The sequence below is a fragment of the Gymnogyps californianus genome, chromosome 1 (genome assembly GCF_018139145.2).
Source record: "Gymnogyps californianus isolate 813 chromosome 1, ASM1813914v2, whole genome shotgun sequence".
Lineage (NCBI taxonomy): Eukaryota > Metazoa > Chordata > Aves > Accipitriformes > Cathartidae > Gymnogyps > Gymnogyps californianus.
Window position 1 is genome coordinate 212,434,550 of NC_059471.1, and position 576,716 is coordinate 213,011,265.

A 576,716-nucleotide genomic window follows, 5' to 3' on the forward strand; every position below is an offset into this window, starting at 1 on the left:
AGCAGGACAAACTGTTCAGCTGCATTGCTTTAAGGAACTCATTTTTCCCCATTGTTGAAATTAAAAAAAAAAAAAAAAAAAAAGGAAAAACCTGTGTCTTTCAGCCCTGAGTATTTAAAAGAAACCCAACTGCAGTATAAGTCTTTTTTTTTCAGTTGTATTTTTGGAAGAAAAGACCTTTCACAAAGCTCTAGTTTCGTTCCTAAGACCAAGTTTGGAGGGAAAAAAAACAGGAAAAAAAAAAAGAAAACATCCACAGCAACCTAAGAACCCCAGAGATCAATTCTCATTCATCATTCATGCAAGTCAAGACTTACTTAACTGAATTCACTGGTGTCAAAATTACCCAAATCGGGATCATAAAGTCTAGAGGTGTCAAAGACCCAGGATATAGTCTGACCATCAGTTTCTGCTTTCCTGCCTGGGCTGTCCACTACAGGCTTCTGTGGTTTTAGATTAAACTTAGAGTTGCTTGGACCCCTGACCTCTGACAACAGACCCTGCAAGACGACGTTTGAGCTTGTTTGGGACTCCAGACTCATCCCTTATTTGCCTTTCATGGAAACGGAAAAGTGAAAAAAGCAAAAAAAAAAAGTTTTTTAAAAAAAATGTATCGAGCAATAACAACCAGGCCAACTCACGAGCCACCAGAAAATTTCAAAACTCTTCCAAAGACGGGAGCCAACGTCGCTGCTGACACCACACGGAAACACTCAGTGTGCCATGACCTCATGAGACGTTACTTGAGGGGGGGTGGGTGTGTGTTTGTGTGTGTGAGCCAAAGCCAGAGTGCCAGAAAGACCAGGGGAGAGGAGACAAGAGGGAGGAGTGTCATTTGGGTCTCATAAGAGCACTTTTAAGTGGTCTTCGATTCCTGAGCATCACAGAAAGTGGGACAAAGGAAAGGGATGGGGGCGTATGGCTTGAATTCCAGAGAGCACTCGCCAGTGCTTCTCTCTCCCCCTTGGGTTTGGTTTGGTTGGTTTTGCTTTCCCCCCCCCCTCTCCAAATTGTAAGGTTTGTATCTGTGATCAAACAGAGGAGAGAAGAGAGACTTTTTGTAAACCAGAACAACATAGATTTTTCTTTTGCAGCTTTTATTTCATCGTGGTAGACACCAGTCGGGGGAGAGCAGAGAGATTCTTGCGAGGAGGAAAAAAATATAGGAAATGAAAGAATAAAAAAAGCTAAAAGCCAACTGTAAAAAATAATAAGAAAAAAGTGCTATGGTGTTTCTTTTGTCCCTTTTGAGATTTGTGTAATACTATTAGCCAATGCTGAGAATGATCTGCTTTGTAAGCCCACAGCAAAAATATCACCCATTTGAACAACAGGGGAATTTTTTCCCATCATTTCTTTTTCTTTTTTTTTTTTTTTACTTCCACTGGCTTTAATAGAAAGTCTTCCTGTGCTCACTTGGATTTCATTTTATTTTAAAAATTATTATATGTATAACTGCACATAACAAGCTCGATCACCTGGTAGGCTTTTGCAGGATCTCACAGCCCTAGTTATGATGTGATTAGTTTCTAAGGAGAGTTTGACTAACACCATATACCATCAGATTACTGTGCAGTTTGGAAGAAATCCCAAGGCTATATCCTCCTTTTCTTGAATGTTTCATATGCTTCTGAAAAGTAGCGGCAGAGTATTATTATTTTTTTTTAACAGCTAGGAAGAACTGATCTCCATAATCCGCATTTACCAGACTGACTGAAATGTCACAGCAAAAAAATCTTTTCAGGTGGCTTCTGTGTGTTTGTGTGCAGAGGCTTTTGCAGTTAGAAGGCTAACAAAAGCTACCTTCAATATGACTTTGCAGGAAACTCATTTAAAATGCTTCCTGCTCAGATTATCCAAGTGATAAGGCATGACTAGGGGGAGAAAGAGAGGGGGGGGGGGGGGGAAATCAAAGAAACCATAACATGTCTAAAATATACAAATCCTCTTTTGCCCCCCAATCAGATATTCACTTAGGTGGAATCGACTGTATCTTTTGTACACAACCAACAAATAGAGAAAAAAAAAAACAGGCACGTGAAACAGTGAGGTGTGTAGATGTATTACCAACACAGAATGACCACCAACAATACAACACACAAAGTAGAGAGACAAGTATTAGGAAAATGGTTTAATATTGGAGACAGAAGCAAAAAACTGCATCACACAATAACATACGTTACAAAAATAAGTCTGACTGTTTCAACTACACGGTTATGTTCACAATGAGGACAGAAGAATCAGAAAAAACTCTGATCTAAACAGCAAAAAAGCAAACCCCTAACGTTTTAACTAATACATTTATCCACGCAAAGTGACCGAGTACTCCTAATTCTAATTACCTTATTGTGTAACTGCACGATACAGAATAAAAAGTGAAACTTACCGCTTTTGTTAAGACAAAATTCTAAACACTAGATATAAGCAAAGGGAAAAAAAGAAATCAAGCCAAAGTTTTGAATTCTCTAAACAAAACCAACTCTCTTTCTACCGTCCGGAAATCAAACTTGAAAATCAGTCATGATCGAGGGGGCCCACAAGAGTAAGCCACAAAAATTTCCATTTGTTTTTTAATCTCCAGTATAAAAAGTTCCACTGGTACAAAATGCATAAGTACAATCAAGTTGTAGAAATAGGAAAGCCTGCTTTTTTTTTCTTTTTTTTTTTAGTTCTTTTTTTTTTTTGGCTCAAATTCCATCAAACAACAAAATCCAAATGCATCAATAAAACAGAAACAATACTCAAATGGTCTTACAGTTTCCACTAGATTGCATTAACTTTGGCTTTTCTCAGACAATACTTAAAAACTAGTTTGTAATTCTAAACAAAATGATAGTATTATTAATCTACAAACAACAATTCTCACAGCACAAAAAAAACACAAATACATAGGTTTGTTTTTTTTTTTTTTTGTATGACATTATCCAAAAAGGTAATGAAACTACAGGATATTTTTTCCTTTTGTTAATTAGCACTTAAGATAATAAAAACAGAAACAGTAAAATGATTCCAGAGTAGCACAAGCCAAGGAACTGTAACCCCTATGGTGAAAGAAAGATGAACTTGTTACTCCTTTGAGGACTGCCATTTCATCGCAATTAGCTAATTTGTTTGAAAAAAACAACTAGTCTAGTCTTTTGATTAGAATTTTGTAAAGCAATTTCCCTTGTTTTTCTTCCTCTCTTATTAGGCCCTTGCACCCTTGCAGCTTTTTCCTTTCAATATTTTGAAAGAGAACTGGTAGATAATTTGTCTCCAAGGAGGTGTATGTTTGGGGTTTTGATTTTGTATTCGATTTTTTTTTTTTTTTTTAAATTTTATTTCAGGATGGACACTTTTCTCAGCAATGACCCATCTCAGTTGCCTGGAAGTACAGAAACATTCCTCCTCTCCCACTGCTAAGCCAATGTCCCATGTAGCATAATTCGGGGCAGCCCGACGCCGAGTTACACTGCCTGAGGACCAAAGGCATCACCGCTCTAACTGGACTGGTAAACCCACAGGACACACTAGGGCATCTAAAAAAGCTTTGGAAATTTATACGGTGGGTACAATGAGAAAAATTAGTGAAACAGTCTAAACAATCCAAATGATGATCTCATATTATATATATATATGTACATATATATAATATAACATACGTGAGATGATACTTTGAGTATGCAAAATTGCTGCAAGTAGTACAAAATAGCCCTCAAAGGGTGTAGGAAGGCCCCAGCAGTAGTAAAAACATGTGAGAAAAGTATAGATCATTTATTTATAAGTGCATGTGCTATAAGAAGGAAACTTTTTTGCATCACTAGAGGCTAGTCCTTTCCATCCCAGGGCTCTACATAAAGAAGCGTTTAAGTTGAGGATGAGAGACAAGAGTGCACCAGCTGATGTTGTTCATATAGGGCTTCGTTTTTAATTTTAGGCGGCTTCGAATATAATCGGATAGAAATAGGAAGTGGCAGAAGGTATGGCACTTTATCATCAGTAGCAGGTACTGCTGCTCACACGCACTGGATTGGCAACGAATTCTCTATACCGGTAGCAAAGAACCAAATTTGGTTGTTGGTCACTACTTGTGCGGTAGAAATGCAATCTAATCAGACTTACGAGGCAGTGAAAAGGGCTACCAGCATCTCTTTTCTGGTTCCTTACACAGAGCTTCCTCCAGCAAACACCCACATCAGTCACATATATATTCCCATGAACTACTTGTACGAGTAAAGTTACTCCTCTCTATACGAGTGTCTGCAGGAGTAAGCCAATATATTGCCGTTACAAATAATGGCAGATAACACCAAACATTACAGTGTATGTAAACTTTATCCATAAAAAGTAGTTTAACTGCAGTGCACACTGAATTTTCACCCAGGAAGATCTAGTGCATCTGATTTAAGCAAAAGTTCATTTATTTAAATTACAAAAATATTTTTTTTTTTTCTCCTCAAGATTTTCAAATGGTGGATTTACCACTCCTGTCTGGGAGTGGCTCACACAATAGATAATTAAAGAATTGTTTTCTTTTTCTTTTCTTTTATTAATACTGAATAGCATATTCCAGCAGCATATTAAAAGCTCTTTAAGAAAAGACAAAATCCCCAAAATCTAAAAAGGAAAACCACAAGTTAATTACGGTTTTAAATAATTTTAGTTATAGATACAGAAGAAATTTAGACAGCAGTAAAATATTTTTGTCCTTCAGATCTGCCCTGTGCATTGTTCTGATTTCAACCATGTATTAAATAAACCACAAAAAACTAAGTATATATATATTTATAGATATAGATATATATATAAAAATAAACAGCAAAATGGTGAATGTATAAAAGGTATTAACACTCAAGACAGCTCTGGGTGGAAAGGGTTAAAAGTTCAAAACTTTCTCACCTTAGAGGTTTCCATACATTATGAAGAAAATACATAGTGAGGTTTGCTTTCACAGCATTGATGTGTGCAGAGTGGTTAAAAAAGTGAAACATGGGCACTTATACAATGTTTTACAAAAAACATCAAAGAGAAATAACAAACAATAACAATTTCAGGCAACAAGACCACAGGATAGCAAGTTAACAAACTTTTTAACCTCTTTTTTCTTTAAATATTAGGGATTTATACAAAACACATAATAAAATACCCATGTTATCAAATTACTTCACACAAGAAACACACTGAAGCTCTAGGAAGAAAGTACCTTTGGAATTTGGCACTATAGTTTCACTGATTTTTTTTTTTCTTTAAAAGAAAAACCGATCACATTTTGCTGAACACAAACACATCTAAATTGTTCACAATAAAAAAATGACATCAATGCGTCACAAGCCAACACAAACTTATTCTGGAATATTTTTTCATTTTTCACATGAAATTCATTTTTTTTTAAGCAAACAACTTTTTTTTGTTTTTTTTTTTTGAATCTTGTTTTTGTTCTTGTTGTTCAAGTAAACCAATTTTAAACTCTTCTTTTATAAACATAGAACACTTAAGACCATAAGACTCATGATGAAACCACAACTTAATTCACAGAAGCACCAACGTAACACATTTTACAGTAACCTTTCTTCTGTACATTGAAACAGTATAAAATATAGGTAATTTCATGTGCATTAAACCATGGATTGTCTAACTGTGAGTCAGTTCAGCAAAAGGTGACACAAGTAGGTAGCATTTGCCCTAAAACAGGGTAAATATTTTCTTATACTAATCTACAAAAAGTGGTTCTATATATATACTTTAATGAGAAAGTGAGCCACCTAAAATGGCCTTATCAAAAAACTTTACACTGCCTGAAAAATGTAAAAACTATTACAGACCTCTAGAGACTTAAAATCAGACAGTTTTATTTTTCAAACTGTTTTGGAAGTAGTCTGTTAGAAACCAACATTCTGTGCCTCTGGACACATATTGCTATTGTCACCAGTGACCAGGCAGAATGCCAATCCCTGTATAATACTTTCAAGTCTGTTTTTTTTTTTATTTTTTTTTTTACGAAATGAAAACCAAACCAAAACAAAACAAAAAACCCAAACAAAAGAACCCAAAGGAAAAAAGAAAACCAAAAAAAGGAAAGAAAGAAAAAACATTTTGCCACAGGTTGTTTTTAAATCCTATCATTAATTTATCTAATAATAAATTTCAGTCTTGCATGAATGCAGCAATGTTTTTTCACATTGACTTCCCAGAATTCATAGCTAGATGAGGTCACATGCAAATTTCAAAGGTCAAACTAGCTCAAAGGTCAGTAGGAGAACCAAATATGATGTGAGGTCAGAAAGACATCAGAAACAATGACGGGACGATGAAACTTTTTTTTTTTTTGAGACGCCACAGGGACATGCTAGGCAAACGATGGGCTAACGGGCATGGAGATGTCTAGGGAAAAAACAAGGAAGAGGAAAAAAAGTTACACAGAATCTATGCAGCACAAACAAAATCACTTCTATGGGTGCAGGAGAAAACTAATGCAAATCTTTTATCAGTAGAGTCTATGAGCCGTTCACATAATTTGCATTAACTTACAATACTTGTCAACAAGAGCACAATGGAACCCCAAAAGAATCCATCTGAAAGGAGTCAGAGAATGGATTCCTCTTTGGGGAGAAAAGAGAGGAAAGAACCAGTTTCTACAAATGTAACAGAAAGGTACGGGGAGGGGGAAAAAAAAGGTCAGACAACTGAACTTTAAACTAGGTAATGGAAACTGCGAACAAAATAACCAGACAAATACAAACAAGAGGATAAAAGCATGAACTGTAAAGGGTGTAGGGTTCAACAGTGAAAAAGCGCCCATTCTTGGCACAATTACTCTAGAGACTACTTCAAAGGATCTAGCTAGCATAGAGAGCTGCTCTTTAGGTATCCAATAAGTTAACAATAGGCAATAAATAACTTCCATTTTTTCTGAGGCAGTAAAAATTTTGTATAAAAATAGAAATGCTTTTTACAAATAAAATTTACAGGCCTGTGGCTTTCTTTTTTTATTATTATTAAATTTATCTCTCAAGAAACATCAAGTATTGTCACTCATTTTATTTTATTTTTTTATTTTAAACCCTGTAGCTTTAGAAACAGATCTCTAAATCTTTTTTACATTAATCCTTTCCAAAAAAACAAGAACTTAAAAAAAAGTGAAATATAAAGACGACCAGTGTAAAATCAGACTAATATATAACAATACGTTGATTTAAACCGAAAAAAAAAATCAAATCTTCTCAAAAAACAAGTTGATGTAGTGGAAAGACTTGTTTCAATTTTTGTTGCAAAATAAGTGCTTCAACTGGCATGAGGCCATTTTGTTTAACCTATAAACTGCTGGTGCCACCCTGGTAAAATACGATCCATCCATAGAAAACAACTTTTATTGTGTGCTAATGGCACCAGGGTTCACAGAGTTAAATTGCACATTTTTTTGTGTGTGTGTGTGTGTGTTGCTTTGAATTTCAAGACGTTTATTTTTGTTTTAAAAAGGAGATAAATTATGCTGCAAAACAAAATACAGTAACACAACTCAGTATTTACTTGGCAAGGAAATGGGAGCCAAGTGTAATAAGGACAAGTGGGGAAATGGAAGTGGTAACTGTAAAAATAACTGTCTCTTGGTGAAGGTTGGCTCTATGTTCTTTCTTAACCCCCCTGCAGAGGACAGGTTTGCTCATGGGACTTACCCTAAGAAAGCTAAAATAAGAGCAGTAAGCATCTGGGGTTAAGATCAGTAAGGTTTGCTGTCATTTTTGGAGCGTTTCAGCTGAACCTTCAAGCGTTTCATGCCAATCTGAAAGCCGTTCATAGCCTGGATAGCAGCTTGTGCAGAGACTGGATTGTCATAGCTAACAAAACCTACGAGACACAGAACGGAGGCGGGAGAGAAAGCGAACTATAGGTTAGAACAAATGTCAGAAGGCGTTTTGTTAGGATTTTATTATTACTATTTATTTGACACATTTACCTCACTTTCAAATAGTTCTTTGATCACACTTCGTATCCCATTTCCTCTCCCTTTTCCTCTGCCTTCCCCTTTACCTTCGTAATATTTCTTTACTAGCTGGGATGCCGTTGGCCAGCTTTGGTGCAATGCAGTTTCCAATCTGTTATTTATCCACCTACCTTAGAGACTGAAGATATTTATTACTGTGACACTTTTCAGTGCAATATCTACATACCTCCCAGTCTATTAGGAAGTACTATTAGGCCAGCCTGCAGATGTGAAGCTGAAACAGAAAGCCTGGTTACAGAAACAAACCCCAAACTTAGATGCCTATATGCATTTGCACACCTGAATGTGAGTTCATGTGCGCTGGTCCTGTGTGCTGTGAAACACTCATCTCCTTGGGCTTAGCCTAGGACAGTTGCAATATTAATGTTTTGTATTTTTACAGCTCCTTCCAGTTCAAGATCTCAAGGTACATTAAATGTTAATTGATTCAGCCTCTTGGTCCCCAAAGGGGTATGCAAGCATCAAAATTAAGCAGCATCGTAAAGGCAACGGCAGGGCTTGACGAGAACTCCACATCTTCTGCTCCTCGGTAGCGAGCGCTAACTAGGGGGATAATGCTTGCTCGGGTAATTCAGAATGGCTGGCCTGGCTCAGCTTTTTTTCCCCGGGAGACTAAAAATGCTCTGTTCATAATGGACTCAAATCTCCCTGCTTCTGGAAGCTCAAAATTCATTTTCATATCTGGGCCTCCCACTTGTAATTGCAAAGCTCGCCTAACTGCTGCTCTGCCTCAGCTCTGGCTAATTACTACTGTACTCAGCCTGCTATTATGCATCTGCTTTGAAATGCTCCCTCTTCTTTCCACTTGAATTTGCCTTAACACACATCCCTTCACTCTGTTAAAGCACAGATCCCACACACTTTGTTTTCAGTCCTAACACACAGGCTTCTCAGTGCCTCTCTTCTACCAGCTTTCTTCATTTGTGCTTAGTGCCTGCGTACTTTTCTGATTCATAACCTCTTTTTACCATCATTGTAACCTGTTCTTTTATGGCTCTTGCTTACCTTGCGCTGCTGCCCTCTTCCATCTTCAGTGTCAGAATGATACGCTTTCCCCATTGTAAAGAAAAAAACCCTCTTATCGAGTCGTCTAGTCCTTGTCCAGCTGCTCCCCTTCATAGACCATCCCTATGGTTTCACCTTAAATCAACTTCACCAAACTATTCAACTTAAGACGCTTCTCTGACAATTCAGGCTAACTTCTGTTCCTTCCACTCAAAACCACCTCCCACTTAAATCTCTGCAGACCTTCTCCTGGCCAAAGCCAATATGCTCTATTCATGTTGTTCTGTGGTTGATTAATTGTTACCTCCTTAAGGGATAATAAATGTGCCTCCATACCTTCCTTGGTTTTAGTAACTCTTGTCACTTCCTCACTTTCTCCACTAGATCATTTCCTCTTAATGTTACTGCCATATCCTGAGGAGCTTCACCACTCCCTTTCTTCCTTTCCCCTATTTTCTTCTAGGAGATCTTATCTGTTCACATGACTCCAATCACTGTCGTAGCACTGCACTCCTGTGTCTACTTCCATCAGCTCACAGATCTCAGCCTTGATCTCGAGGATTGCCTCAGGGATAGAAAAGAGATCTACCTTCCAGGCAGGTGCTCCACAACTGAGATGTAGCTACTCTTACCTACCTTGACAATTCAGCATTTTCCTCTACAGCTTTCCTGACCTTCGCTTTGTTCTCTTAAGTGCATTCAGAACAGTCTTCTGCTATGAACTTCTCATCACCTTAGTTCCTTTCCTTCTTAGCTAGTTTTAGCCACCTGAAAGCTAAGCAACTGATCTAAACTAGTCACTTAGGTGGCACCTATGAATGGCGAATGAAGAGAAGCTAGCACACCCAGAGGTGGCTCTTCCACCCACCATTCATGTCACCAATTTAGACACCTCCACTGATGACCGAAGAACAATTAGCTCAGGCTATGCTTACCGTCCAGGGGGGTGAGACAAGTCACCTCATTCTATGTCTCTTTATTAGCTTCCTTGACTCAGCCACAAATTCAAACATTCAACCTCTGTGCTGCATCCGGGGCATCAGCCTTTATCATTCAGTTGTTATTCTGATTCACAATTTGTCTCTTTACGCAGAATGCTATATCTACATTAGCCTGTTACACTTCCATCTTCTCTGTTATTGAGAACCTTCATTTATAAAGCTTACAGAGGAATCTGGCATTCTCTCCTTTTATTTATCTTTTTCTGATTGCACCCATTCATCATTTTTTGTCTGAATTTTAAACCACAGGTTACATGAGGATGGGATGATGTTTCTTATCAATTTTCAAAGAGCCTGTCATGACGACTCTGATTTTTGTTTTAAATCTCTAGGTATCTCTGTAATCAGGATAAATATTTTTAATCATTCGAGTAGCAATTTTGCTCCGAGGCAGACTGCATTTATGCACTGATGTCACTGGGTCCCCCCTCCCCTGCCTTACTTTTACATCTCTCATTTCTTTTATTCTAAGGTTTATGAACGGCGAGAGATAAGCTTGAAGAGTGAAACCCTTTGTCTGCTGAATCAACTAGAGCTCATGAGACCTCATGGAAGAGCACTTCCAGGCATAAACAGACTGTCCTGTCATCCTCATCACCATTTAATCTTTTGAGCATTCATTTGAGGTGCACAAGAAAGCAAATAATGCCAAAGTCCATTTTCTGCAAAGAAAAGTAATTTTTCATTTTGAGAAGCAGTGTTACATAAAAGTTCATCACTGTATATCACTACCCTGTGACTCACTCAGAATGCACCTTCCCTTCCCAATTCTGCCAGTGGACAGCCTTGGACAATCTTTTCACCTTTCTGGTGTTCAACCTGTCCTCGTCTGTAATTTGACTTCCTCCTCCTTTGGGCAGGAGATTGGAAACTCCAGAGTAGAAAGCACCAAGCATGTGCGAAACATCATTACCATTATTATTATTATTATTATTACAAGGGAAAAAAAGACCAAACCAAACAAAAAACCCCCACCAAACCCAAACTGTACCTAGAGCAATGACCATTAATGATACAGGAGAGAAATGGGTTCTTCACATGACTATTGTCCTAGTTTTTGGGAGGGAGGACAGAGAAAAAACAAAGCTTTCAAAACACAAATATGGGACCAAAACAACAAACAGACGATTCTTGCTAATAAAGCTGAGGGGGTACGTACAGAGTATGCTAGTATGTTAAACTAGCAGGATTAATTCTGGCTTTGCCTGTGATTAGCAGCATCACTAAGTAGTCACCTATTGAATCAGAAAATCTCAACTTCCTCTGCCACTGCAGTACTTTTTGTTTTTAAAGCATAACTCTCTCACTGGTGGCAGAATATCTGGGGAGGAAGAATGAGAAATTGAAACATTAGTGAAAGCTGGCTAATGCCAAAAAGACAGAGGACCCCTCCATCCATTGGGTGTTGACCCCTCCATTTTCCCTCAAATAAGATGACCTCGGTGCATCACTCCAGGTTAGGTAATTGTGTCCCATAAATCCAGACAATGGCGTAAGTAGGTAATCAAAGAGTAAAAGGAAACCCACAAAAAGCAAGTGTGGGAAGCGAGCTGATGAATGGAGCCGCCTGCCCAAACTAATCTACATTCTTTCAGCAGTCACCACAATTGCTGCATTTCGATTAATGTAGCTTGATTTGACATTTCATCAAGATTCCTGGAGACCTCAACAATGATTTTGTCACCCCAACATACTAACTGGACCGGCTCCAGATCAATAGGGAGTCCATTTCAATTCCAATTTTCAAATTTGCTACAGCCTCAGGGACTGTTTTAACCCATTGCAGAAACATGCTGGACTGTATTCATCTAGATATGAATAATTTTTTGTAAAGCTTAAAGAAGTGAATGCTTCGAAAACGAACTGAAAGACTATGGAAAAATGCAGAAAGAATGTCACACCCTTTCTCTGAACTGAATTAACTTTCCAAGTGTACTAAGGGCTTGTCTTCAGATGAAAAACACTGAGGTTGTAGCAAGGCTTGAATTCCAGTGCAGCAGGTATTTCTGAGTTACTTGATGAATTCACCTCATGTTTGGGTACTGTCTGTTTAGATAAATTCAAACCCTTTCAAGATGAGTTAAAGCCCAATAGCTGTGGGACCCTTAAATGGCCCTGGTGGAGACAAATCCTTAGACAGGCACATTGTAACAAAACCTAGATTTAAAAAAAAAGTAATGATATGCAAGCTAAGAAACATGCATTATGGTTAATGGGGACACTTCAAATGGGGACACTTCAGAATTAAGAGATGGTGCTGGGCAAAGAGCAACGCTGTCGGTACAAAGGAGGTTTGGAAACTAGGGGGTTGTCTGAACTGGTTACTCTTTTGTCATACATACAGTTTTGTTCCTTTACTCTGGGAAAGAATTGTCACCTTTATGGAAGCTCCAATATTTTAGGTCAAACCTTATAAAACTTATCTTTAAGAGATTCTTTCCTCCTAGACCCTCCTCCTGTCTTGCGTAAGACCACAATTATTAGACCAATGCTCTAACAAATTGCCACTCGCTTACATTCCGTACTCCACTCCATCAAAGCACTGAACTGGTGCATCTATGCTATTCAAAAGCCATCAGCCCACTTAATCAACCCTAGAGCTTGTTTTATACCAACATATCATCTTCTCCTCTGTTGCGATCTAATTTTCCGGCAGCTCAAAGTGTTCTCTGGGAAACTTGACACTGATCTGGTGAGGCTCCCTTCATCCCTGCCCTAAGGTAAGGGGAGATGCTACCTTCCATAATACACTGGAGCCCGCCCGCAACAGCTCAAGCTGCATATCTAGACATCAACTGTCTGTAAAGCGTTCTGAACTACATATACACACCATTCAATCACTAATTGCAAAATCTTGTACTTAATTTAGAAGAAAGAAATTCCTGTAATGTAGAAGTAATGGGTTAAACACAGAGCATTTTTAAGTGGCTCAGCTATACAATAGAGAATAATTAGGTATCCATAATAAGGCAGTTTAATAGTATACTAAATGACATTCCCCCACATAGGGTGTAATTAGTTTCATGTACTTGACACATTCATGCGAGATGTCAGACTGGAAGATTATTATTGTTTTTTCATATCCAATTTTTAGTTAGAACTAGTTTGTCTGTGCATCTTCCCGCTCATTTGAGGATTAACAGCGCATTAGTTTTCGAATGAGATTCCAGTATGACATTTCTCACATTGTTGTTCATTTTCTTTCCTGGCCCCTTTTCAGTACAGTGCATGTGGTTTTTACTATTCGATTTATTAAATTTGACATACCAAAGCACTTGCTCAGATTGGTCTGTTTGTCAATGAAGACTTTAGCAGAGATAACATTTCCAAAAGGCATGAACATCTGCAGAATGTCCTGGTCTCCAAACTCCTGGGGGAGGTGGTAAATAAAGAGGTTTGCCCCTTCTGGACCTTTAGGAAAACAAAACAAAACAAAAGTATGCAAACAGCTATTACAAGTGCTATATTTAATCTGTTTTTCCATAATACTTACTGAAGGTGATGGTTAGAAAGCATTTCACTTTCCTACTTTGAAGGAACAAAAGCAAGTGGATCATCAAAGGAACAGAGCTGAAATGCAGCTCTTTAGAGCATCCTGTCTTGAAAAGTGTTTACTTGATAACTCTACTACAGAAGAAGTTAACTGCAGCCTCTTTCTTCATTTTATATGAGTGTCTTTCAGTATAATTAAGGTTAGGAAAACAGGTACACAATATATTACTATCTCACAATACCCCAAGAACTGCACCAGGAGTCCTCTGCTGCCTCAAATACCTGCATGGGTTTGTCGGTTTTATTCAAGTTGCGGGAACTTATGGAAATGCAATGAGCTGCGCTCAGATTTGAGTATCATAAATGTAAACTCAAAGGGCAGGAAACTGGTGGAGATGGGAATAAAAAGGATAAGACAAAGCAAGCCTTGTGACTTGGAAATCAGGGACGTCAGAGAGAGAAAGATACTCAGAATTAAATTTGTACTGATTCATTTCAAAATAACAGCTTTTTTAAAAAATACAAATTCCCCATAGAAAGCTCTGTCTCCTGGAAGAAACTTTGTACAATAAGTCTTTTAAAAAAGTTCAAAATAAAGTAGTTGGGTTGAAATTAAAGTGGCTTTAGACAAAGTTGAGTTTGCAAAGAAAGGTGCAAACTCAAAGGCGCTTTGAATATTTTTCTTACAGCCAAAATTTGAGATACACATTATTAGTGCTGTTGGTTTAAACATTCATCCTAGCACTAATAGGTTATTTTTTTCCCTAGCTCAGTTTCTCCCTTACAATAACATACTGGTGTACTGGGTTTGCATGGCAAGGTTTTGGTAGCAGGGGGCTACAGGGGTGGCTTCTGTGAGAAGCTGCCAGAAGCTTCCCCCACGTCCGACAGAGCCAATGCCAGCCGGCTCCAAGACGGGCCCGCTGCTGGGCAAGGCCGAGCCCATCAGCGATGGTGGTAGCGCCTCTGGGATAACAGATTTAAGAAGGGGAAAAAGCTACTGCGCAGCAGCAATTGTAGCTGGAGAGAGGAGTGAGAGTATGTGAGAGAAACAACTCCGCAGACACCAAGGTCAGTGAGGAAGGAGGGGGAGGAGGTGCTCCAGGCACCGGAGCAGAGATTCCCCTGCAGCCCGTGGGGAAGACCATGGTGAGGCAGGCTGTCCCCCTGCAGCCCATGGAGGTCCACGGTGGAGCAGATCTCCACCTGCAGCCAGTGCAGGACCCCACGCCGGAGCAGGGGGATGCCCGAGGGAGGCTGTGACCCCGTGGGAAGCCTGTGCTGGAGCAGGCTCCTGGCAGGACCTGTGGCCCCGTGGAGAGAGGAGCCCAGGCTGGAGCAGGTTTGCTGGCAGGGCTTGTGACCCCGTGGAAGGGACCCACGCTGGAGCAGTCTGTTCCTGAAGGACTGCACCCCGTGGAAGGGACCCACACTGGAGCAGTTCATGAAGAACTGTAGCCTGTGGGAAGGACTCGTGTTGGAGAAGTTCATGGAGGACTGTCTCCCGTGGGAGGGACCCCACGCTGGAGCAGGGGAAGAGTGTGAGGAGCCCTCCCCTGAGGAGGAAGGAGTGGTGGAGACAACGTGTGATGAACTGACCGCAACCCCCATTCCCCGTCCCCCTGCGCCGCTCGGGGGGAGGAGGTAGAAAATTTGGAAGTGAAGTTGTGCCCGGGAAGAAGGGAGGGGTGGGGGGAAGGTGTTTTAAAGATTTGGGTTTATTTCTCATTATCCTAGTCTGATTTGATTGGTCATAAATTAAATTTTTTTTTTTTCCCCCAAGTCGAGTCTGTTTTGCCCATGACGCTAATTGCTGAGTGATCTCCCTGTCCTTATCTTGACCCACAAGCCTTTGGTTATATTTCCTCTCCCCTGTTCAGCTGAGGAGGGGAGTGACAGAGCGGCTTTGGTGGGCACCTGGCATCCACACACACCACAACTGGAAATGAGCAATGGGTGCCTGGAAGAATATGATGTGTAATGGAGCCAGACATGTGGCCTTCCCATGCAGACACCAGGAGCATAAATGGTACACAAAGGGAACAAACATTTCTAGTAAAAACACATCTAGAGTAACCTGTTTAAGTATTCCCTTGCTTAATGGAACCTAAGTGTGCCTCAGATGTGATGTCCTTGGTTTTCTGGAGAGGAAGAGGAAAGCACGCATCAGATTTATGGAGTACCTTCCGCAACAGAGTCACGAAGCCTCACCTCTCCCATACAGAAGAACCAGGCTGGCTGCTCTCTCTCAGCCTGAAGAAAAAGGTTGCAATGTTTGCCCAAAAGGAGGGGATAAATGGATTAGAAAAAAAAAAAGTTTTTAAAAAGAAAAACATTTTTTTGGAGTGAAAAAAAAAAGAGGAAAAAAATTGGCCGCCTGGAACTTATTTCTTCTTATCGCAAGTAAACTATACTATCCAGAAAATAATATTTTTTAAAACAGTAAAAAAAAGCTTATTAAACAATAGTTTAGAGCCTATGCATGAGGCAGTTCACTGTGCTTCAGCATTTAATATTTATATAGCATTTTTCTCTGGTACTTGTTTATCCTCAACCACTCCCGACTCTTCACCATTCCATCAGAAATCATGTTAAGAGACAAAACATAGTTGTCGGTATTCAGTGATGGAATTTACTCACTTTAACTTAACCCCTTACTAACAGAAACAAGACATATAACAAAAAAGACTGTATTTTAAAAGGGACACTGCCAATTCATAATAATAAAAAGTAAGCCTACACTTGATACGAAAGTTCATAAACAGAAAAAAATTAAAATAGTTAGAAAAAAATCAAACTGTCCTCCGATATGTATCTTACACTGACACCAAATAAACAATTTCTTTCGGGTGTCAAATAGTCTGTTGTGACTGACCAAAGTGAACGAGATGAAAGATAAATGCAGAGAACATGAAAAAATGAGGAAAAAAAAGTTAATTAAAAAAAAATCCTTTCATTTTAAAGAATCCAAGCTGTTAGCAGTAAATGAAGTGAAGAATTCAGAGAAAATACACATTTTAACTCCAGTGTCCCTATACAATAGCCAGCTGGGGGAATGCCAAATTTGTATTCCTAGGAAACACTTCCCATAACAGTACAAGATACTATTTTAAAAGAGGATAAGAAAATTTCTCTTGAGGATATTATACTACGTTTATTTCCAAAGCTCAGCCCTGTCAAGAACAGTAGTGACAACATAGATATAATCTTAGAAAGCACGCAATATTTTCCTGTCCTTCTAGAATTAGCTGGAAATTAGGATGAGAGAAAGCAATGAAAACAGAAACAAACCCCCAAAATGCCTGGGAAGTGTGCAGGGAAACAGAAGAGGGGAAAAGGGTAACCTCATTTTCCTAAACATCTTGTAATTAGTATTCATTTATTCTTAGCAGTAACTTCCTGAGGTTTATTTGCTGTTGGCGCGGGGAGAGGGGGCAATCATTCACTTAGCTGCTTCCCCGCAAGACCCACAATTAAGCAAAGAACCACTCAAAGTGAAAATGGATCTTGTCATTAACTCAAAACCTTAAACCTAATCAAATTAAATCCATTATCACAGAAAATGGAAACCAGAAGAGAGAACGGCACCCATAAAGGGATGATTTTTGTTACCGGTGCCTTTGTACGTGATAGTTGGTAAACGCTTTTATATAAGAAAGGACGGTCAGTTAAGTATAACTTGAAGGACAAATGGTTAAAAAATGAATTACGTTAGAAGTTAAAGAAAGTAACTAAACAGGAGAAAACTGAAAAAAAAAAAGGCAAAGATTAGGCTACTCGAGGGCCTTTGTTAAGCCTCTGTGAAGAAATGAAGCCATGACGCCACTTCCGCTCGGCCGAACGTAGTTTGCTGGGCGCGGGGCTTGCTGCGCCGGCAGCGGGCACTTACCTTCCTTCTGGCTGCCTGCAGCGCTTTGCTGCTGTAACAAGCTCTGACTGTACAACGTCGGCAGCGCGGCGGCAGCGTACTGCTGGATTCCTGAGTAGGCCTGGGTGAGCGCGTCCATCGTGCCGGCCGTACCGTTCGTCAAGCCTGTTGCGCCGAGTCCTCCGTTCAGGGCCGCCATACCTGAGAGCATTTGAGCAACTTTACAAAAAACCCAACAATAGAGAAAAGAAATTGCACTTGTTCATTAGTGCTTTCCGAAAGTCGTTGGTATTATATGACACTGACAACGACAGCAGTGCATGCAGCTCGGCACTTCACCAAATGGGACTGAAAACAAAGAAACACGACTTTGGCGTCAGGATCACTTTAGCACAAGGGTTGCACAGTCAAACGGACTCGCATGCAGCCTGCTACTGGCAAGTTCTACAGCTCGGTGCTCCTGAAAGCCTCTCTGCCCACCCCCCTTGACACCCGTGCTTCTGCTGAGGGTATCTGAAGCTGGGAGAGTGGGACCTATTTGACCAGTATCTTTGCAAGCTGACCACTGGAAAAAAAGCAGTCTGTGAGGAAACCCACTCTTTCTGACCAGGGTCTTTAGCAACAGGCCATGACCACACCATATCGGAAGTGTTTTGCTTATACAGTTAGCAGAGAACGCCGATTAACAGCATTTTGAAACAACCCTCTGTACAATTACGGGCTTCATCCCTTAGGTTTGTGGTAGGAAGATGGACAGCGATGCTCTGCGCTTCCACCCTCCTCCTCCAGTTACTCCAGTTACTCCAGAAGAGATGAACAGCAGCATGTCTAGTGTGACTAAAAGTGCTTCATCCAGACTAGGCATCTTTCATGAAGAAACAAAAGCATCTGGTTCTAGCAATGTCTGTCTTCTCACTGGAAGCGGAGTTGCTTCATTTTTTTTCTTTAAAGCAATTCTACATCCTGATAAATAACAGATTAATTTAACTGGGATGACTGCCAAAGAGGAAATTTCAGACTGGATTGCTAGCTGTGCGGAAAATGGCATCCCTCATCCGTGCAAACAGTGCAGTTTGCAAAAGAAGTTTTACTAGTCTGACTCAATGGTGGACAAAATCCTGGGCTACAGCCTCTCTCCGTCGCTTCTGTTCCTCATCGTGGCTCCTAAATGAGCCACGTTGAAGTTAACAGTGTTCGCACTTATTTTTTTCAGAAATTCCAGAAAAAGTGACTTTTCTGTTAGAGCTACAGTCTCTTTGGCAGTCGAAGGGGTGGCAGAGTTCAGAGCCCTGTTCATCGCCCACACCTCCAACTTGTGTCAACCGGAGCAGTAAGTGCTCCTCAGGACTGAGAGTTAGGCCATATTTTCTGCACAACTCGCTATTCCATGCTCCCCAGTTTTTAGGTGAACAGCTCACAAACAACTTAGAAGGGCTTAATCAGGCCCCTCGAGGTACAGTAGATCTGTCACCAGAAAAATGGGGCACCCAGAACCACCAGCAACCATTTCTTAGACATTGACTGTGTAGTGTTTCGGTTGGCAAAACGATGGGTGAAGAGGTAACTGGTAGAGCCATATCAAGACCCAAAAGCTAGGAACATTGAGAAAGAGAGGGCTTAATTTCAGAGCAATAATAAAGGGTGATATATAAATTGGAGAAAAGTGAGGAAATTAAGCAGAGGACACTTTATAGTGAATTAACAATGAAATCTATTAGACTGGGAAATAATCTTCAAGAAAAGTGGCATAAACCTTATCACATGAGTAATTTAGAGATAGAAAGAATACTGCAGGGAATTATCCTGCATTGACAGAGGAGGATAAAGATGTTGACCTACTAGTTTTCTTCCATCTCTTATGTAGATTCGAAAAGTGTATTCCTATGAGTCTCCGATAATCAGGACAATTGCTCAAGTGGCACCTTTCTGGCTCCACCAGAGTTTGTGCCAATTAAGAGAATTGTACTGCATAAATTATACCTTTTGATATTACTATAATTTGTGTGACTAAACACTTGACAGAGATGTGATATTCTTAGCCTTTCCTTAATAAAATGTCTCACACTTTGAAGGTTTCTCTTTCCCCTCCACCCCACTTCAGAGCATTGCTGTATCCTGATAGGAGGTACTGGCTGCCACTACTTTGAACAAAAACCTCTGTCAGAGCACAAGAGAGCCAGATATTTGTTGTACAATGGTTCCAGTTGTAAAACAAAAACTTGCAAACCAAGATAGCTTGTGAAGCATCTTATATCTAAAAGACAGGACATTTGGAAAATGAAGATTCAAAATAATAGTAATAATAATAACAATAACGATAATAATTAGTATTAGTATTTGAGCCTGAGCCTGACCTTAACCTGCTCTGATGTTTTTGTACTTAGGTTTGTGCCATTGCTTGCATGGGTGTACACACAGCACTGGTTAAAGTAAAGGCTCCTGATAAAGCAGCTTGTATCTCTCCTTTTATTATAGTGTTGAAATAACTTGATAATGGAGGAAGCATTAGGATAACATGTTATCTTTTGTGAGTCATCAGCCTATTAGATAAACATGCTTTGTGTTGCAGTGGGCAGCATCCTTCCCCTTCTTTCACCTAGAATCAATAGCCCCTTCCCACCAAATGATTTCAGATTAGCAAACAGCCAGACAGCCCCGGCTCACCGCACTGCTTCTGGGAAGGGCACGGCTACTGCTGCTGCAGCGCGTGTGTCTAAATACGCTTCCCTCTTGAGCAAAACAGATCTGCAGAAAGCTCTCGACATTTTTCCTATTCTCCCTTTTTACATTTTTATGAAATCTACAAGGTCCAGCTGCAGTTACACATCTCTGCCATCTCTTTATTATCTCTACCAATGCACCTCAGTCTGATATTGAACTCTGGTCCTTTCCTCACTTCTCTGAAATAACCTTTTGGAGTCTCTCATCTATGGCCTTCTACTTTTTTGAGTTACTTTACATAATACAGAAGTGACAATGCTTGGCAAGTCCAAAGGTCTCTCAAAGTGCTTTCCAAGCACCTTCAAATCTGTCACGAACAGTTTTATCTCCATTTTACAGATGTAAATATGGGGGCAGAAAGGCTAAGTGACTGCCCTGGGTTCACACACAAATATTGTGTCATAGCTGTCCAGTACCCTGAATCAATGGTCTTCTTTCTTAATTGCAAAGAATCTCTTCCTCCCTCTTTATTCATTTTTCCTCATTATTCGTAATTTTTTTTGTTAGTTACATTATTTAAATTTACATGCCCAAAGGAGACAGTCTACTGTTTTGTCATTCAAGGTTTTAGATGCTTCAAGCACAACTGAAGGAAGATTGGGTGAATCCCCACACATACGTACAACTGCTGCCAAACCCTTGGAGACAGTTAAACTTACCATACTCCACTTTCTTTAATTTTTAAGGCCTGCAGACATTTTTCTACAATGCTTCTCTCTACAATGAGAGCACTATTAGTCTCCATAGCCCAGCTTCTTTTTCATGGACCCAGCCAGGATCCAGAAAACAGATAAAAGTCTCCTAGTGAGCTCAGCCTGGAAGACATTCTTCTTGTGATTCCCACATACAGAGCTGGACATGGCTTCAACAGAAGAGTATCTCTTCCAACACCTCTGTGTAAATCAATGCCCAAGCCCAGTGCCACCTTCTGATTAATTTTTGGGTTAAGCTCCGCTTGACTTGTGCTTTGGATCACTCTTGTTAATTCTCCAATTAGAAGCATGTCACTCAATTCCAACTTCTCTGCACAATTACTTCTGGAACCTCCACGACCAACGAATGTTTTTACTTGAGTGCTTAAGACCATGGCATGGTGTGAAACATCAGACTCATTGAACATGAGGTTTCCCGAAGGCAAACTCCTAGGCAGGTTTGAGTGTGAATGACTGGATCAGACATGGTCACTAGGAAAAGCACTGGCTCGTCATTAAAATAGACAGGGGAGGTGGTTGTACTTTGCTATCATTAGCGTCACAAGTACCTGAAATTGATAATCAGTGTCACCCTTTTGAGAGAAACAGTGCCACAACACTGTGTTGTGTTGTGGGGAAGCAGTTTCCCCTCTTTAGATCTCTCTCATATATGTATATACATAGACAGACATATCCACATACATTTTGTAAGTGCTATACACATACAGATATTCTAGGCATGTACACTCTGTGTCCATAAAAACATCCATGGAGAAGATTTGGGACTAAAGCCACTGTTGGTACAAGTCCATGGCAGTAATGGTGGTTTAAAACAAGCTGAAATTTAGTACCAGGTTGTGAATACGTCATTAATACTTTAAATGATACATGCAGATAAGTTTGCACACACATCACTTCAAAATACTTGCTGAGAAAATGTCAACTCTTTGTAGCCTAGCAAGAAGTGTTAAAAGGAGTGCAACAGAAGGGTTCCCCTGCAAAGTCAAGAGTTCATAGGTGGTTCATTCTTGCTTGGTCTTGATGAAGGGGACATTATCTTGGAGTGCTCCCGTGTGCCTGGGTTCTCAGTACTCGCGGGAGGGAAGGAGTGGGATGCCATACTTCACTCTTGATATTGTGACTTCTCGTAAACCAAGTAAAGCACAATGACTGTTTATCAGGAAAGGACTTTTAATGATTTCTTACTTATGACAGGGTAGCTCTCTTACTACAAGAGCTCAGGAGAGGAGATAAGTTAGCTTTTCATGCATGCCATTTTCTGTGGCTTGCTTTAATGCTAATGTAATAATAAGAAAGGAAACTAACATCTGCCATTTTGGGACCTAATACTTACTTTTCTTAAGTTGTTCTTGAGTCATATGTACTGTGAGGTTGTTTGTGTGAAATACACATATCCTTGCCAGAAGCAAGACCTGTTTTACACAAGACCCCATGCAACCACTCAACATTGCTACATGGACATCCATTAGCCCCCTTCCTTCCCAGCTCCCAACAATGACAACCAGAGATCACAGAACAAGAAGATTGGGTGAGCAGCCAAGTAACAGTGACAAAAAGGACATCATGCAGAGCATCAGAGTGAGCAAGAGATACTGAGGAGGACATCCATTCCTGGGGGTACATTATGATGGGTCATGGACTGGCAATGACCAAATAGATTCCTTGCATTGCAAAAGGAAATGCAAGGAGCAACAGCAGCTAAAAAAAAGGGAGGGGGAAAATGCAGCTGGACAAATCTCTTCCATTGCAGGCAAAGGTGAAGTCATCATAGCAGAAACAATAATAAAAAAAAAATCCTTCTTCTTCAGGAAAATCTCGACCAAGGCTAAGAACAAGGAAGAATGTTCTAACAACTACCGGCATCTACTTAGCTGGAGATGCCAGGGTTTGTTTAAGATGTCATAGGATAGATGTGCATGCTCTAGTATTACAGGCGACTGACTGCATCATTCTCTTATACTTGCCAATTAAAAGCCAAAGACTTGCCTTCACTTTTAAAGTATGTTGCTCTCAAGTCAATTTGATAATTCCTACAGACATTTTAAAAGGACTGCCTCTGTGGCAAACATCTTTCTTATCACTACATTTCTGAGTGAGGTTTTGTACATTGGGGTGATATACCTGTTGTCAGACTCCCTAAATGAAAAAGGAGCCTCTCCTATAACCTAGATAACCCAAATCCCTTGTGACATTTCTTTTACCTTCCATACGCCCTGCCAGAAAAGGAGTCTTTGTGCAGAGAACCCAAGGGACTTCACTTTGCAGAGGAAACTATATGCAACTAAAAGACTCCAGAACTGCATATGTACCATGAATGGAACTAGATCAACTTGACCCCCTTATTTTGTATATAGATTAAAAATAATCATATCATCCCTTTACAATTGATAGTTTTTGTGGCATGATTATTGGGGAAGGCTGTCCACCACAGCAATAAATACTCACTGTTTACGGTACCTGCTAGTGCATTAATATTATTCAGTCCAACAGTGGCTCCAGCCAATCCTTGGAGAGTACCCAGAGAAGTCAAAGAATTCATGGCCGCACCAGCTGTGGAATTAGCAGTTGATGCAGCCACTGAAAGGAAAAAAAAGGCAAGACAAAATTGAGGCCATATTTTGCTTATTTTAGTTGATCACAAAACAGTTTACAATAACACTGAGCACAACAACAGGGCTACTTTGAAGAAAAAGAAAAAAAGAAAATGAGACCAATAGACCAACCTTGTTCAAGATATTAATAGTATGATTGTTCATGGGAAGTGTTGATGAGACTTGAACTACAAAGACTGGATCACAAAATTTAGCATTGTGCTATTATTTGCAAACATAATACAGAAACAGTAAGTATGGGATCAGTCACTTTCTCAAAAGTTTGTCAATCAACCTAGCATCCCAGGTGGATCAGCTAGCCAGGCTATTGAGATTTTGCCACATTTTAAACTCCATCATTGAAAAAAAAATAGAATTACTCATAGTAATTTTGTCATACAACAGCTTCCTGTTCTGGGCCCCAAGTGTTCTAAAAGAAATTTTAATTCTTCTAAGTGAGACACTATGCCATTATGGCTCTGCTCTAGGACACTGTATGAACATCATTTAAAGCCTTGAAGTTTACAAAAAGAAGAATGACCAGCCAAATACAAAATGTCACTACTATCCGTTTTATTGCAGGCTTTCAGCCTGGCCTTTGCACATAACTAGTCATGTATATGCACCCCATAAATGATACTATACGCATCCCCAAAAGTTCTGCCAGAGGGGAAGCTGAGGCTCAGGTGGAGAAAAGGTCCTTGCTGCTACAACACCAAGGGAATGATAAAGGTGGATGAGATGAATCCATCTAAACTACATGCTTAGGAAGAGAAAGAGACTCACGCTCTTGTCATAGGAAAGTAATAAAGCACCTTAGGAAGAGCTATCATGTAGGATAGGTTGGATGAACTAGAAATGCGTGTCTCTCTCATAGAAGGGCCTTGAATAACCAGTGTAGATTAAACACTTAACTTACAGGTAGGTAAAGTTATAACAGATGAATCACACTCATAAAAGCTGCAGAAGCAATTAGGTTTTTAGCTTGTCTCCTGAGCCCTACTTTAGTGCATCAATCATAAAGACTTTCTTTCTCTTCCTTTAAAAAGTTGCATTATCTTCTGAAAAGTGAACTTTTAAAGTCAGAGTTTTGTTGATGATTTACTGGAGGCACATCATGTCTACATCATGCTTTTTTGCTCCTATTCATTACCTAGCTGTGAAATGGTTAAGACCACTTTTATCTTGACGCTCTTTTGAGCTGTCGAACACATCAGATTACTCAGTGAACCCTCAAGAAAGTGAAGTCTCTACAGCTGGCAGGATCCAGTAAGGAAAGTAGGAGGCAACTTTTTCACTTTGTGGCTAAATCTTAAAGCTCTAACCTACAAATAACCCACCTTTACAACCTTAAGACCCACCAAAGACAAGCCTTCATACTCATGAGGCCTCAAAGTACAAAGGACTCTCCTGGTGTGGGTGAGAAAAGATTTCCAGACTCCGTGAGGCATTCCTTGTCCCCACTTCCCTAGCATCTGCAATGTTAACTTGAATAATTTTATACGTTGCATATAGAAGCAGCTTTGATTATTCAATCTCTCTCCACAAAGCAATAAGAAGCCAATAATATCTTTGATTTTAAGAAAAAGTAATAAAAAAACCAAGTAAAAAACCACTTTTGTCAGATAATGTGGGCACCAACAGAGAAGAGAGAAAAAATCAAAGTGAATGAATGTCAGTGAATTCCCTGTGACCAACACTGCTCCGTGTTTCTGCTCACGTTCATTAGCAGATCATTTAAATGAAGTTTATAAACCTCAAATCTGAAGGATCTGATTGGTTTTGACTGGGCTGAATTCCATCCATTTCTGTTTCAGAGGATTATTACCCTTTTCTCTTGAGGAAACACATATATTTAAGAAATGAGTGAAATGGGGGCTAGGAAACTGCCTGAAAATTACATTAAAGCTCTTGGGGGCAAATAACTCCTGCGAATGAGAGCCATACACTTATGGATTGTCAACACATCTGTTGGAGAAGGCAAAAAACCCTGATTAAATCCTTCCCTCTTGCGCAGCCCACTGAGTGCGTTGTGGTGGCTCTTATCATAGTCTCACTGCTCAAACACATGCTCTAGGGATGGCCAGTATCTGGGGCCAACATCTCTTTTCTTCTTTTATTCATATAAAATTTCTCTGTTCCATCAGACAAACACAGAGCAGGTGCCTCAGTGATTCTCCCATTTGAAGTTGCAATGCAGATTATCTAGTTTGCCTAAATAATGACTTGGCATTTCATCAATGTAAAATACTAGTTGGAGCACTGAAGCACCTCAGAAATCAGCGTTTTGTTGTGGCTATTTCTTCTGCTTAGCGGTGATCTGTCTCACAGATCCACTGGGACAATGCTTTTTCCTCTGGCTTATTATTTCTTTGAGAAGAAAGAAACTGAACAAATTGTGTGGTTTCCATTATCTTATTGAACATGGGGTGAGCAGAAATGAAGGGAGCTCTTTTTATTAGGGCACTTGTAAAGGACAGATCCAGCACCTTGCTGCGTGAGGTTTCCTGAGAGACTCCACACTAGTTATCTCCTTCCCTTTGACTGAGACCTGCATGTATGAAATGAAGATGAAGACAGTGATGAGCTACAATACTGTCATAAAGGGGCGAAAAAAGGTCCAAGATATTAACAGAGGTGAAAATTTCTCACAAAATGCTAGATAAAACCAACAGGTGAAGCAATGGTATTCCTTGTCCCCAAAAAACTTAAAGGGAGATGAAACAAAAGTTAAAAGGTCCTACAAGACACGCATGGAGGCTTAGGCCAGCTGAAAGTTTTTACCTCATGTGCTCCCAGATTACGTTGAAATCCATCTAAAGACAAGGACTATGCTTCTCCTGTCCTTTGCCCTTTTCTAGTTTCTTTCAACTAAAAACATGTAACATATATTGAACCAAAGGGAAAAAAGAAAAATCACATGCCTTGTGGTAACAGTAGATGACTGCACTACTTTGGGGGAACCTGTATAACTCTCTCGTGTAAGCAAAGCTCTTGGGCTCCACAACTGCTCAGAGTAATGGCAAAGGAAGTATAATTCACTGTCGGAATAGTGTTATTCTATATTTATGGCTTTTAGTTGTCCAGATGACAAAAATAGATTGGATACCTACAGAATTTATAAATTGGTTTTTACCAGGTTCCCCTGCCACCAAATAAATGAAAAGAAAACATTTCACAACTCCCTCCATCCTCCGCACCAGAACATTGCCGCTCTGAATCGAATCACTTCATAGTGCTGCTTAATAAACAGTAGGCATCTGTCTCCAGGTACTCAGACAGCTTGATGTACGGAGCTGTAGTGCCACTAGGAATTGCGCTCTTTGTGCTACTGGTGCACCAGCATTTGGTGCAACAGTGAGGAAAATCAAAACACACAAAAAAAGTCCAAATGACTCGGGCTTCTGGTGTCACTCTGTATGGCACACCCTGTATCCACAATATTCGGTGTATTATTTTTCTCTTTATACTCGGAATTTTATCCTTGCCTCCTTAAAACCTATATATGTCAGGGACTCAATACGTTTCTGGGGCAGTATTAAGTGAGTTAGCTAATACTGAAGCTAGAGGGAGAGATTCAGCAGACTGGAGCTCCAGCCTGATGAATGCTGGCTGAATATATAATAGTTGGTGAAGAACAGAGATGCTTTTTACCAGCTGCTCTGATCATTCCCTCACAATGCTAAGCCCTGGATAAACATCAGAACATGATAGATAAGACTTTGTCTACTCAAAGGAACTTTTCCCACTCTAACATCAGTCATTGGAATAAGCCGACAACTTTCTCAAAGAGGCTGTTGCTCAGTCAGAGACTATTGGCAGGAGTTACGGGGTTCAATCCTTTGGCTTTTGTTGCAAGAGTTCAGACAAGATGTTCATCATATTCCCCACTGACCTTAAAAATCTATTAATATGTGAAAATAATATCAAAGCATTGGATAAAGAGGTCGGTTTAGACTTGTAAGAGTAAAGAGTTGTCCAGTAACCTGTAGAAAAATCTGCTCTCTTTCCTGCAGGTACACTGCATGCTGGTTACCTGTTGCCTTCTCCATCCAGGCCACATACAGAGACTTTACAGAACACTTTACCACCTCCAGCCACGAAAGGTGAGAAGGTAAAAAATATTTATTTTACTATTAGAGACCTTACTGTTTCTTCTTCATTGACCCCTCCATCCCCACATTTCTGTGTCAGTCTCACAACCTTCCTCCTCTTTCTTCCAAACTCAACTCCACTTTAATAAACATCCAGAAAACTTCAAATAATACAAATAATATTATTAGGAAGCTGTGAAATGGAGAAATGCATGGCTGCAGCCTTTCCCCAGCACCCCCCCAAATCACTCCCAACCCCAGCCATTTGATCTTATTGTGCTTCCTCCATTTAATTGATGAAATTTTTGCTATCAACTTCATTATGAATAAAGAGACTTAGCCTTTGGTTAATACATTCTTTAACAGAGCTCTCTTTGATACAGAGAACACATTTTCATTTGGAGTGGTTGCTCTACACAGTATAGATATTTGTGTTTAACTAGTAATGTTGCATTCATAGAGATTTTTAAGGCTGGAAGGAGCTGGCATTTTCAACTGTTCTCCTCAACACATTTATTTCTGCCTGTAAAAGGTTATAGCACCTTTTAGGCCAAAGATTTTTTTAATAGAAATCTAAACTAGCAATGAGCCATTTCCCTTTTAATTTAAATAATGTTTCAACACAATTCCTAAAAACTATGCCAACCTAGAAAAACAACTGGTATTAGCATAGAAACTTTTGGCCATTCTTTTGGCTAGATAATGTCCATAGAGTCACGATGATTTACATCATCTGGATTTACATGGGTTGGAAAACTAGACTCAGGATAACAGCATCTAGGAAAGGCAATGATGTGTAAATATTTCTTTGGCTTTGCTGTGCACACTGTGGATGGGATTAATTTCCCCACCTTTGGCAGCCTCACTGTTAGTTTAAGCTAGTCTAGTCAAAACTATTCTTTTGGACTGTCTCTGAGGTTAAGAGACCTCCAACTCAGACACCCTACCTTTAGATTTCTATCTCAAGATGGGCTGAACTGCCCTCTGGAAGTGTCCCTGTTGCCACTGATTGAGATGGTGAACTCAAAGTAGACGTAGACCATTCAGCGAGGAAATGTGTTGTGGGATGGATCCTGCCCTTCCTGTCGGCCACATGTTGTGTTAACAAGCTGGTGGTCTGAAAGCAAGGCATCTGCTTTCGTCCTGCGTGCAGAACCAATGCCAAACCATGCAAACTCAGGAGTTTGAATGTAATCACCTCAATCAAATCTCGGGCTCAGAGAATTGCCTGATGCTGGGCAATTCTGAGCTAATCTGCAGAGGATGTGCACTATTCTGCAAAGCATACCCTGTCAGAGAAAGGAGCTAGACAGCAGGGACTTACGCAGTGTTACAGTGCACGTCATACAAAGTAGGGTGGCCTTGCACAAAAGCATGCAGGATGAGCTGAACTACTAGATGCTATTGATGCCTTTCCCAGTTCTGCCTCAAACTTGTTGTGCTGCCCTGGATAAAGCACTCGCTATGTTCTTTGCTGCAAGACAGGTCTAATTCTGCTTCTTCCCAGTTGCTGGCTGGTTTCTTAGAAAGCTGTCTCTTGGAGGCACAGGCACATTTTTGTCATGCCTATTTTCTTCCTACACCTAAGACCAAGGAGTGCCCTTGATAGGGCTTCTAGGTATACTTAAGAAGAAAATCACAGACCTATGTTTGTCTGTAGTACAGCCTTGGGCAAATCCCACCCCTCTCATGTCTCAGGGCTAATTTATAAAATGAATCCTCTTCCCCAACAGAGGAGGTCAACTGGAAGGTCCAGGGAGGCTGCCTGAGCACTTGGTGATGAAACAAAGTACTAGATAAGCACTCCCTCTCACTGTTGCTCTGAAGAAAAGGACCTATTCAAATCACACATGTACTGCTATGATTTAGCAGAGAGATCATTGGCAGTGTGTAATTGACTCCATTCTTTCCTTAATAATTTTTTTGGTAAATGTCTAAGTAATAAAGAACTCCAATGACTTCTCAGCAAAGTCATATACCACAGAAAAAAAGTGTCTCTTGGAAACTCCATACTATATATGCTAAGTTGGCACTATTTTATGGGTGGTGATACACAGTAGGCTGTGCACTCTCTCCATTCCTCTTCGCCTTGTCCTGTTCCCTTCCTCCTCTTCCAACACTGGCGTACTGTCTGGAAATGATACACAGTCACACTGCAGGCCTGGGACTAAGGTATTAAGAATACCGAAGAGGCATTTCAAAGATTTTAAGTGAAGTTTCTTTTTGGAAACATTATTTTGGTTTTAGGGCAGGACTAAAGGAGAGAATGGGCAAAGAAAAGCAAGGGCAGCTTCAGCTTTTTGCCTGCATAGAGGATTGTTGTAGACCTTCACCCACCCCATCCATGTGAAGAGCAGCTAATGTTTCTGGAGCAGAACCAGCTTTCTGGTGCTGCAGGGCTTCAGGGCAGCTCCAAGACCGGCTTAACTATGCTGGGGCTTTCCACACAGAGATTCACAGCAGTAACTGTGTCAGCCCTGCTGACAGCTTGCCTTTAGGCGGCTCTCGGTTACACTCCACAATTGCCTGTCACCACCTAACGCATGGCACAACAGGAAGCTCAACATTTACTTTGATATCAGCTACCTGCTTATCACCGCTTGGCTGTGAACCACAACTTTGTTCTTGTTGTTTTGCTTAATGGAGAGTTGAAATAACTCAGTGTTCAAAGTTTTTTTTTGCTCCGATTAAGATGATCTAGTAGCGCACCAGGGATCAATATTACCCCCAAATTTAAGGTTCTGTATCTCTATGACTTTAAGCATGAGAAGTTGCAGAGAAAACATGTTCTCTTTTGAGAGGGACTCCTGTCAAATCTGTATTGGCGGTTGTCTGAGTCCAGAATCCTCTTTCTTGTACTGAATTTGGGTGTATTTCTGATTTTCTGCTGCCTTCCTGAGCTCACTGACTCCAAGGGCTAGATAAAACAGATCTGACTTAAACTGCTCCTGACTAAATGGCTGCCATTCACAGGGACGCAGATGGGCGGAGTTGGCCAACAGGAACCTTATGAAATTTAAAAAGGACAGATGCAAAGGCCTGCACCTGGGAAGGAATAATCCCTTTCAGTAACACAGGGTGGGGATGGATGGGCTAGGGAGAAGCTCTGCTGAAAAGGACCTGGGGAGGTCCTGGTGGGAGGTGACCATGAGCCAGCAGCATGCCCCGGCAGCAAAGAAAGCCAACAGCATCCTGGGCTGTTGGAACAGGAGAAGAGCCAGGAGACCCAGGTGATGTTTCCTCTTTACTCAGCGCTTGTCAGATCACATCTAAATACTACATTCAGATTTGGGCTCCTCATTGCAAGGAAAACATTGATCAGCTGGAGGGAGTTCAGTGGAAGGCCAGCAAGATGGTCAGGGGCTCGAGCACTCATCCTGTAACAAGCTGGCCTTGTTCAGGATGGAGAAGTTATGGCTTCAGGTGGACCTAAAGGAGCCTCCCAGTACTTATCAGGAGGTCATCAGCTAGACAGAGCAGTAATGCATCGTGGGAGGATGAGAGGTAAATTGAAACAAGAGAGGTTCAGTCCAGATATAAGTAAAAACATTTGTACCGTGAGGATTGTCAAGCACTGGAACAGATTACCCAGATTGCCCAGTCCATGTCCTCGGAGGTTTTCAAGACTTGACTGGATCAAGCCCTGAGCAACCTGATCTCACCTTACACCTGACCCTGCTTTGAGCAGGGGGTTGGCCTACAGACCTGAGGGACCTTCCAACCTCGATTATTCTATGAACCTATGAAAAGTGGAACAGTGTAGCAGAAAAGTAGGAAAAGTCAGGTAACACTGAGGCAGAACGAAAGAAAGCTGAAGAATGAAGATGTGTTGGCAGAAAACTGAACAGGAGACCTGGCTTCTGTTCTTGGGTCTGTTTACAGGAATAGAGGTTGACACCGAATATGCCACTTAACTCTTGGCTGTGCTTCTGATTCTAGGGTGCCACAACTGCTTTGTTTGGGCTAGATTTCCAGGGCTAGTTCTACATCTAACAAAGGGAGGTCCCGACCTTGGATGATTCCTTGAGATTTTAGATTCCTCTTAGTTTCCTTTAGATTTAGCCACGTGCAACAGAAAATAAAATCATAGTAGAAGAACAGAAAGAAAGGATATAAAGAAATTATGCGAAGAGAGTAAATGCAGTAAGAAAAGAAAATAAAAATTATTTTAATACTTCTAACATCTCCCCAGTCAGTGACATAAAAAAAAAAATATAAAAGTTGGGGAAAAAAGGAAAAGAAATATTAAACCCACAGTAGAAATCTCTAATTTTAGCAAGTTGAATTTAAAATCTTTGTTTACTACCCAAAATCTCTTGGGTAAACAGAATATTCCTTTGTCCCTTTGTTAGTACAAGAGGGATAATAAAGCTAAGAGACAACACTGGATTTAAGGATAATCAGATTAAGGCTGCATTCTCTCTTTTCTTTCTAATCTTTAGTTGCAAAAACCAACGATGTTTGGAACAATGTCTTGCAAGCTGTATCCAGACAAGACGAACACCTGCTGGCCTGAGTGAAAGACTAAAGATATTGCACAAAGTTTAGTTGTGTTGGACAAAGTCTATGCAAAGCTTCCAACTTTGGTCTGATTTTCAACATCTTATTTTGGTTGTGGTACTCTCTTAAACAGAGGAGAATGGCACCCAACCGTAGGACGTTCTTATGTAGTGGGGAATCTGGACCACCGTTCTGGTGTTATGCAGGATTCTGGTCAGATCTGATCTTACATGTTTAAGGTCAATTGATTAAGGTGTATTCTCTTTATGTAGCACTAACAACAACTGGTTGTTTTAAAGAGATGGAGGCCCAAAACCTTTCTCCTAAACACGCAAAGGAAATGTCTCTTATGGAAAAGAGGAGCGATTCAAGTATAGTAATGATGGAGCTTATGAAATGAGGATTATAAACATGGGCGTGGGGGAGAAGTGGGTAAGTCAATCACACCGCCCATGTGACATTGCTCTCAGGAATTTGCAGTTGCGTTTCTGTCTGAAATGAGCACACTCTATGGGCTCTGACTGCATAAGGAACATTTTAAAGGGGAAGAATAATTAAGCGATGACAGAGGCATCATCATTATTAGATAATCACAACCCAGGGGCATTAACAAACGTTGAGTGTCTCTAATCCCATGGGGTCTAATTATTCTGTGATAATAACCACACCTCCAAGTTTTAATTTATTCTTGCGGAGAATCTGGGGGGGGAGGTGGGGGAAAGGGGGGCATTTTAATATTTTTGCTGAAAGGAGATGCAGTTGGCCTTTCAAAAGGGCTTATCAGTATTCTAATCTAACTAGCATGTGTGATTGGCATGAAATTGTCTGCCCTTTATGGTGATCTCCAGCCAATCCAAGTATTCACCATGCACCCTGGTGGTCTCCCAGTCGCTAACATAGCACCAGCATGCACTGGTTCTGTTTCTCAGGGCAATTTTTGGCAAAGGAGAGGTAGATTTTCCTGGTCTGGGGCAGTTAATTCTCCATAAGGTCCTCTGACAAACACATTGCCATTGGTGTGGAGAGAGAAGTAAAAACTTGCTCATTTTCTGGTATCTTGGAAGTGCTGTCTGACATGTCAAAAAGGAAGAATCTAGTAAGTTTAAGTGCTCTGCTTGTGCTTGGATAGAATAAAATAAAAGTGACAGACACGCTCCAGGGAAAGAGCACCAGAAAAGCAAGAGAGCAAGAAAGAGTCAGGGGGAAACAAGAATGACAATATAGAAAGACATATACTAATATCACAGCCTTTCTCAAATAAGTCAGTGTCCCTCTACTTCTTCATTACTCACAGGTGAACAATTCCTGTGAAAGATTGTCCATATCTTCGCAGGGTACAGGAAAAGAGAAGCACCAGTGAGGAAAGGAGGAAGGGAGAGCAGCATCCGCTCAACCTCTGGTCGCTTCTGTGTGTCTGTGTGCACGCACGTGCAAATGAGACTAAGCAAGACAGAGGGAGAGAGGGAGAGGAGAGGAGCCTTTCCCCATGGTGATCCTTTTGGGTGAAGCTGGCTTTCTGAAAACAGCTTTATATTTTACAAAGTCCTTTGAGTACATTCACTTATACAAGGAAAAAAAAGAAAACATAGAGAGGTGTACCAATTCATTCAAATTCTTTGCAAATTCAGAAGAAGCCAAGGTCTTCAAGAACTGGAGACTAACTTTAAACTCATAAATCCATACTCTTCAGTAGTGCATGGGTCTTTGAGAGCTCAGGAAGCTCTGTGAGCTTGGGACAAGTGAAAATCAGGGTCACTTATCTTAATCACTTGTGTCATTTATCTCAAAGCCTAACTTGACATTTCTGATTGTCTTGAAGTTAGTGTCTACACCAAGGACCTTCCACAGCGGTGCAAAGAAGGATGCAAAGGTACTACAGGTACGGCAGACAAACCTATCAGCTGGTTATTTTTGTAGTTTTCTAGTCTTCTGTTCCGTAAGTTTCCTCCAAACCTATCTGTCTAACAGAAGGTATTTTAGGAAACAAGGGTTTATTGATCGGGCATATCTTTGTGAATCTAGGCTATTGTGTTTAAGGGTACATTTTCCTGTGAGGTTATGAAGATGGAGAGAGAGAGTAAAAAGCAAGTTAATATTCTGAGCCAATTCCACACTGATGCTTCTGTTTTGCTGAAATGTATTGCTCAGTGGAGACCATCCACCTCTAGTGTAAACTACAAGTCATATATCCTATTTCAGCACTGTGCCTGCAACATATCGTGCATTCTCCCCAGCAGACCACAACGATAAATTGCTCTTGGTTTTGGGTAGGAAGTACTTGAAAGAGAGGCTAGGGAAGAGACTGATAAGGCACAGTGGACTGGCTTGGGTTAAACTTCATAGCTGACCATTAGATATTTCCAACTGTAACTCAAACTGAAATCAAACCAAATTGAAACCCCACAATATGAAGAAAACATAAAATAATTACTGAGCATTTATGATTCTGTTTTGCTCAGTGGGGCCAAGGGCTGTGGCCTGTGTTCATCGAAGCACCGCTGAGTTCAAATCAAAACCAGAGCATTAGCATTTCTACAGGGAACTTCCAGCTGTGCTCTCATGTTTATTACTGCTATCTCACACAATTTGGAGCAAGCTATTGTTCAGGGACTCGTGTCCCGATGCTGAAATGACCTCCATGTGGAGCCACTTCAGCATACAACCACTTCTAAACCACTTTCCGAAGAATTTCTGATCTAGAATCAATAAGGCTCTACTTGAGGCCAGGATCTCCTGCCTTGAGTACAGGTTCCTTCACACTGCCCCCCGTGTGCCTGCAACATCTTTGACATACTTTCACCACTAAGCAATAACAAACAACAAGCAGTAGCATCTCTCCATAAAAAAAAGAGTGTCAGTAGAGTCCAAGCTTATAGTTCAAGGTAAGCAATGTTTTTGTTGCAAGAGTGCTAATCACATGCATATATGGCAATTCAAATTCTAGTACATGGGAGAGGATGGCCTGATTCATCTTCATTTTCACCTCTCTAATACGTCTGTCTTAAGATTAGGTGAATAGTCCTTAGGAGATGTTTGTCTTTCCATTGCAGGAAGATATGCCTAAAAGATTTGTTTACTTCAGACACTTAGGAGTCCTACCCGTGGTATTTTAGAACAGAGATGAGATAAATTATATATTGAAAATTTGAGTCTGTAGGTATAGGAGTTATGAGTCGAGAAAGTGCATGAATAATAATTTCCATGGAAGAAGGGATTTTTAGTGGGGTGTGCAAGCCCAATCTCATTGTAATAGCACACCACAATATATAGTCATTCACCTCTGTAAGCCGCAGAACTCAAGGATTATCTTGTCTCATGTAAAATTACTCAGTCAGGTCTTTTGCAGACCATTTGTAAAGTCATACGTAGTTCAATGTGGCACTGGTTCTTTTCACTGCATTCTTTTCATATTGCACATTTTTGTTCCGCGAACAGCAAAGGCAGTCAAGGGTTTACTTTATTTGGTTTTAAACTCATGCAGTTGTTGGAGATATTTTTGTTTGGCCAATGCATAAAATAACTCAGCAGCCCCATATGCAAACAACTAGCTCTTTTCAGACAATGCTGAAACAATTAGGTTAAAGACATTCATAAACTCTAATTCCCATTATGTTGCACAACTTATCTGCCTTAGGAAAACAGACCATGAGTATCCATGGACACGTGCACAATTCAGTAGGGTTGAAGAAGCAGTGCTGGCAGTAGTAAACCTTAAATAGTTGAAAGCTCCTTCAAGTGTATGAATTTTGCTAAGATTTGTATTATTTCCTGAATATTATGAACTCCAGCATTTTCTGGGCTTGGAACTTCTTGTAAGATATATAGTATATAATCTCACATATGTACCTGTGTAGCCAAGCTGATAGTATCATGTTTCTTTCGCAGAAAACAACCCTGAATGAACTTGAAATAGTACTTCCAACAGAAAGAAAAATAGCCTTTTTTACAAACTGGGATTCCTGTGGCTTGAAATAGAGATTAAGAGTGGGGTAGAGAGACACTTACAAAATATAATGTATTATAAAGCATTATTTGTACACTGCAAGCAAAGTAAATCCTGAAATGTGCTAAGGCAATGGATTTAATACCTTACGAAGATGATAATGTACTAATGTTTAAAAAACAAACATGTCTCCTGTTGAATTAGATCCTACTAATCCATGGTTTAGTACTGTACACTGTTTCCTAAAAAAAAGCCCCAAAGAATTAACTAGCACAATGCTTCACTGAAAAATATGCATGCATTTCTGTCCTTCAGCATACAACCTTGGTATTTATGCAGTTCTGAGGAAACAGTCGGAGATTTCTGTGCCAAAAATTCATAAATTGATAATGTTGATTCCAAAAAAGAGGCAAGGAGCTTTTGCGAAATGTCTCTGTCTGCAGTTGTCGGGCAGCCTCACACTTCTTCACTGACGGCTTCTGCCCACCCTAAGCCCAGCCGTTTAGCAACTGAACTTCCCTCAGATCCTTTAGGCTGCATTGATACACCTGTTCAGAAACCGATTTGCTAGGAGAATATACAAAGACCTGTTATATTTTAAGGGACAAATATGCAAACAGGTCATTCCAGTTAATTGATGGCCTGTCTGCTGCCAGCGGCATCCTTTAGGTTATCACGGGCTCTTTTTTCCAAATGAGGAGACCAGGGAGAGACAGTGCTGTTCCAGGGAGGCTCCGTGGGAATTCATCACCCTTCACCTCTCCTTTTACTGTACTGGGACTCTGGGAGATTTTTAGCCGCAATTCCTACTCTTTTCTTTTTTAGTCTTTTAAGACATTTTGAAGCACTATTAAAAATACAAATATAGGTCAAAAATGCATGCCCAGTTTCCTATTTTTGGCTCCAACTCGTGTTTGGATGCCTGCTTAAGGGTGACCTAATTATCAGATGGGCTTAGTACCAATATATCTCTCCAAGAAGTAGCATAATCTCTGGGCACTAAGAGCAGTCAAAACCAATTCACTTATTTACGAGCCTAACCACAGACTCAGAAAGTTAACGCTATGTAGGTAAGCCCAGCTAACACACAACAGTTCAGAAATATACTTCTCCCATCACAAATCTCCTTGAGCTATGCAGTCAAGTGACAGGCACTGGGTGGCGGGCATGCTAAGGCAAGATTTTCTTCCATGGCTTCCTTGCAAACACATACTTTTAAAAAATTGGTGCTGAGATCAGCATTAAGGCATTGGACTGCTCTGTGCTCTGAGCACTAAGATAATGGTGCAAATAATATAACTAGATTTAAATATAAAATTGAAAATCATACTCTTGGGTTGTTTAAGCATCCATCCAGGGTATGTGTACTGTATATATACTGTATTTATAAACCTTTGTTTAAGATATATGTTATATTTATCAACTGTATCTTTATCCTAAAAATAATGGACGTTATACTAGGGAAGTATTCTCTGTACTGCAAAACAAATAAAGCTTATTTTAAATGATTTTATAATAATGGTACCTTATTTTAAATGATTTTATAATAATGGAACCTGCATTAATTCCACATGAAATGGTACAAAAATAATCAGTTTGTACTGCAGTATGAAGAGTACCATTCTGCATTTTAAACCGATCTTTTCCAACATGAAACATCTACCTCAATTCATTCTTTAGCAAACTGTCAGACCTTCCTATACACCTACTGGTAGGGTTATTTTTGGATCATCCTGGAAGCAAATCACAGCTATCTCAGTGGGTGTACTGGCCTCTAACAAAATGTCACAGTGGCAGACTTGCACCGCTGATTGGAGAAAAATGTATTGTACTGAAGTGAACAAAAAGGGAATCTTCTAAGAATGATTATTTGAACATTCTTCGCTGCTTCTCAGCTGAAGCATCTTGTATATTCTATAAAATCTCTAACATTTCAACAATTGTGTTCACAACATGAATACCTTCAACTAACAAAGACAATCTTCATGCTATATTAGGGGGTAGAGAAAATAATGAACCACAGATGCTAACTATAAGTTATAAGTCTCTGCTTTTAGCAGGGGGAAAGGATGAATTAATTCTTACAGGACAGGCATTGTAATCAGGTTTTTTTCTCTTTTTCAGTTTATTCTATACTTCACAGACTTCCTTTTTTGGGGCTGTTATTCTTCAATGTCAGCATCTGTCTGAAAATGAGTATTTTCAGACTTTTGTGCTTAGGAGAACTTTTTTTTCAACATAAGAGTTAACGGCTGAATTCTGATATAATATGGCAAAAGCTAGGCTGGATTTTAAGAGGTCATTAAAGAAAAAAGTCTTACTTTCTACACTAACAGTATTTTTTTGCAGAAAGATTTCCTCTTAGGTTTACACAGCAGATAAACCTGAAGAGCTTTTTTACTGAAGCATGAATTGCTAGCTCAGATGTGTGAATAAATAACAGTTTAGAGAATCAAATAATCATGAACATGTCACAGAAAATCAAGGCTCCTAAGCCTGAAACTGAATTAGCTTCTGGTTTAGCAATTCTATCCCCCCACAGCTCAGAAGTTATATTGTGTATGTTTATGCAGATAAATTTGGATGTATAATTAGATGTTTTGTCTCTTCATTTGCACATAGAAGGGCTTTCCTACTGGCTTCTGAAAAAACATTTATGCATGAATTTTAAGAAACAAAATTGAAATGAGCTCACAGAGGCTGTGGAATCTCCATCCTTGGAGATATTCAAACCTTGACTGGACACAGCTTTCACCAACCTGCTCTGAGTGGTCCTGCTGCGAGCAGGAGCCTGGAGTAGAGACCTTGGGAAGTGCCTGCCAACCTAGGTGATTCTGTGACTTTAATGTTATAGCATTAAACAATAAAAATACGTGCAGTGATGGAGAAGGGCAAGATGACAAACGAAGCTGGCGTCTGAAACCCAACTTCCATATTCTTCCTGTGAGTACAAAATATTTTTCTGCTGTTGCTTAACATTGGTTTGCAAAAAGATCAGGAGCTTCGTAGCTCGTGATACCAGGAAAAGTTTTACAGTGTCGTATCAGCCTTGTACCACCCAGGACAGTCAGAATAAACATTATTATCCTTGGGAAAATTAAGGTAGTGGGTCAACTGAGGCAAATTAAATGTCAGACAGTGTTAGAGGCAGATACTCTGATCCTGAGCTTGTATGTACCTCCTTCATATCCACCTCTAGGCCTTCCCACCACCCACTGAATTAACCATAAATCTTTGCAGGCTCTGGAATAGCAGCCTCTTTGCAAGCTCTTTGCTAGTCGACCCATTTGCAGGACACGTCAAGGACAGTCTCTGGAGGAGAGGACAAGGTTCCTGACACTCCTAAATTGAGAAATTTACAGTGTTGATACCTACACCCGAGGCAGTCCCTCCAAAATCCCTTCCCAGTTAATGGGAAATGCAAACTTCCAGGGCCCAACCAAAAGGGAGTTGAGACAACTGGCTCAGAGAACCTGGAGTCAGGCAAAAGCTACCCCAGCCCAAATTCTTATGTTATGAAACACTACAGGTACCTGCCTTTAAAACAGGAAAGTATTCTAAGCGAGTGAAACGAAAAGAAAGTGAAGAATTAATTAACTAAATAGAGGTGATTAAAGTAAATAAAGGAAACAATTATCATATCAAAATAAAAGACAAGAAAGATGATTAAATGAATCTTCAAAAGACCCGTGAGAAACTCATGAAAGACATAATATGCATTTACCTGGTTTTTATTCTTTCATGATTTCATTTTTATTCACTACCATCTGATAATTGCAAGAAACAGTTACTTTAACCATAGGCAATTTAAACCATTTTAATATTTTTTCCAGGGCCAAGAGACAAAAGAACCTATTTATTGTCTGAGGGGATTTTTACTAAAATGAAAGCTTAATCTTTCATGTTTCTTTAAGCAAAGGCTTTTAAAAAATCATTTCTAACAATGCTGTAGGGAGAGACTTCCATGGGTATGCAAAATTGAAATTATAAATTTACAATTATAAAAAAATTAATAGTTTGGGGGATTGCATTGTCTCTGTTCTTTCTGAATGAATACTGTTTCAAGCTTAAGAGAAAGTATTTAGCACATGGAGGAGAATGAGTGTCCTTAGACTCTCTTGCAGTCAAAGCTATATAGTAAGAATGTATGAGAGAAAGATCATTGGAGTTTAATTTGTTTGGGAATATGTGATTGTATGAACCTTGAAGAAGGAGCTTCATACAGATTGAGCAGTCACTATTAGATGCTGGATATTTTTCTCTTCTTTTTGAATATATTGCAATTAGAAGCCAGCAGCAAAACTTGACATCTTCAAATATCAGATGCCCTGTTGGTTCCTCAATTCCTGGCCTGTTTTTCTGTGTTGCCAATGCATCAAAGTTGGCCTGACCACCATCTCCTCCGTAATAGTTTGATGCACTGAAGGTTGCTAAATCTTAACTATGTAAAATTAAGCTGCAAGATGAATTTTAACTGAGGTAACTACCTTTTGGGGCTCTTATGACACATGTCTACTTAGGACAGAACAAGAGCTCTTGATCAAAGATTGATTCAGGAGAGATCTTCAGGAGAGATATAGTTACATATGGGTAGAAACATGGATATGATTTATGTGGCTGCCATGGTTTAAGGCATATTAGAAGTACATGCTCATGCCCATCCCTGTTCCGTGCAGTATTTTGGCTTTAACAGCATCAAGAAAAGGATTAAATTTAAGCATGTAGCTTTGCGTTTTCCTAAATTTGGGCAGTTTTCTGAACTGAGAAATATTAATTTAATGCATTATCTGGAGAGACACAAACATTTCTTCCTAGGCTTAGTGCAGGCTTTGAAATCAGACAAAATAATTTACACTTATGAAACACAACAAACTGAAGTGTTCTATTAAAAGAAAACTAGACCAAAAAAATACCCTCAAGGCCTCCAAATATCCACACATTGAAAGGCAGATTTAAATGTTTTCTGCCAACATATTTCAAGTTTTAATGGAAATACTTTGAGCTACTATGAAAAGCTTTATCGAACTAAATTCATTTTCCATAGAGCAGAGAAGAATCATTGAAGATATTATTCAGGTTTACAAAATATTTAATAGAGTGGAGAATGTGGAACCAGATAAGAAAGGTTAAACTGAAGGACATTTTAACAAGGCTTGATTTTAGGTTGGTTGTGCAACATAAATAGGTCAATGGACCTATTAGATATAGACTTTCTCTTTGACACACCAAGCTGTCTAACATTAGAAACACTTGTGTACAGCTATTATCTATAAGACTTTCAAAAGCAATTGCCATTCTGAATACACTGTTTCAAAGGCTAAATGTCCAGAATTTTTTGAAAATAACACATCTTCAATGCGTTAGCCAAAATCATTAATGTCTTTGGAAAAACCTTGGTATCTGTTCTACAATACTACCCTGAGCAATACTAAGCTCTAGTTATCCCAAAGAAGTATCTGCCCAGCCTAGCTGAAGCACCTTTCTAACCATGTGTCTCTGTAGACTTGGACATCAGATGAAACCACCTTCCAGATACTCAAGGAGCCTCAAGACCTGGTTAAAAGAGGGAACAGCAAGTCAGCCAGGCTGGGTAAGAAGATTGTGTTGGAGAGGGAGAGAGGAAAATGTGGACCTTAAGGATGAATCTGAGTCCTGTGCTAACATGGCAAGACAAAGAGCACGACAGAAACATGCTGCTGCCTGAGGTTCTGGTGGCACATTGCTGCAGAGCAGCAACGATAAGGAAAGTTCATTTCCAGCCCCTCTGCACTGCAGTGCAGTACGTTGAGTTGCCCTGAGAAGTCTTGTCAGTATGGCTCAAGAAATGCTGCGCATGCTTTGGGAGGACAGGCTACTCGGACATTTAACAGCTAAACTGCAGAGATATTACAGAGCATGCATGAAATGCAACATTTCCGCTTCTATAAATGGGTGACATTTAGACAGGAGTACCGCAGAAAGATTGACGCTGAGACTAGCCTTTTGCAAAGCGTTAAGCCCCAGCTCCAGGACAGAGGGAAGAGATTGCTCAGGTTTAAAAAAAAATATGTCAACAAACCAAAATTATTTTCACCCAACCTGCTTCTCAGGTATGTTGTGAATGAATAGTATTTTTAGGTCGAGATGAGGCTCACACCAGAAACAGGAAAATTCTGCACAAACTTAGTATTAGCCACGCTGCCTTCCATTTAACCTCTCCCTCAAACAAACAATAAAACTGTAATATAACGGGAAGCACTGGCCAGCTTTAACACCTGGCACCACATTCGGTCCCAGTTCCATTGTGCAGTGAAGACTGTTTTCCTTACTGATGAGCTCAAACCGTCTGCCATGAATTACTTTTTCGTGGACAATAAATACACACTTAAACAAGATTAAACACAAATGTTCTTTAGTGGTGTCTAAAATAATATGAATGTTTTTTAGAACAGCAATAAACACACTTCATGATGCAAATAATTACACCCTGCAGCCTTTATGTAAAGATAAGCGGCCGGATTCTTGACTCAGCTACATCATTGTAAATCCAGAGTAACTACACTGAATCGACATCTCTCTCCGTGGATTCTGGAGATGCTGAAGTGTTACTGAACTCTGGATTTGCCCTGATTTCTCTCTAGGGTTTTGTAGACGTTGGACATGCATGCCTGAAAGTCTACATGGTGGTCATGGAGGCACCACCACCTCTTATCCTGTCCGTTTTTCCCCCATAAATCTGTCTTCTGCTTAGTGTAATGAAGTCAGAATCTGCCTGTGTATTCCTTGTGCATCTGATATCACTTCTGTAACTGTATTCTCAGTTAGGACCAGAAGAAAGCTCAACTGAGGCTACAGCAAGAAAAAGAGGAGGAAAAAAGGAGAGAATGACTTCACAAAAATTCATGATGGGCGAAGGCAATATGTGGATGATGTGCTGGGAATCAAAGTCTCTCAGGGATTAAAAAGAACCACCTCAGCTGATTTTTCTGCAGGATGGGAAGAATTTGCTCATGTTCTGAATCCTTTCTGAAAAGTTAAATTTAGCTTAGGTTTCCCATGCAATTGTAATTTTCATGTAGAGTTTTGTAAGATGGGTCTGTTGGGCTTTAATGGCCCCTGAAATGAGTCTGGGAAGGTGAACATGCCCACATTGGACCACTTGAAAAATTAGTTATTAGCTTAAAAATAACAGCAGCAAAAATGTATTCAGCTATTAAAAGGGTCTTCAGAATTTATATGAGCACAGAACTTAGACACAACATGCATTCACTGTTTTAACTATCATCTTCCTGTTTATTCTCATGTTTGTATTTTAAAAGCAAGCACTCTGCTCTTACCGGGACTTGTGAGGGCTCCCAGAGCACCAGTCGTTGTGGAGAGAGGATTTGCATTGGTGGTGGTAGCTGAGGTTTGGGCGGCGGCTGCTGCGGCTGCTAAAGTTGCCAAATTCTGTAATTGTAAAGCGTTCATGCCTGCGTGGAGAAGCAATAGGGTTAATTAAAACATGTAATTAAAAAAAAGCTATTTTCAATGGACATGGAGCTTGGGATGTACCTTGCCAAGAGATTCAATTCTTCTTTTCACTCCCAAAATGTCTATAATCTGGGAACCACCTCTTACAGTCCCCGAATAGCATCTCTCACCTCTACCTTGGAGTTGAGAGAATACAGCAAAGGCAACAGCCTATAGTTCAGGAAAATTAAACCTGGTTTGTGCCTCTTCTATAAGGGAAGTGTAGAATTGAAAGTCATTTAAACTCTGTGTGAAGCCCAGGCGTAATACTACTTCCTGACACAACAGGGGGTGTAAAGAAGATAACTGACATTTAAAACACATTCAGGACAGGGTCATATAATTGGGATGAATACAATTTGTTTCCTGTGTCTCCTCTGAATGTATCTACTAAGGCTACGCTGTGCAGTAGCCAATAATTGTGCTGATTTTCCTTTTGAGGGTTCATTTCTAAAAACACGTATGAACTAAGAACATCAAATTAGTATCAGTCTGATCACAGAGCTATCACTGAGGTAGGGACTTTCAGGCCATAAGCTCTGGACTGTCTGCTCAGTTATCTGTCACTTCATTATTTTAGAATATGTGGGGGAGATATACCTGCATTTCAATGAGGACCTTCAAGAAATGGATGCATTTAAATAGCAAAGGCTTTAATTTAGATGGCAAGTAAAAAAGGACAAACAATAAAGAGAATTTATGTGAAAAGGAAAAAAAGATGATTAAGGAATAGCAAGTGGCATTCATTTGACTTAAATCAGAGGGACAGGAGTCTGTCTCTCCAGAGGCCTTCAAAAGTACCTACCTTTTACCTTGGACTAGACAAAGTACTTAGGCACTTACTCTAAGGCGAACTGCCTCAGTAAGAGACTAAAATGCAGATACAAGTTAGGTGCTAGCATTAACCAGACTGGATCCTTCTCAGGATCCTCTGAATAAGATAGAACTGTCCACAGGGGCGATGTTTGGACTGGGTGTCTACACACAGACGTGAGAGAGATTGTTTGGATGGCAGTGAGAGATCATCCTTTTTGGTTCGGACACGAGGGAGATCTGTGCATGCTGCTTGAGCCCTCAATAGAATTGACAAAGTGCATAAAACCAAAATACTAAAAGAGTTTTATTATGTTCTTGTAGTCCTGATAATATAAGTACACACAAAAGGTTAGGTGGTAGGAAGAGCAATACCTTTTTTAGACCAAGTGATAGAGCTAGGAAGACTGTATGAGTTTTGGGAAACACCCAAAGAAGAGCTTCAGTGCCTGGAAACTTGTCCAATTTTTTCTGAATGTTAGTTTGTCTAACAAGATATATTACTTCTCCTTGCAAACTTTGTTTCTCAAATCAGGGGAACTTAATAACAACTTGGAGAAGATGAAAACCAAAAGAGGTTAAACATAATACTTTGTAAGTATGTCTGAGAAGAAATGTTGGTGCTTTTGAAAATGTGACACAATGACAATGTTAGGAGTAAGGTTTTAGTTGATCCAAGATCCACCACTTTGTAGTCTGGAATCTGCACAACACACTTGGAAGAATTACGTGACCAAAAAAGCTCTTTCAGGTTTCTTTTGGAGGCTAATGACCATCTTAAAAAATAAGGCTTTTCTCAGACACTACCAACCCAAACTATTTTGCAAGATGCAATAAAGCTACCCTAGTCACAAGTCATTATTAACCTAGACAATTAGGTGTAACTACTAAACAAAGCGATCACGGGTCATTGTTGCAATTTAGTCAGTCTTCTAAGCCAGCTTTCACAAAGTTGAAGTGCTTAAAATACAAAGATAACTCTGAAATGGCAAAACTGTACCTCAATTACACAGACATTTTATAAATACTAAAGAATTAGATATTGGATACCCAAATGAATAGAATAAAACTGCTTAAAACATCTCAAATCTTGAACAAAGTCATCTTCTAAAGTAGGAAAAGTTGACTGAAAATTTTAAAAACCTTTTATTTTTACCATCAGTCTAAAACTAAGTTTTGGAAGCAGCATCATATTAACAAATAAATTTGTGAAACCAGAGTTGGTAAGGAAATTCATAACAGTTTTCAAATCCTATCTCTAGTTTAACTTGAGAACTTCTCAGTCAAAAAGTAGAATTCAGATAGAAATTCAGATACGCAAGTGTCATTTTAATTTTTTTTTAATTACTCAGTTGACCTACGTGCTTGCTTCAGGTGTAAATATTTTTTTTTTCATTAAAAAATCCTCTTTCTTTGATAGTAAGATTCTGCAGGTTATTTCAAACAACATTTTAGGGATGGAGAAGACTTAAGCTGGGTTCCAGCTCTTCACAAACAAAGCAGACAGTGGTTCTCAAAATGAGATATGGAATCCATTTTCATCCTGGATTGATATTTAGTCCTCAAACATCATATACCTTCCTCTTTCATAAGAAGTATAAGTAGTTCAGCAAAGAATGTCCAGCAAACGTTGCTGGTTTTCACTGAGGCCATATTTCATGCCATTGTGTAACAGAGATTTGGGAAAGCAGTGGGTTGCTCTCAACCATGGCAGCGTGGTTTTCTATCACCCACTGTTTAGTTATTCATCAGAAGGATCCGTCATAATCAGCTTATATTTCTTCTGTGGGGAGGTTTCCATTTGGGACTTTTAAACAGCACACATGGCAAGATTAAATAATAGCGAACAAATACAGAATGGTACTAGAGGAGAAACTGCAAAACAGCTTCACCTAGATGAAATCCCACATGCTTCTGGAAAATGCATGGAGTTTTCTCCAAATCTCAGTTTAGACGCAAATGAATTTTGAAGCAATTTAATACTGCTTTTTCTATTGCATTTTATGTGCATGGCTTTGCCCATGCATGAAAGGCTGCAGAAGGCTATGAGCACAGAGGGCTGTGAAGCTGGAAGGCAGCATACGCACACTGTACAGCGCTCAAGGAGAAGTACAGCAGGCAAGACAAGGTCAACAGGCAGCGGAACAAGCAACTGCTCTCTCTGGGCTCACGAACCACCGTTGTGCCTGTGCGGATGCAAAATAAACACCAGCATTGCCTCATCCCGCAAAAACATTTTTTTTATAGTGGGACATTTCCTGTGGAAGCACAAGAGGAACCCATCAACTTGACGAAAGAGTTTCAACGCCAAAAGAAGATTAACAAACAAGAGCTAGGCGGTGACGAAGTTGTCTCCCCACCCAGTCTGTTTTACTGTAGAGGTGACTAAAAGACACTGGCCGCAAACCAGCTCTGCAGATGTTATAGGGTGTCAGCTTCGGTGCCTTCAGGAAAAAAGACTGCTTGCTGTTCTCACACATGCATAAGAGAACGACAGCAAAGAACCCCGCTGAACTGAGCACCCAAATGTGACTGTCAGCAAGGTCTCATGGCACATGCCGTCATCCAGCATGCTCCAGAGCTGATTGTGTCAACAGGTTTATCACTTAATATGCATCCTCTTTAGGATCCTCTGTCTGCTCAAACATATAAAGAATAAGTCCTGTCATCACTGTTTCATGTTCCCCAGGCATTTTACCATCTCTGCTCCCTCTTTATTGGTTTCTCCCGTCAACTTGTCAAGTGCGTCAACATCCCACTTGCGAGGACAAACTTGGAGGAGGCAAACCAAATGCTCTCAAGTCCCAGACCCAAAAAGTACTTTGCTTTCAAATGGGGATTTTTGGTTCAATTGAGCTTCAGCTAAGGTATAGTTCTGTGGGACTAATCTGCTCTCTCGTTCTCTCCCCTTTTACACACTGTCTTCACACATTTCACATCCTACAGCTTTTTCAAAACAGTCCCAAATCCCGCAACAGAGCTGGACCGCAAATGAGTAGATCGTTTTTATTTGAAAGTGCTGCTCGCTCAGCAAATGCACCTCTCTCTGAAGAAATGCAAATTGCTTAACACTGAAGAACAGTCTCATAGGCAGAGCTGCACATGAAAAATGAAAATCCCCCTGTAGAGGAAAAAAAACCCTTCTGGGTAAGGAATAACTCTTGATCATCATGATGGAGACGATGTTGGGAATTAAAGGGAAATGATTAAAAAAACCCCCAGAATCACAATACAGTTTGATTCCATTTTTAATAACATGTATTTACCAATGTGCTATCAGCTTGGCAAATATTCAAGATTGCAAGGAAATTCAACTTTCATTTTGTTATTTGGCAGATTAAAAAAACAATTAAATTATGTACAAAACAGATGCACAGTATGCCTTGCTTGAAACTTAAGATTTTAAAAAAATTATTTATAAGGATAGGGGCATGAAAATTTAATTTAATGTTCACCTTAGGTAATTTTGTGTCTTATTGTTCACAGCAATTACCATAAATCTACATATCAATAAGCGAGAACAGATGTCAGTTGTTACAAGTGCTTGCCAATCAGGCCTGTTAAAAAGTGACAGATGGATGGTGATAGAACATTCTCATAAGGCCTATTAGCACATTCACAGGAAATTTTTGTAGTGCTGCACAGTCACAGATGCAGTTCTGTGAAAACACGGGGAAATTTGAGAGCACGAGATTTACATTTTACAACTTCTTGTGCTGCCTCCGACACAAACTTTCATACGATGAAGCAATTTGCCTCATTGCAGTCACCACAGCTTTTCTCCTGTGATAACTGTAAATTCAGAATTACTGGGTATTTGTAGAGGAGGCAACAGAGTCATGAGCGGTTCCTGAAGACTTCTTAGGCCTCATCAGCTCTTGGGTTTCCAAAACCATAATAAAATCATATTAGGAAATAGCTGAGATTCGCTTGTTGAACAAATTCCTAATAAAGGAAGGCACTGGCTACATTTTAGTGACAATATATGCATGGAGAGTTTCAAAGTCAGTGGTGATTATCAGAGCCAAATCTGGATAGCTCATAAACAGTTCCCACTGACTTGACTTCCTTTTCTTTGGAAATTTTATCCTTCCCAATTATTAGGATTTATTCCTTCTGAATTAAATCCTGACTGCAGCTTAAAAATCGTGGATTAAGGTAAAATTTATCATGTCCAGGCCAAAAAGCATTTGCTAACATTGGCATCAGCCATTTTGGATGCTGATGTTAAAAATGGAGGTAAAGGCTTCATGGCGTGTGTCTGAAGGACTGTGCTGTTATTCCAGCAATATTCTAAGAATTAAAATAGACAGGAGGCCTGAGCGCTACCTCCATCAGTCCATATATACTCTGCACCTACCTTTAGAAAAGCTGCTTATCTGAACAGTGCTTAAGGTATCCTGAACATTTAGCGTTTGATTTAGCAAAGCCCTTAAAACAACTTTTAAGTTCACAAATGATTCTGCCCTGTTTTTTAAGAGTATGTGCTTAAATCCAACTGAAAGCTAGAGTTACCGGTTGACTCATGTAGGATTTCAGCACATTTTCAAGTTATGCATGCTCTAAACACATTCCTGGCAAGAAATGTGCTTTTCTCAATTGAAACTTCCCCAGTCCTAGTGGGAAGGATTCATCTGATCTAACTTTTATTCTATCTGAATAAAAGTTACTCGCCCAGGCTCTTGCTACAGTCAAAGGAGAGAGAGCAAGCGTATAATCATCTGATCCTAAAATAGATAGATTAACCCCAGCCCTTGGTAGGATGAATTGCAGCCTGTGAGTGACTCCCTCCTCATTGACATCGCAGGGAGACCGGATGCCTAATTTCCAAACTGCTGAGGTTCAGTGGGATTAATTCCACCCACGGAGGAACCAAGGCAATAAAAAGCCCCTCTCCTTCCTTTTGCCGTTTATGGAAAGCCCAGCCAGAGCTACAGATCTTGTGTCCAGACTCGGCCAAACTTCCACATCAAGCACTTTTACCACTTGAATAAGCACGTGTTGTAAACTGCCGAGCGTTGGTTTTCCTCTCAAGGTGCCTCTCCTTCTCCTGTAAGCAGGAGCAACGTGTGGATTGAAAGCAGCCTCACTTGCTTCAAATTCTGCCTCTCCAAAAAATGCTAAATGGAGTTGTTTAATTTATTAGCTACGGAAAAAAAAAAAAAAAAGCTAATGTATGGGTTAAATTAAGTAGGACTTTCAATGGAATTACTGTTAGAAAAGCTCAATATTTTTAGTCCCTGAGGTCAACATTTTCAAAACTGGTAGTTATCTTTAAGAAACAGCTATCTCCCTTGAGTTGGAAACAGTTTCTCAGTGACCTTTACTTTTAATATGATATCCCTAAAGAGGTCATAGCAGGAGAAGCCCTCCTTCAGTATGGCTCTGCTGGAATGAAGCCACCAGAGAGTCAGAGGATATAAAGGATCCTTGGGCCAATGCAAAAGCATAGAGCTTTTGTGCAGATGGTCCTGGCTTCCAACTGGTCCCTCCAGATCCACTAAGCCAATCCAACAATCAGAGGAAAATATTCAGAAAGCAGAACCTTGCAGACTTTCTCTCACCCATCTGCTCCTACAGACTCTGCAACAGGAGGAAATCTGGCTTGGGTAACAGAAGAAGGGTGAAATGGATTGAACAGGGCTCAGAAAGGGCCAGAAGTTCAACCCAAAATGCAACCAAACTGTGAGAGAGTTTCAAAAGGGCTGGAAAAAAAACATACAGTGGAAAAATATAAAAAGTCCCAGCTGCAGAGGGTTTAGGGATCAGAAAGCCAAAGCAGGAAAAGCCAAAAGCATGGTTTCTTCTGCATGACTTCAGAAAGCAAAATACACTGTCTGTTCAATGAAATTAAGAGAGTCCCTTTGTGTCTTTTATGAGTACTGTACATGTTTATATGTCCTGAACAGTCACACAGATAGAAATATTTCTGTATGAGTGAATATTTATTCTTGCCAAAACATTTTACATTAACGGACAATAGAAAATCTTCATAGATCGTGTATTTTTGAACATTTCAATTTTCTACAATCACCCTATGTAATATAAAACCTCCCTGTTTATACTGTCTGTATAGTACTTTCCAGGTTCTTCTTAAACAGGCAGGTTGGCTTAAATAACTGCAGCTTTTAGGACCTGATCCAGCGCCAGCCAAATTAAATGCAAACGTTCAAACGACATTAATCTCCTTTGAACTAAGCTTTCCATGCAATTTGTATATATTTGAACGAGGAATCTTTTTTTCCTTGAAAGGTTGCTAGTGCTTAATGTAGCTTGCATTGTCTTTTTAAAGTAAGACAATCAAATCACATAATGTAATTCATCTACATCATTAGCCTTCGCCAAAGACAAAGCACAGGCTAGACACTGAGGCTTGAGAGGCATGTGAGAGAAAACATTGCCTTTAAATTAGCATTAGCAGATATCAGAGGAGGGGAGGAAAAGTGAGGAAGCGCTCACTATAAAATATACACATGATGATGGTATGTGCCTGCATGTTTTACAAAGGACAGTGAAGCAGAGTTTGGCAAGGTAGAGTTAGCTCCTGTAATCAAGACCAGGGGATTACTGTAATACCAAAGGCAGCTTTGCCAACTCTCCCAACTTTATTATCAGTCTTGACATATTACATGGCTTTCTTCGGCTTGGCTCCTGAAATAAAACAATTTCATGAAAACCTCATTTTTTAATAAAAATGAGACAAAACTAAACTGCGGAATCAAGTGTGGAACCTTAAAGCCTGGAAAGCTAAATGGCAAACTACAACTTTTTGTCTCTCAAATTTTGATATCTCACAAATTTTAGTTAAACCAGTTTCATGACTTGCTTGGACTTCACGCATGGTTTATGAACATAGGGCAAAGGCAATACTGAATATATAGTAGGGTCAGTGGGCTGCTACAGCAAGAACAGCATTCACTTTTAGAGCTGCTGCTCCGCGTGTTTAATGTCGGTATGTTAGTCAGTTCTTGAGAAAAATCCCCATTTTTCTTTGGATTGGATCCCCAGCTCCCAAACAAACAAACAAACAAACTCCAGTTCTCTTCAACCAGAAATGCTTAAAAATCCCACTCCTTTCAACAACACCAATGAACCCCTGCTTTTGCCACATAAAAACTATTTTAACTAGACTGAGGCATGATATTAGGGAAAGGGAATTTAAAACTTCACACTGAAGACCAGTGTCTTTGCTCTGCTAGCAAAGAAAATTGCTTTGATTCAAGAAATCATATCACTGAGGACAGCATGGCAAATATTTCTTCACATGTGCAGCAGGGTGTGTGCTGTGTCCTTTCTGTTCGGTACAGAGACAACACGAGCTTTAGCAGTACAAATAAATACTTGCAGATCCAAAAGTCCCTAATTTTGGACAAGGGGGTGGCTGTATTAGAAGTCCTAATTTAGCAAACTGTGACTTCATCAAGACTTAAGCACAAAAGAGATGCTAGAGCCCTGACATGCAAGTAGGAGTGAAATTTCAATGGCTTACGTGGCTTTTGATCAAACTTTTAGTGTCTGAATTATGTGGTAAGCACACTCATTGACTTCAAAGATAAAAGTTGGACCCCTCAAACACAAAGTTCAAAGAACTAGCAAGCTGCAATGACGGATCTTCTTTAGCACCTTACTCAATTGTGTCTAGATTTTATTCCTCACCTTGAAATATTATATTAATAGGGAAGCTATACGCAACATGGAAATACATATTAGATTCATTTTTGTAAAATGAACATATACAGCTTAAGTTAAAAAACTAGGCCTTTATAAACATTCAAGGATGGCTTTAGCAGGTAATGCAAGATCTTGCTGCAGACACAGGAGTATTTTCTATTCCTTTCACAAAACATAATAAACTAATCTTTAATACTAGATGCACAGCAAAACAGTACCGCATGAGAGGATATGAACTCTCAGTCCTAATGATGAAATAGTGCTTAGTCTTTGGCACTTTCATGTAGAGATGCAGCTTGGAGAGAAATTTAATATCCCTAATTTGACCTTGAACATCAAGGTTTAAGACTTACATGTTTTGGGGAAAGGAAGGAGTAAACTTCAAGCTGTTTTGATAAGATGAATATAAGATAAAAAATACATATTTTCCAGGAGAAGCAGTCAGTCATTAAATTATCCCATAGATGAGAGCATTAGCAATCTAATCTGCAGTCAAGAAGGCATATCCCTCAAGTGACAATGATGTGCCACTATGATTTCTTAAGATGACTTTCTACTAGTCTCAAGACCATATGATTTTCAGAGAATAAATCACATCCCAGATTGAGAGCCCATCCTGAAATTACTGGACTAAAATTCTTAGTTTTAACACAGTTCTTGAAGACAAAGCTAAATGTACACTAACAGTGAGAAACAGGCAACAGAAAACTTCTAAGGTGCACATAATGCAACGGATATCACATTATTTTTCCTTGGTGTCTCAATTCTTTCATTTTGTAGACCTAATCAAATATGAAAACATTAAACACAATCTCTGAGCTCAAAGCCACTTCCAAAACTGCCAAGTATAAAACTGTTACTGAACTGCTCTGTTCTGTTTATCATATTAAGATACATTTTTTTTTGATGAAAAAATGCTAGATTGCAAGTGTAACATAATAGAAGCAGCAAGCACTGCCAGCAGGTCTGAGGAAGAGAGAATAATTCAGAGATATTGTCATCTGTAGGCCAATTTATATTGTCAGACAGCAGGTTCACATTAGTCTCTGATGTCACTGCAATAATGGCATAATATAACAATTGAGCAAAGAATACCTGTGGGGTATAGCTATACGGTGCGGTATATTTATACTTGTTAAAGTATTTCAGGATTCATTCAAAGCAGAACCAGAAGAAGCAAAAGACCAGGATTAAAAGAAGAGTGAAAAAATGGTGTTCATAAAGACTTCTGAATATTTTAGCCCTTGTTTTGTGATGATGAAGCAAGCACAATGTTGTATTTCATTGATTCAGTGGGTTCATGATTAAAATAAACTAATGTGGCAATTTAGGGGTTTTGTGCTTCCTTTTTTTTCTTTTTCCTCTAACAAGAAAAAAAGCTTTTTAACAGTTTCTCGCGGCAGGCATAATGTGCATCTGTGCTCTGATTTACTGCACATGCTGCCTTCTCTAGCATCATGTTAAGTTAGGGTATCAGCATGGTAGGTCACACAGTGGGAGTGACCTTTTGCTAATCACTACACATCAGTTACTACTGGCACACAGCTCATTACTAAGAAACCCTCCAACTAGCTGGCTTTCAAATCCGCTCACACTTTGATTTTTTTTTTTCCCTTTTCTTTCTTTCTTTTTTCCTCCAGACTAAAGATTATACTTTTACATAAATTCTTCTGTTGTGTAATTTTGTCAACTAGGGCTCCAAAGTCAAAAAGGCACCCAGTTAATTTTCCATGACTATAAAAGGAGCCTGAAAATTCATACTGAAGGTAGGCCTGTAATCTTGGGTTTCATTAAAAAGGTCAGAACATTTTTACTCACCACCTATTATTAAAATGTTTGAGGGCTGCCATTAATTTGATTTTTCAGGACACAGAAATCTCACTGGAAATTAGACTGTAATCCTGCTGTTGCTTTACTGACACTTTTCATAGGGTAGGATACGGCTGCAGGGACTAAGAGCTCTCCTGCAATTTACAATTGGTTACTTTGGACAAATGGCAGGTGACTAATGCAAGACAAACTGTTTGCACAACCTGGGAGCACCGGGTTTAATTTCAGTTTCTGAAAGAGGGGAGAAAGTGTTTCTATTGATGTTGAACCGCAAGCTGTCCCCTGCCAATACATCTGCCACATTTAATACACAACACGCCCCTCCACCCCCGACAATGTGATTATTAGAGGTACAGAATTCAATAGCTTAAGAATACAAAACATAGCTGGAGCAAAATGAAATGGTTTTTAACTTACCGGCCATTTGCTGAATGCCGCTGAAGGCACCCAAGTTACTGGAGGAAGTTGCTTGCTGCAGAAGCTGCAAATTAAGAACACAACACAGCAATCTATCTGACATTAATGTAACAAATGAAGATAAAACTAAAATGAGCTATCATTTCACATTTGGAGTATTTATGCTTTCCTTTACATTTATATAGTCTCTTGCTTCTGTCTATTGTTGGAATGAACATCCCTAGAGTCAATGCTGTAAATCCATATTAATGTCTAATCTCTATTAAGAAACACAGAGACACAAGGGAAACTCAATAACATTGCTGCTTTAAAACAATTAATCAATTTATTCTTTTTAACAACCAGGTGTTAAATCTATTTAAACCAACATAGCGTGACTAATTACAACCCTCTGTAGTCTAGTAGTTACCATAACTCATCTCTGTCAATCACGGTCCATTCTCCCCCACCCCCTTGAATTCAGTTTTTTCTTTATTATCTTTATGAATCAAGCACACAGATACTCATTAGGCTGGTATTTGTATATAACAACTTAGCCTACCTCAGTATTAATTAGCCTACCTCACTACTAATATATATTTTTAATTGCCAGGTAAATTGCTGTTTATAATTATATCACTATACCAAAGCATTGTATGCATACAAATTATGTATTTATGCACACACAGTACATCTATATGGACGCATCTATTTGTCTGACCCGGAACCATCAGAAACTCCTAAGTTATCCAAAAGCTGCTCAATCAGACCTTTCAACTCCAGAGCCACGAAAGGCAGAGGCTCCCTCTCAGCTGTGCTGCAGGGGGGTCTCTCTTGGCCATCCAGGACCTAAGACACGTGGCTGTGGATTTCAGATTTCTCCAGCGGGGCAGTGCCTAACGTCTCTTTTTCTTCTTACAAATGGACCAAGGAAAATACCATTTTAAATTTATGAGAAGCAAATGGCTTTCCCCTGCCATCTTCACTTTCTGGACGAGGTAGTATGAACCATGCATGTTTAGCATTGAGTGAAAGCCATTTCCAAATGAAAATGTGGAAAATTAGAGGATTGAACCCCAACATTCTAGTTCAAAGGCTGCACCGTATAGATATGGCCCCTCCAGCGTTCAGCTGCCTATCTGTCCTCCTTTAAGGAAGAATTTAAATTTTATTCCAGCTATAAAAAACAGACTCTAACTTTCAAAAGAACAATAAAACTAATGGAATCAAATTTTATTTTGCAGCACAAGTAAACTTTAAATGCTTGCCTTGGACAGCACTGACACATCTTGAAATGTTTATTCAAATTTTATTCCTTGTTATTTATTTTTAGACCATGTGATAAATCCTGGAGGACTTAGCAATTTATTGCAGAGAGTTTACTACAGCTGATTTACCATGGTTCTAAAATAAATACAGTATGATATAGCCACCGCCTCTGAAATGAACTTACAGCTAGATATTGTGGTGTGAGTCCTCCAAGACCTGTGAGGTTTCCCCAAGTGGCAGTATTGAGCTGTTGCATCTGCTGTGCCAACTGCTGCTGCAAACGCCGCTGCTCCTTGTCCTTTTGGGTATCCGCAAACTTCACCACGATTGGCGAAGAGCAGCCCTGTGGTTAGACAGATCGGGAAAGACAGAAGCGTTAAATCACACCGAGTCACCCTCGCATCGTGAGCTCAGCCATGTCCCACAGGGCCACCGGCAATGGCATGACCTGATCGTTCACCCTCTCTTTGTGATTGGCATATGTAGGACTGTAAGGACTAAGATTTTCAGCTTCTTAGGAAAAGAGGCTATGGAGAAATTATTGATCCCCCCGTTCTTTTTATAAAGCACCGTTCCTCAGGCTCTCTTTTCCTTCCAGCTATCAAAATTGCTGCCAGAGACAGCGAACTGTACCAGTCCTCTTTAATTAAGCTTCACAGCTGACGAGATGGACGTGATGCTTTGTCTGCAGTCTGTTTTCAAGGCATCGCCAAAGGGAGAGGTGTCCAACCTCCCTGCTGCCAGGGACCACACAGCCAACACTGCCCTGCCACCACGGTCTGGCTGCGTGGTCACGCTCGGTGCAGCTGGCTTGTGTACCCTACGTCAACAGACTGTGAGCAACAGATTCACTTCAGCGCCCATCATCAGCAGGTCACTGGTCCTTTGCATATCGAGGACCCCCAGTCCGAAGTGAGCACAAAGGGTGATGGTGCTGGGACAATTTACCCACCTGCAGTCCGCTCCCAGGCACGCTTTGTATCAAGCACGCTTGAGATGTGAACAAAGGGCAGGATGCAGACCAAAAGTGACTAGTTCTGGTGATAGCAGCCCATTCCTGATTGCCATCATTTCTTCTATTGCTTCTATAAGCCTCTTGTTACATGATATGGGAGGGCTGTAAGATGCCTTAGGAAATAGGGAAGCTGTAAGAAAGAACTAGAGATCTGGTCTGCAGCCTACTCCTCACCCATGTCTGAGGGACCCTTGAGAAGAAGTAGGAGGTCATGGACCAGATGGACTTTTAAGGTAAGCTGGATATTTCACTTGGACTTCAGGTTGGGTATTCCTGGGCAAAGTCCCTGAGAGAACGAGACATGTGAATACAAAAGATGTCTCTGTTGCTTTCAATCTATTTTTTTTTCCTGCTAACAGATGTTTTCATATTTTAACCTTTCAAGTCTTCATTTTTTCAAATCAAGGGAGGAAACTATATACTGCAATGATTCAGTTCTTCAAATTAATTCAAGCATTTTGTGAGTCATAGAAACTGTCAATCCATTTCATACTGTTTTCCAACTTCATAGGATCCAATGAATAACTTCCCTCCACCCGCCATGCTTTGTTATACTAATTTCTTGTCTGACTTCAATCTGAACACAATGGTAGGAGTGAAAAGTGACTCAAGTCCAAAAAACACAGTGGCGCTTTAGCCAAACTGTATAGCATGGGATGTGGAGCAGGGTTATACTTAACCTAACTCTTCCCATGGCTGCGCTCACAACACTGTGAACATCTTCAGAAAAGTTCCTGTCCTCTGTTATTTACAAAAAGCAGCCATGTCCCTTTTCTCTGAAGAACCTCACACCAGGACAAATGATAAGAATATTCACAATCAACAGACAAAATGATGAAATAAACCACAATAATAATATCTCTTGTATGAAGATCTCCCGTCAATACTGTTCCTTTAGAATTATCTTAGAAAATCATCACTTGTGATTTATTATTCCACCTCCAACTCCTTTCCTGTGTGTTTCATTGTAAAAATGTCTTTCAATGTTTCAGTGAGGAAGAAAGGAGATACGTACCACTCCAGCAATCAAATAAAGGTTATGAAGGAGTCAGCCTGTTACGCAATTACCTCTCTCTAGTGATTTTTGTACTAACATTAAAAACAAGACCTTTTTTAAAAAAAAAAAAAGGCAAAAGGAGCTGGGGGCTGGAGGGTGTGAGAGATATTTTTCTGGTTTCACTAGTAAAAAAAGCAAGCTGTTTCTACTTAATATGAGGATTGGTAGCACTGGGCGAAGAACAACCAGAACTTACTGCCTTCTACCTAGATGTACAGGAGAATCAAGTCTATTTCCAAAGAAATAGAAACGAATTTCAAAGGAAGAAATACTATATGGCTATTTCAGTTCTCAGCCGCTCAGCACTCAACGCTACAGCTGACATCATATTTATGAATGCTTTAATGTCAGTAAATTGTATAAAAACAATATCTCTGCAATTTATGAATCTATAATTCATTTTTTCACTGTCTGCTCTATATTTCATCACTTCATCATTTTCAAGAGAGCAAACATTCTGAAGACTGAAATTGTATGTAGCAAATGGCTCTATATGAGAAAAGGGTTGTTATTGTTGCATCAAATTTACTCCATGATAACAAATTAGTGTCTTCTACTGGTGCTGCATATGAATGCCTTAGACAAACAAAAAACCTCCACAGAAATGAGATAGAAGAGCAAAAACTCTAGAGCAGCAATTATGTTTTTAAAATCAGTTAATTTAACCAGGTCAGAAAGTCAGGTGGAAAGAGTAGTAAGAGAATTCATTATTCTAGGAGACGTGTTCATCTGGACATTAACATCCCCATTGTTCTTTCTTAGCCCACTTTGAAAATTCATCTTGGTCAATGATGCGTGCCAAAGAACTGAAAATAATGAAATCAGAAAAAAAATTCTGCAGTAACTGGGTTGAAACGTAATTGTGTACTACATATTGTCCCCCAAGTCCACTTTTGTTTGCAAAAAACCATGAAACAAAAGTCTCCAAGGACCACTGTTTCAGGCTGAGAGTCGATATTTAACAGTAGCTAACCCAAGATAATTTTTAACTAGAAGAGTATTGGCAAAAGTGAGCAAAATTTTTTTGCATAGAGGGTGATTTCTCTTCTATGCACTTCCATTTTCTATCTTGAGAGGAAGCTCCCAGCACATACACAAGGTGGACCTCCCTTCCTCATTCAGTGGTGTGGTATCTCCACCCCATTTAGTGCCATTTTCTTCCCAAGAGCTGGTGCTGCCTTCATACTTTTCTTTGTGTTGTCAAGACAGTAGGTACAGACTCCGTTGAGTCCCTCACCCACAGAGCTGGAGGGTGTACTGCTTCTCTCCAAGAAGGGACTCTCAGCCTAAGCTCAATTGACACAAAGACCCAGATGTTCAAAGTGCAAAATATTTGGAATCGCCTTGCCAATTTGGGAATCTCATTGATGACGTCTCTAAAGGTGCTGAGAAGTATTTTGATCCACGAGTAACTATTCTATAGAACTAATGTCAACAGGAGTATCATATCAAAACACAGCCTCTTTTGGAGTACTGCATACACCAGAAGAATGGGAGAATTTGTCTGGGAGGTATTATCTCTTTAATTTTACCATCTTCTGAAGTGGAGCTGTGTAAAATTCATTTTGCTAGACAGAAAAATACATTAAAACACATGGAAAATATAGGTAAAACACAGTATTACCAATAAACATTTCCTTTTTACTTGGAATCAAACCCAGCAAAACATATAGATCTGAAGTAATGGAGCAGTGCATGGCAGACAAATTACTATGAGTATTATTTCAGAGACTCAAAGTGGCAGTTTTTTCACAATATACTGTCAGACTGCATAGATTGTATAACAGCAGCTTTCTAGTAAAGATCATTTCAATTATTCTCATCTCATTGGCAGATTCTCATCTAAAACTGTATACTCAGGGTCTAAAAATGCATTGCACTGAAAAGAAAACACAGCAATTATAAAAGAAGCTCAACCAAATTCAAACGTGATGTTTGGAAAGACAATAGCTTTGCAATGCCGATATCATTACTTGTAGTATACAGGAAACAGTTAGTGACATTTTCATGCACTGGTTTGGTTTTTATCTTCTCCTTCTTCTCCTCTGTCCACCCTCCCACCCCTGGTCTCCCCCCTTGGCTCGTTACACAAAGCAGCTCAACGACATGACGCAATAATGATTGTTTAGCACCCAGCATGCTTTGGGAGACTAGAGCATTGCAAAGAAAAATCACTGAGAAAAAAAAAAAAATCGAAAGGTCCTGGTGGAAAAATAAATAAAAAAAGAAACAAGTGCACATAACATCAATGCCACCTCTGAGAAAAATCATCACTACACGAAGATACAGTATACATAATACAGTATAACATGCACTCTCCAATGATAAGCTAGAAGATCCAGAGTAAGTAAAGACTTCATACTTGTGCGGTTTTTTGTGCAAAATTCTGAAAGACCATGACAAAAATCACAGACTGAAAAAAGTTTTGAGATTGCCAGACAAGCCGTGGCATTCGATAACCACTCCAATGAACGGATCTTTAGCCTGCAGCTATATTCACATTAAGTGAACAGGTTTAAAGTTTTGTGTTGCTCATCATGATAAAATATGAGGCCATAGAGGCAGTTTGGAAGGAAATAAAGAGCATTGCTTGTGAGGGGCCAGCCACGACCGTGCTCTGCAGGAAGTGCCACACTTCGATATGCTCTGTCATCATTAGCATTTTTATTGGCTACATGAAGAAGGAGAAATTATATTAACTTAAAAAGAGATTCTATTTGCAGAAAAACACATGCACTAGTAACTCAGCGTGGCCAGCTTAAATCCCTTGAGCTCTTTCTCAGAGCAGCGCAAACCACAACACTTAAAAATCTATTTAAAAGAAACTAAGATTTTTCTTTGGGGGTGTGTGTGTTAAAATTAAAGCTAATTTACTCATCAGATATACTCTGAGTATGACTGAGGAGCGGTATTCACAGTATTTTTATTTTCTGCCGAATGCCACTGAAAACAGGATCAAAAGCCGTGTTTGGATACCACACAGCAACCTTACTGTGCGCTTTCAGGTCATTAAGAAAAATAAGCTTCACAGAGACAGGTAGAGTGAGTTGGTAAAAAGTTTAAATCTGTGATTGTCATGTGTCTGATCTGGTCCAGGAGAGCATGGCTTTACCATTCGCAATCATTTGCACAAAGAAAACAAAGAAAGGGCAAATGATACAGTACTGTACCTCCATGGTCTGAGACTGGTGCATGGCTTTGATTGCATTCTGTGCCATTGCCCTTGTAGAAAATGTGACAAACGCACAGCCTGTGGGAACAAGGGGACAGGGAGCAGGAAAGACAAAAAACAACAAGACAAAAGGGTTGGACGCTTGTTAAACCAACACAGTCTACGAGAACGGCCACAAGACGACACTGTTCTCAGTAGTACATAAAAATAAACAACTTCTCTAGTTTATTTATCGACAGTGCTGACTTGCTAATCTGACCATAGATAAAAGAAAAAAAATTAGGTGGGGATGGGTGAGGAGAAAGGGTTTTTTCCCTTTAATTCAGGGGGTGTGTGTGTGTCTTTGTTGTTGTTGTTGTTGTTTTCATTCTTTAGCCACAGGGTTTGAAATAAGTAAGGCTTTTATGTAGACTTTGGATTGCATAGTTTAGTCTATTCAGACCATGCATTAACAGTTGCTTGCTATGGCTTTTGTGCAGGTAAATTGTGGATAGTGAATAAATGACTGGCATCACTGGCAGCTGAACTGGGAATTTAATAAAGGAGTCCATAATGTCACACATTTCCGTGATGCACCAAGAACAACCATACAAATAAGGATGAGAAAAACTCCACTGTGTAGCCTGCGACTAAGTGTGAAAAGACTCAGACAAAGTTCAGTAATGTAGGTGGAATCTCAACATTTAAGAAAATAACATAGTTAAATAAAAATCTTTACGATTTTTGTTTCTGCGAGTCCTAGGTACAAGTATAATTCTTTGATCTATGAAAGCTACCACCAACTTGAACAATTCTGAAGCTATGTGCATGAATAACTGAAAAATCACTTTTTTCCCTCCTCAGCCTTTTAAATCGTAATGAAAAGCCAGTAGGCTAATGCCTGGGCTATTTTTCCACCCTTTTACTATTGTCAGTCATACCTACACTGGGCATGGTACAGGTCAACTTTTTTAGTGCATGACTCACTGCCCTTTTTACTAATAAAAACATTGCCTTCTGAGATTTACATTTTATTCTTCATGCACCCTTGGGCATCTTAAAGAAAAAGACTGTGAAATTAATGCAGATTCAGGCTGATTTTGTAATAATACCATGGCACACTAAAAGCTTAGCTAAAGCAACACAGACTTATTTCACTTGTGATCTCTAATGACTTTAAAAGTGCATTGATTTTCAGCTCCCTTAGCCTTGCACAGTTTGAACTTAGGTTTCAGAGAATAATTTAGTGTTCCACTCAATTTCCTCAAAACATTATTATTATTACTACTTAAAAGATTTCCAAATGAAGCAAATCTAAGCACTGAGAGGCTAAAGCATATTGTCATTTTAGAGCTAATGCATGAAAACTACATTCTGGCATCAAAAATACAATATTGTTGCCCCTGTGGCCAATGGGCAAAATAAACCGTTTTGCAATCCAACAAGCAACAGATTGTTTGGTATTTGCAAATCAATTTGAGGCATAATATACCTTTTCTTTTTTGCTCCGTGTGTACCTGGTAAGATTATCAAGTCAAGACTGTATTCACATTTTAATCAAACAACAGTAAGAGAAAGCAATGCCTGATCATTACCCAAAAGCACTACATCTAGTCATGAAAATAAAGTCAATGCATTTTTGCATCATGCGGTATTTTTTTTTTCCTCTTTAATGTAAAGGCCCTTGATACAAGAGAACCTAAGCTGGCTTATGTACCTCTGACTGATAGGTGAGCATCATAAAATCAGAAGTCAGAATTCTTTTACGCAAACTTCATGGCAGTGTTGTGACTCTACGTATTTCTTAGGTAACGTAACAGCTGATGATGTCTTACTACTGTTTAGCCACACTACGTGTTGCTATACTATTCTTATTAAGCAACAAATTTCTGTCAAAGAAAATGATGTAACAAAACAGCTTTCTGTACGGCAATCTAGACAAAATGTGCAGTGGAAGGGTAAATAAACTACAGTACCTCCGCTAGATTCCATATCGCTGCTGTGCACTAAAATTAAAGAGGCCCAAATTTACCATCAGTCTCAAAGTAATCTCTCTCAAAAAACATTTCTGTTATTATCATTAACAGAGGAAATAACACCAAGGGTTTTCATTTCTCGTCTTGCAAATTCAATAGGGGATAAGCACAAATAGAGATATACTGGAGGGCAGGCAAGAAACCCCATACAGAGCCTTGAATAATATTGTTTATAATGGTCAAGAAACTGCTTCATTCACTTCTTTCGCTCTCATTATCCAGGAGTGTGTACCATAGTGACAATTACCGAATGGAGGTTTAGAATGCATAAGAAGCATGTAAAATGTCAACAAAAATCAATAAGACACAGTTTATGCATTTATCACAATTTCTACCCAGCAGTACTGCTGTAAGTAACTTACTGAGAGATGTTGCAATTAGCAGGTCTCAAAAGAAATGTGAATCAGCAGAGAAATAAAGCTGCACTCCTCTCAAGATAAAGCAGACTCTCTCTTCCCTCCCTTAAGCTTTTTCTCTTTTTAACCACAAAGCTCAGCTGTTGGGGACTTTCAGCACCCAACACCACCGCAAAATCTCCCTCCTCGTTCCTCAGCCCAAATCCATTTGCGTGGATCCTGTTGCCTTTGTCGTGGAACGAAAAGACCTTCGTAGCAGATCTCTGTAAAGTGCCAGATAGTGAGCTACCAATTTGAAAGAAACTTGTCCTCCAGGCAAGGGGAGTGCCTGATGAATGAGGTTATGCAGCTTGAATATGAGCATTTGGAAACAGCATTCCACAGAGAAGACGGGACTGCATTTTAATTATGGTTTGCCAGCCAGAGGCTACAAAGTTAGGTCCCCTTGTTATCTCCAGTCGGCAGGCCATTTCCCACCGATGGACAGTGGCCATTTGCACAGTAAATACCCAATTTGCCTCAATAACCATGGTAAAAATTCAGTAGACAACCTTATTTCTAAATTATTTGAAAACCTAGACCTTCAGTTGTTACCATCAAGTACCCCAATGAAATGCTAGCTAATTTAACCATCTTTCCAGACATTGCTACATCTATTCACATTCAAGGGTTATTTTTTCAGCTACCAAACCTGGGCACTCACACACAAAATTTGTGTATTTATTGTGTGTGCACATATATTTTATTATGTGTGAAACATGGGATCCTATATATTTTATTATGTGTGAACCATGGGATCCTTTCCTTCATGACCAGACTGCCACACTGGAGGGGAGCTAATCCTATATCACAGGATTCAGTCCACTTAACCCAATCACTGAACTTGCATATATAATTTAGGTATTCAGAAAAGCTGTTCTTCTGACATGCTTGTATTCTCTGCCACAGTCAATGGCAGTACCTTTATTTTCCTATATGGGGTACTATATGCATTTTAGAAGGATGGTTTTGTTGGGCACCTAGAATTTAATCAGAATTTGCTGTCTAAGGACACTGGATTTCACTTGTTTAAGCCAGATGAGCTCTGCCTGAACCATCCTGTACTCTTGCCGCAGCAGTTTCTGAGGGGCTGGGAAAACCCTTTTCAGCATACTCTCACTCACTCTATCTTATGGATGCAGGTAGTCTTTTGGGAACATACTGCCAGCTTTAGGACCATAAATCACAATTATAAGAGGACAAGACTAATCAGATTTCATGCCTTGTGGTGCAAGGAAACAAGAAAGACTTCCGTGGCCTCTTACCTCATCCTATGAAACACTGCACTGATTGTAGTGCCGTGGGCCCAGGTCTTCCAGACCAATAGCTACAAGCAAACTGTTTCTGTTCTACCATACTGAGTCCCGATACTTCAATTACTCCCTTCTTACTGGAGCTATGGAGCTCTCTGGGAGAGACAACATGGAGAGGGGGATATTTCTATAGCTAATGCCTTGAAATTACTTTGTTTTGTACCACCAGCTACCTAACAACAACAAAAAAGATATCCTTTTGTAAATACAGCCAACCTGTAAGTCGCCTTGCAATTATTTATCACCTCTGGCTTCAAAATGTCAGGGATCACTAACAGAAACAAAAGAGGAGGGAGAAAGGAGGTCTGAGAGTTTTAGTTGTTTCTCCAAGGCTGCCTTCTCATCCCCTGTGCCAGATAAATGATCGACTGGGGAAAGGCTGCTTGAAGGAATTTCCTTCTGCAGGCAGAATCGGAGGGAGGCACCCAGCCCTGTCACAGAAGATATTTTGGAGCACATTATCACATTTGCCACCTCGGCTGAGAGAATATCTAAACTCTCAGGGTTGGTCCTTAGCCGCCTCCCACCCCAAACTGAAAGAGAATTTTGAAGAGGCTGTGATATTTGATAAGCTTCCTCCTCGACCCGCGCTGTCCCAAACCTAGGCCTTGCTGCTCGAGCTATTGAATTATTTGAAATATTTAAAAAAGCTCAGCACTGCCCCATTTCAGCTCCTGCTTCACTCACTTCTTCTCATCTTAGGCTTTCATAGACTGTTTTGAAACATTCAGTCAGCAGTTCATGCACAGTCTAACATAACATCAATACTTGCAAGCTGCAAGTGAACTAAAACATTTTTAAGTATGGAAGCCTCAAGGTAAGGGGTCTGATTTCACACCTACACATGAAACCTCCCACATAAAACTACCGTGGTCTACTAGAGGTTTTAAAGACCCCAAACCCTCAGTGAAGCCAAAGGGAGATGCAAAACCCCTAGACATTTTTGAATCAGGCCTAGAGTTAAAAATGGAAGTTTAAAACCATGGCTTTAAAGTTCTGGAGATGAAAGAAAGGCAGATATAATCAATTAAAAAAAAAAAATACAGTGACCCCTCTGACACAGAAGAAGGCTCAAGAGATTTTCAAAGTCATCCGGCAATCGCAGTGCTACGTATGGTGGCTGCGCAGCTGGTGGTGTAATGGTTGCACTACAGCTTCCTAGTTCATCGTAAGCAAGGTTTTTCTTCAATTTCTGAGAAGAAACAATAGTGAAAAGCTGCCAAAATACTCCTGCAAGAAGTATTTGGGATCCTCTGAGATGAAAGCCTCTATTTAAAGAAAAGATAAGGCTTGAATAAAAAGCTATGGAAATTGAAGCGTGATAAAAATAAGCTCTAGTTGTGTTAAAATATTTCTAGCTGAGATTGCAAAGTAGACTCTCCCTTTTCTACACAGTGCTAATATAGCACAATCTGAAGGAAGGAACAGCCTGGGAAACAGCCTTCTAATGAAGACATCACACAAAAATCTGTCTTAGTGGTTAAGATACATTTCAGCTACAAATTAAGACATGAAATTGTTTATTGTACAGACATTTGGTCATTAGGTATTGCTTAAGACACACAACGACAAGTCTGAGACCAAGTGCAACAACTCAGCCCAAAGTAAAGCATTTTTAAAAAGTCACAGTGAAGCTCTTTAGTTTACGCATATCAGGCACATAAAGGTAACAAGAGGCACGTCCTGTAAACATGCCTCGTCTCTTTGGCTTTACTGACTTCTCTTGACTGTCAACCAGATGACAGAGTCTAGATTTTAAACTTCCTGAAGTTTATGGTTCCCTCAAAATGTTTCTAATTGGACAGTGAATTAACCACCCTGCAAAGTACAGACTTCAGTAACTGGAATTTACACAAAACCGGAATCAAACGGGTACCAAAGACCACACTCTCTAACAGTGCCTCAATGACTCTCTTGCTGGAATAAAAACTCTTGTAAATTATTTCATTTCAGACTTCCCTCTGGGGAGGGATTGCTGCAAAGCTGCAGTAATGGAAACCTGAGATGTAGTTACTGGCCAAAGGCCAGCACAGACACTGGTCACTTGGATTTGTTTGTGCCTTCCCAGCTTCAAAAGAGTTTCAGCAGGGGAAAAAGAAAATTAAATGTGCCATAATGATTGGAAAAAATTAAAATGTTACCACATTACAGCAAAAGAAATAAGGCATGGAGGTGCTTCTGAACAGCAATTAAAAATACAGCATTTCCACTGTCCTTGTTTCCCATCACTTACTGATACACAAGTCAGAAGGTGGCCTAATCCAGGCTGTTCCCATGGCCAGCACTTCACGTTACTTTAGCTCAGAAAGGAGCAGTAAATATCCATAAGGAAAAACACACAGGCATAAAACCTCCTCACCTACCCTTCACTGTGATTAATTATGATGCAAACTCTAATTTTCTTTTACTAATTCATCAAGGAAACCCCTGAATCTGAAAGTTATGAATGGATTTTCATGAAATTAAATTGCCTGACCATGGTATAACTCTCTGTGCCATTTCTCATCTGCACTTAAAGCAAAGAAAGAAAGAAAAAAAATCCTTGTAATCAATGTCTGCAGAATTCTTCACTTGTCCCATATGCCTGGTGATGTTTTGTTAAAAAAATCATACAATTAGGAGCCTAGAAGATGTAGAAATAGGCATTTTGAGCTTTTCCAGTTTTCATGGTATATCCAACTGTCTGTACATGTTATTAGCAGGTTTTTTTTCAGTGCATGCTATTAACCAGTTGACTTTTTTCTGGTATCTGTTATATAAATCTGCACTTAGCAATACAGCAGAATAATTTGCTGTGTGGTGCTCCTGTGATAAGGATAAGAGGATTTTTTTAATCATCATTATGGATGGTAATAATTCCTAGAGTGATACAGAGATATTGATCCACTGATCTAAAAAAAAACATTTTACAAAGGTAGAGGAACATTGCTATCCTTATTTTAAGGAATAGGATAACAGAGAGATGATGAGAGACCAACTCACCTACGGTCAATACAGCACATCAGTGGCACAGCTACAAATCAAACTTGGGTACTTCTGGCTATTTTTGCACACTCCAGCTATCATTGCATGGCTGTCTGTGTTGGCATCTGTGGTCATGTAGGCATTACATAGTGCTAGGAGTCAGGAGGTCTGAAAGTTTCCTTAAGCCGTTTACAATAAATGATTTAAAATCTTAATCATCTGAGGCAGTTCACTTCTGCTTTTTCATGATAATGAAGCTTAGCACATGGTATCACAATCATGAATTTTTGTAAAGCATACTTAGCTCTTCAGAAAAAGTGCTGGATTAAACAACCCTGCAGGCTGAATCCTTCTCTTTGAATAATGAATATAGTATAGGCAGTGGCAAGCTTCTTTAGATAGTCCCATGAACCCTGCTAAAGCGAAGGCCAGCCTCCATGTCTGTTGAGTCCCTGGTTTCTTTATCTCTACAGCCAAGAGGTTATTTTCATTTTTTAATACTTTTCACAGCTAGGAATTACTCTCTGCCAGCCAACTAATATCACGGGGACTATCCCAGAGCCTTCGGAAGGCAATGCCTTTGGTTGCTGCCTATTTCTTGTAGCTGGCCAGAGTATAATAAGTTACAGATATAAACAACAATTATTTCTTAGATGCAGGAGCAAACAACAGTGGGGAAAAAAATGACTCAAGGAAAAAAATCTCAGTTTCTTTAAAATATACTGCTCCACCACTGGAGCTTTGTATCATTATTTTAGTCTCGTTTTACAGATGAGTTTCAAACAGCTGACAAGAGGAATTTGGAGTGGAAATGCTGATGGTCCATTATCAGTAGTGACAGCAATGGGTGCGACTTTATTAAAGTTCTGTCAACTCTTGGATAGAAACTACAATAGAAACAACCAGTTCAATCTCCCTCTCTCTCTTTATCTTAGCACTTATATCACACTCATCACAAAGTGTTACATTTTCCCTTGATGCCATAGGACGGGATTTCTCCTTGCTACTGGAGCCGTGTGCTACACTACAACCCTACATCTCACCTATGAGTTGACAGCAGACTGTTACCGTACTAGCGGTAAGCTTGCTGTTGTAGTGTAGACATGGCCTAGAAGTCAACTGAAACCTTTTTACTCTTTACTAAGAAAAAAAAAAGCAGCACAAACCAAAACTGTTCTACTGAGCGGTGTAACCTGGAGCTATTCCTTACAACTATCTGCTGGTAATAAAGATTATTTGCCTGAACCCTTTAACAAAGCTCGAAAGGTGGCATAAATACTGATGAATATACTTTTCAAGCTCTTTTCGTCTGAGATACCATGATGTGCACTTGTTATGCAATTGAAAAGAGATGCCAAACAGAGTTTATTGGACCATATTTCCATCTCACTGCTGTGAGCACTGCGAGTTCCCGAAGGCTCTGGCATGGTGAGGACAGTGTTTTCCTAAGACAGTGACTATTTTTCATTCACCCCTCTGTGTCTAGGAGGGAAGCACATCTGGACAGGTGCTGGGACAACAAATACTGTTTGTGGCAAAGGGAATTAACATCTTGGAAATGGTGACGTGAATTAAAACTCGTCAAGTATTGGAACTCTTTACAAAGATTTAACTGTATAAATTCTCCCTCTTCCTTTAGTGAAGCAGCTTTTCACCCTGTGCTTTTTCAGCCAAGCTCCCTCCACTGCAAATCTCCCTTAGAACTTTTCATTTTGACTGCAATACCAACCATTTTCCCGACGCTTTGCCTTCTCTGATGGAGCGGTGGTTTTGTGAACCTGATAAACATCTGCCTGAAAACCTGGTTGGCACAGCTGAACTCATTTTCAAGTGCCAACATGGGTGTGTAGAAAGCAATTCAAGTTTAACAAGGCATGATGCATGAGGGCATGATAGAATATCAGTCGTGATTGTGACCAAAATAAACCCGAGTGACAGAGAGGATACAGCTCTGCTACAACTACTGGTGTGTGACCTACCTGGACTGAGATCTTCAGCCTCCAGCACGAGAGAGCAGCACATTAACTCTACGGCTCTGCTGGCTGGCAGACGACGCTGCCCTGCCTGATACGTTGGTGACATGGCTTAAAAATCTCAGCTTCTCATTATCGTGAGATGGCTGTTTACGGCAGAACAAAACTACCCCACCAAACTCACTTACCCTCCTGGATTTCATAATTAGCTTTTCTATGCTCATACTATGCCCAATGTCAAGTATGCAGTGGGATTTCTATGGATCCCAGGAAAGATCCACTTCTTTGCTGGGTGATGCTGAGGAGCCAATTAAATCTTTTTGGGGCTCAAAACATCTGATGCCGGGATCTTGTTATTTCAGCAGTTACTTAGTTCCTTTCCCACTTGTGTCTTCCATCATCCCTTGCCTGTGCTACTTACAAAATGAAATCAGTGAAAATCAGAAATATTTGTTTTGCCTCAATGTTGGGTCTAGAAAGATAATGACAGCACTCGACTCCATCAGTTAACATTCATCACGGAGCTGCAGGAACCAACCTCAGACCTTTCCCCTAGTCTTCCCCAAGGCAAAAGCCATGATCCTGAGGCTCTCCTTGCCTGAAGGGACTGCTGCATCCCACCCCCAAAAGTTTTGGGATCGCAGATTAAGCATGCATAAACGTAAGTGTGTCATTTTCTTGGGGCTCCCTATTTATTGTCAGAGGGTCTTTTCAACAAGTCCTTATTATTCAGAAGTAGTATAGTAAGTGCTTTCAAGCAGCACCATGAAATATAGGAATACCTGCAACTTCCCCTGCTGACATTTATAGGCATTTTAAAGAAGCTGGGCTGTCCACAGAACAAAAAAATCCATGCACAAATTGTTGCACAAAATACTGCGGATCCTATAGCCTACTGGAAACAAGTAGATCCAAAAGTAAAGAAAAATATCTATATCTATACCTATATCTATATGCAAAATGGGTACTATTATTTTTTCTGTGCCTTTTGAAAATGTAATAAAATGCATAAACTGTGCTTTCTATGTATTTTTTTTTCCTATAGAAACAGAAGTGATGTTTTCACAGCTCCACACTTATAATTACTTTACTGCCCGTGCCGTTAAATGGCCATGGCTAGTACCACAGCATCCTTTCGCACTGACAGATGGGACTACCACTATTTTCTTTTCCACTCAGCACCACCTGGCACGGACTTTTTGAGAAGGTTCACGCTCCGAGAATAATTTCAGCTCCATATACCATGGAGTTAATATGCAGCCTGGGTCATCAATATACATTTTTTTTCTTTTCAATATGTCTTCAGAGGGCTTTTCCCCAAAAGGCACTCTTGCACTCAAAAGGGATCACCGGCTACTGAAGTCTGTGCTGCACTTCGTTTCCAAAGTTCAGGTCAGCTACTTGACGGCTCTCGGTGGTGCTGCTTAAGACCTCTGCCCTGGTTTTTGGGTTGTGATAGAGGCACAAGATTTAAAAGCTCTTTGTAGAAACTTTTGTCCAGGCGAAGCTCTCAGGTTCAAGCTAACCTCTTTGTTTCTCAGTTACAGCAGACCTATGTTTTGCATATAGTTATAGAAAACACAGGAATGGAGGAGATGGTGCTACAACATGGGCCGGTTCCCATGACCCTGTATGCCTTCAAGCAGTCATTTACAGTCCTGGGGTTTTTTGGCCTTATGCTACAGAGCAGAAAATGGGGTCAGGGAAGGATCTTTGATATTGTGAGAGCAAAAAACTGAGGGTGTTTTCTCAGGGTGCAAAGGAACCTTTCCAGCTGACAAACAGGGCGATAACACAAGTTAATATGCTGGCACCGAGACCTTTCTGACACTGGAAATAAAAGGTGATAAGTGCAGTCACTGTGAAAAGTTCATGTGGATACCTTCATCACGTGGGACGTATTACAGCGTAACCTCTAGCTGCAGACAGCGGCTATGCCTACCTTGGCTGTGACATATAGCTCCCAATTAGCACTTAAAGAAAGAGACTTTACAGACTGCACACTCACCTCTGCTCAGCCCATCCGGTCCCCGAAGGATTCGGCATTCTTCTATCTGGCCGAACGGAGAAAACATCACCCTGATATCATTCTCATTACACTTCTTCGAAACCATTCCTATGAACAATTTTCTGTCTTCCACAGCTAGAAGATAAAAATAATGAATGAGCAAAGGCCATTTCATCTTTTTCCTGTGATCAATGCTTCATTACCACATCAAACCAAGCTCCAGTCATGTGAGTCTGGCTCTGTAACTGAAGACAAGTCCTAAGGCAAACACTTTATACTTACAACTTCCCTTCCCCCCTTCCTCCCCCACCCCAAATCTCTCATTTTTCTTTCTCTCTCTCCTTTTTCTAGCGGTGCTTGCTGTTTATATAACATATTAATTGGCTGCCTTAGTCATTCTGCATATGCCTCCCCATCACGGCTTCTAAGAGAAAAGCATCCTCTGTTAGAGAGACTTTTAAAGATATCTTTGCATAGATTTTAATTCAGATAAATTCCCTCACCTCCCTCATGTATGAAAGAAATCATGACAGGGGTGAGGGTGAAGAAGGGATTGTGCGTGTAATGATACGAGCTAATGAAAAATATTCCTGAGAAATGTTTTGAGAGAGCGGCTCCTATCTGAGCTTTCAATTTCAGCCAACTTAATGCATGGCACTCGAAAGGCAGATGTGTAATGACTGCTCTGGAAAAAGAATGCATTAAATTTTCCTGCCTTTTTTTTCAGACTGCCACAGCCCTCTCCCCTTCAGGAGGACACAAGGCATATTCCAGGGCACCATTTTAACAAGGGGGCTGCATAATGCTTTCCCAGAGCCAAACCCTTTGATTCGTAATGATGCCGAGTTTGGAAAAAAACATGAAAAAGGTGCTTTACCTGAATTATTGGTAGAATATTTCCTGCCTGCATTGTCACCAAAATCAGCAAAAGCTGGACTGCTGCAGCAGGACGCATGCAGTCCTGCTAATCGAACTCAAATTTACAGGTCTAAAGCTGTGGACTCTCGTCAAAAATGAAATAGGTCATCAAAACTTAATTCACCCTGGAAAGACTTAAAAATGTTAACGCACCCTCCCATCTATATTAAACCAAAAATCTAAGTGCTTATTATACAGCATATACACCAGTGCTTTCTTCTTCACTTGAAATGGCATGTAAATCCAATTCACTGTTAATGAGCAGACTGTCAGAGTTTGCGGGGAAGCAAAGAGGGAAGGAACGCTTTACTCCAGAGAGTCTGCAGTGCACTTACTTATTTCTATTATTGTGCAAATTATTTTTGTAACCAAGTATTTTCATTTCTGGGCTTAGGAAAAAAAAAAAAAAAGAATCTTCCCTTGCTCCCCAACTCTCTCTCCTGCATTAGTACGAGTTTGTCAAATGGAATAAATTGCAGCTGAGGAAGAAGAAACTGCATCTATTTTCATAGGATTTTATTTGTGTTATACTTCAACACTTTAAGTGCATTTAATAATTTCAACAATAAAAAGAAGACGTTCATGTTTATTGATCATGAGAGGTGTTTGAAGTAATTTCTTCCTTAGAATCGCTGACTTTAAAAAGTATTTGTAGCTTTTATACAAGCAAGCACCAAGACCGTGCATCTTTCAGAATCCAGAACAGAGACCAGCCCCTACAATCCCAGCTTCTCACTCTACAAGCTTGCAAGAAAATTGGCATGAATTTAACACCCAGGAGAAGTTTTCCTCAGCAGAGATTCCTCGAGACTCAACATTTTCATTTGCTCTTTATATTGAGGTTCCACATGCAGGTTAACCCTCCAGAAAGGGTTAACAAATGATGAATGCATGGGATGAACCACTTATATACAGATCAGGAGCTGAATATGCGGGATTGCAAATATGACCTGCAAGTTGGGATTTTTAGAGCAAGCGAGAGATATTTATGTCTTACAATGAAACTTTACATTTGGTTTGTAATCTATAATTGGCCTTGATGCTGCTCATAATTATTTTAAGGATGGTAAAACTGAACTGCCTTGCTCACAGCCACAAGGAGAGTCTAGGTAGTCACTTTTGCTGGTGAAAGGATGCCTGTAACTTGGCTGCTTACAATTCCTATATTGCCTTGAGTAATCTTTTTGAGGAAGGTCCCTGGCCAGCCTGTCCCCTCGACAACAGCCACACAGTATGGCCAGGGTGCAGGGAAGGGTATGAGGCAAGGGACCCAGCTGGGCTGCCAGGTATGCATTTCTCCACACCACAAACCGAGGTCAGGTTGGGGGAAGCCTTGGTGCCAAGCACAGGTCCAAGCATTGCCTTCTGCTCTGCGTTATCAACCTCGTAACTTCTGCCTGTGTGTCAGCTAGTACCAGTCAGTTTAAATTTGAGTTGATTTTAGGCTTGAAATACAGCGTGCAGGTCTACCCTAAGGGTGACCAGATCCCAACACTCTCTTAAAAATAGCTGCTGGCTGAGTTGGAAAATGCCTGCCACGCCATCCCAAAGGAGGTCCCTTGGGTCCTGCTTAGGTGCAAGGACAAAGACTCAAACCAAAGAGATTCACACGGAGGTTCAAAAGAAATGAGATGCAAACAGGAAGGCTTTGTTTTAATTTTCCAAAGAGTAGCAGACGACAAACTCCCCACTGGCCTCCTTCAGTTTCACTAGTAAACCTATAAATATGCCATTTAACTAACATGATTTGCAGGTTTTCAGCTTGAGGGTGATTTTATAGTAAATTAAACATCCAGCTCCCGTGTACTGTACATCTTAAAAATGCAGATTTCATGAAGAATGCTCAGAGTACAGAAAACATATTGATATGATGACGTGCTCTGCATTCAGTGCTATTAGTCAGTGCTGATCAGTGTTGAAGCTTAAGAAAATTGCTATTCTTTTTTTGGCTAGAGGCCCAGCATAAAAAACATTTAAAGGGACAATTGCCAGGATCAAAATGACATGTTTTCACTCCATCTGATAGAACATCTGATATTATTAGGCTGAAAGAGTTTTTAACGATATATTCTCACGCAGAGAAAGGAATGCTTTTTCACCTCTGTAAAACTGGTTGTCTGGATTTGTTTCTGCATTTTTGGTCAGCCACTTCTCTCTTTTCTTTCTAAAATGAATTCTTACCTGCCATGCAGGCATGGTTTGAGAATCAAATAGACAACGGACTGCAAGAAGTATGGGTCAAATGTATTTAGAGGTTAGCAAACTTCCCTTTTGATCAGCCAAGCCTGCTGATTTGCCTGTGTGTGTTGGGTTGCTCCCATAGACTGTAAAATGAGGAGCCCAACGTTAAACACATGGGACCCACCAAAGCGTCGAGATCGGGAAAGGCGCTATCTACTGCTGGTTGGAGAAAGGATGGCAGCTTAAAGCCATCTTGCCTAAATCTAGTCATCTACAGTTTAGGTGTCCAGTTTTATTCTCAGCTAAAATGTTATCAGTTGGCTGTTGTCAATGCCAAGGGATCAGCTCCTCCAAAGAGTGACTGATCTCACCTCTCCCAGCAAGATGGGATGGCTTGTTTCATGGGAGTCTCTCCCTCGTTACTGACAGTAGAGAGGCTGTTACCTTCCAGCCAACTCCCAAAACTTGGTCATCATGGTAACACATAGATGTCCTGAGCTCCAGCTGCAGAGACAGGAGGAATAAATGAGCTCTGGGGGACTGGAGAAAGCTTGGGAGCTGCGAGTGCTTTGGGCAATGAGAGCAGGCAAAGGAGAAGGCTGGGGGGAAGGATAACAGGACACAAAGGTCAGCACCTGTGTGCCCATATCCCATAAGCATTTCACTGCTGCTTCATAAGTCTCTCTCCCACACTAGGGGTAGGTTTCAGTAATTCAAAATCCAGAAAATCAATGAAAATTTTTTGGTGAGCTTTTGATATTATTATTTCTGAACCTTGCTCATAGGCCTAGTTGTACTTTCTGGCTGTTTTGCACCCCTTTGGGAGCACGAAGTAGATACAACCATCCGTAAGCAGCTAGTAGGATGGGGTGGCTGAGTAGCCCTCATTGATGGAGCAGAAGCAGCCAGAACATCACAGTGAACAAGGCCTGAAGTTCTAGTTACATGAAGGAAGGTGTGAAACTGCACAGGATCTTGATTAACTAATTGTGGGGTTCACCTCTAATCCATCCAAACATAGTACAAACACAGGTTAGCTATGCTGCCAGGGTAGTTAGTGCAACACATCCAATGTTAAGACTGCTGGATTTGGGGTGGGAATCTTTTGCTCAAATGCAGGAACCCTGTGTGACAAGGTGCAGATATTAAAATGAGATGAGTTGTTCTTGTAACTCCATCAAGGCTAGCTCTGCAATCACTAGCACAAGTGCCTAGCTATCGCGTTTGAATCCAGAGCGCTGCGTTAGGCATCAAAGGTTATCCGAGATGAAGTCTGCCTCTGCTGGGGGGGGCTTTTTTCAAACTGAGCCTCCTGCCTTCTGACAGCACTACATCCAACTTGCAGAATAACATCCTGAAGGGTCTAATTTTTTAGCTTTACTCAATTTGCTTTGGTAATGAGCATTTCTTGCAGGCTGTATTAGATCGCTTGTGCTAACCCAGGAGAATAAAGGAGCAGAGATTATTTTCTGTACGCTAAAAAAGAATTAAACCCTGTAATAATCATGGGAAATCTCCCTGAAGATTCAACAAACTTTCCTCTTCTCTATTCTAAACCCCCAAAATTCTGTCCTGAAAAATCAAAATTATATCCCTTTATTATACATTTTTGAGGAGTACAGTCAGTTAAAAAGTGCGTTTTCCATACAGAAGTTGCCTTCTCTTTTGAGCAAATCGAGAAATAGTTAATTATGTATAAATGTTTTTTTTGGTTTTGCTTTTTTTTTTTTCCATCCAGAAGGGAAGGGGGGAAAACAGACTTTTTATCCCTATTTGTAAGCCTGTGAAAAACCCTTGCATATAATCTGTCAAAGTCACACCTGGATCCGGAGCTGCCTGCATTAATTATCAACTTTTCTATGTTAGTGCTAACATATGGCATTTAATTGCTCCCTCCAAATCGGCAAAGTTGTGCCACTTAGACGTTCAAAATTATTTTTTAAAGTTTTTAGTAATAAAACAAATAAAAATAAATTATAAGATCACTCACCTACACCCCCCCCTTCTTTTTTTTTTTTTAATAGAGAATTTTGTCATTTTCCCTGAAGTGGTGATGCTTTGATCCATTTAAGAGCATACCGTCCGCAGGATATGTGCCTGAAAGTATTGACTGCATTCAAATCCTGATCCAAGACACATTTAAGTATTTACTAAATTTTAGCATATTAATGGCCACAGACATCTTAGAGACAAGCATGTGTTTATGTGCTTTCGGCATTAGAGTGCAGGAACCTGCTTTGTTTGAAAAAGGGAAAATATGCTTCAATGGACAAATACTGTGAGTGATTCACAGTTGAGATGAATCTAGCAATGGTGGAGCCTTCAAAGGCTCAAACCCATGATTTTCAGGCAGGTAATCCTTAACCAAAACTTTGTAGGTAGGCTAAAATAACCACCTATCAATATAAAGGTGGTCAGACTAGACCTAATGGGTGATCAGACCAGGACACACTACAAAATTCATCATCGGAAAATCTTTCAGGGATGTTACATTTCTCAACAATAAAAGCCTTTTCAGAATCCTCCCGGGTAGACAAATTAATTAGATCTAAAGGCAAGTCTTCCCCCATCACCTCTAGCTGCTAAAAGCTTGGTGGAAGAAATTAAGCTTTGCTTCATCTGCACAAGCAGAGAGATGACTCAGACACATGAGCTACTGTACGCAGGGAAGGAATGGAGATGATTGCATAGATCTACCAGCCACCCAGTTCCTATCCAGAAGAAAACAGCTCTTCAGGTTGCTAATGAAGTCCTAATTCTGCAGAAGTGCCCAGGCACTTAGTCAAACATGTACAGGAGGTGCCTCTTCCATACCCATCTTCCAGCTTCCACGAGGTGAGCTTGGACTTCTGTGCTAAGGGACAGGTTTCTGAAGTGATGCGTACATCTAAAGACAGGAACAGTGATGGAGAAGGAGGAGCATTTCATCCTGGTACTCCTGGGCTTGGATGCTCATTCAAATCTTTTTGCAAGGGACTCAAGATGGGCAGGGGACATCTTATCATACAGCAAATACTGTTCTTTAAAAACCTCTGTAAGATGAATGAAAGGGCCTCTCCCTCCTCCCTGAGGAACCTGAACAGGTCTCTCAAGCCTTCACAAACATGTGCAAGCTCAGAAGAATTGTAATGAGTGTTCAACCTCTCCTACATATCTTTCCACAAGCTATCTGGAAATTTTGACCAAGAGAATTTCTTTAACCTCTTTGAAACTTGAGGAACACCACTTTACCTATAAAATGTAGTGGGATCCTCCCACTACTCAGAAATCAAAGGGTTTCAAGCATTCCTCAAAAGCTCAAACATCACGGATCGTGAAAACCAAGATGCCTTGGCATGCCTTCTTTCTTTTCCCCTTTGAACTTACCAGTCTGGTTGAAGAGGTACAGTTTACAATTTGCTGTTGGCATGGATAATATACCTCCTCAGATGGATAGCCTGAAGCATATGGCAAACACGTGCCAAACAGACCTCCGCATCCCCCATGCTGCTGTTCTTTCTTTTTTTGGCTCTCCAAGCTGCTTGCAAACTCTCACCTCCTCCATGGATCCCATGCCTACGCCCCATCTTTCTGAGGAGTTGTACCATTGTCACCATCATCATGGTATTAGTTTGCCTTCTGTTTCCCCAGTCATTAAAGAAGAAGAGTTCAGCACCCCCAGAACATGCCTACCAGAAGTTCCTACGCCCCCCAGGAGTCTAAATTTAACAAGGTATTTAATTTGACAATTGCAACCTTTGATCTGTCAATGTGTTTTCCCCAAAATACAAAGAAAGGCAAGGAAAAAAAGCAAAAAAACCTAATCCCTTGTGATTTTCATGCTAGGGACAGGTGCAAGAAAACAAGAGAGTATTCCCAGAGTTCAGACAGGAGTATCATGCAGATAACCCCAGTCTAACAGCAGCACCGAGGAGCCAACCTACCCTGCTTTCCAAGCAGGTGCTACTTGCAGACCAAGACAGAATTTGCATAATTCCCCATAGCGCTTTGCCAATATGTTCAGTCTCCTTTAGAAAGAAAAACTTCAGGTAACGAACAAGTAACCAATTGGGAGTCCATTTTGGCCCATTGCTGCTTATTTTTCTAATTTGCCAAGAACCCACAGAGGTTATACTTAGTTCAGAGGGTCCAGGCCTGTGTTCCTGTACATAAAGGAAAATTCTGCCCACTGCAAGCACAATAAATACTAGCAAGTGGAGTTTGGACTCCAACAGCAAAGTTCTCCTTGACCACAGTGGGGCCTGAAAAGTTCGGTCCTTCTGCCCATGCAGACGCCTTGGTCTCTCTTCTGAGCATTCAAAGACAGCAAGAAATCACTGCTAAAACTCAACCTAAGAGAGAGAACACCACTGCCTTACAGATGGGTGACGGCTCAAATTTCCTGTGCTTGTGGCCAATTTTGTTTTGAAAGTTGTCATAATAGGAAACCTAGCATAACGTGAAGTTTTAATTTCCTTCCAAACTTTATAATCCTGGGAGAAGCCTGAAAATGGGATGCACTACAATTAGCAAAAAAGAAGCCTTAAAAAAGCCTTGTGGAGAGATTTAGAGCCCAATCATAATTTACATTTGCAGGTATGTAGATCTCTAAGTGCACGGCTTCTGCCCTGATTACTAATTAATGAGGTGCAAAGATGCCTGTTGGAGGAACCAGCTCTGATTATGTGGGCCTTATGGGAAAATGAAGCTCTTGCAATCTAAGAAGGCAGATGATATCTTTAACATATATTTTAGAAAATTACAGGAACGAATCAAGAGGCAAAATATACACATGTATATATTTTTAAAGAATCATACACAGTCAGGTTGCGTTACCATCCGATTATCTTATTTCCTTGAATATACAAACCTGGCATGTTTAATAGATTTAGCATGCCGTCTATTTTGCATGTCATATACATCCACTTAGGCAGTACCCTAGTATTCTGAATGGATATTGCTGTCTTTATAGGATTCATTTTACAGTCGTTGAGAGGAATAAGTATACAGAGAGCTGCAAGGTGGGTTTCCCAGTTCAGAATCAAGCATATGATTAAAACCTAAATTTGGCTCAGATTCAGAACAGCATCATTCTATAAAAAGGAAGTTTATGCAAAACTTTAGAGCCCATCAGCTGCTTACACGGTTTGTTAACACAGGAATGTTTTTTGTTTCTTTTCTTTTTTATTTTCACCATTAAAATTTCATCTCCATCTTATCAATATAAGGTGCTCCCGCATCACCTCACTGCTAGGAGAACACGAGGGACAGAAAGACGTACGTAGCGAGGTAGGCCGTGACATACAGCGGGTACAAGGAAGACCATTTTTCAGAACATTTCCTTCCTTCTTTAAAGCAGAGGATAAATGGGAGTTCAGAGCAGGTCAACATCTTCCCCAACATGTCAAGTGTAGGGAAACTACCTCATATCATGTTCACCACACAAGGAGTAAAGCAAAAACTCTCGCAATATTGTGTTTGCTTTAGTTTAGAGAGAGTCACAATTAAGTAAAAATAAATTAAACACATACCATTTGACTTTTCACTGTCTGCGGGTTTCATCTGAATAGGATGATGCATCTAAAAAAAAAAAGAAAAAGAGTAAGGCAGGTTGGATAGTCATAAAAAATCAAGAATCATGTTTTTAATGAAGGGCTAAAAAGATACATAATTAATATTAAACATGCTGAAATGATATAAATCCAAAATAACACTATATTACAGGCTTTTAAGAAAAAATAAAATGGTAAAGGAGCATTTTATAACCAGGAAGATTAAAAAAAATAGATCATTGGGCCCACAGGACTCATATAAAACTTTAATTTGCTGTATCTAGTTTCAGAAGACCTCTAAAGTTACAGCCCTCATTAGTTTATGGCATGCTTGGTTTCTGTTTTACCAACTTTTTTTCCTTGAGCTCAACCACTGCCAAAACCGAGATGGAATTTTCAAGTAATTTAAGAGCTAGCAAGCATTTCAAACATACTCAGAGGAGTTGAGTTTGACAAATGAACTTTGCTTGTAATTAAAAAAACATGTGCTGATTCTTTCAAGACTGAAGAGGAAGAAACTCATGCTTCCTATAATAGCTTCCTATAGCTCTTTAGTATCTCATATTTTTTTTTTTTTTTAAATACATTATACATTCATTCATAAAGCTTCCATCACAACATGGCACAATCCTGGCTTCCATAAAAACTCCTAATACTTTTTTCTTTTCAACCTCTTCCTCCATTCATCTCCCTCTTACTGCAAAAGAAACCAACCCCGGTGTGCAGCATGCTATGCTGAACATCATACGGCATCCTACCTTGGCACGGTCGGTATGGTGTGTCCTCAGCTTTCATTACTGAATGATGGTCCCCCCACATTGAATTGTTGATAACTCCAACAAAATTTTTATGAATGCCGTTTCCTGTTGTTTTAGGAATAGCGACACCACAACAGTTGAGCTCCCTCTGATCAGAGTGTGTGGCTTTTCCACTGGACACTGGTTATAGCCAGCTGTGTGTCCACTGTGATGGATTCAGAGAAATTTTTTTACAGCTTCTCAAAAGCCTTCAGAACTGACCTCACATTGAGTTTCAATGTGGGAGACATTTAAGCTTGCAAAAAACCTCCACTTTTATTTTCTTTCATAGGGCTCTGCAGAATTGCTGGGATTTGACTGCACAAACCTTCCGGCAGCAGCAGGGCCACTGCCTTTTCTCTCCTCAGAAATTCCTCACCATTTCACATGAGCAGGTAAAAAAATCTATGCTCTTTCTGCTTTTGTATCATTTTTCAGTGCAGCAGAGCCGAGCATTGCCTGCAAATGTCAGAGGCAATTCCTTTTTTTTTTATAAAAGACTGTTATGGCAAACTTTGGGAAACAAAAACAGCTGAGCAGGAGAGAACATCCATGCACTCATATCAAATGTGCTTTCAAAGCAGCACAGAAAACCAAATCTGCATTGCTTTTGGTGGAGTCACTTAACCTCCAAGGACACAGTTGCTAGATTCTTTAGAAAATATAAAATATTGCTGTGAATGTTTCCGTAAGATTTACTCGAAGTCCAGAATGCTCCCTGGCCCTGCAAATCAATGCATTTCTTGTACTGCTTGCAAAACTCCCCACTGTGCCCTAAGGAAAAGGCAAAGCCACAAGGTGGATATAGTCACCAGGATGCATAAATTTGCTTCAATTTTAACAATTCTGTTCTCTTTGAATCATTTGTTTCCCAAATGGACTTTAATAGCCCAGCACTTGTCTGCCACCACTCTTATTCGATCTAATTTATAGAAAAAAGGGAACTTCTATTGTACTCTATCTTTTTTAACTAGTGCTTAACATTTATCCTGGCATCAACAAAACATTGGGCACTGCAGGAGACTTTAAATTCATGGGAATGTGATGCAGCATGTCCACTCAGCAAGCAAAAAGCGAAAGAAGAAAAAAGGTATAACTTGCTCCATGAGCCCGTTGCAGGCATTGACATCTCTGAGGAGCAATGGAGTGGTGAGAAAACAGAGGAAAGAAAACTGAGTATTGTAAATTTGGGAATATGCAGGTTATAGAAGAAAAATCCGACCCAAATCCAGAGCTTTCGTAGAGAGAGAATCACTCTTTCTAGCTGCATCTATATGCCCCTAAGTGGAGATATTTTGAATAAAGGCTATTTTAACAATGTTAAAAACCTTTCATTTTTCAAACTGCCTGAACCAGAGAAGCCAACTTTAGACCAAATTCCTGTGAAGAAGTTATTTTTGCAGCCCCACGGTCACAACATAAAGATCAGTGTTACCTGACAAACACAGTTACCACATCAGAAATCATCCTCTTCTGTTATACATAATTACCCCAAGTAAGTCAGTAATCTGTTATGTTCACAAAGCAAGAGGCAAGATTTAACAAGACGCTTCAACTGGGTTTTGACTTGGTTTCAAAGGTTCCTGCTAAAAACCTATGGTCCAAATTCTCTTCGCACCAGCAAGCTGAAGTCAGGAGTGATGCCGTTGTGCTTAACAAAATCGTACCGGTGCAAAACTATTAAAAGATTCAGATCAGGCCTGGAGAGTTTAAACCGCAGAATACCCACAGTAAAATGGATGCAATACACAAACATGGCTTCAGCGAAGAGGAAGGTGGAAAAATACGTTACTGACAGTTTCCTAACATGAGAGGGCTCGTGTTGAAGCTTGTTTAACCCTGACCATCACCAACTGATACGTTAACAACCTTTAACACTAGATTCAATAAAACATGCCATTTATAACCTGAAATGGGTTTTACAGAGTCACTGGTTCGCATCTCATTATTAAACTCATTGCTGACCTCTAGAGACAACTGCCGTGACAATACATATTATAAGCTCTCTACCCATAAAATATTTACAAGTAGGTGTAAAAAAGAAAAGAAAAGAAAAGAATGAATCTCAAAGAAGTGTGCAGTGAATAAAAAAATTAAAGGGGCAGAGACAAAGGCTAAATAGGTACTATCCTTTCACTCTACGATGAGCAAAAGAGAAAATAATCTATGTGTTTTATATCTTGCTTGTATAACCGCAGGCTATAAAATAATAAAATAGCTGAGCTTTCTGAGGCCCTCCAAAAGATTATAGATGATATAAACCTGTTTCAAATTAGATGCCACCCACTAGAATCATGTCATCTACTGAAATGAAGGATTTCATGTCTTATCAGAAAGCTGTTATTGTAGCTATACATCACAAAGCCATACGCTTATGGATCTCAAGGTAAGTGATTTCTCAGTATGTCATGTTGTCACGCAGAAAAACAGGAAGCATTTTCTTCTGTGCTTGAAGAAAGCTTTGCTTATGAAAATACAGTATTGATGAACGCACAGTTGCAATTAACAGATACGCAAGAGAAGAAAAATAACTGCAGTAAATAATTTATAGACATTAAGACATTACTATCAGACCAGATAGTAAAAGAGAGCAACACAGCTCTCAGGCAAGTTCTTTCTGAGTGTGGGCAGCTTCCCCTGGCAAGCACTGTGCATGGGGATATCGAAACCAGACTGGAGTATGGGCTGTAAGGAACAACCTCTCCTCAGCAATATTTTAGAGAGCTCTACCGAATACACTTGTGCAGCCAGTAACAGCATGACCTACCTTTCCTATATGTGCTCTCTATCCATAGGTCTCAAAACACACCATGCGACTGTTTTACAACCAAGAGCAGGCAAATGCCTGTTGCCCAAGATTGCGTGGTGCCTCGCAGCAGAGCTGGCAGCAAAGCGGAGGCTCCATCCGCTGCCTGTGCTGTCATGGAGGCCACGCAAAGCTCGAGGCCAAGCACGTCACCATTTCTCCTTGGGTGCATCCCAAGCAGGGGTGCTGATGTGGTCCACAGGAACCAAAAAGGGAAAGAAACAGTTGTCAAACAAGCAATGCTGAAAATCCCCCTAAAATCAATGAGAATCTGGCCGCTGGCTATGTCGAGGGCAGCAGCAGGACCGAGCCTTGGCCTAGAATTACAATTGACTAGTTACATCTTTTTTTATCCCTCTTTTTCCCGAGTACATCCACTGTATGTAAATATAACTTCATTAGAGAAAGAAACACAGCAGAACAACCCAAAAACCTCTCAAAGGCATGCATCCTCTCCAGATTTAGAGCCTCAAAGTCATCTTTTCGACAATAATAACGCTACTTATTTACATTCTTGTCAAAGCCATGTGACATCTGCATGGGAGAAAACAAGCCGGCTAAGAGTCTATTTCTGGCAAAAATATTGCAAGGAAATTAGATTAACCTGGGTGGAATTCTATCTGGGAATTTGGAGTCTGTCGTGGTGATTAAGTCATCATTTCTGTCAGATTACTCTAATCGGCTGTCAAATACGATTCCACAACCCCATCTGTAACTTGGCATCCTCGTTATTCAGTTGATGTTACCTTCTGTATACAAAACAAACACCAAACAAGGAGGTGTGTGCAGCCTAGCATTTAGCAGAGTCATTAGCTGTGATTACTATTGTGTGCTTGCACATTGCACGAGGCGGTCAGCTTACGGCTTGTTTTATTTAGTCAGAGGATGCTTCAAATCAGGTGTAATCTTAAGCCCGGAGCGCTAGGGGTGAATGGGGAAGAACCGTCTCCAGGCACAGCCGAGCATGGGATTGGCACGCTCTGAGTCACCACCGCGTCACCAGCAATGGCTTAAATCTCATTTCAGAGCTGTCAGCATATTTGGTGGAAAGGCTTTTGGGCACCTGCTTTCCATCCATTTTCTGAAGAGAAATGGGTGCTCAGATGTTCTAGGTAGGCTAAAGACTTCCTGTGAGCAGTAATTTCTGCGAGTGACACAAGGTTTGCAGGCCGAGGCAGTCAATGCTCTAAATGATCTGTATTGGTTGGTTTAATAAGAGGTATTTTGTTATATATGTGAGTACGTTTGTCTTACGGAGGACTTTGGTGATTAAAAAGCAGGAAATGCCTTTCAGTGAAGATGAAGGAGCTGATGGGCTCAATTTGCTGCAGCGGTGTTGAGTCTGTGAAATTCAGGAGTCCTCAGCACCTCCGAAACTCTGGCCAGGTAATTAGACTATGAAAAATCATTATTTTATGGTCCATTGCAAAAACACCTTCATACACGATTACTACATCTATTAGCAGCTTTTATTCTCCATTCCTGCCACTGCAGACTGCACGTGCCTCGCTCCTGTCATTCCTCGTGCCTTGAGGAAAGAAAACCACTCGTCAAGAAAGGACCCTGAATGCACGTAAACCTGCCCATGCCTTCACCCAGCTCAGTATGTCAGTCAAAGACCATCTCCTAAAAGTCCTCTAAAGTTAAGCACAGTGTGACTTTACACCGTGGGAGTTTAGGGAAAGTGTGTGGAGGATGTTATCCTTGACTGTTCACACTTTACTGTTCCTCTCATCATCTTTCTACAACCCTTTAAAGCCATCAGCAGATTTCTAGAGCTCTTAGCCCTCTTTAGACCTGTCCCCTTCCTCTCTTCCCCGTCATCTGCCACGGCTGTAAGTTTCTAGCCATGCCCCAGCTCAGTTTGTCCCTTACCTGTCACCCTCGCGGACCACATCGCGGGGAAACAGAACACAAAATTGAGCTAAACCTTCCCCCAAGCAAAGGGTAAATTTGAAGAACTTGGGTTACTTGGGTAACATCCAAACCAAACAAACTGCAACAGGATTAAATGATGACAGCTTGTATGTATCTTGTCATTTCTAGCACTTTGGGACTTGCTTCTTGCTAGCATTAATCATTGTTGAAGCCAAAGGGGACTTCTTTCACATTTTGTACATCTCAGAACTGTAAAATGGCAGGAGAGAATGTGGGATAGAGAAGAAGAGATGTCAGACCTTAATAAAACCCTAATATTCTTCTTGAGGGAAGGATTACAAATCCATAGACTTTTTGGAACCAATAGGAAAACCAAAGAGGAAGAAAATATTAAGGAGCAGCAGGGAGAGGCTAAGGGCACAGGAGAAGAAAAGCACCTAAAGAGGCACGAGCATGAAAAATGGTGGGAAAAATTTACGTTCTTTGCCTAACTCTGGTCTGGGAATGAATTTAAAGTTTTCTCCTAGCTCCTGATCCAATTAGTGAGTACAGCTTAATTAGACCAGTAGTCCAAGGAACAGAAGAACCCAAATTTCTACCTGCCAGCTTCCTGAACACCTTCACTGAGTCTGGAAGTCAGGAAGGAATGTATTGACCTACCAAAAGACTGGGGGAAAAAGAGAAAATGGTCCATAAGCACCAGAGAATTAAATGATTTTCAGTGTCTTCAGAGATCATTGTTTTTCTGGATTATTACGTGCAGACACCTCTACACCCCCCCCAGTCCTCATTTCAGCTTTTAGCTCCCAAGTTTTTCAGTAGGATACTTTTGGAGGAGCTCTTGAACGTATTTCTCACATCACTTCAATGCCAACTGGTTTTGCTTTTTTAAACCCTCGTGACTCACAAGTAACACAAGTTTCCCAGAAGTGAAAGAGGTGTATTTTCCTATCGAAGAGAACTGTTTAGAACACCTTCTCTAGGGTCAAACTAACTTGAATTACACAGTCAATATCTGGCTACAGCTTCAGGGAACTTCTCCGTGAACTGGAGACAGTTTCTGAGGCCAAATAAATACTAGTGAATAAAAGAGGCAAGGGACTGCTCTCTGACTCTTAAGAGAAGTGGCGTGGCACAGCTTGCATTTACACAGCTATACTTCCCCTTCCTCTCAAAACAGGGTGCCCTTGTCCATACTGCCTAGTGGGAACAGCGTCTAGCCCATGTTATTCCCTCAAATATGCCCACACACCGGGCAGGAAAGTGCTAACCAGCACCGAGACTAATGCTGTGGTCCTGCTTGCTTTACCTGCACAGGCAGAGCTTTGGATTCCCGGTATTGGTTTAAGTCATTTACCTCAGTTTATTCATGGGTAAAAGGAGGACAAATGTGCATCCATCACATAGGGTCTCACAAATAAATGCAAATCAGTAGCTGTAACTGCCTGAGTGATGGCATAGCCAGAAGATTGTTTGCTGTCATCCTTTCATAAATCCCAATTTAAGGGATTTAAACTGTGTTAGGTATTCATACAATTTTAGTAGTAGAAGAATGTGGTCTGTTACTTGGCCTCCTAGATTACTGTCAGACATCATATATATATATATATATGCATATTTTGGAGAGACAGCGAGAGGGAGAGAGGGAGGGAGGGAAGGAGGAAGGGAGAGAAGCAGGAGAAAATGAATATTGCTGGTGGGTGCCAAATATAGTTCATGCGGTAATGCATAACATCATTATTTTCTATTTAGAGCACAGAAACAAGCATATAGCTTGCTTAAAACAAGTTGTTTCTTTTACCGGAGAACACTAAAACTGCTGAAATTCAATGACTTTTGGAAGCTTTCCAACTCAGTCATTTGCAATCCGCTACACTCCGTGTTTTAAATTCAAGTTAAATTGAACATTAGCTCAAGAGACTAAAAACAATGCTGCGCTTTAAAATAATAGTAATATTTTACTGATACCTTCCACAGTCACCCCCGCATCCTGCTGTTCCTCCTGTACACTTACTAATTAGGCTATAACACTCGGTCTTCTTTAAAAGTTGTACCTTCATATAGAAATGAAAAAGTTGGCAGTCTTAGAAGTGGCAACTTTACTTCCTAATGTACAAATAACTACTGTTGCTCTGTTAGCAGTTCTACTCCATTTATTTAATTCCTTCATTTCTTACCACCCACACAAATGGCAGCAACTCCAGGACACATGCAAGCCAAACGGAGTGGAGATAAGGAAGGGGAGGTACGACCAGAATTTCTCTCTTCAAAATCACATGGAAACCAGAGTGATTAAGTACCTTTTCTTCAAACAAATGAGCCTTTACAGAACCTATTCAATCCTAAAAATAGACATTAAGTGGGATTCTATATCTTGTTGGGAATAATGCCTTGGGGATATTTTGTATCATCCATGCTTAAAAAGCAAACCCATTAGACATCTGAGCAAAATATCAGATACTATTTTAACAGCAAGAGTTATCCATCTCATCTGCAGCGGCAATAACTTTTGTTGACATTTTGCCAATTGACGTTTGCATGCCAATGTGGGTTTTTTTCCCTTTGCATTAAAATGATAAGGCACAGAAAGATAACAAAAGTCTCTCCATGACATTAATTGACTGAGTTTTAACACCCATTCAAGGTAACTGCGAGGAGCAAAAATTACTGCCCCTGTTTCGGAGCAGAAAACGAAGCATGGTGAAGCAGTGATTTGCCCAGCGTCATGCAGGGAGGCACGGCATGGCCCAGAAAGACTATCCGAAGGGAGGCAGCCAAGCCGTCCGCACCGCAGCAGAGCCTGAGCTCCTCACGCTCTAATTGATTTCTCCTCCTCACACCATTGTGAGGTGCTTACCACTGCTATCTCTTTTTAGCAGAAAGGAAAACGATGGGAGAAAAAAGGCACAGAGGCTATACATGATTCATCTGGAGTTATTCCACAACCGAAGCCAAGTCTCTCAAGCCAAAATCTCGTAGTTTTATCACCAAGTATAGGTAAGGCATTAATGAGTGGGTGTACTTCACACAAGCAGATTTTTTTTACAATATTACTCCCTAGATAACCTACTCAAGCGGTAACGTAAGAACCTGAGGCAGTAATCCAGGATAGCTGGAGGAACCAAATGCCAGCCAAACTGTTGTGGGTTTGGGATCTCAGCTAAGAACTAACGCAGCCTTGCGCTGCAGCATGTGGATTTGCCCAGCACGACCTAAAATGCCAGGACTCAATTCCCGGCATGACACAAGCCTTACAGTCAATGTCTCACTGGACATGACTCAAGTGTTCTGAAGCCGTACTTTCTTCCATCTCCCTAATCGGCTGTTGGTTTCCAGAAGTCAACAGAAGGTTGAGACTTAAAAAGGAGTACTTTTCCTTCAAATCTAAGAGCACCACCCCTTTCCATCCCCCCATATTAATATTTAGAAAACAGAGCCAGAGCAAAGCCAAAACACGCTACCTATTATCTCATCTTCTATGAAAAGTCTTCCCACGTCCCATGGGAAAGAAACAGAGGTGCCTTAACCATCCCAGAAGGGGAAGGCAGCAGAGCAGAGGCTTGTGCTTACTGGAGCAGTCTGAGAGGCATATTGCACGTTTCTTCTCCTAGCAAAAGTCAAATCCCCTGCTTAGGAAGCACTGACTCCTGCGGGCATGTTCACGGAAGTTTGCCCTTCTCATTTATGACTTCAGAATCTGTGAAGACTCAAGACAATATTCCCATCTTAAGAAAACCTCTCCTGCTGCCAAATGGAAACATTCAAGGAGCTCAGGCTGCGGGCACCATTTTAGGGTGCTAATATTTGAGCCTGGTCCACTTGAAACCCCTCCCTTTCTACATAAATCCCTCTGATTCCACATCAACATCTAGGATGACTTTTAGAAACTTGTGAGGAAAACAAAGCAATCCTCTACCCCCTTCTTCTCCTCCCCCCAAAACACAATCCCAAACAAAAATAAATTCTCTTTTAGGCTACCGATGACTGTGAAGAAATTTAGTTTAAAAGAAAGGTTTTTAAAAACATGCAATGGCTTTTGTAATGCAAAACACAAACTCAGCTGTAACTGAGGGCATGGCTACCAGGATATTAAATGCTTGTTTTGCAGAAGTTTTATTTTAAGATTTACACTGTTCTGTGCTTGCATGTACTGTCTCCTCTGTGAACTATGCTCTGGGAAAACACCATGTGATTATGCTCAGCAATATCCTCTACCTTTGCCAAGCTGAAATTCAGGAAATAACCCTTTAAAGGGAATGACCAGCGACAGCAACATTTCAGAAAGGCAAGAAAGCATAGTCAGGGGTCCTCTGTTTCTTTCACAACGTTATCTCATCCACACTTTTCTTCTTCATTTTTGGCTTTCATTCAATAAGAGAGAAACCAGCCTCAACCACTCCCTCAGTTTCACATCACAGATTTTTCTGTTCATTTACTAAGCGGATCTTCTGCCTGACGCTTTCTGCAGCATGGAAGGTCACCTTGATCCAACAATGCACTTGGTCTCCTCTTCTGACAGAAACTAGAGTCTATTATTTGGTACAAAACTCAAATTCCAGGCTATGGGATTTTTATTTTTTTTTTTTATGTAAAGCTTTTTTAAAGTTCTTGTTGGAAGGCTTTCATATTTGCATTACAATGTACCAGCAAGAACATCTTATAGCTAAAAAGTGTGATTGAGGTAAGTCTAAAATAAGCCCCCCAAAGCATCCAAATTATAACCTCTGTTGAAATTCTACCTTTTAAATTAGAGCAAAAGGGTACAATTTATAGAAAGAGTTGGCACTGATGATGTGGGGCTGTTGCTGTTTTCACTTAGGAAAGGTGCAGAGCAGTTCCGAGTCCAGAATACATGTCTTGATTCACAATTCCCACCTCTCCAGCAGTCGGTCAGGCAGTCAAATTCCTCCCTGTTACCAAACACAGACTAATCTAGATTTCTTCAAAGGTCAGATATGAGCCCCAAACTACTTGTCAACACGCATGCCTCTTTAAATATTTCAGGGAATAGCCAAAGCATTCAGGTAGAAAAGGGGTTTTGAATGAAGATGTCAAAAATCCTACTCTCCTGACTGAGATCAGCTGCGGTAAGTAGTACAGTTTTATTGTTTAACCAGCAGAGCTGTAATATTTTACGCCAAATGAGGATATGGCTCATAAAGTCTATTTAAGCTCTCCATGAGCTGAAGTTACAGGAATTTTCCACAACTATCCAGTATCAGCATCCAAATAAAAGCTCTCAGTGTTATGCCAATACTCTGCAGTGGTGAAATAATCTGGCTGTGGAGAGAGAATGAAAAAAGATAGCTCGATATTTGATCCATCTATGAAAACAGAACGTTACTGCAGTCTCCAGCCACAAGCGTACACAAACACACACTGTCCACACGAAAATATGAACGTCTAGTTGTGTATACATACAATTACGAACAGCAGTAAGAATCACATTAAGTAACCATGTAATTTTTAACCACCCTTTGTAGGAACTCATTCTCTTTAATTTTTTAGCATCTCTCTAGTTAATGTATTTTGCCAGTGCTTTCTTTGGGATAAGGAAAGTATTTTTTATTCATACATTTATAATGCTAATCTTAAGGAATTCTAATGTATTTAAATATTTCCCTCAATAGGTGCTTGGGGAGTTAAACAAACAAAAAAATAAATGAGCAACATTAGCAGAAACATATATTTTTGAAGAATGAGTCAGTTCCAGCTGGCTGTGGTATTTGGACTGAGCTGTGACTAAGCTTTCATTAGTAAAAGGGACAGTATCAGGAACAGTAAGGCCAAAATCAACCTGCCTCCACCCATTTGCAAAGCTCTGAACTAGCATCTGACCCCAAATATGAACCTTAATGCATTTTTCCAGAGACTGGGCCCCTTGATTCCCTTGAAAAAAGCACCAACATGCTTCATTTAGTGACTATAAATGCCAGTATGTGAAAAGCTATCTTCTCTTACTTATTCTTCATATTGCTGTTCTACTCAATTAGAAGTTTTCTCTGCGTTGCGCCCCATGAGTAGCATCTTTGTGCGCGACTTGCCTAAAGGTCAAAGAAATCTCTTTGCGGAGATGGCTTCAGGTGGAACAGCTGGAGGCCACGGAGAGCTATCAGGAAGGTCCTCTGATAAAACCAACTGAGCTAAAAGCTCTTACATCACTCATCCCACCTGCTCCAAAGGTAGCATTTGGAGCTACGGGGAAGTCTTGAACTCCCGGTTTCTTAGCGTATGCTATTTTTTCTGAGCAGGGCTAATGCAGCCTGAGGGCTGTTGCAGCTTTGGTGAAGCTAGCGGAGGGCAATGAAAGCGCAGGGGAAGACGGCATGGGTGCAGAAAAGAAATTTTCACAAAGTCACAGCCTCTATTTTTGGCTCTCATGGCAACAGGGAGGAAGACAAGTGCCAGACACGAGGGCTGTTAGCTATCCGGCTACTTTTAAACTGGGATAAATCCATGTCATTCTTTGCAAAATGAATAGGGTCACAAGAGGCAAGGAACACGCCTGCCTGAGCAACCCTCAGAGCCCCCCAGACACAAGGATATAAGCGCAGCATTTAAACTGACTGTAGCTGTTACTTACCAACACCTTTCTTTTGGGTTAATCATGTATTTTTGTACAAATAGGAGGATTCTATATTCACACAAGCATAGCAATTTCTTTCACTTCTTAGCAATTGCAGAAATGAGAGATGAAAAAATCCAGTAGCTCATCTCGAATGACTTAATGCCAATACAGGATTACGGCCTATCATATATTTTCTAATTCTTTCCTACCCCAAGTGCCCCTAAGGATTGGGATTTAACTTTGTTTCTTTTAGAAGATTATTCTAATTGGACAAATACTGTTTTTTCCTGATACTTGATCTAAGTTTTATTTCACCTCTTAAGACGGTAAATCCTCAATTCTGTGTATAATCAAAAATAATTCCCATTTGTCACTGGCATTTGGGCAGTACTTGGCCCTGGAGGAAATAAATGCACCATCTACATCCATGCTGCTGTGGATGCTTGGTGAGGTACTCCCGCAACAGCATTTATCCTCTCTTTATTCCTCACAATATTTGAAACGAACATACTGTATAATAACACAGCACATTTTCCTCTAAGGTATTGTCATGAATTGGCCACAAAATAATATGAGTCGCTGTCTGGCAGATACTTGCTCAAGTGATGGTCTAGAACACAAACTCCCTTCAATCATTTGAGCCATTCACAGCTGAACGGAAGCATAAAGGTATCATGTACCTCGCATCCCTGCATGAGTCTGTAATCCCATTGAGAGATCCTGGCAGCGGTAAGGAACACCAGAGTGTTTTGTTTATTTTCGCGGTGGAATTACAAGCTTCACTTATGGAGGTACCTGACTTTCAGTTCTTAGTTTAAAACTAATCTTATCCTCTGATTAGCGTCTTATTTTCCACAATCTTATTTTCTTCAACTCAGAATCCTATGTTCTCTATCTTGAAATCAATGATAAGGCTCTATTCATACTTTCTTAAAGATCGTTACAGACTTCCAATTATTCCTTTCAGACATGAGCTTTTTTCTTTCTTTCTTTCTCTTTTTTTTTCCCCTGTGTTTCTCCTTCAGAAGAGAAAATTTCAACTCGCTGCAAGTTGTAATGGTTGCAAGTGGGATTGGGTGAGCGTTCCTAGAATGAACGACAAAGGCAATGTATTCATGAGATTCCCTGATACATTGCAGATTCCATTTGCAAAGAAGCAAAGTTGCTTATTCTAACCCCTGCTTGCATATCCCCCCTCCGCTCCTATGATGGGAGATAGCCCATCTCTGAGTTACAATAGGGCGAGAGCTGGGACTGACTGCAGACTTCTTTAATGCCACTCTTAATGACAACTTGTGAAGATTAGGAAGTTGTTAGAATCAGATATCAGCAAAAGCTCCAGCTTGCTTTGTGAAGTCAGTCTGAATTAATTAATGGGTAGCTTTCCTTTGATATTGCTTTGATATTTGGCTGCAGCTGGATAAAAATCAACCACAAAGGAAGCTACATTTTGTTTACCACTGCTTAAGTCTCTGTTTAGTTCAATGTTTTTTTTCTTTTGCAGTTTTTGCTTTTTTAACTTCCCTGGCACAAGGCAATAGAGATAGGCTTTCGCTAATAAATGGAGTTATGGTGGCATGTTTTTCAATGACTGCTTCTCTCTGCTCCTGGAGATACTCAGGCTATGTTCTGGGAGCAAAGCCATTACCGATTTCAGCAAAGCTGCAAGTGAAAAGATGGATCGTTCCAAAAGTAAGACAAACTTTAGCCTTGCCCATTCTGGTACTGCTTTTCCCGTTAAAAGGTATTTAACACTTTAATGATATTTGCGTTCTGTTTTAGAGGGTGCTGATCACTTGCTCCATACGCTGACAGCCTGAAATATAAGCTCTGCAACTAGAGGTCTTCCTTAACTTTTCAGGGTGGGAATTCACAGCCCATATTAGTGTCTCTAAAGGTTTTGGATGTCTACCATGACAATCAGATGAACACGTCTGTACCCCAAAGAGGTGCTTGCACCCAAATGAATCCCTGAGCATTTCTAGCAGCCCCAGCGACCCTGCTGGCAAGAGGAGAAAGGATTACTCTGCACACCACAGGGGAAGAGCACACAAAGAAGTGGGTCTTCCAACTAAGCTGATGAGGATGATAATTTCTTCCGGAGAACGAGCAAAAAATCAATTACCTCTCTGGATCTGCAAAGAATATTTTTAATTAGGCAGAATATAATTGCCCAAAGTGTGTTATTAGAGCAGGAGGCTCAGTCAAGCCACCCAGTTTCACCTGGTTTTCCAGGACGTATTATGGGGTTTCTAATGACCACAGAGAAGACAGAACTTACTTTTTCTCTCTCATCATGTACGTTGTCACATACAACAGCACGGTGCATCTAAACAGCGTGGTTCATTACCCGATTGAGATGGGAGAAAGCTAGCTAGGGATGCCTCAGCTTCCTGCACCACCACGGGAGTACAAACGCTAAACGAGACAACATTGCATCCCTTCGATAGCAATACCTAGAGCCACAGACCACACAGCAGAGGTCTTTGAAAGAAGCAGCACAGCTTACAGGGTTGGACACAATGGCAGAAGGATGCTGAACAAACAATCTCTCTGTTATAAACATGCTATGAAGCCCAGGCTCTTTAGTCACAACATAACTCAGATCCACGGGCGCCAAACATTGCTATCGAGGCAGGTAAATGGCATCCAAGGGCATCTCTAATGATGTTACTTCCTGATGCTTGCAACATTGTTTATGATTTGCCTTTCTAATTTCACTGTTGTAGGAGCAGTCAGACAGCTAGGAAGGCTCCCTGAACTAGTTTTTCATTACGAAGACAATTTTAATAGCTTGTGTCACGGTGCTAATGAGGCTGACTGAAGCACCTGTACTTTCTGTTCCGGATAACGGAAAACAGCTAACACCAGCAGGAGGATAAATAGCTGTTTAAGAGAGTGCCTGGGCTATTATCCTTAGCTAAGCATCCCACCTAAATCTTGGCGAGCTTTGCAATACCCTAGAGTACTCCAGTGATGGCCTCTCAATTTTGTTCAGAGTTTTCCATTCTGAAGTGCACAGCAAAAGGTTCTCCAGTCAGTGATTTTTGGGTACCAGCCTGAAAGCGATATCCTGTGAACAGATCCTCTAGCCTCGCTGAATAAGATGTTTTAAGTTGGACATAAAATTCTGGAGGCATTTTGCAAAGTGATGACCTCAACTGTCCAGAGTTATGGAAATCAGAGGTAAAGCCCAGTGTCACACGCCAGAACAGTTTGGCCTTTTGGGGATGGGCTTCACATCAGGGAATTTTTCGGAGGTTAAGCCAGTATTATGCATTACTTAGTTTCCATCCCAATATTATTATACTGCAAAGCTGTGCAAAAAAATTCCTGAACTACTCCAAAAGAGCTATCTACAAAAACTAGGGTGCATCTAACTGCATTTGCAGCTGGGCTAATGTGCTCTTGCTTCTCAGCAGATCTGCTACACCAGGGAAAAGCAACAGTCTCATAGGAATGCCTAGGATCTGAAACAGCTCCCTGATGCCCGTACCCTGTGCAGCTCTGCACCCTCCTGACATACCCCAGGGGTTAGGCTGGGGCATCACCCCCCCAAGTAAGGCAGACCAAAGTTTAGACTCCTTCTCCCAGTGCTTCAGGTCAATGGATCTTCCTGCACTTCCCTATTCTTGGAGAGTATCTTCCAGACCTTTGAAGCTTTTCCAAATAATAAAAATACTTTTTAGAGCATGGACTTATATCCAGATATCACAATTCTTGAATCACTGCCCTCAGTACTAGGCAACCAAGTGCTTTTACTTGCTTTCTCTCAACCCCATGAGAGTTTAATATTTTCATACACCATGGAACAGCTTCAAGAGGAGAAATGGTGACCTCCAATCTCAACTAAGTCCAGTGGTGAAGGCTCTGTTAGGTCAATTCAAGTTACATCTTTACAACAAACAAGCCAGAGAGGATATGAACTGCATTCTTATACATACCAGAAAGCTATCCTAATGATCAGGCTGTACGGGAAGTTGAATCTGCCCCCCATCCTTCACTGAGAAAAAAGGCCAATATAATTACGAATTAAATATTTTGTTCAACTTAGAGAAGTTATTTTCACTTAGTCAATATGCCTCTCTCCCTATGCCTGCACAACACCCATCATTTTGCCACTAAGCTGCAAGTTCAGCTACTTACAGGGATTTCATTTGGCTCCTAAGTCACTTTTTACCGTTTTATGAATTCAGAGCTGGTGATCCATTCTGTGTTTCACAGTAATGGTAGCTGCAAACCCAACCTTTCTACTAAGGTACCTGAATTTAGTGCAAATAGATTTTTCATTTAAGTGGCAAAGTCAGTGCAACTTTTTTTGAGGGGCAGAGGTGGAAGTGGTGCATTTGCATAATAAAAAGTCATTTCTGAGCTGGACAAAATGTATCTTTAAGTGGTTCCATTTGCATAGTATTTTAAAGGAAGAAATGGGCCAGATTCACTTTCTCAACATCATTCAATGTCTTATAGCTCAGTTCCTAGGGATAGGCGCTCCCCGGGAATTCTCTGCTTTCCCATCTGGTTGTTTTTATCATTTAAACATTTCTAGACTTTTCGGATCCTTCATTAAACAGCGTTTGGCCATGCTATATGGGTACTGAATTAGTTTAATTTGTCACCATAAATCAATCACTCCAATCCCTTAACTAACTTAATTGCTCTTTGAATTCCCTTTCTGTTTGTCAAAATCTCTCAAAGTCACTGATACCTCATATTCAGGCTATTATTCAAGTCATATTGGATGATTACGTTTTTATTACAGGTAATTTTTACATAATGTTCATATAGTACTGACAACTCATAAGGCCTAAAGCAGGGAAGGGGACTGGATATTAAAACGCTACTCCAGAAATGAGTGTGCCAGGATATTAATTAGAAATGAGCTCAGGATGTAAAGTGAAAATCAGAAATATATTTGGTTTTTTGCTTCTTGTTGGACAAACGGTATTTTATCAGAAAGTGAACGTGGATTCATAGTAAGTCGTCATGGATGCCTACATTTTGAAACAGATTATTCTGAAGGCTAAATAACCTGCTAAACCGATTCAGCACAGTGCTGAGATTTCTCTCCCCCGTTACGAACCCTTAAGCCCCGTGCCCCCGGAGAGGCCGTGGTGCTGCCTTGCTGATACAGGTGATACCGACGCCGTGGCACGTAGCATGACCAAGTGTGTTTTACACTCAGCATGAAACCGGAGCCGGTCTGCGGGGGCGAGGGGAAGCCCCAAAGCGGACTGGCATCGCGCCGATGATTGTCAGCCTGGTGTAGGGCAGAACGAACCCTACTGTGAATGGGCACCAAAAGAGAAGAAAGATCTAAGTTCCTCTTTAAAGATTAGTTTTTCATATTCTACACCCCTAAATGGACCCTGAGGTTTCCTTACAGCCAGCGCAGAACACTTAGGGAAAAGTTCCCTTTAAGACAGTCCTGTTTCCCTATCACGTAAACAGCATTTAATAAAGCAAGTAGTGACCCTTATAATATAAAAACTGAAAAATCTTTCCCTTGACAACATCTGGCAAAAAAGGAAGCCATTAATATTTTACAAGACAGTTAGATCCTACAAACTCCACCTCGCTCTTAAAATATTAAAAGCTTTCTCAAAACTGTATTTCTCCATTGTTAAACCCTTAATTAAATTGATTCATACAGCTAATGTCCTAATTTCATGCGAGAACTTCAATACAAAGGGTTTGCTGCTACTTGGAACATGGATATCCCACTTGAAATAAAAACCACGTAAACCATTAGTCTGTTGAACGCACAGGAGTGCTGAGACCTAAGTCAGTGCGGGCTGTTAATTATTTCTGTGATAACCTTAGCTATGAGGATATATGCAAAAATATACATATAGGCAACAAATAATCATTGCCATGTCAGATAAATCATAGAATCATAGACTCATTTAGGTTGGAAAAGACCTTTAAGATCATCGAGTCCAACTGTAAACCTAACACTGCGAAGTCCACCACTAAACCAATCTAAATCTAACTTCAAATACAGAACAAAGACTCCAAAGAGTTTTAGGGGTAGATTTTACAAATGGATTCCCATCAATTCCTGACTTCAAATAGCTTCTGCATGAGATTAAAGGTGTATTTATTCAGCAACTGGGCTCCAAGAATCCGACCAACATACAGCGCTCTTGTGTTACCTATCTGCACTTAGCTCTTGCCAGGAAATCCTACCAGATTCACTAGTTAGCAAAACACAGCACATTCTCTTTTTAAACTAATGAACTTTAAAACTAAAATGAACAAAATTGTCAGTGCCACAAAGGCAGCTAAAGCAGTCCCTGCATACAGCTCTTCGAGGTTTGCTCTCTATACAGAAGCCAATTTTCACTAAGCAGCAAATTAGAGCACGGCGGGGACTAAGATTATTACATCTAACTGAAGGTACAGAATAAATTTAGATGGGAGGAATTTATTGGATTATTTTGTTTAGGGAATAGAAGTTAAACACCTCTAACAAAGCCATGAGATTCTTAATGAAGATGAGACTAGTTAAGGCCTTAGTTCTACATCTCATCCCAAAGAAGCACATTTCTAAGATCATTATTACATTCAAATTGAAGTTTTCCCTTTTCTCCCTTCTGCCTTTTAAAACAAAATCCAGACCAATGTTCCAAGAAAACCTGCCTGTAAGTTGAATAATACAAACCGCATCCCTATGAGCTAGGATATGAGCTATGCGCTTGCATGTTATATTTGAAGACACATCTGGAAATTAATGTTGTTCATTTATGTCCTGGTTTCAGCTGGGGTAGAGTTAATTTTCTTCCTAGTAGCTGGTACAGTGCTGTGTTTTGGATTTAGGATGAGAATAATGTTGATAACACGCTGATGTTTTAGTTGTTGCTAAGCAGTGTTTGCACTAAGTCAAGGACTGCTCAGCTTCTCACCCCACCCCACCAGCGAGGAGGCTGGGTGGCACAAGAAGCTGGGAGGGGACACAGCCGGGACAGCTGACCCCAACTGACCAAAGGGATATTCCATACCATAGGACGTCATGCTCAGTACATAAACGAGGGGGAAAGCTGGCCGGGGGCCGTTGCTTGGGAACTGGCTGGGCATCGGTCAGTGGGTGGCGAGCAATTCCATTGTGCATCGTTTTGTATATTCTAATTCTATTATTATTATTATTATTATTATTATTATTATTATTTTCCCTTCCTTTTCTGTTCTATTAAACTGTCTTTATCTCAACCCATGAATTTTACTTTTTTTTTGTCTGATTCTCTCCCCCATCCCACGGGCAGGGGGGAGTGAGCGAACGGCTGAGTGGTGTTTAGCTGCCTGCCGGGTTAAACCACCACAATTTACAAGACATAAAAGCTACTCGTGATGCCAGCACCAAGTAAACCGAAGAGAACTGTCCCTATTTCGTTGATATGTATCATATATATATCTCAATATGCCTGTATTTCTCAAACACTGTGTATCTTTTCTGCCTAGTAGCAATCCTACCATAACAAGGGATATCTAAATACATTTTGGAGGCAAGATAAAAGCTCCATTATATGACAAGGAATATTATGACTAACAGAGAGATTATACTAATCATGAGTAAAAAGATGTTTGATCCTACTTATGCTGAAAGTTTTTAAAAATCTTAAAAAATCTTTTAAATGAATTTTATCCTCAGGAAAATGATTAAAACCAGAAAAGCCTTGAGATGTCAGCTGGTGACATGTTTTTCTTCTTTATCTTTCTTTTTTGTTGTTGTTGCTGTGAAAAAAAATCTGAGAGAATACAGCAAAGTGCATCATTAACTTCTTATTAATTTTATAATACAAAGGCAATTCAGTTAAAATAGTGGTGCTGCAACTTTAAATTACAGAACTAGCTTGGTATTTAATGAGAGATTTAGCACAGCGGGGTTTCTGTTAAATTAAGTTGTGCCTTCACATCACAGTGGGAAAACAGGTGTATATTGGTTTAGAATTATGGAAATGTTGACTAATTCCAAGGCTTGTAATCAAACAGCAAGGCACCCTGCAATATTTTCTTCCAAGATTCTGCATTAATCATTTATGTCTGGTCTTATTTTCTTCATGTCCACTAAAAGAGCGCAGCTCAAAGGAGCAGATAAAGCGCTCGTGTTTTCATGTCTCTGTTAAGGATGAGGTCCATGCAAAAAGTAGATATAGAAAGAGAGCACTGCAGGCTTTGCTCAAACACCTACCTAAATTAAACTGAATGTGCAGTCTTGGAAGGGGGATAAATTTCACACTAAAAAAACATGGTTTTGGCTTCGTGAATGCTGATCCAAAACCTGCTTACCGAGCCATGTGGAGCAGGTCTGCATTTTAAAAATGAAGAGACTAAGCCCAGAAATAATCTGGCCTCTATCATTTAATGAACATAGAGGTATTTCCCTCCATGCTTCTGCAGCTGTGTGGGTTATACCTGCTCACAGGTAAGATGCAAGCGAGTTCCAACCGCCGCAGCATCCCTGCAGCCCCCTGCTCCTACATCTGCCATCATTCCTTACCTTACACAATAAATCACCTGCCTTTGCCTCGGATTTTCTTCCTGGGCTATTTAAGGATGCCTCTTATCTGACGCATGGTGGTATTACAGTAAAAGTGGAAGGCATGGATTCTTTTGTTTCCAGGAGACACCTTATTACTGAACCTCCTACATACCATATCTCATTTACTGGAAGCAAGCTGACACTTGATGCCCAAATGAACCTGATCCAAATTCATCTCTTGTTGTAACCCTGCCAGAAGATTGCTTCCATTTGCTCTGAGACTGTTTCGCACATGGACCTATCCACTACTGATTCCTGCTCGTTTGGTGAAAGCTGCTTAGCGGGCAAGAGCTAACAACATGGAAATTGCTAAAATTCATATAAGGAGAATCCTGCCAACGTGAAGTGTTTTCAGCACGTGTGCCACAACTTTAAAGTGTGCTTAAATGAAGTTATTTTAGGAATACACAGATGCAGCATAACAGTATCACCATATATGCTGAATGTCAGCATACAGCACGTGCAAAATATAGAATCTGTTATATAACCTATGCTGAATCATTCTCAAAGAGAAGTAATGGATCTGTATTTGAGTTGCTTCTCTTTATTAGATGTGTCCCTTTAAAAAGTAGGTATAACAACTTATCTCAAAGTAAAATCTTAACATCACTGGCAGTATCAGGAATATTTTTAAAGCCCAGGCCCCAGAGTCACAGGAATGTAATTTTCACATTTCCTTAAAAGAAAAGTTTGTAACCTCACAGTCAGGACAGAAAAACACAGCTTGAAAAGACAAGTTTTAAATGACAAAGAGTTAGAGATCACATTAGAAAAAAAAATATTATATTTTTGAGCTTTATTTAAAAAAAAATTAAAAGGTACAGTAGTCTGTTTAACTGCTGCATGCTCGTTAGCTGTACAAAAGCAGAGGAGAAAATGATGCCCTGCCTAAGTAAGATGCGATGCAGAGCTGAGCCAGCTTTGCCACCTGTACATGGGGAGGTCAGGGAAGGAGTCTGCCCCTCCGAGTCACCGGCTGGGATAACTAAGATCTCTCAAAACACAACAGCTAGCTCGTGGGGCTCAGGGAAGAACAGAGGAGCAAACAAAAGGCCCCTCTCTGCTTCTAAGGGGAGCGATGTATAGATCTTGTGGCAGAGCTTCAGGGTAGGGTCCCACACCCAACCTGGACCCAGGGATGCTGGCTGGGCAGGGTGCTGCTCCAGCAGCTCAGGACCACCTCCGCTGGAGTGTCCATCGTACCCAGCCAGTCAGCACAGCCATTTGACTCAAAGCATGTTGGAGAGCAATTACACAACGAGTTGCGTTAAATGCAACGTTAGCTGAATTGGGTTAGAGAGCATTCATCCAAGGGCTCGGCATTTTCTGGCAGTGGGGATGGGAACCAACAACTGGGGTTGCAGACCCAGAGGATACTGAGATTCAACCTGAGCTCCGAAGTGGTCTCAAAGAGAATCGTCCCTCAGAGCCTTCCTTTCTCTCTGAGGATGGCACATCCATCCTCTACACCCTCAAAAGCCGAGCCTGCCACTAGGAGGTCTGTAAGGTCTTGACACTGTCCCTTCCAAGGACCAGTTGCTGGAAAACTGTCCTGGTTTCGGCTGGGACAGAGTTAACTTTCTTTTTAGTAGCTGGTACAGTGCTGTGTTTTGGATTTAGTGTGAGAATGATGTTGATAACAGGCTGATGGTTTAGTTGTTGCTAAGTAGCGCTTATCCTAAGTTAAGGCTTTTTCAGTTTCCCATGCTCTGCCAGCAAGCAGGTGTGCAAGAAGCTGGGAGGGAGCACAGCCGGGGCAGCTGACCCGAACTAGCCAAAGGGGTATTCCATACCATGGAACGTCATGCCCAGTATATAAACTGGGGGAGTTGGCTGGGAGGCGCGGATCGCGGTTTGGGAACTAACTGGGCATTGGTCAGCGGGTGGTGAGCAATTGCATTGTGCATCACTGGTTTTTTTCCTTCCCTCCCCTTCCTTTTTTTTTTGTTGCATTCCTTTTCATTACTATTATTATTATATTTCATTATTACTGTTGTTAGTATTATATTTTACTTTAGTTATTAAACTGTTCTTATCTCAACCCACGAGTTTTACTTTTTTTCTCTCCTTTCCTCCTCCTCACCCCACTGGGAGGGGGAGGGGGAAATGGCTGCGTGGTGCTGAGTTGCTGACTGGGGTTAAACCACGACAAAAACATAATTTGAATCTGAAGTGCCACAATTTTTCTTTTATTTTCCTGAAGCTGGCCTACCTCTGCAGATTTCCTACCACCTCTTCCAGCATTTTCGCTTGCAAAGGACAGAGGACTCCCATTTTACCTTGGGAAATTAGCAGGATTCATGGGTAACTATCTGACATACTTCTCTACATTGGTCATTGCCATGACAGATGAGGTGGCTTTCCTAACAGGAGTTGCATAAAGTGATCTGGCCAGATGTGAATTTTTCAAACACATAGTGTCCAATTTCACACACAGCACGTAGGAACTAAAGGAGGTATTGGCCATATAACTGTCAGTCCAGTCAATGTTCTATTTATTTATAGTGTTGTATACATTTTTGTATTTTTGTGTCTGTAACCATACACTCCAACCATATACTTGAACACTTCCCCTACATCAAGAGGGAATATACCTCCATCCTTTATATTTTTCCTTTCCCATCCCCAAAGTATTTAGCCATGTTCAGCAGAAGAAATAAAAACATTAGAACAAGAAAATGTCAGAGTTAGGTCATGCAATTACCAGCGATATACTTCTGTCTAGCCCTGTAACTTAAATCTGAACTACAGTAGGGTAACGCAAGCTACGGTTTGTACAACACAACCGCGACTGTTTCAGCCCCCGGTGTGAGGTATCAGTGAGAACAGGTTGCTGAGGAGAGGTGGTGGCAGGGAACAGGATGACACTGTGCAAGTAGCTATGTGGTACCACGCTCTACGGTACGCCGATGTGCAGCCACCACACCAATGCAGTCAGGTTGTTTAGAAACCATGTGGATAAAGGTTGCATTTAACAAAGTTGGCCGTATTTTGTCTTTTCCTCTTCTCTCCCTTTTCAAACTAGAAGCCCCAGTGATGCAGTGTTGTTCTGCCATATGTTTTTTTCCCCCCTCCCTCCCCCTTAAATAAAAAAAAAAATTGAATCTACCTTGCACTTCAGTAACTGCCTCTAGTCAGCAGGAATCAGCACTGTTTCCAGCCAAGGGACTTTCTACAGAAGAGCAACTGCCTTTTGAGATGATGCCATTGCTACAGGGCTGGCACCGTTACAGGACAGACCATCAGGTTAGCCACCCTCCCTTGAAGACATCAAGGTCATTTGGGGCACCAAGCAGCATCTTGAGCAAAAGGGCTATTTTTCTGGCGACAAAATAATTAGGATGAAAAAGTAAATGTACTCACCCCAGGTAAAGTTTTAATATTGTGCAGTGCATTCTGTGCCTCAAGAGCAGCTTTTCTTGTATAAAATGTTACGAAACAACAACCTATAGAGAGAAATGAAAAGCTTTCAGAAATTAGTGAGTATGATTTGTGAGAGTACAATAGGGAGGGAGAAAAAACAGTGGTTGAACAACACATCATGAAAGCTGGAAATGTGAATTATCATGAGGCTGCCTGAATGACATGAATAAAAGAAAGCTTGCATGGTTTAAAATAAAAAGTCACCCCCTGTGCATTGCGTCTATAGCACACCTACATTGTTAGTGAACTGTAATCACTTAGAAATTAAGTTAACCAAAATCCAATTGGCTTTGTACAGTGTAAATAAGGTTATATTTTTCTGAAGGCTCCCCATTATGCTTTGAATATAAGTAACATGGCAAGCTGAAGCAGCAGGAATTCATTGTTGCATCCCAGGCGGAAAATCAAGTTAAAGCAGGACCTTATTTAAAGGGCCTTATATATAAGAGCTAAGATTTGTTCCCCCCCTATTTGAAAGCAGGTGGGACTGGAGGTAGGACACTCATCTCAGTTGCAAGAATGAAAAATAAGCTACAGGAGAATTCGCCACTGGAAGCTACTGATGGTTGACAGCGTTAAGTGAGGCTCTGCTCACCCTGCGTCTGTGTAACCTTCAGTGAAGCACAGTTTTAGGTGCCTTAATCCTGTGGTTTTCCCTTTGGCAGCATGGTCCAACTGGGTGGTCTGTGGGACCAAACACAGGTTGTTGCCACTTTCTCCACCGCAAACATTTAAAGTAACTCTTCCCGCAGCACACGCAACCCAGGCAGCTCAACACCAGCCCCAGGGTGAGGTCAGGGCTCACGGGCAGATCCTCAGGGAAGAGCTATAACATGACAGGCGTGGGACAAAGAAACAAGGACCAGGATTTGACTTGCTGCAATCTGTAATGTCCCACAGCAATGAAGCCTGCTCCTAGGCATGCATGGGGCACGTGTGGAGAGCTTACCGCGGGAGGACCTTGCATCCATGTTGCGGGTGGGATGCTCAACGTGACATCCCAGCTTGTGACTTCAACTTTACTTCCAGCGGGAGGGAAACCACTTTATGAGCATCACTCGCACACTTATGTGCATAACACAAGATTGCAGGTATAGACACAAGGAAAATTCACACTTAAATACCTCCCACCCAGCACAGTAAATCAGTGATGTAGGAACACCCTTAGAGACGAATCTGTTGCTACTCTAATATGGGGAAATATGGTGGGGCTGAATGCAGCCCTTGTCCCGTGGACATGGGCAGCCCCTGCTTTGGAGCCATGTCACATTAAGAAGAGACCCCAAAACTCCTATAGAGCTCAGTGGCTGCAGATGGGGTGCTCAGGGACCCAGCTGCTATGGGGAGAGGAAAAACCTGCTGGCTAATGCTGGTTGGGAGGCAGAAGTGGCAACTGAAGTAAAAACCTACTTTGTATCAAACAAGATGATGCAGATTTTACTGATGACTCAGAAAACAATCCTATTCTCCTAATCACAGACAGAGATTTGTTGCAACTCCAGAGAAATGTCAAAACCAAACAGTAGATAGAAGAAACCCCGGCTCTCGAGCCTCGGTGTTCCCTCAGAGCATCGTCTCCCTAATGTTGACCAAGGTGAAACAGCACATCCCACCTGATATGCCTGCTTTTGTCCAACCTCGCAGCATCCCCATAACAGTAAAGGAGACCTAGGAGAAAGCGTGCATAGGAGAACACAGCCAGCAAACCTTTTAAGTAACCGTATGGAGGTGGCCCCTACCACACCTTGGAAGGAAGGGCTGAATCCAGAACTCCGCTGCCTCTCGCTTGGCTCAAGCTGTGCATTGCACTGTGAACTCTCCCTCCGGCTTTGCAGCCAGGCCAGCGACGACCATTACCTTTATAACAAGCAAAGGTAATCATGTATTCCCAGCTGGAATACAGTGAGTTTATCCCTAACGCAGAAAAGCACTTGCAGGCAATACAATACACGGGCAGGCAGGTAATGCAGACTTAACGCAGCTGAGAGAAAGATTTTTCATACTGCCAACAGGTTCCTTAAAATGTCACAGTTTACGATAGGGATGGTTTAATAATTATTTCAGTGAGCCGAACATTGTTCTGCAGGGATGAGTATTACAGACAGCCACAGCCTGTTAAGGTTTGTGCTTCCTGTGAGTGTTTCTAAGTCTTCTATTCCACTGGAAAATTCTGCAAATTTAAATTATTTTACTCCGGAATGAAAATGGGAAACAAATCTGAATTTGTGACATTTATTAGTGCGACTTTGAGAAAACATTGAGACATTTTTCTATCCTGCCAGCCAGCTCCAAAGTCTATCTTCTGTTGTTTCTTCATTTGGTTTATTAGCTTTTTAATATAAAGCTTTTTAACCAGGAGAGAGGATTCAGAGCGGAAAATATCAAGCAGTAGTCATGACTTTGCAATTGCGATGTCCTTTACCATGGATCCGAAGAGTTTCATTTTAGATTTCAGCTCTGTGGGTTTATTCCGACAAGGAGAAGTTTGAAATCTATTGGTTTATCGTTCTTGGCACTACTTGAAAGAACTGCACTTGAAAGATGAATATGCTGTGAAATACCCTTTAACTAGTCATTTTTGGGAAGTAATAGCGCAGGAAAGAAAAATGTCTCTGTGAATGAGGACTGGGAGAAAACAGTAGCTTAATGGGAAACGTGCAGATGTTTCAGGCAGGTCATTGGACCCTGACAAAAATGGAGACTTCTAAGCTCACAGACCGACATATCTGAAAATGCACATGAATAAAATCTTTCTCTGGACTCATTTTGCTCGTGTCTTCTTGAAAAAACTCAACAAAACAAGAGATGGTTTGCTGTGGCTTGAGGAGAGCATGGACACCAGTTGTGGACACCTGATTCTGAAGCTATCTGCTAAAGAGGTCAGGGCTGGACTAAAAAAAGAAAATAAGAAAACACAGAAGAACAGAAAAAGCAAAAGTGCACATGGTCCCAAAGGAAACACTATAGCTCAGCCTATGGACTTTCCAGAGGTGCTCGCTGCCAAGTTATGCAAACCACTGCAGCTCCAACGGGCCGGCTTTCAGGATGCCTCCAGTGTAAAAATCCCTTTGGCTCAGTACTACATCCCGTAGGAGAAAGTACCAAATTCAGTCCTTTCTGCGGAAATATTGGAAGGGAAGACGCCTGTGTTAGAGGACAGGGCTAATCTGTGCTTTAGGACTGGTAGCTGGCCCCTGCTGAAAGACAACTAGGAAACGACTTTCCTTCCTCCATTCTCCCTAAGAAAAAGTAATATTTCCAAAGACAAATCAGTGACACTGCTGGAAAAAAAAAAGTACATTTCCTACTAAGAGAAAAGAAAAAAAACCCAACTCTCCTCTCTCCAGCCCTCTGCATACATAATCTTGGCTTCATCACCAACAAACTTGGCAGCAGCTTGAACCACAACTAAACTTTTCTGACATCCAAATAACTCAAAGCCTGACAGTGATAACCTTCTCCCCTCCTAGTCAGGATAATTTAAAAGGTGAATTGGTTTGTGCACATGGTTCTGCCGATCCTCAACAGCCTGAAATACAGCCCAGTTTAACTCCATGTGGGTTAGTATCTTCTCGACCAAAGGAACAGGAGCTCGTGCTGCCAGTCAGTGCCTCCAAAGCAGCAAATCTCCTGTGTTTTGGTAAGCTGGTTGTGCTCTACTTGGAACCGTATTTACTACAGCGTAAGACATTTCTTCTTTGTACCTAGAAAAATGCTGAATGAATCATGTGGATCCCTACAGTCCCTTAAGGACATCAGCAACAACTTCATGGCTATCCTGCCAGATGCTTGAACAGACTGAATAAAACCTGCCACCCCGTGCTGCACAGCGTCTAATAGCAACAAATGGGATGCCTGAGAAACAAAGGCAGAAACCAGCCCTACTTCTCAGAGCATCTGATGAGAAAACGCTGCAGTGTGTACACTACAATGCTCAACTTCAACACCTCATTAAAAAAAGGGAAAAGATCTCTTATTTCAGCTTGTTTTCTCTCTCTCTCTTTTTTTTCTTCTTCTTCTTTTTTCAAAGGAAATTTAGTGCCAGAAAAAGACCTCCAGGTCCCAGCCATTGGGAGAGAGTTGACACATTCAATTCTCCATGACACATTCAATTCACAAGCCCCTGCTCAGGCTGCCAAAGGCACCAATTAGCACCAGTGGTGGAGATTTTATTTATTTAATTTCCACGGAAACCTGTTTAGCAAGACACGGACAGGGGCAAACAGCCTTGTGTATGGCTAGAAACAGCTTTACTTGAGTCACTGTCAAAGATGGCAGCAACGGATTACATGGGGATCATGCAGCCACGGCTTCACTAAAGCAACCATTTAGAAGTCAGAGATGGGCAAAAAAAGAGCGAATGGTGAGAAATCTCACGCCACTGTACCCATGAATTTCTGCTGACAGCGAACCTGGGTTTCTGGAGGACGTTTGTGCGCATTGTGGAATTACGACAGATTGCAGAGTTTTCACCATGAAACTTCAAAAAATGCCATTCTTCCTACGAGCACAAGGATTTTTTCAAAGAGCTGCTAGTGACCTCCCGCAACAGGACTTCTCCTCCTGTGCGACTTCTGCTCTACGACCCACATTAGCCACCTGTGAAACCCTTGCCCCATCCACCCAGCAGAGCAGACTCGGCTTTGTTAGGCTGTAAGATACAGCCATATGACATCGCTAGGAGCAACGTCATGTCGTTTTTTTTATCACTTTCTCCCAATTCAAACACAGACTAATTACTCCGTGAGAGCTGTTTACATTCCTAATTTTGAACAACTAACAAAAGGAAGCTCTTCTCCACTCGGAGATGTGGCTTACGCAGTCCTTGCTGGCATTTAACAGCACTGGGATCTGTGTAAGAGGCTTAATCTCTCAGCCAGGATTTCATGCTTGATTGAATACGGCAACTTCCATCTTGCTTCGGGTATGAAAAAGTCTCTTACAGCTCCCTAAACTGAATATACTTTTCCTAGGTTAAAGTTACCAGGAATTACACGTGTGCATCAATATGAGAAAGTAACTCTTGGACGTGGACAGGAATTAAAACATGTTGTTCTACAAGATGCTCTGAGGTTTTGATTTGCTTGAAGAAAAATGTGCTGCAATTTCCCAGGCGTGAAAATTTAACTTTTGGGAATTAAAAGAGAAAAGATGTAGGAGAAAAAAATCCCTCATATCTGTTGGTCTGAGTTGTGAGTTTCTATAGTTTTCAACTGTCAAAATTTGTCAGTTTGGATCTCTGCTGCGTTGTGCATATTATCACCTGCTGCCAGTATCTGAACCCTAACCATAGGGTATAGAAATACAAGAGCTTATCAGTGTGCCTGCAAAGCCTGCAACAACTTAAAAGTATGAAATTTGCTTTACCTTCTAGACTAATAAAATAAACACTTCAAAACAGCTATAATGATTATCTGATGATTGAACTCTGTATTCTTTTAGCAAGTAATGGAATCTTGGCAGACAAATTCAATTCAAAATACATTCACATTCAGGACATCAACAAAGTCATCATGTTGTGAATTGAAAATTCCTTTAAAGGCTGCGTTTGAATTCTAAGGGGCTGACAGATCAAGGGACTGAAGGCCCTGGAAGGCTAAATGAGTGAAGTCCCGCTATGTTTCTTTCTTTCTGTGAATGAAGCTCACTTTTGTGTGTGCATTTGCAAGCAGAACAGGTGCTGGCTTCATACAAGCTTGGAATCTCAATGGGGACAGTAGCTTCTTGTCAATCCAGCACAGTTCAAGCTAGTTTAAGTTAAGGAGGATTTCTTTTTCTTTTTTTTCCCCTTCAAATGTTCCTCTCCTGATTTCCACATTCATTCTTCCACTACCAAAATTTAAACATTACACTATGATTTAACAGGGCTGCCTTTTAAAAGAGTGTCCTGGTTTAAAAGAGTGTCCTGGTTTCAGCTGGGATAGAGTTAACTTTCTTTTTAGTAGCTGGTACAGTGCTGTGTTTTGGATTTAGTGTGAGAATGATGTTGATAACACCCTGATGCTTTAGTTGTTGCTAAGTAGCGCTTATCCTAAGTTAAGGCTTTTTCAGTTTCCCATGCTCTGCCAGCAAGCAGGTGTGCAAGAAGCTGGGAGGGAGCACAGCCGGGGCAGCTGACCCGAACTAGCCAAAGGGATATTCCATACCATAGAATGTCATGCCCAGTATATAAACTGGGGGGAGTTGGCCGGGAGGGGTGGATCGCTGCTCGGGCATCAGTCAGCGCGTGGTGAGCAATTGCATTGTGCAGCATTTGTTTTTCCTGGGTTTTATTTCTCTCTCTTTTACTTATCTTCCTTTTCATCATCATTATTATTATTACTACTATTATTATTATTATCATCATCATTATTATTATTTCAGATATTAAACTGTTCTTATCTCAACTCACGAGTTTTACTTTTTTTCCCCGATTCTCCTCCCCATCCCACCGCAGGGCAGGGAGGGAGGAGTGAGCGAGCGGCTGTGTGGTGCTTAGTTGCTGACTGGGGTTAAACCACAACAAAGGGTCTCTTGCATTCCAGCTGTTCACGCGAACGCTGAAATACGTGCTCCGTAAATCACAAACAGCTGCCTGAACAGTGTGATTTGCAACCAAACCCACCATGACCTACACTGTTATTTTCCAAAAGGCCATGAAGACATCAAAAATTCTCTTCCACTGAAGCCACTGAAAAGACCTATTGCTACAGGAGTTCAGCTGCATGGTTGGTCAACAAGCTTTTTCACATTCGTTAAATTTGATGCACTGCAATGGGAACCTTGTCCGGCATTTCTTCTCTATTACAGATTTTAGTGCAATTAGCTAGCCTGCATGGAAGACACCAGTCTAGTATTAGGAGAGGTGTTTCAAGTCTTAGAGATTTTGGTTGGGTGATTCCATACAAAAACAGAGAAAACCATGAACTGCCTGAATAGCAAATACAGACATTACTGACAAAGGAAAGCAAAAAACGTTTCCAGAAGTAAAAATCCGACTATTTCTGTAATTCCGCTGAACAGAAAAAGAAGGTGGCTAAGGCAGGGATGCATTTTGATTCCTACCTGCACCGTCCTCTTGCTCTATTGTATATGGAGTCACTCAAGAGTACGATGGCAATGATTCACTCCCAAAGCAATCCCTGATAGAATTGCCATATACTGCAGAAATCAACCTTTAACGCCGCCGCCTCCCAATTAGCTCAGGTTTGCTAATAGTTTGATATAATTGGCACCCTGATGGAAACCGTATTACCAATCCTGTCACCAGCCAGGAAACCGCATCGCCACTCTAATGACAGCACATATTATAGCGATGCCACTTCTAATATTAATACATTAGCTGAATGTAGGCAGGGGCTCACATGCGAGAAGGATTCACAACCGGGACGTGCCAAATTCCACCCTGTGCTCTATTTTTCCTCCCGGTTATAACATCCAGGGCGGCAATGCACCAGCCCCAGCATGCCCCGAACCGCCCCTATCGCATTAAAGCAGAAATGCTCCAGGCCGGTAATAGCCCTGTAAATGGCCAGTGAAAAATGATCCCATGGAGCTCAATTTTTTCTCTCCTTGCCTTGCAAGTTATGACGGCCTTTCTGTTAATTGGCCACAAGTCCTAGTTTGCTGTCAGCCTTCAGCTGCACCGGGGAGCTCTCTTGGAGGCGTCGCACTCTGTCATTCCCGTACCCTTGTGAATAAAAATGCTCTCTATAAATGTCCTCTGCCTACAAAATGGAAGTGGTTTTTTTTCCCTTTTTTTTTTTTTTTTTTTTGACCTAGATTAAATCTGCTGCATTTTCAAGCCTTTTGGGAAAGCAACTAAGAACTAATATGCACCGGTTCGTGTGCCACAACACTTCCCTACCCATTGTTATGTAAATTTTGACTGAAGTGCGACACAGATAGAAAAGATATCAAGGGCAAAATTGCCAGAATCTGCTTTTCTTGCTCTCTGAAATAAGCCACTTATATTAAACAGTTTTAAATGGCTAATAGCTGTAAAAGTATCTGAAGAATTCCAATGTACATTTTTTCATACAGGACAATGACAGCTTTTGCAAATTCCTGAACTCTCCTGCTGACTGCGTAATGACCGGGAAGCAAATAGGCAGCACGCTGGTACTCTCTGGTTTACTTTTGAAGAAAGGGGCCAACTTCCACATCTACAGCTTGGTAATACTCATTCGATATTTGCACTAGATGGTGATAAAGGAGTAAAAAAAAAAAGCAGATGCAGAATTAGATTATATAGGTGGTGGCAGGGTAAATAAATACACACAAATCAGGTTTATAGCATCAAGGCAATTTCATGTCATTACTAACTTATCTGTCCCTAAAGAAACCATCACTGCATGCTGGGATGTAAGCTGAGCTGTAATGTTCTGGGCTGACTAGTGGATGAGAGATGTCCAAACATAAACTCAGAAAATGCTGTGAAGATATAGGTGACCAGTCAGTGGTATTGGATGGGCATATCACTACTGCATCAACATCCTGAACTGCAGGTTGATGGAAACACCACTGGCCTGGCCTCGGATGTTCCTCCTCTGTCAGCCCCTCCAAGCACCCACCCTGTGTAAATCCCTTGGGAGAGTCATTGCTTTCCCAGCCCCGTGAGATGGAAGGCTGTCAGTCAATCAACACCAGTGAGAAAATCAAAGCGGCTGCTCAGCCCCTCTTGTCGAGTTCATGTTTGGTCCGTTCACATTTCTAGATCTCCGTGGTAGAGAATAATTGGGATCTTGTACATCAGTCCATACGTCTTACAATAAAAACTGCCTATCAGAGCTTTTGGAAAAAAAAATCTCAGGGAAGTAGGACAGCAGGGGGAGAGGGTGGGAGACGGTATTCCAGTCTCTAGCTCTGTGAGGAGTCTCCCATGGGAAGTCACTGTACTTCCCACCTGTAAAATATAGAAAAGAATATACACAAAACACAGGAGAGACAAGAAATATTTTTTTAAATTAGAAATTCTAAACAAGGCCTGTCACTATGTATATACATTGTATCACAAAGAAATCTCGAATTTGGAGGGGACATCTAAATGAAACTACAACACAAATAATCACTTATTTCTTGTGCTGCCTTCTCCTCATTTCCCCTTTACCTTTTCTTTTCTTCTTTTCCTTCTTATTCTTGCACTAATTCTCCTTAATCTTTAATTCACTTTCTTCTCCCCTTATATAAATCCTTACTCTTTTCTTCCTAGCAGATGGTCATTGTTTCCTTTTTCCTTGGCCAGGTAACAATTACTGATTTGAGTTTACTGGCTTTGAAATGAATTAACATGTCCTCTGTGCAAGTTAATTCCTAAGTTTGTCCATCTGCTAAATGCATCTTTGGATATAGCAGAGAAAGAGGGTTGAGAGCACAGATGCTAAAAAAAATGGAAATGAAAAATTAAGATGTCCTCCCTTATTAATCCATTCTTACAGCAGAAAACTGGTGTGACACTGTATTTCAATTCAAAAAGACTCTACAAAAGATAATGTTTACATACATTAAAGTAGGCAGGGACACATCTTGCCCTAATGACATTTCCAAAGCCCTACAGTTTCCAACCCCGATATTCACTAGTAGCAAATCAAACTTCCTAGCACACACTTCATATAGTCCTGGATTTCTTTCTATGTTTTCTTTCACTTGAATGCTTGAGAAAGATCACTAAAGACTGGTTTTCCCTGATAACCGTTCCAGACCACTGCTCTGATGAAACCTCTAATTGCACTGCGACTCCTGAGAAGCCACTCAAGTCCTAATCTAACTAGGAGGCAACTCTGTAGTGAAAAATACTCAGAATAGCATAGCTTTACCATAAAATTAGCCCTTTAAAATCTTCAAATCTTTGACTTTGAGAGTTAATTGCAATTTACAAATCTATACTGTCACTATGAAAAATCTTTGTTCTGTATTGGAAATTATTTTGACTGGTTAAATGCCAATGGCATCTTGGGCTGCATCAGGCAGAGAGCTGCCAGCAGGCCAATGGAGGTGATCCCTGCCCTCTGCTCAGCCCTGCTGAGCGCCTCTGGGGTGCTGGGTCCTGTTCTGGGCTCCCCAGTACAAGAGAGATGTGGACATACTGGAGGGAGTCCAGTGAACGGCCGTGAAGATGACGAAGGGACTGGAGCACCTCACATATGAAGAGAGACTGAGAGCGCTGGGACTGTTCAGCCTGGAGAAGAGAAGGCTCAGGGGGGGATCTTATCAATGTATATAAATACTTGATGGGGAGGAAGTAAAGAAGATGGAGCCTTCTCAGTGGTGCCCAGTGACAGGACAAGAGATCATGGGCACAAATTAAAATACAAGAAATTCCATTTAAAAATAAGGAAAAACATTTTTACTGTAAGGGTGATCAACCACTGGCACGGTTTGCCCAGAGAGGTTGTGGACCCTCCATCCCTGGAGATATTCAACTCCTGCCTGGACACAGCCCTGAGCAACCTGCTGTAGGTGACCCTGCTTTGAGCAGGGGCTGGATGAGATGAATCCCAGAGGTTCCTTCCAACCTCAGCCAGCCTGTGATTCTGTGAAATGGCAATGAAGGAATTTAAGGCTTTTCCACAACAACCCTTCTAACACAGCTTAACTTCCTCAGAAATATATTGCAAGCTTATTTAACTTTAGCAGACAACATCAGTTAAACTACTGTTTTATTGTTGCACTCATCAGTTGGGAACCAGCTCTCATTCACTAGCAAATTTCACACACAAGATGAATTTTTTTCATAGCAAGAACACAGGAATTAATCTTTTTTTTTTTTTTAGAAACAGAACCAGAGACATTAAAATCTCAGCATGGCACATGTTGCCACAGACATGCAAGACAATAAGAATGTCTTGCATCATGCCTTGTTTTCAGAAATATATCAAGAAATTTATGAATTCAAAAGCTGATATTATGATGCATTTTTAAAGTTACAGTTTATCCAGTCCTGCTGTATCTGACATGATGAAGTTTTGTTTAAATCCCACACATTCCTTCAGTATTACAAGACCACCTATCCACCCACAGCCCTGACAGCTCTAAAACTCTGAGCTTGTGTCTTCTAAAGACAGCATAGGAAAAGCCAGATCTAGCAGTACAAAGAGACAAAAGAGGAAGAGGTCCACGGAGAAGGAGTTATAAAAGAAGGCATAGGGTGGAAAGATTGTTATTGCTGACACTTAATGAAAACCCACTAAAAAAAAGAACAACAAAAACCCAAACCTGTCCCTTACCCAGAAACTTGGTAAGAACACGGTGTATGGGTTGGTTTCAACACTTATCTGGATTTGGAAGACTTGGATACCGTTTTTGCAAGAGAATCTAAAATCTGACCTTGGATAATTCATTTCTAGGAATAGGGTGTTGAAGTTCTTCTGAAAATAATGTTCAATGCCCATCAATCTTTCAATACCTAAATGCTTTTGAACAATCTGGCCTTTAATCTCCCTGTGCCCTAGCTTCTCCTTGTAAAATGGAAAGAATAAAATGTCCTGAGCTCAAAGGAATACTGTGAAGAAACCATTTAAAAAAAAAAAAGTGAGGTAAAAAGATACTGCAATAATAGCGACGTGAGTAACAGCAGAGCAACACTTGCAAGCGCTGCTTCCATCTAACCCACTACAGTCTGGCACGCTTCCTCCAAAAGTTTGCTTGTAGGAAACGGAAGAAATCAATACAAGACATTCGAGTTGCCTTAAGGGGCGATTAAGCAGCATGGGAAGAAATTCTAGGTTAAATATTGCCTCAAAGTGCCCTGAACTTGAACCAAGGAAGACCTATTTCCCCCAACAGCCCCCAGCCCCATATTTTACTGCTTTTGGCCAAGACACCTAATAGGGGGCTACATGCTCTGCCGGTCAAAGAACTGACAAAGCCTCCACTCTGAGTCATGATTTGCTACAATATACACACTATTTGAAGGGAGCTAATTTTCATCTATTTGAAAGCTTTTTTTCTTAGAAATGTGTTACTTTTCCCCATCTTTAAAACTTGGGTCTAAATCCATTGTCTGAATACATCACACTCCCTGCTCCATGTACCCAAGATGCAGTAAAACACTTTCAATTCTTTCTTGACTTCAACATTATAAACTCTTACATATCTTGTATTGATTTCTAGGCATTCACAGTTTCACTCTCAGAGGGTCACAGCACATGTCAAATCTTTCCTATGCTGTGTACACCTTCAAGCAGTGTTTCATCTAAGGAGCTTCACTTTCCCTGAACTTGTTAGCAGTGACACATTTATTCCCCAATTAAGCTTTTTTTATAATAATAATAAAAAAGAAATAGAAGAAATTCCTGGCAACTTTTCTATCTTTCTAGTTGGTTGAAACAATTTTATGCAGATGAAGATGCAACTCCACAGAGCCTTTGAACTTTAAGCACCATCTTTACTTGGCTTTGAACTCTCAACAGGGCCCATGATCTTTCAAAGCAATATACTCTGCCTGTGGAAGCTTCAAACAAGGGGGAAAAAGGCATGGTTAGAAAAAACTGCAAAACATGTTTTTCTTAAAATGCTTGATGCTCTTGGAAATAAAAAAAACCCAACTGAGTAGTATCTGAAGAAGTGTATTCGGCACTCAAGTGTTTCCCTAATTAATTGTTTAGATGAGCGCTAAAATAAATGCAGCAGCAGCAAAGATAAACAAACCACTTTAGTAATAAAGCCATATATTTGTGCAGACACACAAAAATAAATGGCAGCGCTTAATGAGCACAAGCAATGAGAATGAAGAACACACTTCGTGTGGGGGATCCATGCTCAGAAAGCTCAAGCTCAAAGATATTTGAGAGGTATCTCACAACAGCCTCCCAGCCTGACTCACGTTTGCCCCTTGTACAGCATCTTGTTTTGCACAGACTAACAGTGTAAAAATAAAAAGCGTCCTGATGAAGGATTACAGCTCATGTTTCACCTTGTCTGGGCAGCCTCATAGGAGCAAGGAAAATATTTGTGGTAAGAGATTGCTATCCCAGTTTATTCTTCTTCTTCTTCATTTTTGTCTGATGATTAACTAATGCAAAATCAATGAAGGGAGATGCAGAATAGACGTGTAACACATGTACTTCCAAAATGAGAGAGAAAAGCTAAGATGATTCATACAGTCTTTTCCTTGTGACTGGAAAATGAGCTAATGAAGTATAAATACTGGGGGAAAATGTTATCTTGCAAATCTAGGAAAGCAGTTTTAATAGAATTATAAAACCGTTAGAGGCAGGAAAATTCAGCTAAGCTCCCCTCCCAGAGAGGACAGCATTACGCTTCCACATGTAATTCTTCCGAAGTTTTATCTGGTCCTATCTGTAGATTTCCCAGAATCAGGCTTCCCATAATCTCCCCAGAAAACTATTTCGCAATCTCACAAACATTAATTTTAAAGACACTTTTCACGGTAAACACTTTCAGCTTTGCTTAATTTCCCATTGCTATTTACTTCCTGAAAACCTTCCTAAATAAAGCCACTACTTTGCAATCTTTGTATAAATGATTCGATAACCAGAGCAAAACAGTAAAAATCCATGTATCATACAAATAAATATGTTATTCCCCCCAGAAGTCTTCATACAACTGATGTTTTCTTTCTTGCTGCTATCAACCATGTATGACCTGGAAAACTGATTAAAAAATCTATTCACCAATATTTAATATCTATTAAGGGAAGGGAATATCGAGAGTGTGTTGGACGACCCATGGGACACGCCTCAAGTCCTCTAATTAATACCAGTTCAGAGCAGTCCGAACAAGATAGTACCCATATAGGCCCTATGGCTCGCCAAAGACCAAGATGTGGCATTTAATCAGATCAAGATTTAAAATAAATCTCCAGCAGCCTGTTTCCAAGTTATGACAAGAGAAATACTTGGCTAGAGAGGTACAGGCTGTATGAAATGATTGGCAACTTATCAAGACACGAAGAGAAAGAAGCTGGATGATTGGCAACTTAATCAGAGGGAGAAGGAAAAATAGAGAAAAGGAACAAAACGAGTGCCTAAACAGCTATGTGTTGGCTCCTGCGGCTGTCAAAGGTGGCCTTGAGCAGGCAGTGGCAGGAGGGCTTACACTGAAGCTTGTCTGCAAAGTAGATGAAACTATTCAGTGTTCCTTGGCATCAATAGCATGTGGATCCTGAATGTATCTAATCACGTTTGGAGTAGCATGATTCTGTACGGCGTTCTCCGCAGGTCACCATGGCAGCCGCAGGAACATGTCCAACAAAATATCACGGATGTGCAGCTTAACGGTGCTTCGCTACCAGAAAACTCATAGAGCTTTAGAACAAAGTCCCCAGTCTTATCTGAAAGCTAAAAAAACCCACAAAATAAAATAAATAAAAAAATCCAAGGGGTCCTTGTACAGTGTTTTGTCTTCAGCCTCTGCTCCTTCTCTGACAAAAGGCTCTTTCTTTTAATCAGCGTTCATTTCGCATGAAGACCAACCTGAACAATCATAATATTTTGGTAGCAGTATCCTTTAGTTGATGTTACAGTGTGCCCTCGTCTTTTATTCAACATGTTATTATCGCTTAAAATATCTATGTTAAGCAAAAACTATGCAAACTTTTCCTGAAGAAGAATTGAGGAATTGTGGGTTACATGTTAGATTGTCAAACGAGCTTTGCAGCCACCATTTCTGACTGGGAACAAGCATTGTTTGGTCTTTTCACAAAAAAAACCCTACTCATAGATGACTCGTATTTATCCACAGAGTGCAGTGGGTCAACAGAGAAACTGCAAAATGATGTCCTAAAAATGTGAAATTTCTTTTCCCGCCTGAGATGGGGGATAGGGGAATAAGGATGTGCTTGGAGGGAAGTCCTGGTAAGATTCGGACCCATACCTTGTACAATATTTTGGCTCCTGCTAAGCCTTATTAGGGCAAATCTAAAGATATTTCCAAGCAATTTGAAATCCTCTATCAGACTGCAGCATTACTCACTCTTGCATTTTGTATGCAAGAAAGATAAACCTTAATGTATAGCAAAATTATTTCTGGAACTGCATATTGCACATTTTCACTGTAATGCATATCATAAGCTTTGACACAGAGATAACTAAGCGATTACTTGTCAACCTCCTCTCATTCCATCAGTCTTAAAAGATAGGATAAAAAAAGCTTTTCATGTGCAACAACATATTAGTCCTGCAGAGTTACCAAAAACGTGGAACTAAATATCAGACAAGCCCAATTTAAAATGATGAAACACTTCTGAATTCTAAAACAATTAGGCTGATTTACAACACGTGGCCTGATCCACTGTAGGTTTGAATCCTTTTTTTGCTTTTTAAAAGGGGACACATTTGTTCGTGCTAGTCATAAATTAGTACAATCAAGATTTATTTCTTTTTTTTCTGAATACTATTCAAGAGCAACTCTTACACCTCCCAAAGACTTTTGTGGAAGGTTCATATTTCACCTGGGAAGATATACACAGAAGTGAGTTACAGACCTAGCAAAGGCAAACCACGACTATAGCTGAAGAACAGCATCATCTCCTTTTTCTGTGGCTTTTCAGTGATGCTGTGCTGCAGATTTACTCAGTTTTCATTGCTAGGTCCCTCATTTCTGCTTGTAAATCAAGGATGCTGGGGTGCTATGAAGATTAATGAGGTGAGGCTTGTAGTTTTGTTGTTTACTCTTCATGATGGTTGCTCCCAGAAAACACATGCATCTTGAATACTTCTGATCCCACTGGGGCTGAGATTTAAACTAACACTGACATTGGCAATGCAACTCTGCTTGATCATGGTACTAAAAAGTCATTATCTGTGTTTCAATATCCATTTGATTATTACCTGTGTTTTAAAACAGAAGACTGGAGAAACTCTTCCTTCATTTATGACAAGAAAATGGTAGTGATGGCAGCAACATTGCTCAAAACCTACTCTGAAGAATATTTTGACTCCTTCTTTATAGAATACTGGAATTTACAAGACAAAACATCAAACAAAAGGGACAGGGCATTCACAACACTTTTTTAAGGCTTTCACTTTTGCAATACACATGGACAATGGATTTTAAATGAAAGTTCTGTTTCTCTATACTTAAGGGTATTAATATTTTAGTATTACTGCATCTGTGAATGAAGACATTCAAAAAGCCATTATGTTTTCAACTTAGGTTAATAGTAAGGCTATTTTTCCACCCACTCTCTGGCACAGCTGTAATGTTCTTGGCCTCAAGTGGGAGGCAATGTGGAACAAGGATTAGCAAGATGGATGATATACAACATACAGTGCCAGTTCATATAAAATATTACTAGATTGGAAATGACTGTTTACTGTCTCAGTGATTACATGACCACTTTTTTTCCTTCCAAAGAACATACAGTATGTGGCGCTCCTCTATGCCAATAAAGCTTAGTGCACAGCACCTGGGTAATGACAAATTAATTTTTGAGCTAAGCCTGATGAGGGGGTCAGCCAAAATCTTAGGCAGAGTTTATCCCCAGCACTATTTTACATGACAGAATATGCATCCTTCCTGTTCATCAGTATTAGCGCAGAACAGGGATTATACAACAGAAAATAAATAAAGTGGGGGGACCGAAATACCAAAAAAAAAGTTAGGACTGTGTGTGTTTACAGTACAATAATAAAACATTTAATCTTGGAGGATGGGGGGAGTTGGAAACAGCATCCCATGGTCCACTTCCAAATAAAATTGGACAAAACATTTAGGAATGCACTAAACAGAACAAGCGTGGATTTGGCAGACAACGAGCTGGATGAACTAGCAGGTCTTTTTTCAATTAAGTTAGATTTCCAAACTTGAGACCTTTGCATCCTGGAACATGAGATCTCTTGCCCTATCTAGAGACCCACCTCTCTTGACCAAGGCCATAGCAGCTCAGCCATGAGCAGCCAGGGATGCTGAGCCCCGGCTCCCGGCACGTGCAGGTACCATCATACCTCAAACCCAGAAAACCACATGGGTCCAAGTTTTATGTCCTGTCCAGGCATAAAATTTCTTTTACCACAAGGTTAACACAACTTGTTTAAATTCTGAGTGCTCAGCAGTTCCCATCACTTGGACTACTGGCCACAGCCACTGCCAAAATATCAGCAATACTTCAGAGTTGAAAAATGTTTTCTTTAATAATTTCAGTGAGAGAGCACTTTCACATGAAAGAGAAACAGAAGTCTTTCAAAATGGCAAAATCGTTTCTTGTCCCTAAGCAAAGCTCCTCTGAAAGAGCTGTTTGCACAATCCAGACACCTCCATTTTCATGTAAATAGTTTATTGATTTAATAAAACATATAAGCAGGTTTATATCATCATTCTACCAGCTGCAGATGATCTATATTCACTGAGCAATCTATTCCCACATAAATATTTTCATTGAAAGTAATCTTAACGTTCACTCCTCCTTCTCCCACAAGCTAACATCTAGGCACTCTGAAGTGCACATTAGCTACTTCAATAAATAAGATGAGCAATTCTTGGTTTTCTTAACCACACAAGGCATAAGTGGATGATCCCTTTACATGCCCTGGATGACAAAAAATTCATTAAGTATTAGAATTTTTCCTGTTTGAGTCGCCCAGTGAGAGCAAGCCAAGTTTGCAGGCTTGCTCTCGTTGTCATTTCCAGAGCGTCAGAGTTTCCATGAGCAGTGCCTCCCAGAGTCAGGTCATCAAAGCCTCAGCCCTGCATGCCCCAGCCTTTTTTTTTCAGGGCGTTGTTCCAACACTGTGAGCAACTACCCAAAGTTTGAAAGTCTGCTCCTTTGACACGCTCGATTTGGCAAGTGTAGGAGAAATGCTGTTAGATGAGAAGACAAAAAGAAAGAAAAAAAAAAGGGAGAAGTAGGCACATTCCCTTCTCCTACTCACTCTCTAATGATCTTTGTGCTATTTTCTTTTAAATCTTATTTAAAATTTCAGCCCTTTACAGTAAGATCAGCAAGAACAGATCTTTGCTTCAATAAAGATGCACAAAGATCTTTTTGTTGAGGACATGGGTCCAAAACTCTGGCGTCTGGGCTGGGCAGCTTTCAGTGCAGGCATGCTTTCAATCCTTCTCGTTCATCTATGCCATCAGTGTTTCAGGACAAAGATCATTTTACCAATCTGTTTGTACAGCATATTGTACAATCTGTTACGTGCATCTGCAATACAAACAGCAAATGATAATAAGAGCATGTGGATGAGACTGGAGCCCCAGATTTCGGGTCCCTTTGTTAACTGCGGTGCACAGACCCCGATCCACAGCGGAGGCGGCTGCACTTCTGACTTGCTGCTTGCACACAATGTACCATGGGCACTCTCCATGAAATCTAAACACTGTATATTCCCCATAAAAAACCCCAAATGTTTTTTTTTTCCTTCCTCCTATTTCAAGGGAGTCATTCAAAAGTTAAAACCATGACCATACCAACGGGAATGAGACATCAAATTACCGTGTGTAATATCCTCCTTAAATACAAAACAAAGCCATGAAACTTAGGGAGAAAGAGGAATAGTTCGTGCCAGATGCTACCTAACGAATGTTCAATCATAAATGCTAAATACAAATGTATGAAAAAAATTCCCTACTTTTAAACAGATTGTTCCCCAAAATCACATCTGACTGCAACAGTAATAATGTTTCTCATCCTTACTAAATATTTGTCTTTTTTTTTCCTTTAAGATAGCAAGCACTTCTGACATTTGCTGCACAGAACATCGCATTCTCACTCCTTGCAGCACAGATTGTTAGTCTGCTGCTTTACACGCTGATTTCTCTTTTGTGAACTGAGACCTTGAATATTTTCATGGGGGAAAAAGCAGATCAATGATTTTTTAAGAGCTAAACAATTCCATGTAATGAACATCAGTTGACACGGGCAATTACTCTTTCTTTTTCCCCCCAAAAAACAAAACCACAAAAACAAAGAGGAGATTGTAACTTCTTTGAATGGCATGTGCCTTACTGATTGTACCAGAATGTCAACTGCATGCATAAACACGGGGGGGTGAAGTTCAGGAGTGACATGTGGATCATTAAAATGTAAGATGCGTAGGTGCGTAAAAACTTTTGCCATTTGATTCGGCCAACAATAAAGAAAGTTGCTGTAGAAACTATTCCACTGTTTCCCAATTTCCATAAAGGAGTGGTTCAAAACCTTTTTTTTTGTTTTTGTTGCTGAATGAATGGAGAATAAAAGAATTTTTTGCTAGATTTCATGTATTCGCTTTTTAAAGAATGCATATGAAAGGAAAACAAAATAATATCAAACATAAAGGAGACGCATACTTCAATGGTATTTTTGACATTCAAAAATATTCTGCAAAAACATCCAATATATCACATTTTCTCCTTAATGGTTAAAACATAAGAGCAGAGTAGGAAAACTGTGGATATCTTTATCACTGGCTTGAAGCATGTCTCTGGCTATGGCACTGTGTTTCCATGCGTCTGAGTTTTCCATTTATATAATGTGAATATGTTAACATAGCTTATTTGCATTTCTGCTTTTATGTAGGAAGTCACACAAAATACCTTCCTGGATCTCATTGTGGCATCTCTGTATAATGCAAGAGTGAGAATCCCGCATTAACAGCAGCATTAAAAATACCACCAGGATTATTCAATGAAATCCCTCTGCCATAACGATCGGCTACTGCTCTTATTAGCGGAGGGCTCCGAAGCCCCAGCGCGGATCGCCCCAACACCCCTCCTGTTGTACACCCAGGCTTGCGCTCGGGGTGCTCCTCTCCATTCCTGGTGCAGCCATTATCCATGACAGCTACACTCAAACTAGGAAGGACACTTATGCCAAAATCACACCTTCATTAGACACTTGGAAAACCATCTGTAAGAGGAATCTCCATAAACAGCCTTCTTAAAGGGCTCGGTGATTATGTGTTATGTACACACACCGATACCTGTTCTTAGCTTCAAGCCTATTCCTATTCAGCAAATCAGTGAAGAACATGCTTTAACTTTAATCACTTGCTGAAGTCATCAAGACTGTGTGCTTAGTTGAACAGGGGTTTTTATGAGCCAAATATTATTCTTAGTGTCGTGGTTTAACCCCAGCCAGCAGCTAAGCACTACACAGCCGCTCCCTCCCTCCTCCCTCCTCCCAGTGGGATGGGGAGGAGAATCGAAAAGTTGAGATAAGAACAGTTTAATAACTAAAGTAAAATAAAATACAATACCAACAATAATAATAATAACTGTAATGAAAAGGAATATAACAAAAAAAAAGGAAAAAAAAAAGAAATAAAACCCAAGGAAAAAACCAGTGATGCACAATGCAGTTGCTCACCACCTGCTGACCGATGCCCGAGCAGCGATCCACCCCTCCCGGCCAACTCCCCCCAGTTTATACGCTGGGCATGACGTTCCATGGTATGGAATATCCCTTTGGCTAGTTCGGGTCAGCTGCCCTGGCTGTGCTCCCTCCCAGCTTCTTGCACACCTGCTTGCTGGCAGAGCATGGGAAACTGAAAAAGCCTTAACTTAGGATAAGCGCTACTCAGCAACAACTAAAACATCAGGGTGTTATCAACAGTATCCTCACACTAAATCCAAAACACAGCACTGTACCAGCTACTAAGAAGAAAATTAACTCTGTCCCAGCCGAAACCAGGACACTTAGTAATAAGGAGACCTGGCAATACACTAGATGGAGCATTTGATAGTAAGTAACATTAATTCAATTATAGCATACACTCTCTAGCTAATGTAGTTTACAGTGAATTTTTCTCCGGCACTCATTTAAATATAATTGCTGCACTTATCTTGTCATGAGGAAATTTCTGAAGGTTACTTGTACTGTGCATGTGTAAACCTACAAGCTACGTTGACCTTTAGTTATGAGATTTTTTTGAACTACTTAAACTGCAGCATCTAAATAATGATGATGATGATGATGATGATGATAATAATAATAATAATTTCCTACTTTCACACAGCACCTTTTAACTCAATATATACCCAAGCAAGTACTAGCAAGCAACAAAGCACAGAAAGGCATTGCATGCTAACAGCTCAGGACTGGAAAGGAAAGCTAATACTGGAAACGTAAAGGCTGGGAGATGACACACTCGGAAACCAGAATTTTGATAGAGTGTTTTGCTCAATTCCTCTGAAAAACTTGAAGAGGTACTCTATGGAGGTAATTTTGTATTTACCTTTCATACACAAGCTGGCATTATTAATAGCTATGAAGCAGTCCAGTATGACACTGAGGTATCGTCTTCTGTCTGAATCAGAAAAGAGGTTCACATCTATTGACGCAATTGACTGGTTTTGGCGACGCTCCCAGGTGCTTTCCTATAGGTAGCCCAGTGATATACTGGAAAGCAGCCTAAATCATTTGCGAAACTGGAAACTGGGAGGGGTCAGTCAAAAAAACCCTGACAAACCAACCAAAAAAACCCCAACCCCAAAGTAAAACTTCAGTGTCCACAACCATCCATAAATCTAAAATTTTGAGAGTTTAATGAAATGTCAGGAGGGCAGGTATAGAGATAGGAAGAGAAACCTGCTGAGCATGATGGAAACAAGCATTTTGGAAAGCCCCACCTATACAGAGTGGACATTTCAGGCCCTTGTCTATGGTAAACCTTCCCCTACAACTCTATCGTAGGCTCTTTTTCTTGTCTTCTCTTTCTCACAACAACAGGAAGCACCCTCAAATTAAAGGCCTACTCCATTTTTCCCTTTAAAAATAAGGAAGAAACGGTACATTTTGGGCTACTCAGGCAGCGTGCACCAAGCAGAGCATAACCAAGCAATCCACACCTAAGTGCCAATGGCCATGGGAGGTGAGAAATGCCAAGTCTAAAGGGGAAAAAACAACTTCTCAGGCCACTCAACCTCTGCCCTGGACTCAGCATCGCAAAAGGAAACCCTGCTTCTTAGTTTTTAGTTCTCTGTACGCGTGGCCAGGTGGATGTCTGTAAGGGTGAGAAACATCTGACATAATTACGTCTATTTGGCCATCAAGGCTCGCCAAGGCTTTTTTTTCCCCCAGTATTAAACAAAAAGAGGGAACCAAGGATCTTGCTCTCCCCATTTCCATCCTCCTGCTCAAACTCTGATGCCTGTCACATCAAGAAACATCAAGTGATTTCGTTCAGCTCTTACGGCACACAATAGCAGACGTTCAAGGGAGAACGTAGGACTGTGAAGCATTTTAAAACTCTTAAATAAAATGTGGGCTACAGGAGGCTCTCATTCAGAAGTAACATTTTCCCTTCCACAGAGAGTTCCCCCACGCTCCAGTGAAGTGAATTAAAATTGACACTGAGAAAAATCTAATTGAGCCAGAGACAACACAACACTTTTCACTATAGAAACTGAAGCCCTGGCGGAATTACTGGGGTTAATATAGTCCATTTTAAATCTACAATGATTTTTATATCCCATGATCTGCAAATAATAAAGGAAGCCTGTTGTTTAATACTCATTGTTTTAATTAGGGGGGCACAGGAAGAGTGGGAGCTGGTGCCTATGGGTCTGCTCCACACTACTTTTCTAACTGCAGTCCTCATCAGATCCAATTAATACGTGAATAAACTAATGCAGATCTCACCTGGGCAGTGTTAACAACACAAAATCTTTGTGTCAACCAGCTCAGGATTCAAGCACTGCGAATGAAGGGAGCAGATTTGATTTAGGCGACACAACAATGGCACAGGCAAAATGTTATTCTCTGCCTGCTAAAAGTGACTCGAAAATTTTGGGAAAAGTCCCCCCAGGCCTCTGTATCTCACTTCTTCCAGCTGGTAAAAATTGAGTGATGATATTTGCCTCCCTTTGCAAAACACTTGGAGATCTATGGCCGAAGCAGCAGCGCTGCTGCTTACGGTGCCACGCTCATCCTTGCAGCTAAAAAGTTTCATGCAGTACATTATATTAATCTACTCCCTATTGCGGTACAGCTCCCTAAAATTGAATTGAAAGCATGACATCTTGAGCTACTAGGACAGTTTAATTATTGTTTGAAACATAAATTTTCCCAGTTCAGTTAGGCAAATGAGAGACATGGTTTATTGGAAAACATCTTCCACTTCTTTACAGCTCGTCTTATTCTTCTAAAAGAATGCATGACTCAGATGTAGTAGTTATTTTAAATTAAAACCACAAGGTAGTAGACATTGAAGTTTTTTCCTCCACAAATAATAATGAATTTATGCACCACAGAGTTTAATCTGCAGAGTGAAAGTCTAAAGTCCCACTTAAAACTGCATACTCATGGGCATAGATTAGACAGTAATTAGGTTCAGTGAAAAACTGAAAAAATCCACTGGAAACATTCAAATTTAATTTATTCACTGGCTTGTCTGGGAGTGTTTTTATAAGCAATTAGAAAAAACACAGATTCCTGAAAATACCTTCTTCCCTGAGATAGATGGACCGGGAGATTTATATGGCATATGCAGCCTTCCACCCATAGCTCACTGGCTTGAGTTAAGCTCAAACCAGGCTTAGAAGCCACTACCAGACCTTATCCTTAGGGAATTATTTGCTATTCTTTTGAAATATGCTGATGGTTACAGTGCACTATGGAACTGATGTCTAAAAAAAAGTAATACTACAACTGGCATGGCACATCCTTTCCTGGCATCTGTATCACAGAAGTCTGACACCGAGTAGGTTGTGGGTCCTACCAGACCCAAAGCATGCCCCATACTTGTCCTCTTGCTACCCTGCTCCAGCAGAAAATACAGGGTGACAAGGTCTGGTCCGGGGAAGATGGAAGTAATGAACTAGCAATTAATTTACACTGCAAATGCTACACATATATCCATTTTGTAACACATTTCAAAATGATAAAGAATAACAGACATCCTTTCAAGGCTTTCCTGGGGTTTAAATTTCATGTTAAGAACTAGCAAAATTGATGACATATTTATGCTAAAACGTTTCACATGGTCTTTAGCTTTTTATTGTGACCCATCACTGTAATATTTACGTGTCTCACATCATCTCAGCAGTGACAGAGAAATTCTTACTGCCTTGGAGTCTCTTCGCCTATCTTTTAATGAGCAAAACTTCTTGTATTGTGGGTTTTAATTTTAGGCTTTTATTTATTTGTGCATATGTGTGCACATGCACTTGTGCGTGATTTTAGTGGGGTGACAGGAGCAGAAGGTGAAAGCAATAAAACGTCGTTCTTGCGGTGGAAATGAGAGACCTGGAAGCTGCAGTGCAGTTGAAATACATGCTCATAAGGCTACTCCCCAATTACACTTCATTTTTGACATTGCTCAGTTGTCAAACGTTTTCTTCCTTTGAGCTCCATGCCAAAGTGTGTGAAGATTTCAGATCGGTTCTCAAATCCTTTGCAAAACCTCCTCTTATGTGATGAGCAAATGATTCAAACATTAGAACTGAATAGAATTAGGAACACTATATAATAAGAGAAGGGTTGTGGGTTTTTTTTTTTAAGCCACTGTGCTTTAACAAAAACATACATCATGTTTTATGTGGCAAGCAGATAAATATTGTATGTTTATTCATTTAATAGAAAATTGGAAGAGGAAAGAATTTCAGTGAAAGAATTTATGACAACAATGTCATAAAAAGATCGAAACTCATTGATGTGAGCTTTAATATGCAACTGAAGAAATTGGATACCATAAATCTCAAACTGACAGTATCTGGCACTATTACAGAGGTATATATTTTAAATGTAGACACCCATCTTGCAAATACTTAAACAAGTATGTGATTTTATGTTTGAGTATTATATCCATTGATTAATTCCTGTATGCAACTGCGTGCATGACTTGACTTAGGTTTTTCCATGCATTACATTTTTTGCCTTTGAGATTATATATTTAGGAGACCAAGGTTTGGCATATTATTCAGATTCAACAATGCAATTTGATTAGCTGGTTTTTTCAATTTTATTGAAAGTTCAGGCTGTTTTAACTGCCTGCCTATGTGTTTTTTCTGATGTAATGATGGCATTGCGAAAAACAGATTACCCATTTATATTTTAAGAACATTTGGGGTTTTTTTGTAAAGTTGTTCTAAAATATTCTATAGGTAAATGCTGGATGGTGTGCTGAAGAAGTCAACATTATAGCAGAGAATTGCCTGCCTTTTTTAACTATTGTGCAAAATATTCTTTTCCAGCATTGTCTTAACAAAAACCCCACTATTGTTTAAGCTCCCTAATTCTCAGTCATTAGCCTTCAACTGTTTTTAAATGTAATTAGAAAAAAACAGACAGACAGACATATCCCTTCCTTTTTTGTTTTCTTGTTTTTCCTGAACTGTCAGGAAAACTGAACCCATATTTTCACCTGTATTTCTGGAGTTGTTGAACATACCTGGAAAGCACTTGGATTTATTTCGTGCCTGAATTGAAGCTCAAACATCCCTTTACCTAACTTGCCTTTTCCCTAAGTGTTTATCAGACATGAACATTAGAGATCAATTAAGAAAACCGCAACTGGAATATGAAGTCCTACTCTTCTAATGGCTGATCTGCAAATGGGTTTTCTATGAATTTAACTAAACCAATTCATGCACTTAAAGTTTATGCACTTTTTCAGCATAGTTATAATTAGTAATGTGCTTATACAATCTTAGCTTAATTTTGAAAATTCATATACAATTGTAAATCATAGTTAAGCTGCTACAAAACTGCAACCAATGAGCCCCAAAGCAATCTACTTTAATCCCTTAGAGATGTGTTATTTTTATTAATTTCTTACAGCAACACCTAGAGTCCTCACTTCTGGACCAAGCCCTCACTGTGATAAATACTGTAAAAACACGGAGTGAAAAGATGCCTGAAAAAAAAAGCTTAATTCTGCTACAGCTCCAGTCATTCACAGGCTGTATATAGGAACTTCAGAAACAAGGCTAAGGAAGGTTTTACGTGCTATCTCCGTCTTTAAATACTACAACCAAAAAACAGTCTCTACCCAATCCCCCCAACATCCTCTACTCTTCCTGTTTTGCAATCACAAACCCCCACTCCTGTTACAGTATCTTCACAAATATCTTCCACTACTTCTGCACCGTCTGACTGGGTGGGTTTGCTGTGATACTTTTTGGTATTAAAGGGGCTGACTTTCTTGCCATGGTCAACGATGGGAACATACAGTGAGACTGATTTATGCGGGCAACAGGTTTGCAGTCAAGTACGCAATGGGAAGTTATCCTCATCTGCTCCCTCGCTTCAAAGCAATGCAAAAATATCAGGGGTCATCAGAAATCGCAGACCCTCTTCATGCTGGACATAGATAAGCCACTGTCAGCTGTGTCCACCGCAGCCTTGGCACCTCGTCCTGCTTACGGGGTGAAACTGTACTGGGACGTGGGGAGCAGTCGTGTCACGTACTGCTCCAGACGCATTATTTCAAAATACTAAATGAAGCAAGCAAGAGAAAAGTTTCTTTTGGAACTTTTCTTACTGCTACTTCTGGAAGATCATTCTCTGCTCTGCAAGTGGAGGAAGAAAGTTTGGCTTAAGAAGTTGGATTTTTTACTGTTGGCCTGCTGTTTCTCAATCTTAAGTCTATGCTGTGCAGTCCCTGGGTTTAATATTAATTGAAAGAGCTTATCTATTCCTGCCTTCAGTATGCACTTCAACATACTGCAGAAACTTCAATTGTATCCTCTTATAACTTTTTCTTTCCAAACCAAGGTACAGTCCTGTATTCTTCGTCAGCTTTTCCCCTTTTAGCTTTCTTGTAAGTCAATGCTTGAAGCCCTTTACAAGTTAACCTTCTTAGACCTTTTACCATGGCTTAACCCTTCCTGACTTCATACAAAATCATGCTGCTCTTCTCTGGACCTCTGCCCTTTTCTATAGAATGATACTAAATATTGGTAACTGTAGTTTAAACATGATCAAAAAAATCCTTCTTTAAGTGGTACAATATTGCCTTGAAAGCTATATTCAATGCTTCCATTTATACAGCTTCGCATTGTCTGTGTCTTTTTGACCACACGGATACAAAACATGTCAGTCCTTTTATGATATGTACACTCTTCAAATCCTCTCCTGCTCTTGAATCTTTGAAAAATATACTCCTTCAATGTATGTGTTCACTCAAAACTCAAATTTACTGTTGCTCACAGTTCGTTTTACTCAGCTGAATCTCTTTGTATTGGATTGTTTTCTCCAGGTTATCAGGTGGCTTCGCCCCCATCCAGTCCCTGCTGCATGATCCAAAAAGTTGGATAACAAGTTGGTGGTTCATTCTGTCAAAGCCATTTACATAGAGAGTGAAAAAGTATTGATCTCCAATAACAGTCTCTGTTGCTCTCCAGTCATCATCCCCCCTCTTCCCCTGGCCCGTAACCTCTCCCCATTCTAATCTGCCCTCGATCATCTAACCAGCTCCTTTCTCCATTTGAAAATGGGCCCTTCTCTGCTTCACCAGCAACCGTATGTATTAGTCTCCTGTGTGACACTGTGTGAAATGCCCCTGGGAAATCCAGCTTGATGATATACACAATTTCACACCTGTCCACTTTCAGAGACACCTCTTGAAAAACTCCAGCAATTTGTCAAATAAGAATTACCTTTTATAAAAATCAGCTCACATCTATAATATATTTTATAATGCTACTTACAACCCATATAAAATTATAGAATTAAGGTTCTTTAAGGTTTAAATTTAAACATCCTAAAGTCAGAAACTGAAAGTTAAAAAATCAACTTTACCATTCGCTCTCCCTCCCTGTTGTACTTGTATCTAATGGCAACATTTGGCTTTTGCCAGTCTTTGTCGTGTGAAACTTCATATAGTGCACAAAGCACCTGCTAAAAAAAAAAATATACAAGGCACTTTTTCATTCAGTGCGTGAAAGACTTCAAGTCTGCGATTATAACAGATGATCTCTCAGCCATGATCACTAAAATTTAGTCTAAACTACACATCCATAAAGGCTGTGGTCCCAAGTCCTACAGTTTCGACAGCATATGTGCTCATGATGCAACTGAACGGATCTCAAATGCTAAACAATGTTCATGTGGACCTGTGAGAGCATTCAAAACACAAAATTAGTCAGAATGTGTAGAGGAACCCTGATGCCCGGAGCGCTGGCTGAAGGGAGCTTTTAAAGAGCATCTAAAATGGTTTTGCAAAACACAATGCATTGAAATTGCTTCAAGGAGCAGGAGTGTGCAATCGGCTGAGCGGTGATGCAAGGGCAGGCAAGGAACAGTTGGTAAACGTCTTTGCTGCTGATTAGGACAGTCAGGATGGGTTTGTGTGACAAGCGGAGGGCCACAGCTCTGCTCCCGTGCAGGACTGCCCGAGTTCCCTTTTTCCTCCCGCTGTGCAGCAAATGGGGCACCGTGAGCAGGGACCTGCTGGAGGGGAGGAACCGTCCCTCCTGTCTGCACAAGAGTATTTTTGAAGGCCAGACTGTAGCCGAAATGGTACTCAAACAAGCCGGATCACTTCTGCCTCCTATATGCCTTGCCCATCCAGTCTCTCCTGTATGCAGCAGATGAATGCCTCATTATCAGATTCCTCTGCTTGCTTCCCGGTAGACTTAAATTACCATGTTAAATAGGATAATAATAAACACTGGCCTTTAACTACAGCACATCCTTGTTCACTCAGCAGCCTCCCTCTAATCTGATAAAGGGTCTGTAAAAGGCTACAAGGAAACACGGAGTTAGTTGTTACACGGGTGCCTCTCCCTGCTTTCTGCAACGCGATTCCTATGGTAGCACAAGCAGGCTCAGGCTCACAAAGCTGGTTCAGGGGACCTTGATCCCTACAAGAATTAACAGGTATCGAAACAAGGGCAAGGTACCAAAGGGACACTGTGGATCTGGCCCAAGACCCTTCTGCTGCATTTCAAAAGGCAGAAGTAGCCCTGTGCCATCTGCTTGCTTCAGCACTCGGACTCCGAAACAAAAGCAGCCAAGGAAATCTTTCCGGCTTAGGAGAACAGTGGGGAAGAAGAGAGATCCCGGTGGCAGTGTATACTGCCTTCGCACAGAGCTCGCTGTATTTGAGGTATTACAGAAGCTCTCTTTAACTACTACTCTGAAAAAAAGTCATCTACCCACCCAGAATAAATTATATAAAGGGAGCAAGCTGGATTGGGAACAGAGAGGCCTGATCTGCCTAGACTTTGAATCCCCTTAGCCCCCAGAAGCTGAAAGTGCCATTTATTTCAGCGTTACAGGATTTCCTGCCTTTTTCTTTTTTTTTCCTTTTTTTTTTTTTATTTAGTTTACCTAATCCCTCGGATTTCTCTTGTTGCAGAAAGAGGAAAAGGCCTTACAAAACAACAGGGGATAAACACAAAGTCAAATTACTTTGCCGAGCTCTTTCACACACCCAAAAAGAACTGGAGAACTGCAAACTCCGGAAAGCATGAGGAGTTTCCTACTGACAGAGGATTTTCCAACCATCACCCATCGAAATGCAGCCATTCCTGCAGTTCCCAATTAATAAAGCCAAGCTTCAACATTTGCACTAGCAGCAATATATCTGTGGAAGTAAGATAGCTTTCCTCTAGTTTTCCAAAGTGAGTAAAACTTGGCTTTCTACCTGTCTTCCTCCTCTTCCTCCAGCTTCAGCTTTGCAGAGCTGGCAAGCAATACAAAAAAGGAGGAAAGACATGAACTAGGCCGTCTGTCGTTGGAGGGTATGAAAGACAGTCTTAATAACAGCAGGAGAGAGAGAAGCAGCCTATGGTTATTTTTGACAGAATCAGGAGAGACTCAGATTGCAGCTTCGTAAACAGTTCATCAGAGAAAAATTCTGTCCAAATTGGAGAAGCCCCTTTGGCCAAGCTAACAGAAATACGCAGCCCTTGTCTGGTAAGAGAGAAATCTTTCGAAAATCAAAATGCCTTTTTTCAAAGAACAAAACCAAACCGCCACCCCCCCGCACGGTGTAGTAACACTAACTTGCATTTTTGTCGTTGCAATTCATGGCTTGCAGAATATTCAGAGGAAATTTCTGGGTGATACCAGCTTGTGAATGTTCTGCACGACACACAGCCACAACCATGCAATGAAATGAAAAATGAGCTTTTTCTGGCGTCACCCGATCACAAGGTCCCCTCAATGCACTGTTCTGCAAAACTGGAGGTGACGCAGAGAGGCAGCGGGCAGGAAAATGCTTGGCATTACCTCAATCCACCCAGCTCAAATAAAATAAAAATGGTTGTTTCGTGTGGGTGTTTACACAGAAGGAGAGCACGGAATTCGACCACACCCCCGAACAAAAAGTCAAAACTCAGTTTCATTATTAAATGCCAATTAGACAGCACAGGTGAAGTATTTCTCATGCATCGTGATGACAAGACTATCGGACATTTTTCAGGGCAATTTTTTTTGTTTGTTTGTTTCTAACATTCTTAACAATCTCTCACACAGAATCCTTTGTGCTACTGGATTAAGAAAATAAAGATCATCCCCAGTCAAGAGATAACCACAAGAAACTCAAGAGGTTTCTATATCTAGCAACCTTGCTGGCAGACTCAGCCAGGAGGAAGGATAGAGCCAGCATAGAGATACACTCCTCCAAAGCTTCCAAGGGAAAAGCTGACCACCAGAGGAGCTTGCTGCTGTGTCAGGGAAATATAAGTCTGAAGGTTATTCTGTCTTTCTTGAGGATTAATTTCATTTACTCATTAGAACATATAATGCCTGAAGTGACATAAAAGCATCATCTCTGCATGGCTGAAAAGAGTCCAAGCAAAAAAAAAAAAGCCCAAAACCAACCACCTTTCAAAAAGAATATTGAATATGGAGACTACAAGCCTTCATAATTAGTCTACAACGATTTGCATGACCTGTGCTTAATCCTTATGCCTTCCAGCTGCCTGACAGACAGGTACAGTATAATGGAAAACACTACAGAAACGGGAATCAATGACTTTCTTCTGTCTAACCACAATATCATTCTCACTTCATTTACTGCTTAGTGGGAAGGCATTTCTGTGGCCCAGGAATCAGCTCTTTCTAAATGGACGAGTCTCTAAGTTCAGCATTTTAGTAGTTTAAACTAAGTAGGAGTTTGCTCATCCATAGCAGCCTGGACTGCAGAAAATCCAGTTGCTTGACCTCTTAATGCTGTCTTCTATCCAGCATTACAAGCAAAAGACACTTGGTGAGGGCTCTGTGCTAACATAGCAGGGGGCTACATGCTACAATACATCAATCCTGGGGAATGAAGGGAGCTGGAAGCAGAACTACACTGAAACACTCCAACAAAAAATACCTTCTGCTTCTGAAGGGAAAGAGCAATCTGGTACGGGGAGTTGATTAGCAGCAAGGTATGGTGAGAAGAACCCCCTCCCTGACATTGGTGTGACACCAATGCACCAAGTCTTTTAATCAGAAGTGATATATGCAAGCAACCCAAAATGAACTAATATCACTCAAAGCACAAGACTACGTAAATCGGGGCAGCAAAGAAGAGGCCACTGAGAGGATCCTCTGCCCCACACCAGGGCAAGGAGGAAACGCTGAGCCTTGGAGGAAATGCTCAGCTCATTTTGGGCAGCCTTGCCCAAAAGCACAGGAGCCCCCGAAGTTGTGCTGTGTGCCTCACACAATAGCAGTCACCTCTCACTGAAGTGGAAATCTCAAGCGAGTGCTGTTTTGCACTGTTAGTTAGCTGCTAGCCCACAAAATCATTTTGTGATATTCTCTGTAGCCTGCGCGCTTTAAAGGTTTTTAGAAGCAGTGGCAGGAGTGCAGTAAGAATGAATAACTATCTAGTAACCTTACAGCCAGGCACACATGCATATCTAGTTATGCCTCTGAGCTGCACTAATTATTTGTAATGCTAGCAACACTTTCATGTACCAATTCTGAAGTGTAAATGAAAGTATACAGCTATTTAGGGAGAAAAACGCATTCTGTGAAACAAAATATTCACTTTCAGTCTACATGTAAGCATATGTTGTACTTACATAGCTATAATACACAGAATTCTCACGTGCCTAAATATGCATAGATATACAGTGAAAGAAAGCAATATAGTTAAGGACAAATACTTGACATGTGTATAGAAAAAATGCAGGAAGGAATACCAACCCTTTCTTTTAGAAAAATACCAGTGCCAAAAATCAATCTTTTAACATGACTGCAGAAAAGAAATCGGATTTTGGAAAAAGGGCAGGGTGACTCTGCTTTGTAATTTTTATTGCCTCTGGAGCAATGACGTAGCAAGAGCCCACTGCTATCATTTCTCCCCTTTTGTATCCTTAAAATTATTCCCACCTAGGGTGCAAAGAGAGGAAATGAAAGGAAGTAGAAAATTACATTTTTCATGAGCTAATCCTGGGAAAGTGACCGCTCAGGTTTCCATGTTTCTTGGCAATAATAATTTAAACAAGGACGGCAATCTTTTGTTATTTTTTGCACAGTTGGAATGCACGCGTCCACACAACAGATGTTTAAACTGCAATTTAAGAAGAGGAGGAAGACAGTAATCGATAGGTATTCAGGAGTCCTCTCCTCCTAGGACTGCTGCATAGCTCAACACAGTATGCCTCAAAACAGACAAACCTCAAGATGCAAACCTCTTTAGAAATCCTGAAGGCAAGCAAGATCATCAGAAAAAAACCAAATTGAAAGCAAAAAGAGCACAACTACTGTACCTTTACTTTGGGGAGGGTTCTGACTTCTGTCTCGGAGAACATTAATCTGGTAGACAGCTCCATAAGGCTCAAAAAGTTCTTTTAACTCTTTTTCCGACCATGAACGGGGAATCTGTCCAACAAACATCTTAATGGCATCTGGGTCTGGTTGGTCTGAATGATCCAAAGCTCCATTCATCTTGTTAGCTGTGCCGTTACTAGAAAGTGGACAAGGAGATTAAAAAGAGAGAAGGCAAGTTAGCAGACTACGCAGTTTTCATGTGCACTAGATGCAGAAGATGATGTCAATTGGCACAAAGCAGAAAAAAAAGTCAGTATTTAATTAATAGCATAAGTATTATGAACAAAAAACAATGCGATTACATTTTTCATTGAGTCTGGTTTTCTCTGCAGGCTACTGCTTAATGTCATTATATAAGAAGAGAGCGGCACAACACAAACCGGGACTTTTGCATTTTAAAGCAGAGGATAGTTGCAAATAAGTGCAGATTTCTCTCCATAGCTGTTGTAAACAGAACTGCAGTGAATTCTCACTAAACTGGCTACTGGCAGAAATAAGGCAGTGCGTGTGTGTGTGTTTTGTAATAAAGTCACATGAAAGGAATATGAAACACTTGGCAATCTGTCAGATGACTAATGCAAGATGCCAGCGATGAATTTGCAGATTGTGTGAAGCATCCATGTGTGCATCAAATTAGTATGATATCGCCTAGAATAGAAAACACTCCAGCTATGTGGCTGGTTGCTGCCGATTAGTTGCCTACGCTCTTTAAAAAGGAAAAGCAGTCTGGAGAGCTCCAGTTTAAAGCACATTGTTTATTGCACCCTGGCATAAAAAAAAGCACAACCCAGAAAGAGAAGGCAGTGGCAAAATTGCCTGTTTTGTTGCGAAAATTAAAATGCTGTTTCAAAAAGTTTTTCTCTCTGCAAAAGGACATCAAATTTTTGAAATTTTTCACACTCTGTAAATTGTTACCCTATCTGATCTCCAGATGTACATCTAAGTTCAAAACAACCACGCACTTTTGCAGGGGAAGAGAACTTAGCAACAAAAAATAACCTGCTCTGTGAGACAAATGACATATTATGGTTTAGGAAGAGTTGTACTCTCATAAGGAAAACAAATAATTTTAAATACTGAACAAAAGTAAAAATAAAAAAAAACCCTCATGTAATTATTGATAATTAAGGACAGTAATTTCAACTAATTACTTGGCTAGAGATTCCATAAGTGATGATAATTTTTGGATGCTTCAGTTTCAAGAAAGAACACTAATGAGACGTGACTTTTAGAGCACTCCCCCCATCTTTCCACTGGGGAAAGGGGGGAAATGGCCTGTGTTCAGCAATGTCAAAAGTTGATCATTGCAGAATTCAGGCATTTCAGAGCCACCTGCCACTTTCAAAAAACTTGGCTTTAATTACAATTTCTCCATTTGATGATTGTTCAGGAGAGAATGCCCACAGGAGGACTTGGAAGAGCTCAAAATCTGCACAACCAGAAGAAAATCGTATTTTACATGTGAAAAAAAAAATAAATCTAAGAAAGGCAGAAAAACAACAACCTTGTGTAATTCCCCTGTCTCACAGCTATAACCTGCGCAAAGACAAATTATTTAGTTTCATGTGTTTCATCTCCTTGAAAGCATAATTCACCTGAACACATTAATATGCCCATGTTAACTTTAGCATTTTCCCTGCTTATGGCAGGAAGGAGAAAGTAATATTAAAGGCACATTTTAAACCAACAGTAAGAAGTTTGATCATCACTTGTGAAGTGTCTTCAACACGGATCAGCAGGCAACAGGATTTATCACACTCATTTATTAGACAAAATTCCTATTGATTCTAGTGGGAGTCTTGCCTGAGTAAGAGACTGAAGGATTTGGTCCAACCTTTTATATCACGTTTCATGCACAAATACCCTCTCTTGTCTTACATATGCTCTTCTTTTTGAAGATGTTCTACAGGTCACAAGCACACCTGGAGAAATCACGATTTCTCCAGGCCTTAGAAACTGCATTTTCCATACATACGTAACACTTAAGCCAAACCAAACCAACCAACCAAAGAACCACCCCTCCCCAGAATCTCCAAGAAACAGAAAAACCCTGACTGACTGACTTGAACGATACTCCATCGGAACAACTTTCAAGACTTTCATGGAGCAGCAGGCACCTACATGACACTTATACCTCTAGAAAATCACTCCGTTATTTCTTTCTAATTCCTATTCCTTTATGTAAAACCCAATCTGTTAAACAATCTCCCTAGCAGGGAGGTTGAAAAATCACTGACCCATAGCTTAAAATAACTAAGGAAAATGCTTACACATTATTTTGGACTTCCAAAGACAAGAAAAGGTAGACACTTAGCTGTGCAGCCCCCAGCTTTGCCCTGGACTCGGTCAACTATTTTCTTTCAGAAATCAGCTTCACTTTTCCTTTCATTTACTCTCTACATTGTTTACATTAAAAAATGAATGGATTTCATTTTTAAATTATGCCTTTCATCTATTGTGTCTGTTGGATCCCTTCTTTAAGAAATCCATACACAATTGCTACTTTAGCCCAAAATTACAGCAAGGTCATATTTAATAAAGAATAGCAAGTTTATTCCTTTGCTTTTTCCTCTACCGAAACCACCTTTACCACCAAGAGCACCACAATTTCCGTTGCTAATAAGCCAATTTTTAGGAAACTACAAGACCGAACACTTCTACCTGTTTTCTCAGGTTAATGACCCCATTACCATCAAGTTCCTGCTTTGAGCTAAAGGCTTAGGCACAGGCCAAGCTCTCTCCTAATTCCACAGAATGCTTAAGCCCTTTCTTTACTTTGGTGGAACTGAAGTCGAATTACGTTGATCATATTCTTTAAATGCTTTATTGGATAAAGATGGTTAAAGGCTCTGACTCCAGGCGTAGGCTACTGTACGCTGTGATGCAAAGCTCTGGGGGACAGGTTTTGTCACTCGCTGCCTGAATTAACTTGGGTAAATCATTAAAACTTCTCCGGACTAAATTCCACTATCCACTGACAGCTCTGCCAATCCACTAACTCCTGCAGATTTAGGAAAAAAAACAAGAGTAACTTAGACTTTTCTTTATAATCCTTTTCTACCACAGGGTAGGGGTTTCACTGAGCTGCCAATATTTTGGGGGGGTTGATAGGCAAGTTCAGTCCGCAGAGAAGGCACTCATTTCTACAAGCACAGCTGGGCTCCTTTCGAAATTGCATTTCCTTTGACTTCAGTGCAAACTAAGGCTCTCAAGCACCTCGGAGGAGGGATCCCACTCTCACTGTCAGGGTTTTGAGGGGCACGCGAGCACTGTTGCAGCAATGGCACTTGCAGTAGTATCCTCACCCAGCTTCGGCAGCAGCCATAGGACTACAGCCAATGCAGACAAACTGAACAAGCGACTAAAACAACAGAAAGATAACAATGGAAAAAAACCCCAATTTTATAGATTCTATGGATCTGATCCCTGCAGTGTACTTGAAGGTTCCACTGAGGAACATAACTATACAGCACACCTGCCTGACGGTTCAGTTGTCACAGAGCTTGTTGGGTCAATACAAAATCCAGCCAAATATTCTTGATCCCTCGCAAATAATCTCTGCTGAAGATGAATTCCCTTATCCTCTCCCAATCTTCATCTTCACCCAATGGACATTACTGCTCTGCACTAAGACCTCTTAGTCGCCAATAGCTGCAGGGTGTTTTGTTACTTCTCTTTACCAACACAATGCCTTTCAGAAGAAGCGGCTCCTTCCTTTCCCCATCTTCCCTTTCTGCTGTACCCAAGAAATAACAAGGCAAAAGAGAAACCATGTGTGAAACTTTCCAAGAGGAAGCAAAACAATCCTTGCGAAAGCTTAGGACTATTTCTTGAAAGCATGAGCATACAGAGATAGCTGTGTCTAGGGGACACTAATGAGAACGGGATCCCTTGACAATTACTGTCAGTACCCAAATGATATATATTTTAAAAAAAGAAAAAAAAAAACTAGATTATGTGGCTTGCTGGCTCTACACCGCAGCAATCCTTCCCTCCATGGCCAATTTAGCCCATTGGACTCAGGGGTGACCCAGCACATCATCTTCACTGACAAGGTGTCATCTGTATCGTAGAGAGCAGCCCAAGGGCAGAGACTGAGCCACTGAGTCACTGGCTGCTTGTGGTTGCTGCCAGAGCAACCTCTCTCTCAATTTGTGCCAATTTTCCTTCTAATAACCTAACTACCATTCCATCATTTCAGCAAGCTGACAGGACCACTCTTTGAGGAGCTAGAGATTGTTTTAATATTACTGCTGCTTAGGCAGGAGCACCAGAAAAACCTAGTAGACGCCTTCTCTGTCTCTCCCATTCATATCTGTAATTACAGCAAGACTGCTAAAAGCAAACTGACCGCTAAGGAGAGAGAGGCAGACTTCAGAAACAAAGTCTGGATCAAAAGGGACTCTCTTAAATTCATCACTGTTAGGAGCTTTGGTGTTAATCCACATTCACTTCCATTAATGAACTAGGTGTCAAGCCAGGTGCTGAAAAACAGCTGTTAACAGGGACCAAATGGATTTACATGAGACCCATTTTTCAAATCTGTTTTTAACCTTGCCCAGAACTCTTCTCACTGTTCTGTTTTGGTTAATTCATGTCTCAACCCTCACCCTATTTTAGTGGTTTTACCCTTTTGCTGGGGCTTTGCCTTTTTCACATTCTATGGACATCTGTAGGAGAACATTGAACTCCCTCTAAGAGCCAACATAACAAGAAGAACATGATAACGAGCGGGTTCCAAGTGTAAAGACTACTAAATCCATCCCAGTGCAGAGGCATTTACAGGCATCAGGGTTTTACAGTAATAAATATTTACATCTGAGCTGCGGAGTCACTGCCAGGATATCACACAAGCTGACAAAGGGGACAACACCCGTTTGAAGGACTCCAACTGCTGTCAAGAGAGACAAGCAAGCATCACCTTACCGTACTCGAAAGATCCTAATTGCTGGTTTATGAGCAAATTTTATCTGGAAGGACCCAAAAGGGCTTTATAAACTCATTGTTTAGAGAGGAATGACTTCATCGTAAGGTGACAGACGGCAGCTGTTTAATGACATGGAGCATTATTGCACAACAATTTCAGCCAGGAAGGGTAGCACAATACCATACCCAATTGAACACTGCAGGGGGTTGCGATTTATAGACACAGAATGTAATTACCTAAATTGGATTTTGGCCAGCAAAATAAGGGCCAGAACCTCTGACAAACAAAAAAAGAAGCCGTTCCATGTTTTTAAGCCGTAAATGACCAGGTCTCTGTGTTTTAGGGTAAAAAAAAAAAAAGTCATCTCCACAAGCTTTCTGGCCCATCAGCATTTTCACAGCGCAGTTGCTCAAAAGCAGCTCAAAGGAAAGATGATGTTTCAAAAATCATTAACTGCTCCTGCTGTAGTGTCTTGTACAGTTTTTGGCAGAAGTATTAAACGCTAATAATACTAATAATTATTATTAAGTAACACATATCCGTAACAGCAGTTGCTAAAGGAACCTGACATCACGCCCAATGAACAAAGCAGCACACGGCAGGACGTTTGGTCCTATGCAGGCACTAATGTCTACAAAATAATGTTCTCCAGGCTTCCCTGCACCCATCGGCGGGGCTGACAACTGAGTAGCTCTAAGACTTGCAAAGCTGCCATTCTGCTACACTTGAAGGCCAACTGCAATCGCAGGAGGGATACCGAAACTCTGAGCTCACAAAACGTTCTCCCTTACTCCATTTTACAGACCCATAAAGCCTTTAACAAAGAGCTGAGCAATTCTTCATCCATCCAGCAGAGAGCAACCGCACTTGCACTCACACATGCACATTAACTACAGGAACAATTCTGATGGCTTTTAATACCTGACATCCAATGCTCAGATTTTATTCTTCGCAGTAGCTAATAATACTCAAGTGCTTGTGTAAGCACTGAATGGTAAATGCAAAGATTTTTTTCTTGTGTTGCCTCCACGCTGGCAGAAATTATCTGTAAAAGCATAATGTTTCTTAAGACAATGGAGTCCTTTTTACTGCCCTGATAATTTAAAATTCACAGTCATTTTTCTGGTGAAATCGGTGATTAGCTGTAGCTCAGCTTTGCTAACTCTCTCCGTATATTAGATCATACAAACCGTGGCAAACCATTGTTACTATAGGGGATACTTGTTTCCTGATTAATTCCAAATTTAGTACATGTGATCACTTTAACGCCTTAAATGCAAATTTTAGGTAAGGAAAGGAGGTAGCATCCTGTCACAGAGGAAAAAAGATTTGAAAGTCTGGGGAAAAAATAATTTCCTACCTTGAAAAATGTTGTGATGGGGAATAAATGTGGGAGAAGGAGCAGCAGAGGGAAGTTGCCTTTCAAGCAGGCAGGTCAGACTGCATGACACTAAGGGCAATATGAATTGGGAAAAGTACTGAAAAAAAACCATACTAGAGAAACGTCAGAAGAGAGCTGAGCACACCTGAGATAAACCACATTATTTTTTTGAGGTATAGGTGCAGATTCCTCATTAGTATCACAGGAACAAATCAAGGATACAAAAGGAAATCATAATAAGAGCTACGTTAAAATGCAATTACCTTTTCAGCTCGTGGTGCACATTGGAGCACACACTCCTTTGTGCTAAGGCTTCTCGACTTCCTAAAATTAGCCCTCGGAGTTCTGTTCACCAAAGCAAATGAGAGAGGGTCTGTCCCGACCTGGCTGCAACCTCTCCCGTGCTCATTGCTAAACATTCACCTCTAGAGGCTGGTGGCTCTTCAGGTGCTCAGCCTGCGTTGCTGCACCACCTCCATTACAAACCAGTGTGATTTAAGGCTGGGGTTTCAACCTAAACCCTGGATACCTCTTGTATACACGTTTAAAACTACCACATGATGTTATTTTAGTGTCCTGCTTTTGGTAATGCTTCCTAGAACTGTAGAGTCAAGCAACAGTAACTTTGCAAAAGCTTTGTACGTCTGCTACATCACACCTTCAAAAAAACCTTACACTCAAATACATCTTTTAAAAATAGAGACGTCCAATGTGTCTCAGACTGTCTCAGCTCTTACTGCTGGTGTACGGACCTATTTTTTATCAAGCACATTATTTTTTAGAACACACAGTAGTGCTTAATGATGTGTATGTGCTGTATAGAGACACTAGTGGAGTAACTCATACAAGTTAAAATACATGTAAACAAGAGAATGATTGAGTGCAGAAGTGAAGACAAACAGGGACAGGAAGAGGTTTGGCTTTTTTAAAGTCCTCTATTTTGGAAACCACCTAAATATCATTGCTAGTTCATCCAATAGTGGAAGCAAACAATTAAACACACAATCTCTACAGGTCTGAACTTGGTAGCATCTTTTTGTTTATGCTGATAAAACTTATAATGGCCTATTTTAAGTATCTTTAAAGAGTTGTCTACACTGGCCTATAGATTTTACTAAACTGAAACTAGTAGAAGCTCAACAGCTAGTGACAAACGTCTGCCCTTTAATGGTTGAAGAAAGCCAAATCCACCCCATGCCAACCCTTACTATCTTGAATTTGTTTCCCCTCTTGTTCACGTATGGATGAGGATCACAAATTTCTAGGGATACGTGATAAGAATTACTAAAATAAGTGCTTGGAGATCTAAACTAAGAGGCTATGTATTAACCCCCAGCCTTGTTCTTCCAGGGTCTCCTGTAGGCTTTGGGAACTAATTAGTTCAAGGCTAGATGAGGTCCACCAAGCAATAATGTTCTGCAACATAAAGCTCAGCTTAGGCAACCTCCCATTAAGTCATTGTTGCTTTCTGGGCAGAATTTGTTCTGTACTTTAAACCCTCAGACAAGATTGGGTCTGTCTTCATCAGGTGTTAGGTAGGTGCATTTCTAACTCTACGCAGCAGGAGAAAAGTACCACAAGAGTTAAGACATGTCTGATAAATACCTAAGTAATGAATTTTAAATATCTGTTTTCTGTTGGCCAACTCCCAGATAGGCATCTGCACATCTGGTTTTGACCTAGAGAGCTTAGCATTAACAAAGACTTCTAATTTATAATTTTTCTGTCTCTAAACTAATCTCCCTTATGGCAGGAACAGAACCCTGGCAGATCACCACATCTATGAGGCTCACGAGCAACGACTGCAACTTACTGTTCCACTCTTGCTGTGCTCCTCACCAACTTTTTCCTTTGTAATCTCTTCGGGGCAGAGGCTGTCCTTTTGCGTAAATATCTGTGCTATGTCTAAAAGGGACTCAAATTGCAAAGAGCTTCTCTCTGCATTACTGTAAGCTGGACAGTAACATGAGAGAGCGTTCATGTGCTTGCACAATTAGATTCTAGTTTTGGAGCACCGATTGATATAATTTTTCACATGAAGTTGAGTCTGAAGTAGCTGACTACTCAGTATTAACGGTGTGGATTATTAATGCCTTGCTGTATTGATTACACATATTTGCAATGAAGCATACTTCTTTCTGTGTGGCAGGAAACGTTTATCGGCATTACTTTAAAAAAAAAAAAAAAGTCTTTGATTACACCCAAATGCTTATATATTTGTGACATGTCAACAACTGAATTAGAACAGTACCAGGCTTTTAAAATTCAGGACACGTAGGACCATCTGTTTTCTTGTCAACAACCTCAGTCTCTCTCTCCACATTCCAAACACTTACTGCTCCAAATTTACAAAGTTGTTACTCAATTCCCTTCTTCCTTTGCCCCCCAAAAAACTTCAAAGGCAGTAATGAAGTCTTCAAAAAAATTTTTTTTTACTTGATAATTAATGACGTGACTATTTCAGCAAGTTTTATGTCCAGGCTGGCAGTTATCTGCAAGTTCTTATGAGGTTTGCAAGGACTTATCTAGTTTATGGCCAACTGTGTCCTGGAGTTGGGGTTGGGGGGATGGAGAGCATGGGAAAGGTGTCCTCGAAACATTTCTTTTGAAACACAGCTGTTTCTGTGTGCTAAAGTCAATCGATTATTGCAAGAAGTAGTTTACAGTCCAACATATTTCAAGACTGGCACCCACGTGCGTACAAACACACTCGGACCTGCTCCCAGCTGAGCTCCACAAAGCGCAGGGAGTTATTTTCATAGGGCCCAAAAGCATATGTCCAAAGAGAGGGAGGCCAACAGCTCGTGCCTGACATGGCTGCTTTACCTAAACAGCTTCCTTAAAAAGGGAATGGAAGAGCACAGAACTGCTCGTATTAAGGGCACAGCCAATTTTGGTTAGCTGCGCTTATTTATGTGAGATCTTAAATAGACAATTAAAGCAAGCTGTGACATTCGATTTTCTTACTTAAAACAAAATATCCTATCAAGCTCACCCATGCTCCCCCCTTTTACAAATCTGAATATAAGAAAATATTATTGTCTAAAGTGTGATGCAATTGTAATTTTAACAAGTTGAGCATCGTTATAGCAAAATCCCCCTCAGCTGATTTTTTTTTTTAAACCATTTCTTCATTTTTTTGACACCACATCTGGCATATAGAATACAGATGATCATTTGTTTATATATCTGTCTAAATGCCTTTTCCAAACACAGCCAGATGGAGCCTTTCAAAATCAAATTAATTTCAGATTAATTCACTCTGGACCCACTCCAGTTTCATGACTCTATGCTTTGAGGCACCATCTAAATTGATTTAGAGTCACGAACTTAGAGAGCTCAAGTCCTTAGGTATAGAAAAAAAAGATCCTTCTTGCATACTGAAAGAGTCCGCAAATCAAAAGAGTCCGTGATCGTAAGTTTTGGTTGCTTCAAAAAAAAACCCCAAACCAACCTAAGAATGCATCAGTCTACATAGTGCCAAAATCATATATAAAAAACTTCATATTTCATCCCAGGAAAATCACTCTAGAATTTACAGCGTCAATGCCTCCCTTGTTGAGTCCAATAAAATTTATTGCTCTAATTAAAAAGCAAAATAAAAAAAGTGTTGTTCTAAACCTTGCAATAAGCAGCAGTCATAGAAAGATAGGAGACAGGTAATAAAAATCTCCACTGCAATGGATTTATCTAAGGAACTATAAACAAATGTAGCCTACAAACACTGTGGGCTTGCATACTGTCAATCCTCCGTGGATGCCTTTATTATCTCACTTGTTTCAATTGCAATTTGGGTTTCCATGGAGATGTAACAGTCAACTCTGGAAAATTATAAGATAAATGTCAGGCAGTGATAACGGTGTTAATGAAGCTTCATTGACAAGCAGAACTGTGCTTCAAATAATAGGCATATTTCTATTAGCATATGTATAACCTGTCCAGAAAAAGAAAGAAAAAAAATCCCAACAACAGGGAAAGACAATATTAAAAAATTAAAATGAAATTGTGTATATAGAAGGTATGAGACACAACGAAATGTTGCATCTATGTGAAATGATGAATTCCTAACAAACAGAAGAGATGTGGGTTCGAAATTTAATTGCCTGATTCCTCTTGAAATTTTTGCACTCAGCTATCATGCTGAAAAAGCACTTTGCTGACACGCGCAGACACACTTTTGCATGGTGCGACTCTTGTTTCCTTACAACGTGAGGCTGGAAGGATCTGCTTCACAAGGCACTTTAAAGCATGCTATTTTATAATGTGCAAATACAGCTGCAGTGAACTGTTAGAAAGATGCAGACCGCAGTGGAAACTCTAATAGCATATACACAAACACAGCACACACTGTGAGAGCTCTCGGGTATCATATGTGCTCAGATTAGGGTGGCCAGTCCACCACATCTTGGTACATGATGGGTTTAACATGATACTGCTGTGGCGACAACCGTGAGCACTTCAGACTACAGCGTGGTGTGGTCTTGACCTGCTTCTGCACTAACCAAGCCTGCAGAAAGCATGGAGAAGCTGCCAGTCATCTGTGAAGGACCGTAGCCAACTTCTTACTTTCCACACATGGAAAGGTTTTGGTGAACTGGAGGTCAAAGAGGTGACAAAGCTGATTTCTGCAGCACAGAGGAAAATGCAGACCATCATGTTTCATTTCAATGAATCAAGCATTTCATTTGGGCAGGGTGGTCTTCCACCGGCAGCCAGGGGAAGGGAAAGGAGTTTGGCTATTCCAGTACTTGAGGTTTCATTTTGGCAATCTATCAGAAGCCAGAAGGAGTAGGGCAGGAGCAGGGCAATCCCACCCCAGAGGACTACAGGGCAATTTTTGCAGGTGAATAAAATGCGCTAAGATATTCAGTGCCTATTCATTAGGTGGTATTGCTTTTGGCTGGAGAACTAAGAGGTGCTAGAGGTTGTTCCCATCTCTTGTCACCGCAGTATTTGGCCTTGGGAATTTTAGTTCCTTGCCTGCCTTTCTAACTCTTTCAGAGTCAATCCTCCTGTACAATGTCTTGGAAAACAGGGTTCTGGTATTAGCCAAGTGTTAGAGAAGCTACAGATAAAATAATGAAACTGAAAATCAGGATCAGGCTTGGTTTAGCAGCAGAGGAGGGTGAAATCTTAAACATACAAGCAAACAAAGTAGAAAATCTTTATCCCTCCCAAGGCTTGTGGGTAAAGTATGTGGGCAGGCAAAACTTTGGGAATTGTGGGAAAGCTCTCAAATGTTACTGGGATGAAAAATCTTATGAAACTGTAGCTCAACTGAACATCTGCATGCAGGGCAGGAGACAAGCTGACTTTGCCATTTAAATAGAAAATATAGCAGGGGTATGGGGTTGGGGCAGAGGTTTTTTGCTCTTTTTCCCCTCCTCTCTGCAGAACACCTCTGTTCCTCCTACCTCTTCTAAATTCTGCCTGTTTAGTATAGGAAAACAAGAATGTTGCCTGGGAAATGCTTCCCAGTTCTTCAGAGAGGAGTCATCTTTGTCCAGTCTGGGCAGAAAAGGGAGTTGGAAAAGTGCCCAGTCTTTCTGTAGAGCAGACCTCAGCTCTGATCAAATTGCTGAACAACAACAAAATCAATAGAGGTTTTTTTTTCAAGTTGTATTACAGGGAAGCTTAAAAAAAATCCAAAAGTTTCCCTTTTCTGAATCTTTTCTAACTACTCTTCAATATAGCATACTAGAAAAATCTAAGTACCTCATTAGATTGCTACTAAAATGTCAATAGTTAGAAAGTGATTTTCCCCAGTGACTTTCAACATGCTTATAATTCACTCTAGTGCTTTTGGGGGGAGGGGGAAAATCCCCAAAACCTAATATTACTGGTAGTTGATTCTATGTTACAGCACAAGTACTCCTATCAGCTTCATGGAAGACAATGGGTTAAGCTGGAGCTTGTCTTCAACTTCAGCTAGACAAGTCTTACACGCTACTGCTAGCGTCAAATGGTGGCAGATCCAGGTCCCACCAGATGTACCACTATCAACACATGCAACCACGATACGTAGATTACAGAAGAGAAACTGGCTGTGAAGCCAGAATACTAAGCAATTTTTAACGAAAAAAACACATGCTAGATGGAAAGTATTGCCCTGTACGCACGGCGGCACGGGCCACATTGTCTCCATTTTGCACTTGTTGAAACCTCTAAATCCCATTGCAATGTGTGTTCTAAGCTCTTCAAAGAAGGATTCATTTTTCTTCGTATTTTGGGTAACCAACAGTTATACTTTTACACCTGAAGAGAGAGCAGTTATATAAAAGGCTAAGTAGCACTGGCACACAAGTAGTCAACAACAAATCTGAGTCTTTAAAGTAAAACTCTCATTATAGTACAAGATTCTATTTAGTTTCTTATGTTTACCCTGTTATTGTAAATAAGTTATTTTGCTCCACTGGTTATGCTGTTCTTTTGAGGCTCACAACAAAATAAACAACTACACATAATTAGGAAAGGAGTAACTCCCCCTTTAAAGGCATCATTCAAAGAAACAGAAAAACCTCAGAAAAACTGGTTTAAATTTTCCTAATAAACATGCCATGAAAAATCCAGACAAAAATCACACCCTAACACACACACTTCCCAAGTCATATGGCAGTCATTTATGGGGATGCTTCTGACTTCAAAGATAGACCTCCATCTTCTAGTTGCGAGTTTCCAGGGCGCTTTACGCAAATGCAACATTGGGAAAACAGCAGAGCACTGCCATTCGGAACTTGTTTGCCAAATCAACAGGAAAACACGTCTTGAAAAGTTGCCGAAAACCATGTTTTTAAGGTCACGGTAAATATTTGCAGCAGAAGAAATTTAAAAGGATGAGATAACTTCTTAACTGTACATTTTGGACAAAAGCTTATCCTAGTGGGTTATTATTTGCTCTGGAGGTTTTATTCACAAGTGAAATGAACCCAGGTCTTGGGGACTTGCTGGCACTTGTCCAGAAGAAATGGGGAAGGAGGAGATGGGAAAAAACAGGAATACCATCCACACCCTTTTAACCATCCCATGATGTACAAAGCCTTTTAACTTCAATAGCTTCGTGCAACAGACAAGGCAGTTAAAGACTTGTGGATGTATTTTTAAGCTCCCTGTAACGTACTCGACCTGCGGAAACTTGGCCAGCTCAGGTCTGGCTGGCTGTCAGCAGCAGTGTGAAACACAGTGTAATTTATAGAAATCTCTGTCATCACACCACAGGGTTAATTTCTTTCCTTCTTTTTTCTCTTTCCCTCCTCCCCCCTTGAAGTGGAAAACTCTTATTTGTGATGACAAGTCTTTGGAGAGCTGGAGGATTGGTAACACCATGTGGTTCCCTGAGATCTCTAGCACTCTTCCAACTGTTTTTCCATATAACCCCTCTCTGTACGGTCATTGGCACCTTCGCTCAGCAGATGGAAAAAGGGAAGAAACCTGCCCCAGGGCAGGTGGAGGAACCTGGATGCTGCTGATGGGAGAATACAGACTTGAAGCTCACCCGCCTCAATTGCTTGATAGAGGAAACAGAGGGGAATCCAAGCATCAAATATGGGATTTTAATAATATAAACATTTATTTTAATGATTTGAAGGCTGAACCTGCTGGGCTTGTCACTGTAAGAAGAGATACGGAGAAAAAATGTGAAGCCTAAATTTTCATTCTGACTGCCACCACTGGAGAACTGTGGACTTGTGCTCATTTTGGTTTAACACAGGGAAGGATATCTGTACCTCGCGCTGCCCACGCAATCACTCACAACGGACAGCAACCAGCTGGGCAGCAGGTCAGCAACGAACACCAAACGTGGAGCTTTATTCGAGCAATTTCAAATTCATTGAGAGGTGTATTACTTACAGATTATTTTAAGGCACATCAGTTTTCTTGCTATAATCATTCTTCAGAGAAGACGAAATCTGATAGAATAACAAAACTAGGAAGTGTTTCTAATAGTAAAGAGCAGAGGACTACGCAACAAAGAAAGTAATTTCTCAGCCACACTTTTTCATAAGTCTCTTCCTCTTCCCTTTGCTGTGCTTATCTCCCTCACCTTTGAATTGGTGCATTATGTTCCCATCCCAATGAAGAACTCTGAAACACTCAGAGGAAAGTACTATATAAATGTTGAACTATTATGTTATTAAAGAAAAAAAAAACCCTTTCATGATATACTTTTTCTTTTAGCTTGATGCAATTCTAATTTGTCTTTTAAAAGCAGTATTTGAAAATTATGCAATACAGCAGAAGTAAAGTACTTTCCAAAGCCACTATTACTATTTGCATTGCAAGAGCATCTCTGAGGCCCCAAACAATGCTGGCTGCTTTTTAGGTAGCAGACCTAATTTTATTAGTAAGCCCAGATGTTTTCCTACTATTTTCCTGTGTTATGAAGCCCAATGCACTCTCAGAGTATTTTAATAGGTGGTTGAGAAAAAAAGGGGAGAAGGGGACACAGCAGGTCTGAGTTCACTTAGCCTACAAAGTCAGGAATTTTTAATCTACTGTTTTCTACCAAGTATCTTCATTAAGGAGCCCAAGACCTTGAATGCTTCTTTACTTCTCTGTGCTTCCATCTGTCCGTGATTGGACTGAATGTCAACACAGTTGACTGAAACAGTTAATGCTTTACTAAAAAGGGTCAGAGAATCTGGGGGTTAACATCAAGAGTTTCCTGGACAGAATGGGAACATATTCTCTGAAGTTTCAAGGTAGAAGAGAATGCAACTCTGATGCATCAGCTCACATCTTGCATTACTACATATTTTCCAGTCACTTATCCAGTACATCCTTTGCTATCCTTTCTTATTTCATTCGATGATGCATTCTCAGACAGAGTTGCATTAGGCTGAGATGCTAATTAAAACTACCTTGAAATATTAGCAGCTATATAACATTTGATTGGTAGAAGAAAAATAGTTGGGTATGAAAATTAGTATTAGCTTCTACATAAAATAAATTATTATTTAATAAATTTTAATTGCCTAAGGCATTTTTATGAACAGGGATTAACAAATATAATGTGTACAATACATTTGTGTATGTAACAAAGAGAAAAATCAAGCCTGACAGCATACTTTTGCTTATTTTGCTTATATCCGTACACAGCTCACACGGAAAAGGAAACAAATTACAAGAAGCTTTCCCTTAGCCATACGGAGCTGTAAGAAGCTCAGAGTCAGCAACGGCAGCGCACTTACGACTGCAGCATACGTGCCCCTGACAGTTAAATCAAAACTATACATCCTCGAGGAGTCATTTAGTCTAAATCACAGCTTGTGATTTCTCATCTTACATGGTCAATGGGTCTGCATTTCTTAAAAATAGGAATATTGGTGGAGGTAGGATTGACACTTCAGCAGAACTGTTTTGCTAGCTCTGTTCTACGAGTGCTGCAGAAATGTACACAAAGCTTTACAAATGACCTCATTTTTACCAGGAAAGGACAGCTCAGCTATGTTCTATATTTTCCTGAACTGAAAGGAAGGCCCCACAGCCAAACTGTCATGTCTAATCATTGTGTTGCTTGAGAGTGTTTAAAACAAACAACTTTTTTCTTTTTTTTTTTTTTTTTTAATAAAAAGCCATGGAGCAATTGTAGTGTTTTGAGAGAGCAGGAGCTGCGTTTTCTATCACATAACCAAGGCACTGGAATAGCAGTTTTGCCGAGTTTGATGAATGAGCCTTATAAGGATAAATTTTCACCTCATTAATGATCTGAGCTGATTATTCCCTCCCCCCACTTTTCCTTTTAGGTCATGGATCAAATGTGACCCACTTTCCTTGAATGCTTTCCCACCATCTATTTTTCCCATTAGAGTAGAAAGCCAGTTGCTAAGGACACATTACAAAGCAACCATGCAACCACTAAATACCTGCCCCCCAAACACACACACACTTTTCTTCTCCCCTGCCTTTACGATATTTTCCCCCCTCTCAGCATCTACTCTGAACAAGATCCTGCTTTACATTCAGGAAAGCCAACAGCAGAACTGCTTATAAGGACAAGCTTAGCACAAGAATAGGATTTTCTAATGACTACAGATGCTCCTGGGGCCCTTCATATTTAAAAAAATATAAAGGCAGCAGCCTTGGTTTTTAATTACTCCTAATTCTAAATCTCATGGCCTTAAACACAATAGCACTTTCAACTCAGAAAAAAAATGACACTACTCAGTAACAGAGTCCCCTGCGCAACCTGCTAGTCCTCTGATGGCATTGCAATGTTTGCACTGTTACGATTTTTCAAGGTTGACCAATGAGTCAGCAAAGCCAAGATGACTTAAAAGCATTAAATCATGCAACTAAAATGGCTTTTTCATATACAGCGCTGGATGGATTGCAATTAGCAAGGGGAATTAGTACAAGGCAAATATTGTAAGAGCAGAGAGAGACAAATAGGGAATTAAAGGAGATGGTGTTCATTTTGGAACAAATGAGCCCCAGATGTTAAGGTATTTGTGGTTTAATACAGTCCCTCTCACCAGCCAGGTAAGGAATGTAATTAAAAAGCATTAAAGTTCAGTTGCTGAGGCTCAACAAAAACAAAATGAACATTTAATTCATCTGCCCTACTTCCCTCTGAGTAGCCTACTAATATTCCTACTTGGTGCAAAGTCCTGTGAAATGGAAGACTTGTGTGGTTCTGCAATCCTTTCTACAAAAAGCCTTCTCCTTGGCATTTGTAAAAGAAAAGATGTCATTCCAAGTGTCTCATTGAAAAATTAAATGTAAGTATGTAACACTGCAGCTACTTGGATTTCCCTGACCGTTTCAGCTTTCTGTGTCATTTATTATACTTCCCGGCAGTATTGCACAGCACCTTGGCATTGCTTTCTATAACCAATACCTCAGTTCCTCTAGCAATTAGAGTAACACCATTTGATTAAATTTCATGTATATAGATTCACATTTAAACTACAGTTACAGAGTGGACAAGATTGATGATTTGGTTATAACCTGTGTTCCTATCTCATACAACCCACTCTTTTTCCACAGCACATCCACAACATACTTTCTCATAACTCTTGTACAGATGACAGAAATCATGTCTGCAATGGGATTTTCCAGTTAGCAGGACGGTGAACCCGTACATCAGAGCTGAATTGCACCACTGACACTACGGAAAGATTAGAGTCACCAGCATCCAAACAAAATGAACCGTAAATACAATTACTGTTGAACTATCAACGAGCAAACTAAGCATGGGTTTTTAGCAGTGGCAGTCTAAGTAACAGCCTCCTGAAAAAAAGAACAAAATCCTGTTGATTGTAGAAGTTCCTGAATTCAGGCACAAAATCTCCGATTTTGGATTAAAGGAACAATGCCATTAGCTTTCACTGAAAAACAGACTTTTACTCTCAATATCGACTGAGCTGCCCACAAGAAAGAGGATCCTGACATATGGCCAAGGCTTCCAGGCACCCCGAAGAGAGAGTCCATCGAGATCCTTAGATGTGCACTGAAAGCATGCATGGTGTCCCTAGAGGGAATTCAAGGGAAAGGCATCATTTGTCCATCTGGAGCAGGCAACCAAACCCGTTTTTCTGGACATTCAAGTAACCTTCTATAAGCTTGACCCCATTTTCTTCTTTACACTACCCCCTATTCCTCTACTTCCCTTTGTATTCACAGTTTTTTTCCTACCACTCCTCTTTTCAGTTGTCCTTAACACACCTTTTATTTACATTTAGCTTATTTGCTCTTCACCAAACTCATGATTCCACCAAAAGTACACCAAATATATAAAAACAAGGAAGGCAACCATGGTAGCTGGCCCTCATTACTGCTTCATTCCTGGACAGTATTCCAAAAGCAGAGCAAGTGACAGCAACTTCAAAGCGTCTGAACATAGGGCTCCTAGCATCACGTTTTATCATTTTTGAACTTGTCTGGATTCCCAACAGCTCTCTTCCAGTCTGAATAACTATTCCACAAAAATAAATGTGCTGTACACTGTTGATCTCTTTTTCCCTTTACTGTTTTGGTCAAATTGCTTTCAAGCACCTTTGATATTCTCCAGCTACCACTGCCTGTTGCTCCTCTGCTTAACTTTGTAACAAGAAACACAAAAGTCAGATGCAGGAAAAAGTCATCTTATCCTTCAGTCCTTCCAGTAGCCAAGGCAGAGCTGTCCTCTGGGGTGCACTGGTTATCTGCTCACTTGATGAATGCTGAAAGACACTCCACTTCCATTTCCCCCAGTCCCCAACAGTGGCTGAGCTCCCACCAGAGCTCCTGTGCAAATCAAAGTAAGGACAGCTAGGCATCAATTTTCCCACTCTGTTATATTCTGGAAAAGAGATGTCAGGCAGCATTCAGCTGCTCCATTTTGGTGTTTAGTGCCTCGCAACATCATTCCAGTGGTATATACAAGCAGTGACCATTTTCCAAAGGCAGACATGGGGAGCCAGGTTACAATGCAACAAAGAATACCCATTACTGTAAATTAAAATCCTTAAACAAATCACCAACAGTGAAACAATCTCTGCTTCAATTACGTGGTTAGCGAGCACATCAAGTCTTTTCTTGCTTTGGCCAGAAATACTGAAGCCGTGATTGATCTCATCTGTAATCATGTTGTTTATTTCAAATTAGAGATAATATAAAAAGCATAACAATATGTATGTATATATTCATAGTACCGCTGCAGACATCCAAAAGGAACTCTATTTTATCTTTGTTGCTTTGCATTTTAGCCTCATTTCTTCCCTTTTATAGTCTACAGTAAATACAATATTTGCTTTTAGAGTTCTGACTCTCCAGGGATTATAAAGGAAAAGTACTTAACACAGAGATTATCTTTCTGGTGTTGCACTGTACGAATGAAAATTGTTACATTAATGGCACTATACAGCCATATTCAAACACCATTAAGTACCTCTCCAGAAAACCGAAGGAAAGGGAGTGATGAACTGCAGCATAGTTCTGCTTGGACTTGCAAGTACATTTGTGTTTCTCCCTCCCTCACCATGCAAAGGATTCTCTGGAAAGGAATTTCCAGCCTTTTTTTTTCTTTCATTAACACTTTATAGCCTGTGTTAAGAGCAGTGAGGAATATTAATACTAAGCAAGTGAGGAAGCACAGACACATACAACAGTCAATCCTCTGAGCTTGCAAGGTCTATACAACTGGTACAAAACCTTCCACTGAAATTCTACCCAAATACGGATTTACATCATCAGCTCAAATCAGGACCCAATTTCACACCTACAAACCCTAATCCTGGGTGTGTCTGCTTTGGGTTTAAAAGCATGCAACAAACTGCTTTCAAACAGATCAAGACTCACTACTTTGTTCTGTTATACATTCCTCTTCCTTCATGGGTTTAGGACTTATTTTTAGCTGCTTTAAATCAGTATAGGTCAGATGTATATCTGCTAATGAGTATTGGTAATTAAGGTTTCAAACCACAGAGCAGCAATTCAACACTTTCATGTTGCTGATATCTCTCTAAATTTGTGTGTGTTTTCAGAGCAATTTCTGAGAGTCCTATTTGATTTAATTCCATTAAGTTCTTCAAGGCTAAAGTTGCTGGCGAGAGCTCAAAATATCACTAAACATAGATTTTTCATGTCAGATTTTTGTCGATTTTATTCTTTGAAAGCCTTTGCAATCGTTCTGTATATTAGACTTTCACTTATCACAAAAATCTAGAAACATATATCCTGAGACTATAACTTCCAGGATTTTGTATTTTGCCATGCATTAAAAAATGGAGAATATGAAAGCTTAATAATAATAATAATAATAATAGTTATTATTTGAATGTTTAAAAATGCTACAGCAAGAACATTTACCTGTGCTGAAGAAGCTTGATTAGAAAGCTTGGCAAAACTTATTGGAAAAGCTGTAATCATAGCTCAGTTACTTCTGGGAAACATTTTGGGAAAACTCAGCATATCTCACTTTTCCCTCCTATAAATTGGAGATATCCGTCCAGCTTTGTCAAGTGCTTTAAAAGAGCATGCGAGAAAGCTGGGAGTTTTAGAGGTACAGGAAACGTGAAGGAATGTAGCAAGAAATGCACTCCTTTCCCATAGATTTCAATTTAAGTCGTTCATAGGAATCAGACAGGCCTCCATGGGTAGGTCTGTTCAAATGTAATTTCATTTGTATGTGTCTGCTCCCTCTTGCACAGTGTAGAAAATAAAGAAGAAAGGAAAGAAAGCCTCAGCATGATCCTGAAATTAATTTTCATGATAGGAGCAACTGAGTCCATCTACTAAGGTACTTATAATTACATTACACTGTTACTTGGAAGAAAAACTGCCAGCTATATTCTAAGAAAATATTAACCCCATCAGCCCAATCACAAATCACTACATTTAATATATTCTTCCTTTTATTAACACCCACAAGGTGCCCATTAGAGGCACCTTCACTGCTATCCTAAATCACTTCTAATTATCAGACTAGCAAAAACACGACGGAAATGTTATTTCACGTCTTCGAATGAAAGGCTCTTTGCTGTCCAAAAGACATGTCAGCACTGGATGATTTAGTCCATGATTTTGTTTACTGCCTTCAACTTTCATTAGTGTTAAAAGCGCTAAGATTGTTTCCCTGACTGCTGAGATTTCCTGGGAGAGAAAAACCACACGGATACTGAACTCTCCTCTACCTGCAACAGGCCAGAGAAGAAAAAAGGTCCTGGGGTGAGAGGCAGGGTGCAATCACCCATGCCTTTGCTGTTCCAGGTTGCATTATCACAGCGCTGGCTGTCTAGGGAAGGGAGAAGGAAAGAGACAGGAGCTGTGCCTGGTTCCCCACGCAGAGTTTGCAAAGCCTGCCACGTCTTACTCCTGCCTTGCCATCTCGCCCATCTCCTGAATCAGGTTTGGTTCAGACTCAAGGCTTTCCATTTGTCCCACATTCCTGCCATCCCACAGCAAAATAAGTGGCAAATTTAAACACATTAAGTGCCTGAACTGGTTATTTCACTCCTGGTAAGCTGTATCATTGAGGTTTTTGTGTTATTCTAAAAAATGACTGAAATCAACGCTTGATAAATTTTTAGTAAAACATATATCGTTCCCTGATTTTAGCTCTAAGCTTTTGACTAAGCTTTCAAAAAATACTAGGAGCATTTCACAGGAGTAAAACCTTCTAGCTGAAGAAAACAACTGTTTCCTAAATCACCAGTCACCACAAGGCTTATACATGTTTAATCCCATTCAGACATGTGTTAATATCCTCTCAAACTAAAACGAAAAAGCAAAGTATGACAACAACATATTACTAAGAAGAGGGAATTAAAATAATTAATCTGGTGTTTCACTCTTAGAATTTTTGTGTGCAAGGGCATGACAAGCCCCTGAGTAACCTGACCTCATCGGATCTGCTTCGGAGTTAGGGGTTGGAGCAGATGATCCCAGAGGTCCAAACTTAAATTACTCTATGATCTAGACATCAGCAGCCAGAAGAAAATTTGCTGGAACTAGAAGAAACGCTTTAGGAAATCAAGCAGCCTCACCTTGAGTACTGTGTGCAGTTCTGGGACCCACAATTTAAGAAGGATGTGAAGGTCCTTGAATGCATCCAGAGGCGGGCAACAAAGCTGGTGACAGGGCTGGAAGGAACGTCCTGTGAAGAGCGGCTAAGGACTTTGAGCTTGTCTAGTTTGGAGAAAAGAAGACTGGGGGGCGACCTCATCGCTCTCTACAGCTTCCTGAGGATGGGAAGCGGAGAGGGAGGTGCTGATCTCTTCTCCCTGGGATCCAGTGATAGGACATGTGGGGATCGTTCAGGGGAGGTTTAGACCGGACATTAGGAAGCATTTCTTTACTGAGAGGGTGGTCAAACACTGGAACAGGCTTCCTAGAGAGGCGGTCGATGCCCTAAGCCTGTCAGTGTTTAAGAGGCATTTGGACAATGCCCTTAACAACGTGCTTTAACTTTTGGTTAGCCCTGAAGTGGTCAGGCAGTTGGACTAGATGATCATTGTAGGTCCCTATCAACTGAAATAGTCTATTCTATTCTATTCTATGTATATTTCCTTAGAGGAAATGGATATTTTTTTCAATAGGGCTTGATATAAATTTTTCTTTGTAATATAATTTATTCCCTAGAGGTACCATTACGCATAAGTGAAGCCTGACTGTACAACCCAGAAAAGGTGGTGCAGAGAATGTTCCCTCCATCCCCCCAAATATTTCGAACCTCCAGCACTTCACATTTCAACTCTGCGACGACTGCTCACTCAGTACATGCATAGTGGAATTTGCCCAGTGATCAGGGAGCCCATGATACCCATTCAATCACGGGAAGCAAGAGCTGGAATTTCTGGGGACGGTAATAATTTTCTCAGACTTTGGATGAATCATAACCCTTCTGTTTCTCAAACTATCTATCCATATCACAGATGTAACATACACCTGTTTAGAAGCTCTGTACTTGAATCATTACCACAATACAGATAGATAAGAGGTTCTATGGATTTATTATACAGGGATTGTACTATGGTATTATATTTTACTAGAGGAAATGCAGTCATTATTCTGCTAGAAACTTCTCTGTGCCATTCCGCAATGTTGTTATTAACATGCACACACAACAATAAAAACTTATGGGCATTCACAAGTAGTTGTTATATCATTTATGAGACAATGGTAAAGCTGTACACTATAATTGTAATTTGTCAAAATAGGAAAAAGGGTACAAATTAAACCAAAATCAATCATTTAAACTATGATGAGGTACCAAAAAATGAAGTAGTTTCCTATTAAAATGATGCAACCGATGCACATGGAAATCCTGAAATCAAAAAGCCAAACACTGAAGTCAAGACCATTGATCTGCGTCTCCTCAGCCTATGTTGGAATGAATGATTAAAAGCTTATATTTGAGCTGACGTACTACAAAACCAAGTATATGAAAAAATATCGTAGTGCTTCCTGCTCTCACTGCCCTGAAATTGGTGGGTCAGAAAAAGAAGGAATCCAGATCCCTAAAGCCTCTCATTTTGATTGCAAACTAAAAACTTGACTTCCACAATCTCCTTTTAGCTTATGGTCACTTGTCAATACTTCACAAGAAATGGTAAATGATTTCTAGACTGAAACCATTCCTTGAAGCCAGTAAGTAACAACCTATGCAATTTAGTAACTCTCTTTCACCTCTTTCTCCAGGGCTGGCGTTGAGCAGGACAAAAAGCAAGCTGCCAGAGAATTGACTCTTCTGGAGCGTGTGTACTACATGCAATTCATGGGCCAGCCCATGCTTCAGTCCAGAAACAGCACCATAAGAAAATACATTCCCTGGCCTGATCTTCTATTTGAGCAGCTTGGGAGCCAGGAAAACCATCATACTGGCTATATTCCTTCTGCACACAAACAAAATGGACACCTCTTATGCATATATAAAGAAAAGAAAGGTTTATAAAAAGTGTTTTCCAAATATCATTTTGTAATCTGGTTCCACTTAGAACATACAGTACACTCCAAAAGTGAAAGGATATACCTAATTTTTCAAAAATGAAAGGCAGTGATAACATATTTGCATTTAATCTGTTACATACATTTTAGAAACTTTGTTAGCATGATATCCAAATAAACATTTATCACTGTAGTAAACCTTCCCCTTGTTGTTGGTTAGACCATAAACACAAACCATACCTTACTAAGATCCAAATTATAAACGAGCATCTCAGCAGTTTACTATGCACGGAAGCAAGTCAAGCAAAAACCAATACAAGCATCTCCCATATGAACAACAAACTGGTGCAATTCACTTTAAACATGCTTCTCTCTTGGCTTCTGAAACACCACTTTGCTGTTCTCTTCTTGGTTCCTAGTTGCCTCTTTGCCAAATGTAACACATATTTAGAAGAGGTTAAAAAAAGAAGCAAAACACCATCAACAACCAATCAAACAACCCAACACTGCGTACGGGGGAGGACAAATAGCGTAGTTAGATGTAGCAGCTTGCTTTTATGGTCTCTTTGCTCTTGGGAAAATGCAATAGTGGCTTCCGAATATTAATTGAATAAGGAGCCGTGCAAATTCCAGCTGTTGCCCGTGCAATTGGGTCTGGAAGAAGAGTGTTTTCTCAGCCCTCGGTTTCATTTCTGGACTTCCAGAAACTCTGCACATATGTAGCCCTGCAAGTTGCACAATTTAATTCTGTAATCCATCTGTGAAACTCCAGCTTCTCTGACTCCAGTGGCACATCAACATTATGGAAACTGTAACTAGGATAAGAAACATATCTAACGATGCTCTCCTCCACATGTTGTGGTTACATATGGCAATAAAGGGACCAGGTTGCCAACAGAAGAACATATGATGCAAAACCCATTTTTGGGGGGAATATGCTTAACCAAGTCAAAAGGCCATCAGGCAAGTTTACCGGACAAGCATGCTTCCCCTGACTTTCATGGGGTTTGCTACCGAGTTACTTAAACACATGCTACACCCTTCAACGCAAGTGATCACTGTAGATGGCAGTCCTGTACTACCAGCACCCTGGAGCAGTGATGTCCAACATAAAAGTTCACCTGGAAGGACAGGGAAGGACACCACAACTGGGAACCAATTACACCCAGACTCAGCTTGCAGGTGTCAAATCTGAGGGAGCACAAATTTGGAAGAAGTCCTCACCACCTGTTTTGTGGAAAGAAGGAAAAAAAAACAAACCCAAAAGGGTCCTTTTAGGTGTCGCATGCCAAGCCCTTGCATCACTGACAAGTGGACATGTGGAAGTATCAATAAGTGCAATCAGGGAGGTCTTTAAAAAGATTTTTTAAATGACTAGGGTCTTTATCCTGTCACATTTTCTGGGCACTAGTACAATTTAATTTGATTTTAAACTGTACTGTTTGATGAAATGTCCTGTTCTTTAGTTTAGTGAAGTCAAGACACAATAAATGGATTTTTAATGGACGAAAGTTCAATTTCTCTGGCAGCAGAGGCACATGAGGAAAAGAGACACAATGTACAAATGATGCACTCCGTGCTGACTTTTGACCCCAACCATTTCATGACAGGTATAAAAATGAAATACTCGGGGAGAGGGGAGAGAAGAAAAAGGAGAGAGCTTTGAATGGCAGCAATGCTAATAGCCAAACAGCATACAAATCATTTAGAAACAGAGGTTGGTTTTGGGGTACGACAACAGTACAGCTGAAACCGAGCTAAAAATATTCTTCTTTTTCTTTTCTTAATCTTCTTTTTACATGTTAGCTACTGTTTCTGTTCCATGTTTGGCTTTCTACTGCAGAGTGTGTGGCATAGTAAAGTCAAGTCAGGTGTTTGGAGGGGGGAGAAATATAGTGAAATTATTAATCTCTGTATTACGTGGTGGAATCCTTAGTAGAATACATGCAAATAAAGCTATTCTTCAGTGTTTTTATTCAACAGGAAATGAGTTCACCATTAGAGACACGGTTCAAGGCGGTGTTTCCTCAGTCCTGTTGGAGAAATGAATCAAGAAACAAAAATAGCTCTGATGGTGCCCGTATTTATCAGGACTTGACTGAGCCACATTAATTAAATAATGATTTTTTAATTGAAAATATGATGCGCTATATCTAAAGCTCTGAAAGACCATTACAAATTATTTGGAAGATTCAAAAATACTTCAAAAATCAATTAAATGATACTAAAATTGAATACTAATTAAAGACCAAACCACCCATTCCTGTCTATTTACCTCAGCTAGTTCAACGATCTCCAACTTCAAAATCTCTACTCGTCTGCCAGATACAGATTGTGGCTTTTAACATACAATGTCAACAGATTGCAACTGCTCACTTCTGCTCAGTGGCTCTGGGCTAGAAAATGCTATTTTCAGTGTTTTCCCAGAGAGGAGGAGGGCATCAGCATTTAAAGGTATCCCCACAAATGTTTATATTTGAAGCACTGTCGCTAGATCTGCCAGCAGAAGCCTTCACACAGCCTCACTTACTTATCACAAGGCAATATTTATCTTCCAGCTTCACCTGGGACGAGATGCACTGCCGTTTCTGTCTTTGAACAGCACTTGTCAAGTTAATTAATGAATTTCCTATCACCCATTGCTCCGGCCTGCTGCTCTGCCAGGTGCCCCTGACCTCGCTGCTCCTTTTGATTTCAGCGGTTGTGGGGTTTTGGGTTTGGGTTTTTCCAGCTCAGCAGCTCTACATGCAGTCGGTGCCATTTCTGTCCCCCAAACACAGCTAATTTGTTCTCAGCAGACAAGACACAGGGCATACCCACCCTTGGAAAAGCCGACCCGAGGGGCCGGTGTTGGCCTCTCGTTGGCCACACGAGAGGCAGTGGTGCCTCTTTCCCCTTCTATGGGTGCTGGTGGCTTTTAAGGCACCTTTTCATCAAAACTTCTTGATGAGGGAGCAAATTTGCTGCTCTCAGAGTGTTGTGGATATCAGATCTGGAATGAACTGAGACTTTCTACAGCAAACATCAATAGCACAAAGACAATTTGAGGGGCTCTTCTCATTGCCTTATAATCCCCTGACTATTCAAGATCTTGTGGCCTCACGTGCCCTCAAAGAGTACCCCAATGTTCCTGTAAGTCCTATTTGTTTAGGGGCCTGTTTTCACTACTTGATTAAAACATTTTCTGTTTTTTCAGCAGAAAAGTCATGTTTAGCCTTCAACCTTCATTTCCCTACTAATAACTCCTTCGAATACGTATTGCGCTCGATTACAGTAAACCCACAATATAACGTTCCCTTTTCAGATGCATTCATTTGCGTCTTGTGTTAAATGGTTTATAATGGAGCCATATCATTCAAATGTTAACTGAAAATTATCATTCTTAATTATCTCACACCTTTATAAATTTTTCAGGTCACCTCTCTTCTATTTTGAAATGTAATCTGGGTAACTTGATTTTATTTATAACCAACAAGGCGCAGAAAAGCTATGCATAAGCTCAGTCAATATTTTTATCAGGCTTGGTGCCTCCCCTTAGAGAAATTACTGAAGCTCTTTTACTGTTTACAACTAACTTCTTCACAGAAACAGTAATGTCTTTTCCCCTGCAGTCACAGCCAACAGCAACCTTTAAATTGCTGAGGGAAAGACATTTTGACGTTTGAGAAACATTCTGCACAAGGCACAAATTGCTGCCATCCTTAGAATATCTTAGTATATGCCAACCGCAGCGAGTTCAATCCTGAATTACTGCAAAAATATTATTCCAGGGGCTCCCTCTGAACCTCTAGTCCAAAAACAAGTATTGATCTTTTAATGTGCGCCTAAGAGTTCACAAAACGGGGGTGCTACGAGTATCTGGAGCAATGGTGATTCTTAGAGATGCTCTAGCAGTGTTGCAGTATCTCTGCTTCCAGGCAGAAAGGGAGGGCTGCACAAAATGAAATAAAAAGAATCATTAGCCTAAATTATGCAGCAGGTCCTAAGGCTGTTGTAGCCCGTATTGTGAGGACCAGCAATATTTCATATTAGTAACAAGTCGGAATAGATTCATTGAATCCACACTTTCAGCGAATGCTAAGATAATCATGAGACAACAAAGCACTCAAGTGAGCTGCTATATTAATGAGAGAGGAAACCCCCCGTTTTTGCTTCAGTGCAGCAGTACTAAGAGCTCTGATCTCGGACAAGCTTATTATCAGGGCAGACAGATGAAACCCATGGACATCAGAGGAGACCACAGTTTCTTAGAGGACCACCAGTCTTTGCTGTCATCCTTGATGAGAGGATCAGCTGGAGAAACACTGAGTAGGTCCCCAAAATCTGTACTTTCTCACATTTTTGGTTTAGAAAAAGATCGTAGTAGAGTCTTGCTTCATTATTACTTTGCTGTGCCATTTCAGTTGAAAGATGATGGGCATCCATAGCACTTAATTTAGAAAGGAAAAAAGTGTAATACTGTGTACTAACTATTTCATCACCTTTAAAAATAAATAGATGAAAGAAAACCTGCACATCATTACTTTCGACTTAAATGAAAAACAATTCCTGAAGAGCTTTAAACATCTTTTGTAATGGCATTATGTTTTGCTTTATTTTGTAAACTTTCCAACTCTGAGAGGAGTGTGGGAATTCCATATCCAGGAAAAAATAAAAGGAATAATGTACATACATTCCACAATTGGATTCAGTTCTCCTCTTTTCTTTTAAGTGGGGAAGTGTTACTCTTAACATTAGCAAAAACAGCAATTCCTACAGAAATTCTGCCAATGAGTACATTCCCCGCTCCAAGAAAAAAGGAAATATTGATGAACTTAAAGTGTATTTCTCTCCTAGTTAAAGGCTGCACATGTTCAGATCTTTAACATCTGCATTTCCCAAAAGGACTAATTTTCTCTGGACCGTCAGATTTTGGTTGTATGTTGTGCCATCTAAAACATTCAAAGCATGGTAGTGTGTATATTCCATGACTGGGTTCTCCAAGCAATCAGATGTAGTTCAGACTTATATTCTCCCAATTCTAAATGAGTATGCTTAACCAAACAGTATTGATGCGGCTAACTGCTGGGAACATAACCTCAGATCCAACCCCACTAGGCTTCAGAGCAAATAAGGAACAAGTTAAACTGGCATCCTTGTCATGGACCAGACAGTGATAAAAATTAATCTTAGGATTTCTGTCCAGATTCATTCTAAACCTTGCTAGACATAGCTGTCTATTGAAATATATATCCAAGAAAGGAAATTAAATAGAGACATCTGCTTCCAAGCTGAAGCACAATGCCTATCCTAAATCAAATCTATATCTGAATTTTGCCCAGTTGTCTTACTCCCGGCTCTGACACTTAATCCCCAAAGGTAGCTGAGTTAGCCTCCCCCTTGCCCAGATATTACATCTCAGAACACAAGTTGACAGCCTTCCATGCATGAAAAATATTAAACATTTTAGCTCAGGAGATGATGTATGGAGCTTCTTATGGCTCCATAAGAAGTGAGCAGTGAAAATTGGCTTTGGAGCTGCTACCAGGAAGATGATGGAAAAGCAGGTATGAACAGGAACCTTGATAAAGTCATACAAACCAAACCCATCAAATCTGGGATGCCATGAATCCCAGACTCCCTCTCTTTCTTCTGCAATGCAGGGTAGGACTGAGTAGTTCAGAGTCAGCACCTAACACGTGATAAGCCGGCATGCAAACCCACATGCTTTAAAAAGCCAAGTGTCTACAGGTAAGTGCCTTTTGGAAGTACAATAGCGAAGACTGTGTGTGAGGACATATTATCCCAGCACAACTTCTGCCAACAACTTACAGAGATTAGAAAGTTGTTGGAAAGAAATTTATGGAGGAATTGCTTTCTGGAGTCATCTTGAATTAATAAATAATAGGTACCTTTCTGAGATAGCTGTTTTAGAGCCACGTACAGCTGGATGAAAACTAGCACTATGGTCCAATTTATTTACCATTAGTTTCTTTCTCTCTCTCTCTCTCTTTTTAAACCCTAACACACAATTTCAGACTACTGTGAAAACCTCCTTAATTTGCTTCTGTATTGTGTAAAGCAGATGTCCTGCCTTCGCAAACTGATTAGTAAGTGGTTTATATTATTCCAGTGGTTGGCATCATTATTGCAGAAATGTTGAGCAAGGCTGCTGTAGGCTGCTTTTGAAAATATCTAGAATGACAGACTATCTGTTTCAGAAGTGATAAAGGTGTGCAAAACACACTTTTCTGGAGAAAACAGACCAAATAACATTCCATGAAATAGCACATTGTGTTTCGGGTAGAGGGGTATCTTCAGGATCATGGCAGACAGAGTATAAAAATAACAGAGGCACTGGACCGTGACTCTGAAGACCTAGGTCTTATTCCAGGCCCTGGTACAGTACCAGAAATTTGGTCTTTGACAAGTCCTTTTGTTGGGATAACTCTCAGATGTGTTATCGTAGTAGCATCTCAAACATTTGAGGCAGCCTTCTGCAGGACCCACTCTTTTTCCATTGGCTGTAAAAGGCCCACGATGGATGAACACTTAAAGACAGCTACAATTAAGTGGGGTGGATCTTGTCATGAGTTGCGCAGGCAGCTTAACATTTAAATTAATTGTTTTTGTTGGAGAGGGTGAAGCAAAGTCTGCCTCTCTTATATGTTTGTTCACCTAGCAACTGACCTTGATTGAGCTCTCTGAATTCTACTGCAATAGAAATTAATGCTAATTATAGCTTTAAAAAATTAGCTATGTTAAATCTGCTCCTAGATGTCCTGACAGTCTTAAAAGCAGAAAGAAAGGTGGGCATTTAGTTGATTCTGAAGTCATACTTCACCACTGGCTCATCCCATTCCTTACAGGATCCAACCAGTTCTTTCTCTTCCATATCCAACAACTCTCCAACAAAATCAGAGTGCAACGGAGGTGACTATAAATACTTATTTGCTGCAAGAACCATGAATTACTACTGCAATCATTGCAAAAACATAGCCATGCAGTTTCTGCTTCTGCAGAACTTAACATAAAAAGTTCTAACTTGCCCACTTCTGGTCACAAGTTGTGCAAAACTCACAACTGATAAACAAGGGCATTTTTTTTGTTGTTTAACTTCACACAAATGGTTCTTAAAGCAGGAGGAACTGACCTCTCCCTTTGTCAGCATTAAAATTTCATGACTACATTGTTAAACAGAGAGAGCCTGTGTCAGCATAGATTCACAGAGTAATTTTGGTTGGAAGGGACATCTTGAGGTCACCTGGCCAAGCCACCCTCAGAGCAGGGCCAACGAGATCAGGTTGCTCAGGGCTGAACTGATATTTCAATATCTCCAAGGGCAGTCCCTCTGGGTGCCTGTTACAGTGTTTGACCACCACTACCATGGTGAAAATCTTTTTCTTTATATCTAATCGACGTTTGCCTTTCCATTCTAACAACTTGTGCCTGTTACCTCCTGTCCTATGTACTTTGTGCACCTCTGGAAAAAAAGCCTTACTCTGTTGTCTTTGCAACTTGTCAATAAGTAGTTGAAACAGCTTTAAGATTTCCCCTTCACCTTCTCTTCCAGGGTAACAAAGCAGCTCTTTGAGCCCCTCCTTGTACATCACGTGTTCCAGACCCCTGATCACCTTGGTGTCTCTCCACCAAACTCCTCCCAGTATGCCAATGTCTTGTACTGGGGAGCCCAAAACTGGACACAGTACCTAGATGTGGACTCACAGATACCAAATGGAGAAATAACCACCTCTCATGGCCTGTTCCCTACCCTTTTGCTAGAACACCCCAGTATGCAGTTGCCCTCCTGGGCTGCAAGGGTGCAATGCTGACTCCTATGCAACCTGCTGTCCAGCTAGACCCTCTCCCAGGGCCTTTTCTGCAAAGCAAATGATATTCAAGTCCCACGGAAAGACATACGTGCACAAAAGGTTAGACTGCTTGCAATCACTGCTAGAATCAAACTAAATCTACAAGCACGGTGGCTAAATGGCTGTATGATGAGACCAAGGGCAGAAGATGCCAAGCCAAAGCAAAGTGTGGCAACTTGTACCAAGGCTCTAGATCATTAAAAAAAAAATCTAACAAAAAAAAATCTGAACAATTTTTGCACCAAATACCCCCCCACACACACACAAAAGACACAATTCAATTATCTTGTCTTCGACTCTAATTTGACTCAGAAATACATAAACTCTATTTTTTCAAATTCAGTTGAGGACAATAGCGTCAGGACAAATTATTCTTTCTTAAGACAAAGCAAAAGACACTCCACATCTCTCACACAGAAGTGAATCAAAGGCCCAGATTCTGACACACTCTCCATCTTTGCGGATTTTGAAAGTACAAACACAGCCAAGCTCAGCTTTTACAATGAGTCACTCATACCCAGCAAACAGTTCACAGGATTTTTATCTTGAAGTCTTTCAGAAGTATCTTTAAAAAAGAAAAAGTATTTTCTAAAATACTTCAACACAATTTTTATCTTGGGACTCCAAGAAAGCATTATAATGTAAAATCTCAATTTTTCTACTGCTACAGACAAATTTCTTCCCCATTTTAAAGACAAACAAGCTTTCCAGTTACAGACAAACCCAAGAATCACTCTAGTTGCTAAATCAAATTTCTGATCAGTAGGAAAATAATCTTCAAAATGTGTCAAAGCAAGCCAAATGAATGGACTTCTCTCTGCAGAGCACTAGAAAACTTCAAGAGCACTGTTGTTTACTTCAGATTACTAACTTTCTTTAGAAAATTAATTTCTCAGTGAGAGTATGAAACTGTCCATCTACTGAAGAATCCAATAAGGGTAAACATATATGTTGAAACATTCCTTTCTCAATTGAAATTTTTTGGGTTTTTTTTTTTTTTTTGGGTACTTTGATGCATATTACAAAATTACATCCGTGAACCATTTCTGGTTTTCACTTCTGTTGTTAGCAGCTAACCCGAGCTAACACTCAGGACTGACAACAGAAAGCTGCTCCTAATACTTTTCCTAATCTAACTTGTTTAAGATCAGCCTGTCTGCAGATGCACATACGCATGCGTGTATATATGTTATAAAATATACACAAACAGTCACTTCCACAAAGAGCACACGCCTTCTTGGCAGCCAAAATTCTGACCCTTTTCATTTAGGACCAGCAGAAAGCAGCTTTTCTCTAGACATCCTTCCACCTTTAAACATCATACCTTTAATAAAAAAAACCCTGAAATTTAAAGACTACTATAAAAAATTTCAACATTTTCATTACCCTTTTGTTCCAAAAAGCACAAGTACCCAGACTAGACATTTCAGTGCAGCCGTTAAAGCAGAATGCCTTTTGAAGCAGAATTCTATGAATGCACTCTGGCTTATAAAAAATGTATTAGATGATAGCTCTGAAAAAGGCTCTGAGGCGTAACATGGTCTATCATGTTGTGCATGCATGAGTTAGCTTTTACAAGATCAGAACCAGAAGCGAAGATGAATGCTATTCATTGTAAGCCCAAAGCTTTGGAAGTTCAGTATCGTAGTGCTTGGGGGTCAGTACTAGAGCTATTTAAAAAAAAGTACATTCTTTAAAGAATCGTCCGGTTTTGAAATGTTCAGCACACATGCCCACCCTCGGTTCTCAATGGCGTGGAGCCGGGGCTGCAGCAGAACGGGCAGAAGACAACTGCCCACTGCCCGCTTCTCCCCGCTCACCCAGCCCCATCCAGTGCCGACTGAATTTGTTACGAGGTCAGCGGTGTTCTTGTTAGTGGGTTTTAAAAAGTCAAATATCACTTGATGGGAAAAAAGCAATGACTTCACACCGGGTGTAAAGAGGAACAATTCTGGCAAGGACTCATCCACTTACTGTCAAAGAAAATTACATACAATTTACTATTTTGACATTCTGGAGTGCGTTCGAGGCATTATTAGGATTTGGAGGTCTTAAAGAGAAGCATTTCAAATGAACATTAAACTAGATGGATTTTCTTTGATGAAATAATGATAAATAATAACACAGATGACTTTGGTTGTTTGCAAAATACCTTATTCATAGTCAGTTGCCCACATTATTTTGAAACTATCCCGAAGCTCAGGACAAACCTTTTTTCGACTGCTAGATGTTTTACGGCGCTAACAAAGAGTTGTTATTATTCAAACTATTACATATATTATGTGAAAACACGCCTGCGCAATGTTGCACTGAATCCTGAGAAAATGTACATTTCAAAAACTATCTTTGCATTTTGCTGCTGACTCCAAGTAACACAAGACCACGGTTGACGACAGTCCCAACTTGGCAGTGTCCCCACAAATGTACCCTCCTCAGACGTCTCCCCTGTGTTTTCCCTTCTAAGCCAATTGCTCCTCTTTGCCACCAACCTGAAGTGTCAGCTGTGACTTTCTGAGTATCTCGGAGTAATAGGATCAGCTAATGTTCAGCACATGGAGAAATTCCGTATCATTCTCCTCTCTAAAAATACCACTGGCTGCCGCTAGAGCCACTCAGCGGTGATGAATAGCTAAAGGGACAAGCAGGTCTCTAAATTTACTTCATATCTGACAGCCCTTCAGCAGATATGGGTAATGGATCCTACTTACTCCAAACTACTGTATACTGCAAGGCACTTTCCCACCGCGTGAATATATACACTCAGTATGGGCTTCTTAATGATTGCGATTTTTTTCTTCCCCATTAAGTCAAGCTGATTACACATTAAAAAGCTGTTAGTAAATTTTGAAACATGTTACTAATTCAAGCAAAAAAGGCACGTTTGGTCTTCAGATGCAACTCCAAGCCTCTATCAGAGAAGGTCTCAATTGACTTCTAGGGATTTGCCTCGAGTGTTGAAAGTGTGTGCATCTTATAAATGCACACAGCTAATTATCTTCAATGACTTTAGCTGATTCGCTCACTTAATACATGGGTATGTCTTTTCTGGGTATACAGCATTACAGAATTTTATTTCCTGAAGGTCATTTGATGACTTTATGTGATTTTGTGTGTGTGTGTGTGCATGCATGTTTAATAAGGTCCCATTTCTGAATTGAGGAAAAGAGCATTCGATGAGACAAAGGGTATTTACTGCATATCTAGGGATCTCCAGATTGGCAATTATATCATAATTGTTTTTAAATTCTAAAAAATTGGGTGGAGTGGGGAGGTAAGAGATAATTAAGTCACATGAACAGGACCCAAATTGCATTTGCTCTCAGTTTTGTTGTGCACAATATCGGTTTAATTGAATCATCTGTAATTCTTCTCACTTATTTTTTTTCAGCCTGCAGGAACGCACACAAGACATTATGAATGAGAGGCTGGCTGGCAAATTTCTTGAGAACAGAGATTCCAAGTATCCATAGGATTTGCCAGAAAACAGCAGACAAGATTATATATGTCCGTGTGCGTGTGTGTGAGCGCACAAATGTGCCAGGGAGGGTGGAGAAGAGGGATAGCCTCTGGCAAATTGATGTCTGTCAGCTAGCAAACCTTGATTTCACTATTAATGTCATGGTTCACCGCACAGAAGCTTTCAGCGAGCATCAGCTGTGCTACACACATGCACAGGTGCACACGCAGACACACATGCACACACATACACATATATATTTTTATATATATACACTGACTGACTTCAGTCAAACTGGTCTGTCATATTCAATGAACCACCGAAACAATGGAATGGGCAGAGTCTCTCCTAACTCGATTAGCAAAGCATTTTTCGGTAATAATTGATTTGAGTAACATTTGTTTCTGTGCTTTTAAAAGAGAAAATCTTCATGATTTAACTGGCTTTGGCTAATGGAAAAGACCCTCCCCGATGTGAAATCAAATCATGTTGCCTGCAGTTAACACTGGAATTACAGAAGAAAACTAGGGAAATAATAGCAGCACCTAATCCATAATCCTCCTAGTGCAAAATGGGGGCTGCCTGAACTGAAACACCATCCCTAAAAAACTGCAGTGCTCACTCTTAAAGATATTTGCCCTAAGTTTTCTTTTACGTTACTATTTTTCCCTTGGTGCTTACATCCCTGAAACATTTGCACACATCCATACTAAATGGCCTTCGTTAGAGCAGTATTCGGGTGACTCATAAGCTTGATTCATTTATCTTGACCTTACCCTCAGAGACAGGCAAGCATAATTCTCCCTTTACAGACTGAGTGACCTGACCAAGGTAATAATGTAGGTCTGTGGCAGAGGAGGGAAATTAATCTGGGTCTGCTGAGTCTCTTAATAGCCCTGTAACCACCGAACACTCTGTCCCTATATCTTTTCATTACAACTCATCTAAAGCGCATGTATTTGGCTTTGAACTGTGGCATTCTCTCTTCCCCAGACAGTAAGCAGGAACCCAATGAAATATTTAAAATAAAAAGCACATTTCCTTCCTTTCCTTTGAAGAGCAGTAAAGATTCGGGGAATATTTTTACTTCCCTACCTAAAACACTTTTATGAAAATTTTGCCAGTTATTGGATCATTTTGTTTTCTTTTCTACTTGGTGATAAAGACATGAGGCTAAATTTTGCTTTCCTTTACACCCAGATGAATTTATAATAACCCCACAGGTTTCAAGATTTGACCAGATTGAGCAATATGCAAAGGAGAAGAGGTAATTGCTACCAGCTCTGCCAGCCTCACTGCCACAGGTGGATTAACATTGCTTCTGGCAATCCTAGAAAACTGTGCAGAGCCAAAGTCCACACCATAAATAGCTTCTGGGACAAAGGCTTATTGTAAGTGACACCTTTAATGATTTGGCTATTTATAGGTTTCAAACCCAGGACAAACGATAGATTCCTTGCCAGCTGCTTATACTTAGCATCGCTTAGCATATGGGGAGGGAGGAGGAGAAGGTCTAAGCATATTTTCACCTTTAGCCTCTGCTATCAGCTACTGAGCAAGGACTACCCGCTGAGCGGACTGATGGTGAACAGGATGACGAGCAAAGCCTAGAAGCCTGCCAGGCACACTGACATGCGTACCAACAAGCCGCATTTGGAAAACAAGAGATCCTGGAATGGTTTTTCAGCAGTGATAAGCACGCCCAGCCCAAGCTAGATCCAACGTGCTCAGCTCCCAATTAGCCATCTGAAAGATGCAGTCAGGTTATCAGAAGTGTTCACCGTAAACAATCCCAACAAGATCAATTGAGTCTGCTGGATGCCAAATGATCTGCAATACTAGGTTGCTTATTTAGATGCCTAAATGCAAACCATCAAATGAGAGGCTCTTTTGAAGTCGAGCCCTTTAAGTCTCATTTCCGAAACCCTTAAAGAAATGATTTGACATATCTTTAGTTGTAACAAGGGAGCTCAAGATGCAAAGAGTAAACTCATGAATGCTTCGGCACTCTAAACATGTTGAGGGCTGATTTGCACAGATACTCCAACCTATCAAACCCCGATGTAAAACTACTGCTGTTCTCTTAAATTGATGTGCAGAAAATATTCCTCAGATTTCTACACTAGCAAATACCCAGTTGTTTCATTAGGCATGTCACAGGCTAGCAAAACCTCAAAAGACATTACTGCAAACACTCTTGAACAAACCCACGGGATGGACAAAACTGGGCTTTGCAAGGAAAACTACTGGAGTGAGTGGTAGTTAGAGAACAGCTGCAAAACAGGGCATTAAGTCAGCTCTATTGCAGTCAAAATGAACAAAGGCTTTTTGCTACACTCTAATACGCACACATAATATGACTAGCTTTATTAGAGCCTTTTGAAATCACGACCCTTCTAATACAAGCCAACATTGCTCGGTAAGCAACATAGACAAGAGCCCAAAAATCAAACAAGCACGCTTCTATGTCCTTCAACAGCAGCAAGTAATTTGTCATTTTACTTAGCTTAATGAATTTTACAGTGCCTAGGAGAATAGAAATTATGAGTTCTGAACTCAAGGATATATCCATAGATCCCACTTAGAAGAGGAGACACGGAATACTCTGTGTATTTCTGTTTATGTACGTGCATAAATGTATATATATACACAAACACATATATTACAGATGTATGTATGCATACATATTTACATCAGGACCCAGGTTCTAAATTATGACAATACAATCACCCTCTAAAATTACAGTCATCAAAATATATCAGAGGGGTATAAAAAAAAAAGAAAGAAAGAAAACAGAGAAATAAAAAGTCACTGGACTTGGTTGCAGTGCTAAGCTCGATCTACCTTAGATACTGAAAACAACCCTTAATCCCTCCAAACACTTAACAGCGTTATTCTTTTTAGTGCAACATTTAATGAAGAACTGTTAAGTGGAGCTGGTAAGATGACGGTGATAAGGCAAACAGTCATAGTGGGCAGAACACATAGAATGTCAAAATAAAGTGAAATGGGAAAAGAAGTCAGCCTGTAACAAGCTATGTCAATATTTGCTTTTGCCTTTTTTCTGCAGGCTGATGAAGATGCTGATACAGATCATTAATGCTCTTAAATTGTCATCACGTTAATGTCAGTAGTAGTGTATGAGCTTGTTTGATCATATCGTCGTAAAATCCTACCGAAGTGTGCTGTATCTTTTTTTCTTTTTGGATGTCTGGTTTCATTCACCCTTGACCACCTTTGTTCTTTTTGTAAATCATGACAAAGATGGATTGAGGGAGAATGGAACAAAGTCCAAAGACACACCTGCTGCACCAGATCCCCAAAGAGTGTCGCAGAGAACATTTGCAAAGGGCCCTTAACTGGAAAAACAACAAATACACTGAAGCCCCATAAATACCCCCTTGTTCCCCTTTTCTGTCTCTGAAAATAGAAAGTGCTTCCTGAAAAAACTTTTTCATCTGTGGTAACGGGGTTCCTGATGATTTACAGGCTTTGCAGACTGCTTCAAACCCTCCAAATCTCACCCAAGAAGAAAGAAAAAGAAGAGTCAAGTCAAACGGTGATCACTGGCTACAGAGTACCTGGGGGTTGCACTGTGGCTGGTGCAAGAACCCCTGACATGTTCACGGAGCCAAGGAAGCAATTCCTGGCACATGAGAGTGGTTAATGTCTGCAAGAGGCTACATATCTGCTCTCAGGCTGCTCCTGTGCTTCCATAAACAGGGAAACAGAGCTCCCTGGGCGAAAAAGAGCACATTTGGGAGAGGTGCTTCTAGCTGTGGTGGCAAGAGCATGATAGTCACAGCAAAGGACAAGAGAGACAGCAGAGGACTACTGGGAAGAGCAGGCTGCAGACACGATGGATGGACAGACACACTGAGAACCAAAGGGATTCTGCAAATTTTCCAGCGATCCAGAGAGCTACTCTGTTGACTGAAAGGACTCAGCCCGCAAGACTACGATGAAAAGTGGAACTTGGTTTATACCCCATTTTGGTTTCCAGTCCATCTTGTTTGTTTATGTCATTTAAGAAGGGGGAAAAAAAAAAAAAAAGGGCATTTAATATATATTCTAATAAAACATATTTTTTGCATATCAGATTCAAAGTTCTGGGAATGCTTGCTTTAAACAGCCAACCAGCAGATCCTGATTGACTTGGGCTCATATCAGAGAGGCATTAGCTCAGTACTGAACCTACTATGTGTCTATTGGCTGCCATCAGCAGATGTATTTCACAGGTGTTTGGTTTTGCTCACCCACATCTAAGCGATTCCATGATTTAAAATCAAAGCTGATTCACTGAAACAAAAAGTTTGAAAAGGTCTCATTTTTCAAGCTCATTGCAGAAAAATACCTTGTCTTTTAGGAAGCAACTGGTAATATGCATAAATGATTTCCTCATTTCAGGAAAAGGTGAAATCTCAAAGTGCTAAGAATTGCTTCTGATGGTCCAGAAGACATGCCTTCTAACCCCATATTCATTTGTAACTGTAAAAGCCTGAATGAGTAATGCACCATAATTCCCAATTTTAACCTTCTTATCCTTATCCCTGAGGTGAGAATGCAAAAAGAACATCAGCTGGTTTCATCCAATGCCCAGGAATGCTTCTTCTCTACAACACGCTGTATTACATTTCATGACCATATTCATTCATCATCTTTGAGCTAAAAGGTGGTCACACTACCTCAGAGGTGGTCCTCAGTAACCCTAGGAAAATCCATATTAAGACAAGCACCACTACAATCCAATCTGAGAAGCCCAGTAATACTGCACATCTGTATCTCAACTGTGGCTCCTCACTCTGCTTAAACAAAATGTTCATTACTTTAAAAAAAAAAAAAGATTGCTAAGCTTTTAGCACTTCAGCATCTCTAGAATTGCCATATACAGTATAACCCTAGAGTTTTAAAGAAGATGAAGTACTGTCATAACTTCAAATATCCCATCAGAGAAACATCCAGTCATAACTCAAAAACCAGCTAGTCTTTGCATGCAGCTTAGTGGGCAGACACCCTCATCATAAAATTCACCACCAGTGATAGGACTATCTGGTATTCAGCACAGAATTTTATGGGGTGCAGAAAGCAAAATCTGAAGCAAAGACAGGTAGAAACAATATCAAATCTCTATTTTCGAATTACGGGTTCTTTCTAACTGGCTGTGGAGAAACAAGTGAAACTAGCTGGCTGGCAGTTCGCAGTGGTTTAATCACTGCTTCATTACTAGTATGGGATGCAGCAGAGTAGGATTAAGTGATTTTCCAGTATTATTTACTTCTGCTGTAGAATTTTGCATGCAAATACTTTGTCTTGACTGTTATGTTCTTAAATTACTGTTATGATAACCACTCATTCTTCTTAAAACCTGATGCAATTTTCCAGTTTGCTCCTGACATTGCTCCCATGTCTCCAGCCTCTAAGTTCATTACTCATTCTTGTGATGTTTCTTCTGCTGGCTAGGATTACCCTGGAGAGTTATTTGGCTATAAGAAAGCAAATGAACTTGAATGAGAGGTCAAAGGCTAAGATTGACATGAGCTGTCTTGGGTAAACGACAAAACTCAACTTTATCTAACTAACTATTTCTCCAGAAATAAGTAGTCACTGCATAGATAGAGCCACCTCATCCACCCCAGTCTACCTTAGAGCAGGGCACACCAGACCCTCACAGCAGTCAGGGAACCTGTTGCTTGGGCTCTACTTTCTTTCCTTGTCTCTTCTTCCCTTGAAGTTCAAGGTTTGTCAGGCTACAACAAAAAAACACGTTGGGTCTGCTGGCTACAATAACCACAGGGGATCCTGTAGGTATGACCAAACATGAGAAAAACGAACCAGAAATTACAACTCTGTAGATGATGCTCTGAGAAAGGCAGAAAAATATTTTGATTTGGATTGAGCTACTCTTCTTTAGAGAAATCCTTCTGTCTCTTTGACGCAGCCAATGGCTAACTCATAACATGCAAAAGCTCCTGATTGCAATGCAGCAAGAGCTTGACCCTTGGTCTGACCAAGGTGGCTGAAGCAAAGCGGAAAGCCATCACACTTGGCAACCAAGCATATAATTCTCTCAGCCTTTCTGACTCAAGCTCAAACTGTTAATTTTAGAAGAGCAGAACCAAAAATCCTGTTCACCCATGATTTTCAGCTGGACCCAGCAGAAAAAGGTAAAGGAAAATAAAACGTCAAAACTTTTTGATGTATGTCTCTCAGTAAACATGTTTTGCTGTAATATCACTACTATTTCCAAAAGCTCTGAATTTAACTCTTCCAGCTCCACCAAACTGACAGAAGAAATAATGGCCCTCCTCCTAAAGATCTATTCTTTAACCAGTCTAGTTGCTACCTCCTGTATACTCAGGAACAGTGTTCCCACCGTTGACAGTCAAAGAATGACTGTGCTATATAATTGTTGTTTACAGTACACTTTCTCAGCAGAGGAATGGGAAATCTTCAGATTTAAAGAATCTGTGCAGATTATAGCATGTTATCTGTTTTCTGACTGATTGGCAGAAGATTATAATGGCTTGTAGCTATATAAAAGATGCAATCAAATAAATGAGGGTGGATGCTAGAATTAACTCCTTATACACCTTGAGCTTTTAGAAATCATTCATAAAACACTGAACACAACATTATCTGAACATAAATATAGCCTCAGTATACTTTGTTGGCAGTGACAGGCGAGATCAATATTGGAGACCAAATGCCAACAGTAAAAGGGTATGTCAGTCAGTATTTCACTGACTAACTGCCCTTATCTGAAGCTCTCATGCTTCACTGGGTGAAAATACAGCCATTGATCTTAGTGTCACAACTCAAATTCTTCATATATCAACTAGTTTTTTTCCCCTCTTTTCAGTTGAATTTCTGGGCCACTACTTATTTTTATGATCAATATTTCTATCACTCTCACATGAACTACACTTTTATTATATTAACCTTTAAGTACGATTTTTAACATATCTGTTTGGTGTAATGTCACATGTTTTAACTCAACATCTCTTTTACAAGTGTCAGAGCTACAGCTGAAGTTCAGGTTTCTTAAAGCATTCATGGCAAAACTACTCTGATTAGTAGATAAATCTACCCGATGCAGTGCTCTCGAGGAGTTCTCCGGGCCTGTGGAGCTGTGCTTTCAAGGATTCAGTTTCCCTTTCCAGGAATTCACAGCTCAGCTGTAAAAATTTTTCTCAAAAGAAGAGTAGTTTTTGTTAGCAATTGATCTGACCGCTTTACCTGAAAGAATTTAAGTGTTAGAAATTAGCACGACAAAAATCCATCCATGCAAATAGTCCTATGTTTGTAATTGAAAGAGATTGACTGTTCTGCTAAACAAACCTGAGTACTCAGAGAGGGTTTAATGTATATAGCGTATATGGATCAGGTTCCTGGCTTGCTTTAACGGTCTTGGCTGAGGCACTCGAGCTCTCTGAATTTCACTTTTCCTGTTTGCAAATTGGAGATATGAAGGACAACCTACTTTCATTAGGTCCTTTGAATCTACAAATGAACAAAACCATATTCCAGAAGTAGTAAATGTAATTCTCTGATCTACATTAAGTGCTCTGCGAGACTACTCATTAATAGACTAACTGAAGTTAAATGTTCTGAGATCTTTAAATAAAAAAGCATTAGATGGACAATAAAAAAATATATAGATGTTGTAAAACATATTACTATATTAGAGAATAAGTTTTAAACTAAGAATTTGAGGGAAATTATTAAAAAACACAATAAAACTCTCCTCCTCTGTTAGCATAACGTAAAGCTGTCTCACCGAGCTCATTTACTTGGCTTAGTGAAAATTACAGAAAACTATTACTCATGTTATTAATATCCATCTCAGAACTAAGAAACAAGGTAATTCCTTGATTATTCGATTAGCAGAGATAGAATCCTTTAGCTATGTGGGTTTTACTGATCCAGAGCCCTTTTCAATCTTGCTTTAAGAAATATCAGAAACTAAAATCAGTGAGAGACACTAAGTAATGCAGTCAAAGACTATTTTATTTTATTTTTTTAATTATTATTATTTAAAGTTCCAGTGTATTACGTTAGGACTACAATTTTAATACAAAAGTTCATGTCTCCCAAAGGAAATTGTTCTACCCCAAAATGTTTCATCAATTATTGCATTGCTCCGTCATTATCCAAATTGTCAAAGCAATTTCATTATAAATCCCACATAAAGTAGCACTAAGGGGTAACGGCAAAATGGCTTTGGTCCCTGTAGGACTATCTCAAGAAAAATAATTTCAGGCAAAAAGGAAACAATGCTTTGTTCTTGTGCTGTGGGAGGGAAGTTTGCCTTTCTTGGCTATGGCTCCACAACAGAAAAAAACCACACAAATGGGGGTGCTTAACGCTGGGAAAACAGCACGCTATACACAAGTTAGTTCGTTTAGGCATCCCACAACAAGAGTTTAATGATAACGGGATTGGCTGGAGCTGGATATGTACTGAGGCTTAATTTCTCAGATATAGAGAGCTCTTCAAGGGAAGAATGCAGTGGGAGGATGGGAGGGTAAAAAGAGTGCGTGCCCACGCGCCTGCATGCACAGACGGGTAGGACGGAGGCGCCTGTTTGTACATAAATAACCTCTCAGTTACAGATGCAATTTTCCTCTAGCTGTCAAAAATTGTATATTTAGCATTAGTATACAGACTTCAGATAGTAAGATGTTGGAGCCGCTTTCTCCAAGGGAAGATAAAAAGGTATAAGGTTAGGGGATTTCCTTCATAGGAGAAAGAAGTAATGAAAATACTTATTTTTGAATTAATTCTGCAAAATTAAAATACTGATTCCACAGCATCTTTGTACATAGGTCAAGGGGACAAAACACATAGACCTTATTTATGCTTAGAAACTTCTTCTGGGGGGAGAAGAGGCAGAAAAGGGGGCAAAGTAAAAAGGAAATATAAATAAATAAAAGGGGAAGAACAACTCTACAGACCATGAAATACTCACTCATAACTATACTATGCACCAGATAATATAATCACTAGACAGCAAACAGTTCAGAAGAAACTTAAAACATTTAGAATGTACAAAGACAATAAGCGATTGTGTTTTAACGGATGAACACAAAGAGAGTCAAGTAAAGGGGTTGCTGGTTGGGGGAATCTTGGTTCTATTTCTGCCTCTTGTAGAAGGAAAATTACTTCATTTCCCTATGCCACAACAGAATAATGTGAAAAATGACTACAGAACTGCATAAGGGAATTTTTGCGGCTTACTTAACATTTAATGAAGGGTTTGAGATTCTTGTGTGAACACCACCACAACAGCAACAGCAACTAGTATTATTAAAACTAATAAAGAACAATTTTTATATGGCTGAATTATGACCTTCATGCAACTATACTTACTATAGTTGTATTCGGCTTGCATGGCAAGGTTTTGGTAGCAGGGGGCTACAGGGGTGGCTTCTGTGAGAAGCTGCCAGAAGCTTCCCCTATGTCCGATGGAGCCAGTGCCAGCCGGCTCCAAGACGGACCCGCCGCTGGCAAGGCCGAGCCAGTCAGCGATGGTGGTAGCGCCTCTGGGATAGCATTTAAGAAAGGGAAAAGAAGTAACGGGGAGTAGCAGTTGCAGCCGGAGAGAGGAGTGAGAAGATGTGAGAGAAACAACTCCGCAGACACGAAGGTCAGTGAAGAAGGAGGGGCAGGAGGTGCTCCAGGCGCGGAGCAGAGATTCCCCTGCAGCCCGTGGGGAAGACCATGGTGAGGCAGGCTGTCCCCCTGCAGCCCATGGAGGTCCACGGTGGAGCAGATATCCACCTGCAGCCCGTGGAGGACCCCACACCAGAGCAGGGGGATGCCCGAAGGAGGCTGTGACCCCGTGGGAAGCCCGCGCTGGAGCAGGCTCCTGGCAGGACCTGTGGCCCGTGGAGAGAGGAGCCCAGGCTGGAGCAGGTTTGCTGGCAGGGCTTGTGACCCCGTGGAAGGGACCCACGCTGGAGCAGTCTGTTCCTGAAGGACTGCACCCCGTGGGAGGAACCCACGCTGGATCTGTTCATGAAGAACTGCAGCCTGTGGGAAGGACTCACGTTGGAGAAGTTCGTGGAGGACTGTCTCCCGTGGGAGGGACACCACGCTGGAGCAGGGCAAGAGTGTGAGGAGTCCTCCCCCTGAGGAGGAAGGAGTGGCAGAAACAACGTGTGATGAACTGACCGCAACCCCCATTCCCCGTCCCCCTGTGCTGCTCGGGGGGAGGAGGTAGAGAATTTGGGAGTAAAGCTGAGCCCAGGAAGAAGGGAGGGGTGGGGGGAAGGTGGTTTTTTTAAGATTTGGGTTTATTTCTCATTATCCTACTCTGATTTGACTAGTAATAAATTAAATTAATTTTTTCCCCAAATCGAGTCTGTTTTGCCCGTGACGCTAATTGCTGAGTGATCTCCCTGTCCTTATCTCGACCCACGAGCCTTTGTTATATTTTCTCTCCTGTCCAGCTGAGGAGGGGAGTGACAGAGCGGCTTTGGTGGGCACCTGGCATCCAGCCAGGGTCAACCCACCACAATAGTTTATTCCAAAGTTATCTACTGCCAAGTTTACAAGTTACTCAAGTTCACTCTTTTAAAATGTAAGATTTTATTAAAATGCACTAATTAAATTTGCCAGATTTTAGGCCATTATTACCAGTTATATATAAAAATTCATTTTATGGCAATGTTCCACGCTGCAGAAAGCCTCAAGGTAAAATGAAATTTTAAGTGACTGGATCAATGAACACTAGATTCTTAAATGTGTTCTGCAATTCTGAAATCTCTGTGCCTTACCAGTTCAGTCTCTTTGTCCTTTTGCTGTATTCATATCCCATGATGGAGACATAGGATTTAAACCTAAGATTAGGGATAGCACTGTATTCTAGATGTAAAATACATCATCATCAGTGGCCACATCAGTATACCAGGCCATCTCATCAGCAAGTATTACATAAATAGTAAAAATTAAATATGTAAATGGATTAGCTATAAAAATTAGTCTGTTTTTTTTTCTTCCCCTTCTATATAAAAAATACCTAATATAGAGAGTAGGAAAAAAAGTCTCATTTGAGAAGGAAACTCTTAAATTTTCTTTTCTATTCTGTTGCCCGTCTTTGCATGCCATTAGAGGAAACATCAATGTCTTGATCATACTGTCCCTCAGCCCCTTGTTTCTGCCACAGACAGCGCCATCCCAATCAAGGAAAATATACAAAAGCTCCCACGGTGTTAAGGACAGTGTGGCTGCATCTTCAAGAGGACTGATAGAAACTTTTCTGTCTTCTACCCAAGGAAGTCAGACATTTCATTTTGGCACAGATATAGATTTAAAAAAAATGCAAACAAACAAACAAAAGAAAAAAAAACGATCAAAACCCCCCTCTACCCCGTTTTGCTGTACAGTACAAGTTCCACGTGCCACTGTGCGCGGAGACTAACCTTCATGCAGCCTCCCTTCGCTTTCAAGTTACTCTTCCTGTTTACAGAGAGAGAACAAGTATGAAACTAAACCCCAGATAGAAATCTTTTTCTGGAGTAGGATGTCAGAACCACATTCAACATTTTGCAAATCAACTTCAGTTCAGCTCTTGTTTTTTTGAGTCATTAGGACTTTCCCTTACTGTGCTCAAGACCTTGGTACTCGTTATGGGTGGCTCTGCCATAAACAGGAATTAAAAAAAAATGCACATTATAGCTATAGGCTCCATAAACGGGGAACAGATTCCTTGTCGCGGATAGAGGGTTACCATGGACCTGGTACTACACGATCAGCTGGTCCACTCCAAACCACCATGACTTCTATGCAGCTATGGATGCATTACCAAATCTCTCCAAAAGGTCCTCTGTCCATTGCTCTGGAGCAGTTGAAAGCATCAGCCACTGGTGATCTCCATCACTTACAGCAGCGAAAGAGTACCCTGATGACTACAGTTTAAATATGGGATCCATTGAGGGAGAGAGGGGAAAAAATAATTTATATCTAACCAGTTGACAGTGTTCATCAAGGTACTTCACCTGATCCCTAAAAGCACAATTTTGAATGAAAAAAAGTAACACATGCAGCAATTAGATACCAAGTCGCGTGTGGCAGGTCACTAACCAAGAGCATATTGCAGTGAACCAGGGAGAGAAAGGAAAGACAGATTACAAAATATCAATAAAACTAACGTGACTGTCATTATTGATGGGATTAACTCTCTCAGCCCAACAGCAGCAGCAAAAGGGAAAGCTGATATTCTATTTACTGTCAACTTCCCATCTGTACTTGTCATATGAAATAGTCATTTTGCCAATCTTTTTTTGCTGGAAAAAATATACTGAAGAACTAAGAAACAATGCTTCAAAGAGAAAAAATCAATTCTGACAGTGGCGAGGACAGGCCTCTGTCATAGGTGATGAGAAAAAGGACATTAAAAAAATCTAGATATTTATATCACATGACACAAAGCACTTTTATACAGACTTAACCAATTTGAGTTACTTTATTGCACAGTTAAGGTGACGGCATATGTTACAATTTTTCCTGAAGAGCAGAAAAGATACTTACATTTTGGCCCGTGAAATATGCTATCACCAAGCGGGTTGGAAGGAACTGTATTCAGTTTCTACGACCACATTTTCGTGAGTCTGCATTTCATGCACCCTAACCAAAGGATGACCACATTGCATTTGAAGGATTTCACTTTCCTGGTTACAGGTTTTCAAGTTTGTTGAAAAGAAGCCCATAATGCTGGTGTTAGCTTTTGGTCAAGGGGGGCACTGAATTTATTAAATTTCCTTTTTAAAATAAAGAAGTTTAAAACCCACTCTCATGCTTATATCTAAGAAACCTGGAATACTGGAATGTGGAGAATATACTTTCTAAATCTATTTCTAAATGCAAAGCATGGACAGGAAAACAGAAATCCCTTTAATTAGTTCTTAACTTGCTTTTTGAGTAACACATACGCAGGGGTTTCAACTGTATTTTCTGTTATTGTTAGTACTTGTGAACACTTGTGGTTCATTGACTGAGCCTCATTACCCCTGGAGATTGTTTGTTCATCTGTTTGTCAGAATTTAATTACTGGAGCACAACCACTGATATAAGGACGTTCACGCGAGAGCCTAATATTTTTCTCTTCTCCATCTACTGTAGGTAGCTTTATTTCCTCTCTAGAAAATTGCTCTTAATCAGCTTGTCACTGTGCAGAACAACAAATTTCAAAAGCAGAGGGGTCTATCAGAGACACGAGTACCGTTCTGCAGCCATCTCTGAAAATTTACTTTCTCAACCAAATGGATGAAGAACTCAGCAACTCCTGACCTTTTTATTCAGAAGCAGAAAGGCAATAGCTCTGTTGCACTCACTGATTACAAACTCTGTTTTCCAGCTGCATCACTGAAGCAGAAAACCCCTGAAAAATGTAAAGCAACACTATAGGTGTCAGAAATGAATCGCAAGCCAACTTCTTGGAGGCAGCAGCAGTGCACTAGAATGCCCACTTGCTCTTCATCAGTAATCTCTGCCCAGAGTCCCCAAAGACGACTCTTACAAATTTAAGCCACAGGACACTTTCTGCGCTATTCTTGCGTATCTCTACAACCACAAAGATAACTCTTGACTATACCTCTGAATGATACACCTCTATCTGTATATTCAAAGCAACCAAGAAATCAAAGGCTCACAGCTTCACCTTTTTTCACCTAGGGAGAAAACCACAGGCTCACATTTCACCTAGCTGTTGCACAGCTTGAGTTATTACCTGTAAATATATATCACAAAAATGAGGGCAAAATATGTAAGATCCTGCATAACGTATTTCAACTAATGGAATGTCTTTAAGGCCCGAATTTCCAGAGCTTAGACAAAGTATAAATTTTTATCAAATACCTCGAAAAACTATTTTCAAATAAGCCTTTCTTCATAAGCATGCAATAAAAAATATTTTATTGTATTAACTTTTTCCCCTTAAACATCCTCAACTAACAAAACCTGCTAAATCTTGAAAGAAATCAACCTATAGAAAATTAAAGATATTTCAGGAAGAAAAAAATATTCTTTAGCCACAGTTCTGACTGTCTTCTAGGTAGGAAGATCCATTTTTACCATTTGCTAACACACATTCAAACTTAACAGAGGAAAGTCAGAGACAGTATTAACACATGTCAACAGGGCAAAGTGAACTTTTTGGTATCCAGAGACATTGTTGTTTATTCTATTTTTTCTTTAGCATGTATTGTGGAAACATCTCTCTCTCAAACTGAATCCAAACCAGTATCTTGTCCCTATTTTACAATCGCCATAAAGGAGAACGGTCTCCTAGCATTGCTGTTTTAATGGCACTACTTAGCAGCATTCAAGGGTGTAGAGTAGGACTCAAGAGGCTGAGAATCCTATTTGAATGCATAATAAAGAAGCATCTGAAGTTTTACTAGGTTTATTAAATTGTTTATGGCTATTTCAATAGTAGCTGTTAAATTAATCATCCTAAAAAAAAAAAAAAAGAGAGAAAAGAATAGGTAACGCTGGCTATTATCACAATTTTAATATGAGTCTAATAATAATGCTATGCTTTATTTTAAAAGCTCTGATTCTTGAAGTCCTATTTATATGGGTATCTTGGCTTTCATTTTCATACAAAACGCCTGTTGAATAAAGCTTGGAGTGACATGAATTGTTAAGGTTCAGATATCAATAGGTAACTAAAAAGGATGCAACTATTTTAAAAAATTCTCACTTTTTAAGCCTCTGAAAATCTTGTGAAGGCTGATTCATGAATTTCAGAGTGGCTACACTGACATCACCTCTTCAAAGCTTTCTTTTTTTGCCATATATCTAGACTACAAAAATTAATTTCCTGAATCTTCTGAGTCATTTCATTTAACAGTTTAAGAAGAGAAACAATACAGACAGCCCTTCCACTGCCCGCTGCGGCGAGTAAAATTGTGCAGATAAACAAAACAATTATCAGGGCATGCAGGAGGGATGGATTCAAAGAGCTGCGTTTACTAGTGTCCTGGTTTTGGCTGGGATAGAGTTAATTTTCTTCCTAGTAGCTGGTACAGTGCTGTGTTTTGGATTCAGTGTGAGAATACTGTTGATAACACACTGATGTTTTAGTTGTTGCTGAGTAGCGCTTATCTTAAGTGAAGGATTTTCAGTTTCCCATGCTCTGCCAGCAAGCAGGTGTGCAAGAAGCTGGGAGGGAGCACAGCCGGGGCAGCTGACCCGAACTAGCCAAAGGGATATTCCATACCATGGAACGTCATGCCCAGTATGTAAACGGGGGAGTTGGCCAGGAGGGGCGAATCGCTGCTTGGGCATCGGTCAGCGGGTGGTGAGCAACTGCATTGTGCATCACTTGTCTTTTCTTGGGTTTTATTTCTCTCTCTTTTTGTTATATTCCTTTTCATTATTGTTATATTTTATTTTAGTTATTAAACTGTTCTTATCTCAACACATGAGTTTTACTTTTTTTCTCTATTCTCCTCCCCATCCCACTGGGAGGGGGGAGGAGTGAGCGAGTGGCTGCATGGTGCTTAGTTGCTGGCTGGGGTTAAACTACGACAATTAGTTTGTTACAAACACAATCAAATTAATGACCAAGTAGCTGCCTGCACTACCTGGTCTCACTGGCCATTTGCAAACACAAGGATGCAACGTTATCCTCTGCAACTGGCCAGGCTGACTGATCCCCCCCTTCTCCTGATGCAGAGCAAAGGACACACAGCACACACCCTGCGTGGGCATGGCGGAAAGAGTGAGTGGGAAGGGGATGTCTCAGGGTTATCTCGGATTTATCTTACATCACAGAATCAGTACAGCCATGGACCGGCAAAGGCTCATTGCAATAGCACAGATAAGTCCATCCACTCTTTAAGAGGTTTTTTTTCAGGCCTCATTTGTTTTCTTAATAATTCAACCCACATATTTGTGTTTCTTCCAAAACAAAATGATATAAACTGGAAATATTTTTTAAAATTCTCATCCACAGCTAATTACTGATGCTGAGGATTAACATTCTGTGGCACTTCAGCTTTAGTTACTTTCCTTAATTAATGTCATATTTGTGAAGATCTATAAAAACACTGTTTAGGTAAATGATGTGCATTCATTAACTATTTAAAGCCCATGTCTTTTTTTTTTTTTAAGTATCTGGAATGCCTCTTGCAATTCCTACAAATAACCTTTAAAGCTCAAGGGATCTCTAGGTGCTTAACAAAAATGCCAAAATTTCATTAACTGTTAGGACAAAAGGTGCTTGTGTCAGGCATGTTGACAGCCCTTAGAAAAAAATGTATTTGTGCATGTATTTCTAAATACTTATATGTGAAAAATTTGATCCTTGCATGCAAAGAAACAACTTCTGTTGTGCTACACAGTAACAACATCTAAGTTGCACCATGCAGTAACAACATCTAAGCTGTTATTAATAGGACTGTGTGGCTGAGGGTGGTTTCCTTGCTCTGGGTAGGCAGACAAACCATCTCATATTCTTTTCCTGTACCACAGAGCACAGTCCATAAACTGAAGACATTTTTTCTGGGCATCTTTTTGTAAACCATGCAACACAAAGCAGCATATTTAGTGACAGAGGATTTTCTAAAAGCTGAAGCATAAAGACATTGCTATCACAATGAAGTAAGATGCATTTCTGAAGACTACCTACCTATTTACAGTCCTAGGGTGGGCTTGGCTGTTACAGGTTTAGCACATGTCAGTAAGCCAGATAAACCACAGGATTATACCACCCTCAGTATTTGCCCTGGCCTGTTCAACTTAAAATAAATGTCAACATTTCAGTAAATACTTTTCTTGAGAGGGTTAACAACTGGTATCACTATGGTCCCAGCAAGGCTAAGATGTCATTAAGTCTCTACTTCCTTGGGATTTTTATAGCAAACCCATTTTTTCTGGCCCTGTTTTTTCTAGAAATGCATTTTTACCACTGCCACAGCAGACAGTGCTGCTTCAATAGTTGGGGACATGCAAAAGGAGAGGCTGTGCTGGGCATGAGGAAGGAGGCAACAAACCCCAGCTGGGAAAGATGCTGTCAAGCAGGGTGGTTTTGAAGACTGCAATGATATCGGCTGCATTTGGGTCATGGAGCCAGAGAGCAACTACAGGCTCATGACACACACGTGAGCATTGCAAATCTGAGTGATGGGCTGCATGGGACGTGTGCTCAACTGTGTACAACTCGAATGCCAGACTCTACAACAAGTTTCTTTTATTTTTGAGGTTTTCAGGAGGAAAAGCTGTGTGCAATCCCCACCTCTGCCTGGGACAGGGGACATAGACAGACAGAGGAAGGAAATCACACTAGACAGGTCCCTCTGTCTCCTCGAATTTCTGCCTCATTGCAATGGTAAACCAAAGCCTGTTACTGGTTGGCAAAGAAGCAACTATTTTAAAGACAAAATTTTAGGCTCAAATTCTCAGTCTAGATAGACTGTAACTCCAAGAGTAAACCCACTTAACCTCCTATGCTACCACCAAAGACAAGGAGACCACCATGAGATTAAAGAACATCATAGTCCATCTTCTATAGATTACAAATATCTTTCATGATAGCTTGTAAAATAAGCATCACAGCAGGATGGCTTGGGAAACAGGAGTTGTGTGCCCCTGTTGTCTTCCTCTCCAACTTACTGCAACTCACTTTTTGTTCACCTGAGGCTCCACCACCGCAGCAGCTGGTTTCTGCGGGGGAGCTCAGGTATCGCTAGCAACATGGTTGTGGTAACTCTGATCAGGAAAGAAGTATCGCAGCTTCCTGAGAGTGCTTTGCCATCCATGCTGGCCCTTGTGTCACTAAGTACCCGTCTGTTCTTCCCAGCCGGCTGGTTACAAACCAGTTACAAACCAGTCAATGTCAGGGGGCTGCAACCAGTTTCCCCTTCCATCACTTAATGCCCTATTGTGACTGTACACCAAGCTTCATCCCACAGCAAGTGCACATTGTCCTATGTAGTATATGTTGCAAAGCAGGTCCTATGGAGATTGCAAAAAGCAATAGCAACAAAACCAATTCTGGTGAGAAAAATTAATTGCATGCATATTTGTAGGACTGGGTCCCACACAGTATAAGCTCTAGCTGAAAATGAAAGAAAATTAGTGAAAATATGAATTAATATAAGCGTACATAATTAAGAACAAGTACACTGTCATAATTTTCAACCTTTTGAATATGTGGAAAATATTCTGTAGAGAATGGGACAATTTAGCACATCATTTGCAATCTTAAATGCTTTCCTTAATAGAAACAAAGGAACAGTAATCACACTGAAAGCTATTTTAAAAGAAAGCAGAGCTTGTGCCTGACCTAAGAAAGCAGGTAGACCTCCACTGCCTGTTAATCGAAGAGAACCGAATGAGAAAAAAGGTAACTATAGGAATAAAGGATAGGTCCAATGAATAGCTTGAAAGATTAAAAGCAGATCGAATTCAGTTATTACTTTTGCAAAAATATCAAAGCATAATTATGCTGTTTTCACACATTGTTATGTGACTTTCTGTGGAATTAAAACGAACACAATTAATAAATAAAAAGTATTCTGTTAAAATAGAAGCATGGGGAACCTTTCTACAACTGCAGCTAAATTGTTGCAGTGCTTTCTCCGCCCTCATGTATCATTTGTATCTTGAATATATTAACATTGAGTTAGGCATAAAGAATTGCATTATTATCAGTCACATTATAAAAGCAGACTGTATAAACATGTTGGATCACTCTGGCAGATACATATAAGATAGGCTGCAAAAATTCAAGTGCAGGATACAGAATAGCATGAAGTGCTCTCCATAAAACGTTCTCCTCTTGATCGCCATTTAATTATAGCGTCTACTTGGTTTCCTTTTCAATTTCTTTCCTTCTTCCATCTCTTCTACTAAAACCCTCAGTGCAACACATGGATGTAATGGTTTTAGCGGTACGTTAATTGGCTCGGGCCCATTTCTAATGCAAGTACTCAGCACGCCAAGGGACAGCCTCGTCACACCCAGGAGGCGATGCTCACCTGCTTCAGCAAACCGACAACACCATCACAGCATTATAAATAATGAACTGCATAGAAACGATCACTCTGATCTTCTGCTTATACCCTCTCCTTCCACCGGAAAAAGCAAACGACACATCTGACTGCTAAGCAAGACATTTGCAAATCAAAAAAAAGGAGGCCTTCAAAAAAAAAGAAAATAAAAAAATTCAAATCTACTACAGTCACTTGAAACATATATGGTCCAAAGGCATCTTCCAGTACTATAATCGCTGTTTTATTTAAAATCATTGGGAGGTCACTCTGACAACTGCAAATATACTCTTGTTTCTTAAAATGACTTACAGAGAGGAGAAAAAAAAAAAAAGGAGGAAAAGAAAAAAGTTAAACCAACTCTAAACTCCTTGCAAATCTCTAAATACATTTTCTTCTGCTTATTCTTTCTACGTTCAAAAATCCCATTCTACTTTCTACATTACAATAATACTCTCTTCTTGCCATTAATATTGTGTTCAGTGAAATGCTAATACTTTTCAGTTCACTGTCAGAGAGAACTAAATCTACAGCAAGCTAATCTGCCATAAAGTCATGTTTTATACACATGACTACAAATTGAGTTTTACACTCCATGGAAAGCAATCTTCCATCTTTAAGGGTATCATGAGACACAGAATTAGATCTATTCTTCTGGCATTACTAAATCATAAGATGAAATATAATTTGACGTGCAAATGATATTGTAAACCCAAGGCAATGAAGCACTGAGAATGTTTTTAGTACTAAACTTACTTGTTTGCTTAGTATTAAGAGTCTTTTCAAGAAAATTAGTCTCTATTTATAATGGAAACAGCATTACATAAACTTTTTTTCCATAACACAGGTCCTAGTCTAGAGATTGAGAGCCTGTATGAATTTATTTCTAAATTGGGCATCTGAGTTTAAACATGTGTTTCTCATCTTTTAAGCTCCGGAGATGTGAGCACTGGGAGTCTGTCACAACTACAACTTCTATTTCAGATAGATACTCAGAGTAACGTTTTTTGAATCTGGATGTCATTTAGAGCTGCTTTCCCTTGTCAAGTTTCCAAACAACTTAAAAATAAACCAGCTAATGTATTTTTCTGCTTACACTGGGAACAGGTTTGTGGTCACTTGATCTCACTGAAGCAAGCACGAGAGTATTGGCAAAGTGCTTATGGAGATGCTTTCTCAGGTAAAAGGAGATACCACTGGAAGGGTTGTTAAGTGCTGCCTTCTCACAATACTAGATGTTATCTCGGAAGATGGAAATGCTCCCTCCGGCATTTCCCTGGCCACTTATTTACTTGTATTTACAGTCCCATCTTAGCAAGGCCTGGAGGAGGACCAGTTTCTCCTTGTAACCCTTTGTGTACTTGAACTCAAAAATGTCTTAATATAGTGCTGTCCTCTCTCTTTCCATCATCAGTTAGAGAGATGCAAAGATGTCCCAATATTCATATTCTGGCCTTGCTTAACTCTATTCTTTGCCAGTTTAAGCCCAGTAATCCCAGTTTAAACCAGAAGGGTCTGTATCTCCTTTTATACCACTATATCAGCATAACAAAAAAAGAAAAGAAAAGGCTTTCTAATGCCTTTTCAGGGTGCAAAAAGACAAGAGTATCAGAGTCAGACTGTTCAAGCAACACAAATGTTGTCCTTCAGGACTTATGTTGCCCAGGGTTACTATGAACCCTCTTGGTGTTTATTCCTTTTCAAGCCAGACGAGGGGTAAGTTACACCAGGGCCACCTTCTACTCTACTGTGTCGTCCTTCTTGCATGTCGCTGTTCTCTTCCATACTTCTAGAAGAAGCATCCACACTTGGAGCGTGTCTACAGGGGAAGTGGCACAGTCCGCGTTCACAGCAGAGCAGAGTCCTTGCTCAAAGGCAGTCAGGGCACCCTGGGGACATGTAGAAGTAAAGGGGGTGCTGCGCTGCCAGAGCCTTGTAAGCTCACCTCCATTAACTGCACATTAACTTCCCAATGCAGGGAAGCTCTTCATTACCCATCTTCCTCCTCTTCTTCCAACTGCCTCCTAAAAAAGCACTTCTTTGAAAAGAGGCATTAACCCGTAACTTGCTGCACTGGGTAAATGCAGCAAGCAGACAGACTGTTGCCACTCTACGGTTTATGAAAGAGAGAAGAGCCAGAGAAGTAACCAAGTTCATGTGGCTGAGCTGAGACTAGCCAGAGGTAGAAAAATTCAACAAACAGGACAAATATTAAAATGTGTGTTAATCCATTTAAGAACATACCATGTTTTCCACTTGCTTAACCTCTTTTTGTTGGGGGTCAACTAATGTCAATCATTACCTGAATAGGTGGCTTTTTGCATTAACTTCTAAAGAAACAATCCCTACATTTTGATAATCTCCCCCAACAAAACATGAGGATACTCCCACTTTTGGAGGTGATTGTAAGTGGCATTATCTAAAGATGGGTCCAAGCATGAAAACCAGCCAGTAACCCGCTGGATCACAACCTGAACTGCAAAACTCAAGCTGCTCTCCAGCACTGACTCCTGGCTCTTCGGAGGAATCAGCCAGGCAGGGCAGTGGAAGGAGAACGATTACAAGCGATTGCACATCGCTTTGCATCCATTGGCATGCTAATTTTTGGACAGAATAGGAAATTATGGCCAATGCCCATCACTGTACTTAGTTCTACTGCTCACATTGACATTAATGGAATTGTATCACCTAGCATTCAGATCACCAAATGCATTCCTTTTCATGGAGAAGTGATCGAGAAAATATTGCTAATTGAGACACGGGAGCACCTTATGGTAGAGTAACGCTTGGTACAAACAGCTCTTTGATGTTTATATAATGTATTACTTCAAGAATAAGCAAGTTCATTCTTTCATTAAGAGTAACACTTTGAACTTAAAACAATACCTTTCATCAGAAGACTGTGGAACATTTTACAAAGATGGTGAAGTATTATTAGCATAGTTTTATACAGGGAGAAACTGAGGCCAAGAGAGATTAAGGGAGTTACCTGAATTTTTCTCAGACAGCTAGGAATACAACTCATTTATCCTGATTCTGAAACTGTGCTGCAAACTACCAGACTGTGCTGATATCAAAGAAAAATTTCAAGGCAAAATGCACTACTGTTTGACACTGTCTTAGAAAGTTCTTTGCAGAGGTCTGAAGAAAAATGGGTATAAACACAAAAGCCAAGTCTACAGGATCCTGAATCCATCTAATCAAACTTATAAGATGGTGCACATTTTCAAATTTTTCTCCCCTTTTTAAAACTTCTTAGAGGTAAGACCCATTCTTCACCTGTGTGCCAGAAGGTATTTTGCCCATGGATAGGATTAATGTGTATGTATTTAGGAACAGACATACAACGTGCAATGTAGGCTATTAAAGGACTGTGGTACTTGATAGATATGTATTGCATTCACATGCAAAAGAATTAAAGAAGCAGAATTGCTCAAGTGATGTGCACAGCAGATCTTGGAAAAAGAAATGGATCCAAATCTCAGGTTGTTCTTGTTTCAGCTCTGAAAGATGATACACATATTCTCTTTCCTATTAAATTTTAAGGAAAATGAATCCTGAGTACTTGTTACAAAGGGTGGAGGAGGGACAGTGAACAAGAAGAGGAAACCCTCTCTAAAGCAGTTCAGTTGTTACTCTTTTAAATCCTTTCCACTCACACAAAACTGCTATTTTTGTGCCTCAGGTCACAGAACAAGATCCTGGGGTTTTGAGAGCCTTTGGACACATGGAGGGAAGGAGAAGAAAGGTGGCAAAATGGAGATGTGGGCAAAGATGAGGACAATCAAATCTCATGCTTTATACTGCACAAAAGGAAGGATCAGCTGTGAATACAGCTTTACACTTCTGAAACTTCAATCAGCAGAACTTAAGCATCAGGTTAAGGTCACTACAGTTACAAAGATATAAAGGGTACTGGTCCACTTGTATGGAAAAAAGAAGTTCTATTTTCCTCCTTACTCCACTTGCCTATCCTTTTTTAATACCGATTGCATTAAACCCAGAATATTTCATATATTTTTTTAAAGTTAATATGTCTCCTGTATTTTCTTTTCTTTGCACAATTAGATTTAAGATAACCATGGTATTTCTGAGCTGAAGCACAGCCTGCAGTCCAGCGTCAACTATGGGTATTAGAGCACCTCTGTTATTCTTACTGAAAGGATCCTATACAGTCTTACCCTAAATATGATGTCTTTCACAGATCTCTTATGCTGCACTGGCATATTTAAGTTGTAGTTGAGAAAACCTGATAAACAGGTGAAGACCACATCAGATCAGAACTGTGGTTTTCTTTGATAACTTTGGTGCTTTTCAAAGGAAGGCTTTGGGAAGAGTACAAGAAAAAGAAGGAATCAGTAGTATAAATTATAAATACTAAATTGTTTGGAATTCAGGGTATTTCTCAGCTGCTCCTATTTTCCCCTGTCTACATTCCTTAAAGAGCATGCATGAAGGCTGCAGCTGCAGACTCCTTTATCTCCCCGGCCAAAACTCTCAGGAAGAAAATCCCATCTACTTCAGGCTATAAATAAATGAATTCCTTCATTCAAATAGAGACATCATAAGGGGGAGGGGGGGGGGGGGGCAGGGGAACCAAACCCAAAACCCAGAAATGATGTCACCTTCTTTTCAGAACAGTCTCTGCGCCACTTGTTTCAGTCCAGTTCATTCTTACTCATACCCATCCTGTTTCTATAAATATTTGTCTTACATTTGTCAAGACTTGTATTTTAAAAATGAAATTCTATTTGGGGTTTTACAGTACAGGAGGCTATTATATATACATTATCCTTATGTGCATGATTGGGGAGAATAGATGATTTGTGAAGTTATCTATTATGGGGAATAATCAAGATTAATGAGCCCTATGGCACTTGCTGAATGCCTCCAGAGATTTATTACTCAGGTTGTTCGTTTTTCTTGTTATGTTGGTGCTGTCAAGAGTCCTATAACAAATGCAAACACAGACGTGTATTAATTGCAAATGTGGAACAAGGCTACTGTGATGTTGCTAAATACTTACAACTCTGCTGTTTGTACAGCATCTTCACTGGCAGTAAGATTTTTTATCTGCCAGGTTTCTGATGAACTTTCTATTTTGGTATATAATGCAATTTTTTAAAAAAATGCCTAAAAAGATAAGGTGGGAGGGGATTAAAGAGGAAAGGGAATTCTGTTTCCATCTTACTCATAATAATGCAAGCTCTGAGCAGAACTGAGTGACAGAGCCCTGGGCTTTTCCTGAAAGGCTGTGCAGCCAACTCTGGAAGACCTGATTTTATCATAGGTACCTTTCAAAACATGACTTTAAAAACTCCAGTAATTGTGGTATAAAATAACTTTCTTAAGAAACATGTGAGCTCTGTTTTACTTCCAAACCTGTCTAAAGATGTCATTATAACACGCATCTGTCAAGATGCTAATGCTGCTTTCATCGGCGGACACTCCTGCATTTCCGCGGAGGTGTCAGCTGCCAGAAAACTCCATAGTATCAACAGGAGGATCGCTGTGACCCCTGAGCCTATTAAGTTATTTACTAAAAGCTCAGTGTGTTCTGGGAAGTTTAGGTAGCCGCACTTCTCTGAATGTAAAAATGTTCAAGAGCAGCTCCTTGTTTATTCTAAGCAATCTTTTTCCTGTATTGTATCTCTTCATCAATGCTGTTGAGCTGAATACTGATCAGGAGTTGCCATGCTTAACACGCACCATTCATCCTGAATGGACAAAATTAAAATATTTCAAATATCCAAAAAAGGCCATTGGGGGAAAAAAAAAAAAAAAAAAGGGACAGATAAATCTTACCTTAAACATTCCCTGCACTGAATTTAAGTTCAAGCAATGCAACACTGACCTAAATTAATGGCAAAGTAGTTCATGAATGCTAATGAAATAACAGTATGTGTATCTCAGTGTCACGATGTCTGTAGCTTTACTCTTGGAGGAAGCAGTTGCTCTGCCAGTTTTCTTCTTCATTAACACTGATGTGGACAGATGCCTTATCCCTTCCAACCTTCTCACACAGGATTTGCACAAGGGCCAGTTCCCAACTGGAGACGTTCACAGGTCTCTCCTGTGCTCTCTGGTGTGAGTTCAAATCAGAAGGTGTAGAGTTTTCATGTTTACACATTCATACATAAAGCACATTTCTACCTCCCAGGCAGATGTTTTTCTGATTCACCATGCTGGCATAAACACAGAATGTGTGGGATGATGCTATTAGATCAGCACTGTTAATGTACAGGAGGATATAATAATGTAGCAGCAAACAGTGATATCATGAAAATATATCGCGTTCTTTCTCAAAATAGCACAGTATATGAGGACCTGGAAGGACCCACCAAATTCTTCCCTGGTGGAAAAGAAATCCAACAAAAGCTATTTAAGACAAACATGTAAGTGCAATTTCAGGTTTGGAAGTCACCACGTTACAGTTTGAAAACATCTGGGAGAGCCCACAGGGGGAAAAAAAAAAAATAAATCCCTGAGCACATTCACTATTATTTTGTTTGGTTTTACTCACACATTTTCTATGGGCTTCTGTGGAAGACAGGCTACTACGTTAGGTGGACATTTAGTTTGGTCCTGTAAAGCTGTTTATAAGCTTTTTCATAGCTAGTGCTGAAGTTTAAATAGCTTTAAAAAACCATTTAATCCTCTTTTTTTAGTCATATCTTAAGTTAAAAAGCATCATAGTCTGGCTACTGAGCATTTCTCCTGGAACAGAAGTCCTCTGTCTCTCACCTTGTCCTGGTTTCAGCTGGGACAGAGTTAACTTTCTTTTTAATAGCTGGTACAGTGCTGTGTTTTGGATTTAGTGTGAGAATAATGTTGATAACATGCTGATGGTTTAGTTGTTGCTAAGTAGCGCTTATCCTAAGTTAAGGATTTTCAGTTTCCCATGCTCTGCCAGCAAGCAGGTGTGCAAGGAGCTGGGAGGGAGCACAGCCAGGACAGCTGACCCGAACTAGCCAAAGGGTATTCCATACCATGGAACGTCATGCCCAGTATATAAACTGGGGGCAGTTGGCTGGGAGGCACGGATCGCGGCTCGGGAACTAACTGAGCATCGGTCAGTGGGTGGTGAGCAATTGCATTGTGCTCACTGGTTTTTTTTTGTTCCCCCCCCCTTCCTTTTTTTGTTATATACCTTTTCATTACTATTATTATTATATTTCATTATTACTATTGTTAGTATTGTATTTTACTTTAGTTATTAAACTGTTCTTATCTCAACCCACGAGTTTTACTTTTTTTTTTTTTCCCTTTCCTCCTCCTCACCCCACTGGGAGGGGGAGGGGGAAACGGCTGCGTGCTGCTGAGTTGCTGACTGGGGTTAAACCACGACACACCTGGAAAATAACTTCCCATAAAACCTCAAATTCTCCCCTTTCTCTATTCCCCACTCCTTACTTTCATAACTCTCCAGATTCAGAAGATAAACTTTTTTTTGGATGAGAAGTTGTTCTGTTTTTGTGAAATCTGCAGGTATGCTTTGGAGGCACTTCAAGTAGTATTAGCAATAGCAACAAACACCCAGAAATGAGAAATGTAGCAAGTCCTTTGAAAGGACTGGGAAGGATATTCTTTTCCTTAAATAACTACATACACTCATTTTTCTTCTAATCAGAAATAAAATACAGCAGAAGTTTGTTTCATTTAGGTGTGCAGTTAGTACCTAAGTAAGTTGCCATGCTGGGGCAACAGGGTCATGTAAGATTTAGAAATACAAATTAGTGAGTCATCCCTGACTAGTAATCTGCTTTTATTTCTCTCTTAACATTAAGGAAAAAATGCAAAAACCTGGAGATATACAACAAGGAATTAACAGCATAGTCCCAAATGGATTCTAAAAAAAATCAACTCAAATAGATGTGTATTTATTGGCAGACTTTAAAAAAAAAAAAAAAAAAAAAAGAGAAAACGTGTTATTAAACAGCTAGAAAACACTGATGCAATTCTTTGTAAGGCAGAGTAGCACCCAAAGGCAATGAAATAAGTTTTTGTATACTTGCTACCCAGACTGATAGGTACTGTCTGAACAACAATTTCCCCATTTCCTTAAGTGTTAACCATTTGTAGCAGTAATTTGTATAACTTCAGGCAGTTGGAGAGAAAATTCAGACATATGCAAAAAATCTAGACAACCATTCTTATTTTTGCATACCTAAGTGTTAGCAATCGAGGGGGAAAACCTGTTATATCTGTTTAGAAAACCTGGAGCAGAACAAGTCTCGCCGCATCTATTAGCAGACTGCTAATGGATTATGGATGCTCAAAAGACTAAGGCAATCCATGCAACTTCAGTCATGAGACAGGCAAGGTGTCATGCAATGCAGAATAGATTCCTTAAGCCAAAGACTAGAAGGAGGGCCAGAATCCCTTAAATTCATACACATGGCCAATCAGCAGAAACTATACCACTTTTCTGCAAAACATCTTCTTCCAAACACTTCTCAAAGAGTGAACAACTCCAGACCAACCTTCATTGATAAAATGGTACAGGAATATCTACAGGAATAATACAAGAGCTTGGCCCTGTCTTCTCAATAGCCTCCCATAAGTATGCGAAGGTTCCTCTGAAGCCTTCTCCTCTCCAGGCTGAACGAGACCAGGTCCCTTGCATGGCACAGTGGTGGGAAGACAGCAAGCAACATATTTAAGTTAAAAGAGCATTATCTTACTGGATAGAAGGAAAAATATTTTTCCCATGAGGACAGTCAACCATTGGACCAGGCTGCCCAGAAATACTATGCAGTCTCCATCTTTGGAGGTTTTCAAGACCAAACTGTATCAAGCCCTGAGCAACCTGGTCTGACCTCTCAGCTGACCCAGCTCTGAGCAGGAGGTTGGACTAGAGATCTCCTGAGGGACCTTCCAACCTGAGTTATCACATGATCCTATTACTACTAGCAGCAGGAGCACTTAGTAATACTTTACAAAAATGAGGAGTGACAACAGAAAGCCATCACATCATGAAGGGATGAAACTGAAATATCAGAGAGTATGAAAAAAGTGAATTCTTTTTCCAGGTGCAGCATAACCTTATCTTGTGCACCACAGCAGCAGCTCAGTCTTATATGACAGGATAGAGAGTATCAGAGTCTTTTGGTTTTGATAAATTATGAGCCACCTACTAGCGAAGAACAACTTTCTTGCAGAGGCTAAACATCACCAGATCATCTGAGATTTCATTCAGAAAGCCTGTCCCGTTTTGCTACAAATGGCGATTTGCAGCAATTAGGGATTGACATTTTTGCTCTCTGCATATGACAACATACTGGATGTAGGAATGAGTGATGGATATTTTATAGTGCCTGACAACCTAGGCATCCTAAGAAAGTAGATACTTTGTTTCTCTGTACCTGAAAACAGAAGAGAAAGCTCTGTGTAGGTTATATCAAATTGCAAACTCAGCTCATACTTCAAACATAGGAAAGTTATTCTAGAAGAGCTGATATTATATATACATGACAAAACCATAAAAGAGAAAACTAAAGCAAGTTAACACACATTTGAAGGGAAAAGTTCCCACACTGTAGCACCCACCACTCTCTAAGATATGCAATTAAACATGCAGGTATAAATGTAGGAGTCATCCAGAACATGACATCGCAGTCGTTGAAGTCACAGAAAACTTTTAGCAATCCCTAAGGAAGTGCTGTTAGAGTAATTTGATGTTCAGTGTAGGATCTGCGAGCACCAATGAGGTCAACCTTTTACAGACCCTTTAGTTCTGCTTCCATAGGAAAAGTTACTACGGACAAAGAAAGAAAAACCCCACGAGTGAATGCTAAATGTGTAGTTCGGAACCACTTCCCGTCCAAACAACTTGAAAGACAGAGACTAAATTATAAACAACCTGAGACAAAAGCTACTAACTTGTAGCTGTTGGCCAGTTTGATTCCAAAGATTCGACTCCACATTTCAAGCACCTTAAAAACCAGATAAGACAGTTGGACACCACCAGACTGACGATATAATGATGTGCTTCAAAGTCCAAGCACCATCAGTGAATAGCTCAAACTTACAAATCATCTCCAAGCTATACGAGTCAATAGAGTAAAAAAGAATAATTTTTTTTTATATCCTCAATGAGATTTTCAAAAAATCTAATCACCGTGATACTCTCAATCTTTTTGACTATCTTAATACTTTCACTACAATTCAAACCCTATGATGGGGCCACATAGCTGGCAAGACAGACAAAGGAAAATGTAACACACCTGGCACTGGAAGCGTAAAAGGCTCACACATGTCAGAAGGGAGTTTTGTGTGATTCCAGAGAAAGACAAATGGATGACAGAAAGATGTGGCTTATTCAGACAGGCTTCATTTCATACAAAGCTCTGAAATTCAGAAATTTGTCGTTTGTTATAATGTTTGTAAGCACAACTAGTGGTCGATTCTGCAGGCTGGCTAACTATTGACCGTTTAACGATACCTAATAAAGTCATATATGTATATTTTTTTTTATTTTACAGGTTAATGCAATTAACAAAAGTGAGCAGCTAAAGACAGAGAATAGCAAGCCAGCAGATGCAGACGGACTAGGCACAGGGCCCTAACTGCCTGAAGATATTCAAATCATAAATAAAGGTCCCCCACCTTTGCTGTGTAGATTAAAATGGATATTTCTAAGATTGACTGGAAATATTTAACTGCTTTCCAGAAATGTCTAACACCTAAAAGCATTACTGCACAAAGAAATATGGCTCATAAGACATCTAGTGCTAATTTATTTTTCTGTGCTACTCTTTTATGCCGTATATGTCCACATATGTGTCTGTGCTATACTTCCAGGCTGTACATTTGCAGTTTTTAGAGTAAACACCACACTGATCAGAATACCACCTTGTCTTTTAACTCTGCCTTCTTTCTCCAAGCATTTTGAACACAGAAGTAGTAAGGATCATGATTCCACTGCGAGACACAACCTACGTTTCACAGATGGGAAAATTAAGGCACTAATGCTCAGACTGATTTCACTGAGCTCCAGAAGCCTTGGTAAGTACCACATTAGTAACCCAGCCATCCTCCTTCTTTCTACAGTCAATAATAAGAAACAAGGGGACCAGACTGTGCTGCCAAGGTTGCCTACCTCTCCCTTGACATTAGCAGGATTTTAGGGTAAATGGACTTCTTTCAGGTTCTGTGAGGTGTGGAGAGCATTAACGCTATTTTCTGTATTTGCTGCACAAAGATGCTTCTAGGGACAGTGGTAGCATCACCCAGATACGTCTTCTACCTACCTAAAATCTGACTCGGCTCCTGCAGGACTTTCTCCACTGCCATACACTAGGACAAAAAGACTATTCAATCTGTAAACACACCCTATAAGAGATGAAGTGCTAGGTCACTAGCAGATAAAGGAATAAAAGCAGGACTCAGCTCCCAGCCTTCAGTTTCAAATGCCAGATCATGTATTTTTTAAATCCTCTTTAGCTTCTATATTCATCTTCATGCCAAATGGTACAGCCTGACTGACATTTTTGACCTTTCATGTATAGGAAGCTATACAGACAGAAATGATGGGGACAGTCATTAAATTCCTAGTTTTTAAAACTTTGGCTAGAATTGAGATCTAATATTAAGTCAGTTAAATGGGATTGTCAAAAAGAATGAAAACCTGACTAATATCTATTGAAAATCAGACCTTTTCTTCCACTTGCTGTGAGTGCAAATTTTCCTATCTATTCTTGGCCATTAGTTAAAGGCAGTAAACATAATTCTCAATTTTCTCAGCAAAATTTATGATCTTTCTCACAATGTGGACAAAAGACATTTCTTTCTTTCAGGTGGTTTGATAGGCTAAAGAAGAAAGATTCCTAGAAAATGTCTGCCTACTACTGAAGGAGGAAAAAAAAATTGCGGGCAGCCCAAAGAGAAAGAGAATATCGTGAAAGTGCTGCAGAGTCTTTAAAGAGCAGTCGAAGGCTCAGAGCAAGAGCTTTGAGCCTGGTGCACACAGGTCAGTCAGCACTTTCAGAACTTGACAAAAGTATTTTGGGGGAGGTGAAATAACTGTACAACTATACTGTGCCAGGCACTGTCTGTTTCACTAGAAAAAGAGCTGAAAAATGTTTTGATCAAAGTTGTTTCCTCTTTCTACGCTAGCTATAGCTACCGAAACACAGAACGGAAGGGGAAATAGTCCTGGCTTGCTCAAACCTGCAGCACTACAACGCTGGCTGGAAGCATTAGTAAGTTTTGATGTTTTGGGGTGCTTTTCTGTTATTTTGTTTTTCTGTCTTTAGGTATCAAATATTACCTACACCCATAGGCTATGCTCAGCTTAAATGCAATTCAGCTAAATTCTGTGGGGTAATAACATTTGGCTCTTAGACGTCTTAAAAGTACCACAAACCACACAAAAAACCCCACAAACATCAACTGAATAATTCTCGGAGGACCCTCGGGGCTTTTACCACCGTCCGTAAGTAAATTGAGGCACAGACAAACAAAAAAAGCCCTCCCTAAAGCCTTGTGAAATCTTCAGGTAGAGCCGCAGCTAGGACACACCAAGCACTTCTCTCTTGTTCATTACCCTGCAGGCTTCACATTACAGACTGTTTCCCAAAAAGTCATCCTTGAAAGCATAAATTTTCATAGCTTTTATTCATTTTTAGGCCTGGATTCTTTGTATACAATGACCAAGGCAAAAGATAGATTGGTAGCCTGCCATACTGAGCGTTCACTGAAGCAATGATAGAAGTATTCAGAAGTGGGACAACTGGGAGATGCAGACCTGGGATGCAGCACCCATCCCAAGGCAGAGTAGAATAGACCTGAAGTGCTAGAGAGCTGGGCCTGGTTTTCAGTGCTGCACAAAGCAGGGTTATCATGGTCTTCCCCCTCATCCCATCCTTTAAATACATGCAGTACAATTTATTCAGTACTCGGAACTCTGCGACTTAATTCCTTTTGTCTATGGTGCCCAACACAATAGGACCTCGATCCCTTGTTGGAGCCCCTTAGAGCTATCGTAAAACAACAGTTTTAATCTGTTTTATCCAGTCCTAGTGAATGAAGCTTTAGAGGGTATTTTTTGCCTGCTCTGCCAACTAGATACTTCATAAAGTGAAACAGAATCTCTGCTTCCTTCAGGGCACCTGCTTTCAATTACAGGAAACATACGGCACCTTCAGATTTTTCAGCTTTCAACATCTGTGCTTTGCAGGTACAATTTGTTGCATTCAAATTACTGCTAAACCTGCAGAATGGTGTCGAGCTTTCGGGGGCATGCTTGAGAAACACTAGAGATGGACAGAAAGTAATGGCATTTGCAATCGCTTTTTAATGACTGATTAATGACTGTTCTGAACCAAATACTTTAAGTTGTTTAGAAACCTCACCTCGCTCCTCTTGGAAAGTCCATTCAGCCCCAGCTTGATTAGAAACATCACCTCTACCCTGTAGTAGATGAACATACTGACATTGCTATCCAGCCAAATACACCAGTCTCACACCTTCCTCTAAAACATAACGCTATAAATAATACCTTTAAAAAGGAAAACAGCCTGTTATAACCAGTCAGTCACAGCTGGTCACCACGCTGGGATGAGACAGTGACAGCCACAGGTTTAATTCTGTTTTCTGCATTAGGTTAAACACGTCAGTCAGGGACACACACACAGACTTTTACTCTCCCACCTTTTCCAAGCAGCGCTGGTCCATACAAAACACACCAGCTCATCTGAGTAACCCCTCAGGACTCCTCCAGGCTGGTACAGTATGACATAAATCTGAGTGCCCATTCCTAGACAGACATCCAGGTGCATTGATGGCAGGAACCTCAGTTTAACCATCACCGTGATGCTCTCTGTTACTTAGGTTCCTGCTGCGAGCCTACTGGCTCCTTATTTCAGCTGTCACCGCATCGTAGCTGGTGCTTGCCAAATCACATAAGCTAAAATATAGCTTGCTTACTGCTTCTACTGGGTCTAGCTCAGGAGAAACTTGCTGGTCCTAGGGAACACAAACCGGCAGCCTCAAGGTCTAATCAGGAGAGAGAAAGCGGTAAGGAGAAGCAGCAGAGTGAACGATGAACACTACTGTTACAAGGAAAAAACAGGGGGAAACATTTTCTAATTCTAGACCTGCAAGAATAGATTTTCATGGACGGATGGATGAGAGATCTGTGGTAGAACAGGACTCATAGGAATACAGTCTGGAAGATACTCTCCAGGATCAAATCCAGTTGGTTTACTATATAGTGATGGCTACTGGAGTATTTTTGTATTTACACTCACTATTATTATGTTTGTATTCTTTTATTAGTTATAACTACATTATATTATTTCATATTTTTTACAAGGATGATCCCTCTGCTTAAGGTGAATTCAAATCCAGTGGAATTTCACTGAGCTGGCTTAAAATCACGGGAGATCTGCTATGGAGGGATCGGCGCTGAATGCTCCTCCTTCACCTGTTCGCAGTGTAATAAGCTGCTAGGGCCATGTACGTGAGAGAAGTTAAGAACATAGAAGAATTCTGTTATTATGCTTAGAGAAATCATGTCTTAAGAGAAGATTTTTAGACTCAAACAAACTTAGAAAAGGAAACTAGAAATCAACTTAGATTGTTTAATTAATGTAAGGAAAATACCCCAAATTAGTGCCATACCAACCTCCACGAGCCCTGCATTCCAGGAGTCTTTTCTCTTACATCACATCATTTTGTGCAAGTTTGTATCACAATAACGAGCAGAACATTGTGGCAACTACTGGGCTGGTTTACACCTTTTAACCTGGATTCAGCTCTGGATTTCTGTCTCCTACAGTTTTACTTCAGGAGATTGAAGCAGTAGGATGGGATCCAGGTTCGTCTTCACATTCCAAGCAGGCTACACCTCCTATGTTAGGTTCAGGACTTTTTCTAATTTAATTATGTTTGCACTTGGATGTAAGTTAAGTCACAGATCAACCATTAACTGTGCTCTGGTATGGCATCCATCCCTCTATATTTGACTTCACTAACCGCCTAATGTTTTGCAGTGAGTTTTTGATAAGTGTGTGTTTGCAGATTTTCATGACAGACTAATAATACCAAAGGAGGCTCCAGGAACGTTTTAAGTAAATATTATGTGTATATTTTCTTAACAGTGTCTGCCTACCAGCACCTTCAGAGCTGCATAATCTTATCTAGAATACGTTTGCATTCTGTTTGCACTAACCAACGTGGCCCATACTACTAAGCAAACAGTTATTTGATTAAAACATTATGCAGAACATAATTCCAGGACACACAGTCATGTGGCTCTGAAGAGGTAGCAGTTTCTATTTCTGTCTTGCAAAATTCTGCTTGCCATCATCAGGTATTTCTTCATCAATCATAATGAAGAATGAGTAGATGCAGGCCTTCACCTGGGCCAGGAACTTCTTAAGGTATTTTACGAAACTATTTGTTCTCCTGCCTTTGTCTTCTCCCTTCTCTATTGTTATTCCCTATTTAGGCCTAAAATTCACAAGAGGATGGATGCCTGGAATGTAGGTCCAGCTGCAAATAATTTGAATTTGCAAGAACTTCAGAGCAGGCATCTTCTCTTACTGTGTCAAGAGATGACAGAACATCAATACAGGGAAGATGCTCGAGCTTGGTGGAGAGCAGATGTTAGGCATCTTAACTTTGTCTAGTAATTTATTATATTGTCATCTTTTCGGCTGCCACCAGCAGATGGTTTAACAGTTTGGAGTGATAGCCAAACTGAAAAGAATTGAGTAGTGCTGCTGACTGCATTACATGGACAAGAAATGATTAGGGCATTATCTTCTCATCTGAAAGATGAGAATTGAATTCCACGCTCAGCCATAGACTTCCTGTGGACATGTCTCATTTGGGGTATAACAACAGTACAATCCAAACTATGGCAGTCGCCTATATAGACCATATACAAAATAAATGTAAGCTAAGCTAGTTACTAGTAACAGCTGTGAAAGCACAGGCTCTGAAACTCATCTGCTGCAGACAAATCTCTAATCTCTTTGGCTCAGATTTATTAAATCTGTGTGTGCAGGATTTCCTATTTAGTCCGTGAAGAGAAATAATCATTTTAGAGGGCAATTCAGACTTCAGGTGGACTGAAATGGAGGTAGCAATGTCTTTCCATTGACTACAGAGGCATCCTAGGGCAACTTTAGATAAATACTATCTATCTGTAAAGGAGAATAACAGCTTTTTCACAGCAATATCATGAAGATGAATAGAATACTTATGGCTTAGAGTAATGACAGCAATTATCTACCTCAGTTAGATCAACTTTCTTGTTTTCTATTCAACTTGTCTGCTAATAGTACGCCAACATACATCTGCTCTGTAAAGGCAAAGTATTCCCTTTCTATTTCAACAGTTTAAGGTGTTGCTAGGAACCTAAGACCAGAAAGGACATCCCGTGTCACCAAGCTTGGTCCCCAGCCAACATGGGTAAACCCAAATAATGATCTCATTCATCACGTTCAAGCCCTGTAGCCCAGTAAACACAGTGTTGCTGGTGCCAGTAATAGGCCACAAACTTTGTGCTGAGTCTGCATGGCCTCGGGACCCAGGCATGTCAGGCTTGCCTACACTTGCGTTGCCCAGCCCGGAGCTTCGTTTTAGCTGCTTTAGCTGTAGCAGCAATTTTCCTAATGACCAGGTGGCTATTGCCTAATTTATTTTACTTTTGCTTATCTTCGCATAATGATGTGGTTTAAGTGTAATTTTTATACAGGCAGTAGTAACAAGTAGTTACTCTGAGTAGGATGAAATATTTATGATCCCAGGATAATGATGGAGTGCAGAGGAACACAGACATGGTATCATAGCGGAGGCCTCAGAAGAGGCAACACACAGTGCAGTGCAGAGGAGTGGAGGCACAAGCTGATATCAGACAGGGCACTGAGTGACACTCAAGACCCCAGGGCTATAAAAATTCATTTACAGATGGCTAAAGAACTGCAATCCTGTGGTTTTAGGGATAAGAAAAAGTATCCAACATATGTAAGACATTGCATACATACTGAATTCATGTGTAATGTAGTGTTGCAATCCGACTAATAAAAAGCAAGGTGTAAAAGCATGTTAGAAAACATAAAAATAGCCAGAAGCAGAGCCCAGAGCAAGGAGGAAGAAATCACCACCATCAGCATCATGCTCCTCATGGCAGACAGGAAGAAACCCCCACTATCAACATACCCCCCTCCCAGTGACGCCCTTGGTACCTGACAACTTGCCGTAACCACTCCCCAGCTCCAAAAACTAAAGCCAACAGCCTCGTGACCCATGGAGTAAGGGTGAACAAAACACCTCAGAAAGGGGTAGATACTCCGAAATGTGTGTATATCAATTTAAAACGTATTATTATTGAAGCTTTTTCCCCCCAAACCAGTATTTTTTTCTTTTTCCTTAATAAGTAGGTCTGGACTAATAATAATTCTTTGATTAGACCGTTAAGACTTCAATTACACTAACAATAATTTTTTGCCTTTACACAGAGGGCACATTTTGTCTTGCCTGTAAGAAGATTTTGAGTGTAACAACGTTCCATATTAAAGCTAGTTATGCCTCTTGCCTTCATTCCTCCCACAAGACACCCAGGCCAGAAACTCACAGCTCTGACCAAAAAAAAAAAAAACCCTACTAATTTTTTATTGTGAATATGGCCAATTTATATCCATTACTGTCTTGTCCTCCTCTGTAGCATTTACTCTTTCCATATGTTCCTGCACAGTGATCACACTCCTGTTAGGCACTGCAGAGGCTACTCAAGACAAACTCTTTTTAGCCTCATCTTGTGGGACAGTCATGGCCCCTCTCATCTTTTCTCACTGTAGAAACCCCAGCACAGAGACAGAGATTATTCAGGAAGTTTACAGTGAGACCTGATCCATCTGTTAAGAGGAAAAGCGCAGCCATGACAATTTTATGCTAATCTCAAACATTTGGGTTTGCTAGAGTAGTTTTTGAGTAGTAACAAAGCCAGTTGTAATAATAAAACAATCATGATAATATGTTAATAGTTTTAATTGAAGTAATTTCTGTAGACAATAAGAATTATACCCTAATGTGTTAATTAATATGATTAGGAAGTGTTGCGAAAATGAGTATGTAAAATGATGTAACACGATATGCGGAAAGGCGTGTTTTACAGGGGATGGTTCCTCCGAGCTCTCCTTGGGGTGAGATTTATGGACGTTAATACACAAGGCTTCGGCAAGGTAAACAGCTGTTTCGATTTCAGTTATAATGAACATTAACGCTACATCCTCATTTCTGCTTAATTAAACCTCTGACTCTGCAACCAATCAAGAGCAAGCAGAAAAGGTAACAGGCACCAAGTGGGCCCTGTGCAACTGCAGCCTCAGCTTGCAGCCAGCGGTCTGCCTAAACCAAAAAGCTCCTGCAAACAAAGAAAAGTTTCTCTCCTGCTCCCTTCTGCCAGCCTACCCAACGATTTCTTCACTCAAAGCCAAACCATGTGTATGCGGCGTAAAAAAAGCCCAGAACATACGAAAACGCTGCAAAACGTACAAAGTGAAAGATTAAATTAAATGCCTTTTTACTCCCGTCCAGGTAGTCACTTCCTTATTATTTCTTATACAACGTAAAGCAAAAAACCACCAAAACAAACTAAGAAACTCACAAAAGACTCTCACGAACCCTCCTGCCGGACAGATTGACAGCAAACTCCTGTGCTTTTTGATTAATCTTTACCCTCCCCTAGAGAGGATCATAACTGTGCCAGCACGGAGTTAAACACCAAACAAGCACACTGAAGAGACAAAGAAGGAAGTAGCATGCAACCTGCTTTTTGAATGCACATGTAAAAAACACGAGATGCACCTACTAATAGAGAAAAACCTTAAAAACCGTAGTGCTGTGCCCCAAATGCATTTTGAAGAGCACACAGCCTCCCTGTACAAAATGTCCCCCCTTCCTCCTCATGACACCCGTCAGTCAGCACCGAAGCGGCTTCATCTGAGAGGAACTGAGGACTTGATGTGACAGAGCGCAAACTTCTACCACACTTACAGAGGAGGGAAAAAATAAAAAAAGGAACTTATGCCGTAGAGGACACAAGATAATTTCACGTTATTCTGTTAATGAATCTTTAAGACAAGATAGGATAAGAAAATCGTTGAAATACCTCACAGCCCCTTAGATCTGGAAGTGACAGCTGCAGCCTCTCTTGAACTGCCTCACTTCACGAGCATGCTCCTGAAGGTTTCTTTCCGACCTACAACCTTTATCTGAGCTTCCTTTGTGGCTTAGTAATACAAAAAGTGTCGCTTAATCGTTACGCTTAACCCATTTGCTCACTGGTTAACTTTTTTTTCTGCAGCTGAAAGCTGCGAGTTCACAAATCTAGTAGGCAAAAGCTAGGAGAAATATCCTGCGGTTCGCTACAAACACACAATAACCCTTAATATAAATATACATATTAACTTGCGGCACAGTAATAGTCAGTTGGGATTTACACACACAACTAGGTTCATCTTCAAAAAGCACCATTTTGTAGCTCTCTGAAGGAAGTGGTAAATACTGTGCACGCTCTCACCCTGCTTCATGGGAGGCTGGCTACCTAAGCCCTGAACTGAGAGCAGAATTTAAATATAAATCACTTAATTGCTCATTTTATTTGATACCTAAGTACTTCATGCTAATAAAGTTAAGCATTAAAGGATTACAATGTGACAAATTATACGCCCATCTCATAAAAGAAATATTACCGAAACAGAGGCAGATCTGAAAGGCTCTCGATAATGTACAGCGTATGTCTAATTTTAGATGATTCCTCAATCACTAGAGAGTTTGCAGTGTACACAGCCAACCCAGCTCAATCAACTGACTTCTATCTCCATGACTCCAGGTCACATTATCTCATGAATGAACTGTTATGTAGGTCAGTCAAGAGTCATCTTCTAATTGAATGCACGTTTCAGCCTTGGCATTTATGCTCTAGATATCAAGGCTGTAGACAATCGGGTGAGTCAAAAGAAAATATCGAGGAAGGGGCTGTGATAATTAGGCTTTGTTTCAGACAACAAGCATGGAAACAGATGCTAGCAGAAGCTTGTATATAACTGTTTTTGCTTTAACTGGATTTAATACAGGCGGAAAGCGCAGGAGCAACAGGCTCGGCAGAGAGAGGCTTTGTTGGGTCACAGATCAGATTTTAGCCACAAATCAAGCGCTGTCCTGCTAACGTACCTCCAGCTTGGCTGGGAGGTATATTGGTCTCTGCTGAGGCATGTGCCAAATATGTGTCTGCTTACTTGCAGTAACTGATACCACCAACTCTTTTCACATAGGCCCCCGAACGGTCATCAGGAAGGAATATCTTTGGTTGCTCCCAAATCAAGGTGGACTCGAGACAACAACAGAACTGAAAGTTTCCATTCTTCATCGCCAATCTCCTGAGTTATACTCGTACTTACATGTTTTAAAGAGCGAGGTCTTCAGGGAGACTTCCCCATATGGTTCATGAACTATTTATTTAACTTTGCAATCAGGAGGCTGATGTAAAATACATTAGCGTTATAGCCCTGGTAATATTTGGGTAAAATGAAGAATATCAGACTGGAGATGCTTGATGAAACTAAAGCAAGAGAGCTGTTGCTTTATAGACATGCTTTTGATCAGACATTTCTTTTCACTTCCCGTTCAATCCAAGCTATTCTAATTTAGACATAAAAACAAAATTGCAACTGATTAAAATTAGGTTGGCGGTAGTTCCTGTATGAGGAAACCCATGGCTCACAATCAGATAAAAGGCAAGCTGTTTAAATGCAGCACTGCCTGCACTCTATAAGAGTGACCCAGCAGCTATTTACCAGTTACATGTGTATTTTCAATTTTCAGACACAACTCACAAAGGATTTTCTCCTCCTTTGTGCTCCCCCAACTTTAAAAATCGTTTCTGGTGTGCAAAGGGTTAAAACTACTGAAGTGAAAGCAAAATGCCCAAGGCCAAGTTTTCCTGTAGCCTGTATACTTGGTTGCATTTTCATCTCCTGTGTCCTGACAGCTGTTATCTTCAAGTGTGCTTCGACATGCCCATTGCTGTTCTAGCAGTCTTTTTGTTCAACTCCGAGCTTGCTTTTTAAAGCTTTAAAACCTTGATGCACGCAGGATACAGAAGGGGGATACAGGAAGTAGCACCTATTATACGGGAGCTATCTTTTGCCATCTTGTGCCCCACCTACTTCAAAACAGGGATTTTTTTTAAAAGGTACCAAATATCTTAAAAAAAAAACCCAAAAACCAAACCCTATGTAACCCTCTCCCCATCTCCAATAAAGCCTTTGCTCCGGTGTTGCTCTCATCTCCCAGCAACAACTGCTTTGCACTCACGTAGTGCGATTCTTAGGAGGATGTGAAAGCAGTTACAAACACCTGTTAATTAAGTCTCAATTTGCACGTGAGATGGGTAATATACTAATTTTACAAATGGGTATGTTGAACCACACAACGCTGGGTAAAGCTAGCCAACACAAGTACTTGAATACAAGAAGAAGGGAGACCGAGTTTCCTTATTCTGGCTACTATTCTAAATAAAATAAAGGCTATATAAGTGCGCCTGAGATGTTGACAGCTTTTACTTTGCAAAAGACAAAGTCAGAATAATTTTCCAGAAAATAAACACAGATATCCATACAAAAACCACAAACCAATTATTGATGAATAAATTGCGTCAGGTCCAATTTGCAAGAAAGAGTATTAATGTATTTTTAATGACTGAACCAAGGGAAGGTCATTATACAATGTTTTAATTCTAGTACATTAATGTTGCATTTATACATTAGCAGTTAATGTGATAATGTCAAACTCTCCACTAGTTGTGACATCATGAAAAAAAAAAAGGCTTTTTTTTTTTTTTTTTTTTTCAAAAGAATACTAAAACAATCAGAGCTATTATTAAGCTCCCCTGCTCCAGCCACTGGGAGAATGTTTATCTTGTTGTATCAATTTTACATGCAAGACAAAAACGATAATGGGAAATCAACAGATGTGAAAAATGTAAATCTTTGGTAAAGTGCACAATCAACAAAGGCAGAGAGGTTTTTGCTGTTGTTTTGGGGGGTTATTTTTTTTGCAAATGAAATCGTTTTAATGCTCCTTGACCTGTAAATGCCATTTTTAATGGAATGCAGGAAATAGTAGAAGAAGTGAAAAAATAAAAATAAATCTGAAAGTCAGCTTGAGGAAACAGCCTCTTCAGCAGAGATGTTATTTTTTGATTCTTGAAAAGTCACAAGCAATGATCTGACACTCAGCACTGTTACGGTAGGCCAATGCTGCTCAAAGCTAATTTTGGGTAGTTCAGGAACAGAATTCAACATATTGGGTCCCATATGTGGACATCATGTATATCCACCAAATGCAAAGTATCTTCCTAGGATTAGCACTTACAGAAATGGAGTATTTCCCTGAAGATCACACCTAGAGCTTCCTTTATAAGGCTTCTAAATAGAGATGGTTGTTTATCATGCTATTAAATTTGTGGCTTTTTTTTCCCCCCTCTTCCTTACTCACTCTCTATAGATTAACATTTAGCAAAATGAAAATTTCCTGAAGGTAATTACCTGGCTGCAATTCAAGGCATTCATAAAAATTGCAGTTCCCTTTGGCAAGAGGTTGCGCTGGGGGGGGAAAGGCACCATCACAGGGCAGCAGATCCAAAATTCAGAGCTTCCCGAGGATGAACCTGTCACAGGGCTCTGCCGCAGCCCCTGCTCTGCTTTTGACTCACCTCTTGTTTCCTACAAGCGCTTTTGCATTTGACCCACACAGGGGTTTGGCGGAGGCCCTGTGTTTCTCAGTAGTTAGATGCTACCTCTCGGATTGATTTTTTTTTTCCCCCAGAGCTACGGCATATCATCTGCTGCGCAGATGATACCATGCTCTGTGCAGCTTGGCTGTTTGCAAGTCCTGCGGTGCGGTTGGGGCTCATCACCTCTGCAGGCACATAGCGGCAATTTTGCTAAACCGTGTCCTAGTGAAAAAGGGGAAACCGAGTCGCAGGCTTTGCTTTCACTAGTCATCAGGTGGGGGTTTTGTTCCACCCCTGACATTTTGTCTTCCCTGCAACTCTGTCATCTCTTCTCAGGTCTTGGCCTGATTCACCATTGCAACTATCCCAACTGAAGGCAGGTTTAGCTTTGCTGTACTTAGACTAAGCACTTTAGAGCATTTTTACCACTGTGCTCAGGGCAGCATGGAGCTGATTAGAGCAGAGACCTTCAAACATTCCTATAGCACAGTCATCGGTGCCAAAGATCTCACCAAAAACTGGACCAAAGCAATAGTGGATCACACCTGGGTTTCTTCATCTTCAGATGGCTGCATCTGTGGAATTCGCTGCCACTGATCACAGCATCTTTTCTTCTTTTTTTTTTTTTTCTTTCCCCTTCATTATATGGCTTTTTCCCCCCAAACCGTAAAGCGGTTCATGGAAAACACATCAGTTTTCATTAAAGTTTACATTAGCTTTCACATGATGTGCCTGCCCCATCTCCTTTCTCCATACTGTTAAAAAACTGCCTTACCTTCAGTACAGTAACTGTTTACAGTTACTTCATCTTTTCAAATACCTCCAAATCTCTTCTCGTACTTATTAACTTTCTCTTTTCTGCCAGGTTGTTTTTTTTTTTTTTTTTTTGGAGGCAGGTGCTCATAGACTTATAGATGATACAGGAAAGTTGCATCAGTGTTTTGAGGACTGTTTGAATCTCTGATCAGTTTATCTGCATAGGTGAATGTAATATTTCAAGGATTTCTTCCTTTTTAACAGATATACAATGCTACCATCCCTTCTTTTAGGCATTAAACCTATGTCCCTATCACACAGAATGAGATTACACTAAATACCCTTGTCTGAAAAAGTATGTAGGCTTATGCAAAATAAAATAAAATACATCAGTAAAGGAGCAGCTGACATCTTCATGGTGCCCACTAAACTATTAACTAAGCATGCAAACAGACAGTGTCTAATAAAAGACCTTCTTTTGGGACAATTTATGCAATTTTGAATATGTAAGTTTTGTTCTCATGATCTGGTTTGACCTCTGCTTACTGAAATGTTGACAAGGACACTCATATTCTGATTGCAAGTCATGTTTTTGATGCATCCAAAAAACCCAGTACAAATCAAAATCAAAACTGAAAGAACACAACCCGTTAGATTACAGGGGATCCTCAGGTTTCACTTTAAAAAAAAGTGGACAAAGTAAGCTTTCAGTCCCTGTGGCTACAAACAAAAAAATTCAAAACATGAAACAAGAGTATCCTAGAGGTTTATGATTCTCAAGACAAAGAAATATGTACCTGGTTAGGTTTTCAGGTTCTGTTATTTCACAGAAATCTTGCATTTTTCAATCAATTTAAAGACTTCTAAAGGTATGATATTATTTTTAATGACCTGAACTTAGCAGCACCTTCCAATTTTGCAACTTGTTTTATCTTACTCTGAGGCTTTTGACTGTTTTAATTTGCAGGGAGATATGAATGAAAGTTTTCTTTGCTTAACTCACTGTAAGCTTGATCCGACGCAAAGATTAGCGCCAAGAGCTGTTTTATGTCAAAGTCTGAAGAGGAAGGTGTGCTAGTGGGACTCACTATGGAAGAATTGTGCATATTTTGCCCAGACTACTTTGTCTAGCTTTTAAATACTCAGCTTCACGGAAATGCAAAATTGCCCCCTGCATCCCCCCAAAAGCCAGCCTGAGATGGCTGCAGTTGGGCTCCCAAAGTGCTTGCATGTGGATCAAGAAAACACGTAGACAACAAGATATGCTACACAGCGGTGCATCTCGCTGCTGACTTTTTCCAGTACCGAGATAACCAAGATAGTTAATATCACACAGAAGAAATCAGAAAACAAGAGCCTGAAAGGGAGGAGGATCAAAAAAAAAAAAACCCCAACAAAAACCCCACATTCATCCCTCTGAGTCCCATTCAAATCCAAGTTGCCCAAATTTAGTCCTGGCTCCTTTTACTCTGAAAGTTTTGCATCAGAGCTATTTGTTGAACTGGGGAAAATGCAGCTGGAAAAGAGATAAGAAAGGCATGAAAATGGAAGGCCTTGTGACAAGCAAGCTTGGCTTTGTATAAGGATCACATTACATTGGATAAATCAAGTGTAATGGTATGCGATAGGGGCAGGTAAAGACAGGAGCGCTAAGGAGTACAGCTGTGGTTTAATGCTTTCCTCGGCACGCTGGCAGCAGGGTTTCATTATCAGCCTCGACTCGTTGACGATCACAAACCTAAGCCAACCAAGAAAAATTTCCATCAACGAATATTTATAGGGCAAAAGGTTAACTAATACAGAAAAGTGGGACCGAACTCACTGCAGAACACAGTTGGGAAAAAGAAATTTGGAATCGAAAGGCTGAATTTTGGTACAGACCAAATGCTGGAAACAAACAAACAAAAAAATCACTTGGACTTAAAATTCAAACTGAAAGCAGGAGGTTGCATGAGGACTGCAAGACAAAAAAAAAATTTCTAGTAAAAAATGAGATTATTGAATATCTTATCACAGCCAGCAGTGGAACCATGTAGCAGAACCAGATATTTAAAAAGGGTCTGAGATGAGGCTGAGCCGTGGTTATCTGCTGTATGAAAACTGAAAAAATTATGTAGCCTTTAAAGATGATATGCAATATTTTTAAGCCCTCTGCATTATTTTGTGAAGGGCAGAGATATCACTGGAGTTTGTAGAGAATTATATTGGTAATTCTTCCCCGTAATTGACAAATTACATACAGAACACAAAGATCAACTATAATAAAAGATTCACAAAACCTTACAAAAATGGGATATCTGGGATTGGGAACCTATTGGAAATCAGTAAATTGATTTAAAAAAATTCCTACCTTAAACTTTCAAAAGCAGAACTTGAATACAGAGTACTGAAGTCTACAAAATTTTCCAATTTTCAGCCCAAGACATTTCACAGTTAATAAAAAAGGGGAAACATTACCTTTCTTTTCTTCATTAAGGTGCTTATGCATATGAAATAAATACATAATAAATATAAAACTTTTTCTTGAGTCTCCCAATTGTTGCTCCTTTTTTTTTTTTTTTTTTTTTTAAACCTATGATCTTACAGTGAAATGAATAAGCGGAAACACATTATCACATTTACAGAAAGAAAAGTTGTAAATGATGATACCTAGACAGGAAGTTTTACATTCATACTGTAGTATGAATCTAAAGGCTAAAAACATGAAAGCAACAGAACATTCAGTTTTGTTGCATTTGTAATACCTTCTTGCTAAGCCTGATAGTTTTGCGTTGTACAATACGAATTGCTGGGCAATGACTGCTACACCATTGCCTGAATACTGACAGATGAACCTAAGTTTCAACACCAATTTTTAAATTTCTGAATATTCAAATACTTTACATATTGCCATATTGCCTAAAGGCTACTATATTAAACTGAGGTTTAGGTTCATGTGGGAGTGAAAAATCACAGAATTGTAATTGAGATAGCTGTATTAACAGGAAAAAGGTAGAACTGATGTAAAAATAAAATATTTCGGGGAAGGCTGGAGAAGGATGAGCTGTTTACAAGTTTTTAGATTCCCAAGGTTTTGATGTAAAATTTGTCATTTTGCAGAGGTTCTGCAAGACCTTCCCCCACACCAATATAAACTGATCTTCTCTTGTCATTTTTGCTCAGCTCTGCAGACCTTACAGCTCAAAATGAGAACGAATACTGAGGAAGGCACATGCACACGGTTGCAAACACCTGCGCCGCGGTGCACTCTGTCTCCATGCTGTAACGGAGCTTCCTGTGTGAAGGTTACGGCACGCAGCAGCATGAGACTTTTTTGATTCACCACTGTGACAGCACTCTCCTTTTTGCCCCTGAAACCTTCAAATTATGGGAAAGAGCAGTTCCCAATGTATTGTACCCAACAGTCCTACTCTGTAAGCTGATCTGACATATTTTGAACAAGGTTTTACCCAGGAAAATACCCATGAGTTGAAACCTAAAACTTTCTGGAGGCATGCACCAGGTCCTTCCTTCATCTGCCAACAAGTTGGGAAGGTTTTGTAAGAGGGAATAATGCAGGTATTTTCTAGCTCTCAGTATTTTCCTGTTCTTTCAGTGGGATTTTGAAAAAGAGAATGCCTTTTGCTAGCTGCAAGAGCAAGAAAGTCTCTGGTCAGCTCTTTAGGAAAGAGGAGGTTTGACATTCACTGAGGTCAAGGCAAGAGCAAGGCTGCCTCTCCCAGACATGCTGCTACCTCTCCCTGTACTTTCTTCACCCTGCATAATGTTCACACGTAATGTCCTAGAAAGAAATGCTGCAAAGGTTTGAAGAGAACTGTCATCTCTCCCATTGCACGACACCATCAGCTTTGAAAGACTCAAAAAACATGGGGGAAAAAATAAAAAAAAAAAAGAGAATGTAAAAGCTCAGAAATAAAAAAAAGGGAAGAAACACGAAAGTATTTATTTTAACACTCAAGTATTTCAAAACTTTTATATTTAAAGCATCACTCAGCTTACCAACTTTTGTCCCCTCCAGTTAATGAAGAGACAGGCAAGGTGAGCTGCCTCTGCCTGCAGATGAAAACCCGGGAAGTCCCCTGGACTGTCCCTTGACCTCCAGGGCCAGAGACAGCAGAGAGGATCCTGGCCTCAGGGCCTGATCCTGCTGCCTATTACCACAATTTTGTCTGTAGCCTGGGCTCTAATTGAGAACAAGGTGAACGGGAGAAGCAGCGGTGGGGGATTTGCTCAAGATGTTTCATTATGCCTGACACATTAGGACTTTTGAAGGGAATAAAAAAAAGTTAACATTAAAATCCAAACAGCAGGCCTGATAAGTTCAACATCATGTCCTGTACCTCTTCACACAGTCTTCTTGGACTGCTCTTCATTCAAGAAGTGACCCTGAATTGTAAGGTGCCTTTGAATAAGAAACCTAGCTCATGTCAGCAGCTAATATTGTCTCATCTTAACAAAAAACCCAACTACATATGGACATGAACATTTTTTCTGAAATGCATGCCTTTCACAAATACTAATCTCACACCTACTATGACTCCAGTTATCTGCTGTGAGAAGTGAGTTTTTGTACAAACACAGCCTAATGCATCATGGAGCAACACACTTTTTACCACAAGAGCAAAGCTCTTCTCCAAATCTGGTCCTTCCAAAGAGTCTTTCCTCCTAAAACCAAACCAACTTGCACACCCTCGCGTAGGTACAACCTCCTGACACAACTTGAATACTACTGCAAAAAGTTTGGTTGCCTCCACAAAGCACCTACTACACTCATGGTGGCCGATAAATAAGAATGTGCTGCACATGGTCCAACAGCAAATCCAGGGACCCTGAGCAAGAACAGCAGACACCGTGTGAAAAGCAGCAAAGTTGAAAAGCAGAAAAAATAAAGTAGCAAGTTTTATATTGAGGATAAAATTTAAAATGTCTGTTTCAGTGAAGTTGCATTAGGCTGATGCAGCAAAACAAGCACATGATGTCAGGAAAGGGGTATTTCAATGTACAAGGGGTACATTTCATATGTAAAAATAAATGACGCGATTCAGTTTAGTTGAAAGAGACAGGCACAAAAAAAACAAAGGGACACAACCAACAAGCAAATAAAACATTCCTTGGTGAAGTAACACAGAATATAAAACAAAACCACCCCCCAAACTGGCCCGCTGAACACTTATCTCAACGAACCCAGACAACAGCATCTGTCATCGTCAGGAGCTATCATGCGATCTAGCTCATCCCGGTCCCTACCTGCAGCGGAACAGACACATGCAAGGCACAGCAGTCAACTGTTCAGAAGTCGTACTCAAGGCTACTCACTTCCAGCCTTCCAAAACCTCCCACTCCTTCACCATAGGAAACCACAAGGACGACACTCACTCCTTGAATTTTTTTTCCCCCCCCAATAACAAAGTTTAGCACTTCTGAGAAACAGCCAGAATAATGTTGCTTCAGAAAGTGCAAGCAAGTAACAAGCAGTGTCTTCCAGCCAGCAGGGTAATAAGTTACACCCAGAATCCTATTTAGCAGTTTACATAATTCACAGTTTCTCTGGTTACATACTTTGTAAAATATGACATCCAGCTGGGAAAGTTGGTCCACTTAATTGTCATATGGCACTTGTTTGCTTTATATCATCCAAATATCAATTAAAAAGCAAAAACAAAACTGTAAGGCAGATATCTTTGTATTTTCATGTCACACTTGCATACATGGACAAAAATATTTGCTGTCATTCAAAGAGGAAAAATAATTTTGCCTGAAATGTAAACTGACTCTGCAGTCTTAGGCATCAAGTGTAATTTTCAAAAACCTTGAAAAAGAGAACAATGAACAGAGGTGCTTAAATTCTGCGTCAGCTATTTTAATGGTGCAGTTTTTCAGATAACTGAAATTAAATCATAATATGCTGTCAAATAACAGATCTAGATCCCAGAAGTCAACATGATGGCATTTTAAAAATACAACATACGGATATAGAGCCTTTGCTGATACATATGCACTTAGCAAATATTAGAAAAATCAATCAGAATCAAAATGCAAACTTGCTGAAATGACTAGATGCCTTGTGTTATTCATTTCTAATCCTAATTGCTTGATTTCATTCATCAGGATTTATATATGCACCAGTACACTACTGAGGCAGTTAAAATTAAATACATCCCATTTTTTCCCCAGAAAATAATGGACTTTAACAGTCGTTTTATTGCAATGAGAGATATTAACATACAATTCTGCTCCTAACTCCAGGTTATAAGGTAAGTGGATCCATTGATCACTTGCAAAAGGCAACAAAAAGAAAGTTTTGCTTGATGCTGGGGGCCAATAAAATCCTGACCAGATTGTCCATTATTCTCAGTGGAAATCCATCCAGTGTCTAAGTACTACACAAATATTTTGCCAACGACCAAGTCAGATTCGTGGCACACAAAAAGTAAAAATATACCAGGAAAGGCCATGTAATGAATCTACATCTGTGCCACACCAAACCCATGTTGCTCTATACGAATGTAGCAAATTCATTATGAAGGATTTTAGCGCCCACAAAGTCAGACAAGCACAAAGAAACAGAGGAAAAGACATGCATCACAAGAGTTACCTGGGGTTTATATACTATTTTTCATGCCTAGCTCTCACAGCAGGTTACAAGTGTAAGTGGAATGATCTGTAACCTACAGATGGAGGGAATAAGGTTAACTAGGGCAGCAGAGAAAGTCAGCGGCTTATTCCACTGGAAGAAACTGCCTCTAACATGCAGTGTATTAACAAACAGTATTACCTTTGGAAAAAGTAAATTTGACACCCGGGGGGAGGCAGTTTAATTAATTAGTGGGGGCCACCACCATTCATTTAATGCATACAAATCCCTATGGTTTAAATTTGAAGTTAGATCCGTGTATTGTATACACACAGAAGGAGACAGTTTAGAGGGTAAAAATGGAAATTAGATTAGGAAAAAGAAGTGTGCTCCGTAACTCAAGCACTAAAATCACTACAAAAGAGTAACAGCTATGAAATATTTAACAGTCAACATTAATATCATTAGACTTCAAAGGATATCACCTTCTCAGTGCCAGCTTCTTGCATTGATCATCCACAGAATAAGCGGCTCACATCAGTTTGTTTGCAGAAGCTTCTTCCCAACCACATCAGCTAGAAATGAAACACTTGAATTCTCTAAAAGCCATAAAATGCCCTTGCAGAGATCTGCTCTGCACCTTCTCGAGTCCACTCCTGGATTTCTCAGGAACTTTGTAAATAATTTAATATTTCCATGGGGAGAACAGGAACGCTCTTTAAGAACAAGAAGCTATTAAACGCTAGCAAGGAGGTAAGAGGCTTTTGAACATGAAAGTTATATATTTGCAAAGCCTTCTTCCAGTTTTCACATACTCTCTTCTCCATATGTAACCATGATGGGTAGAACAGCAGTAAACATTTAAACTGCCTTGCATTATTGTGCATAAGAAGAGCTTGACATTTTTATTTTCTCCAAGGAGAAGCACTGCCTATATGCTCTCTAGTGGATGAACAGGGTTTTTACAAGGTCCCTCCTTCCCCCTCCTTTAAATGTGATCAAATATGAATTGAAAGGCTTTTATTCTGCCAGAATCCCAGTCCAAGGTTTTGTGTTTCTCTAGCAACAATGACACACTAACAACTGAAGCAGGGCAGAGAGCAGCTTCTCCTCCATCTCTCTACTGCATCAGGTGCCATCTGTGTCAGCGGAGTGGAAACACCACACAACTTTTGACCTGGACCTTGGCAAGAACTAAGGGTAAACGGATTAGTATTAAATTCTTTTAAGGCACATTTTGAAGTGTATGTTTGTCACGGGTATCCATACATGAAGTCTTTCAGAGGCAATTCCAGAATTTCACAAGTAACTGTACTCTTCCACAAATCAAATATCAAGTTACTACAGTATGAATTCACCCAGGAGGATGACTTCTCAGGCTCCCTGCCTCGCAGCCCTCCTGTGCCACACTTCTTTTCTCCACTGCCCATAAGTCCCAGCTGGAAGGAAAGAGGCTGTTCACAGATTGTTTCCGGAAAGACTTTGTTTTCCACACTGAAAGCATGTTGGGGAGGGATGCAAGGAGAAGGGACTCACAAGTTTGGACGTAACTAAAGGCCACCATGGTTTCCCAAAAAACTGCACCCCACATATACAGCAAAATAGCCAGTATTTAGAAAATTCATATTTATGATCTAAGACTAAGCACTGCTGCAAAGTCCTTATCTTTGCTTTAACCGCTTTTGGGTAAACCGAGGGCTTTAGGCTCCAGGGACAATGACCTTTCATCAACACTAAGTTAAAACAAGCTACCCTAAAGATTGTCAGTGTTTTCCCATTTTGGCAGAGGAATCCTGCGAGAAAGCCTCTCCCCTCGCAGACAGCAGGTGCACAGGCTGCAAGAGCCCATTTTCCTTTAGATTAGCTGTACGCATCACTTCTTAAAAATTAATATATCACTTAGCTTTCCAAGAGCCATATTCCCAGTAGAGTAACCGGAATTACAGCCATGCTAGCAGTAAAGGAGGAGAGAGTTTGTTAGAGTTGGCATAATACAGTGAACTATACCATAAATTACTTTAGGAAATGGCTACTAATGCCCTCTCTGTGCAGGCTTGGGGGATACCACTCTCCCCACAGTCCACTTCTGTGGAAATTAAAGAAGTTCAGTCATTTGAACAGAGGATATAGGCTTCTGCTCATCTGAAAGCATTTTTTCCCACCTAGAGGGCATAATCACCAATTACATCTAGATAATATAAATTTAATTATTTTTATTGGCTAATGCAGTCACTATCAGCAAGGCAAGAAAATACACTTTCAGAACTATCATCAGAAATTAGCACTTTCACAACAAGCAGCTAATCCCTGTGAGATGAGACACTTATTGGGACAGTTTCTTAGAGCCAACTGATGGAGAGTTCCTGCAAGAGGCTTTGACGAACAGTAAAAAAAAAGCAAAACTGAAACAACAAAGAAACCTTGAAACCCCTCTTTGTTCCTTCTCAACTCACCTTTTCTTTTCTTCTTCCCTCTCCTTCTTGACTCTGATTTCTGAATTTTTAAAAGTCTTCAAAAAGTATATTTTTATATATTGCGCATTCTGTATGCTGAAAACCACGTATCTCCTCCTTTTTGGCCTTTGAAGTCTGGCATCTTTGTAGACCACCTTATTCTGGGACTTCAGTTTTGGTTTGCTTTGAAAACACTCATTAAAACAGCACATTTTTAAAATGCCTCCCTTTCCTGGTTTCTACTCATGTACCTAGATCTTTCTGCACATCACCTTGTCCCATCTCAGATGCCTGAAGTCCTGATGTCTGAGGCTGTGTAGGTCACACCGTTGGCTCCCTCTCTCATCAATGGACAGAAACTGGCCCTCCAAGGCCATTTATTCTGTCTGCCATACACCCGCGGCTCAGGAAGAGCTGAACATCCCCGCGGTGCCCCTTCTCCTCCGCCAAGGGGCACAGAAGAACCTGAGGTTACAGCCTCGGATTTCCGAGTCGGCTGCTTGAGCCAGCGCTGGTAATTCCTATTTTAATCCCTTTTCAAGAAAATCTGACCTGCAGTCTATGGGCCACTGTGATTCAGGGATCCATAGGTAGAAAACCACCTCTGTAGCACAACCGAGCACTGCACGGGGTGAATGCCGATACCACTACAGGGAGATGGTGTTGCAGCTGGGCAAGATGCACCGATGGTACGCTGAATTCTGCTCATTATCACCACGATATCAACTGTGATAGCAAAGAGGCACCAATACCAGTATTCAGCATCACGCACCACTCTGCTGGGACCTGGCACGTGGGTGGTTCACCCTGTAGTCTCTGCCATCATGTCTTTTTTGTTAGCACAACCCATGGCAGCCAGGGTTAAAGCCTGCTGGAGGTGTACCTCTAAAAGCAGCACGGACGCAATTCTGGGTCTATTAAGTGCCAGTACCACCTGCTTTGCATTCCATCCTCTTGCAAATACAACCATCCATCAGGTTTGTCTTTTCTTTTCCCTGCAAGCATCTCTAAGGGAGAGGCAGAAACGTGGATGCTGCAGTGTGACCTTCCTCAAGCTCCAATTTTTTCCCCTCTCTTTACTTCTCCCCAGCTCTGCTCAGGAGAGGAGTTTGGTGCTGCCCGACCCGAGACCTGCAACCGAAGCCACGCTGCAGCACCTATGTGCAGGGTGAATCAGCAGCTTTTCCCCCCCAGAAAAAGGCTGCTGGGAGAGCTGGGGCAGTTGCATAAGGCTGCAGCAGCCCAGGAAAGTTGACGTCAGAGAGAGACAAGGCAAGAGCAGCACCGGGAAAGCTCATCAGGAGACATGGATGTCTCTCGCAGAGGACTCGCTAGGTAACTCTTTACAGTGAAATGCACAGCTCGGGCTGAGCGGTAACTCACATTTCTCGGTTCTCTACAGCGGGGGCCAAACGACTGCTGGCCCTATGCGAGGCGGCGGAGGTGGAGCTCCCTTTCGACTCATGGCCATGTGCAGGAAGCAGCCGCTAATTGTCTGTCAGCTCTGGGAGGTTCAAGGGGGAGGACGGGTGATGGGGGGGCTGACAACCCCTCTGAGGCATGTCCTCGACTCCTCCACACACTGGTGAAACAGAGGAGATGAAGGGAATCAGGCTACACCTTGCTATAGGAGCTGTGTTACTCCTTAAGCATCCCTGAAGGCATCGTTATATCCACTGTCATTAGGGCTCTCTCTGCTCTATAGGAAGGGAAAAGGTGACTAACGACTCACATAGGAGGACATCCAGCTAAGTGCTGCACCTTACCCACCGCACTCCAAGCTATAGCTGGATCATTTGAAAACATACAGACTGTCAACCCCCTATCACATATAATTTTAATTGACTGCCATTTCAGGAATCACTTCCAACCTAGGAGTTCGCATCCTACTTCCAGTCTGCAAAGCCATCACAAATCCTCTTGAGCATTTTCCATTTTTCATATTCCTTCTTGGGTTTTGAAGTTTGCATTTATATTTCCAAAACCTCTCTCAAAGCCCCTCTCAAGGGGGGCTGGAATTTGCTAGTCAGAAGCATGGCATGCATATTTGTATAGTAATACTGACCGCTTTCACAAGGGATTGTTTGTGATCAGTAATACAAAAGAAGAGCCAGGAGGATTTTCCACGTGACTTTTTTTTTTTTGTGTCTTGGGTTTGAGTGTTTTTGTGTTTTTCTTAATCACGACACAGTAATCACAAACCCTGAGAGGAGATTTACTGTCTGCATTACTGTCTCTGACGCTGCCCTTTTTTGCACCCTCAAACATATCCAGAACACCCGTTCTTCACTCCCTGCCAGGATCTTTCTGCTTCACCACTTCCAACATGTTCCTTTTTTTATCACTCCCTCCCCCTTCCCACTCATTTGTTTTAGTATTTCTTTCCCAGGACTCTGCAATTTTTCATACTGTTCCTTTTGGAGGGCAGCACCTCCTTGACTACACTAAAATCCCTCCTGAAAACACATCTGCTGAATCGCTTGCAAGAAATTAGTCCTGCAAATTGTGTCTCTCTTTATATGCATCTGCGTGCCTGTTCTCCAAGCCCAGATTCACCTACCCAGGAGCACAGTTGCCCTAGACTTCAGCTGGGAGCAACAGAGAGAGAGAGAGAGAGAGAGAGAGAGAGGGAGAAACACCTCCGGAGGATCATTCTGAGCACCTAAGATTTAATGTAATAGAACTATTAATAATACATAAGAAAAGAATTAGCCAGAGCTTTTTAGTCAGAAAAATCTACAGCTCAAGTCCCATCTGAACTGAAGAGAGATTTCTTTTTTTTTTTTCTGTTCGCTGGGACATGAATTAGTACCAAGTACATAACCTACATTTCCAGTTGAACATGCAATGTTGCATACAGCCCTTGCTTTATATTTTAGTTCCTTCTTCCAAATACAATCATCTTAAGTTTGCACTGAAATGCACTTGTCATTTACTGCCCATCATGTCAACTGCCAAAGCTTTTTTTTTTTTTTTTTAAATCCTGTTCCGTTGTTCCCAGTCATTAACTCCATCTCCATTTTTAGTATTTACAGCCCTAAATTGGATGGATAGCTTGTTTTCAGCACAGGCACCCAAACTGCAATTGTTGGCGTCTCTCTTTCTCTTCGTTTTTAGCACTATATGCACAGGGTTGAATTCTCCAAGTGGTGGGAGACAAAATACTTAATGTACAAACTGGACCATGTCCTTAACCGTAGACTCAGTGGGGCCCTATATCATCAAAATTAGGTACTTAGTTAAATGCTTTGCTGAATCAGCGCCAACACGCCCAGAGCCTTCAAGCCCTGAGCACCTTCTTTAAAAACGGATCTTAGCCCCACTCCTATTCACTTCAGTGCAACCTAAAAGTTTCCATCGCACAGGAACTTATCTTTGCCCTCTCAAACGGTGTCTAATTCAAGCTACTAATCTGTGGCTTTTTATCTTATTCATTGCTCCCTGAATGTGGAATTCACTATCTATTTTCAAAAGGGAAGTAAGTACAACCACTGTTTCCTAGACAACAGAAGAGCAAAATTAACTCTTCCCCCACCCCTCCCAAAACAGAGGCAGAAATATTGAATTTTGCTATCTGAACCATATTAAAGAAGAGCTACTGCTAAAATAACTGACGTTACAAAGCAATGCATGGCGGGGGGGGGGGGGGGAGTGTCACGCTGCTACGTCATGAAAACATACCTTGCCTTTCAGTCCACATCCTTTCCCAAGCAAAACACAATTAGCCTCAGCTACAGAATCTACAGACTCATCTTTACTTATGATAATTAGAGCAGAGAAAAGAAATTTGAAAAATTCACTCATCTAGTGTGGGTAAAAATCCCTGCTTTTTCAGCAGGGCACACAAGCAGAATTTTGCAGTTGATCATCTTTGCATGACATTTTAGTGGGCACCAATATGACATAAATCTTAGAGCTTGCAAAAAAACAAAGCACAAGTTAATCTGAATCTATTGCGTTGGTTTTTAGCATGCTACAATACACTGAGGGGTATTCATCCAACGGGATTACTGGGCTGGCTGAATCTCTTCACCCTTATAACCTGGAATCCAGCGATGCCTCATGCTGGGGAGCCTGTACCTGCTTTTATATTATTTCCTTGTAAAACTGCTGGACTGCACCACTCTGAGGTGACACTAAAGGGGAAAAAGCATTCTTAGATACCAATAAAGCAAAACTATTTCAACTTGTTTTATATTTCAGTGCTTTACGATTAGTTTTATGGAGCCTTGAGGATCCTGGGGTCTTTTTGGAGTTGTGTTTTGTAGCCATTTGCCTGGGTTTTGCCCATGCAATTTGAGCGCACAGTCTTACAGCCCAGAACTAGAGTAATTCCTGAGACACACCACAATACAAATAGAAGTGATTTGGGGGCATCACATATGTTTATAAAAGATGTGAAGAAGAGATTTTTTTTTTTTCTGTGACAGGGAAAACTCCAAAGGCACCATACGAGTCCTCTGCAGGTGTGTATCACGCAATAGCACAGTCCGCAAGCCTGCTACATGATCATAGCACCGTTTGTGTAGCTCCTGAATGTTTTTAGTGTAAAACGCTCTACAGGATAAAGAGCATTTGCAGAATGACTGGAACCAGCAACAGGAGAACATTCTAAATAGCCACCAAGTTCTCAAATATACAACTATAAAGTACATATAGGTATCTCTTGGGTTTCCCAGGAGTCGGTACCACATAATGTCCAGTGTGGAGAAGAGAGATGACAAATCTCTTCCTTTAATACAGACATGTTTGGGTTTTTGCTCCCTTCCTCTAGCCCCAGCGTACAGCGCAGCAATCCATCACGCCTCCAAGCCTTTTTCCCTTCACCAAAAACGTCCTTGCTTGTGTTGAGTTGCATTGGTAAAGGAGAAAAAACCAAAGGAAAAAACAAGTATATATTGTAAAGGAAGGAGAAAAACAGGATTCTTGAAAGTTACCTACTCACACAGTGCTTAAAAACATGCTTGGACACAGCATAGTCACTCGTATAAACTGTATTATGCTACTTGTACATATATATGTTCTTGCACATTTTCTCCTTTCCAGGCCATGCAGATCTCCAAGCAGCCCTGAATGTCAGAGACATCTAGGGAGAACCGCAGATAAGAATTTTAGACTTAAGAGTACAAGTCACAAAATGCATTATTTGGCTGTCAAACCAGGACTTGCTAAATTAATGAAGCATTTTAATTCCCAGATCAACAGAAGCAAAGTTAATTTTGTGAAAGTGTGCTAGATTCCAAACCTATTACTATTAAGACTAACTTAAACCTCATCTACATTCTTCAGGGAACAGGAGAGGAGAATAAACAGAGGTGAAATTAAGCACAAATGTGAAGTGGTATTTTTTTTTGACTGCAGTAATTTTGATGAAAGAAACTTAGAGGCCTGTTAGCACTAATTCCTAATAGACTGGTCCATTTTCCAGCAGCCTACCAGATGCCATTTTCTTTATGCACATTTTTTTTTCCTTCCACCCTTCAACAACCAGCAAATACATTTGTTTTTGGAGGGGTTAAGCCTATATTTCCCAAATGATTATTTGCACTGTAGGAGCTGTTCAGATCTTTCATGGATCAGGGTCCCCAGAATTAGGTTTTGTATAAACACAGTACAAGGAAATGGTCTTTTCTCTAAAGACTTTGCACAGTCTAAGGTCTCAAATGAGTCTGAAATGAGAAGCAAATTTATTCAGTAAAAGGAGTTCAGGACAGAGCTGAGCTCTTGACTGTAAGTGGTCAGTCTTTAGATCACCTTCTATGGCTTTTACACTGCAAAGCAGCCTTTGAGCTGTATAGCACGTTAACAAATATTAAGATTACTCTACTAATCACCAGAGGAGTGCAGAACTGGATCTATAGCCTTCGTTTAAAGGAACAATATTTTCTTTAAGGTTAGAAAAGGTATATATAGATCAACTGGATGTTCTAAGACAGTCAATCTTGGGAAGGGGAGGCAGTGATGATATGGGATGAGACTTACACAAAAATAAGAATTACTATGATCTCTACAGGCCAGAAAACATTTAATTTTGAAGACCAGATTTGTCTTGCACTGTCCTTGTGAGTCCTGAGCTCAGTGGTTTTGAACAGGAGGGATGGAAAGGCCCTACTCTTTCCACCGTTGCACAGGAAATCACCAAACAATTTGGCAGGCAGGGAACTCTGTTGATATAAAGACTCCAAGGTTCAAGTTTCTCACTCAAATCAGGTCAGTCTAGACAGTGGTCCACTTGGTAGCTTGCTAGCTCATCTAGATCAATCGCTTTTATCCACTTCCACTCCTGAGCAAAGGACTATTCCTTGACAGAAAGCTGGCGTACTTCTACAACACCAACTGTGATAACAAAGACTTGACATTTTGTAAAAAGAATATTGTCACTGGAAGTTTCCCAAACCTCATAATCCTAAATCTCCATCCTCACTTTCAGCATTTGATGAAGAGCTTCTGAGACAAGCCTGCATTTGGGATGCTGCTTTTGCTTTCTCTGAGCCTACTGCTTTCTAGTTGGCTTGGATGGAGCTGCTGAAAGCAGCTCCAGGGCTCAGCCTGGACAAATGGGTCATATGGGACCAGCCAATTAACAAGACATTCTTCACCTAACTGACTCAAATCAAGATGGACTACCTAAAGACGAACCTGACAGAAAAATCTGGTCTCATTTTTGTGCAACACAAGGGTGTCCCACCAGGCCCTTCAAAGGGAAAGGCTTACTCCTGAGTAAATACTTGACAAAACCAAGATTAATCAGCCCCACTCAGGCATTTTATAGAGTTTGATCCGTGGATCTCCCAAGGAGAAGAAAAAGCAGGACCTGAAAGGACAAAAGTCCTCCAGCTGGCAACCATGGAAGAATCATTATCCTTGTATACTGCATTAATCCCACAAAAGAAGGTACTCACAAAGCTAGTTTTAGGCATAGGAATCCAGTGCCCTGGGTTCCCTCTACAGACACCAGACAAAAAGCTCCTCAGACGGATGATGCAGAGCATCGATGTTTGGCTCCAACAGGACATTTCAGAACTGGAGCCTCTCATTCTCCACTGATTACGGAGGAAGCCAAGAAAGATAATCCTCCTTGCAAATACCTCCAAAGGCTCCAGGCTGGGTTGAAAGGACAGTTGTATATTAAGATGAGAACACAGATTCAACTTCCCTGTGTTGCAGTATCAAATTTTCTTTACCAAGACATTGACATACTTCATAAAAACATTCAGAGCTCCTCAGAGAAAAAGCACTGTTAAAACTAAACCATCACTACTTCCATTGAAATTGAATATGAAGCATTACAATATATTTCTGTGCTTGCAAAAATGGGTAGGAAGACTAAAATAATTGGCCTCATTTTCAGTGTCTAACTTTAGATACCCAAATTTGAAAATTTAGGTCATGTGACAAACTATACTATTTAACTCTCATATCCTGGATTACTGCAACATGAAGCCATCTTTTATTGTTCCTCTAGTTGCGATTTTAAAATGAAAACTGTTCAGGGTAAGAAGTAGATCTTCTCTGTATTAAAATGTTCTCAAAACTACATCATTGTATTAATCAGCAGTAGCAACTACAGCAACTTTAAACTTGGTGCATTTTATTTTAAAGAATTAATCATTAAGAAAGGCCTCTGCAGGCCTGGAAATGCAGAACCTTTGCCAAGTTTATCAATACACAGAGGCAAAATTGCTGTCAACCTGACCTGGACAATTGCAAAGGGTTCATTATTCATGCTCATTCAATTTCTGGCCGTTTTGCTGAGACAAGGATGTTACTCAGTGCCAATTGAGATGGTGGTTTTGAGATGGACACTTTCCCACTATAAACTGGACCACATCCACTAGCTTATTTCATGCACTGAACAGCTGTTGCAAGGAAAAAAAAAAAATCCTGATCCAAGCCAGTGGCCCAGAGGTAAAAGATCCTGTAAAAAGAAATGGTATTCAGAGGTAATGCTTATAAAATCATGTTTCAATTTAAATATTGGTTTGGGAATAGAGAACTACAAAGCCTCCTTTTAACCCTTTGCTTTCTAGCTTTGAATATAGCCAAGCTAAGACAACTTTGACCAAAAAAACCCAAACAAACCCCAAACTGCTTTCTCATCCAGTTTGCTATACAAAGTTTTAAGCAAAGGAGAGACTTTTCTGAATGTGTAACTAATGCACAAGAGTAAGGAGGAAAAGGTTGTTAAGAACATCCCTTATATGTAGCGGGTGGTACTCTTAAAATTGCATTTATGGTGAACCACAATATTTTAATAGGGTGTGCCATTGCTATGTGAACGTGTTCCCAACTATTTTGTATTGATTACATAATGAAGATACATGACAGATTCTTGCAAACATTTGCATTCATTACTTTCCACCATTATTCAGGTCAAGCATCTTTATGACCAAAGCTCTAGAATAGACCTTATTATTTTGGTTCATCTGTTTGCTCGCTAGGGAGAAAGTGGCATACGCAATTAGAAATTTTAAAAAACCTATTTTGCTTGCACTTTCTATGCATATTTAGAGAACTTCCCAAGAATACAGCAGCCTGAAAATGGGAGAAATCACATTTCCTTTGAATTATTTCTGTAGTTCTACTCGAACATAAGAATGTCTAAGGAAGAAAATGTTTATTTATGTAATAGACCACCTGTTATATTACAGCAGCATCACAATACTTTCCACAAGTCCAGTAATGTCAGAGACACAGGAGTACCACAATCCACAGCTTGCCTATTTACCTTTATTTCAGAAATTTAAGTACACATGATGGCAGCGGAAAACACCTTAAGTGAGTATCGTCATGCTTGAAAATGCCTACCCCGTTGCGTACAGCCTTCTTACTGCTCTGGTTTTTATACGCTTAGCTGGTCACTCATGTACAACTGCTGTGGTAACACCTGCTCTAAAATTATAGCTAAGGTTTTGTCCTTTTTTGTGGACTTTTAGGGTCAAAGTACACTTGAGCTGCAGGAGGACTTTCTTTGAAAACATCTTAGGAAACCAGCACTTGCTGAAAGTAACTGGGACTTACAAGCCATCAAGTGCCTTCTGAAGATGGAATTGGGTCTCCTACACGGCTTCCGAGCTCCAGGAAGCACAACTTTTAACTAACTGCGGTCACATATGGTTGTTACTTTCTGTACTACTTTGCAAGGGAAAGCTATGCAAGAATGCTTTAATTACCCATGCAGCATATTGCATGCTTATATTAATGATGCCTTTACATCTGCAACACAAAAATAGGAGGTGCAGAGAGGTTTAGAAATGCTGTAGGATTTCATATCACAGTATCAACCTAACAACACCGTGATTTCTGAACAGACCAGTCACCAGCTCCTCAAAAAACACTCTGTGTTTCCTTCTCGGTGGCATCCAAAACCCATCCAAAAGGCTGCTACCCCTTCTGAATTCAAAGACCCATATGTGACATACTTTTGAAATGGGGGGGGGGAACACCAAACCCAAAACACAAAAGACGTTCCCTCCCCCAGCATCTGCCAGTTTGTTTATCTGCCTGTGCTTAAGCTCCTTGGCAGAAAGAATCTGCAAAATATGTGGCCTATAACTAATGCTATCACAAACCAAACCAAAATTCAAGTCCATTGAGAGGGCCCAGGACAAAGAGACAGGGAACCAGGCATCTTCTGGCCTCTGCCAGTGCCATCCAATGAGTCTGGACACACCTCCTGTAATTCGGGCGTGCGTCCATTTCATTTTTCACCTTCCAACCATTTTTTTTTCCTGTCGTTTAGACTCTGTGCTTGTTAAGACAGGGACTTGTAGGTCTTTGTAGTATCTTTAGATAGGGCGAAGAGAAAAAGGAGCCCGTAGGCATCATATGGTTATCAACATTCAAAAAAGTTAACAGTCAGTTCAGTGCCTCCAATATTCCAGTTCACCTTCTCTAAGTAAGGATAAGCATCAGAAAATTAAGAGAAAAAGAAAACTTCTGCTCTTAGTTGCTCTAAACCAACCACTGAAGCCAAAACCAAGCATATAAGGACACTTCTGTAAGTTGTCCCTTCTTAGATTCTCAAAGTGACAGATATTATTAAGCTATGTGCTGGTTTTGGCTGGGATAGAGTTAATTTTCTTCATAGTAGCTAGTATGGGGCTGTGTTTTGGATTTGTGCTGGAAACAGTGTTGATAACACAGAGATGTTTTCCTTATTGCTGAGCGGTGCTTACCCAGAGTCAAAGCCCCTTCTGCTTCTCGCACCACCCCACCAGCGAGCAGGCTGGGGGTGCACAAGGAGCTGGGAGGGGACACAGCCGGGACAGCTGACCCCAACTGACCAAAGGGATATTCCATACCATAGGATGTCATGCTCAGCATATAAAGCTGGGAGAAGAAGAAGGAAGGGGAGGACGTTTGGAGTGATGGCGTTTGTCTTCCCAAGTAACCGTTAGGCGTGATGGAGCCCTGCTTTCCTGGAGATGGCTGAACACCTGCCTGCCCATGGGAAGTGGTGAATGAATTCCTTGTTTTGCTTTGCTTGTGTGCGTGGCTTTTGCTTTACCGATTAAACTGTCTTTATCTGAACCCACGAGTTTTCTCACTTTTACTCTTCCGATTCTCTCCCCCATCCCACCAGGGGGGAATAAGCAAGCAGCTGTGTGGTGCTTAGTTGCCGGCTGGGGTTAAACCACGACAAGCTCGGAGAGAAAGAAGAGAAGCTAGCACACCCCAGGAGCAATAGATGCACAGGAACAGTTGAAATTTAGATGCTATTGGCAGGATTATCTTTAGGTCTCATATATAGTCAGCTCAAAAAGAATACATCTTCCACAAATGTAAATATTCTCTTGCAATGCTACGCCTGTTTAACATCCACTGCTGTATATTAGTCATTCCCCACCTATTACAATGACACAGTGCAGTTAAGTAAACACCACTGCTGCATGAGAGAGGTTCGATTTTAATACACGCAAATGAATTAAACTAGACGTAAGCAGGTTATGAAATAATGAGAGAGTTGCCAAGAATCAAAGAAGAGATTGAATTTAACCATTATTAAAATGACAAAACTTGGGATCACCAACTGTAAACAATTTTCATCACCTAATTAAACAGCCCATTAGTGTTTTCAAGAGAGATGGCTGGCGGTGGCCACTCAGAAAAACTGTTGACTTTGCAATGGTTTGTGCTCCAAGTTAATGGAGTTGATTTCAAACAAGCACATCCCCTATGCAATTCATTACAATCACATCAAATCCTTTGTGTAATGCTGTTCGCTCTGGAATCAAAACACGAGCCCATAGTGCCCAGCATGTGGGGCAGAAGCCTGCTGCTGGGCAGCACTAACCACCCTGGGCATGCACCGGGCAGAGGGAGGAGCTGAAAGCAAGGCACTGCTCGTAACCTGAACAACCTTGCTGGATTAGGATTACTTAGTGTGCAGAGTTACAAAAAAAAAAAAAAAAAAAAAAAAAAAAAAAAAAAACAAAACAAAACAGGCTGGGAGCAGCGGCAGGGGCTGAGCAAGGAAAGAAACAAGAAGCCACCACTATATATCTAATTTTGTTTTCATTCTTACATGGAGTTAAACCATACACCTGGAAATGACAAAGCAGAACCTAAAGCACGTGTTATAAAGATGCACTGCCAATGAAAAGCGAAAATCCCTAGAGAAAAGTTAATTTCCAAAAAAGATTTTGACGTATGCCGAGTTCCCACTGACAGGGCATTTTGCGGTTGTGAAGAACTCTCCTGTCCAAAGCTTCCCAGAGGTCTCTAACCACATGTTGAAATCAACTTCTAGTGAAGGGCTTGACCAAGACTCCCTGAGTATGTGTGCAACCCCAGTCACCTGCTGAAGTGATTTGCCAAATGCTTTGGAGTGATCTGCGGCAGAAAGCTCAAATGCTGTGATTCCCTTCTGTGTTACCACCCAAGCCACGAATGCTGAGCAGAGCAAGACTCGCCTGCAGCTTGAACAAGATATTGTAAAGGTTCCCCAGCTATCCATAGAAAACAAAAAATTAAAGAGGCTGAAGATTTGTTGAACTGTTCTAAATTATTGCGAGTCATTGTTTAGAACAGGCTCCTTTCTGTCTTTATCTCTCTTAAATAGAACTGTATCTGAAAATATATTTGTTTATGCAAATTGGACATCCTTCTCCTATTTGAATTAGCACCATAAGTACATTCTGTATCAGTGCAGACATACTCGATGTATTTAATGTCAACACTGCTAGCAACGATGGAGATTGGAAATATTGCTCTGCTTGTTGGCCACAGAATAAATTTGCCAAACAGAATCAGTGTAGCTCTAGAGTTTAAATTAATGCAAGCAACACTGTTATCAGTAGTCTTTAGCCTGCCACTCTTAGCTTCTAACAGAAACATTTAGGAATAGGAAGCATTACATCTGGCTCCAGCTGCATATTACATGGTCCATTGAGACTTAGATGCTGATGGCTGAACTGAATAACAAACAGCTGGGTATAAATGCAAAGATCAGGGAATCATAAGAAAATGCTTGTATAGTATCTTTGAAGCCTCAAACACAATGATACTGTATTAGCGCTATTAGCATCACAGAATAAAATAGCCTGAGGATCGGCGTTCAACTCCTCAGCGTGGGGAAGCAGCAACTTTAAGGCAGGTAGTGGCAGACTCTTTTCTGACTACTGTAATATTTATATTCAGAGAGTGTATTTTATTAAAAAGTTGGTTGTGAAACTAACATCAGTCCTGTCTGCAGTGCCAGGTAAAAGTCAGCCTGCCTCAGGAGTTGTGGGACATACTTCCTCTCCATCCTTGGGAACGTCTTGAAAATCTTCTAAAATTAACAAACATGGTATTTTCAGTGCCATTGGCAATTTAAGACACAAAGATCTGAAATGAGACAAGCTTGATTCGATACAGGAACAAGCCAATTTACTGAAAACTATGTTTCACTCCCCCATAGGTCTAAAGGTTGCCAAGAAGGAAAACCAAATACCAGAGTACTGGTGTGGTCACAGTGACGGGTCTTCTCAACTGTCCTTCAGGTGTTCACAGAAACACAAGCTGCTGTGCAATCCTTGCAATGCAGCAGCTTCCACCGAATGAAGAATTTATTTTTAAGAAAAAGAACAAATGATGTTATTCTATTAAATTTCCTATACAGATTGCACGTTGCCAGGAGTGACACTAGACACGACTACCTGGCCTACAAAGCAACAGTACAGAAAGCATCAAAAGACCTCTCTAAGGCAACTGAAGAACAAAGACAAAAAAAAAAAAAAAAAAAAAAAAAAAGAGTGTGGCAGAAGAGAAGACCTAAATATTGTCACTAATTGGCATAAGGGAAGAAAAAATAGCTTGTAGTTCCTTTTATAAAAAGATTGTTTTTTCAGTAAGTGAATGTGAGTAGTCTGGACCTGTAAAACCTAGAAACCCATTTTCCTGCCTGGTTTGAACTCTCCATACCTACCTAACTGGACACCCTACAGTTCAAAGGACACTTTGTTAACTCTTGTCCATCTATACCAGAATTAGCAGGGAGGGAGATGCCTGGGGAAGGGGGTAAGCACGCAAGCTGAATGAATATAGGTATATAACAAGAAAAAATGAAGAGCAGCTCTCCTTGTAGCCTACTCAATAGAGCGTGTCTCTCCTTGTACTGAAGGAATCTATTGAATGTTCCCATCTCAGGAAGAGAGCCACTCACATTTCTGAAGTAGCTTAAAGGCCAAAGAGATCTCCCCAAAGACATCCTGAAGGCCTGAGGAGACATAGTTTTGATTCACCAGACGCGACTGAACAGGCTTGAGACTGCTTTTTGGATTCCAATGGAAAAAACAAATATTCGGGAGGATGGCGGAGGCGATTTGTTGAGCAAATGTAATGTTGGGTGGTGTTGCAAGTAGAGAAAGAAAAAACATTTCTAGCCTGCCAGAGTTAACAGATGAGGAAGAAAGAAAGAAAAAATGATTCTTTAAAGGGAAACAGTTAGCTGTATAGCCATGTTATAGTTCTTGAGCCTCAGGAGCTGACAGAAAGGTGTAAGGTGACATGGCATAGAAGAACACCACGCATAAGAAGCGGGCAGAAACACAGAACCTTGCATCTCAACAGAAATTCATCGTAAAAATAAAATCAAAGGTGGGTTACTTTCACTAGTTGGCATACCACCGCCCTTTTATCTGTCTGGGTCTTGATACTATTACATAAGAAGAAACTCCCATCACAATGTTAAGACCGAAGTGCATTTAACTTCAGCAAAGAAAGTTGCTTCAATTTCTCTACTGGAAACGCAGCCTCTGCCAATGTTGAAGATAGCTCTGAGAATTCAGGAGCATTAAAGAGGCTAATGTACTTGAGCTTTGTTCTAATTACTTTTCTTAATAAGTTTTGCTGGACCACTAAGAATAGATGCTGTCCTGGGAACTCCAGCACTCAATCACCATGGTGTTCCTGTGCATAACTTGCAGCAATCAGGCAGCAGAACTTGGAGGCAGAATTACCAACTTGGGCAGCAACTGCATAAAGCATGTGGATCTAATTGCCCTTATTGTCACCTGGCTGCAATATGAAGTTGCCCAGAGCCCCTTCCACAGAAAGCTAGATGGTCATAAACAGATATGTAATAAGACTCATATTATTTCATCCAAATTATTTTTAAAACTGCTTTTAAAAAGTAACTGTGAACCTATGAAGAGCTATGAAAGGCATCCAAATTATCACTTTCTTTAGAATAAGAAAAAACAACCAGATTGAAAGGAAAGCAGTGGACACACACTAATTTTAGTCTGGACTATTTCTGCTTCTAGCAATAAATTCACTGACCTACATGCATGCGCTTATTAATTGCTCATGGATGTATAGGCATTCAGGACCGTCCCTTATTTATTAGCATTCATGTGATCATTCAACACCTCTACCCACACTCCTCAATGCAGTAAATCTCAGAACCAATAACTGCATGTGCCTTTCTCATCAAATGCATTTATTTCCCTGGGATCATCCCTACAAAGTCAAATCCCACTTTCAGAGAAGATTCAAATGCCCCAGTTACTGGGGAAAAAAAAAACCAAACACTCGAAACTAAAACTCATGAGAGGAAAAAGAACGCATGGGTGTTATGAACAGGTGATTGATATACTATGATTCTATGAATTTCTACCCTAAAAAGCATGCTACAAAAGTTCAGGGTTAGCTGTCTCCACTTAGAAGTTTTTGTCTAAGTTTCCAGTGCTTGTTTTACACAATTAGGAAGTCAGGGATACCCATCTCCTTTCTACTGCTGGTTCTTCAGCTACTGGAATGGAAGATGGTAACATTTTGATGTAGGGAAGAGATGAAAAACATGGCTGTTCCACAGCATGGTGTGGTAGGAAGTTTCAACACCCATGTTATGACCTGTTTAGTAAATCTTTGATGTTACCACCAATCGTGAAAAAAATCTCAAATCCATGAAAATAATATTATAAATAAGCAAACAGAGTAATTACGCCGACTTTATTTATTCTGTTCTCAATTACAAATTTTAGTTTGACTAGTTTCAATAGCAAACTATCAGAAATAACAGCACTAGCTTGATCATCAAAAGGCCATAATTTTCAGTGACAAATACTCTAACAGAGGCTAACTGTGCCGGTTTCCTGTATATGAAAGCTACGGTACTGGGCCTTATAGTTTGATTTTTATAAGCCTTATAATGAGGGTGGAGAGGATATACATTCCATTCTTCAGCTGCATTTTTGTTCCACAAAGACTGCAATTTACAGTCTCTTGAAAATGTAATTATAGATAATGTTTGCATCAGTGGCAAGAACACAATGAGCACATGGGGCATGAAAACTCCACTCAAATCACATCCTCTTAGGTTACGAAGCTTGTCTTCTGCCAAGAGTGGAGGCATTTCAACAAGCTAATGTTCAGTATGAAAAGGATTGTGGTTTATACTAACCCATACATACATTCTGCTTTTACTTTTCCCATTATTCTACTCTTTGCATAGGGGACCTACACAAACCAGAACAAAGATTAATTGGAGTTACTTTGAAAATCTGATGTATATAAAAAAATTAAAATACAACAACTAAAAATATAGAGGTATGTCTGTACACCTTGTTCAAATGACCATGCATTTTGCAGTTGCAAAAGTAAGTCAAGATCAAACCAGAAAGATAGCAAGTGAAAAGGTATCAGTGTTGCAAGAGGGAAGTCGCTTTGAGACAAACTAACCAAGTTCAGGTTAGAAGTGAGACTGAAGACTGCTTCAAAGCTAACATGATCAGGAATTTCAGGAAGAGAAATCAAGCATTTGATTTGGTCAGAAGATCCACCCAGAGAAATTATTTTAGGGCAAAATGAAATGTATGTATCTGATATTAAAAAAGAAATCCGTATCAGGGGAGTTCTGCTTCATATAAGTTAATCATATCCTAAGTAAAAGTGATTTGTGCTTCTATATTCAGTGTAACTACTCGTCTGCCTCAGTAGTAAACCAGAATCAGCCTGAGGCATAAGTGATCTTGATGCTGCTTTGGTGCTACTTTCAACATATCCATTCCTTAGAGTGCATTGAGCTCCTTGACTAAGAAAATTAACCTGCTTTCTAAAGAAAACAAGAGTTTTACACACAGAAAGAAGAGGATGCATATTTGCACATCAGAACAAAGAACCTACACAGTACCCCAAAATCTCACAGGCGATTAGGTGTGAGGGGCAGGCAGACCCAGAGCTTGATGCCACAAGGTATTCCCCAACCAGCACAAAGGGGTGAGAACAGAGGGCGGTCAGCAAGCAGAGAACTTCGTCTCACTAAAGCCCACAATTTAACCACAAGTCTTTTGATGCCATTAAACTTACTGCCATAACAGATCAAGATGACTTTTTTAAAAGGAGGGGAAAAAAAAAAAAAAAGAGGATAAATGAACGCCTTAAAATCCTGAAGACAAATCAGGGCAACCCCAAAATATGTTGTTATCAACCATAACTTTCTCTCCATTTCATAAAGCATTGTGATTCTTAGTGCTAGTAGCCAGCACTTGCACTAATTGGGAGTCCTAGCATGCAGCTACCAAAACACTTCTCTTCCAGCAACCCCAGAGAGAAGCACACAGTTGTGTTTCATAAGCAAAGAGGAGAATCAGACTTAAGCTCTTGTCACACTGAATATGTCCAATCAACAGAAATTCTTTGTCTTTATTTGTTCGTGGTACATTTGGATCACAGATACAGAGTGCTTGGAAATCAAAGGGAGTCTGCCCATCGACTCAACAATCCTTGGGTTCAGTCCTTAATTTATTCATAAAACTCAGTGTTTCTGGAATCTGAATCTCTGAGCTGATTCTAAACCACTCATGTTAGCTGAGTTTTCCCACCAGTTTCCCTGTATATAGAGTCAAGCGCTTAAAGAAAGGGCCATAATCTACTGAAGTCTGTATATGTCTTCCTGCTGCATCATCCAACTTGCAGCTGCATATACGTACTATGTAGGGGAATACCGTTCCCCTTAATGATAAAAGTTTCACCTAAACACCTCAACACTGAAGCAACTGCTCACACACAAAGTCTCTCAAAGCCATAATTTGGGAGAATTGCTTAAAATTTGATTAAAGTCCTACTGAGTTTAACCACGTCTTCTTTCACTGCTCAATATTCCTGGCTGAAACTCCCAGCTTATCACGCGGAATTAACAGATGCCCTTGAGAAAGGCATATTACGTAGATCCACAGTGATTTGCATTGGGTAAGTAGGGCAACTTGTGGTTGTGGGAATAAAAACCATGATAGTATCATATTTGGTTCACAATTGTTGTACGAGACTGTTTAAAAAACAGAGCTGAGAGAACCTAATTAAACATCTACTACAAAAATGCAAGAAAACCTACTACATTTTGTCAAGCAACATTTTTATTAGACAACAGATCCCCAGAAGGCCTAGAAAACCATAGGCAGGGCTGATAATTCCAGTATGCTGGGCCAGTGAGCACAGAACAAAAAGGATGGTCATAATTCCAGGGACTTTCAAGACATGAGCCACCAGCTGGATACTAAGAATCCAAAATCATTAAGCAGTTCACATCTAAATTCTAGGTGGTTCTCCAAGTTCAAAAGGTTTCTCTTACCTATCTTACCGAAGGAGGAGGAAAATAAAGTACATGTTTTGCAGACATTTATAGGAACTTCTTCCACCAGAGAAGCTGGGTAGGAATCAGAGGTGTTCGTTTGAATATTAAATGGATGGCAACAAGGGATAGCAGAGCAGGGTAGTTCTTACCTTGTGAGGTAGGAAAGGGGGGAAGGCTTCTTGCAGGCATGCAAGGTGGACCAGAGCATGCTGAAGGCTCCCGGTATTTTAAACAGATATAAGCAGGGCAAATTGCATATGTCAAGGACAGAGAAAAATGTGACATGAAGTCGTAAGAGACTGGAAAAAGAGTTTTAGCAATGTTGATAGATTTTTAAAGTGCTAGATGCTAAGCTTCTTCACTGATAAAAAAAAAGTTTTTCCAGCTAGATCTATGAGGGTTTTCATTATTTACAGCATATTATAGGATTGGATAAAAGGGCTTCGTTTGCTGGTTCTTGGCAATGTGATTATTTGCTATTAAATATTTACAGATTTTTTTTTGCCCAAAGAGTTTTGGGGAAGGAGAGGGAAGTTAATTTATTTCCTTCTAAGCGTCCATGAAGCCTTCTAGGTTCACGTTCAGAAATTATCACCAGCAATTTTGCATTTTCTGGGATTTGAGGCTTTGCTGAGCTTAAAAATATAATCTTCATTCCTGTTAACACAAATGATGCTCCACTTTTTAAATATAACATTAATTTAGAATGATTATTTTCTCTACTAAGTTATCCTGAATTTGCATCTTTTATGAAAGTCCGCCTAAATACATACCTTTCTCCCCCCATTTTCTTCTGCACATCTCCCTTCCACAATATTAATCTTACCCAGGGGCCTGGCATCTCTCAACTCCAAATTCACTCTATATCTGTGGCTTCAAACCAAACAGGAAAATCGGAGACCTGACTGGCTGAAGTCAGCAGCAGTCCTCTCCATTTTCCTTTCCCACTTGAGTAGAAATGGAGAGCCTAGGGAAGCTCAGAGACCTTCAAATCCTCTGAAGGCCAGCAAAGTAAAGAAGTCTAAGTATCCCCTGATGTGGAGGTGAGGACAGAGGGAGCAAAGAGGCACAGAAACAGCCAAAAAGTCTCTAGCTCCTGCAGAGCTTCCAGGTAGCAATATGGGCATCTGAGCAAGCTGAAAATTGTTCCTTTCTGAATCCCAGTGTGCATCTCTTGCTATAAGTAGCCTGCTGTTCCTCAAAGACACACAGGCAACAACGATGCTGCTGCAGGACCTTTTCCCAAAGCCGATAAACTGTACACGCAGGGGGAAGAAGTAGTGACCTAAAGGAGCCCAGAATAATACTTTGAAGACACAGGGATCAGCCAGTGCTGTTGAAGACCGCTTGGCCCAAACTAAGCCTTGTAAGCAATTTTTCTGGCTGGAAAACAGATCTCACTCCTCTGTGAATTACTGCATGTTTGTTCCAAAGGAAGGGTTTGCATAGGACATTGAAGAGTTGCTTCTGTCTCACTTTACAATGACAGCTAGGAACCCTTCGTCAACATCTATAGGGCCGCGTTGTAACAGCCGTTGCAGAAAAAAAGCTCAAAAATACACAGAATCTGCCCCTAAGTCATTAGGCTCTACAATACATAATTAAGCATACAAAGCTTCATTCCATTCCCGTGAAATACCCCAGGAACAGCACAGACAGGAGCATGGTAAGAAGAAGATATTAAAACTCTGAGGTTTTCCTACTCTACGCAGCCTTGTCTTGAAGACAAATAAACATGGTCCAGCAAGTGAGATACTAGGCAACACTTAAGCAGTAATGAAATCAGGCAAACACAATTGTTTTAAAATTCTGTCATATAGTGTTGGACGTTCTTTGATTATATCTGAGCACTGTTACGACGCTGCTGCATTTACTCTTTTCTCCACAGACAGTAAACCAACTTAAAAGGAAAAGTTGTACTCTGTCTTCTGCAGCCAAACAATAGAGATGTATGTCGGTGAAAGCTGAGAGCCCAAAGGCATTGAGATGAATCCTCCTCTCTGGCAAAGGGGAAAAGGTTCGTCAAGAACAAAAGAAACCCCCTGCCCCAACCTGAGATGTGCAAACATCCCTCAAAAGAATACCTGCCCAGTTAAAATCAACTTATCTTCCACTCCATCATCAAGACGGCAACTCACTCTGCTAGCAAGGTAGAATAGTATCTGAATAGTTAGTTGCCTCATGTTTCCATGTTGAGGTTCACGCTGAAGTGAGTGATGGGAAAAAGACTGCAAAAACCATTTATACGATTGGAATTCATGGTTCAGAGCTGGACAGCCTGGCATGGGACGCAAAGCCCAGCATTATGCATTCCTCATTCAAGCCAAGCTCCTGTAAACCCATTGGAAGTTTGGCTTGAACACGGACTGCAGGCTATAGTCGGTAATAAAATATCAGATAATAGTGCTTTACTTGTCCAGAGACGTTCTCTTTTTCTAAGAATTGCTTCACTTGTCATCTATTTTTCCACATCCTGCAAATTAAACGCTAATTTTATTTCTTCCTCTTTCCCCTGGTCCCCTCCCACTCAATCCTGATCTCCAAAAGGAGCTCACAACTCTGAACCTTCCAAAGAAAGCCAGTGCTCACCTTGCAATCCTAAAATTTCAGTGCTTCAAGGAAGAAGTTGCATTACATGGGTCAATTTAGGACAAGGGGAATGACTTTTGCAGGTTTTTTCCCTGGAGAGATCATCTCGACTGTGGCTATCCCTTAATTAAGCATTTATGGTTTTGCAGTACAATCTCTGAAGCAGCCCCCAATGAGGATATTTTCAAGAATGAATTTTAAAGACTAAATTCATACCTAAAGTAATAGTCACTATAATTATTTCCTGAACATTTCTCTCCCTTTTTTTTTTTTTTTTTTTTTGGACCACGGAGGGGTAAAAGTAGTTTGGATAGGGGAGTGAAAGTATGAAAAAAAGCTTTCTAAGCAATAAGATCTTGGAAGAAGAAATTAAACTGAATTAAAAAAAATTGAAAGTTCATTTACTGACTAGTGAAATGATCAACTTTTCTACATGTTTATACAGAAACATTGCAGATAAAATGATCGATGATTTTTTTCCCTTGAAAGACATGACAAGGGGATCAAGTTTACTAAAATGCATGGTGAAATAAAGCAAAACCACAGCCATCTAACTTGCAATTTCTACAGCATTTTGTATGAAAACCAGGTACAGAATAGGGTTTTCCTTAAGTGATAGCCACCGGGCATGCAGTGTTTGACAATGTTTCAGACTCCTAATGCTTGTTCTACAATCCATCTGTGGTAAAATATTAAAAAAAATAAAAGTGTTTATTGATAAAGAGCATAGCCAGATGTCTCTCTCACTAGCAATGAATTGCAGGCAAAGGCTGACAGATCCAAGAAATTGAATGAGCCAGAAAAAAAAAAAAATTAAAGAGAAGAAGAGAATAGATCACTTGATTTTGTAGATTTTCAAATACAGTTATCCTCTGCCAGAAGTTAATAACTTTCAATTACCTAGGTCTGTTTCAGGCAAATGAAGTGCACTTATCTCACACCAGGCCAGGCACCGTCAGTACCACCGGACCAAGTGCCACTGAGGGCTGGAGTCAATGACACAACAAGTGGTGGGTCAAGCAAGCTGTGGATTTTTTTTTTTTTTTTTTTTTTTTGCATCTCTGAGCAATTTAGTGGTGCAAAGCTGTCGAGAAGCAAGAAATGGGAAAAGCACGTGTATATTAAACAAGACGACAGCGTGATGCCTTTGGATTAAGAGGATGAAGGATCTTCATTATTTTTCAGAGCTACGAAACAAAAGATAACTCTTGGCTGCTGTGACTTGCAATCAGATTGGAACTGCTTCAAAGGATATAGGAATAGAGTACAAGAAAAAGCACAGTGTAGTCCGGGACAGAAAGGGTCTTAGTTGGTTCAAAAGGAACTGCCTGTCCTCCCATCATGGAGATATCCAGCTACACACACCGGCTAAAGGGTGTGTGTACCTGGACATCTATCTCTTACCCATACAGCAACTCCACTGCTGTCTAGGGGCCAGTACATTCGAGTGCAAAGAAACTGAAAAAGTTGTAAATTAGTGTTGCAATGAATTACCACCACTGCTGGGAGACAGTCAGTGTTAGGCCTTTCTGTCAGGACTATATTTTCTTTATGATGCTAACCTGCATGGAAAAAGGAAAATAATAATAATAAAAAAAAATCAGTAGATCACTAATGTCATTTTCATGAAAGATCAATGGCTGCATCTCTGAAATAACTGTGGTCATAAACTTTAAAGCCCCAGAGTAAGATCCACAGAACAATTTAAGAAATTAACAGTGATGTGAAAATCATAAAACAAAACACTCGGGTTGCTGTTGTTGTTTTCCTGGCAAACCTGAAGCGGCTCGACTTGCACAGGCTGACGGGGAAAGAAAGGACATGAATTCCCTGCATACTCCTTCGCGGAGGATGGGTGCATCCCTCCTGGCAGCAGGGAGCGGGGTGAGCTGGGCAGAGCTGGACACGATCGCCTCCTTCCAGAGTAACCTGGGCACAGCTGGACACATTTATCTCCTTCCAGACTAACCTGGGCAGAACTGGACACGATCACATCCCTTCCAGCCTAACCGAAGGCAGCAGGGCTGGTGCATTCACAGGCACAGTGTAAGTCTCTCCCCAGTCCTAAGCCATAACTCCTTCCCTCAGATGTGACAATATGCTGCCCCTGATAGTAAGCGATGGGTAAACTCACAAAATAACACTCAGGAGGCCAACATGGAGTCTTTCCTGCGGCTCTTGCACCGATGTTTCTTTTGGAGCATTGCTTTTGAACTTTGCTTTAAGTATTGCCACCATTTGATAGGCAAGGGCAGCCAGGCAAGCGAGAAGCTGTCCCAGGGCAGAGACCAGACTCAAGATACTCACTCTTCTTCAGCTGAGTTGCAAGAGGCAAGAGAACATAGCTGTTCTCTTCAATATAAACTATTTTTTGTATTTGTGTAAATCCAAAGGAAAAAAAAAATATCACCAAACAGGCACTATTGGTACAGTAGGCAACTCCTTTGTGAATTGGCTCATTTAGGCATTCAGTAATTAAGATTTAACACAAAACAGAAGCTGCTTTCAGATGTCATTTTGAAGGCCAGATGATCTCCTCTTTATTAATATTATAATTTTAAACTATTGTCAGCTGATTTTTGAAGGATCAAGCTGTGAGCAAAGAGAATACACTGCTGAAGTGCGTCCTATTTACGTAACACAGTCTCAATGAAAATGAGAGATTGATTATAAATCTGTGATACAGAGGATGGATAAACTGCACAACTAAATCTCAGGGTGCTTTATCTGGACAACAGGAGAGAATTTATAGCTTCAGCATCTGCCATTCACCTTTTCTATTTAACACCATATGGAAGAACACAACAGCGTTTAAGGCAACATATTTCTGAAAACCTTTACGAGAAAGCCAGCAGCTTACTGCAAATGAAAAATGCAATCCTGGAGGGAACACAAGCACTTCTCTTCCTTTCCATAGGCATGCACAATGCAGGAACACGGGGGAAAGCAATTAAAGTATGATGATTCTAAAGGGGAATAATTATTTCACAATTACTTGAGAACATTACATTTATTGCTCTAATTAGTTTTTATTTTCCAAATAGGCATTCTTGTTCCTGCATTTTTCTTGCACCTATGAAGGTTTTTCCTGTTTTCCCACTTCTTCGCTAAGGAAAGCTCAGCCTCGCTCTCTACATGTATTCTCTATTTTGTGACTTTAGCCTCCGGTTAACCTCGCCCTGCCACTGGTTTGTTTTAATCAAAGGAAACCATGGCAGGAGATGCAATATACTTTGCAATTATATGAACACAAAAGAAATAATCCACTATAGGAAACATAGGTTGTAGAAATGAAGAAAAAAAGAAAATCACCTCTCCACTTCGGAAGGAAAGGGGTTTTTATACGCTTAAACTATAAAACAATGATTTTTCTCTAGAGGGTTGTCTTGCCAAAGTGTATTCCTTGCATTCTAGGAGCTTTTAAAAACTTAAAGATTTTGTACACCTTTCCCCTGTATCGGTTGGGTCAAATATTTTTATATTAATCTATGAATTAATTATGAAATTGGAATAGTCCAAATACTCATAAGATATCAAACACCCTAAAATGCCAATGAAATATTTAGAGTTATCAAAGTTTTTAAAGCAATCATAACTGATGATTAATTTGGATGACGAATACATGTGGGGGAGGCTTAAAAACTTGTGAGATCATATCATAGGAAGTGGAAGATATATTTAAATATTAATGTGCTGAAAGTCATTGTAGGTTAAATACCAAATAGGGTTCTAGGCAGCTACTAGAAAAAATGACGGGGAGAAGGACACCATGAAATCTTAATTACTTAATTGACATCCAAAGATTTATTTTCCTTTCTGAAGCTCTTTGTCAACACTCAAGAATTTTCTTCTTCTTTGCTCTGCTTTCCCTCAGTAGTGGCCCAAGGAATCTGTCATGCAAGTAACTTAAGTAAACAAGTCAGAATATTTAAAATAAAGCTATTACTGAATCAAAATTAGAATAAAATGCCAGTATAAGGATGAGGCTATGGACTTAAAAAACAGCTGATACCCAGCTATGCATTTTCAGTAAGCAATTCATAGTTTGATATTCTACACATAAAAAAATCCAGATAGTTGAAAAATTATTTTTGACAATATGTTGAGTTTTCCCTGCGGTAAAGTTTAAAAAAAAAAAAAGTTAATTTTATTATCTCCAGTTTATGCTGGAAAAAGTCCTATTTTGCAGGTCTAGTGCAGAAAGGGAAGTTTTGGTTTCTTAAAGTGCAAGAATGCCCCATGAATGAGGACATCCCTTGTTTATTAAACAATAAATACAAACAAACAAAAAGTATTGAAAATTGATCTTCACTGCCTTTTTAATCAGCATGTTGCACGTATATCTGATTTTGACTCATCTTGGATTAAAAGAGGCAGGAATTCAAAGGCTAAATACTTTTACACATAATTGCCACGCAACCCATGCAGTTGCATGTGCACTGCTTTAAGCATCACGTATTTTATTGGCATTATACCCAGCTATCAAAAATTAAAGTCGAATCTGAGTTTGTCTCAGTAGTAACAAACACTGCCACGCATTTACATTAAAGGTAATCCCAGGCAGTGGAATGTGTAACATGGAATGGAAATATCTTTGTTGGTATTGCAGAAATCAACGTGGGGGTTACAACGATAAGTATTTAATCCTCAAAGCAACCACTTTACAACCATCCAGTTGGCATGTACATGTAAGTCAGTGAAATTACTAAGCAAATTACATTGAACTCACATTTTATAACCGCACTTAGTAACCATTAACCCTCTCCTACCCTGTCCAAATATACATACACACACACATTTCCATCTATATCTTTGCTTTGAAATTGCTTCTTCCACACAGTTAACACACACAGGCTATGCATAACATCAGTCAAACAATTTCTGATCCTTTAACTAGAGCACTAACCAAGCCGCCTCTTTGCAAGCATTTACGATGGCCAGAGCATCCAACTTGCCATCTGCCCTCAAGAACAAAAGTTCATGCATCTTTATGCTTCATATCCTAGAGCATCTATTTCTAATGCCATTTCATTAATTAATTTTTATTAGTGAAATTGCCAGTCCCTTACTAACCAGGTACACTGATGTCATGCATACAGTTTAATTATACTAAATAGTCATGCTCAAAGTATCTGATGTTCCATTTTACTTATATTTAGCTAGATAATAACAGCAGCAAAATTTGGAAGGAAGCAACATTTAAGAGCTATCAACAGTCTCACAGAGGTAAGAGTGTTTTAACTTTGACAATTATCAAGCTGACAGTTAACTTTCAGAATAGGTACGCGCTGAAAGTTATTCCTTGAAAACTCTCCTTTACTGTTGCTTGTTGAAAGAATGGATGATTCTGAAAATAATTCCCTTTACAAAGAATTTTAAAATGTGTAAAGAACGGGAAGTGTAAGTGATACTGTATGGTGCCGATTTCCTAAAACATCTGATACGCCATCAGCATTTAAAAAAAAAAAAAAAACAACCAACCAAACCAGTTCTGCAAATTTTCACTGTGAAAGAGACAAGTTTTACATATATCTTGCTAATTGCCTCACTCTAAAATAGGAAATTCCTTTCTGCTAAAGACTGAACTAAGCTATACTCAATGGCTAGACCAGATGGTGAGGTTAAAAGTTTTGTGCAGCATCGTAACTTGGAGCATGCTCTGCGATGCACTGTGCCACCCCGCTGAACGCTGCTGGCGTCTCGCTGCACGTCTGGGGTGGGCCAGCTAAAGGGTAAGGCGCATACGTGCCCGTGACCCCTTACGCGTAATCAAACTGCATTCTCGTCAGCACTGATTAGTCCAGAGAGTTGGGGACTTGCAAATAAACGTATGTCACCACTTGGCTAGAAGGACAAAATAAAGATGGTTTTAAATAGTGAATTACAGAGTTTTAGAAAGGCAGCGTAGCAAAGCTTCCACAGACAGCATTTAGTTTCAAGATTATTTTTTGGGGGGGAATAGAAGCTCCCTTAGTTAATAGCAATTTAGCCTCGATATTAATTTGTATGTGTGACACATGATCCCTTGAAATCATACATCTTCACACTTAGATCATCGGCAAAGCAAAGCTTGGTTAATACAAGGAAGCACATCACAACATGACCACTGATGATGCAAGAGGTAAAGTTTTTTTTTCTTCAAGAGATTACAAAGTCCCCCCCAAAATATATGAGGAACCAGCACCAAATCCTACGAGGATGTGTGTATTTAACAATTCCATTATCAAACTTCTGTATTTAGAGATCCACTTAGAAGCTGACATATCTCTAGAGTAATTTTTGTTTCTTTGGACACACATTAAGATCTGTGTCTGATGAACACTGACTGTGTTTCAAGCTGTGTTAAAATATATTATGGACGCTTCCCAGAGAAGAGGAGTATAAAGACAGCAATGCAGAAGCGAGAGTTTGACATGGTATTAGCCCCTCGAGGGGCAAGTTGGAGATAAAGTTATATAAGCCTAAGTGACAACAGGGCATCATCAGCCGCAGTTAATAGTGCCTTTGAGCTTGAAGATGTTTGTTAGCAGTATCTTTTCTGACTGCCTGGAAGGACAGCAGGTAGAAAGTCTAATCAAAGCTGAGACGATGAAAACAAGGGAAAGCTCGGCTGTGGCAAGTCCCTATAGAGGGCTGCAAAGCAAGCTATATGAATGTTCAGCTGCAACTTTGTACCCTAATAGTCAAACCTATGCAATTTTTATGCAAAAGGGGAGAAATACAGAACATTTTCCAAAACTGACTGGTGCCAATAAAACCAGGGATCTTACAACGGGAAAACCAAAACACGGCAGAGAACTCGTTAGAATTTAAGATCACAAAACAGACACAACGGGCAGCATTTACGCAAACACTTTGCTGTCCTTCAAGGACTGTAAAAATAGTATAAGTCATCCGCACCAAGCAGCTTCTCCCCCTGCCCTTTCCCCTCTCCCACACACTTATTAAATCTCAGCTGCCTGAACAACTGGCCACTACTGAATATCTCCACGCAGAACATTGCTGGTGCAAGGGAAAGCACTCCACCTTAGGAGAAAGTTCGGTTGCCAGTAGAGAAGGTAATAAAAGTCTGAATAGTCTTAGATGGGGGCACAGTATGCAACCTGATTTGTGCAAATCGCAGGTGACAGTCTCTGCTGCACACACGGGTTTATTTACACTTGTAACTTAAGTGCTGCCTCAACCAGAATAGCCCCAGTACAGAGTCAATGCCAAAGCCTCTCGCTTCATTCTAATGTAACTCAAACCACATTTGTCATCCTGATGAAAGAAGAAAAAGCAACAAAATAAAAGACATTTTGGATACTGTAAAAACGCAGCACAGTCCTCAGCCTTCCTATCTTTCAGGAAGCGACTATTGCCTCCTTTCTAGCTTTTACGTTTTCATATAAGGCTTCGGTTACCTGAAAATCCCTGTCAATTGGCAATGCCCAAGAGGATGATAATAGAAACTTTCAGATCGAGATTAATGGAGCAGAGATGGGCTAGGGGAATACTTCTCTTTCTGAAATTCCAGCATTCAGCGCCTTCCGATAAATCTCGTCCCCAGTTCAACTGCATGTAAAACAACCATCCTCACCCTAATTAACACTTTCCGTACCAGGCAGCTGTCGGGGACAGGATAACAAAAAGAAAAAATCTTTGCTTTCTGCCTGGTCTTGCTCCCAGTGGATGCTTAGTATTTCGTTTGAATTTGAAAACTGATGAAGCTTTCGCAAGAGGATTTTTATTCTGCCGGGGAAGGGCTGAGGTAGCACGGGTGGGTCCGGGCTGGGTGCAGGGGGACAAGTGTCTGTGGAGGAATTCCCGCTGGGCACGGAGGAGAGCGCACTCAGTTATGCGCGACCGCTGTGTGCGTTTCTCCACGTTGCATCAGCAGCATATAAAAACCCCACACTTACCCTGCCGCCCCTCGCCCGCCGTTACCGACCTGCCGGAATACTAAACACCCAGCTGCCGCCTTTTCGGGAGAGGTGGGGGGGGGGACAACGCGGAGACCACCAAGTGACTTGGGAAGGGGGTGGGAAAAAAAAAAGGGGGGGGGGGGAGGAGGGAGGGAGGACCCCTTCTCCTCCCGCGGAGGGGCGGACGGTGCGGGAGGGACCCGGCCGAAGCCCTGCGCCCGGCAGCGGGGGCTCGGTGCCGGGCGGCGGCGGAGGGGGGGGGGGGGGTACCCGGAGTCGGGGCGGGGTGGGGGGGTGTGGGGTACCCGGCGGCAGCCCCGCCGCCACTTACATTCTGTCAGAGACCAGCAAGCGGCCGTCGACCATCATCTCCGGAAGGAAATCCAGCTTGAACGAAGAAGTCATGCTGGGCTCCGGGGACGCCGCGGCGGTCTGGAGGGAGGATGCGGCGGGGCTCGGCGGATCCCACAACTGCGCCGGGCGGCGGAGAGGCAGGCACAGGTGCGGAGGCCTCCCCGCGGCAGCCGCCAGCCCCGGCAGTTGTCACATTTCTCTCCCCCTCTCGGTTTTTTTCCGCCAATCCCCTCCGAAATCGACTGCTGAGGCAACTGTCGGTGGAGCGCCAGGTGCTGAGCGGGGAGGCGGAGCCATCTCCCCGCTGCGGCTCCCCGTTAACCCCTGCGCCCCCGGCGGGGCCCGCCGCCCCGGGAAGAGGCCTAGCACCGCCACCGGGGGTGAGGGACGCGCCGCCCGGGGCTCCCCGCGGCGGGGGGGGGGGGGGGGGTCGGGGCGCCGCCTCGCCCGCGGGCAGCGCCCGGCCAAACTTTGAGGGAGGCGGCGGCGCGGGAGGGAGGGAGAGGGGGAGGTAGGGGCCACCCGAGCCCCAGCGCCCTCCCGGCTGCGCTCCCCCCCCCCCGCCTCACGCTCACGTTTCGGGTGTGCACCCACCGGGTTGTGAGGGTGCCCGCCTCGCCCCCGCGGAGTTAGCAGCCGGGCACCGGCGAAAAAACGCGCTGCTTAAATTTCTGCGAGCACACGCGGGGGGTTTGCACGGACCCGGTTCTTCCCAGCCCGGTAGGAAGGCGCAGTCGGCACTGCCAAACTGGGAGCACTGGGAACATTTAGGCAGGTTGCTCAGTACCAGGCTCTCTCTACTCAAATTCCTGCCATTCAGACCTTGGCACCCGCTAGACGCTCCCAGTGATGTTACTGGCTCGCGAGAGACTAGTAGTAACTCTGTCCTCACTGATCAGAAATAGGGATTTAAATAAGTAACGACGGTAAATCCTTCCTCACGCCTGTAACCCGCCAAAAGCCCGTTCCCAACCCCGCCGCACTCGGAGTTGGCCACAGCCAGCGCACAGAAGCGACACCACCAAGGCGCACACCAAATTCCACACATACAAATAGCTGGAGCCACCCCCCCCACGCTACCGCCCCCTGAAAATCTGTATAAATTTTCCTTTGCATCTCCAAAACCTGCTTGCTTCAATACAAAGCAGCTCCAGGCTAAAGAATATTAACATATTTACCAAGATTACTGGATGATCTGAGCAGTCTAGACAGACAAAACGTTTCTCTGCATTGTGTGTGCTTCTCCTTCTGAATCTCTCTCCAGGTTTTAGAGTTTGATTTGTTCTGGATAATCAACGCTTGAAAAAAGTAGCAAATGCAGATTAAAAGCTACTGCACTTAAACTTTTCAAAGAGTATTCTAAAATAAAATTAAATTGACCAATAAATAAATATGCTATCAGTCAGCCCAAGTGTTATTTAAATTTTGACCAACGTCGGTTTGATAATTAAAATACAGACCTGGCGAATTTTCAGAGTCCGGTTTATTGCACTAAGAGACTTTTCCATTTTAAACAGCTAAAAGGAAGAAAAACCCCTCAGGCTGCTAAAATTTTTGCCTACTTTGCAAGTCTAAAGAGAGAAAAGGTTCACTTCGCCCTCAGCGTAATCCCTGTAGGACAGCTGCAATCCTGAACAGATATCTATAGTGTTATTAATCTGCTCTGTTCTATATGTTCGCATACTGTCCTCATCACCATGGCACCTAAACATCTACGTAGAAACGCACAAAGCAAAGCTATGGCTCCTCTTTACTAAATTAATGGCGATTCCTCTACGCCACTCATCCATTGCAGCATAGGGACTATACAGAGGCTAAAAAAATAAGTGCAAAGTCAAAATAAAAGGGAAACTTTCTCCGGCTGGATGCAGCCACCTGGGTTTTGATCTGAGGCCTCCATGGTGGTTAATCCAGCCCAGAGCAGAGTGGGATTAACTTTCAATTTCAAAATGTTGCCACTGCAGAAGGGGCAGGTTTTAGCTCAGAAGAAATACAGGCAGCTCGGTGAGGATGAAGGCATTCTTCTAAGTGAGAAGTCTCCACCCTCACTTCACCCTGTGTGGCTGGATCTGTACCTCTTCATCATCATTTTTTTTGGTACATGCTTAATCTGAGGGACAGTCTCACCAGCCTGTCGCTTTTAAGGACCACAGTCCCGCTGCTGCTGACTGAAAAGTAAATCCATGCTTTGCACAGGATGCAAAGGGGGAAGAGGAGAGGATCACAAATAATTTTGCTTAAAATCTGCACATGGAATAGTGAGATCTTTATAAATTTGCCCCATTTCACAAGGTATAAGTGCTTAAAAATGCTTCATTAAAACGTATGTTCTTTTGAAATATTTATTTTCCTTTTAATTACATGTGAATTAGCTGGAAGAAGCTGTAGGGAAGCCCTCTTACTGACTTAAGCCTTCTCAGCAGTTTGTTAAATTCTAGCCTCAAATCCCTTGAGGGAATAGTGGATTCAAAGCAGCTTTTAATCATACTATAAGGAGGGTGAAGTAGTATGTAAGTAGGTCATAGAGAAAGCATTACAAGTGCATAGGTTATTGCTTTAACAACTACAGTGTAACACACTTTTCAAAGCACATTTGCTTTTGCCATTTAAAAGTTAGAGGCAGGAACAGGGTCAAATGCAAAAAGAAACCCTCTCTGTAAAAGATACCGAGATATGACTCAAGGAGAGTTTATGGGGAGAAACTGCATTCGAATAATTTGGTTCTCAAACATAAATTATGTAGTGTCTATGTATGAATTAACTCTCAAATGCAGAGGGTAAGTGGTGACAAACAAAAACCAAAACCCTCAACGTTTCACACACTGTTACAGGCTCAGCTCTGTTATTTGTAATGTTAATGCCAGTTTCTTGACCGGCACGTGTGCGCAAAATAGCAACTTTTATTAAAAATAAAGGAAAAAATGGAAGCTTTGGTCCGTTACTATAGTACAGAGGGAAACGGGGAGGGGGAATGGCAAATGAAGCTGCATTATTTTCACAGCATAAATCAGACAATAGATCTAAACACTGGCTTAGAGGAGCTGCGTTATTGCTGCGCTATCGCTGCCCGCCGATATTAAGCTTTTTCAGCTGGTGGAGCATATGGCAGTTTTGAGGAAGGAACCTGGAATTTGGAATCAGCAATTCTCGGGCTTTAATCCTATTCCAGCTACAAATGTCGCCTCCTATCCATCCTCCCCTCGTTTCAGAGGCCCAGACCCCGCTTGCCCCTGCAGTCGCATCGTTTACTCTTTGTGCCTCGGTTTCTCCATATGTCTAAGTCGGGCAGATGAAGCAATTCCACCTCCCATTTGCAGATTAGTCACCGTTCAAGCGGCTTTTCAAACACAGAGCTATACGTGATTTCTCCAAACAACTCAACCTTTGAAAACTGAACACCTCTTCAGAGCAAAAAAAAAAAAAAACAAAAACCAAACCCCCGCAAAAAGTTCAGCTGGAGAAAGACGGGGCTGAGCGGTGGATTGCTGTCGAGCCTATGAGCTCACTCTGACATCACTGCCCGTGGCTCTCATTCAGCAAGTGACAAAGGGAGCAGACACCGCCTTCCCTTCCAGATCCCGCAGCCAAATCCAGCATGGAGCTCACATCATGGCCCCTCTCCGGACCCCCTCCTCACCCTTTCCTTAATTGCCATTCTTTTAATCAACTTGCCCCCCAGTATTGGGCCAAGGAAACGCTACTGTTGGAAGCACTTCAAGGGAAAGTTTCCGAATGACTTCACTCTCTCCCAAGCCTGCAAGGCAGTATGAAGAGAGTTCAAATCCTCTGCTTTATTCCCCCCTAAGCCAATGAACATGCTCAGGATTCAGCTTATCTCTGGCATCAAAGCAAGTTTCTAACAGAGGCGGCAGAAGCAGAGCTCAGCGACGGCGGTGTAAATTTGGAGCGGGCTCAAATGACTTCAGTGAAATCACTCAGGATCTTCCACAAATGTGAGGGGAAAAAGAAGTCTGGTCCAGATAGCATTAGAGAATGCAAATGAGGTGTTTGCTACCTTTCACAAAGAAATAACCTTCCAGGCAAACCATGAGACTGGAAGTAGTAGCATGGCTAATAGCAGAAAATATGGCATTTTGGTTTGTGTAGCGGGACGTGAGCCTACCTGCCTATAAGGGAGGAAACCCATCAGCTTAACTTTTAGTAGCAGACTTCTGGAGGGACAAGAAAGGGGTGGGGGGAAAAAGAGAGAAAAGAAAAGCGAAGCACACGAGCACAAGTTACACAAAGCATTTGGGCAGAGCTAAAGAATGGTGTAAATGCCGTAAACAATTAAAGCAAAAAGTAGTGCATTTCTTTGACTGGCAAAAAGTAATGCACCCGATTCTGCACCGTTTCACCATTTGTGAAGATTTTGATTATTTGTAACAAATCCGTCTTTGCCAGTTAGATCTAACATTGGAATAAAGTTTTGCATTATGAAACCTTAACCTTTCAGTAAGGATTTTTTGTTCGCAAAACAAAACACACAACAGTCTTCCCTTCATCTTATTTTGAGAAATAAAACAATTTGCATATAACCGAAACCCTTTTAAAAAGAAAATTAAATTATTGGTTAAAGCTGATCAATGAATTTAAGTATTGAAATCTTAGCTGCTTGTGAGGCTTCCCCCCACTTCTGTAGGCTATTGTAGCTAATCAGTAATTTTCAGAAATAAACGTCATTTAAAGTTAGCCCTCTGAAACGGTACCTCAAATTAAGTATTTCTAGAGCTTTCACTTGAAGCACATTGATGTTATGTAAACTTGGTTGCTATAGTAAAACTTCCCACTCACTTTTTTTTTTCTTCCTATTTTATACCACTGAAGAGGTGATTTCATCCCACGGTGGGTATAAGGCCTTTGTTCCATTTTGTGGGTAATAACTCAATCTTTCCGAAAACAATTAGGCAAGATTTTATGGCACAAGGCAGACGCTACATGGGATGGAGGGCTTTTAGGAAAGGCCTTTAATTTGGAGGAACATCCTACTTCGTTAATAGCATGCAAATACTTGGGATAGTCAATCATGACCCTCAGGTCCAATCCTGCATAGTGCTAGTGCTGAGCAGGACCTGGCCAGTACCATTTGCTCCAGCTGGGCTATCTACAGCGCTCAGCACTGTATTTAACAAATAGTAAAGTAGTAACAAGTAAATATTTGCAAGACCAAGTCTTACCGTCCTGTTATTTATTTACAGCCCTATTGAAGAGCATCACTATTGATCTGTAGGTGTTGCCTGTGCGTAGCGCCTTGTGCATATAGACACAAGACCAAGGCTTTTGTCAACCCAGTTCTATCTCAACTTGACAACAGGCATTGTCTGTTTTTTCCTTTCTTCCTCTTTTTTCTTTTTTTTTTCTTTCCTTTTTTTTATGAACTACCTTATCTTCTCACCCACTGACTGAATCCATCAACAACCACTACCCAACCAGGAGAGAAACTGGGGCACTGCATGCACTGGGTAGATGTGATTTCCTCCTAGACAGCAGGCACATTATTTATGGTCAAAAAAAGCACCTTTCCAAACAACCCTGGAAGAGGGAACTTAATATTGTTGGATTTGGCTATTATATTATCTTCACGTGAAAAAGTATAATTTTGTATTGCTTAGGATAGGAGGAATCACACGTCTGGTGCGCTCGTTTGTGTTGCCCCATCCTCACAATGTGCAAGAGACTCACTTATGCCTTCAGGGCAGGGGAAAAAGCCCACTGTAACAAAAAAACTTCCTCCCCGCCATCCAAACCCACAGGAACAACTACTGGGAGACGCAAAAACTTCCCTTGTTTTATATGAATTTGAGATTTCTGAAGATTTTTGCCCAGCTAGGGAGGCTGGTTATTGGGAGAGATGAAGGATCAGGGAAGTGAAGGGTGAGGATGGGCTGAACACAGCCAAAGCCTGGATCAGGAGGCGATGCTGCAAGGCAGCTCCAACTCCAAAAGCAACGGGCAAAGGCAAGTGTGAAGTTCTAATGTGGCATCAGCAAGGCAAGAGGTTGGGTAAGGGACATCAAAACAGACAGGAAGCCAAAAGTAGACTTATTTTTAAAAACAAAATGTAAAGAAATCTGAGGGGTTTATTACAATATCTGAATTGACCTGCTGCACTCCACTTCTAACAGCAGGATCTTTGTAAGGTTAACCTCCATCTGCCCTTCTCATTCACTTCTATGACACGTTTTTCTTTCTTTTTCACTGCAAACAATTGGATCGGACCTTACACTCAAATTGTAACATTTTTAAAAGTAGGAAATTTCACAGTTCTTTTTTTCATTTGTTCGTGAAGTGCCTAGCATACATCTCGGTCCTCAAAAATAACAATCACCCTGATAATATGTAACTACCTTTGTTTGACATCATTATTTCCCTCAGACAAAATCCATTAAACCTCAGACATGAAGGACGGAAAGAAAAGGCTCCTGCAGTAACTGCACCGTGCCTGGTTTTGGCTATATTTTCCCCCTAAATGAACAGCGTAAGAATTGCCACATAGGTCAGATCAAAAGGTCCACCTAGTCCATGACCTTCCCTCTGATAATGGCTTGTAATGGATGCGAAGAGAAAGAGCATGAGTATGGCAAGTACGTTGTGATCTTTCCCACCTTCCAGCAACCAGTGGCTGAGGGACTTCCTAGAGTCAAGGACTGCATCCGAACCCAGATGTTTAACAGGTTCAAAGTTGCTGATTCAATTTTCCTCCAAATTCTCTCTCCAAAAGGAACACTGATGAAGTCATATATATTTATTACTCCCAGAGCTGCCTGTTAAACGGGCTGTTCTTAACAATTTCAGAGATTTGGGGCTCAGTACAACAAACAGGAACATTGACTTTCTTTTCTGAAGCAAAACATTAAACCCAACTTAGTGTTTAATATAAAATGTTTCACTTCAGTAGAGTCACAATAATTCATCTGCAACTTTTTAAGAAAACCCAACCCATTGATAACACAGTTTTGTAAGGGAAAAAAGCTGAAACCATGAGGTTCCTAGGGCAGGCATCTAGTTTGGCATCCTTTTGTGAGAAAGGCTCTTTAGGAAAAATTTTGGTCACTTTGAATTGCTATATTTGGGGGGGAGGGGGGTTAACTGAGTTAAATGTATGTTCATGAGCCGTGCACAGACAAATCTCCATATGATTCATTGGAGCAGCACTGCAGAACACCTGGTGTTGCCAATGCAGTTCTGTTAGTGTTTTGTTATTTTTAAAGGGGGTTATATAACTCTCTCATTAAAATTAAATGTGGGATGAAATGATGCAGGCAAATTCTCAAGCTTTAGAGTGAGCTTCTTCCTCGCAGTTCAGCTGAAAATAGATCATTTTTAGGCAGAAGAGAAGGAAAATGAAACCAAGAGGTTGTTACAGTTGAAAATCGAGTCTCTAAGAATTTAAGTTTTCTGATAATTCACCATTTCCTTTCTAGAGGGCCTCAATTCTTCAGATGCTGACCTGCAGCTTCCAGGGAGAGCAGGTGCAGGATCTGAATCTTAAATTCACTCCGTAGCACAGTTATTGTATCATCCACAGCTATCTACACTTGCAAGGTTCAATTTCCAGATGATCTACGTTCAGGTGCCCTTGCTTTTCACTCCTCTATTTGTCTAAAAGGGATAGTAAATTCCCATATCCTCTCTCTGATTTTCTACCATTTCCCCCCCCCCCCCCAACCCTCTGCTCTATCTTCCTTCTGGTGACAGACTGTTGTCTGGCATCCTCAAAGGCTGCTCTTGAAGATGACCCGCTGATTTGCTGCCATGGGAACTCCAGAGCGAGGACAGCATTTACCCCTCGCACACCGAAGGGGACAAGCAACAGTTCCCCATGCCACCCTTCTCGCCGGTAAAAGTTTGCCCTCCTCTATTTCAGAAGCCTCGCAGGGACATCGGAAGGCTGTGCCTTAAATAACAAGAGTGCTGCAGCCTCTCCAGCGTCCAGCAGCAGCCACTGCTGAATTATGCGGAGGAAGGTGAAAAAGTCTAATAGCATATGTGAGCATGCAAATTGCTTTTCAAAATTAGTGGAGAAAAAGCTTAGGCAGCAAAGCATGAGACTTGAGAAAAACCCTCTCTAAGGTAATGGCAGAAAGCATTATCTTCATATAAGTGCCATATTTAAAACTTCCTAAGCAATTTTATTGGTAACCCTATTCCTTTGAATCAGAGAGTTAACTGAAAATTAGGTTACTCTACCCGAATAAGGGACGCAGGCTAACACATCAGCCACTGAGTGTGCTACATGGCGAGGCAAGCAGGTAATTCTCTTTGTTCCCCACCCCCAAACACAATTTTGGGTGTTTTAATTGAAGTAGAAGGATCATTTTTACTTGGCTGCATTTTGCAGGGCAGCTTGTGATCCACACTGTGTCTGTCTTGTCAGTGCACTGGCAGGTTTACAGACCTACGGTACTTTCCTACAAGCACCAACTCATAACAGCCTAATCCGGTAATGTGGGCTTAATGCATAATATAATTTCACGAACCACCTAGAAACTGAGTGCAAATTTGGGAGTCGATGCTTTCCAGAAATGTCAATTTAGCCATTAGTTCAAAAACCCTGAAGATGGATCTGTCTGATATTAGCCCATGAAATGGTCACTGATCCTTAGACTATCAGAGAAAATAAAGTTGTGCGTGAGAACAGCTAAAATCCTTTTTACATCCTGCTCGAGCTGATTACTAGTTATGCTATCTCAGTCTCAAGACCGGAGTGAGAGATGAGAAAATGAGGGTCCAGATCAAGATTTACACAAAATTCAGGAAAATTCCTGCCCCCTTCCATCCAATAAAGATAGTTAACCTTCAGTGCATCATTAACTTGCCAAGAACAATATTAAAGCGACTTTAATTGACACATTTACTTCCGCTGCAGGGTGAAATAACACAAAAGCAAAACAAACAACCAAAAAAAAATGCTTTTTGCCACGGCAAGAGTGTTAGAGGGAGAAAAAAAAAAAAAGATCCCGTTTTTATTTCCTCTGTGAGGATGCCAGCAGTCCTGTTTCATAAACTCCAGTGATTCATCACCATCCCAGGCAGCCAATCATTCCGCAGGTCAAGTAGAAATGGGCTGTAGAGCCAGCAACTCCTGCTGCCCCGATAATGCATGTCATTCCAGGCATGGCGACATGCTTTCTCAACAGCTGCCATTTTCAGTTACCTTTTCTATGGCTGACATACAAGTAAATGTGTTGGAAGCAGTAAAACAGTCATAGGAAAGCAGTTGCAAAGATAAATAGCACCTGCACGTGATAATCTCTAATGTCATTAGAGAGGAAAGAAGGATGTGTTTTGCAACAGAATTTCTTTCTTCTGAAAGCATCGCTTGACTTTGGGGGGTTTATGTGAGAGTGCGTGTGTGACTGAGAGGGGGTTTTTTGTGGTTTTTTTTTTTTGCTCGAATAAACATCCAGACATTCATCTTGGTTATAACCTTAATAGATATAACTAGGAGAAAAGGGAAAAAAAACCCACCAAAACACCCAGTATTAAAGAAAAAAATCTTCTCGCAATTCACTTGTTGGAAGGATTTTGTATAGCTAGATTTTGCTTGAATTCAGTAATGCTCACTTTAAGAAACACAACTGCTCTAATTAAGGGAAAAGAAAAGGATTTTCTTCAGTCGTTTCTTTTCAGTCTTTATTCCTTACCATCTAACTTAAATTTCATGAACTACTTGTTCAATAACTGTCCTCTGAATTACATGTAGTTGAATACTTTTTTGCAGATGGAAACTGAGTGGGAGTTTTGAGGGCACAGGACTATAGAAATAAACACCCTCAATGAAAAAATGTTTAAACTTATGTGCACATGTATATGTGTGTACATATGCACACAGATGTATACCTGTATATTAGATACAGAACATGTATAATTTATGTACATATACGATGTAAAGATCCCGTGCCTGCACACAAATGGTAAAAAAAAAAAAAAAAATAAAATAACTGTTCGCAATAACAGTGCTGGAACAAGATTTCAAATGCATAAGATTATCCATATTAATTTATGGTAATCTACAAATGAATGCTGCAGAGACAGTACAGGTTATCCAAAATGGTACTTGCATTTAATGAGAAAATACCACAAAATATCTTCAAGACAGATTTAGTTGCATCTTCTAATACCCCCTGAATTAATATTGTGCAAAACACAAAGTACAAGCTATGTTTCCCCTTTAGAACAACGGGCTCTTGAAATGCCAAAGGAAAGCCAAGCTTTTCTCTCCATACAAAGTCCTCTTAGACATCTTGCTTTCAGATTTCATCAACTTAGGTGTTTTCAGGGCTGTAAGCAGTGAACTTTCCATCAGCAGCATCTTCAGCTAATTAACCCTCCTGATTACAATAATTAGTATTGATTCACTCCTGAATGACTTCTTAAGTATTCAAGCACAATCTACACTTGCAGTAAAACTTCTAGATATGAATATTAATTGAATGCTCTCCTTTGTTTTTCAGCCCCAAAGGTATAGTGTGCAATCTTATATAGAATCATAGAATCATAGAATGGTTTGGGCTGGAAGGGACCTTCAAAGGTCATCTAGTCCAACTCCCCTGCAATGAGCAGGGACATCTTCAACTAGATCAGGTTGCTCAGAGCCCCATCCAACCTGACCTTGAATGCTTCCAGGGATGGGACATCTGCCACCTCTCTGGGCAACCAGTTCCAGTACCTCACCACCCTCACAGTGAAGAACTTCCTCCTTACATCGGATCTAAATCTACCCTCTTTCAGTTTAAAGCCATTACCCCTTGTCCTATCACTACATGCCCTTGTAAAAAGTCCCTCTCTAGCCTTCTTGTAGACCCCTTTAAGTACTGGAAGGCCGCAATAAGGTCTCCCTGGAGCCTTCTCTTCTCCAGGCTGAAGAACCCCAACTCTCTCAGCCTGGTTGCATAGGAGAGGTGTTCCAGCCCCCTGATCATTTTTGTGGCCCTCCTCTGGATCCGCTCCAACAGGTTCATGTCTGTCCTGTGCTGAGGACCCCAGAGCTGGACGCAGTACTCCAGGTGGGATCTCACGAGAGTGGAGTAGAGGGGGAGAATCACCTCCCTCGACCTGCTGGTCACACTTCTTGTGATGCAGCCCACGATACGGTTGGCCTTCTGGGCTGTGAGCGCACATTGCCAGCTCATGTCCAGTTTTTCATCCACCAGTACCCCCAAGTTCCTTTTGGCAGGGCTGCTGTCAATCCCTTCATACTTAAATTTGACAGCAGAAACACTTCAGTTTTATTCTCATTTAACAAAGAGAATATTAACATGTTAATGTTAGAGATTGTGATTCATGAATCTGAAAAAAAGAAAACCCAAACCCTACAGACAAAGACTCCAGGCTAATAAAAAAATAAATATAATTCACTTCCATTTCCTATAGCAGCATGGAAAGCCAGTTCCCAGGTTAAGACCTCTCCTGCTTTTGTTCTGACAGGTAGGACCGAGGACGGTCTTTCTTTTTGACATTGCACCTGGTCACTGCAAGAACAAATAACAACTCAAGTAGAGTCTGAATTAGCTCTCTTAGTGCTGTTGTGGAAACAGATGTTGCCAAGTTTGACAACTGCAAGGCACCACATGGCTTTGCGAATGGGTGAGACTCAAAACAGGTAACGCTAAGGACACCTGCGATGTCCAGGCATAAGATCTCTAAACCTATATAGTCTCTCAAAAGCCGACACTTTTGTTAAAGCGTGTTAAGAAATGGCTTGTGTTACAGATTTGCTTCACCTTCTTTGATGTTAATAATAATTGTTATGGCTCAAAAAGCAATATTTCAGTAAATATGCATAGAAAGAATTTTTTTTTTGAGTAGGCTTCACACAGAATAATTCAAAAATTAGTCTTTGATGTGAATACAATGTCAGAAAATACCCTTGGAAAAGAACAAAGTAATTGGCCATCCAAGACAAAAATCTGTAGTATATGTATTTTATGCAGCATTTTATCTGAAAACATAGGAACTACCGTAAGTTTAGTATGAACTCACCTGTGAGAAGAGTGCTTAGGAAACACTTTTAGTATTGAATAGTCCTTAGAAGTGGCGGTTGGGTATGATGCCCAGGTGTCTGGTGGTGGCTGCTACAAAAGTGGCATTTACCCTACTCTGGGCAATCACGCAAGGGGCATTTCCATGTGACCGAGAGCGAGGGATTCACTTTATTGCCACTCACAAAGGGCAGCAGCTGCTAGAAAGCCCTTTGGGGGATAACTTGATAATGCAGGGGGATAACTTGATAAAAAAATACCCCCCGCTCCAGTTCTGGCAGAGCAGAGCAGTTGTGAATGAGTTAATGTTTGTCTCGAAATAAGTTCTTCCAAGAAAGTGAATTATAGCATGGTGCCATTATATTAAACACCATCCTTGCTTTCTTCATGTTTATGCACAACACACAGCATGCAAGTGCTACCTGATAATCCATAACCTCTAGGCTTCTAGAGTATTTTATGTGATATTACCTTTTTGTTCACATAAACTCTTCCTATTGATTTATACCATCTCAACACACAAGGGAAGGAGATGCAACAACAACAAAAAAAAATGCAAAACAGCATACCAAGTACTCAGAGTCTCCCCATTAAACATTTTTTTGTTGAAAATACATACTTTAGAGAGCTCTGACTGCTACCAATAAATCTTGAATGTCTTTTTTTTTTTTAAATTAAGGGGTCCGGGAGACCCCTCAACCCATATAAATCATGCACTAGAATCCAGTTTAAAAAAAAGCACAAAACTCCTACCATTAATTGATCTAAGCAAAAAATAGAAACCACTGATAAATATCTCTCTTTTCTCTCAGAAAATGATTACAATTGTTACTAAAAGTAATATATTTACTTAACATGTAAAGTATTTAAAGACTTTAAACAGTTTCAGAAACTCCACAGACAATTCGTTTTATTTAAGACACAAGCTGCTGTCCAAGTAGTAACACAAAATTTTTCAAAAGCTTTATAACAACTTCTTTTCATAATGCATAAGGTACGTGAGCATTTTGCCAAATTCAAACCCAAAATTGTTAACTGTTCTAATGCTAAACTATGGCTGTCTAAACAGAAAGATAATTCATGAAATGTCATATGAATAATTTGTTAGATTTTGGGATAGGAATCATCCAGGTAAATTATTCTGCCTGACCTTAAAAATTCTAACGAATGCTAATAGCTGGATTATAAAAATGGAAAGTAGCATGGGCTCCCACTTTGAGACCTGATTTATCATTTTTATTGCATTTTCATTACCTAAACAAAATTAGAAACAGTATCTTCAAAACAGCAGTTAAAGTTGATATGATCAGGCGTAAAATCAGGCAAGGGCACATTTGGCAGCTATGTATTTGCCAGATTGACAGCAGTATTGTAAGCTTTCAGAATCAATAAGTTTTCTCACCACAGTTAAAGGAGAGGTTAGTAATAAATCTCCAACTTAATGCAATAGGCATAATTGAAGCTACAAACGTCCCCCTCCCTGCACTATTAGCAGCGGATATCAAATGAAACAACCATCACAAAATAGGTAATGCACTTCATATTCTACCGTATATACAAAAAGATTAAGGGAAATGAAAAAGGGGCTGAGAAAAGGAAAAAAAAAACAAACCCAAAACACCCCATCGCCAGACATATATTAAGCTAGTTTGACAGCACCATTGTTCAGCTGTCCCATTGTCAGACCAAAAGATGTATTCAATGCTACCATGTCTGCTAGCAAATAAACAAAAGACTACATTTTTCAAAGCGGGGTGCCAATTCTAGCATAATTCTGTGTGTATGTGCATGTGTGCGTGTGTCTGCGTGTGTGTGTCTCTGAAAAGAGTAGTCGATGCTGGCCCCCCGCTAAACCTTGGAACATTAGAGAATATATGTGTAATCCCACATATGGGAGTATTTAGATATTTTTAAAACATCTTTTAAAAACAAGTGGTATAACTAGGTAGAGCATTAGTAACTATTTACATAGGCTAAGTGAAAATTAAAGTGGTATTTAGGGCACTAGCTCTAATATGGAGTCTCCCTGAGCTTTTTCCATGCTTATTCCATGCCCAGTGCATAATAATGAAGCAGGCAGAAATATTGCAAAGGAGGTGATAAAAGAAATACCAGCTCTCATTTAGGGGGGGGTGGGGGAAAAAAAAAAAGAGATACATATTTATTTTTTTTCCTCCTTGCCCTCTCCGTACATTTGTCATCATACATGAAATGTGCGATTCTAACTAGTGGAAAATGCTACTTGCACACAGCAATGCCTGTCTTTTCCTTTAAATAGGGAAACTACTTAATACACAGCACGGTTATAGTTGCAGCGGGCCCAGGCAACTCGAAAGCACGCGTTAAAACAAAGGAGACAACATACCTTAAAAGCAGCTCCTCATTTCTCATAGTAACAGCGGATTTGGGACAGCGCATGCTTTCTGCACCGATATTCTCAACAAAAGCCAGTTCAGAAGTGCGCTCAAACATCAATGCCACAGTAGCTACTCACTAATGGCTACTCTTTCTCTCTTTCTCTCTCTAGTCAGACGCTGAGTGGTGGAGCAAAGGGGCCCCTGCAGATTCACTAAGCAGAAATAATCCTCTCTGACAAGTTATGTTGTCTGGGCATATTTTACATTAATGCACTGTGCTGCCTATAGGGGTCTTGTTTGCGTTCACTCTAGCCTAGCTGGTGTTAGCTCTCTTAATTACCATCCAAAAAAAAAAATTAGCAACATCCCCACCCCTCCTCTGGAAAAAAAAAAAAAAAAAAAAAGTGACTGAAAGAAAAGGGGTGAAAATCTATGGGCGAATGAGGGAAGGCTTTCCCCCTCTGGAAGGATGCATGCTTGATATGGATCTTTTGTTTGCCCTGTGAACTCGGTGAATACAGTGGCAAACAGATGCTGTGGCTCGTGAGGCTTGTGCACTTTCAGGGAATTGGGTTAGAGGCTCTTTCTGGGGCTCTGGAGTCGCAGCTGGAGCTCTTGCTCTCTCCCTCCTTCCCTTCTCTGTTCAAGGCTGAGTGGCTTTATGGGACCTGCCAGCTCACATCAGAGAGACTGGGGAGTATTAATGCAGGCACCTGGGGATCTTCTTCAAGTTTTCAGTTTTTCTTGTCAATTTTAACCCCTCCAAAACACAAGTCCAAAATCCTTCCAATTTTAACCCCTCCAAAACACAACTCAGTTACCAAGTAACTGAGTTTGCTTTAACTCAAACCCTTACACTTGGCTTTGGCAGCGTTCTTGCAGACGGGAAAGGGTGTTGCATTATTCAGTGATTTACTCACTTCCTATGTATGAAAGGAACTATAGTGTGACACTGATTTCAGGGAAACAGCCTCTTTGGCCCTACTTGAGAGATCCGCCATGTAATTCGTAGAAACAGGTTGTGGTCTTCCCAGCTGCCAAGGTAGTCAAAGAGAGGTTTATTTTCACATCTTGGTTTCAGCTTCTGCTGAGTAAACCTTTAAACCATGCAGCTACTTTTGAGGCAGGAGGACAGTAGGTTTTTTTGGTTTTGTTTTATGTTTTTTAAATCTACATCAGATACTTGAGTAGGTGCTTATTTAGTAGACTGAAAAAGCCAACAAGACCTTGATGCTTTTTTCAGTCAAAGGCTTCTCTGCACCACTGTGGCAGTAAAATGCATCTTAAAAATGACTGTCATTTCCTCTGAGAACATGAAAACTCAATAAACACGAATCGTCCAAAATCGACAACTAGTCAAGAAGCCCAGCAGGAGTCAAATACATTGAGCTAGAAATAGATCTGGACCTCAAAACTTGAATTCAAACTTTCATAGACTTCTGGCTATGTCTGTGGTTGGTCTGAACCTCTTTTCCTACATTATATATTACGGCCTTAAAATATATTGCTACAATATCCTGATGCAGTGCTACTGCTTCTAATTCCTTAACAGAAGCTGGCATTTTTGGTAAACCTGAGTCTGGGAATGAAGGCAAAGAGGGAGCAATCACCAGTATAAATATACTGATGATAGCAAGATCTTGCCGTTCTGATAGCAGCTGTAAACTGCTATTAAGGTCATAAATTTTTTGCAACAGAAACGATCCTTTTGTTCTACACTTCTCATCAAGCACTGTGAGACCTTGGGATTAGTTTCAGTCATTCTGATATAATATTTGTCAAATGACCAAAAGACAAGTTAAAAAACAAACCTAGGCATAATCTACTTTTAATGATGTAGAGAGAAAGAGCTGAAGACGGTAGTTTAGGAAGCAGGGATATCATGAAGGACTGCAAGTCAAGAGAAGACAGGTTTCAATTTGCTTCCCTTTTCATCTGCAAAACATGACTGGGATTCTAGTTGCTCTTGTAATAAAAAATAATAAATCATTTTAATGATTAGGAATTCAAACCAATTCCATGTTAAAATGTCATGCTCCAAGGTCAACTGAGACAACATAGCTTGTACTTCATGCTAAAAATATCTGAACAGTCATGGAAGGCGGCCAGGAAAATACTCAACCAACATGACAAATCCCATACCTCCTGCCCCAAATACTGAATCCATTACTACCATTTCAGGCATGGCCACCAGCACTCCAGATTCCTCCTCCTTCACTGTTCACCTCCAAATGACTTGTGCCCAGCATAACTCACCATGATGACTGGGCTACTCAAGACCAGTCTCGTGCTCGTGAGACTGACGTATGAGAAGAAGCACATACCAGAGTATGCTACAGAATATACAGCTGAACGGGAAGTGTCAAACAGTCTGATAAACTGCTACAATTTTCAAAAAATATGGCAAGGATCAGCATCTTAAGACACTACCAGCTGAGGGAACAAAGCTTTCTTTTCAGGCTGAAGTAGAATGGCTCACACAGAGCCCTTTGGTAGGGAATCAATGGGCTTCTGTTGGGCAGCTCCGCGCAGTTGCAAGTTCTTGATCGTTTCTGCACTTAGAAAGAAGGCGAAACAGCAGCAATAGGAAATAAAGTGAAGTATTATGGAAGGACTCATCTATGGCCAAAGGAATAAATAAAGAAAAAGAAAACAAAATCCACGAAGCGGTAACACAGACAAAAAGAACCTACGCTTTCTATCACACATAATGAAACGGCTGACAGAACAACATCTGCAGAGGGATCACAGCTGCTGAGGATGAGAGGGAATATAGTATTATTTTTCAATTGTAAGATGTACTAAGCAGGAGTGCCTTTAAAATAAAATGGCTAAAGGGAAGATTAAACCAGATGCACAGGGCTATCTGGCTTCTTTCAAGATGAAAGTCCAGCTGTGGAGTTTAAATTCAACATTTAACATGAGAATTGATTGTAGATTCATAACTGATATGTATATATTGCAGAATGTTCTGCACAAATTACATACAGTGGAAATTTAATAGTTTCGTTGCCCGGTATTTAATGTAAACCCAAGCCTTCTATGTATGGCCTATGAGTTTGCCAAACTAATTATACGATGTTGCAAATCCTTGAAAGGCCACAGGAATACCAATCATTCACAGAGGCAAAATGGTCAAAACTTATGTGGCAAACCAGTAACAATGAGAAATTTATATCAATTAAAAACATACCTTCTGCTCTCTACTTCTAATTCAGATTATTCTTTGACCGTTTCATTTGCTTACAGTATTTTAAAAATATTCAGAAGCCCAAAATACAATGGCATTTTGCTACGCTAAACAAGCAATACTACCAGCCAAGCAATGAACTACATTTCATGACAGAGAAATGGTGGACAAGTGTCCAGGACAACAGCCCAAAAATCATGAGCGCAATCATGAGAAGAATAGAAAGCCTCGATTCATTTTCCCATTTCACCACACGTCGCCGTGTCAGATCTTATGCAAGCCAATTAACCTCTTGCTCACATCTCCATCTTTAACATGGAAAAACCCAATAAACTCCAGAGCAGTGTGACAATAATACAGAACACTAAAAGCTATATAAAACAGTGTATTATTGTGAGTTGGGCAAACATTTAAAATACGTCTGCTCCTCACAAGAAAGACTTGCAGTCTAAGTCTCGGTTACCTGCTGTTCTGTGCAGTTATTTAGGCTCAAATCACATTTGTTTTGTATAGTTGTGAAAAGCTACTCTTTAATCTGATAGCATTTTACTGTTTTAGATGGCTAAATCCCACCTTTGTAGTTGAGCAATTAGTCTAAGCTAGTCATCTAGGGTTTCTCTATTGTCAGTGAGCAGAGATTAGTTATACTAAAGAGCATTACCATCTCTCTCCACTGACTACAAAGGGATTAGGTCCCTAACTTTTAGATACATATATTAGGCAAGATGAATCCCACCTATGTGCCTAAAGCGAAGGTGAGAAATCCCATGTTTCTGTTTCAGCATTGCCAGCACGTGTCCCTGTGCTCCACAGCACTGCCAGCACACCGGGCATGCTGTGACCGCTGTGCAAGAGCAGCTCAGACACCTTGAGCATGTCTGGCACTTCCAGATGTAGCTGTAACCTGCCTGCAGGACATCTACAGCAATCAAGTTGTAGCTAGGCAAGACTACCAGGTCTGAAGCGGGTCTATACGTTATGCCTATGCAAAGTTTGAAGTAGAAAGGAAATTGGCCTCAGCTTCAGAAGTGGAGCATGTGGAGTCTTTCCAGTGTGCTTTGAGAAAGCAGGCAGTTCATTTAGGTATCTCCTCCTAAAATCTCCCAGAAAAATAAGCAACTCATCGCCTGCAGCTCTTAGGTTATTAGAAATTGTGGAACACGAGACCGGGTGTTGCCAGAATCAGGGTACTCTGGACCACTTCACTGGTGAATGTGAATAGCAAAAAATGGGCTGTAACTTAAAAGGCTGTATCTCATTAGGCTTTACCTCTGCTCTTATTGAGGTTTTTGTTCATTTTTATCTAGAACAAATTATTGCATTTTTGTCTCTGTTTCCTCTGTTGATTTGGTTTTTTTGTTTATACAGCCTTTAAGATAGTTGCACATGAGAGATCAATTTTGGTCCTGAACTCCAGCAATCTGACATCTAAGATACTACTTTTATCAGGAGAGCAGTAACCATGTGCTATTAGACAGTCCTGCATTTGCTGTTTGTATTATGCGCGTACATACAGGTGGAGAAGTTTCTTTACTGTTATAGGCTATGAAAACACAAGACACAGGGACACAGTTCCTCACCAGTATCTTAATACAACTTTGTGGTAAGTACATTATCGATCAACTGTAGAGGCAGTTGCACGTGTGCAGACCATGCTGTCTTCAGGACAGATACTAACTCCGTATGCGTTGTGTGCATTAATCACTCCCACGGTATCAGTGGCTGTCATCTTTGTGTGCAGGAAAAGGAAAATTATTTTCAAGTTCCTGCAGTAGAAATGCAGCAAATCATAGTTTTTTTGTTTAAGCAGGCAACAAAAACAGTCTAACACTTGCCCACATCTACTTTTGTCTGTTTTGGTAGATCTTTTAAATTATATGCCTAGCTTTCCTATCTGAGTCATGGGAGTAACGATTACTTACAGACCTACAGGTCGGTCTGGGTGATGCAAAAGGTCTTTTCTAGCCTTACTTTTTCACCTGGGAGCAGCCAAGGAGCATCACGAAAATTAAATAGCGCAGACGGAAAACACAGAAGTACAGAATGTTGCGTAAGTGCTGAAGATTAATATTTGGGCACCAGGGGAATAAAAAGTTTTATATTTAAAGCATACAGCACGACTGGTATCCCCTGCTTCTCTCCGCTAGAAAAGGTGTGCGCTGCCTCCCTCTAGCATTCAGCAGCGCTGACTCTGCATCTCAGCATCTGGAAGACAGAGGCACCAGAAGGAACAACCCTCTCTTATTTACTTAAACGATGTGCTCTGGTGCTGCCGGCACCCTCGACAGGGAAGGGACAAAAATTGCGGCTTGTGCAAATCACAAATTCTAACACATAAACACACATCAGTGTGTTTTTTAAAGACAGTATATCACTCAAAACAACTTAGAACTGGCCGGGTTATGATTGCAGATATGGCTACTCTACAAAGCAAATAAGTTATTTGGAAAGATCTACATGTTATAAGAACATCTGGCCTGTAACTAAAGGGAAGGAGGAGAAAGCTGATGAAAAGAGCAAAGAGAAACAGAGGAGACAACAGAGCACCAGATCTGAGAGAAAAGAAGGGAGAGGGAACAAACACAGCTGGTTGTAGTATCATTTATTTTCTGCTTTAATTTAAAGTCTATTTAAGGTATAAGTAGAACCTGCTCTGTCTAAACAGGAATATTTTTATTTTACACTTGTAGTAATGCCAAGATCATCACTTTTAGATGTGCCATGTGGAATATCAAAGACCTTGTGTTCTTGTGAGCACAATCTAAAGAAAGTGAACTTGCACAACATATACAAATGTATAAACTGTGTATATTAACACGTAGGAATGAACATGAAAATGTTAATAATTACAGATGAGAATTTAATGGCTACTCATCCTCTTAAGTTAAAATTAGAAATAGAACCACATTCAGCCGTTCTATCGAGCCTATTTTAAAATGATCTTATGGTGCTCTACGCAGAAGGTTCATTTCACACATCTATGAAGTGTATCCAACACTAGGGATGAACGTGGATATTTAAAAACAAGATATCACCAGAGAGACTGATGTTCAACAGAAACTCATGTACAAGTGAAAATGAGGAAGGAGTTTAATTTCTCGTATCTGGGATTTAGATGAGTGGACGCATCTACCAAGAGAACCTTTAGCAATTAATGTGATGTGATAAGTGGACCTTACTCCTACACTATCCGACATGAAATATAGGCTTATTGGAACAACTCATCATCCATCAAGTTGCCTGAAAAGGTGGGTAATATGGCATTGTCTTATATAGAAGGGAAACAAACTGAAAGTTATATAATTCAAATCAGATGAAGTGATCTTTGGTTGCAAATACTGGTTGAGAACTCTTGATTCATTATCTGATAATAGTCAGACTTTGAAGAAAGGACTATTTACAGAATACGTATTTCCTTTTACATATGCTCTGAAGGGAAGGAAAAGGGTCAATTTCTATACAGTTGCCATAAAAATAAAACTAATAACTACAAAATAATTATTATTTTATAAATGAATTAGCACAAACACTTGTTTCAGCAGCTTTTACGCTCCCTAATTAATTTTATTGCATGATAGAAAAAACAATAAATCACATCACCTTTTTAATACTTTAAACTCTCTACCTAATATTTTTTATCCAAAGGATACTCTTCCTTTCTCTCTTCCTTTTTTTCTCTTTAAAAATCTATTAGCATTGATTAAAAAGAAAGACCTGGGATATAAATCTTCAGTTAGATTTACTACACAATACATATTTCTTTGACCTTTCTCATGTCATCCAACACTTGACAATTTTGTGAAAGATGTTAAAAAATGACTAGTGAATTTTGGTGATTCTAGTGCCCAAATTCACAGAGTTTTGCAGGGCCTGTTGTTCAGAGTTAGGATGTTGATTTGTGGGGAGGAGGAAATAAATCAGACCCTGTGAAAACACCCAGAAGATGGATGCATTTGAAAACCCTTGATGAAAATTCTGGCCAAACTGAGGTTCTAGACTAAGGGATTCCTTAAAACTTCAGAGCGCAAGTTTTTGAAGAGAAAGGTGTCTTTATCAATGATCTGGACAAGGGCATTGAGTGAACCCTCAGGAAGTTTGCAGATGACACCAATTTGGGCGGGAGTGTTGATCTGCATGAGGGTAGAAAGGCTCTACAGAGGGATCTGGACAGGCTGGATCGATGGGCTGAGGCCAATTGTATGAGGTTCAACAAGGCTAAGTGCCGGGTCCTGCACTTGGGTCACAACAACCCCATGCAACACTACAGGCTTGGGGAGGAGTGCCTGGAAAGCTGCCCAGCAGAAAAGGACCTGGGGGTGTTGGTCGACAGCCGGCTGAATATGAGCTGGCAGTGTGCCCGGGTGGCCAAGAAGGCCAATAGCATCCTGGCTTGTACCAGAAATAGTGTGGCCAGCAGGACTAGGGAAGTGATCGTCCCCCTGTGCTCGGCACTGGTGAGGCCGCACCTCGAATACTGTGTGCAGTTTTGGGCCCCTCACTACAAGAAAGACCTTGAGGTGCTGGAGCATGTCCAAAGAAGAGCAACGAAGCTGGTGAAGGGTCTAGAGCACAAGTCCTATGAGGAGCGGCTGAGGGAACTGGGGTTGTTTAGCCTGGAGAAAAGGAGGCTCAGGGGAGACCTTATGGCTCTCTACAACTACCTGAAAGGAGGTTGTAGAGAGGTGGGGGTCGGTCTCTTCTCCCAAGTAACAAGCGATAGGACGAGAGGAAATGGCCTCAAGTTGCGCCAGGGGAGGTTTCGACTGGATATTAGGAAAAATGTCTTCACCGAAAGGGTTATCAAGCACTGGAACAGGCTGCCCAGGGAAGTGGTTGAGTTCACCATCCCTGGAGGTATTTAAAAGCTGTGTAGATGTGGTGCTTAGGGACATGGTTTAGTGGTGGACTTGGCAGTGTTAGGTTTACGGTTGGACTCCATGATCTTAAAGGTCCTTCCCAACCTAAATGATTCTATGATTCTAAGTTCAAATTTGCTTTTATTAGTCTGTCATGTGACTTAAAAATTAAACATACTTTCTTTTAATAGTGAGCTAACTAGGGAAAATATTGCTTAAGGATACCTTGACAAAGCAGAGCGTCAAGATAACAAAATCTTACTGAAGCAACAGAAGCAGCGTAAGAAGTAGGGTAAGTCCACTTGCAGATAGCTTTTTGCCATGACAGGCAGACTGTTCCCACTAGATTGAATGTTTTAGTGGATGAGGTAAGCATATCCTAAGCCACAGAGGGAGGAAGGCTCAAGCAAAACTAAGCTATCTGATAATGATATGATCCCAGTTTGTGAACAAACTGGATCCTAATTCTGAGTCCCAAAGCGACTGCACTTCGCATGACCAAACTCTTTGTATAGCCAGTTCCTTCAGACATGCTTTGGCCTGATTAATGCCACTTAACTTTGGGCACTTAACAGAGAAGCCCAAGAGCATAATCACCTTTGGTTTCCAATTCAATACCAATTCAACCCACCATGGATCTCCCTTTGACTAGGCAAGAAGCATAGGTGAACTAGGGACAACCTCAGCATCTCAGTTAAGCATAAATAGCTGCATTAGAGGTCTCCATGTCTACTTTGTCCACAAATCCTGTTTCCAGAAGAATATTTAGGCAATGGGTGCAGACCTGGCAATGGCATCCTCTCTTGAAATGGGCTGTGCAATGCTGCCCTCGGTTTCTTTCTAACTCTGGTATAACAAAGATGTATGTGGACTACAGATGTACATGTGGCAGCTCCAAAGTGCCTTGAGATTATCCTCTGCAAAAAAACAGGTAACAAAAGAGACTCACTTTCAGACACCTTCCATGCCACACCACTGATAAATGCTTTTCATTCAAAGAAAAAGGCATAAGAACAGCCATATATATTTTATCTACACCCTTACTATAGCCAAACACCACCAGACTCCTCAACATCTCATTTCCCATAACCAGATGCTCAGATACCACTTGTCAAAAGCAAGTTCTCTGTCTCCAGTAGTGCATTTCCCTCAACACTTACCATGTTGCTAGCACCAAAGGCTCATGGAGCCCCAGGAGACTTTGTGAAATGAAATGGCAGCAGAGGGAAAGGCTGGAGGGCCAAAGGGGTGCACGAGGAAATGAGTCGTTTGCCTAAATTTCTCCCACTTCAGAGCTCAGTAAGGTAATACTGGGGAGCTGCACAAAGATCCATGCTTTTGGGATATCTGTCTGGGTTCTTGAATCATTTGGCACAACGTGTGGTCAGCGCACACGGCCTTGTGGGACCCCATCCACGTTCAGCCAGACACAGCCCTTCAGTGCTAGCAGTGTGTTCAATGCTTGAGCAAAACCTGCGCTCTGATCTTTATGAGTGCCAAGAAGTTTGTTGAAGTGTTTACATATTGCAACATTAAATGCTTGGTAAATTGCCACATCATTTTGTGCTTTCAGTGTTCCCAAATGCACATCATTCATCTTTCTTCTGCAAGGCCAAACCCTGCAAAACTTGCTGAATGCACTTAACTCCGAATTAACACCCTGTAAAAACAGTTCCTCCCTTCTTCTCATACGCTGTTATATGTAAAATCTACACCCAAAGTTAATTTCTTGCTGACCTTGTGCTGATTAATGCAAATTAAATTACATGCTAATTGCCCCAAATGGTTTGCTTGCAGCCCAGAAATCAGTTCTTTTTGCTGGTGGTAAAACACATTTGTGATTTTTTACACAATGGTTACATTAAGTCATTGTTAGTCTTGCAGCATCTTCAAAAACCAGATGTTTTTGTAGCACCTTTTAGGAAGCAAGAAAAAATAAACTAAAAAAGCATTATTAAGCTCTGATCCAGTCTTGCAGAAACCTCACTTCTATCTCATGGGAGGAATTTTATGGCTCGTTCAGAACTCAAGCTCCAAGATGCATTTTACAAAACCTTGAGCCAGTTTTGTTAAACCCGTCACTCCCTAATCCCCTTGTGCTTGTCAGCAGAGTACACAGGCACTTGATTTTGGACGTCTGATTTGATAAGGGGTGGGGGAAGCAGGGAGGGAAACAGGGATTGCTATTTTAGATAGATCCTACAATATTCTTGCAATTCAGGAGAGAACAAGGAATTATTTCAAACAGTGATACTGGGCAGAGAAGCTCTTAGAAAGGGGCTGTGTATTGTGTTCCAGGATATCAGAGTTGTTTTGGCACTGAGTCTGAATCCCAGCCATCAGACCTGATATATCATGGTTTGCTGGGGCTCTTGTTGGCAATTGGCATGGGGATCAAATGCAACAGCAGGTAGTGCTTAGCTCCTCAGCAGTCCCTGGAGTGGCTGACATTTACAGTACAAATGCATTTTGCATTTATATCCAGCAGTGGGGATAAAGTTTGATTTATGTCATAAAGAAGCTAGGGAAAAATGAACCCCAAACGTGGTATTCTCCAAGAGAACAGTGGTTTCTTCTTCACAGGCTCTGCCGCAGTGAATAGTCACACTCCACTCCATAGTTTATCCCAAAGTAGGTAAACAAGATTATGCCTATTTTATAGAAGAAGCGGCGATATAGAAAAGTTAAGTGAATTGCCCAGATTTACACATACAGCATGAGGCAGAGCTGAAAACAGATTTTGCTGTGAGTAGAGTAATGCACTCAGGTATTAATCCCACCTGAGCACTCAAGTCTAGAGAGGATTTAAGTCCTTTCTGCCCCATTGATGGGCAATAGATGCCCAGACCATAAAGGCACACACCAGCTACTCCACATGCTCCCAGCCACACAAAACATCCTTACCCTGACAACAAAACATCAGACCTGGCAACAAACAGCCCAACTTCCACAACACCAAAGGCTACAAATGTTAGACCATAGAAACAACAAGGGAGGTTGAAGACACATGCCATGGTCATTCCTATTCTAGTCATCCAAAGACTGATCAAGTAGGATGAACTGATAAAAAGATGACATACATATATGGTAAGCCTTAACTGACCTGATGCCTAAGAAATGTTCAGTTGTTTGTTTTTTTATAGTCTTTTCCGTTATTGTTCTGCTCTTGATGCTATTTCTCCCTTCCTTCCCTAATACCCATGCACCTGTTTGGCCTGATTTTGGTAGCAGACCTCCTTAGATATTCTTGACTTTGACTTCTACTACAGGCTGAGGCTGCCAAAATCCCAGCCCCCCTGCACTAGAGGTAGTACAATTCACTCGGTTTTAACCGTGAGTTCAAAGCCAGTGTTTAGGAAGCTTAATAACCGATACCTGAGTGCATAAATCTCCTCAATTCAGAGACGAAAGCCTCTGAAGACTTTCACCAACAAGAGCGCTGCTCCATAGCACCGACCCCAAGGAGTCTGTGCTGTTGAGTAGTAAAAGTATTCCCCCTCCGAAGTCTCTCCTGAGCAGAGATTGTCGTGTCACACTCTGTTAAATTATGTGTGATGGGTCTGTCGTTAGGATTACTCTGTAGAAGAGACAGCTTGGAGGCTGCCAGATTCATTAAACATCTTCAGCGGGACTTCATGGGGGCCTTTCACTTACCCTGAACAAACAACAAACACACCCTTTGTGCTCAAGAACAAAGGGAGTTTTTACACTTTTGTTTGATGTCAGTCACAACTGGAGATTAAAGCTTCTGCTCTGTGGATTTCAAAGTTGTCTCCCCCCTCCAAAGCTGCTCCTCTTGCTGTTCGCTAGGCACTTCAAAAAGGTTTACAGCTAAAAAACCCCAAACAGAACAATATTAATAACAATCAGCTTCAGAAACGCTATGTATTTTTGGCATTTGAATACATTTCACTCATAGATACGACTGAGGAAACAAAGCGCAGGAGTAACATATGTGGGAACTGTGTTTTTCTTAATCACTTTGCATCAGGGACTGGAAAACTGGATTTGTAAACAGGAATTTCTGTGTCAAGATTGAAGCACGGTAGGCTCTGACCCACTGAAAAAAGATGTTGCCCAACTGAATCTGGATTTGGGGAAGAACAGTCTCTGTTTTCCTAGCAAAGGATGCAAGTGGGGGAACTTGTATTAAGCCCACACAAAAACCAAGTCATGGCTTCTCTTGCAGTCTCCATGCTCTGATGTGAGCGAGAGATGGATGTGACTGAGCAATACTACAGATTGCTTGATTTGGGATGCCTTTTCTGAAATCTGTAGCATATACCAGTGAACACCCATCTTTCAGAAAAGGCATCCAAAACTAAGCAGGATGATGTCTAGGGGAAGGTTATACCTCTTGTCATCTCAGGGACAACCCAACACACATTCCCATGTGGCAAGGCACCCTAGCAAGAGTCCACCACCCTCACATGTCACTTCAGGATATCTAAAGGGAAACAAGGTGAGCTGCTATAAAAGCTGCAAAAATAAGAATAAGTATTGTCCAATTCAGGAAAGAAACAAGTCACCATCAGGAAATCAAAAGAGCTCTCTGGATTGCCACAAGGAGCACCCAAACTTAATGCTTCCATTGTACGGGAACGTCTTTCTCCCCTCCGATCTGTAGGGTCTAATAATTTAAAGTCTTATTTGTGAGGCAGAGGTTAGCAACCACCTCTCCTCTCAAAACAGCCTGACTCAGTTGCATGTAGCAGTTTGATCCAGCCCAACTCTTTCCAACCTGTGAAGACAGGTTTTTGCTTTGCTTGACTGTCCCTCTCCACACCTCCAGCTACAGAAGTCAATCAGATAGAAAGCAGAACATAAACTAAATGAAGGTTCACATTCTGCTACGTAAATCCTTCAGTGCTGTCAAAAGATGGATGGGACCACTCTGAATATAAGAGTCTTCCCCTTCAGCCGAGATGTCAAACATCAGACAGCAGAACAGGAAGGTGAGAAGGAGCCACAAGAGCGAGTGACTGATGGAAAATGCCTTTCAAAGCAAAGGACTAAGTGTTTCTACGGTTTGCCTGTGCAAGAAGGTGAACATTTTAGTGCTGATGGTTGTAAACTCTCTTTGGATGGCTGCATGAGTCTGAATTTATGTTTCTTATAATTCTACCATAATCCATCAGTAAGGAAAAAAATGCCTCTGTTTTCCACCTAAAAGAATAGATTTTATGAAACATGGTTTGGTTTTTTTTTCTCAAATCATCTTTCTGTAATGCATTTGGACTAGATGCCTATTCAATCTTCTAGATCTTCCTCATATTGACACCACACACCCCATATATTAATTTCTTAGACAGTTGAGCCATATGACTTAGTATACGCTTTTAACCAGATGCCAGCGCATGGCTGAAGGGACAGCATATAGAAATGTGTGCAGCAATTTAAAATGTGCCAAACCAGACGTTAACAGAAGCACACGTATGGATTTGATTTCTCATTTAAAGCCCTTTCTGTTCCAGTCATGTTTAGATGTGTTGAAACTGTCACGAAATTTTGATATTTGGAACTTCTGGGGCCTCATGCAGCTCTTATGCAACTCTTTCAAGAAATACCATAGGAAGTTTTATAAACCCAAGCAATTTGGGGATGATTGGGCAAACCCTGCAATTTGGACATGATTTTTGCTTGCCAGTTCTTGCAGTGGTCCATCTGATGGCACCCAAGTATCTTATTTAAAGCATCTGCGTTTTCTGATTATGCTGTATAAAGAACAGGCTACAAAACATATTTCAAGTTCTTCATGTTTGATCTGTTAAGAGAAGACTGTAAATTTAACAGTTACTCAGAGGCCCACCTTGCTACACTTGCTTAGTTGTTCCAGTATGAAATGATCGAATTATTGCAAGCAACCGTAAACATGGTTCAATCCTCAATTTTGTGTCAACATACTCTCCTTTGGACATAAAATATGCAGAAAGCCTCACCAAAAGTTATGCACTGATGTGGAGTGGTAGCACAGTGCTTTAATGCAGAGCGCCCCATCATTAATATTAGGTTTGCTTTAAATAATGAAACAAAAATGTTTCCCGGAGGACACAAACCGTAAAGATGTAAAGTTGTAGTGTGGGCAAGAAAACAAGTTGTGTAGTTCAGAGCATCTTCATAAGCGTTAAGCAAGCAGCCAAGGGATGTACTCAAGGGATTTCTATTCCACAGGAGCTTTCCCATTCACTTCTTCTGTGTAGTTTAATATTAGAGCTGATCATGTTCAAGTTCATTGTTACAATCTAAGGCAGTGTTACTATATGCAGGTCACTCATGCACCGTAGATTTCTTACTATGCCAAAATGTCTTCATCTCCTTATTTCCAGTTCACAAAGCTACACTGGGAGGGAGAGAATGAAAGATCCTACTTACAAATGGTACCATTTCCCCAGAGCAGCTGTTATAGGCATGGCGCTAGGAAATGTGCCTAAATCCAAGTTGCCCACTAATGGCAATCCAGGGAAGACAGATGGCAAGTGGAAGAAAGAAATGAGAACACATACTGCAAGGGTCGTATCCTGACGAAGTCAGGATGCAGCCAGGGAGAGCAGACAGATCTGGTAGGAAGGAAATGCTCTGAGACCCCACCATTTAAATGCTTGCTGGGGTGGAAATACAGTAGTGCCAGTAGAGACATTTTGCAAGAAGAACTCTTCCAAGACCACGTATGATTTCTCTCATTAGCTTTGTCAGCTCTCATTGCTTCTACTCCACTGCACCGCTAACCCATGAGCACAGGATACTTACACAGAATAGATGAAAGCTGGCACCCAAAAATCAAGTTCTGTGTATCACCAATGCTTGGGTAGCCTTCAAGGCTGGCCAGGTGACTGTCCCTCTGGGCTGAAATGCCTATGGCTAGAGGGCATCCAACTGCTCTCTGCTTTATCAACTCACAGGGCTGAAAAGAAAAACTTGCCAAGTTTAAGAGCCTGGATGGAGGCACAGTGCATGGGAATATGTAGACAACAACATAGCACGGAAAGTCCAGTTCTTGGCCTTAGTGCCAGGCAGAATAAAAGACATCCTATGCTTTTCCAGAGCCTGAAATTCATACACCACAAATCAGCTGAAGAAGTCAAAGGGTTCTGGCCTCAAGGAAAGAGTTATCTAACATTTTATAATAGTATTGAATCTATTCCATATTCTGCTCAGCACAGTTCAACTTCACTTCACTGCAAAGTTCTTTGAAGCCCTTGACCTCTACTTTCTGAAACAGAAGAAGCGTAGGAAAACATACGTTCAAAACAGATTATGATATTCAGCTGCTTCTAGGAAATTCTCTATGCAGCACCAGTAGATCAAATTATTTTCATTATATCATTTGGTCACAAAGAATAGTGACATGATTAGGGAGCTAAATAGCAACTGTTTCCTTCTGGTAAATTTGCTGTAGCTAATTTTGTTAATAAGACTGATAATTGTTTTATGCTCATTCAATATGTTAAGTTTACCTAATACTAAAACCAATCAGAACCTTTAAATTAATTTTTGTTTCATTTCTAAAGGAATCAATGTCATTATTAATCATAAAAGGAGTGCCGAGTCAGAAGATGATAAATCTCCTTTGGGCTTATTTGACTTTCATATTTATGGTTTGGATAAGGTTATTATGAAGGAATTTTCAAGAAATGATTGAGGAGGAAAAGGAGAAGAGTGAGCTAGGAAATACGACACTTGAATGCTGTGCTACTATCGACTTCAGCAGAATGTATGCAAACAGTTTGATTTCTTTAAGTTCTGCGGAAAGCATGGCGAAAGTGTTCAAAATAAAACAAACTGCTCAGACTGCCAGGTTACAGAGCCCTAAGACGTACAATTTTCAAACCAATATGTTTGAGAGTGGATTTACAAGAAAACAGGTGAGGAGATCTGGGGCATAGAACTGACGGGATTTTGCATGCCTGGCACCGGTGGTTTTGCTTCTAAAGGATTAGAAAAAACATTCGCTCGGACTACGGCTGCCTTTGTTGCATTTCTAGCTTCACTGCAAAAAACTTACAACGCAGCAGCTATTTTAGCTACACTTCTACAACTCAATATATGGTAATATGGTGAAATGTCCTAGATAAACGTGTCCAATTTTCACAAAGCCAGTGTTGCCCACGTCGCTTTTTACATGCTTTGACAGGATAAGGTCAATGCCCATTGGCTGTGCAAGGAGCAGAGAATGTCATCGGTGTTGCTATTGTCATAGTAACATTCCAACTCAGCTTTGGGAGGTGGCTGTCCTTGGTCACCGTGCTGAGGAGCTGCACGCTCACATGCTTACCATTAACTCTGTGTCTTAAAAGACAGGACAAACAGTGCTTTCAGTTTAAGTACAGTACTATATTTTACAATTGTCTTGAAAGAGAAAACACGTGGTATGTTATGCTGAAATGTTGGTAATCCGAGTTTTTTTCCTAGAACTTATAATGCCTTCTGCTGAAGAGGATTTTAATAAAACCTGGAAGCCAAACATGCCTGAATGTGGATCTGAATTCTGCCTGTATCTTCCTTTGGTTACTAAAGTAATCTCCCAAACTTTGAGATCCATGAAGTATGCAGCAAATTTTCTTCTGTATCCATCCCAGCTGACCAGTGTACCCACAGAAACAAATCAACAAAACCCAGACACACCCTCAACACAGTCCGTTACAACTGCCCACCATCAAACACCAAATAAATGTTTTTGGAACATACATGATGGAACACATTTCACTGATAAAATACACAAAATATGAACAATTAAAACAGAAATAACTTCAACATGAGTCTTACAAAGGCATCCTTTGTCTTTCCTTGTATCTTTTAAGAGACAAACCTATCAAAGGAAAATGTTATGATAATGTATTACCATGCTGAGTTAATTGTCAATTGCAAGTTACTTAAGTGTACTTTAATGATATATTTAAAGCCCTATTTTCAACTCTAATAGCTATTAATGGTAGGAAGAGAAAATGAAACCAATTTTCCCTAACTTAAAGTGGAGCTCTATTAAGCATAAGTGAACAAAATCCTAAATATAACAAATTCTTTAGGTATTTCAGCTAATGGGAACTCACACATATTTCAGTCTAGCTACATACTACTTTCCAGGCAGCACTTATATAAGATCACGCAGCATCGAGTATGTCAGTGTTAGAGAAGTTGGATTCAGTTCTTCAAATGGTATGAAATTATTCCCAAAGACCGAGATGGCTGAACTGAAGGGAGAATGACATTTCCAAAGAATTAATTCAGTATGAAAACCCAAGGAGACATTAAACCTGGTTTTCAAGGATTTCTTTCTCCACAGACAGAGAACAGTGTTTCATAGATAGTTGACCCTAGGGACACAAAGCCAAATATAGCTTAAAAATTCCAATAGCATTCAAAACATCTATAGTTAAGCTCAAGAAAGTATTTTTGAGTGCCAGAAATTCCATCCCCAAATAATTTCCGTTTACTTCAATTGCTCTGCTACACTCTTCAACATTTATCTGCTCCCTCTCCATCCAAATGAGTGGATTTTGCCAGTCTTGTGTGATTTAAAAGAATATTACAGTCTTGAATCACCTGTTGTCCTGTAAGTCAAGCAATATGACCAATTTAAGACAGAAAAATCATTAACCTAGTGATACCTTCTGTCCTGGAGATGCTCTGACTGTGAACAACTAATTGCCAGGTATTTGCAGGTTATTCTAGAAAAGACCTTCTTTCCTAACTCATAAATCAAAATAAATAAGATTGAATCTTTTATGGGAAACAGTACAGATGACAGCATGACATCTTCCACGCTCTCCCATGCTGGTCTTTTAAACCTGATAATTTTATTAAGGTATTTAAGTGTCAAATAATTTCATAATAAAATGCACAGAGAAAATTGTTAGCAATGTGAAAATCAGCCCTTGTCAGTCATTACAGGTTCAGTAACTCCTTTACACAACAGAAAAAAATCCGTACTTTCATTAGCGATTTGCTTCTTGCATTAGGACTTCTGAAACAGGCCTATGAAACCTAATTCCTTCCTATTCCATTTTCATTAAGAAAAAAAATTGCAAGTCATCTTCTCTACCTTGGGAGCAAGGTACTCGTTAGGAAAAGCCGTTTCACTCAGTCATCAGGTTTCAATATGCTTAAATTAAGCTACTCCTAAATCTTACAACTATATACTTTACTTCAGCAAAGTCACTTGAAAGAGGGAGATTTTTAATGCCAGAGATGCTGCAGTGTTAAATGTCCTTTGTGACTGTTTTGTTGTGCAAGATCCCAGAAATGGGGTATAAACCTGCCAAATGTCAACACGTGTTCTTGTTTATGGATTTTTAAGGCTGAATTTTTATTTTTTTGCTTTTATGACATTTAAAAGCAACCTTCATATAGCATCAGATAAGCTTTATAACCAAATGTCTCAAAATCTACACATCTGAAAAAACATATGTTTAGTTGTTTGTTGCTGCCCTCTAAACAAACAACATAAATAGAAACCTGTGGTACAGTCCCTCTCTTATTTTTCAAAAAAACTTCCAAAAAGAAGATAAACTCTCCTGAACTTGAACAATCCTACCACGTGCATGTATAATGGCACATGCTGGAGGCAACAATGCCTGGATGAAACGGTAAATAATGAATGTGATTCCTAGAAGTAGGGGCATATCCAATTTTTTTTTCTTGGGAATAGGACTCCTGTGCTGACTACCCTTCTCATGTAAAAGAAGACAATATTCGCGGTGTATATACTCCCAGTATTCATTCAGATGAATGGGGTAGATAGTAGTCAAGCACAAGACTTCCAGCATTAGCTCCTAAATTGCCCTCCACTTTGTAAGGAAGGTCTCACCTGAGCAAGAATTTGAAACTTGCATGTTCATTTAAAAAATCTGATGGTTTTATTAACCAAGCTTTCCAGGTCCATTTGGACTCTCACTGGGGTGAGGCTGCAAAAAAAAAATGGGTCAAAACTCAAATGCCCCTTCCCACAGGAGCCTTTAGTAAAAGGAGAGTGGTTTACACAATCTCAAGAGAAAGCAGCGTTCCCGCTCAGTAGCGTTATTACCTTTAAGCCCTTGCCAAAAAAGCTGCAGATTTTCACTCGTGGAGTGAAAGAACAGAAGAGAGGAAGGAGGAAATTTTATGCTATGTAAACAAATACTCTACCTGAAGGGGAATAAAAAAAGCACCAAAACTGCAGTCAAATATTTACACTTGTGAAGATTCAGGCAAAACATCAAATCAAGCTGTACTGTTAAGAGCCCCATTCTCTTCCTCTCTATTCTTTCTTCTTTGCTTCCTTCTGTATGTGCTCTTCTGCTGCTCCTCTCTGCATCAAGAGCTGCAGCTACAAAGAAAGATCATCTACAAAGCCACAGAGATGGAGCTGGTGGCTGGCTGCCTGGGGACCCAAGGATGGCCAAGGATCACCTTTGTGGAAGGGGCTACACCAGCCGTGCTGAACCCTCTGTGAAATCCATTCATGTTCCTAAAAACAGATCCAAAATTTTGGGGATCCTAGGCCTTTTTTTCCTGCTTGTGTGTTTTATAAAGTGATTTAAGTATTTGGGAAGCCCCATCATTCCTTTTAGGTAAATACTTTGTAAGATCTGATTTTTTCATTGAATTTTGTTTTGTGTGGAATATTAAGTCCCAAATCTTTGGAGGTACATCAGATTGCATTTCAACAAGGCATTTATTGCAGAAAAGGTCAGGAAAGAAGATGCCCAAAATACTACAGAGTCTTCTTAAGCTCATTCTATATAGTGTCTGTGCGTCTGATAATCACGGTAACCCAAACACTTTCCTGCCTGAGTCTGTGTCTACCACCTAACTTCATAGTAATTGCTCCTCAGGTGGAGAAAAAAATGAAGCAAACAACATGTTATTATTATTATTTTAACTCAAAGGCGCTAAACTCAATATTTCGTGATAACAGTATCAAATGATTCTTGACAGAGGGTTATACTCCCCTTGACCAAACCAGCAACATTATTTTAAAATTGCTGAAAGAATTTGTTCTGGATATGTTTTGGGGAAATAAAAGAGTAAACAAGTATTTTCAGTTGTTTTCCATCACAATCTATTTATTTTCCTTATCACTGCTACTTTTAAAACCATCATCAAATAATTAAAACTCTCGAACGAATATATTTAGAAGATTGCCACATAAGATGATGACATCTTACAGAAAGGGACTTCTCTGTATATTCAGCTAATTGATAGTTTCCATACCACCAAGTCTCTCTGTGTGTTTTATTCTGAAACAAAAACTAATTTGTAATAAACAGCTAGGGCTAGAAATGCATTTCAGTGGGTCACACTTAATCCCTTTTCATCTCTCACCAAATCAATCACTTGCTTCAAAAAATACTTAATTGCCAAAACAAAACAATTAGCAATATCAAACAAAGCATTTTCTTTCCACATTCTCCCTCTGGTTCATCAAGATTCATCCGCCTGCCTCACAGATTTTCAGATCCTCTGACCATCCACTCCTGTTAAAGATCAAGGAAAGCAACAATCACTCAGGAGATCTGAAAAATCAGGCCCAATTGGGCAGCCCTAATTAGTGGATACTTCTGAAATATTGGGCGTTTCAAAAGAGTTTCACAGGAACCATGTGCTGCACAGTTGTCACACTTAAAAAAAATAAATATATTTTTTATTTTTTAGTAAAGGAGAAACAACAGCTTTATCCACACCAGAGAAGTCAGGGATGAAATGGCTATCAGAACGCTGCTCTGGATATAAGAGCTGCAGACATATACTGATCTATTTTTTTGTAACATAATAGATGGGATTTTCCATAGAGCCACAACAGGCACAAAAGCAAAAAGGGACCAGTGACGCCAGCTGCCCTACGCAGCGCACACAAGTGTTCACAGCAGATATTTTGCCTGATCCACGTTGCCTGGCCCCGAGCTGAATCCTTCCCCCGCAGCATCCTCAGATGCACCTGCGGCAGGAGCAGCTGGTAGCTCAACACCCCAGATTTCTCTTTGCAGAGCTGAATAGCTTGCAAGACGCAAGGGAGGCCACCTTCCCTCCTCCATCTGCAATAGGGACAAGGTTACTGGATTTTATTTCATGTTGCCTTGAATAAACTCACTCCTAGGAAGTGCAACAGCACAATTTGGGGGTTGCATGGGGAAAGTCCTGTGCTCAAGCTTTCCTACCAGCATTGCAAAGCGGAAAACCCTTTTCAGTGCTGAGATATATTATCTATGGGCCTTGTTCCCACTCACACACATATCCCTTCTATGCTGCAGACATCACATGCAGGGAACTGAACATAGGTGTAAATTCTTTCCTACAGCTGCTTTATATTCCAGAGAGACATAAAAAGACTTTAATGTAAAAGGTAATCGCCCTTCTCATTCCCACACTCGCGTGTGTATTATGTGAACAGCCTCCTGAGAAAAATGTGTTGTGGATGCTTTATGTGTTGATCAGCTTTACTGTTACCACAAAGCAGCTTTACACCAGTGTCAGTGATTTTCTTGGATATATTAGTTTTATTATTGTAGCCCCCATTGGCCCTACTCATGCATAAGGATCACCTTAAAGACCAAAGGGCCTACAATCTTCCTTAATTATATCAGTATAAATGAGATCAGAATTTGGTTCTGTTGCTTCATTTCCCAGCACACAGTTAGTGTCAGTTTAGGTAACTTTTCAAGCAAGTGATTCTTCTGCAATGAAATACAATGGATTTATTTAAGTTCAATAGATTTTAATATTATACTTTCAAGAAAGGAGCAAGTCCTTTTCTTCTGATGTGTTTTATTTTGTAGTAAATGGGCTGCCACATGTCAATTACAGCGATGTAATCAATGCAATCTTTTCACCTTCTCTGGAAAAAAAACCCAACCTAACAAACATCTCCCTCCCTGAAAGCTCAGTTCCTCAACACAAACGCCTGATTTTATGTTTCCCCAACTATTCAAAGTTTATCCAGGTATCCAGAGACTTCCCTATCCATGAAACCTAAGGGAAATTATACAGTGATTGATTTCATAGTTATTGCAATTTGACATTGTGCTTTTCAATCTCCAGGGTCTCAATTCTTACTTGAATTACGCAGATTAAGTATAATGGCACTAATGAAATCACTGTCAGTTTATAGAGGTGTAAAACTGAGAACAGATTCTGTCCCAAAACTTAACGAGTACAAAGACATGACCCCATCAGCAGAGCCTGAGCCTCTTTCTGTACATTATTTTTATTTGGTAGACTAAATTGCTTTCAAATTGCACAAACTCTGTTTTTAATTTTACTTATTTAGATGGATATAAACATTTAGGCTGTAAAGATAGATTTATGTCATTAAATATTCTCTGATTGCTTAAAATCAGATTGAGAAGATGCATTAGACTTTTGAAGCTATTCTTAAACGAAATAAGAATAATATATGTAATGCATCATCACACCTGATGGTTTATATAATGCAGCTGCTCATTACTTCAGATTTTCATGAAGTTAAAGAAAAAAAAAAATCCAGTCAGTCTCCCCTTTTTACTACCCACCTTAATTGCTTAATACTTCAATAGTCATTCCCTAGATCTTCTCATTCCTACCTGTAGCAATGAGGAGCAAGGCAGCCTATATTAATCTCATTCAGGCATCACTTACTGCCACTTATATAATTGCATTCTAGACAAGCAAAAGGGTTTTGGAGTCTGAAAGTCATCAATATCTCATTTTTATCTGTGCTTCAGACATGAGGAGCATCACTATGCAGGGCTAAGAATAAAACCAGCATTAGAAATAACAATTTGGCCTTTGCTCTGTTACAAACCCTTCTCCACTGCAAGGTCTGATTTTCGCTATAACTCCAAAAATAGGTCGCTGAAGCATGAACCCCAATTAGACAGCTGCAAAAAACCCCAGCTCACTACAGAATAGCTACTGCAGATTACTGCAGGTAGTTTAAGAGTAAATCCAGCACCAAGAGGGTGCAATTCCAGTATAATCACAGCTAGCTTTGTTTATTACATCCCTCTCTGCATTCTGATGAAAATGACACAATAAAGTTCATAAAACTATCAAAAAACTTAATACTTTAAAAACTAGAAAGAGAGGGAGCAGTCTCATGTATTGTGACTGACTTAGTAAAGTCTTACTTTCCCCTGATGCGTGTTGACTTCACTCACTATGTTGCACTCCCCAGGCTTTGATCCTGACAGCATCTCTCAGAACCAGGCTCCCTAATTTTACCAGATGTGTGCATACATTCATCTTCAAACTGTTGATAAAGTACATGACTGTTGTCTGAATCTGATCTTAGATCTGCGACTTCTTTGTAGGGCAGGTTCATATTATAATCACACAAAGCACCTTAGAAACAGTGTTTTGAAGAAAGAGATTTTAATAATTAATTCTGTCTATATAAGTCCCCCACATCACTTGTAAAATCAGTGTATTAATTAGCGCGGTGTGTGGCAGTTTTATGGGAACAACAGCTTTCTCTCCCTGGCCCCCTCTCTTACAACGTGTGCTAGCAGGAAAGCCTCATGGCTCTGCACATCCCTCTCTCCTGTGACTGCACCCCCAGAACAGCTAACAAATTTGTTTTAGAAGACCACAGCATTGGAAAAGCAACGCAACGAAATTTCAGGGCTCAATTAACAATTGGTAAAGATTCACCAGGGTTTAGTCATATTCTTCTTCTGCCTACACCTGCATCTCTCCCCAAGGCAGTAAGAGTCACCTGAAAGACACTGTTACAATATAAACCAGTTAGTAGCTAAATCAAAAATAGCTTTTCTTAACTGTCATTTCAGGAGGATACCATTTTCATGCAAGGACCCTTATGTTTATGAACATACTACAAAACCCTGAAACAATTTATGTTTATTTATGTCCAGAAGTTGCTATAAATAAAAAAATTACTTCAAGGACATAACACTGCAACCGCTTTTCTCCAGCAGCCTTCAAAAATCCCCAGCATTTTAATTGAAGATGCTTTTTTGTTTGGTTTTTTTTTATAACTGTATATACAATTATCCCTGTAGAGTGGCACGAATGCAAGAGAAAGAAGTTGAAGGCAAAATGTTTGCTCAGTTCAAACAGCATCACATGATGCTACATTCAGGATGGCATGCCTTTGAAAAGGCACCGTCAAAAATCTGAAGGCTTCAGTATATTCCTCGTCTAATATCTGTTTTGGATAGGACTTACAAAAGACACTCTGCGCTTTGATCAGGGAGTTATATTTAGAAAGGACTACATGAGCCAAATGATTTTTCCAACAGATTCATGCCTTGTTTTCTGTCCACTGACTATCCAAATAGGTCCCTGGATGGTGACAAATGAAGGCATTTTTTAAAAAAAGCAAAAAAAAGCATAGCCCATGACTAATCAGATAAAACAAGAGATATTATTTATACTGAGGATGTACTGTTTTCACATAACTTCACAGGCCTTGGTTTCTCAAAACACTGCGCTCATCTCTAAAGTCGGCGAGACTTAAACAAATGCTGACACGCTTTGCTGAAACATGGCCTTGAACCAACATTCAAATTAAAAAAGAAAAAAAAAGTGCAGAAGACACCAGGCACCCTTTGAGTTTTATTCCTACTTAATGGACAGATAGACAGAGGAATAGAAAAGATACAAGATTGGAACGTGCAAGGTGTTGGGAATACGAACCAGAGGATCTGGTTCCAACATCTTTTGCAATACTACTGGGCTACACTAATTTTTATTTTTTTAAAAAAAACAAAACCATATGAATCTGTTATGGTAAGTAATAAATTTTGTCACACCGCAATGACTGGAAGACGATCCTCATAGAAATCAAAGGACTCTGTCTTACATTTTGAATCCAATGGTATATGGTTGAGCTATCACGTTATCCTGTTCTCTGTTGCCTGAAATTTTGCAGAATATCTTGACTGCTGGTGTTTTTGCTGTCTGCACTTACATTGCTGACTGTTGCAGCATGGGAGGAGGAATTTCAACATGACAGCAATGATGAGAAGGCAGTCATCTAAGATAGGGTCTTCAGAGAAGCCAATGTTTGTTTCTACTAAACAGAATGTCAAAATTTCCTATCTACTTCAATGCGAACAGAATGAAACTCATCTTAAGAGTATTGCAGAGACCTGGTTCAGCCCATGAATCTTTGGATGTATGTTATTTTGCTGTCTCTCCTTAGTCTTCTAATCCCATGAATTCCTATAAAGACAGCTTTAAAAGTTTTGAGGTTTGGGTTTTTTTAAACCTTACTTTTTTATAACCGTACTTAGTAAAATGATCAAGGCCCTAAAAACTTGTCTAAACAACACATTAAAACACAGGTCAGAAATGTAAAAGGTAATTACAAATAGTACTAAAAAGAAAAATTAAAATTCTCAAAGTCTGTGTTGCAAAAAAATTGAGAGCCATTTCACACCATATCTGGCACTGAAATATGGCAGCGATTAATATATCAAAAAACCCTTCAGTTACTCTGAAAATCAAACTATTTTTAAAATTATTTCTAATATTTACATCAATTTCTTGGCACACGGAAATCACCTGAACTATTTATTTTAGTGGAGCGACAACACTTTACAGCAGCCTGAGGATGTGACAGGTACGAGGTCTATTATTTCACTTGGATTTAACCAGATAGAACAGCTTTCAAAGTACATTACTGATAAAGGATGGTTTGATACGAACAGCCTAACTTTATTAGAGGCTCAGCTGATTCAGAGGCCCAGAAATAAGGTAGCTGAAAATCCCCCCAGTTCTTTGATAACTTCAACGCTGTATAAGAACAGGAGACTGATGAGATGCTGATAAATAACAACCAGCGTTAGAGGAAGGAAATCAATTCTGTACATTGTCATGAACAGATTTTCCAGCTTTTGAATATGAAGATATTAACTTTCTAAATGAAGGCAGATTTGAAAGCCCAAAGCAAGGAAAACTTAAATATTTACAAGCACTGTAATCTCGATACAGTATTAAAAAAGGAACAGATCACTCCCTGTTTGTCTCAAGCATTTCCAAGCTTTTATGACAGACTGGCTGAGAAGTTTCTTACCTTGCCGTCTCTTCACTGGTGTACTTCGAAGCTCAGTTGGATATGGTTACTAAATAGTTCCCACCTTTAACAATCAAAACTCCGAAGACCCATTAAACTGATGAAGTTAAAGACGACAACCTTAAGTGTGAAATACTAAAAAAAAAAAAGTTGCACTCTTGACTAAAGCAGAGTTACTTACAAGAAAGGCTAATCCATTCGACTTGCTAAAGCTATATTTCACATTTGATTAAAAACATGCCACTCTAAGTACACAGAAAAGGCTGGAGCATGACGGAGTCGGGCCACTCCTGCTCTAGCCAATATTTTCTGTGAACTTGCAGGGAACTGGCAGAAACATTAATCTTCTTTCCATCCCCTCTCTCCCCCCGTTAAATCCACTGCTAGGAAAACACTCTCTCGTGAAGCCCATGGGGAAGATGTCCCTGCTGAGACAGGATAAAAGACTCTTACATGACTCTTACTAGCCTGTACGGGTCCATCAGTGGCTCATATCCAGGAAAGCAATCTTATAGTCTGTTGATCTGTGAAAGAGCCCTCTACAGATTGTGAGCGATGAGCGAGCCCCGTCTAGTTCCCGTTATAAACACACCTTTGCAAATAAACATGCTACTGGCTTTTTGTGGCTGTAGTTTACTGGATTCTGTTATCACTGCGATCACAGAGAGGTAAAAAGATAAAAAGGACTGTGGAGAAAAATATATCATCTTTTTTTTATGTCGTGTACATTCTTAATTCTCTTTTCAATCCCCTGGTGTTGTAGGACGCTAAATGCACTGGAAATTTAAATTGGCATCCAGCATCCAAATCACTGAAAGAAGAAGTGCAGCAGACTAGAAAATGAAAGAAGAAGCCAAAAGGCAAAAAAGTCTAAGCACAGCTGCTGGCATATTTCCCCTTTCTCTCCCCCTGTTTTGTAAGTCATGCTATTTTCTAATTTGCAAGGAAAGAAATTAACCTGTAACAGAATGTCACAGTCTCTGCCACACAACAGGGGTTTATAGCATTTAAGCCTCAGTAAAAATGAATCCTAACTTGTAAATAAGAAGTGGATTCTCTTAATGATATAATGGAGCCAGCTCCTTTTCTTGTATTAAATCTCTTGAGCAATGGAACGTATTTTACAACTACTAAAGAAACTTTTCCCAACACTTGAAGTAGTGGTTTTTTTTTCTTCTATTAATGGAGTGCATCTGGGCCACGTCATAATTTAACCTTTGTTGCATTTCCAAGGCTTCACAGCCTTTAATCTGGTGTAGTAGTAGATGCATTTATTACTGGATAGTGCTGTCTTGAATAGAAAATGACAGCTGTCAGTGTATCTTTAGGTCAGAGGGTGCATCTCAAAATCAAGACAAGTTTTACATTTATTGGGCCTACATTGGCAATGTCAGAAAAAGAAGCCAAGATCTCAGCAGGCTGTGGAGATTGCCTCGTCCTGAGAGACAATCCACCTGCTTTGAAATGGAGTTTGTAAGACACCTTGAAAACATGAATTGCCTATATACACTTAATTACCTCCAGTGCCTTCAATCTGATGCTTCTCTGAATGGGTAAGATTCTACCATTATATACGTGTTTATTTCTTAACAATGATACTGGGAATTTGTATGACTAGGTACAACCCCCCCCCCAAACCCCAAACCATATTAAAAAAGCAACAAACCCCCTAAAACCCTGGCACAAGAGGACAAAATCCAAATGAAAGGATCTCATGGTCATCCTGTGGTACTTCAGGAGAACACTAAATTTTTGCAGGTTCTCAGAGCTGGAATAATCTAGCCTAGGGCAGAATCATCCTCAACTTCACCCTGTTATTTAATTAGGCAAACATTAACAATGGGACCAAAGAAAGCAGTGTTTGGGGAATCTCAAATATGTAAACCATATCAGAACTGCAAAAATTTCTGTTGCAGGGCTCTGCAATACAACTAGAAGAATAAAGCCTTCCTATGAAACCACCCTGAAAAAAAGCCAGCCTATGAGAACAACTTCTTTTGTGTATGTCTCTAATGTTTAATAATTTTTAAGGATCTCTGACACAAAGTTGTAATCTGTCAAAAGGATCAAAGATACAGAAAGGGGGCAAATTTCATGAAACTAATTGTGAGATCTAGCCCTTTTGGAGTTGTACATTTTTGTCTCCACTGTCCACTACAAAGGTCTTGATTCCAGAATGTAACCCCAAAAAAGTTAAGACCTCCCCTTTCTTCTGTAAAATAATTAAATGGTTGTGATTCACCTATGAGGTTTGGTGAGCAAAAGATAGATTTTTCAAAAGTACTTGGGTTGCTAAATCTTCTGGGAGCCAGAAATTTATTGGTAGTGACTGGGATACAAGCCCCTAAATGCTTAAATGTTTTTCTGCTATAAAACGAAGTTGTTTTGAAAACTATACTAAATCCAGTGCTTCCCCTTCCTTCTGTGAAATGTAATTGCTACAGGCTCACTGAAGAGAGGATATTTACTCGGCCACAGTTTAGTAAAGCTTATCTGCTCAAACACACAGGCAAATTAAGGCGGTTTGACTTGGAAAAGAAACACCACATGTCAGTGTAAGCATATTTTAAAAGCTCTTTCGTCATTACACTTACAAATAAAAGATGCAGTGCAACACTGTGGTATGAAGTCAGTCGAAGCAGTGTTTTATTTTGAAGGTATGGCAAACTAACAAAACAATGCAAAGAGAAACTAAGGAGCAAGATGGTGGAGGGGGAAATTATTCATTTTGATTTGCACCAGTTCTTCTGATGGGATAAATTCAGTCCACCACATCCTATTCTTATATTTTTTAATTTTACAAGAATGAGTAAAGAGTGAAATTTTACATCATGCTCTGTTCAATTCTATACCACTTGCATTCACAGCATCAATATGTAAAATTTCATCAGTGCATGCTATCAGACAAAAGATAACGCTGTGTATCCCCCACCCTACTTAGACTATATTTATAAAATCCTAGCGTCATCACTTACCCATACGCTATATTGCAATACCTGAGATATTATTGGGTCTTTTTATATAGCTTTGGTTGCTCAATGATCGTTTTCCTCTAGCTTGTAAAGATTATCTATGTGTTCATATTCCATAATTCTATCTTTCAGAGCTATAAGGAGTTTAATTTTGATTTCTTTGAAATCAACTTCATGAAAACTGTTTGACCATAAAAACTAATTAGTAAAGACTCTCAGTGTTAATCATGTGCAATAGACTATAGCTGGAGGATGCAAAAAGACCATTTCTTCCATAATAACTGCTGTATTTCATCATCTTAAGCTACACTGCAATGCAAAGGTAATGACATTTTTATTTTATCTTTTTATGATGAGACTCATCAATACCACTATCCATTTTCAGTTTTTTTCTAACATCTGCTTGCAATATCCAAGCAAAGTCTCTGGAGAATCATACAATCATTTTCAGATGCTAGTACACTGAAAATGAGGATTTTGAGATCCCAAGAAGCATTAATGTCATGCAGCCTAATAACACAAATGTTAGCTCTGCCTTTGACTTATTCACATTACAGGCAGTTAAAAAGACCTGCTAAGAATCGTGTAAGACAAAGCAGTTGGCTCCATTCTTTGAGGCAAGGGAACTACTGGATTCTACAATAAGGGTGGCCTCTGAGCAGAAAAGCTGGTTTGCTCCGTTTGTGCCAGGCTGATGAACCAACTTTCCAGGAACATTCAAGAGAGAAAAGCTTGAATAGAAAACCTGATACATCTTACAACCTCGGGGACAAACAATTTTAAGCAGATAATGGCAATATGATTCCTGGCTGACTTATCCTGAAAGAAAAACCAAAGAACAATGCCGTGCCGACTGCAATCCTTCCGTGGCTTGTATGGTCCTTGGTGACTTAAGGAACTAAAATCGTCTAACGGTAGTTGACCTGAAACTGCCCTTCTCATTCATAAAGACCAGCGCAGTCCAAATCTGCAACCTTTGGTGGCTATGTTAGTACTGGGTAGGGAAAATTCTGAGAAGTTTCACTAACTGTCATGCAATTCATATGTTGCTTGCAATCAATTCTTTTTATTGTTTGATATTTGCAAAGTACCAACAGTGTTCTGCACCAGCAGGTAAAGGCATGAAGGAAAGTTTCTTGTCACAAAGAGACTGCCATTTAGATACACTGTGTATTGACAAAGGAGAGTGTAATGGGAAGCAAAGAGTGAGCAGAGTAATTGAATGATGCATTTAAGCATACATTTTGTTATCTCTGTGGGTTTTTATGTTTGTTTTCTTCTTGACTTATTGAATTCGGTGTTCATACTTTTCAATCATTCATTAGCTAAACAGTTCTCTTGTGGTTTGCCTAGATTAGGAAATGAGGACTGGGACAAGATAAAACTAGGAAAAAGGTGGGTATTTCGTTAAGCGGAGGCAGCTTACATCACTTCTGGAACACCTTTTGCTACCGACTCATTAGCATTTACCAGAGAGCTGCCTGATGGAGGCTATACTCTGCAGAATTAGTTTATTCTTAACACCAGTCAGTGAAGCCTTTACAGACAAGATGGTTTGCTGCAGACATTGCAAGTTGTCCAGCCAAAACTCAGGCAACCAAATCATTGGGATTTGGAACATAAAAAGAATTTAGGCAGAATCTGTCTAATTAACTTGACAGATCATGGAAAATGGGTGATCTTCTTAGCATCTGTCAGTCCATTAGAAGTTATTCTGTGAGACAGCATAATGGAAAGGATTTATGGAAGGATTTATTTTCTTTCTTCCCTGTAAAGAGTCAAGGGGCAAGCTGGTACAAACCATTTCATATGACTTTAGACCTCTTCAGAGAAGATGTCCACACCTGAACCATTAATTCAGACTTCCTGTGTAGTAAGGCCTGATTTTCCCCATTGAGTAGGAATCCATACAACCTATTTTAAATAGCTACATTGGGAAAAGTTATTTGGAAAAGTGCCTGCTTTTCTCTGCTGACCATAAAGGAAGTACTGAATGGCCAGCCCAGATGAGGACATCTGTAGTGTTGATACCAATACGCAATTACAATGTGTTTTTTAGGATTCATCTAATGTCTCAATCAATACTCCATGGGAAACATGGATCAGCAAACATTACAAGCCTAACTAATGCCAAATCTACATAGATCCTTTCCAGTGGAGGTATCTGCCACTTATTTAGTAAGTATCCACAAGGAACCTAGTGATGAGAGGATGTTTGAAATATGCAATGTTAAGAAAACAGGTACAATTAAACACACTTAAAACATTTAGAAAATTCCAAGTATTTAAAGTGGGTGAATTTACAGACAGACTTTACATGACGCTACCCTCATTTAAAGGAAGCTAACAGTAAGATGAAGAGGTTGAGCATGCAGAGCTAAGATGATGTGACTATCTTCCAGCTAGGTCAAGAAAATATTTACAAGAGTGATTTTATCCCATTTTCTCACAACAGTGTAAGTAAAACTTCTCCCTCGCAAGGCAACCAAAGATTTCTTTCTGTATGGCACTTTTCTTCAATATGAAATGCAGAAAAAAAATCTATTAGGAAATCTTACAGGGATATCCTTAATTAGCCAATAAAGTTGTGTTTGTGACTATAGATATTATAATCTCTTGGGGCAATCTCCCTATGTGCTTGCCCTTACTGGGCATAAAAATATTCCAACCCACCAGCCTGACTCTAGTTGGTTTTCTCCACCTCATTATTGGACTATTATTGCTAATGAAAATAAAATCTAAATTCTAAAAATATAACCACAGTGTACATTCAGGGTCTCCAAAAGCAGACCGAGATCTTGTTAGTCAATATTATTCCTTCCTGTTGGAGCAGAATTCTGAATAATTCTTATGTCCTCAGAAATGTCAGCTCAGGATCAGTTCTGACTTTTAAACACCAGTGATGCCCAAGCTACCTTTTCACATTACCCTCGAGAAGCGAGAAGTTTTCAGGACAATACAGGTGGTTCAGATACAGCTTAAAATTGAAGACGATGAAGTCACCTACATTTATATTCAATGCTGATGTAAACCACAGCATGTAACATTTCCAGTTGCTACACACAAATCTGTCTGGACGTTTGGTGGACTTTCCTGGCCATACTTTGTTTCAGGGGCCAATTATAACCGGCAAGGTGATTGTCATCTTACGTTAAGAGGTCATTAACTAGTGCATTAGACCGTATCAGTGGAAAAACAAATTTAAAAAAAATTCTTATACATTCTTAGATTTATATTTAGGATAACAGTGTCCTTTCAACTATCCTTGCAACATTTTATTTCAGCTACATCCGGAAGTAAATCAGAAACCACAGCTATTAGAACATGCTTATCCAACAGGTTTGGGGCCTCTTCTTGGAGAACCAGTTTAATTAAGTGTGGGGGATTTTTTTTAATCTCATTTCATAACACTTTGTTTTTTATGAAGAGGAAAAAAATAACTTGCAAAACAAGTATCCCACATTCTGAAAGCTCTTTTTGGAACATATGGTCTTATCCTTCAGAAATTATGAGTTCTCTTGACACAGGCTGTGACAATCAAGTTGCATATGAAGTACTGCTATATTATAATTACTCAGTTATGCCAGGCTTTTCAACAAAACTTTCCCAGAAGTTCCTGTCACTCAATTTCGAATGTGCATTCAGAGATTTGAAGCTTTAATGAGCCTTGATCGTGTTAAGTAAAGGCCCCACCCAACCTGTGAAGGCAATCTCTGCTAGCTATGCTGAGTGTCTTGGCAATAGTTAGCCCCAGGCAATGAATACCAAGTCTCAGGCAACTTCCAGAGAATTCAGAAAGCTTCAACCTAGAAGCAAAGTCTCCCATGAAAATGGCATCAACACACTCCCATCTCCTGGGAACAGATGGATCCATCACATAAAGCTTTGTGAAACGAGAAACGAGCCAGGCTGGAAGCGTGGTACCATATTACAAACTCTGCTTGCATTTCCTCAACACCTTCCTATAAAAAGACTCATTATTGACATTATGTTAATACATTTCATGGAGGTCACCTGATAGTCTCTTAACTTAATAATGGAGTGAATTTGGCTGGTGTATTAGCTGGTGCCCACGAGAGTTGCATTTTAAATCTAAATCTGAATTTAGTCTGGATGGAATTTGCATCTCTTCCAGATCAATTCTGTACAACTGCAAACCCTGTACTTTAAAGAGCTGTGCCCAGTCACTTTTCAGTGAAGTGCACAGTTTCTGATTTTGTCAGCTCTCTCTTTGCCATTCCTCTTCTAAAATCCAAAGCTTCCTCTCCTGCGGATGCACAGAAAAAAATAAATTTACAGTAATAAGCTTTGACAGCTCACTTCAGCACAGCAAACAGAGCTACGTAAAGCCTATACATCACCTTAGTGAAATGTAAATACAGTTTAGGGCTGGGCATATTCGGAATATGCCTCTGTTCATAGACTACACCCTGGCCCATGGACTGTAGGTGCAGAAAATGGCAAACTTTTCAGCCACCCACCAGACATCCAGCAAGCTGGATCCACAGATGGGAGCTCTTCATGGGTCAGCAGCCTCCAAACCTCCTGCTCCACAAGATGCAAGTAGATCCTCTGAACACACCAAGCAGATTAGCACAGAAATAATTCCAGCCTGTGGCCAGATATTCATTCTGGGGACCTGCCAGACTTTCCACTTAGCCAATCCATTTTTAAAGACAGTATCTTATTAGCGCCTTACAGTTCTTGAATTACTTTACCGAGTCTTTCTAATGAGACAGCAATCTGTCCAAGGGTATTAAGAGAAGTAAATGATAGACCTTTACTTTCTGATGCGATTATCCACGTGTATTCAAAGGTTAGGGATGACAGCAGACTGGAGCACAGGAAAACTTACACGGAGCAGTTGTAACGTACAACACATGCAGGAACAGCCTTCTGGATACTGGCTTTTTGGCTTTGCAGAGAACTACGATCTTTTCTTCTACCTCCCCTAACAGGTAATAGCCACAGTACAGTCACCTTCCCCTTTGAGTGAACCCAAGCATAACCTTCAGCCCTACATTATAGAGCTTTCTGTATTCATACCCGATCTAAACAAACTCAAAACACCTGCATCAGCTCTTTTTCTCCCATTTACATTTTACTGACCTCTAATTAAACTAGTTCAGCAAGGTGCAATTTTTAAATGCATTCTGCTTCCCAACATGTGAGCAATATCAAGAAATGATGATCGCTTACTCCCAGAAAGATAATTAAATGTGTTTCACTAGCCAAAATGTATTCATTAACATCTAATGCTCAAAACCACACAACACAGTCTCGCTTTACCATAGTCTTCAATCCACCAGCCTAACTTGTGTGGTTTGCCAAATGGTACCACGCAGTGGGACATGTACATCACTACAGCTCCTCACCCCCTGTGTGATTTCAAGAAAACGAGAATTTTAATCCTAGTCCTAAAACGATGGCAAAGACAACAGTGAATCTTTTCCCCCTTAACTTCACCTGTCTCCAACGTGGACTTTTTCATGGGAACCCTATTGCATAGATGCCCTTCTAGTCAGCAGGGAAAACAGACAAGAATGATTCATCTCTTTCCAATATGGATCTGTAAAGGACTGTGGGATGAATCCCTTCACCTAAGAAGGTGGAGAACGGTTTCAAAGCCAAGTGGGAATAACACAAAAACCAGCAATGAGTCACGCAAGTGGGGAACCACATGGAAACTGAACATGTTTCCAATGGAAATGAAGCAGTTTGGATTTTCACTTCCGTACTAAAAAGTTTAGAATTTATATTTAAATTTTTGATTACATGCATTTCCCCTCTTTTTTTTTTTTTCTGTGAACACTTCCCATAGAAAACCACAGTCAGAAACCTCCATTCATAGATGAGCTGCAAAGCAAAAATAAGTATCTTCAACAGTGACCATTTTACGTAAAGCACATCGGAAAGGATACACTGAAACTGAGAAGCTTCTACTAGAAGAGCATGGGCAGGACCTTAGCTTTCACCCCTCAGGTATGGTTTGGGTTGATATGGTCCCGACAGCTTCAGGAGCTGCATCCTGCCTGCGTGGGTTGTGCACTTTGGTCATACCCATGAGGCATTGTGGTTAAAGCGGCACAGCCTGGCTGAGTCGCTGCTGCTTGGAGACATGGTCAGGAGTCACGCAAGAGCATCCCAGTCCTCCAATGGCCTCCCTGAGGCATAGCACGTGGCTGGGTTCCTTCAGTTCATGGATGGAGTGATTTGTGAAAAAAGACCGTAAAAATTGTTCCTAGCTGGCAATTTTCCTCTAATATCAAAAGCGCATTCAACAGGCAAAAACTAAATGTGCTTTATTTCTACTTATTTTTTGCTTTTCAATATAGAACTATGTCTTTCCTGAACTTGAGCACTTCCCCAGACTTACCCAGTAAACTCCTGTCAGCTGAACACTACCATGTGGCTGCCCTCCTTTTCCCCCTGGTCATGGGAGCACAAGTCATAGGTTATAGTATTAATCCATGCAACCTCTGCCCAAACCTACGAGATTCACACAAGCTCTGGAAGAAAGAAACCACTCCAAAGCAGAGAAAACTCTGTGTGCCACATCCCTTTGATGCCCTCCATCGATCCAGCAACATTTAGATGACAACATTTTGCGTGCGGTCACGAAAGAACATACTTTAAATAGTAGTCTTGTTACAAATTTGTAAACATAGCTAAGAAGAGACAATACCTCCCTTCATGCTTGCTTTTGGAACAGCTGCTGTCCCTGTTGCAGACCATCTGCAGATAGGAAGGTAACTTAGCAAATACCTCCAAAATCCCTCTGTTTAATGAGTAGGTAAGGAGTGACAATCAAAACCAGAGCTGCAGCAAGAGATGCTCATGCTTCTGTGTTCCCACACTTCTAGCTCTTAGGACTAATTGCAAGCTTTCATTGATGAATTGGACCTCGGTTGGTTGAAGTCGAACCACTGAAGTCAACGTTGCTGAGAACTGCCCTGCCGCTTGTGAAAGGATTTCCATAAGCACCAGAGGGATGCAGTCTAGCTCAACCACTCTCTCTTTATTCTTTAAAATAGGTTTGGTTTTATTTTTAAACATAAAGATCAGTCATTTGCTCCATCTGACGATCGCTCTCAGATCTAAATTCACTGCTTGGCTTATTACTGAGCTTTCCTGAGTTTGGAAACAAAGTTCACCCTCTGGATTTTGATGCAGGGCAAGGCATCCTGATGGCTTTGTGGGGAATTTGGCGCAGACGAGCTCAAGGAAAGGAAAGGACTGGGATGTGTAGAAAAGTGCTTGTTGTATGGGCAGCAGGAGGCAGCTCCACGCGTAGGAGGTGAGAGAAGGCAGCACACTGGGAGTGGGAGAAGGCTACAAAGAAAGTCAGCTCTGAGAGAGGAGAGTGAGGAACATAAGGAATATCACAGTGTGTGGGATGAGATGAGAACAGAGATGTAGGTTTTTAGAGAACTTTAAAACAATTATAGGTTTTTACCATGGGAGGTTCTGTTTGACTAGATCAGAGCGCTTGCTTCCTTGTTACGTGCCTGGAATTGAAGCTTTCTTTGAAAGAGCTTGCTAACACTATTCCATACTTTCAATTAACATTTTATTTAAATGCTTTAAGATAGTTTCCAGATATATTAAAGCCTTACTGATGAAATCTTGAATATAATTTACATATCTAAGTCACATTTGCATTCAATAACAAGACAGCTTTCCAGTATGGAGCATGCCATCAATAGCCCCCTTTACTAGCATCTTGCTGAATTTCCCTAGCTGCAGCATTCACTTCAAATTCAAAAGGCTACAGATTTAGCTGAAAGAAAGACAGTGATATCATCAATGATCAGATATCTTTTCCAAATTTTAGCCTGATGTGTTGCAGAGCACCATTTTAACATGTGTACATTGTTCAGTCAACATTTGGACATATCTTCAGGAGTTTTACAAGAGGCACAAGTCTATTTTTTAATTTAATATTCTTTTCTGTTAAAAAGAAGGGGAGGAATTGTTCATACCCTTCCTACAAATAAAGCACAGAGTGTCAGCATCTTTCCACAGTACATCTGCATGCTTCCCTGGGGGATTTTTCATCATAAAATCATATCTCAGTTATCAAGTCTCAGCATCATAAAGCACATATGGAATATGCGATAAAAGCCCTTTTTTTTTTTCAATCAGGAAATACCAGTAAAAAAGACTGGTGGTTGGAGAAGATTTTTTTTGGAAAGCACATTTTGAGAATTTCTGCATGTAAGGAAGACGAAAAAACACGGTGACAGAAGCAAAAGATGACTGATGCACTGCCTGCCTGAGAGTAGCAGCCCACTGGTGAGCGTCGCGCGGGCAGTACTGGACGCAAGAAAATGATGCACAACTGTCTCTGGTTACTCTGAGAGGTTCTTACATGGGCAGAATAATATCAAAGTTGGGTTTGGTGGAGGTTTTGGGCTTTTGTTTTGTTTTGTGTGTCTTTTTGCTTGCGACAGTTTCATTTTTCTTATATTAGACTTGATGCTTCACCATAAGATTTATAGAGACCATAAATCTTATAAGCCTCTAGAAGGTCAGAAGAGACCAGCTTTGATACATGCAGAATACATGGAAATGGGGGTGGGTGGGAAAGGAATTTAGGGCTTTTCCTTATTTATTGGTAATCCTTATTTCCTTATTTATTGTTTTTGTGAACTCTAGCCATAATTCTTTAAATCTGTGCCTTGTCTCACAGAATGAAGTTAATCCAAAGTTGTATTTACAAAAGGAAACACGTTTTTCATTTTGGTTCATCCAAAGAAAGCATCACAGCTGAAAGTCAGAAGAAAACTGGACATTTGTATCTCTTGAAAAGGTAGACTATCAGGAGTGATATCAGCCCTAAAAACCATAGAAAGCAAGGATATAAAGAATCTTCTTATTTCTGTGAAAAGACGTTTGGGTAGGGGCTGAGAAGATTTTCCTGCAGAGATTTCTTTCCATAGCTGCCTCTTCTCTTTGCCAGCCTGTCTTTCAAAGCAGCTGCTAGATAATACCAGATAAAGAGATGAACCACTGGCTTCCTCCTTAACAACAACTCTTATGCCTCTGTAAAGATGAACAGCTTCTGCCACAAGTTTTCTATTATCCAGCACCCACTACCAAGGCCCCACAGCATTCCACAAGTGAATAAAATATCACCTACTTAAGATCAAAATTTGAAAACCTGCATTAGACTAGCAAGCCAAACTTGACTGCCAGATTTTCAACATCTGCCTGAGCTCTGAATTTTTTCAAATGGGTGAATATCTAAAAATATCTGTTATGTCCCTGTCATTGTGAGACAAATTCATGATGGGAATTTATTTCCCATTTATGTCACATTACCTGATGGAGCTGCTGAAGAAAGTCAATCACTCACAAGATAAAGTGGAAGGCAGAAGAAATGAGGTAGTCTCTCTCGCTGCCTTGGTCTAACTATACAGCACTACGAGAAAGTACAGCTGACAAAGTTTTTCTCAGTCCTCAAAGTAACTTTTTATTTATTTATTTTTTAATCACCTCGAGTACTTGCCATTCATCAGACTCACTGGTTTTACAGAAAAACTTCAAGCAATCAATCTAAAACCCCTGCATTAATTCTAAGAGGTTCAGAGACCGGAGAAGTACTGGGGTTGTGGCATGAGTTCACGCATAGCTCAGCCAAATCAATATCCCCTTTAAACCACATCACTCTTTTTCACCGTGCTAGTTTTGGAATAGAAGATATAAGTTGCTGCTTTAACTGAATGTTTTTCTTATATGATTTCTTTTCCCATTTCTGCACGTGCAGTATTATCCTGAGGGATACTGTGGGTTTTTTTTCCTGCTCCAGCTACTGAACTGTTATTTCCACAGGCATTCTCCATAACACTGGGGAAAAGCATCACCACTGCATCATTTCTGTAAGAGAAAGCTAACATGAAATGCCAATTTAAAGTTTCTGCTACTGTACGTTCATAGTGGATTGAATACTTTCTTTGGAAGTAGGAGGCAGCTGTCAAACACACAGCTCTGGACACAATTGTGCAGCTCCTCTGAAGAACAGGTCGTGGGGGGGGGATATCAATAAATAAAGTACCTTCATCATTAATCATTTTCTGAATTTTTAAATCAGCCAGAACATTTACAAGTTGTATGTCAAGTTCCTTTTGTTGCTACCTTTTTCCTTGTCTTTCCGCCACTCAGCACGCAGCCCATGCTTTGGTTGCACAAGTTTCTGCTGATGCCACGGCCGGCTGCTGCACCGAGCCTGGAGCTCCTCTGGGGTCAGAGGTGCAATATCTATTCTCTTATTAGAGAAATTACTCAGTGCAATTTCACAGTTCAGCAAAACAGACTTATTGCTTGTATGCACTGTGTGTGCAGGCCTTAACAAGCACTTAAAGTTTTTCTCCTTCTGTTCCTTCATGGAAACATTCATCTTTAACAGCTTTAGAAACGTTAGCAAGCATGGTTTCTTTTTCTGCTTAACTTTAATAAGGAATTACTACCTTGCATATAATAAGGTTTCTAAGGAGCTGGACTTCCCATCTCTGCTATAAATTCAGAAACAAAAAAGTGAACTCTATGCTTTAGAAAAAATCTGAAGAAAGTAACAGGTGGCTTTTTAGTAACATGATTACTTTTATTATTACATTCTGAATATTCAATGTTAGCAGCAACCATCTCTTCTTGCGAACACCTTTCCAAATTCAATTGCTTTTTCCAAGTTATCTCTGTTCATTTCTGCAGGGGCAGGACCAGGGAAAAGCAATGCTATTTCTGCAATATTTTATATTATTTACTCTCAATGAAAATGAGAAGGTCTTTTTTACAGCTGCACAGCCTGTAATGTCAGCTCCAAGCAATCAGCTAAAAAAAACCCCACAGTCACTTTGCAGGTTTAAAATAAAAAAAAAAAGAAAAAAGAAAAAAGAGAAAGAAATCAATTTATGTTGTCACAGTCTATCTAGAGTCATATTGTCCCTAGCCATTGATACAGAATGAGAACATCTGGGGATTCAATTACTCATGACATGAATAATAATATTTCATTTTTGTTAAATAAAACTTTTTAGTTGCAGGAACTTCTGCTTACTTCACCATGCGATCCTGGAATGAAAGCTACCAGCAACTGAGACAAGCCACAGTCTCTTTGGCATCCACGAGCACATCGGTGCAGGTGCATCTGTAGCCCCCAGCAGAAAATCTTAATGAAGAAAATAATTTTTGAACATCTAGTTAAAAGATGGGCTCCTGAGCTCTAAGCCCTAGCAGATTTCCGAAATGTCACAGCCACCTTTTAAGAACTTGAATTAATAGCCTAGTTCAGAAAAGCGCACTTGCCCTTTGAACCAAAGTCAGTGGTACCCGCAGTTGTCCAGTACTTTTGATTAACCCAAACCGCATATCTAAATAGTATTAGAAGCCATTTAGGCCCGTATTTTAAACTTCTACTTTATGATTCTCAGTTCATGTTTCGAAAGGATGCTACCAAGACCGAGTTTCTATGTGTGTATTCTTCTTTCTTGATCAAGTAAAGCTGTCTATAGTCTTAGTGACAAAGCCGGGATCAAATCAGATGATATTCATTTCACAGCAATGAGTAAGCAGCAATACTCATGCTAAAATTGCACTGAATTGTGCAATCACTTTGATATCAGTAGGATTATTCTCCAAAATTAAGCACGTGAACTGTTGTGAGATTAGTATCTAAAAGTTCAGAAGCAAAATAATCAGAAAGGGCTGAAAGTCAGTTCTCTGTTTTTTTTGTGTTAGGTAAAGCCTAGTAGCTTGTTTTCCCTCCTTCTTTCTCCATGAACATTCATTAAGGTTAGATTATGGCAAACAGACGTGATTTGCATCCACTCTACAACCTCACGGCTTTGCTGAGGCTTAAACGTTCCCTGCAGAAAACGGTGCGAAAGCTGTAAAAATTCCAAGGGTCGGAAATGAAAAATATTTTCCATTATAGCCCAGCTAAGAGAAGCGCCGCGCCGGCACTTTGCTGTTGTAGAAGTGCTGCATAGGGCACAACTTGCAAAATACATTGGGAGAACGTACACAGAAAGTGGGGTAGGTCCTCAGTGGCTCCAAACTGGCAAAACATCACCGCTACTAAGAGAGTTACAGCACCGCTATGAGACACTGCTCCGAACACGAGTTTGGGGCTCACAGTCTCCTTCTGCTGACCACAGAAAAATTTTAGGGGCTGCCTGCTTCTAATGGCGAGGCACAGATGGGAAAATTGGCATCGTCTCACAGGAGGAATCTCAAGTCAGCACCCTCAAAAAATAAAAAACAGTCACCAATTACTGCTTGCAGGTCTCGTGTCTGGCTTTATGTAACGTATCTAGTCCCACTGTGATCATTGCTTTTTACAAATGTGTAACATTTATGGACACTAGTAAAAATGTTTTTAATATAATGTAGATGAAGTATAAACTGTTAACCTTGAACACTGGGGAATGTGTTAGGTTCTTGGGGTTTTTTTTAAACCTCTTTAGATAATTTACTAAGAATTGTCCAAGATTTGCTTGTAATTCATAGCAAATCTTTAGGAATCATTCAAACAGTTGCAATTTTTGTAAATGTTACAATAGCTATTATTTCATAAATAAAAGCCATGCTCAGAAGGCAGAGAATGTTGAGGAAAGCACTAAACCGGAGTCTCTGCTGTCCTAGGAGTAACAGTGTGGGTTTCCTGATGCTGTCCCATCCATGTATGTTACTACTGCTTTTCTGGGACCAATAGTAAGGATGAGACACAAAAAATCCTGTATATCAGCAATTCATTTCTAACTATTTGTAAGACATACGATATAATACTCTGTATTATATAATAATATATATCATAATGTATGATACATGCCTTGCCTATGCTGTAGCAAAGGTACTAAGAGAATGCTTCTCAACTCTGCCATGTTAACAAAGCTCTCCTTGACTTCAGTTGCTGGTCTGCTTCTCCAGAAGCTGATGTGTATACACCTTCCCCCCCCCCAAATGCATATTTACATCTGAAGTTACTCCCACAAGTTTCATCCTTTGCACTGACTTTCTAAATAACGTTGTTCTGATGATCTTAAGCGCTAAAACAACACTTAAGCAAAGGATACACACTAATGACTAACTCGGAGCACAAGTATTTCAACCGAGCTGGGAAATAAAGCGAGGAGGGAAAAAAAGGCTTTGTATTTTAAGTTGATTTCCTTTGCTGTTTCTTACATTGGAACAGCCTCTCAAAATCCACCTGTAATGCTCCCTTTCTCTATCTTCACTCAAACCGCTGTACAAAGGCTCATTTTTTGAGCAAAGCCAAGAAATACCATTCCTGTGTCAGTCAAATGTTCTCCGCAGACCAATGTGAATTTAACTTAAACCAGTAAGATATTGCAGCGCTATTAAGTGGAACAGATAATGAACCTAAATAACTGCTCAATCTTATTAGTGTAGCCCTCATATACCTTCCATTTTTCTTCAAGCCTTGCTGCTTAGCATTCATACTGCCTGATTTGAGACTAAAATTAGATTATAGGAATCCGTGCTTTTTACAAGAGGTCTTTTATTTGTTCCATAAAGTATTTAGCACTCTTTAGGCACTGTATAAATAAAAATAATCACGATCTTGGAATTCACCTTCAGGAATGGAAATGAAGAGATCTGAGTCCTTTAATTTCTGCTGCACGTTATCCTCATTGGGCACGTTTGGATGGCAATGCTTTGTAAGACGAGTTAAAAAGATGCTTGGAAGTCTGGTAAAGGTGAATAACAGAAAAAACCCTATGTCTCTAGTTTTAGACTTTTACAATAGGGAATAAAAATAAAAGCCCTACCAGACTTTTAAGATAAAGGTCTGCTGTCAAATTCATTAGCGTTTGTGAGAGATGTTAACAATTGCTGGTGAAAAATGGTTGTGGGTTCAAAACCCAGGTCACTGAGTAAAATCGCTTACACTCACTTTAAGATTCAAAGGCTACGTATAATTAGGAGCCATTTCAAGGCTGTGAGCCATGATTTTGAGGACTCTGCACTGTGAGAAGAGTTACTGCCTTCTGGGTCAGAGCCATATCAAGTCCAACAATCATTTTTGTCCGACTTTCCCCCCTCCTTCCCAGGGTCTATATTTAGGACTTAAGTACCAAATATTGAAAGTTTTTTTGAGGTTAACCATGCCAATGTCCTCAAAACTCCAGTAGGCATCGGCTTACGTCACTTGGCACTTTAACACTTATAAAACTCAGGCTGCTAGGACTCACCTTAAATTAAAGCTATCATCAGGTGAAACATCTAGTCTATGCTATACCCCCGGGCTCCACTTTCAGGCAGTGGAGAAAGAAAAACAATTCCCCAAGGTTATTCACCCCGTCCTGAGAAAAGGCACCTATTTTTCTTCATTTCTTCCCTGGTTCTTTAGACCGAGGACTTTTGTGATAGCTAAATTTAGGCAACGTGAATCCTGCCACTGGTATCTTAGTGATTTTTTAATGCAAGTCATCAGTAAACGCATATGGATAATCACCTCTATGCTCCTTAGGTTCCTCTTAAGATTTTAAAAATATCTCTTCAGAAAGGGATCAGATTGCACATAAGTGTGTTTTAAGATTAACATTAGCTGTAAAAAACATATTTCAAAACGGATGTAAAACAACAACAAAAATGCTAACAGCTACTGGAAGGAATAACTCCACGTCACATTTTAATGCTATTGAAGCTTTACTTAGAAAACATAAAAATCAGAATAGTGAAGAGACAACTTGTGTATTATTTCCTCAAAAAAACCAGATTCACTTACAATAACATCATACTCATTACTATCCCAAATAATTACTGTAATTTATATTACAGCACCTCAGAAAGACCAAACAACACCAGGGCATTCCTATACAGCACATACAATGGGTAATAGGCAATCCTGCTTGCAGTACAGAAAAACAGCTCAAAGGTTAGATGAAAGAAAATAGTATCTAGAAATAAGCATCTGAGGCATAGAGAAAGGTCAAACATAAGAATTTTTTTTTTTTTTCCCCTAAGGGAATGATTAGTTAAATTCAAGTCTCAATTTAAAATAATGATTTTCTTCAGAAAATAGCAGGTATCCAAATTATGGAAAACCTGCTCTTTAAGACAGTTGACTTGAGAACATTTAACTATCAAGGGCTGGAATCTTTTTCTTTTCTTTTTAATGATGTGGTTTCAGAAAAGATACCACATGATATCGTTTCCAAAGACTAACTCTGGCTCGCTGCATATAGTTTGACATTCAAGAGATTTTAATGTTATCAGCTACCACCGCCTGCCACCTGGGATGAACAACATTTTCTTGACCTATTATTTATATGACTCTAAATGAAAGTGAGTTTTAAGAAGGGATTTGGAGGTGGAAAACAGAACTTCTCCATTTGAAGAGAGGGTCACAACTGAACTATGCCAAATCCCTGCTTTATTTAAGGGAGAATAAAACTTCAGTAAATATTCTATCAAAGTAAGGAAAATTCTCTTGTAGATCAGCAGAGACACATGTATGGTGTAGGTAGATGGGTGTTCAAGCCTGACAGGACTGGCGAAGCAGCACTGGTGACATGAGAGGACACCCACAGTATATGAAACATCAGGGGCCAAAGGTATAACCTGGTGTTCTGAGTGAGAGAAATTGCTTGGCAGAAGACCTCAACTGGAAAGGAACCAGAAGAGCAAACACAGAAGCTAACCTCAGCTCCCACCATCCATGCAAAACCAGCGAAGACAGCAATTGAGATGTCAAGTAGGTCTTTAGTCCATGCCCCTATTACTGTCAGGAAAAAATCCTTTTCATTTTATAGTAATTAAAATGCTCATAGATGTTTTATTAACTGACTCTACAGAGCCACATAGATTTTATAATTCATCCAAGCACTTATAAGTAGTTACTTGGGTTAGGCTGTCAAGACAGAAATGATTCAAAACCTTGTGTACTTAGCTCCTTGGAAGACATATCATTCCCTAACACAATGGTATTAGAAAGACTGCTGACAGTTAGTGATCAAGAGATTTCATTTTGCTTGTCATATGGTGGGCTGTCAATTCTTCTTTTCCCTTTAGATAAAAGCTTAGTTGCATTAGATTTAAATAATGGTGAAGTTGCAGGTTAACATGTTTCAAAAGTACCAAAGTGACTTCAGTACTTAAATTCTATTTTCAAAATGCTGTAGACATGCAAGAACATAAGTCTTTACAGTAAATGGAACTTAGACATTATTAAAGACATTTGTGGAAAGGTGGAGGATAAAACCCCAACTCAAGCGGGCTTAAAATTTGTACCCTACTCCAGACTACTGGTTTAAAATATATGAAGTTTGCAAATTATTACAATTCTAAGACAAGCTAAAGATTTAAATTTCCATTTTGAACATACTTGATTGTTTTCACATCAGCGCATCCATGCCATTATATTTTATTGCAGATTTCCTCCCACCCTTCTAAAAAAATTTTTCAAATGACAGTTTTAAGATGGCTTTTACCTCAAAACACAAGTTTTCCTGAGTTATGCTCAAGATTTAAGCACGGGCTGCAGAGATCTTTCTACAATTTTTTCTATGAAAAATATCTATGCAAATTATTCTCTTGAATTTTTTTAATGGTAAATAAGAACAGCTTAGAGGAGGAAATGACCGTTTAAACTTTACTTCCCCCCCTGAGTGAAATGTAAAATTAAGCCACTACATAGAAGTGGAAAAGTAGCCCAGATTTTACTGCTGTTATCATTACTAACCTAGTATTAAGCAAATAAATAATCCATGCAGTTAGTCTATATTTAAAATATTTGTTCTTCTTTAAATCTAAAGTAACTTTCACAGAAACAAACAGAAGTGGCTAGAGACTGAAATCATTCCTTTGATATTGAAGCTGAGTATTTTCTCGTTTAAGCTCCAAACATCATCTCACTCGTGCCCATAGGGCTTTGCACTGCGCTCCAGCACTCCACCTCGCTAATTTACTGCTCCCCTCGACCGCTTCGCTCAGATGCTGGTCTATGAAAGGGTGATTACAAGCTTAGGTACCACAAGATTTTAGGAGCTTATCTTCATTCATTAATTGTTCTGTATCACATTTAAATGGTGGATTTCTCAAGCTAAGCTATATTTCTTCTAATACTTTTAGTTTGGTCTGTTATCGCGGGTACCGTCTATGTAATGTTGAGAGTGAAATACAGTTTGAAATAGGACTGCCATAGCAGCTATAGAACATCTAAAAGGAAAAAAAAAAATAGGCCAGACCTTTATTAAATTTTAAAGTATGCCTTCACTACACTCTTATAAAGATCCAAACAGGGTATTCTAATCTCTAGAGATCACCAGTATAATTTCTTTATCATGTTCCATTTAAAATTTAATTATGTAGTCTACAACAAGAAGTATCTGAGTACTCTAAATAGGTCATGCAATGAACAACTTAATATTATTATAAAGTTTTCCTTGTGAAGATCCATTCTTTGATGTGCTGTTGCACACAGAAAGCCTTTCTTCAAAAAAAACAATATACATTCATAGATATAATAATGTCATTTAATATAAAAATGTAAAGCTTCTTTATCATATTTTAAGTTTAAATTTTCAATTCCTTCTCTAGCCTGAGCTCCCCAAAATCATCAGAAATAACTGGGAAATTAGAACTGACACAATATAATTGTGCTGAATATTTTTATATCTTTCTACAGGCAAAGTTAATCTATTAGCTTTCCTTCTAAATGATGTCCACCAACTCAGATTTTTCTACTTTTGCCTATCAATGATACATATTCTTCAGTGGCAAGAAGTAAGGCAATATCTTCTTCCTCTTAAATGTCATTATCAGAGAACAATCAGCAGAACTTAATGGAAAATAACTATATTAAAAAGTCACCATTTACCAAAACAGTTTGTTATATTTGCTTTTTTCAAAAATGCACATATGTAACCTCTCTTGGTTACTATAGGGGAAGAGAAAATACTAAAAATATTCTCTTCTGTAACTTCTGACTATTTACAGGGCTTTCTAGGAACAAATCCCCAAATTCTATTCTTCAATTCTACTATGAGAAATTCAGAAGGGGTTTTTGAGAATTTTTTTCATCAGTTTTGTTTTTTTTAATGACAACAAAAAAATTAATGCCACCAGTGCCTAAACCTTCCTGACAGTCAGACAAAATATTCCAAGTACAGACACATCTGCTTGCACTTACACCGCTTGCAGTGAAACCCCTTTCACCAGGTTTATGAATGCTTGAAAAGGATTTGATCAATCCTGGCCACAAATACATCCACGAGTCATTATTGCCCTGAGAAAAGGCATCATGTTTGCCTGCACAAATGAGAGTTAGATTTCTAGCGTTACAGAGGGCTTTTTCTGCCCCATTAGACAAAATACAACGAGCACAGTGACTATGGGAAAGCGGTTATTAGTTTCATCATTTCAAGGTGCAACACCTAAAATTTCATATGCTATAAAGTTTCAGGGTGAAGGTGGAAGAAGATGTGGTGTTGGTGGGGAAATTAGACTGTTTCACTGTTATGAATTAATAATAACAAAATGGTTCACTTGAAGTTTGAACGAAGAACAAAAAATACAAGGTTAATACATCACAACCTAAGATTAAAAACCCCCAGGACCTGCTTGTTTAGAGAAATGCAGGACGAGGTGAATCCCCGAGAAGGCTGGAGGACTAGCCACCCTGCGCACAACTGTAAACATTTGTTTTAAATCAAGACAAGATCATTGGTTTTCATATTTATAACACAATTACACTGCCTTGTGCACACTGCTTGTATAATCTGATTTTTGCTTGTGACATCTTGCCACAGCTGAAATTAAAGCCTTGTAATAATTCAAAAAACACATTTAGGCAATCATTGATGGCAAGTATGAAACTGGATGTTTATTCAAGCACCTATATCTCTCATTTTAACTTTAATTTAAAGTGGAATTCATTTCTGCAGTACAAGGACTTAATGTTTCCAGTATATTAGTCATATAACAGCTAAGCAATTGGGGTGTGCAGTCAAACTCAAACTGGAAATATTTTAGCACTAAAACCAGTAAAAGATACAGCTAAGCACTGTTATTGACATTCCTAATCAAGGAGAGCGCTTCTCTGTTGAATCTCTATTTTCTTTTTTTTTTTTTTTGTATGTATGAAGAATTGTAATTCTTTTGCAATGAAGAGGAATAAAATCTTTTTTGTGTCAGGTAGGCCTGATCATTGGTCAGCACTTCAAACGCCTGGCAAAATTTCACCAGCATATTTGCTTGCACAACTGAGGATATCAAGTGATGGTAAGTCATAAAAAGAAAGGTATCTAATAAATGAAGAACTAATCTAAATCACACAAGTTTGTACCTCCAGAACAAAGCGATACATTAGAGAGGGGGAAAAATCATCTCATACAGTGAAAATCTACATTTTTACAGCTTATCAATACAGACAAGCCAACTAATATACACCACATGCACCATAAAGGCAGACATTTTTTCTCTGCCTTAGAAGCAGAAATAACTTGCATGTATTACCATGCTTAAACTGACTTTCTTGTTGAAATACTCTTTTTACAGTGTATCTTGTATGAACTACAACACTGGTACTAATCAGAGGATAACAACCCCCCCCCCCCCCAGACCATGACCCCATTAACATCCCCTGCACCTCAGAGACCAAAACTTGTGGCAGAAGATGCAAGAGGACTGAGAGCATCATTTTTTTTTACTCACCAGGCATCTCTGCTAAGTGACAGGTTACCATATCAGATTTTTTTGTTTCCCTTCTCTCCCCCCTTTTCTCTATCTGCATGATTACAGCATTTTATTGCAGCCTCTGACAATATGTAGGCAGCTCTCTCTTCAAAAACCTCTATCGCAGCCTGGGAGTCTTGTCTAGTTCTACTCTTTTATGAAAAGCTTTCTCAGCACAGAAGAATTTGGTCTAAGCTGCTTTCCTGCTTTCCAAAATGAAAATACCTTAAGATCACAGTGTTTTTTCCTCCTACCTCCAAAGTTTCCCTCCCCTCATCCCTCAGGTGAAATTTAAAGCAAAAGCCAAACCACCTGCAATGGGTATAATTGCACAGCTGGAAGAAAGCCACATCTGGGGTTTTTCTCATCAGGTGCACAACTGCGCTAAGCCTCAAAGCAACCTCAACGCGTCGCTCTAAGCGGTGTAGTTTTGGTTGCCCGAGTATTTCACAGTCATTTGTCTGTCTATGGCATGCAGTGTGTGTTCTCCTCTCTGCACCCCCAGTTCCCAGTATCCCAGCAGTTTTCCTTAGGAAAAGGATCATGTTCTGGCTCAAAAGGTCGTGCTTCCTTCAGCACCTTCCAGACATTGATACACAGATGCAGTTCAGAGCAACTTGCTTACCTTGGTAATGTTCCAGATAACTCTGTGGCAGTCTCTCTGAAAGACACAAAGTGAGGAAAAATTAGCTTGTGTTTAAAGAAGCTATAAAATTTTAAAGACACCTTTATACTGCCTGTATTTTATAGGAGCGCAGACACATATACATAGCTTTATACACAAATCTGTCACTTGCGGATGTGACGTCCGCATGATCATATACACAAGAATGTGAAAAACAGATGATGGAGTGTGATCTAAGGATTTCATCAGAATAAAGTTCTCAATGGTTCAATTACTCATTTTTTAGGCATAAAATTATCGCTATTTCAAATGCCAGCACTGCATGATCCTACATAGCCAAAACGTAGCACTGGGCCAATTTTCCAGTGGAAAAAGTTCCCTTTTTTCAGTGCTGCAGCAAAAGCAAGACATTAGACAGATTTATAACCATGTTATAAATGTTTAATGTTAAATCTTCTTATATTGGGTTTTAGGCAATATTTATTTTCCAAATATGTGATTTTTGATCCAATTTACTTGTTTGAATCTGCTTTGTGGGTTTGCAATTTGTCTGAGGGAAACTGAGTGTGAGATAGTGAAAGTGGGCCAGTGACCAGTATGTCACATTAAACCACAATTAAATACATTATCATTACCTATGTACACAGTCCTTAAAATATACCCCAGATCTACCACCACCGTATGTCCTTGCTCCCCTCCCCAGCACATTTGCTTAGACCTTATCCAAACATCAGGAAAACAGCTGGATAGCTCCATTTCTCCTTTCTCTCCCATGTATAAGACCTTAAAATACAGCAAGGAGGCGTAAGGGGGTTCGTTGTCCTAGACTTGACCAGAGGTCCATCTCATTTCACACTTTTTTCATCCAGTTATGAAATCTCTGTCCTATGTTTAAGTTTGCTGCACGAAAGACAGCCGGTTAGTTCATGCCCTCTTTGCTTCATCTGAGATCCAAACTGCAAAATTTCACACCTGTAGCTTTGAACTTGTGGTATGGGACAATTCGAAAAACAATACTCTCTTCTTGTTTACAGCTGAGGAACAGAAAATCCTTCTGTCCACTTTTTCATACAGGGGGAAAAAAAAATCTAATCTTTTTTTTGGGGGGGTGAGGGGATGGTAATTAAGACAGGTCTCAAAATCTTCCTTGCCTTAACAGTTCCCAAACCTGTTAAGGATCTAGTGATCTCTAAGTATGGAACCAAGCCTACACATTTTTGTTGCAAGAGTATAAACCTTATAAATACAGATTGAACCCCCAAGCCTAATTTCTTTATGAATGCAAAGAAAAAGAAGAAAAAAGACAGATATTTTTGAAGGCTCTTGTAGAGCTTTACCATGTTTTGAAGCCACTTTTTTTGATGGGGCAACTACAGAGTTATTATACTAAAAACACAATAATTCGGAGCTTCTCTTTAGTTCTAGTTCCCCACGCTTTTTGGCACTATATGAACTATGAGCAGCTACAAGGGTCTTGTTTTTTTAATTATTTTTTTTTTTTATTGAGCACCCCACAGTGACACCCAGGCTTTTTCCTTAATGGTTACACTGGCATTTGTAGACTCCATTACAGTGTCAGAGAAGATAAAATGGTCCCTCTAAACATGCACAGCTTTGCATTTTCATTGAGTCTCTATCTTCAAGCTGTGCAGTTTGCCGGTCACAGAAGGTTGCCTTAAACCTCCCAGTGTTTTGCTTCAAAAGGCACAGAGCAGAATCGTGTTCAGTGGTTGCAAAGAGGAATAAGAGGGGGGAAAAAAAAAAAAAGAGAAAAGAGATAGCTCACACCCTTTTCTTGCACACACCATTCAGCAACAGACCAAGAGATATGTAAGCCCTCTGCGGAAGAGCCAGTTCCCACCCCAGCAAAGGCAGACAGGTATGTATTTAGCAGGTGCCTGTGATGAAAAAAGTCCGTGATATAAATGACATCAAAGGTGAGAGCCAGAAGCAAGAGGAAGAGAATGGAAAGAGATAAGAAAATGAAATTAGAGTGGAGCAATACAGACTTGGTTTCTATGGGGTAATTTGATACAGCTGTACATTTTAGATATTTTATTTTCATTAAATTCCTGCACATTGGTATCATACCACCTTATTTTCCAAGCCCTACTCATAACTTATACAGTTCAAAGAATTAATATGATATTCTCTGTAACCTGTCAAAGAACTGGATCACTAAATGGTTCCAACAGTCAGGAAATTTTTCCCTTCCATCACTAATCACAGGCATCATCTCCTTTCATTGAAATGCTTTTTTGGGGAAAGAACCTGGACTAAAAAGTCAGCCTGGGCTTTTCTTTGTTTCTTCTTCTGAAGGGACTCCCTAGCCTTTAGCTACCTATTATCGCTCTAATAACAAAATAACACAAACCTTACTGCTTTAGGGTATGGGAGCACATTTTATAAAATAGCAGTTGCTCATCCAGCTTAAAGAGACAACCAGGCAAATCGCAGGTGGGTATTGCAGGAAGCATCAAGAAGCAGAATAAGCTAGGTTTAAAAGAGGATGTTAAACTGGAAACATAGTCAGCTTCTGAGCAGAGCAGCGAGTGGTTGGTGCATCTAAATTTCTGAAGATTTTAATTTTTGTTAAATAACCCTCTCTACAAGAGATGCTGGCCTTATGAAAACAATTATTAAATAGTCAATACAGTGGTAAAAAATCTGAACGTGATCAGAACGTTAAACAAAGACACTGCAGGCCTTTAGCATATACATTTTTAATGTAATTAATTGTGTTGCCAGTTTCACATATGGTCAGATCAAATTCCAATTTTAAACAAAAATATGTAAGGTAACGATTTTTGAAATACAGATCAAACACAAATGCAACTCTAAAACTCACAAGTAAAAGAGAGGAAGTCTGATTACTTCCCAGCTATCCAATGATTTCACTGTTTCTCATCAGCTCAATAGACATTTTAACCATAAAAAAAATAATTAAAACCCCCTTTAGATTATTACACTAAAAATATTATTTTCCTAGAAAACAAACACAATTATCCCTGCAATGTCACTGGAAATAAATGGTACATGGACTGCTAAAGATGGTTAATGTCCACTGTAAGTGTCCTATAAATATCAGGAATTGAAACACTGCTCTATAAATATATTTCATGGGAGTTTAAAAAAGAAAATCTTATGGAGCAAATTACTCATCAAGAAAACCCTTAAAGTTTATTTAAAGATAATGGATACTCATTCTGTAGTATTTCAAGAAACTGAAGCTAGACTTATACAACCAATTTTCAGATCCCTAGTACTCCCAAATGACACATACAATAAATATAACTCATAATTTACTGTATCTACAGGAAAAAAAAAAATCTTGGATAAAAACAAGAGAAGGATAATACTCAAAGGGAAAGTGAATATAAGACCATGTATTTTCATGTCCTGCCTATGATACAAAAGGATGACCTTGAAAAAGAGTGAGGACAGAAACCTAAATGCTTTGTCAGGGCTGCCCTGAATTCCACTGAAATCAGTGTCAATGCAAATGGGATAAGCTAATGCACAACAATGCAATGGGACAGAAAAGGACAAGGCTAAAGACCCTGGAAAAGCTGTTAGGTGAAGGGTGACATTACAAAGCACAGTCGCAGCATTTCCAGGAAGGTCATTTACAATTTCCTAGCATTTTGTGTTCAGCTGTGCAGGATGGATCTGGGGCAGCATGGTCTGTACATATGGAAGATGAAAGTGCTGTTGAAGCCAGGAGGGTGCTGGGTGGGAGGTCTGCACCCCAAAATGCTACTCTGTCACATGTGGTCTTCCAAAAAAAAAAATCAAATTGCAGGTTTACAAATTGTTCACTAGACCTGTGAGGAATTTTCACCTACTGAAGAGGCTCTGCACCCTCCAGAGAGGACTACATAGCTATTCTCAAAACCCAGAAAGCCAGCGTGGGCAAACCAAGCACCACACACACATTTTGTCATTGCTCTCTACAGGCTGAGAAATCCTTCCCGTAGGATCAGAGTAGGATGTGTACCAAAGCAGAAAAGTATAAATATTTTAGTCAAAACCTTATAGTGAAGTGGAAGTGGGAAGATCTGCATAAAGATCAGCAAACAGACTTCACTGCCTATTAGTTTTGTTTAAAGAAAGTTGTTCAGGAAAACTCTTCAGAATATTTGGAAAGTGTTGTGTTTGTATTAAATGTTTTGTTCACCGAGAAATCATATGGTGCTCTTCTCTCAGAGGCTGACTGACAGCTGTTGTTACCCACCTACGTGCAAGGTTTGGCACAACGCAGCTCGGAGGTTTAACTGTGCAATATTTTTGTCCGGTTTAATACTCTACGCTGTGCTTCTGTAGAGATGTAAACTGAGGCACAAGAGACAGGGCAGGGGTTTAAAGGGCAGCTGACATAATCTTGTGTATATTCTGCTAGATGCATGCCAGGAAAATTAGCAAGTACTGAGTTCAAACCATGCGAGTCAAGACTATGCTTAGAAACAATTTTTTCTTCTGCAAGATCATGACCCTTAGTGATTTGGAAAGCCTTAGGTCTCCATCGAGAACAATTTTTGTTGTGAAAAGGAAAGCATATGGATTCAAGCTAAGCAATCTGTAGGGGTGCTGGGGAAGATGCAAAAAGAAAGGCAGCAACACATTCCTGCAATCGTGTCACTGTTCTTCCTTCTTCCATCTCACACATTGGGGAGAGGAGAAAGCCTGCCTACGGCACACGAGGCACATGAGGATAAGGCCATAAGGATAAGGGCGAAGTTGAAGAAGGGATCTGTATGGTGTGCTATTAAGAAAGCAGCACAAATGCAAGCAGAAAACCCCCAAGATGCAGAATATGGGAGTCTTCCAGCTTGTGAAGAGAAGCATCCAAACCCTGAGGTCACGGCTGTAGGCATCAGAGCCAGCAGTCACCATTTCAGCCAGGAGGGTTAGAAGGTCCTATCTTCTCCAGGACAAGTGACCATGACCCATTTGATTCCTTGGGAAGTGTAGCAGCAGTTAGTTCTATCACTTATGCTCATTTTCCATGAAGAACAAAAAAAACCCCAAAGGTTAGGCTGATATTTCTGGTTTGGGTGAAACGTTCAACCCTTTACTAAACAGAGTCCTACACCTGGCACAAGCATTAATCATACTGGAAGGGATATATTTGTGAACAGAAATAAGTACAAGTTGAAGAGAAACGAGGTATTTGAGAGGATCACTTGAAAAGTTATGTATTTTTCCAGGAATATCCACTGTGGGCATAACTGGATATGCCAAGTGTGCTGATAAGGTGTGTGTAACAAATTGCAATAATGTTGATAACTAGGAAGTTCTACCTTGAAATATTTCCAAATATTGCATGACCGTGAAGTCGTTTTTTGTGTTGCCCCATGGGCAAATCTGGCTTGCCAGAACAAACAAAGCACCTGATGCTTTCGACCACTCTTTCCTGGCTCTGCCTACACGCAGACAGGGAGCAGACACCGTACCACCAACTAGCTACACTACACTCAGCAACACAAGAAAATCAGGGTAGAGAGGGGTCCAAAACATACCGTTGAGCAACACCTCTCAGCTACAGCGTTGACGACTCCCGTGACCACCAACTCAAAGGGATGCATCCCATTAATTTCAATAGCTTTTAACCAGACCATCAATAAACAGCTTTTTAAATTGTAGGGATCCGTGCTTGCACACATGCTCACTGCTAGTGCATAGACATGCATCAGTGATGTGGCAAGAGAAAAGACGGCTACTAATTGTCAGTATAAAGCAGAACTAAAGAAAAGTTTACAAAGGGAAATGAAGGATTTTCCACTTAAAGCAAGGGAGAACAGCTGAAGAGGAACATTAAATTAGCTTTAAAAGGAAGGTTGTATCAGGAGGAATATAATTACTTAGTTGGAATTTCACCAAGACTTGGGAGTCAATGCCTCTACTCTTGCAGAAAAGTGCCCTGGGATTTTTAATGACCACAAATGGTCAGGACATTGATTTCACATTTCAGCTGAAAAATGGCACCTCCAAAGACACATTGTTGTCTCTGCTCATCCTAAAATCACATGGGGGACTACATCCAAGTTGACTTGGAAGAATTAATAGCGTGTATTGAAATACCATTGTGGGACACAAGACATTTCACTGGTCTTAAATTGGATAGTTTCTCAGCTTTGTTAGAGTGCAGCAAAATAAACAAGCTACATTAGAATAAAATACGGGGTTTAAATTTTGCATTCAGTTTTGCCGTGACTAATTTGATGGATTTCACAGAAGGTTTTGTTTTCTCTATATCACATGCTTTTAACATATCTTTTTTTTTAGAATTGTTCCCTATGACCAGTAAAGATCAAAATGGTAGAAAACAATTTCATCTTTTAAAAAAAATTATTAAAAAAAAAAATCAAGATTTCAAACTGATACTTTTGTAAGTATTTTATCTTTCACACAGTAAGCAGCAAATAAATACATTGCAGTTTTAAAACTTCACACAGAGCTTAGCTACCTAACAAGGATCATACATTTGCAGCAGAAATACTGCATAAACAGTCTCTGAATGTGCTATTTAAGTACAAGCTAAATACTCTTTTTTTAGGAAGTGATGTAACAAGTTCATATGTAAAAATCTATTTCTATACAAGCTGACATTCTGCAAGATTAGCTGACTGAGATAAAGGACATGAGCAAACATGCTTGTTGTTTGCTCCCATGATTATTTTTAAAAGCTGCATTTTTCACTATTCTAAATTTGCTACTTCTGAATTTTTCATTCCTCCTTAGGTAAGAAGGAAAGAAATCTCTGTGTATTCAGTGATAAGCACCTGCCACCAAAACAGTGTAAGTCCAGTGTACATCCAATATACAAATAATACTCCAAATAAAACATGCCTTCGTCATTGTGAATCTTTTATATATTTCATAAAAATTTAAGTTTCAATTTACACCCCCCCCCCCAACATCTTTGAAGATAGCAATATTATAACTTACAAGTTAAAGCGTAATTCAGGCCAAATCCTCACTCCTTGCAATTTACCTACAAATCCCAGCTAAGATCTTGGCCTCTTGTCTAAGCACCCGCCAAGGACGTCAGATGAAAGCTCCTCTCTCTTACATCTTCTGCTCTGGTATTAAAGAGCAAGATAAAAATGAATAGGTGGAAGAAACACAGCAATGTGTCCATTTTATAGATTGGTAACAGGGGCACGTATAGGATGCAATTTAGCCAGGGTCATCAGGGGGAAATGCCAGGGCATAGAGAAGAAATGAGGAAAGATCCCACTTTGGTGCTTTGCTCCAAGGTCAGACCCTGCCATCGTGGATGTGCAGATACGGCTGTCGCAGCACAGGAACTGCAGTTGCCGTGTGTTTTCTCAGGGAAGTGCTGCATTTTGAAAGTTAATGACTCAGAAACGGAGGAAGGAAGCACCATGGGTACAGAATTTGGCTCTCAGGGGCACAGCAAGCAGCAGGAAGAACATGTAGGAGAATCCACCGCGGTACCAACTCCTACATCCTCACCCTGTTAGTGCAGGGAGAGAAAGAAGTGATGCACAGGCTCCTGCCTCAGGGAGCTGTGTGAGCTCAGTGAGAGGAAAATACCCTCTGTCTCTCTCCAAGATGAGAAGAAAAATCATCCAAAACAGAGCAGATGTTCCTCCCCATATGCTCATTAAACTTACTGTAACCTCCCTGGGTAGAAACTTTTGCACACTTGGTATTTGACTGACCTGTAGCTCATATTACCAATTCCAGCGGTTGCAGTGTTGCACTTTACCACCGTCTCTTCTCCACTGTACAAAGGAAAGGAGGGGAATCACACCTGAAGCCTCAGCAATAATTTGAGATCAAAATCAGTTGTACAAATATAGAACTGAAGGAGAACTCTGGGCCATGTGTTAATTCTACAGAAGAATCATAGAATCATAGAATGGTTTGGGTTGGAAGGGACCTTGAAGCTCACCTAGTTCCAACCTCCCTGCCATGGGCAGGGACACCTTCCACTAGACCAGGTTGCTCAAAGCCTCATCTAACCTGGCCTTGAACACTTCCAGGGAGGGGGCATCCACAACTTCTCTGGGCAACCTGTTCCAGTGCCTTACTACCCTCACAGTAAAGAATTTCTTCCTAATATCTAATCTAAATCTATCCTCTTTCCATTTTAAAACCTTACTCCTCGTCCTATCACTACACTCCCTGATAAAGAGTCCCTCCCCATCTTTCCTGTAGGCCCTCTTTAAGTACTGGAAGGCTGCTATAAGGTCTCCCCGGAGCCTTCTCTAGGCTAAACAATCCCAAGAAGTCATATAATCACAAGGATGCATAAGATCTATGAAGAAAGACATAGAAATTATTCAAGTGCTATAGACGGTGATGGCCTAGATTCTTTCCTTTGTTTCTAGGATGTTGTACAGGGCCGCAGTAAATATCTTCTGATATTTAAGACTGTCATATTTGTGTAGGGTGCGGGGAGCAGTTATATGTACCATCTACACAAGCATCTTTTATGATGTAGCAGCTGTTGGTTGGGTCAAATGTTGATGTCTTCAGTGATGAATGCCAAAAAGAAAAAGCCACCCTAACAACTGTTTTCCACTGAATGCCCACACCTCACTCTTCCCCACCACCCCGTCCTCTAATTTCACATGCTAACAGTTCAAAACTTTGGTATTCCCTGGAGTTGGATGTTTTCACTAATATACACAGATTTGAAGCCACTCAAAAAATTTGGAGGCTTTATTTAAACCTATTTCAGAGAAGTAACTCTTGATTCTGCACTAAGAAATGTCAAGCTTGGAAATGGCTTCTCATCCCAGTCTCAAAATACTTTACTGAATCGGAACACCTTGGATACTTCAGCTATTATGTATTCAAATACTTATTCATTTTCTTACCCGATGCAGACTGGGCAGAGACATGCATTTGGGAATCTCTGAAGTTTTGTGAAGCTGAGGGACTTCTGGAACAAAGTGAGATGCTAAAATATAGGCACCTTAGAAGAACTGACAGTCAGGAAGGGGATGGCCTTGCTTGCTCAATTCAATATGCAAATAACTTGTCTTCTACAGGAACTGCACTGGCAGCTACCAGGGAAAAAAAAAAACCAGAAAACAACAAACCCCCCTGAAAACCCCATGAATTTCCAGGCTTTGGGGTCTTCCTACTTCCATTTTTGAGAGCAGTGAACTCGCACTGTATTTTTCCACTCAGAAGGCAGCAAATACCAGAAATCTCACAAGGTCAGCTCTTGCTGAAGTGTCGTGCAGTAGGAGGGATGCTGGGCATGGCCACATGCTGTACCACAGGCAGATACAAACTCCTCTGTCTACACTCTCAGCTATGGAAAAAGAAACCAGCTTTGATAAATGCTGCAGCTGCTTTAACCCAGCTCTGAGAAAGCATTCGATGACTTTGGAAAAGCCTGTTTTTCTTTGTCAGAGGTTTCATTGGATGGATACAGGAACTACTGAAAACAGCCCATCTCTGCCTGGAACACTGGTGTTGCCAACATCTCCCTCAGACATCTGCCCATATTGTCTTTTAACCCACCTGCTGAAATAGTTACTGCCTTTCTCTGCTGGTTAGTCAAGGATAAAGTCACTGCTTAGCTCCTTTCTGTCCTGACATCTCCTCCTTGTGATCCAAAACCTAACAATGTCAGGTTGAAACATGGGATGGAACAGGAAAAGTGCAGAAAAGACTCTGTGAACAAGCCTGCCAGCCAGCGGTCTGTGTCCCATTAGCTGCAGTTCAAAACAGTCCTTATACTATTTCCATAAATACTGCAGTATATTCTGGAGTATCTCAGCGCAAACCGCAACAGATGTTGGACGCTATTATTTCTTCATTCTTGTTCATTTGTTGTTCATCTGTTACTTTTTGCCTTTTTTTCCCCCTCTTGCCACCTGCTCGTCCACGAATCAGAAGTGTTTAAAAAATACAGTCAAGCTCTGTTCTTACTGGTCCCTCTACCACTGCCCAAAATTAACGGGACAGAAGAAAGGAGATAAAGATCTAACTCACTGCCTTATTTCTGACCTTAAAAGGATGGGTTGAATTTATTTTTGACAGCCCTAAGCAGAGAGGATAAATCTGCTGAGCTGGCCACCTCAGGAAGTACACAACTACCACCGTTCTCTAGCAAGTTCATTAATGTTACTGAACAATATATTGACGGTGTTGTGAAATTATTATATAAAGTGTTTTAAGGTGTAGGTTACCAGTGATATAAATCTACAAGCAAGTCCTTTTCTCCCCAACCACATCCAAACCAAAAGATGTTAAGATAGTTCTTTAATGGCAAAAACTATTAGGCTGCAATATATAGCAGGTACATCTATTAATCATCAGACCATTTATGTTCTGTAATTCTACCACAGTTAAATAACATGGACTACTAAGTACCTGAATCAGCTATTAGCAAGCATTCCTGCTCATTAAAACTCACTTATTTAGACTTTAGCAATGGTAAATGTAACCAGCCCTGGAGGAGTGTCACAGTGCTTGGAAATGGCACATTAAGCTTCATTTACCCAGCTACACTCACAGGCAGAGGGGGAAGGGAAAAATACAGTGACAGTCCATAACGAAGCTCAGAAGCTTTTTGAAGCTGCATTAAGAAAATGACAAATCTTACAAAGAGAGCCATAAAGCTTCCTCAAGTACAACAGTTCTGCAAGGAGCTATTTATCATAGTTTGTTGAAAAGACTCCTACGTTTAATACTATTGGACTGTGAGAGCTGATTATTAAATGTAATTACAGAAGTAGCACAGAAATAATAGTTTATTGCAGAGCATAAGCAACACTGTATTAACAAAGAGGAGTGGGGAACATGTTCAGCATTTAGAATCATATCATTAGCTTTTCTGGGAACACATACACAAATGTATACACATTTAATTCCACATTAGCTTCTACTAAACAGAATTATCCTTCAAGAATTTCTGATCGGGGTCAATGCTTCCATCTATACTTGGAGTGAGAAAACAGTAGCCAAAGTGGATTGCTATTTGAGTTTCAGCTTTTATTCCTTTTCTACTTAACACAGATTTATTAAGAAACACCCACAGCCTGCTGTCAAGAAATATTGCTCACATTTGCTTATTAGCAGCCCTGTAATAGATACATTTTTGCTACAGTGCTGCCATTTGAAGCGAATGCTTTATTTAGAACAAACTGGTTATCAGGAGATTCTCCGTGCAGTAAACCTTTTGAAACAACAAGTTTTGATTTCTTATTGCTACCTGCAAGAATGAGTTTAACTTCTATTATACCTACATCTTTGCATGCTTGCTTGTGTATCTAGCCATCCATTTTACCTTTTCTTTTTGCTGTGAGTGATTTCACCCAATTTCCTGATGCTGCTTCTTACTCTCAGAAATCTGCCACTCACTTCTCGTGCATCGTTGTCCTTCTTGGTGAAACTCCTTTTTTAAAAGCACACGGTTCTTTCGTCAAGCCTTCTCTACTGCTTTGGGGTAGGCACACACACTTTCCCCAAACTACAAAGCTGAACAAACTTAGAAGTACAGCTCCTTACAACTGGGGCTGTAGTTAGTGCCAGCAAGCAGGGCAGAAAACCAACCCTATCCCAGCAGTCTAAAAGATTCCTTCTGGTCCATAAAGTTTAGGCTGAATCAACTCTGCCGCTGGTCCAAGACTGAAACATTTTGCAAAACTATGTTTTGGAAGGAAGGCATTCAGTGACAGATGGATTTTATTTATTTTTGGGTAAAAGGAACAGCTTAAAACAGGTTGGGAACATCGGAGAGGATCCTGGCACATCAAGACAAAGACAGAATGCATCTGAAATACTCAAGAGATGCAGAAATTACCATCACAAGAACATGCACACGTTCATCAATAACATGGTGCCCACTGACCCTCACTTTCAGCAATGATCTGTTCTGCAATAGGAAATATAACCTGTAGTTTTGAAGCTCACCAGTCTCCTTTAAGCAGCTGCTTTCCCTCTTTAGTTCACTATGTAACAACAGCTTAATGTTTTACAAGCAAAACTACACTCAAAAACAGGAGCTGCGTGCACGCAGCTGAAAAAAAGTTAGACTATAAATCAGGTGCAAAGAGAAGAAATCAGTCTAACTTTAGGCATTCGCATCCTTAGGTTTCGTTCAAAGCAGCATTTTCACATGGGCTAAAGACTCATGGGCTACATTTTCGAAGGGTTTGAATCTAAAAAAATTGAGGATAGATTGCTAATGAATATTTTCAACCATGCTGCAAAATCCTTGGGAGCTTGGTGCTGATTATATCAAGATGCTTAAAAAAAAAAAATCCCACTAGCCATCTATCTGCATCCGTAGATACACAAGGGCATTTGAGAAAATCTCTCCTGGTCACATCACATCATTGGTGTAAAAGAAAACAAGTTTTCCTTTTGAAGGTTTTTGACTCGTTTGGAACAGATAAATCACTGCAGCAGCACTTTCCAAGTGACAATTATCTTGCCACAATACCCATAAAAATAAAATAAAATCAACACGGATGGAATCCAAAGTAGGAGACCTAAATTATACATAACTATATTCATAAAACTACACCTCTGCTTGAGGTTGCTCCGTACACTACACATATGCCAGGATCTCTTAATCTGCTGCTGATGTGCTGCATATTGCGGTCGTGTGCAATTACAGTTAGCTATAATTAAGAACAATTACAGCTTTTATTTCTCCACTTGTTCTTTAAAAAGCACAGTTGTAATAAAACTTTTTTCCCCTCTCTTTTTTTTTTTTTAAAGGTGAATATAATTATACATCCCTATAACATCTCCAATAATTAGTTTGACTCAAGTTTCTTCTGGAACAATTTTCATTTTAACTGTCAGATCTGCCATCTATAGTCAATAGAACACATTGTAAAAAAATTCTATCATTAACCTTTTTTCACCCCATAAATCTGCAAAAGAACTTGAAGAAATTGAAGAATTCATTGCTTAAACATTTAAAGGCCAAATTCAACTAACACCCCTTCCCCAGCAATACCTTCTTAATCACACTGAAACATTATTATTATTATTATACTAGCTAACTATAACAATAATAAATTAAAGCTGGGTATAAAAGGTATTTGGCATCTCTCTATATTTTATAGGCTACTTTCCAGCCCTATTCTCATAAAAGAATCTCTCTACTGTATCTTTGTTTAGAATCTACCCGCGATTACTAACCATGCAGACTGCAGGGAAAAGTAATTAAGTTTAATAGAAGCCACCCTCATTTTTGAAGCTGCCCTCAATTTAAGCCATAGAAGGAGAGTAATTAAATTTAATGTGTGCCACAGCTTTTAAATGAAGATATGGCATGTAAAATTCTCTCACTCTCTAACGCATCTTTTCAGAACACTACAAAATAAGTGTTGTGATGCAAAAAGATAGCAAACTACAACCACCAAGTCATGTTTTCTTTTTCTACTGGCCATCTCTTCCAAGGGGTGAGGCCTTTGTATAGATTAAGAATGGTGTAATCTAAATCATGGGAATTGAGAAGCCAGGAGCAGGATCACTGAACTGTTTCCCTACCCTTCCTTTGCCCATGTTATCTTCTTTGAATAAGTTTAGAGGAAGCTCTTGTGGCAGGGTCCTTCTTTTACATGTTTTTAACAGATGTAACAGGTTTCTCACTACAGCCACAAGTCTCTGCAGCACAGACATTGCTCGCCAAGAAGAGCCTCCCCCAAAGTAGCTGAACTAGAAGCAGGGACTAATGAAATGCATTTCAGTACACAGCCACAGATCTCCCATGTATGCATTCAGTCTTCAAGTCATCAGAAGAAAAAATAGTGAAATTACTCAAGGCTCAGTTATTTTCCCAAGCAATAGTCTTACTACTTTTACACAGAAATACAAATTACAAACCAGGGCTAATGAAAATATTTCACTCTTGCAAAGATGAACTTAATAAATGAGGAGCTCCGAGACAGAGAGAGAGGCACTTCCCTCTTCCAGCTCTGTAGGCTCTCTCTGTATGTATAAATAAATGTTTCCTTGCGGAGAATGACAGAAGTTTCATCAACTGATCTAAAATAAATGGGGAATTTGGAGGCTTGAATTACTTTGTAAAAGGGAAGATGACTGCCACTGTTTGTTCAGAAGAAGGTTAGACCGAGAAGTGCTCACAACCTACTTCCAAGCAGCCTTCTCTCCTGATCACGTATTTGTACCTACTATTAGGGCTGAACAAAACTTCTGTGCTGAAACTGAGACCAGACTTGAAAAGACAAAACCTGGGACAGAATTTCAAAGGCCTTTTGCTCCAAAGGCTCCCCCAAAAAACAAGACAGTGAAAAAAGGAGAAAGAAAGAAAAAGAGAAAAAAAAAAAAAGTAGAGAGAGAAAAAATAGATCCTTTATTTCAATTTTACACCCCACCACAAACCTGCCATGTACTTCCCCGAGAGAGGTTGAATACTCCATTTTAGCAGCATAGAGAACTGACGCCCGTAGCCCTGGTGCACACCCTACATTGCAGGAACCTGCATGTACAGCAACGAGATTCACACACGTTTTATCTGGCTTTCTTTTCTTTACATATTTATCAAAAGTGAACATCCATAATAGTAAACAAGAGGCAACCAGGGTTTCATGTCTGGCTGTCTCCCTGACAAAGCCCACAATCTTATATCCATCAGTTCAGGGACTATTCAATAGGCAGATCCACACTTCGAATCTTGAAGCCACTGCTAATATAAATTGCAAGCAATTTGGGAAAGAGACTGCAGTTGTAGTTATTTTTAGTTTCATGAAAGAAAGAAGAGATTTGTTTATATATATCATGACAAAAAAGTTGGATTTTTTGGTTTTAAATCAGCAAAAGAGGGACAAAATTGCTGTTTAAATTCTAATTTTTACTCAATTATATTTTAAAGTGATCCTACCAGATGCTGGAACTAAAGCGACATGATTTTGCTATATTTATAACTAAGCTGCAAAACATTTCAACATTTACAAAGAGAAGAAATCTCTCTGCTAATGCCAGGAGAAGAATGAGCTCAAATGCTATTGCACATGATGGCTCTTAATAGTTGGCACGAGGAGAGGAGAAATGTCTCTATAACAACAGTATCAAGGAAACTTGCATTGCAAATATCATATCATCACAACAAGGAGAAAAAAAAGGAAAAGATTTGTGGAGAGTGTTAACATGAGGACATAACATCCACATGCTCCCAAATACTCAGGATGGCCATAAACCAAGGCAAGCTGTGGTCTCTTTCCTCCTCGCCCCTAATCTGAAATCCCTCTTCCCATCCAAGCCTCCTGCTGTTCATGCCTTCTGCTTCCTCTTAGGAAGCAGTATCCTTTTCTCACACGTTTCCCAATCAATACTTTGGCCCTTCTGCTGTTGGCTACCAACAAGACGACTCCCACTGTTCCCTAATATGCCCTCATGCTTTCCCCCAGGGGCTTCGGCAGAAACGTGGGTTGTGGAGCGGCTGGCCAGAAGCTTAGGGGAAAAAATGAAACCAAACACAAAATAAGATCTTCAGAAGCCTCTCCCCTCAATTGCCACCCGCAGTGATTGCTAGGCTTACAATACAACCTTCATCCCTCATCTCATCCTCTCTTTGGAGGCTGTGGGTCTTGCAGGGTCCTGTTGCAATTGCCAAGTGCTCCAAGCGTTGGTGGGATGCAATTCAGCCTGTGATGCTGGAGCAGCAAGGCTCCCCCAGGGCACCGGCATACGCCACTCAACTGGTTAAAAATTGAAACAGAGCAAATGGGAGATTTTTGAACAAATGCTTGAAGATTATGGAGCACACGTTACAGCTGTAACCACCCACGGTTCCCTCCTACAGAACAGAAACACTGAAAGCAAAAACCATTCACTGCAGAAGTTGAAAAATAACAAAAAATGCAGTAGTAAGTATGAAATTAAAGCCTATGGGTATTTCCTGCAAGAACTTCTGCAAAGAAAGAGAAGTTTGCAGGACAACACGGAATGAGAAAACACAGCCTTGGTTTACAAGTTCATGAGAAGTGCCAGGACTGGTGCACAGGCCCGCACTAGTTACTATGTTCATCACTCATTTCTCACTCATGAAGGAAATTGTATTTTACAGCAAAAAGGTGCAATAGTGGGTGGGATGGGAAGGACAGCCTCTTCTTTCCGTTATTAAAAATAACTAAACTAGACAAAACCCCAGATAACCTCAGTTAAAAAATTTTCCAAGTCTCCAAGGACAGCAGAGAGAAGAGCAAGAATTCAACGTGCCATTCAGCAGGGAAAAGGGCTGAGCGTTCTGAAATGCTCTTGGAAAAGAAAAAAAAGATAAAATAAAAGCAAAACTACATGCTTTCCACCATGGAACTAATTTTTTCTGTTCACTACTTGCAGCGATCATTCAGCTCTACGGATCAAAAAAAAATCCTACTGATACCAATGTGCGTGGTCAATCAGCAGGATATTCTGTTTCAAATACAAGATCTGAAGTCGTTTCTTTGATTTTTTTTCAAAAGTGCGACAGAATTTTCCACTTCTCCCAGTGCCAATCATGTTCAGGTAAATGTTACAGCTTCTGTAAATGCAAATTAAAGACAATTATAACCTGGCTAACCTACCTCATCATTAAAATGCCTGGCACAACTCATTTGCCCACGGAGTGGAGATTTGCTGCTATCACATTCACTTGAGTAGGGAAATACTCATCTTTAGATGCTATGGGCATGCTGATTGCTCTGATCAAAGAAGGCAAAAATGGAGGTGTCTGTTTGCCCCTCCAGGAAGGCGTACTGCAGTATAGGTGGAAGAACTTATTGTCATGTTAGTCAATAATACCATTTGGGCAAACAGCTTCCAATAGTATCATAATGCAAGTGTGCTTAGGAAAATTGAAGTTTTATCCTTCTGGTACCAACTGCTTGGAGCGACCACATCAACTGCATGAGGGAAAAAGTAGGACCAGTGAATGAAAGTGTTAAGGGTCTTAATACATACACCTTAGGGGGTACTGTATTCCAAACTGGTATTAGGGACTCCTTATGTACGAGATCCAACTTAAGTCATCGCACCTCCATGGCAGGTGGAAATTGGGTGCAACTACAAGAGCTGTAAACAAATCAATGCCAAAGAGAAAAATACCGAGAAGGATAAAAATAGCTATCAGCAGAACTCTTTTAACAGCAGCCTCAAATGTAGAAAACAGAAACCTTCAACCCTCCTGTCCACAGTAGAGATATCTACAACAGTTTATTTCCAGCTGAGGAGCCTGTATTAGTGAGAACTCCCTCTAGTTGCATTATATTACATATATATTATATTCTCTTTGAGCCAGAAGCAACTTTTTTGTTGCATTTACAGACAGCACAGAGCACAGCTAGGGCTTTGAGGTGATGCCATAAGTGTTTCAATAGAAAAAAACAAGAATGTTTCAATACAAGAAAAAATTTCCTTATTGAAGTTTTACCTCATTTAAAATCCTTGCTTGTTTAGGTTTAAAACTTTATAGCAGAGACAAAAGGAGAGTTTTTTCAGTCAGGCAGAGATCTCAACATTTTCCCCCAGCTGAATCCCTCGAGAAGGAAGGGTATTGAAGCAGCTCTGCCATCCCACTGAGAGGTGCAAAGCTTTCTTGGATATTATTAGTTTATGAAGCCACGGGCAAGGCTCTTGAAATACGGAGGGTGTGGGAGGTGTGGAGTGAACTGGCATATTCAAAAAACTGGGACATATCAGATGAATGAGTTGTAACCACCTGAAATCCTTACAAAAGCCCTGATATTCAAGGGTTAGCCACATTCACTTACGTTTGTGGCCCAGATTGCCATCAGCGAAATTCAAGCCAAAAGACAAATCCCACAAACAAAAACCCCACTTCTTTTTCATTGAAACATGACCTTTTCATTTCACAAAATGTGTGTCAACTTAAATCTTGTCAGCCTGACCCCAATATGTCCTATTCCCCGAATCTATGGAGCTCTATGCAGAAGCCATTCCCACCCCAGGCTACGATCTCATCAGATCTTATAAGTGAAACAGGGCCAGGTCTGGCCGAGATGGCGGGAGACACCTCCGAGGGAACCCCAGGTGCTTCAGGAAGTTCTTGGTGGTGACTCTCACAAGTGACGTTCCTTGAGTTAACACTGAATCCATACCTCACAGTGACACTAAGGTTATTAGGCTCCTAAGAGCTTTTTATTTTAAATAGGAAGGACTAGAAATTAGAAACACTTTTATAAACTCCGGGGACATTTCCCCACATGCACAACAGTGACAGTTACATTATCGTCTGTCAGCTATTGAAGTTCTCCCCTCACACTCCAATACTATCAACATGCACAAGATTTTACCCATCTTTAAAAAAAAAAAAAAAGACAAAACCCAGCAAGCTGACTGATGTTTTTGCTTTTTCCCTTCCACTGTTGAGGTTTATCTCCATACTTCCACATCTTTTCCTGGCAGAAGTCTCAGTGGCCCTTCCTTATTTCACTGCCAGTAATGTGTCTTTTTAACTTCTTCTATTTTTAAATCTCTTCTAGTCTGGTTTACTCCCAGTATTCAGTTCGCAGTCACCTCGTCTTGCTTTTCACTCCCCTTTTATATCATCTTCCTCTGCCTCAGCTTGCTTTATTCTGGCAATTCTGATCTGTCTGTATACCCTTGCCTCCAGAAATATAGTCTCCTATTTCACCTCCTCTACTACCAATCAATAAAATTCAAACACAAGTATTTTATCCATTACACAAAACTTTTTTAGCACATGAGGCCTGTTTCATAAAGCCAAATTTTCCCCCAAACCATGTAGAATAGTGAACCTGGAATATACATAACAACCTAGTGCACAAGTTACCAATATATTGCAATATTCAGCTGTAGCCAATTGCCACTTCAATTACCTCTTACTATGCTCATATTTGTGTCTGTGTGCTACAGACTGCTTAGATGCAAGTTATTTTGACCTAGACTGCACCTTCCCTCCTATTTAGCAAGTGACAAACACACGATGTCCCAGAAAATAAGACTAGGCATGAAGCTGGTACATAAGAAACGGTCAGTAATTTTATGTAAGATGCTCTGTTATTGACTCAACACAGGTATTAGCTATGCTTTTAATAGTCCTAATCTTTTAGAGCTGTTTACCTGAAAGGTTCTCACGTTACTGACTTACACAGGGTGGGGAAAAAAGATTAAGCTGGCTAGTGTAACGGGTCTTGCACCTTCAAAAAAGAGCTTTCAGTAGAAAAAAAGAAAAAACATTGGAAAAAACCTGATTTTCAAAGTAAGCCATGGAAATCATAAATTCCTGTACTCTGTTTTAAAATGTTTTCTACCCCAGCAAAATCACAGATATGTCTTGTTGAGCTGTATAAAGAAAGCCAACACATGTGAATGATAGCTTTTTTAGCTATCACTATATAAGCTTTACTTGTTAGGTTTTTAATCGCAGGCTTTCCGCTATTTTCTTTGGTTATTATGTGAGATGCGTTCACAGGGATCTCAAAGAACAGTTGGAGCACTACAGATATAATATGTGCATTCTCTGAAATTTCATTATGTATAGATTAACACCTCCAAACAGGCGCCATCTCACAGAACGGCAGCCAGAAGTAGAGAACAACAAAAAAGCAAATCCACAGATTTCAGACTGAAAAATTTCCTTGGCTTAGATTCGTTTTTAGGCTTGAATTCACATACATGAAGAATTTAGACCTTTAGACTTTTTTTTTTAAACCAGCTGTATATCATTCTTTTCCTTATTATTTCCCTGAAAATAAATGAAGATTTTTATCCAATGATTAGGAACTGAAGAGACACACAAAAGCAGATTGTACCTTCACCAACCTGCTGTGTTTTCACTGGGCAAATCACCTAGAAGTTCACAAAACTTCCACTGGCGCTCTGCTGGGCGGCTGCAAGAGCCGAGAAATAACTTATCGAATAACAATATTAGCATTCACAGGCAGCTCCAGAAATTACATATACACAGAGAGGGTTATTTAACTGCATGTCCTTTCATTTCCCTTCGATGAAATCACTACCAAGCTACAAAGAAATGTAATTAATCGGCACTGCAAACACACACAGACACACACAGGCAGCACCAGCCTGCCTGACCCGCTCCCATGCTCAACCACTTTCAGTGCACAGACCACTTAAGCGGGGCCGTTTCCTTGTCCTCCCCGGCTCCAAAGTCCATCCAGAAATAATAAGTGAACCTGAATTTAGTTTTCCGACTGCCTTTTGTGTTCAATGTAACGCTACTGCAGCTCACATTCATCTTACGTCACCCCACAGCGTACTCAGAGATTTATGCCGTATCTGCTCTTAATGATTCAGCTAAACGTAGAGTTGGGAGAAAGACGAGGGGTTTGGTGAGTGGCAGGACCGAAGGGCTGAAGGGGCCTCATTGCCCATTGATTTCTGTCTCAAAGTTGCCCTCCCACACAAATTTTTGAATACCTAACAAAGGTCGATCTCCTGACTTTCCCTTGTAGAGACTATTTTTTTCCCTCTGTAATGCCTGCTATTTTCATGAAACTGGCAGAAATTAAATATATCTGAGACCTCTGTGCCTGTCATATTTCATTAAAATGTATTCGCTGGCATAAAAAGCCACAGAGACAAGAGGAGAAAAAATAGGGACTGACAGAAAATTCAAGTATATAATCCTTGCTTCTTCAGTGACACGGCAGGGAAGAAAAAAAGAAAAGAAAAAGAAAAGGGAGCAGCAAACCAAAACCTGGCTCCCACAACACGGCAGGTATAACCACACACCATATTTTTCCTGTGGTCAGTCATTTACATGCAAACCCTTCATTCTGAGGGTCAAAGGACGTGGAGCATCTTACAGCGAACGAGGGCAACTAAACCAACCCAAATACAAGAAGGAGGGCCAAAATAAACCAAACCAGATTTCAAACGCCACAGGAAAACCCAAAACTCTTCCATGGCTGACAGCTGGCACGCTTTGGATCAAGGTGGCGACCAGTCAGTCTATGATCAATGCTTCAGGCAGACTATGGAGAGTATATCATCAAATAAAACATTTTTAAAGCAGCTACTGCGGGTTAACCGTGAACTCTGCACAGCCAATATGGTCCAGCAATTTTACCCGGAGACTCCAGAGCCCCAAACAATTGCGGCTAGCAAAACCCCGCTGACAGTCCTTAATTTCTGTTCGCTTGTGCTAGAAATGACAGTCAGACTTGCTGGATTTCACCTCTGATCCAGCAAAGCTCTTAAGCACGTGGTTAACTTTGGGCACGTGCCGAAAGCAAATGAAGGGGAGAAAAAAAAAAAAAAAAATGTTCATGCACTTAAAAGCTCATGATGTGTTAATCTTGCTGCTGCCTCTGAGCTTTTGTGAAGGGGAAAAAAAAAGAAATCTGAAAGGAAAAAAAGCCCCACCAGTTTTAATTCTGAGCTTCTCTATGAATATAAAGTTGGTTACTTTGAATTCTGTCATAAACTGTTACATTTAAATATATAAAAACGTACACCAGGTGAACACACTGCTTTATTCCCTCCACCTGCTGCAGATTGAAGCAGAGGATCCGCTCTGTGCACAGAGGTACCGTATGAAACCTCCCACCAGCAGCAAGACTCAAGCACCATTTTTTTGATCACAACAGATTGGCAGGACTGTGAAAAAGCTTTGCTGATGCTATAGAATAAAAGGAAAAAAACCCCAAAACACCGGTATTTGAAATCCAGGCTAGATCACAGAAAGCCGCAAGAATTTACCCCAATTTCAAAAGGATTTGCCGAACAGGCTGCTCGTGCCTCCGTTCGGCTTTGTACGCCTCGGCTGGGCCAAGACACGCCATCTGGTTCCCAGCAGCGCTCGCTGAAGTCCGTGGGAGTTCTGCCTCCAAAGTGACAGCGTGATGTGGCCCATTGTCCTCTACAAAGTTCGCGCCTACACTTTTAATGGATGTCATTTCAGGCAGGCATTTGAGGTAAAACAAAAAAGAAAAAAAAAAAAACAACCAACTAAGTGAACGCGGTGCTGAGGATTTGATCTGTGTTCATTAGTCGTCGGAGTTCCCAGAGACAAAAAGATTATCCCCATTACCCCGCAGCAATTTTGACCTAGCCCCACATGAGCTTTGCATTACTGTCTCTTATGTCTGCTTCATCCTAGTGGGTGCAACCCTCTCTTCCATTCACTGATAGAGGGGAAAAGTCGATTCAGATACATTAGTAAACAGAAAGATTTAAGATGTGCGGCTCTATCATCATGCTGCAAACTTCATAAATAATCTACAAATACTTAAGATGGCTAGAAAATTTCCAGACAATGTATTTTGTACTTCTTTATTTCCAGGTAAATCTCTCAGAAGGAGAAGCTTAGCCCATACAAACATATGTCTAGCCAATATAAATACATATGCTATTCTCCTATTAGATCGATTTCTAAGTCTATTTGAACAGCGTAAATTATTTCAGCAAAGTATACATCGTTGCAAAACACATTATGGGATTTCCTGCATACCTAAAACTGGCCTCAGGACAAAATGCCCTATATGTTCCTGCTTAGACAGTTTGAAGTTAAGCTCTTCTTTTCTTTTTTTTTTTTTTTTTAAATTTATGCTTTGCCGTATTCATTACTGCTTCCCATCAGTGCAGCTGACATCGGCTGCTGCATTACATATGCCAGCAGACAGACTCCTACCTCTTATAGACTGCTGCCTACATACTACAACCGTTTATTATTCTCAATGCGCAAAGTGCCAGCTAAATCAATAGTTCAAAAGCCTTGTTCAATTCAAACGGACTTTACAAAGTACTGCACTGTAATAAACACATGCAGGCAGAATGTTTCCCCAATTGCTTACATGACACAACTCTTATCGTGTAAAGTAATACAATCACCACATTTTTCTTACTATGCAGAGTCCCAGTTAAGTCAAGAATGAAATTATCCTATTAATCACAGATGAACGGGATGTACTGGCAATGACATATAGTAAATAGTGATAAAAGAGAAATACAGTGACAAAAATCCTCACAGAGATCACTCCTAGTGCATTAGGCACGGTAGCAATTTGGACCGGTCTCCACTTCTTACTCGGCAAAATTTCCCCACATAAATGGTTTTATAGGTTCCAGATAGTTTAAAGAGCCATCAAGACAAAAATTGTCTACTAAATTGCAATGAAAGCAATAAATATGCTTCTGCTATGCCTAGGAGGACCATTAGGTCTCCTCCGTATCCCCACTAATGGTCCTACTTCACACACACCGTGCTGTCGACTTGCATGATATTTTACTGAACTAAGACCAGGACCAGAGATATTCAGCACTAGGATAAGCACTCACACGAACGGAATGAAGGAGCCAGGCAAAAGGGTGACACTTCCAGCAAGACCAGCAATTTAGTCAGTAGGACTTATTTATCCAGAGATGATGGAAGGTCTTAAACTTTTGCCCTAAATGTTTTTACATCGTTGTCTGAGCTCAATCTGGGTCCCAGCCCAGGTAAATGTTTAAAGTAAAATGGATCACTCAGATCCTTAAAACTCAAGGATTTGCTCAAATTTATTCAGGCTTTACTAAAATTCCATGCAAAATAAGAATAATAATTACCACAGGGCAATTTATCATACTTTCTTTTTCCTGCTCTATTAGCAGAAATCAGTCAAAACAGAGCAATGATTCCAGCTCTCTTAAAAAAGGTGGCAAAAGAGTTATCAGCCAAGGATGGTATTGTAAGTACCAGCCTTCCCACTTTCTATCAATCAGATACTACTGGCAGAGCAATAAAGAAAGAGTGAGATAAGAAGGAAACATCTGTCAAGCAACGTCCCAGACAGGCGAGAAAGAAGGAAAGCAGTCTGGGAAAAGAACAGGATAACAACAAAAAATTACCAGCAAGTAATTTTCCCAGTGTTGTACATTCCTTTTCTCCCACTCTGTGAACAGAAATTGGTCAGATAGCCCAGGTAGCGAGTTTGCTATTTGAGGCAACTTCTGGCTGAAAGGATTTTTTAGTGACAGATCATGCCTGAGGAGCAACGCTTTGGCTGGTTTGACAGCTTTCAAGGCAGGTTCCCAGCACTCGAGCCACCTGACGGAGTCATGACACCTTTACAACTTATACATTAGATAGCTGCAACCAAGCTGATGTACACAAATCACAGCGGTCTTCCCGCTCAAGACAAAAAATGGACTTCAAGGCTTTGGTCACTCCTATGGCACTTGAAGCACAAGAACAATTATGCCCTTTATATAAACCTAAACGCAGAGAAGGTGATGTTTGGAGGCCTCTCTAACAGCTGCATGGAAAAAAAAGCTTATTTTCATAAAGTTGTAGGAAAATCTTATCTTTTGGTTGAGGATAGCCATAGGACGAGCAGGCTGTTGAATGTAGACATTAGTTATCATGCAACATCTTTGGGGGGTAGTGGGAGTAGAGATTGAGCTGTCCAACTACAGAGATTAAATGTTGAGAGATCAAGAAAAAGAGGTAAACTTCATTCTGATGTATGTAAAAAAGATGAATGTGACAGAGCGCTACACAAGCTTCCAAGTGATTAACGCTAATATTCTTTGCATTATCAAGCTCATGTTACTCAAGTTTATTTATTTGCATAAGAAGCTGTATAGGACTGAACTTGCCACAGCACAGGAAAGGTAGGTCTGATAAGTTCAGAGAATTGTGCTTGCTGCCTTTTTTTCCTTTTTATAATTGTTATTGACGTGTTGGTTTTGGTTTTTTTTTTTTTAATCTAATAACTCCTAAACTAAAGTAAAAAGAAAAAAAAATGCATTAAGTAATTGTTGTCTGCTAAACTGGGGATAACATTAAATTCATGTCCCTTGCAGTGTCTTCCTTCTATCACTGGTGCTGCCCTAAGCCAGCATAAACTTATTAGGAAAAAAAAAAAATAAAATCAACCCCAAATAAAACAAAAGCCTACCCTGTCCACTGCTGAGTTTTCTCTAAATTTGTTTTGGGTTAGGACACACTGGAATCTCTTACGAGTATCACTCAGACCACTTACGCATGTAAATAGACCAAATGAGAACGAACTACAGAGGTTTTTTTCTGGTAAAAACGAAACGTTAAGTATACCTAAATTTGAACTGTCAGCTCACCCATACTGCAATTCAAAAGACAAAAACCACAAGAGTTTCAAGCTAGGGTTGAGTAAGATTTCATGCTTACCCAGGTCAAAGTCATAAAATTCTCAAATGTATGTTTTGAAAAGACAGGACACAGGATTATCAGCTCCTTCGCTTTTATTGCAAGTGCCACGGTAGCACTTTTCTTAGCAGGATGCTTTTTCTTGTTTGTTTTACAAGTAGGTTTCTAAGCCTCACTTTAATGGAGAGAACCGCATCCCCCCCCCAAACCAAACTAACAACTTAACAGCTTTGTATACCTTCAAGCATTCTAAAGACCATCTTCCTAGTTTCTTCTGAGGGCCCATGCCATAAGGTTTTGATGAGGATTCTTAAATACCTGGCTACCTGTGCTGGGAGGATGGATTGCTGTCCTCATCCCGATAATGTCTGCTTTACTCATCTCCATTTTTGCTGTGCCATCACTTGGGTAAAAAGAGGTGCTTTTCTTGGACATCGAAGGAAAGATAGCAGCTGGTTTTCAATGCGACAGTATCACAGGGTGTACCCAGGGCTGTGAAACCACCGACCCTGGATCTGAGCCACGAGGTACCTGCACCCCGGCTCACTGCAGAACAAGCGCTGCTTGCAGGAATTCAACCGCTTCCAGCATGTATTTGCTGCTTGCTTAAGAGTTTGGGAGTGCAGTAAACCACAAATTGCTCCTTAAAACACTCATTCCTCAGAGTTTACTGGATATGGATTGCTCCAATGTTTTCCACATCAGGGATTTGCATGTTTTGATCCATTTCCCCTAAAAGGCGGCAGCTGGGAAATAAAACATCCATTTAGAGATCCTCCCTGCCCCACGCTGACCCCTCACCTCTCCCCTCTCAGGGGGAAAAGGACAACTATATGGCAGCTGAGAAAGGCCTGTGTCCGTGGGTCCTTCCCCCGGTGTTCGGCTGCATTATGGGAAGTGACAGGTTTTATTTGCCATTAGGAGGAAGCGCATTGCTGTGCATGGAAGGAATTAATTGCTTTCATTTGATTACCTAAAGGCTGACCACCTGTGGGTACAATCAGCATTGTTTTCTTCTCTTGATGTAAACAAGAAAGTAATTGAAAGCCTAATGTGCATCCAGCAGTAAAAAACCAAGAAAGAAGGACCAGGCCTGTAGCAGCACGCTTTAGCCTGTCTTATTCTCTCCAGTTGCTAGAGATAAAGGATTTAACATTTTAAAACAAAGGAGAAATTTTCCTTACAAATTGGGGTGATCTCAGTTACCAATTGGGCATTATGTTCCTGAATCTGTCTGAATAAGTCCATCATTCTCAGACCAAGAGAGTTGCGTTTAACCGTAGGCAAGTTGCAAACAAATACTTCAAAGCTCAACCCAGACCCTTACTCACTTGCAACTCAGGCAGGCTAAATGGAGACTCATGCCTGCACCTGATAAAAGCTAAGTTCACAAGCTTTTCAAAACTTTTATCAAGTTTTTACAAAGGAAATTACATTAGGGCCCTGATGAGTTGTAAATTATATAGAGGCTGCTGTGGGGCATTAGCTGTGAAAGCCTGTATAAGCTGACAATGAAACATGCTCACTGCAATAAAAAGAGCAAGACGGAATGGCCGGTAAAGTAAGAAACCCAGCTCCATTTCCTTCCTGGCTCCAGTCATGTAACCTATTGTCCAATCAAATTAAATGGCAAATTTAAATGCCTGCTTCATAATCTAAGAGAAAGAAACCCATTTATGAAGAAAATACAGATTTTGCACAAAACCCCAGAATTATTTACTGACAAGCATTATTTATTCAGTCAAGGAACTGATCACGTACAGATACAGTATCTCAGTACTGCCATCCCATCTACTGGACAACAGATTTTCAGTGCAAAGAGAGAACTATGAAAAAATTCTCACGTGGAGATTTCTTGGGAAAAAGTCAACGTGTCTGGATACGCCGATAATGTCTGAGCACAGATTGGGTAACAGCAAAAAAACCAAACCATCCTTCTTTTATTGTCTCATCAGTCAGACAGATGGATAGGATCTCTCAACATCTTCTGTTCTGGATGTTCTTCTTGAGCCTTTCCTGCATCAACAGGGTCAGCTTCCAAAACACAGGCTACGGGCACATGACTCAAAGTTTTGCAATACAGCATATTCAATGCGAAAACATCAAAGATAAATTATCATCCAACTGGACAATATTTATTTGTTTTCATTACAGCTTAGACTAACCAGGCTGAAGGAGTTCTTTCTGCAGGCAGTTAACTCCTAATACACCACTGCAGTGTGGACGTGGTGGGAAGAGGGTGTTCTGCCTTGAAAGGAACATACAGAGATGTGAAGGGGAGGATGGGAAGACCACCTTGATCACAGGAAAGATAAACACAAAGTCAGTGTCACCACATTTACACAGTCCTGTGGGAAATGGGAATTTTTGTTCCACAAAAGTAACTTTTAGCACAACGCACTCTACCCAGTGCTGCTGAGGTTTCAGGCACCGAATTACCACAAAGTTATGAGACAACTAGAGACAGCCCAGAGGAGAGCAACAAGAATGATCCAAGTTCCAAATGCTATGACCTACAAGTAGCAAAAGGGGGAAGAACTGGGGTTGCTGGGATGATCTGGAGAGTAGATGGCTGAGGGAAGCTTCAACACCTTCAAAAGCTACAGATCAGCTTCTGTATCTTTCAAATACAGAAAAGGCTGCTGCAAAAAGAGGAGAATAACATGTTCTCCATGTCCAGAGTGAGAGGAATGTAGAATTCACATAACTAGACGTACTTAATGACAGACGCCTGACTTGCCTGTTACAAGTGTCGCAAGTAAGCATAAAGGTCCGATCACAGTAAACACTGACTTTCCTTATGGTCCCTTATGTAGAGTGTCTCCTGTAGCTCTGGTTCATACGTAGAAACATGAAGTCAAATCCTACAGTCCCAGGAAATGCTGCTGTACTATAGAAGAGGAATAACAGCATCAGAAGAGGATAGTGTTTAGGTTTGGTGGCTTAGTAGATGTAGGGAGGCATCTGTGATGCAGGCAGACTGCTAGATGAAGGGAAGAAGTAATTACTCAACTGCAGCTCAAGCATTTTCATATTTTATAGGACATGATTCAGAAGGAGGTGAAAAGTTACAGTAGGTACTAATACCTTTTGGTTCATGATGGCATGGGCATTTTTTCCCATTAGAAAACTAGCAAACTTGGGAAATGGATCTCTACAAAGCTGCAAACAGACTCTACAAACTTCATAGACCAAAATATAGATTAAGAGGAGTAGTAAGAGGAATGCATAGTACCCAAATGATGACTGAGATCTTAACATGCTGCCACATACACAAGACATAAAAACCACAGGTCAATAGTAAATAAGCTTTTCTTCTTCCATACTTATTAAGGTGGTCTCATTATCAGTTTGTAACACAGATGACTGCAGAGTCTGATCTGAAAACCTTTTCATGGCTGCTGAAGTAGTAACCATGGACAGGACAGCTGTGTTATTGCACACGCTATGGCAAGTACATACATCATATTTCACCTAGCGTGATTGTTCACAGTTCCCTCCAATACTGCTCTCCTGCCAACATTAATTTTTTGCCAGTTATTTTTCCTCAGCTGATTTATTCACCCCAAAGCCAGATCCTTTAGCTAAAACAGAATCAAAGTGAAATCTTCTCTCCCATTTCAACAGCTGTACATTCCAGTTTTGCTGGGGAAGGAGGAGAGAAAACAACCCCGCCGTTATCTGCTAAAGGCAAGACACCTTACAGATAAGAAGCATCTTCAACAAGCATGGGTAAGTCCCTTATACTTTCTGGAAAACAATCTAGTGACAGGTCAGTAAATCGATTTTTTTCTTCATGGAGGTCAATACTGAGCAGTGTAGGATTCGTATAGGCAATCAGGTAGTTGATTAGATGCAGTGGTGATCACTAATGCTTAAGCTATTTACCTTTGAGTGACTGCTTAGGGAGAGTTGCAAATGCTCGCTTGTTGGAAGGAATCATAGGGTAAACTTTTTCTGAAATGCCCTTCTGACACCCTACACTTGGAACTTTGATTAAAAATATTTTATATATTTTATGTTTGAAATGCTAAGATTAAACAGATTTTCATTCCCCTCTGGACCAGGAATACAGAGACAGAGAGAGGTAATATTTTAATAGACTGATGTGACTAGAAAAAAAAGAAATGGGCGAACTCTGAAGCATAAGTTATATGAATATATTCAAGGTTTACCTCACTTATATCCCTACAGAGTAGCAAGGTTGTAGGCATCCCAGTTTAACAAACAGAGCTATTGCTTAGGTGCAAGTAGCTCCCTCTGAAACAGGTCTGTGTTGCAGCTGCATTCAAAAATGAACAAATTGAGGCACAGGAAATTAAATTATTCTGCACAGATCACAGACACTGTTGTGACATTTGACATGGAAACCTGACCTCGAGCGCTGGCCTAGGAACACGAGCCAAGAACTTAAGAAGGGTTTGATAAGGCTCTCAGCATGCAGGCGCTTACACGAAGGGACTTCTTCACCTTCAGAGGAGAATTACAGTTTTAGGTAATGCCTGTGTCCAATTTCTGCTGAAGTCGGTTACGCACAAATAAATGACCCTTTTAGTTCCACGCAGAGACTGGAAAGAGTTTAAAATAAAAAAAGCGTGTTGATGGAAGGAAGAAGAGGAGACAAAGGCCATCCCGTAGCACAAAGAAACAGAACAATTAAGTTTTACAAGCTCCTTTTTCCCCTGCGCCCCCCCCATGATTAATGACCGTGCTTTACTTTCCTTAAGGAGTGGGCCCAAGGCTTGTGTATCAGTTTTTACAATCCGTTTTTAATGTGGAAAGATAATAACTGTGCAAAATGGAGCAGGCTGTATAAAAATTCTCTCTGCAAATGTGATTACACATAAAACCCATAAAAATTGTACAAAGCGATAGATGAACCAAAACTGAACAGCTGTAGTTTTTCATTATTTTGGAACTGAGTAGAAAGAGTGTATGTATAGAGAATGACTTCAATTTTTTTAATCTGCTGGACTTAATTGAATTATACATCTGCTGGGAATTTAAAATTTCAGAAGGAATATCACATTTCTGCTAAATTGAATTCTATATTGCTGAAATGAAGAACCGTCTGTGAAATATTAGCAATAAGGTTGATATATTTCAATAAACCCCTAGCAGTATAGTTCAAATTAATGTGGCACAGTTATATACATATATACATAAAAGTTATTACAACTAAGATCATTGGTAATCTCAAGACATTTTTAGCCCAGAGGACAAATTAAATAAAGTATCATGGCTTTTATGTTTACTTTAGGGATGATTTTAGACAAATAAATTAATGACTTAACCACTTTGTGGTTGCTGCAGAACCACTTCTTGCACTGCTCTAGTCTATCTTGTAAAATGTTTTTACTTCTGAAGAAGCCAAAAAAAACCCCCAAACCATGAAGTGCTCCAGTTCTAATGCAGCTGGAGAGTTCAGTATGGTCTAGGGGAAAAAATAGAAATAAAATGTACTTAAGCAGTTCTCAACCAGTACAGCACACAGATGAAAATGAAAGGATGGACTTTACAGACTACACATAATTTTGATATAGCATTAAGCGCTATCACAAAAGGTTTTTGTGATAGATGTATTAAGTTATTTTATAGTGTGAAGAAATCATCTTAAAACAGCTTAGTTTTATTTAAGAGAGACATAACACAGAAAAAACAGAGAAGACAGATTAAAACTGCAGTGAGAGATTAACCACGTACTTCAGGTGACAGAAATAATCTCCTGGATTCTCTTGAATCAAACGCTACACCTGCTGCTGAAACAGGCCCTGGCCCTTGGTGGCTCTCCATCACAACCAGCCCCTTTGGTACTACAAAGACCTCAAAGCTAATGGTTTTCATGCAATCTTGAGAAACCAGACCAATCTGAGCTGTGGCGGGGTTACTCAAAATCCTGCTGCTGACCAGTTCAACCCTGCAAGAACATTTGGGTCGGGGAATTACCTCCCTCCTGTGATTTCAGAGGAAGCACCCTATGGTGTTGTAGGCTCCAGGGGAAGCGTCCCCAACGTGGGCATGTCTGTGCCTGGGGCCAAGGCGCTGCCCCTTTGGGGCAATTCAGTACAGGGCCTGATTCAACAGGTACAGCAAGACATGGACCAAATTAACTAAAGATCTTACGATCTTACGGGTACCAGCTGAATACATTCAGCTCCTACCCTGCATACTGCTGTCTGCAATCCCCATGAACATGTAGGAAACCGGGTTAAAACAAAAAAACCACACCCCCAAATGCTAGATTATCTGCAGTGCGTCAGTATGGCTGCTACAAACAGCCTGAATTGCAACACATCTTATTAAACACCCTGGCCAAACCCCAGTTCTCTTATCATGTAGTGTGTTTAAATAGAAGATGTCACTGAAAGAGTTGCGTTTACTTGCTGAAGAAAAGGCAAACAAGTAATGTAAGACGTTGCCAACACTATTGTTAAACGTGCCAATTTTTTTTGAAAGGGTCAAAAAAGCTTGCTAAATTCTCCCCGAAGACACACATACACCAAAAAGAAGAAATTGCTATTGCAACAGAACAACTTAATTAATAAACATTGATTGTGCACATTGACTGCTGCAAATTGTATTAAATATTAACAACAACATTTTGTATATTTTATATTACTCATGAAAGTTTTATACCTTTGCCCTACAGCAGCCATAGATTTTATGTAAGCTTGCAACAAAAGTGACAAACTATTAAGCAGTACAGAGCACTTCTATAAATATTAGCTGCACATTATTATACACAGATATAATGCTTTTACTTATATCTATCCGTACAAGAAAGTTATTTTCAAAACTAATAGACTTCAAGTCAGGAGTTGCTGCCTTGCAACGGCAGTGATAGCAAAACCTGAAACTCCCAGGTCGTACAGTAGTGGAGTCATTGGGCACTGATATTGCCACTGGGCACCTCCTCTCTGAGACACCAGCTCTGGCTTCACGTTGTCTTTATTGGTCAGGGTTATGGCAAACCACTTGTGTGGTGGCTACACATCTGGTTACACACTGGGGACAGTCACCTTTCAGTCACTTTGCGGGAAGGCACCGCACCGTCCTTGGATGGAAGGCAACCACGAACGGGACACATGGACCGTTGAAAGACTATGGACCACCCATTCAAAACAATAGCATCTCTTCAATGACCTTCAAAGAGAGGCAATTTCCAAGAAAATATCATCATTTTGGACAGTGGCTCCCCACCTCTATACTTTTCATTAAAAAGCACTTAAAGTATTTCTGCAAACAGCATGGCTTAATGCATCCGCCTCTAGAGAGGACGGTAACAGCTGTTTAACAGTGCACAGCCATGCGATATAAAAAGAGTTTACAACAGCAAAAGCAGAAAAATACTGTATCTAATCCAAACTGTAAGGGAACTGAGATAGGGAAATCATTATCCATTCTGGAACATCGCCAGGACATTGCAAGCACGTTTGTGTGTGTGTCAGTGTGTTAGACACCCACCATCTTACCAAAATAAAGAGGAATTTTACTGATTATATGTGATCAGGCCTTAAAGCATTCACATCTTGGAGACTGACAGCTGAATGGAGTGTTCTCATTTCTATTATCTTAGCCTTTTTTAATGGCAGCAATTGGAAAAGTTGTGCTGTCAACATGATTTTTAGCATCTACAGTTCCAAAGGGGTAGTGTTAATGGAGAAATAGTGGCATCCAGGTTTTATTAATTATTCTGGAAAAGCAATTTAGATGATGAGACATCTGCAGATGATGATACCTCATTTAAGAGAAGATTTCTCTCTTCTCTCTCTTCCCTCCAACTTCTCTCACCCATAAAAAATTATTTTTCTCTTCACCTGTCTTTTTAAAATTATTTTAAAAAATATAATAGAGACTGAAGAATTCAAAACATACTAACCTGAGGAGGAAATTATATCAATTAAAGTTTTATCTAATGAGTGCAGATCAGAGTCAAAAGCATTTTCTTTTTCTTTAAGCAATACAAAAACTTTGAAAATCAGACATGAAAGATTTTGAAAGGCTCAAGTAACTAGTCAAGGGATATTACTGACTTTGGATCTTGGCTTTAAGTAAAATATAAGCTAGCCTCTTCTTTTAATCACACTCCTTATCATGGTACTAGTTCTCCAAAAAGCAGTTTTAATGTGACATCCTCATTAGAGATGTGACAAACCTATGCCTTCGTGACGGGGGGACGGTTCTGCGGAGCAGCCCCTTGAGCAGTTCTGAAAGCCTTTGGTATGAAGCAACCTGCTGGTTCCCAGCATCACAGCTCAAAGGGCCATTGCCATGGCAAGCTGCAGGCCACGCGCATCTGATTTCATGTTTATGGTGACTAATTTGAGTTTTGATTTTCCGGCGCTTCATTTCACAACCCGAACATTACATTAGGGAGCATTTCAGCCCTATTGTCGATTACCGTCAAAATTTTGGCAGAGACAATTACACATCACCTTTCCCATTAGGTTATATCATTTCACAGGAGCACAGAGACCAAAAAAATCTCATACCATGCTTCCCCCTGCAAAAAAACCAACAACCCACCACCAAAAAAACCCCAGAAACCCAAACCCTGTGTCCATTTCTGCTACTATATGTATGATTCATTATGTCTTTTACCTACTTCCACAAAAGTATTGGAAAATATATTACTCCCTGCTGCTTGAGAACTGAAGGGGAACTGTTTCATATAAGCACATGTAGCAGACCAGAGGGCATGCTCGTTCCTGGCAGAGAATTTGACAGGTTCAGTAAACTATTTATGTACCTGCACGCAACACCTCCAGACACAGACAGTGAACCAAACGGATTCAACCGTCTTTACTCCTGGCCTGTAAGTAAATTAAATCTGCATCTTGACCATGTTGCCTGGAAGAGGTTATTCAATTATTTACAGGGCAATAACAGGTAACTGCACTTTACAGCAGTTTGTAGACAGCTACTGTACAGTTTCGAACAAAGAAAATATGGACTGTGGCAGTCAGGATATATTAAAAAGGAGAAAAAACAAAAAGTTCGGCAAACCCAGAAGTATTTCTAACTATGTTTTTCTCCAAGGCTCCTCAAGTCCCTGTGTCATAGCTATCCTTGTCATATATTCAGCAAAACATGTAGCATCTGAAAACAGGTTATTGCTGGAATACCAACTGATCTCAGAATTTGAAGTTTGCCCAGTTTTATCCTTAGAGCCCATTTTCAGGGACTCAGGTTACCTCTTTGTTCCCCCTTTGCCCAACGCTGATCTCCTTTTTAAGCTTTTGACTAGGTTCTTAGTTTTAAGTGTCAAGAAACATTGGTATATGTAGTAGAAAGAGGCTGAAATCCTGACCAGCTCAGGAATTTCAGAGTCTGAAAGAATCTGGCAGGAAAGTCACTCTAAATTGTCCTTTAGCCACCTGGACAAGTCTCCTTGGATAGTCTTGCTTTCTCAATTTTCCATCTTCCTTAGAGCACAGTAGAAAAAACCCAGTTATTTCCTTGTATCTTCCATACTCTACCACACCTGCTTCGCTCTAAAAGAGTATTTATCATTGGAAGATACTTTGGGACACGACACAGTTTGCATGAAAATATCAAGCAAAACTGTGCTATAGCATTGCTTCGGCAGGTAAGCGTCCGCATGTACACATTCAAATCGATGTGCCTCTACAGCGGCCAGCTGCAACCGACCACGCAGGGATTTGCAAAGTGCTTTGGAGAATTAACATGCTGGTACGGGACGCAAGAATTGCTCACGTATTAGGGCAATGGAAACTGTGAATGCCCAAAGCCACAGGAGGAGCTGAAGGTCCCCACTGGCTTTCAGCCCAGGATTCAGGGCAGGGAACTGGATCACATTAAACACAATTAGCACAGCCCTTGCTGACAAGCAGGGCTCCTTTTACTGACTGGGGGTTGCTGTTGAACAGCAAGTCGCAAGCAAATTAGGCGTTCAGACCTGGCTTTGGATTTTGCTAATGAGATGTATCCTTTGCTATATGTGAGCACTAGCTAGTCAACACGATGCTATACACACCAGCTCATATATACAGCTGAGAGCTTGTCCGTGCTTGGCTTTGACTGGCTAGCTCTGTAGTGAGCCATTATGGGCTTTGGCTTTCTTACCTTCAATTTTGCAGCTTTATATTCCTAAAAGTGCCACTGGCTGGTGTGAACTGTGGCTCTAATTATGATCACAGCAGAGTCTCAGCCCTGCGTGTCAAGTCACCTGCCATCTCTGTATAGTGCGTTTAATTAAGGGTCATTGTGTGAAAGTAAGAGCTGCAAAAAAATAAGTTGAATTTGCCCTAATTGCACATCAAAATAAAAAATTATGCTCATTGAAAGAAATCAATGTAAAAGCCCTTTCTCTGAAGAGTGAACATGGGGCTAAATCTTTGGGCTCATTTATTTCAATCAGGAAGAGAAATGATTGTTAAACAAAGTTCCCAAAGTTCAATTTTTTCACTTCCAGATAATAACATTTTCTCATTACTAGATGAAGTCGTATGGAGGGCTTGCGCTTTTCCATATTACATTTCTTGGAAGGTTTATTTGCCATTCAGAGAAAATTATCACTGGCAAGAAACTATTAGCTTACTGTTTGAGAAAAGGTTTTGGGAGTTTCCAGGGTGGGATAGGTCCTCCGCTCTTGCTGACCACACAGGAAGCATCACCTCTTTTGCAGCATCACACCTTTACATGCCTAAATTCTCACGTGCTTGGCTTTTCTAGATATATTAGTGACATCCAAGGTGTTTTTCAGAATTTGAAGCAGCATTTCAAGGACTTTAAATAGTACACGTTTTCCTTTCCTTTGGAAAATAGGCACCATCCCCTTAGATCATATAAACCTTCCTCTCCCATCAGTAGAAAAAGCTTTCTGATCAGTATTTGCTTTGACAACGGAACACCAGTTTTAATGACCGTCCTGGTGCAGTACCTCAAAACTAACTGCAATGAAGACTCCCTTAGCAGCTCCCATCATGACCAATTGATTGCAACTTTGCCCAACTCCAGCTGTTCAAGTTTGTAGTAACACTCCTTGGTTAAACCAACTCATTTTGGAGCAACCCACAGGGTTATAAATTCAAACTTTGCAGCTCTGGAAAAGGAAAACAGAAGTAGTTTTACGTGATATGCTATGCACCCTAATCGCAAAGGCAGGCAAAGCTAAAAGACGTGGTGAAGGCTTCAATGTAAAACACACACTTCTGCCCTTTTGCCTCCCCAAAATTGTAACAATGTTAAGTTAAAGCATCTAAAGCCCTTGAAGGGCTATATTTGAAAAAAATATAAAATCATACAACAGTTAGTGAAATCATTAATTAAAAACAGGTATCATCATATCTTTTCCTTTGGCATGTGATAAGCGAAAGTATTTAAGGAATCCTCTACACTGATAAAAATAATGTGTTTTATTTAATAAGATATTCCTACTACTCAGGCAAGGCCCTCTATAGTGAGACATATCTCAATTCTCAATTTAGACTATTTGGGTATGATATTGGAAATACGTGCTGAAAACACAGTAATGGATTGTGCATGGAAGATAAAAGACTATGCGCAGCCACTACATTTGAACTTACTGTCTTTGAAATAAGATTGCTTTATCTGTCTGGATTCACAGGACGTGGTTAAGAGCCAGGTGGGCTTACAGATGTTAAACTAGCCACTGGCAGGCTATCATGGCTTCTCCAAATGCAGAGGAAATATTTTTCTTCTTCACAGCAGGAGCTGCATGCATGAAAAATCTCATGCAAATTGGATTTATCTGACTTACTTTTCTTCTTCAGTGAAGATGTGGAAAGATGATGATTAAGCAAGCAGTTTCCTCCTACACTTTCATTCCAAATTGTTTCCACAGGCTCAAGTCTCAGATGACATGTGCCTTTTTTGGCTGGTCTAATGTTGGAGTAAGTAGATCTGTGTATCCCTCTCCACTCCCTGAAAGACTAAAATTAGGTTTCAGGGCTTGAGATTGTCTGGATGACTTAGATTCCACTTCAGCTTCTCTTTTGCATAGATAACTGCGATAATATTCTTTTCTAGGATGGACTTGCTACTTTGAGTTTCTAAGACTCATCACAGAACTGAAAGTGAACCTTTACATTGAGTCCAAGAAAGACGAGTTTAGAGAAAAAGAATGAAATGACACTTGTCTTCAGATTGTTTGGGACCTACCACTACAATTCCATTTTAGAGAGAAGACAAAAAAGAAGCAGCCTCTCAAATTGCAACACATTTTAAACTATTTGCCCTGTGGCCTGTTCATAGATGCTCGATGTTACAAATGCAGCCACACAGGACAGCTCTGATAAACAGAGGCTGCAAGTGTGCTGATGTCTACCTCTGCAAGCAACTTAAATAGTTCTAACTTTGCCTTTCAAATATATCAACACTGATGAAAGTAGACCTAAAAATTAAAAAACATAATCTAATAAGGAATCTATTTTTCCTCCCTTAAACATACCTAACTATGAATCCCTCTCTGAACAGAAAACAAGCTGCAGGTAAAAAGCAAAAAATGGATTTGCTATTAACGAACGCTACATGAAAGTGCTCTCCTTTTTAACATCCTCTCCTCCTGCCAAGAGTAAGATTTTGTACTAAAAAAACCCTTTTTCCTGAAGAACATAAACACCACAATATTATGAATTAGTGGATTTTTACAACTGAGCTGTGAACACTTCAGTTCAGGAAATGAGAGCAAATATTATTCAATATTAAAACTCCCATGCTGCTTAATGACTTAAGCCCAACTCTAGTCCTCACTTTCATTTTAAAGCATCATATAGAGTCTTCACTCTGTCAGAAGTTGTGTTCATTGCTTACTCACGTACTTCACGTATAGGTACTACAGTATCTTGCTTCAAAATTGAGTATCTGTCTCAAATTAGTCCTCCAGGAAGGGACATAACTACCTGTAACAGATTAACTGGACTCTTTCTATACCCAGCTCACATTCCTAGGAAACGCCTTCCAGCTACAAAAATCCCTTCTGAAACACCACTTCTGATATAGGAACTATCACTTCTTAATTGGAAGATGTTAGCAGCTTCCTAACCTTCATATATTTACTTATTTTAAAGACATGAAACCCCCTACTTGTGCTGAAAGTGCTTCTAAGTGACAAATATGATTAATCTCCAAAGACTCTCGCCTTTTGCTTTTCAAGGATTTCCTTATATTCATTGCAGTTTATTTTAATTAAATTGTAATATGGACTGAATTTAGCTGCTTTTGTACAGAGCCTAGCACAGAGGCAGATAGGTCTGTCTGTGAGTCTAGCAGTTTATACAAGAATTTATAGAAGGAGACACCCCGTTTATATTTCTCACTACTATTTTTCCGAAGTACTCTTAAAAAAAAAAATTAAAAAATAAATATCTACTTTTAAAAAAGGTTTGGCAGAACACACAACCGCCAAATCAGCCTTTTTGTATTAAGCTGTCTTCAGGGAATGGATTTTGTGACTGTGAATTACTGTTTTTAATATAAAAACATAATTGTGTTAGTTATTTGTACAAAGTAATTTAGCTTGCATGATACACTGTTTCCTTCAATCCAAGTACAGTGTCCCTCATTTCAAAAAGCCTTTTGCTCCTACCTTGCCAATGGAACTGGTATAACCATGGAAAAAACAAAACAAACCCCACACCTAGTCTGTTCTTATTCTTAAAGCACACAGAGAACTGGACTCAGTAGTATTTTGGAGGACAAACTGGATTTTGACTGAGTCTACTCTAGCCATGAAGTTAAGACCACATCAGGAAAGCGCTTTCACCTTTGCAATGCCCAAGCCCCATGCAAGTGCTAATGAGTTATATCGTCATAATACTTAAGTTATTATCATCCTGTTTTTCTAATAGTGAACAGAGGCCCCCTAGACATGAAACAATTTCTCCAGGGTCATGGAAGATGTCTATTGCCAAACTGGGATGGGATCCCTGATTCCTATGGACTCCATGTCCTATGTCTTGACCTCGTTTGATCTATTTATTAACCATGTACCTTTGTCTCTTTATCAGGCAGACAAGCAATTAAGCTCTGGTCCTTACAACGTAAGGAGCTGAATACAACTTAAAAATAATCAAATCAGCCAACCCTATTTAGTTATTGCTTTTGATGTTTGTTCCAGAGGAGACAGGAGAGCTGGAAACTGTAAAAGGAAGGTTTGAGACATCCCTTCTCTCCCATGTTAACCATTGTGTCAGGCCACACATTAACACATACAGAAGGACCCCTTAGCAGTCATACAAAACGCAATTGCATGGCTTTGCCTGATTTTCACTCAGCAGAAACATGGAAATGAATTTAAAAAAAATAAACCGCAATTAAAGTATGCTGCATGTCAAGAATTTGGGCAGACAGGCTTGCTTCTTCTTGACTAGGGCATTTGGGAGAGTTTTCTTTGTCATGAACAGGTTTCTTTTATTTGTCTGTGTTTGTTCTGCATCAAGTGAAATGCTAAAACCAAACAATAGCATTGGCACTGATAAACATTAATTTTAGTTTTATTCTGATACCCTTGCAAGTCTCAGTGGCTAAAGAAGGTCTTTCCTGTGTAGTTGGTTTCCCCTGTACTGCTACACAAAGATATAATACATCATCTCTCTATAACATGGACTTTAGACATCAGAGTGTTTTAGTTGTTGTGGGGTTTTTTGTTTATTTGGTTTTTAAACACAGCAGTTAAAAGCAATTGCTGCTGGCAGTCCAAAGAAAAAGAAAAACCCTCAGATTTTGGAAGCCCCAGGTCAGACCTGGGGAAGGCCTAATAGCTTCTACAGAAGAAGCAGCAGCCAAGTTCAAAGCCAATATTTGAACCAGATGCTTTCTTTAGATTAAAGAAGTTTGATTTAGTTCTTGTTCAGGCTTCAGATAGGTACTGCAAAGGGAGCCTTTCTTTCAGTTTTCTTTCAGTTTCATCCAAAGTCAGAAATAAAAGAACTGTATTCATGTTGGGGGAAAATCTGCAAAGCAAGCAGACACAGACTCCTGTCAAGAGATGTCTCCTTGTACCTTTTTTTGTCATGCTTGAATCTGCTTTACTTAGCTTTCACTGTGCAAAAATTAGATACGTCCTTTCTAATTAATTTTCTCTGGCTTTCCACATATGCTACGGAGAGACCAAGACACTTGCAGAGAACAGGTCGAGTTCACCTAACACTTCCATGTCTAACTTAGGGCAATAAGAGGCATCCAAGAAAGAGCTATTCATTTACTCAGATTTTTAAATTCTTTCCCAAGTAGTAGAGACTTTTCACTGCTTTTGGTTGCCGTCTAACAATAGCCAAAATGACATGTTAGCCACAAGGCTAAGCAAATGTGAAGTGATGTGAATAGCTTTTCAATTGTTCATTGTCTGAATAACTGCTTGATACCGCACAACTGCAGTTACAGTTGGAATTTTGCTCCGTGTCCTTTGCCTACATTTTTGTCACCATGCCCCATTTAATCTGAACGCTTTGAGCTCTCACGCTCTGGGATTTCTCGATTCCTACCCTTAATCACTTATAAGTTCATGGAAGTCAGAACGAATTGTGTTTGGTGGAGGGAGGGTAACTTCTGAAAGGGGACAGGCAAGCCCAGCAAAATGCGACCCTGTTGTGACCCCTCTTCATTTCCTTCTTCCATATCACTCACAAAGCTTTGTCCCAACCACTGAAAAACAGCACAGACACCTGCCTACATCTCAGCCATTGTAGAAGCCATCAAAAATAGCCTGCATAGCTATGGAGAAGCCCTGGCTTTATTTTAAAGTTGAATTTGAACTAGTGAAAGACTGACAGCTCTACATCTGGAAGTTACGGATGGAGTCCATTGCTGGCGCATCGTGGGCAGGCAGCAGAGAAATGCCGATGCTTGACAAGCAGCTAAAAGCCCTGACTTTTGGAGTAACCCATCTTTGGTCTCTCTTCTGAGGTACGGAAACTTTATTTGTGATTATCAACCTCGGGGACAGGACTGAGACATCACGTATTTCACAAGGGCATTACATCCAGCCTGGGTTCTCACCACCCAGCCTCTGGGAAACTGTCTCAGATCCACCAGCTTGTGAAACCTCTGATGGATAAACCTCTCCAGCTGGTTTGGCTTGTGCTAGATGCAAAGGAAGATGGTTGAATTAAAACACCTTTTGCTATCAATCTCCCTAAACACCAAAATACACTATTTTTCAAAACATTACTGTTGGACTGTTAATGGTTTGAAACCAAATGTTTCGTAACTCCTACTGAATAAATCATGTTTTCATACATCTCTGATAATTTCTTCCACCAGTATTTAGCACTTGTACTGCTTCCTCATCCGCTGGGAAGGCCAACACAACACACAGTACTTGCTGCAGTTAACTGCACAGCGTTTTGTGAAGTTTCTCTATAACCGAGACCTACCTTCAGTGGAGCCCTCTAAGCAATCTGAAATGTAGCAGTCCCATTAAATTACTTTCAGGGTGTGTTCTACCAGAATGATTTCCTGGCAGCAACCAATAAAGCAACAAGATCTTGTTGTCTGCAGATTTTGACGCTGACAACTGGAATCAGGTCACCTCCGGCTGGCTGGCTTCCAAATCGCTCCGAAATACGAGCGGGATGAACGACAGCGTATGCCCACGCCGAGAAGAGCGCAAAGCAAGGAAATCACTGAGCTAATGCAGCGGTGGCACTGCAACACTGGGGTCAAACCACAAACATTTACCAAAAGGCATAAATGCTACCTCCTTGCTGGTGAACCAGTTCTCACGGGGGCACGGGTGCCAATGGGCTGCGTATGGGCAGCCGGCACAATACCATGGGAGGTGCCGTCTCGACTGTGGGAAGTCCATCCTATGTGACAGCTACGTCACTTCTGTGCCGCATGCCTCTTTACACCTGATCACACTTGTTGACACGCGTGCCAAAATAGAGCATTTGAATGGGTGAGAAAAGGAAGAGGCCGAGTGCCTGTATAAACAAGGCTGCCAAATTAACATGCTGCATTACAGCAGGGGCTCGAGAAGTCTTTCACCGTGCATGTCCCAAGGATGAATAAAAAAATATATATGCAGTACAACTGCTGACACGTATTGCACTCACATGCCTGGCCGAGAATGGCACTGAGTGTCAACGGTAGAGGTCACCTGGCACCAAAAACCAAATGGGAAGCCAAAAGCCTCCAGATCTTACGAAGCCTGTTTGCTTTCATACCAATGTCAGAAGAAAAGCAACCAAAAATGGATGCCATCATTTCCCTCAAGACATCCTTCTCTGTGTATTACCTGCAGTGGGTGACAGACAACTCTGCTCAAGCTGGTAATTTGATCTCAGAGAGTGTCCTGTGCATCTTCCCCCCCATTTACTAACATTCATTATTTTTAGGACAATATCTTCCCAAATACCCAGTTCTTAAGCTTTTATTAACAGTGAACAACACAGGAGTAGTACCTTTTAGACAGAGAAGATCATTGCTATGGATTCCGCAGGTTTGCCTGCTTGGGCAAACTTGCAGAAACATGGCTGTTTGCAAAGTTTTCCCCCAAATATATCATCCTGGTCTTTTCTTTTGATTCATTCTTCAAGCCCAAGCAGTATGTGTCCCTTTAAAAATGGACAAACCAACTGTGGGGCTGGTATTAACTAATACATTCAGCTTGGTTTTTTGCTGGGTGGTAAATTCCTCAATTTCTCCTCGTATCAGATTTCTCCATAGAAACTGAAAAAAAAGGAAAAATTCCAAAAATTAACTAAAAATATGTGGGCCTAGCATACTCAAGTTGTAACAGCCAAATATTTAAAACAACAATAAGTCATTTACTATCTTCTCCCCCTGAGCTTGGCAAAAGACCTTTTTACTGTGCCACCCAAATGACTGGAAATGTAAAACTAAATTAAAGCAACTTTTCTTCCTTCCTCCCTCTGGATAAATATGTTTTCAGAAAACTAGCATTTAAAGATTACTAGTCCTCACCTAGTAACAGTCCTATGGATGGGATTTAATCTGTAGATAGATTTTGCTAACATTAAAAAACCAAAACAAAAACCAAATCCACAGTCTTTCAGTGCACAGGCAAAAATCGTACTTCTGTACCACAGATCTTATTATTATATAGAACCATATTATATATGATTCTCTCTATATAAACATATTATATGCTATTATAAAGAAACATTGCTCAAAGATTAAAACAGAAGTTTTGGAACTAGAAAGCCCACCTGACCGAAGAAGTGTATTTTGCACAGTAGCTCTATGTTATTCACCCTTGTGGGTGAACGGAGTCTGGGACTGAGCTATAAAACTCCAGATGTTAAAGAAATAATAATAGCAAGTAGGAATATGTTTGGGATGCCAACATCTACAGGCCTAAAATCTGAACCGGAAAGGTGAAGACAGTTACTACATGACACGTACCAGGCAGTGGCTAAACTATGACTAGATGGAGTAAAAGCAGCTGGGATTTTAAATCATCTGTATTTATTAGATCATATATTGCTAAGATTACTGTCTCATGGGAAAAAGAGGTGAGAGACGTTAATAACACCAGTGACGATTAAAAAAAAATCTAGCTTTGACATTCAGAGCCCATGCTGAACATGCAGAGCTGGCAGTTAAAATAGGAATTTGGTGTTCCCTTACATACTCAAATTCTTGCAATAGCACACTAAGAAGTTTGAGTCATACTACTTCATAGCTTCAAAAGCCTCCAGTAACTGTCTTTTCCAGACACTAATACTGTACCATCACAGAAATTTTAGTGCATTAATGCAAACTACAAGATGTTCCTGTGGAGCAGCTCATCATAAAACATTGAAGCAAGATATTTAATTTGACCATCCTTTAAGAGGCCATTCCTTCACATCCTGAAGCACAAAAGGTCTAATTAGGCCTGTACTTTGGGAGTCCCCTCTATCAATCAGAAATGGATCCCCTCTATGAATCCAGAATGCAAATTTGAAAGCAAAACTGTGTTTCCTATGGGATCCCCTCCCAGCACAATGCAAAATTGTACATGGAAAGAAAATCTGCAATTTTGCTGATTTTCTGGTACTGTTTTCCTTCCTGTACTGCAGATATTAACTAGAGCCAACCCTAAGCATTTGACTTAAAAACAGATTGAATTTAAGCCTATCCCTCTTGAAAAAAACCCAAACCTTCTCAGCCTGTTGTCAGAACATTAACAAAATAGATGAAGAGATCAAATAAAAAGGGATTTTTACCTGAGATGTACTTAACAGGGTGATTTTATATAGAAAGGAAATTAGTTTTACTCGCAAGGATTTAATCCAAGCATACACGCACAATATATAGCAGTAAGCTGCAATCTTCAGATATCTGATACACCTACAGAAATTCTCCCCAACCCAAAGGCCTGGCTGGGATAGCATCAGCATGTACCATCATGTCCAAAAAGCTCAGAATATTTACTTTAAAATACTCATAATTGGCTGTAAATTTTGTCTTTAAAAGATGCCACCAAAAAGCCACAAAAATAACAACACAGCTTGGTATTACTTTAATTTTGATTTAACAATGTGCAGCTTGGCACAAAATCCAATTCTGATTTCTCTTCAGTAGTGCAGAACTTGTCATCAGATCCCTTTCTAATCTTACTTCAATAAAATATGCTTGACATCAAGATCCATATACATTGCTTTCAATACTGCCTATAAACATGTCTCTCTGCTTTGCTTTAAATGGAACCTCAGGGTACAAAGCAATACAGCACAAAAATAATTGTGCCATTTTATGGTTGTGAAAGCCATGCAACTTTAAAAGCACAGCTCAACAAATTGGAATGATAAAAACATCTTTATTACATACAACTTTAAGATATATATATATTTTTAAATTCATGTCCTTATGATGAAAGAGCTAATGAAGAGATGAAAGGAAAACAGGGGTTATTTTCAGAGAATTAAAATGCTCAGCACGGCCCAGAGACAGCAATAATATAAAAATGTACATCTAGGGACTTAGTAAATTCACCTAAACAGGCTGGCATCTGCATGAATGGAAACACAATTGCCTTTAATATCAAGCCGTCAGCCTGTTGTGTTTCATAACGACAAAGGAAATTCAAACAAAACAAGAGAGTTGCTTTGTAATTGCAGGGGAACACAGGCAAATGCTGCCTCCATTTTAGTCAGCGCAAAATTGCTGGAGTTTGCATTGCGCAGGAGTCTTTTCCATTCTACAGAAGTTCAAAGATTAATTAAAAAATTAATTAATTGTAAAAACACCAAAAAACCCCCACAACCTAAGATGGGCCTTTGAACTAATTGCCAGTAAGAGGCATTTGTTCTACATACTGCCCATGGTCGGAAGCTTAGAGTTACTAATCCTTTTTGCCCAAGCACCTTTTTTTCAATCATTATGTTACTAGAGGTAAAACCAAAGCCCACGGCCCTGGAGGAGAGAGCTTAGCTGGAAAGCAGCAGCTAGAAAAGGAAGGATAACTTTGTGTTTATTGCAGCAGGCTTTTCTGCACAAGACCTGGATTACCATTTTCATTTTTGACAGGATTTCCATGTCACCTTGGGCGAGGCACCTAATTATACCCATTCATATCATAGTAACAACTATTCTCTTTCTCTTTTGCCTCCTCCAGCCATATGCTCTCACAGAAGAGCGCGTGTTAGAGCATGCACGTACACTGCCAAGCACAACAAATGCTGTTGTCCACCTCCAACCCCCAACATCATCTTTTCAGTCAGCAACTCACATCTGTGTGTGTACTCAGGGCCAGTCAGGACAACTGCTGAAATATGTGCTAGATAAACTTCTTCCTGTGTTTTTGTTGTTTTATTCTGGTTTTTTTTGTTTGTTTGGTTTTTTTTGTTTTTTTTTTTTTTTTACTCGTTTGGTGGAATGAAGAAAGAAAAATAAAAAAAATCCAACCAACCAAAAAAAGACAAAACCAAAAAGAACAAACTATTCTTGTGAAAATTTCAGCCACAGTGTCCAGTCACTAGTCTCAGCTCTGGAATCCACCTATTAGCTAGATAATGGCAGTCCTCCCTATGTCTCTTATGGCTGATATGGCCATATCCCAGCCCAGCACCATGGAGTGCTGTGGGATCCTGGACTCATCTCAATGCCCTGCTGATACCCACCACACTCTCTTCAAGTGGGATGTTTTCCCTCATTCACTTGCCCCAATGTAGGAGCATCTTACCTATACAGTCAATTCCACTCTAAAAGATAGCTAAGAAACTTCTTTGAAAAAAAGAATCAGAAACTCACAAAATCATAAGTTTGATGCAAGATGACGTTCTGTCCCTCCCTGCCTTGGACTAGACTTTTCTGAGACGTAACCAAACTCCAGACTCCATCATCTTTCCTTTTCACAGCCCACTCAAGTCCAACAGATATAATTATGTGCAAATTGTCTGTGATTAAGATGGGCACGTTCCTGACTACTCAATCATCCTTTGAAACACAACTGAGCTGCATTTGCATCCAGCATCCCCCAGAGCTCTCATGAATTGGTGGAACAACTCACCCTGCATCCTCACAGATCCTGCCCCTGTTATGAATAATTTGTATCCAGTTACACAGAAGATCCCAGTTTCCTTATTCCACTTGGGACGAAACTGTTCAAGGAACATTGATCAAATGTAAACACGATAAAAGAAGTGACTCTGCCTCTTTTACCACAACCCTCTGTACTGTTTAAATTGAAATAACTCAGATTTTCCAACTTACTTTTTTTTTGCCAAGAGAAAGCAGCAAGAGAATCATTGTTTTGGCCTCAAGGCATTCATCAAGCCCTCTCATTTCTTTCTTGAGTTCAGCAGAGTAGCCACTTTATCTGGTGTGTGATTGGATAGATTTTTTTTTTCCCCAGGAAGATACTTCATTTTAGTGTATATGGAAGGTATATTGCACATAGAAACCAGGGGAATAGAGTAGCAAGGCACTAAATCTATCTGCTAAAGAACATTTATTCAAAGACAACCACAAGACTCAATCTAATTGACAATTTCTGCTCGGGGCCCATGATTAAAATACGAAGGCTGCTGCAGGTAAGAACAGGAAAGAACTAGCACCACCATTGGCAAGAGCTTGCACAATAGCTGTCATGACCAGCAGTTATCACCAATTTACTTTTAGCACCTAGTATTAATCAAGATGTGATGAAAAAAGGCTTCAAGTCAACAGCAGGGCGGAGCCCAGGGGAAGAAGGGGTTACGGAGAGCGTGAACAGGGTTTTTGTTACAAGTATCCTCTGGAATGTATGTTGGATATCCCAAATATGCACATGTAAATTGTTGGGGTTTACAATACATTTTAGGCACATTAACCCATACGTTGTCGCTGTTACTGTTTTGTACAACGTCATCAATTCAATGAGATTCTTCATAAAGATTTTCTTCCCTTCGTGTCATCTCTGTACAAAGGAGAAAGAGTACGCAGAAGAGTTAAGAGTTTATTTCTGTTTCTGAAAGAGTTATCTATCAATTAACGCCGACAGATGATAACTATTCTATGCATTTGGTGTGACTCACTGAGGGAAGCATTTTGTGAACCCAGCAGTTGAGACAGCAACTATTTTTTTTTTTTTTTTAGCCAGCAATCAGTGGAAAGGAGATGTGGTACACCCGCCGCATTAATACTAGAAACTTCACGCCTGCACCAATTTCATACACTAGTGGAAAAAATCCTTGTGTGCAGCACATTGTTTCTCACATGTGGTGTACCTTCGTGCAAATGCTGGTGGCCCCTCCAGTTTAATCATGCATCTACCTGGACATCATCCCTGTCAAACTCCTTTTGCAGGTAAATACCTGCAGCACAGATATGGAAGATATGCCCAGTCCTTTAGTCCTTCGTGAGTTGAGTCTAGCTCATTTAGATCTTAATGTACCCAACCTACTTGAAAATGGGTGACAGTATATATGTTTACATACTCTTTTAAGCAGCGAAGAACTGAGCCTTGACAAACTACTCAAGTATTTGCCAGTGTTTCTGGCAGATTTTGAAAGTCACACTGAACTTAGTGGGGCCATTGTCTGCTTGGGCACCTCTCTAAAAATCACTGTAAATCACACCAAAAAAAAACCCGCCGTGTAAATTAAATTGTTCTTGTATTTGTGTCTTCATTTGACAGAAAGAAATTGCAGTCAGGCATTCGGCCAGCAATTACATGAGTACAAATCTCTAAGACAGACTTGCATAAAGAAAAAAAACAATCGCAACTAATACTGCACTAGAGCCGTGCTTGTGGTTATAGAGTAGCTTCATTTGACCTAATTTAAAAGGTCTTTGTTGTTAGACAGACATATTTATGTATTTTAAAATCTAACCTAGTCTTAGTAGGCTCAGAGCCAACGTTGGTCTGCTTTTAATGGCAGCATTGGTTTGGGAGTTAGGTGTCTCAATCACCACTGGAATTTAACTACAGATGATCCAACCTTTTTCAACTCCAAGTATAAGTATCTGAAGCTATAATAATTTGTGACTGTCTTTTTTATAAGATAGTTTGAGAGCTCCCTGTGTATGACTGGAGACCAAACGGTTCTGCTCAGTGCCTAAGCTGTCTTTACAAGATTGATCTCTTTCGTCTGCTTGGGCTAATACAGCTACTGTATGGCCAAGCTACCCTAAAGGATGAGATTTAGGGGTCTGACGCCTGGATTCTGCTCAGATTTATAGTATAACATTAATTTCAATTAATGTTTGGAGAAGAAGGTGGACTAAGGATGGTGAGGAGAAGAGAGACTTCCCCTCTAACTTTCCAAACCATCAGTGATGAAGGCTATAAGGAGGACCTGCTGGAGGAGGGGCACCTATGTTAGAAGGAGTTTCAAAGTCTTGAGAAAATCAGGTGGGAAATGGTTTATTAGCTTTATGTAGGAAGATATTAAAATAATAACTACACCTGCCGTCCTTTATTCCAGCTTCCAGATACAGACCAGTGTTTTACACGTACTTTTCCATGTCTTTCCTGTGCAACATTAAGCCACTTAAAACAGTTTATAATTTCCTTCACTTTTAATAAGGGCTCACTTTTTGGGAAGTACAGGTATCTTATTTATTCAAATTTTTCCTTAAAATGGGTTAGCTGCAAAATGTATAAACAAATAATTTGTACCAAAAGACTCTTAATCAAAGGATGGAAAGTTTATCTCTGTACTCACTAACAGGTGCAATTATCTTCATTCATACACTTTTTTGAGAGGAAACCAATTATGTCAGTGACTCCCTTCTCCGAGGACCTTCTTCCCACAACTAACAACCCTTGATAGATTATTTGAAGAAAAAGAGAGGGGGGTAGTTTGTACCCAAGAGTAGCAAAGAAAGCTAGAAGGTGATTAGAGTGAGGTTTGAGAGTTCAAAGCAAAATATGTTATTTAATACTATATAAAATCATTTATATTCAAAGACCTAATTAGGAATGTGTGTAATGAATCCTACCCACTTTTCACAGAGTACCATTTAATTCAAAATGTTTCAAGCTTATTTGTGCTTTTGGAAGTGGACTGGCATTGAAATGGCAACCACAATCTCCTCTGGAAAATACATATGATTACATTGCTGCTTACAGTCCCACAACCTACTATAAATACCATTTATGGAATTACTGTAATTACACATCATCTTTGAGCCTGTATATCATGTGCATGCATATGTATGCATGACATGTTTAAATCTAGGAGCCAGAATTTGTTTTGTGCTTTGAAAAGTGCTCCATACCACCACCTGCCCTTATATATGCAGGGTTGAATATCTGTTAATGTTTCAGCAGACCATTCACGGCAGTGCAAGGAGTTATTCAGGAACCAAGGACATTCAATTTTACCTTACTTGATCACCTCACATACTACATTCATGCTACATTCACAATGTATCAACATCCCCCGTCTGGGAAGGTCAGGTAGGACGTTGTGTTTGTCCATGCTGTGCCACTGCTTGCAGTTACGCATCTTGGGCATCACCGGCCAAGGTCTCCGGGTAGAGATGAATGTTGGGGGATGCCTATCTTCCTCATCTCCAGGACTTGCTTCACTTGCCAGATCTTTCCTCCAGTTGTGATCTTCATCTTCTTTCTAAGCCTTCTTCTCCTCCTCCTCTCTAAGACCACTTCTTTCTAGGAATACATCTTTTCAGCTTCCTCTTCTTTCTGGGCCCCCAAACTTCCCATTTACCAATCAAGATAGTCTATGTGCAGAAGAACAACAAGTGATCAGCCTGCTAATTGATGCATCAGTGTCATCTCTCTTTATTAATTGGAAGACTTTTGTTTAGTCCAGGTGTTCACAAAATTTACAACCAGCCTGTTACCAGTTGCAGAGAGGAAGCAGCAGGCTTTTATGCTTGACAGTTCAAGAGTTCAGATGTGGACGTTCACCCCCCACATCCCAATTATCTGCCTCAAGTTAGCAGTCATGACTTACTTTTTTTTTTTTTTTTTTGGCTGCAACTCATCTCCTGCAAGTGCTTCACTGCACAGTCACATGGTGAAGCAGAAGAATGATAAAAATCTATTTTGTGTATGAATACGACACTAGTTTACTGATTAGACGTATGTTGGTAAGATTGTTGTTCTCTGCTATTTTTATTAAGAGGTGTAAGGCAGGCACTAATCTACTGATTTATGAGTATCAGTACTACGCATTAACTCTCCCTCTCCTAGATAACCTGTTGAGTTGCTGCTACATTTCATAAGAATCCCCACAAGGCAGCAAGCATAACTCACAAGCTAGATACATCCCTCCCCCCCAAAATACCAAACACATTTAATCATGCCCACAAATATTAGCTTTAGCCTTATGTAAGCCCCAAATGAGCACACAAATCTTACTATCACTATTTGAAGTCTAAAACACTGGCAAGATTCCCAAGTAAACCACTGTGATTTTGAAGAACACCAGGAAATTCAAGCAAAGTAGTAAAACTTAGCCTGCCCCAAACAAGCAAATACATTCCTTTGCCAAACAAAAGTTCACAGCAAAGTTAAACACAGAGAAGAAATCGGAAGAGAGGTTCAAAACCTAATGAAAGCATACCTCCCCAAACTGGGGGTCTGTTTCTGTTTTGATATGCCAGTAAGGAATTCAATCATCAACACTCTTTGAATTCAAGAACAGTTAAAGGTGGCTAGTACCTCAAAGGAGATCCCTTAGCAGGAACCGGCTTAAAAACTTCCCAACCAATGTCTTAATTTTAGACTGTGCAGACTGGAAAAAAACCCCAGTGCTCGGGTTAACCTCAAGATGCAGGCAAAAGGCCAGGCTTTCTTAGGAGCTCAAATTCCAAAAAATGAGAGCATGAAGGATTTTTGAAGCACTAGCCATCACTTTTCCTGTCTCGGCGAGTGCCAGTGAGCAAGAGGACCATTTGAAAAGCTGGCTATAGACCTCTCATTTTCATTTTGTTTCTTTTAAACAAATAGTTCAGCCTAACAATCTCCAGGACAAACACAGCTAAACAAAAAAGATCCCCACCCAGCACTCAATGATTATTAAGCCTTTGGTTTGGCTTAGAGTCTCTTTCGACAACTAAAATCATAAATACATTGTCTTCACACATAATCTGGGGACATGCAGCTAAGATTGATTAGTACTGGTATGAAGTCTTAAAAATAACAGATCTTGAAACAGCAAGCCATAAGCATGACAATATAAAAGAACTAGAGCTAAACTATTTTAAATGACTTAAAATCTTTCCCTGAAGCACACTGTCAGAAACCTTCGCAAGCTGATGTCTTCTGTGGATGTTGGGCAGGAGTTTTACTTAGTTTCTATAATACGCATTTAAGAGGACCATGAAAATTCAGCCCAGAAACAGGACTGATGCTTCCATTTGGAGTCAAGAAACATTTATATCACAAGTAGTCCAGACTGAGGGGGAAATATCACAGCTGAAGCAGAAGTGATCATTTGGTCTGAAGTTCATGCGGAATTTAGAAGAGTAATTTCTGTTACCTTGTGAGGTCAGAAATTTTTGTGTGGTTCCTGTTTCAGAAACTCATGGACCGACAACCACAAAAGAAACATAGGTCTCAAAGCAAGTCCTAAAATTGTGCAATAATCTTAAAGTAGAGGTAAAGAAAACCCCGCTATATGATTTTATATATATATATTAAAAAAATACTAGCAAATTTGTGCATTCTTACGTTCTGACTGAACAAAAAGTTATTGACCTTAGAAGTCTTTGTGTACATGTGAACATCTGTGCCTTTTCCCTGTGTGTTTATAGACTAGAAATCCCCATTCACATAATCATTTTTCCCAGAGCCAAGGAAATTTGTAACTATGAAAACTGGCAGCACTGGATTCATTATCTTTACTCCTAAAGATTTCCCAACACCAGGGCGATGGGTAACACCGTATTGCCCTATGACACAAGTATCAAACTCATAATGAAGGACCTTAGGTTATTACTCTTGTTTCCCCCCCCGCCATTGACAACACCGCACAGAAAATTAAAGTTCACAGTTTATATTGTTGCTGTCTCAAACAAAAAAAAACAGGAATTGAAGACTGGGGGGGGAGGAAGAGGAAAAAACAAAATTTTTTCCAACCTTACCAACCATGTTTGTGTAAAGGTTTGATTCTCTTTGAAGGCAAGAGTTGTACTTTTTTACAGGAGGGAAAGAGGGAATGTTCAAAATCAGCTATTTGAAAGAAAGAACGTAAAGCTGCAAAGTAGCAGGAGTTTATTGGGGTAATTAAGTTAAGGATCATTCCTGCAATTTGTCTCAGTTCACCACAAGGTTAAGAACCACTCAAAGGTTCAACTCAGGTTTTAATGCTCATGTAACCAAACCCTCAAATTTGACATTTACAGACCTAAGTTGATGATTGCTGATTTCAAAATAAAGTGAACATCATAGTCCCTTCCCACCCTCTTTAGGAAGCAGAAGTGTTAAGTATAGTCACATACAAATGTTAGCTTAATCCCTCCCACCTTTTTTGAACTTCTTGCCCAGCTTCTGAGACGCTTGGCAAGGAGGTGGTAAGCTCAAAAATACTAAATTGTCTTAAGCCTCCTGAAAATAGGCAGACAAGTAAAGACAGAGAGCCTCTCAGGTACACCACTTCAGACAAGGACACTTTTAATCCTCACCAACAACCCCCCCCCAAACCCCAAACCAACATAAAACCCACCCCAAAACAAATGAAATAATAATAAACAGAAAAAAGAAAAGGAAAAAAAAAAAACCCAAACCAACAAGAAAAAAAAAACCCTAACAACACTGAAACCACCAGAAAAATCAAAAAACCCAAAGCAGGACCCCCCTCCCCAAGTCTGAATCTGCTTCTGATTCAGCACAAGAGGATCCAACTAAGACACACACACAAATCCCAAACAAAGAAAACAGATTTTAAGGTTTTCAGCTCTTACAGAAAAAATTTTGCATCCCTAATGTGGAAAGATAGTGTAGAGGAAAAATAACTTGCAATACCAAATGAATAAAGCTGTTCTAAAAAATAAAATAAAAAAAAAAAAATCTTTGAACATCCAGGTCCTTCCACACAAAAGTAGAATTAAATGAAAATCAAAACTGGTCCAAATTATATCAAGGCTTGCTATGCACGTAATGCAGTTCGCCATCTATATATTTTCAGGTGTACTATCCAACTTCAGAAAGTTTGAATTACAACATACAAAAGATCTTATGATCTTGAAATCTTCAGGACCCTGTCTTTTCTGGTCAGTCTAATCTAATCCTTTACCTCAGGGATATGTCTGAATTTATCTTTGATCACCATTGCATCAAGCTCCCAGGAATTAAATGAGAATCTTGTTACATTAAAACAAAGTTGTTTATAATCAACCATGCACAAGCTGTTGGTATGGCTAGCTGCCACAGAAATCAAGGTTAAAACAGGCTAGGCTTACAGCTGAAATATAACTAATATGACATTATTCTTTCAGACATTTGGTTAGGCTGACAAATTTGTAACTCTGTAATTTACACAATGTCCCCATGACATGTGGCAGTACAGCTATTGTGTACGGAGATTTTTATCATGGGAAGGAGGGGGAGGAAGCCTACATTTCCCTAATGCAAATCTTTCCCCTAACAATTTTGGAATGCATGCTGGCTTGCTAAAGTATACAATTTACCTATCTGAGAGTAGATGAAGTTCAAATGGTGATGGATAATTATTTTAATGCAATGCAAAATCACCCCGTGGAACTCGTCGGTCCAGAAAGTGGTTAAGATACCATATATAATACTGTTAAATAAAAGTATATTCTTTATTAACACAAGGCTTGAAAGATTTATTCTTTCTTTTGACTCATGCATTGCATCAATAAAGAAAATGCTGTTAGAATTCAGTATTAGGAAAGAAAATTCAATTAGTAGGATTTTAACACCCTTGTATAACACAGGAATTGTCTCATGGGATCAGACGGGAGTTTTTTATATGACCTTCCATCCCTAAGAGGTACAAAGAGCCTACACAGATAGAGAGATGTTGCCAAATAAGGAAAGATTCTTCTCGACCTCAAACAGTAGTTGGCCAAAGCGTGAGGACTTATGTCCTTCCCCATCCATTTTAATCCTATCTAATTGTAGATGTTCTCATCATCCATAAAAATAATTTTTTTTCCAATTCTAAGCATTGGCCTCCATGGTATCTACTGGCACAGTATCCTGCGAGCTAATTGTCATGTGGGTTATTGGTTTCAAATCTCTCACGAGATTTTTTTTTTTTTTCCCCTTTGTGTTATGACAAAATTCAAACAACAAAAGCCTAAATCACCATTTCTGAGAAGTGCTTGTTATTCTGTACAATTCTTTGCCTCCGTAATTAAACACTCCTCATAAGGAAATCCTTCTAGGTCTGAAATTATTAGCTAACTATTGCTGGAACTCCTCGGTTAAAGCACATTTTTTATCATCTTCCTGAAGGAATTAAAAATTGGCTGCTACTACTGAGAAGATACAAAGATACCATATATAGGTAACTGCTCTGTTCCAGATCATCACATCTTAAGAAACCATCATACATACTGATTATACAGCTTCCTCCCTGCAAAGCTGATTTTATTCAGTTGTGCCACACTAAGCTTCCAGCTGCTGAAGAAAGAAAAAAAATGCCCAACCCTTTGCTGCTGAACTAGTTCTGCTTTCCCATCCCACTTTCACCATGTAGATTTGTGCAAACTTCCTGTGTGGTCTGACTGCTGTTGTGTATTATGAGAACAAATGGGGGGCGGGAGGAGGGGGGGAATGCAGAACTCATTCTTTCCTCCAAATTGTCATGTTTTGTGATGTCGCAACCTGGAGCCCAGCATTGTTTCATGTCCAAATCACAAGCTCACTGTATACGTGGCTCATTTTCACCAATAGAGCTTGTTTTCCCCCTGTTGTTATAGACTGTATTTTCATAATATCTGCTTAAATTTAATCCACAACCTGAACTGCCAATACACGACGTACAATCAACCCTGTAATAACTTGCAGAGAGTTTAATGGGAAAACAAGCCAACAATTAGTACAGTCAGATTAATACAGGTACACGGTACATTCAAGCTAGGTTTTTATACATTACAGGGCATTTTGTTTTAAGGTGTTTTGTTTTTCGTAAACAGTGACTATGATGTTTTTTCTGGAAATTAACTGAAGTCTTCTCCTAGGACTTTTCGGCTATGATGCCTGCCCAGTAAACATCTGTAACTGTAGCAAAAATAATTCTGGCAAAGGTAACTTCTTATCTACATGTAAACAAGATAAAGTTATGCCTCCTGGAATAAGACCTGCAGCTTCATCCATGCTCATTCTTCTTGTTGCCTTTATGCAGCTGTACCAATGCGAACAACATGAATTTTATTTGCAGTGGATCAAAGTCTTTGTGCTATTTTGTCACTGCAAGAATAATTACCTATTTTTGTTGTTGGACACTCTGCTGTGCATGGTTGTACAGTATCTACAGATAAGACAGAGAAGAAAGGATGTGAAGTGCAATAACTGCATCCCAGACTCATACCAATAAAAAAGTTCAGATTGTAGCTTACTATAGAAAATATGGGTAGAGAGGGTACTTTTAAATTAGGGGACCTCTTAATAAGAGAGTAACTTGCTTTTTCTCTGGGGTGTGGGGGTGGAGAGCTGACACTGCTTTTAAATTCTTCTTATGAGAAGAGTGAGAGTAAGGATGTAAGAGAAGACCTCAAAGTCCACATAAAATAGTGATCTAGCCAGCTCTGAGGCATCATGTAACAAGACTCTGCAGTTGAACTTGTAAGACCCACGTGCACGACGTAAGCTCTCATTAACCACAGATTTTAATGAATCTCACGGCATCAGAGCAATTTACTGCCCACAGATGTAGCTGGAACTCTCAGCGAACAGCAGGGAGACCTGAACTCAGTCTAAGAGCAGTCCCAGAGCTATATGTGGGAATCATGTTGTTCTGGGTTAAAAATACAAACTGCTTTTGCAGGAATTAAAAAAAAAAAAATAAAAAAAAATCCCTTTGCAAAAATCAGGAAACTTTCAGCTCAAATGGGTAGCAAAAAAAAAAAAAAAAGTCTATAATACAGCAAGTTTGGTTTCTCCTATCACCACTTTCCAATTATTTAAAGTTGGTATGCAGCTTACATAGTTAGTTTACACAGCTTGTCTGCAACCTAGGATGTCATAGGTTTAGGTTTGTTAATAGATGATGCTAAATTTATTAGTCTACTTGAATGCTGACTAAAGAGCAAAGAGCTAGGTCATCTGTTTCTTTCAAATACAGGAAAAAATAACTAGAAAATTGAAACTTAATGTAACCTTATTCCCAAGAGCTTTTTAGAGTCCAGACGTCAGAGTGAAACTGGGCATCGACAGGCTGGAATTAATTAATACAGTAAGTGCTCTGACCAAGACACTTTTTTCCTATTAGATCCAGAAACTTTATGTATAAAAAGGAAGTTATCAAGTCTTCTGCAAAAGACATGGGGCCCAATTCCCAGCTACTCTAATCCAGTAGATCTTGCTCAATGGAGCTTTGTCAGTTTATGTCAGCTGGAAATCTAACCCCAAAAGTCACATGAAAGACCCTGCCAATTAATTCCTGTTGGAGTCAATGAAAGTTTACATCAGTGTTTAAATACTTTTCTCCCCATCACCCCATTTGAGACCTTTAATACTTATCTCCCCCTTCCGAGCCCATAATTCTTCCTAGGCTACATAAATCCTTTATTTTGGCAAGTCCAGCTGAAATTTGACCCCAGTCAACAACATTTTGCAACTCTTGGCAAGGTCAGAGTTTTCTGACAAGGGGGAAGTCCAAGGGCTGCAGAGACACCCACCAGCCTCAGCAGTGCCAGCTACTGGTGGGGCTGAAATTCTTCCCTGAGATCACACCAGGGCAGAAAGGATGTCCAGCTGAAGTATCAAGTTAGCAAACATGCCCAGGAGCTCTACTGGCAGAACATGTAAAAATTAAGGCTCAAATGCATAACACGGATCATGGACCCAGTACTTCTTGAAGGAAGTCCTGTGGAAAGCCATACAAACCTCCCAGGGACTAGAAACCACCTCTGATTAATATGCAGTAACCCCTTGCTTGCTTAAAGCAAAGATTAATTACAGCCTAAGAGACTGAGAAGTAAAATTCATCCTACAAATGCTTGAAGGTGAATTTAGCTACTATTTGCAGAATTAGGGAGTCTCGGCTTGAAATCTGCCAGTGCCTCCTGGTTCAGGATGAGTGTAATGGGAAGAGTAGTGCTGGGGTGACACATGTAGATTAACTCACTTATATATTTATAACCTATTCTTTGTGGAGAAAGATTATTAAGTCCACATATTTTTCAGAACTGGAATGTCCACCGCTTCAAAGACTCACTTGAAGTCCTTCCTATAATACATCACTGTTTTCTTTGGGACCTGGAAACCAAGAACCCTATTTAAAACTAAAAGTCTTAAAACTAAAGAAAAAACTAACCTCTCCCTCCTTTTACTTTAAAGCTTTCCATAGTATCTTATAAATTCTTGGATGGAATATGCTTAATCAAATCACTTAAAAGTCATACCAAGATTTCCAACCCCAACTAAGTTCTGGCTCCATTGCTCTACTACTTTAATACATAAATGTAGTCTGCAGTTCAGGTACGTTAAGCTGAGAATCAGTCTTCCACTACTGAAGATTCTTGCAAAGTTAACTGAACAAGTAAATTAATTTTTTAACAGATACAAATTATCTATATAAAGCATTTCTTGAAGATAACCGGCTACAGATAATTTAACTTGACATCTGAAAAAGAAAAGAAAAAAATCTAGCACAACTGACATGACAGAATTTTCCAATAATCTGAAATCCACACATTCAACAAAAGAGAGAGATAGTACAATTATTGTGATAATCACTGGAGCCTCCCAATATTTCTACCTTTAGAAAATATTCAGTTTTAAAACTCAGTTGGAAAAAACAAATGAACAACAACAAAAAGCCAGTATCTGCAGATCAACAGGAGTTCAGTAACAAAGTGGTCCACTACTACCAGCTTGGGACCAACTCAAGAACAAATATCCTGTAATGAATGATCAGAACGAACTTTGTATGCAAGGGATGCACGAACTTTCCCAGATGAGGAACCTCTTCCACTTGTGATGAAACATGGGGAAACACACACAGTCAAAGAAAAGGCATCTGAGAAAGTTATATAGAAATGCAATTCATATGAGGGTGGGTTTTTTTATTATTAAGGAAAATTAGAGTATAATCAGTAAAAGCATGTTCAGCTGCTCATATAAAAGAGGTTGGATGGTAACATTTCGGTTATGCTAAGAATTTTTTTAGTACCACAAGGCATTTTTCAGGAGTATTAGAGCTCCTGAAGTCTGAACAGGTTCCTTGGGAGACAGTGATACCCACCACACAGCACCCACAGGGAACAGTTAGAACATTTTCCTTACAGATAAGAAATTCAGCTCCTGCTCAGGTCAAGCAAAGGAAAATCTTCTGGATCTTGATGTAAAGACCCAGCAAGAGAGACTGCAAATCTCCTTGGTTTCACGTTCCTTTGCTCCGCCCTTGGTATGACACCTTGAGACTAGCAGGGGTGCAAGAGACCTTTAATGAATCTCTCTTGAACAAAACAAAGCCTGTTATATAGGCAATGCTGTAATAATGACCGCTGAAATAATAGCTACTAGAAGAGGATTCATTGCTTTAATGACACCCCTCCATGGGGTCAGCGGGGTACACTACCGGTGGCTGGCAAAATGCCGTGTGGCACAGGTATCGCTGAATGAAGGTGATGAAACACAGGGGAGTAAAGTTGCATGTCAACTGGGGAGGGGATTAGAAAAATGAAGGAGAGCAAGAAATGAGCCTATGAAAAGAATTATTCACATGTGCAGCCATCAGACATGAAAAGAGCAGCTAGGCAGAGAAGGAACTGCATACCAAAGGAGAGACTAAGCTTGGAGGGGGGGTTAATAAAGCAGAACAGTAACTGAGCTTACAAATTTTTATAAAAGGCTACTGAACAGAAGCATCACACACACAAAAATAAAACCCCAAAGGGGAAAAATAAGAAATCCAACCCCCCAAGCTAAGTAATTTGCCATTAGGCAAAGCTCAGCCAGATCATTCAGCTCTGGGTTCCAGGCTTCAACCAGCTTCAGCCTAACAACCTTCTTGGAAAAAAGCTGGTGCATGTGAGGAATTTGAGTGGCTTGTCTGTGGAGCTGCCTTGCAAAGGGAGAAATACTGAAGAAAGGGTTTTAGTAAATAAGCATGGAATTACTTGTTCTCAAAAGAGTTAAATTCTAGTTTCAGTTAAGTAAATTATTTTTATGAGGGCAGGCGGTGAAAAGCCCAGCCGAAGGCTGAGCCCCCACTACTGTGGGCTCTATACGGACAGAGCCGTACATCTCTATAGTCATGAAAAGTTTATAGCCAAAGTAGATAAGACAGGTATTAACAACTCCATTTTACTGGTGGGAACTGAGGCACACAGAGATTAAGTAACTCATCCAAACTGACACAGAAAGCCTGGGAAAAGCTTGAAATTATAACCTTATCTCTCAAGGCACAATGTAATGCTGCCGCTGCCCGGTTACCTTTCCTTTCTACAGGCAATTTCCTCCTTATTTCAGTTCCACTGAGTGCAGAACTAGAGAAAGCTTAAAATTTGCAATGGGTTAGTTATGAAAGAGCTGCAGAGATCTACAGAAGTACATTAGGACTTTCATTGATTCAAGAGATCAAGATGATGAAACGGTAGATGAAAGTCAGTATGATTAAGTAATGCATTTAGGAAAGTATGATCCTGTTTTTACCTGCATCCTGCAACACGTGCGTCCATGTAACTGGATGTCACTAATCACCAGTCAGGAATGAAATTTTGGGGTATACGAGATGCAGAAACAACACAACCTGCCTCTCCCCTCAAAAGAAAGGAACCTGAACTCAATGTCTCAAGGCCTTAGCAGGGAAACCACTCCAAAGAGCTACCACGTGTCCCAAAACGTGGATGCAAGACAAATTTACATGTAAAAAAGCCCTTCCAGTGCATTGCTTTGTTAGCATAGATGCAACCAGTGTGTCAAACCATAGAATTTCTTTGCTGCAAGACGTTGTGGGCTCAAACTTAAAACTGCAAAACCAGTCAGATAAATTCATGGAGGAAGTGTTCATCAAGAAAAAGACATCACTGCCGGCATAGGAAGTCCCTGAACTGCAAATCTCTGGTGGCTGGGAGAGTGTTACTACACACTTACCATCATAGACTCTTGCTCGGCATCTGTGTTGCTGGCGTAGTAATTTTATATTACGTTTTAGGGGTTAGGGCAATTTAAACAATTAGGCAAAGGAACATAGCAGCAATGGTGAGTGAACCGCTTTGTGACAGAGCATTCATTTGAATTGGATGGTTAAATCCCCCATAAAGCACTTGGAAGATTTAACAACTCACGTCCAGATGAACAAGATGTAATAAGCTTGTATAGAGGCTTGATACGAAAGGTGGATTGTTTTTAGTAAAACAGTGGAGAAGAACCTCTTACTGAAAAGAATGATATTGAATTTTAATCAGGGGAAAATAAAGATGCAAGCATAAATCTGCACAGGCTTAGAGAAGGACTAGATGACTTTCTCAGCCATCAACAATGGATGCAGGAGCCTGTTACATCCTAATCTGCTATTTTCTGTTATCTTTACTTTTTCAATCACCCCATATATCCTGCCTTTTTAAGAAAAAAAGCCAAACAAAAGAAACCTGCCAGTATTGTCCTCTACAAAGTGCAGAGGAAGCACAGCTACAAAAGAGGAAAAAGTGATTAAAAACTCATACTTCAATATAGCTGGCCCTAATTTTTCATCCCAGTATTACTCACTTGAGTGATTATAGAGTTACATGTTCAAACTGAAAGCAGAGGAATCCAGACTATGTTTTGCTGCTCATATTTTATATATTAGAGCTTAGTAACAACCATCGTTCTCCTCGTGACACTCATCTGTGTCATGACTTGAGACTCATGTGACCCTCACTAACATGCCTTTCAGTGCCATCTCTGACATGATCTGTATTTTGGAGGGTTAACTGGAAAATAATTTCTTAAGTGTGTTTTTAGTTCTTACAAGATACGCACAGCCTCTTTCACGCATATTTATTTTTTTTAAAGCGAGCATATTGTGGCAATTATGGGGGAATTTGTATTCTCCACTGACATCTGAAATTCCATTATCTGTATTTCATGGTGGCGATGGAGCCCAGCATTATGTCCCTGGGCCAAACTTTCAGGGCTTGTTTTCTTTTGTTTTTGAGTAGTGACTGGAGACAACATTGTTCAAGTCCTCAAAGTAAAGCACATGTGAAATAATTTTTTTTACCCCTTTTTCTGAACAGTAGTTCTGTGTTGGGGTCTGTATCTTAACTGATCTGTTCAGATACTGAATACAATACAGGATGCCTTATCTTAAGCTTTGCTAAAATGGAAAGGCAAAAGCCAAAACAGGAACAAGACTCGCATCACTACCGTCATCTCTGTTTATTGTTCTGTGCCAACAACTGAATTTGAGCTGTCCTGTGTACTTTCCTCCCCCCTTCCCCAATTTGAAGACCTTGAAGCTATTTAACCCATCTTAATCCACATGCAATCACAGGAGCGGGGTGCGGGGATAGGATTATTTGCCCAAAATAGCTCATAACACAAACACCAACAAGGCTGAAATTGCTCCTCCTGGACTGACTTGCCAAGCACGAACAAAAACTTTTTTCCTGAAAAGCCAAACCATTTACAGGCTGTTTGGATGGTGTGTGTGGTGGGAAAAGGCATTTTGGAGAGAACATTTGAATTGGTACATCCGCCTGACACATGACGTGTTCCAAACAAGATGTTCCCAACTCCACTAGCCAAGTTGTATGGGCCAGTTCAATAGGACTTGTGAAATTCAGGTCATCTGTATGCAGAGCAGTACAGCAAGATTTGCTGCTTCACAGACTGTAAGGTGACGGCTCATCTGAGTGAAAACTCCTACTCTTTGCTTGCATTTCACCTTGAGGTTGCGAAGTCAAGTTAAAAACAACTTTTTTTTCCCAGCAATAAGCCATAGAAAGGTCACATACTTCTTCAGAGAGGAATGCAAAGGGGTACAAGGTCTTCCCTGTATAGGTAACTCATGTGATTTATAGTGCTGCATTTAGCCTTGTTGGAGCCAAATTAAGGGAGAAAAGCAACAGAGGAGACGTGGCCTTGAGGAATATTTTTTTTTCTCCTTTTTGTGCCTCTCCTTGCCAGGCTACTGCTCTGCTTTTGCTGTTGTAGGGGTCCAGAGCGTAGGCTCTGGCTTCAGAAACAGCAACCAAAGCTGTCCCTGTCACGTCTGAGGAACAAAACCACATCCCAGAAGTACAGGGGAAGCTTTGAACAGGGACTAGAGACATCTCTGGAGTCACAGTAGCTAATCTCAGTCTCTCTTATGCACTAGTGGGGCTAGATCCCAACTCCCGTGTCATTTTGGAGACAGGTAAATGGGATTTCTGTGTCTGCAGAGGGCTGGGCAAGCACACACCATTTGCCAGTAAGGCTCTGAAGGATTTTAAAAAGGCCTGAAGTTTTGCCAGCCTCTCCTGGCTCCAAGGAGTACAACAGACACGGCACTTATTCTAGTCACGCTATGAAAAGTGAGAAGGCATCTATAAGGGAAGATCAGGCAGCACTGTGTTAATGTCAAAGCATAGATCTTATGCTGGGAGTTTATCTGAAAAGAGACAAACAGGAGGAAAAAAAAAAAATCCATGAGCTCTCACAGGTTACTTTCCAATAACTTTAATATTCAGATCACTATCAAGAAATCCACTGAAAGAAAATATTTTCTGAGGCGGGTTTTATTCTGCACATTAAACTGTGTTTAGAGCCCGGGAGTTCCTCCTCCCTTGCTGTAACGTGAAGCCAGTGGGTGCTGCGACTTGCCAGAAGTATTGCAACTCTCACTGTCCTACCACAGACAGACACAAAGAAAGAGGGAGGCCTGATGTAATATTATATATACACACCGTATTGCCATTTATTTAATACCTCTGCCAGCTCTCCCAGCCCTGCCGGGTGAAGTCCAGCAAAATCCCCTGCCATCCTCCAACGCCACCTCTCCTGCCTGTTAGGCTCCACCACCAGCCACAGCCTTGCCTGTTGTTATATTGTGCCTTTTCCTTTATTATTACCTTTATTTGGAAGGCAGAGGATGTGCTTCTAGGGCATTTAGGGAGCAGGGCAGAGGAGCTAAAGCTCAGCTGGGATGGAGGTAACCAGCACCAAGCAGCCCACAGCCGCTCTGAGCCCCTGGGAATTATTAAGCCCCAATGCAGTTATTTCCATCTGCCTCCATGAGATCTGCATCCTTCAGTCATTTTCCCAGCTAAGCAGGTCTCAAACTGTGAGCAAGTCACAGAATAAATTACAGGGGGTGCACAAGGAAAACAAAATTAAGTATTTGCCACCATAGGACATTACTCTCAAGCTGATTGTAGCTTTTGCTACGGCATTTCATTTGGGTCTTAAAGAATTGCTTTGTGCCACCTAAGAGAAACACACAGAAACACTCCTCTATTTCTTATAAATATTAGCTACAGGTTCCCTTGATACATGGAGGGGAGACACTAAAAGCAATAAGCTCAGAGGCGTCGAACAGGCTGGAAGTTGACCTGCAGAAGAGGAACTAAAATTTATAAGAAAAGGTAGAAGTGGCATTAAAATTTAATAAGTCGCAAGCCATATGAGCTGCATGTTGACTTCTAGCTTTTTTTTTTTGACTATCAGTGATCATTTACTTATATGACATACTGCCTTTTCCCACCTCGTAACCCTCTGCATCCTGCAGTTGATCTGCACAATGTCACGTCTGTACAGAGTTGCTGCTGTAATCATATGCAATAACTGCACAAAGAAATGTCCAGTAAAATTGACTTAATCACATCTTCGATCTACTCTGTGCCCATATAGCTATAATCTCCAGATTCACACACAAAGTTGGGAAACTTCAGTCATGCTGTAGGGAAAAAGTGCCAGGGAGATATTTCTTCTACAGTCATGTAAACACATCATGTAAACACATCATTTTTCTAAGAAGACTGGATTCTTCGAGAGGGCAACAGTCTCTTCTCCTTAAATCTTCTCAACTTTCAAGTCCTCTGTGTCATCCCTCAACTCAGCAAAACCCAGGTATCACCTGACTTGACTAGCAGAGGAATCAGAAGTAGTCTCACAGAGCCAGATAAACTTTTAAAATAATTCCTAGGATAGCTTTTCTGGAGCGCACACGCTGTAAGACAACACATATGGAGCTCTGCAAAAACACTTTACTGGCATTCACTGTGGGTGATGACTCACAGAAGTCCTCCCCGGCTCTGGTCCAGAGCGTGACCACCTGCCCCAGATCCCAATCACAGCCCTGCACTTCACCATCCCGCACGACACTACGTGTGAGCTAGCATCCACACGGAAGTTTTGGAAGTCAAATAGAAACTCATCATTCTGTGCTGACAGTCCTAAATGATTTTTCAAAAATAAAATAAAATAAACTTGCAATAAGACCGCTATGCCAAGTCTCATACCACAGACAAGGATAAAGGATCTTAGTCCACATTCCTACACACAGGCTCAGAAGATGGTCAGAGAAATTTAAACTTCTGAAAAAAGAAAGTTCAATGCTCTGCAAATATGAGGAAAAAAACCCTAGTCATGTAAGTAGACTTTAGAGTTTGACTTTTGAAGGGTTGGTTTTCCTCTTTCAGCTCAGGACACGTTAAGTTCTTTAAAACATTGCAGCAAGAAGCTCAAGTATACTTTAAAGTATTATTATTTTATATATATAATAATATCATAATTCACACATCCCCTCAAAATCCCTGTAACTTACTCCCTTAAAAAAAAAACCAACTGTATTAGGTGCAGCTTCATGTTTTACTTAAGAGCTGAGGAAAATAAACTTTATATTTAACTAGTTGTATAATTTCACTATCTACACTCCCAGATGGTTACAATGTTTTAGTGAAGTTTCTGCAAACCATCTGCAAACTTTTTACATCTCTGGATTCTCAATAGGCAAACCCAGGCACTTACGGAGCATTAAACGTGGACATTTAACACTGTGGAGTTTTAGTATCTGCAGCAGGCATTAACAGTGATTTTTTTTTTTCCCTGTTATCCTTCTTTTTAGCAGTTCGAGTTACCAATTTTCACTATTCAAAGAAAAAAATAGCAGTGCTGAAGGTAAAAATCAGTAGCAACTTTTAAGTATCAAACACATGCCTTAGAGGGACAACAAACTGTGGAAGTTTCAACAACAAAATGAAACAAGCACATTTGTCCCCCTTCCTTTCCCCAGGACTATTTTCCCCTTCTTGATCAACTTTCATGCTGTTTTTTTGCTCCTCTGAACTTTCCCACCCATTCCCCTGGAGAGCACAGCGAGGAAAGCAGAGAGTTAATCCTCCAGTTTCAACTGGTGTGAGCCTTTACTATTAACTTGAATTTACGGAGCAATCTCTCCTTAAAAAAAAAGAAAGAAAGAAAAAATTCCTCACTGCACTGTAACACCGAGAAGTATATTTTAAAAATCTCCCTCGGGTCTCTCTAAACATCTGCTTAAAGGTTTGCTGTATCTTAAAAGGGCTCTAATTACCAGAAACTCCTCTCTTACTTAAGCCCAGGGCTCACATTTCGATTATAACTCAAGCTCCAGTTAATTTAGGGCTAAACCAAAAACGCCTGTACCAAACAGAAGAAAACATAGGCCTACCTTAAAACTTTCCAGCTTTTCAGAGGATCCAAGTCAGAGATTATAGACACCATTGTAGTAATAATAACAATAAAAGATAGATATATATATTAAAAAAACACAGCAGGGAAGCCTAACCACAAAAGCAGCAAGTACTCTACTCAGTGTGGGAATGACAACAAACCCAGCACAGCTCTTCCTCCTTCTCAAGCTGATAAGCACTTGTCCCAGCTTCTCTCCACCCCCAAAATCAATCTTGTGCTATATTGCTTCACAGTCCCAGTTTCATTTCTTCACCACTACCTTTTCAAGCCCTTGTAATCTGCTCCAACTGATCAAATTTGACCTTTTTGTAGCCCACTTTATTCCAAGCACAGCCCTCAGTTAAATCTCTCTTTATTAACACCGTCCTCCTTGGCTTTCTTTTGGAACAAACACAGCTCAGGCTTGAAGCCTCCAGTCTTTGCCAGTAATCATTTACAGATTACTGCAAGCTGCAGTCTTCTCCTTTTGGGTATTTTTTTTTTCTACCTCTGAGGTTTGCTTTTATATTATTTTCTGGAGGTTGTTGGGGGTCTCCCTTTCTCTGTTCTGTGCAGGTTGGAGTTCGACACTTTTAAAGGAGGGACTTTCTAATGCAACTCCTCTCCCACCCTTCCCTCCTCCCCTTAACCCTCACCCTCATATAGACAGACAGATACACACGTTAAAACAGTTCACAACCTTTTGAATACAGAATCATCTTTCTCCCGCTTTTGTTTTTTTAAATCTGTTAGACTTGATAGACTTGTAAGCTGAAGCTGTGACTGAAAGCAGACTGATTTCTAGCAAGACTGTTATTACGGTAGATTAATAAAAAGTCTAATAATGCAAAGACAGATGTGACCCTTTGAATGTTTGAAAGGGGAAAAGGTGTCTATATAATTCCATTAAATCAGTTTCTTCTTTTTGTTGCTACTTAAAAAATAAATAATAAAGCATCCTCCAGATCACTATGGTGATCTGAAAAGTTGTGTAACTGCTGTTAGTGTATGTTTATTTAGGAAAATCTAGATGATTGGCTTCTTTTGTGTTTCTGTAACACTTTTTGACATTGATTTCCCTGCATTTAAATATTTCTCTTTTGCATTTTTTTCCCTCTAAATGTTTTCCATTCATCCTGTGAATGACTGTACCCTCTCCTTGAGCTCCACCAACTCATTGGGATTTCTGGAAATTCCCAAATTAAAATTCTAGGGGGAAAAAAGCAAAACTGTACCATATGAAGTGTTCAATCGGAACCAAACTACCCCAAATGACAGATACTTCCACTTTGCTATTTATACCACAGGCATATGCTCCTAGTTTCTCTCTGCCACCAGTTCTCAAAAAAAAAAAAAAAAAAAAAAAGTTAAATCAGCCCTTGTATGTTAAAAAGAAGCAGTACTATGATGGTCACGTAGACATCTGGTAGTGTGTGATATCACACACTCATGGAAACATAATAAAGGGTATAATAAGGCATAAAAACTTTTGAGGCTGCTTTAAGTCTTCCACCACCTCCTCCTTTGGTGAGATAAAACTCGAGCTATGTCTAAACTGTTTTCAGGGCTCCCTTGTACGCTGTAGCCTGGTTTTGGGCAGCCTGAACCTCCCCTTGCTGGTCTCCCTCTAGTACAAAGGCAGCACAGTCTTGCCCTTGCCAGAAGGCGACACTGAGGCTTCCCACTGCCCCAAAAAGATTTTGTGACCATTTTGTCTGCCAGACAGCAGCCAGGAGAGAGCAGTCGGATAGAAACAACCAGTTTTAAGCTACCTAGATACAAAATGCCTTCTTTGTTCAAAGGCCAGCACATCATTGACCCCTCATTTAGGAGAAACGGACATTGAGTCCTCTCCTGCCTCTTTTTCCATGCCTCAGCCTGGTGAAGCTCCTGGCTCAGCATGTGGGGCCATATCAGTTGATCAGTTTAGCAAGTCAGGCCCCAAGTTCAGACCTCTGGATTTTACATCTTCCCCTGGGCAATGGCTCCAACAGCTTTGCTTTATCTCCAAGGGGTGTAACAAGGATAAACACCTCAGAGACTGCTGATGGTCAGATTGCAGGTGCAGACCTGGGGGAGGAGGGTGGAGGACAGCTGGGGGGTTAGAGATGCTCCCCCTCCCTCTTAATGCCAGTGTGGCACAGGGTGTTTCTCACCTGATACACACGTATCTCTGAGCACTTCTTCAGAGATAAGGGTTGTATCCACCTCTGGAAACTTTGGGGCCATATAGTTATTTACCTACAGGAGATGGCTTAGACGATTGCCATGGAAAATTAAATTCAATTACCACTTGTGATACGTTTCTATATGGAGCTGAGGAAACCTTCATTTTTAGCGTGGGAAGCACCTAAAAAGAGATTGGCCAGTGTCTTTTCCTTTCTTCCCAAACGTTTGTAAACCATTACACAGGTTAATCCCTCACTTGAGGCTGGGGAGGACATAAGTGGTTATGGTACACCGCCTTTTCTCTTTCCTCTCTGCCTTACTGTCACATTTGCTGGTTTTAGAGCTATATTCACGTATTTTCCCATGTAAACTTCTGACTGAATGTTTCATATTGATGACCAGGCTCAAATTAAGAAAGGCTTCAAGCTTAGCCTGCAAACAAAAAAAATTCAAAATACCCTGTCCTACCATGTCCCCCTGGCAAGCCCAGTTTGAGTCCTTGTCACACCCTATCTGTCCACTGTTGCACGTCAAGATGAGTAAGAGGCAATGATGCTCTGCCTTTACGGCCCACTTTGGGATCTAACTGGTTTCAGTTTCTGTATGGGTCAGGAGTAGGTGAGAGCTACAAGGGTAAGAGACCTTTACATTGAGGTTGGATGTTCCTATATCGCTAGACTTCAAGGACTAGACACACGAGGTGGAGGACCACAGTTTCCCCTGGTGTATATGGAGAAACCAAGGCCAAGAGAAATAACTCAGCCCCTGTCCTCGACTCCAGGTCAACGTCAAACCAGCCCAGAGCTCCACTGCACCAAGGTGCTGAGCGTCTCTTACTCTGTTCATCCAGAAATTCCACAAACTATCTCCATTTCAAGAATTTTGTCTCTATAAGTATATATAAAAATATATAAATATATTATATTATACTTATATATTATATATTATATTCTATTTATATATAAGTATATATTAAAATATATAAATATATAAAAATATAAGTGTGTATATAAAATATACAAGTATATTTTATACTTTCCATGGACTGCCTTCCCACAGAAAACACTCCATTATTTCTTCCAACATATCCACATGAAAACTATACCGTAGGAGTAAAGATTCTTATTCCTTTCCCATTTGCAATTATTTATGGTTATTTTTATTATTTTCATCTTAAACTTTTCATGACTGGAACGAAAGCCAGGTCTCCATTGTGCTGGACCTGGCTGGCATTTTGCCAGCTTTTCCTACAACATTGAAGAAAGCAACTATAAGCTTTCTAAAAATAAAACTAGAAGATTAAGTTTAGCACAGAGAAACTTGCGACAGGCAATGGATTTTCCAAAACAGCCTCACGTACTTCATACAGAATGTAGCTATAGTAGGAGAAAACAAATAAAACAGAAACAGAAACCCACTGTAAAATTATTTTAACTCTTGTGCTTGGATAGCGGCACTCCAGCCCATCTTTTAGCTAAATGTTTTTTCTGTTGCGGTTAAGGACTTTGTCTTCAAAACTCTTATTTTTACGCCTTAAGTGAAGAAATTTCCTATGATCTTTGGCTTGTTTGCCAAGAAAGAGCCAGCACATCTGTGAAATATTACTTAAGCAAATTTATTACAGTTAGCTAGAAGGCAACAACCCTGAAAGTTTCCTCTACCTGCTGAAATCCAGCCTATTGTATAACTTGGGCCTCTCGTGCCATAACATGTCCCGCTAGCGAGAGCTTAGCAGTTCTCAGTTAATATGATAAAGAAGTACAAGCTTTCCAAGATTTTGAGTCATGTGAAAGTAAATATACATACTTTGAAAATAGTATTCGTATATACACACACATACACAAAAGGATCTCTAAGCGATGTCATCATCCTTAGTTTAGACAGCTGTGGAGTCAAAAAAGTTCCAGACCAGCTAGCTACAAACATTTGAAGGTCAAGTACAGGACAAAGCATTTAAAAAAGCATAAGCAATGATGGCTACTGAGCATTAGAAAGATGATTTTATGTCATGAGATTTTTTTTCCTAGCTGTTTCTTTACCAGAAACCTATTGGACTGAGGACTTCATAGTGATGGGCAGGAAAATAAACCAAGTATAGTAAGCAGTTTGGGTTGGTTATTTAATCTTCTTTCAAGGGTGTTATCTCATTCAAAATATTTTAGGAGCCAAGGAAAGTCTGCCAAAGCACAACCTTTTAGTCAGGGTGCCCAATAGCCTGGTTATCAGGCAATAATAGAGAAATAAATAACCTTCTAGATCTTCCCAACACGTATTTTCCATCGCTCTTTCATACAAAGCAGTATTAAGTTATTCGAAAGAAATCCTGGTCTTTTACCAGCAAAACCTCACTCTCCCTAGGGAGCCTGTTGTTAAACAAAAGCTTATCTATTAAAGAGTGGCCTCCAACTTCAGGGCTGCTGTTGTGGGCTGATAAAGGCTCTTCTCCAGACTGTCTCATGCTGTCCCTCCCCACCAGCGCTGCCACCCCCCCCCCCCCCCCCCCCCCCCCCCCCCCCCCCCCCCCCCCCCCGCCTCTCCTCCCAGTGCCTAATGCTTCGCATTTTAAGCAATGGAGTGACTAATTGAAAATGCATTCCAGTGCTTTACAAGCAGCTTTTCCTTTCCTGCTGACCAGCCAAATGTTTTAAAGTTGGCAGGATGCTGTTTTAACTTGGGAACTCGGGCACTTGTTCATGGCCTGGATGTGTGAAAAAAATCTGGCTGAATTCAATAATTCTCTTGCAAAAAAAAAATTAGAAATCTCACTTCTAGAACTGGTATTAGTAAATGCAAGTATTACAAATCTTTCAAGAAAGTCCATTCTCTCTTTGTGAAATACATGATCTGGGAGACAAGAAATTGTAAGTCGTAAGTTTAAGAAATGTGCAAAGTCGTGCACCAGTGCTTGGACACAACCAGAGAAAAAGCAGTTACAAGCAGGCATAAATCCAAATGACAACTACCCTTTGGGAAAGCGTACTGTAACCGAAACACCCTGGAGACAGTCAGTAATCGCTGATTCACGGCCAGTCAATGGCCAACCAGTCTGGGATTCAGCACATCTTATCACACATAGCAACTTAGAAGTTGGCTTCATCCAGCAGCTGCAGAGATTTAAGGGTAAACACCAGGCCTGATTGTACAAAGCCTGCACTTTAACAGTTAATCATTAATCTTAAATTACATAAATGTGTCTCATACTTATTGACTTCTCACTTTTATAAAGTCTGCAGAGACAAACTTTCAAGAGATGGTATTTTTTTTTTTATACTGATTGTGATTTTAATGGATTTTCAAGTACTTTCAGGTTTTGCTCATGACAACTGCTACAATAAAAAGCCTTATGAACAAAGATGTGTTTTGTGCCTATTCACGTAGCAGAAAATGACTATTACGGCATACTTTATTATGGGAGAAATGTTTACCAGCCTCTCTGAAGAGACAGTCTTCCCCAAACTCCCATCATCCTAATTGTTTTTAAGGTGTTTGTAGTTTACTTTAAACAGCATATGAGCCAAACATTTATGTCCTCTGCTAAATTTCTCTTTATTGGCTAGCAGGAGGGTTTCTTCATTCTGCAGCACTGGCAGAGCAAGAACACTTCTGTAGTCCGAGGCAGGGCTTGCCCTTCCTAACCCAAAGGAAAGAATGAAAGAAAAGAAAAGCTCCTTGTATTTGCCAGACATGTTCAAAAAGAGCTACTTGCACGCCCCAATCTGCTTCTTTCATTCCATTCGGGAGAGTCATGGGTCAAATTTGGTAGAGGGGAAAATAGCAGCCGTTAACTGTTCCAGTGCCGCAGCAGACTGAAAGCCAAAGCTGACACTGTCTGTCTTTTCATTTCCATTCTTTCGGTGTCAGGTCATACAGTGAACACCAAGAGGTCCTTATGAATCCTTATGAAAAGATTGCTGTTCAGGCTGCCTCCGTAACATAGTCCAGAAAATAAAAACTTCGGTAATGACCTTAGTAAGTGCTTTGTTGTGAAGGCCATGTTTTCACATGGACCACAGCTGCATTTGTACAGTCTGAATGCCATCTCATGCAGCCTTGAAATATAAATCTAAGAGTAATTAAATTATGCTGAATGCAGACGGTAAAATGTTTAGGAAACCATTTCCAAAGAGACACAGGAAAATTAGTGGCTCCATACGCATATGTGTCTTTAATAGACTCTTCAAATATTTAACTCTGGTTTTCTATCTATCACAGAAGTCCAGAGAATAGGATGATTATTGGTAAGGGACTGGATCAAGATATTCAGTTAATTCATCTCAATGTCTTCCTTCTTGACGTTGAGAAAACTATTTTTTTATCTGTGTCCTACTTTCCCATCTGGGAGGGACAGATACCACCCTAGCAATCTACAGAGCAGAACACTAGGAACTTAATAGAAGACACAAAAATTGGCAGCTTTATGAAATCCCCTCCTTTCCAAGATTGTTTTAAGTCTAAATCAACTGAAATACTGGTTCGTCATTCAGTGTAAAAGAACATGATCTGTTGAGACAGATGGCTTCTACCACTTCAAAAATTTAAGAGTTGCTGTAGCAAAGTAAGGAACGCCTGAAGCTTTAAAAAATGGTCACCTATACCATAGCCTTTAAAATGAAAATAATTTAAAAGCTCCAAAGTCCTAGAGGGAAATAAGGGGAAAATAGCAAAAGGGAATAATTATGAAATTAAGAAAATGGTGATGTAAATCTTCCATTTCTGAGATTCATCTTTATTAAACTACATTCAGGCATATGATTTTGAAAGTACCAACCACAAACGCCTACCTTGTACATGGAGTTTATATCCTTTAAACAGAGAGAGAGAGAGAGACAAGGTCCCTTGTGACAGTGTGCTTTGCTATTGACCTAAAGATGATGACATGCAAGTGGGGAAAGAGAAAACGCTTCAGATGCCAGAGCAATCACATACATATTTCATATAAAGGCACGGAGAAGCGTCCTTTTAGCCTGTGTACGAACTGCATCAGCATAGGTTGAGTTTATGTCTGACACTGGTCAGGATTCAAGATTTGCTGGACTCACTAGAGATAACACTGTTTTATCTTCCCTTCCTCTTACAAAGGCAGGGGGAGCTGACAAAATGGGAAGCCTACTTTTTGCCATAACAGCTGGCAGGAGATTTTTATAGGCACAAAAAACAATTAAGTGTCCTGATTCTGGGCATGTAACTCCCCTGGAGCCTTTGTTTAGAAGTGCTTATCTGCTTGCATAGGCACAAGCATCTACAAATCCATGTACAGGTGTGTGTGTATATCTAAACAAAGCACCGTGGAGCACACTGAAATAATCTGTTGCTCTCCTGAGAAAAAAAAAACCAAACATGTTATTCCTGTGAAAACTGTACAGGAGAGAGTTTCATAACAGTATTACTTCAGCAATAGAAGGCTGGAATTAAATTCAGTTCTAAAATGCAACTTATTCATATAAAAAGTTCACTGAAAAGGTCCTTTTCCTGATTCAGGGGAAATCAGAAAAAACTTTTGTTTGCTTAATTATTGAGTACAATTATTTGCCTTTATTATCTAAAGAAACTTCTTTTATTTGTGAAAAAGCAGTACCATGTTTTTTCTATTTCTGAGGACTACTCATTCTAAAAAAAACATCACGTAAATGTTCATTCATTCCCATGTTGGCTGTTCCATTACTTCCTACATCTCTTCATGAAAGTTTTATATCTTTCAAAGCATTAATAGCTACTGTAGCCCAGACTACATTATTTATATACACAGGTCATATTCACACATACAGTTTGTTTACAAGAGATCCTTTCCTTCCGTTCAAAAATATTCAAAATCTCATGTCACACTTTTCTTTCTTGCTGACCTCATTTACAAAAGCCCAAGCACGTTAGTGATTTTTCTCCCAGACAAGGCCTAGGCTGTGATTCCAATAAGACAAGCACAGATCCCCATGTTGAAAATAAAACATTTTTATTACTTTCTAAACCTTGGGCATAAACATTCATTGCTTCATCTGACAAAATCCAACCAATAAAGACTGCAAAAAGAGTTAGATTAATAGAACCAGCTTTCTAGAACATTACACTGCCCTCTAGACACTGGATTTCTTGAAAATTGCATATTGTATAGTTTGGCCCATAGAGGAGCAAGGAAAATATCCTTGTTTTCTCATTTGAGTGTTCAATTGTTATAGCCTAAGCAAATCCATGCTTCTCGGAAGCTGCAGGACCTAATATGGGCTGAGTCCGCCAAGCCTGGGTTGGGTTGGTTGCTAATAACTCATGGGGTGTCCTTGGGAAACGTACTTCATTTCACAGGTTCCTGGTGTGCCAGGCAAGAAGAGATCAGTAGATCATCCCGTCTTAGATTTCACCGCTCCCCCTGTCTGACAGAACTTTTAGAGGACTGAATTACAAATTCTGTTTGTTCCTCATCAGCCAGGAAGGAGTTCTGTCTCTGCCTGAGGAAATCAGGAGGGGAAGATGCTGCTGCTTTTCATAATAGTTTCTTCCAATAATTTATATTTCTTTTAGCTTGTAGCTTGTCTGCACATGAGAAGGCCCAGCTGCTGCTAATTCTGCCTTATCCAGTAGTTTGAGAAAGCTTTTTCCTCTTGCAGAAACAGGTGTGTAGTCGCTTACCAGGCTGCTTTTAGATATCGCCAAACCTTCCTTTTTCCTTTTTCTTTCAGATACCGACTCCTTGGCAAGTAAACAGAAAGTGAACTAATCATGAAGAAGCCTAAATTTCCTTGGAAAGGTCGGGTTTTTTTGCGTCCAATGGAATGTTTATATGGTTCCACAAATGACAAAAAAAAAAAAAGATTGAAGTCCTCCCGAACAGACTGAACTCTATACTGCTAACTTAAGGCATTTTCTTCAGTACTTGAATAGTTTGTTTCTCACAGAATCATGGAATGGTTGAGATTGGAAGGGACCAACCTCTGGAGGTCACCGTGTCCAAACCCCCTACTCGAGCAGGGTCACCTAGAGCCAGTTGCTCAGGATTGTGTCCAAACAGCTTTCAAATATCTCCAAGGAGGGAGACTCCACAATCACCCTGGGTAACCTGTGCCAGTGCTCGGTCACCCTCACAGTGAAAAAGTGTTTCCTGATGTTCAGAGGGAACCTCCTGTGTTTCAGTTTGTGCCCATTGCATCTTGTCCTGTCACTGGGCACCACTGAACAGAGCCTGGCTCTGTTCTCCTCTTTGCACCCTCCCTTCAGGTATTTATATACATTGACAAGATCCTCCTGAGCCCTCTCTTCTCCAGGCTGAACAGTACCAGCTCTCTCAGCCTTTTCTCATAGGACAGATGCTCCAGACCCTTAGCCATCTTCGTGGCCCTTCACTGGACTCTCTCCAGTATGTCCATGTCTCTCTCATACTCAGGAGCCCAGAACTGGACACAGTACTCCAGGTGTGGCCTCACCAGTGCTGAGTACAGGGGACCTGCTGACAATACTTTAGCTAATGCAGCCCAGGATACCATTCACCTTCTCTGCTGCAAGGGCACTTTTCTGGCTCATGTTCAACTTGGTGTCCACCAGGACAATTGAACGGTGTTCAATCCAGTTAGCCTGTGCTTTGCTGGTAATGAATAGCCATAACCTTCCCTAGACTGCCAAGGGAGGCAAAGTAAAAAGCCTAGGAGTACGAATACTTTTCCATTGTAATGTCATAAAGGAATGAAATGGGTATTTTTGAAGGAATTCCTGGTTTTCATTAGTTACATTCCTGTTAGTCAAATATTTTTCAGCCAAATGTTTTATATCTTTTCTGGTGTTTTCCCTTTGTTGACATATTGAGCAGCCCATGGGTATGTGGGGCAGCCCATTTGCCCTTTTAGAGCCCGCATAACTTTAACACGGCCATGGTATGGCAAAGAAAATTTCCCTTTCAGTGCAGATTAATCCAGTCTACACATTTAAAATGATCCATTCCCAAGAGATGTTTCTAGCTATCTAAATTTTCTATAAACCTGAAAGAAATTTCATTATTCTTAGATGATGTGAGCAAATCATCCTACTACATTTCAAACACAGAACAAAAATATTTATCACCCAGGATCTAGAAGAACCTATTGCCCACCTCTGTCTTTCCTGCAGTGCTTTTAACAACTTTATCTCTGGCTAGTAATGACCTACACCAAGAGTTCATATACAGCAGGTGGTATGAAACTGTTTTAAAAGAAACTGTTTTAAAAGGGTACGCGCCCAGCATAGAGGAGCAATGCCACTTTTTATCCCCACCCTTATGTGCTGAAAGTTTGCCAGCTCTTGCTGAAGCAAATTCCTACTTCCCAGCTCCCATCTGGCCACTCTCCCCCTCCGTCAGAGGTGACAACCATTTTATCAAAACCACCTGAACTGATACGTCTGTCATCATAGTTCAAACTCATGTCTGAGCAAAATAACTGTCTTGGAAAGCTGTCTTTACCTGGGTGGCAGGACAGCTTTTGGATACCTGGAATGGAAAAAACAACACTTAAACAGTAATATACTACAGATTCTTTAATTTCTGCTCCAACTGCTGTAAAACCTGGCACAAGACTGGAGAAATAGTAGCTGCAACTTCATCAGACATTGAATTTGGCAGAAAGGACAGCTTTACCAAGATCAATGAAGTGTTGCGGATCATGATTTATTCTGGAGCTCTGCTTGGGAGAGGAGAAAAGGGAAGATGCTCTCTTCTCTGCGAGCACTGCTCATGGATTTATCAAGAGCTATCATCTAAAACTGAGAGACGAAATTCAGTGTGTATGGATACTCTTTGAAAGACTGCCAAAGGCTTTAGAAATAAGAACATAAATTGAAGGTGAACAAAACTGCAACTGAAACTACCATCTCCAGCAAATATAATTAAGAAAATAACTTAATGAATGAAAAATACATTAGATTTTTAGAAATTACGTCATTTTAAATAATACAAGAAAAGGGTTCCTAAAGGCAGGAATTCCCAAATTAAAGAGCGGTATAAGAACCACTTTCAAGTAAATAGGCTGTCCCAGAGCCAAAAACTGCTAGTGCCTTACCAGCAACCATACCAGTATCTGGCAATAAATGTTGACAGTCCCCTGAGCTGTAGCACTGCTGTTTGCTCCTGGTACACCTTCAGCTTCTCCCACTTGGTCTTAGTCCTGACAGCCACCCCTCACCCCCGCTATGCCTTTGGCTTCTCTATTACAACCTTACATATTTCATAACTTTTCATTTACCCGTATTTCCCCTTTTTTTCTCATTTTCTCTTGCTGTATCTCTATATATCTATAATTGCTGTCCATACCACTGAGATGGCATAAGCTTTTAGCCAAAGGTATCCGCTTTCCTCATTGCGGAATTATGACAATCTAATAAACCATGAATAAAGAACTTTCTATTATCCAATCCGTTTCATTCAGAATTTTTCAGCTTTGGAAAATTATGTCTTTTAAAGGGATGTACTCAGTTTGCTGTACTGAATGTAATCATGTTGTGATCGTTCATCCTTAAGCAACCACTAACTTCCAGTCTAGTGACAGATTCATCTTTACCCAACATAATGAAGTCCAGAACAGACTTGGTTTGCATTGAGCACAATATCATTTATGTTTGAAACTACTTTCCGTAAAAAAACCAAACAAATCATCATTGATATCTTGCTACCAACTGCATGGATACAGTAGCCATGTCTCAGGAACTGAAGTCTCCCATCACACCTCGATTGCATACATTACTGACTGGTGCTTATGGAATAACACGTCTTACTCTGAGGTTTGATTTGTGTCTCTTGTTTGAAATAGTTGAGTGGAGACGCCTTTACAGCACTATTAGTTACATCATTGATTGATGTGTACTCTCAGTACTGCTAACAGATGCAGGCGGCGGTTTTACTACAGAGCACTGCCTCTCCTATGATCCTACGGTCCATGACCTTACGAACTTGCACAGAGCTCCACAGCACCGAGACTCTGGGCATCTCCTATTCCATTCATCCATTAATTCCACAAATGATCTCCATTTCAAGTACTTTCTTTATAGCAAGTGTATTTTATGCTTTACATCATAGACTCATTTTTGCAGACTCCTCTTTTTGAGCAACGTAGTGTGACCTCATGTCTGGCCCAGCTTTGAGCAGGAGGTTTGACTAGAGATCTCCTGAGGTCCCTTCCAATCCCAGTCATCCTATGATCCTAAAATCCTCTCCACTCACCTTTTTTTTGCCCACTCCACCCTTTTTAGACTGATTACAGGTAGAGATACTAAATCTGTTTATTCAAGTCAGCAGTCTTTCAACAAGGTAACTATATCAGATTTCTCTATATAAATTCCCAGTTCCCTTAATTTTAATTCATAGGACTAGCACTCACATGTAAGCGATAAGAAAACATGTTTATTTCATGTTCAGTGCTGCACAGGTTCAATTTTAAGTTTGGACTGCCTGGACCTTCACAGTACCGTACCAAACAAGCTAGTTTAAAGCCCTCTAGGCTGCTCCAGCTATTATTTGACTGAATCGTTAGTATTGTGCTGTATGGTTCATCAGCTGAGGGTCAGACTGTGCTAAGCAGAGACAGACAGCTTTCAGCCAGCCCTCGGCACTGGAACCCCTCAGGAATGAGGGGAGACCGATCTCCAATATATCTCAGTCAGGTTGTGTCTTCCACAAACCTGGAAAGCTGACCTTTTTCCAACATGCCAAAAGCACTGAAATTTCTACTGTAATGTCGCTGTAGCCAGCCAGAGCCATCCTGACGTGCCCTGCCTTTCACTCTCCAGCTTGCCTTACAACTTAGAGGTAATAGGGGGGACAACATCTGCTCCCCTGTATCCTTCCAGGGCTCAAAGAACAAGAGGTGATGATGAGATTATTTAAAAAAAAAAAAAAAGCAATGGTGTAAGGCACATGTTGGGATCTTCTGAGGATTGTATAGCAGCTGAGACCCAGGGATATCGGGGATGAGTCATTTAAGCCACACACAAACTTTCCCCACCACCTCCCCACCTCACATGAAAGGAAAGAGGGTCGGAGCCAGACCATCTGGACAACTCTGTGGGAGCAGAGACCTGCAGAGAGGATTGGGCCGCCCACAATGCTTAGCAGAAAACAAAGCAAAACAACTTGCTCTGCAGACCTTCCTCGAACACGCTCATCAACAGCTATCAGCTGATTTTATATCAATGAACATTTACAATGATTAACCCTTATTTCCACTCTCCAGATGGGAAAGAAGATTAAACTAAAGAAGAAGAAAATATTATGAAGGAGACGACACTATAGAGAAGATGATATTATGAGGAGGATGACATTAAATTAAATCTCTGATATTGTTTCAGAGCTATTGCCATTGAAGCTAAGAGAAATTTGCCACAGAATACGCAGCGCTGGTTAGAAAGTGATATAAGGATTCAGAGTGCTCTACTGTTGTCACACTACCTTACTATATTCACAAAGGGTTTAGAAGTTAAATTTGAAATGGAAATTCATAGGAGATGCAACTGAACAAACAGGATCATATGTCACCAGAAAATGTAGATTTGCAGAGCTTGTGAATTTGTATGAAAATCCCAAGACAATTTCTTCATTGATCAGATTTCTATTGCTATACAAATCTTCTCTTGTGCAGATTACTGCAAAGCAGTCAAAATTAACATTTGTTCCTTTATTATTAGACTAGAAAATTTCCAGCTTTTATAGCTTCCCCAATTATCACTTTCCATTAGCCCCATTACCCAATCTAACTATTTTTTTCCTAGGATGATTTCAGCATTTTTTCAGTTTTGAATCACCCAGCAATAAAACATACAATGGAGAGAAATTGGCAGTTGTTGTATAGAGTTATGCTATTTATTCAGGAAAGTATGAGCCTGTCTTATACTAAATATGCCATAAAAAGTCAAAAATTGGGTTAAAATTTCTGTTAATGTTACCACACCTGTTACCATAAGAAACAGCATATTCCTCCCCAATATTGTATTGCGTATGAAGACTGTTAAGGGAAGATTTATTCTAGTTGACACAGTTAAGATAAAAACTGTTGGCTAAAACTACAAAGTACTCTGTTTCTAAAAGAACAAAGGACGGTTCCACAAAGCTTAATAAATTACAGAATTTCTGATATATACTTCCCATATTCATTTGTTTCAAGTAGAGGCATGTAAGTAAAGGACTGTTCGTTTCATCAAAATCATGATGTGTATTTAATGAGATCAGCTCTGTTAATTTTACTTTTTGACGTTCAGGCTTTATAAAATACATACATATATTTTTTGGAAATTGCAATGGAACGTGACAACCATCACTGTTTCCTTCTCCTGGGCTGCTGCAGAAAGTGGCTGTGTCCACTTATACAGCTGGAAAATGAAATAACCCATACAAGTGGCTTTGGAATCTCTTGAAGTTCAAAAATGAATGGTAGAAAAATTGCTATACAAATAAAAAATATTTTAATTCCCTCTAGAATGATCGCTGCTAAAAGGATTTTAACGTACTAGAAAGCTCGGGAGTTTTAAAAAAAAGAGAATACAGAGGTCAGGAAAATCATCTTCAGATTAAATGAATGTCATAAGAATGTACTTATCAGAGAAAACATTAGGGGCTTCATGTATAACTAGCTTTCCTTCTAACATACATGTTAAGTTATGATGTAGAGTGGGTCCCTGCTGTTCAGTATACCAAGAAATAAAAGTTCAGATATGTGTCACGATAGAGGCAAATTTTTGTTGTCTCTAACTTGGCAGAAATATAGGAAATGTGGAAGAGATGTAGATAGAACATAAAAGTCTCACTGTGAAGTTGGGCAATGGTACAACTCCAAATCTTAATTAGTTTATTGATTAGCTCTATAAAGATGATGCCCTGTTAACAAAAAGGATATGTCACCCATCCTCTGCCTATTGCAGTGCTGTAGCTATTCCAGCAAGCTTAGTATATAGATTTATATACTTGTCTCTACAGTCCATTTGTATAAACAAGTAGCTCAGAGGATTTAGCTAAACCCCATCTGGTTACTTTAAAAGCAGAAGTACAAAAATATCAAAGTAACAGAGAAAGAAATAATTTTAACTGGTCTCCATCTGGCAATTTTAATAATGGAAATGCAAAGTTACAAAATGTGCCAGCTATCCAGGGTTTGTACAAAAAGAAAAAATGTGATTTAAAACATTTTAAAAATTTCTGCACAAGACAGGTTAGCTAAGAGTTTAGCTGAGGTTCGGCTAACTTCAGTATCACAGGAAGCTAGGTCACAGTTTAGCATAGCACAGGAAAAGCCCTTTTTCTCCTAAATGTTGGAGTTTACAGCAATACATAATTATTGCCTTGTAAACCAGCTTGCAAATAACAGCAAACGCCTTTCTTCTGGGTTGGAGAATAAGGCTGAACAAAGAGATTTCTAAAATACCTCCTTCTGCAACTGATGATGTGACATTAATTTCAAGTTTTAAAACTCTTTTACCTTCTCAGAAATGTTTTCTTTTGGCTAATATCTTTAGTAGCTGAAAGTGTTAAGATTGCTCAGGAAAGGCCTGATCAAATGCTCATTTGAAAGAAGAAAAGAGAAAAAAACCTCACTGACTACTTTCAGTTGAATTCTACAGATCAGACTTGCATATGCTATTGAGAAACTTGGATGCTGAGACCATCAGTGCTGCAATATTTAATGCAATATATTTTCTAAGTTAGTCCAAAACCTTTCCACAGCAGATTTGGAATGATCACGGTTTGCATTTTTCTTCTTCTTTTTATTTTTGTTCTTCCCACTTCTCACTTTTGTTTTGTTTCACTTTGAATACTTCACAGTGTTTGTATTTTGAAAGCTGGCCTATTTTCCCTCTCAAAGCAGCAGATTCAGTTTGTGGTATAAACGCTAAATCAGCATGTGTCAAACTTGTTAAACCTTTTTTATGCCAAGCCTTGAAGGACCTGATAAAATAAAGCTGTAAAGATATACATTTTAATAAAACATTATTCATGCACTGTTAGTCCACAAAATATTCTCATGTACTATATAGAAATGAAAAGCAACATTTCTCTGGCCTAAAGCTAACTTTTTATGACTCCCTTGGTAATTTTTCCATTCTTTAATACTACTTTATTTATTTATTTTACAATAAGCTTTCAGAAAAGGGATGGCATTTTTCTCGACACGTTTGCATGTGCTTTTTTTTTTTTTTCCCCCTGACCTTTTACATCATCTATAGAAAATTTAATAGGGATATGGAAATCAAACAGGGTAACTGCTGGAAGCAATATGTGCTGATCAAAACCCAGAGACAGCAGCTCCGTCAAGAGCGGAACTGCGGTTGTGTGGTTCAGACACTGGCCTGGGAGTCGCGAGATCTGGGTTTTCTTCCTTAATCCGCCTGACCCCCCTGAGTGATACCAGCTCCATGTTTGCTCAACGGGAATGATAATATTTACATTCTCCCATTCTTTTGTCTATTTAAATGATAGGTGGCTTGAGAATCCTACTGTCTTTTATAGTGCTGGTACAGTGTACAGCATGGTGCAGTTATTTCAGCTGATGTTTTTAGATATTACTATAAGGTAAAAATACGTGTTAGGGACCTAAGTGTGCTGCCCTAGAGTGTGACTCTGTGGTCCTGCAAGTCCGAGAAAGAAAGCCCTGAGACAAGGAAGACTCCAGTGCTGGCTTGTAGGCAAAGCCAAGCCTTTGTGTGCTTAAATACTGGAGCATGAGGTTTTATATTTTGCCATCTGCAAGCCCTTTAATGCATTGGAGTGTCTCAGGTATTCCAATACTAGCTGCATCCTGTAGGCTTTCCGAAGATATTCACTGGTAGGCACGTTGTATTCAATGACAGATGTGTAGCTGTCTCTTGCCCTCGTTCAGGAAATCTCTTTTATTGGTCTGGTTTTCATCTGTTTGGACTCTTTTCACAGTTGTGACTCACATCTGTCTGCAAACCATCCATTCAGCTGTATCAGAGAACATGAAGAACACCATGATATTCTCAAGGACATGGGCAGATTTCCAGGCTTTGTGAATGTACAGGCCTACAGGATCTCCAGAATAGGTGCCCTGGATGTCTCCTTCAGGGACTGGCTTTCCTACAAAGGGCCCTCTGCTAGAAGAGCAGCTACCATCAGTAAATCAAGCCCTACTAGATCCAAACCTTTTTCCCACCCTCACAGCTATGTGGAAATCAGTAAAACTTCCATGGATATTTGCTTTCTCTTGTGCCCTGATAGCTCATGGTGTGGGTCACTACCATTTTCGCTAGCAGAGACGTAGGCCCCAGACGTGTCACAACCATGCGGACCTTTTTCGGAGGTTCTCAAGAATGCAAACTAATCAAAGGGTCGACCACAGCTCTCCTTGAATTTGGCCATGCCGTTGCTGACTGAGTGACCAGCAATCAAGGTCAACATCTGGGCTGATAAGGAATTCTTCGGGAACAAACAAAGAATTTCTGTTTTGAGGCAGTAACAACCAATTACTGTGCAAACATCAAGGACTGTAACTGGGTTAACTATTGAACCATAGAAAACCACAAGGACTGCAGGAGATAATTATCTTTAATACAGTATGACAAAGTATCATTTTCTCTTATTATGCAAAAAATGAGGTGCATGGAGAAAGAGGCAGAACTGCTGTTGGGAATGTAGTTTAGTTCCTCCACTGTAGGCACTGGTAGCACAAAGCAACTTATTCTTTCTTTTTCTCCCCATGCCTGAGAGTATTTTTTCCTGTCTTGAAGGAGTCCCACTGTTCTTCCCTGCCTTCCACACCTGCTCTCTTCTTGTCTGCTGAGCTACAAAGTAAAACAATAAACATTCAAGGCACAAAAATTCATGTGGTTTGGCTCCCAATACTCAGAAGCTGATGAACTGAGAATGAAGGGAAGATTTTTTTCTAATTGAGCCTTGAGTTCCTCCTTCAGCAGACGAACTGCTCAAATATGAAGGTTAAATCCATATTCCGCCGTACTTAAAGGTATTTTGGGCTGAGGATTTCAGTGGGATTCTTGCCAAAAGAGCGGGCATACAGGGAGTGCTGGCTGATTGTGCAAGAGTAAGTGGAAAACTGTCCTAGGGTTTGGGAGGTGGGTTTTGCTGCACTGGCATACTGGGTGATCAATGCAAGCCACTTAGCATCTCCTTCCTCCCCCTTGCTGTGCCTTAGGTTCAGGAGGAACAATGACATTTTTCTCCTTTGTACTGATTTGAAAGCTACTGATGAAAACTGCTACTTAAGGATTAGTTAGTAATGTAGAGAGGAAATTCTTGGGGGAAAAAAAAAAGAACAGTAAATATGTTTTTTAGTCTGAATGTATACTGCATGTTTTTAAGGCAGAAAAAAAGCCTTTCTCAGAAAAATGACATTTCCAGAAGAACTTTTTATTTTCACAACACATTTTTTTTTTCTACTGAAAGAACATGGATGGAAAATTTCCAGCAAGCTCTGAAAATAAATTAATTCCTTGTTTTACTAAACATACTTTTATACTACGGTTATATTATTCACAAGCAAAGAGAATCTTAAAAGGAAAGACTGGTTGATTTCCCATATCCCTGTAAGTGAAGCTGTTATTACCTTTGCTGCTGCTCAGAAAAATCTCAACAGGTCATAATGTTCCACTGTGTGTCTTAGACCTGAAGGAGCAAGGGAATTCACATTCATTTAAAGATACTGCAGTACTGCCTCCATAAATCCCCTCAATGGGACAAGATGTAGGTCTAGCTTGATGAGATAAAGATAGTGTTTTATACCAAGTTTTCAAGCTTCATTCTAAATAGTCATTGATTTTGTGGGTATACATCAGATCTTTATGTTCTTCTGGATATCATTTTCTACAATTTCATCCTTTACTTTAAAAAGAGCAGCAATTGACTGGCAACACCCAGAATACATCCTACAACATCCATCTACTGTGTTTTAGGATCTTGCTGTAATGCAACAAAGCACTTTTATTTCATACGAAGAACGATTTATACTGAAGTTAATGTCTTAAGTGTAACACATCCATGCTGGGTAATGTTGTCATAGCACATATTTCTTCTCTAAGAGTTAACCTACTATCCAACTTGCTTTTGCAATGAATGTTTGCATAATGCAAAACAGCCTCTTTGATACTAATAGAAATAAATGGCTGAAAGAACACAAAAAATTGAGAGCTTTTGCTTACTATTTAAATTCTTTCAAATAGCAGTGCTGTGTAAAATTCTAATACATTCTCTCTGCAAGTCAGATATTAAAATTGTCCAAAGCTTAGAAAATCACTTAAAAATGTAATTAATACAGCAGCACAATTCTTTGTGGTCTGTAAGATATGATGCATTTAGTGTAGCAAATAAAACATAGCATAGGACAGTCATCCACGTGTATTATACATCTAATCCACTAAAATATGTACATAGATTTACTGTATTTGCCTTACAAACTTTGTATTTTCTGGTCTGGATATTAAAGAATGATGTTTAATTTAATTTTACAGCTTCTTTGCTGTTGTTGGGGTTTTTTTTAGTTAGTTTCTTCAGAAAATTCCTAGTTTTAAACCAACAGTAATAAAACTGGCAATTAAATATGTAAGACTATATCCTAAAAAAAAATACTCTTATTCATGATTTATGGGATCACAAGTTGGAAGGGACCAGAGGAGGTTGTCTAGTTCAACCTCCTGCTCAATCAAGGTCAGGTTTACTTTTCCATGGACAATGTCTTGGTTTTAGTGCCTAAATCTTCGTACTGATATTTGGTTAAAGGTTCAAAACTCGGAAGATGCTCTTGCTCTCGACAGCCAGCTGCATCCTGAGCAAATCTGTGCATTGGTGCTTTGAAATGATGGTGCATTTCCTTAGGCATCTCATTTTCTGAAGCCATTATTATGTCTCTGACTGCTTCATGAAAGTTTTGCTGTGAGACAGTGTTGTTTTGCTCATTTCAGAGGAACTCGATTTTTAAGGATTTCAAAATCGTGAGCACTTCTGAAAGTTTGACAGTTGCGTGAAGTTACTTTGCATAAAGACTAAGATGCTACCACAGTTAATACACCAAACACTTAAGGTCAGGGCAACAAATCTTTTCTGAGTGATCTATAGGCATCTGAAACATGCTATATAATTGTTGGATCTCTGTTTTTCAGTCCTATTCATTGATCTTCACATGTTCTTAACGTTTTCCATATCTTTATACGCTATAATCCAGTTTCTGAGTCCAGTAAGGAAGAGAAGAATCAAAATACTGAGAAGATGGTTACTACAGTTTTCCTAACTCTTGGGCAAGAGGATTGTTATGAGTCCAAGGAAGAGGTTATGCCACTAAATTTAAAAATCACACTGCAAACTTTTGTAATGTCAATAAAGATGAAAGCCTCTGTAAACTTTATGGAAACTGAGTCTTCAAACCTTGAAGGTATTTATTCAGGCCAAATAATCTTCCTAAAGAGAGAGCCTGGGCAGAGTGATGAACAATATGAAGTAGATAATTGGAAGATTACGTCCGAGAACACACTCAGAAGCCTAATTCCTTTCCATTGGACACTATAGAGACTTAAAAGAATAACATTTAAGACAACTGAGTAGTCAGCAAAGAGGAAGGAAATTAGAAATGGAAAAGAAACTAGAAAATAGATGATGTTTCTAGAAACTAGAAAATAGATGATGTATACTAGAAAATAGATGATGAAACCACAAATGATTATATATTTAGGACTACTTTCTGGGGCTTACTACCTCAGTTTTATGAGTGTGTGGTGACAAAGTGATGGGGTGTTAGTAAGGAGTACAATTAAAAGGAAAGAGACACAGCTAGTGAAGTGCTCTACATGGTGGAGTTAGTGCTACGTAGGGAAGCAGTGACAGGTGTGGCGCTCAGAGCAGCGCAGTGGCCTCAGTGATCAGCAGGAGCAATCGAACTGAGAGGTAGGGCATTGTGCTCACACCTCTGTGCTGCTTCTGCTACCCAAAGCTATTAAAGCCCTGAGGAGCCTGGTCTGACCTCATTGCTGACGCTGCTGTGAGCTGGAGCTTGGATGGATGAGGTCCCTTCTAGCCTGAATTAACATATGAGCCTATGATCTTAGGATCCCAAGACAAAACCAGCTTGGACAACACTGTTTGACACAAGGTTGCAACACATATAAGTGAACTGGAAGTCCAGCACCTGAAAGAGGAACAGGAGAGAGGGAGTAAGGTAGACCAAGAGTGGCCTCTTTCCTCTTTCTAACAATTTATGGGCTTTCAGGCCTTAATTGTAATATGTTCAATGCAACGCTAATTCTGTGTGAGCTGCTGTGCAATGGGTGAACAATACTTTCCATTAAGGTGTCGGGGTCAATGATATGGATAATTAGCTAGCACTGTGATTCAATACATTAATTCTCTCTGAAGTAGTAGTAAAACATATGTTGACTCTTGGTAACCTCAGTGTAGATGTTGCAACCTTGTAATGGATTTGGATGCAATAACCTGCTTGAGCTTGTCCACTTGAGATAAGGTGTTTTCTTAAGTGATGATGATGAATGCTGCTCTTCTAGGGAGCCAGAGAGTGTCATTAAACTAGCTAATATTTTGCTGCCCTCCCATGTAGAGCAAGCATTGCTAAAGGGCAGCAGCGCTGTCAAATCCTTATAGGCTGGAGCAGGGAATAAAGCAGAAAGAAAACAGGATGAAAAAAGTAGATAAAGGGCCTAAGGTGAATTTAGGCCTAACACACAGTACATTGAGTTGTTTTGTTTGCTCACTTTTTTCCCTTCCTTAGTAAAAGTAGTTCAATAGTTATGTTTCTTCAGCAGCAGAACCCCCCTCAACTCTCCCCACACTCCTCAGCTGCAAACAGAGTTCATCGTCTATCAATAAAAGCATTTCAGATCTCTCTAGACCTGGGGACACCAGGCAGAGTTATTAGTTCTTCTTCAGCTTATTCTGAGGTGCCAGAGTTCAAAATGAAAACATACAGATTGCTGGTAGCCATGCCAGAGCCAGAGAACTGCACAGATCTATCCCTGCATGAGTCTCTGCATCTATATAAACACAAACAAGCACATCCAAGGATATCAAATTGAGAATAAATGCCTGTGTGCAAAGCATTTTTGTCTGTGACAGGCCTTAAGAAACTAGAGGGCAAATTCTCTGCTGGTGTAATTAGCACAGCATTGTTAAACTCCATGGACCTGTACCAATTTAAAGACACATGAGATTTGACCCCATTACTTTATTTAGTGACACTTACAGTAATTTCAAATTGTCAAGTCTGCATTGCTGTATTCCAACAAGTAACACCTTTAAACTCTGCTAATAACTTTTCCTCCTCTAAAAGTTGTGCAAGCAATTGTCTTTCCTTTATGATCAAACCTAAACCATGGAAGCAGATGATTTTTTAGTTATCTGTGTAGCAGTTTATGTCCCGAAGAACACCAACACTGTTTAGAGACTCTGAGGCACAATTACCCACTTTGCGAAGACAACTGCAGCTGGGGGAAATACAACAATCATTTCATATTGATATAAGACAAATATATTTAGATAGGAAATACAAACAGTGAGGTTTCTTTCCTCGACACTCTAGGCAGGTAGGAAGATCTTGTTTCTTCATCTTAAAAAATTAAGAAAACCTAGCAGTGTTGTGTTATGTTTTGTGAATTTAGGAGAATGGATTTGTTCTTTGATGACTTGGAAGACAACATTCCTTAAGAGGAATCACTGGCATATTGGTGCACACAGGTTTTCTTTGGCTTGTCATCATGGTAAAGACTCCAAGTAACACCTTGGTTAATTCAAAAGATGTGGTAGACTCCTGTCTGATGCTATGCATTTCCCTGAGAAGTGGAATGTGCTGCCATTAGGTAAAACCTGCCTATATAAGCATGCTTCAAAAAAGAGTAACTAATTGCAAAGAAGCAAATTACAATAGACTATATGTCTGCAAAGGAAGAATGGCCCAGTGTAGACTCTGATAGTTAATAATGGTGCACAGTTAGTTACTAACTGAGGAGAAGGAAACCCTTTACCAGAATACAAGCCTCTACTGTACAGAGAGCTGAAGCAGTCTTATGGAGTTCAAAACATACCGCCTATTTATGAGTGTTGCTCTATTGCTCTTCTGATGAATACATTCCTGTCTCCAAGCCAAACTACTCTAAATGACAGGTAACCTAAAAAATTGCCGGTTAGGGGTATTCTAGGGTTTAATTTCCCTCATCGCTTGGAATGGCACAAATGATGTTGTGTTCTCATGTGATCTGGAGTTAAAAGATGGAATACACTCTAGTATACCATTATTTTTGTTAGCTTTTTAATATTCCCCACTCATCTCCAACCAATCTAGTCATTCAGTTCCTCTGTAACAAGGAAACAATACAAATTTGGACTTCTGTATTTCTACTAAAGAATGATCCAAATTCATGTAATAATCCAGGTTAAAAACCAATAAAATTCTTTGACTTTACGTAACAGCATTATGAGTATTAGTGTGGACTCCTTTCTTTCATGCTCAGTTTCACCATCAGAGAGGGCTGAACAGGCCTTCATGTGTCTTACGCACAAAGTCACCCAGATGTTCTGGTTTGCTAGCTAGCCTAGCCAGCACTGTGAATAAGTATTTCAAGCTATCTTTGCTATCATTCTTCCCATTTAGTACTGTCAAAAATTCCTCTGAGTAAACTTAAACTAGAGAAAATGTTCTGTCATCTGCCAATGTCCTGCTTATCCATTGTGCACATCATTAGCAAATGCATTCAGCTCCTCAAGTCTGAATGGTGAACCTTTGTGCGCCATCATGTTAATGTTTTGGAGAAATAAAGAAAGAATGGTGGAAGGAACATCAAGGGGTCATTCTTTTACCCCAGGCAGGATCAGCTCTCTCTGAACTATTCCTAACATATGTTTATCTAAACTGCTTTTAAGGTCTCCAGTGATGGAGATTCACAATCTTCTCAGGCAATATATTTCTGTGCTTAATCATTCTTACCATTAAAAAGTTCTCCCAGTGTCTAACATAAATATCCCCTTCTGCAATTTAGAGCATATTATTTCTTGTCACGTACAAAATGGGTATGTGCAACAATTCAGTCTTTTCCCCTTTTCAGTAACCTTTTATGTTTTTGAAGACTACTAATTTTGTCTCTACTTGGTCTTTTCTCTTAAGGAAGCAATCTCAACTCTTTGATTTCTAATAGGTCAAGTTTCTACACCCCTAATCACTCTGCTCTGCCTTTACTTGACCCAAATATTTATTGAAATGCAAACTGCAGAGGGAACACCATGCTCCAGCTACGGCCTCATTCATACCAAATAGAGCAGAAAGATTATGTCATGTGACTTAGAGAGATTATTCCTGCTTGTACATCCCATAATAGAATTTGGCTTTTCTGCGAAAATGTCACTTTGCTGATAATATTCATTTCAGAGATCCTCTCTTATCTTATTCTCCATCATTGTTCTTTTTCTGCAGAGCTGCTGATTAGCCAGTTGTTCCCTGAAGTCATCTGAGATGTTTCAGACTGTTTCTACAAATTGTCAAGCTCATTCTGAATTCTCACCCTCCCAAGTGGCTGGACCTCTTTTCAGTTACTTGGCATCTTCTGTCCTAATAAATGCACTTCATTTTCCTCCGTATGCCTTGAGTACAAGTTTCCAGCCATTTCTCTGCCCATCTTATAGTAGTTTAATCTAGCCAATGTTTCCCTTCCTTACTATGACAGTGGCAGGTGAAACGTTGTCAGAAACCTCACTGAAGTCAAGAAATATAGCATCTACTGCTTCTACCCCATCTACAAAGCCTGTTACCCTGTCATAGGAGGAAATGAAGTTGTTTTGACAAGATTTGTTTTTGACTATATTGGGTCTGGCTGAGATGGAGTTAATTTTCCCCATAGCAGCCCTCACAGCGCTGTGCTTTGTATGGGTAGCTAAAAAGGTGTTGGTAACACACCAGTGTTTTGGCTACTGCTGAGCAGTGCCGGCACAGCATCAAGGCTGTCTCTCCAACATTGCCCCCCTCACCAGTAGGCTGGGGGGTGGGCAAGATCTTAGGAGGGGACACAGCCAGGACAGCTGACTCAAACTGACCAAAGGGATATTCCATACCATATGACGTCTGCTCAACAATAAAAGCTAAGAGAAAGGAGGACGAGGCGGGGCATTCGTTTTTATGACGTTTGTCTTCCAGAGCAACTGCTACGCATACTGAAGCCCTGCTTCCCAGGAAGTGGCTGGACATTGCCTGCTGATGGGAAGTAGAGAATAAATCTTTTGTTTTCCTTTGCTTCCACACATGGCCTTTACTTTCGCTTTATTAAACTGCCTTTATCTTGACCCACCAGGTTTTTTTCCATCTTATTTTCTCCCCTGCCCTGTCCTACTGAGGAGAGGAGGGATAGAGCGGCTTGGTGGGCACCTGGCATCCAGCCAAGGTCAACCCACCATACTGACAAATCCTTGTTGGCCGTCACTCATCTTTTTCTTATCTTCTAGGGGCTTGCCAATTGTTTGCTTGGATATTCGCTCCAGCATTTTTCTAGGAATTGAAGTTAAGCTGACAAATCTATCCTCCTTTCCTCCTTTGTTAAAGATGGGCTCAATAATTGCACTTTTTCAGTATTCTGGAACCCCTCCATAAGCTCCCCAAGTTAACCAGTGACAGCTCTGAGACTGTCCTGACAGCTCTTCTTCTCTGATAGTGCTCACCTTGGGGTGGATTTCCTGAGGCTCAGTGACCATGAAAATATATAACGAATATAAGCACTTCTCTTACTTAGTCTCAGTTTTTCTCATTTGTTCATGCCTTTAATTGCTTTAGCCATTTCATTGCATCAATCTCATTAGTGAAGGCAGAAACAAAAGAGGCAGTAGACACTGTGGCTTGTTTGGGTGTTTCTGTCCATAGATTTCCCACTCCATTTGGTAGCAGAACAAGTCTTTTCTTACTCTTCTTGAATTGCCTGACTTTCTAACAGTACACTCTCGTACTGGATTCTGTCTTTGACCTGGATATTTCTGATATAGCCCATGATTACTTTGTGTTGTTTTTATAATAGTCTCCCATGAGGTCTCTAACAAAAGCTTTTGAAAAAATCAAATGAGTTGTGTCAGTTGTGTTTATAGTAATCTAGTGTGGTGCTGTTAAAAACACTCATCTGCCACATTTAAAGAGTTAAGGCATTTAATGCACTGATATATTTCTAATATCAAAAGGCATTTCTGATCGCACAGATCTTCAAACATTTATTTATATTTACTTTTAATAAGCACCTAAAACCTGTTTCAACAAGCAGCAATTTAATTGCATCATTGCATTTGATCAGATGAACATCCTGTTCATAATAAAGCCTTCCCTATAAATAAACATAGAAAATACAAATTAAACTTCCACGTTAAAATGCATCCAACTTAATGTCTCAATCCTTTCTTTACATGTTGTGAATTGAATTTTTCTCTGGAATAGTGTTTACACTGAAATGTTGCTATGCATATTTACATACTCATAGAAATTCTACTAATACATTGTCTAACTTGGGATTCACCCCCATTTCAGCCATCAGCATAACTACACTGATGTAAACCACTAGTATTCTAGCAAAGCTGATGAGACAGCTGAAAACTGGAAGAAAACATAAGTGAAACGGAGTTCAATTTTGCTTATAAAATGGACATTTTTATTCAGTCCACATTTTCCGTGAACATGTCAGTCCAAATTTCCAAATTTTAAGTTATTGACATTTTTATCCCCAAAGCACCAAATCATTTTTAGCATTCTGATGCACTAAGCACTTATCAATTGCAACAGTTGATATTAAAACATTTTGCATTTTCTGCTCTCTAAATTGCATGGATCGTGCAGGAAAGTCCAAACAACATAAATCTGCAGTTTCCAATAGTTGTTAATGATGTGGAGTGAATACAGGAGTGGGACGCTAAACTAATCAGTGCTATTGGACACTGATGAGTAGAAACCACTATATTAGTGCCTAAACTGTGCAGTGATCCATGTCTACTAATTCTGGGAGATAGTTATGTTAAATTGATTTGAAAATAAGTGGACAGAATCATTATGCCTACATTTATAGCTAAGCTGATGGAAATCAGATGGATTTTAGTTTTGCAATGCACCTCATAAATTGATGCTGAAGATCCCAATAGAGACTTCACTGCCTGCTTTCTGTCCACCCAATAAACTGTGATTATTGGATCCTGATGACATCTGCTCCGAGGCTGTATTAAAATGAATTGAAATAAACCTACAGAAAAAGCATGTTGAGGCAACTTGAATACGGAGGAAGCTGTAGAGCTTATCATCATTGACATATGTGGTCCAAAGGACTGTCATGGAGCTATGGATATATGCTGAAAAGCAAGGTATCTCAAAATGCAAACTCAAACTCACGTCAGCGTTACCTAGGATTGCTCCTGGAAAATACATTCCTTTTTTTTTAAAATCATTTTCAGAACAGAATAAAGCACTGAGAGAGTTCATAACAAAAAGCAAGAAAATGGAATACAGTAAGTCATAAAGGTGTGCCCTTGTGGTTAATGCTCTGAGGCTGGTTTATTTCTGAGACACTAAAATATCCTGGCCTCACCGAGGAGCAGAGAAAGTGCTCAGTGGAAGCACTGGGAATACCTTACTACAAACTGCTAGGCAATAGATTAATGGTTTTATTAGGTGCTTCTACCCAAATTCCTTGCGTAAGAAAAAGTCCACATGGTAAAAATAATAAGGACAATAGGTGTAAATAATAAGAGATGCTTTGTTGCAATATATGTTCCTTAACAGTCAGTACTTTCTACTGCTTGTATCAACTTCCAGTTCAGGCCTATGCAATATGCAATATTCAAGTCTCACTATTAAAGAAACTGTGATTTGATAAATTCAAGGCATGAGAATCCAGATCCACAGAAGCACTAAGGAGCCTTAAACCCTTGAAATAACAAATATCCTACTAACATCAATGTGACTTAGGAACTCAGTGCCCTTGGGAAAGGGAGTGTCTTTAATGGGATTTTTTTCTCTCTAGAAATTTATTTTCTAAATTGTACTTTTAAGCCTTTCTTCAATACATGTGGCCAGAAAGGAAGAATTTCTTGAATTTTAGAACTTCTAATTTAAGCTTTGATTTCTTTTAATATAAGCAATAATTAAAAATAAAGGTCTTCTGTGCAATTTTTCTGTTTCCCCTAGGCAGTCAACAATCAAGGACTGCGATTGTCAAAGCAAGAGAGAAATCAGTCTATAGCTCTGACAGAGATTTGCTTTAATAGAAGTGGCTATTGAAAGTGTCTACACTTCTTGCCCTTATATCCATCCCCTTCTTCAGGGACCTGTACTACCCATGCTTGATTGAGTAGATATGCCTTTCTCCAAATTCCTGCATCTGCTTGGGCTTGGACTTGGAAATTCTTGGGTCCACGCAAAGAGCAGCTTCTTGGCCCAGACATCTTCCTCCTTCTCCATATCTCCAGAAACTGTTGATATTCCTTTGGTACCATTCATGTTGAAATTAATGGGGTTCTGCAGTTTTGGTTCCTGTGTTGTCCACAGTGCTAGTGCCACATCATATATGTCAAGTTGTTACCCTAGCAAGACAATTAATTTACAGCTCTATAGCTGTTGAATGACAACAGGGCTTGCCAGCTGTTTACATTGAAGAGCCACTGAAGTAGAGCGTATATCAGAAACTGCACTGGAATGTATCAACTGTTTTCCAGATTAGCTGAAATGCTGAGCTAATCTGTTCTCTCATCCAATAAAATATATATTTTCAATAGGAGGACACAGGGAAACTCTTATTAGTTTAACCACATGCATCAGGCAGCATCTACCTCATTAGCATTTTGGTGTAACACACATAAAGTCACTGGAACAGAAGATGTTCACAGGGTAAATATTTCCCACTTTGAAAATAAATATCTTGGCTTTGGCTCAGCATTTATTTAGCAGAGGGAAACAGCTGTCCTGTGACAATGTTCCATTTCATTGACATTATCTCCTAATGATGTTATAAGTGGGGACAAGTTAACCTCAGAAGGTTCAGAGGTTCAATTTTCATTAAGATAAGCATCTAGAAACTTTGAAAGCTTATGAGCTATTATCCCAACTTTGGTTGTTATTCTTATTTTCTAATAAGCGCTTGTCTCTCTTGGTCCTAACCTCCTAAAAAATCTCCCCCAGGTAATCTCTCTGTCCCTGTTTCCCACCAGAAGATGTGGCTGGTGTGGCTATATGAGGTCCTGAGCGGCTTCTGGCTGCTGAGGGCACTACATTTCCTTGAGTTTTTCAGTGCAATGAATAAGATCACCAAAGGACTTTCTCTGAATAACCTTCAGTCTGAGACCACAGTACGGCCATTTCCTGCAGCACACATGGCTGGTAACATTCACAGATGGCACAGGGTTGATGCCTTGGGTTCAGGCATTTAGCATAAACGAGTCATTTTGGTTCCCTTCGTAACCACCGGGAAGATGCAGCTGATGCTGGAAGGGACTCGAGTTTACCTGACCTTGATGGAGTTTGTCTGGAAAGATTCTGTCCTGGTTCTCACTTTTTCTTTTCAGTTAGGTTCATCTACCCCTTGTGTTCTCCAGGAGAGTTGTGTCCTCTCCTGTGAGCCTACCAAAGCAGAACCACTTTTTTTTTGTTACAGTCCAGGAAGATGACAGCCTTGAAACTATCTGCCAGTCTGATACCTGTAGGTAGCGGATTTATCCTCCTTTCTCTAGCTAATGCCTTAACCTTTGTTCTTTCTCCCGTCACAATACCCTTACAGGCTGTATATCCTTTTGCTTATGAGCAAATCTAAGAAGTTTCTTCCCAGCTGCTTTTTTCCCAGTCTTATTTCAAATCTTATTCTTTTAAACTGCCCATTTCAAGTCTCTGCATCCCTTTTGGCCAGATCCTCACTCATAATTTACTCATTATTATTTTTGTCACAAATTAGAAGTAATAAAATTTAAGCAAGACTGGTGAGTGTCTCAATTCTTAGGGTCCCAACTTGTGAAATATAACAACTGTGGAGTACTTCTTATCCTGAGCAGCAAATCTATCAAAGTCTGAAATTGGCTACCCCAGCCAGGGGGAAGCATTAAAAATACACAGATCTCTTGGGAAAATTAATCTGTATACCACCTTCTTACTGTTCACTTATTTCTTCTGAAAGTTTCTCTCTCACACAGACATTTCACTCATAGGGATGCATGCATTAATCAAAATAAACAGCTGGTGTATGGGGCACACTGACATAATAGATCTATTTAACTCCAATTAAACCAAGCAGTGGGCAATGTAACCTCTCTCTGCCGTTGCTGCTGCATTGCATACAAATTATGGGAGGCAGGTTTGCCATTGACCGTTCAGTACAGTCTTTAGCGCTGGGCACTTAACACCAGTTCAGAGACTAGGATTCTTGAGCTTTACAGTTTGATAGGAAAAAAAAAAAAAAAAGAAATAAGAAAACAGGTTAAAGCTTATTGTAGAGATCCCTAAATAAAACTGTGTACCTTGAAAGTCAAAGAAGTGTTCAAAGACAACAAGTGCCTTCTTCTAATCTTTGTGATGCACATCTATAAATTTATACCAATATTGCCAAGTCCTGTGATTTAATGTGAGTCATACGAAAACAGAAAAAAACTCATCTTTTATTAAAACTATGAATTTTCAGGTCCATAAGACCTTGAAGAAAACCATGAAAATGTGACTCTTGTGCCCTATAGACTCAAAAAACAATGAAAAAGTAAATCTTATGCTTTAAGTCTTATGATCAATAAGATGCAGCCAAATGCATAATATTATGTCTGTATATAATATACATTTATAATATAATATGTCCATAAGAACGAGACATTATTGGTGCATGATCTGAGCATTGTCAAACACTGTGACCATACCACAGACTGATAACATCCTATTATTTTTTATTTAAACGGTTATTTTTTCTATCACCCCACCTCCATCTCTTGTGTTTACTGTGAAATGTGGTCTTTTTCAGCAATAAAGATTCATATACCTGTGGTTATTTTGTCATTTATATGCAGTTCTATCATCGCTTGTTTTAATCTCTGTTTTAGGGGGTGTTCTGTTTACCACACTGCAATGATTTTTGAATTAAGCTCGGCAAAAAGTGTTACTACATCAACTATATCTTTGAATATTTGAATATATTTGTTTGCTTAAACATTGGCTTAGTCAGACAGCACTGAGGATTTGTTTTTAAGTACAATGTTTGCAATTGACAGATGACTTTTCTCTTGGTGGATTCTAATTGCTTGTAACCCAGTGGGAAAATGTTTGCTATTGTATATATTGATTTTTTTAAACTAAGAGAGCAGTATTTTTAAAAATAAAACAAGAATTAATACTTCATAAACCAGTACTCCATCTGCAAACCCAGTTGGAAGTAATGGAACTATAAATTTAAAATGATGCCTGTAAGAAATAGACTCAGAATTGTTTGATGCGGTGTAACTTACCTGCAATACTTCAGATCCAGTGTTATACATGTAATGAAATTCTTAGTTGTAATGCCCTGCAGAACATACTGAGATAGTAATGAAAACAATAAAAACAGTAACAATATTGAAAACATTGTTTTCAATATGGAAAGAATACCAAATAGTTTCTTGTGTTTGCAGGTTTATACTTGTCCCTTTGGTTCCATCTTACTCTATGGCAAGACAAATGAACTTTTATAATTTGAGTGTGGTGATTGTGAAGAGTATTGAAATATGATTATTGCACAGGACAAATTATAGTGTAAAAGTCAGGTGATAAAGTGCTTGCAATGGCACGCAGCTCTTTAGTAAGAAACCTTTGCTATTCCTCATGTTGATATCACCTTTACGGTAGTTAGCATAACAACATTTGCTTTGATTTTTTAATACACACACACTGTTTTGTGTAAGTACCTATTGATTTTAATGATACTTGAAAATTCTGATCTTGCATGCAACAGAAACAGTACAAGTGGCCCAACAGTAACAAAATAAATACGACTTCTTGCTCTTTACTTTCTAAAAACGTACATATGCTTTCCACCCCCAAATTTCAGAAACAAAGAAAACAGAGAAAGTTCCAAACAAAAATTTGCATCAAATAACAAGATGGATCGCATTTAGATGCTATGAGAAGCTAGAGAAAACAAACACTGTTTTCTCTGCCTCAAAAACCAACAGCTTGATTTTCCTATAAACACTAATCACATACATATTAGATTATTACAGTGGAAGCAGAGCCTCTTGGAATAGTTTATCTTGGTCCTACAATTCCTTACTTAAGCGCTTCTTCTGAACCATTCTTTTTAGGCTGACCACAGTCTGAAATGTCAAAGACTCCTTTTGATTTTTGAGAGCTTTTATAGGGTACTAGGAAGGTATGAAAAAATTACTGAAAGCTCACAGTCACTAGCAAATCTTGTGAGGTATATCACACAGACAACCTGTGTTCTTAATCCCTCTACGTTCTATAAAAAGAAGGGAAAATAGTTTTTCCTTTTTTTTTAAGTACTGCAGAAAACGTGTCTGAGATTCCTACAGGTATTCAGAGAAATGATGTCTGCAATTTCTGTAGGTTTCAGTGCCAGCTTGTAGTTTTTAACAAAGGGATATGGCACCTTTTATAGACCCTGAGTCTGAATAGGAATAAAAAGGGATTTAGTGACTCTGGGACCCATAGCAACCAATGTTGAACAGAATCCTGCTGCATCAGTCAGCGTATATGACACCTTAACCAATTCTAGCCTAACTAACGATGGATGAAGAGACGGGCAGGTGACAATGCCATGCTCTTTCACTTTATCACAGGGGCTATAAAGCAACTGTCATCCATGGACAAACCTTCTGACTAATGCTACCGTTGCCTATTTGCATTTCAGTTCCACACAAGTCAAACTGGTTTTACTGCACAAAAGTTATTCTGATTGTGTGTTCTGCTGAAGCATGTTCTTGAAACAGCAGCTATTTCATATCTGAAATAATTAAAGGTACAAACACTTAAGGTAGAAATGTCCACTGAATGAATGAAAGCTGAACGTAACAGGAAAAAATCACTTCCATTTAAATTTATCATGACTGATTGTCACTTTCAATTATTATATTTACCCTGTTTTTATAGAGGTGTTTAGATTTTATTCAAATGTTTTACCTCATCTTTTAAGGCACTGATCACCATTAAAATCAATGAGACTGAAGGACATTAGAAGAGGTATTAACTTCCTGCAGGATTAGCTCTTAGGGCTGAGAAATACTGAAGAAAAAAAGCTGTTAGCTTCATCGTATTGTTGGCACTGTACCGGAGGTGCATATAGCCTTATGTTCTCCCTGAAATGCTGTCTCCTCCTCTATCAGTGGGATTTTTCATCTTTATCTGAACCCTATTTAGTGAGAGGCAAGAGTCATCCTGGATCACTGTAGTACAAGTCATAATCTACTGTGATTTCTTAAGCAGAACATTTTGCATTTGAAGGTGAGTCATTACCGCATTATGCTAGCATCCAAAAGTGCTGTCCATGATGAGAAATCCCTCATGCCAGGCACACACATTAAAATAGAGCCCTTTCATTGAAGTTTACAACTGACATGGGAAAGACGGATCAGAGCTAGGAGAAAAATACATAAATTCAATATTGGATTCATCCCACTTTGTGCTGATGGCAGATCTTTGGATGGAGATTGTCTTCTTCAGTCCAACAAGGCCATCCCTTGTTCATTATCTTAATGTGGCTAGAGACAAACTTGAACGTTATCTTAGTGTCATGGTTTAGCCCCAGCCAGCAACTCAGCACCACGCAGCCCTTTCCCCCTCCCCCTCCCAGTGGGGTGAGGAGGAGGAAAGCAAAGGAAAAAAGTAAAACTCGTGGGTTGAGATAAGAACAGTTTAATAACTGAAGTAAAATATAATACTAACAATAGTAATAATGAAATATAATAGTAATAGTAATGAAAAGGAATGCAACAAAAAAAGGAAGGGGGGGGGGGGGGGGGGAACCAGTGATGCACAATGCAATTGCTCACCACCCGCTGACCAATGCCCAGTTAGTTCCCGAGCCGCGATCCGCGCCTCCCGGCCAGCTCCCCCCTGTTTATATACTGGGCATGACGTTCCATGGTATGGAATATCCCTTTGGCTAGTTCGGGTCAGCTGCCCTGGCCTTGCTCCCTCCCAGCTTCTTGCACACCTGCTTGCTGGCAGAGCATGGGAAGCTGAAAAGTCCTTGGCTTAAGATAAGCGCTACTTAGCAACAACTAAAACATCAGTGTGTTATCAACATCATTCTCACACTAAATCCAAAACACAGCACTGTACCAGTTACAAAAAAGGAAGTTAACTCTGTCCCCGCTGAAACCAGGACACTTAGATAACTAAACTGTACATAAAGAAGATGCGTTGCACTTACAGGGACAATTAGAATCTTATTGCATATACATTTGTCCCTGCAAATGCCCTGTGCAATGTTAAGGCAGTCTAGGCTTCTTGAAACCCACAGTCCTATTTTTCATATTCTCTTTCTTATATTTTAATGCCAATCTATCCAAAGTCTACAGTATCAAACCAGCTTCACTTAAGATATCATGAAGGAGACGTACGGCTTCTCACATTTTTGTTCCAGAACCAACAGGCCCACTTTAATGTAAAGCTGCCTTCATTAAATACCTTTATAAACTTATGGAAAATAGAGTTGCTAAATCTCCCCGCCTGTTTATAAAATTCCAGTGCCAGATGCATTACCTTAAAAAAGCCCAGCAACAGCAGCTTTTAGAATTTTTTTTCCATTTCTAATTCAACTTTCAGAAATCAAAAGCTTGTACCTTTTGATACAGTTCATGAAAAGGTCTTTAAAGGCGGTCTCTAAAGAAGACTTCCAGTTTGACCTGAACAAAGGTACTGGGATTTAGAGAGCGCAATTGATAGGATTAGTACTTCTCTCTAGCTATCCATGTTAAGACAATTAAAACAGGAAACAGTAAAAATAGAGTAAGGTAGAAGATCCAGGGAATAACCTCTTAAGCTTAACTATAAAATGTCTAACAATTTTTCTGCTATATGTTTTTCTATCCACATTGTTTCTGAACAAAAGCATAGACATAACCGACAGACAGTTAAGTCATTTCTATACTAAGCTATAACACATCACAGTGAAAGCGCAAATGGCATATTTAGGGTACAAGAACTGTCTGCAGGTAATAGGCGGGCAAAATTAAATGAGTCTTGCTGACTGGAAGGTGAGATCTGTTAGAGTCTCAAGAGCTTCCTCGGGGAGCTGGTGGGAGCTCTGTAGCTTTGGTCATTTAAATCAGACTGAACATTTTAACAGAGAATATACTTCAGGGAGCCATCAGTGATATTTAAGACATCATTTGCAATACATCTAATACACCAGGATTTTGTAAAGCCAATATAAAGTAGCGTGTGAGAGAGACTAAGAAAAAAACACCTGGAAACAAGCTTATACAGGTCCCAGTTCAGCAAAGCACTGGAAAATCATGCTCCCTTCCTCCTTCCAACAAATTTACAAGGCTGTCCTATGGCTATAGCAGTACTTTAGCCTTGGGCACCAGCCTGCACATCCTTGTGCTGTCCCAGATCTCATCTGTGAAGGGATGAGGGGCCCTGATACAGCAGCAAGGAAGCTTGCATGTACTCCAGCGGAAATATGAACAATTTACATATTTAGCTAAGAAGGCAGGTCATGAGGTAATACAGAGAGTTGTCAAACTCATTATTTTGCGTTTTCCTCCTCATTGTAGTAAAAGTGTTTGCTGAAAAGTGTTAATTGCCTTACACCTCTGGAGAGGCTCTGATATTTCTTTGGGATGAAAGTGGACCCAAATTGTGAAGCTAACCAAAGCCAGCTGACCCCTGCAATGCCTGGACAGAACACATTCAGAGTCCAGAGGGGTGTTTTTGCACCAAAAGCTGAACTCCGCTGTAAAGTTTTATTTTTCTGATACCAATAGTCCTCTCGAAAGAGTGTAAGAGAAGTTCAAAAGCCTGGGAAGCATCTCATTGAGGTAAATTTGTGTACAGTTTAATTTATTTTAAAAATAACCCAATTAGGCATATTTCACGTACTGAACTTCACACATTAGGGATAGTCCTACTGAAGTCAACGGCACGACTCACAGCATCTTGTACCATTGATAACTTCTGCAGGAAAGGGACTGGTAATAGGATCTCTGTTTCCTTGGAGATCACATGCTTTGGAACCACTCAAGCAGTATCACAATCTTCTGCCTGTAATACCTTAATCATTTCCATCGAAAACACTTAATATATTAAGATATCACAAGAAGGATGAAGTCTTTAGATAACCAATAAATAAGAGGGAATTAATAACTCCTACCATTCTGGTTTCATGAGACTAAGGTGGAAGGAGAGAAAAATGGACCAAGAAGCTATTATCAGATTTTGCATTTTTTATGCTTGAAAACCTTTTAATTTCAGATTTCAAAATAGTGTAGCATTTATAAATATAATCAGCAGAATGTGCAGAAGATACTCTATTCAAAAGAAGAAAAAAAAATGCACGTAAAATAAGTTTTCTTTGAGAAACATTTCATTATTACTTTGAAGGCAAATTAATTTTATTAATGTCAGATGAGAAGAAGCATACAATTTCTTGGTTTTCTTTGGGCACAGTCATATTATTAAACACCATAGAGAAATCTCCAGTGAACCCCTGTCTGAAGGAAGCTTATTTTGGCTTTCCAGATTCACATCCCTGACAGAAGTTAGGTGACTCAGAGAGTCTAATCAATCAGTCTAAGTTTTCTCACGGTTCCCATGGTTGTGGGATATGGGAATCGTAATGGAGTTTAAGTACTTCCAATTCATGAGAATTCAGACTCAGATATGGCTACAAACTTAACAGCTGCCCAAGGACTGTCTGCAAAATTCAAACGCCCTCCCTCAAAAAGCAACAGATGTAATTGGAGCCCAGTGTGAAAAGGGTGACTTATTCACCGCCGCCTTTTGTCTGCAGTGTTTAGATTCAAAGGCATGACCAAGGAAGATGTCCCACTGAGGCCAGCTGTCTGGATTCGTGCCAACAATTTACATTTGCTTATATAACTTATTGGAGAAAGGGCTGATAAAACCTGTTATGCAAAATGCATAATATAAAGAGAGCTAGTCAAAAAATAATTTCTTTTGCCTTGAGGAAAAAAAATCACAGAAATGACTATTTAGTGAGTATTAATAAATATTTTTTGAAAGTTTTCTATATTTTCCAGATTATGACTGCAAAACTATAAATTTATTATCTCATTTTCTTCCCCCCCAGCCCGAACCTGCAAATTTTACCAAATATAGACATTCCATTTCACTGAAAAGAGCTTTCCATCAAAAGACAGTTTCAAAAAGTTTTAACTGCTCTAATTAAACTCCACCAGGAATTATTCTAAAAAGCATGTCTTATAGCTGCAGAAAACTACATTAATAAACCCTTGGATGCTGTAGTCTTTCGCAAACACCCTCATATACCCTCAGTGAAATGAGAGGAAGTTTATATTCTGTCATTTGTGCCTATGTATGTCTACAAAACTCATTCTCTGATGGTGAAAAGATGCCATGGAAATGCAGTTAGAAATTGGTGCTAGTTGCTGGACTTCTTTGGCCAGATGTTAAAAACTTTCTGGCTCCAACTAAAGGTCAACTCGGTCTCCAGCACCCAATGGCCAGTGCCCAGAGATAAAAATGGGAGATGATACAATGCCAGAACACCACCCAGACTCCAGCGTCTAGTGTTTCAGTGAGCCAGATGTGGTCTTGATATTTTATATAGCTTGAAAAATATATTTTGTCTCTAATTGGATGGCTTTCAAGACTTGGTGGCAGATACCATAGAATCACAGAATCACAGAATCACAGAATGGTTGAGGTTGGAAGGGGCCTTTGGAGGTCATCTGGTCCAACCCCTCTGCTCAAGCAGGGCTGCCTAGAGCCGGTTGCTCCATCCTCTGTATGCCTCCTTTTTGTGTTTGAGTTTGGCCAGGAGCTCCTTGTTCATCCATGCAGGCTTCCTGGCATTTTTGCCTGACTTCGTATTTGTTGGAACAGAACTCTCTTGAGCTTGGAGGAGGTGATCCTTGAATATGAACCAGCTTTCTTGTGCCCTCCTTCCCTCCAGGGCCTTATCTCATGTAACTCTTCTGAGCAAATCTTTGAAGATGCCACAGTCCGTTCTCCTGAAGTCCGGGACTGTGAGCTTGCTTTTCACCCTCCTTCCTGCCCTCAGGATCCTGAGCTCCACTGTCTTATGGTCACTGCAGCCAAGCCTGCCTTTGACTTTCACGTCCCCAACAAGCCCCTCATTATTGGTGTGTATGAGGTCCAGCAGAACACCTCTCCTTGTTGGCTTCTCTATCACTTGGAGGAGGAATTTATCATCAATGCACTCCATGAACCTCCTAGATTGCTTATGCCTGTTGTGTTGTCCCTCCAACAGATAACCTCTCTGCTTATTTTTTCTCTAAACTGGGACTATATGACTGTGTCAATTTTGAGTGTATTTCCCTGCCAGGCATAATCTTTCTGTAGGAGATTGGTCAAAATGGAGGTCATAGCTCTTACAGAAGTATTTTGTCTCGGTTTGGTGAAGAAGTGCCCTGACAGTTCGGGAAAGGGCACAATAGAACTAACCCCAATTAGCAGGTACAAAAAGTAGTCCAAGCTGAGTAACACAGGAGGGATGCTATTTTCGATCAATTCAGTAGACAAGGTAATTTTGCCTTCCTCTGAAGAACTGTAGATAATTTTCAGTTTGTGCAGATAAATGGAGTGATTGGAAAGTTCAGTATGAATACTCAGAAGCTTTCTCGTGTTTGAGCCATCTTAGAGACAAAGTGAACATCCTTCTGATCATGTCCAGAGAAGAGCAAAAGCAATTAAATATAACTCCATCACAATTCTGGGAATAAAGTTATGTCAAGCTCACAAATAGCCCCACTAGCAGCGAGTGGGGGATCTCGGTAGACCCCTAGGCAAGCCCAGGTTACATCAGAGCATGATCCAGATTCAGCCATACTGATACACTTCAGAGCAACTTGGCACCTCTAGTGCAACTCTCTAGCGGTACAAAGAAATCAATTAGGGAGGGAAAAAAGACTAATGATTTTCAGAAAGCAGGTATTTCTCAGCAGTCCTGATTTCCAGCCTGTTGGACTTCTATGTGGAAAACAAGACATTCAATCAAGAGCTGTTATGTAAGTGCAGCTCTTTGAGACCACTCCATATACAGTATAAATTCTACAGGCAGAGTGTTTTAAGCACTTGGAAACTGCAGAAGATGGATATGGACTTCTTCTAAATCCATATAGCTTCACAAACAGGAATAAAACGTAGTATAAGTAGAAGAATCATTAAGACGTGAGAGGCAAGGTTTATAGGGAGAGGTAATATCTTTTATTAGAATAACTGATACTATTGAAAAAAAACAATCCTTCCAGGACAAAAGCCTCTTAAAGCTTGTCTGTTTCTTTTCACTTCTATTAGTTTGTCTTGGAAAAGACATTACTTCTGCTTACAAGTCCCGTCTCTCTTCTATGCTCAGACAATCACTTAAAAGAAGGTATTTCACTTCATTTAAGTGCTTTTGAATAATGAAAGCTGTGTTCCCTGCTTGCCCAGAGTAAGTAAGAGTTTACACTTACAGTAGTCAGTGCACTGAGGGTAGTCATTTGAAGAGGACTGGGATCTGCCCTTTAAAGGGCAATGGGGAAAAAAGAAGGGTCAAAATGAATTTACAAAACCTCATTTTTCAGGACTAGTTTATCTGCCTCCAGGAAAACAATAATTTTCACATACCTTCACTCATCTTTTGAAGGTACTGCTCCTCATGAGAGAAGGCCGAAGAGACTATCTCTGAGTATCTTTTCAGCCAGTGAAACTCAAAGCATTTTGTAGAGATTAATTAATCAAGTTCTGATGTCCCTAGCAGGCTTACAAGTGTTTTGCAAGTGACACCATGGTAACAGAAGTGCTGAAACCCATATTTCAAAGGTTACACAAGAGCAATGGAGTACACAAGAGCATATTCTTCTACTCAAAAGGCTGGATTCATTTTCCTAAGTTGCAGGGAATATCAAATCAAGCTTCTCATAAGAAATGGGAAATTTTTCGTGTTAGTATTTTTCATGCATTTATTTTCTTCAACTTTCTAATTGGCTGTAACACTTCCTAAGGTGGGGTTACAGTATCAAGGCAGGCTGAAAAGCTACTAATTGATGGTCACTGTGGTTGGCACACATTTCATTTGCCTTTTTGTATTTATCCAGCAGATGTCCACATCTGAGCTAGTCACCACAGATTCTCTCCAGAGTTAATGGTGAGGAACAGGCATTTTTAGGCTGTAGCTAAAATGAATCTATTTTAAAGATTTATTTTCAAAAGAGTTAAATTGTGCCTGAGAAGCATCTTTTTCTTCGTTGTCTATAAGGGTGGTAAAGAGTGGGAGTGAATAGCTGAGATGCTTTCTATACGCTGTAGATGCCTATATTGATCAGATGAAACCCATCTTCTACTGCCAAACTACATCAGCCCATCAAGGCATGATTTATTCTTTACAGCTCAATCCCTTTTCATCTGCTCTGTCTGTGGTATTCAAATGTTTTATGCACACTATGTCATCCCTCTGAAAACCTCATGAATGTTATCTTTTATTTATGCCCTCAGAATTGCTGCTGATTATATTGCGGCAATGTCTTGAAGGCTTAAACAAGATCAGGGCCATCTCTGCTACTCACTGTCCAAGCAGAGTGGCTGCATCAAAGGCAAGGATCCAGTATTTCTGAGCTTGGGATACATCTCCATTTCACACTCTGGTAAGATCCAAATATGTGTGAACCCCCCTCCCCACATCTGCTGCCCTGGTTTCCATAGGAAGGAGAGTTTGGTTCATGGGTCAGACAGGAGCCGTAGCATGGCCCAACCAGGACCCCAAGATACGTGATTAGAGATCACAACGTTGGTCCGTCACAACACAGTTGTGCATGGCAGCTCCAATGTGGTTAGGAAAGAGACTATGCCCAAGAGAGAAAATGAGCTAAAAGATTAGATTATGTCACCCTGCTGTTTGTGAATAGGAAAAGATGAGGCACAAAGAGATTGAACACCCTGCAAAGTAGATAGAAGAGTCTGAAACAGAAGTCATCTCTTAACCTGCAAGACATTCCTCTTTGAATGTACAGACGTTTTATTGTTTAGTCTTAAACACCTTGCCCACAACCATATAGCAGCTGCAAGACAAAACTATAACCCAGGAATTATGACACAGAGTTTTAGCTGAGACTCGAGAGCTATAAAATCTGCAAACCTGTGGGAGAAGGATCTAAAACATATCAAATGCATTCAATTTCTGCGTTTGCTTTGAGAACTGAAAGTTGGAACAGAAAAAAATACTTCAGTAAGTTTCTTAAAAAATAATGCAAAAAGCCTATTCCTTTACAACCTATGCTGGTATATTAAAATGTGGAGTTCAGAACTGTAACATGATCTATTGTGCACAGACATGACTGACTTTTGATATTTGATTGTTTTATTACTTCCATCTGAGCTAACCTTCGTTACTTGGATTTTACAAATTTAAGGACTTGCCAGCATGCTTGCCAGTTAAATAAAGGGCACAGCTAAGGTCTCCGAACATCTGGTCCAAATACTTAATCATCTTGTTGCATGAAGGCTGGTATTTTTATCTCGTACCCTGATTGGGTCTGCATAATTTTTTTTCACAAATTGGTATTTAAACCTCAAAACCTTTAGCTAACTACATCTGTCATTGATATTTTATTGTTTAATTTCTTTTTATAGAGCCAAATTACATCTCTCCCACATACAGCCTGCACTTTACATGTCTAATTTGTCGACATGTTCTATAATGATAATTTCATTGATTTAGAAAGTGACATTATGAGCAACATATGTTCAGTTTAGCAGTAAACCTTGTTAAAGCAATAATGTCCCGTTCTTCCCTCCACCCTCCCCAAATTCAAATATAACCCACATTAGGAGGCAGCTGAGTCATTTAACTGCTTTGATTCTTGTAAATATAGAAACCTGCTAACTGTTTAGCTTTACACTTTGGCTGCATATATTTCCTACTTTGGGTTGCTAGGAAAGGAGAGTGCAGAGATTAATTACGCTACAGTACTTTGTCTAAAAGCATGATATGTGTTAATTTCCTTTGGAAAAGACACTTGGTAGGCAAAATTGCTCCCTTAAAAAAAAAGAAAAAAAATACAGGACATTCACATAAAAAGGGTATAATTGAGGAGCATCAATTCATAGACAATAATGAGAAGATGCCCTATTACTTTCTCCCAATTATCCTTAATATAATCATCAAGAAACAGACCTATTTTCATATTACTTGTGAAACAGCTGAGTAATAAAAAGGAATTATTTTTATAGACTCCAGAGCTAGTTGAATGCTTTGCCATCTGTACTGGTGTAGGGCCTTTCCCCAAAGTGTTTAAAAACTGACTACATTTTGATCTGGCAAAACAGAGTTTAGTGATTTCAGGATTAGTCTGAAACTTTACACTGGAATCTCAGCTCAGTTTTTGCAAAGACATTTTACAAATACTTTACAAATCACTAAAAAACCCACTGAAGCCTATAATGCAATTTACTAAAAAAAGCACAGATGTCTTCTGAAGAATGTAAAGAAAGGGAATAATAATAAACAGGAAGTTAAATCTTATTTAGATTTTGAAAAGGGAATCCACATTAAAAATAGCTAGAGAAAACAATTATTGCAGTGTAGTGGTCTGAGAAGAGGTCTGAGTCAGGAGATTCATCAACAGAGATGTTATCTCCATGTTGTGTACATGCTTGACCTCTGCAGATCACTTTTATCTGCAGGTCAAGTGTCAAGAACGGATGACTAAGAGTCCTATTCTTCTCTTGATCGTCCCACTCACTCTGTCACAGGTACAAAAAACAAGTCACAACAAAAAAATTTCTGTTGATTTTCTACATACAAATTCCCTTCAAGGGATTTTGTAAGGATCGATTTTGGAATATACTTTATAGGTGAAAATCTTTTTATGTATTTATGAAAGGTTTTGCTGTGTGGCTATATTTTTCACTTTAAGTGGATTGTTATTAAGTGGAATAGACACGACTATGTTTCATTCACCATCTGGAGTAACATTATAAGTTTTCTTCTAAGATTTTCAGATCTTTTCATGTTGCATTTGAATAGACTAATAGCACATATACGAGGGGAATGTTTCTCCAGATACAGTTTTTGAAACTTTATTCTTGCTAATGAATTTTCAAATACATCAGATCATTGCACTTCGAAGCTTTCTTTTTTTTCTTTCTCTATTCTTTTCATTCACTGTCTTTCTGTTTTTCTGTCTTTCTGCTTGTTTGTCTTTTTTTTTTTTTTTTTTAATTAAATAGAAGGTTTCTAAAGAAGGGTGGTTTGGTTTTTTTCCTCTAGAGGAAAGAGTGCCAACTGTGTATATGCTACACCCATTTCTGTGAGGAGCAATCTACAAATTCTAGAATAAATCACACATTTCTTTTCACTCTTCCTCTGAAAAAAAGTGTTTTGTCAGTTTAGAATGAAGATAATAAAATATTTCTCCACAATGAAAAGAAATTACTTTCATTATGTTAATATTAAGGGAGAAAAAGTGGTTTTACTTTACGTTAGCTAAAACAAAGAAAAAACCTCAGAGGAGACAAGGTAGCCAGTGATTTTCACACTGAACGTCAGTCTGCTAACTTGCATGGAGATGGATGAACAGCCTTTCTATTCATAAATTCATCTCAAATGAGTTGCCACATGTTAGCAGATTTGGGTAAAGAATCTCTCTTTTTCCTTAGTAAAAGTGAGGCCTTTGAGAGCAGAACATTTCTATCTCAGTTTACTTAATTCAGGAAAGAAGAATAAAATGACTTATTTGAAAGAGAAAACTGTTTCTATCTATCTGCATTCATGTATGTTTTAAATATTAGACCCCAATAAGCAGGGTTAAGTCTTTCCCTGAGGCATGGTATGCTGCAGTATTAGCAACATGTTTATATCGGTAATGCTTGTAACTTTTCAGTGGTACTGCTCTTTTACTTATCAGTGTTCTTGGCATTTTTCTCAAACCCTACCATACAAGAGGCTGAACTCACATTGGCTTCTTTATATTAGCATACATACTGTCCCATTAACATAGAATCAATAATTCTTTATTAATAAGGTGCTAAAATATAACTTTCTACCTGGTTAAAAACTGATGATTTAATTATTCGAATGTATCTGAAGGGTCAAAGTTAAGCACGAGGAAGATGAATTTTTATTCGTTATCAAATATGATGATAGATATAACAGACTGATGACACTGTGATTTAACGGACAGCATTCTACAGTGATGCAGAAAACCAACCCTATGGGATCACAGTGGGTAAATTGCCTCAATTTCTTAATTTTGAATGATATAGGTTACTATTTAACAATGCTTTGGGATTTGTGAGCATTCTTCTGCAGGACTCTGTTTAACTGGAGCTCTAGCAAGTCTCCCACCTAATCTCACAAGTTGGATCCTATTGCTTGTATAAGACAAATGAAAAGTCCTTTCTCCTTGTTTCAGCTAGAAGAGCAACAAAACTGTGAAAGCATGTTATTTTAAGAGCATGAAAGCATGTCATTTTTTGAAGCATTGTGTCAAGCACTGTAATCCGTCTGTGGTGCACGAAACTCTCTTGGAAAATCCCTGATTTGTACAGCAGACCAAACACTGCAGTGGGAGACAGATTAACATTCGCTGTAGCAAAGCCTTTTACCTTGAGACAACCAATTAAAAACTTGGCTTGATAATGAACAGGATGCATTTCCACCTGAAACCTGTCAATGAGTTCTGTGTAAAGTAAGTTAAATGCACTCAATATGAGTTTTAGCAGACAGTTTTCCCCATTTAAAAAATATCACAATTTGCAACCTAAATAGAAAAGCAAATGGATCTAGGAACTGAGTCATTTTTCACGCAAAAGTGTGATCTGTTAATTCAGGCTTGGAGAAAACAGTTTGGGAAAAAAGTCCGGCATCCAGCTCTAGAAGGGTGTGGGCAGTTCCGCGAAGTATCAGTAACTTTTTGTAGCCACAAGGATCTGGAGATGTAAGTGAGGCAAGGCATGCAGAGAGGCAATCTTTGTTTTGGTCAACTGATCTATTTCTGCTCACCTTTGGCTTTAACAACTCTCCACAGTAATCTTACAATTGTAAACATACTGAATCTTCTCATAGATTCGTATTTTGTCAAGCATAAGGGCAGCTATATACATAAAAGTTCACATTTAAATAAAACAGCTGAAGGCCTCCTGTAGTACAGTGCTTTTTCCATTGGGTGTGTTACTGAACACTCAACTTTTTCCAGAATATTATGGTCACTGATTCTCCTATCTGCAGGAGATAATATCAGTGCCTCTTCTTCAAATGCTAGATTTCAAAGTCATAAACCTCATTGCCAGTCAGTGGAACCCCTTGTTTAAACTTTTTCACAGTGCATAGAAAAAATATTTAATGGGCTTACTATTTGCTGAAGTTGTCTAAACAGGATATCTATTCATTACCCTTTGAAGAATATGGCTCCAAGTCTCCATCAGAGATCTTCAAAGCATTCATATGATGGAGTGCTAGAGGGGGCTCTTGGGAGCCCCAGTTTAAGAAATCCTCCTCCACCTCAAGAGTAGGTGTGATTTTTTCTGTCTCTGATGGAGTCCACCCCCTCTTTGTCTACAGCTAACACTTTGCTAGAGAAGACTTATCCTTGGGGTTCTGAAAAACACTTCTGAAGAGCAAATTTTTTTTTGCCTTTGGAATAGGCACACCACAAAGAAGGATTTCACTTCCTACCTTGTTTTTAAAGTGCATAAGTGAATTAGGCAGCATGTTTTACTGACAGGCATAATAGTCATAGCTGAAGTGCATGGATTTCATCTGCTTGGCAAGTGGTGTATTTGTATTATAGGTCTATCTCAGTTATGAGATATTCTGTGTATGCGTGTATGCGTGTTTGTGTAGAAGCCCTTTAAAAACATTGGCAGGACACTAGCAATGAATCTGCACCACCTTCCGCTGTTCAAAATTTTTCTGTGATAGAACTATAATTCTAGTTCAAAGATTCTTCCAGTTCCAAGAACTTTGCCAATTTTTCATATGTTATATAATGGGAATACTAAAGGCTAATATCTGTATAGATAACTTTCATCCAAAGGTCTCGTGGCATATAAATTGCTCTGTCAGCAAAATGTGTATTGATTGGAATTTTTTAAAAAGACTCAGCCTCCATGAAACATTTCAGACAAAGCATGTTTTTATTAAAAAAAGGTTACTAAACAAATAGAACTTTTTCCTTGAGATTTTAGCCAAATTCTTGTGTAATGGTTAGTTCCAATCATCTAATCTGAATGTTTTTAACTGGAAATCTGCAGTCAGATCAACTTGAACTTTGATTTACCAAGTCTTTCCAGATGAGTTCATTTAAGACCATATCACATTTAGATAAGAGACTACTAAGAAAAAAATGAAGTAATTGAAAAAAGATGTAGATGTTTGAGTATCTGATATTATTACTTTTATCCCTTACCCACTCCTGGCTGGTGTGAAGAAGTACAATACGAGACAAGGAAGTCTGACTGAGTCCTTCTATTGCAGGACTGAGTCTTACATTTGCATGTGGAATTTTTCCACAGGTCACTTGAAGCTACAAACGGAGTTTCAACGTCCAGCTGACATTTCAACATCAAGACTAGATTCAGTGCCTGGTCCTGTCTGTGGTTAGGGGCACATATAAAGTTGGAAGCTCTTACAGAGTAGCTTTTATTTAAATATCCGTAAAGATCATTTGATGCAAAGTATCTGCTTGCTTTCCAGCAGTGCATAGCTCCAAAGAAGCACACAAAAATAGTTTTTCACTTGTCAGGTCCTTTGGCCTCTTCATCCTCTGGTGTTAACTGGAACAGTTTCTCTGCTGCTCTAACCTGTGTCTGGCTGCAATAGGACTCTCATGGTAGCAGCAGACTTCCACTAATTCACCTGCACATCCCATTTCCATGTAATCTTTTGTCCTCCTAAGATGGGAGAATTCCTTTCTCGGCCATCAAAAAGCCCTGGAAAGTATCAAGAAGTTATCTAATATGTGTGCTTAAAAGGAAAAGAAAAATCATTGTGGGGTAGTGACTTAATTTCAAAGCTTTGGCACAAAAACATTAATCAAAGTCTGCAAATAGCAGCTCTGAGATATATTTATATGTATATATGTAAAAAATTATGTGTATTTTTTATATATATACATATATATTTTTTTCCCTAAACAGTTACTAAGTATTTGATGCTTGTGTATAGACTACTTTTAACTTCCAAGTTATGTTGATATAAATTAACACAGATAAATTATAGTAAATACAAGCAAACACATAATTAATATTTTAATAGTTGCAAACATTTGAGACTGGCCTAGGCCTGCCTCAATCCTTCTGAATGGAAGCTTTATTTTACAGCATTTCCAAGTGAATTATGTCAGTTTTCAAATTAAGTGATTTTTTTTCAGATTTTTCCCTTGTGCTCTCCGAGATGCTGCAAAACACTTACAACTGAGATCCAACAGGGGTGTCCTTAACAGATTAGATTAATGTTCTAGCTATTCAGCCATCCCATCTCCAACAATAACAGTAGCTTAGTGCATTTTGTTTGTCTTGCATTGATTGGTGCATTATGTGCACCTAAATTCGGTTTCTAGAAAAACAATCCTTTTAGATGAAATGCCTCAATTCCTCACACAGCCAGGACAGAAATAGCACCTTTGCATGCCTCTTCCTCATGCAGTGAAAGGCTGTTTCACCCTGGAGCTGTGCCTTTGTGCATTAAAGTGTGATGCTCTCTGCAATTTCAGCTTCGGCCCCACTCTGGGTGGAGCACGGCTCTGCAGCAAGGACAGCTTTATTCTCCTAGCTAGTGAAGAAATAGCGATGAGTCTGCTGCTTCTTATGGGAGGGAAACTTTGTCAGCAGATGAACCACAAAGGAACTGCAGAAATCAACACTCAGATGAAAAGAAAGTTGACTGCGTCAGCATCTTGACATACCGCTTTCAGTCTATAGGTACTTTGCTAATGGGCAGTGCGGAGCACGATGCATGCAGCAGAATGTGAGCAGAAATCACAACATATATCCACACCTACAGTGTGCAGAGAAAGCCCTCTTGGTATTTCTGTCTTTCCAGCTGCAATATCCCTCAGGGAAGAGAGGGCAGCGAGGAGGCCGAAGGTCCCACTGCGAAGGGGGGGAAACTGCATATGGGTTGCATATGGGTTCCTCGTATGCACCCATTACACATGGTTTCCCCCCGATGTGACTGCAAAGCCATCCCCCTGGAAGTTAATACTATTATATGTAGCTTTCAATTCCCGTGAAGACTGCTGTCAAATTTGGGAGGGATCTTGCTGTGCAGAGAGCATCTCCTGAGCTGGGCATGCCTTCCCTGAGCCACCCAGCTCCCTCCTAGGCTGAATCCACATGGAAGAAGGGGTGAGGACATGGTGGATGCGAGATGAGTGCCCTGCTCCTATCAGCTTCTGCTTAAATGCTATCCTATGCTTTTTCAACTTGTTTTCCTCCTGTTTAATATCCATTGAAACACACAGTGAATTTGTTTTCTACGTATAAAGGTGCTCATTTATTAAACGAATTGACTTCCTTAATTTTAGAGTAAACTGAAAAGACGTCTTGAACATCAAGATGGGTTTATACTTTAGAGATGCTAAGGAAACCTAGTGTTATTCCTTGTAATACTGAAATCCCTGTAGATGTCAGGTCCTCCTGCTCAAAATAAGGATATACATATATTCCTCATACATATTGTATATACCTGCAGTTATCTAAATCCTTGAATGTCTCTTGAATTAAACAGTCATTTTGCATTATAATTCAAGTACATTATACCTCATATTTGCTGTGCAAACTAAACTCTCAAACCAATGTGAGGCTACTGCATACCAGGATATCAATGTTTTCTACATATCCCAGTGGAATATGCTGCAAAATATTCCACTGTCTTCCAAATGAATAGGAAGAAGCACATGATAAATGATATATTTACCTGCATATCCATAAGGTAGAAAGACACCATGGCATGAATTTTATCTGTGGGTGCCCTACAACCCATAATGAAAATTGGTTATGTGCCTGCTGATAAGGGACAAAGACTTAAAAGTGATTTGCTAGACCAATTTATTCATAAGTCTGAGACACTATTTGGTCAAACTAGTCAGATTCATTCTTACTCTCTTCCATCTTCCTAAATCTATCAGTCAGTCCTCTAATAAGTCCTGCTGCTTTTATGAAGGGCTTCCCGGTGTTTTCCTGGTATTGTGCAGCCCAGGGGGAAAGCACTCTCCACACTGCAGTATTTGCACAGCGCGCTTAGTGCAATCCAGTATTGTTTATATATTGAACATGAAGTTTAGCACGTAAACAGTCTGAAATACGGTGGCAAGACTATGTGCAGATCACCGAGGATCCTGCAAATACATAGACATGTGGAAGCTTTGAAGATTCACTTTGATCAGCACTTTAATACTAATGCTCGTAAAAGAAATGCTTCTAGCATCTGGATTAAGTAACTTCATACATCGGAGGAGCAAGTGGTTACAACGTTTACAGATTATGCTCTATGAAGCTAATGTAGATATTAAGAAGTATTTATGGATTTTATTTTCATAGATGGTAGATATTATTGAGTTATGACTTGGCAGGCACAGCCTGATTTTGGCATTTTTATTTTCTGTACAGCAATTTACATTTGCAGAGTGTCTAGGGTCTGAGACTGAGACCTTAATAAATCAGGAAAAAATCAATGTGAAATGAATGAAAGACACAAAAAGTAATATAAAAACAAGATAGATCATTAATGATATAAAATCCTGTATAAGTAGCAAAACAACTTCAAAGCACTGCACAAACATGTTTTGAAAGGCAATGTTTGGAAAGGCAATGTTTTGAAAGTTTGGCTACAATTTTCGGGAGTGATGTGCTTTTGATAAATTTCCTGACCACAATTTGATTATGCATCACTCTCCTTTTCTCTCTAGCATGTATAAAGATTGGGTTTTTCATCCCTCAAACTTAGTGGAGTCGTAACACCCGGAGCAGGACAGCAGCATGTTATGCTATTTGCAAGTCGGTTACACAGTCCAGACTAGAGAGAATTTCTTTTCAGGGTGTGAAGCTTGATCAGTGTACACTTCTGATATTTTAGGATAAGAATAAATAAATACAAAATATTTCATTGCTCTTAAGATGTAAGGCAAAAAATGTTTATCTGTACTTACATTTGTATATATTATATAGTTGTACTTACATTTCTATATACATCTTGCATACAAGTCAAAACCATGCATGCCATGAGAACGATGTTGTTTAGGGTGTGATTTGCCATTTATCTAGAAAGGCTGAAGGTGCAAATGAGGACAGTCCGTTCTTCCCCCCATGACCAATCCAACCGGTGCATTCTGCTGACCTGGCATTGGGTAAGCAAGGTCAGTGGGCGAATTTTAAACAAAACTAACCTCGAAAAGAGACTTTTGCATTGAATCACCTCCCCATACAAGCTTTAGTCAAGGAAGAAGGAGGGAATGCATGTGAACAACCAGAGATGGGGAAAGAGGGATGGTCCCTTTTGCTGACAGCCTCGGCTTAGTTATTATATTGAGTCACGCCAAAAGTTGGCAGTGGGCAAATGCCTTGATTGCCTCTTAGCTCTGTAACACAGCAGTTATACCTAAGACACAGAAAATACAGTCATAGACACGCTTTCAAGTGATACGCATGAACCTAGGAGGGACGCAATTTCCACTATTGCTAATTTCAAAATATGAGCCCAAGCATAGTTTTCAATTTTGTTTCTGCTGCTAGATTCACAATCGTGATATCCTGTTAAAAAATGAAAACAGTCCTTTCCTCTCCTGTAGCTCAGTCACATAAAGAAGAGAAGGCTGAGGAATTCGTCTCGTCATTTTAGCTGTTAAAATATTTCGTGTTTCTTTTGAGGTAATTGCCTAGGCTTCCCCTGTAGTCAGTGGAGAGAGATAAACAACTTCAGAAGAAAATAATTCCATCTATATCAGATGTGTATCCTAGCAAGGGATCAGCTGTCCCTGCAGAAAGCTTAGATTGCTCGTTAACTCCACATACTAACTTCTAGATGGTTGAAGTTACATTAAACGAATCCTAACTGAATGACTGTACAGGGGAGTTAATGAAAGTGTGTAAGCACAAAGTTCTGACAAATGCTCAAAGAAATACTGAAAGATTAAAGAGGCAGGTTTAAAAAATACATTAAACCTTCAGTTATGGGAGTCTTAGGTGTTACGTATAGCGGAAGTTGTGAGAAATGTAAGAGAGAAATTGATGTTTTATAAAGTTGATGGTGCATTTTAACAAGCTGATATCATCTGCAAATCATCAGTGTTGACAATGTTACTAAAAAATATTTTCAGCTCTGTATTTGTTTTTTGCACTAAACATTTTTTTTTTTTAACTATAAAAAATTAAATAGGAAAATATCTTGTAAAGAATCAAAATCCCTGCTGTTTTGAGTAAGAAAGTTCAAATAATTGGTAACTAAGGTAAAGGGAATTGTACTGGAAATAGGATACTTAAATTTGGTCAAGCTTCTTCTAAACTTCATGTTTTCTACATCTTTACCTTCTGACAGGCAGAAACACCATTATTCTTTGAGGGCCGATTCAGAACAGGAACTCTATTGTGCACTATATTTAAGCAAAGAAATATAATAATTTGGAGTACTTTTAGACCTAAAGCACCAATAGCATAGATGTTATCTTAACTAGATTTTTTTAAAATCCAGTTTTTCATCTGTACTAGCAAGAATTATTCATTTTAAGAATCACAAGACAGTCCCATGAAAATAAGACTGGTTATCTCACTGACGTAGATGACTCCAGGAAAAGGAAACATCATGATACAAAACATAGATTTTGAGAAAGTTTCAGCAGTTGCAATGAAATAAGAGGACTGTCATGAGAAGCAATGACTGAGGCTGAGAAAATGCCGTTCCTTGCATAGGAAGCAAATGTTCTGCCTGTAATTATGAAGAAGCACAAAGGTTTTTGGTATCCACTCTAACATGCTCAGTTAGATGGAAAGTGATCAAAGGCATGACAATAACTGGATCAACCACAGTGACTAACTAATGAACTGTGCTGGTATAGAAGCCAAAATATCCTTAGGGAAAAAAGTCAACATTTAATTATAAATTAATGTATCATGCTGGTTGGATGTGGTGGTGATTCACAGTTAAGATTCTGATGCTCAAATTTCTCTTCTCATTTACACTCAACAGTATCCTACCACCCACGGCCACTCAACCTCAGGAGTTATCTTCTCAGATCTTCCAGGCTTAGCGGGATATATAGGGTATATAGCTTGGTGAATATGTTCATGGCAGTCTTCTCTGTAAGACAAAGCACCAGAATGGCTGAATTTAGTAGACATTCTGTTTCTCTGTGTCAAGCCTGAGGTAATGTCTATGTTATTAGGACACAAGAGGCTGCTGAAAATGTCTTTAATAAGCAAGTGGAACGGAAAGTTGGCCACAAGTGGTTCTTAAAAATCTGTATCATTTAGTATGGAATACTATATCTATATTAGATCCAGGATCTTGGCTGATTTCCAAAAGGATAATTGGATTCCTAGTACTGAGACAGCAGTTGCCTTCACTTCCCATCCTAAATGGTATGGTCTGAGCAGCTCTCACAGTTTACTCTGGGTCAGTGGATGAAAAAGATTCCTTACACATATAACCCTTTCTGACACATGGCTCTGTGAGTGTGCCTCACAGTTTCTTGATCCTATCTAGTTTGGCACCACTGGTTATCACAGTGTCATATAGGCATGAAAATCTTACCTGCATATGTCCCTGGATCTACCTACACATAAGCACTCATGCAGATAATTATAGCTAATGCTTTGGCACTGTGGTTCTGCAACACAACGTCCATTAATAATGGTGACAGATATTTCTGTGAGTGTAGTACTTAGTAGGGCAAATGATTCAGAAAGAAAAGCTGTTAAGGTCTAAGTAACCAATGAATACATGGCAATTGTAGACCATCAAAGAAATGGCTTTCACTTACTATGGCAGTGATGGGCGTCAGTGCATCAGTATAACCACAGCCTGAGCAAAACCTCGTCGAAACTAGACAAGTGAACAATTTTTTAAGCTTAGTTCCAATCAGGTTAGACAAAAAGCCAAAATAATAAAGGGAATATCTTGAGTGCTAGGACCTTCTTATCATATGTATTACTTAGAATAGTCATGGAGGTAAGTGGAAAGTGCCCTATTTAGAAATTTGAATGAATAAATTGAGGAATAATAACTTTGCAAAAGCACATGGGCCAGCTCACTTTGTTCCTGTTTCAAAGCTCAGAAAAGTACTGTGATGCTCATCCTATGAATAGAGGGCAAGACTTGCCCCAGGAAGGGTGATTCGCTGTGTTGCAACAGTCAGTGAGATCCATAGAAGATATTTCTTCTTTGCTGTGTCTAGTTATTACACCAAACACGGATTAGCAGAGATGGCTCCGTGTGGAGTCACCTGAAGAAACAGCAGAGAGGGAAGCTCCCATCAGGGTCCTTAGTGCCTTTGCCTTTGCTAGGCTCTTTTCTAGGCTTTTTCATAGATGCTGCTACTTACTGCCTGTCACCTCCTGACCATGCCTCAGGCAGGGCAGCCAGCAGAAGTGTGCTTATGTCAATGAGTGGTTTTTGTCTCCAGAGGAAAGTACAAGAGTCCTATACCTCTCTCATCAGCACAGTCTCCTCTAACCTGGGACAGACCACTCTAGGCTGTGATGCAGGAAGACACTGGAGGAGGTCCACCAGTCATGGATGTGAAGCAGACTATCCTGCATGCCTGAAGTCAGTGGCTTGCTGAATCAGACACTTATCTTTGCATTTCTCTCTCTTAAATGAGGATAATTTAAGTTCTCCTGTTCACTGTTACTGGCTTTTCCTAGCTATACCATAAATTCTCTACGGAAAGAATGAATTTTCATGTGTCAGTATAGTACCCGATATCATATGTACCTCCAGGGTTGCTGTACTACCGATGTTAGTGTTATGTTTATTGGCTTAATAAACAAGTGTTGTCCGAGGCAATGAAATAAATGAGTCTTGTGTCATTTTCCAGATAGATTCACTCTTAGTTTGTATTTTAACATAACTAATTCTAAAATGACAAGTAGCAATAAGAAAATCTACCCTATATCTCCACTGGCCTTCAACAAAAGAGAGATCCAGAGGAGGGACAGCATTCTTCCTAAGATAGCTGTCCAAATACTTAGGCTACCTGTGGCAGTCCCATTGCATCTGATTGGCTGCATTTTTCTACACTGAAAGGTCATTGATAATTACAGAGCAGAGCCCTGTAATTTTTCATCCAGGAATTAAATAACAATAATTGCTAAATATCACTTGGGAGAAAAAAAGGGTAGATTGAGTACATGAAGCCCATACTCAAGAATCAGAGCATATCTATTGAAGGAAATAATTCTGCAAAGTTATAAATGGATACAAAGACTTAAAGTGAAAAATTAAATGCTGGGTCTAACACGAATGTCTTTCCATCGTAAGTGCAGAAGAAAACTAAACACTTACTTACCCATGAAAAGACAATTTTTAGAGCTGGATTTAAGACAGAGCATTTTTAAAAACCCCAACGTGAGTCCTTGAAGAGCTAGTGTCTTACTGGGAGTCAAAGGTGCTTAAGCATCTGTAATCATCTGGGATGTCCATCTTTAGACAATTTATAGATCCTATCTGAATTCCTAAATTTCCCATATGTGCATTATCTTCATGCTAGAGTCTCATTTTCAGGCTCAAGTTTCACTTTCACTCAAGTTTTATAGGTTGATTTGGCACAGCATTTATAATATGAAGGGTTTATTTCCCACCAACATAGCTGGATCTCTTATTTGTATCTCTGTTTCTGTGATACCATTTTTTTTTTTACATATGCAACTTTAACTTGCTTGTGTCCACTTGGAATGCCACTGCAAACATCACTCTCTGATTTTGTCATTTTAATACTAATTTATTCTCCTTGCTTGCTGCATTCCCATGCATCAAATGGGAACCATTCCCTTTACTTTCATGGCTCTTCACCACCCGCAGCCTTGCCTGTCTATCATCTCTCTCTCTCTCTCATGCGGTGGACTCTTGTCTCTGGTTAAGCAATGAGTACACCTTCAACTTCACTGCTCACATGTATGCACCTTCTTCTGCCTTTCCACTTTCACTGCCGTACAAGCTTTAAAGCAAATTCACATAAATACACTTACCTCATTTTCCTCCTCACGTCTCCTTTAACATATTTACAAAGAACTTGTCATGTGCTAACACAGCTATTCAGCATGCCGACCGATATTGCTTCATTGTTTCCTCATATTCCACTATCTAACTGTTGACTATTTCTTATTTTTAAATTGCAAATTTTCTTGGGGGCATCCTGTGTCTTTTTTGTTCTCTTTGTAATTCGCTTTGAACAGCAAGCAGCCTACTTTGAATGTCCTATTTGTTTTCATTCTCTGATACATTTTACCTTCAAGTTCACATAAAATACACCAGAAAAGTAAATTATTAATTCTGGTTTAGGGCCACCAGGGAGGACTCCTACATTTGTATCACTATCCACTCAAACAGAACACCCATGAGTAAAGAGTTAAATATAATCCGGTAGAATCGGTCTGACTGGAATACCTACTTATAAAATGGGAAAGAGTCCACTGGGTCACTGAATCCAATCTGCTCATCACAGGCACCCACACCATATAATCCCTTTCAAAAACTATTTAATGCCCCTTCCTAAAACCAACTAGATTCCCTATTTCCTTTATTATTTTTACTGGAAGACTGTTTCAGAACCTTACTCACCAGAGGGTTAGAAAACTTTATCTAATTTCCAGCCTAAATTTATTCATGGGCAATTTATAACTATTTGTTCTTGGACCAACATTGTTCTTTAGTTTAAGCAGTTCTTCTCCCTGGTGTTTACCCACCTGATAAGTTTATAGAGAGCAATCATGTCCTGTCTTTGTCTATGTTTTGCAAGGCTAAACAAGCCAAACTCTCTTTGTGTCCTTCTGCAAGGGAAACACTGTTTCTGTGCTGATCCTAGCAGCCTCTGCTTGTGTCTGTTCATGTTTGAAAGCATGTTTCTCATACAGGAGTGATCAGCGCTGCATTCTATTTTCCCAGCGAGGTCTTAACAGTATGGCAAGTGGCAAAAATAACAGAAATACTTCTCTTCACATCCTTTTTCACAGTTGCATCCTACCACTCCAATAATCCTGTGATCCATCTGTAACCTCCTCGCAATCCCGTTGTTTTTTCACTTTGTCTCCTTTTAGCTGACCTTCTTTACAGTTTCTGTATTAATTGCCACTTTTTCCAACAGGAGTATATGATTTTCCATATATTACCAGAGGAAATAGTTTAGTAAATTCCAAATTTCTCTGAACTAGACAATCAGTTATCTTGCCACTGACAATACTGTATTTTTATAGTATTTTTCTTTTCCTTTTCCTTCAGAAATGATTATTATTTTCTACAAAATAGGTTTTAAAGTATTACATAACTTCAAATTCATAATTTTCCAAGGTCCATTTCTTAATTACAGGATTAATTATAACTAGTTTCTACTTATATGGTACTTACCTGGCTTAGCAAGTTTCTCATGTGTGATTGTACATGTTGCTATTATTAGAGTTGTGTGTTAGTAATTATAACCAAATGGCCCCCCAGTTGGGGATTTATTTCTCACCTTTTTTAGCTGCAACTATTAATTTTCTGATCATTATTTCCATTAGTCAGCCTTTCTTTGTCCCTGTATTCAGCCTCAAGTCCTGGCTGAACACAGGTCTGAGTAACCTGGTCTGATCTTGTGAGTAATCCTACTTTGAGCGGCAAGTTGGACTAGAGGCCATTTGAGGTCCCTACCCACCAGAATTATTCTGGGATACTATCAAGGTAAGGTATACATCTGGGTTTTTTTGTCCTGTGTGTTATGACCATCAGCTCTTTTATAACCCTGGGGAGATGAACTGCAAATGGGAGCTCCCAACAGATGGGAGCATAAGGTAAGGCTTTGCTTCAACTCTTGGAGAGCAGAGAATATGTGAAGACCATCACAAGCATTAGTCTCAGTGCCCAGAGAGCTGGACTGAAAAGTTTTTGGCATTACATTTGGAGGTGATGCCTAGAAACCTAAGCTCTGTTCGGCCTATTTGAGCCATTTAGCTCAAAACCACCAACCAGCAGGATATCCAGCAGGTGGGATTTACTAGTCCCTGAATCACTTCTGAATTCCCAAACAACTTCTTTTATGCCTATGTTAGATTGTTAAACTAATTCTGGTAAAGGTGAGAAGCAAACATCAAGTCAGCATGAATTCTTCCACCTGAACTAGGTTAGCCCCTGGATACTGAAGAGAAATTAAAAAAGATGGCCCCAATGACTCAGCTGAGTGTAGAGATGAAGAGAGATGGTGACAGGGCCGGTGCTCACATACTTCGCTATGTCTGGGACCCAAACAGACCTGAAGGTCCCGGGTAATTTGTGCTAAGTAGAGCTTTTATAAAGAGTTTTACCAAATTTGTTTGGCAATTGCTCAGGCTGGTCACTGTTGTTCCAATATAGCACATTATCTCAAATCTTCTTTTCCCTTTTTAGCCTTTATAATGGACACTATTGAAATGATTTTAACAAATGTTTCAGCTGATTCAGTCACAGACAGTGTACCTGGCACAGTCAGGATCAAGGAAAGACCCACAGATGATAAAAAAGCACAAAAACCTGTCTGCTTTTTATTTATTTTATAACTCTGCATTACTAAACCAATACAAGAGGGACCTAATTTCTCCGCTAACTCTGTCTAATGAAGATTGAAATTTAATAAACATGTAAGAAAGCTGCATCACCATGAACTAAGAGACTTCAAAATATGACATTTAGTTCATTATTTATTATCCCCCAGGAACATGACAGAGGGAATGCAGACTATCCATATTAGAAGCTATTTCATCTTTAAGAGATAATGGAGTCCCTATTTCCTTTGCACAAGATTTATATTTTAAAGAGGAAATGAGATCTAAGATGCAAAATTTATATCACTCATGATTTCTCTTTTCCCATGGAAGGTAGAAAGAATATTTCCTTACAGACTGAATGTGCTTAGCATCGTGTGCTTTAAAAGTAAAACATGTTTATAAAAATCAGAATTTCCTATCAACAAAAAAAATAACAAGTGCACATGTGGTGAAACAAAAGCAAAAGAGCAATGTCCCTCTAGATATTAAAAAAATGCAAAATCCACAGTTAAAAGGATGGAGACTGGACACCTAAATGTGCCAAAACAACTATTTACCAAAACTGAGAGCATAACAGCTATATGAATCTTCTCCAGCAAGCCAGAGATACTACATTTCAGATGCAGCATGGCTACTCATATTTCTCTTCAATGTATTTAATTTTCATTTCTTGGTTTGAAAGAAATGCGAGACCCACACTGATGAGAATCACAGCTTATGGACCATAACCATAAAGCAGAAAAATTTCTACTCATTCTGCGATGACTCCCAATTTAAGTAGTGTGACTGTGGTCAGAATCCGGTGCACCCAATTAACTTCCATATCTGTAACGCTCTTTTCCAAATTACTGACTCTGTCCTGCAAACTGAGCCCAACTGGTAACCTTTATGCCTACTGGGAGTACTCCAGAAATCTGCAGAGTTTCGGTGCAGAAAAGCATTTGCTGACATGCGTTGGCCTGCAGATAGCAGCCTAGACCTTTTAATGTTTTTGGAAGTGGTTCTGTGATGTTGACTAAATAGACCTGGAATCTCAAATAGAGTAAGTTTTGCATCATTAAAATACAACTTCTAAAACATGAACTTGAGTCATTAGAAATAAGTTCATATGTACACATGTGCTAGACTTCCTTCTTACAGGGAAAGATCTACAAAATAAAAAGTCATTCCAATAAACTACTTTAATGATATGGTCCATAAATGTACTTGACTTACTTTTTCTCATTGACAATGAAAATGAGACAGCAAATTAAAGGTATAATTGTAAGAAGAAGTTACAATGGCAGAACATGAATTATTTTAATACCTTACCAACTGAGCCACTGGTACTTCACAATTCATGAACAAATTTTCTATTACTACAGAGTCATGCTTTTATTGACTGGTGTAAAAACACCATTTGTATCTTTTTTCATCCTGCTGTGTTTCTATTTTATTGGAAGTGTCCTGTAACAGGTATAACATCAGCTCAGATTACCAAGAAATCTATAAAATAGCTTCCTGCTACTACCTTTGGTGCAGATTGAAAGAATACATTATGATCCCACTGAGTAAATGATAAAAGCTGTTATTCACAGGCAAACATGATTTGTCCTCACCTGTTCAAAATACTGAATGTACCCACTTTATTATTAAATTACAAAAACATTTCACTCACATTGATTAGGAACACAGATACATTATTAAAGAGAAGCTATTAGGAAGCATGTGTTCCAAATTTAAGTTCTGAGGTTTGTGACTCATGGTAGGACCACAAATATTTCATGCAAATGGGAGTGGACAGATACAGCTTCATAAATGTTCCATTGCGGCACCAGAAATGCATGTTAATATTTTCTATTATTGATTATAAATTGGAAAATGACATTGCCTGGTTCAACTTAAGTTTTCACTCAGCGCAGCTTGTACATTAAATACAGATAAAATTGTAAAAGAAAATTGGATTTTAAAAAATTATGATTTCTATTTCTTTAATACAGAAGAGACAGAAGAGGTTTTTTTTTTTTTTCCTTTGGTACATCCTGGGATTATAAGACATCCTTTTTAAAGGGTATAGTTCTGCTATTTGCCAGTTCTATGCCAGGCTATATTCAGACTAGTTATCAGCTCCAGAACTAATTTCTCTGTAATATTGCTGAGTATTTGTTCAGCATCTAAGATAATTATTAAAAAACATAAAAGATATGAACACAAATGAGGTCTATCGCTCTTAGTACAATATATGATGGCTAAAATTGTGAAAAGTACTTAATTTTAGACAAATTTTGTTCTTAATAAAATCAACAGTTCAAAACCTGAGCTGTTTGAAAGCCTTACCATGGGTACCTATTAGTCACAGCCAGACTTAGCATATTTTTCTGTCCCTCTACTCACCAATTACAAAAAATAGTCTATTTACAATAATGCCATTGTGCAGAGAACTGGACTAAGCATTTAGATTATATCTGTATGATATTGCTTTCAAAGATGCTCAGAACTAGAGGGTTCATAGAAAGCGTCTATATGTGTGGGTGCGTGTATGGGTGCACACATTTATTTTTTATATTAAAAATGGAAGCATATGGAAAAATGGTCTCCCTGTATGCTGAATAATTTATGTCTTCCCTGTCTTCTCTTGGTTCCCTTCACACTAATGACTGGTTTAACGCTGATGTACATCAATTTACAAAGTAACAATGTAGCTTTGGATTGCTTTCAAGTCCAGATTGCTTTAAAAAGCAATAAGAATACATGGAGGCATAAGAGCTTTGCAACTAGCAGTGACAGGATTCATACTAGGGCTTGGACAAACTGTACATTATTGGTTGTGAATTCTCTCTGGTTTTATTGAACACATCTTTTTAATATTGCGTTGGTTTTGAAGGATAAGAAGTGAAAAATATTTTTAGTATTTTCTTTTACATAAGAACTGCTCAGAAGCTGGCTGTTGCATTCACCTTAACTCTTTGCCTCCTACCTGGTTTGTATCTATAGCATCAACATTTTTGTGTCCCTTCTTCTAAATACCAACTATTAAAATTCTTGCTGGGTGCTTAATATAGATAAAATTACGAGGTTTCTAATGCCCAATGCTAAAACTTTACTAACACCCAAGCTACCTCTCTGTAATCCTTACAAAATTCACCTGATGAACTCTGTTGACCATCTGCGTCTCTTGCTTTTCTGATGTGAAAGCTTCTAAATCTGTTTGATGAGATCCCTAGAAGTTATGTCTTAACTGTCTCTTCACAAATGTAAGATAAAAACCTTCTCTACTTCAACTAATAAAAGGCAGAAATATTACTCATCATTTAAAGGCTTATCTTTGTTATATAAAAACCTAAGTTCATTTATATCAACTGAGATGTATTACATTTACAATGATTTTATGGACCGTAGTAACTTACTTAATCTATTGTGCCTTTGGTACTGTATGAAGAGAACACTAAAAGTCGTACTTAATGCTTGGAGCTAACCTTAATCTCTGAAAATGGTTGGAGATATAATCTTGTTCATTTCAATGATTATAGGGTGAAGTATATAGTTTATTGCTTTTAAGCTCATTTAATTCACCTGACTTTCAGTAAAGAGGTCTGGCAAGGTGTCACTACTTCTACAACAAAAGCGTAAAAGGCGCGTGTTACTTTCAGTTTGGTAATGTGAATGCCACGGCAATCCTGCACAAGACTGCTATGAAACAGGTCCTGTAACAGATGCAAGTCTCTGCATCTTTAGCAGAGTAGCATTTTGACTCCATTTAACCTATTTGCTTTTCATTCAGAAAGAAGAATGTCAGATTGCAAACCTGCTATTGAAAGAAAAAAAACTACACAGGCCTAGACAAGTCACTGTCTGCGTTGGTTTAAAAAGTGTTCAATTCATTAAGCACATCTTACAGCTAAAAAGAAGATGAAATTCCTCCCCTCTTTCTGCCATTGCCGTTGTGGTTGTGTGATGCACGTTTCAGTTCATCACACCCCCTCCCCATCCCCTGAGAACCCAGGGTAACAGTCATTAACGTCACTCGAGTTTTTGTGATGCTCTGCATACTATGCTCAGGAGGACTGGTGGAAGGCACAGGGAATCTGAATTGTTTCGTGTAAAGAAAGGTTAAGTGGAAGAGAAGACACGTAACTGTCTCCTCATACTAGTGAACTGGCAGTTCATACCTAAGGTCAATACTAAGCAGGGTGCTGAACTACAGTATTGCCTTGTTGTCATTCAGATATTTTTGTATGACAGGAAAATTACACTGTTTAAGCTGGGGCAGTGCAGAAGAAAATCAAGTTATCACTACCCGTCTCAAGTTTTTGTATTATCTTTGGTCTTTAGTGGGAAAACAAGAATGCTTTTCCAGTGGGCTGAAAGTTATTTACTGTGTGACCATTCTTTCAGTCATTATTTTCCCTCATGCTAGAGCAGTGACTGTTCTGTAACGACATTGTATAGCTTAAAAAGCAGTTAACATGTTCTCTCTCTTCTGTAATACCCTCTTGGCGAGGAAAATTCTCGTCTCAGTTCTACCTAAAAGATTATGGCACGGGTGCAATGTTCCACATTCCACAGAGATGACAATAAGAAGTTCATCGACTTCAAAAGGAGGTTTTGGAGCCAAATATTCAGCCAATGCAAGTCTGGCACCGCACACTTCAATGAAACATGGCAGTTTATACTAGCGAAGGATCTTGCCTTTCTCAAAAGTGAATATTTTCAGGGTTATGTAACTCAGTAAATCCAATTGTGTTTATTGCCAATGACAAAACTGAAGTATCTCTACACTGCTGTATCTAAAGATCTGAACAGAAAAGGGTGACTAACCACAGATTTGCATACTTGAAGGAGACAGAAATCAGAAGAAATGAAGCATAAGTGGAAAAGAAAAAAAAAACAGCGTTGCTGAAATGACAACTTAAGTACACCTTGCATTTTGTTGTGTTTAAGTAGCAATAGCTTTCATCATTTCTATCATTTTTGCAAGTTAGCAGTGCTCCAAAGACATAGCTGAATCTTGACTATAATGTCAATTAGTGGAAAGCTTTTTTCCATGCATAGGTACATAGAAAGTTGGGTAAATTGATAAGTTCAATGGATTCAAGAATAACTTATGATTTTCAGTGTCAGATTTGAAACAAGACAAAGGAGTACAGATTTTTGGAAAACACTGAGCTTACTAAAAAGCACGTGTCAAAATGAATATGTAAGAACACGGGTATAATTGAAGTTTAAGGCCTGAACAGTGTGTTTGATGAAGAGGGGTTGCAGTTTTCTTCTAATCTGATTAATAAAACATTTTTGGAAGTGGAAGCTCCTGGCTACCGTGACTCCACGTTGTAACCCAAGCAGCAATCCCAGGCTACAAAAGTGCTTTGGGACAGCTGAGGAAAGCTGTCATGAAACCTCCCATTGGTATTCCTGGAAGTACATCGCCAGCAAAAGGAAGACTGGGGAAACTGCGGGCCTGCTGCTGAATGCGGCAGAGTGTCTGATGACAAAGGAGACGGAAAAGGCCGAGGTACTCAATGCCTTCTTTGCCTTGGTCTTTACTGGTAAGACCAGCCTTCAGGAATCCTAGGTCCCTGAGACCACAGGGAAGATCCGGAGCAAGGAAGGCTTACCCTTGGTGGGAAAGGATCAGGTTAGGGAATATTTAAACAAACTGGACACACACAAGTCTGTGGGACCTGATGGGATGCACCCATGAGTGCTGAGAAAAGTGGCCAATGTCATTACAAGGACAATCTCACTTATTTTTGAAAGGTCGTGGTGATTGGGAAAGGCTCTTGAGGACAAAAGAAAGCAAATGCAACTCCTGTCTTCAAGACGGACAAGAAGAAGGATCCACGGAAGTACAGGCTGGTTAACCTCACCTCAGTCCCTTGGAAGGTGATGGGGTAAATAATTTTGGAAACCTTTTTGAAACACATGAAGGTGTTTGGGAGTAGTCAGTATGGAATTACAAAAGGGAAATCATGCTTAACTAACCAGAAAGCCTTCTACAGTGAAATGACTAGCCCAATGGGTGGGGAGAGAGGAGTGGATGTTGTTTATCTCAACTTCAGTAAGGCTTTTGACAGTGTCTCCAATAACATCCTCATAAATAAGCTGATGAAGTACAGGCTAGAGAAGTGGACAATGAGGTGGACTGCCAACTAGCTGAACTGTCAGGCTCAAAGGATTATGATCAGAAACACAAAGTTCAGCTGGAGGCCGATCACTTGTGGAGCACCCCAGGGGTTAATATTAGGGCCAGTAATGTGTAGCAGCTTAATTAATGGCCTGGGCAACAGGACAGAGTGGACCCTCAACAAGTTTGCAGGTGATACAGAACTGGGAGGAGTGATGGATACACCAGATGGTTGTGCTGCCATTCAGAGGAAAATCAGTAGGCTGGAGAAATGGGCCAACACGGACCTCATGAAGGTAACAAAGGGAAATGCAAAATCCTGCACATGGGGAGGAACAATTCCACATACCAGCACATGCTGGGGTCCAAATAGTTGGATAGAAGCTTGGAAAAGAAGGACCTGTGGGTCCTGTGGGACTCCAAGTTGACCACAAGCCAGTGGTGCACCCTCGTGGCACACAAGGCCAATGGCACCCTTGGCTGCATTAGGCAGAGCGTGTCCGGCAGGTCGAGGGAGGTGATCCTTCCCCTCTGCTCAGCACTGGTGAGACACTTCTGGAGTGCTGTGCACAGCTCTGTGTTTCCCAGTACGAGACACGCACGGGCATGCTGGAGCAAGTCCAGCAAAGGGCCATGAAGATGCTTAAGGGATTGGAGCACCTGTTAAATGGGGAGAGGCTGAGAGAGCTGGGATTGTTTAGCCTGGAGAGTAGAAGGCTTAGGGGGATGTCATCAGTGTGTATAAATAACCAATGGGGAGGAGCCAGACTCTTCTCGGTGGTGACCAGCAACAGAATAAGGGGCCATGGCCCCACATCAAAATACAGGAAATTCCATTTAAACTTTTTTACTGTGAAGGTCATCAAACACTGGAACAGGTTTCCCAGAGAAGTTGTGGAGTCTCCATCCTTGGAGAAAGTCAGAACATGTCTGGACATAATCTTGGGCAACCTATACTAGTTGACTCCACTTTGAGCAGGGGATTTGAACTAGATGATCTCCAGAGCTTTCTTCCAACTTCAACTATCCAGTGATTCTGTGATACAAAATATTTTAGTGTGAGGAAAATAAGATTTAATTTTATCATCTCCAGTTTATTTCCTTCTTGCTAATGTTCTATTATCTCAAAGATTTTTGTATTACAGAATGTCCAATGTAAAATCTGCGTGACTAATTCAAGGTTTCAAACCCCCAAATGCTGAAATATAGCAACATTCCTCTTTAAAAGGATAGAAAACACACAGACCAGTACCAACTAACTTCTCTGATGGACAACATCAATGAAAATTTGAAAGAAGTTAATGAAGTTTAGGATGACAATATCAGTTCATGTATAATTACAAACTGTAGAATGCAAAAGACTTGATACAAGTTTAATTCGTTAGAACATGTTATGCAGCCATAGCAAATTTACTAGATGTATAGTCAAATTTGGTTGAAGTTAAATTAGGCATGCATCTTGATTCTTGGTTAAAATTCTTGAGCTGCATCCTCCGAAACTGGTATAAGTAATAATAATAGAAAAGTCAGTATGAGCTGAAGCCTACAGCTTATATCCCATTATAAATTACACTTCAGATTTTCTAAACTGATTGTTAAATTTAAACTTAACAATTAGACTGGACAACATTTACCAACAGAATTAAGTGTATCACTTGCTATCAAGATGACATTTCAAGCTCAATTACATTTTCATATGTCCCAGACTGGTAGATCTGATGCATTCTAAGGAAATAAAACCTAGAAATAGGCCAACTGCAAATTGTCATGACAAGATTCACAATAGGAAATGGTCTTTTTTTCTGTTTCTGTTTTGGGTAAAAATGCAATCTTATTGGATACAAATGCAATCTTATCTGAACAGTGTGAAATTTTATCTCATGTTGGTGGAAAGAAAATGCAAATAGTTACTTTATAGAGTTCCACCATTTGAGAATTGTATCTTGCAACTTTACAGTTTCCAGGAGTCGTTATTAGCAAGTACATCGGAGTCCTTATTAGCAAGTACATGAACATTGCCAGGAGATGCTACCTGGTGTTGCTTTTTAGTGTGATGATAGGGTATGAATCTGAGAACTTCAAAAGATATTTTCAACAAACAGCCAAACCTAGAGAGAAACTCACAGTTGGATTTCATGTTGTGTTTACTTAGTAGAGCCAACCCTTAGGAAGTTTTTGCTCTGCAACTGTATAAAGACTAAAATTCAAAGCCACTTACTCCTGATAACCTATTCAGAATCAGAGTTGAACTGAATTCACTTGCTGCAAGACATAAGTAGTGAAAGATCTTTTAAAGTTGCAATAAGGTGAGCCAGTCATACCTCGATGCAATTGCATCTACTTGCTTAATAGGTTCACAACGGAAAAGAGCGCTCTACAGCTGCTGTTGAGGTATAGACCCCAATACTCGTCATACATGTGACACCCCTCTCACTTGTACCCCTTTAACCTGACTTTTGGAACAAAGTAGAACATAGAGGGAAGCGTTTGAAGTCAGTCTGGAAAAAGAACAGAACCGTAGTTTAAACAAAGAATGGGTATAAAATTCCTTTTTTCTTTTGATGAGAGGCTGGAGGATTTGAGATTATTATTCACTCTAACCTCTTTCATTGTAAAGGACAATGAGTAATAATGTTTGTTCTAGGAGTTGTTTATGTTTCCTTTTCATCCTCTAGCATCCTTCTCTTTCTCTTGGTTGTATCAGGATAGTCGCAATGCCTGTGGCTCTAAACCTAATACTCTCCAATACCTCCACTTTCCCCAACTCCAGCTCCCTATTGAAGAAGAAATCTCTGCCTTGAAAGCTTTGACATTCTCTTCCAAATCCTTTGCTGACTTTAAAAATCTGTTCTCTCACAATGAAAAGAAGCTGTATGACCTTATGGATGACATCTTTTCCCTTTCTCCTTCATCTATTTGTTGTTATACCAATGACCCAGGACTTTTCCTGGATATGAACCCTGGGAGCACATTTTCAGCAAGAGGGATGGGATGTAGGTTGCGAACATTCAATCACTTAAAATGTCAACTAAGTAAGTACCCAAATGCCATGTGTGCACTCCAAAGCATAATCAGCATGTTCTGGTTCTAAGCACTAGAAATACTGATGGCACTCCACCTATGATGTGTTATTTTCATATTAAAGGTTTATTCAGGAGAAATGTTCTGTACAGTGTATTCAAAATTTATTTCCATGTTTTTGCTGTCGTGTAACACAAGCTTTTTCTGCTGTATTAAAATAATAAATGAATGATGCATGCAATACAATAAAAACTCATTTTCTGCTATTCTGAGATGTCTTCTGAAATGTTATTGAGTTACATCTGGTTCTGTTCAACTCCTGTTAATCTGACCAGATGAAGAAGTTTGGCATGACAACCTTTGGAAGGTTCATCTGACCTAACTTCAGACGTCTACAGTGTCAGTATCCAAACCCTAACTAATGTCATTAGGCTGACTTTGCGGTTATAGGGAAAAATATGCATCATTAGAATGCAATTCATATGTAGCAGTACATTACAGGAGATGAATCATCCCTTACAAACAACTATTTCTTTTTTTTTTTTTTTTTTGGCTATAAAGAGAATTGAGGATGATTGTCTCAAGAGGCCTACAATTAGTCCGACAAATCTCTCCAAAATTTTTTAAAAGAACCATCTTACCTAAGAGGAATGTGGGTTTAAAGAGGGAAAGAGAAGGTCTGTCAGGTGTTGTGGCTAGGCAGCATTCACAAGTATTTAGGGAGCAAAATGCAAATGGGAAGTTGTAATTTTTAAAGGTCATCAGATGTCTACTATAAAGTGTTTTCCTGAAACCTAAGTAGTTACCTAAGTTAGGGGTTTAATCTCTTAGAATCGTTACACAGTTAAAGAAGAGAAACAGGCTGTTTCTGAAGTTGATTTGGGCCTAGGACTTTGATATAAAACCTAAACTTAGACAGGCAGGACCTCTCTCTGGAACCCTTCTCTGTTGACTGTATGAAGAATATCTTGGCATAATTTGAGAATTGGTTCAAATTAGATGTCTAATCTGCTGACCTGAATCCCACTCCTAAAGTGCATGGTGCAAACACCCCACTGGTTTTGCCATAAGTACAGGCTGTTATTACTAGGGCCTTCCATCGAGGAGTCAAATACACATTCATAGTCTAATTTTAATCAATCTCTTGGAGTACGGATCATGCTTTGTCAAAGTCAGGCTGTCTAGGAGAAGGCGTCTGTGTCTCTCCATACTGCACAATAGTACAGTTACCTGCACATTCTAGGCTATTCGTCCTATTAAATATTATTATTATTGGTCCTGTATCATTTGCAGCCTATAGGGATGCAAATCAGAACTTCAATGGAGGCCTTGCACACAAAGCAGAAGAGTGCAGCCCTGCTGTATGGAAGATGTGATGGAGACAACTGAGTGAATTGACAGCACTCTGCTATAAATGTAGGTGAAATCCAACAAGGCTTGTTGTAAAACTACTTGCTTGCTCTTCTACACAATACACATCAGGAATTTCAGCCTAGCATTGCAACCAAGCAGTAAATTCTATTTGAATATTGTGATTTTGTCAGAAGATTTTTAAGACTTCAAAACTGCAAGCAGCAAAGAATCTAACACATCTGTAGGGAAGTTACGATGGTTAATTACACTGAGTATCTTATTTCTGCCTCTGAATTTGTCAAGCTTCATCTTCCATTGCCTGGATCTTGTTATATATTTTTCTGCTAAATTAAAGAGTCAATGATTATCAGAAATTCTTCCCTCTGCAAGTATTAGACTCTGATCAAGTCAGCTAACTTCTTATTAAGTTAAATAGCTAACATCTTATTAAGTTAAATAGCCTGAGATTCTCTCTCTTTAATTAATGCACAAACTCATTTTATGCACTAAGCACCTGTTACAGCAATTGAAATCAACAAAAAAACCCACAACAATATGAACTTGCATACTATCAAAATAGAGCAGGATAAGAATAAAAAGAATATTTCCTGACAGTCCATCTTCTCTCTTCTGAATAGAAGAAAGAGAAAATGTATATCATACAATAGAAATCACAACGATGCCAATAAATGACACAAGAAGTTTACTGTGTACACAAACTAAGGAAACGAAAGTCAAAGTTAGAGGCAGAAAACACAGACAAAACCAAAATGGCTTTCTATTCATGAATATTCTCTTCCAACTTAGGATACAATTCTACACCAATGAGTAAAATATCCCTGAGACCTGTGTATTTCTTAGAAGTTGAATCACAAGATACTGGTGTGCAACAAGGAAAACTACAGCACTGAGAGAAATTTTAATAAAAGAGATTTTTTTCCAATCTGATGTCTAATATACACATTAAAAAAGCTGAAAATAGAGGAATGATTCAATGAAACACAAGTCTGGCATGCCTTCAAGATCTTCTGATGGATAGATAGATGAAGCTTAGGTCCACAAACCTAAAATTAGTGCCCTAACAGTAGTGGAATAGAATGTATCCCTGAGTGATTCAAGCTAGAACAGGTAAACAGATAGGAATATGTAGCTACCGTTGTCCTAGTACAATTAGTCATATTTTTCATAGCTTTGGTTTACAGGGCAACAATGTATTTTCTTAAAATCCTAACATCAGTCCAGATAGTTTTTATTTATATGCCAGTCAAACGTTGCTATGGCATGAAGATTTGAGTGACATGTTTTAATTTGAGTTTTATAAATGCTTTTTTTCAATTTGTGCCCATTGTCACTGGAATGAATCAAGAAGGAGAGTGCCTGGGTTACTAAGAGATACTGCAAATCAGAGACAAACAATTATATCTGAAGAGCACATCAGCACAAGGTGAGAATATCGGCTGGAATCTCAGCAGGGCGACGGATGTCAAGTGCAGGTTTTCCAATGGCTGCACACAGAACCCACAGAAATCAGTGGGAATCTTTGGTAAGTGCTGGTTTGGGGGTTTGGCTATTGGAAATGGCCACACAAATGCGAGAGGAAAAAACAAACCTAAACATCTGGATTCATTTAACCCCTCATCTTGTAAACCAGAATTTACAACATAGTGAGTGAAGACATCGCAAATGGCTCAAAGTCCTTCAAAATTCTGAGCCAGTCGAATTTTGGCATTCACAAGCAGCATAGCACTCCTTGATAAAGTTTTCCAGTGGCTTACTGTGTGTTTGGATCAATAGCAAAAACACATTTTAACCTGGATAACATGTTGGCATTATGGTAATAACAAGCCTCTACGAGCATCTGGGCAGTGATTTGGCTCATGGAAATGGAAGGTTGGTAGTGAGCAGCCTCAAATGGCTGACCTCGTTTTGACATGCACATTACAAGCCATCATCAAATTTGATTGTAGCTAAGTGCCAGGCCTTCCAACAAGCTGTTCTGAGGTTGTTCGTTTGGAGTCCAAAATGAATAACTTTAGCATGGCTAATTCCTACGGTTTCACATATTTTCAAGCAACTAACACGATTTGTAGGAAATTTAAAACTGTACACAGTCGATCTCACACACTGGACTTTCTCCATTATGTCAAGCAGAGTAATTTGTCTAGAGAGAAAATGTGGGACAAGGTTTGCAAGGAAGCTGCTGGTGGTCAGAAGATAGTCTTACAGGGTTTCATGGGTTCATTCTGTTTCAGTATTTGATTTAAGCCCTTTTCTACATCAGGCACTGATCACCAAAAATTGTAACTTCTGGATTTAATTGTTAACAATATTTTCAAGATCGTTCATCTTTTTTTCCATCCCTGAGACTCTTTGGTACTGTCCCTGGGTGGGAAGAGGAGCAACATTAACATGTAACATGACACTTGAAACTTCTGTTGGAAAACAATAGGAATCTAGATAATGCACCTAGAAGCTCTTTCTAGACATTTTGTGACTGGAAAGAAAACACACAGGTGTGTCATTTTCCTTCTACAGAAAAATAGGAGTGTGTGTTTACAGAAACTTTGAAAAAGCTTGGAGGAAATCTGAGGCACAATAGGCTGGCTTATAAAAACAATCAGTATTCACCCTACTGCCTTGCATTTAGCAATGCAAGCTAAATTGTTTTCAGTTTAAACTTTATGAAGCTGCTTCTTCATTTTGAATTGGGATAGGATAAACTACTTCCAGGGGCTGAAGGTGGTGTTAATTCTTTTATTGTATGAGAACATGATGCTAGGCTTCTCAAATAGCACTAGACATGAATGTATGGGCAAATGAATCAAACTCAAAGCGTCACGTTTGGCTCCAGATTTAGACTTTAAACATCGAAAATATAGAATTAATTCCATTAGGTGTGTAAGTTCCCATCGCAGCCAGGGGAGAGGCAGTCAGTAGAGTCAGTGCATCTTATGTGGGTGCAATAGCTTTTTAGATACCTGTAACTGGATGAAAAGTGTATACCTAAAAGCAGAATCTTAATCTCACATTGAATCCTAATCAAAAGGTTGCCACAAAAGAGATTGCATCATTTGCCTTAGTTTTTTCACTGTACACAGACAGAAATAATAATAATAATAATAAAATTATTGTGCACATTGTTAAATTAGGGAACAGTGGATGTGTCTGTCATGTAAAATTGATTTATAGTCTGTAGCAAGCCACTGGATGGAAGCAGCTGTTGTCAAACAAGTTTAGCCTTGACACAGAGCTAAGTTCAGTTTTTCTGTTCAACATACTGTCTGAACTGTCATATTTCCATTGCAGCTGTTATGCTAAACCTAAAGCACCCAGATATTAGGCCTATCTTTGCCACTAATTTGATAGTGTTTTTCAGATTTGGGTCTGTCCTACGTCTTTGTCTCATTCCTACCATATGTCCATGACCCTGAGTTCACAAAGACCTGCAGTAATAAGAATTATTATTAGTAACAGGAGGCAGGGGAGAGGTTAACATCAAGAGATATTTTGGTCAAAAGCTGTGTTGCATTGGTGTCCAATGCCTGGGCTTATGAAAAGAATAAAATTCCTATCTAATAAGCTATATTAACAACAAAAAGAAATATATCAAGTAAACACCTCGTTCATAGATCATGGCTGAACTATGATAATGTAGAGTTGAGAAAATACTGTCTAGTCTGCTTGAAAATCTGGCCATGCTGCTCTGCACTCACAAGTATCTCAAGCAGGAAATGATGGAAAGCTCCACTGATCTCAAATAACTCAATTGTTTTTCCTTTTCTAATCAAATATCTTCATAGTGAGCAACCAGAAAGGCATCATTCAGCAGGCAGTATTGTTGCGAAAGCATGAAATATGGCACTTTGCTGTTAATGTAACATTAAAGATTAAAAATGTTTATTACCTGTTATTCTTCTGTTAATTGTTTTGTGTAGAGAAAAATAGAAGTTGCTGCTTTAATGCATAAAAAAATCACAATGTGCATTCATAGTTGAGAGCAAAGGGTTGGGGCTATGAAAATTATGTAAATGATGAATTCCAGTGAAAGAACTTTCAAACCCTTAGGGTTTTCAAACAGCATTAATTCAAGAAATTAGATACAAAATTTAACTTTTTCATGCTAATAATGATTTCATAAGGAAAAACTCGTTAGTAAAGGTGACAAATATGAAGTTCTATTGAACATTTAAATTCAGGAATCTTAGTATGCGCCCCTGGGATATATTTACACAGCCAATGACTCTCTGATGTTATTAAGTAATTTATTTGAGAAAGTCTCCATTCATGAGTTTACATAAGAACAATATCAGGTTTACAAAGGCTTGTGTTGTCAGTTTAGCAAATACCTAATTCACAATGACTTTTGCTTAAGATTTTCATTAGGTTGTTCAATATTGTTTGATCATTTAATGTCAGCTTCATAAGATCATAATTTCCCCTATATGAAAAGAGGAAATTAAAAGGAGAAATAAATTAAAAAGAGTGAACTAAACTTAAATTTAAATCAGCTTCGCCACAAAAGAGAGGAGAGCAGTGTCACCACTTGTGATTACACTTTGCTTGGATACAAACTATCCACATTTGGCAACTTGAGGTTTTGCTGTAGTGTATTTCTATGCAGCAACACCAAAAATAATCTGGAATGTTGCATATGGTTCACTTGTTCGGGGCTGATCTGTGATGTGACAGTATCAGTTTCTGGCAGCATTAGTTAGAGGGGCCATCAATTAGATCGGTATGGAAAAGAAAACACCTTAGGTCTCTTGATTTCTATGCCTATTTGTGCTGTAGTCTACAGCCTCCAGCCAGTTTTGCAGGCAATGTGCAGATATAACTAAAGATGACAATTCCTGCATCAAGGACCAGAGTAGATATGACAGAGGGTAGTAGCACAAGATCCCTTAATGCTGAAAATAGAGCCGGTCAAAACTGTCAACAGAATATTTGTCTTCTTACAGAAAACGCTGGTTCATCAATATAGAACTATTTCCCAGGAAATGTGCTGATTTTGCTCTACTTTCTAATGAAATACAGGCAAGCTTTGAAATCTTTCATTGTCTCCTGGCTAGATCATTCACCGTCATTCCTCAGAGACCTTCCTGATTCCCAAGCTCCATCACAGGGCTATGCTGGAGGACGTTTGATTCAGTAAGTGTTTGAAATCACAGCTGGTTCCTGTTACAACCTCCCTCCGGCACTTTTTCTCCTCCTCAGGATGGTTCTTACTCTCCCATCACCATATTTCCTGTACTCAGATATCTTTCCACCTTTGTCTGTCCTACCCATTCAGGCTAAAACTGCAACACATCACACTTTCTGTTTCCATGGGATGGATCCAATCTGTGCTCCAAGGCTTGTCTCTATCCCTTCCCATATACTTCATTGCATGTATCCTAAGACAGCTGAAACTTAAAGGACAATCTGCCTATGTGTTAAATCTTTTGTTCTGTGGCAGCATGAAACCCTGGCCTACAAGTAATCTTAGGCCAGAAAAAGATAATATTCAGATCAAAGCCAATATTACAGCAACTACTGAATTGTGTCACATTTGACTGGAGTATGAGCTGCCTGGAGGGTCTGATTCAGAAATGAGAAGGCAAAAGTCTTTTTCCTGGCAACATCTCCCATGAGAAATGAAAATATGACTTACAAATAAAACATACAGAATTATGCAGTGACTATCTTGACCGAAACCTATCTTTCCACAAACCTAGATGACTATTTAATCTTTCACTTTTGTTCTTTACTGAATACATATATAATGAGAGTGAACAGGAACAGGCAGGCAAGATGAGATTCAGTTATATTTACTAACACATGCGGCACTCAATTGTAACTGCATTTGTGCAGTGGTTCTCTGACAGAGTGGTTCTCTGATGTTTTAAGGACTTCTAAAATGCAGAAGAACTCTAATCTATATAAAAATAAGCTCCATTAGTAAGTAGGATAGTCACAGAAGAGGAGTGACTTCTAAGAGAAATCACAAGGCCAGAAAGGTAATAATCTTGGAAAGAACTTTCTTGTAAGGTAGGAGCTCTCAAGAGGAAATCACAAGGTCCTTATTGGAAAACTGAGAATCAAGGAGATGAGAAATGATACAAAATTAGGCAAGGGTTCATAAGCAAAGAATGGTGGTGCTATTCAACAATACCCAAAAATCTTGACATCACACATATTACAAACCCAATTTCATGCCCTATGCTAAGGTACTAGAGGTTCATATTCCGGGCTTGGCTCTACCTCCCAGCATAATCTTGCACATCTTGTACTCCTCTGGCAGTGTACATCCAGAAAGCCATGACAAAAGGGAAGCTGATATAGTAGAGGAAGAAATAAGTAGAAAAATGAGAGTGGCCATAACTCTAGACATGCAATATAGCATTAGTAACAGACACCTGGAAGCACTGGATTTGGTGATTGGAGAAGGATACAAAAAGACACCAAACATTTTCCGGATACCAAACATTTTCCTGCAATATTCATCCTGAATGCTGTTAGACCACTTTCCCTTATTGGATCGATCGATCGATCGATCAGTCTTTCTATCTATCTATCTATCTATCCATCTATCTATCTATCTATCTATCTCTGTCTGTCTGTCTGTCTGTCTGTCTCTCTATGTACACACACCCTCACACACACCCCCTCTTACAAAGGGTGCTGGGGTTTCTATGCAAAGTAGGAAAGAACAAAGAGAGTTACAATGGCATGTGTTTACAGAAACATGATCCCAGCTAGGTGGTTATAGTACATTATTTAAGGAAATTAACTATGATTCATAGCAGCAAATAAATAAGACAAAGCTTGTTTAACATATCTCAGCATTAAGTGTCTCCTGCATTAATTGTCTCCAAAGTCTGTTCCATTTGTTATCTAACAAAGTACACTCCATTATTATTTTTATCCAGTTCATTGCTTGATTCTATCTGTCCTTTCAAAATTAGCTTGTCTAATCAGAAACCACTTTTGCTGGTAGTTCATTTCACATAAAATGGAGGAATTCTTGTTTACTGAGAAAGTAATTGGATTATAATTTTGAAAAGAAAGAAATAAGAATTGTAATAAATTATTTCTTAAAAAATACTTGGAAGCGTGAAAACCAGCAAACCCAAAACAAATTAAAAACTAATGAATGAAAAGACTATAAATAGAACATGAAACTGGAAAGAATAATTTATCATTGTAACTTACCTACTACTTGTTATTCTGTTGAAAAGAGCTGAATATCTAAGGAAAGAAGAAAAGATTTATGTATTTACTAAATGATGGTCAAGTAAATATTTATATTAGCTGTCATTTTTCTTCTAGCTTTTCAGCCCTTGTAAACAGTAATTAAACCTTTATTATAGAAAGAGAAAGTATAATTTAATCACAGTGGAATTAATTGATATTCCATTTCAATTATTGATTAAATTATATTGATAAAGTTTGCATGATCACAGGTAGACTATACTAAAGTTGCAAGCATTATTTTGTTGCATGCATCTGTGTATATTTGAATGAAGGAGAGAGAATGCAGAAATTGTATTCAAAAATCTGGGTAATATACTTTGGATGTTTATACAGCTGATCTATCCCATATATTTTACTGCTTCCCAACATTTCAATTCACATCAAACTGTAGGATTTTTTTCCTTTTTTACCAATTAACTAACATTTTATTAATAATCCTAGTTTTTTTAGCTAAAACAAGGAAAACAACAAGTATTGAACATATGAGAAATAACTGAAAAGAACTATGAAAATTGTCTAAAAGAAAATAAAACACATAGAAAAGAATGTGCAAAATTAGGGTAAATAAGATTATAGAAGTTGGAAACAAGATCTGATAACTAAATTATAATCTTATATTATAAATTTATTATAATCTTATATTATAGAGTAGAAAAATAGAATAATTAATATGAAATTCTGAAGTCCTAGGGAAAACTTGACCCTTACCTGTTCAGCTGATTAACACCTTGAGCTCTTTCTATTTGTAGACCTAACAAAGAAAAATACAAAATGAAATTAAATACACTAAATGATGTGAGAGAAATGGTTATAGATTTACATTGATTTAGCCTGATTTTATTTATCTGAAAATCATTCAGGTTTTCCTTGTTATTGAATTGCATTTATGATACCAATTCAGGCTTTGAGCCTTAAATTACACATTTGGCACCTGAAGTAACAACAATTCCAGATTAAAAGGATCCAGTTCCTATCTGCGTACCAAACAGGTTATTTATAGTGCAGTTTATTCAGTGAGTATACTCAAATTTAGTGTAGGGAGATTGATAAAGGTAATCACCAAACACTGTATTGGCTTAGAATAAAGATGAAAGCAAAATGCTCCTGACTCAGCAAAGACAGGAGTTAAATGCCAGATTATCCACATAACTGTGTCAGTAAGAGGAATTTCATGCATGGCAAATACTAGAATGGGCATTTAAAATGGTCAGGACAAAAATCATTAACAGTTCCATAAAGCACATTGCTAAAGCATATGTATAGTGTCACATGCAAATTTTCTACAACTTCAGAAGGTCTATTCGCATGCTCAAAATCCGGCTTGTACGTGAACAAGATAAAAACATTAGGCAGTTTCTTAGTACTCGCTCAATGTGTCTACTCTAACTTTAGAAAGCAAAAGTTTAACATGCTACCAATACCAGGAGACTCAAAAAGGCATTATAAAATGACTGGACTGAATTTTATTTCTTCTGGTCACTAGTGTGTATGTAGCCACTGAGGACCATAATTATAGCCCAGGTACTAAGCAGGTCTTCCCCATCTGAGCTGCATGGAAAGAAAATTATTGATGTACTGAGTGGTATGTACTGTTACTGTCCCTGTGGTGACTGGGTCAGTGTTTCATTGCAGAAAATGATATTATCCCACCTGAGAAATGAAGTTTTGATTAAACCAATGGCTACTTAGGAGGATTATTACCTCCATAACGTAGGGAATGAATAGTATTTGGATAGGAGCGACACAGAAAATCACTGTTGTCCAGTTAATACAAAATATTTAAAACAGATTATTTCCTTTTGTTAACCTAAATGCAAAGTAGAGTTGCACCCACTTTCCAGCTTCATAGCATACGAGAAAGAAGTTTGACAGTGATGTAGAGGCTGCCCCAGTCATAAACTCTAGGTTTCTGATCCAGGACACTTAGGAGAGCATAATCCTACTTGAATATGCAGTCCGTGAAAATCTTCAGCTAAGTGTCGGTGATAGGAAGCCCCAAGAAGTAGACAAGGTAAACCGTGACCAGTCTCACAGCTGTTTGGAGTTTCGCTGTTTGTGTTAAAGTGAACCAACCTGAAAATGCTAAAAACAAGGGTGGAAGTACCAAGGATTTTATTACTGAATAGGCAATATTAACCTCAAAATTATTGGCATATAATGTTTCGTAGACTGGTGGTTTTGGGTTTTTTTGTGTCTGGGTATGCATTTTTGTAGCTTGAAAGGCTCACAAAATGAAATCAAATATGTCTACATTAAAGTTCTCAAACAGTTTATTCCCTTTGATTTTAGTAATTTGATTTGTATCTAGGATCATGACCTTGTAAAAATTTAATCCTGTGAAGCTAACTCTCTACCAGTGTTTCATCTTCTATCCCTACTGCTCAAGTTCCATTCAGGTTTGGTCCAGGGATCACTTATGTACAATACACCTACTCATCACAGTAGGTATTTAGGTAAAAGATAAGTATGTGTTAGGAATGAAGGCAATTCCTACTCATCCCACATAATCTACTAAGAAGTGAGATGGTAAGCTACTTATGGTGTGGTGCCTTTGAATTGTTTCCTTCTTTATTAATTAAGCGAGTCATGAACCAAAAAAGTCCTTTTTCCTCTCCTACTGGTTGTTCACTTCATGTGTGTCTGTTTCTGGCCTTTCCCATTTGCCTCCTCTCTGTCTGCTGTGTCCTGTCACCCAGTGCAAGATCCATCCTCTTCATTGCCTGCCTACACAGAACAAGACTGTCAAATTGGCTCTTCAATATCAACATAATGGAGGTTAAACCAAGCTAAATAAAACCCCACAAAACAACTGTGAACTGATTCCTTTCGAGCAGTCCAAGTCTTTGACAGACATCAGAAATCAAATGAGAGCATAATTTACATTATTTAAAATTTTAAAATTAAATATTTTTTTTCTTTTTTTAAACCTGGACAATACAGGGCTCTGAAGATTCCTTGAACAACAGCTCTACTACAAATTGACCTGCCTGCCTACTACATTCAAAAAATTGATTTTCTTTTCCTGAATGGAGACTTTTCTTTGAAAAGAATGAATTCAGTTTGTGACTCACACTGTGAGCATTCTGCATGTAATTCTGAAGTTTTTGAATCTTTTAAATCAACAATAAAACCATTTTAACATGGCTTAACTTTGTAGAGCATGTGTATTTGTAATTCTCAATGAACATGAGATAAGGAAGCGTTACAGGTCTGGGACTAAGTCCTCTGAGTCATCTGACTTCCCAGTTTGTCTGTTTAGGGCTTCCTGTCTGCCTGCGATGGGAAAATTCCTGGTTTTAGATCAGCCTTCATAGTTCAGACAGATAGAGTCAGGCTTTTGCTCAGAACTGGATGAGACCACTAGTCTATGAAGAAAAAGCATCATGTTATTATAAAATATATATTGTCCAATAACAAATCAGGAGCTTTAAACCTATAAAGCTTAGGGCTACAGCCTACCTCCCTATAGCCTCTACCTCACCAGTGAGTTTTGTAGTATTCCCATTCCCACATCTCCTTCGTCAACAATTTATTCTTGCTCCAGGTAAGCTTTAAGAGATTCTTTGGCAGCACTAAAAGCTACATGCAGTTCAGGGACATAACTGATTAGCTAGTCTGGGCTACAGATATTCCAATATAACCCTTTTGTGTTGGCACCTTATTCATTAGTAATTGAAATCCCTTTCCTTTCCAATAAGAGTTCCTTCACGTAAGTTGCATCATAACATCAGCATGGTGATGATTACTCCAACCAAGATGTCCTGATTACTTTTCTTGGCTATCAGAGATCACTGTTTGCAAATCTTTGATTCAATTTAGTCACTAAATTACACAATTCATAGAATCTCAGAGGAAAAATTAGGGTAGAGGGATGTCTGGAAGTCATCTAGTCCAGCGCTCACACGTTGTTGCTCACTGTGAATGAGGGTTCTTTGACAAACTTCTGAGTTTGACTCTAAATGCATTTGTCACCTCTTGTAAATGCAAATTAAAATGTGTTAAACTATCCCGATGGTGATTTAAGACTATTTGCTTTGTTTTACAAATGGGATAAGAGTGGAGCATGCAGAAGGTCAGATAACATGGGTCAGCTGGCAAGAAGTATGTCAGCTGAGTGCAGTTGCTCAGGCACTGGCAGTCATGTAAGCATGTCCGTAGCAAGCACCTAGGGAGTTTGAAGATGAGTTCTCAGGCTATACACAAGCAACTTCATAGTGCTAATAATTCATAGCTGTTAAAGGTTAAACGACTAGAATTATGGTGATACAGTCCTTTATACTTCTAATTGAATTTGGTTAATTAACAATTTCAAAACCTTGAGAGAAATATAAAATCCATTGTGCTGTTTGGCATTGTGCTTGCACTGGAAATGGCTTATACATCCTCTACTCCGTATCAAAAGGGGTATATTTTGGACACAACTGCTGTTAACAATTATATAGGAGTTTTTTGAGAACTCCGTTTTCTAGACTGACACTTCAGTAAATTTTCTATGCTTACACACAACCAAAAATAGACGAAATCCAGAAAATTAAGTAAGATTAAAGCGTTTTTATTACTGATCTAAAACTGTGTTTCTCTGTGCATAAGTAATCTGTCACCTAGATACAAAAGTGAGAGACAGAAACGTGCAAGTCTATTTCACATTCAAAGCATACACACTGGAGTCACAAAACCAGATTGTTTTGCCCATAACTAGAAGGCTGAAGAGCAAAATCTCATTAAGATTGGTATATGGAAGTAGGTTTACAAGCCATGCATATCCATGAATAGGTTAGTTTAAATGTCTGAGAAATAGATGGCTTTTCAAATATCTGGCTGACAGTCTTGGGTTCAGAAATACAAACTAAGATGAACTCAAAACTTGATACTCAGAAATAAATCTGTCTGGAAAATGGTGTTATGAAGAAATGAATCTACATTCTAGAAAGACTGCTTTTTAAAAACTGTTCTGATCTTCCCATGACTTGGTTTATCCCTGGCATTCTGGTGGATTTGGATCTAATGCATGTGTTCTTACATGGCACCTCTGAAAATCTGATTTACATGAAGTGTAGCTTGCATAAGGTGTTTAAAAGATTTGTCAACAGGAGGAATATTACTGCTGAAGGAATATTCAAAAGGCTTAGACTTTCATGCAGTATATTCTGTAAAATCAGACTTACGTGCTCATAAAACTAAAGCACATCTTTCCAGTGTTTATTTGCAATAGCAACTAGTTGGTACCATTTTCTAATTTTGTTTGGTTATGTATCTATAACAGTATGCTATATACATTGTCTGCCCCTATCGGCTTCTGAACCTTCTCAGCGCTATGTAACCGCATATATGCAGAGAAGGGGAGGGAAATAGAAATTGCCGTTGATGTTTGCTGCCAGCCCTTAGGTTTGTCCTTAAACCTAGGAGGAAAAAAAACCCAAGACTAGTTTCTAATGGCTTTGGTTTTATATTTTGGACTGGTATCTCATAGGTCGTTATTTGATAATTCATCTGAAAGATAAAGAATTGCCTTATTGAATGAAACTCTAAGCAGTTAATTGTTGGCCTGTATCCTATCATAAGACCACATTGGCCTTGGTTGGATACTGAAAACAGCATAGATGTAAGAATTCATTTTGTATGTATTAGTTCAAGGTTAGAGCACTAATACAAAAGTCAACACAGGCTATTGCTCTGAAGATATGAAGTGATCAAAATATGCTGGTTTTACACTGAATCACTTGCTAATACGTAGCACACAGACAAAATACAAAAGAACAAAAGAGGCAAAATCATTGCAAATTAAGCCTATTTTTCATTAACTTTGTCACATATGAACTCAGGTAGGTTTGAACTTTGCAGTCATTATAGTGTGTTCAAAAAATAACAATGCAAAAAATTTCCACGACTTCAATAGAGTCCCTGTTGTATTAGTAAGTGAGCTCTCCAGTGGCCAAAATAATATCTGTAAATTCCCAGGAATTTTAACCCAAAACGTGGCAGCTTGGCATGATTAAAAGCTTTAAATTCTCAAAGAGCAACATGATTAAAGCAGGACTGTAGTCTTGAGTGGCACCTCACTGGTTTCATTTGCCAGTATTGTTATTTTCCAAGGTAATATTTGATTTACAAGAAAAATGCTTTTAAGTCACACAGTAAGTCCTACAATGTATCCACAAGTATAAAATCCTCAAATTGCCTTCATTTGTCAAATGCTAAAGCCTTACCTGAGACTATTCAGTGGCAAAGTAGGAATCTAATGATGGCAGTAGGAAGGAGGGAGGTTAGATTTATAGAGGTTTTAGAAGCTATGCCTCTTGTCTCTCCTCCCTTGTCCCCCTCCTGACTCCCTTTAATTCAGTACTTTGACGACAGCAATGCGGTTAAGCTCAGCATAGGGCACAGATGGCTCATCAGTCCAGTCACCATGATTTTATCGAAACCTCTCTCGAGTTAGTACTTTGAATTGATTTTAAATTCCAAATTATTAGTGAAGACGATGAAATACTGAGCTTTAATGTTAACCCAACTTTCCCCTTATGCTACACTTTCCCTCCCAAACTGTCATGGTTTTTCCCTTGCTTACACCAGAGTTGCCTTCATTTTGTTTTTTTGCTGCATGTAACTAAGGTTCAAACAGAGAATGAAGGCATTTTTGGACAGAAATACTAAGGAATGCAGCCTGCATTAGAAATAAATATGAACAACACTTCACGAGTAGGTGATTACCCAAACTAATGTCTTCTATTTTTGCTTACCTAATATAAATCCAAGTTATCAAATATTATCAGTGAAAATCTTAGGTGGTCATACATAGACTATGATAATGAAACTTTCATAGTGCATGTCAGATGACCATTTAAGTCAGTGTTGTACAACAGCTATGGACTGCTAGGTGCAAAGATCTGATTGTCCTAGATAAGCCAAGTATTGTTTTTAACAGTTAACTTCCTTTTGTCAAGAACCTAGCTCAAGTACAGTCAAGGTTTTGTCTCTCTTTTGTTTCGAAAATCTGGATCAGATCCTTAAATCAGAGCCAAATGTGAATAAAACCAGTAAATTCTTGGGCAATAAATCCTCAGTGATCTGCATTACTCAAAGATGGGACCTGCTGGAACATCTTCATAACATTCTTTTTCCTTCCTTCTCCTCATGTGCAACATATTGCAGTAATCAATTAACATGATGGCATATTCCTGCGCTGAGACGTTCTTGTAACTCCCATATGGTCAGAATTTGATCTTAATAGCTCAAATTTTTTTTTTAGAAACTGAACTCATCCTGTGCATTAGTGATGATAGAAAAATAAACCTAAGCTTTCAGAGGGGATTAGTGGTTTTCAGCCCGTTGGTATTGGGTTTAAATATTTTGGAGAAGTCCGGTACTCAGAGAGGACTGAGCATCATTTACCTGCATTTAAACCACCAACCTGGACAAGCAGAAATGGAGGTGCCCGTTTCATCACTTACATTTACAAACATGGGCCTTATTGTACCTCTTTAGAACAAGCATATAAGCAAAGTTGTTCATCTCTTGATCTTGTTTAAAAAATTTATCCCTGCCCGACTCATTACACCCTTTATTTGCTTTTGTAACTCAAAAGACTTTGATTCCACTGTAACAAAGCAGGAAATTCTGGCTTATAACCTGAGTAATACCAAGTAGACCTTGGCTCATATAAGGAAAGAACAGTAGCTGAACTTGTGTCTCTTTCTGCTTTTAGTTGTTCTCTAGTGGGGTTTAGAAGTGTTGTAAAAAGTCATAAATGGAAGCTTGTTTAAGTCCTTTCATAATGCTTGTAAAGTTTGAAGCAATCAAGGAATTCCTAGAGGTCCACAACTCTGCAAGCGGTAACACCAAAGCTCCCTGACCAAACTCCACGAAAATTCTCCTTGCCGTTACTTCCTTTGGAAGAGGTGTAGGAACTGAGTTTTATGTACTTAGTGCACATTAGTCTTGTAATAAAATTTATTACAAATAGATTCAAAACCTCCCATTGTCTTTTTTTTTAAAGCATGATGTCAAATTAACCTTCCACATTCCTTAACTTCTTCCTATATCTGACAAGAAAATATGATGCAATCCATACTGTTCTTTCTAAATAGACATGGGGAGGTGGAGAAATTGCCTGGTTCATGTATATTCCAGCAGAGGGTGGCAGTACACTACCACACTCCCATAGTAAAGGAAAAGTTGTACAGCAATATTTGTGGCTTCTGTCTTCAAGGGAAGAATAAACCATGCAGATGAATATGTTTTGGGGGTGAGATGGGAATTGGACTGGTAAAGTAATTCCCAAATCACTTCAGTGACCTTGCTCAATCCACTCAATCTCCATCTCTCTTTCATCTGGAATACTTTTCTTCCATAATTACCATCAGCTGAGGACTACTGAGGATAGTCATCTATGAGCATGAATACTAGGATATTTGAAAATGGGAATCTTTACTGATTAATAATACCAGAACCATTAACTTCATCAATAAGAGCAGCATATTCACCAAGAGCATTATGCGGGTTAAACTCTAGAGGCGTAAAGGAAGCCACGGTGTGGCAGGATGCGTTACATTTGCATTTTCATGGCCCTATGAACATGCTAAATGTCTCCTCCCTTTCCTCAGTCCGGTTTTGCTACTTTGGTAGCAGAGTGTTCTTCAAAATTTGAAATTCCTTGTTGTCTCTTCAGCAGAACGTGGATTTCTCTGATACCTTCTGAGACTTCCCTTATCCTTACTCTGTTTTTTTTTTTTTTCCCTTCCTTTCTTCTTTTTTTTAAAGTAGAAAGCAGTTAGGAAATTGTACACAGGCCAGCAAAAAGGGCAAGGTGTGTTTTTTTCCCTTTGCAAACTTTTGTAATCTTCTGGTTGACAGAAAAAGTAACAATTGGTACAGCCTATTTTAAATTATTGCAGTGAAAGCATTTTAACACATTGTCAAACTTTAGACCTTTGTGATTCGAGGCTATATATTTTTTGGATGTGAAGAAATATTTCCGTGAAAGAAGAAAGCTATGCATAATAGGAAGACTACTCCTTCGTTAAGCAAATAATGAAAAATCATTTGTATACAAAGCATGATTTCTTTAATGCGCTTTTATTTTCCCTCAAGAATTTAAACCAAAGGATTATGCAGGTCAAGAAGAACTTGAAGAACAAAAGCCATTCATGATCAATCCCTCAATACAGACTTACATTAGTAAAAACATTTGAATAATATTTTTATAATAGTAATCTAAGTAGCTTATGTTAACTTCTCTAGTAACCAAAGCCAAGCATAATTTTCATGCATTCTTTCAGAAGACATTCATTATTTCAAATATGTAAAATATAGAATCAGTGTTCTGGAACATCTTTTTATTAAGAGGAAAGAAGTTGGAAACAATGCCAGGAACTTCAGCTGAGAAATGACATGCCCTTTGTCAAAATTAAGAGATTTTTAAAAAGAATTAAGAGAATTAAATATTTTCACTTAAAACTGTTGTCAGTAATAATTCGTTACTACTACCTTAGTAGATTTCAAAGTGTTTGAGATCCTTAACAGTATCCCATCTGTCATAAGGAGATCTAGACTGGGATCCTTGAATTAATTCAAGCATCTAACTCACTGTTAGAACTGTTAGATTCTGAGTACCTAACTATAGTTGAGGGAGTAGAACTTGTGCCCATTTTCCCATCAGGCAATTGTCAGAGCCAAGAATTGGGTTCAGTTCTTCCATAGGACTTTATATTAACTAGTGTCCTCTTGAAAATTCTTTGGAAAGTCTCTGGAAACCTTCCACAATACTGAACCTTAAAGTATCCAGAAGGTACTACTACTTGCAATGGGGAGATTGTGTGTAAGGGTGGACAGGACATAAATAATATCAGCCTAGAAACATCGCTGCTTCCAGTCAGTTATCAATGATTCAGTCTTATTTTGTAATCAGATCTCCAGTTATCCAGCAAGCAAGCTTTCCAAAATCTGAGAATATTTCAGATGTGTTTTCTCACCTGTAAGTAGCTTCCTCTATAACTTCTTGTAACATATTCTCCCCAACTATTCCTACCGGAGGTGACATGCTTTTCAGCAGGGTTTTTAACTAGTAATTAACTAGCATAAAGTGATGAAATATGGAAAACAAAATAGCCAGAGTGATCAGAAGCTCCAAAGCATTGCTTGGTTATCATTAGGATTATTTTATGTATCATTTTAGAGGGAATACATTTCCCACAGCTAGGGAAAGATTTGTCCTTAAAAGTCCCTCCCACTTTTTGGCTAGTGTTGTAGGGACTATGGGCTAAAATGCGTTAATCACTGAGCTTTCTGCTGGCAAAGAGAGCTGATTTTCCCCATGTGAGTGGAAAGATGCCATAGATAGATGAGCCTTTCTCCATGCTCCTTGATCTCTCAACTGTGTGCACGAGGCTGCAGCAAGCCCCAGTAGATGAGCAACATTCATGGAGTTCATTGGGAGAAACGTCTTCTGGCTTCTTGGCATCCTTCACACATCTGACAGAACAAGGGTCAAACCTCAAAAGATATTTAGGCAAGCATATTAGTCAAGCTAGAAACATATTTGCTCTCCATAGTAGTTTTGCCCCACAGTACTAATAGGTTTTATTAGGCCAATGCACCATTCATAATAAATCCTCGGGTGAATGTCCTGGAGGATGATCTGCAGATGGTCTGACTTCTTCCCATCAGGAGGTATCTCCTGGGAAGACAAATGGCACAGGCTGCCTCTACAAGTGTAGTATGTTCGCTGACAGATGAGCACATCTTAGACACTTTCCTGGTTCCCTGTTTTGGGGAATAGTAGCAGAGAGGAGCTGAAGGTAACATCAACATGAGAGATTTTGCAGGAGACAAGTGGAAAAGAGGGGATAACATTTGCAAGATGCAGTAGCAGTGGGAGCATATTTTTATATCTAGATGTGGTATAAGAAAGGTATAGGGGTCTTTGAGGGGGGAACAGGGTTTGCAGTGTTGATATGCTGGAGTCCTGAATGGCCCAACTACACTTTTGAGTCCTTCCTGGTTAATAGAAAACCTTATAGTAAAATGTTATTCAAGAATAAACTGGACTACAAGAGAAAAAGGAATTGTTTAGAACATTCTTTTTAATGAAATAAAATAACTGGGAAAGACAGAGAGTTTCTTGAGGACGGCCAGCTTCTTTCAGAGTAGAATAGATTTAAAATCTGTTTCACTGATATAACTCTGAAAATCCATGATTGAAAACTCTAGCCCTGAGAAGTTACAATACATCATAAGAAAAAGGTGAGTCAACATGTAATGTTTCAATTATAGGGTTCTCAAGGGTACACAGGTGGTGTAGTAAGTAAGGTCATGGTCTTTCCATCAGCAGTACCCCTGCTATTTCTGCAGTTGCTATGAATGGGAAAGAGTAATCCTTATGATTGTGAACAGACCAAAGTTCAGAGCAGATCGATCTGATGTTCTGAAAGGTAAACAGATAAAGACTTGTTATGTAACAAGTGCCTATGGTATTTATACCAGCTGGTCTATCTCTGTGTGGTGGTCGTCCAGACCATGGGGATGATCAATATACGCAATAGCGAGTAGCAATGACATTTAAAATATCCTCCCCACCGCCAAGGACATATTATTTCAAACAAGTGGCTTTTAAACCCAGAAATTCTTTTTTTTTCATTCTAGACTGGCTTGTGAAAGATCAACAAATTGAATAGGTTCCCAGTATGACCACCCACCAAACCCGCTAGATTATACCCTGAACTGGGAGTCTGTGGAGCTGTTTCTGTTCCCAGCTTTATCATCATCTAGCTGCACTCTGTGCTCGTCAGGCTATTCCCCTCATCTTTCCACATCTGTATTCCATTTCCCCAGCTTTTGTCCCCACTTTGCTTTGTCGATTTACACTAATCTCGTACAGGCTTGCACTAGCTCTCATCTTTTTCGGCTGTTGTCGCTTTGGCCTGAGTACTAGTGTTCAGAGCCCTGACAGGCCATTTCCATTAGGAAGAAAAAATGATTATAAGTGCAGGTGCTTCTTTGATTTCTTCAGCTCATATGCATCGATTACAAATGACATGCCGACCTACACAATGTAGTAACCAATGTGATATGTATTAGTGATGTGACGGAGCTTTTTCTGGCGCCAAACTTATTCAAGAGTGGAACGGTTGTGCTCCAATGGAACAGGAATGTGACTTTCAAGGACCCCAAAATAAAAGGAGCTCCTAGAGAAAACATCTGCATTATTAGAAACGTAGGAACAAACTAAGAAAGGAAGTGCTAGGGAATCTTCATTTTCCATTCCTATCTCAGTCTTCTTTATTTCCTAAGCACTGAGGAAATTCCAAAAAGAAAATCACCAATAGCAGGGGAGTAACAAAACTGGCATTAAAGAAGCACAGGTTTACTTCAGACATAAGCAACTCAACAAGGAACTCTGCACTGGTGGTTTAATCAATGACTCTGCAGCTCCCTTGCCTAAGGGACGTTTCATTCAAAGCAGGACAGACTCATAGTGTCAATAACTATCCGTCCACCACGGTGATCTATTTTATCTTCTTTCTCTGAACTCTTTCTGCATCTGTTAACTCTAGCACTGAACTTGCAAATTCTTTGAAGTGCAAGCTGTTCCTGTACTTTCTTGATGGTACTTTCACAGGGAGCTTCAGGAACATGACTGCTCCGTTACTTTAGTGGATATATGTGGAGAAACTACTCCCAGAAGCTTTGCAGTAGGGCATGCAATAACTGCAAGGAAAAATCCACACTGTCATTTCTATTCTTTCATATTCAAAACTGTAAATACAAGACAAATAGGAATTTCAGACTCCATGTACTAAATCTATTCCTAGCAAATGTAGTTGTCCCATTATTTTTAGGATATTTTCAATGTATTCAGCTACAACATTTATCACTCAGGTTACTCATTGAAAACACACACCTGGTACGCATTACTACTAAAAGAGCCTTAGCTTTTTCATTTCCTGATCTTGTGCCTTAAAATTCCTAACCTTAATGTTGTATTAATGCAATTTTTTTTGCATTTTAATATTTTATCTTAATTTAAAATGCAGTGAAATAAGTCACTGTGATTTATACAGTATGCTAATAGTATTGTCAGATCCATTCAGTGTCCTCTTACCTCTAAGGCTCTTCTCTAGTGAGTTATCAAATGAGAGGGTACTTTTAATCACCTATTTAAAGCTAGCAGTGTATTCTGAGAGTTAATTACTATTATAATTCAGAACAAAGAAAAAACCAATAATATTTTGTAATCATTGATCTTCTATATCACCAAATCCAAAACAATCTTAATTATGCAGAAAGCTAGACATGGCTAATACAACTATTTGGCATTATCAGATTTTGCAGCTATTCTTCCCCCGCTTTGCTTGCTGCAGAAGGGAAGCAAGCTCTTCCTTTCTATGAAAAATGCCCATCAAAACTCAGAGAAAGCCAATAGAAATGGTGTTGTCCAACTTTATCTACCTGTCATTAAGATTTTTGAAAAGAGACAAAAATGTTGAATTTCCTCTGACATATTCTAAATCATTACTGATTTGTTGACACTCACATGGTTGCTTTGGTGGCAATAGAGGAAAATTTTCAAAGTGGTTGTCAGACAAGAGGAAGATGTATTTGTGAGTGGAGGAGACAAAGGGGAAAATAGATTTACAGAATTTACAGAAAGTTGCTCTCATTTTTTTTTCCCCTTGGCGTGTGGTTTTTTTATTAAAGAAATTCCACATGCATTAAAGAAATGCATGAGGCAAATATACAAGCAATCTGCTTATAAAATTCCATTTTTGTATTTCTGTTCCAGGGACACCTTCCTCATCATGAGAGTCTTAACTTCATCTGGTTGACAGCTATGGAAATAACCTATGCATTTAAGCAGTGAAAACAGAGGTAGAAACACATTCACACAATGAAGTCTGTTTTCTATTTGAATCTAAAATCTAGGCGCTGTCCCTTTAAAGGAGACCTTGCTGTCTTGATAAAGAAAACTAATGAGGTGGCCTTTCTAGGGCTAGTCACATAATAGCCGTGGTGACAAGGACCTCTATCAAGAAATAAAGCAGAAGATAAATGAGATTTTTCTAATATCCATTTCACCCATTGTTCACAAGTGTCATGCGATACAGATTCTATTTATCATGAGATAGTAGATACTGGGCACTATTTTGTAAAGGAAGCCTAAATTGCAACATTGTGTTATTAACAGCCCATAAACACTCTTTACTCCTTCCTGTTCTTTTTGTAACTGTGCAAAAACAAGGGGTTTTATGTTCTGGGGTTTTTTTAATGGACCTGAAGAACATCATTACTTATATTTATACTTCCACACAGCATTTAACAGTAAAATGACAATACATGTTTCAGTCAGCTAACCTGAAAACTAATCCCACTCACCCCGAGAAGAAAAGTATTGCACCTAGATCTCCTTTACTCAGCTCTTCAGCTTCCTTTATTTTACACAATATTGTTAATACAAAGTCTCAAACCCTGACACAGTGTATTGGGTTTGCGTTGCAAGGTTTTGGTAGCGAGGGGGCTACAGGGGTGGCTTCTGTGAGAAGCTGCTAGAATCTTCCTCTATGTCCGATGGAGCCAGTGCCAGCCGGCTCCAAGACGGACCCGCCGCTGGGCAAGGCTGAGCCCATCAGCGATGGTGGTAGCGCCTCTGGATAGTGTATTTAAGAAGGGGGAAAAGTTACTGTGCAACAGCAATTGCAGCCGGAGAGAGGAGTGAGAATATGTGAGAGAAACAACTCTGCAGACACCAAGGTCAGTGAGGAAGGAGGGGGAGGAGGTGCTCCAGGCACCGGAGCAGAGATTCCCCTGCAGCCCGTGGGGAAGACCATGGTGAGGCAGGCTGTCCCCCTGCAGCCCACGGAGGTCCACAGTGGAGCAGATCTCCACCTGCAGCCCGTGGAGGACCCCACGCCGGAGCAGGGGGATGCCCAAAGGAGGCTGTGACCCCGTGGGAAGCCCGCGCTGGAGCAGGCTCCTGGCAGGACCTGTGGCCCCGTGGAGAGAGGAGCCCAGGCTGGAGCAGGTTTGCTGGCAGGGCTTGTGACCCCATGGAAGGGACCCACGCTGGAGCAGTCTGTTCCTGAAGGACTGCACCCTGTGGAAGGGACTCACATTGGAGAAGTTCAAGGAGGGCTGTCTCCCGTGGGAGGGACCCCACACTGGAGCAGGGGAAGAGTGTGAGGAGTCCTCCCCCTGAGGAGGAAGGAGCGGCAGAAACAACGTGTGATGAACTGACCGCAACCCCCATTCCCCGTCCACCTGCACCACTCGGGGGGAGCAGGTAGAGGAACCGGGAGTAAAGCTGAGCCCAAGAAGAAGGGAGGGGTGTGGTTAAGGTGTTTTTAAGATTTGGTTTTATTTCTCATTATCCTACTCTGATTTGACTGGTAATAAATTAAATTAATTTTTTTCCCAAGTCGAGTCTGTTTTGCCCGTGACACTAATTGCTGAGTGATCTCCTTGTCCTTATCTCGACCCATGAGCCTTTTGTTATATCTTTCTCTCTCCTGCCCAGCTGAGGAGGGGAGTGATAGAGCGGCTTTGGTGGGCACCCGGCATCCAGCCAGGGTCAACCCACCACACACGGCTTTCACCTTTCCCCCATGTTCCAGCCACACTCTACAAGGCAGGTCATGCTCCTTCAGGGACATTTTGGAGTGTGGGGAGTGTGGCTGATCTCTCTGCAAGTGTCCCCATTGGGTTTCCTTTTTCAGTTTGGAAATACCTGGTCTTCTCAGGTGTGCCTGGACCTAACTTATAATAAAGAGGTTTGGAATAGGGATTATCTGTTATGATGACCTGCAAAAGCAGGGAACTGAACTCAGTTGCTCTGGATGTGCCCTTCAGACCACTGTTCCCGTGGTGTTTAGAACTTGCAAGCCTTTATTTCCCCCCTACTCCTGTATGATATGGTAATGTACTGTGGTTCCCAAGGGAGACAGTTAAATTAAATTTGATTTTTCCCCACAGTAAAATATTTTATTTCACAGAAACATAGGATCAAAGGATGGCCAAGGTTGAAAAGGACCTCTGGAGGTTGTCTAGTCCAACCTTCCCATTCGAAGCAGGATCACCTACAGCAGGTTGGTTGCCCAGGGCCATGGTCAGTTGGGTTTTGAATATCTCCGAGGATGGAGACACCAAAACCTCTCTGGGCAGCCTGTTCCAGTACTCAGACACCCTCACAATAAAAAAGCTTTTTTCTTATGTTTAAACAGAATTTCCTGTATTTCAGTTCACATCCATTGCCTTTTGTCCTGTCACTGGGCACCACTGAGAAGAATCTGGCCACCTTTACTGCCCACCAGCAGGTATTTATACACACTGATAAGATCTCCTTGAGCCTTCTCTTCTCCAGGCTGAACAGTCCCAGCTCTCTCAGCCTCTCCTCGTATGAGAGATGTTCCAGTCCCTTAATCATCTTCACAGCCCACTGTTGGATTCACTCCAGTATGTTCGCCTCTGTCTTGTACTGGGGAGCCCAGAGCTGGGCAGTGCCTAATGCAGCCCAGGAAGCCACTGGTGTTGTTTCTTGACATTGATTCTTGGATAGTAGAAACAGATCACGCTGAGTATCTGGACTTTAACTACTATGGGAGCTGGGACAGAAAACTTTTGATGGATTAAATGCATTAGGTGCACAGGAAATGTTATCCAAAATTTAATTCTTCTAGTAAGAACATTCATAAAATGTTTTGTGAGCGCAGGTGATCTCACCTGAAGTTCCTGGCCTAGATCCAGTCTCATCTTATGTTTATATGGCCTCCAAGACATAAGCATTCAAATAAAAAGGTAGCCTTCCATGCAAAACAAGTATATGATATTTAGTCTGTTGCACTTTAGATACATCAACAGCCTGAAATAGTGAATCAGAAGCCTGAGCACCACAATCTTTGCTTAATCTGTGGACGTGAAGGAGCTATATTGATACATCAGTATCAATGATATTATTTAGTTCTTGATCATTTCGGTGAATAGAATGGGGCTTGGCAGTAACAATGAAACCCACTAAGTTGCAAAGGGAGAGTAGGACTGGGGAATGAAATGTTGAGGAAAAGAAATTCAGAAACAAGGGAGGCAGAGAGAAAGCAATGGTAAGAAGAAAGAGTAACCAAGAGGAAAGGAATTGCCTGGTGTGTAATGTGGTAATAGCAGTTAAATGTACAATTACCACATTATGCCAGGTTTGCCCCTTGGTCTCTGTGCAGAGAGTGACAATTAAAGGAAGCTGCTGTGCAGAACAGGGAGGATTTATGCCCCAGTCCATTGACCCAGTTTCAGAACTTGATTCATCCTTCTCCTCTGAATGGGCATGCTTTGTCCCTGGGACTTTTCCAAACCCCTGGCACCTTGCAGCAAGTACTGAGTTTCCTTCTGCTGCACCTTCCATTCAAATAAATGGCTGGAAAAACTGTGTAAGATTTTGATTGTTGTTGCATAGGATGAAAGGATCTGTATAATTTACAATCTGTGCAGCTTTACTGCTATATGGTCACCTCTGGCATGTCAGGCAGGCCAGCAAACTATCAGCAAACAGTTTTCTGCATAACTTGATAGGAAGGGAAAAATTCTAGCCATGGGTATTGGCACAAATCCACTCTCTCATGAAAACTCCCACTAAATCTTTAATGTCCAGGGAGAACACCTGAAAAAGCCTATGCTTAAGGCACTGACTTGCAAATTGGATCCCTGATTTAGCTACAAATTTCCATTGTGACCAAAGGAAATGCACTTGATTTGTGTGTCTCTGTTTCTCTAGAATGAGGATAAAGCTTTCCGTTTCCTGTTTTAAGCTGCAAGCTCTTGGCAGTTAAGGGTGGAAAATTTTCTGCCCAAATAAAACGCCGATAAAGATAATAGCAACAGCTGTCTCTCAGGCAATGCTTTTCGTCTGCAGATATTAATGTAGTCTGCAAAGTATCATTATTTCAACTTATACAAGCAGAAACTGAGGCACAGGAAGGGAAAATTACATGTCCAAGGTCATGACAGGAACATCAGTCTGATCTCCCAAGTCCCACATTTCTGTGCTTTACTTACTACGTCCCACAGTGATGCCTTTCTGGGACACATGGAGTAATAGTGATGATAATGAGCACACAGATATCTCCTTTGAAAGGTCTCATCACATATCTGCCTGGATGCAACTCAATTTATACACCTTAGAAGGATGAAGGGCTGAGTCAATATAGCATTAATGTAATATCCTGATGGCTGTTAGCTTCAAAGACATCTTATCCCACTTTTCATGAGAAACAAGACTTTGAAAGGAGAGCAGTCACGATACAGATAAGTGGCACCTTTTAAATTATGATCAAAGTTGAAATGCGCTGTAAAGTTACCAAGAGACCTATATATTGGTTTATAGACTGTACTTACTAGATCTATTATTTCATACATGGTGTTTCTAGCCTGCGTGCTCGTGTGATAGATTAGGAGAAGAGGAATTGTCTCTTTTTTCTCTTGGGACATGAAATGGAACAAAGGACAATGATGCAGTTCAGATGCTATAATGAACAGAAGAGACTTAAGTAAGTTCCTAGTACTGATCTAGACTTACAGGGGATCATCAGCACATCAATGGGTGTGAGATTCCTGAGTACCTTTTGGATCTGGGCCTTAGCAGCCTTGTTGTGCCTTTGCTAAAGGCACATTTCATTTCTTTTCATTCATTTCATTTCAAAAATTAAACAATAATATTTATTTCCCTACCTAATGGGCTTGCTGTGAGGACAAATGCAGCAGTGGTTTTGTGGGCACTCAAATTCTATGGTACTGGAGACAAAGAAATGTAAAAGTGGGTGGGAAATGTCTTTTCTCTGAGTTGGCACCAGCTTCACCTTACATAATTTCTGGTAGATACTTGTGTAATCTGATGGGGACTGTACCCCTTTCCTTCTCAATTTATTCCAGAGCTTTACTGTTTTCATTGTTAGAAACTGCTTCTAATGTCTAATGCGAATCTTTCTTTTTGTCATAGTGTAAGCTTGCGATACCTTGGCCTGTCCTTTGCATCTGCTTCTACTTCTACTAGCCTTTCATATCCTTAACGCTTATCATATCCCCTTTAGAATTCTTGGCTTTAGGTTAAATAAACCCTAATAAATTTAGCCATTACCATCACTATCCTTTGGGATCTTTCCAGAAGATCTAAAACCGGCCAAAGAACGGCAACTGAGATTTTTATGGGTATTCTATTGTCCTTCAGAGCGGTTTCTGTCCCTCTGGGATTTGTGTCATCTGCAGTTTTAGAGAACAGTCTTTACTCCCTTGTTGAGGTTTTAATGGAGACACTCAATACAATCTAAAGCAGAGCTGAACTCCCTGGAAACTCTGCTGATATCTCCCTCTAATTTGATAACAATATACTGTTGATGAATTACTCAAATGATTTTGCACCTTCCCTCTCCCAATTTTCCTTGTGAGAACATCACATAAGGCAATGTCAAAAACTGTACTAAAAAGTCAAATGATCTGCTTTCAGCTGCTTCCCCTCTGTCCTCAAACCTTCCCATTCCAGTGGGTGGCATCTAGATTGTTTTGACACAATTTCTGCTTTGTGAATTTGCGCTGACATTTGTAAGTACCTAGATGAGTGTGTTTGCATTAAATAGTTCCTAGAGAATAACGATGTGTGAAATATTGTGGGTGTTGTCTTCAGCAGCTGGGTCTTGGAGCTCTTTAAGACTGTTCAGGAGGAGAAACAGAAATAGGAAGGGTGAGGTCAGAGCACTGTAGAGTGACAGGGAAAAATAGGATTTACCATTTGGCCTGCCATAAGCTGGGTAGGGAAAAGGATGATAGAAAGCACATCTGGGGCTGCTTTAGGAGAAGAAATTAGGAGCTGCTTAGTTTTTCTGAAGAACTTTATTTGAAAGATAGTGACCAACAAAGAATATGCTAAAAGAAAGACTGTGATTACCAATGATGTAAGTCTGAAAAGATAGAGCTGGTGGTTACATGAAGTAGATGGAGCTTCAGTTACTGTCTGATATCTGAATCACAATCCCACAGGAGCAAGAACCATTCCATGTGCAGTGTATGTGTCTTTGAACTTGCCTCCTCTAACAAATATATCACATAAATCATATTTTCTGTACATGCACACTGCAAAGCATTCTACTGCATATACCTTTAATTCAGAGGGAAGGCTGAACACAAAAAATGCAGAAAAAGTTAGTAATATTACTGCATATGGGGCTGGAAGGCTCTCAAATATTGTATTAGATGTGGTGTAACAGATGTGTGGAACAGGAGCGCTGTTTACATCTCATTTCCAAATAAAACTTCCCTGGGAAAAAATTCACAACTAAAATTTTTTGCAACTTTATCTAAGACAGTTTGGAAGGCCTTGCCATAATTAAAAATACAGCATGTCATGAATTGAAAATTATATTAGCCATTAAAAACAAATCAAGACATTTAGGTACTATATTCTGTAACCCAGTGAGACTTTCATAACTTTCATGCCAATCACCAAGAAACAATACAAAGAAAGTAATATATGCTTCTAGACAATACATTTTTTAGTGGTTTATGACTAATTATAAACAAAGAAAGGTGCTGTATGTAGCGCTGTTGAAGTATATTCATCATAACGATGTCAGAGGAAGCAATTTCTGGAAATCTAGTTAGTTATTTGGTATGCCTTGAGTTGTAAAGTGGACTAGCTAACCATTTCAGACCACCTTCAGTTTCCACAGACTTCTGCTGAACACAGAAGAAATATCATTGCAATTTGCATGTGCAATATGGCCTGAAGAGGTCTCTTGGCAGGACAAATGAGCTCCAGGCTACCGCAGTGGGGCTGTTATGGCATCCAAACGATCCATTTTAAAGCTACCTCTTATGTATCTATACTATACGGTAGACACTAAGAGCACTGTGTGGTTTCCTCTGTCATCACAAGGTAGACAGGCGTTAATGGCCTTCCAGAGTGCACCGTTGGTGACACAAAGTACCGTACATTGATATTTCAAGGTAAAGAAACACTTCTAGAAGGCTGTCTGGAGAACATTTACTCTTATCTGCATGTGATACTTGTCTCTGTAGCAGACTTACTGGGATTTGAACTTAGGATAATCAGAACTGAGAAAGCGAACTGCACCGACAGGCAGTCACCAATAAGGCAAAGCTCTGTGTGTGCTGTAGCACATCCTCACTCTTGCCTCTCTGTAGAGCTTAGTGTAGGATTTATTTACATGCACTCAGTAGATTAAACAAATATGCATAGGAGGGGAAAAAAAGAAAACAACATTCAGATGGAATTTTGTTTGAGATCATCAGAGCAGATATATTCAGAGATGTATTGCAAGATGCCTGTTAGAGTGCAATAAGAAAGAGCTCTTTCTGTACAGAGTTTGAGACAGAGTGTCTTTTCAGAACTGACTGTTAAGAGAAAGTAATGCCATGTTAAAGAGGTAAACAAACGACACTGCTAACTCACATGGTTTTATATCAGGTCTTGCAATCTTCGATTTGTTTCTAGCTTAATGACTCATGTGACTTGAAAAGAATATCTGTTTTCATTTCTTTATTGTTGTGGGAAAAATCTTTTCCCACCCCAAAAAACTTTAAAACTGTAGTGTCTCAAGAACTGGGCAGGGAGCAAAAAGCCTGCAGACAAAAAGACTATTAAAAGAACTTTTTGAAGTGAACTCATGTTTTTTTATTGCTTGGAGTCAGTAACACGGGGAGGTATTGTGTGCTTTTTCAGAACTAAGGAGCGATTTCTTTCTATACTGACCTGAGTGGTTTTTTAAGCTGCTGTCTCTGAAGCTGCTAATAAAGCATTATCCCCAAAAAACAAGTTAACATGTTTTAAAGCCCCATTGTAATTAAAGTCCTGGGGTTCAGTTTCTCTGAAAAATTCACCTAATTTTGTTTTGAAAGAGTTAGGTGGAAACCACGGTGCCGGTGTTTGGGTTGGCAGTGCAGCGGCTGAGATGCAACTCGCGTCTCTGGTGTGAAAGGGTCTGAAGTCTCCCAAGAGCAGTGGAGTTAGTGAGCCGCTGTGGTCACAGGGAGAGCCTAACAACCTGAAATCTGCTATGCATGGGTACATGGATGTTGTGAGGATTTAATTAACACTTGGAAAGCATTCTGAGGTCCTCAGATGACAAGGTTTACAGAACTCCAAATGACTGTTATTATATCCCCTCTGTGTTTGTGGTGGCAGATAGCCAGCAAGAAGAAATGTTCAACCAAAACCAGGCATTTTTCCCAAAACCTTTGTTATTTCTAGGCTACTGTTGGAAAAAAAGGTGGATCTGTATCCAATTTAGTGAGTGCAAATTACAAGTGGCTTTGTTGGGATTCCTCTGTACTTTCGAGCATGATATATGTAGCCAACAGCAAGCTGTCTTGCTGCCTGAGTATATACTTATTGCCCAGCTAAATCAGAGAACTGGTTGCAAACTCTAATATTTGAGTAAAACCCATCTATCTGTGACACTTCTTTGATAGAGAATACCATAAACAAATCATTTCCTCCATCTGCAACTTTGCTATTTTTGAAAACAGTGTTCATCTTGTCAGACCTCAGCATGTATGTTGAAAATAAACCCCAAACAAAATAAAATCCTCTCAAAACAGTGCACTGTATTTCACGCTCGATTCTTCCCTGGGAGAAATTGAGCTATATATTGTAGATCTTAATCACGGACCTTAAGGCTTGATATGAAAGTGCCCAGATATTGTTGTGATGACAATAGCGTTAGAACACGTCTATAATAGATTCTTCTATTCTAGATGGATCTTCATGTATATGTGCACAAAGAATATACACAAAGACTTTCTGGCAAAAGAAGTATTTAATCCATAACATCTTTCTGGCTCATTTGCTCAGGAAGATTTTGTTGTGAGGGACAGGTAAAACCCATTGCTAAGTTTCCAGTGAACCACACTACAGATAGTAGCAAAATGTCTGGTATCAGCAGGATTGGGTTTTGTGCATCCTGACAGATCAGTAACCTGTTTTACCTCTATCTGTTTCGTCTATGTTCCAAAGTGATTTTGGCTCCTACAGCCACACTAACAGATTCACCACATGGCAGACATGAAATAAAGAATAGGGACATTGTGCTGATACCATTCACTGCCCAAGAGCAACAGTTTTTGGGTACATTAGCCTGTAGTGACTCACGTAGTCACATATGAGCTGGGTTTACGTTGCCTTGGGCCTGTCAGCACCGTACCCTTTAGCATGCACTAACAGGGCAAATACTTACACATTTCCTTTATTTCCTGAGCTCTGAGCATGCAATGGGTGCCAATCTCAGTGGCTGTCCCTGCGGGGTTTCTACACCCGAGATATTGCTCAGCTAGCCACAGCTTGAAATGGTCAGAGCTGCCTGGGGAATATTACTGCAAAAACCTTGACATTAATAGTAGTGTTGTGGTGATGTCCCCTAGCTGGCTTCCAAAATCTCAGTGATGACGTTCATGCTCCATTTGCATCCAGTACCTTTGCCAGGTATCCTTAACGTTACAGTTGTAAGGTGCAGTGTCAGTCAGGGAAGGGAAGGGAAGGGAAGGGAAGGGAAGGGAAGGGAAGGGAAGGGAAGGGAAGGGAAGGGAAGGGAAGGGGAGGGGAGGGAAGGGGAGGGGAGGGGAGGGAAGGGAAGTGAAGGGAAGGGAAAGGGAAAGGGAAAGGGAAAGGGAAAGGGAAGGGAAGGGGAGGGGAGGGGAGGGGAGGGGAGGGGAGGGAAGGGAAGGGAAGGGGAGGGGAGGGAAGGGGAGGGAAGGGAAGGGAAGGGAAGGGAAGGGAAGGGAAGGGAAGGGAAGGGAAGGGAAGGGAAGGGAAGGGAAGGGAAGGGAAGGGAAGGGAAGGGAAGGGAGAGGAAGAGGAGACTGGAAATTCTATTCTATCAGCTGGTTTCTGGGTTTTTAGTGGACAGATGCATTAGATAGCCAGAGCTAGTGATAAAACTGACCTCATGGATGGGCACTTAGGCCTTCTTTTTCAGTGTCACAACCACATTCACTAGCCAGGGGGTTGAATAGGTAGCAGTTATTTGCAGTTCTACCTTTTGGTAGAGGTTCAGGATAAAGACTTTGTTAATGCATAAATATATGTTATCAATACACGTATGTGGAGAGCATTAAATCCTCCTTTCCACCAAATTTCCTTTCACAATTTATCCAGCTTAAGTGATATTGATGTGAGTCATATGTTTCTATTGTGTTTTTATGCTAAAAACATTTCTACAGTGTAAACACATACAATTACATTGCAGATGACTGATTCATCTCTTTTTCCAAATTGATCTATACCACTGCCATGCAAGGCTATTAACGTAACCAAACTCTGGATCTGATTTTATTGCAGAACTCAAAGCTGCTTTAAAAAAGTAGATACAGAAATGTTAATATATGCAGCAGAAGGTATTTTAAATAAATATCTGTCAGATAGTTAAATCTGTGTCTCCTTAGTGTTAATTATGGAGCAATCAGAAGAGGACAGGAAAAAGAATATTTATTGCAGGTTGAAAAGCCAGTTATTAGGTCTGTATCGCAGCAAAGCATGTGGACTTACCTTTAGAAACTGTCTTTCTGATGATGGATGGAGTTCTTTACAAATGTTTTTCAACCCATATTTGAATTAGGGATAGTGAGAACTAGCAGGGAACAATTCAAAAGCAATTGAAAGCAATGGACAGAAAAAATACTCGTCTAGGGCAAAGAATGTAACCATTTGCCCAGTTATAAGGACAAAAATAAAGTCTATCAGGGTCAATGAAAACCCAACAAGCTGAAAGCTGTACTTTCATACAGCCCAAACACGAGGCATTTAGACAGCTAGTTCCCATTGATTTCCATGGAACTTATGACTCCAAAGACCTGTATGGACCCTGGCTTGAACACTTTGCTAGATCTGAGATTACAAATGTGTTGGTTAGAACTGAAATTTTCATCTGTGCTTCGGGGATTTTGGAGTCTAATTCCCACTGACCCTTAAGGGAGGCTGAGAATTAAGTTACCAGCTCTTCCCTGAAATCCTTGCCATAAGGTGTTAAATTATGCATGGATATAATTGCAAAAAGAATGGTTAAATGTACCTACCTGTTCTTCCATGATATTCTTGTATATATTTCAATGAAACCAAAGGAATTAATGTGAAAATACTATATGCTAAATGCCACTTGCCTGTGATCTGCTTGTAGTTTATTAACAATGGGCCCTCATAATGTGAAAGAATCCAGTGAACAGCAGCACATAAAGAGGTCAGTCAGCAAAGATGGGTCTGAAGCAAATCAATCTGACTCATCTCATTTTAGACCTACTGCGCATGAACAAATTCGTCTCTGCATGAACATCCGCCATGCAGACATCTGGGTGACCAGAACTGGGTTTGGGAAATTAGCAAAGTGACAAAGTGGTGATTGTGTAGTGCCTGTGATGAACAAAACCCATAAAAATTCTCAGCCGGTCAAACAGAACTAAGGAGTTACTTAGCAGAAGGAAGTTGAGATGTACAAAGAAAGATTCAGCTTATTACTGGCCCCAAAAGTCCTATATGCTGCCTATTTCTACTTGTATAAGCTTGTTACCAATTGTCCTGAACTCAGTAGGAAATCTATGGATCAAATCCAGTGAGACACAAAAATAAACATTTCTGGCAGAAGTTGCAAAAAAAAAGTAAAGATGTTGGGGTTAAGCGTTTTATTTTTGGAGGCTTTGTGGTTTGTAAGAAACCAAACATTAAAAATGAAGTTATTATAATTGCTGTCTTCCAAGTGTAGTCATGTTCACAGTGAAAAGTGAAGTGCCATGTTCTTACATAGTTGGAATGACCACTGATGTTAACAGGAAATGAAGTGCTGTCTTTGCATCCCAGTTCTCACCAGAAAATAAGAAGTGGTTACAGTGACAAATGCACTCTCCTACTCCTGCACATACATGTTTTTAAGATCAAAGGCATGCAGTGAAAAAGATCTCTTTTTCCTTTCCCATTTCCATTACAGAAAAGTGCCATTTTTGACTATTCTGCAGCATAAGAGTCACAAAATTCAAAAGTACTGTATCCAAAATCATGAATATAATGCATAGTGATTTCACAGTGCATCCACACTCCAAAATGCAGTCTACTGATGCTGACAGAAAATACTACACATATAGAAATGGACCAGACTGTAGGGTGCCTGATAGCAGCAACATTTGATGATTTTGGTCTTTCTGAGCACAACTTATCCCAGCTGATACATTGTTAAGAGCTTTTTACATTGGTAATGGCAATGTCTCTGTATTTTCTGCATAATTCTCTCTTTCCCAGGGTAGAGTTCACATTAAAATACACATATAGGCTACTATACAGGTTTACTGTTCTTTTCATGTGATTTTTCTCCATCATATACAGCACAAGTCACTGTTGTCTTTCATGAGTCAGTGTTGAAGCTGGTTGCTGATGGACTTTAGAACCGAAGGACTAGCAAAGCTCATTGTTTTCTAGATGCTTTTTAATATGATTTTCCAGGTGTCCATTAGATCACTGGCACTGGGATGCTCCTGTTGAAAGGCTAATTCACTCTTTTGGACAGAAAAGCAACTAGCGAGGCAGGAACTGCTAAGAAAATGCCTAGCCACTTGCATTTTAAAGGACATATCATTTAACATGTAATTCTTCTATGGTTAGTTGAGTCTTTGGTACACTTTTTGCCCCTTAAATATAATACTTCCCTGTAAGGAGAGGGAGGGGGAGTTATACATCTCCAGGCTGTCTAAGTAAACATTGTGTTGTCACCTAAACCTTCAGAAGCAGGACCCTATCGATGATCTGAAAGAGGGTTCCTTTCTAAGATGTTGCTGTGGTATCACTAGACTTAAACAGAAGATGTCTCACTAAATATGGCAACTCAGATTTGGGCCATGAAATATTAGGGAAAGCAAATGTAAAAGTGTCTACTCTTCCACTTAGCTACTATTTCAGCTAAATGTAAATCCTGGCACTTAAGTGAGAGATAAGTCAAACCCTATTTTTTATTTGTCGAAGCACCACAGTTTGTCACAAAGTAGCGGCAGACTTGAGTCCCACATAGGGGCAGAAACTAGCATACAAGGAGAAGGTGGGGTTAAAGACCCTAAGGAAATTAAGTTTTAAATGAACATATCTTGCCTATTGCTTGAAATTAATAGGCTCGTGGATTTTAAAGCCGTACAGAACCATTATGATTAACTAGTTCGACCTCTGTCTAGTCTGAGTTCCTGTATAACACAGGCCATACTTCATGCAGGGATTTCTGCCTCAAGCCCAGCTATACGTTGTTAAACTAAGATGTATGTTTTATAAGCATATCTGATCTTGATGTAAAGACTACAATGACACTTAGTAATTTACCCCAGTAAGTTAGCTCATTTTACAGTTAAAAAATAAATGAGTTTCCTTTTAATTCTAGTTTGAACTTTTTTCATTTCAGTATGCAATTATTAGACCTTATCCTGCCTCTGTCTGCTAGATTAAAGGCTCCTCCAGACTCAGCATAAGTACTTGTGCAAATAGAGACTGTGATTTAAGTTACTTTTAAATCTATTCATTTAAGCAACTAAACAGAGGACTCCTTTAAAGTTGCTGCCAGGACTGCGCTGGTTTCTTTGGTGCTGTGGAGATAAGTGATTTTTCTGAGGCATTTTGCAGACAAAATACTGTTTTAGGGGTCAGGATACTGCCCCATTCATCAGACTTTTCAGACAGTCAGATTAGTCCTACAGCTTTCAACAGAAGTGTCACAGTCACAGCCAACCAAAAGAGGAATCCCTGGATTGTCTTATCCTCCTTCTAACACTAATGATGAATAAGAGGAAAATACATTTAGAAATGTAGACCTTGTCTAGAGAAGATTAGATGAAAAGTAGCTCTTGTCACACAAACCAAAATTCAGTCAGGTTTTGATATTGGATTGATTCAGTTGCAGACTGAGACACTTACACGTGCACTAGTTACCAGATCCTTCATGACAGTTAATGGAGATCTAACTAACAAAATCAGTTATCATCTAAGGTGTGATTCATCTGGTGACACGTAAGTATTTCTTGTGGAATTTACTCTATGCTTGTCTAGACTCCAATAACTGTATCAAGAGGGGCTTGATCCATCTGCTCACATGTTGACATTGAGGTTACTGGAGATGCCATAGGTGCTTCATCTGCTCTTCAGCTACCAGTCCAGATGGGCGTTGGTCTCTCATAAGTCCTGTATCATAGCCACCAATATGTGTGAATGCCTAAGATACACTTGAGCAGCACAGGTTGTAGAAGATATATATGTATGGGCAACTGGTAGTCATGAAAGCTCGGCTACCCAGCTCGCAGATATCTGTTGACATCTAAATTTCAGCATCTTAACCTCAAACCTACTGAATGTGAGTTGCCTAACCTTAAACAGCACTCTAGGGAGCAAACGTAATCCTTTACCCCCTCATCCATTTGCTGGCGTCACTCGGGGTGGAATATGTGTCACCTAAAATTAGGGATAGAATTCAGCTGCCTCAAATATACATTTAGTGTTCATTATGTGTTGTGGATTATCCTGCCTGGTCTCTAGTTGCTAGTTTACAAGATCTTAGGCTTGCTGTAGGCCCTGCATCATATCTGCTACCCCATGTGCGTGTCTTGGGTACCAGAGGGCATCTCAAATGACCCTGGGCATCTATTTTAAGCAGCTGAATCCTACCTTATTTATCTAAAAAGTGAGTTGTTGAGATCTGAGCTAGACAATATAAGCTCTCTCTGGAGTTACTAGAAAGAAATAAGCACCTTCAGAGGATAATTCATTAGACCTAGCAAAATTGACTATTTTGGAGAAAATTAATAACTCTTAAGAAGTAATCATTTCTTTCTGTAGACTATGCAGGGAACATGTGTAGTTCAGATTTAGAGAAACAATTTTTAGATGCGTAAGTTAAGGCACATGAACCCTGTCCCAAGCGACCTTCACTTGTGCCCTTTGAGATGAAATGACATGCTTTACTTGAAAGTAGCCATAAGCCGTTTATAGAAGGTTTTTGTCCTTTCATGAAAGAGGTGGTCATGATATTAAAACATAAACAGAAGAACTGATTACAGTTCATATTTGACATACATTAAAATCTAACTGAAAATTAATTTACAAGACAAAGCATGTTATAATAGGCTGTCAATATATTCAATTTAAAATGTACCACATACGATCAAAGAAAGCCACCCAGGGGATTACGCTGTCTGAATTCCTCAATAAAATGGCAACCTTTAGATGTATTAAATATTACATTTGGAAAAAAAAAAGTAAGAATGAAAATCTATAGCTAAGAGAAACACAAGCCCAGAGGGAGAATTCAAGATCTGTTTATGTGTAATTGGGTTTTGCTTTGTGAAGATCTTGACAGCTAGAGGAGCTGCCTTACTTGCATGAGACTGTTAATCACATTCAGAGATCTACATGCTGCTAACTGCATACTAAATTCCTGAAGATGTACAGCTTTACTCTGGTTTTACCTCATTTACACCACACATTGCCCTATAGAAGTTGCTCGCCACATATGGGGGATTGAAATTTTAGCATCTCAGTATCTTAATGACTAATCCGGAATGATGAAACTCTGAGTCCAAGCACTGTTGCACACCCTGACATAATTTAAGTTGTGACAGTCTGTAATTCATACTGTAAATCAATGAAAGAACTGACATATTTTATAATTTGACATAGGCACATGTGTATGCCAGATTAATAAAAATTGGTACAGACCAATAAAATTTTGCATTAACGTGGTATTTAGCATAGTTTCATAATCAGTAGTTTACATGTTAAGTTATGGCACATTTGTAAAGAGAAGGCTGCAGCTTGAGCAGAAAATTAGCAGCACTGTGAAATATTGGTATATTATGCTCCTTCTGACTTCAGCAGAAAAAAAATGAGAAAACATCATTGAGATCTAATTTGGATAACAGGGAGCTTCGTCCTTTCAGAGTCTCTCCTGGCTTCAAATTTGGGTTCTTCCCTTTCAAATTCTGAGCTGTTTGCATCTCTGTTGTCCTTTCTTATTAACATTTCCTTGCTCTGCCCAAAAGACCTTGCTTTCTCATCACTTCCCATTCTGATATTTCGTTCCTTAGAATACTCCAAATCAGAATAATTAGGGCATTCTGTGGTGTAGGTTTGAACTCCCTCAGGCTGAGGATGTTTATCCACATTCTCACCTTCAAAATTTCTACCCAAGACTGATCTTTAAAAATAGCTATTCCAAATCATTAAATTAAGGAATGTCAGCAGACAAAACCAAAAAATAGCAGATGATGGAACATGAGACACTCATGATGAATATTTACTGGGAGGATTTCAATGTCAAATATTAGTATTGTCTTACTAAACTTTTGACAATGTAAACCTGAGTAGAAAAGGAAGTGGAGAAGAGGAAAAAATAAGTCCACCTTAGTTTGTACCCGATGTATATGGTTAATGGAGAGAAATCGCTGCCTCTTAAAATGCAGAATTCAATCCAACTTTGAATGCCCAATTTTGAGGTTTTGGAGTGTTCTGAGTGAGAATACCTTGAAGATGAAGCGCTGTATGCCCATAAGTGCAAATCACAGGCCAGAAATCAGAGTTTATGAGGAAAGCCTGCTGAAAGTGGGTAGCCAAGGGATTTCCACCTTACCTTGGGAGTTTTTGTTCTTGTCTTTTGTTCTTACAGTAATGTAAATGGAGGAATGGAAGGCATTCTTATCCAAAAAGATTCATGTCCTAATATTATGCAAAGCTGTGCAGGGCTCACGCTATTGTGGTCCTGTCCATTTCCAGCCTTGGGGCTTCTCTGGGCACATCGGCACAGTGTGCATGATTGACTAAACCAGAAGCTGCAGCAAGAGATGTTTTCCAACTCGGCACGGCAAGCATTTCTGAGCATCTTTGGGCAGTTAAAGTTAGGTACTGTGTAAGAAGATGCCTAAAAAACATGGGTATCTTTACTGGTAGTCTCCTCTGGAAATGAGGCAGACTGGATCATGGAGTGGGATTTAGGTTTTTGAAGCCTGAGTCCCAATTTAGGCGGAATGGGCATTTAGGCATTCCATTTCACACTGTCTACTTAGACAATAAGCTCCTCACAACAAGAGTGATCTTCAGATCTGAAGACATCTGTCAGCGTTTAACAAGTAAATAGGAAGCTCTTGGTTAAAACAGGAGGGTAAGAATAAATCCAGGATTCCACGCTAGATGAGAAGGAGACTTATAAGATACTGCATGTGTATTCTGCCACACATCGTCTGCCCAGCTTTAGGAGAGTCACGTTTCTTTCTTATTCCTCAGCTTCTATGTATAGACCGAAGGAAAAATTTCATTTTTGCAAATGTTGTGTGTATAATATATGTATTATTCTTTAGAAATACCAACACACTAGAGAGAAGCAGCTAATATAAAACCCTGGATGAAAAGCTTTTATGCTAAACAGAACTTCACATTAGCCTCTATGCCTAAATTTCCAAGTGTAAAAAATGGAGATAATACTGCTTGCTTATAGTCTACGAGGGATTTTGAGGTCTGTAGAGGATGCCAGCTTATATAAGTATGATATATGTAACGTAAACAGAGCCTACATAAGACTTTATGAAACACTTAGACCTACACAGAGTAGGTAGACAACGTCTTAATTTCCTTTTCTGAATTTCACACCAAACTGTATAATTTGTGCCAGTGCAGATTAAAATATTGTTTTCCTGAAATCCATTAAACACTAATTAAAAACTGGAAAAGACTTAGATCGGACAATCCTTTAATGCAATCAATTAATAAAATAAATCCAAAAGCTGTCATAATGATCAAGGTTGGCAGCAATCCATTAGCTATTTCTGATTTCATACCATACAGTATATTTGTTTTTTATCTGTTTTAAGAAGTGGACACAGACATTAAAGGTTATTGCGGGCAGGCTGGACAAATTCTGAAGGACAATCCTGTCAACTGCCTAGCCCAAGACTAAAAAGTAGAACAGTGTTGATTTCATAGCTATAAGCTAACTTTAAAAAAACCTCCAGCCCCTCAATTTTTATGGAACTCAGGGCTTTGAGCTCATGAAAACAAAAAAATGAAGAAAGAAATCATAGCAACTAGTCTGTTTACCATAAAATAAGAGCAACAGTTTCTACCTGAAATAGTACAGTAGGAGGAAAAACATCTGTGGTTTTGGTTTTTTTGTCAGTTGTACAGAGAGTGGTGTGATGCAAATATCTAATAAAGATACAAATCATGCACATTTGTTGTTAGCTCTTTAACTCAGTATACACTTAATGTTGAAGATGTTTATATGTAGGCTTTTTCTCCAAGTGAATACATCATAATTGTATTGTTGGTAAAGTTTAAAAAATATCCCCAAATATAAATGGTTAGGACTATGAGAAAAACCAGGAGAAATACCTATGATGGGTTAAGAATCCTGCAAGAATTGTAGGATAGTGTTAGGGAAGACTGCTCCTATGGTCCTGTCTTCCCAAAAAGATATCTCTAGAAGAAAATTAATCCCATCTCACTGTAAGAGTTTAAATGAGTTATTTTGTTGGGGTGCTTATTGCTGTCCATTGAATACAAAGGGAGCCTTGCAGTAGCAAGCTCTGTAAGTTTTAAAATATTATATTAACACCTGAAAGCCTAACTTGGCCCGTGATCTGTTGTGTTGGATGTTTTATAAAGACATATAGGACACTGAGCACATCCTTGCTTCGCCAGATAGCTTGGTTGATGAAGCCAGAGCAACTTGGGAGACATCCAACTTTGAAACTGAAAGCTGTCTTGTAGAGTTGGTCGAGATTCTTCCAATAAAATAAGTTTTCCTGAAAAAACACGGAATTCTTGAAACACATGGCACTTTTGATAGGAAATAAGCTCTCACAAAAGAAGCAAAAGCAAATGTCACTCCAAAACTGTTAATAACTTAGTGGTTAAGGAAAGAACCTGAGATGTGGAAACTGAGGTTCAGATTCCTGACCTGAATTATGTATAAGAGGAATTTGATTTTAGCACCCTACTGGAATGCCCTATTACTGTCCTATGAGGTCTGTATCTCTTTGAAAAATCTTTACAGTCTTAGTTTAATTCTTGTTTGGAACACATAAATTTCTGGAATCTCATAACCTCTTTTCCCCTAGCACAGCTCCTGCTTGTTGCAACCATAACTTATCAGACAGCCAACAAGAAAAAAAAAGAAAGAAGTATTAAATTCTGCTGCATCTAGACAAGAAATATACACTGTGACTGATCCAAAAGCCACTTAAAAACATGAAACATTTTACTGGATTGGACTGTCCACATATAAATTTCACATATATGCATACAGTGCTTATAGATATACAATATGTAAGGTACACCGATGTTTCCCAAATATTGAGATATATATCACTCTAATGGAATGATTCAGAATAAAAGTAATGTCTTTTTTATGTTTAAATATCTCTGCACACCTAAAATGCCATACCAACAAGCAGAGATGGCATGTTTATGTACACCTATTTATGAAGAGTAGATGCCATTTGTTTATGCCAATGAAAGACAGGGAGAAATACATATATGAACAGGTATATAAATTCATTAAATTGCTTTTTATGTGCACATCCTAAAAAGTAAATTTGCAATTTGCCAATCCATCTTCCTCCAGACTCTCTCCAATATTGCAGCTGCAGTGAGAAATCCAGAAATCATTATCCAGCCTTCAATCAGTAGCTTACACGCCGGGGTAACTTGCTTTATCTTAATAGTAACATAGTGACTGGCAAAAGCAATAACACTGAGATAAGACTGGATTCATATCGCTCCTTGTCAACATTCTTGGCACACCACTCATTTTTTATTCTTGAATAGAGACCCAATCAATCCTAACTCACAAAATTACTAGTGGCAATGGCTGGAATGTTGTAGAAGCTTTAATGGTATATCAGTTTTAGAGACATTTGGCTCTCATAACTTTTTATAGAACAGTTTGCAAAAGGATAAGCTTATTTAATTCAGACAGAGCAACATATTTCATGAGGTGTTCTCACATCACTGAAGACATGCTGAAGGACAGTTTGTCACTGTCATCTTTGCTTAGTCCATTGCCGGGGTAACACATCTGCCCTATGTGTGATAACGCCCTCAGGGATGATCCAGGGGGAGAGTCAATTATTTGTTAATAACATTTAAAGGTGGGTCTAAATACATGAGAACATTTGGTTCACAGTCCTTCCAACACCCAGACCTTTAAGGATATAAACCATCTCCAGCCAAAGTAGACTATTCTCCAGCCTCGCAGCATGCCAGTGCCCTGCCGCAAAACCACAGCAAGTCCCCAGCTCTGGTATGTTCCCTGCACCAGGCACTACTGCCGTTGGGCTCTGGATGTCCAAGGGTGATACTTACACCCTTAGAGAAGTCATGCAATAAATCCACCCTACGGGTGCTGGCTGTGAACTTTAGGAAAGTGCATTGCCTTTTGGCTTGCTTTTTCTGAGGAGCAGCTAGGTAGGTATTGCAGCCAACCTGTTAGTGAACATGTAACGTGCCACCCATCAAAGGTGCTGGAGGCTTATCTGGCCAAATGCAAGGAAAAGAATAATTGCACTTGTTAAACACATGAATCAAATGAATATTGAAAATAGGAAAAGAAATTACTTCCCTAAAATAGCGCATCAAGCACATACCTACTAGTCATCATGCCTGACTATATTTTTGCTAAGAATACAAGGTATACCCAGTCCAATTTCCTTCACAAGCTCGCATTTGTTTAGAATATTGGAAATACGTGCTAACCACTCTAACTCATAGACAAACATGCTTCTCACAAGGTTTATAGCAAGGATAATCTTTTGTTTTATATACTCATGTTATATTTGTTAATTAAACTTTTTTTAAAAAGAAAAAAGTCTTCATGACTTTTTGGTAGAAGCCAGTATTAGTCTTCCATCCTTTGAAAGGAGACTAAAAGTAATTAGAAAAAAAATAAAAAATGATACAAGAGTAATCTTCCTAATTAAACAGTAAGACTGCAGTATATAGTTTCACACCACATTGTAAATATGAAATTAGGGATCCTAGATGAAATGTCAGAAGCTTTTTCTTATGAGTTTATATCAGCAACTTGATTATCATATTGATTCTGCATATCAATGAGATAACATCCCACAGTGTTTATTCTTCACCCAATTGCTTTCTTGAACATAATAAAATTAAATCCAATATGATATTAAATGTAAACATACAGTGATATTATATGTAAATATCCATTTAAAAATCTCTCTGCTTATTGATATTCAAATTCTTTCTGCAAGTGTAACGTTGCGAACTACAATAATATATTTTTCAACCTTCATCCAGGGACTGGAACTAAAAAGAGGATAATCTTTTTCTATTCCTTTCCATAATAACTTTGCATTATTTATGTAGAAGAAAATGAAAATAGTAAGTCTATTCTGCCTGAACTATGCTTCTTAGTTGATCCCTCCTGATCGGTCTTGGAAAGCAGAATGGAAAAAAAGAATGTGATGCACATGCTAAACCAGTGCTGGCCAGACTGAACAGACAATTTTTACCCTGCCCTCTACAAACCAAGAGCTATATTTAGATTGTAAACTCCTGACCCGGGCAGTCTCTTTGTTCTGTGTTTGTACTGAGACTAGTAGTATGGGGTCCCATCCTTGTCACTGGCCTCTTGTGTAATACAGTAACACAAATAAAAATGACTTCCTTTCTGTTTTATAGAATTGAAGGCCTTGGAGTTATTTTTTTTTTGTGCAGTGGCATTGTATGTTGCCAGTATGTTCAGCAGTGACTGAGAGTAAGATCCTGTGCCATTAAGAAACTGTCCTCCTTACTGGTGCTACTTGCACCCACACATGGGACCCTGAATTCCATTTTTTTCTGAACTGGTGCAATTATTCTGTTATTTCTTGGTGATGTTAAGTATCTACAGTCACCACCCTATGCCAGCTCCCTACAAAACCCTGTCTTTCAATTTTTTCCATGCTGTTTGGTTCAAATGTTTACCCTGATCTGCTATTACTAACATAAAGGTAAAAACTTAATGTTTTTTAATAAAATATATATCGGCCAATAATAACTATCACAATTACCAAAATGTTAATTGTTGCCAGCTAGCCAATAAGGGACTGATTTGACATTATATCAGTCCAGTTTAAGGTAAACAGGTCTCAGATGATTTTGTGATGGTTGGAGCTTTCTTATTCAACAAAGAGAATAGAATAAGGAACATGAAAATCCGTAACAAGCCTTCACTAAATTCATAATAACTAAGTATGCAACTTGTTTAGCCAAAGTACTCAAAAGATCACTGGAATTCTCATTCCAAATGAAGCAACTTATATCCCACTCAGAGTGACTGAATCTTTCTTACTTGAATTGCTCTCCATATTTCTTTGATTTGTTGCATGGATAAGGGGAAAGCTGAATCAATCTGTCAAAACTTTACAGAGCAAAACTAAGCAACATAGCTGTTGATTAAATTTTATTTCCATTTAGAATTGAACCCAAAGAAAGCTAATGATTGAACAAGAACTAATCACAGCGCTGGAAAATGAAAAGGTTTCTTTTTTTTTGTGTTGTCTTACGGCTTCATGTAATTACACATCTGAAATAAAAATTATGGCTGTGGCCTCATATTTGGTACTTTGCCTCTTAACACATGATATTACACTTGACTTCTCCTTTTGCAATTGTCAGTAGATAAGAACATAATTGCTTTCTTTGTCTAGCCTTGCCTTTGTGCTACAAGCTCTCTGTTTTACGTATGACTATTTTCCATACGACTATTTTCCATGTTGTAGCAGTCGATGTGTTGTTACTTTAACAGTCTTCACAGTTTACTATCAATTTCTGCTCTATAGATACTGAATATCACTTTCTCTCAAATGTTTTATTTGATTATCTTAATTAAATCCTGTGAAATTTATATATAATCTGGATTTTGTTGTTAGCCCTGATGCAGAGATTTTTTTAGCCTGAGAGCAACTCTTTTCTAAGAACATTTTTCCTATTAGAGACACTTTCTTTGTTATAAACTACTCCTTAAAAATACTTGATGTTTTGTTTTAAGAGATACCACCCTGTTAGCAAGTTCATGGAAAATGATAATGATTACTTACTTCCAGCTAATTGCCCAGTTCATATGTTATATAATACAGGAAATTATGCTATAGAGAATCATTATTTGATGTTGCAGGTTGTGTAACAAGTGTTTGGTTGCTTTTTGGTATTTGTCAGAAGAATTTGAGAGGCAGAGATAAATTTATTTTGCCAACATACAATTAATGGAATGGGTGAGGTTTGTTAATCACTAGATCTCTGAAATGGAAAAAAAAATTAAGATGCTTCCAAATAGTAAAATTTACTTTTTGTTTACTAGTTTTCCATATAATTATGGGCAGGTAAAGATTACCCAGATGAAATTTTTATAATCTTTAAGAGTGATGAGGATACATTAAATGACTGAGGACACTAAGAAAGAAATATGACAGTACTGCATTGTAAACCATACAAGCTTAAAATTATAAAAATCTCATCTCCTATGTGCTAAATTTATGATATCGTATACCTATCAGAGGGAAATTTATAACAAAGAATTGATCCTAAATACTTTGGCTATAAAGAAGAAGTAGAAAGGGATTTAGTTCATGGAAAGGTTTGCCTTCACATTTTGATTTCAGCAAACAAAATAACCTCACCTGATCCCTCCACTTTCGCTGAAGAAGTCCTGACTTCTCACAAAATTGTGAGCATTATCGAAGGATTGAAACTTGATAAGGTGTGGGGGTGGGGGCATGGATTGTTTGTCTGAGGAATATTGTGTACTTAGAGATTCAGCTCAGGGTGTGTGTGAGATGAGGATTGCTCTAAAAAACAGCCAGAAGTTTTGTCTTCAAATCTCAACTCTTTGGACTTCGGAAAATTTGTGAACTTTTATTTTCTCCATTCCTGTCTCAAAAGCAGTAGTAAGAATATTTCTTTTTTCAAACAGATATGAATAGGCTGCAGGAACCAGCTAAACATTGATGGTTAAGGCTGTAATAAAAATTAAAACTCTTTTCAATTGCACCCTTTTCAGTTTTAGGAGAAGTGATTAAAAATGTATTGAAGTGTTTGAAAACTGATAAGCACAATTTAAAAAAAAACAAAATTAAGCTTGTGAAATGTAGTAGGGCCATTGGGGTCCATGAGACTGCAGAGCTGAAAGAAAAACATGAGAAATACCTTGTGAAAGATAAAACATCATCCCGTATTTCAGCCTTGGAATCCAGATCACAGTAATTCTGCATAGCACTGGAACATTAGGAATGGTTATTGATTACGTGATCAATATTGATTCATATTTCCCCCTGTCCCTAAGGCCTCTCTGATGACTTCTCTACTGGTAACTCAAGATGGCCTGAAACCAGATAGCACTGCATGGCTCATGTCCATACAGCTGAACTGTATTACCTTCCCAAAACATCATGGCTGCACCTCAGACTATCTCAGTACAACTGTGTCCAGAAATTGTTTGGAACAAGTGAGGTTGATGACACAAAACTATTCCAAAGCCAGCCTGTATCTGAACTCAGGTGTTCTTGTGCTCCTCTGATCTCTGGAAGGAAATGGACTCTTTCAGGGAAGAGTCCTCTCTTACTCTGACTCTGCTAGTCCAGGCTTCTCAGCTCTCCATCGCTCAGTTCTGCTGCTCAGGTACTATATTTGCCTGGAAAATACAGGAGTCATCTGAGAAAAGGTACTTGTGGCACTTCGGAAAACTTGGCATCTTGAGACATTGGAAGCACGACATCCGCCTTTGCTTGGAACTGGACTGGAAAGCCTCCCAAGTAGAGAAATTAAGTCAAAGGGCCAGATTTGAAAGCTAATACAGCTACTCATTAAGTGTGGCTTAGTCGCACAAGACATAATTTGCACTCACTGACCTGTGAGGTATAAGACACCACAAGGCAGCTATTACACTGTGTTTTTCATCAGTGAAAACCAAGGTACTTTATGAAGGAGGTCAACCATATTCAATCGATGGGAAAGCTGAGGTTAAGACTTCAGCCGAATGGCACTAACTGCAGTGGTCATTTGGATGAAACCCTTTGCTTAGATTTTCAAAAATACATGGAAATTAATTCTCCCTGCAGTTCATTGTCCTCTGTTCATTTGTCATGTTTCAAAGCTGTACAAAAGCATCTTGGCTTTTTCAATATGATTAACACAGCTGCAGAATGGATTCGAAGTCAGTGGGTAGCTTGGCCTAAGATTGCTTTTAAAGCATAACATGTATTGTTTTAAGGTGTCAATAATGTTGTGCATCACACACTAAGCTCTCCCCTATCTTCCTGTGTTTAAAAGGATTTGAAGCTAAAGATATTTTAACTTCAGCTGCAGAAGTCAGAGTTCACATGTACGATGAAGTAGTAACTTGTTGCAAGCTGAAAGAAGCCAAAATTTACAGGGACACACTGGCAAAGAGATTTGACTGGATCTTAACAGATTCAGTGGCTTTAATAGGTGAGCACAGAGCAGACATGCTTGGCAGGGCTGGTTTAAAGAGCACCTCGATTTGGACTCTGTTTCTACTCTGTAGTCCAGGCTACAGTTCAGTATATAACTTGACCTTATGCACATCCTCACCCCATGCCAAAACATGACCAGAACAACTGAGTGTTTTTCATTAAGATATTCAGGGAAAGACGGTAAAATATTTACTATTACACAAATTTCAGAGGGAAAATCCTGCTCAGCTCTACAGAACGAATTTGGATTATGCCATCATTTATGCCTTCCTTGCTGTTCATCAGATATGGCAGGTCTCAGATGAAAGCCCTAGCAGTAATGATTTCTGTTGTAACATCTTCTTTACAAGTAGCGTAGATAACTCCACTGTAAGACTGAGCAAACACAAATAAAAACTGAGAGAGACAAAAGATAGGTGGCTTTGCACTACAGGCCTTATGACACTACATAAATTAATAAATTTACGTGTGTGTTCTGTAGCACCTGCTTCACTCACCAGTAATAAAGGTTCTAGATGTATTTTCATATTTCTAAAAATTGATTTGATAAACATTTTATGGAAAAGTTCTTGGACATTAAGGGGTATGAAATCTCACATCTTCCAAAAACACCAAGAAAAACTATTGTGTTGACATTAGAGTCAATCAAGCAGCCAAATGATGAATTTATTTGAACAGGTACAAATATAATTTTTCCTTTCAGTTGTTTTTATTGAAATAACCTTTTGTGACTATTAATAGCTTTCATGTAACATCAGTTTCAGCAGCCTGACCTGACTCTAGACACAAAGCTATATGTAAACTAATGAGCACTTAACTCTCCATTACATAAATGGACATTTATCAGATGACAAATTAAAACCAATAAGACACTAAGACAAATGTGCTGTCAACAGCATTAAGATGGGTCATTTTCACTACTCCCCTCAACTACACATTAATAAGCGTTCCTTATTGCAGTACATTCAGTGCTTTGATATTGATTTTTACAGTGGTCCAACACAAGTCAAAGTTCCTCCACGCAGCACGATATTAAGTCCCACAAGAAATATGGCAAATGTGAATGTGTTTTTGAAGCAATGACGACTGACAAATCTATAAAAGACATTTCAAGACAACATACAAAAAACATGCTCATGTTTTTTGCATGTTGTCTTCAGTTTCAGAAATAGGTCACTGGATATTTCAGCATTTTGAGTACACTAAATGTTCAGGCAGCATAGCAAATGCAAAGGTGAGTCTTTGTGCTTTATTTAGAAAAGATAGAAGCAAGATAGTTTGATTTAGTTGGCTTTATAGCCAATTGATTTAATGCATGCCTGGCATGTTAATTTAACTGAGAACTTACGAAGTTTTCATTTTTATTTGACAATGCCTTTCATTTCTTCAAGAAGCAAATTTCTAACAGAAGATGATCATTTTAGTCATGCTTCAGAACAACATTTTTACAGAATGAGAATGCAACTCCTACTGATGTTAACCCTTGCCTGAATCCTGGGAATAACATCTCAGCCTTAATGAGCAAACGCCACATGTAACAAGAAGCCTTTGATGATGAGCAGCAAAATATAAGTGACCAGGTTATAATTGAGCAATGAGATCTAGCAGAGTGAAAGACGTTCGTGGAGTGGATTGTGGATGCAGTCAACGATTCTTAGTGTTCACTGCCTGTGTTCATCACGCCATGAAGAGGCAGAGTTCACTGGCTGTCGGAAGCACAGGATGGAGAACGGAGATACGTGGGCTTTCTGGTACTGACTTACTAAGTGAACAGGTGAAATCACTTAACCTGTTAGTAACAACAAACCTGTATGAACAGCCATTGAAGTTTTGTAAGTCAGTGTCACAATTTAATACAGGGAATTACATATAAATCTACATATCGGGACTAGAAAAAGTGGGGAGAGGAAAGAAGGCTGAAATCAGCCTACTTGATACCAAGGGATAGGGGCAATTTTGCTGTGTGGATGAAATGCAGGCGCACTGGGTGGATGAGACCTGAGAACACAGGAGGACTGGTATATCCATAACCAGCTGCATCTGGCAACATGAGGAATTCCCTGGTAAAGTGGACAGGTTGAACTGGGTTTTTCCTCAGGGCTGCAGAACCCTAACCCTGGGGAGACACCATCAATTCTGACTTCCGCAAGAGGAAAAAAAGAATACTTTTTTATCTTAAAGCTTAGAAAAAAGTTAAATCGGAGAGTCAGAAACACAAACTGGGATTCATCTGACGAAAGGTGAGTGCATGCCTGAGCTCACGTTTTGGAGCTATGAGAATCTAGGCTCCAGGAGAGTCAGTGGAGATTAGGAGGAAGACTTATGTAGTGAAATGTAGCTGTCTAAAATAGGATGAGACTTTTGGATGTATTGACTATCTCTCTACAAAGGGAGTCTGGAGTTACTTGGTGAAATGCTGAAACCAATGTTTTACGTGTGTCTGTGTACATCCAGAAACCCATATGTGGTCAGAAGAATTCCACCCTGTGCAGTACACACACAGTAAAAAAAAAAAAAAAAGCTTTGCATTTCTTTTGTCCTATAGATAACCCTGCAAACATTTTCAAGAGCAGCTTGTACTTTTCAGTTAGTATTTACTATACTCAACCTGAGACACTTCACTGGGCCCCAGTCATCAATGGGTGGACACCCATTGTCCGTTGAAAAACAAGCCCATTTAAGGCAGTTTCAGGAAGTTTTCCAAAATCAAAGAACCCCAAATCAGCAGTCAGTTGGACAATATAGATGCAAACTCTCCAGAATTCTTCAAGTGCCTTGTAGGTTTGCACATAAACCCAGTTAAGAGCATAAATACACCATCAAATGAGTTGCTGGAGTCTGAAACTGCTACTGGCTTTGGGCAGCTACGTACTGTATGAAAACTTCCCCTGTAATTTCAGTTTCACATAACCAAAAAAACTTCTTTCTGTTTGAACTTTCAGAGCAAGAGATTGGTTTAATCTTAAAAACGACTGAACAAGTTTTCATAGAAAATAATTCCATCACTTGCTATGCATTTTTAAGGACTCAAGGTCTGTTTGATGTGTAAGTATAGTGAAGAAGTTTAACCTTTTTTCTCTTAATCCCCCCATGGTAGTGAATGTAGGAAATATTTCCTGCTATCACCTCAATTCCCGTCAGACTTCAGCCTCTCCCTGGAATTAATTAGGAAAGGGTGTATAATTTGCTGTAGCTTGATAGCATGTTTTCAGAGGAGATGGTCAGACATCTGTTGTTGATGGGACAATGTGACACAGGCAGGTATCTGGACCGCTGTAGTTCAGTGGAAGCAATGTGCACTGTTTTCAGCATCAGGAATTTGTGTTTGCCATTGTAACTTGCTTCACATTTTAATGTTAGCCATTTCTTTCATGTGGAGAGTTTTAAAAGGAACATCAGACTGAAATCAGGTTTTTTCACATTTTCGTATTTGTAGAAAAGTAAGAAGTTGCTGATTGATCCCTTCTGTGTTTGGTCACTCCAGAAAAAATGTGAGGATGCTGACAGGATGAAATGTAACACTTTAAAGTGAGTATTTTTTCTCTTACTTTATTTTGGAAAAGTACACAGACTACCTAAGTGTTCCTTAGGAGTCAATTTTTTTCTAGGAAAATCTCATGGTAGGGAAGTTGTCTCTTGCTTTACATTAGAGAGTAATAAAGTTTTCTATCCTTTAACTATTCTTTAACTTTTTGGCCCCTTCCTTTAAAGCAAGCTGTTTGTCCCATAGCTATTGCCACTCACTAGACCAGCTGCAATGTGCTGATCAATGTTCTTGGAAAGGACTTGTAATATATCTACTTTTTAGCCAAACCAAAGGCAGTACCAGTGGCCTTGCTAGGGATGACACTCACCCCTGGGAGACATTAAAAACCCTTCTGAAGAGCAAACATTTACCTTCAAAATAGGCTACACAGTACTAGGGATCAGGTGTTTTTAAAGCTTCCCTGAGGGGAATTTTTTGGGTGCCGTGACTTTGCAGAGCACTTCCATTTCAATGAACACATTGCATCTACATTTATGCCCAGGGGACACATAGAAATGTCTCTGGGGAAGGCTGTGATCTCATGAAGGGATATCTCATAGAGGATTTCTGCACCCATGCAAAGAAAGTCAAAAGCAGCGAGGCTTTGCATGGCTCTGCAAATTCCCAGGAATATTTGGCATGTCCCTCTTTGTCTGTGGGGAGGCCTGGGAAAACAAATTCTTTTACCTTCTCCCCTTCCAGGATAAACAAACCTACTACATGGAGCTCATCGGAGGCCAAAGGAAATTGGCCAGCTTTTTGTTACAATTATGGCAGAGCACTAGTGAGGGCAAGGATTTTGCTAGTTCTCCAGATCCCAGGTCCTGCACTGGGCTCTGTACAAGCTGGCAACGCTGGGGATGCCTGTGCAAGGCTGTGCACAAGAAGCCCAAAAACTATATTGCTTGCTTCTGAGTACCTACCATCGGTGGCTTTTCCCTGAACTGTTTACAAAAGTGCACAAGCCTTTCTTTAAAGGACACTTCAATTCCTTAGTTAACTAGACAGACTTTGAAATGAATAGATGACCTTGCTATCCGCTCAGTTTTTGAGGTTTTCTGCTCCTCTCTTCCTTCAGCCCCTTTTTGCCCTCAGTGAGATCTGTCTGCTTTTTGCTACGCTGTGTCAAAGTCAAAAGGATCACCAGTAGTGAAGCCCCCTTTTTTTTGTAACTTTGCCATTACCGAAGAAATGCAGTTACTTGTTTGGTCTCACAGGCATGTCTTCAGGGGTTATTTTTGAAAGATGATGGTGGCAATGACTTGTCTCATCTCCACTGTGAGTTCCCTCAGCACAGGATAATTGACCATTCTCACCTGGCCATAATTGAGCAGGATTTGAGATTATGGACCAGTTACTGCCCTTCCTTTGGCTAGCTGTGATGCTGAGCAGTAATGTCAATTATCCTGGAAGGCTGTTTTAGCAGTCTCTGCAAAACCTGGAGTTGCCTCTTGTCAGCTGGAAGACTGATTTTGGTGATCTGAAGACCATCTCCATTCAGACGTCGATGATTCCGCAAACCGGTCAAGCAGGCAACACAACATCTTAATGAAACAGTAAGTATTACCATGAATCATTATGAATTCTCATTAACCACAAACCGTTAATTAGCTGTGACCTCTGTGTGGCATACGTACAGATATCTGTTTTCCAGACCACTCTCCTAATAATACTGCTTTCCGACAGAGCAGCACTGATTTGTGGGGGTGTCCAAATCTCTCTACATTGGGTGTGAACAGTGTATCAAAACCAGAAGGATAATTTGTCATAACGACAGCTTTTTGTGACCCTGAACCTTCCCCAGTTACTTAGCTGTTTGTTTCTATTCTCCAAGAAAAGCTTTCTAAAGCAAATGTGTTTGAAGGCAAGGCAGCAGAAGGGAACACAAGCCTCCATGGTTTGGGCTTAAATCTGTATAATTTGCTGGATGCAGAAAATTTTGTTCTGAACCGGCCACCAAGTTGACCTCATCCAATATCTTGCCTTACCAAGACTGGCACTTGACAGCTCCCCTGGCAGCACAGGAACAACCTCAGAGTGAAATGGCAAGTGGGAGGTACTCTGCTTTCTCCCATACTCATTAGTTTGCAAACAGATCTCCATCAGTGAAGCCTGAAGCTTAAGATCTCCTCATCTCTCCCAAATATTGCTAGCATTTATTATTATTATTACCCCAGTTATTCTTGTTAGTTTAATACCATATCTAAACACCGCAAATCAATTTTGGAGGGAGAGTGGATGGAAATGTGAGGGGTTTATTTATTTTTAATAAGGATAAGCTCAGACGCTAGAAACCAACTCTGTTTTCCCACTTTTCCTGTCAGTCCCCAAGCATCCTCCTACCACCATCTTACAAACTCAGACTGACACGGAGCTGATAAATTGACAGAAAGTATCAAATGTCAGCTAGGGCTCTGATTCCCTCTGGAGGCTCTTGGGAACAAAGTATGAACAGATTGTTCATGCCAGAATACCTCATTATTTTAAGCAAATTGACTTTCTTATTGACTACATTGAAAGGTTGTACACTAGTTATAATTACCAGTTCTACTTAATTTTCTTTTATAAAAAGGTCTGTACTCTCTACTTGACAGCATTATTTTGATTAACCTACTTTTTGCCCCAAGAGGCCATTTAATATTTAAAAAAGAATGGCTTGATCGTATGGATGTATAGCACATGCACACGATTATTGTGTTATAATCACCCATATCTAATCTGAATGGTGAAGTGCATTACACTACATCTTGCAATGAACTATGAGGTTTTGTAGAGACAGTGAGGTTAACAGCAATATACACATTAAAAATAAAAAAGTCCTGCAGCTGCAGCAGCACAAAGAGCATTTTGCGCAATCTACCATAAAATACAAGTGTGATGTGAAGCAAGAAGATTAAAGGATTTGTTTCACACCCCTTGATTTTAGTTCGTGACTATTTTATGATCAGTATATTTGGATGATGTTTTATTGTTAATAATAATATGATATATTAATTTTTACACTCTCTCCTCTATTGCTCTCAAATCCAGCTTTCACCCACCTCTAGTTTCAAGATGACAGAGTAATACGAACTGACTACAGTTTGGCCTGCTCAGATATGGTCAAGGTAATTGTTGGAAACAACTTCTTGGCTTTCTGAGAGAGGAGAGAGGGATTGAAAAGAGCCTGCTGATGCAGAAACATCTACCTTGAATGAGGGCCAGTGAAATGTCACTTGTAATCCCGTTAGAGGGATCCTGGTTGGCTACCCCACACTGCCCTAAAGGAAGCACTTGGTCTCCACAGTAGTTCATCGAAAAATAGGGGGAAAAAATAATGACTGGTTCAAAAAAAATGATGCTGTCAAGGGTCTAAAGCCAAACATTGTACTCTCCTGTGTTCTTAAAAAAAAAAAGGAATTTTTTTTCTTCTAGATTTTTCTTTACTTATAATCTTACGAAGTAGTGGGATTCCCTGCTGGCATTAGAGTCCAGTTCTGATGCTATTTCAAATTGATCTTTCAAGCCAAGAAATTCAGAAACAAACTTTGATATCTTCCACATATCAATTTTCTCTTGACACATTAACAAATCTCTGTGAAATGCTGTTATACTATGACACATGACTTTGTAAAAGTGACCTCTTCTTATTCAGACACTGGCCCTTACTTACAATGTTTATCTATCTTGTTGACAGGAAAAAGACTTGATATGATTAGAGGAATAAAGTCAAAAATAAAGCCCAAATTAGAATGTATTCTCATCATTAGAAAGGTAAAACTCTGCTTGCAGAACTTTTATTACTGGTAATGAGGCAAGAGGTAAGAAGAACCCCGCTTGGTTTTCAGATCACAGGCTGTGTTTGCAAGTGAGAGAAGAGAAAATAAGCATCTTTTCACTCATGAAGTGAGAAAATTGGATCTGGAATCTATTGGGACAAGACATATAGGAACCTACAATGTCATTTTTACTGTCACTTTTCAGACTACAAGCACTTTTTGGGAGCTCCAGTCAGAGCTTGAAGGAATGATCTAATAAAACACATACACTCTGTGGGGCTGTTTTGCTAGGGAATGAGTGACCGCAATTAAAACGACCCTAAGATGCTTCAGAATAAGATTTCTGAGATTTATAGTGAGAGCACTTAAAAATGGTAGGCTGCTTTTCCCGCTGCAGAATGATTAGCTCCCTCCAGAGAAGCGAAACAAGATCCAAATGTGCCCTGTTTAAGCAAAGGATTAACTGAAGACACAGGGCTGTCATTGAGATGCCAGAGATCTGTAGCCATTGTACTGGAGCAAATTTAAGAAACACATTATTTTTCTGGAACTACTTTGCCACAAAATTCTAAAAGCAAAATTTAGGGAAATAATTGCTTTCCAGTCATTTTTTAATGAAAATGACACAAAATGATAAGTGTTGTACTTTCACACACTGTATGTATTTGGGTTAATTTATGCAGTCAGCTAATAGGGAACCTGTGGAGATGATGCGAATCTTCTGGTATTTAATTATACACACCCCAAACATGGGGATTATATGGGCATGTAGGGTAAGATTCAAAGAAGGCGGTAGGCAACTAAATTGGGTTCTGGGTAAAATTTAGGTCCCGAGATGTTGTAATTCAGTGACTGTCTACTTCTAAAGGTGCCTAAAGCCACTATTTGCAGAAAGTTATTTTGCTGAGGTGATTTCTCAATAGCTTGTTATTCTCCTTTTGAACTAGACCAGAAATACCATGCACAGTTACTTGCTGTGGTCTGAACAGCTATCTGCTGTCTAAATTCCATGGAAACTAATGGGACAATGTCTTAGCTCCTTCAGTTGCCCAGGTTAGTAGGTCCATGAAGAATGTATTTGACCCACGTACGACATGATGTTACTCCTCACAAAAAACATTACTCTATGTAGATATATTTTTTTAAATTGTTGAGGTTCTTTTACAACGTTTTTACAATTTATTGATCCCCTGGTCAATACAGTTGAAAGAATCTGGGGAGCAATTCAGCTCATCTGAAAGTATATAAAGATTAAGTTTTTTAAACATAGGTTTCTAGTGCCACCTGATGCACCGTTGAGGATCTGAGGTGCACCAGGAGACTGGCTCATATAACACAAAATATATGATCCCCAGAGCTTTCTGGAGGAGTGTCTGGAGGACAGGCCAGATGCCTGACTCCATCCCAAATAGCACTAGATGCCTATTTGTGGGCACTTAAATTGACTCCCACATCTCCGATGACTATAGTGGAAGCTTAGGTACCTAGCTTACACATAGATACTTGTACATCTCTGCATTTAGGTGCCTTGATCTGAGCTGAATCCTACTTGTCTTCTTAGAGTTGTGAAGGATCTGAGCTCTGGAATCCCGAATGAACTGAGATGCTTCCCTGCATCTTTTAAACAGTTTTTTTGGAGGAAGAGTTCAGGCACATCTGTGTGGCTATGGCAGCTCTGGTAGGAGCCTGGCATTTACCTGGTGGGAGTTGTAAGCCCAGGAGCAGGCACCAACATACAATGCATTGAAAGCTCTATGCTGAAAATGTCCTAAATCCTGCCTGTTACTCTGAGTTGGAGCATTAAAGTCTATCTATGAAATGACATATTACTAATGCTAAAATGTATTCTGCAATTGCAGTGTTATGTACTAACAAATACATAAATATATAAAGTAAGTATATTAAAACAAGTGTTCCTTATTGAATGTACAAGAATTTATTGTCACCTAGGGTGCCATACTACTTATTTCTTGTACATATCTCTATGTACACATATATATGAATAATCAGAGGTATGACGATGTATTTCAAAAGAGAGAGGTAGGTGCATATGTAGTAGGTATAACTATATGTAAGAATTGCTATGAGTTGTGAAAAGCTAACGTCAAAAAAGCATCTCTACAGAAGCATAATGGAGCAGTAATAAATCAGCTTAGCGTAATTCATTATGCTCGCACTTTGGTTTTTCAGCAAGACAGCACAGCTCTTTGCACTTAAAATGTTAACGAGAGAATGGTGTTTTTACTATAGCTGTGGTCCAAAAACGTGTGTGCAGAGAAGTAGTTACATAACACAACAGCTCTGGGTGGCTCTGTGCATTCAAGCTCTAATGGATCTGTCTCTGTTTTCCTACTGTTGTGCCTATGTTATACCCACACCCGTTACTTTCAGAGAGGTGGAGCCAACATATCAGAAAACAGAGAGGAAGAAAAATCAAGTTTGTGAAAAACCTGTTGAAGAGATTAATTAACCTACTTCTGTGTGGAATCTCTTTTGTGAAGCTATAGCTGTACATAAATGCACTTTACATCCAGAAATATGAGATTCTGTTGTGCGTTTGTGTCTGACGTTATTGATGATAGAAGTGGGCACGCTGCTAACCTTTGGAGTCTCAAATCCTTGCTGTGCTCTGCAAGCCATGTATATCGCAAGTGCACAGTTACCCACCCTGGCATGTCAAGGCAGCTCAGCCTTGATAGAAGACATGGCCACAACGGGAGAAAATTAAGGTCATTTCCATCTTTGAGTGTTGAGAATGGCAACAGGAATAACAGCACAGAGTATACCATGGTTACTAGGATGTTGTTCTGCCTAGAGGGATGTGGACTATTTCACTTACTTTCTTAAATGGCCACCAGACAGTAACAACTTCTGACTGATTCATAGCTGTTGAGGTCCAAGTATCAATTTATTGAGTAGCCTGGTTCCTCATGCATTCATAAATATACTTTCTTATAAGTGACTAAAAATACCTTAAATATATTTTAAATTTTTTTTTCTTTCTCTGGCATTAGTGTCTTTTCAGAGACAACAGAACTGAGGGTATTCCAGGGTTTGGAAATGTAGCAATTCCCTTCACATTGAAAGCGTTTCACAGTCCACAAAAAGCCTAATATACCACGATGGCATTTTATTATGGGTACTTTACCCATTGTACAATAAATGCCTTGAGGACTGCCTTTGTACATGTATTTTTGTCAAGTGCAGCATCGTGACCTCGCTTTCTAGTTCCAGCTCAGGAGCTGGATCGGAATAGTTGAATAAACTACAGTCCACCAAAAGGAAAGTATATGGTGAAAATACTGTCTCTTCAGGAACTGTGTAACTGGGAAATCTGTGAACTGGTCAGAGATAATTAGGCTCCGAAACAGTGTGTTTCTGGCAGGAAAACAAGATGGAGAGTATTAGCTACACTTCTGGACTATTATAAACTTCTTCTAAGGCAGGTTTTATGGTCTCCTTCCTTCCAGCTCAGCGATTTAGGCATCTGATTTTCACTTTGAAAACAAAAATCCCTAGATTCAAATTGCAGATAAGCTGCTTCCATCACAGCTGTCTTGAAGGCATTTAAATACCACATAGAAAAGTGCACTTTAAAAGCCCAGATGTTCCCCCTGAGTATTTGCAGGAGATGGTTATGACCCTCATGGTCTCCAGAACACAGTGCAAACCTCCACCAGAACCACAGGGTATTTGGCCAGGCCCGTTCCTATCCTATACACCAGATTTCTGCAATTAAGAGCTAGTCGTCTTCTTAACCCCAGCCATTCCTAACCTCTGCTTCAATTCTCAAGGCTGAGAAATGTCTGGTATGGTTTCTGACCTTAAACAAATCCAAATAAGCTAAATGTTTCTTAGAAGTTGTTTCACTCCTCCTTCTTCTTTCTGTCGTTTTATGCAATTCATCTACTGGCTCAATCACAGAAAAACTAGCACAAATCAATGAAAAAGATTTCAATCTTAATTGCCTCTAATTCACAATGGAATAATTAATTGAACATACTGTATCCTGCAAAGCTTCTCTCCTTTGTTCTGCAGTTTTACTGTGCCATGTTTGATTGATTCTGGTAGTAGCTTATAATGGACTGCAAGAGCTCTCTTCATAAAATAATAAAATAAAAAAAAAAATTGTAAAAAAGACTTACTGAATTGCATGTGAAAAAAGGCACGTTTCCAGCAGCTGGATGGACTGTAACTAGTAAATTTTACCTTGGTTCGTAAAGCAAACAGCTCTTACAATAGTCTTCTATACTGCCCCCTCCTCCACAAAGCCAGCAGATAAGATTTATTGGAGACATGTAAGAAAGAGATAAGGATACATTTAAAATTACTCTGAACTAAACTGTGATCTTAATAGCAACGGTATAAAGAGACAATTGTCTAAAAGATGTCCCAGCATCATCAAAGGCATATCCTGTTGCTGCTTTAGCCCATGCCCGCTCCTGTTGCACAAAACCCCGAGGAATTATTCATTCCTCTGAACACTGCATCAGTAGATGGAGAAGTGATGATCTTTTTATTAGGGTACTGTGATTTATTAGGGCACTCGGACTCTTCCACTTCTTTTTTTACAGATTTTAGACAGCTCACTAAACTCTGCCTATAATCGAGTAAAGTTAGTTGTCATTCAACACTGCTTTTTCTTTTGCTATTTGGCTTGTACATTACCCTCTTTGGTTGTGGTTTCACAAGAGCTTGAAGATTTTCTTCTTTTTTCCCCAGTTTCCACCAAATTCTGTGCTCCAAGTTCCTTATTCCTTCCCATGTGTCGCATTTCTCTCCGCACAACTGTGGAACTGTTGTGTGTGGGGGGGTTTGTTGGTTGTTTTGTTTTTTTTTTTAAACTCAGCTCATTTCAGAAATCTGAGTTATGGTGCAACTCCGCAAAAGCAGCACTGGTAGAACAGAGGTATTGAATTATTCTGGTGAGACATGGGCTGGAGGTGCCTGGGGCAAGATGGGGTAAGAAAAATCTTATACAGGTTTTTCAGCTGGAGAAAATGTACCATGGAATGACACAAATGAATCGGATAGAAAAAAAGATGATGAGCTATTAGGGCTGTTGAAAGGGAAATTCAATTGACTGTCATCTTTATACAAATCTGTGTGAGTCAGGCTTGAAGTTACAGTGAAGAGGTCTGAGAGAGCAGAGATAGTACTGCTAAAGTGCAGGGTTTTTTGGCTGCTTTTTAGCATAGCCTTGTCCCATGCGTTAAATTACAGCCCTGTCCTACTTTACCATTGAACAGTACCACTGGGAAGCATTTTCATATGCTTGTTCTTTTGCATCGTGTAACATCCACTTTGTACAGAGATGCAAATAAATATAAAAAGTGCAGGGAAATAGTGAACCAGAGTCTTTGTGTCTTGTTTTGAGCTAAGACCCTCTCCTTTTGTGCTCTGTTCCCTTTTTCTGCATGCCTTCTACCTTGTCATATTCGGATCATGCCTCATTTAGCTGAATTACTCAGGTCACCTTAGATTAATTGTGCAATTTGGCACTGATTCAGCTGATATATCCCTATCTGAGTACTGTGTCAAAGAAGTCATAATACAAGCAGGATTTAAGAAGTTATCTGCTAGCAAACAAGAACACAGGCTAGGAAATCTGATGTTTGCCATCACCTTGTTTTTTATGATTAATTAGTGGAGGTACTGGAGTAATAATCCTGTGCATGTGCAATTTTGCTCTACATTTTCCAAGCCCCATCCCTTCAATTCAACCTCCCATCCTCATTAATTTTCAGTGTGTGGTGCTGAAAATGTTCCCTTCCTACAGCAGCTTTGTCTTGTAAATCTATTTTCTTAATTAAGAATTTTGCAGACAGGATGGCAATGGGACCATAGGATGCATCCCAGTTAAAAAACTGTCTATCCTGAAAAGCTGGCTTTCATTTTCAGTTAAAATCAACTAATATGGGAAGAGATTCGACTGAACAGAGATCCCAAATATTTGCATAGAAACCTATGCTGTCATAGAAAGGCTTTGAATGAGAGAAATTGATGTTGTTTAAAACATTATCTTCTTTTGTAGGCATTGCAAGTTAACCTGTCCCCAGAAGCCCTAATCCAGCAATACATTTAAGCATATACTTGCTTTAATCAGCTATGGCAGTGAATGGGATTCTTGAAATGCTTAAATTTCAGCATATGCTTAAGTTTCATGCTCAGTTAGATTCCTGATGTATTATGTCAATGTTAAAAAGTGTCACAGCTTAGAAAATCACAATCACATTAAAGCTAGATTCTTTTCTTTGCTTGCCTTTTTATTGTATGTTCAATATGTAACATTAATATTTATAAGCATATGGAAGGCATATCTACAAGCACTTTGCTGTAAATAAGATGTTTGGAATTATTACAGCATTTGTTGGTTTTATTTTCCTTCATCATTTTATGGTTTCTTTTTCTGCTTTCATGATTTTTTCCTGAACTTTTCCACTTTAGGTTTACCTTTCCTTTAATACACTGAAAATAAGCAGCAACCTTCTTTCTTTTCTCATTTGGAGTTGTTATCTCTGTTTGTTTCTATTGACTTATTTAACTTTTTTTTTTTTTTAATAGTTAGTGATTTTCTACATCTTTGACTTTCATTCAGGCTTTCTTTTACTTTCTCTTTTTCATATCTTTCCCATTTTGTTTATAGCTCCATTGCTTTGCCTGATTTCTGCTATGCATCAACAGTGACAAAGAATGGACAAACAATGTCTAGGGTATCTTCTTTGCCTAAGACCAGAAGGAGAAACTCCAGTCCCTCAGTAATTCTGACACGGTGTGCTTAGAAAGTGGAATGCAAAGAGCAACCTACCCAAAGGATACTTTTCAATGTCAGACCTGTAAACATCTGCATATCTAGAGGAGTAAGGATTTTAATTCCGAAGCAGAATCTTTACTCACCCAAAAAGAAGCACAGATAATTACCTAGCGGTATGTATATTTCCTGGGGAATGCTTTAGAAACATTAGAAACCCACATCCATTGATTTTACTCTTTGCTGCCTGGTATTGAAACTATGAATGTTAAAAGTCTTATCCTAGCAATGACCTGAAAAGAGCCTAAAAAAAAAATCAACATGGTGAAGTTTATTGTCTCATTTAAAGCTCTAACTTCTGAAGGCTATTTTGTTAGGCTCTGAGGGAACAAGAACCTTTGTAAGGTAGCTTAATAGATGTTTTCAATGCTTATTCGGTAGTCCTCTTAAAACCAAGAAATGGAAGAGGTTTTTTACTGTGCTTTATGCTAGTAGTGATTGGAAATTTTTAAACAAAGTTAACAAAAAGAAAGTAGATGTCTCAGTCCAGACGCAGCCCTCTGTGAGACACCTCCACCACTGATTTAGCTGTGAGGCAGAATAGCATTTAAAGCCAGACACCGTGGAGATATGAGGTCCTCACTTCTGGGGTAGTCTTCCTGGGTGATTTGCCCTAAAAATTTTTGCCAGGGAGCTTATGAAATCCCTGCTGCAGCCTTGTAAACCTGATACCCTTGTAGAAATACACGTAGCCAGACTGCCAATTTCAATGCCTCTTGAGAGCTTCTGCTCTGCAGAAAATTCTGGCATAAAACATTTTCAGACCAATTCAGTCTTTTTCAAAAGAACAAGGATTTTTCCACAAATTGGAAGCATTGCCTGTTGTCTAAATTATGCTTAACACCACCCATTTGGAATTATATATATAAAAAAAAAATAGCAGCAGCAGATTGTTCTCATGCTAATCTTAAGTATGAGATGATAATTATGTATATTCCAAGGATACAAAAAAAGCAAACCTCTTACATTCCAGTCCTGACCCTCCCTTTAATATGTCACATTACCTAGATTAAATTGTGTAACCTCTCTGTCCCTTAGATTAGCCTTCTGAAAAAGTATGGAATACCATGCTTTGAATTCTTTTTCATTAGTACTTAATGATGAAAGTATTATTTTAATGCTTAAAATTTACTATTTCTTTTTTTTTTTTTTTCCTTGCAAGGAAGGGAGAAGAAGGTGGGGGAGGGATTTTTTTTAATTGACAAGTACAGCAAGTCTTTCAGTGGAATCCTAATCCGAAATGCTGGTTCTCTAAAGGGATCACTAGCCCTTGTAAGCACTGCAGCAAGCCTAATTAAAGCAAATATTGAATCAGACAAGATTTGCATGGATGTATAGGATATTGCTTTTTGATTATTCAACAAGAAGTTCTACTAACCTTGTTTTCACTGACCTGTAAGAAAAAATGCATTCCCTTCAGGTTTACTGTAGTGAAATCTCATAATTCCTCATTTCTACACACAAATACCCACGTCTTCCCTGAGAAATCCTTGTAATTTACGTAGAAAAATGTGCCTTTCAAAGTCTGGATTGAAATATACAAGAAATAAAAAAAATATTCTTCCTTGAAAAGTATCTTGGGTTCTAGTTATGATTCGGCCTATGCCCAGGTCAGCTATAAATGTTTTTACCATGAGTTCAGTATAAATTATGTCTCAAGTTGAAAGTATGATGTCTGTCTTGTGATAATACCTGGGGTTTAGTTTGCCTGGAAGCTGAGGATAATCAAAGCCTTGTTTTGGATAGAATCAGAGAAACAATTCATATTTTGTCACTGATGCTTCAGTGCAAATAAGCAAGTAGGACATGGAGGCAATACTATCTTTTCATTTTAAAGAGTATGCTTTAGAGCTGCCTGACACATCGTTTAACATCCATTCAGGAATGCAGTATTCTTTGCTTAACATTGAACATTCATTTCTGTCTGAATTTATCTGAGTTCTTTCTTCAGCCAAAGACTAACCTGTATCCCATTCAGAGTGCGGCTGTCTCTCCCAAATGGACTCTCTCCTTTACAGTCTTATGCACCAGTAAACAAAATAATCGGTGTCAGAGGTACAAGGCAATCGTTTTATCTAAAGCCACCCACTCCTCTTTTGTTTTCCTGAGAACATTGTGTGCTTTTTATTTTACATCCTCCTCTTCAGATCTGCAGATGTAGAACTTTAAATGCAGGGTATTAAAAAAAAAAAAACGTGAAAATTACAGAGTTTTGCAGTCAAGCACTATGTGTCTGCAACTCTACAAGAGAAGAGTAGAGATAATTTTACATGTTACTTACAGACATCCATGTGATAAAAAGAAAAATAATAACCTTTTTCACAAAAAAATGCAAAGATTGCTATCTGCATTTAGTACCAAATACTAGAAAATGAAAAGTGCATTAGTTTCTATGAAATAGATAAGCCTTTAAAATGAAGCTCTAAAGGGGCATTTCTATGAATAAAGGAAACTGTAAACTGAATATCAGAAAATGCTTCCTAGCTGTTAGATCTAGCATAGGTAGACACAAGCAATGACACAACATGAACTCTGAACTTATGAGAAATGGATACTCTATTGGCAAACCAGCCAGAAGAACAATCCATAAGAAAACCCTCTAAAACCTAAGAGTCCCCTCCATGTCTAATTCTACAGTTATCTGATAAAAAAACCCGGTACATTGTGCCCTGCCATCACAACTTGCTCTTTTTGGCTTTAATAATAGATTGCAGTTAAAATTATGGCTGCAAAACTCACTTTTCTTTCAACGGGCCGGAAATTCTCCCTCCGGTACAACAGTACTCCTGGTGTAGGATACAGTTGGCCTTATATCTAGCATGCTCAGAAATAAAAATGAGTAGCTTTTCCCTCTGTAAATGTCAAGTTTATTATAAGCATACTATATTATTATTAATTGGTTTCCAATAGCACTTAGAAGTCCCAGCAGAGACTGAAATGCGAAGGAAGAGATATTCTTTGTCCCAGAGATCTGACAGGATGGAGACAAAAAGGGAAACAAAGACAGACATTTGTCTAATACTGAAATCAGTAAATGAGCTTGGATGAGACCCTCGGTGTCCTGATCCCTGTGGACTTTCTGCAATCCACCACTTTTTTTGCAGAAGTGTTTTGTGCCACCAAACTGAAGCAGAGACACTGGAGCAAGGTCTGGAGTTCTGGAGAATAAATTTACACAGAGTTCAGGAAAGATATACTAAAATGTACATGCATTCAAAGGCAGATGTAACATAAGTACTTTTATTTAGACTCCCACATACATTTAGATCGACATAGGACACATACAATATGCAACACCTCAGCAGGAATAATTAACATCATGTACATATACGTATAGCATGAAGAACAATTGGCTGTGTAGCGTTTCCGTGGAAAAGGAACTGGGTTTGACAGTGTCTCAAAATGAGCCAGTGCTATACTGGGAAATATAAGGAAGAGAGACCCTGGGACAACCCAACACCCTGGGATACCTGAGACCTCTGTATGGGACAGATAGATGACACAGAGGAGCTGTATGAGACTCATCCTTTTCTGAAGAGGAAGATGGAGACCAGATGGGACAAGCCTACACTATCTGTATGGGTATTAGATGGCTACATGGGAGCAGCACACAACTAAAAGCAATTATCTCTGGAATCGCTGTTCCAGAATTCGTATCACCTTATTCTGGCATTTACAAGATGAACTGTCTGCACACCCACTGTACACAAATGAGTCTTCCCCAATACAGACATTGGAGTTTAGGATGCAATTCATCTGGCCAAAAGCAAGCATCCACTTTGTAATGAAACTATTTGTGCCCTGAACACTGCTGATTTTAAGGAGGTGACGAGCTCTCTGGTGAGTATAAAAGGAGCCTACAGTGACTTGCTCAGCTGTAGACATCTACATCATAGAAACTGGAATGAAGTTCCAATGAAGATGAAATCCAACCCAGTGTCCACGTTTTGCTCATAGGGCTTGGGTCAAGCTAGAGAACCTTCAGAAGAACAAGGAAATATGGTCTATGAGAAATGAGTGAAAGAAATTAATAACCTGATGTGGGAATGGTAGCGGTCTTCAGATACAGAAATGACTGCTGCAGTGTGAAGGGGGGCGATCTATTCCTCAGGCCAGTGCTGGAAAGGATTAGAAATAATGGGTTTCAATCAAAGCAAAGACATTAGGAAAGAAAAACCCCAAACAAACCCTCTTTTGAACAGTGTGGATAGGGAAACATAGAGCAGACTGTCTGGGAAGTTGTGATGACTCCATCATTGGAAATCTATGAGAAGACCTTAAACAAGCATCTGTCAGGACTAACACATCTGCTGTTGATGCCTCTTAGGGCAGGGGGATAGATGAGATAGCCTCTGAAATCCCTCCCAACCATATGAGTCTATGACACAGAAATGAATAATTCACTTTTTATCTTTGCAGAGACGTGGAAATAAATAATAACTGAAAGTCTAATCTTAGCAAAACTCAGAAGACTAGGAAAAACACATATAAATCATTGGTAATCCTGTAAAATAATTTATACTGCATTGCAAAAGTGCTCAGCACCTAGACAGTTAGGCAGCTTTTCATAATACCTCAACTACAATTCAAATGTCAAGAGAAAACAGACTTGCCAAGTCTACCAACCAACAGTTTAGAGATTTTCTAGGTGAATTGCCATATGAATTTTGAAAAATAGAGCAAGTAAGGTGGAGGAATAGTCCCTTCTAACCCGTAACATGTCAGATCTTTGACTGTACATCATCCATCATTGTGACAAAGACAACATTCGATTAATTTACAGTGGGTTTTATTGCTGAATCTACTTACTCATGCTCTGTGCTACAATTTAGCGTAGCCAGGCGCCCACACATAGGGAAGAAATCTTTCCCCCAGAATAGCCCATGTTAGTTACTAGCATCAGTATTATTTACTCTGGGAGCATGCACTTGAATAAAACAGGGGCTGCATACAACAGATAAAAAACAGATTAAAAACATTTGTTTTAAAAAGGTTAAACTGTGTATGAATAATTTATTCAAAATGGTCCATGTAATTAGCAATACAGGAATTATTTGGTAATAACTAAACCATTACTGTGCACTTTCTGAATTAACATAACAGCCTTTACTGTCAATCTATGAAAATGGTATAAGAACTCAACAACAGTTTCTCAGATAACTGCTTTTGCATAAGCAGCTTTGGTGCTTCTGAAACTATTTTGGCTGCATTAACAGCACCAGGTGCCGTAGATATGAATATTATTTTTAATTGGTTTTAATATTTCTTTCACTGATTGGTATCAGTGTCAACCTCTGTCCTGAAGGGTTTGAACTACAATACTGGTGCTTAAAGCTTCCGTTACCTTTCTTGGAGTGTTGCCAAAATAGTGCATCTCTTTTGCTGTCTCATCCCCATTTATGTCAGGTTCTGAAATGGTCTCAGTATGAAATACTCATTATTTAAGAGCTTCTTTCTCTGACGGCCTTCACCCTTGGGTTTATGTGGCTTTCATTGTGTTACCCCATTAGAGGTACTGTTTGTTCTTTTCTTCCACCTTCATTCAGTGTGGATGTGGGTTAAGGTGTTAACACAAACATTCGGCTTGTTTCCTTTGCTCCCGTCTACGCTTCCCAGGGCGTACAGAAGGTCATGGAGGTGAATGAAGGGTAAGGACAGAGTACTGGTCTGAAACCTTGGACAGAAATTTCTCAAGAAATAACAAGTGGCAAAAGCTGAACTAAGATCCAAGCCAAATTCTGTCTTAAACATGTTCAAATAAAGCTTCTAATTCCAGAAGCACAGAGCTTTGCCAATTCCTGAAATGTCACTGGATTTTGAATACAGAAATTTCCAGATATTGTTTTTCCATCTCTCCTTCTTTTGTACTCCAGCTCAGGCTTCACCGAACTTGACTGAAGCTGTTTGTCTCAATACCACCAAAATTCTTTGTTATTTGGGTGCATCAGGGGCCTCAGGGAGAATTTGCAAGTTTCTAAATCTCAGATCTGTGGAAACACACCAATGCCTAACTCTTGATCTTGTGTTTCAAAGGAGCCTTATCTGGTATGATATGTGGTTTGGAGGTGATGGATCAATGTCCCACAATGCATTTAAAGCTCTCTGCTTTATGGTGGAGAGGTCTAGACACTAGCCTTGACGTGTCAAATGAAGAAATCTGAGTTAAAGGAGCACGTGGGAGAAAGGGGAAGGCAGGAAGGGAATGATCCAATGTGCAGCATAAAAATGAGTGAGAGGTAGCAGGGCAAAACCCAGACAGCTGAACACTGGACTTATGGCTGGACACTGGCATGCGACAGAGAAGGTACATATGATAGGGTTTTACCGTCTAACTGTGGTAAAGCTGCCTCAATGGCAAAAGACAGTTTCTTAACAGCTTCTCTGATTTTGATGTCTAGCGTAGCACAGAGGATTAGGCATTGGTATGAGACGTGGAAAAAAACCCTTCCAAATCAGGCAGAATGGGGATTGAAACCTGACTTTTCCTCTTCCCAATCCTTTATCCAAGAGGTGACGTCAACAAAACAGGGATCAGTTGCTATCTGTCTACTAAGGTGCCATAAACCAAAAGTGTCCACATAGACACTCCTGAGCAGCTGTGAACTGTAATTTGCTCTTCCATTGTCTGTAAACTGAAAGCCTTTGCTCCTTGTTGCGTGCTTTCTCTTTTCTCCTCCTAACTATTGCAAATTTAAGGAAAACTTAGTGGGTACATCTCTGTGAAGATTTAAGATCAACTAGACTGTGCATTTTGCCAAATATTGTCCAAAAAGTTCTAACCAAATTTATTTAGGAGCTCCTTTGGTATCATCCATTTCTCACTGGCAAGCAAGCCTGAAGAACTTTTCAAATATATATGAGTTTTGCTGTTTGGATGCTCAGCTGAAACCATTGATTTAATTTTCAAAAGTAATGAGTACCTACACGGGCCTGCTGCTTCCAGATGGCTGAAGACCTTTGATGGTCTTTGAAAGTGCAGGATGTAATAACCCACTGAACATCCCAAAAGGAGGCAGCTAACATTGATGAACCTCACTGAAAATGTCTTTGTTTTGCTCCTGATTTCTAAAATTCATACCAATGACATTTACCCGTCTTGGGGGAATGTGTATTCATGAGCCTAAATTTGAAAATGTAAAGAACTGCAGACAGCTATGCTAAAAGAGGACCAAGGAAGACACAGCAGAGTTCTCCCTTGGAAACATGCGGTGTTATTGTGCATTGTATCTTGCTGTCAGCTTTACATTTCAGAACTGAGCATGACACCCTGAGCATGCCTGCTAAACCAAATGTGAATAAAAATTCATATTACAGCAGTTCTGTTACCAGGAAACCTCTATTAACGATGTCCAATTTTGCTCCAATATACATATCCCATGCTTATGTGTATTGCAGTCTGTATTATTTCTGTGTGTGTTTGTACGCCTGCTAAGATTTATAGTGTATAACCATTCAATTGACACTGCATTGGAAAAGAAAGCTCTGCAAATACAATGAATGTACATAAAAATCTCTCCTGTAAGAAAGCAGAGGAAACTTCTTTTTACAATATATTGTATGCAAAGCAGATGCTGATGCTGCTTTGAATGTTTCATGAGGTTTTTGATAGCATCTAATTTGCCTGTACTATTTACAGCATCAGTAAAAAATGTTCTTCATTTTACAAATGGAAAAGTGTCAGAGAACTAAGTTGGATGTTTGAGATAGCAAGGAATTCTATAAGTTCAGTCTCCTTCATACTTTCAGGGAAATGCAATGGAAAAAAAAATTAAGAAAAAAAAAATCAGGTCCACAGACTCCTTGTAATCACCTTTTGAGATCATTTTAGCTTTTTGGCCTGTGATGTACATAAATTTAATTTATAATGTGGGAAGGAAACTTTTGGAAAGAGCTTTAGTCTCGTTTCCTCCTTATGGCCACTCCTGTCTGGGCTCTTGAGCATTTTTTTGTCTTGAGGGAATTCTGTCCCGTACTAAACATCCTGTTGAGTTTTGGGGGAGTAAAAAGGACATTCATAGCCCCCTGAAAAATTAGGTTCTTTACGTTGGTTGCATCTGGATCTGAGATAGATTTCATGGGCATGTCATAAATATAATTGTCCATGTGTATGTATCTCCCCCAAAATACTTCATTATACCTCTCCCCTCAGTATACCTCAGCTGGAATGACTTTCCGCATTCTGTGTTAAAAAGACATTTTTTCAGATGACATATTCATTGTTAGTAGATGCAATAAAAATTATAAGAGTAGATTGTAGAGAATTGTTGGATGTAGCCTGTGGTTAAAATATTAGCTATTAACTAATTTAAGAATCCAGAAAAAAAAAAAAAAAAGAAATTTCAGCCCTTCCTGCTAAGTGTTCAGTATAAGAAACATGAAAAATTGTCTAATACAAGTCACATATGAGAGATGTTCTCAGTCTGTCTACTGAGAAGCTGATCAGAAGTACTAAGTGAAACTGTAATTTCTTGTACTTCTAATTCATTTGATTCTCCAGCAAGATGTCCTGGTACCTTCAGCTTCCTTTAAACCCTTCTGTTGTACTTCATCTAAGGTATCTATGTTTCCATACTTTTGTCACATTAGATAGGGTATCTACGTTTCCATACTTTTGTCACATTAGATAGGTATGAAAGCACATTATAAATACTTTACTTTTAAAGAAACTGCATATTTGTCCAATATAAAATGAATAAAATAATCTATAGCTCAAGACTTGTAGCATGATTTCAATGGCTGGGTTCCAGGTTTGTACTCAGAGCACAGAACTTCAGACTTAAGTGATAATGGATTATTTTCTAACAAGCATCACCCTGTTCTAAATATTAAAGTACATTACACACAGTGACAAACCCCCCAAACTACAATGCTTCATCGTGCAAGAGCATCTCACTCTGCTTGCCACTTCCACTTGTACTGTTAGTTTTCCAACTGTTCAAACAGAAACTCTGTTTTGGTAACAGCTTGTTGAGAGAACTCCATGTTTTCCCAGTATGTACTTGAAGAAGATTAATGAGTCTTACTAACATGCCAAGTCAATCTGTTCCCTTCTGTCAATCAACTCCCATAGAACAAGTATGTCTGTCTCACTGGCTATATTTTCATGCAGATACACTGCAAAAGTTTAATTAAAATGCTAACCACAACTGATCATGAAATACATTCCAGAACACTATTTAAGAAATAATTGGATAGGTATTAGGTAAGCCTTTTTATGAAGAACTTTTTCTTCAAGGGGCCAGTGAGGACAAAGGAAAGAATAAACAATATGAATAAATTGACAGAATAATTCTTATGATTGAATTTTGATTTCTGCTGTCAGCTGGTTCAGCCTATTTTTAAAAATAATATCTACTTGCAACCTCCTACCTGATGATTGTCCAAGAATAAACAATTTACGTTTAAAAGGAAGTACAGTATCGCTCTCACCTTGCTTGCTGGGGGGGAGGAGAAGAAATTTTGTAAAGAGGGAAAGCAGATGACAATTTTTGCAAGACTGACTTTTCATGGCAGCAAGCAATAAGGTATCAGCCTATTCTATTATATTCCTTTTTAAAGAAAGAAATTTAGAAACAAGATAGGGATTTCTCATTCCCTTGAATTCTGTGGAGTTCCCCTGTGTGCAACACACTGCCATCACTGGTGCAAGTGAAAAACTTGTGGGGTAGTATAGTGCTGCCTACCCTACATGACATAAAACCTGAAAAACTGTAGACTTCAGGTCTCAATCAGCTAAATTTGCCATATTATGGGTTAACTATGAGAGAACCAGAGCACGGGTGAATTAGCCAGCACAGTCAGAGCTGACACTGTGGAGGAAGCAGTCCTTTGAGAAGGCAGTAATAGCAGTCAGGGTAACACCCAAGGGGAAGTCAGTCATGTTAGGGGAAAAAATGAAGGACTGGAACAGAAGCAAAGGGAAAGAAGATGAAAATTCATCTGTGGAAGACTGAGTACTGCTTACAGAGGACAAGAACCCAAAAGTCTGAAAACCATTTCTACTTTCATTACTCAAATTTTGCAGTGATTAAACGCTTTCCTCAAGACATAAAAATAGAAAAGACACATAGGATGTAAAAATATGTAAAGTTACATATGGATATGACTTGAATAGATTGTTAACAACTGTAATTCCTCTTGTCCACTGAAGCAGGTCAGCTTCTAATCTGTTTTCTAGTTAGCAAAGAGGTCCAAATGGAATGAAAATTCAGTAGGGGCCAGAAAAACAGAGAGAGTTAAGGCACTGCAGACAACTTCAACAGCTGAAACACATTTATTTTTTCATAAACGGTAAATGTTTGTCAATTGACCTAGTATGAGAACATTAAGAACAAGGAATGATTATGCTTGCAGAGGTATTACATCATTGAGGGAAAAAATAACAACAGTCGCATGGCCTGTTTCAGAGAACATACATGCAGTCCCTACCCATCACAGTAATTGGAAGAGGAGCCAGACTACCCCATCTTTTCTAGTGAATGAAGGTATAGCCCAAAATATTGAAAAAAGCTTCAGTGGACAAAACTCCTGCAGAGTCATGGGGCTTTGTCCCCTACCACAATGGGTGCTTGTAGCAGCTCTGGCACTGTCCAGCACTTAAAAATTCCTTTTCTGGCTTTTTTGTCTTGCATTCATAGGCCAAGAACTTCTGGTAGACTCAACCTGTTGTCAGCTGACTTTAGGTTGATCCTCATAGTCCTTCTGGACGCAGGCTCTCTCTTCAGTCCTCTAGTTGTCTTGCAGTTTCTCTGCCATATGATCTGCTCTTGTTCCACTTGAATAGGCCAAATTTGTTTGGAACTTGCATGGTGAAAGCATCCTGGATCAATGTCTCTCCTACATATATATCTATGAGAAAAAGAAAAAAAACAACCGTGTAATTCCTTTGCATGATCAGGAAGACAGAAGATAATACACCACATCAATAACCAGACATGGACTGCTGAGACATCTACCCACAGGTCAAATTTTGTAACTTTGCATCTGGAGCCCAAATCTGATTGTGTTATCTTGGAGATCATACAAAGAACAGGACATCAGAAAACTACAAGTAAATGTCCGAGAGTCTAGTAGAAAAGGCCAGGAACCTTTTGCATTTTGGTAATCTATAGGTTATGCTATTGGGGATGGAGCAGAGAGTGATGGAGCTGATCCATTTTTGTGGTATAAATATACTATTTCAGGAAGAATCCATAAGAGAGATGGGTGGAACTGTGCCCCCCCCCCCCCCCCCCCCCCCCCCCAGCAATGCTGTACTGTTACCATCTCACTGTTCAGTTGCTTAGTAAAACCACTACCCAGTGAGTGGTTTATGCAGAAGTAGCCCCAGACTTCAGAACTAATCTGGATCCTGGCATGGAGATGATACGTGCAGGGACAGGAAAAATGCAGGATAGTGATCTGAAATAGGATGGCCTTCCTACTATCATTCACTATCAGGCCTGTGAATGTCAGCAGAAGATGGAATTTGATGTGCTAGGTGAGGTACATAAGTAGAGTCTAGATGGAGGGGTGAGAAAGGGCTGCTGCTGCTATGTATCCCTGGGCAATGATCTAAGTCTACAGTTAATTGACTGTATGGTCTTTTGGAACCTACATTTCCACCTCTTAGGAGCTCTGGTGGACAGAACCGGGTGGCCCAGTTCAGACATACATTTGGTGTTGGGAGAGGGAGAGACAGGAGGACACTGAAGGCTGGGGTCTTCTACTCAGGTCAGAAAGGACCAGACTTTTTCCAGATGCAAGCACTGAAGTGTGTGTGGCTGGCAAAGTTGGGCAATAACATTTCTGGTCATGACACAATTGCTTACTTGGAGAACTTCCATCTGGCTATGTTTATGCGCCTCTGCTGCCTAATCAAAGGAAGTTTCTGGTTTTATGTAGTTAGAGGTCCAGAGCAAGTTGGGGAGGGCATCAGTTCCTGAAGTGATGGTGGGAAGTTTTGAGACAAAAGGGAACTCTAACATGCTGTTGTTGCAGTTGTCGTGCCCAGGGTGCCACATACATCATCTGGTTCCTTGGCAGGATCCACGTGCCCCCCACTCATATGCCCCCTCTCCATGTCCCCTCCACCAGAAATGTACTCACCAGAGGCCAGCTCTTGGGCTGTGGAAGGGGTCTGGCTGTGCCTGGAGAGATCTGAGAAGATCATGTCTTGGACGATGCCACCCGGTCTGAGTTTGGAAGTGGGCTGAGCCTGAGGTGTGTTGAGGACCCTTTGCTGAGGTGGCCCTGGGACTTCTGTTGGACACTCAGCTCTGCCCTGCTGACAAGAGTCTGTAAAGACTTAAGCATTCCCTGGTGACCTGCCATCCAAGTATCTTGTGAAAATCATCTTAAAAAGGAAAAGTACATCTCACAGCCCTAATCGGCTCAGTCCTTTCTCTAAGGGAAAATCTTTCTTCACCTTTTGGTTTTGAACTGAGCGTTGTTCTGTTGATATAAGCCTCAGTCTCAGCCTGGCTTCTCAAAGTAGTGTTTAGTTTTCCAGAGAGTTTTTTCATAGGTCTTCTCAGACAGAAACCTACACCATGGTTCCATCTAAGGGCCAGCCTCGGTCCTTCCACGTGACCTGCTGTAGCAAGAACAGTGGGTGGAGAGTTCCTTCACAATTACAGTTCTTTTGTAGAGGCTGGCTGAAAGTAGATAGTCTTGGGATGGATGGACTGACAGGGCAAGAGAAGTCATGACGATACTGTTACATCTACAGGACATATAAAGACAAGACTTGAGCATAACGACCCCACCATGAAGAACTTTTCCTCCCAACTTGCCTACCTAGGCCACTGTGGGCTCAAGCTGGAAAGCAAGCAACTGGGGAGTCTGGACTTCAGTGCAAACTGAAACCCAAACGTGTATGATGGCATACACATGATTTATGTTACTTGACAGCCTAGTGGCATGTGTCCATGAGGAACAAAAAAGGGTTGTCTCCTCAGATATTCCATTCATCAGGGATGCAGAGCAGGAGGCTGCCATGGGAAACCTTAGAAGAAGCTGCAGAGTCCACAGCAGTCTGCTGAATCCAGCAAGGGAGCAGTTTCCCTCCTCCGAGGTTCCCAGGACTAAGTGGACTAGAAGAGCTCTCCTCTCCAAGGTTATAGTTTGCTTTGTTTCTTTTAATATTACCAGCCAAAAACTCTCCTGTTGAGTGTAGAATGACATTTCAAGATTGTATTAAGTAGGTCTAAGTATGCATTTCTTCACTGAAATTTCAAGTAGGATGTCTAAGAGAAACCTTAGGAAGGTTTGGTTTGGTTTTTTGTTTTGTTTTGTTTTTTAAATATTTTTGATGCTTTAAACTGGGGCTTTTACTGGCAAACACAGGAAATGAAAGATTCTTATTCATAAGAATGCCTGAGGCACAGAGCATTAGAAATACCATATACATTAATAAAGAGTTTGATAATTTAGTTGTAGTATTGAATAACTGCAGAAGCCTATATAAACTGCCTGTTTGTGTTGCACGGTGTGGTTGGGATATGTCTAGAGATCTGGTATGCAAGCTTAATGTATGAACTGTTCTTTAAATTACTGATTATATCCTTAGGCAGGTTTTAGTGAATTAATAGGACTTGTTGATTGGTAAAAAATAATCATGAATCCAAGTTTGCACAGTACTGTCTAACATAAATATTTGCCTTAAAGGTAGTAAGCTTTAAATGAGTGAGTTAAAACACATAAAATATAAATTATAACATGAACAAAATTAGCAAATCTAATTTAGCATTAAAACACTTCTCAGAAAATTAACCCTCATTTATGCTCACACTCTTTAACAAGGGGAAGCCAGATGTTTCTCAGTCATACAACAGGTCATAAGAAGAAATATCAACCTCTCATCCCCAAACTGGTTCTCATTCTTCTTGAAAGACACTTTCTTTATAATTAGGTGAGATCAATACCTTGATTTATCAGAATAATACATTTAAACAAGGCACAAAATTCTGTGATAGAAGTTAATGAAAACTGAGTGCCCAGGGGATTTTTAACAATTCATTTTTCTTTAGGGAGGTGAGAGAGGTTGTGATTAATTCTAACTTTTCCTTCTCTGTCTTGTAGCAGATCAAGTGTATGAAAGTGACCCAGAGTTACCTGTTCTACTTAAAAAAAAAACGCAGAAAAAAGCCAGATACATTCTCTATTAGCCTTACTGCATGATAAACAAGAAAAAAAGAATTCAGATGTGGCAGGTGCAAACTTACTGCTGCTTTTCTGCGAAATTTAAAGACAAGACTTTAGGAAAGGCCAGTCAATATATATCTGCTAAACCTAATCAGAGTAATCTTAATGCTGAAACTAGCTTTGCATGTCTGTAATGTAATAAATCTGATACCTGCTTATAACACTCCTGAGTTTCTAGCACTTGGGCTCTAGAAGACACAATCAAAATGTTTCATGAAGTGTAACTTGCACAACTCTACTTCCTTAATAATTAAAGAAACCTCTCAGACTCAGTGCACATGCTCCAGCAGGAATGATGCCACTCAGAAATAAATGGCATGTCTGCTTAAGATTCTTCCCTAGCAGTATTAGAATCTGTCCAGTAAAATGATACGAACTAAATTTGCCATAGTGCTCATTTACATTGCCATTAATGAGAACACAAGTTTTAAATCACAGACACAGAAGTACTATTGTGCATCCAGCTTATTTCAGCTCCACTCAGGGTGATAAGGCATTCTCTAGACAATTGTAATTATGAGTAATTTGTAAAAGTAATAAGAACTGCTTTTTATTACAGGCAATAAAAATCAATTCTTCATTCAATTATCTTTCTTGGCTATGATGTGATAGCTGCCCTGAGTGAGTGCAACAGGAAAAAAGCTGAGCTAAGTTCTAAGGACAAGAACTGTTAAAGAAAAAGACAACAGCATTTAAAAAAAAAAAAGTCTACCAAACTTTCATCTCCAATTCAGCTTCTTGTCATAAGGACATGGTAATAAATGCCTGGTACTATTGCTATAATCCTTCTTTTTCTTTAAGACCCAAACTTCACATATATTTACGTAAATTTAAGCATAAGACCAATTTCATTGATTCAGTGGGAAAATTCTTGTGGTTAAGGTGAAGCATAAATGTAAATCTTTGTAGAATCAGGGTGATGGTGAAGAAAAGCATTTTGCATGTGGGTAGATTCCATGCAATAAAACTTGTTGAACTCAAAGTTAAACATTAGCTCCAATTTGAACATGAATTAAAGAACAAGAATCACAGATATCTTCTATTTAATAGTGCATACCTTTTATGCTTCAAGGAAAGGTATTTGTGTATTTTGAATAGAGGCAGCATTGGAGAGAGATTTTGGACAAACAGGAAAGTATCTGGGGACAAGTCCCTGGTTTTGATTTGTATTTTTCTTTTTAATTTCAAACTTTTCTAATCAATTAGAGGGGTCTGGCAAGAAAATCAAACAAGTGAACCTGTCTGAAAAGCCCATTTAGTAAAAATGTTTTGCATATTTTGAATTTTTTCATACATTTTTGGTTCCAGGGGAACTGGAACTGAGGAGCAAGGGTGGCAATTTTCCTTTTGGAGGTGGGAACTGATTTTTATTTATTATCTTAGCCTCCTAGTCAATCTGAGGGAAGGATGGGTAAAGAAATGCAGGGACATAAAGACGTTCAAGCACACAAGTCTGATTAGGTGACTTGCTATGGTAGTACTAATTTCCTCATCTGCCAGAGATGTGTGATTTTCATGGAAGTGATAAATTGAGCCTCTACTGCAGAGGCGATTTGAGGATGGGCCACTTTAGCCCACTACCTTTGAACTCCCTTCTTAACAAGAAGACATGGTTCATTTGATTGAATTTTGATTCAGAACAATAAAGATGAACATCACTGAGCCTGCACAAAGTGAACCACCCTGTACAGACTGTTTAATGGGCAAACAATTCAAGCATTAGAAGAATCTAAAAGGTTATTGGGGAGCCCATTTTTTACAATCTCTCTAGCATAACACATCACTACTAAGATAGCAATGGATGTCAGCTGAAGTCAGGACCCATTTGTGGAGCATTTTATTAAAAAAAATCCATATAAAATATATGCTTTGGATCATCTTCTTTTCTTCAGCCTTTCTCAAATCTTCATCTGCTTACTTGTCTTATTTCTCCTTTTTCTTTTAAATTGTAAGTGTTTTAGAAATTTATCTTCTTCTCTTGAGTTCTGTATGTCAATTACTTAGAAGGGATAAAAAGACCAATAAGAAATTTTCTGATTAATATTTATTATAAAATGTCTAGTTTGTGAATATTTGGGAAGAGTGAGCTTTATGACATCATGATAACCTCAAATTTGTAATAAAAATTTCAGATCCTCCTCTGAAAAGAATTGTGCTGGTTGGCAACTTGTACCTATAGTGACAGAAACAGAGCTACATGTTTCATGGGCAGAAGTCACAGATTTCTTATTTTTCAAAGTTAGTTGATGGGAGAGGCAAGAGGATAAATCTTCTCATATTTAGCTGGGGATTTCAAGGTACCTTAAGGAAAGTGATCCACCTGAGAAATCCATTTCTTCCACCATTTTAGTTCTACATGAATCAATACCATTGAGTAAGGCTTCACTCTTGCCAGTTAATAACACACTTGAATGAGCTGACAGCATATCAATATGTTGGCAGCTTTGAGACATCCCCTTTTAGAAAACTCATATAGCACTTGTTCATTAAAACAATTAGCCAAATCCATAAAATACTGTCTCATACTCATACATGTAGATGGTATATCTTGGGAATTGATTCATTTTAGTGACAGCTGTTTTACTTTTCCAAGAGATTCCCTTTCTTCCCATTCTAAAAGGCTTATGTTATTTTAGTCCAGAGTGATATACAATTAACTTTTAAAAGTTCATCTTGGTTTTCTGCGAGGTTAACACAAATACATTTAAATCAGTTATATTTAGGAAGAATTCTACAGTCTTGGGAAAGCAGATGCCTAACACCTCTGGTTTACCGTAACTAATTTTATATCAGACAATTAAGCCCAACCTACCTTTTCCATGCTACTTCGTTCCAAGGAGTAAAGTGGATCTTGTTCAAAAAGCTACACGTCATCTGCATGAAGAACAGCATCATATTTTCGCTCTTGTTCACCCTTTACTCTTTACAGTCAGAGGACTCTGCTGATGTGTGGTGACCGAGGGGTGAGCAGTAAGGTGACATTATGCACCCAGAGCACTTGCCCTGCTGCTGTGGTCAGGCCTTGCTCTGCTCAGCATAATCCATCTGAAGAAGCTCCTTTTCCTCAAGCAACTTTTAGTGTTGCACCCCCTTGGCTTTCCTGAGTGTAGGAATTCAGTCTAGCTCTCGAATGGATTCAAATGGATTGCTCTTTGGCAAAGCTCCATGGAAGTAGTTTAAAGATCAGCATTTTTATAGCAATTATCTCTCTCCCTCCTCATGACAGAACAAGGGAATGAAACTACTGGGCCCACATAAACAGCTATGAAGAAACAGTAAAGACAGAGGCCACTAACCGTTAGACTCAAAAACCTTTAAAGCAAAACCTCTGTTTGGCTTGAACAGTGTGGTTTTCTAGGGTGAAGTGCTGCCTTTTTGCATGAGATTCATTCAAACAAATGTAGGTATCTACAACACAGGCATCTAACGTGAACAAGCAGTCTAGACTCTCGGTTTAGTCAAAGGAGGAAATAGGTGTTTCACGGAAATAATTAATATCATCCTGCAGTAGATACTTGAAATAGATCATACCCTAAAATTGCCTGATTTTCTCTGTTTACAATAAAGGGGAACTTTGTCTGACTAGCTGGAATGGAGACCTCTACATCGTAGTTCTATAAATTTGGATGAGATGAACCTTACTGTGGGTGCCTGTGTTTCCTAGTAAGTTCAGACACTTGGGGATTTAAATCCAATCTTTGCCTGGTTTTATGGTGTTCTGTCATTCATGATCTACAAGATAAATGTAAAAGGGAAAGCCCATCTGTTTTTAACATTTCCTGCTTTAGCAGAGGTTTTAATTCCTGTCTTTTCTTTAAAGCTGTATGTGGTTCGTCTTGAAATACTTACAACTTACGCCCTCCTTGACAGAAATCAGAAAACTTTCTGGCTGTCTCAGATTCTGCTTTATCTGTGATAACTGATGTATTTGTTCCAACTGTAAAAATAATGTGAAGGGCTGACTTAAAATATTTCACAAGACCTTCCTCTAAATCTTTCAGAAGTCTTCTATGTTATCTACTCTGCCATGACTTGTATACCCTCCATTTTTCTATGCACTGTCTTTCCTTTCTTCCTCACTACTTCCTGACCATTGCATTTTGCAGATCTATTTCTAATTGTAAGATTTTTCCGCATTTTTTCTCTAGATCACAACAGATACTGCCAATTGGTTGACCTTATTCTGTCTTGCTTGACATCCGGGGACATTTTAGACGCTTATTTCCAAAATGAAATCACCAAGTGCATTAGAAGTTTTTCATTCTTCTTCTTGGCTCTCCATCATTCTGGATGCCCTGCATGTTCTTAAGTTACCATTTCCAACCGAGCTTTTTCTTGGGAACAGCTTCTCAAAACACTGCTTTTAGAGGAACATCCAATTCACAACTAAAGAAAGTGCTCTTAGGAAGAAAAAAGAATCAGAGTATTCTGTACTGAACTGGAGTACAAATTTACTACCCACTTTAGTAGATGCAACTTGATTCCCTTTAATCTTTCACAAAATTCTGATTTTAATCAGGTAAGTTTGGAATAAAACACCTGCAAAACATCAACATGAAATATTTAGGCTTTTAGAAAAAAATCAGGGTGAAATGTTATAACGAATAAAATATTTTTCAGAATATGATGTGCCCAGCTCTGGTGTCATGCTCTCCTGCCTTCAGCAGTGAGTCTGAAGAGGACTGACATAACCCAACCCCAAAAGCTCTCCAATGCAAATTTACTGTCATAGAAATGGGTGCTCATTATACTGGCAAGACCCAGTTTTAATATTGGCAGGTGTAATGCAATCTTCCCCTGCACCACGGTTCCTCATTCCTGAGCTACACCATCCTTGTTATTCCACTCCTGAAACTCTCTTAAGTAGACAACTTAGCATTTGCATAAATTCCCTGAGGATCTAGGAAGAAAATGTTCCAAGGCCCTCTGAGGCTAAGTGTGTATGGTGAAGTATATGAATAAATCTGTCAGTTTTGAATCATTAGGAACGGATAGCTTTAGGGTTGATTTTAAATGGGTGCCAGAATATCTCAGGGTTTTGCTAGAGACAGAGGATGGGCATGATAAGCTTATACTATTCTTCTTGTTTGGATAGGGTTAATGGGAGTGTTACCAGGGATTGTGTGGGAGTTATAGAATCATAGAATCACAGAATCGTTTAGGTTGGAAAAGACCTTTAAGATCATCAAGTCCAAATGTTAACCTAGTACTGCCAAGTCCACCACTAAACCATGTCCCTAAGCACCACAACTACAAATGAACTAAGTTGTATATACAAGTTAATTGTATTAACAAGGAAAGATAGAGTGCCAAGCAGCGTCTGCTGAATGTTATAGGCATTTTCTCCTATTTTATTGCAAGCAGCCTAGGTGGCATAGATCAGTACTGCCTCTGTTTGAACTTATAAAATGACTTGCAACTGTATCATAGTATTTATTTTTTTCCCTATGAATTAAAGACAAATCATATCGGTAGATAGGAGGCAGTGCTTTAAAGCACTGGATTTAGGTATATATTATCTCAAATGTATATGTGCTGGTCTTCTTAATGGGAATACGGACTATTAGTACAAGTCACAGGAAAGTAAATCACTTATCTTGTCTTAGAAGTCTGAACTTTCAGACTGAATTATGTAGACTATGGCCAAAATATCTTTCAGTCCCTAAGGTAAGGAAGGATAGTCTTGTATTGTCAGTCTTAGCTTTGAATGTGATGTGCCTGGCTCTCCCTAAGATTCTGTGTGTGATCTTCTGTACATTTAGGTGAACAGCATCAAAAAAGTCCACAAGGTCTGTTATTGAAACACCTAAGGTTTAATTGGTTGCCATGCTAAGCACTTCAGTCTACACATTATTTGACCTGGAGTTAGAGTGAAAACCATTTCTGAAAGTCAAAGTTGCTTGACTCCTGTGAGGTTCACAAACAGAGGTAACAAAAACGCCCTCGTGTCCTAACTTAGCTGCCAAAAAACGCTTAAACCAGCAGAGCTAAACACAAAAATACAATTACAGCTTGATCTGAAAGGCAAAAACTATAACTGGGGGTAAGGACAAATTCTTTATCTTCTCTGGATCTCATTGGCACTGAGGAAGACCAGTGAGACATATTTGCTGTACCTTGCCTTCAAAACCTTTGTCTTAGACTTAGACATTTTGGAGCAATGATACATAAATACTGTCATTCATGAGGCTTGCCAGGATGTCATCTCCAGGGTGCCCCAGAAGGACTGGTATGCCACTGTGCTGTGTAAGTAAGCGAGGAAGTCCCCAGTGTGTCTAGTAATCCAGGGATGTATTGTGAAGCCGCATTCTCTAATGGTGGGCTCATTTGGATATGATATCAAATACATACATCATTAAAAAAACCCCAAAACCTGAACTTTAGGAACAAGGGAAAGCACACAGATTGTCTGCGAAACTCTGCATGTGTTAGTCTTTTGCATAAGCAAATAACATCAGAGACTTTGTGCGAGCATAAGTGAGCAGATTCTTTGTTGTGTGGTAAGATGGTCAGCTTTTCTGGTAGGCTACAGGGAATATTCCCCAGCTGCTTACATGCAGCAGGTACAGATCCACCTACCAGCAGTCAGACTCATGGACACAACCCACCTTGGCTTCTAAGGCAAATCCCAGACCTCTGCACACGACCAGCTCTTACAGTGACGGGTACATTAAAACTGCTCCAAGGCGCTGATCTAGAACAACCTTTTGCCTTTTGACATTTGTTCAGCAAGAAAAGGTACAGTTCCTTGCTAACTACACAGCTTTGCCAGAATCAGGTGTTTCCCTTTGCTATTATTGCCACACCGAAGATTCCATTTTCTTTAGAGAAAGCTCAAGAGGCAGTAATCTAGTTTTGAACTATTGCCATCAGCTCTCTTAACTGCCTAGATAACACAGCAGACTGTGATTTTTTTGTTGTTTTAAATACATGAAAAGTGAGCAAAAGCCATAGATGCAAGAAAACCAAGAACAATTTTGAGATAACTGTAGTAATATGAAGTACTCTGAGCTTATCCAGTCTGGACTTTTCCTGAGGAACACAAATAGACACAACCGTAACAAGAAATTTTGCAATTATTTTTTCAGGGATATTCTGTAATCTGTTTATTAGATCTCTCATTTTCAATAGAGACAATTTATTATAAACTAATAATTTAATATAAACAAAATATCTACGAGTTTCTGTGACTATTTTTTTGCTATACCATTAAATGGAGATTTCTCTTTTGACTGCTAGACTGCTAATTTTGTTCTGACATTTTGGTCTCATCCACTTTTTCAAATAGTTTGTTGCAGCTGTGAATTTTCTGGCAAAGCAGGGTTCTGTGGAAAAATGCCAAATCTTCTTAAATATGGTGCTCTGAGAAAATATGTCCTTTTTTTCTCTTTCTTTTCCTTGAAATTATACTAATGCAGGTTTCTATCAGAAATGAGCTTGGCCTCCTGCCAGATTGTTTGATAGAAGCCCAGATCTTCTGTGGCTCTGGGAAGCCTCAGTGCATCAACTGCCTTCAAAGCAAAGGTGTTCAGGCTTTCGGCATCCTCAGCTTCAGCACAGCCCAGGCACGTGGGCTGCTTTAGGAGCAGGGAATCTAGAGCAACCTAAGGTTTTAAAAGGTTCTGCACTTCCCAGGAAATGCCAGCAGTCTGACAACTGAGAAATGCACCCCAAACAGCCTAAGAACTGAGTGGGATAGGGGATATGAAGAAGGAAGGTACTCAAGAATGAAGGAAGGTTCAGAGAGTTTCTCTGACCTGGATAAGACAGAACTCACAAACTTGTCACATCTTAAGCTGGAAAGCCCTGAAGTTTCCCTATTCTTTTATTTATTACACCAAGTGGTAGCTTTCAGCTTTTCTGGAGTCCTGGAAATACCAAGATGAGCTTCAAGGTCCACAGCTCTGGGGCATCTCAGCCTCACAGAATCCCTCAGATTCTCCATACTGTTGTGCATAGGAGGCCTGGACATCCTTATTTCTATTCCATTGTTTGCTTTTAGGCACATATGTAGAGATTCTGCCTTTAGTTTTTAAAGATATTTCTCCTTAAAATAATGCAAAAAAAAGGAAAAGGGAAATGAAAAACTAATCCAGCTACTGGTGACCGATTCATTTCCTTTTGACACATTATTTTCCTAATGTTTTATTGGAATAGCATAACATTTGCATGAACATGAAATCCAGGAACATGGGCTTTTAATAATCAAACTGCTAACTTAAGTGTCGTAGCAGTATTTGGGTGATTAATGGAAGGTGTTTATACAGCTGCTTATTCTGTTTCGTTTCAGTGACTGTGCAAAACTACTTACAGAGAGTATGACATGTTGCTCCCTTTATAGAGCAGTCTCCATATGTTCATTAAGGTGGAAAAAAACAAGGAAGCCAAATGCAGGTGTCCGCTGAAACCTGCAGAGGATCACTTGCTTCATTGGATTGTGCTTTCTTCTTTGATTTGCATTTAACATATTTCTGGACCTCAGGCATATTTTGTCTATTGTCCCTGGGGTATCAGCAATTTGTTTATGTGGTTTGATTTCTTTCTTCCTTTGTTTTGCTTTTTAAGGGTTACATTTTTACTGCCACAGAGAAAGATGTCCGAGGGCAGCAAAGTATTCTGCTGCATTCGACTGCCAAGGGATGGCATATTAGGATATTTGCTTCTCTCCCTATTTTTTTTAAAGCACACCCTTACCTTTATGCTGAGGACCTTGAAATCTCTTGGGAGGACCATCTTAAATGAGGAATCAAAACATTTCAGGCTTCTCATCACAACTGCGAATTGAAAAATAAGCACTTGCACACCACATTCACTCACCTAACTGAGGGACTTTCTGCAGCCTGTATTTAATGACAAAATGCACCAAGTTTTTGTATTTGTACCGTAAGTAACAAGGTGCATTGCATGGGGCTGAACTACTGCAACCGTCCCAAGACAATCCAGTATGGCAAAGTTTGAGAAAATCCTCTGACTGCACCTCCTCCCTCTTGCCTCCTGCCTTCTGTTGCCTCCTTCTCTCTCAGTTACCTCTGCTGTGTCACTGCAAAGGAGTGAGTAATGTTAATGTAGTGGGGCTCCTGCCTTGACTTGCAAGGTTAGAAACCAGACAAAAGCAGCTTAAAACCACCTTCTGTAGTGGACTCCAATTTCTTTTCTTCAGGAGAGTGAGTGGTGTCAATAGCTGATGTCTGGATAGAGTTGCCACCGGTCATTATTTCTGTCCTCAAGCTGGCCAGAAATCCGGATGAGAGAGGTTGTTTGCACATTGGCAAGACTTGTGGTGGTATTTGAAAGGAGGTAGTTGTCATGCTTAACATTTCCATGTTGAGAAGCTAGTGCTCCTACTCGGAGCGGGGACAGTTAGTCATCTAAAATCCTGGGGAGAGAGGGGAAGATAGTTTCCCAGATTAACATCAACAGGAGCCAATGTGCTAACCAAAAAACCATGGAAACAGAGAGATATGGATGTGCCATGGGTGAGTGAAGACATTTTTTCAGGATTCACTGTTATCTCACAGACTTCCTTCATCCTATACTGTTTATGCTGGTAGAAATGTCAGTACAACCTGGTAGATGCATGCATCATCCATTTCTTGGACATGATAATATCAGTAAGGCTCATTTCTATGTACTTCACATGGCTTCCTTTTGAAGCTCCCCATCTCAGATTTTTAATATCAGCTTCGTCTATAAATATGGGACTGTATTACATGCTCTCTTGTATATGTTTATGTCCTTTTATTCTTTTACCCCTTTGCTGACTCCATTTTCCTCTTGTCTGGCTTGATAAGGAAGGTGGGAGTGCAGAGATTAAAAAAATCTGCACATTTGTTTTCAGAGTATCTGAAGAGCTGGGTTATGGTATGACCAAGGAAAGGAATTGTAGGAACTGTCCTACTGTTTTCACTCTCAAGTCATGTCCTTATCCAGTAGAGTCCTAGAAGCTTCATAAAAAAAAAATTGAGAAACTGAAACTTGATGAAGCAAGCTACCCCTTCCTGAAACACTGCAGTCTTTTCCTAACCCCTTGTAGTTGGAAGTTGATTTAAGAGCTGAAGTTTCTAAGGTGCAAAATTTGCCTTGATCTTTACCTGTTATTTCCAAGGAGGTAAGTAGGTGAATATATTTAAGAAGAGCAAAACTTAAAAACTTGTTGTTTAAATACAGAAACCTGTTCTGTTGCAGGATGCATGAAAGTTGAATAAGGGATAGACTCCATAGCTCTGTTGAGCTAGAGATGTTAGAATTCAGTATTCCTATATGGTGTCTGATCTGTGTTTATACAGGGCAACATTTTGCAGAAGGTTCATACTGTAAAAAACTGCTCTGGCTGCCGCGACATGGGCATATTAGTATGGGAATACTCAGTATTGCAGCTGCTTTTTGCAATCATAGTTTTGCACCTGATGTATAATACCTTCCTCAAGAAAATGATTAAGCAGTAGTTCAGGTAAGAGATCTGCATGTTAAACAGCTGAGGTTGCATTGGGCCACTGTATCTGTGGAGAGTTGCTTGCTGGTAGAATGAGCTCATGCACTAAACTTGGGAGTTTTTCTTCCTCCAAAAAAGAGTCCAGCCCGTGAAACAAAAGATATCAGAGTCTGGGTATTTTCCTCTTCTCAGCTTATCAACAACAAATTTTGGAAATGGTGGTTTCACGTATGACAATCATATGTTCAAGAATGAACTTAGCTCACTTTCCTCATGAGGATCTTCCAAACCAGGCACTTTGAGGATGGCTTGATGGAAATCTATATATTCTTTATTGCATCTTTAAACTGTTGCTGTTACTCTAACTGTTTTTTATGCTTCTTGTCACCTAACATTCCAGTTGAAAACATTTTACTGATCCTGTGCTCAAACCTCTCCATTTTCCTCTTGCCTGGCCTGGTAAGGAAGGTGGGAATGCAAATGGAGATTAAAAAAACCTGCAAATTTTTTTTCAGAGTTTCTTTTCTATGGGGCAACACTTGTTGGTCAATGACAGCTGCTGTTACAACAGCTCAAAAAAATACAGAACATCTCTTTGCATAACAACATCTTAAACAGATTTCAGAAATGCAATTTACAGAGAACAGCTTAAGCCTGGGTGCACTCAGCTGTCTGTACTACACTTTCATATACAGTTTTCCTCTTTAAAACCAGTATTTAAATATACAGTGGCCACGGTAATTTATGGAGCAAACCCTGAAAAATTCTAAATCAGGATTAGTGTCTATTAACTCTATTAAGTTCTATTTGGCAGTTGACCAAAGTGTGAACTGAGCTCACATTCCTCTTTATCCAGTAACTAATGCTGGAGAAGGCACATGTACAGTATCAAGTGGAAAAAGATGTCTGGGCTAATACTGCAACTATCAGGCCAAATTCTCTGCTGGCATAACTCATAGTATTTCCAAGCCAGATCTTTCAGAATAGCCCGTCTGTCTTGAATTAATTTTTTGTATTCACTTTTTAATAAGCAACTTTCCAAGCAATGAGGGTTTTTTAGCTGCGTGACTCCTATTAAAGTCAATAGGAGTCATGTGGCTAAAACCCTATGCGGTGCTTGAATTTATTGGAAATTGGCATCTGGTGCTGAGAGCACTTCTATTGTTTGGTCTTCCTGCCCAATCATCGCTTTCTGCCTGGTCATGTAGCCTCTTATGCTGCTACTTGCTGGAATCTCCATGCCTAACCTTTCTATTCCTTCCCCAATATCCTTTCACACTAAAAATAAAAGAGCCTCCTCTGTAGAATCATTATTGCCTCATGCCCTTTTGTTTGGATTTTCTGTATGCAGCCGCTTTGTTCAGCCTCAGCTGTTGCTGAACTTTGCTGTTGGCTGCAGTGAATCATTGCATTGTTCATGCAATCAGTTACGTTTGCACAATACTTTAGGATCTGGTTAGACGAAAGGTGCTTTGCAAACAAAAGCTTGGCTCCTTACCATTTTATTCTGAAATGCTAGGGGTTAAAATACTGTCAAGTGAGTCTGATGTCATTGCTTTACGAAAAATGAGCTTCTAGCAGGTGTTATCAATTATTACTTGATAATTTCTTGCTCCCCCAAAATGATGTTATTCCACTGAAATCAAGGGCAACGTTTCAATTGATATGAGAAATGCACATGTTATCTCCAGACACGTTTTAACCAGTGTGAATATGGGCTGCAAAATCCAACCCTAGGAGCATTGCTGTAGGATTTACTTGTCAATAACTGAAAGCAGTATATATTTTGTTAAAAACACCAAAACAACTTTTCTTTTGGTTCCCTATACATTTTATATTGATCTGCATTTGGACAATTTGCTAATTTGTACATGTATCTGAAGGATGGCCTCTTTAAAACAACAACAAAAAATCCTAATTATTTTTTACTGTAAAGGTTAGGGCACCAGCCCAGATTACATCTGGGATGCGATTGAAAATAGTGCTTCCTCCAGGGATTACTGGAGTAGTTTTCGACCAAAGAGAGACATCTTAACAGATTAAGATTTATTCTTCTCCCAGAGGTGGCTGTGAACATCTGAGTTTGAAAAAAAGATTTTATTCAATGGCAATGTACTAGAGTTTACACATAGTTTTAAGAACACTATATAGGACAGTTATTAATGATTGAGTCTGAGTATTGTACACCTCTGTAATAAAGGACAGAGGCTGTCCAGTATCCTGAAGAGAAAACACAATTCAGATTCCTTCAGGCACTATATGTTTTTAAAAAATAATCTCAGGATTGAAAATCAAATCTATCAGGCAACACTAGTCAAGCAACTTGGGACTGTGCCAGCCAGCCTACTTTAAAGTATAGCTAAAGTAAACTGAAGATTATCTTCAAGGAAGATCTTGAAGAGCACCAGAGCACTGAATGAAGAGAAAACTCTTTCTGGGACAGTTGTTGTTGAAAACCTCCTTAAATCATCACATTTTAACACGGATACGCTACGCAAAAAAGCAGTGTTTTCTTGCAAGACAATTTTACATTTATTCAGTCTACCAGAAAGATATTTTACCGGAAAGATATTTTTTTTTACTTTTCATTGAGTGGCTTTAGTGCTCATCTAAAGATGCCAGAGCTTCAGAAGCTTTATTTGTCTACAAGAGGTGCAGCAGTTGCGGTGCAAACGTCAGTCCTTGAACATCACTCCTTGCCCTCATTCTGTGGGGCTGTGCTTATAGATAAACGGGGTCTTTATCTTATGCTTCTCTTCACCCCCAGTCTTGCTCCCCTTACAACCAGAATAATGCAAGTTAGTGGCAACTGCCGTGACAGTTTTTTCAGGGTTTAGCCTGAAAAAAATGGATTAATGTTCTCAGTACATTTTACTTGTAAGACTACTGCTGCCCAAGCTAAATTGCAAGTGTGTTTCCATTTAACAGGGTTCAGAATGACCTTTGCTCATTTTCCACAGGATTTTCCGTGGAACATTTACCATAGCCATGTTTATCAAAGTAATTTTTTCAGATTTTCCACTTTTTTTAGAAGTCCAGTGTTTGACCTGAGAAGTACTTTGTTATTAAACAAAAGATGCCAGAAACTGCCAAAGATAAAATGAGTAACATGAGCACAAAACCCAAAAGTGCTAATAGTAATATTAGCATTTTGGAAAGGGCGAGTGGATCAGAGCTTTGTTGTTGAAGAAAACAAAAGAGACCTTTCATTAAAAAATAGTCTACCTGGAGTAAATCTGACCTGAGCTAAATTTGAACTGCCCTGGAGAAAGAAAAAACTGTGTCACACTATGGAACATCCGAACTAAGCAATCCCCCAGCTAAAAAGATTTAGCACAGAGAGTTAGTTTTAAACTAAAGAAGACCAGCACTTTAATCTTTTTGCTTGATTTTCCTTTCAAACACAGTCATCCATTTAGCTCCCTGCTGTCCTCATGAAGAATTTCCTTACGATGAAATCAGGGTTCGGAGATTTATTATGCAACGAGCAGAGCAGGTTCAAGCTGATAAAGGCTTCCTGGGTGAGTGAAGGATGCTTAATGCCAGGAAAGATACTCTTTTAATGTGAGGGTCTTGACCATTTATTACATAAAAATGTTAATCTGATAGTGTTTTTAATCTGCTTGTTATCTGCGGTGGCTGCTTGGTGTTAAAGACAAGATAAAAGGGAGAGCTGAAGAAGCAGATTTGGGGAGCACTCAGTTAACATGCCAGATACAACATACCTGCCTCCCATTTATCTGCTCTTGCAGAGTGAGGAGGAGAGGGCTTACAGCCGCGATAACGCAGCGGCTCGGTGGTCTGATTGGGCAGTGATGTGCACGCGCTAAAAGGACACTGCGCGAGAGATAAGCCGCGATAAAGATTGGGACAGTCATTTCCCAGGGAACTCTGCAGAGCAGAGGATTTGCTTTACATGCCATTTCGAGGGGTTCTCCAAATACAAAATATTTAATCCCTTCGCGCCAACCCATGTGCCCCTCCCGCCCCACAAACTGCTGCGTGAGCTGCAGGATTAACGAAGCCAAACGTCCTGCAGATTTGCATCTGTGTTGTGCCCTGGGCTTGTCCCAACTAACGTATGGGCTGGTCCTCCCCGTGAAATCTTGGCAGGTAAGAGACATTGTGACTAGTCTGGGCTTTTGTGCATGCAGAACCAATTGCTGGTGTAAAATATAGAGTGGCTGTCAAACTGGGCTGAAGTCTGCTCATGGACTCAGCAGTTATTAGTTATGGTGGCCTGGAGGAGAAGCACTGTTATCATATAAGCCTTGTTTTCTAAGAAGACCAAGATAAAGGTTATCTCTGTCTGCAAGACAAAAATACAAACTTTTTCTTGAGGAATTGGGCTCAGTAGTAAAGTCTTTTAGCTGTTTTTTTGAGTTGACGCAAACAGTTGCAATCAGTGGAGTACCTGGATAGGAAACAGCTTGCCCATTTCAGAAAATGTGGGGGATTAAAATAATTTACCTTAGGATGAAACCATGACCAGTCCAAGCTTTTCATGCCTAGGGAGATACGAATTCATTTCCCGTGCTGAAACTCCCATATTTCCCATAACCTACTAGAGTACCATAACAACCAGCCACGTTTTTTATTTTGGGGTGACTGCTTTTTACCCGAATGAGATATTTACAGTAAATTTTTTGTTGAAATCAATAAAAAAAGACTTCTTTGGCAATGCAGTATCTCCTAATGTAAAGTCACACTGTTGAGAAATTTTTATCAGTCTCGCGGGCTGAAGGTAGGTTCACACAGCAGCTGGTCTGAGTGGGTACAGCCTGTGCAGGCACATGCACAGTGGCTTTACTGTAACTTATGGAGAAGCCACGGACGCACAAGCTGGGTGCATCTAGGAACAAGCTACACATTAGGCAAATAAAGCATCTGAAATGTTGACTTCAAAAGCTGCTTTGAAGCTAACGGCGTGAAGTCTGCGCGTGCTTCAGTGTAGTGTGGATGTGAACTGGTCAGACATAAACAAATGGGTAGAGCTGGGTGGGTGCTATGCAGGTGCAGCCCAGCATCTGCTAGCCAGTGCGATCAGTGTATTACCAGAAATCCTGTACCTCACATTGTAGTCAAGTAGGATTTCTCTATCCATGTATGTTAAATCCAAGCAAGACACATATTAGCGGTTCCATGTCATATACATATAGGTTTATGAGGGAAACCATGGTTAGAGCAAACAAAACTCTCAAAGGCAGAGCAAAACTGATGAAACATCAAGTATGTGTTGCTTAGTCAAACATTAATTTGCTGATCCACTCGACTGCATTTAAAACCGTGCATATTGGGGAGATGTGCAGCTAATAGCACGGAACACCTGAAGCTCTACATTCCCCCAAAGAGCACAAGCAATATTAGCAGAAGAGCTGCAAGGCTCCCCAAAGTGACTGGGCAATACCTCGGTGCAAAGACTGTTTAAATGAGGGTTTTCTCTTGAATCCAGATCTGGGAGCTCCTTGCTCAGACCACTAGACAGAGCAGCCTTCATAGATGTTGGTTTTAGGTTGAGAACTTCAATCTTTTCATCACAGCAACTGAGGAACCATGTGTCTAGACAGTATGTGGTCTCTGCTAAACTGAGTTCAGGTTGATCTGAAGACTTAAAGCCCTGTCATATTCATTTTATATTGGGAAACAAAACAAAAATCTACCACGGTACAAACCTCTGGCCATAGGCAGAGGACTGACAACAACGATGATTGCAAAACAAACTGAAAAATGTCAAATAATGAACTCCTATAGATGGTCTCAACTCAGCCTACATTCATTCCCTAGGCAACCATCTCAGTAAGTAGTCTCTGTACCAGGCACTAAATGGGTTAAAACTACTGGGGCAGCAGAAATACTTTGTATGGCAGAAGCTTGGGTCCCTCTGAGTTAACAGAGACTGTTAGCAGATGGATTCCAACTGATCTCTAGTGGCAGGACACAGGAAGGAGCGAAGAAGAAGAAAAACAGTCACAGGAACAAACCCCATGGCTTTATACATCAAGTCCAACATCCAAAAGCAAATTGGAAGTCAGTGCAAGCTGCAGAGAATAGGTGTAATGTGCGTTGTTCACTAGTTCCACTAAGTAAGCGATCAATATATTTACTCTCTGGGTAGAATACAATTTTGCTATTGTGACAGTGCTACTTCTACTACTCTGTGAAGAAAAATGACTCCACGGAGTCCATGATCCCAATCTGGTCAGAGCCTCCACTCTTCGAAAGATATTTTTAAAGATAACTGAAGATCATAAAAAACAGACCTACTGAACATTTGCAGTACACAAAAGCCAAGAAATTCAGACGTAGAATAAAATTCAATGGCTAGTGATTAGCCCAATCTATTTTACGGAGATACTGCCAAGTTATCTGGATGGTTTCAGCAGCATGCAGCACTTCTGCAATCCTTACATGTAACAGACAGAGTTCAAGATGGATTAAAGCTTTTTGCTGAATTTCCTTTCCTAGGGATTGTTAAAGGAAACTCTTATCTTGTCAGTGGTTTTTGTTTGTTTGTTTGTTTTTATTTTTGATGTTTATGTTTATTCAGGTATCTGGCTTTATTTCAATGTTACAAATGCAAATTTACCTATACACGGAGTTCAGGTTCAGGCTAATCAGCAGATAACAATCACAAGTTACAGCTCTGTTATATCTTATTAGCTATGGAGAAGGGAGAGAAGAAAGGAAGGTGGGAGCCATGAGGAGTGGACACTGACTTCCAGCTAGAAGTGAAAAGAAGTTATGGTGTTCAGGCATGTTATTGCAAACCTACAGCTTGGCTAGGAATTTTCTGCATGCCGTATAGGATAGCACAGGAAGCTGAGAGAAACAGAAGCAGAGAATTTCTTTTCTGGAAAGCTCTTTAAGGACTTTGTAAAATCATGGCAAAACCGGCCTAAAGGAATATTCTATTTTTTTGACCATTGCAGTTTATTACTGGGAGATTAATGAGAAGAGTTTGAAGCAGAAGATTAATGTGGTCTATTCTTATAACCTGCTCTCCTCCTCATAAATCTCCCATTGTTACATATGCACTACGCAGCATGTTGCTTCACCTTCTCTGAGGCACAAGTCCACCAACAGCTCTCTTTCATTTGCTTCCCTGTACTTCTCAGAGGCCAATATTCTGCTAAAATAATTCCTAGTCCCCTCCAAACCGACATCATCTTCCCCTCCATCAACCCCTCACCACCACTAATGAACAAACAAACCAAGAAGGAAAAAAAAAATCAGACTCATGGAAATATTCTCTTTGGATCATCTTTTGATCTGAGCGTACAGATATTTAAATACAGTTGTTGAAATCAACTGAAATAGTGCAAAGTTAATAAGGTAAGATTTTGATTTTTGCTTCTCCATCACAGGTAAGTTTTATACATAGTTGTCTCTTTTTTGTCTTGGGAGAGCTAGACACCCTTTTCTTTCATTCTCGATCTCTTGGTGTAAAGAAAGTCAATGAGCTAACATCACAGATGGCCACCACCACCTCAGCTGTCAAAGGCAATGCACCCAGAAGAAGTAGAACTAACATCCTAGGTGGACTCATACATGCTATGGCTCAACTCCAGGAAGCAATGCATATTCTAGACCAAATACACAGGAGAGTGGACACTGAGCTATCTAAACACCTCATCGTTATGGACAGCTTGCTTTCCCACAGCGTGCCTGAGAAAAGAAGAAATCTTAGCTGTATTCTGATGCTATACAAAGATGAAGAACCAGCTAGATTAAGTGATTTATTTAGAGTCACTCAGGACATCTCTAGTTGAATCAGAAACAGAGCTTCAGTACCTGGAGCCCTGCTCCAGTTAACAGTCCTATCTGCCCAGGTGACAGACTACACTTTCACTCTACAGAATAACAAAATCAACTCTCCTGAATACACCCTGTTAGAAATGTTGTCCCCTATAGCAAGATTGCGAGAGATTCACGAGCTTCCTACGTGCACAGAGGCCAGAACAACCCTGCCAAATGCTGTCTTAAATTATTCTTGTGTAAAATTAGTTGGGTACAAAAGAGTAATAGCAGAAAAGGAGGAAGGAGAAGAGCTGTTCTTGAAAGTTTTTTCTTATTATGCAAACTCAGAGTCCAAAGATTTTCCAGGGAATTGTTGTGTTAAATAGCCACAGTTGTAAATGGTGAATTCTTAAATGAATACAAATGTGTAGCTGTCATAACTGGCAGATGACACTTCCTGAAGGATAAGCTTGTACTCTTCCCCAGCGAAGGCGGCATGCAAGAGTTGCATCTCCTGAGACTTCTAATGTACAAATTCTTTGGCAATTCTTCCTAAGGCGGAACTGTTTTTAATTTAGAAGACGTCAACCTACTTGTACTAGTGGGAGAAATTAATAAGCCAAGGATGCCGGTCGGCTGTACTGTAATACTGAGTAGATATGTCTCCATTAATTGCAGGATTGTCTGTGCTCACTTAAAAGCTGTTCTGTCTCAGAGCTTGATCCTATTGCCTTTGCTCAGATAAAATTCCCTCGAGCTTCTAACACCTTTTCTGCTGCTGACCCCTCAGGGGTGGGTTTGTTTCATGTCTGCATGCATCACATGCTGAACCACATATTTCTTCTGTCTGTATAACACGGATATGAATATAGATAATCATATGTCCTCTAATACTAAGCTCCATTGCATTTATCTGTCCTGGACATTTAGAAAGTGCTGTTTTATAGATGGGGAATTAAAGCAAAGAGAATCTAAAAGCCATATTCAAATGGCCTGGATTGTAAACAGGGCTTTGGATCTAATATTTTCTCCTGGCTGCTCTAAGCAGCCCTCTACATGGTGCCTTACTAAAGCATCAGTTGTTCCTCAGAAGCAGCCAACTCTTTCCCCTCACCCGAGGTGGGCACTTCATGCTGCCTGAATATAGCCCTGAGAGTCTTGATAAAGGGGATACAGCGAGTCTGTGACAAAAAAGATGCTTAAATCCACATATCAACTCTTAGCCTGGTACTTTTCTGCCAACTTTCTGACCCTTCTCCACTGCAACTCATCTAACGGCCCTGTGCAGGAGATAGGGAGCATTTACTGGAGTTATCAAAGTCTGTCCTCCCGCAACTGCATGGGGGAAAACCCCGATCTAAAGGACTAGATACAATGTTTAAGCTTGCAGATATTCTAGCAGATTTACAACGTGTGCATGTACTTGAGAATAATCGAAGCCCTTCAGTTTTCCCCATCCACTTCTCTTCATGATTATTCCACCCCAGTAAGCAATCTATTCTCTTCTGGACTGACTTACTCCCCACATTTAGTAACGCTATTCACACCATTAAGTGAACGATCCTCTGTAAATAGTAGACACATATTATGTACAATTAGACTTCCTAAATCTAACAGTAGGGTAATAAGAACTTGCCAGAATTAATGCTGTGCTCTCTATACATAACCTATGTAAATGTTTCTAAACGAAAGCAAATTAAAAAAAAAAAAGCTTTCATTCTTCAGTGAAATTCTGTACAGTTCAGCACACTCCTAGGCAATGGGCATGGGTATTTTTTGCAGTGATTGCTTTTTTTTCTGAATAGGGAGGAAGTCTTCCCCTGTGTACAAAAGCAGCAGATATTACATTTTGGATGGTGCTTGTATTTAGGAGCAGAATTCAGAAGGTGCATTAACATCAGAGATTCACCAAGAGGTTTTATTTAGGAAGTGAGTAGCTTCTACTAACTTAAGTATTCTTAAGAATAACTTAAGCAAGTGGAAAACATGCTATATTAAGTTACAATCAACTATTTTAATATTATTTAATAAATAACACTAAAATTATTTGTTTTAATTGAAGTTGAATTGAGATTTCTAGTCAGATTTTGATCTTAGCTAGATTAAAATAGTCAGTGAAACTACCCTAGATTTACACTGACATCAATAAAATAAATTTTGTTTGTTTGTTTGTTTGTTTGTTTTGGTTTCCTATCATTGGAAAAACACTGCATAAATACTGGCAGGTTTTTTGGGGAACCATGTTGTAGCATAAGCTTCTGCATATTACTAATAAAAGGCCTTTATAGAACATCCTTATTTATGCTATAAGCTCCATGAAGTAGGGGCAATCAGTATTTTGTGAAAATGAACCATATTATCCTCATTAAAAAAAGGATCAGCCTATCAGGTGTGAAACTATTATGAGCAACAGAGGGAATTTCACATTCCTAAGCAGGAGCTTACCTTTGACGTACAATTGTATCCTTTTATAAGCCAAAAGTATAGTGTGGTCTAGCATTTGATACAACACTAGACCAAGACTCAGATGTTTCACTGAATTATTTATGACCTGGGGCAGATACACCTGCTCTCCCTGCCTTTCTCACTTCTCACTCTTTGTATGTCTTTCTTTTTCAATGGGAAACTTTTTGGTAGAGACTTCTTTCTTTATGATGTACAACACCGAGCACCAAAAAGCCTCAGTTTTAAGCAGAGACTCTAGAACAGTAATATTAACAATAAACAACATCTACTACACAGTACAAATGGCTGCAAGGTGGTATGTAGAAAAACAATGTGGAAACAAATTAATTTGAGATATTTAAGGTTCAGAAAATTTGATGATTCAGTCTAATTGGGCACATTAAACAAACTATATTCAAGGGATATGCTCCTGGCACGTTGTAAAAGCCTTTTTTCCCTCTTTTTAAAATGAGAAATCTGGTTAATTAAATTTACTTACTAAACAGCTTGTATTACAACAATAGAAAATGACAGATGTCTTTCATAAAATTAGTCGTATTGTGGTAATTTTCCCCTGTCCCCCAAACATTGTGTGATTATGGACATATTTTCGCTTGTTAAAAAGATATCTGTCATACTTTCTAACGAATTCAATGCAAAAATGTTCCGAAAGAAAAGGTGTTCCACACGAAATGTAGAAAAGTTTTTCTGTGACACATTTTCTCATTGCAACTTTATTCTGCAGGCTGTTAGCTACTTGCAGAATACTGCATAATTTTAAAGGCTTATACTTATAAAGGCCAATCATGTATTAATTCATTTGGTATTCATTGAGAGACCTTTAATCATGATGGATTAATTTATTATAAATGCGGATATAATATGTTATTTCATAATATCACCACTGTAATTTAGCAATTAAACAGTCTGTTATTATTTCAATCACTGCCCAGATCTGTATCATGATACAATGTTTTGCTCCACGGTGAATTATTTTACATTACATATAGGACAATGGATTTTTTTGAAGAGTAAATCTTTGGGGAAGCAGAAATATATAAGATAATACTTTGCTCTGATATTCTCCTTTGTCTCTAAGATGATTCATCCTAAATACTTAAAGCCAGCTAGTCAGAGGCTTGAAGTGATTACAGGTCTGATCCGAAGCTTGCTGAAGTCAATGCCGAGCTCAGCATCTTAGACCTTATCTTGAGTGAGAGGGGTGTAAATGCTTAGCAGGAAAAGGATGCGAAGAGGACAAAAATCAGGCAGGTACACCAATTAAGTGTAATCTGGGGTATACAAGTAGAAATGGTCAGGTGCAAGAAAATCTAACCTGCTATTTTTTGAAAGCTGAGCGAGACTCAATTAGTGCTAACTTGCACTCCTGCTCCCTAGACAGACCAATATAGGGCCTTCCAAAGGGCTTGGGATGAGGCCATTATACCCCCATTCTTGAACCGCATTCTTGCACAATACTTACGCCTTCTGACACTTTCAACTCAGAAGAGGAATTGGGGTGCATTTATGCTGATCCAATTTTACCGATGTCAGATGTCTAAATGTTACGGTGACCCACATGGAATGACCCCAGAGAGAATCTGGCTCAGAAGTATAATTTCTGTATTACAGATGTGTAGACTGAGATGCTTGGAAAAAGGATACCTTGCTTTGGTACCTAGAGTAAGTGTGGAAAGATAAGGGGTAGAAACCTTGGAAAATGATATTCAACTGTATCTCTTTCTTCTAACCACTTGGCCTCATTTCTTTCTCTAGCACGTGCTGTTGTCATGTTTGAATTGACACCATAGCAGCCTATAACTGCACCACTTGCCACAGATTCTAAAACTTTTTTTGTTGAGAGGAGAAAAGGTGGTAGAAGTGGCCAAGTCTGTATCTCTGACCGGACACTAGAGAACAAATTGATCTGTTACTTTGAGCTCATTTTTTAAACTCCCTCTATTGACATTTAAGTAACTGATTCTTCTCCACCATTGTTAGCTGTCTTTTTTCCTGCCTGTCAAGAGCTTGCTAAATTAAGATTCACAACCCAGGATAGTTTTCATATGAACCCAAAAGGAGTCAATATATTTACTTAGATAAATGGTTATTTTACAAGGTAGTGTAAAACGCATAATTTTCTGTGGTATATAAAGCTATGAAACACAATCCATCATGAGTGACTCATTTAATCTCTGATGTATCAGTGGATGCCTTCTTCAAAGAGCAATCTGAAATAAGTGATTCATATTAGGGTATCTGGAAAGAAGCTGCACAGAGAGCAAGTGAAGAGATCAGAATCAAAATGATGATAATGTATACTCGATCATATGATAAACATCACAAAATCCTGTTAAATCCTCCAGTGTATCACCCTCCCTGTCCAGGATTCACCCCCTCAAGAGCATTTTCTGCTGCTTTTCCTTCTCACATTTGGACTGGATAACAGAGCTATCTGCAACAGGAGATGAAGAGCATTTTTACGGGCTAACAAATCTACTAGAACCAATGGTTTTAATCTCTCCTTGGCTACAGAATCAAAGCCAAGTTCTCTGCAGGTGTAAATGGGATCTGCTCCACTGCCTTAGGTGGAGTTTCACTCATTTACACCATTAAAGAATTTGGCACTAAGGATGTTGAGATCAAAAGGTTCCAGTTGGCAAAGGGATGTGCAGAAGAGAATCTGTCTGGGGAAATATTCTGGGAAGACTTATCTATCCTGTGGAAAGACGACTTATTTTTCCTCGGAGGAGTCTGGTATTGATAAATCCAAATTATATTAAATTTTGAGACATCTCTTCTGACCCTGCTAAGTCTAAACTGGCCAGCTACATAGGAAGCCTGCCAAAACCCTGCGGAAGGAAAACACAGTGATCTGGTCCTCTATGTGCATTTTCACATCATCATATTATATGCATATTGCATATTTTTATTTTCCACTGACACAACACTTATTGGTGGTCTGTATTGTTCATTTAATAAAACCAGGATTGGAACATGTCCTGTCATAGTTGCTTGCACAACACGCACCAAAAGAAGTAGCATTATTAGTAAATGTGTCTGCATGATGCCACCTGCTGCATTGCCAGGAATAATTTTCACCTAAATTGGAGCTCCTGCATATGCAATGAAGCCTTTGCCATTATTATTTCAGAGACAACTAAGAAAGATCTGTTTATTTGTTAATAATCATTTTGGGAAATATGGGAAGCAGTGAAATATCAAGACTCAATTAGAAAAATTATCTAAACTGACATTTCAAGTGAGTAGAATAACACAACTCCCACTCCTTCACCCCCTCCCGCTCTATTCAATGTATGCAGCTGACTTTTCCAAAGGGACAGCATCAGTATATTTACGCTTTCATATCTTTGGATGCTTGTTCAGAATCTAATTTGCTCCTGGACAAGGGCGTATTGATGAGTACCTGGTGTGTTTATTTGGATGGATACAGACATGCTTGGTCTGAAAGACAGCTCCACTCCAGCAGCCCTCATCAGGTCTCATTAGCTCAGTACCAACAGCCAGCCTTCTTTCCTCTAATGAAAGCAGAGTTTCCTTGCCTCTGCGCACACCCCTTCAGGTAACAGGAGGATTCTGCACCAGGGTTGCACCAGGTTAGATCAGATGTCTGTCCAACCCACTGTCCTGTCTCTGTCAGTGGTCAATAGTGGATGCCTAGAGCAGGCTGTAAGGGTAAAGCAAGCTTATAATTCTTTCCCATCTTCCAAAACTTTATGGTTCAGGGATGTCCTGTAGATATATCCACATTGAATTTTTATTACACAGGTTAGGGATATACTTTTGTATTTGAAAACATCCTACTTAATCTGTACAGTCACCTGCTAGCAATTATTCCCATCTCCTCTTTTCAGGTCCCCTCTAACAGCATTGGCAAGGTATGAAACCGCACCCATCTGAAGTTCAAATCAGAGTGGGTGAGTACTCTGGAGAAGAGTGTCCTCTTGTTCTGTATTTCTATTAGTTACATCTATACTAATAAAAAAGAATCAAGGCCAAGGTTGTGGCTTAAGCGCTATTGCCTGATCACTCATAGATGTTTAGCTGATAGTGTGCTCCCCTGCAGAGCTTTGGGTTGTACCAACTAACACTCTCCTTCAAAACGTTCAAGCTTGGGTTGAGGGACAGCAGGTAGAAACAGCAAGGTTGGATGCTGCCAGTCTGTCTGGGGTTGCGGGGAGCGTATGCAGACAGATATGAGCTGTGCCATGCCAACAAGCCTTGGGGCTATAGGGTGGTCCTTGACTGTTTTGTTCCATCTTACTGACATAATCACAGAGGCGTGCCCACAAGTAAGATATGGACAACGCAGTAACATGAACCACTATCACCAACGCTATCAAAACCCATTTTATTACCTTCTGTTTCACTTGTCAGTCCTGAGAACAAGTTTTCCATCCCAGGAAAACTAACTTTAAGGCAATGAATGAAGCTGCATAAAGGAACTTGGAGGCATGGATGATGTTTTGGGTTAAGAAGGTCCCCAGACTAGTTTTGCAACATGTGAAAATTAGTTCCTTTTGAAGTGTTTCCTGTCCTTCTTCAATGTCATTTAATTTTTCCTAACATATTTTGTGAAACTCATGCAGAGATACAAATTTGTATAAGGCAAACCAATAGTAGGGCTCATGGATTACCATTTTTGTTCTAGTAAAAACTTTGAAGACTAACTCATACAAATTTGTGAATCACACCTCATGAGGAACACTTGCATGAGGTTTACAATAGTTTGAGGTATGAAGGTATATCGGAAATAACAGAAAAAAGAACTGCTTCTGTATGTTCACTCTTGTATTCAACCAAAGATAAGAAGCTACAGCACAAAAGTATATTCTTTTACTGTTGAAAGAGGACAGAAAGAAAATTAAACTATGACAATGTTTTTCTGTTTTATGTTGGTTAGCTTGTCTTCACATACAGAGGGGGTTTATTATCCTTGCTCTAAATCATACAGCTTTTTGTTTAGATAAACATATCCACTGATGATATTTCCATGTTTTTCCAAAAGGTGATATCTGTGTAGTAGATGATGAAATGTCCTGAAAGGCAAGAAAATTGTGTCTGAAGAAAAGGAGTGCATGGACAGAGTATTGCCTTCCAGAAAATCACTTTATTGGCTTATTTGAACTCAGAATTTGCGATTCTGCTGCAAAGAAGCAGCATCTGGATCTTTGCACGTCAGCAGTTAGAACTGTGAGAATTTCTAATCCAAAGGTACAGTATAGAACAACATAGAGGTCTAATGCTCATATTCTTTATTATATTGACTACTACCTGTCTGCACAAGACTTTGAACTACTGCATCCATATAAGCAAATTTGAAACCTCTAAAACAAGACAGGGTGCTTTCCTGCAAGAATACAGTTAACCTATACTACAACTTTACGGAATATGGTTGTCCCTAGTGTAGGAATTCCTGGCTAAAATTATTTTTTTTGTGTTATGCAAAAAGTTGTACATGTTGGATCAGTAACTTCTATCATCCTTAAAGATTAGTGAGGCTCTAGAGACTATCATTTGCCATTCTAGGGCAGATACTCAGCAGACTTCAAGGGGTCACTGATTTATATCAGCAGAAGGTCTGGCAGGCTTTGGTTATGTGAGTGGAACTTAAGTCATTCTCAAGGAAACAAAACTGAAATGAGCACTAATGTAAAAAACCTGCGTTTTAATGTAGTTCTGATGTGGATATAAATACACTTGTGTGCCCAAAACAAGATAGTTGGTGGGTTTAGTAAAGTGTGTCTATTTTTTCTGGGTTTATTCATAATTCATTTATTAATAAAGATTTCAGCTGTGGTAGAGTCTTTATCCTACCATAACAGGAGCTCCTGGCTTCATAACTTCACTGGAGCAACCCAAATGATGAATATGAGCTGAAGAACAGAAGCCAAATCCTTCTAGGCGCTGTATATTTGTGCTCGCCAGAAAAATTATGGCCAGTCGAAGGAGTAGGAGATGGCAAGTAGCCACCTCTGTTTTGGCGCTTCTCAAATTCCACTGAGGCCACTATGCAAGCCTTTCATACTTGGACCTACATAAGTACCTTCTGAAGCTCGATACAGGTATTGGGGGGCAGCAGAGACTGCTTATTTATGAGTTACTTAGCAGTCCCCGATGCAGCAGTTGCCATAATGCATAGCCTCAATGCAGCTTATTCATACTGCTGGCAAGAATTATCCTCATGGGGAGCTGTGCTTTCAGATGTTGCTGGCCAGAATATGAGCATACTTTACTGCTTCTCTTGCAGAGTATGAGTATATTCACTCTGGGGGCAGTTTTAGCATTTGGCCCTATGCCTGGACATCATTACTATTGGGCACTTACACTGAACATAATCATGCTGACCAAAGTCTGTACTGAAAAGATTACATTCTCCCAAACCAATATTTTCAATTTGGCCCTCATGCTTCTGACAGCAGGCAACTTTTGGAAACACCATAGGCAGTGTTTGCTGTAAACAGCATTACTTGAAAAACCTGGTGAATATCACAAGTTTCGTGAAAGCAAGATAATACAGAAATATGGTACCCTCTAGTTAAGTGGGACGAGCTGAAGCGAAGCAGTTAAACAATATGTGCTCCACATGGCACAAAAGCTCAAACTGCCTTTAAGCAGCTCTTCTAAGAAAGCACCTGGTTAAAGAGTTTGGGGCAAACCGACAGAATTTACTTTAACTACAGAGAAGAATATTTTCCTGCTTATACTGCCAACAGGTTTACTTTTTTAAAATTTAAAAATGTTATTCTACTCAGAAATGGGACAGAAGAGCACGCAGCAACACCACATGCAAGTGTACCCTGAATCTAAAAGGGGAGGGAGCTTTGAATTTCAAGCTGCAAGTATTCCTATTCATGTTCACAATTGCAGTAAAGTGTTTTGCTATATCTGGGCATAAAGAAGTATAAAGCAGCTAAAAAATTTGGGTACAAATCTGAATATCACCACATTTATGGCATCTCAAGGCACTGGATTTCCAGAAACTGTACTTGTTAGTTTGCTTGGTGGAGGGGATTGACTGAAAAAAATATGATGATACTCCAGCAACAAAACATTTACTTACTTGCTGAACTCAAAGCATTTCTGTGGTTGCAGTGGCTTCTATGGGACTATTCCCATACCATAATCTTAAGTACATAATTAAGGGCTTTACTGGATCAGTGCCTGAACAACCAGTGCTGATTTCTATTGAATGAACATTATGTTAGGGACCAATTGTAAGCTCATTAAAATGAACAGAAAGGATCCAGCAGACGTTGGATCAAGCCTCGTCTCAGGACTTTCATCAGAGAAACAACATCGTCTCTTGTTTACTCTTTCACAGGTCACTGAGTTCCCAGATTTTAAGTCATTGATTACATCGTATTATCAATGAGGTTAGAGATTTGCCATCGACTTAAATGGGTACAAGATAGGGCATGAGGAAACAAACAGCAGAATCATGTACAATTTGTGATTCTGGGTGTTGGGTACTTAAAAAGCAAACAAGAAAGCAGGCATGCTCATGAATTCGTGGCCACAGAACAGCCCCTGTTTTAGAGCACTGTGTGTGCCATGCAATGTGTTTGATAATGTACATTGCATTTCTTTGGAACAGCACTGGATAGGACTTCTACCCTCCCTCCCCTTCCCTTAATGCCTAGACTAATAAATCTCCCATTTGTCTCACCTGTAGTTACAATAAAGCTGTTCTCAACAGTGTTAACATCTGCCATGGTCATTCTTCTGGGGTGAGAAAGGCAGAACATTTTCATTGCTCATTCATTTGTGAACACTAGTTAAGTAAAGCTGTCACTTGTGTCCAATTATGGGTGAGGATTTTATAGCACAGTCTCCTTCCTAAAGCTAAACTGACATGGCCAAGCTCCATTTTATAGGCATTCTTAAATTCTTCCCAGCCATATTTAAAATCCTTATGCTAAGAGATGGCAGGTGCCATGTGTTTTCACAGCCACATTAACAAATGCAATTTTGTGGCAACTTGACCGTGCCAGTGAAGCAGTAAATTTCTGTAATCTCTATGGTTAAGAATTTCACACAGGACTTTGCTGGGAATATGTAAAGCCCATTAGTACAGGAGCACAATGAAGATAAAATTAAAATAGCTTTACAGTAAAAGCCAAAAAAAAGAGTAAAGTCTGGAGATTTTTTTCACTGCTGGGGCAATGAAACGTGTCAGAGGAAAATGCTGAAATAGAAAAAAAAAGCTTCACTGGGCTCACCCAGCCTACTCTTCTTTTCAAATGACTGCCGCCAATTTAGGTGAGAAGTAATAATTTGGCTTACACAATGTTAACATAGGCTTATCCTAAAGCATAACTGGGGTGCAAAACTTTATAAAACTCTTTTCCAAACCCTTACTCCCAGTTACAGTACACTTACACTGGGATAATTGTCCTCACAAATCTTTTTGCCGGCTTAGGGAAATGATAGCCAAAACTTTCCTAGTTCCTAGTGTGCACAAGTCGCAATGGTGTATCTGCACACCAGTCGTTAGCTGTTTCACTCAGGCCTGGGAGATCTGCATTTACCAGCATGAGCTTTGCTGTTGGAACTGAGACACCCTGGTGTTACTCAGGGCTAACAAAGACCCCTCAGCTTCAGCATCAGCATGAGTGCTGGGAGCATGTTGCATCACGTGTAGAGACAAAGGGTCAGTGCAGGGGGAAGGATCATTGATTTGACCTGTTTTGGAAAAGGATCGATGCTGAAAACGGGACCAACACCACTTTCCCTCCTCCCCAGCTCTTCACCAAACCATTAAATCTTCCTTCAGGACTCCACAGTGGGTCTCAGGGGTACCACTGCCAAGGGACAGTTTTACATACAGAGGTAGAGCCAGGATTGGGTCTCTGGCCTCCAACAGGTCCCAAGGCAGCTGCCAGATTTCGCAACAGGGTATCTCAGTTACCAGCAGCAAACAGATGAAAACCAGAATTCAGATCCTGCACAAATTTGTATATTATTGTTCTTCTGACCTGTAAGTCATTTCAGTAGAAATTTCCCAGATTTCCTATAAAATCATATGAGCTATAGATTTTTTCTTTCTTTAAAAAAGAAAGATGTGATTCCAGCATAATCACCTCACTCGAGGGACTGGATCTTCTGGAAAGAAAAGAAAACAACCTGCTCAGAGTGCAACACTAGCCAGGGAAAGGATTGCATTATGGATTGCTCGCAGACTTCTCCAACATAAACCACTCCTGCAGGTTTTACCATGGGGTTTGGGCAAAACCCCTAAAGAAAGCAGATCAAACAAGAAAACATCTTTGAATGCTTATGGTTTGTTGTGAGACAGAAGTGTTTTGAAAGTTACACTTAGCAGCTCCCTCAATCTCTTAAGGCTTCACGCAAGCAAGCAAGGTTGGGGAGATCAGCTCACACGCTTCTACACTCTGTGTGGCTGCACTGAAGCCAAAAAGGCTATTCACGGAGTGGCCCTTTGAAGTCAGTGGAGTTTTGTCATTGATTTTGAGAGGCCCAGGATTTCATTCACAGTGTGTAAGGTTAAGCATGTGTGTAAGTCCTTGCAGGATCAAGGCTTAAATGTGTAAACCTGTTCAGCAAGAGTACCCAGCCTTTAATGTCCTGTGAATGTGGTCTCTCTTACTGCGTGACACTGGGTAGGCTGCTATTGCTCTTCACTCAAGCGCGAAAGCTTCATTCAGTATGCATATGTCCTTCATAATTGTCAGTGACTTAGGATACAGCAAAAGAAAGACGTTAGTAGAACTGCTTATTAATGGAGTGCCTATGGAAAACATTGACTGCATCAGATTGATTAAGAGCCACTATTAATCTATACTTCTGTCTCTTGTTATCCAAAACGCAGGCAACAGGCCTTCTGGATTGCTCACTATGTCAGTGGCTTGTACAGTTCTTATACATTAATCACTGAAAATAGCAAAGGTATGAGAGATCAAATCCTGTGTTCAGAGCTCTTTTGTTATGTGAGCAGTTCTATTCCGTATTATCACATTTTCTGCATGCTTCAAAATCCAGCCACTGTCCTTGTCTGAATAAAGACTATTTCTGCAAAACACTGCAGGACTCAGGTTCAAAATAGAGCTACCTCAATCATGCCTGATGATCAACCATTTTATATTTAAATGAATGGTAGAATCCAGTTTCTCTAACTTAAACCAAACCTACACTTAACCTTTAGGATGCTGAAGGTTACCTAAGTGAAGAGAGAAATGAATCCTAAGGGAGATCATATTTGTCTGATGTATAGTGTGTCCATATTGCTGAATGTCTTTGCTATCTATTGTGGTCTTATGTGTCCAGCAGCCATACTGTGTATTTATATATATATATTAATATATATTTATGTGCTGACACATTTACTTTTGAAATTAATCAGATTTTCCTTGAAGACAAATTTGACTGTGCTGTTGGTTATGGTCATCCTTAGGTATCACTTCCTCTGGACCTTACAAACAAGGCTGCTCCAACGCTGGCTCCCTCTGCTCCTTTCAACTCTCTGTTCAAGTGGTCTGTGAGCCCACCAGCATCACCCACAACCCTTCATGCCTTGTACTCGGGCACGAAAGCAAATGCCTGGGGCCAAACACAGGGCCCAGAGGACACAACGAGCGGGGGGCTCACAGATGGCGAGGTGAGACATCGGGGTGAGATACACCGTAACTTTTGGGAGCCAGGGATCTCTCTGCAGCAGATACTTTTAGCACTGTAAATGCAGCCTTAGCTGTACAAATTTAGGAAGCCAAATTGTCTGTCTGGAAGCTTTCAAATACACATAGCTTCCTCTGGGTAAGGGAACTTACCTCAGGAGCATCAGCTCATTAAAATGCTGGTGCCTAAATTAGGTAGACTTCATCATACTCATGGAGTTTCCTGACTTAGATTTTTTAAAGGATTGCGGCGTAACTTTTAAATGCCACTGCTCTGCAAAGTAGAACAAATAAACCAATCGCAGCACCTCCTTTCACTAGATCAGTTCAGCCTAATAAAAGTAACCATGAGGAACAAGATTAATTGTACATTAAACACACTGCCTGGAATGCACTTGTGACAGCATCCCCTCAGCAGCCCTTAAGGACTAATGATATATGTGAGTGACATTACCCTGTCTATGCAATCCAGTCCTAATTTCACTACGATTAGCCTTGTTTTAAGCCCACTGCCAGGTATATGAGGCTCAGTAAGTCAATAGTACTATGACTGTTTTTCAAGGCATGTAATTTACAGAGATTTAAGCCCTCTGTCTTCATGAAGTAGTTACAAGAGAAGCCAAGCAGATGAGGAAATGATGTCTAAATTAAGCAATGCAACAGTAAGGTTAATTAAGAAAATTTGAGGAGGAGAGGCGGTTAAATGATCTGAGTCTTGAAAGTGATGTCCTTCAGTGGGATTCAAAGGAAATAGACGTTTAAAATAGGTCAGATGATAAATCACTCCCTGAAAATGCCTGCTTGTTTCCTCTGACTGTAATGGGACTCCAAGGTGGTTAGCTCAGATGTAGGTGTCTACAGTATAGGTATCTAAATTTGGATGAGATGAATCCTACCTCTGGTGCCCAAATGCCATGAACAGAGAGCAAACACTTACATGGGCGATATACAGGCAGTTGGAGATTCCAGTTTGAGAAAGCAAGTTAAAAAACATACATACGCAGAGCTTTTGGTTTGCTCCCCCTTTGTTACCATCCCCAAGGAAGATGACAATAAGTGTCTTTAACAATGGGAGTAGGAAAGATGTGGCTCCAAGAGATCTCGGAGCACATCAGCCTTAGGACGGGAGCTAAGTTATCAACCTCCACAGGCCACGGGACATGCAAAGCAACCAAGGAAGACTTTGTGTGATAATTATAGTCTAGAACTGAGCTCTCTAGGGCTCTACTTCTCTTTTTGCTTTGTTTCATTCTTGCTAACATTTTACTTTTTACCTTAATAGAATAAAATATTTATTTATATTCTTAAGTCATCTCTAGTGACCGGATAAATACTGTGTGCTCTGTTGTCTTGGGACTGATGAAAGTGATTAGGAGATATTAGATTATTTTTAGGGTTTCCTATACCTTACACAGGGTTAGGTGTCCCAAGGAGTCTACAGCGAACCATGCACTTATCTCCAGGAGATGAAGGACATGTGACTGGCTGCGAGGCTTGTGGAAGGAGTGTGTCTTGGCAAGTGTTGGCCCAATATGTTATCAATCAGCTAGTGGGGGAGGACCAGAGACTTGGGGTCACTCTGAGCCAGGTACAGCAGTCTTGCTTCATTTAGTGATGTAGAGCTTCAAGAGTGATTCTTGCTGAAAGAAGACCATAGCTAATTTGTTAAATCAAATGGAAAAACAGCAAGTCCCTTAAAATGCCATAAATCATTTGCAGTTAGAAGAGAAATGTAAAAGTTTTTTATTACTAGAATGAAAAAAAATAATCCTCAGAGGTTCAAATCGAAGCATTTTGTCATGACTCTATGATACTTCAACTCAGCTGACCAGAAATGTAATGCTAATAAATAATCCCATTCAGGGAAAGAGGTGCTATGGCATATTCTTAAATGCTTCTTCAGAGTCCTGAGAAATGTCTGAGAATCTGGTTTCTCTCAGGAGAAAGAAGCTGATGAAATCCCATCATTATTGTCCATGGCAAGTCTGTGATTTACCCCAATTCTACCTGCTGTGTGCAACTCAGACTTGCAGTGACTTTATGTGGAGAGTTGGAGATGTGGAAGAAATACAGAATTATGCCAGCTTTTTCCTGTAAAGAAAATTCATAGCTATGTTATCAAAGTTTCTAATTATAAAATTTCTTTAATATTTTATTAATAGGAGGGGAGGGAAGATGCCAAAACTTATGGCATTTCACAAGTAAGATTATGGGTTGATTTCTGATTGGATGACAGGGCCCTAATAATAAACCTCATAATTTTATACTACATTCCTCTAGTGATGATAGAAGTTCTTTGTACATAATAGCACCATTTCTATTCAGGAATCTTGTTAACAGTTGTAAACTCAGATTATCATTTTTATTAGCCTAGTGTTTTCTTATTTCTGTGTTACTGACAGGAAATTACAGCAAGTTTTCTGGCTTGCTTTTTTTTGTTACAATGAAAGCAATTCCATTCAACTAGAAATTTCCAAGCACTGGGTAGAAGACAGTATTGCTAGAAGCTAACAGCAATTTAAAGTGCACAGATTAATTAAAAATATATATATTTAAAGACTAAATTCAAAGAGAAAGTAGACTGGTAGATTGGGTTAGGGTGGTGGTTTTTTTTTTAAAGGTACAGATACCTGGCTTTTTATACTTTATGACTTTAGGAACAAATTCTTGTCACCAAACTCAGCATTTAAACTTGGCTGTACTATGTTTTCGTGTTGCCTCATAACAGTAACTTTGACATCACCTCTGTGACTGAATACCCCGGGCTGCATTCAGGCTCAAATCCATGTAGCCTTGCCCTTTGCTGAGATGCCCACCATGGGCAGTGGGAATCAACCACCATGGACTTCTCATGGCTTTGGGTGATTAGGAAGCTCAAATGAGAGTATCGGTAGTTGTTTCACCCCATTAGGCCACTTGAGCATTGTAAAAGCACTGTTTCTAGGAGAACGTGAGACTATAGCTGCATAATTTACTGTCAACAGCCTACAGTTTATTCATATTACATCAGATACGCTTCTAACTGTCAGTTGATACTGAGTGAATAAAAACTTATTTCCATAACAAGAACACTGAATTCAATTCTTTTCTTTTCTGGTTATAAATGGATGGGAGTTTAGGATTACAAGGGACAAAGCCTAATTTTCTGGGCCTTGCAGACCTTGGTGTTGGGGTGGGGGCAGGCAAGTTGTCAGGTCAAAAGCAAGATGTGGGAGCTACAACGACCTAATTTCACAAGACATCAGCATTTTCTCCACAAGTGAAGCAAACCTTCAGAAAAGTATTGCAGTGCTTGAAATTGAGGCTGAAATAGGAGTGATGAACTTCTGCAAGTGCAGCACCCTTAACCCTGTGCCCTTACAAAGTTGCTGTGAAAGAATGTGATTTTCCATATGGCATTGGCACGTCCTCTCCTTCTCTCCAGGGACACGAAAGGGAGTCTGTGTTTAATCCCTGACTGCTCCTCATCTCCCCTCTCCTTGCACAGCTTTGCTCCTGTGGTCACATTATGCATTTGGCAAAACAGACCTTTGAGCCTGGAAAATCTGACATATCAATCTTCAAATGATTAATTTCAAGACACTTTTTTTTTTTTTAATATTAAGGAAAACAGCTTTCAAGGAGTTAGAGGACTGAATCACACTGGCTTTCTAACTCCATTAGATTTCTCTGAAAAATCCTATCCTATGTTCAAAAAGTTTTCCTCAGCGTGGCCACAAACCTGTAAACAACTAACTGTAAGAGTAGTGTTTATTCTAAATACTTCAGTAAAAGCCTACAGGATCCAGTCTTAAGTGTAACAACAACTAATTGCAGTTAGGAAAAGAGAGAGAGTTCAGCAATCATAAGATCCAGTTCTGCTAGCACTCAGCAATTTCCTCTTAAACACAGGACAAGCTCAGCCTTCCTGTTGATTTCAGTAGGTGTTGTAGCATTTAACACTTGGCAGAATTACATCCAGAAAGCCTGAGAAAAAAACGTCACCTTATAAGTTTTATAAGGGTAAACACAAAGCAAAAGCAAAACACATCTCATTTTCTAAAAAAAATAAACCCGTAATGTATTAGTGTCAGAAAAAGACTAGAAAGCAGACCTTGGAAATCAGGGGACTTGCAAGGCAGGAACTGCAACATGTATAATACAGATCTGATTGTATCTGGCAGCTTGTGTTCATAGGAAACTATGCACCGCATCAAACTCATTCTTTACAAAAGCAACGCTTGGTATTTCATCTCAAAGTTTGTCAGCTTCTTGCAATTAGCTACTACAATGGTATGACAAGATATGAAGTGGAACATCCCTTCCCCCCTTCTCCAGAAGAACAATGCAAGGGACAGCAAGAACTTTACCCAGCACTGGACAACAATAAATCCTGGATACACTGAACACACTCGATGCAAGCTGAAAAACATTTATTTATTTTTTTAAAAAGTTTCAGTGTCTCACTTCCCTACCTAGTAAACAGCTGAACAGGCAGAATGATATCCAAGACCATCTCCTCCACCCCCATCTCCACCCCCGTCGTATCAGTGCTTCAGGCAACGTTCAGAGAAAAAAAATCACACACACAAAACCCCCAACTCAAGTATCTTTTCTGACAGGAGCGTGGAACAGTCACCAAAAAACAACGAAGTCCTCATTGTCATAGTGCGACAATCACAGCACCGCTTCTGTTGAGCAAATAGTCAATTCACAGAAAGAAAAGCATCATGAGGACAGACACGAAAGCTGTTATTATCCATTTTAAGTAATAGGAGAAGGTCACATATCAAGCAGTTACACCTTTTCATTACATCCTAACCCTCCACAGCAGGGGAACCACACTTATGACTGCGTTAGATATACAAAAGCTTTCAGCTCCAAAAAAGGAAAAGAAAAGATGGGGAAGGGAAAAAAAAAAATTAAATTTGTCTTACCAGCACGTTGCAGCGCCAACTTGCTTGAAGGAATGTTGCCTTTACAGGTTTCTCTTTTAATTATCCTGGAAGCAGAAGGGGGAAAAAAAAAGAAGACGACGAAGCAGGGTTGTTAAATTAGCGTGTGCTAGAATCTTTTCAGTTTGTCGCAGAGTAGAAAAATACCAAAAAAAAAAAGAAAAGGCATGAAAAGAAAGAAAGAAAAAAAAAGAAAAAGAAAGCTCAGTAATTTAAATTTGCTGTCAGTTCAGGCAGCATCGCTCTGTCCCGCCCCTCTTCCCACTGGGTTCTACTACCTGCAGGGCTGCAACTGACAGCTACTGTGCAAACAAAAAAAAAGGCAAAAAGCATGCTGGGACCATGCTGTCTGCTGTCTGAGTCTCTCTCCACTTCTGATGACTGAAAATCATTAGTGGAAAGGTTCTGTTGTTGTTTGCTGGGATTTTTAAGTTGGGTTCTTTGCATGAAATTTAATTTATTTTTAATTGATACGACGCAGCACGTGACAGAAACTGGTGGTTGTGTTTCTCAGCTCTGCTCAGAATGGAAGCTAACCTGAACAGATTGATTTTAACTGTATGGTATATGTAGAATATACACAGACGTTTGCCATGTTGCACTTTGCAGGCATGCATTCAGCCCTTCCTGTAACACTGTGCACTAAAATGTTTGTTTGAATGGAAAATCAGGAAAGTGTTTCAACAGAAAACAGTTAAAACTCTGGCACTCAAAAAAGTTGCCAGTATTGTTTTTGCTCTGCTTTTAAGTTTTCCTTCTCAACTTTTTCAAATATTTTTGAGAACAAAAAGTAACAGAAGTCAGAGGCATAACGAACAACTGGCACAACACTCATATAAAAAGGATGAACTAACAATCACAGTACATAAAAAGCTATGTTTTTAACCAGATGTTTAAAAGCATTTTTGGAAGTCTGTGTTAGTGACTATTAGCAGACTGCATACATCATATGAGTGTGAAATATTTGATGAAAACTAACAAGAAAAACAAGTACAAAAGCTATAAACGCCTTTTTATAGCTATTTTAATTGTTGCTAACAGGCTTTTAGCAACAGGGCTAAAATCATCCTTCCAAAACAAAGAGAAGCATATTCTATAACTTCTAACTATAAATGTATTCACCAAAATATGGTTCCCACCTAATTATAAAATAAAATTAAAAGAGTGAAATGATGCTTTTCCTTAATACTTTAGTAGTAATTGCTTGGATCATGCCACAGTAAATATGCAACATTTGTATTCAGTTATTGCTCTACTTATGTGTGTAACCATAAAATAAAAAGCTGAAATGTTTAAACTTAATTAAATTAATCTCTGTTTTACTCGAAGTTTGCCATTTACACAGGAAGAGACACATGCATGCTGAACATGCCTGCCATAGACAATTGGCTTCTAAATAGATTTTTAAAAACTCTGCAGAAACTAATTGCTGCTATGCCTGCATCTCTTCTGCAGCCTTTACTCATCGAAGTAGATCTGATAGGGTGACTCCTACCACCAGGAGTTGCACAACAGGGCTCAAGGTGTAGGGTCTGCCCTACAGCCCTCGTAAGGCTCCTACTCCTGAACAGGCAGCCATGTCAAATTGGTACCACAGTCAACTTTTAAATTGCTTTTCTGCTCTTTTAAAGCCTCCAGACCCTTTTAACAGGTGACCACCTGAAGCCATTTCTACCGATGGTAGAAATCTCCCACCATTCCAGATACGAGGTTTAAATTGGTATGGCTGAGAACCACCTCTTTGCAAAGTTCACCAAAATCTCTTAGCAGACTTATGCTGTCTACAAGAATTTTTGCTATCCCCTGTGGGTTCAGTCTCTGTATAGAGGGAAAAGACAGCATAAAGAGTTGTCTTCAAAATGGAAATACAAATACATAAGGACAGTGAACATAATTCAGAAGAGGTGCAACAGTAAATTCCCCAAGTAGTCACAGCAAAAATGCAGTATTTTTCCACTAGAATTTGCTCTCATTTACACTTGTGTGGCTTTAAAGCCCTATTTTTGTGCTAGTAAAATGTTTCAGTATATGTTTTTATCCAAGTTCACTGTCTCCTGGCTCCCTGTCCTTTGCTTTAACCGCAAGACTTTCCTTCTTTTTGTTCCTTGTTAAGAATAAAAAATGGTGAATGGTAAAAAAAAAAAAGTATTCTTGATGATTTGACAGTATTTAATCCTCATTCTCGTATCTTCGTGCACACATACACACACATGAACACATACACACACATGCTCATTTTCAAAATTCCGTTAAATCCAACTAACTTATTATCCTTCTATACATCCTTGCAAAAGCCAAGGGTGGCTTGTTTTTAATGCACTTGGCATTTTAAGCAAGGCACTCAGACCTTCAAAAGACAAATAATTGAACTTTGCCTTTAATGGAATACAGGAGTGCACTAAATAAACAACAAAAACTAAAAAAGCTAGATTTAACAAGGAGATATAGTCAAGAAGGCAATTTGACTAATTGGTTGAGAAAATGCACTCATAAAATCAAACATTTATAGAAACACCTTACTTGTGCTATTAACTTGAAATAAAAATAGTGGTAAAGTAAGCTGTTAATATCAACCTTTTCTCCTGTAATGTAGGACACTAGAAAACACAAGAACAAACATTGAGGTGTTTAGAAGAGCAGAGTCTGATTGAAGTCAGTGGAAGCTTCATTCATTTTAGGGTTTTAGTGACGCTGTACGTTACTATTAACCATTCAATGTCTCTGTTAAAATCTAATTTTGATTAAAGGTCATAGGCTTTGGACTGTAGAAGTAAGTTAGGTACTATGGGAAAGATAAAACTTTTTTTGTGGTTCTATAGTCAGTTTTTAATGAATCAGTTAAAGAAGCAGTAATTAATGGAGGTTTCCTACTATATAATGCAACAGAAAGTGTCTAATTAACCTTTGTATCCTTTACAAAACACCATCGAGTGAAGCGTTTTCAGGTCTTGTTTTAGTCAGGAACATTTTTGCCTTTAACTGCAGTGGAGTTCATACTGACTGTTTTGTGCTTTTGTTTTGTTTTTTTTTTTCACAAGTTTTCATGTCATTGACCATCAAGGATTAGCTCCTAAAAACACAGAAACCATTTTGTAAATTTCCATTCCTTTTAAAAAAAACCCAACACTACACCAAACCTTCAAAATCACTTTTTGCACTACGTCTAAATAGACTCTGCTATACTGTGGTGGGAAAAGGGTTGAAGAAGAGGTTTTAGCCTAGTATGAGATTAGTCTCAGTGTTAAAATCAAGACTTATAAATTTGGCAAATAACAAACAAGACCAGAAAGATCTCTTTCCTCCTCTTGTAAAGTCTTTCTTTGTAGCCAGATCTATCTAAATGGCCTTACTTCAAATAAATAAAACCCTGTGCCTTCCTACCCCTTAGAAGCAAAGGGGCTCACTTAGCTATATTGAGACCCTTCGCCTGTGTAAAGGGAATTTAGAGAAGGTGTGAATTATACAGCCGAGAGATATAAATGTAATTTTGTGTAAACAGCCAACTCCATTGTTATAGGGAGACTTGAGGATAAACATGGGCAATACAGCCAGCTATGACTTTCAACTTTCAGTAGTCACACGTTTTAAGATTTATGATAAGTATTAATTATGCCAAAGTAATACCCAGCCTCTGGTGACTTCATGTACCGTATTTCTTTGTGTACAAGGTAAGACTTCTGTTATGCTAATCGCTTCCTCCTGCAGCTTTAAAGTGAGAGTGGCTTTCTCATACATTTAATTGCTTTCCCCTGCAGCTCGCAAGGAAAAGGTAGTTGAAGGTGGCTTCTAAACAAAGATATACAGTAATTAAAAGCTCTTTTAAAGAGAGCTTTTTTGTGCAGCACCTGCTGTTAATGGAGTACTTTGTGTACAGTTCTGTGTAGTCTTTGAATCCAGTGCATTATTTCAGAAGTAGCGTGTTGTTGGAGGATTTCTACATCTGATGTGGTGACCTATATATGTTAATTACCCTATGCTGAAAAAAAACCCCACCAGGAGACCTCGCCTTCCCCCAGCAAAATCCAGCCCATCAAAATGGTTCGGTAAAGTGAAAAGTAAGGTTGTAAACTTCTAATTGCCTTGTGGGTAACAATCACTTAATTTTGTTTTCTTTCCAGATGAAAAATATGGCTTGTTACAGTTTCCATTAAAAGTTCATAATTTTATAATGTGTAGCTTTGCTTACCAAAATTTCATATTGAGGAAGAAAAAATTCTGTAGCTTATGTGATTTAATAAATGACAGTTACACATCTTAGTTCTTCCCTATTGCCTTGCCTGTGGTTGAATTCATTTTTCATACCTAAGTTGCTGTCTCCTCGGTACATCCTGCTGTCTTGCAATCAAAGGGGGCTAACGTAAAAAACAAATCTCTACAGAATTTGGTGCTTTGATAAATTAGTCCATCCTTGTGTGTTAGCCTTCCAAATGCTCGTGTCTTAAGAATAGTCTGTGGGTTGGAAGTAAAGCCCTAACACAAGAGAGACAGATGCTGTGTAGAAGTTCCTGCTCTTTTCACAGGAAAAATAACATGGAAGATAAGAGTGCCACCTCTGTTCATAATGTGTTTTGGGGTTTGTTTTGATATTTGGTTGCATTCAATGGGATATTAACTGATGATTCGATGGAAACTTCCAGGTGCTAAAACTGGATGTAGTTAAGCAGAGAAAGAAAATTACTCAGCAATTTTGTAATGTTGCAATAGCAGCCTTGGCTCTGAGGTGAAAGGGGATGTTTTCCATGCTGGTGTAAATAGGAGAAGGAGAGAAGATAACCAGACTTTCCTTACCAACATCAAGTTCAGGTGTTCATAACAGACTCCTATGAAATTTTCTTCTTAACAGCCTCAGAGCAAAAAGAGACTTATTAATTGACTCAGGAAGTATTTGGACATTTCTCATTGCTATAGATTGAACGGGTAAAAAAATAAAAAAGACTTCTACTATGGCCATTATGAGAAGGTCAACACCAAAACTTTATAGGAGCTACTTACCTTGTGTTTAGGAAATGCCACAATAAATCAGACAGCAATAAGCCTTATATATTTTAATGGAGGTCATCACAAACACATATTTTATTTTTTTCTGACACATATCTCTACATACCTCCAGCATGTGTTCCTCAGAAACCAACCTTCTAGACACATTCAAGTGTATTTTCACAATACACACTGATGAATAATTCACTCATGAACAATGAATTCTTGCACTAGCACTGACTTATTGTTATTTACTGACACTCCATAAAATGGCTCCCAATGCTCAGCATCTGATGCCTTACAATGCTAGTCCATCTATAGTTCCTGCCATTGAAAGAACTGGTCAGGTTGGAGACTACATTTTGCCTAAATACACTTTTCTCCAAGGTTCAAGTGACCAGTTAACAAAGCAGTTGCAACTGCTTTAACCACTCCTTTACTAGCTTGCAATTTCTGAGTCTCTAACCCTTTAGGATTATGAAGCTTATCCCCTGGCAAGCATCACTCCGTCCTCTCAGACTCTAAATTAATGCCCAAGAATGTGATCACTTTGATGGGACCAGCTGTTTCTTCTGCTGCCAAAGCACTCCAAACACTTTGGCAGCTTCCCTAAATGTGCTCAGCAAATCCTGACATGTACCATAGGAGTGTGCTCTGCGGGCTCCTCGGCAAAAAGGCATCCGTGTAGGCAACACTGACCCTGACATTTGACTTTTGTGTTCGCACCTTATTGTGTAGATCTGGGAGGAATCCAACATGAATTCAGAAAGTGCAGGTTGGCAGCTCCTGAACCAACACCTTTTTTGCCTTCGAGCTTAAAACTTAACAGGTGAGAAGTATGCAAATACACAGACAAAGACATGATTTGGTATTTATTGAGCCTGCCTGTAAAATCTTCTTTGTCTTTTGCAATCTTTACAAACGGATCAAGGAATATCAGACCAGTCAAAAAGGTATTATTAGCAGGGGTGGGAAAGTGCTTGTCAAAGTCCCTGTTTTCATTTGCTTATGGCTTTTTATCACACTACATTTTGGGATTAAATTTTCTCTGCTAGGGGTCTGCCTTTGATTGTCGGAAAACTTCAGCCAAATCAACCCAGTCTTTGCTGAGAGCCAGGCTGGGGGAAAAGCATCTTAAGATGGCAGTAGTCTTTTCTTTCAGGGGGTCTGCAACTATTGTGTTTCTGCCAGGATTCAAGCAGGGACTTGAAATTTGTCTGCAAGGGTGGCATTTGTGTCAGGGACAGCAAAAAAATACATCCATAGAGAAAATTATACAAATGAGGGCACTTCTGGAGAAGCTGGTAAAAAACACAGGATGCACAAGTTACAGCCCGCATGGTTTAGGGGACGGTGCAGCATGACTGGGATGGCAGGATGACACCATCCTAATTTTGGGGGAGAAAGTTCAGGGAGGAAGGCTTAGGCAGTGCCACTTGCTCTCAAGGTTGTAACCCACTTCACTTACTAGGGTAGATATGGCCATTACAGTAAGCACTGAGCACTTGAAGTGTTGGTAGAAATGCTCTGAAACTAAAGACAAGAGATGCAAGAGTGGACTGGAGGCAATATGTTAGGAGAGCAAATCTGGACATGTATTCAGGAGGATGGAGAAAGAAAGGACACTGGAAATGCCTGGAAAAAGAGAACTAAAACTGACATGCTGCTGCAGAGGAGAATACGTTGGTTATGCAGGACTTCTTGCCTGGAAGTAAGGTGGGAGCAGACAGTCAGAGGGATTGGTTCAGACATGGAGACTGGACATGTGGTGTTGGAAATAGGCTGGATGGGTAAAGAGAAATTGTGTAATATGAAGAACACATGATTATGTAGCATTGTACAACATGGGCTTTGGAAGAGGGAATGAATACTGCTAGTGATCTTAATTGTAGTTTTTTGAAGTGCTCAGCTTCTATAAACAGTAATATTCTTGGACAGCATTTTTCTTTGCTAGGAACTGTACAGACTCCTAATGGTGTCCCTTGCTTGAGGTCCTTGGTGTTACTGAGCATATGAGTTAATAATAATGAAAGAAAACGTAAAAATCAGCCAAATCCCATTAAACTCTTAACTAGTTTCTGTGCCTGCTACTTACTTACTCCTCTGTGTGTCTCTTCTGACAGCAGAGCTTTGCCTTGAAGGGCAAGAACGTCCCATCTGTTGAGCTCTGAGGGTGTAAATGCTCTTAAAAAGGAAAATATTTTTCTCTGGTGTATACAAGAGGCTGGAAGACCCGGCGTTGCCTGCACTGGAAATGGGTAATCTCCTTCTCCCTCATGGCTAACTATGCACAAATTGTGTCATCTTGTACACAAAGGGCAGATCCGATTGGGGCATATGTTATCATATAGCTTCAGTCACACAGAGGCCCTCAACATGAATACTATTAAAATGTGAAATGCTCATAGATTATTTTAGGCTTCACAGAGAGCCATAACAGCTACTGCAATAAATTAGAGCAGTTGCCAGGCACTTATGTATCAGTGCACCCTAGCTGTCACTTTACAGGCTGCAGTGCATCTCTGCTTTGCTGTCGTATCGTATGCCGCAGGCACGTTCCCCACGCCAGAGCTTACGTGCGTGGCTCAGTGGAAGAATTGCCTTCCAATAGTGTTGCGATGGTCTCCTGTACAGAGCTCGAGAGATACACATGGGTCAAAATATTCGCCAAAACCCTACTGCCTGTCTGAACAACGTTTCTTTTTAATCCTCACAAGATTTCAGCCCAACTCCCTTCCCAGATCTCTTTGCTGGCTAATGAGGCAGGAACAGAACTGGATTTTCCTGAGGACAAGTGTGAGAAACAGCAATCGGTCTGCCTCATGCCTGTATCGTCAGAAATCTCTACTCCTTTTACGCGACGTTAAATGACCATTTGCCATGAAGTAGAAAAAGCAATGACCTGAAGCACAGGCATTTCCAGGTATAACTGCACTACTGCTCTATGGCGAATCGTTTATGTTGCCTTTGCAAAATTAGGAATTTGTATGTTGCACTCAGCATAAGTAATGAAGCAGCAAGTGATTTTTTGTAACTATATTTGTTTCAATTCAATTGACTTTAGATAATTCAGTGGAACTAGTTATTACAGCACTTAGGATAGATTTTATTAAAGTTTTGGCCTTAACAATGAAACTCATTAATCATTCTTAAGTATTGTACATAAAATAGGAACCTCTCTCTGAAATGATAGAAACTGGATTTGTCAGAGGGGAAAAAAAAAAACCCAACACATAAATTAAGCTTAAAATTTGATCCATCTGAAAATTGCTATTTACTGAGGAAAATCTTCTGGACTATAAAATATTTAATAAAAAATCTATCAATTCAGAATTAAGAGCTTTCGGAAACAAATGTCAGTAGTTTAACTGAACAAAATAATATAGTTAATTAGAATGCAATATCAGTATATATATATATTTCATGATATAAAATCTCTCTCTGATACAGAAAATTCCATTCATTGTCAGCCGTTTTTGAAAATGTGTACTACTACCTCCATCTTATCAATATGTAAGGAAAGTCTAAAAGATATTAAATAACTTCCCTACAGAGACAAAGAAAGTCAGGGACAGGAAAAAGGACAGATCTCTGAACACAGAGCACATTCCCTTGGAACACACTACTACTGTTTTATTTCCAAAGCCGTCTAGATGAAGCTATAAATAACTAAGTACTAGGGCTGATCTTCAGTAATATCTAGTGATCTATCATATTAATTAGACTAATATGACCTGACCAAAAAAAAGCCCTATCCTACACGAAAACACTGAAGCAATCTCATTCAGGAGACTGGATGAGTGTGAAACATGCTTTCCTAGAAATCAAGTTCTATCCGATGGGAAAGCTTGTCAGTAGGAAGTAGCACAAGTTACAAGTGTGGAAGATCTGCTGTGCTATCTAGTTTACTTTCCAATTTTACCAAAGCTTATTATTGCACAGCTCTAAAATTGCGTACTCCTTCCTTCAAATGCCTGAAGTGTTAAAGCTTATGTCTTCTCTATGTACGGCTGCTACACTGGCTACTAGATCTTGATTTTGATCTCTTTAAATTAATCTCATTCTCTTTGGCCAACTATAATGAAAGTATTAGTAGAAGAGGAAAATATTTATTTCTGGAAGGACATGCCCACTTTCACATCACTTATTCAAGCCCACTTTTACATGACTTATTCAAGAACTTTATCGTGTCCTTAGAAAACAATTATCCCTGAAGGGAAGAAGAAAATGTCTTCACTCCTTGTACTTTGCTCTCTGGTGTTGAGATGCTTTCATTTAGAGATGTTCTGCCAGATATTGCCACACACAAAGCTACAATGTTTCATCTGGTTTTATGACATGTGAATTTTGCCTGTCTAACTCCACAATATTTTTTCTTTCTGCTTCACACTGCAAATTTATCTCTACCTTTAAGTTTTCTTTCACCCCAGATTGCTTTCAATAACCCTGCATTTCAGGCTTTTTTTGCCTTCCTCCCTTTGCTACTTAACATTAATTATTTTTTTTCTCTAGTGGGATTAGCTTGCAATTTTCCAGGCTAAACATAATTTTACTTTAAGCCCACATTCCTAACCTAGTCAGGTCCTCTTGCATTATTTCACTGAGGTTGATAACCTTTACTGATTTTAGTAACATCTGCAACTTTCATTAGTATTCCGTTTACTCTTTTCCCCTGGACCAAAATGAAGACATTAAGGCCTGACCTGACTCCTGCAGTACCTGCTAGATACCTCCCAGCAACTTTCAACTTTATTTTTCATTACCTATCATTTAGAATCCTCTAGACAGCTTTCAATGCGAGTGACAATAAAAAGAAGTTTCTTCAACCTTAGAATATCTATTATAAACAATGGTAAGTAAAACTAAAACCCCCCAAACTCTAATAAAATAGTCAGTAGACTTTTTGTTTCTCTTTGCATGGCTTGCTAGCATATCTGTTGCTTTGGCTCTTTAAAAAAATTCTAAGTAGTAATCCTCTTTCTGGCCGGAAAATGAATATTATCTAAGTTCTTATCAAATTGTTCTGAAATGTGTTATACTCCTGCTTATTTACAGTATCTGTAAGTACAATTTTAGTGGATAACAATACGGAAAGCTGGTGTTTTCCCTTAGTTAAAGGCTCATTTGCATTTTTCTGTTGTACAATGAGTTCTGGGAGTGCTGGACCTCCATCTTTGGAAGAACTTAAATTAGAAGGGAGTTGCTGAACGCTTCGTGAGGATCTGGGCCTTCCTCCAGGATGCTGGGTAAGTAAATTCCCAATGGTCCATGTTACATTGCCCTTCAGCTGCATACGGCAATATCTTGATTGCCCTGACAGAAGAATGATTGAGGTGTGTAGGGATCACCTGACTTATGGTGCACTGTAATGTATACTTTCAGGCAATTTTGAACATCACATATTTGAGACAGTTATTGCTTGGATCTGCTATGAATTCCCAACATTTTCTACAAGTCTGTAGAGTGGTCCTGTGCCCTGTAGATCTGTGTATCCCGAAAAATTAGCAGGAGGCCCAATTCTTCCATTTTGGGAAGCGTGGAGGTGCCCACGCACCAGGACCAAGAGTGTATATACCTTTCCCTTATGCCAGAGACAAATCCCAGGCAGGGTGGATTACGTACAGATCTAGATCAGACCAGCATGTTCTGGAGGCTTGTTGCTGCTGCTGAAGGTTACCTTCCAGCCTTCCAGAGATCTCTTTCTTCTCAGCGCACCCTCGTATTGCACTGTCACGATACTGCAGTAAGATGAAATGGCTTAGGGATACTTTTAATCTGTGCTTTCTTGTGCCATGTAGAAACATACTTCAGAAACAGTACAAAGCCCTCTGTATTATCTTGGGCTGAAATGGTCAAGTTTCTGGCATGGAAAGGATGATAAACCCCTAAGCCATCTTCAGTCTTTACCACAGCCTAGTCTAGCTTAACCATTTTATATGTTTAAGTCTGTGTGAAACAAGAAGTTGCCTTCTCAAAACAGAGCTTTGATCTAAAAGACAATTTTGGGGGATCTAGTTGGGAACAAGAGAGGGTTAATAGAGCATAGCATTAGCCTCCTGCTGAGAATTTCTCCTCATGCTCCCCATAATACTAGACCAGTTGGACCTTGCTGCTGACTCTCTCAGGAACAGCTTTAGTGGAAAGGTGATATTAAATACTAAAACCACTGTCTAATGGATGTTATCTCACTGGTTCCTTTACAAGAATACCAGTTAAGAACCACTGTAGCAGCAGCTTCAGTCCAGCCTTGCTATTTGTAAAAAGTCAGAATGCAGGTGGCTTTGGCAGAGATGGAGAAAGCAGTTAATCTGCTTAGAAACATCCCTGCCTTACTGGCTGCTTGGATAATAGTCCGGATTGCTTTTTAATATGCTAAAAATTGTCATGTTGGGATGTATATCTGGTAGCTGTACAGACTAAAGAAATAGGGTAGAGTCTCTACATGACTGCAGAGGCTGTCGTAGGAGAGGCTGCTTCTCCAGTCTCATACAGGTACACCAGTGCTCCGTGGCTTGACTTGATGGACCTGTGAGGCAGCTGCCCATTAAGCTACCTGGAGTAGTTCAGTGCCCTGATAGCCCAAACTTGGGTCTCCATGGTTGCTAGCTTCAGAGTCATCCTGGATAGTTGAGGAAACTGTCCTTGCTGCTAAAGGAGCCCTGGGAGGCTTCTAGGTGACCCAAGGCCATAAGTGCTGAGTTGCTGTCCTCTGAGGGGCTAGCTGAAGAGAGAGCAAGTTCACTATTCAGAGCCTCTGTTAGCGACGGGAGCAATGGTTCTCCTCCTAGAAAATGGAAATGTTTTCCTATATGTGTCAGAAATACTGTATGTGATACATAACGATGCATATCTTTTCTTCTGCTGGGAACAGACTTACATTCTAAATCCCACTTCTCCGCTTTCTCAAAGGAGAAAGCCAGGAGGAATTTCCTTAGTGCATCTCTCATACTAGGCACTCTTGCAGTCTCCCTGGCTGCAAGTGAACTCCGAGTCAAAGGCTTCTACGGTATGCTTGTCTGTTTTTGCCCCTTTTTGAGACCGTCATCCAAAATGAAGTCAAGCCAAGCCTTACCCTGATACCTTAGAGACTTTGTACCAAGGGAAAAAAAAAAACAACCAAAAAAGTCTTCTGCAGTGTTAACTAACAATAGCATTGATTGATCTGTCTGTGAAAAATATAGAATCACTATTTTACATATAGTTTTACAAATATTCATTAAAAATGGTAGTGAAATGTACAAGTAGAATCTCCTTAAGTAATAACAGTGAGTGGTTTGATTAAAATAGAATTTATTAAAATAAAGGCTCCTCTGGGCAATCTGTCACTAATACAACTGTTTGCCTGTTTATTAATTTACCTATTTCCTAAACTAAATTAAAACACTTGTACATTTTTCCATTTTTAAACTACCATCTTGTAAACACCCACTTTTTCTTTGCCCTGTTTCTGTATAACTGTCTCTTCTGAAGACTTAATGAAACTGAGGACAAATGCGACAAAATATTTTAGCAACAATTCTTCACCGTGTAGCAAGAAGCAATAGATGGACCTGCAGCACTTGTGGTGAGAGTAGCTTGGATGGTGCTGGCAAAAATGGTCATGTGTCCTCTTCTTTCGCCCCACTGCCAGAGCTTGGTATTGGTCAATAGGTGTCACAGGAGAAGAGTCAGAGATCACTCAGACAGATCTGATGTAGTAGCTAGTTTAATGAGTTTTAATCAGTAAATTTAGGTATGTAAAATATTTAATAAGTACAGATGGATTGGTGGTCAATACTCTACTATTTACTACACTTAAAGTTAGTATTGGATACAAAGATTATCACTTAAGCTTACTATACGTATCTTAAATATTACATGCATGCAAAAAATGTCACTTACCAATGCATCGATGTCTGGTGTCAGGTAAGGGATCTCTCAGCCTCGAGGGGTAACCTTGAGAGGCATCCCTACTCAAGGGGAGATCACTGCCGTGCAGCCAGTTGCTGTGGAAGGAGAGCTCAACGGACCCTGATGGCTGCAGATATTTGTAGTGTGAAGTGGTTGATTTGTAGTCAGATTTTCAGTTGTGTTAATGCAGTTTCAGCTGCTTATCAGCCCAGTCTCCAGCCACACCCTTTTTTTGAGTTTGCTGCTGTGTTGTCACTGACAGACTCACACAATAGGATTAAATTTGATTAGGCCTACTTGCTGAGCATCTACCTGCACCAAAGTTCAGTTAGTTCAAACAGGAGTGCATCCCTCACACTCTCCACCTCGTGACTACAGTCAATCCACTTTACTTCACAGAGTGGTGGTATGGTCACCTCTTGCCTCTGTGCCATAAACACGGCGTGGTAAAGACATCATCTTTTTCATAGGCTGGTATTTAAGTTAATATATCAGGTTTGCTGATTCTTTAACATTGACATGTTCACTCATAGCTATTATACATTGAGATAAGCACCATAATTTGGTATATAAATGAAAGGTTAATAATAAACACAAAACTACAAAGATTAACAAGACTACAATCGGATGTAACGTCAAATTCAAAGCTTCAGTTGCTGTTGGTGACTGTCCAAGGGCAGTTTCCCACCAGTGATATTCTGCATCTTTCTTCACTTTTTCTAGGATGCAGTGTACCTCATCTGCATCGTGATGGATGGTAATTAGAGTTCTTTGTCCTTTGTTTTGAACTTGTTTTAGCAATTGACACAGGTCATCATGTTGCAACAGTTTTCTTACCAATGTGAGATTCATCCCAGTGGGGGTAGGCAATAAATGTTGACACAATGTGTAGTTAGATTGTAGCAATTGATGGTTGTGTCAGGAGCTGAATAGTTAGTCGCATCCCATAATTTTAGTGAAATTACAAATACAGGTATTTGAGTGATTGTGTATATCTACAGTGGTGTTGTCTATAAATATAGAATCACAAAGAGTTCTCATGCAAACACATCTATTTCCAACACATACCAGTACAGTTTCAGGGGTTTCATCGGGATGTATTTCAAAATGACAAACATTTTTTTCAGTGTCAAGACAAATATCTTGGGCCTTAATGGTATTACTTTCCCAAATAAATCCTTGTTGTTTCCGTACAACGCATACGCCAACATCGACAGTTTGCCATTTGTTCCCATTTTGTTGGGCCCATACTCTTATGTTCTAAGGGATAGAGTACAGTTCCATGGTGATTTAATCCCAGCACAATGACTGGGTATATGATGGATACTGAAGTATTGCGTGTTGTTAAAACAAAAGCTATGGCTTTACTGCTGGTGGGGTCATAAGTGAAGTTGACTAGATACCACCAAGATTGGAAATCTTTTTTGAATTGAGTTGCATTTTCCCAAATTACCTTTCGAATCTCATTGGGCAAGGTGCCCTCATCGCCTTCCCTTATATTGCCGCTATAATGGATTGCACCCATAAGTGAGCTTGGTTACAGCTAAGAGCTAGAGAAACGTTATTCTGGGTGACGCCATGTGCATCCACAATTACTTGGTGGTCCTTTTCATTAATTCTTTACCATTTAGGCAACATATCAGCTAAGAGCCATTGACTAGTTCCTAGTGCCAACAAAGAAGATCTTAATGGATGTTCTAGTTTATATAAATCACTTGTTGCTGAGCTTAATTTGTTTGCCAAAACTTCAGCATCTGTACTGTTTAATACTACTAATCCGGTTCCCAGGATGCCAGTCACATCTTTCCTTGCTTGTTTTGGAGAGGTGAGGGTTTGCCCGTGCAACCATGCTAACCATCCCGTATAGGACGTATTTAGGAATGGTGAGCATGTAGGTTTAATTGCAGAGATACTAAACTGCATTGATAGTTCCACTCACTTGAGGGACCGTGATGGATTAAACAGCACTTGTTGCTGGCCTGTTGTCCTGGTTTCGGCTGGGACAGAGTTAACTTTCTTTTTAGTAGCTGGTACAGTGCTGTGTTTTGGATTTAGTGTGAGAATGATGTTGATAACACGCTGATGTTTTAGTTGTTGCTAAGTAGCGCTTATCTTAAGCCAAGGACTTTTCAGTTTCCCATGCTCTGCCAGCAAGCAGGTGTGCAAGAAGCTGGGAGGGAGCACAGCCAGGGCAGCTGACCCGAACTAGCCAAAGGGTTATTCCATACCATGGAACGTCATGCCCAGTATATAAACAGGGGGGAGCTGGCCGGGCGGCGCGGATCGTGGTTTGGGAACTAACTGAGCATCGGTCAGCGGGTGGTGAGCAATTGCATTGTGCATCACTGTTTTTTTTCCTTCCCCCCCCCCCCTTCTTTTTGTTGCATTCCTTTTCATTACTATTATTATTATATTTCATTATTACTAT

The 576,716-nt window shown here is 39.7% G+C and overlaps 1 protein-coding gene across 1 annotated transcript; it reads right to left on the reverse strand.

Moving 5' to 3' along the window:
* Positions 1-4,525: 4,525 nt before the first annotated feature.
* On the reverse strand, positions 4,526-381,915 carry CELF2 (CUGBP Elav-like family member 2). Its single transcript, XM_050914110.1, has 16 exons — positions 381,798-381,915; positions 323,288-323,350; positions 315,600-315,635; positions 136,453-136,649; positions 103,873-103,955; positions 79,901-79,949; positions 71,292-71,426; positions 60,622-60,701; positions 55,564-55,722; positions 54,132-54,195; positions 43,226-43,360; positions 23,239-23,358; positions 17,369-17,566; positions 13,255-13,398; positions 7,653-7,824; positions 4,526-6,360 (listed from the first exon to the last, which is right to left on the reverse strand). The coding sequence occupies exons 1-15, from the start codon at positions 381,848-381,850 to the stop codon at positions 7,697-7,699; spliced, it is 1,644 nt and encodes a 547-aa protein (XP_050770067.1). The 5' UTR covers positions 381,851-381,915; the 3' UTR covers positions 4,526-6,360; positions 7,653-7,696.
* Between the last annotated feature and the right edge of the window lie 194,801 nt (positions 381,916-576,716).

What these genes read in the sequence shown, in the direction of transcription:
- CELF2 (XM_050914110.1), bottom strand. Translation starts at nt 381,850, where the DNA reads ATGGTGTCTATAATCTCTGACTTGGATCCTCTGAAAAGCTGGAAAGTT. An exon ending in ATTGGTAATATGAGCTACAG is followed by an intron (nt 315,636 to 323,287) that starts GTCAGTCAAATA and finishes TGTGTCTTTCAG; the next exon opens with AGAGACTGCCACAGAGTTAT. An exon ending in TAATATTAATGCACTAGCAG is followed by an intron (nt 17,567 to 23,238) that starts GTACCGTAAACA and finishes TTTTTTGTAAAG; the next exon opens with TTGCTCAAATGCTCTCAGGT.